General features: G+C 36.3%; 1 non-coding gene and 1 pseudogene across 1 annotated transcript; one reads left to right on the top strand and one right to left on the bottom strand.

Moving 5' to 3' along the window:
- The first annotated feature begins 450186 nt into the window (after positions 1-450186).
- On the top strand, positions 450187-450291 carry LOC111758779 (U6 spliceosomal RNA). Its single transcript, XR_002792937.2, has one exon. It is a non-coding gene; the product is annotated as a U6 spliceosomal RNA (small nuclear RNA).
- A 25284-nt stretch (positions 450292-475575) lies between these two features.
- LOC101439817 (ras-related protein Rab-18 pseudogene) lies at positions 475576-476169 on the bottom strand (annotated as a pseudogene).
- Positions 476170-576716: the final 100547 nt, after the last annotated feature.

Below are 576716 nucleotides of genomic sequence, written 5' to 3'. Positions count from 1 at the left end.
TTCAATAATTTTTCTCTAGAATGAACAGGTAATACCACACTCTTCAAACTAAGTGGTATGGCATTGTACCTGTGATCTACTTGCTTACTCTCCTTAAGTGTAAAGGATTGGATTGTAGGTTTATCTATGGAGGAAATCTCTCAAATCAAGTTTGCTGTGGCTTAAATCAAAGTGCTTGTATTTCTAGTGTTAGGGTTGATTGGAAGAAAAGTTGCCCACATCCTCTTCTGCTTTTCCTCAAAGACAGAGATGCCCTAGAACGGCAAGTATTTTTAAACTAGTAAAATGTTTTAAATTTAATCATCGATTCTGTTCCCAAGTACTTTATAGTGATGAGTTACAAAAGTAACTGTTCTAGGAGCAGGATAATGCCAAATTCTCCTATGCTGGGATGAATAATACTAAATATTAGCCCCAAAAATTTTCTCCCTCTCTGCTACCAGCACCCCCTACCCACTTCCTCTCTACACATAAATTTCTTTCAGGTGTATCTCAGAACCTCTTTCTTACATCAAATATCCTGCAGAGAATGGTGTATTACACAACATGGGAAAAAAAATAGAACCATGAATACAGCACAAAATATATCCAGATACATACACTCAGGAGAAGACCAGAAATATAAGTCAAACAGAAGTTCGTTTAAGCACCGAGCTATCCCTCTTATCGCTTTCTAAGATGGACCTGCTGCCCGAATTAACTCTGAGAATCTCGTTTAGAGTGATGCTTACCTATAATAGTTTCTATCATCATTCTCAACCAAGCCAATGAAGAATGGAAAATCTATTGACCTGAATAAAGATCCAAACATGTGTGTACTCAAAATACCTTGTGGTGACTTAGGTAAGAATAAAATTTTAACAAACCTGACTAGAGACAACCAGCATGCATTTGTTTTCCAATATGGGAGAAGAGGAATGTACACGCTGAATTTCTACTTTGTGCTGTTCTTTATGTTTAATTTCTAAAGAATTTTCTTAGTGGGAGAAAGAGAAAGAGAAAGAATTCTTCTGCAATAAGTGTCATAAAAAATTTTAAAGTACTTTAAAATAAAATTATTTTCCTTATTCTACATTGGCATTTTCATTCTATATTTCTCATTCATCAGTGCTATGAAAATTACAGACTGAATAATTTGCTAATGTTTTCTCAAGGATACATGAAAATTTGTAAGTTTTATTTCTGTGCAGAGAAAGAGTAAAGTGAATTTAAGTGTCAGTTGGGTAATGGCAGTATCAAAGTGAGCTATCTATTTAACCATTGCAATAACATGGACTTTTTCATGTGCTGACAACAGTGTAATCCTTTGTATCTTTAATCTAAGTTACTCCCTCTCTGCTTTCAGCACCCCCCATCCATTTCCTCTCTACACACAATGACACATTTTCATTGTGTGATTGTCATTATTTAAAAAATAATTAGCTATATAATGCCATAATGTAAGTTTATATGATGTAGAGGGCATCCTTTTCTATTGATGAAAAACAAGGGTATAAACTGGGCCTTGAGCCTCAGTTGTGCTGCAGCACCTAGTCTCCAGTTCTTGGACTGACCGAGGTCAGCTGACAGGTAGGTGAGAAGGGACAACCACCACACCAGTACTGAGAGAGGCTACAGCTGTGGGAATGAGAGTCCCATACACCAGCCGTGTGGAATCGAAGCCCCCACTCAGTGGAGAGGTGGCGTGGGCATTATCATCCTGGGTTCCTCAGGATGGAAGGATAAAATATGAACTAAAGTGGACTTACTAGTATTCTACTATAGAATTATTGTGACTCTAGCAATGGAAGAAATTATATCATTGATGTGGAGACAGTAGTCACGGGAGTTGCTGAAGGCAGGGAGAGGGAAAAGGAGGTGGGATATGGGGCATTTTCGGGACTTGGAGTTGTCCTGAATGATATTGCAGGGACAAATGCAGGACATTATATATCCTACCATAACCCACCGAATAGACTGGGAGAGAGTGTAAACTACATATAAACTATAATCTATGCTGTGTAGCAGTGCTCCAAAATGTATTCATTAAATGCAATGAATGTACCACACTAATGAAAGAAGTTATTGATGTGGGAAAAGTGGGGTTTGTGGGGAGTGGGGCATATGGGAACCTCCTGTATTTTTTAAAGTAACATTTTGTGTGATCTATGTACCTTTTAAAAATAAATAAAAATAAATAAAAGAAAAATAAGGAAATAGATAATTAACTTTTCTTTCAGTATTCACAGAAAGAAAATTATCCAGAATGAAATGAACTTTCACACTACATAGTTTGGACAGTCTATAATTCTAGTGCTAAATCATTTCTTACCAATGATATCAATTTTTATTCAAAGTGTAAACATAGACTTCTGATTGACAAAATGGCAGTGTGAGACACTCCAGGGTTCTGTTCCCTGACAGAATATTTGAGCAATTGCTAAAAATTGACAGAGCAGTCTTCCTCAGTGCTCTAGAAAACAGTTAAATGTTGAAGTAACCAGGAAACACTGCAATAGAAAAAAACAAATATAGCAGCAAAAGCTGGTGATGTCCACCCTGCCTCAAGTTTAGTGGGAACTAACTTGTGCTCTCAGCATGGATGCCTGGCAGAGTAACCCCTCTGCATTGGGGAGCATATTTGTCTGTGCCAGTCTATCTGGTGGCAGACTCAAGAACTGAATCAACACTCATCTCTGGCTCACAGTCCCAGATTTACCCTGCCCACAGAAGCAGCTTTGGAAAACTAAATAAGTGCAAGAAACAATACAAATGAAGCAGCATAGGACAAAGGATTGCTGGCTTTAAGACAAAAATAAGCTCCCTCTAGATGTAGAGGTTGAATGGACATAACCATCCCAGGGTCCACAGGATGGAGGAATAGAGTATGGATTAGAGTGGACTTACTGATATTCTACAATGGAAATATTGTGATTAGTAATGGAAGAAATTGTAGCATTGATGTGGAGAAAGTGGCCTTGGTAGCTGCTGAGGGTAGGGAGAAGGAAGAAGAGATATGATGTGGGGGCATTTTCAGGATTTGGAGTTGTCCTGGGTGGTACTGAAGGGACAGATGCTGGACATCGTATGTCCTGCCATGGCCCACTGGATGAACTGGGGGAGAGTGTAAACTACAATGTAAACTATTATCCATGTGGTGCAGCAGGCTCCAAAATGCATTCACCAAGTGCGATGAATGTGCCACAATAATGAAAGAGGTTGTTGATGTGGGAGGAGTGGGGTGAGGGGGATGAGGGGTATATGGGAACCTCATATTTTTTTAATGTAACATTGAAAAAAAATAGAGAGAGAAAAAAATAGAGCACCCAGGAGAGGGAGAAATCTATTTCATAAGCAGAAGAGAAGGCATTAAGATCTGTGTAAACAGGAGAATACTTAAGGCCATAAGCACATGTCCAAGAAAAAACCATCTCCCCCCCCCCTAAAAAAACACATGATTAACAAAGACCAGACAGTACCTTGAACATTCAACTCAGGCTGAACTTCTTGGTGGTAGTGATAAACCCTAAAGGAGACTATCAACCAACCCAGAGCCAATATATAAAGACTGTGAAAAGTGTTCTCTTGCATTGTTTTATTATATTTAGCACCTGACACTCAAGGATATATGTCATATCACTAGCTGATTAATACAAAAGAAATGAACAGCTCGGGGTCTAAGTTCTAGAGTGGACATATTAAAATTTTTAAAAGCACAGTGTGGAACAAAAGATTATTAGACACCAAAAGAAATAATATGAAGTGATGGTAAATTCAAAGGAAAAACCTAAGCATCAGAAACCATCAAGAAAGAATACAAGACTTTGAGCATAATAGAAAAAGACAAAAAATAATCTAAAATATCCTCTAAGAGCTAAAGAAAACCATGTAGAAAGAACTAAAGCATAACAAGAAATAAATATTTGAAAACACTGTGAATCTCCATAAAGAGATATTAATTATGAAATGGAACTTAACAGAAATACTGGAAGGGCACAATCTCTGAAATTAAAAAAATCCCTAGAGGAAATCAACAGGAGAATGAGGCTGGCTGAAGAAAGAATATTAGGGAATTTGAAAATAAGATATTTAAAATTATTCAGGATCAGGAACAGAAAGAATTTGAAAAATGAAGAAAAGCAAATGGAGCCTAAAAGAACTGTGGGACATGTCAAGCATAAGAGCATATACATTATTGTTATAATCAGAAGAAATGGTCCATAATGGATATTCAAAGACATAACTGCATTACACTTCCAAAAATTAAATGAAAACAATGAATATAAATGAGAATTGCAATGAACCCAACCATGATAAAGAGATCCAGACCCAGGCATATTATAATCAAATTGTAGAAGAAAAAGACAAAGAGAGAATCCTGAATGAAGCAAGTGAGAAGCAGCATGTCATGTACAAGGGAAAGCCAAATAAGATTAAGTAATGGCTTCTCATCAGAAACCAGAGAGGCAAGAAGGTAGTGGGATGAAATATTTAAAGTGTGAAAGGAAATAAATGCTGTTCAAGACATTTATAGCCAGAAAAATTGTCTTTCAAAAATGAGAAAGCAATTAAGACTGATAAACAAAGCTGAGAGAGTTCACTAAGACCTACTATACAAGCAAAACTAAAGGGATTTCTTCAGATTGAAAGAAAAAGACACTAGACAACAGATAAAAGCAACGTGAAGAAATAAAAATCTCTAGTAAAGTCAACATATGAGTAATTATAAACACCAGTAGTATTGTATTTTTGTTATGTAACTCCACTTTTTACATCTTACCTGATTGAAAATGCAAATGTATAAAAAGTATTGATAAATCTCTGGTTTAATGCAAATAATGTATAATGATATCATTTGTGACAAGAGCAATGAAAACAGCAGAGGATGGAGGAGTGTAGGAACTAAGTTTGTAGATGCTATTAAAATTAACTTGGTATCAAACCAAATGAGATGATTATAAATTTAGGATTTTAAATTTAAACCCCATGGCAATCATGAATAAAACATATGAAAAATACACACTAAAATAAATGAGAAGGGGCTCATAATTATTAACAACAACAAGAAAAAGAACTAATAAGTAAAGTAGGCAACAAATTGTAAAATGGCAGAATAAAGCCCTGCTTTAACAATAATTACATTAAATGTAAATGGGCTAAACTCTCCAGTCAAAAAGCAAAGTTTGGCTGAATAGGCAAAAAACCTGGTCAACTTTATGTTTATTTACAAAAGACACATCTTTTGTTAGACTAACAAAAAAAAGAGAGGATGCACACAAGTAAAATAATAAATGAAAAGGGAGCATTACTACCAACCCCAGATATATTTTTATATGTATATTTTTATATATAAGGGATTATATGAGACTACTACAATTGTATGCCAACAAATTAGGTAACCTAGGGGAAATGGACAAGTTCATAGAAATACATAAACTACCTATGTGGACTCAAGAAGAAATAGATCTCAACAGACCAATAAAAAGTAAAGAGAAGGATCGGTAGTCAAAACCTTCCCAATAAATAAAATCCTAGGACAAAATGACTGCACTGGTGAATTTTTGCAAACAGTCCTAGAAGAATGAACACCAATCCTGTCAAAACTCCTTCAAAAAACCGAGGAGGAGGGAACACTTCCTAACTTATCTATGAGGACATCATCACCTTAATACAAAAAACAGATAAAGTTTACACAGAAAGGAAAACTACATACCAATTTTCCTAGTGAATATAGTTATGAAAATCTTCAAAACAAAAATAGTAAACAGAATTCTAGTCATACATTAAGAAAGGCTTACACTATGATAAAGTAGGATTTATGCCAGGAATGCAAGGATGGCTCAATATAAGAAAATCAATCAATGAAATAAACCACGTTAATAGAACAAAGGAGAAAAAATACATGTTCAACTCAATTGACAGAAAAGTCATTTGACAAAATCTTTCTTGATAAAGACACACATGAAGCTCAGAGTAGAAGGGTACTTCCTCAACAAGATAAGGGGCACATATGAAAAACTCAGAGTGAATATCATCATCAGTGGTGAAAGACTGAAAACTTTCCCAGTAAGATTAGAAACAAGACTGGGATAGCCACTGGTACTACTGTTATTCAACATTGTACTGGAAGTTCTAGCAAGACCAATTAGGCAAGAAAAATAAACAAAAGTCATCCAAATTGGAAAGGAAGAAGAAAACCTTCCCTATTTATAGCTGACTTAATCCTATAGAGCAGCACAACAACATGAATATAGTTAACATCACTGAATTGTGTACTTAAAGTAGTTAAAATGGGAAATTCTAGGCTGTATATGTGTTACCACTATTAAAATTTGAAGAAAATAAAAGTAGGACTGCACAGCACAAAGAATGAGTCCTAATGTAAACCATGGACTATATTCAATAATAAAATTAAAATAATATTGTTTCATCAATTGCAACATACATACCATATTAATGCAAAATATTAATAGGGAAAACTGGAGATTTAGGGGCTTATATAGAAATTCTATTCTATGTATACTTTTTCTCTAAACCTACAGTTGCTCTAATAAAAAATTCAACTACACATTAAAAAAACTGAATAGAAAAGCATTTCTAGTGTTATTTAGGTGTGAGGTCTAGATTGACTCAATAAATCACAAATAAAGATATAGGTGTTAAGTGTGAGTAAAATTACCTGCTGAGTAGTAGGGATTATCTCCAGGAGTTGCAATAGTGATAGGGAATTAGATACCAAATCCCCACGGGGACCTTGAAACACTAAAGTTGGTCTGCTCTTTGACTACTGGACAGTAGGACCTCATGAAAAGAGTCCTGGACTAGAGCTAGAGGAACTGGAGATGAACTAAAGCTTTCACTTACTGGGTTTGTTTGGGGCAAAGGGTTTCATCTGCAAATCTGTAAATTCACTTTTACTGATAAGAGGTGGTATTGCAGGGAAGTCGGGAGACTTCTGGGCAGTAATCAGTCATACCAGTTCTGCTTCCAGAACTTTGAGGTTGACTGCTTTGTTACTTACCTCTCTAAACCTTATTTATCCTTTGTAGGTTTGACTTCATACCTAAATCCTCTATCTTACTCTTCTTATTGAAAAGTATAAATCTAGTTATAGACAATTATGCAGCTGCTAAAAGATTCAAAAATAAAATAAACTCCTACAGGTTGATAGGGGAAAAAAACATGTAGGCATAAATATTCTGTTTTGCAGTGAGATGCACTGACAGCACAGGCTCTGGGCTGCTGAAGATGTTCCTCCTCACCCACATGAGTGGGAACTCACCTTGATATTGAGGGGAAAGAGACAGGATATGGGCACCCATTACTGCATGTATCCTTGGCTTACAGCTGCAGCTAGTCCAAAATTGTTCTTTTTTTCTCCCTTCAGGATCAAAGGACTTTAAGCTTCTGTTTGAAATATTTAAAAAATGGAAAACAGAAAAGTTTGTAACAAGGAATGTAGAAGAGAATAGTGATGGTGAAAAAAAGAAAAAAAGAATATCTCTCCTGAGGATCTTGACTGCCTTATTAAGATGCTTATTGATTACATTGAGAGACATCTAAGCTTGAACAGATTTGAAAATAGCAATAACAAATGTGCAACTCACCCCATCTATCAATATTTGACTTCTGTATTATAAACCATTCATTGATATTTGACAGTAACTTATGATTCTTAAGTGAAGCACTGTTGTTTATTTGGATTTTGATTTATAATTTGAAATATTCTTCCCAGAAGAATATTAAATACTGTGTTTGACACAGTATGAAGTTGAATCATCATCTATTACTGAAACATACAATATGATATATTAGGTACTTTTTTATCAATCTGAAATATTTCTGACAGTGAATTTTAAACAGCTCATTAATGTTCACAAGTCTGTTGAATGATGAAAGATTCAGTTGAAGAGTGAAGCGTCTTTTCAGATTCAGAGTTGCATTGAATTTTACAGACCGTAGACTCATACAGCTGGAGAAATACCAGTTACTATGTAGGTTTAGAACAGCTCGAAGTTCAAACAAGTTAACGTATAATTAAAAACCTGCAATGAAAAATTTATATTAATTAGTATAGCTCCTTAGTTTTGAAAAACTATGCAAAATTCAATGTAAAAGGAAAATATGAAAAAATGTTTCCAGCTTTGAGAATGACATTGGTTAAATGAATTAGCATTCTACATGTTGAAAGAATTGAATAAACACATTCCATCATAATGCCAGAACCTAGGGCAACTAGATGGCTGAAACCCATTTAAACAGAATTCCTGGAGCAGGTTAGTGCCTTCAGACAATTAAGTTTCTGTTCTGTTTCACTAGTGAAAGGTCAGTGAAATGCACTACTAAAGTTTAGATTGTTGGACTTAAATAAATATTCATTCATTCTGTATAACAAAGTTTCTTACTAAAAGTAAGCATATTAACATGCTATAATATGCTGGTTGAAACAGTACAAATGGAAAAAAAAAAAGCAAAACCATACAAGTGGGAATCCATTTGCCTTCCAGTAATTTATTTTCACTTCTTGTTCTCCAAATTAATAGTAAATAAACTGTGTCTGAAAAGAAGGCCCTGGTTATTACATTTCCTCTCTTTCCAGACTATGTAAACTAATAATTCATAATTAGCATCAGGAACACTTTAAACAGTCCTACTATTCTAAAATACATCATTGTAGCTACAAATTTATGCCTTTACATACCTACTTAAATATTTTTTTCAGAAAAATGCAATTGTTTAAAATGGTAAATACTTATTAGAGGCTGATTGTGGGCTTCTAATCTATACAAACACATTCTCGGTTCAATTTGCAATGGTTTGCTTCTTAAGTAAAGCAGGCATTCTATTTTTAAGACAGCACACAATTTCTTCTTTACTTCTCCATGATACCATTTAGTTAATCAGAGATATATTTTATTATTATGTTGTCACTAACTCAAAGAGCTGAGGCATCCTCTTAAACTAAACAATTTATATTGTCCTTAAAAATTTAAAACAAAACAAAAGCCAAACATGTTTTATTGAGAAATACATTAGGTACTAAGTTCCAATATTTGTGAACGTCTCAACCTGACTGGCTACATTTCACTGTTTATTATGTTAATATGAATTGCCATAAGGTATAATGGTTCGAACAAAAAGTTAACAATTCAAACTAACAGACAGCTATAGTATTAAAAACACACATTGACATTCAAGTAAAGATATGAAAATGCATAATTTCCCCTCTCAGACTGCAATTTAAAAGGACAAATCAGCATGCATATTTGTTCAATATGATTTATTCAAGAGACAATCTACAATTTTGATAAAGGTCACAAGAATCAGAAAGGCCAAACCTCTTTATTCTTTCTTAGCTAATATAAAAATTACCTAAGTGGCTCTATGCTTAAAGCAAGGTTTTTGTTTTAATTGTTAAATATTTCTGGTAAGATTGCACGTTTCTTGAAACATTTATTTTCCAGGAAATAAACTTTTTTTTTTAAACTATTGCATTGTTTGTTTAGTATAAAGTTAAGAAATTTTTTGTTTAGACAGTTTCATACATTTGACCATAGCTAGTAAAAGTTAGCAAATGTACCCACACATTTCTCAAATTTTATAAGGATCACATTTTTTTAAATCATGAAATTAAACAGAAAACTGAGCATCTGAGCATATGTGTAGTGAGAGTAATTAGGACCAGCTGTTCCACTTTGTAGTTTCTGAAAGCCCATGTTTTGCCTTCTAGAAACATTGACTTTGTGCAAGCTGTAAGAAAAGAAATTACAGAGAATGCAAGCTTGGATGACTTGCCACGTTTTTCTTCAGAGTACTTTCAATTAAGAACAGACTCAGAAAGCATAGCTTTTCTGATGTCACTTATATGTAACCTTTATACAAATGAAATGATGATTGTTCTTGCCATTATTTAAAAACTTGGCAATCTTTAACCACTCTGATTGCGTCACATAAACATATCTATTTATTGTAAAGCACTTTGGCCATGTCAGAGTCAAGGACTCATACACACAAACACCCCAATAATATCTATTATCACACTCTTTAAATTCTTGATTAAAATACATTCCAATGTAATATACAATTAAATAGTCCATATTAAGTCAGACAAACTCTGTAAGGGAAGCATTCATGACAGCATTAAATACTCACAATTCATCTTTTTTCAAACAATTTGGCTACATCATTATTTAGTCATAGCGAAAAAATGTGATGGTTCAGGATGATATGGGGAATATGATGGTAGTAACAGCATCATCCTTTTATAAAATATCACTGAATACCCTCTATAGTAGACAGAGTACAGCCCCTCAATGATGTTGACATCCTGATCCCCAGAACCTGTGAATATTTTATGTTCCATGGCAAAAGAAACTTTCAGATGTGAATGAACTAAGTATATTGAGATAGGGGTGTTATTCTGGGTGATCGGTGGACCCAGTATATTCACAATGGAAAGAAGGAGGCAGAGGTGTGAAAGTCAAAGATACATATGAAGATGCTAACTGCCGGCTTTCAGAAGAGAGTTAGAGACCATGAGTCAAGTAATACAGATGACCTCTGGAGGCGGTGAAGGCAAGGAAACAGGGTACCCCAGAGCCTGCAGGGGGAACACAACCCTACTGACACTGTGATTTTATCCCAGTGAGATTGATTTTGAATTTCTTACCCCCAGAATTGTAAGTTCATAAATAGTTGTTGTTTCAAGCCAATAAATTTGTGATAGTTGGCTGAAGCAGCGATAGGACAAAAATATACCCACATAAAAGGAGACAAATTTACGAAACAGCAAAACCAACAGCACATGGAAAACATTTACAATGCTAGGTGACAAGGTATCTTCATGATTACCAAAGTCTTAAGTGTGAGGGAACAAAACCTGAATGATACCAGTATCTATATGGAAGGGAAAAGAGGGAAGGAATACTGATAGGGAAAATTTGATGGACTTGAATATGAGAAAACATCAACTGCTGAAAAGCATGCAGGGCTGAAACCAGAATAGGATGTGGGACCTTTTAAAAACACAAGAGTTCAAGTGGCTGATGGTAAGGACAGAAATTCTTAAAACAAACCTATTGTAATTCCCATTCAGAAAAAGGAATGGAACCAAAATTGAACAAGGCAACAATATCAGAAATAAAGGTAAAGAAGGTCTATATCAAAGTGTTTGAGGAGAAAGCAGCTTCAGACAACTACAGAATACAAATTCCCAAATATTTTTATATTACTAGGAAAGAAAGAACAAAAGAAAGAATGAAAGAATGAATGAAAGAGAAAGGGGGCAGAAAAAGCTCTATGAAATGAGAAAAGATTTCTTTAGTGCTACTTAATTCTACAAGTGCAGAGTAATATAATAGGTTGGTGCTAAAGGAATTGCAGTTTTGGACCATGAATTTTAAATCACTTTAACTAGGCTCAAGCACATCTTTATTAATCAGAATAGGAACCATTAAAATCAACACATTTTGCCAATGAGAAATAAGTTTGTTTATTCGTATAGCATAAAAATCTGTGCTTCAGGATTCAACGAACTCATTTTCCGCATCCTGCTAGTTGTGGAAGTGTTTTCCCTGCAAAAAAGTTGTTGAGATGCTTGAAGAAGTGGTAGTCAGTTGGCGAGAGGTCAGGTAAATATGGCAGATGAAGCAAAACTTTGTAGCCCAATTTGTTCAACTTTTGAAACATTGGATGTGTTACGTGCAGTCAGGCGTTGTCCTGGAGAATTGGCCCCTTTCTCTTGACCAGTGCTGGCTGCAGATGTTGCACTTTTCAGTGCATCTCATCAATTTGCTGAGCATACTTCTCAGATTTAATTGTTTTGCCAGGATTCAGAAAGCTGTAATGGGTCAGACCATTAGCAGACCACCAAACAGTGACCATGACCTTTTTTTGATGCCAGCTTGGCTTTGGGGAGGGCTTTGGAGCTTCTTCTCCAACCACTGAGCTTGTCATTGCCAGTTGTATAAAATCCACTTTCTGTCACACGTCACAATCTGATCGAGAAATAGTTCATTGTGGCATAGAATAAGAGAAGATGACACTTCAAAATGATGATTTTTTAAATTTTCAGTCAGCTCTTGAGGCACCCATATGTGGAGCTTTTACACCTTTCCAATTTGTCTCAAACGCCGAATGACCGTGGAATGGTAAACGTTGAGTTCTTGGCAACTTCTCGTGTAGTTTAAGAGGATCAGCTTCTGTGATTGCTCTCTATTGGTCATTGTCAACTTCCAGTGGCTGGCCACTAAGTTCATCATCTTCAAGGCTCTTATCTCCTTTGCAAAATTTCTTGAACCACTGCTGCACTGCAAAAGTTCATTAGCAGTTCCTGGGCCAATGTGTTGTTGATGTTATGAGTTGTCCAGCTGCTTTACAACCAATTTGAACTAAAAAACATTGCTCAAATTTACTTTATGTCTAACATCATTTCCATAGTCTAAAATAAATATAAAATAAACAGCAAGTAAGAAGTCACTAGGAAAAAAACAGAAATGCATATTAAAATGATGTATAACATAACCACATTTATTGAAGAATGTATGCCAATATCAAATGGCAAATTTCAACAATTGCAAAGTAATTTCACAGTTACTTTTTACACCAACCTAATATTTCACATAAAAATTAGCAACAGAAGAGTATTAATGTCAATCTCGTAAAAAATTATAAAACTAAAAATTTCCCTTAGACAAAAGCTTTGCATCTATATATTAATGGAGCACAGTGTGTGCCTGGGAGTATCAATCCAGAACTTCCAATATCAAGTGACAGTCTAGTAAAATTATTGCTTTTTCAAGAAAAAGAAAAATTATTTGGTCATCTAAAACAGAAAACAAAACAAGGATTTTTGGCAACAATTCTTTATGCCAGAAGAAAAAAGGATCATATGTAAGTTAACCAGGGAAAGAAAATATGAATTAAATATTTTATATCCAGAAAACTGATTTTCAAGTATAAGAGCCACTGCAAAACTGTAATCAGCAGGCAAGAACTGGGGACTATTGCCCCTTGAACTTGTTAACTAGAGATGTGCTTTAGACATCCAAAATGAGTTGAGAGACATCAACTGAGGAAACGTAGCTGAGAACTGCTGAACTCTAGAACTAAAACTAAATGAAGATTAAGGAGAGATCATTGTATATAATGGTTATGTTCTCTGGTAATGTAAATATAGTACAACTTTTAATAAAATAGGGAAAAATAGGGAGATTATTTGCAGAGTGATTTTAATATTTTCATAATCATAACAGTGGTGGTATTAATATTATTTCTGTAGCTTCAATGTGTGTAATAAGGACTCAAACAAGAAAGTATCTTTGTGTGTCCATGAGAACCCAAAAATAGTATGGGAGGAAAGACACAAGGATGCCATTGAGAAGAAGTGAAATCATCCCTTGCCTTATTTCTGAGTTGGAAATCTTAATATGATACCATAAGGTATCATAATGTATCTGCATGTGTGTGTACACATATGCATTTCCTAGGGCCATCAAATGAAAGGGCCAGAAACAATGGCCAATGCAGTAACAATAAATATCCCCAGCACCCAGTTTAAATATTTTGAAGTAATATCTCTCACTGAAATAAACCAGAGAAACGGCTAATTCCACATCTGTGAGAGGAAATATTTAATAGCCACATCTTAACACACCAGTAGTAGCAAGGAAGTTATCAAAGATAACTTTCATTGGAGAAGGGACAACCAAAACAGTGGTTGGAGAAGGACAATTTCAATACAATAATAGTTTAAAAGGATTTAAACCTATTTAATATATGTAAATCTATGTGTTCACAATTTTATTAAAAATAAAGAAGCTGTCAACTTTAGAGTATGATAGGAACCAATTCATAATGTGAAAGGATCAAACATCTATGTCTGTCTTTCCTAAATGAACTCTCCTACTGGATAACCAAATAATTGATGCTGGAATACATCTTTTTATAACAGTATCCCAAGAAATACATAAGAGAAATGATAGAATTAAAATGACTACTTTGCAACATGCAATGAATTAACAGACGTAAGAATTAAGCACAAATGGCTGCTAATGTCACAAAAAGAGAGAAAATTAGAATATGCCTTCTATATATCTTCTTAAACATCACATTTTATTATGACAAGGGGATTCAAGTCTCTGAATCCAGCAGCCAATTTTCAGAAAGAATAGATTTTAAAAAAAACCATATTGAACTGGGGCATGAACAGGCAATCAAAACAACCCAGCTCTTCAACATACAAATTATAAGGACAACAGAGAGATGGGGTAATACCTTATGAACTAAGAGTTATTGCTATAAATTTATAAATTTATGAACTAGGTAATAATGCTAAATATAGTCATTATTCACTTAATTCCTACTACATACATGATGCTGCACTAAATGTTTAGATTTTTTCCTCTTAAATCATCTCAATAATCTTATGAGTTAAGCACATTTTTAACCAGTTAGCAGACAAGAATATTGAGGTATATAAAGATTATGCATTTGCTGAAGTTCACATGCTATGATTCTAAAATTCCAAATTATGCCAGTTGGTATAAAAGTCAGTGATTTTAATATGATCCTATTATTTAATACTATATTTTATAATTATAATGAATTATTTTTCTTTATGAAATTGGAAACGGTGGATGGATATAGGACTCTAAGCAAAATACTAAGATATATTACTATTCAAAAAATCTTACCATCAAAGTAAAGAACCTTGTATTTTAAAAATAGGTCACAGTCGAGGATTTGAATTACTTTGTAAAGCAGCACAATACTTTGCTGGTGAGCTCATTTGGTTCACACATAAGGTAAGTTATATAAACCTTCAAGGATGACTAGGAATTCATCAGATGGCTGCATTCAGGAGGAAGAAAGTGAGTTCCAGGCAGTGCACACAGCATGCTCTGGAAACAGATATTAACTTGGAGTTATAGGAACCAAGAATCTTTTAACAGGGGTGTTGTGGAATACAAGAATGGAGTCTTAGTTCTGTAGGGTCTGGTAGTTCAGGAAGGATGTTAATGTTTTTGAAGCAGTGGGTGGCATAATCAGAACTGCACTGTAGTAAAGGAATTCTGGTTACTACAGGTAGGAAAGAGTTTCTTAATCTGGGTTACATGGATATTAAGAGGATCCATAGATAGGCTTTGGTGGTTCTAGGCAATTTGTGAAAATACATGTAAAATTTTGACATTTTATGTTCACACATCTTTTCTGGGAGACAATCTATATCTCTTAGGAGAATATCAAATAATTCTACAAAGAATCATGGTGTTGGAAGGAGTCTTACAAGCCACTTAAGAAAAATGTATCTGCTTCCTAGGGCTGCCATAACAAAATGAGTGGCATTTTTTGATTGTGGCAACATATGTCCGATTCCTGTTTACATCTTCACAAGTCCTCTTTTGTGTGTCTCTGTGCTCTTTCTCTTAAGAACACCAGTCATTGGATTTAGAGTCCACCCTATATCTAAAATGATTTTACATCAAGATTCTAGACTAATTATACCAGCAAAGACCCTATTTCCAAATAAGGTCATATTCTGAGGTTTGAGGTAGACATAAACTAGGGGAGATGTCTTAGTTTGCCTGGCTGTAAGACAAATAGCACATACTGGTTGGTTTAACAAGAGGAGTTTATTGGCTCATGCTTTTAATGATAGAAGTCCAAAATCAAGGCATCAGCAGGTCCACGTTTTCTCCATAAAGTCTTTAGTATTCTGGAATTGGCTTGCTACAAACATTAGAGTCCTTGACTTATAGCTCTGCCTCCTGTTACATAGAGATCTCTCTCTTTCTCCCTCTCTCTTTCTCCACTGCTTTCCCAGTTTCTTCTAGCATCTGGCCTCCAGTAATATGAATTAAGGTCCACCCTGATTAGTAGGGCCAAACCTAAATAGGTTCTTGGAAAAACATATTCACAAAGGAGGCCACAATTGAAATACATTTTCAAAGGTGCTGTTAAAAATAGATTCAGACCATCAGGAGAGCAGATTACGATTAAGAACACGTCTTTTGTCAGATATGTAATTAAATCTACCACAGAAGTATACTATTCAACCTACTACAGAAAACCATTGTTTTAGTCCAAGTGAAGCCACAATTCCATAGAGGTAGTGGAAAAAATAAAAGGGACAGGGGTTATTTAGAATGTCTAACTTTTAATTCTATTTAAAACTTATTGATTAGGGAGAGAAAAAGTTGAAGTTGAATCCTAGGTCTCTAGCTTGGAAGATGGGAATATTGCCATTCTATTAGCTGAGATAGTAAAAAAGAACATAAGTTTGAGAGTAGGTCTGGTTTGAACATGCTGAATGGGGCATGCATTGTGCTCTCTAAGGCTATTTAGCTGGGAAGCAACAGGAACTAGACAAATTTTAATCTCATCCTGAGTTAAAAGAAGTTTTCATGGAGGACAAAATTGAAGAAGTGGAAAGATTATGTTCAGAATGCCGAATCTTAGATGTACAAATCTTTGAAAATAAAGCAGCTTTTGATATTGAGTTGTTTTATTGATGATTTCCAGGAGAAAATCCAGAGCACAAGGGAATTAAATTTCAATAGGAAAAAAGGGAGTTATAACAGATATTGTTGACAGAAACATAAGAGGAAATGGGAGACCACTGAATCACATGAGGGGTTTCTTTCCTGAGATAAAGAAATAAGTTTATCTGACAAAATAAAGAAATAATGAAAGGAAACTGATTATAGGATAATTGAAAGGGGAAATTGAATGGGCAAGATATCAGAGAATATGGAAAGGGAGAGGATATATAGCACATAAGGAAGTTTTAGTCATAGATCTGGATAAAAAGAAAAAGTAGTAACTTGGTTGTATACAAAAACAAACAAACAAACAAACAAACAACCAAAAAAAACAGAGAACAAGGCATGAAAGGAATGAGAGAATCCTGATTCTTATTTTACCTGTGAACACAAAGGTGACGTTATAATACTTGCTGACAATGAGGTTGCTAGTGACTCCAAGAATAGGGCTGACATTTACAAGAACCCCTGCATAGAAGAAAACACCAGCAAAACCTAGAGGGTTTTTGCTAAGCCTCTTGTTACACTTACTGAAACCTAAATCTCCAAGTATAGTGAAGTTTCTTACCATAGTTTCCTCATGATCCTGAAATACCCACTAGGGTTATTTACCTTGGAGTTGGTAGATGACATTCCCTTCAGTTTTTGTCTACACACACCAAAGAAAGTCAGTTCTGTAGTTCATTATTTTCAAAGGTCTGTTGGAAATTTATTCAAGATATCAGCTTCTGCAGAGCCTAAAGATTGCATTTAGGTACTGCTGACATCAAGTAATTTATGAAGCTAAATAGAGAGATCAGTCTTGAAAACAGGATCATAATATTTCCCCGTGGCTATCATCTAAGTAAAGTGAAATGTGCTGAAGAACTCACATAAACAAATTAATATATACCAGGCCCTGAAAATAATAAACTCTAAAAACTTGCCAACTACTTTTGAGATTCTAACAATTTCTCGGAGTAGCACTTGGCCTGAAATTTAATTTGTAACAACAGAAGGAAGTGGAATTTAACTGACTTTGACACTTTTCAGAGCAAGTTACTCTATCAAAAAACTGACTTGATTGTTAAGGGAACAGACAGTGGAGCCAGAAGCCTGAGGTTGAATTTACCCTTTATTACGTCTGTGACTTATATAAGTTGCTTGAACTTTTCTCACCTGTAAAGCTGGTGAGAATAGCAGTTACCTAGTGCATTGTTATGTAAGTTAAATGAGTTAATATTTGTAAGCATTTAGACATCATCTAGAATATGGTGTTTATTATATGCATGTTTCCTAAAATACAGAAATGTTTAATTTGGCAGATTCTATTAGACACTGATTCCATATACTGTATGTTCTGGGTATTTTACGGATAACTCACATTTTTTAGGATGAAATATGCTTACACACACACATATACATTCCGTCATTTTTCTTATTGTTCAACATGCAGGGATGAACATAATTGTTTTTAAGCCATCAGAATACAATTTAATAACCTATAACAAAATGGGACAAAACAGATTAGCAAATTATGTTTTGGTAAATGTAAAGTTGAGTAGTTTGACATTTATGAGGAATTAATTCCATAATTAAGAGAACGCCTTCTCTTGCTCCCAAAGGCATTTAACAAACAATTTACTATTATGTATAAACTGGTTAATGGGTCATGTTTCCAACTTGTGCCATTTAGGTTCTCTCAATTCCTCCTAGACACTCTACATGTATTCTTTCATTTAATCTACAAAACAGCTTTATTTAGTAGGCATTGATACCCTCATTACATACGATAAAATATGATAAATCCCTTAAGTCACTTGTGAAGCAATGAATATTAAATTCAAACATGCCAAGAAGCTGCTGTTAATGTATAAACTATATTTGTATGTGTACTCCCTATTCTATATGTACATAAAGAATTATCCATATATTTTCATATGTGTACTGATAATCCTAGAGAAGACAAAGTTTCATTCATTCTTCTCATTGCCTTCAAAAGAAAAACTAGTATAATCAACTATACAACTCAAAGTTGTGCTGATTGCCTTTCTAGAGATAATTTTCCCCAAATAAGTTAAACTAAAGTGAATTCACTTAAAAATTTTAAAATTTTATAAAAATGTAATAGTAACTAGTGATTGAGATTTTTAACTTAAAAACTAAATCTAATATTTGCAAAGTAATGTTTAGCCTAAACCATAACTGCAACTGTTTTAGAATATCACATTTAGATTTTTGTCATGATTATGCCAATAAAATTTTGACAGCCTAATACAACTTTTTTCACTTCCTTTTTGACTTGAAAGGCATAATCAAAAAGTATCTCAGATTTATATTTAAAATGTCTAAGACCCTTCATAACCATTTGATTTTCAAATAATTTTATACAGTGTCCATTATATCATCATCAATGTAGATTCCCACTCCACACCCACTACTTAATTGGTCTAACTCTGACAGAGTCACATTTCTCAATGCCTATGTGAAATCTGCAGTTTTCCAACATTTTCATTAACTTCTTCATGCAATATTATATTGCTTTGAAAAAGACATTTTTACTTAACCTGTTTGCATAGTTTCCCCACCGTATTTTCAGCTGTGTTTAATAGACTACCATCCCGCTGTAGCGAGCGGAGCCAGGCGGAGCCGGGTCAGGCCACGGCGGGTACGGAGCCGGGCGGGGCCGGTCCAGGCCGCGGTGGCGGGAGGTGGACGTGGGAGCCGGCTGGGCCGCTGTGGCGAGCGGAGCCGGGCGGAGCCAGGCCAGGCCAAGGCGGCGTGAGGAGCCGGGCAGAGCCGGTCCAAGCCTCCGCGGCGGGCGGAGCCAGGCCTGCGGAGGGGTTTCTGTTCTTTTTTTTTTTTTTTAATTTATTTTACTTTATTTTATTTAATTTATTTTTTTTTTTTGGAGCATCTGCAGTCCTGGGGAGTTCGTGGGCCCTGGGCGGCCTATTGGGGGTTTGTGGGAAGGGAGGTGCTTGCAGACCCATTTGGGCAGACAGACGGGGGGTTTTAGGGCAAAGCAGGGGGAAGTTGTTGTTTTAGATAGTGTTGCAATTGTGACACGTGTATACCTGTATCTCTCTTCTCCCTATCCGTTCCCCACCGTTTGCCCATCCTCTTTTTCTTTCTTCCTTTCTTCTTGTCTTTCTTTTTTCTTTATTATAATTAGTTTTTTTTTTTTCGGTTTTCTCTTTCCCTCTTGTCCCTCATCTTCCACTTATTTTTATTTTAATTCAAGTATACAATAGGTGCTACAGGGAACACCTCGCATTTGCTGGGTTTTCCGATCCTCCACTGCCTCATTTCTGTGTGAACTGATTTAGGCTACCTACACTATCCCCCTTCCCCTGCATCTTGATATCCACTATCATCTACTGTCTCTCCTATATTCAACCCCCAACCTCCCGTTCTTTGATCCACAAAGTGTCTAACTCTTAATTTCTAATACCTTTGTTCTGTTTTCTGTCTATTATCCACTCTTGAAACTATTACTTCTCCTTTCTTTCTCCCTCTCTCATGAAAACAATAGCTTTGTAGTTCATACCATATTCCTCCCAAATTCAGTCATCTACTTCATAAAAGGTACTCTACCTACAGCTATAACTCTATACAATCTACATGAATCTAACCTCCATCCTTCCAGATCTCATATTCTTGCTTTGTTAACATACATCACCAATACAACTTTACACTTTTCCCTTGCTTACACAATTGCCTTTCCCCAACACTAATACTTTCCTCTAAAGTGAACTTAACCAACAACAAGTAACTAGAATAAGAAGAAAAATCTGACAAAGAGAAGATATAACACCTATGCAAAAATAACAACTAATTAACCTCCAAGAGCAGACAAAGAAGCTAAGGAACTGATTAAATTCGTCAAAATAAAGAGATGACCAGAAAGCAACAAAAATCTACAAACCAAACCAATAATCAGGAAAACATGGCTGAATCCAATCAACAAACCAATAATCACGAAGGGGAGCAAAACTTGGCACAAGCAATGAAAGATCTTAGAACATTTATCACCGACAAATTTGATGCAGTAATGAAAGAGGTTAACAACATGAAGATATCACTTGGAGGGGAAATTGCAGACATACGCAAAAACATAACAGATATGATGGGAATGAACACCACAGTTCAAGAAATCAAAAATACACTTGCAGCAAATATCAGCAGACTAGAAGAGACAGAGCAGAGAATTAGTGATGTGGAAGACAGTACATCAGAAATCAAACAGATAGTAGAAGGGGTCAATAAGAAGATAGAAAAAATCCAATTAGGATTTAGGGACCTGAATGACAATGCAAAACGCTCAAACATACGTATTATAGGCATTCCAGAAGGTGAAGAGAAGGGAAAGGGGTCAGAAAGAGTGTTGCAGGAAATAATGGCTGAAAACTTCCCAAATATACTGAAAGAGACAGATGTACATATCCAAGAAGCACAGCGCACTCCACAAGTCATAAACCCCAACAGGCCCACCCCAAGACATATACTTGTCAAATTATCCAATGCTCAAGACAAAGAGAAAATCCTAAAAGCAGCAAGAGAAAAGAAAACCATCACATACAAGGGAAGCTCAATTAGATTAAGTGCTGATTTCTCTTCTGAAACCATGGAGGCAAGAAGACAGTGGTATGATATAGTCAAGGTACTAAAGGAAAGAAATTTCCAACCAAGAATACTTTATCCAGCTAAACTAGCATTCAAATATGATGGAGAGTTCAAAATATTCGCAGACAAACAGAAACTGAAAGAGTATACCAACAAGAAACCTCCCCTTCAAGAAATTCTAAAGGGAGTTCTGCAGGAAGAAAGGAAAAAACAGGAAAGGCAAAGTTGGAGGAGCGTATAAGACCAACAACAACAACAAAAAAGACAAAAAAAGATATACAAACAAAATATGACAAACACAAATCCAATCAAAGTATGGCTAACACAAATAATTCCTTGATAGTAATAACACTGAATGTCAATGGATTAAACTCACCTATCAAAAGATTCAGACTGGGACATTGGATAAGGAAATATGACCCATCCATATGCTGTCTACAAGAGACACATCTTAGACCCAGAGACGCATGGAGATTGAAAGTGAAAGGCTGGAAAACAATCATACAAGCTAACAATAACCAAAAAAAGGCAGGAGTAGCTATATTAATATCAGACAAAATAGACTTTAAATGTGAAACAATTGTGAGAGACAAAGAAGGATACTACATTTTAGTCCAAGGGAAAATCTGTCAAGAAGATCGAACAATCATAAATATCTATGCCCCTAACAAGGGTGCCTCTAAATACGTCAGGCAAACGCTGGAAAAACTAAGTGAAAGAATAGATACATCTACAATTATAGTGGGGGATTTTAATACACCACTATCAACTCTGGACAGAACATCTCAAAAGAGAATCACCAAAGAAACAAAACATCTGAATAGTATATTAGAGGAGCTCGATCTAATAGACATATATAGATCGCTACACCCAAACACAGCAGGATATACATTTTTCTCAAGCGCACATGGATCATTCTCCAAGATAGATCATATGCTAGGCCACAAAGAAAGGCTGAACGAATTCAGAAAGATTGAAATCATACAAAACATTATCTCTGACCACAGTGGAGTCAAGCTGGAGATTTGCAAGGGACAGAAGCCCAGATTTCACACCACGATTTGGAAATTAAACAGCACACTCTTAGAAAAACAGTGGGTCAAAGAGGAAATCTCAAAAGAAATCAATGACTACCTTGAAACAAATGATAATGATAACACAACATACCAAAATTTATGGGATGCAGCAAAAGCAGTACTGAGAGGGAAGTTTATAGCCATAAATTCATATATCAAAAAAGAAGAAAGAGCAAAAATTGAAGAACTAACTGCACATTTGAAGGAATTAGAAAAACAACAACAAAGCAACCCAACAGGAAGAAGAAGGAAGGAAATAACAAAGATAAGAGCAGAACTAAATGAAATAGAAAATAAGAAAGCACTTGAACAGATAAACAAGACCAAGAGCTGGTTTTTTGAGAAGATTAACAAAATTGACAAACCTTTAGCAACACTAACAAAGAAAAAAAGAGAGAAGATGCAAATACACAAAATAAGAAATGAGAAAGGCGATATCACCACTGACCCCACAGAAATAAAGACTATCATAAGAGGATATTTTGAAAAACTATATTCCAACAAAAATGACAATCTAGAGGAAATGGACAAATTCCTAGAAACACATAAACAACCCATATTGACAAAAGAAGAAATTGATGATCTTAACAAACCAATCACAAGCAGAGAGATAGAATCAGTTATTAAAAATCTCCCAACTAAGAAGAGCCCAGGGCCAGATGGCTTCACAGGTGAATTCTACAAAACATTCCGGAAAGAACTGACACCAATCCTGCTGAAACTATTCCAAAACATCGAAACAGAAAGAACATTACCCAACTCCTTCTATGATGCCAACATTACCCTAGTACCAAAGCCAAACAAAGACATCACAAGAAAGGAAAATTACAGACCAATTTCTCTAATGAACCTAGATGCAAAAATACTTAACAAAATACTTGCTAATCGTATTCAACAACACATTAAACGTATTATACACCACGACCAAGTGGGATTCATCCCAGGTATGCAAGGATGGTTCAACATAAGAAAATCAATCAACGTAATACACCATATAAACAGATTGAAGGAAAAAAATCACATGATTATATCTATTGATGCAGAAAAAGCATTTGACAAAATACAGCACCCTTTCTTGATAAAAACACTCCAAAAGGTTGGAATACAAGGGAATTTTTTGAACATGATAAAGAGTATATATGAAAAACCTAAAGCCAATATTGTTTACAATGGAGAAATCCTAGACTCCTTCCCTCTAAACTCAGGAACAAGACAAGGATGCCCACTGTCTCCGCTCCTATTTAACATTGTCTTAGAAGTACTTGCTCGAGCACTGAGGCAAGAACCAGAAATAAAAGGCATTCAAATTGGAAAGGAAGAAGTCAAAATTTCATTATTTGCAGATGACATGATCCTATACATGGAAAACCCTGAGAGATCTACAACGAAGATTCTAGAACTCATAAATGAGTTTAGTAAAGTCGCAGGTTATAAGATCAATGTGCAAAAATCAGTAGCATTTCTGTACACCAATAATGAGCAAGATCAGGAGGAAATCAAGAAACAAATACCATTCACAATAGTAAATAAAACAATCAAATACTTAGGAATAAATTTAACTAAAGAGGTAAAGAACTTATACACCAAGAACTATACAAGATTGTTCAAGGAAATCAAAGAAGACCTAAATAAATGGAAGACTAGTCCTTGTTCATGGATAGGAAGACTGAACATTATTAAGATGTCTATCCTACCAAAACTGATCTACACATTCAATGCAATCCCAATAAAAATCAATGCAGCCTTCTTTAAGGAACTAGAAAAACTAACTATGAAATTTATTTGGAAAGGAAAGAGACCCCGAATAGCCAAAGACATACTGAAAAAGAAAAACGAAATTGGAGGAATCACACTACCTGACTTCAAAACATACTATAAAGCCACGGTGGTGAAAACAGCATGGTATTGGCATAAGGAGAGACACATAGACCAATGGAATCGAATTGAAAGCTCTGATATAGAACCTCACATATACAACCACATAATATTCGATAAAGCCACCAAACCCTCTCAACTGGGAGAGAGTGGCCTATTCAACAAATGGTGTCTGGAGAACTGGATAGCCATATGTAGAAGAATGAAAGAGGATTACCATCTCACACCTTATACAAAGATCAACTCAAGATGGATCAAAGACCTAAATATAAGAGCCAAGACCATAAAAACCTTAGAAAGCAGTGTAGGGAAACATCTACAGGACCTTGTAATAGGAAATGGATTTATGAATATCTCACCAAAAGCACGAGCAGCAAAAGAACTAATAGATAAATGGGACTTCCTCAAAATTAAAGCCTTCTGCACCTCAAAGGAGTTTGTCAAGAAAGTAAAAAGGGAGCCCACACAGTGGGAGAAAATATTTGGCAACCATATATCTGATAAGAAACTTATAACTTGCATATATAAAGAACTCCTATATCTTGAAAATAAAAAGATAAACAACCCATTTAAAAAATGGGAAAAAGACTTAAACAGACACTTCTCCAAAGAAGAAATACAAATGGCAAAAAAGCACATGAAAAAATGTTCCAAATCTCTAGCTATCAGGGAAATGCAAATCAAAACTACAATGAGATACCATCTTACACCCATAAGATTGGCAGCTATGAAAAAAACAGAAGAATACAAGTGCTGGAGAGGATGTGAAGGAAGGGGAACACTCATCCACTGCTGGTGGGAATGCAGAAGGATCCAACCATTCTGGAGGACAGTATGGCGGTTTCTCAAAAAACTAGCCATAGATTTGCCATATGACCCAGCAATACCACTGCTGGGTATATACCCAGCAGAACTGAAAACAAGAACACAAACCGATATATGTACACCAATGTTCATAGCAGCATTGTTCACTATTGCCAAAAGTTGGAATCAACCCAAATGCCCATCAACAGATGAGTGGATCAATAAAATGTGGTATATACACACAATGGAATACTACTCGGCTGTAAGAACAAACACACTACAAACACATGTGATAACATGGATGAATCTTGAGAACCTTATGTTGAGTGAAGCAACCCAGACATTGAAGGACAAATACTACATGACCTCAATGATATGAAATAAACAAGCTGCCCTAGATAGCAAGAGACTGAACGATAGGCTTACAGGAAATCGGAGGGTGGAGGAAGGATATGAGCCGATGTCTGCAGGGGTCGAATTTAAGACGAGATGGTGGTAAGTATGAACACAAAGAAGAGATAAAAGGGGGGCAAGGGGTTGCCTTTGCTTGGGGCTTTGCGGGTTTGAGGGTGGCTGGGGAGGGACGGATGGGTAACGTTGCCCAAAAGTGGGGGGAGGGAGGGGTAGCATACAAACCAGGAGAGGGTCAGGTGTTGGTGGAGAGTAAAATGCCGAGAAAATCATATCAAAATATAATAAAGAGGGTTACCTGTTTAGAATGCTCGGAGGGGAGGGTCTGATGCAGGACGGACTCCTGGGGAATGTCTAAATGCTCATTCTGCCAGAGTGGGTGACACCATGGGGTAGAAACCCAAGTAGTGAGAGTGGGGGTGGACCCACATCCTGGGGAGGACTAATGCCATCAAATAGAGGGAACTGTATCCCTCGAGAGAAAGGGTGGCTCCCAGGGCATTGGGGCAGTTGAGTAAGTTAGGACCTGAACACTATTCCATCTATCTCTGGAAGTGGCTCCTCAGGAAACGGAGGTTGGCTATCACTGAGGACACCAAGGTGGAAGGAAAATGGACGTTAAATGTGTGGAACCAAAGTAAATGGGGGGTAAGAGAGGAGTTTCTTGAGAGTACACAAGGATGGATATAAAACATGTAATATTACACTATAACATATAGGAGATGACAGACTGATAATGTAAACCATAATGTAAAACATAGGATAACTAAAAATGTAAAGAACTGTGTATCCTAAAGTATGCACCACAATGTAAGCACAGATGTCACCTTGTTAGAAAGCTAATGTCTCAGACTCTGTACATCACTTTAAGTAAATATGATATGAATAGGGCGTAAGATTATCACTGTGGAAGGGAAAAGGTTTTCTGGTGGATGTGTGGGAGTGCTGTATATTATATATATACATTGCTGTGGTCTAGGACTCCTGTGAAGAAAAGCTGAATAATTAGGGGGGGGGGGGGGAAAGAAAAAGATAGGATGTGGAATTTTTTCAAGTCAACATTCTTTATCTAAGTTCTTTATCTAACTTTATCCAAGTTCTTTATCTATCCTTTAAGCTCATCGCTATATGTCATTCCCTAGTAAGGGACCATGAAATTATATTGGGCTTCAAATTTCGGGGAGTTCTGGATCACAGAGTGTTTCAACAATGGCAATGGAGGGATACTGGTATGGGGTACCAATGACAGGTGATATATGGCTGACAGGGAGCTGTACAGAACATATGTCCAGGGTGCATGGTAATGTTTGGATATACTCATAGTGGCAACAATTAAAAACCACAGCAGGGGGGGTACTGGGTTCCTGGCCAGTGGTGCTCTGTCGTGGTCCCTAGGGGAGCAGCGACAGTCTCCCAGGTACAGTGGCGGGGACCGGGAGGGAGTGAGGGTTCAACAGTGAGCCCCTGATGCTAATGACTATGCTTGTGAGCTGATAAACCCAAAATAAGAACAAGGCCTAGAACAACTTTGTGCCTGGGAATTTCCTTCTGTCAGCCTTCATGTTACTCAAATGTGGCCAGTCTCGAAGCCAAACTCAGCATGTAAATGCAATGCCTTCCCCCCAGCGTGGGACATGACACCCGGGGATGAGCCTCCCTGGCAACGAGGGACCACTATCAACTACCAACTGATGATGCAACTGGAAAATGACCTTATACGGAAGGTTCAATGCGGATCAGCAGAATATCCATGTCTACATAAAATACCATGACTTTAAAATGCTGTTTGACCTAAAGTAAGGGGGAAATGGAAAGGAGAAATGAGTTTATATGGCTACGAGTTTCTAAAAAAGAGTCTGGAGGCTGGCAGAAGGTTTGCCCTCATGCACAACTGAGCAGAGTCAGAGAGACAGATAAAGCAGATACAACCCCCAGATATTGGTTCCTTTGAGGGCTAAAGAGACCCACGGGAGTTATGGTCATGGCCGATGGGGTTAACTACCAGGGCAGATGGCCCCTCTTTGGAAATGGTGTTTATGTGTGATGAATCTGGACTCAGATGGGACCTCCCTTCATAAGACTTTCATGCCAATGTGCTGGAGGTGCAGTTAATGTTGGGGTTTAAGATATATTTAGGGGATTTGAATCTCTGGACTGACAATGTGATAGCCAGATCCTGAGCCTCAACAGACTCCAGCACCTACAATCTGATTTATTGGACTTACCACACTCAGCTAAGATGTAGTTGAAGAAGGACAACCACCACACCATGGAGCCTAGAGTGATTACAACTGAAAATGGGAGGATTGCATCCAGCATCCAGGTGGAATCTGACCCTCCTCTTGACATAGAGGTGCAATGGACACAACCAATCCAATGTCCACATAGAAGAGGTGGCATTGGAATGGGAAAAGTGGACATAGTGGACGAAGGGTATGGGGAAAGGCAGGAAGAGATGAGAGGTGGAGGCGTCTTTGGGACATGGAGCTGCCCTGGATGGTACTTCAGAGGCAATCACCGGACATTGTAAATCCTCACAGGGCCCACTGGATGGAATGGAGGAGAGTATGGGCTATGATGTGAACCAATGTATATGAGGTGCAGAGGTGCCCAAAGATGTACTTACAAAATCCAATGGATGTGTCATGATGATGGGAACGAGTGTTGTTGGGGGGGGGGGAGAGGGGGGGTGGGGGGATGGGGTTGAATGGGACCTCACATATATATTTTTAATGTAACATTATTACAAAGTCAATAAAAAATAAAAAAATTTAAAAAAAAAATAGACTACCATCAACAATATATGTAACTACAAATATAGAGACAATTTGAGTTGGGATTAGGTTTATAAGTAGGTACCAATTAGTGAATATGTTTGTGTGATGGACCCTTATGCCTACTTGTGTGACTGCATAACACACTAAATCCTTGCTAGTTAAAACTATCTTAGAGTTACTTTGACTCACTGGACTTGAAACTGACCTAAAGAAAAGCAACATTTCTAGAATGTTTACCCATTAGAGATATATTAAAAACATTTAATATTATGCTTAACTCTAAAGGTTCCTACAACTTGATGTGCTGAAATCCCATCTAATTTAATAGTATATTTTATCTCATAGTGCTCTGTAGTTGATTTGTCTGAGTTGCTCTTTCATACTTAGGAAATACTCTAAAATAATTTTCCAGAGCCCTTAACAAGAGTTGCACATATGATGTCCCGAGAAAAGACTGCCAACCTACTATTTTCTCTGTCTAGATATATTATATATATAATTTAAAGTATAACTCAAATCCCACATCATCCATTACAGTCCATATTGATCTCTTCCTCTCTTAAATTTCCATAGCAATATATTTTTATCAATAGTGGAAAGCCACTTTATCATCCAGTATTTATATATTGACATGTGGTCTTACTTGGAAATGCCATGTAATGTATTTATAATTTGTTTCCTCAGCTCACTTGTAAGCAAAACATTCTGGCATGGTTCCTGCTTCTTTCGGACAAACTACAGTAACTTGTTCAGTAATTTTTGACATAGTATCAAATAAAAAACACTTCAAAAACTAAAATTAAGTCAACTTATGCTCATTAAATGGAGGGTTTTTATCTTATATTTATTTTTTTCTTCTATATTATCTAGAATAGCTTAAAAGCCATAATACTTTTCCCAAAAATGTGTACAGGGTGACTGTTATTTAAGTGATAGGAAATCCATCAAGACATTCAGGGAACTTTCAGAAAAATGGCAAGGCACAGAAAAAGCAGTCTATTAATATCCAAACCATGGGAAAATTAATTTTAATGATATATAAGTAATATATATTTAAAAAGAAAGGTCTGCATTTATAAGGAGACAATCATGTAAAAGAATAAATATGAAGTTTGGAGTCTGATTGGAGATTACTCCTGACCCTGGCTCTTAATAACTATGTGATTTTGCTTGAATTTTTTTTAAACCTTTCTAAATTTCAATTTTTATAAAATATAATAAAATGTGTTCCACAGTGTTTTGCTTTAAAAAATAAATGTGACAATGAAAAGTTCTTTTAAGTTATATGAAGTATTTTAGGAATTATTTTGATTTTGAAGTATATAACGTTAGCATTATTCATATGCTAATTCTTGAAAAAGTTTAGTCACTATTAGACCTAAATAATATGGAGCTGCGTAAAAATATCCTTGACATACGCACAAAAAAAAAAAGATAAGAAGTAAACAAAAAAAAATCTTGTATTTCTAGGTTAATTTTTTTGCAACAATCTGTAACTCAAACAGAATTTATTGAATATTTACTGGTTTTAACTATTGCTATCTATTAAGAAAAGAAGCTGTCAAGGAATAACATCCTTTTATGAGGCTACGCATTCATTTTTATTAATAAGCTTTTAAATCAACATTGACATGAAACTGAAGGCATTGATAAACATCCATTATACTTCTCATCCACCTCTTACAAGTTAAAGTTTGACAAAATCTTGAGGAAATCAGATCCTAGCCTACTTTTTACTGTTCATTCCTTCTTTCATTCATTGACTCATGTATCCAACCAATTAATTTTTATTGAATAATCATTGTTTTCTGGGCATGGTGATGGATTCTAGATATGTAGTTGTAAAGTACACAAATAAGAGTTTACAGCTTAGGGAAGAAAAATATTATATGTAGGTACAATTATATATAATTGCATATATATTGTATATATATGTATATACAAACACAATTTGTGGTGAGTAAAAAGGGTAATAAAAAGAGTGCAGTGGGAAACGGACTTTGGCCCAGTGGTTAGGGCATCCGTCTACCACATGGGAGGTCCGCAGTTCAAGCCCCGGGCCTCCTTGACCCATGTGGAGCTGGCCCAAGCGCAGTGCTGATGCGCGCAAGGAGTGCCGTGCTACACGGGGTGTCCCCCGCGTAGGGGAGCCCCACGCGCAAGGAGTGCGCCCATAAGGAGAGCCGCCCAGTGCGAAAGAAAGTGCAGCCTGCCCAGGAATGGCGCCACCCACACTTCCCGTGCCGCTGACGACAACAGAAGCGGACAAAGAAACAAGACGCAGCAAAAAGACACAGAAAACAGACAACCGGGGAAGGGGAGGGGAATTAAATAAATAAAAATAAATCTTTAAAATAAATAAATAAATAAAAAGAGTGCAGTGATTAAGAATAGCAGTATAGGATCCATTTAAAAAGGATGTTAATTAAGCCTTCAAGAAAGTGACTTCTAAGTTGAGGTCTGAAGAAGTGAGTCTAATCAGCAGAGAAGAGAATATTCTGAGTAGTGAAAAGACATGAAGTCTCAAAAGGTGGGGAAGAAGTGCCTTGTTTCCTTTGAAGAGGTCTGGGACCAGTGTGGCTAGAGCAGAGAGCGAGAGATGGGGGCTAGAGGTGAGATAGGCAGTCAGGATTCTGATCTTGCAAAAATTGTTAATAATTCTAGATTTTATTTGAAGTTTAAAAGCTATTGAAGATTACTAAAAAGAAAGTAAATTCATTTATGCTTTAAAAATTACTCTTCTGAATGAAGATGTAATTAGAAAAGAATAAAAGGGAAAGCAGGGAGACCAATAAGTAGCCTATAGCAGAAGATTCTGTTTCCTAGGTGACAGGTGATAGTGGTTTGGGCTAGTGTGGTAACAGAAAGTAATAGCATCTGTCTATAGCACATTTTACTTTAAAATGTGGAAGAAATTGAACTGGGGGCTCACTTAAAATTCTTGCCTTACTTTGGGTAAAGAGATTTTATTAACTCCACTGTTACTAACACAAATATATTCATAGAAATCATATCTCTGTTATGGCTACTCTTTAAAAAAAAACTTATCTTGGAACATTCTGTTACTTCAAAGAAGTTATGCTCTACCGATTGTCAAACATCATTTTTACACATTTATTTGGTACTTTCTATGTGCCAGACACAGTGATGGATCTTTTTTCTATGTAGTTTCATCTAATTTCCATAACAATACTATCTCCTTTTTGAGCTAAGGAAAAAAGAAGAAAATAAGAAACTTGGCCAAGGCAATATCACTCACTAGTTTGGGAGCCTAAATCTAAACTTGCCTCTGTTTGACTCTAAACCTCATGCTTTCCCGACCCCTTAGCCAAATCAACATTTATTTCCCTCCCTTCCTTCCTTCCACTTTATTTTTTGTTCTATTTTTCTCTCTATCCCGTCCTTTATTTCTTTTTAAAAAATAGGTATTAGTTTATATATACTATTGTATTCATAAAAATTACTCTATTTTCTACAAAGAACTTCTTAATTTCTTTCTACCATTCTGAAACTCAAAAACACAGGGGAAATATTAACTGGTAATTCATCCAGAAACAATTTTAAACTTATGTTTTCATCTAGAAATCCTGTCTTAATAAAGGCAGGCCTGGCTTTGCCCCAGTATGCTGATAGAAACTTGGATGGACCTACTACTTGTCAATGGTCAAGATATATTCTAACTATGGTTCTTTGTCAAACATCCCTATGACTGCCCTATAAATATTTCATATACTCAGTTGAAAATGACCTCAAACTGAACTTCAGTACTCTGATTTATTTTTGTCCCTACAACTTCCTAACATGAAAACAAATGATAGAGTTAATCAGTTCCTGAAATCACATGAATCTATTTGAATAGATTATTGAAATGGAAGTGATATTTTAACAGGGGAAATCACTTGAGAGAGTGGGTTTAGGACAAACACATTTTAATGGAAAGGAAAATCCTTGACCAGTCTCAACATCAGCACTACTGCCATTTGGGGCTGGATAATTCTCTGCTGTGGAAGTTTGTTCAGCAACATTGTAGGATGTTTAGCAGCATTCCTGGCCTCTACCCTCTAGATGCCAAAAGCTATTACTCTTCCCAAACCACCTATCAGTTGTAATAATCAATAATACCTATAGACATTGCCAAATTTCCCAAGGGGTCAAAATCAACCCTTGTTGGAAACCATTGTTCTAGAGCATAGAATGCTGTTCAGAGAAAATACCCCTGCTGCAAAAAGGTACACAGTTCCTAGGATGATCTCAAATGCTGAATACTGGCTGGGGATGGAAAAATGTACAAGAAATTCACTAAGCATTGGGGAAGGTGGGTTGATAATTACGAGACAGTACAATGATAAGTGTTCTATGTTTGTACAGAAAAGAAGAAGGAGAAGGAAAAGGAGATGGAGAAGGTGAAGGAGGACAAGTGACAATTTGAATGAAGTTTGGACTGCTCAAAGATAGCAGAGTCTAGGTGGCTGTGTCTAAGTAGATGGGGCAGGGACAGTGATGGGTATGAAAGAGAGTGACACTTCAGACAGAAAGAGATACCCTGAGCCAATACACAACTTAGGAAGATGCTTCTTTTTGTTTCATGAAATGAATATCCATGATGGTAGGACAGAAGTTGGTAGAAATGCTATAGACTCAGTATGAAAAGCCTTGTGTACCTAGCAGTTCGCGCCATATTCTGGAGGTAAGTAAAAGCTGCTAAAAGTTTTGAAGAAGGGATTTTGTGAAATAATTACAGAAATAGATAGATTTGTGGATAGATAAGAAAATTAGAACATTTTAAACTCTATTTTAGAGGTCAGCAAACCATGGTGTGTAGACCCTGTAAAACTCACTACCTCTTTTTATAAATAAATATATTGTTACACAGTCATACACATTTGTTCATGCTACAGTGGAAGACTTGAGTAGTTACAACAGAGACTATAGGGGTTGCAGAATGTAAAATATTTAGTATTAGGCTTTTTATAGAACAACTTTGTTGACCCTTAGCCTAGATAATTTTATTTGTTCAAGAAACATTAAGCACTTGCTATGTGGCAGGAATTTAATAGAACTTAAATTCACAAAGATGAAAAAAATAATGGTTCCATGATTATCACAGTTTATAACTAGAGAGATAATGAATAGTTGGCAGAATTACAACACATAGTTTCAAAATGTTTTAATGTATAGATTCACTTGAGTTTCCTTATTTCCTATACTAAAATAATTAAATTCATTTTTTTCCTCATCCACTGGGAGAGTTTGACCAAAGTGCTTACTCTTATTTAAAGAAATGAGAAACCTTTTTTGCAGATTTTTTAGTATCTGATTTTAGTGATTTATCAAAGGATACTCTTAAAAAATATGATTTGATAGAAGAAATAAAGTGACATGAATATGCAAGAATAGGGCTTATATCACATCAGAAAGAGGTCACCCAGGCTGGAGATGGGTGGGAACAGTAGTGTATCTTGCCCTAGGACTTTACCAACCCAGGTCCTTTTCCCTGGCAACAACCCAAGAATGTGGCGAGAGTCCAGAAAAGAGAGCTACGTGGTGGGTACATGTGTTCTCAAAGGGGATGATATTGCTCCCAGGGAACAAAAATTAGTTCTTGTGTGGTGAAGAAAGAATCTTAAATACTACAATAACTAATGAAACACCAAAGGGCCACAACAGAATATAAATAGCCAGGAAGTATAGTTTAAAATTTCATGAGAAGGAGGGAAAGATTAATTAAAAAAATGATTGAGAGTAAAAAAGGTTGAGAGACACTAGTCTAGGGAGGCCACCCAATTCTGAATATCCCACTGAAGTTCCCACCCTTTCTATGATACCAGCATTTCAAGGCTGGCTCAATAGCAACAGTGGGGTCAAACCCAAAGACCATGTGGACGTTGAAAAGGGACCACTTAGCAGTAAACTAGAATGACAGATGACCGAGTGTTCTTATCACATTTTGGCACTACATAAGAGTCCACCAGAAACTAGGCAACAACCTTGAGACAAGAGACTCCAAGATTAACTGAGTTGAATGCCTCATCATACCTTGGATGTGGGCTCAGAGTTGCAAATTTAGGAAATGGATTATTGGGGGTTTCTTAACTCTTGAGTTTACTGAATCAAGTTCAGACCTTCTTTTGTAGAAACAACAGTGTGTAATACAAATTTAGTGTACATGATAAAAGTCTTCACAGAGTATTGGGAGAAGGGGTGCTGAGGAAACAAAGGAATGATCTTCAATTCCGCCTAAGACATGAAGTAGAGGGAGGGGTAAAGTAATATTAGGAAAAGATCAAGTAGGTTAGATTCCAATAAAGGAAAATGATAAAAGCCTAATTTAAAACAATGGCAGTGGAGTTATGGAGTTAGAGAGGACAGTAGAGATTTAAGAGCTACTTAGAAGAATATAAATGAAAGGATTATGTTACTAAATGAATCCCAGGAAGAGGGTGGGAGTGAAAGAAATAGAGAGGATAGCAATTAGGAAGAATGCACTAAAGAGACGCTGAGGTCACAGGAGATCAAAGATGTCAATTTCCTTTGGAAAGACCTAACTTTCTGAATGCTTGAAAGAATCAATTCTGATTAAAATTGTTGGTCTTTAGAGCAAGACTTGCAAACTGGTGGCCCATTAGGCTAAATGTGGTTGTCAGCTTTTTGCAGCATTTTATTGACAACAATTTTAAGAATAACAGTATTCTTAAAAAAAAAAAAAGAAAATAATTATTTTTCAGCATTAAAAAATCATATAAATTCTCATAAAAATTCAGATTTCTCAGTTCTCATGTCCACATACCTGCCCAACTACAACAACAGAAAAATCAGCTCAAGCTAAAAAGTGGATGCTTCCTTTAGACTGGACACATGGTTTCCAGCCAACCACAATCCTTGCCTCTCTCTTAGCCCTTCCCCTCTGATTCATTCATTACCTGACGGCTTCGCAGGACTCCGGTAAGTCCCATCCCTGTGGAAATTAAACTGTCAAAGACCTCAAAGAACAATTGTCTATAAACCAGGAAATAGGCAAATGGGTGTTTAACTGAAGTCCTTCATTTGCATGTTATTCCTTTTACACAATCTTTGCAGATAAGAGCAAGAAAAATTAAGGATAAATTCACCAAAAAATAACGTCAAATTAGAAAATATGCATTCAGAAGAGAAGTGAAAAAAATAAATACTACAGTTGAGAAAATGGATTTGGGTTAATTAGGCTTTTCAATTCTGCCCTCAGAATATAAATTTTGAAATAGAAATTATTTATTATGATGATCAATTACTCCTATCTCACATCAAGAAAACACATACGACATTTATTTCTTCAGAATTTTTTTCATGTTTCTATACAACAACCCATTTCTGCCATATCCATACTTGTTCAAAAACAGGTGTAACATGGGGCATTTTCAGAACTTGGGAATTGTCCTGAATGATATTGCAATGAAAGATACAGGCCATTATATATTTTGTCATAACCTACAAAATTGTGTGGGACAAAGTGTATTCTACAATGTAAACTATAATCCACACTTAATGGCAATGCTCTAAATGTGTAACAAATGTACCACCTAATGAAGGATGTTGCTAATATGGGAAAATGCAGGAGGTGTAGGAAGTGGGGCATGTGGGAATCCCCATTACTTTTTATTTAATATTTATGTAATCTATCTTTAAAAAATTTTTAAGTATATTAAAAAAACATTTTAAAAAATCAATTCTCTTCTTGAGAGGATTCCTCCAGTTCCAGAAAGAAAAGTGCTAAAGAGCAAATGAGTTTTATCACAAAAAGTTCACTGTGGTGACATTCTTCTTTTTCTGAAAATACTAAACCATTGTGCACCCTGCTTGACCCCACAGCTGTAGCTCTTCTACTCTCACTCCCTAATTTGTTTGCATTTGGCTTATAGTCCTAGCTCGTTGGAGTGCTGATAATTATATTTGCGTGGGAGGCTTACAAACTGTAAAAATCTGGACCAAAACACATTTCAGCACAAGTAGACAAGACTCAGGCTCCAATTCAGAACTGCCCAGACTTAAATGGGGCATGTGAGCCCAGAGACATCAACTGTAGTCTGCCAGGTTTGCAACTTTTCTCCAAAGCCACTCACCATATGTTTGGCTACAAATTGAAGACCAAGCGGTCCAGGATGTTAAACAGCGTTCATAAGGACCTCCCTTAACATATGTGGTTTGCCTGGGGCAGGTGAAATGTTGATTGCTAGAATCCCATAATCCCAGTTACTATGTAACTGGAGATTTTCCTTTTTTTTTTGAGAAATACCTAAATAATCTAATTAATTAACAAAAATCATTAAATATAATGAACAGGTGTTTAGAATAGAAAGAAAAAATAAAAATCATAGATGCTTAAAAGTGGCACTTTGAGTAAACAATAAATAGAATATTACAGTACTTTTCCCTATTTCCCAATACTTTCTGTGAATAAAATTACTACTTTATTCATCAGAGAGACTGCTGCAAAGAGCAATTTTATTTATTTATTTATTTTAAGTGTGGTGGTAATTGAAAGCAATAAACGGACCTAATTAAAGGTCTAGTGCAACTGACAGCAATTGCCTTGTCTCATATAAGCATTATATACATTATTAGTGATTTTGTAGATTTACAGAAAACTCATGCAGAAAATACAAAGTTCCCATATATATCCCCCCATTATTAACACCTTGTTTTAATGTAGTACGTTTATTACAGTTGATGAAAAATATTTTTATAATTTTACTATGAACTACAGTCCATGGTTAAGATTAGAGTTCACTGTGTTCTACAGCCCTATGTTTTTGGTTTTATTTCAATTTTAGTAACATATATACAACTTAAAATTTTCCTGTTTAACCACATTCAAATATATAATTCAGTGGTGTTATATTCACAGTGTTGTTCTACATTACTATCACTCCAACCGAAATTCTGTACCAATTAAGCTTTAACTTCCCTTTTCCTACCCCTCCCTCAGCCCCTGTTAATCTGTACTCTAGTTTCTGACTCTATGAATTTTCTTATGCTACTAATAATTACTTCATATAAGTGAGGTCATATAATATTTGCCCTACTGTTTTACTATGTCTGGCTTACTTCATGCAATATGGTTTCTTCAAGGATCACCCAGGCTGTCGCATGTATCAGAACTCCATTCTTTTCATGGCTGCATAATGTTCCATTCCACCTATGTACCACATTTTCCTTATCCATTCATCTGTTGACAGACATTTGGGTTGCTTCCATCTTTAGGCTTTTGTGAATAATGCCACTATGATTATTGGTGTGTAAATATTTGTCAAATCCCTGCTTTAAAATCTTTTGTGTAAATACCTAGAACTGAGATTATTAAGTCATATGATAATTCCATAATTAACTTTCTGAGGAACTGCCAATTGGTTTTACATACCAGCTGCACCATTTAAGTCCCCTCAAAAATGTATGAGTATTCCTGCTTCTCTCCAACACTTGTTATTTTTTGATTGTTGCTGGTCTACAATTGTACTGTGTATTATATTGCTACTGTGATGAAGTTGTAGCTCATTGTAGTATTGGTTTTCATTTCCCTAATGGCTAATGATATTGAATACCTTTCATGAGTTTCTGTTCATTCCTATATCTTCTTTAGAGAAATGTCCCTCCAAATATTTTGGCTGTTTTTTAAATGGGTTTTGTTGTTGTTCGACTGTTGAGTTTCTTTATAAATTCTGGATATTAAAACTTTATCAGATATGTGGTTTCCAAATATTTTCTCCCATTCTGTACATTGTCTTTTGCTTTAATGATTACAGTCTTTGATGAGCAAAATGTTTTAAATTTTGATGAAGTTCCATTTATCTATATTTTCTTATATTGCTCATGATTTGGGTGTATGGTCTAAGAAACAATGCCAAACATAAAGTACTAAAGATGCTTCCCTATTTTTTCTTCTAGATAGATCTTTATAGTCTAGGTTCTTATATTTAGGTTATTTTAAGATCAATTTTGAGTTAATTTTTTATTTATGGTGTAAGATAGAAGTACCCCTTCATTTTTTGCATATCATATCAAGTTTTCCCATCACCAATTGTTATAAAGTCAATTCTTTCCCAATTGAGTCCTTCCTTGCATCCTTATCAAAAATCACTTGGCTATTGATATGGGGTTCTATTTCTGACTCTCACTCAATTCCATTTGTCAATATAGCTATCTTTATACTTAATACCATGCTGTAGTTTTGTAATATGATTTAAAGTCATAAAGTGTGAGTCCTCCAACTTCATTCTTTTTCAAGATGTTTTTCGGCTGTTCAAGGCTACTTACCCTTCCAAATAAATCTGAAAATTGACTTTTCCATTTTGCCTAGTAGGTTATTGAAATTTTGATTAGAATTGTGTTGTGTCTATAAATCAGTTTGGATGGAATTGATATCTTAATGATGTTTAGTCTTCCAGTCCATGAGCACAGAATATTTATGTCTTCCTTGATTTCCATTAGCAATGTTTTGTAGATTTCTGTGGACAAGTCTTATGGATTCCTGGTTAAATTTATTCCTAGATATTTGATTTTTTACTGGCCATTGTAAATAGATTTTTTCTTTTTTTAGCAAATCAATTTTATTAATATATATTACTATTAATAGAACATAAATCCATCCAAAGTTTACAATCACTGGTATTCAGTACACTCATAGAATTGTGCATTTATTACCTCAATCATTTTTAGAGAAACTTCATTATTCCAGTAATAATAATAATAAACAAAAAAACAGACAAAACTCATCACCTTAATCTTTCAATGCTTCCTTTGCTATACATTACTGATATTCTTTTTCTTTCTTTCCAGTATATTTGCATTTATATTTTGTAAAAACAATCTTATATATGCAATATCACCTATATTGGTGCTTTATATGAGGCTTCATTATCTTATTTAGTCCTATGATACAGTTTTTAGTTTTCCTTCTAGTAATATAAATGACCTTAGACTTTCCCTTTCAACCAATGTCATACCCATATAATCGCTCTGTTAGCTACAAATATTATGATGTGCTTTCACCATTTCTATTCATTTCCAAAGATTTGCAAACAACATTTTTACCAATTCTGCACAAATCAACCCTCAGCTTTCCATTTTCTACTCTCATTCTATTTTCTGATGACCTATATTCTAATTATTAAGTCCATGAACTTACATGATGTATTTTGTTCATAATAGCACAATCATACAATATTTGTCCTTTTCTGTCTGGCATGCTTCACTCAACATAATGTCCTCTAGGTTCATACATGTTGTCATATGCTTCACAACTTCATTTCTTCTTACAGCTACATAATATTCTATCTTATATATACACCACAATTTGTTTATCCATTCCTCAGTTGATGGGCACCTGGGCTGTTTCCAACTTTTGACAATAGTGAACAATGCCGCTAAGAACATCAGTTTGTAGATGTCTGTTCATATCTCTGCTCTCAGTTCTTCTGGGTATATACCTAGTAATGATACATGGCAACTCTATATTCAGTTTCCTTTGGAAGTGCCAAACTGTCCTCCACATTGGTTGTACTATTCTACATTACCATCAACAGTGAATAAGTGTTCCTATCCCTTCACATCTTCCCAACAGTTACAGTTTTCAAACTCTTCAATAGCAGCCAATCTACAAGGTGTGAAATCATATCTCATTGTAGTTTTGATTTTCATTTCCCTAATTGCTAGTGATATTGGAACATTTTTTCATACATTTATTTGCCATTTGTACTTCATCTTTGGGTAATAGACTTTTCAAGTATTTTGTCTATTTATTAATTGGGTAAATTGTCTTTTTATTGTTGAGTTGTATGATCTCTTTATAAATTATGGATATTAACCTTTATCGGATATGTGATTGCCAAGTATTTTCTCCAATTGTGTCACCTGCCTTTTTACGCTTTTGACAAAGTCCTTTCAGGTGCAAAATGTTTAATTTTGAGGACACCCCATTTATCTATTCTCTCTTTTGTTGCTCATGCTTTGTGTGTAAAGTTAAAAAAAACTACCACCTACCTCAAGATCTTGAAGAGGTTTTCCTAAATTTTCTTCTAGGAGTTTTAAGGTTTTCATTTTTATAATTAGGCCCTTGATACATTTTGAGTTAGTTTTTGTATAAGGTGTGAGATAAGGATCATTTTTCTTTCTTTTTGATATGGATATCCAGTTTTCCCATCACCATTTGTTGAATAGACTGTTTTGTCCCAGCTTAGAGGACTTGGCAAATTTTTCAAAAAACCCCTGGACTGTAGATGTGAGGTTCTATTTCTGAGTTCTTGATTTGGTTTCATTGGTCAATGTGTCTGTCTTTATGCTACTACCATGCTGTATTTACCAAGGTAGCTAAGTAATATGCTTTAAAGTCAGGAAGTGAGAGTCCCCCAACTCATTCTTCTTTTTAAAGACACTTTTGGCTATTCAGGGACTCTTACTGTATTAGTCAGCTGAAGGAGTGCTGATGCAAATTACCAAAATCAGTTGGCTTTTATAAAGTGTATTTATTTAGGGGTAGAAGCTTACAGTTACCAGGCTATAAAGCCTAAGTTACTTCCCTCACCAAAGTCTGTTGCCACCTGTTGGAGAAAGATGGCTGCCAATGTCTGCCAAGAGTTCAGGCTTCCTGGGTTCCTCTCTCCCTGGGGCTTGGGTCTCTCCAGACTCAGCTGCCCTGCTCTCTGTGTACTTATCTTCCAGCTCCAGCTCAAAACTCCAACTTCCCTTCTCTGCAGTTCAATTTCTCCATGAGTCCCTGCCCATCAGGGGGTGGGGATGCAATGGCCTACTGACATATCCCAATCAAAGCCTTACCTTTATTTAATCAAGTAAAAGTGAAATCTCTAAATATAATATAATCTAATATGCCCAGAGAAACAGACCAGTTTACAAACATAATCCAATATCTATATTTGGAATTCATAAACAATATCAAACTGCCACACTTAGCATCCTAATAAATTTTATAATTGCTATTTCCATTTTTGCAAAAAAGTCTGTTGAGATTTGTATTGGAATTGCATTGATTCTGTAAATCGTTTTGGGTGGAATTAACATCTTAATGATATTTAGTCTTCCAGCCCATCAATACAGAGTGTCCTTCCATTTATGTAGGTCTTCTTTGGTTCCTTATGCAATGGTTCATAATTTTCTGAATACAGGTTCTTTCTGTCCTTGGGTAAGTTTATTCTTAAATATTTGCTTGCTATTATAATGGATTTTTTTCTGATTTCCTCCTCAGATTGCACATCAGTAATGTATAGAAATTTATTTATTTTTGAGCATTAATCTTGTATCCCAACCCTTTGCTGAAGCCCTCTATAAAGTTCTACTAGCATTTTTGTCAATTCTTCAGGAGATTCCAGATATAGTATCATGTCAGCAGTGAATAGTGAAAGCTTTACTTCTTCCTTTCCTATTTGGGTGACTTTTATTTCATTATCTAGCCTATTTGCTCCAGCTAAAACTTTCAATGCAATATTGAATAACAATGATGACAGTGGGCATCCTTGTATTGTTCCAGATCTCAGGGGGGAAAGCTTTCAGTCTTCCACCATTGAGTACAATGCTATCTGTATGTTTTTCATATATGCACTTTACCACATTGAGAAAGTGTCCTTCTATTCCTATCTTTTGGAGTGTTTTATCCAGAGAGGGTGCTGTATTTCGTTAAATTCCTTTTCTGCATTGAGAGGATCATGTGATTTTCCTTCTTCAATTTATCAATGTAGTTTATTACAGTATTTGATTTTCTTGTGTTGAGTCACCCTTACATACTTGGGTTAACACCCACTTGATCATGGTGTATGCTTCTTTTAATGTGTTTTTGGATTCAGTTTGAAAGTATTTAATGAGGATTTTTGCATCTGTATTCATTAGAGATACTGGTATGTGATTTTCTTTTTTCATAGTATCTTTATCTGGTTTTATTATTAGGGTGATTTTGACTTTAGATAATGAATTACATAGTGTTCCTTCATGTTCAGTTTTTTGGAAGAGCTTGAGCAAGATTGGTATTAGGTCATACTTGAATGATTGGTAGAATTCAACTGTGATGCCATCTGGTCTTGGGCTTTCCATCTTTGGGAGGTTCTTGATGACTATTATATCTCTTCACATGTGATTGGTTTATTCTAGTCTTCTATGTCTTCTAGAGTCAATGTACATGGTTCATGTGCTTCTAGGTATTAGTCCACCTCATCTACATTGCCTAGTTTATTGGCATAGAGTTATTCATAATATTCCCTTATGATCTTTCTTATTTCTGTGTGGTCAGTGATAATGACACAACTCTCATTTCTGATTTTATTTATTTGAATATTCACTCTTTTTTCTTTGTCAGTCTAGCTAAGGGTTTGTCAATTTTGTTGATCTTCTCAAAGAATGAACTTTTATATATATATATTTTAATTTCTTTAAAGAAGATACTTAGATTACATAAAATGTTACATAAAAAAATATAAGAGATTCCCATATGCACTACTCCCCACACCTCCCACTTTCCCCCACATTAACAACTTCTTTCATTAGTGTGGTACATTCATTGCAACAAATGAACACATCTTGGAGGACTGCTTTGTAGTGGACTATAGTTTACATTGTAGTTTACATACTCTCCTGCCCAATTCTGTAGTTTATGGCAGGAAATACAATGGTGTGTATCCATTAGTATCCATCATTGCAGTTTCATTCAGACAACTCCAAGTCCAGAAAATGCCCTGACATTACCCCCCTTCCTCCCTCTTCCTGCCTTCAGCACCTCCAGTGGCCACTATCCCGTATCAATGATAAAAATTCTTCTATTGCTAGAATCACAGTAAGTCTATAGTAGAATACCAGTAAGTCCACTCTAGCCCATATTTTTTCCCCAATCCTGAGGATTCTAGACTGATCATACCCACTCCACCTTTAAGTGAGAGGGGGCTTCAATCTCATATGCCTGATGGATGGGACTCTCTTGCTTGCAGTTGTAGACTCTCTCAGTTCCTTGGTGTGGTGGTGTCCATCCTCACTTTCTTGTTAGTTATCATGGGTGAGTCCAATGTACTGGAGAAGAAGTATTGCAACTCTGCTAAGCCTCAGGGCCTGGCTGGCACCTAGAAAGCCCACAAATCAAAGTCTCTTGGATGTAAACCTACCAATTTCAGCACCAAATATAGGTTCAAATAGAAGGGACAGAAGAGGCACATGTTGAGAAGTCACTACTGAGTTCAACTCCATCACACTTGGGAGCACAAACTCCAAAGTAGGGTCCAGTGGCAAGGCATCAAACTCTGGAGCTCTCTTCCATGACCTGATTGTCTCCAGAGTTCTCAGGAGCCCCGCTATATAGGGAAGGATCTACTTTGGCAGTCTATGAGGTCCTGCTGGGACGTGCATAAGCATTACCTCTCTGATGACCCCCCCCAACTCACTTTGAAGTCTCTTAGCCATATAAACTCATTTGTCTTTACTTTTCCCACTTTTATTCAAGGTCTTTTTCCACTTGCATTGCTAGTTGGTGCTTTGTAGTAATCCTTTGGTGCCAGGGAGGGTCATACCCAGGAGTCATGACCCATGCTGGGGGGAAGGTAATATATTTATATGCTGAGTTTGGCTTATAGAAAGGCCACATATCAGCAACATGGAGTCTCTCAGGAGGTAATTTTTTAGGCACCCTACACACTAGGCTAAGTTGCAATTTCAAGAGCAAAGGCTCATAAGCACAGTTGTCAAAATCAAAGGCCCATCAATGGACCATCCTTCTTCACTAGTCACTGCCCCTATACTTGGGAGATTATTGCTGTTCCATTAGAAAATGTGGCAGAGCTCCCCAGGATGGGAATTCAGTATTCTTTCAGTTTTTGTGTGAATCTCTACCCATTGTGACAATGCCCCATGGATATCTGAACACATTTATAAACCTTATATGTATAGCAGGTGAATTAACTCCCATATATTTCCCCATCACTGACACCCCACACCAATGATCCTCCTCTGCCTCAGTTGTAACCCTTGTGTGATCCAAAATTTCCTCAAAATAGAAGCCAAGAATATCTTCAAATACAATTAATAGGAAAATGAAATAATGATAAGTTTAAACATAAGAAATAAAATACATAATAATTTAGAAAAACTGAAACTAAACTAAACTAAAATAATTGGGATATTAAAAAATAATGAGAAATATTTAAACCAATTTTTTGACAGTTTGCCTTTCATCACTGTACTATGTATTGTCTTATACGTACAGTGACATTTTCTTCCCTTTCTTCCCCAGTGTCTTTCATTTTTTCATTTTATCTTCAAAGAAGTTTTAGGTCACAGTAAAGTCGTATACAGAATATAGGGGACTCCCATATACGCAAAATCCTCCCCCTTTTCCCCCTTCCCATATTAATAACTTTTTTTTATGTGGGTGGTACATTTATTATAACTGATGAACAAATACTAAAGCATAGCTACTAATGATGGTCGATGTTGTATATTACGGCTTATATTTTAGACCATACACTTTCATAAATTTTTTATGAAATTTAGCATGGCATGTTTGCATGTAAGATCATGCAAAACATTCCCACTGGTCCCTAAATCCCCCCTCTTCCATCTATTCTCTTCCTACCTCCCTCTCCTCTTGAGGCCCATGATGACCACCAGCCTTCATCATTTGAAGGACAAGATTCATAGTTACTTTCAGTGACACTGAAGACTTGACACACTGGTCTGTCATGCCCTGTTAGGAACAACCCATGCTCTCAAGTGACACTCACCCCTCTGTTTGAGAACATATCGGGCCTCCTCATCTTGAGAGTCCAACTCTTTCCTGCTCATTATGTGGGCCTTCACCCACTGATACAACACACTATGACAAAGGGATCACTTGCACATTTTCTAGAAGACTGCTCTATGTGTGCCCTACTCCAATGTCCCCCATCCAGCACCCTAAACCAGTAACCCTTTCTTGTCATATTGCCAAAAGAGTTTTCCCAACATTGTTGTTTCAACCACTTATCCACCAATACTCAGTGTTCACCTGCTCCCTCCCCTAATCTTACCCCCACTTCCATGGACCTTCCATCCCACCCTCCCCACCCTCCACCCCTGTCAAACCTGCTCCACCCAACCTAATAGTATCATATACCTCTGTCATATCCCTTCTCTGCACAACTACTCACTTCCACCTTATCATAGATTTCTCCTGTATGGGTGTTGGCTCACAAACTTCTTCTCCCTTTCTATTTCCTCTAAACTTATCTTCAAGACTCTAGCTCTCTGAGTCTGCTTGATTTATTTAATTTGTATCAGAGAGGTCATATAATATTTGTCCTTCAATGCCTGGCTTGGTTCACTCAACATAAAATCCTCAAGATTCATCCATGTTATCCCATGTATTAGTACTGTATTCATTCTTACAGCTGAGTAATATTCCATTGTATGTATATACCACAGTTTGTTTATCCATTCATTTGTTGATGGGCATTAGGATTGATCCCAACTTTTGGCAATAGTGAATAATGCCACTATGAACTTTGGTGTGCATGTATCTTGTTCATGTCCTTGCTTTCAATTCTTCTGGGTATATACCCAGCAGTGAATTGCTGAATCTTGTGTCATCTCTATAGTTAGTTTTTTGTTGAACTGTCAAACTGTTCTCCACAATGGCTGCACCATTCTACATTCCCACCAGCAGTGGATGAAGGTTCCCATTCCTCCACATCTCCTCCGTTTGTAGTTCTCCATTTTATTAATGGCTACCAGTCTAACAGGTGTAAGATACTATTTCATTGTTGGTTTGATTTGCATTTCCCTACTAGTTAGTGATATTGAGTGTCTTTTCATGTATTTTTTAGCAATTTGTATTTATTCTTTGGAGATGTGTCTGTTCAAATCACTTGCCCATTTTTAAATGGGTTGTTTGTCACCTTATTTTTGAGATATAGGATTTCTTTATATATGCTGGATATTTAGCTCCTATCAGATAAATGGTTGCCAAATATTTTCTCCAATTGGGTAGACTGTCTACTTTCTTGACAAACTCCTTTGAGGTGCAAAAATTTTAATTTTGAGGAGGTCCCATTTATGTATTTTTTCCTTTTGCTGCTTGTGCTTTGGGTGTGAAGTTCATGAGACCATTTCCTATTACAAGGTCCAGTAGAGGTTTCCCTGCATTATTGTAGCAGTTTGATATGTTTATTAATTCCAAAAATAGATATTGGATTATGTTTGTGATCTGGTCTGTACCTGGTCATGATTAAGTTATAATTAGGGCTTTGATTGGGCCATGTCACTAGGGCATTAAGTTCCCACCCCTAGGTGGATGGAGAGTCACACATCAAAGACATGGCAAAGGACAGAGTTGAGGGTTTTTGAAGTTGGAGTTTTGATGTTGGAGTTTGATGCTGAAGTCTTAAGCTGGAGCCCTGGGAAGTAAGCTCAGAGGAAACAGAAGCAAGCCCCTGGAAGAGAGGAACCCAGGAAGCCTGAACCCTTGCAGACATTGGCAGCTGTCTTGCTCCAACATGTGAAAATAAACTTTGGTGAGGGAAGTAACTTTTGCTTTATGGCCTGGTTTCTGTAAGCCCCTACCCCAAATAAATATCTTTTATAAAAAACCAACCAATTTCTAGTATTTTGCATTAGCACCCCTTTGGCTGACTAATACAATTATCTTCCAAGGTCTTTATGATCTAGGCTCTTATATTTAGATCTTTGATCCATCTTGAGTTGATTTATGTATTATGTGTGAGATGGTATTCCTCTCTCATTTTTTGTATATAGATATCCTGTTCTCTAAGCACTAGTTGTTGAAGAGACCAGTCTCTCCCAGTTGAGGGGATTGTTGACCTTGTTGAATATCAGATGACTGTATATGTGAGGATCTATATCAGATCTCTCAATTCAGTTCCATTGGTTGGTATGTCTATCTATGTGCCAATACCATGCAGTTTTGACCACTGTAGCTTTGTAGTATGTTTTAAAGCCAGGTATTATGATTCCTCCAATTTCATTTTTCTTTTCAATATGTCTATGGCTATTTGGGGCCTCTTGTCTTTCCAAATAAATACCATAGTATTTAGTAAAAAATGCTATGTTGAGTTTTATTGGGATTCCATTAAATCTGTTGATCAGTTTGTGTAGCATAAACATCTTGATCATGCTTAGTCTTCCCATCCATGAACAGGGAATATACTTCTATTTATTTAAGTCTTCTTTGATTTCCTTTATCAATATTGTGAAGTTTTCTTTGTAAAAGTCAGTTACATCTTTAGTTAAATTTATTCCTAGGTATTTGATTATTTTAGTTGCTCTTGTAATTGGGATTTTTTCTTGGCTTTCTCCTCAGATTGCTCATTATTGGTGTACAGAAAGGATACTTATTATTGTGCATTTATCTTATAACCTGTGACTTTACCGAACTCATTTATAAGCTCTAGAAACTGGGTTGTAAATTTCTCAGTGCTTTCTGTGTATAGGATCATGTCTGAAAATGCTGGAAGTTTTACTTTTTTCTTTTCAATTTGGATGCCTTTTATATCTTTTTTTTTCCTAAGGGCTCAAGCAAGTACTTCTAACACAATGTTAAATATGAGTGGTGATAGTGGGCATCCTTGTCTTGTTCCTATTCTCAGAAGGAAAGCTTTTAGGATTTCACCATTGTATATGATGTTAGCCTTGGGTTTTTCATATATACTCTTTATCATATTGAGGAAGTTTCCTTCTATTCCTATCCTTTGCAGTGTTTTTATCAGGAAAGGGTGTTGTATTTTGTCAAATGTTTTTTTCTGTGTCTATAGAGATGATCCTATGATTTTTTTCTTTTGATCTGTTTCTGAGGTGTATTACATTGATTGACTTTCTTATGTTGAACCATTCTGGAATACCAGGGATGAAATCCACTTGGTCATGGTGTATAATTCATTTTTTCAGGGAAACGGACTTGGCCCAGTGGTTAGGGCGTCCGTCTACCACATGGGAGGTCCGCGGTTCAAACCCCGGGCCTCCTTGACCCGTGTGGAGCTGGCCCATGTGCAGTGCTGATGCGCACAAGGAGTGCCATGCCACGCAGGGGTGTCCCCCACATAGGGGAGCCCCACGCGCAAGGAGTGCACCCCGTAAGGAGAGCTGCCCAGCGTGAAAGGAAGTGCAGCCTGCCCAGGAATGGCGCCGCCCACACTTCCCGTGCCGCTGATGACAACAGAAGCGGACAAAGAAACAAGACGCAGCAAAATTGACACAGAGAACAGACAACTGCAGGGGGGGGGGGGTGTTAAATAAATAAATAAATAAATCTTTTTTTAAAAATTCATTTTTTCAGTTGTTGAATATGATTAATATTTTGTTGAGGATTTTAGTATCTAGGTTCATTAGAGTGATTGGTCTGTAATTTTCTTTTCTTCTGGCATCTTTGTTTGGCTTTTGTATTAGGATAATGTTAGCATTATAGAATGAGTTAGGTAATGTTCCTTCTACTTCCATTTTTTGGAAGTAGGATTAGTATTAGTTATTTTTGGAATGTTTGGTAGAATTCACCTGTTAAGCCATCTGGTACTGGTCTCTTCTTAGTTGGGAGGTTTTTGATGACTAATTCCATCCTGTTTCTTGTGATTTGTCTGTTGAGGTCACAATTTATTTTATTTATTTATTTGTCAGTGTAGGCTGCTTGTGTGTTTCTAGGATTTTCTCCATTTCCTTTAAATTATCCTTACTGTTGACATATAATTTTTCAAAGTATCCTTTTATGATATTCTATTTCTGTGGGGTCAGTGGTGATATCCCCTTCTTTGTTTCTTATTTTGTGTATTTGCATCTTCTCTCTTTTTTCTTTGTTAGGTTAGATAAGGGTTTGTCAATTTTACTGATCTTCATAAGGAACCAGCTTTTTGTTTTATTTTTTTTAGTGTTTCTTATTTTCTCTTTCATTTAGTTCTGCTCTCATCTTTGTTATTTCCTTCTTTCTGTTTTCCTTGGGGTTAGGTTGTTGTTATTTTTCCAATTCCTCTCAGTGTGCAGTTAAGTTCAATTTTAACTCCTTCTTCTTTTTTGATATATGTGTTTATGGCTATGAATTTCCCTCTCAGTACAGCTTTTGCTGCATCCCAGAGGTTTTGATATGTTGTGTTGTCATTCTCATGTGTTTCAAGGTAGTTACTGATCTATATTCTAATTTCCACTTTGATCCCAGTGTTTGTCTAAGATGTGTTGTTTAATTTCCATATCTTTTTGCCTAATCTGATTGTCTGGTCCTTGCTGATTTCCAGCTTCATTCCACTGTGGTTAGAGAAATTACTTTGTATAATTTCAATCTTTCTCAATTCATTGAGATTTGTTCTGTGGTCTAGCATGTGATCTATCTTGGAGAATGATCCATATGCACTCTAAAAGAAAGTATATCCTACTGTATTTGGATGTAGTGTTCTGTATATCTCTATTAGGTCAAGATCCTTTAATGTATTATTTAAAGTCTTTGTTTCTTTATTGAGTCTCTGTCAAGATGTTCTATCTAATGGTGATAATGGTGTATTAAAATCTCTCACTATAATTGCAGGTGCATCTATTTCTTCACTTAGTTTTTCCAGTGTTTGCCTCGTTTATTTTGAGGCTCCCTGATTTGGTGCATAAATGCTTATGATCTTTTTCTTCTTAAAAAGATTTCCCATTTTACTAATACACAGTATCTGTATCTTAAAATAGTTTTGAATTTAAAGTCTATTTTTTTATGATACTGGTATAACTACTCCTGTCCTTTTTTGGTTGTTGTTTGCTTGTAAAATTTTTTTCCAGCCATTTACTTTCAGTCTCCATGAATCCCTGGGTCTAAGGTGGGTTTCTTGTAGAGACCATATAGATGGGTCATATTTCCTCATCCATTCTGCCCATCTGTGTCACTTGACTGGTGAGTTTAATCCATTAACATTCAGTGTTCTTATCATCAAGGTTACTTACATTGATCATATATTCTTCAGGTTTATGTATGTCATATGTTATTTTTATTGCTCTTTTTGTTTTTTTCTTACACTGTCTTCCCGCTCTCTCTCTCCTGTTTTTTCCTTTCAGTCTCCAGCACTCCCTTTAGTATTTCTTTTTTTTTTTTTTTAAAGATTTATTTTTATTTATTTATTTCCCCTCCCCTCCCCCGGTTGTCTGTTTTCTGTGTCTTTTTGCTGCGTCTTGTTTCTTGTTTCTTTGTCCGCTTCTGTTGTCGGCAGCGGCACGGGAAGTGTGGGCTGCGCCATTCCTGGGCAGGCTGCTCCCTCCTTTGCGCTGGGCGGCTCTCCTTATGGGTGCACTCCTTGCGCGTGGGGCTCCCCTACGCGGGGGACACCCTGCGTGGCGCGGCACTCCTTGCGCGCATCAGCACTGCGCATGGGCCAGCTCCACACGGGTCAAGGAGGCCCGGGGCTTGAACCGCGGGCCTCCCATGTGGTAGACGGACGCCCTAACCACTGGGCCAAAGTCCGTTTCCCTAGTATTTCTTGAAGAGCAGATTTCTTATTGGCATACTCTCTTAATTTCTGCTTATCTGTGAATATTTTGAATTCTCCATCATTTTTGAAGGCCAGCTTTGCTGGATAGAGAATTCTTGGCTGGAAGTTTTTCTCTTTTATTACTTTAACTATGCCTTACCACTGCCTTCTTGTCTCCATGGTTTTAGATAAGAGAGCACCACTTAATCTTATTGAGCTTCCCTTGTATGTGATGGTTCTCTTTTCTCTTGCTGCTTTCAGTATTATCTCCTCATTTTGAGCATTGGATGATTTGATATGTCTTGGAGTAGACCTGGTGAGATTTGTACTGTTTGGGGTGTGCTGCACTTCCTGGACATGTACATCCATCTCCCTCAATACAGTGGGGAAATTTTTAGCTATTATTTCCTCTAACACTCCTTCTGTCCCCTTTCACTTCTCTTCTTCCTCAGAGATGCCTAAAATGCATATGTTTGTGCATTTTGTGTTGTCATTCAGATCTCTAAGTCCCTGATCTATTTTTTCCAATCTTTTTGTCTATCTACTGTACTGTCTGATTTCCAGTGTATTGTCTTCCACATCACTAATTCTTACCTCTGCCTGTTCAAATCTGCTGTTATTGATTCCAGTGTATTTTTGATTTCTTGCATTGTGCTTTTCATCACCATTATATCCATTATTTTTTTGTGTACATTTACAGTTTCTTCAGTATTTTTTTCTTGTGTCTTCTTAATATCCTTAATCTCTTCCTTCACTTCATTAATTTGGTTCATGGTATTTGTTTGGGCAGCTCTGCATAGTTGTTCCATGTTCTGCATCTCCTCCTGGTTTTCAGTTTATTCATTGGACTGAGCTATGTCTTCCTGTTTCTTAGTAAGGCTTATAATTTTCTTTGTTGTTTAGGCATCTCATTGTCTCGATGGGTTTACTCAGTTGATTAGTTCCTCTCTCTACTCTAGCATTTTATTTAGTTGCTGTTTCTGTATGTGTGGTAAATTTTCTCTTTGTCAATTTGTTCTTCTTATTCCTTTCCTTGCCCTTGTCTATGTTTCCTTGAAAGAAAAATATTAGGACCAGAGAAAGGGAAAGAGGTAAGAAAAGAAAAAGGATACTAGTGGTAATAGTAGTAAAAGGTAGAAGAGGAACTATATAAGACCTAGGAAAATGAATAATTGACTCATATAAGAAGTGCAGATGAACAAGCATAAAAAAGTGAGGTACAAACAACGAAATGAAAAATCAAAAAGGGAAAAGTATCGAGAATGACTTAAATAGCCAGAATGATAAGAAAAGAGGGGACGAGAAAGCAAAAGACAATAAGAAAAAAAAAGTTAATAAAAAGAAAGGTAACAGAGAATAGAGGATATAGAAATAAAAAGAAAAAAATTGAAGACTAAACAGAGTGGAATGTAAGAACAAAAAACAGAAAGCAGAAGACAGGAAAGTGAAGGAAGAAAAAAATAACATAGGTAGACAAAATTGGTATGCAAAAAAGGGGAAGCAAAGGAAGGGGAAATGTTTCATTATTGTGTTTTTCATCCCCACAGTCATAAATTTTGTTATGTTCCTTTTTAAACTTTCTAATTCTTCTTTTTGTTCACAGTTTGTCATCTTCATATCCTTTAGCTGTGTACCCATATTTAATTTATTTCTATCTATATTTTCCATCAACTTCTTGAATTGTTTTAGGAATTTTTCTTTAATTTCTTTGATTAGCTGTTCTAAAGTCATTTCCTCCGAGGTTTTAATTATTTCCTTTGAATAAACCATATATTCTTGTTTCTTATTAAGAATTCTGATTTTTTTGCTGATGTCTGGGCCTCTAATTAATTTGATGTGCTAACTCTGAAAGTCAGTTTCACTCTCTTGCCTAGAGTTTTTGTAGATTGGCTATGTGTTAAGGCTCCTTTTCAAGGCTTAGTCCAGTTTATAACAATAGCTCTAGAGCAGCTTGTGCTTAACTGCTCATATTTTGCAAGTCATCTGCACCTCTTTTCTTTCCTAAGTAGGCAGCATAATTTTAATGAATGCCCCTTATCTGTAATTGTTTCACCTACAGGGAGATGTGTTTTCCTCTGTTCCTTCTCCAGGAACTTTTCTATTTGTGGGTGTGGGTGTGGGTGTGCGCGCGCAAGCAGATTTTCCTCCCAGAAGCTATGATTTGCCCTACTGCTCTCACTTGTAAAGTGCTCCCCATTTTCATAACAGTTTTCAGTTTTGAAACCTGCCCTCTTCTAACCCATTTATCTGCCTCCTGTAATTTCCGCATTAGTGTATACAGCCCCAGGGAGCCTGAAGTGGTCAATGTTCAAAACACCTGCTTTTTCTTTTCCTTTTTTTTTTTCCATTTAGATGCTTCAACAATTAGAGACAGGGTTGTTTGTGTGCACCACTTGCCAACAGCTCCGCAGCGGTTCTTCATTTTATCTTGGAGCCCTGTCCCTTTGTATACACATGATTGCTGACCACTTGGGTTCTCCTCTGGGTATGTATGCCTTGGGTCCCTGTACCTGAATATCTGAGAAGCCCTAAATCACTGCTTGTGAGTAGCTCTGTGGTTTTCAACCATGACAAGAGGTACTCCAGCCAGAGTGCTGCCACTCTGTGATTCTTAAGCCGCTTGGAACTGAGTAAGGGAATAGATATATGACTAGTAAGTCTGAGTTATTGATCTCATACATTCTTTTATGGTATTTCTTTTTTATTCAATGCAGCATTTGTGGAGTCTTTCTCTAGTCTCTATCATCCAGCTCCAAGCAATTGGTATTTAACTTATTACTAGCTGTTTCTGTGAGAAAACTTTTCTAGGAATGTTTTACATTGCCATCAGATGACACTGTATTACATTTACTATTTTTAAAAGCTTTTTACACCAAAACTACAAAACAACCCACCTAAGGCTTATCCTTAAGCAGTAAACACAGGTATTTTTATACTTTTTTTCAATGTCATACCACAATCCCCAGGAAGAAGGGGAATTAGAGATATACTGAGCATGAAACATGTGTTTTTAAAAGTGTCTTAATTCACAGGACTAGAACTTTGCCTGGGAACTTAAAATACATTTTCTTTAGTTTTAGTCCTTAATGAGATAAAGTTCATGGTTTTGAAATATGGATGCCTTGGAAAATAACATTTGGAGAATATGTGTGGAACTATAAAAAGAAATACAAGCTATCGAGAGTTTTTCAGTTTGGCTTGAATGGATGGAAGTCCAGATGTTTTCTTTTTATGTTCTTGGATCAGCACCAAAGAGCAAAAACTAGCATCAATCACTGCTGATCCATATCAGTTAAAGAGGAAGTAATAACCCCAAGACAGAAGGAATTACTAAACATTCTTCAGGTGAGGGCTGGAGAGTCTCACAATTTGACACTGCTGTTTGCTCATTTACACTTGCAGAAATGAAAGTTTTTGCTTGGCTATATAAATGACCAAACTTGGTCACCACCTATAATCTATATACACTCAAATCAGTCAAATTACCTGTTTAATTGAAGTTTCTGTTCTAAAGCAAATACTGAAGAGATAAGATCTCTGGTTCTTCTAAAGCAACAAAAACAGAAGGTAAGATAAACCTACTTGAAAAAGCCAAATGCTTTCCCATCAGAAGTGTGTCAATCTGTCACAAATTCTAATTGACCCATTCACTCATCTCTTTTCTTGACATGTCAGAGAGAATTGTTTGACAAAAGCACCATCCTATGAAGGTATAATTTTTTTTGTCTTTAATAAGCAAAGTAGATTTAATTGAAGCCCTAATTAAAATAGAAAATATATAATCGCTGAGAACAACTACAAATAAGAAAAATCTTTCTTATCCAATAGTTCAGTGTGTGTTCATATGTTTATATTCCCCAGGCAATATTCTCAAGCCTGTTGAGACAAATGCAGAGCAAGTGTGGGTGGTGCTGGGGTTAGAAAATAAAAAAGAGTGGGGAGAAAATAAACAGAGTCTAAGAGATGTGGAAAATCAACTACTTTTCTCCTTGCAGAGAAAGAAAATGCCCAAAGAAAGAGAAAGGGGAAAAAAATTATTCCGAAGTAAAATTGAGATTAAACAGATCAATAACTTAAAGTCAATAAAAAGGGCAAATCTTTGAGGATAAAGAAATACAAGCAACCAAAGAAAAATAATAATCCAAAGTCAGATGGAAAGTAAAATCTCATATGCTGTATTTTGCCTTAACATGGGAGGATAGATAAAAAGCATAAAATTCCAAAATAAAAATTTAGGTTTATTAATTTTACCCTCATGTTACAAAAGATATGTTAAGTGGATCCTGAAAAGAAAAGTATAGTCTGGTTTTTTGACATTCCTTTCATTTGGAGCTCATAACTACCTGCTCCATTTTACACAGACTTTTATAAGTTAGGTATCTAAAGAAATAAAACTATATTTGGAAAATAGAGTATAGCTGCAATTTCATTTAAGCTAATTCATTATGTGAATATTTATTTTACCATGGAATATCATTGCCTCTATAAGCTTACATTTTTTCACCTTCCCTAAATATCATTCCTTTTCTCCCCATTACGGAGAACTTGGTCTAAGCAAAAATAATGGGATTTTTTAAAAGCAAATTTTTTAATAGTAAACTAAAGTGACAACTTTAGGAAAATGAGTGACAATTTTTAATGCATCTAAAATGTAATGCTATTTCTGAACACTTCATAAATATAGTTTGAATACAAAAGAATAAATCAAACAGTGCAATTCATCAAAATCTGTGAAGAAAATTTTTGATACATGACAGTCCATTTCAAGCTAATGACTTGTCTGACTCTTGGGATGATGGCTTCCATTTGCATCAGCTCAAGGCAAGTTGATCGCCTGGCATTTAACTGGATCTCTAAAACTCGATCTTGTCAGCTAATGACAAAAACAACCTGATGGTATGCAATTATTTCAATCAATCAATCATCAAGGATTTTTGAGCATACATCATTTTCTCATCACTATGCTAGCTATAAGGGAAATGTGCAAAAGGTAAATAAAGGAAGCATAAGATAGACACAAAACTTAAATTGTATGCAAAGCACACTGAAGAGGTAAAAATAATACACACGAAATAGCAAAATTCACTGCATAATCCCAAGGGTTATTTACACAGACGGGCAAAAAATGCTATAGGATTTTGGTATTGTGAAAAGTATAAATGTCAGAAATCATCAGAGGCATTTTCAAGGGGACAAAATCTAGAACGATGAGTAAGATTTCAATTAGTAAATGGGAAAGAAATTGTTTCCTCCACAAATTAATGTGCCTGTATAACACACACATTAAGGAAAGATGTAAATAATAAAATTTAGGCTGAGACCATGAGATGGACATACTGACCAATGCAAGAGGCTATTGTCAAAGAACAAAGCAAATTACAGGCTAACAATTCATGGGTATGTATATGGGCAGCCTTGACGACAAGGCAGGACTTCACGTGATAACAATGGTAAGAAACTAGAAGTCAGTAATAATTTCAATGCACGGCTAATGTGGTAGAAAAGTAAACCTGTTAGAGAATGCAGATAAAATGAACAGGAGAGGAAATGCAATTAGAGGGCAACTTTTTAATATATTTATATTTCTGTCTACTGATCTTAGTGAAGGCAGAATATAAATTAATATGATTCAAAAATTTCAAAATAATACTGATTTTCAGCAACCAACAATAAAATGGTGTAAGAAATCATTAGATGGGAAGCGGACTTAGCCCAATGGGAGGTCCGTGGTTCAAACCCTGGGCCTCCTTGACCCATGTGGAGCTGGCCCTTGTGCAGTGCTGATGCGTACAAGGAGTGCCCAGCCACACAGGTTTATCCCCCATGTAGGGGAGCCCCATGTGCAAGGAGTGCACCCTGTAAGGAGAGCCACCCAGCAGGAAAGAAAGTGCAGCCTACCCAAGAATGGCACAGCACACAAGGAGAGCTGACACAGCAAGATGATGCAACAAAAAGAAACACAGATTCCTGGTGTGGCTGATAAGGATAGAAGCGGTCATAGAAGAACACACAGCAAATGGACACAGAGAGCAGACAACTGTGGGGATAGGAGAAGGGGAGAGAAATAAATAAAATAAAATAAAATAATAAGTCTTAAAAAAAAAAAAGAAATCAATGGACTACGAACCTGATGTCAGAGATATAATATTACGTGCTCATTTGCAAGATCAAGGTGATGAGCATGTTACCAGGGCTCAGAGAATGGTGATGAAAGATCAGTTCAAAGAAGGACTAATATGGTAGAAAACAAGCAATACAGGGCTATGCCCCTACTCAGACCATAATTAACTTCCCTGCTTCCTTTCAGTAGGGCTTATTCTTCTACTTTAGTAAGCTGTCTTCCAATTCCAAAAACTGGAAAAAGTTGATAAACCCATCTGCCCAATAAACTCTTTCTGGCTTAGGGCAAACCAGTTTCCTGCTCTTATGACAATAAAGCAGACCTCTTTTCATAGAGTTAGAGGTACACCATTATTAGTTTTATTTGGAGGACAAATATTAATTAAGTGCATCATTATCTTGAAAATCAACTCAATGGAATATTCAAGTTGATTATTGCTTTTGACTATTTCTGCCCTTTCATTCATTTAAATATTTTTGCCCAATTAAGCCAGTGTCTACTAAAAAAAAAATCTATAATCTCCCTCTGTGGACAACAAATGACTTCATGAAAGATAAATATCTGTGAGTGTGACTGACTGTTCTTTACAGGATCCACACTTATGATCGCCTTGGGATACAATTACATTGCAGCATATGTTCACAGGATCCTAAAAGCTTTCAGAAGGCCAGAATGACAGTAATCCAATAAAAGTCCATTAACAACATTTCACAGCTTGTCATGAAGCCTTAATGAGAAAAGAATTATCCGTTTGGCCCTCCTTTTTCCCCATTAGATAGAATGAAGAACTAGCCATTCAACTGATCAGCTCATATATACTTACAAGTGGTGGTGACTTATGAAGGTATTTGTCTAAAATAATAATAATTATTGCCTTATGGTATATATTATGATTGTATATTGACATATAATTATTTATTAATTTAAGATTTAGGTGAGCACTTTCCTAATAATTGATATCTAAATAAATCAAGAAAAAAATATAAATTAATAGTATATGTTCAAATGATACAAAGATTAGAATGAGGATTTTGAAGTTAAGACATCTTATCTCTAAAGGTGGCTCTATCACAAAATATATATATATATATTTTTTTTTTTAAAGATTTATTTATTTATTTAATTCCCCCCCTCCCCTGGTTGTCTGTTCTTGGTGTCTATTTGCTGCGTCTTGTTTCTTTGTCCGCTTCTGTTGTCGTCAGCGGCACGGAAGTGTGGGCGGCGCCATTCCTGGGCAGGCTGCACTTTCTTTTCACGCTGGGCGGCTTTCCTCATGGGCGCACTCCTTGTGCGTGGGGCTCCCCACGCGGGGGACACCCTTGCGTGGCACGGCACTCCTTGCGCGCATCAGCACTGCGCATGGCCAGCTCCACATGGGTCAAGGAGGCCCGGGGTTTGAACCGCGGACCTCCCATATGGTAGACGGACGCCCTAACCACTGGGCCAAAGTCCGTTTCCCAATATATCTTGATAAATTATTTAACTTCCCAGGATCATGTAATTGTCATCTGTCAAATGACTAGGTCAATGTTTCAAAATTGTTACATCATATAAAATTATAATGCTTAATGTAATCACTAAGAAAACAAAGAAAAGTTACATTTTGTGGTAAAACAGCTTTGGATAAAACCTTAAGGTTAAAGAGGTTTCTTTACTGTAGAAAGTGTTTAGGAATTACATACATAGATACTTTAATGAGTATTTGTTTATTGTGAATCTCCAGAAGACGGTTGGAGAGTTAGGTATAAAACATAAGACAAACATAATTTTCCAAATATACTTGATCATGCCCTGTTGTATTATCTTTTATGGTCTCACATCTTGGGAAATTAAACCAGACCATACCCTTGCATGTTGTAGAATACTAATACTGTAAAATTACCATAATATCAGATTATTAATAGCTTCTCAAGCTATTTTGAGAATAAAGTGTTCTTTATTTGCCTTGATTCCATTTTTTCTTCTCATTCCCTTTGACAAGTTTTTTTCCTCAAGTAATTTTATTTTCCCTAAACTTTAACATCGTATGAGTAAGACTGAGTTTATTGCTCAATATGGATGAGCATCTTAATTCTGCATCTTCAGGTGATACTGTCACAGATAGCCTCCTGTTCCACCAGAGAAGATTAGGTTCCCTGCTAGTATAATATACCATCCTCCATTCATCATCATACCATTTATGGCAGTGCAATTTGCAGATACATACATATTTAAATGTGTGTGTATGTGTGTGTGCTTTAGATTATTTGGTTGATTTTGATTATTTGATTAAATTATTCACCTTATAGCTGTCCCAAATTATAAACTCCATGAGTGCAGAACCCACTCTCCTTTATTCACTTTTATTTTTGAGAAGTTTAACACCACACCTCAATCATAATTCTTACATAAACAAATATTAACTATTGAATTTCAAAGGCACTGAACTAATAGGCTTCAACACATATATATTTATACTTACACATACAACTGCTCAAATATAGAACATAAATAAAAACTGCTAATTTCTTTCATTAAAAACATGTATATTCTTATGAAAATAAAATTGGTCCCTCCAGGGATATTGTTTTAAATTGTCAGTCATCATTCTTACCTTAACTGAGAATAAAATCACTGAGAACAGTGTAAAATGAAAGGGAGAGACTGGAGACAGGAGACAGGAGGTAAGAAAACCATAAATAATAGATACCATTCCTTAAATTAACTTTACCACCAGAATAATTGTGTCTAAATTTGGCTCTGGATTCATAATTATCTAACAATTGTCTACTTAAAAAGAAATCTCAAATACACTCTCCTGTATTTCATTTTTAAAATGGGCAATATCATCATTGCTTTGCAATGACAGTGTGTTTTCTAGGAGTTAAGATAGAGTGGAGGGTTGGGTTGACCTATCCATGGAACTGAGAGGAGGATTGGGGGAAGGAGCACATGAACTCTGGGGATTTGCAGGTCTGTGGTTAAAATTACAATGTTGGGAATGTTCTTTTGGCAACTATGGCAGGGGAGGGTTACTGTTGTAGGGTGTTGGATGTATGTGCATGGGGTATATGGGACATCTGGGGTAGGCTTCTATGGAATATATAAGTGTTCATCTTGTCATAGCATGTTATATCAGGGGGCGGAGACCCACATAATAAACAAGAAAATATTAATTTCCCATCCTGAGTGGTCCTGCTATGTTCTTGATTACAGGGACAGGAGTCTCTCAAGAACAATGGGCAGTGCTGAATGAAAGAAAATGTACTAATGTGACAAGACTTTGATGTTATTGCAGGAAGCTGGGAGTCTTATTCTTCAAAGATTGAAACTTGGTAATTGCCATTGGCTCCAAGGGGAGGGGGAGGGAAGAATTGAATAGATGGGACATGGGACATTTCTGGGGCATTGGAATTGTTCAGCATGATCTTGCAATAAGGAACAAAGGCCACTTCAAATTTCATCAAAACTTATAGGGTTGTATGACCAGAATGTGAACCAAGTTGTGGGCCATTAATCATAGTTGATGGCAGTGCTTCAATATTTGTACATCAATTGGAACAAATGTACCATCCACACGTAAAACGGTATTAATAGGGAGAGGGAGAAAGGGGGAGGGTGTTGGGTATATGGGAATCCCCTATGTCCTCTATGTTACTTTTCTGTATTCTAAAACTTCTTTGAAGATAAAATGAAAAAAAAAATAAGACACTAGGGGAATATATGCAGGAAATATCCCTGCACATACAGATCAACAAATCTTACAGTGATGAAAGACACAATGTCTAAAAAATTTTTTGTTGCAAAATTAAAAAAAAATTTTGTATTTTATTGGCTATTTTAAAAATTATTATTTCATTTTCTTATTACTTTATTTGATTATTTCATTGGCTTCATTTTTGGAGAGGTTTTGGATCACAGAGAGGTTACAAGAGTGGCAAGGGAAGATCACTGGTGCAGCGTCACTGATGTCGGGATGCATGGGAAGGGGTTCATCTGGGGTATGCCTCTAAGGCATATGAATATATTCAAGTGTTCATGAATCATTGTCTTGGTGGGTGGAGATTCACACAATAACTGAAAGAAAATTGAATTCCCATCCTGGGGAGTTCTGCTACATTCTCTAAAGGATGGCAAGAATCACCCACGTACAAGGGCAGTGTTTACTGATGGAAGACAGACCATTATGCCAGGACCTTAGTTTTTTTTTTTATTTCTCTCCCCCCCACCCCGAGTTGTCTGTTCTCTGTGTCCATTTGCTGCATGTTCTTCTTTTTGTCCACTTCTGTTGTTGTCAGTGGCACGGAAATCTGTGTTTCTTTTTGTTGAGTCATCTTGCTGCATCAGCTCTCTGTGTGTGTGGTGCCATTCCTAGGCAGGCTGCACTTTCTTTCAAGCTGGGCGGCTTTCCTTATGGGGCACACTCCTTGCGTGTGGGGCTCCCCTATGCGGGAGGCACCCCTGCGTGGCACAGCACTCCTTGCGTGCATCAGCACTGTGCGTGGGCCAGCTCCACACGGGTTAAGGAGGCCTGGGGTTTGAACCGCGGACCTCCCATGTGGTAGGTGGACGCCCTAACCACTGGGCCAAGTCTGCTGCCCAGGACCTTAGTATAGATGATTGTACTTATGAACCTTTTCCTGTGAAATTGAAAGCCTACTATTATATACTTCCTAAGAGTTACCTCCTGAAAGCCTCCTTGGTGCTCAAATGTGACCTCTTCTAAGCCAAACTTGGCATACAGGTGCACTACTTCCCCCAGTGTGGGACATGACTCCAGTGATGAGTCTCCCTGGCACCAAAGGATTATTACCAATCGCCAACTAGCAATGCATCTGGAAAAAGACCTAGACCAAAAAGGGGAAATACTAAATACAAATAAGTTTTTATGGCTAAGAGAGTTCAAAGTGAGTCAGGAGGTCGTTTCAGAGGTTAATGCTTATGCAAGTCTCAGCATGATCTCATTGGCTGCCTCAGCAAACAGTGCCTCAAATAGCAGGGCTCCTGATTGCTCTAGAGACATCCAGAAATTATAGGCAGGGAAGACAGCTTGGATATTTAGCACCCTGTCTGTGGGCCTTACTTTGGAACTTACGTTCCCCAGTGTAACAGATTTATTTATAGTTTCCCTATACATAGCTCGTCTACCTCTTTTATTTGAAACTATGATTAGCACTATACTTGATAAGTATACATCCCAGAGACCTAAATCTTTGGTCTATCTATGTGCTATTTGAGTCCTGAATTTCAGCAGTGATGTAACACCTGCTCTTCAGTTCTTTTGACTCACCCAGGACAACTAACAAGGATATGATGACAGACAATGCCCATCCCAAGGAACAGAGAGTGTCTGCAACTGCAAGCAAGATAGTTCCATCTATTTGCCTCATGGCATCTAAGCTCCTTCTTAATTAGAAGCAGAGTGGGCATCACTATCCCCAAATCCTTAAGATTGCGGAATGAACAATGGAATAAAGTAGATTTATTATTGTTCTACTATAGACTTCTTATTATTCTAACCATGGAAGAACTCTTATCACTGATGTGGCATCAGGGACCACCAGCAGTTTTGAGGGATGGGAAAGGGAAGAAAAGGTGTCATATGGGGCATTTTCAGAACATTGGAGTAGTCCCACAAGACATTGCAGTGACAGATACAGGCCATTGTATATTTTGTCTTACCTACAAATCTGTGTTGGACAGAGTGTAGATTAGGGTGGAAACTGTAGTCCATGGTGGCTAGCAGTGTTTCAAAATTTGTTCATTGGTTGTGGCAGATGTACTACACTAATGAAAGATGTTGTTAATGTGGGGAAAGTGTGGGAAGGCAAGGGAGTAGGGTGTATGGGAATCCCTTATATTTTTTATGTAATATTTATGTAATATAAAGCTCTTTAACAATAAAAATAATTAAAAAATAAAAGAAGTTAAGGAATTTTCTTGATACTACATAGTAATTGAATAGAGAAATAAGAAATAAACCAAACCCCTGGAATAACCCCGTACAATTAGTGAAATATCTACCCAAATTCTTCATACAAGCAAATGGCCAAAATATGCGTGTGGAGAATTCTTCTCCATTCCAATAAACTTATTTTGTTTTTGAATTATAAACAGTTTTTTAAAATGAAAATAAAAAGAAAAGATAATGATTATGTACAAACTTTACCTCAGAGTGGTATAAATATTGAACTATTAAATATGTATTATGAATTTGAAACTTTAGTCCCTACAGTGGCCAGAATTCAACTGTCAGGTAAATTTGTAATATTTTATATAATACTATGTTGTGTACCATAAAATAAAATAATGTTGCTTACTAGTGGTTTTTGGAGCTATTTTAGCTTGAAAGCTGAGAGTTTATACCACTATAAAGAAACAAAATGGCTTGTTACATAAATTCATACTTATATTTCATTGTTATGAACATAATTCTTTATCATAATACTTCTGTCCAATGAAAAAAATTCACAAAAAAGTAGAAGAGGTCATATGTTTCTACTAATTTTTTCATTGAAATTAATATTTTGCTTACTACGTAGTGTACCATCAACACAAAATCCTCGTTTAAGTTGATAATAATGCATCTAAATTGTGCAAGCAATAGTATTGTAGAAATGAAAAGATGAATAAATCACAGTTGTTTCTGCCTTAGGAACTAATGACCTAGGAATTAGTCAAGTAATTGGATAAGATGGGTACCTGCATTATGCAAGGTAGCCTTAGGTAATGGCCTCAAGGGAAATATAAAGAAGGCGTTAGTAACACCTACTTGGAATTTTAGAAAAGGTTCGATTTAGAAGGTGGTTAATCTGGGTTTAGAGGAAGATTTCAATTTGAGACTTTCCTACAAAGATATGCCAAATAACAGTGTATCACAAACAATTCTATTTGTAATTGTGAGATGATTTTAAAATGACATGTCTATACAATCTGCTCTTTTGATTCCAAATCAAGATAGGACTCTTTCTACTACGATGATGGTAAAAAATTAAGAGAGGTTAACTTCATAGCTTCAGTGTATACATTTGGAATTATGAGGAGTCATGAGGTATCATAAGCTCACCTTCAACACTTGTGTATATTTACCACCATCACCTTTATGCTTCCCTTTTCTTAACTTATTTTGTATGTATATATATGTATATTTATTCACTAATGTCACTAGGTTGCACGCTCCATTTAGGACAGAGACAAGACTGTCCCATTTTGTTCATGTATTTATTTCTCCTCTATGGAATTATAAATCTCCTTTTCTATAATGAAGTATTTAGTATTAGGGATTCAAAGGTTAAAAGAGACAGGCAGCTCCAAGAGAAATAATTCTAAGTGCTCTTTTATTCAAAATATAGGGAATTGCAGAAAACACAAACAGTACATCTATTTCCATGGTATGCAAGGGAAGACTGGACCTCTTAGTCAAGATAAGAAAAATAATTAACTACTAACCAGAGAAAATGTTTAAAGTGATGAAGAAGTGTATTCTAATCTTTAAAAAAAAAAAAAAAAAAAAAAGGATATCATTTAAAAAGTAGGAAACCTCTGGTAACTTTGAGAAAATGACATTAGTTAAATACGCTGCCACAAACGTGATGAGCTGAAAGAGGCCTGAGAGGAAGCTAGAACGAGATAAACTGAGTACAAGTATTAATATCAAGAGCTGATGTATTTGGAAAAAGATTTTTTGACCAAAAGGGGGAAATATTAAATACCAAAGAATTTTTATGGCTAAAAGATTGCAAAGTAAGTTGGGAAGTCATTCCAGAGTTTACCCTTATGCATGTCTCAGGAGGATCTCACTGACTGCCACAGTAAACAAAGCTTCAGGCAGGGGTGCTCCTTGAGGGCTCTAGAGACATCTAGATACTACAGGGAGGGCAGTCAATCTCAGGAATTCGGCACCATCACTGGGCCTTACCTTGGGATATATGTTAACTTATTTCACCAATTAATAGAGTTAGACTCATTTATAATTTCCTACACATAGATCTTTTACCCCTTTTATTTGATCCCATAATTATCACTGTACTTGTTAAATATATGTCCCAGAGACTTAAATCTTTGGTCTGTTCACATGCTGGTTGAGCCCTGAATCTCAGCAGAGCTGCGGACAACACCTATTCTCCAGTTCATTGGATTCACCCAGGACAACTAACAAAATAATGATAACGGCAACACCCATCCCAAAAAAACAAGATTATCTAAAACTTCAAAGAAGACAGTTCCATTCATCTGCTCCATTAATTTAAGTCCCTACTCAATCGAAAGCAGAGAGAACAGCACTTTTCCGAAATACTCAAGATTGAGGAATGAACAAACAGAAGGGGAGAATGCAACCATGGACTAAAGTAGGCTTTTTACTATTCTAGCAATGGAAGCTCTTGTAAGATTGGTATAAAGACGGTGGTCACTAGAGGTTCTAAGGGGAGGGAGGGGGAAGAATAGGTGTAATATGGGGCATTTAAAAGACATTGGAATTGTTCTCCATGATATTGCAATGACAGGTAGGTCATTATACATTTTGTCAAACGTATAAAATTTTGTGGTGCAAAGTGTAAGCCATAAGTCTGTAATAGCATAGCAATGCTTCAATATTTGTTCACCATTTGTAACAAATGTACCCCACTAATGAAAGATGTTATTAATAGGGGAAAATGTGAGAGTGGGAGATGGTGGTGCATATGCAAATCCCCTATGTTTTCAATGTAATTTTTATGTAATCTAAAACTTCTTTAAAAATAAAGAAAAAAAAAGATAACCTGAAATTAAATCTTGCCAGCTAGTTTAAGAATACTGGTTATTGGATTAAAAAAATGTTAACTTTGGAGTGGTAAAAGCAAAGCTACAAAATATGGAAAATAAATTGAAAAATTATAAGGAAGAATTATAAAACAAAATACCTGGGAAATTTTAATGTAATTTTTTCAGAAAGTGATAAATATAACAGAGTATAACTAATAAGAACACAGAATATTGGAATGAAATACATCACAAAGTTTATCTAATGGTCATATATAGACATCCATGCACACAAATGCATTTAGGACCCACTTGATTATGGATGTCATGAATTCATAGAGGCACAAACTCGGCATCATTACGAGCGTTTCTCCACAGCAGTTCAGTAACCTGGATGTTGAGGTAGAAAAGTGAATTTGAGAACAATCTTTAGTGTAAGCTTCTGTAAGGCACGTATGACAAAAGATAAGGTCGAGAACAAGGTAAAGAAGGACAAGAAAAGAAAATAATAATGACACAGAACAGATTGAAGTAATGAGCCATTTTGTATAATCACTTATAACATATTCATCACAGAGTCATATAGTGCCTCAACAGTTTATTAAATCAATGACATATATACTGGTGTCAATAACTGTCAATAAATATGCTTTATTCACTTACAATATGTGCTAATAAGACTATTTCTTTGCATATCTCTGAGCAAACATATAAGATTCTTAAAATTATTTTTCATGAAATCATTATAAGATCCTACTAATTGTTGAGCACTAATAGAATATTTCTAATTTCATTGGGAAGGAATTTTTTTCAAAGGTGACAAGTAATTGCCAAGTAAGAAATTGACAAAGTAAGTGATTTGTTTGTTTTGCTATTATAAAATGTTACTGTTTATTTCTACTAATATTTCTTACCTTAAAGCCTAAGTTTGCTTGACATTTCTATGACTAATCTGGTGTTCTTTTGACTTTTCTTCACTTTCAAACTTCCTGTATTCTTATATTTACATTAAGCCTCTTGTAAGCAGCATATAGTGGGGTTTCTTGTTTTTTGCTTGTTGTTGCTGTTTTTCCAGTCCAGTGTCTTTAATTGCAGCATTTTCCTCATTAACATTTAACGTGATTATAGTTGGGTTTAAATCTGCTATCTACAATTTTTACCATCTGTTGTTCTTTTTCCTCCTTTCTTGTCTTCTTTTGCTAATGTTCTTTTTTTATTTTTAAAGAAGCATTAGATTACAAAAATGTTTCATCACAAATATAGGGGAGGGAAGCAGAAGTGACACAAGTGATTGAGCTCCCGTTGTCCACATGGGAGGTCCCGGATTCCTGGTACCTCAAAAAAATATATTATGTGGAATTCCTATATACCCCACCCTTTCTGCCTCCCACACTTTCCTCCATTAACATCTCTCATTAGTGTGTCTTCTTTTGAGTAAATCACTTACTATACTCAATTTTTGTTCCTCTGTTGACTCATTAGTTATAATTATTTCATTATTATTTCAATATTTTCAATTATTTTGAGTTAAAATATTTAAATTAGTTTATTATTATTTAATAGCTACTGTATTCTAGATTTATTACAGACTGCCTTGAATTGCACTTTTATCAATTTCTGGATAATGCAAAGACATTAAAACCCTTTACCTCCATTTTTCCCCTCTTCCCCATTACATGCTATTTATGTCATTTTTAAAAGTCTACATACATTTTAAATCCTATGTAAAACCAATATTGTCCCCCAGAGGTCTTCAAAAGCAAGTATCTGCAAGTGGTTGACTTCGGGAATTTTCTGCCACCTAAAACCTGTTTAATCTGTGCATAGAGAAGTCCCAAATATCAGGTAATTAACAATTCAATCAAAGAATAAAGGAATTGGTGCACAAATAACATAGCTTTCAGCTTCTTCACGTCCTTGTTTGGGGTGACTCTGAGATATGCTCTGCACTGTCTGTCAAAGTTGTCTTTAGGATTGAACTCTATTAGTACTGTCTTTGAAAAATTAGTTATGAGTTTTATTGTTGTCCTTTGGAGGAAATATGTCTTTCATCTCTGCCTGCTATTAAGATTATCTATTTGTCTTTGCTTTTAGTAGTTTTACAATACTGTGCCTAAGTGTGGTTTTCTTTGTATTTATCTTTCTTGGGGTTCATTGGATTTCTTAAATGTGTGATTTAATGCCTTTCAACAGTTTCAGAAATTCTCAAACATTATCCCTTTAAATATTGCTTCATCTATTTTCCCTTTCCTCTTTTTCTAGGAGTCTAATTCTTGTTACACCTTTACACTATGGCCCAAATACCTCTAATGTTCTTTCCTCTGTTTTTCAGCCTGTTTTTCCTTGACTATTGTATTAGTCAGGGTTCTCTAGGGAAACAGAATCAACAAGGGATATCCATTGACAGTAAGAGATATATCAGAGTTTCTCACACGGCCTTGGGGAATGCACAAGTCCAGGTTCCACAGGTAGGCTGCTACCAGGAGTATCAATGAAAGTCCAGTGAAGATTCTTAACGAGTTCTGGGAGATGCTGGTTGTCCAAAGACAAGCTGGGAAATTCTCTGTCAATGCTGGAATCACTTCTCCTTTTAAGGGATTCAACTTATTGGGTTAAGTGTCACTCACTGCTGATGTTACCCTGAGTGTCACCCTGATTGATGTAAGTATAACCAACTATCCATGATTTACCATTTCAGTAAAGTCAATGGTGACTAAAGTCAATAAATGCCCTTTCATTACAGTTAGCCCAGGGCTTGCTTGACCAAGCAACTGGGCACAATTATCTGGCCAAGTTAACACAGTAGCCTAACCATCACATCTAGCATGCCTCGATTTGGATAGTTTCTTTGGACTTATTTTCTACTTTACTAAGTTCCTCTTGTGTTTTATGTTAAATTCTTCATTTAATTTATCATATGTTCCACTTGGAAAACTTCCAATTGATAACTTTTGCAGGTTTCAACATCCTAGTGAAGTTCTCTTTTCCATATTTTGTTAACTTTTAAATCATATTTTGAAAAGTCTATATACCATACTCCAATATTTCCATACCTGGAGAGTTTTTAATTAGTTTCCTTGCGATTTTCAGGCATTTGTTCTGTTTCCTGGCATTGTTTGTTTTCTTTAATTTAAATAATAAATATTGAGTGTGAAAAAATGTACCAACTCTAAATGTTGTCATTCTTTTGAAAGGATAGAGTTTTCAAATGGCTGACAAATAAGGAAGGAACAACAGATAGGAGACTGTGACTTTGCTCAGTGGGCATAGGCCTTATATATCTACAAGACTACATAACAATATGATACCTATGAGTATTTCTTGAATACAATTTTAATAACTTATTGAAATAATTTTCAAACAAATATTTCAACCATTTGTATATACTGATAAAAGATACTTAATGCTGTGGACACATTATCTCACTCTGGGAAATATTATCTTACTTTAACACAGCAACAACAGGTACATAAAACTTATAAATAGTATTTAGGAAATGGCTGGCTTTCTTCAAGTGTGTTCATAGGTCAGTGTGGCTTCTCTGAAGTAGGGCTCAAAGGGTTACTAGAAAAAGTAAGGAAATAATATTTAGTAGTGGATATATAATATGGATAGGATTGCTGGTGCTATAATGTCATTTCATATTTATATGCACAATATTTTATAATATAATATATAATTTATATTATATATTTTAATGATGTATGCTTTCATATAGATAAAAATGAGTTTTAAAGATTAAAATATATTTAAAGAGCCTTTGTGTTTCAATATATTTTCAGGAAATTGCTTTATCAAATTATTATAAAATGGATTTTACCTTCCTCCTACAGAAACATTATTAATACAGAAACTGAAAGCAAAATACTTATTAAAAAGTAAATTATCAATATAAAACTTAGTTCCTAAAAGCAACTAAAACTAATATCTTTATAAAATTGAAGGTATTAACTCTATGCCCTAGATTTTACAACATGTCTTTTAAAAAGGAATCTGAACTTAGAAGAAGGAAAGTGATTATAAAAGTATATTACACTAGTGATCTTCCCCTGCCACAGTTACAACTCTTCTATGATTCAAAACCTCTCCAAAAGCAAACTCAACAAAATAACCAAATAAAATTAATAAGAAAATGAAGTAAAAATCATAACCAAAAAATATTGAATTCCCATCCTGGGGAGTTCTGCTACATTCTCTAATAAAATAGCAAGAATCTCCTGAGTAAAAGTGCCCAGTAAAGGAAAAAAGACCATTATACCAGGCCCTTGATATTGATGATTATACTTATGAAGCTTTTCTTGTGAAATTGAAACTTAGCCTAGTATTACAGATTGCTTAAGAGTTACCTCCTAAAAGCCTCCTTGTAGCTTATATGTGGTCTCTTTCTAAGTCAAACTCAGCATATCAATGTACTGCCTTCCCCACAGCATGGGACATGACACCCAGAATGAACCTTCCTGGCACTGCAAGATCATTACCAAGTGCCAACCAGCAATGCATTCTGAAAAAGACCTTGACCAAAAGACGGAAATAGTAAAGACAAATGGATTTTTACAGTTAAGAGATATCAAAATTTATTGAGAGGTCATTCCAGATATTATGCTTAGGCACATCTCAGCAGGACTTCATTGACTGCCACAGTAACAATGCCTCAAACAGCAGGGCTCCTGAGGTTTCTAGAGACATCCAGATACACTATAAGCAGGACAGACAAGCCCAGGAATTCTGAACCCTGTCTGTGAGCCTTACTCTGGAATATATGCTCCCCAACGTAAAAGACTTACACTCATTTAAAGTTTACTACGCATGGCTCTTCTGCCTCTTTGAATTAAACCTATAATTAGACTATACTCACTAAATATATGTCCCAGAGACTTAAATCTTTGTTCTATTCATATGCAGGTTGAGTCCTGAATATTAGCAGAGTTGCAACACCTACTATCCAGTTCTTTGGATTCTTGAATGAGGAGATTATGATACACAACTCCCATCCTAAGAAACAGAGAGTGTCTGCAACTGCAAGCAAGAAAGCTTCATCCACCTGCCCCATGGGACCTAAGGCTCCTCTCAGTTAGAAATAGACTGGGCATCACCATCCCAAAATCATCAAGATTGGGGAATGAAAAATGGACTAAAGTAGACTTATTATTATTCTATTATAGACTTATTATTCTAGCGATGGAAGAACTTTTATCATTGATATAAAGGCAGTGGCTTTACAGCTTCTGAGGAGAGGGAGAGGGAAGATCAGGTATAATTGGGGAGCATTTGGGGGACATTGGAATTGCCCTGCATGATACTGCAGTGATGGATACAAGAAATTATATATTTTGTCATAACTTACAAAATCATCAAGAATAGAGTGTAAACTATAATATAAACAATAGTCCAACATAGTAACAATGCTTTAAAATCAATTTTTTAAAAACGATTTATTTATTTATCTCCCTTCCCCCCACCCCCACCCCGGTTGTCTGTTCTCCATGTCTATTTGCTGCGTCTTCTTTGTCCGCTTCTGTTGTCAGCGGCATGGGAATCTGTGTTTCTTTTTGTTGTGTCATCTTGTTGTGCTCTCCATGTGTGCGGCACCATTCCTGGGCAGGCTGCACTTTGTTTCGCACCGGGCAGCTCTCCTTACCGGGCTCACTCCTTGCTCGTGGGCTCCCCTACGCGGGGACACCCCTGCGTGGCACGGCACTCCTTGCGCGCATCTGCACCGCGCATGGGCCAGCTGCACACCGGTCAAGGAGGCCCTGGGTTTGAACCACGGACCTCCCATGTGGTAGATAGATGCCCTAACGACTGGGCCAAGTCCGCCGCCCAAAATCAATTTTAATAAGTGTATCACACTAATGAAGGATGTTAATGCAGGAGAGTTTGGAAGAGCAAGGAAGTGGGGCATATGGGAATCTCATATTTTTATATAATATTTATGCAATCTAAAGCATCTTTAAAAGTAAAAATTTAAAAAGATGTTAATTTTGCTTCCCCTTTCCCCCCAAAAAAGCAGATTACAGATCCTGAGGGTCCATGGTCTCCAGAGAGTAAAATCCGAAACAGTCAACAGAAGTTTTCTTCTTCAAGGATCAGGACCTTCCTTAAAAGTCCTAGGGTTTTGTAACTTTAGAAAGATCTACCTTATATGAAAGCCTGAGCCAAGGTTTAAATTAAAGCATTTTGTGACAGTCTAAAACAATGATTGGAGTGACAGCTCTTACTCTGCCTTTGGCTTTAATGAATCAAAACTTATGAGTTAGCTCAATATACAAATCCATACCTGTATACATTTTATATGTATCCAGTTGACTGTTTCAGGTGCTTTGAAATAGCTTGCATCAAACTAAGCCTTTCCCTGAGAATAATGATGAGAGCTAGATTTAATGGGGCATCAGAAAACAAAGCAAGACAGCCAAAAATTAAGACTTGAAGGGCCAGGATTCCTGAGTAAAAGAAATTGAAGAAAGGTGGGTCTAACATTTTGCATGTAATTATTGCTCAAGACATTTGTTAAATGCTGTGTAGTTGGGGAATAAGAACCAAAAACTAATCAGAAAATATTGCTAAGAAGCAAAAAAATACTATATAGAGATTTGTACAATCTCACAATGTTGGGGAAATGACATCGAAAATTCAGTGCTCTACAACAAAGAGAGACCTTTATAAATACCATCAGTCATCAGTTGAGATACTTGAAATTTCTATGGCTCAGGTACAGAACATTTGAAAATGGTTTCCATGTTTGGCACTCTATATATGTCTGCATATAGAATATTAGAATACCAATAGTTCTATTCATATGGCCTTAACATAAAAGTTAATTTTCAAAAGTTCTGCTAACCTCTTAACTGTTAGAACTCTGTTTTATAAAAGTCCCTCTGCTCTGCTAATACCTTACAGCAAAACCAACACATACTTTACATAATTTGCCGCAACCATGTATACGTTATTGCAAGACTAGGGTAAAATATTATTATTGGAGTATTTGAACATGTTAAAATGCTTTAAATAATTTATCAAGCTTTTGTTTAAGAAATACTCATGGGTCTCATCATTTCTAATAGACTTGTAGATATATTTTGTCTATGTGCACTCAACACATAGGATAATACCTCTTATAAGTATGACTTTTTAAACATTTGAATTAGCTAGCAGAAAAATAACTTTATTTTAATTATTTTCCAAACACCATATAGCTTGGAAATAACAATCCATTTATCAATCTTTGATGATACAGAGATTGTTCAGCCCTTTTGATGAAGATTAGCATTATTTACTATGGTTCCAAATTATTTTTTTTTTTCAGTAAGGAAATGGAAGGAGACACTGAAAAAGAATAATTGGCACCATAGTAAATTTTGTGTGGGCATCTCTCTAGAAAGGCCTTGACAAATAGAAATTTCACTATATTTCACATGCAAACAGCATTTAAAGAGAAGAAAAGTTAAATAGAAATTTCACTATATGTCACATTCAAACAATATTTAAAGAGAGAAGGACAGTTATTTTTCCTGTCTTTGAAATATTGAGTTTTGGTGAAAATAAGTTGTCAGGAGGAACTCCAGCTACTTGAATTTCAAATCTGTGTGCATTTCAAAGCTGTATCAAGGAAGACAGAATAAATGGGCACTTATATAGATAAAAGGATAAATACCTTGGAAGTGGGAAGTAAATATTTTGAATTTCAGGCACAATATAAACATGAAAAAACTTCATTGATGTGGATAACTCTTTGAAGGTAATTGATGCTAACATACTTAATGATTGTTGAAACAATCTAAGTGTGAGCAAATAAGACAAGAAAGAAAACAAACATTAATATTTCTTCAATAAAACATTAACTTTTGTTCAGTATTCAGTATGTTTTATATGTAAATAGAATTTTATGCATGTAGATATTTATCTCAACTTTAAACAAATTTTCCTTTTCCAGATTTCATAAACATACTCCTAAAGCTCAAGATTCATATACCTTTTAAGGTAGAGTTAAAAGAAAATCAGGGTAATTAAAAAAAGGAATATTTTATTCTTAAACATGTGTAACATTTTGAGCTTCTAGTGATGTGGGCTATGGGTGGAAGGCGCTGTGTCTCTTCAGAGATAACTAAGTTGTTTGACTTGTGGGTGTAGAACGGTAAGAGGCTGCAGTCCCAGGAAATGTTTAACAATGCAAGGGCTATAAACTTTAAGTATTTAGGGGAAATGCAAAAACCAAGGCTTATCTAGAATGTCTGGAGTCCATGCTAAAAGCTTACCTAAGATGTGGAAGAGATATATGCTAATTGAAGCCTATTGAGAACTGAAACAAAGGGACCATTTGGCCTTTCCTCTCTGTATAAAAGACGTTTGAAAATCTTGTTCGGGGCTTGGGATTCAAACTGAAAGCTCCCGAGTCCGGCCGGCCGTCAATAAACCATTTTTCCTTCTCAAAATCATTCCTGAGTCCTGGCCTCTCTATACTCAAATAATTGAACTTCTCTTAAATTCCACAACACTGGTACTTTCCAAATGATTTAAGTAATGAAGACTCAAACATTAAGAACTTTAAAAATCACATATTTAAGAACTTTAAAAATCAGAGTCTCTATACCTGTGCCCAAAGTTTTTCTGTTTTCTTTTTAGAAGTTCTTCTACTTTTTCACTAATATGTAAGTTTAATAGGTATTTAGAATGCTGGTTTAGAAGCAGAGTTATGAAATCTTAATGGTTCTGTTCCCCCTGTTACTTTGAAATAACATTATCCGTGCTATACCAGACTTGGGGTAGAACATTTGTTATATTTAGAGTAAACTAAAATGTATTCCATTTCCTTCAAGTGTTTGTCTTTTCATTGAGCAAAAAGGAATGAAAATACATAATTTTCCCTCATCCACATGGTCTTAATTTCTCCTTTTCTTCAAAATCTTTACTCTCTTTTGTGTAATTTTTCCTCTATCATTGGCTCTTCTTGATTTTCCTTTCTAAGCTTCAATAGGGACTTTAAAGAACTATTGTAAGAAATACAAATAACAGTTTCTTTAGAAATGTACAAAGCCCTAAACAATAATTGAAATGAACTTTTTAAACCAAATTTGAGAAGGAAAGTAGGAAAAAAGGAAATAAAAATAATCTATAAGGAATAGATTTTTTAAAAGTTATCTGTTGTATCTATATCCCTTATTCCACCAGCCGGGAATTTCAATTAAATATGATGAGTGGTGCAGATAATAAAGAAAATGATATTTATATTTGATCCAGTAATAGGAAAGAGAGATGACACAGAGGTGATTCCTTGGTACTAAGCCCTGCATTGGAAGACGCAGAATAACACCTATCTGCTTACTGGAGTGTTTGTATGTCAATGCCAATCTATGAGGTAGTAGCCTAAAAGACATGAATGGAAAATTTGCTCATCCTCACAGAATTGGGCCTGCAGGCAGAAGCACCATGTGGAAAGCTAAAGCAGTGGAAGAAACAATTAAATGAAACAAGCCAAGGCCAAGGATTACCTGCTTTAAATCATAAAATAGTGCAACTAGAAGGGGAAAAACTATATTTCATAGGACTAAAGAGGGTATTTGAATTCCTATAAACATGGGGAATTCCTAAGGCAATGAGTAAGCACAAGCCCAGGACAGGACTTAGGTTCAGAAAAGACAAAAAGAAACCTGCACTTCACATTTGCTTTGGATTGCACTTAATGACAGAAAGACTAAATTTTGAAGAAAAACACTATCTAATGCAGAACCAGGTTTCAAACTATGAAACATGCCTTTTTGCATTGCTTTATTATTTTTGTTAGCTCCTGGAACTCAAAGAATCATGGTCATATCAATAGCTGGATATGAATTTAAGGAACAGACAATTCAGGAACTAAATCACAGCAAACAAAAAATAAAAGTGTACAGAGTTCAACAAAAGATTATAATAAGTAAAAAGTAAAACAAAAACACAAGAAATGGCTGATCTAAAGAAGCAAGATAAAATTCCAGAAATGATCAGTGAAGACCAGACTTGAACATACTGGATGAAGAGTTTAAAAAGTGTTTCTTAATACGCTCAAGGAGATAAAGGCAAACACAGAGAATGAGCTAAATGATATCAGAAAAACAGTGAATGAACAATATGAAAATTTCAGTATAGGGATACAAACTTTAAAAAGGAACCAAACTGAAATACTGCAGGTGAATACAGCAATAACTGAAAGGAAAAATTCCTTAGAGGGTTTCAACAGCAGATTGAAGATCACAGAAGAATCAATGAACCTGAAGAAAAGACAATTTAAATGATTCAGACTGAGAAGCAGAAATAAAAAAGAATTTAAAAGATTGAACAGAGTATAAGAGACCTGTGGGAAAACTACAGGTAAACTAATATACACATAATGAGAATCTTAGAAGAAGAGAGGAAGGGAAAAAAAGAATATTCAAAGAAACTGTGGAAGAATACTATTAACATTTAAAAGAAAGGAATATGAACATTTCATAAGTGAGCTCATAACAAACATAAACAGGAAAACAAGAAGACAATCAGTCCAGACATATGGTATTCAAGCGACCATATGCCAAAGAAAAGAGTTTCAAAAGTTGCTAGAGAAAAGCAATGTGGTATGTACAAGGTAGTCACAATAAGTTTAAGTTCTGATTTCTCATCAGAAACCAGGACAACATGGTGCTGGGATTAAATATTAAAGAAAACAATTGCCAAACAAGAATTTTATACCCAGCAAGATCACCTTTCAAAACTGAGGATGAAATTAAGACATTCTCAAATAAATGAAGGTTAAGGAAGATCATTACGACTAGACCTGAGTTACAAGCAATGATAAACTGAGTACTTCAGGATGAAAGGAAGTAACTAGACAGTGGATCAAAGCAGAACAAAAAATAATGACCTTGAGTAAATGTAACCACATGGGTAATTATAAATGCTAGTAGTATTATATTGTATTTTTCAGTATGCAACTCCACTTTTTATGTCTTACATGTTTTAAAATACAAATAGAGTAATGATAAATCTATGCTTTTCAGTGTACAATTTATAAAGATATAACTCATAACAATGTATGTGTATGCTATTGAAGTTAAGTTGATGTTGAATCAAATGTTATTGCTATAGATTTAGAATATTGGATTAAACCCCATGGTAACCACAAAGAAAATATATGAAAAAAATATAAAGAAAGAAATATGAAGTGAAACAAAATGATATGGTGCAAAAATACTTACAAAATTAAGGACTAATGGAAGAATCGAAGGACCAAGGAGTATGACTTGCAAAGACCAAATACCAAAATGTCAGAAGAAAGTCCTGCGTTATCAGTAGTTTCTTTAAATGCAAATGGATTAAACTATCCAGTAAAAATCAGAAATTGGCAGAATGGATAAAGAAAACATGACCCAACTATGCATTGCTTATAAGAGACTCACCTTAAATTCAAAGTCACAAGTAGGTTGAAATGGAAAGCATGGGGAAAATGTAAACCATACTAATTATAATCAAAAGAAAGCTGGGGTAGCTATATTAATAACAGATGAATAGACTTTTGTCAAAAACTGTTAAAGGGGAGGTATTTGTTAGGGTTCTCCAGGGAAACAGAACTGGCAGGATATGTATAATGTAAACATTATGAGATTTATTATAGAAATTGTCTCACACAACTGTGAAGATTGGAATGTTCAAATTCCATAGGGCAGCCCTCTAACTAAGAATGATTTGATGGTTTTAATGTTCCCAACTAGCTGAAATAGAGAAGCAAATTCTTCTTTCTTACTGAAAAAGTCATCAGTTCTGGAGAACCAGCAAGATGGCAACAGAATAAGGAGTTCCTAGAGTCAGCTCATGCCACAGGGCTGTTAGAAACCACCCAGAGCTATCTAGAGCTAACTGAAGCACCTGTTTGGGGGTTCCAGGAGGCCAGAAGAGCATCCTGCAACATGAAGGAATGGAAGAAGGTGACTGCCCATCTGCAGAGAACACTCTTAAGTAGAGCGCTCCATGCCATGGAGGCCGGTGCACATTCTCCACTGGAGGCACAAGCCACCTCGGGAACTGTTCCGCAGCTGGCACTGAAAGCTCCACTTCCCAAAAATGGGGGAGGAAGGGACAGTTGGGCACCAACTGCAGAATAAATTTTACTGATGAATAAATTCAGTGGGCTACAGCATAATCCTGAGAACAGTTAAAGTTTGAGCCCGTCCAAGGCAGAAAGAGGCTGGTCGCTGCCATCTTAACTCTGAGCCTGTCATAAGGGGAAGCAGGTTGGACTGAAAATCACAGTGCTGGTGAGGACCAGCTTCTTTCCATCCAGATCAGATTGCAGCTCTAGTCTAGGTCCAAGTGCCACCTCCATCAGGGAGGAAGCTGTGGGGACCGCACCAGCCTCTTGGGGAAATTACAGGCCAAGCTGCAGAGAATGGTAATTATCCTACTCTGGCAGCACTGCATCAGGAGTTATTCTGTGGCTGGAAGTAGATGCTCCATTTTCCAAAAGCAGGGGAGGAGGAGACAGTTGGCCACCGATTTCAGCTACTGATTGGTAGACTCAGCTGGCTAAGATATAACCCTGGCAACAGCTGAGGTGTGAATCTGCCCAAGTCGGAAAGTGGCCAGTGGCCTCTGTGCACTCTGATTCTCCCATAGGGGCCTGCCAAAGACTCATGACAGCATCTCTATTTGTCACTGAAACTTCCAGCACCATTGGATCTGCTGGATCTTATGACCCAAGTGGTAGTGCAGCTTGCAAAGCAGCCTGGACCTGTCATAAAGTCTCCTCTTGTTCTGGTCCCCAATCAAAACTAGCAGCTTTTCTGGTCACTTGGTAAATGGGCCAGAGTAGCACACCCAAATGAGGAATGTGTTGTCTCCAAAATCTGAAGAGACCAACTAAGCATTGTGCCTCTTTTTTGGTCATAGGAGGGGCTAGATGCAGCAGCTTATCCTCCACTTTAGAAGGTGTATCTTGACATGCCCCACACCACTGGATACCTAGAAATTTCACTGAGGTGGAAGGACCCTGTATTTTGTTGGACTTATCTCCCATCCTCTCTCACATAAATGCCTTACCAATAAGTCCAGAGTCTTTGCTACCTCTTGCTCACTAGGTCCTAGCAACATGAGATCATCAATATAATGGACCAGTGTGATGTGTTGTAGGAGGGGTCCCTGTGGACAATATTATGGCATAGGGCTGGAGAGTTGATATACTCCTGAGGCAGGACAGTGAAGGTATACTGCTGGTCTTGCTAACTGAAAGTAAACTGTTTCTGATGGTCCTTAGTAATGGCAATTGAAAAAAAAGCATTTGCCAGATCAACAGCTGCATACCAGGTACAAGGGGATGTGTCGATTGCTCAAGCAATGATACCACATCAAGGACAGAAGCTGCAATTGGAGTCATCACCTGGCTAAGTTTACAATCTACTGTCATTCTCCAAGATCCATCTGTTTTCTGCACAGGCCAAATAGGATATTTGAATGGGGATGTGGTGGAAATCACCACCCCTTCATATTTCAAATCCTCAATGGAGGCACTAACCACTGCAATCTCTCCAGGAATCTGGTATTGCTTTTGATTTACTATTTTCTTAGATGAAAGTTCTGGTGGCTTCCACCTGGCCTTTCCAACCATAAGAGCCCTCATTCCAGAAGTCATTCCAGAAGACTTCTGGATTATGCCAGTTACTGAGTTTGTCTATTCCAATTATGCATTCTGGACCTGGGGAAATAAACACAGAATGGGTCTGGGGACACACTGAACCAGTGTGAGATGGATCTGAGCTAAAACTCCATTACTCACCTGACCTCCATAAGCCCCTACTCGGACTGGTGGACCACAGTGATGTTTTGGATCTCCTGGAATTAATGTCACTTCTTAGTCAGTGTCTAACAATCCCCAAAATGTCTGATCATTTCCTTTTCCCCAATGCAGTTACTTTGGTAAAAGGCTGTAGGTCTTCCTTGGGAAAGGTGGGAGGAAGATGAACAGTATAAATTTTTGGCAGTTTAACAGGATTCTTTCCCAAGGGGACCTGGCCTTCTCCTCATTCAAGGGGCTCTGGGTCTGTAAACTGTCTCAAGTCTGGGAAATGATTAAGGGGCTGTGATTCTCTGTGTCTGTAATTTGAGTTAGGGTTTTGTTCTCTCAACCTAGAACTCTTTTGTTTATACAGATCCAGAAGAAATTTAGTAGACTGCCCATCTATTTCACTTTTAAGTACCCATGATGTATTAGCCAATGCCATAACTCTATGCAACTCAGATATTTTGAGTGCTGCTTTTAATCTGCTTTTTATTGCAGTAGCCATGCCCACCTTGTCTTTGGTGATTAACTGCAATGCTTGACTTTTACCAGACCAAGATCTGGTCATCCTCATAATGTTTAAAGATGTTAATCCCATAACAGCTCTCTCTGCAGTAATATCTGGGCTACAGGGAAGAGCATCCACAGAGATCTTCAGGGAAGATGGAGTTAGTCTTACAAATTTATTCCCCACAGTCCTGGTTAAAGGTGTGTCCTCTGGGCATTCCTGGGGCATTTGGGCGGGTCTCAAATGTTAAATCCATTCTAGCATTCCATTATCTCTAAGCCTTTGATTGCTTACTTCTACTGTTTACCAGGGCAAATCAGGCATCTCAACCTCAGACATGCTTGACCATCTTTTGTTCGTGTTTCAGTCAGCCGCCCAAACAAACTGTTAGAACCCTTTCTAACCCCTTGAGCTACAGCACTGAATCCAGAATTTCTGCTTAGTGGGCCCATATCAACAAATTCAGCCTGATCCAACTTTATATTCTGTCCACCATTATTCCATACCCATAGTATCCATTTCCACACATTTCTGTCTATATAAGGTGGAAAACTCATGCAGTTCTTTCAAAGTATACTGTAATTCCTCATGGGTCACATTCTATTTCATCTTTGGGGGCTTGTTGTGATTTTAGTCTAGAAATAGATCTCAAAGTCAAGAGCAGTGGTGGGGATGGGTGAGGAGAAGGATTAGAAATACCTTGCAAGCTACTGACCTCAGGGCGTTCCTTTACATTTTCTTCTGGTGTGACAGGATTAATCTTTTCAGACAGGAGTTGGAAGGTAGATTCCTCAGGGCTTGCTGGAGGCTTGGCAGTGCAGGCTTCAGTTTGACTGGTACTCATCTCAGGGCTGGAAGGAGGTCTGGACTCTCTGGGTCAAGCCAGAGACTGGGTGAATAAAAGTTGGCAAGGTGTGGTCTCCACAGGGCAGGCCACCACAGGATTGTCTGGTAAAGTCTCAACAGAATTTAGGGTTCCAATATCCCAACCAATATTAACATCATTCCATATGTCTCCTTTCCAATCCTCTGTGTTCTACTTATTTCCAATCCATGCTTTCACTTTAACTGCAGAAACCCTGTGGGATTAAGATTTTAGTTTCCTTTCTAATTCCACTACTCATACAATGAGAGTCTGAGTTTGGTTCTCAGATATTTAGAGCCTGTGGCTACAGGAGACAAGATTTTCTTTAGAGCATATATAGAAACTTTTGCATCATTCATGTGGTGTTAAAATTTCAAAATTGAAGTCTTTAACTCAACTCTTTCTTTTGTAACAATATCCAGAGTATCTAGAGGAGCCAGTCAACATCATTATATCTTTTGACTTGACAAAACTCTGTTAAGGTGTTGAAAACACTCTTAGCCAGATCCTTGCTTCCTATAAGCATGGAAGTAGGGGAATCCAGTGGTGATAATTTGTGTATGTTGATTGCCAACTTGTGCCATGGACTGTTAGCAGCCTCTTCATTATTAGAAAGGGAGTCATTAGTATCCTTGAGTCTAATTAGAATAGAAAGTCAATTGCAAAACTCCCAGAACTATCTCAGACATCCCATGTGTAAGACTGTGTTCCTCAAGAACCACTTCTGGTACCAAGCTGTATTAGTCAGGGTTCTCTAGGGAAACATAATCAACAGGAGATATCTGTCAATAGTAAAAGGTTTTATAAGAGTCTCTCACATGAGTGTGAGGAGGCACATGTCCTATTTCCACAGGCAGGCTGCAAACCAGGGGCTCCAATGAGAGTCCAATAAATGTCTGTAGCAGTTTGATATTATTGATGAATTCCAAGAGGAAATATTGGATTATGTTTGTAAACTGATCTTTTCCTCTGGGCATATGAGATTATATTTGATTCAGTTTACTTGATTAAGTAAACCTCTGTGTCAATAGGGCATTGAGTTCCCACTCTTTGGTGGGTGGGGACTCACAGATAAAAGGAATGGCAAAAGACAGAGTTGGAGGGGTTCTTAATGTTAGGGTTTTTAATGTTGGAGTTTTGGTGTTAGCTTTTGATGCTGAAGCTGGAGCCCCAGGGAGAAAGACAGAGCCGTTTGCCTCATAGTCTACAGCTGACCTTGTAGAGAAAACAGAAGAGCTGAGCCCAGAGGAACCCAGGAAGCCTGAACCCTGGCAGGCATTGGAAACCATCTTGCTCCAACACGTGGAAACACACTTTGGTAAGGGAAGTAACTTTTGCTTTATGATATCTGTAAACTCATACCCCAAATAAATACCCTTTATAAAAACCAACTGATTTCTGGTATTTTGCATCAACACCCCTTTGGCTGACTAATACAAGGTCCTTCCTTGATGAGTTTCTGGGATACGTTGTTTGTCCAAACGGGAACTGGGAAATTCTCCCTGAATGCTGGAATCATTTTCCCTTTTAAGTCATTCAACAGATTGGAAAAAGCATCACTTATTACTGATGGCAATCTCCCTGACTAATGTATTTGTAATCCACTATCTATGCAGTAAAGTCACTGGTGACTAAGGTCCAAAAATGTTCTTGTATTACAATTAGCCCAGTGCTTACTTGACCAAACAATTGGGCACAATCATCTGGCCAAATTGACACATTAGCCTAATCATCACAGGTACTGAAAGAGAAAAACTGCCAGCCAAGAATTCTGTATCTGGTAAAGCTGCCCTTCAAAAGTGAGGGCGAGTTCAAAGTCTTCACAGACAAAAACTGTTAGAATATGTTACCAAAGGACCAGATTTGCAAGAAATACTAATAGGGTACAGCCTGAAAGGAAAAAAACAAGGCTGAGAGATTCAGACAAGAGTTTAGAAATGACGATTATTAGGAAGGCTAAACTAAAGGATAAGAAGACAGACAATAAGGAAACGGACTTGGTCCAGTGGTTAGGGCGACCGTCTACCACATGGGAGGTCCGCGGTTCAAACCCCAGGTCTCCTTGACCCGTGTAGAGCTGGCCCATGCGCAGTTCTGATGCACACCAGGAGTGCCCTGCCACGCAGGGGTGTCCACCACGCAGGGGTGTCCCCCACGTAGGGGAGCCCCATGTGCAAGGAGTGCACCTGTAAGGAGAGCCACCCAGCGCGAAAGAAAGTGCAGCCTGCCCAGGAATGGCGCCACCCACACTTCCCGTGCCACTGATGACAACAGAAGCGGACAAAGAAACAAGATGCAGCAAATAGACACAGAGAACAGACAACCTGGGGAGGTGGGGGAATTAAATAAATAAATAAATCTTTAAAAAAAAAAAAAAAGAAGACAGACAATAGAACATATGACAATGGAGAACCAAAGAACAAAATGGATGAAGTAATGCATTTACAGTAATAACACTGAATGTTAATGGATTGCACTCCTCAATCAAAAGACGTAGACTAAAAGAATGGGTTAAAAAAAAAAGGAGCTTTCTATATGTTTTCTACATGAGACCCACCTCAGTTATAAGGCCACAATAAGGTTAAAAGTTAAAGATAGGTAGAAGGTATTCCATGCAAAAAAGAGCTGGTATCATCCAGATAAATGTAAAATGAACAATAATTACTCAGTGACTGGCAGATCATTCCTGTGATCAGTATTCTGTAATTTTTTTCATACAAAATAAACACCTGTTTTTAATTGAGTAGGGCTGAAGAACAGTTATTTTTGGATACTTCATTTTTCTTTAAACTTTTCTTATTCATACATTTTAATTAAAATAATCTACCTGGATCAATAATGATTTAGCATGACTACTGTTGATCAAGATTTTGAGTTTTCTCCCTCAAAAAATTATGAGTTGGCAATTATCAGCTTTAATTCATTCCAATAAGATGTGAAAAATTCCCAAGTAGAATTTGATTATCTAGAAAGAATTATGGCCTAAAAGGAAATTAAGTAACTAAACCAATAATTTATTTCATTCTTAAAGGTTATTATGTCCAGTAGTTAGAACTGTAATATAAAAATAGAATTATGATATAATTAAATTCTATTATATTTGAATTATTATTTACATTTTTAAAGGTTTGTTGCTATGCTATGTATTTTTTATAATTGCTTATGTTAAATCTAACCTGGCCTCACAGTGTCATTTAAACTTTGTAATTTCTTTCAATCTACTTTTCTATTTATTTTACAATTTTACAATAAAGGACTTTTTAACAGTTAAAAAAATAGTCACTGGTTACATACTTTGGGCATATTATATGGTATGTGAATTTATCTTAATAAAACAGCTTAATAAACAAAAAATTGTGGAAGAATAGTCTGAACTAGTTATGTACAGCAGGGAAAACAGAGATTGAAAGGTGAGGAATTTTCTTGTTTGATTGTTGTGTTTTTGTTTATTATTATTAAAATAATGAAAATGCTTTAGTAATGATTGAAGTGATGAATGCACAAGTATGTGATTATACCAAATACCACTATACACATTGGATAACTTGTATGTCTATACACATTGGATAACTTGTATGTCTTATTAATATGCATCAATAAAATTGATTTGTTTAGAAAAATTGTGGGATTCAGAAAAGGCATTGCTGAGAGAGAAATTTATAGCTCTAAATGTTTATAGTTAATAGTAGAAGGAACTGAATCATATACCTAACCTCACATCTGGAGTTTCTAATTAAAAAAGGGAACTAAAACCAAATGTACAGAAGAAAGGAAATAATAAAGATCAGAGTGGAGATAAATGAAATACAGAGCCAAAAGAGAATCAATGAAAAAAAAGTTATATCATGGAAAAAAACCAATAAAATTGACAAAATTTAGAAAGATGAAGAAATAAGAGAGGGGATGCAAATAATTAAAAGCAGAAATGAAAGGGAGGGCATTGCAACTGACACCAAAGAAATAAAAATGTATATCAGTGTAGTAGTTTTAAGATATGTACCACAGAGAAACATGGTAAAATATCCCTTGCTCTGGGGGTATTCATTTTAAGTGGGAACTTTTGATGAGGGTACTTTAGTTAGGGTGTGGCCTGCCTCATTCAGGATGGGTCTTAATCCTTTTACTGGCATCCTTTAAAAACAGAATGAATACAGAAAAGGAGAAAGTCATAGGAAGCAAGAAGCCAAAATCTGTAGAAACCAGAAGAGAAGAGAGAGACCAGCAGATGCCACCATATGCTTTACCATATGGCATGAGAGTTAAAGCTGGCCAGCAGCTGGTCTTTGGGAAGAAAGAGTTGCCTCGATATTCCATCTGATGCCAGATGGAAAGCAGAATTTGAAAGTGATGATCTTGGATATTTAACTCAGGAGATTTCCAAGCTAAATGTGGAAAGTGTGACCTGTTTTCTCCTTTAAGTTTATAACAAAATGAGAAAGGAAAGGGATAAAATGAGAATTGAACACCTGGGCACAAAGAAACCAGAAATGATGGTTTGGGAAATTATGAGTTTCTACAAAGTGTGTCCTCAGAGAATAGTACTCCATTTGAGCATTTTACTGACATGGAACCAGCTAGTCATTTCATCGCAAGGAAAGATTGGAGATACAGTTATCCAGGAAGGATTTGTGCAAAGTTCTTTTGTCTAATGGTTTGGATCCCTGCATACTACATGCAAAACAGAATGGTGTTTTGGAACTCTGTATGAACAGAATCACTATCAGCCTGGACTGAAAAAGACAGAAAAGAGACAGATTGAATGAAAAATCACTTCTAGGGAAGGATCAAAGAAGCTGAGATCAGGACCAAAGAAATCTTGGGTGATGAGCGCTTACCCACCCATGTGTGTGGAAAGGATGAGTATTTCCCAGTACTTTGAGATGGCATGGCTTTGACCCTGTTATTCAGGAAGAGTGCTACAACCTCAGTGCTCTTAGTGGTTGGAACCTATTCTCTGGAGAGTTCAGAGAGTCGGGCCAAACACCAATATTCTGAGAGTGTTAAATTGTGCCCCGGGGATTACGGAGATTCCAACCATCAATCCAATTCATAGAGAGGGTAGATCCTTGGTATAGTCTTTAGAGAGAGCATGGCCACTGCACAAGTACTTGAAAATGGTAGGACTGCTGCTCCATCAGGATTGAAGAAAAAATATTTTCAATAGATAATTCTCAGACCTTGAAATCTAATAAACTATGCCCTGCAGTGTTTCAAAATTGCTTTGCAAACCATGATCTCTGTTTACCCTTCAATTATCTTTCCTTTGTATATTGGAAGCAGGTAATTTTCTCTCTAATTTTCAAAAGGTCCACAGAAGAAGGGAAATTGTAGGCCAGGACAGGCCACCCTATAACCAATTTTGATGAGACTTTGTACTAAGCATTGTTTCTGAAATGATTTAATGCTTTGGATATCAATGTATTTTACATATGGTAAGAACATGGATTTTGGGGTCCAGAGGATGAAGTGTGGTGGTTTGATGCTGAATGTACCCCAGAAAAATATGTTCTTAAATTTATTTCACTCCTGTGCATATGGACTTATAATCAGGAACTTCTGATGAGATTACTTCAGTTAAAGTGAAACCCGCCTCATTCAGGATGGATCTTCATCCTCTTACTGGAGTCCTTGATAACTGGAATGAATACAGAAGGGAAGAAAGTTATAGAAACCAGGATACTGAAATCAACAAAACCTGGAAAGAAGGGAGAGATCAGCAGATAGCATGTGCATTGCTGTGTGGCAAAGGAGACAAGGATTGTTGGCAGCTGGTATTTGGGAAGAAAGCATTACCTTTATGATGATTTCATTTTGATATTTTCTCAGTCTTAAAACTGTAAGCTAATAAATTCCCATTGTTCAAGCTAAATCATTTCATGATACTGCTTTAAGCAGCCTAGAAAACTAAAACAAAGAGGATAATATGAACACTACTATGTGAAAAAATTAGATAACTAGATGAAATGGACATATTTCTACAAACACCCAAAGTAGAACCTGAAGATCTCAACAGACTAATACTTTTAAGACTGAATCAGTAACCAAAAACATCCCAACAAAGAAAAATGCAGAATCAAATGGATTCACTGGTCAATTTTAGCAAACATATTCTAAGAATATTTAACACCAATCTTGATCACACACTTCCAAAACATTGAAGAGGGAACATTCACTCATTAATTCTATGAGGTCAAATCCAGCTAAATGACAAAGCCTAATAAAGATACCACTAGAAAAGAACATTATAGAACAATATTCCTTATGAACATAGATGCAAAAATCCTCGATTTAAATACTAGCAAACAGAATCCAACAGCACATTAAAAGTGAGGGTACAGATAAGAAAATTAAAGTATTACCTCACAGTAACAGAAAAAAAGAAAAATAACACATTATTATTTCAATTGATGCAGAAAAGACATTTGATAAAATCCAGCAAAGTATTTGGATAAACACCTGGAAAACTAGGAATAGAAGGAAATTCCTCAACATGATAAAGGGCATAAATGAAAATCCCATACTCGATGGTGAAAGGCTGAAAAATTCCTTCTAAGAAGGAAAATAAGACACAGATGTCCACTGACACCATGATTCAACATTGTGTTAGATGTTCTAGCTAGAGCAATAAGGCAAGAAAAATAGATAAAATCATACAAATTAAAATGGGAAGAGTAAAACTTCCCAATTTGCAGATAACATGATCTTATATAGAAAATCCTGAAAATTCCACAACACAGTTACAAGATCTGATTAAAAAAATTTCAACCAAGTGTCAAGGTACAAGATCAACATGCAAAAATTGGCTGCGGTTCTAAACAATGGTAATGAGCAAGCTGAAGAGGAAATAAAATTCCATTTACAATAGCAATTAAAATAATTGACAGTCTAGTAATAAATTTAACCTTGAATAGAAATTACTTATACTTGGAAAATTACAAACATGCTAAAAGAAATCAAAGAAGACCTAAATAAGTGGAAGTACATGCCATGCTCAAGGATTGGAAAGGTCAATATTGATAAGATCAATTCTATCAGAAGTGATTGGCAGATTCACAAAATTCCAACAGCCTTCTTTGTGGAAATGGAAAATCCAATCTTTAAATTCATATATAGAGAAGTGGATTTGGCTCAACGATAGAGTGTCCAGTTACCACATGGGAGGTCCAAGGTTCAAACCTAGGGTCTCCTGACCTGTGTGATGAGCTGGTCCACGTGCAGTGCTGATGTGCACAAGGAGTGCCATGCCATGCAGGGGTGTCCCCCGCATAGAGGAGCCCCATGTGCAAGGAGAGCGCCCCATAAGGAGAGCCTCCCAGCATGAAAAAAGTGCAGCCTGCCCAGGAGTGACGCTGCACACATGGAGAGCTGATGTAGCAAGATGACACAGCAAAAATAGATACAGATTCTGGGTGCTGCTGACAAAAATACAAGTGGACACAGAGGAACACACAGTGAATGGACACTGGGGTAGGGGGCAGGGAAGGGGAGAGAAATAAAAAAATAAATAAATCTTTTTAAAAATCCTATTAAAAATAAAATAAAATCTTATGTAATAGCCAAAAAACATCTTGATAAAGAAAAATGATCTTGAAGAACTCACCTTCCTGATACTAAAACTTATTAAAAACTAAATAATCAAAACAGCACAGACACATGGACCAATGGAATTGAATTGAGAGTTCAGAAATAACTTCATCTATTGCCAGTTGTTTTTTTAATAATTCTTTTTATAAACTTTTAAAAATTGTTATTTTTAAAGAAGCTTTAAATTGCATAAATATTACATTAAAAATATAGGGGATTCCTATATACCTTACCACCTCCCCTTCTCACATTTTTCCCCATTAACAATATCTTTTATTAGTGTGGTACATTTGTTACAATTGATGAACATATATTGGAGTATTGCTACTAACTATGGTCTATAGTTTATGTTATGGTTTATACTTTGCACCACACAATTTTATACGTTTTGACAAAAAGTATAATGCCCTGTATCCATCATTGCATGGTCATTCAGAACAATTCCAATATCCCAAAAAATACTCCATGTTACACCTATTCTTTTCTCTCCCTCCCCTCGGAACCTCTAGCAATAACTGTCTTTATATCAAAGTTACTAGTTCTTCCCTTATCGAATAATAATAAGCCTACTAGTCCATAGTTGCAATCCCTCCCTTCTGTTGGATCATTCCTCAATCTAGAGGATTTGGGATGGTGATGCCCACTACATTTTTTGTTGAGAAGAGACTGAGACCCTATGGGGCAGTTGGGTGGAACTGTCTTGCTTGCAGTTGAAGTTACTCTCTGTTTTTTGGGATGGATGTTGTCCATCATCATCATTCTATTAGTTGTTCTGCGTGAGTCTGATGAGTTGGTCAGAGTAGGTAGGCAGGGCACAGCTCTCTCACAAAAACAATTGAGGAAGGGGAAAAGGCTACCAGAGGGAGCTGCTTCTGGAGCCTGCAGTTCAGGAGAGTGCTGAACATCATGAGGAGGAAGAGGGAGGGCAGGACAAAATCTTCAAAAGAAAACCATGAGTTACTCAAACCTATGGCTGGGAATGGAATGGCACATACAGTCCACCCTCAAGATGAATAGCCTCTGTAAAACCCCTGCTTCATTATAGGCAACTGAGTAGGGAAAGACAGGGTCTCCTCCCTGGAAGGAAAGGTTCTGGAGAAGGGTAGAGAGTGGTTTGTCTTCAGTGAGGTTGGCCAGTAGAGCCCCCTTTGACTCAAAAATGACTCTAGCCAGTACTGAAGTAGCCAAAGGGAGAGGCAAGGGGGAATCTGATAAGCAGACTTTCACACTCAGCTGCCCTGGAAAAGAAGGGACTTAGGTCAGTGAGGTGGTAGGAAGTCAGGTGTCTAATCAGCCTGGAAAGAAGAAAGCCTTGACAGGTAGTCTGCAAACTGTCCAACTCACCTGAAGAAAAAGGGAGAAAAGAGAGACAGATAAGCTTTCAGAAGCCTACCTACCTGTGGAGTGGGTGCAGCTTAGTACACATATATGCCTAACATATACTAGGTCCCTGATTCAATTCCCAGCACCTCCTAAGAGAAGGGATCCAGAGAGTGACCCAGCAGATTATCACAGCTGACATCTTGTGACAGGGAATTTATACAATGAGATATATTTTGTTTTAGGACTTTCAATCTATTTTTATTATTTTATTATTTTTATTTCTTATTTTATTTGCTAAAATCAGGTACCTTCTGTGTGGAGGGCTGGTTGCAGGGGAGTTAATTGATGAGCACTGGCAGCCTGAGAGTTCCTTGAGGTCTAAGAGGGAAGCCTGTTTTTCTGGGTTGTTTTTTTGCTTTTTTCTTTCTTTGCTTCCTTTTTTTCTTTTTCTTGTATTTTCTCCCGAGTTTCTTTATTTCTTTTCTTTCTTTAATTTAATTTTTCCATTTTCCCTGATTTTCTTTCATTCTACCTTCTCTTGTTTGGTCTTCCTTTATTTTTTCCTTCTCTTCTCATGTTTCTGGTATTTTACTTTATTCTATATTTTCTCATTTCATTTTTATATTCCACCTTTTTATTCTTATTCCTTTGTATTTTTAATGATATTTTAACTATTATTACTTATTTTCTTTCTGGCTATTTTATTTTGCCTTTTCTATTTTTGTTTTAACATTACTATTATTCTTTTATTCTCTCTTTTTCTATGGTCTTAATATTTTTTCAAGGGAACACAGACAACTTCAAGGATACAGAATAAGTAGAACCAATAGGTTTTTGACAAGAGTGCCAAGACTGCTCAATTGAAAACTGATAGTCTCTTCAATACATGGTGCTGGGAAACAATATCCACATGCAGAAGAATGAAGGTGGACCCCCTACTTCACACCACATACAAAAATTAACTGAAAATGGATCAAAGGCCTCAATATAAGAACCATAACTATGAAATATCTAGAAGAAAGCAAGGGATTTTGTGTTAGGCAATATTTTCTTAAACTTTACACCAAAAGTATAACCACAGAAAAAGAAAATTTATATAAATAAATGCAACATCATCAAAACTAAATATTTTCTAGCACCAAACAATTTATTGTTTCACACACATTAAAATGGCTGTGATTTTTAAAACATTTAGAAAATAAATGTTGGAGAGGATGTGGAGATATAGGAACTTTCGTTGCTGGTAGGAATGTAAAGTGGTGTAGCCTCCGTGGAAAACAGTTTGGAACTTCTTCAGAAAGTTAACTATACAATTACCATATGACCCAGCAATCCCACTTTTAAGTATATACCCAAAAGAATGGAAAGCAAGTACTTGAACAGATATTTATACATCAATGTTCATAGCACCATTATTCACAATTAGCAAAAGCTCGAAGCAACCCAAGTGTTGATCAATAGAAAAATATATAAATAAAATATGGTAAACAGACACACACATACACAAACACACAAACACAAAGGAATGTTATTGAACCATAAATAGGAGTGAAGTTCTGATTCATGTGATAACTTGGATAAACATTGAAGATATCATGTTGAGTGAAATGTCAGATGCAAAAAATATAAATATTGTATGATCTCCCTGATATGAAATATTACAATAAGTACATTTATAGAGTCAGAATCTAGAATAGAGTTTAACAGGAACTGGAGTAGTGGTAGGAAATGTTGAATTAATGTTCAATTGGTGCAGAATTCTGTTTAGGCTGAAGCTAAGATTTTGGTAATACACGGTGGTAAGGGTAGCCCATTGAGAATATAGTTAACACTCCTTTGTTACATATTTGAATATGGTTAAAAGGGGAAATTTTAAATTATATATACAATAAAAATTTAAAAATAGCATAAGCGTGTACAATACAAACAGCACACCCTAGTGTAAATCATAGACTACACTTCATAGTGATGTGGGCTATGGGTGGAAGGCTCTTTGTCTCTTCAGAGATAACCTAAGCTGAAGGCTGTGGGTGTGGAACAGTAAGAGGCTGCAGTCCTGCCCTTAGGGACAATGACTACAGGCTCCAGTCCCAGGAAACAGTTTAACAATGCAAGGGCTATAAACTTTAAGTATTTAGGGGAAATGCAAAAAGTAAATATGCTAAAAGCTTATCTAGAATGTCTGGAGTCCATGCTAAAAGCTTACCTAAAATGTGGAAGATAGATATGCTAATTGAAGCCTATTGAGAACTGAAATAAAGCGACCATTTGGCCTTTCCTCTTTCCTCGTAGTATAAAAGACATTTGAAAATCTTGTTCAGGGCTCGGGATTCAAACAGAAAGCTCCCGAGTCTGGCCGGCCATCAATAAACCATTTTTCCTTCTCAAAATCATTCCTGAGTCCTGGCCTCTCTATACTCAAATAATTGAACTTCTAATTCCACAACATTTTTGGCGACTCTGCTGGGAAAACAAATGAAGGCCAGAGATGGTAGCATTTTGCTGCCCCTTCGAAATCCCCAAGGAAGCCGGGAGGACTCAGGTGAACCCCAAATCTGGGTGCCCCTGGATTAAATTTAATCCAGAAAAGATGTGGGCTCCACCAGAATCTTCCCGACAAAAATCGAGGGCAATGGAAGGTCTGAAGAGAAAGATTCTGGGAATGAAAAAGAACTCCGAACATGGAAAAAGGTAAGACTCCCCGGGTGAGCACAGTCTGGAAGGCCCTAGCTTTAATTGCTAGGAAGGGGAGGCTGATCACCTCCCGAGAGAACCCTAGTAGCCCCAGAAGGCTGGGGGGAAGCTGTTCTCTCTAGGCTTGGGAAAAGGAGAAAACCCGGGGAAAAGCCCTGGTGTTTTGGGTTTATCTAACTGCATGTTAGAATCTGGTACTGGTCTTATATCCACTAAAGGAGTGGAGTCTCGATTTTAATAGGAAAGGCTATTTATAGGTTCAAGTCCTAATGTCCTGGAAATTAGTCTAAATTAAGGAAAACAAAACTTGGTTACAAGAAAATGGATCGGCTTTTCTGGTGAAGCTTAGTCTAAGTGTAAAGTTTAAACAGTGGAAAAGTCTAGCTGAAATCTTTTGTTATGGTGCTAATTTGTGAATGAATTCACTTTATACCAAATGTTAAGTGTTCTGAGGTTTGTGATGGCTGTGGGGGCAGCCATGGTGAAAATAAATATATAAACTTGTGAGTCAGATTAGTGACCATTGTGTTTCTGTCTGTGTCAGCTCAATGCTAGTGTTGGAGTTGTGTCCTTATGTAAAGTAGAATTACAGCTGAGCTGGAGCCCTCCCTTGCCATTAGCAAGGGGATGAAATGATTCTGGGGCAAAAGCTGAGGAGTCTAGATGTTTGCGGAGTCTAGATGTTTGTGCATGCTATGCTGTCTTGTCTCTGGTCTGGCCCTTTGCCAGGGCTTGGAGGCCATCTGTGTCCGCACCACGCACCCAAGTTTGTTGGGGATGTCCCAGTCAGGGTGGCTGGGTCCCTGGGAGAGTTGCCAAATTTGAGTAGGTTCTGTCTGCCCATTTTGGCTGAAAGCTAGAAAGGGGGGAGCGGCTTGCCCCTTTCCTGTGAGTCCACCCTTCTATTCATAAGCCGCATTCCTGTTTGTTGTGCACCTGACTGCCTGGAAAGGGGGGGGGGAAGTGAAGGGGGTGAAAAGCAGAATCAGAATAAATGCAGTAAAGTTCCCTCCTTAGGGTGTCAAAGCCAAAATACCTTTGCATTCTGCCCAGGTTCTTAGAAGGTATTGTAGTAACTTTAAGTAAGAGAATGTATGTGTTCTGTGAAGGTAAAATTTGTCTTAAGAGTATAAATAATTATAAAAGTTTTACAAAGCATTGTTTAAATTAAGGTATTTAAATGGCTAATTGCAGAAGGTCATTATTTAACAAAAACTGAATTAATAATAATAATAATAAAAGGCAATTTTATAACAAACTTATTCGGCAGCCAGTCTCCCCTGCCAACTTACTTCCAAAAAAACTGTTTCTGGTATTACATGCTACTAAGTATTTAAAGTGAAAAAAGTTCATTATTTTAACAAACTTGTTTAGTATTAATAGCAATTATATGTTGTAAGAAGTTTGCCTGGTAACTTAGTATGTGGGATATATAGAGTGTGTTTTTATTGTTAAAGAAACAGAAGATAATTTTGTCCTAAGATAAAATGATTGATTATTAGAAAGAGTAGAGTGTGGGATAGAACCTGAATGTGTAGAAGGTTTGTGGAAGGGAAATTTTTATGATTAAAATTGAATAAGATCAATATACAAAGAAAATCTTTTATCAATAGCTTCTTGTGCTTTAACCTCATCATTTCCTCAGTGTTTGAAGAAGAGTCTTACCTCTTTTAAAAAAACATTTTATGTTCTAGAAATCAAATCCTGAAAAGTAGCCTTTTATTTCAAACTAACTGCAAGAGATTTATTCTTTTACTTTAAAGGAAAAATTAAAGTAATAGTTAAGTTCATTTAATATGTTATAAGTCGAATGAAAGGTATTTAAAGGTGTTATAAAATTAATAAGTTTTTAAAAAATTAATAAAAACTGTAACTAAGAGTTAAAATCATTTATAAATGCATTTATATTATAAAACAGTGGGAAGACAATAACTGAAATTATAGCTGGGTGAATTTAGCTTGAAACTATTATTTAAGTGTAAATTCTAAACTAACCTTTCCTTTGTTTATGGTTACTTCAAGCCAAACCTCACCCTTTGCCTTTGCCTATGGTTATTTCATAATTAAGAAGAGCTGGGACATTACTGTCTCCTCTCCTGGTATTAGTAACCCTTTCTCTCATGAATTCAAGTGTAAACTAAATAAATGGCTGCCTGATAGAATAAAGTTAAATGACCACTGGAGTTTTATTATCTCCAAAATCAAAAAAGGGGGTAGAGAGAGAGAAGTCTCCTTCCTTGAGAGTCAATGTTCCTAAGAGTGGCAATTCATGAGAGAAAGCAGTCTGTCTCCCTGAGGCTTCAAATAGCCTCAGTAAATATATATAAAATTAATCTTGTTGCTTATCCAAAATTCTGCTAATTTCAAAGTAAAATATAAAGTTCTAAAACAAAATAGTGCTAAGGCATTGAGAACATTTTAGTTATTACAATCCATTAAGTAAGAAAGAAAATTCTTGTAGTAAACTGCACAGTCATAGTGCAAATTAAGAAGAGTTTCAAAAGTCTTTAAAATGTTTTGCAGTCACACTTGTTTTGTAAGAATTAGAAGTTTAAAGTAACTAAAGTCATGTTGTTGTGTCAAACTATTCATGTCTGCCTATTTGCTCAAATTGTTGAGGTTAAATATGCAGTTATATGTAATATATATTTCAAGACCCCAAATTAAGCTAAACAGTATATAAAATAATGCAAATTATAAATAATATCAATGAGTTTTGTTTCTGTGTCTTAACTCTTTGTGTCTGCCCATTTGCTCAGTGTATGTCTTCATACATCAGGATAATAATATCATATTAACAAATGAAAATTCTTAAAAGAGCTCTATTCAAATTGTTAATTGAATATGCAGTTATATATGTAAATAAATATTCTTAAAGCCCAAATTAAACTAAGCAAGATAAAAAAGTCATAGAAATCTGATTATAGAAACAATTGGGAAAGGGCCTCCTCTTTGCAAGAGCTTTAAAGGCAAGACTAGGTGTAGCAGATCAAATCTATCTACTAGGCTAGAGAATTAAGAATCAGTTTGCCTGGTAATTTCCCAGTTTAAACCTTTTGTCAGCCATAAAATGCAAACAAACAAAAATTAAGTTAATTTTCACATAAGAAAATGATGTAACCTGGCAGCCTGCTGCCTCAGTCTCCCACTCCCGGGTTAGACAGCAGTAGAAGAGACGAGTTTAAGCCAGTCCTATGGACAGTGGAAAGATGCCCAAGAAAGAGCTAAGTCAGTGCCATTTCAGCACTAAATTCTATTCCTTATTTGACAAAGGGGGGAGCAAGTAAAAACTAAAATATTTAAAATGTGATAGAGGAAGCAGTTAAATCAAACTTTTGCGTGAGAAAGTTAAATCTCAGATAAACTGTAACTTCTGAAGTATCCAATCTATAGAGGAAAAAAAAAGAGCTTGCACACTAGGCTTAGGAGTATTGTTGTAGAATTTAAGAGAAGTCCAATTATTTGAGTATAGAGAGGCCAGGACTCAGGAATGATTTTGAGAAGGAAAAATGGTTTATTGATGGCCGGCTGGACTCGGGAACTTCTGTTTGAATCCCTAGCCCCGAAAAAGATTTTCAAACGTCTTTTATACAGAGAGGAAAGGCCAAATGGTCCCTTTGTTTCAGTTCTCAATAGGCTTCAATTAGCATATATCTCTTCGACATCTTAGGCAAGCTTTTAGCATGGACTCCAGATATTCTAGATAAGCTTTTAGCATATTTACTTTTTGCATTTCCCCTAAATACTTAAAGTTTATAGCCCTTGCATTGTTAAACATTTCCTGGGACTGGAGCCGCTTCCACTGTCCCTAAGGGCAGAACTGCAGCCTCTTACCGTTCCACACCCACAAGTCAAACAACTTAGTTATCTCTGAAGAGATAAAGAGCCTTCCACGCATAGCCCACATCATTCCCCCCCTTTTGCCAAAGTTTAACTTGCTAAGCTTTGGCATAATTATTGTTGGAGCTATGAGGTGGATGGCTGTTTGTTGTCTTGATTGATTATTTATCAATCTTTAGTACAGCATCCAGGACTGTTTTTAGAAGTTTAGAACTTTTCATTCTGGACAGCAGAATCTTGGGCAGGGGCCTCCTGCAGTTATTCTGCTGCCACTGGCACTCATGTGGATTTCCAGTCAGGTTCCAGATCCATCTATTACTTTTATTTTACTCTTAAAGAGTTTACACCTTTAATTTAAAAGGGGTGCTGAAGGGAGACGATCTCTTTTCTGTAACTGCTTCTGGCTGGCCATGGGCTGTAGTCATTGCCTAATAAGGTGTAAAACTCTTTACTTTATTCTAACTGGAGGAAGATGGATCTGGCATTCTGTACGAAGTTGGATGAAGTTTTCATATGGTTAATAAGATGTTCACTCTGAAAGAAACAAACTTAATTAAAAATCTGGAATACCTGTTTTTAAAAGAGGACACATTGGATTACAGAGGTAGACAAGTTTAGGTACCTATAAAGATGGCATTCCTTAAAAGCTGGTGGGAACAGCATATATATTCCTTTTTAAGTTATCCATCTTTAGAGAGAAATTGCAACAGACACTTAGCTTTGTCTGAAGACATATTCCAAGCTGTTCAATGATTGACACTCATTCGCTCTGTCAGATGCTCCTGGTGAACTGGCACTCCTTGGGCAACTGGCTTCACTCAGGATTAGAACACTAATTTGGAAATACTCTTAGTTTTCACCTGTGGGAGTGATCAGAACTACAGAATAAAGATTTTTACACTTTGGTTTTCATTGTACAATTTCTAGCAATTTTGACTTGTTCAGTAGGTGACTCACCATCAGCAAGCAAGCCTCACTTTTGCTACACAGCAGAGTACAGCAGAATATAGAAGTTGACTGAGACTGGCTGAGACTGCCACCTTATTCTATAGACATGTTATTAACTGTTTAGAAAATGATTTTACCAGGAATTTAACATGTCTAATATACTTCTGCACTTGATCCAAAATAGAAAAGATAACATTACAATTATTAGGCATATATTTAGTACAGGATAAAAGTACAGCACTTAATATTAACTAATGTATTACTAATGCATAAGGATTCAGAGTTGCAATTATTAGTTTTGAGTTTCAGGTTTGTAATACTTTACATGTTATCTCTCCATGAGAGCAGGCAATAATGCCAATTGTGTTTAAGTTTTACTTACAGTATCCTGGTATCATGGCTCCACTTAGCATGTTCTTCAACGCAGTGAGCAAGTTGCAGCATCCTTCATCTTAGAGAGATTTTCCAGTATTCTACTAGCCTGGTGCATAGGGCTCTCTGGCACCATGGAACAGTGCCAGTCTGGAGGCGATATTCATTGTACACTTGGGTGTACCGAGTCATTATTGGCTGCAGGAGCTTGAAACTGCAATATAGTTTCCATCGACTTCAGGAGCAGAACCAGAGACTGATATAGCACATATTTTTAATTGAGGGGTCAGTGACCAGCATAGGCAGTAACTCACATGGAGAGGCCACCTGTAATGTATACAAGGCCTGGTTCGAATGCACAAGAGTTTGATAATGTTAATGTTTATTCCTTGTTTATATATATATTTTAAACAATTTAATGCAACACATCATATATTAAATGACTGTCTACTTACACAATTTTATTATGAAGATAACAGTAGGTACTTTACTTTAGTAATAGAGGAAAAATATTATTTTTCATTGTTAAAATGAAAACAGAAGATTTCCAATATAATCAAGATAACTTTTTATTACCATTTACTTAAATGTGTACTTTGCAGTGGCCTTCAGACAGGTTTATTATCATGAAGTTATTTCTGCTACCAATAACCAATCTAAGTTTTAGTTAACAATGACTTTTCTAGAACTAGAACTATTTAAACATTTTCAGTTGGAGGATGTTTTACAAACTCTTTATAATTGACTATAACCACATTGACTAGCCACCTCATGTTTAAATAAACTTACTAAATTACAATTACCAATGAAAGAAATTTACTCCTTATTTAAGAGAGCATATCTACAATCTTTTTCCTTTAGCCTAATTTCACTCATTAAAGATTTCATACATAATGTTAATTTAGTTTATAAATTAACTATTGGAGATTACACTCAAGTTAAATAAAATTGAAACCATAATAGTTTATGCAAGGAATGTTCTCTTTTTCCCTTACAGGAAGCTAAAAACTTCTTTTCTTTAAGTTATCAAAATTACTAATTTAAAAGCATACTGACTACCAGGTTTTAAAACACATGCATACTGACTACCAGGTTTTAAAACACATTACACAATTACTTAATTTTTTTAAAAATCATAACCCAGGAAAGATCTCTCCATAGTTTTTATGGACTTTCCTTTACTTACTGAAATTTGTTAATAGAGCCACTAATTACCTTTATTTTGTTGGAAAGAAATTTTCTGGAAGAAAATAAGGCTCACCAGATTGTGGAGAAGAGAATAATTTATTCTCAATCTTGCAAGAAGGGGTGCAGAGCCAGATATGGCTGGTGCCACGAACAAAGAAAAATGACACAATTTATACCCCTAAGCCTAGCATGCAAGCTCTTCCTGTTTTTCCATAGATTGGATACTTCAGAAGTAACAGCTTATCTGAGATTTAACTTTCCCACACAAAAGTTTGATTTAACTGCTTCCTCTATCACATTCCAACCATTTTAGTTTTTACCTGCTCCCCCCTTTGTCAAATAAGGAATAGAATTTAGTGCTGAAATGGCACCGACTTAGTTAGCTCCTTCTTGGGCATCCTTCCACTGCCCATAGGACTGGCCTAAACTGGTCTCCTCCACTGCTGTCCAACCCGGGAGTGGGAGACTGAGGCAGCAGGCCGCCGGGTTACATCAACATTTTTCTTATGTGAAAATTAACCCAATCTTTGTTTTTTTTGTTTTTTTTTTTCAATTTATGGCTGACAAAGGTTGAAACTGGGAAATTACCAGGCAAACTGATTCTTAATTCCCTAGCCTAGTAGATAGGTTTAATCTGCCACACCTAGTCTTGCCTTAAAAGCTCTTGCAAAGAGGAGGCCCTTTCCCAATTGTTTCCATAATCAGATTTCTATGACTTTTTCATCCTGCTTAGTTTAATTTGGGCTTTAAGAATATTTATAAATATAACTGCATATTTAATTTTTAACAATTTGAATAGACCTCTTTTAAGAATTTTTATTTGTTAATTTGATATTATCCTGATGTATGAAGACATACATTGAGCTTTTTTTTTATTAAATGGGCAGACACAAAGAGTTAGACACAAACACAACTCATTGATATTACTTATAATTTGCATTATTTTATATACTGTTTAGCTTAATTAATTAGGGGTCCAGAAATGCATATTACTTATATAACTGCATATTTAACCTCAACAATTTGAGCAAATAGGCAGACATGAATAGTTTGACACAACAACATGACTTTAGTTACTTTAAACTTTTCAAAGACTTTTGAAACTCTTCTTAATTTGCACTATGACCATGCAGTTTACCACAAGAATTTTCTTTCTTACTTAATGGATTGTAATAACCAAAATGTTCTCAATGCCTTAGCACCATTTTGTTTTAGAACTTTATATTTTACTTTGAAATTAGCAGAATTTTGGATAAGCAACAAGATTAATTTTATATATATTTACTGAGGCTATTTGAAGCCTCAGGGAGACAGACTGCTTTCTCTCATGAATTGCCACTCTTAGGAACACTGACCGTCAAGGCAGGAGACTTCTCCCCCTCCACCCCCCTTTTTGATTTTGGAGATAATAAAACTCCAGTGGCCATTTAACCTTATTCTATCAGGCAGCAATTTATTTAGTTTACACTTGAATTCATGAGAGAAAGGGTTACTAATACCAGGAGAGGAGACAGTGATGTCCCAGCTCTTCTCAATTATGAAATAACCATAGGCAAAGGCAAAGGGTGAGGTTTGGCTTGAAGTAACCATAAACAAAGGAAAGGTTAGTGTAGAATTTACACTTAAATAATAGTTTCAGGCTAAATTCACCCAGCTATAATCTCAGTTATTGTCTTTCCACTGTTTTATAATATAAATGCATTTATAAATGATTTTAACTCTTAGTTACAGTTTTTATTAATTTTTTTTAAAACCTATTAATTTTATAACACCTTTAAATACCTTTCATTCGACTTATAACATATTAAATGAACTTATTACCTTAATTTTTCCTTTAAAGTAAAAGAATAAATCTCTTGCAGTTAGTTTGAAATAAAAGGCTACTTTTCAGGATTTGATTTCTAGAACATAAATGTTCTTTTAAAAGAGGTAAGACTCTTCTTTAAACACTGAGGAAATGATGAGGTTAAAGCACAAGAAGCTATTGATAAAAGATTCTTTGTATATTGATCTTATTCAATTTTAATCATAAAAATTTCCCTTCCACAAACCTTCTACACTTTCAGTATTCATTCAGGTTCTGTCCCACACTCTACTTTTTCCAATAATCAATCATTTTATCTTAGGACAAAATCATCTTCTGTTTCCTTAACAATAAAAACCCACTCCATATATCCCACATACTAAGTTACCAGGCAAACTTCTTACAACATATAATTGCCATTAATACTAAACAAGTTTGTTAAAATAATGAACCTTTCTTCACTTTAAATACTTAGTAGCATGTAATACCAGAAACAGTTTTTTTTGGAAGCAAGTTGGCAGGGGGGATTGGCTGCCGAATAAGTTTGTTATAAAATTGCCTTTTATTATTATTATTATCAATTCAGTTTTGTTAAATAATGACTTTCTGCAATTAGCCACTTAAATACCTTAAACAATGCTTTGTAAAACTTTTATAATTATTTATAATTATATTTTAAGACAGATTTTACCTTCACAGAACACATTCTCTCACTTAAGGTTACTACAATACCTTCTAAGAACCTGAGCAGAATGCAAACGTATTTTGGCTTTGACACCCTAAGGAGGGAACTTTACTGCATTTATTCTGATTCTGCTTTTCACCTCCTTCACTTCCCCCCCTTCCAGGCAGTCGGGTGCATAACAAACAGGAATGCGGCTTATGAATAGAAGGGTGGACTCACTGGAAAGGGGCAAGCCGCTCCCCCCTTTCCAGCTTTCAGCCAAAATGGGCAGACAGAACCTACTCAAATTTGGCAACTCTCCCAGGAACCCAGCCGCCCTGACTGGGACATTCCCAACAGACTTGGGTGCTTGGCGTGGACACAGATGGCCTCCAAGCCCCGGCAAAGGGCCAGACCAGAGACAAGACAGAAGAGCATGCACAAACATCTAGACTCCGCAAACATCCAGACTCCTCAGCTTTTGCCCCAGAATCATTTCACCCCCTTGCCAATGGCAAGGGAGGGCTCCAGCTCAGCTGTAATTCTACTTTACATAAGAACACAACTCCAACACTAACATTGAGCTGACACAGACAGAAGCACAAAGGTCACTATTCTGACCCACAAGTTTATATATTTATTTTCACCATGGCTGCCCCCACAGCCATCACAAACCTCAGAACACTTAACATTTGGTATAAAGTGAATTCATTCACAAATTAGCACCATAACAAAAGATTTCAGCTAGACTTTTCCACTGTTTAAACTTTACACCCAGACCAAGCTCCACCAGAAAAGCCGATCCATTTTCCTGTAACCAAGTTTTGTTTCCCTTAATCTAGACCAATTTCCAGGACATTAGGACTTGAACCTATAAATAGCCTTTCCTATTAAAATCGAGACTCCACTCCTTTAGTGGATATAAGACCAGTACCAGATTCTAACATGCAGTTAGACAAACCCAAAACACCAGGGCTTTTCCCCGGTTTTTCTCCTTTTCCCAAGCCTAGAGAGAACGGCTTTCCCCCAGCCTTCTGGGGCTACTAGGGTTCTCTCGGGAGGTGATCAGCCTCCCCTTCCTAGCAATTAAAGCTAGGGCCTTCCAGACTGTGCTCACCTGGGGAGTCTTACCTTCTTCCATGTTTGGAGTTCTTTTTCGTTCCCAGAATCTTTCTCTTCAGACCTTCCATTGCCCTCGATTTTTGTCGGGAAGATTCTGGTGGAGCCCACATCTTTTCTGGATTAAATTTAATCCAGCGGTGCCTAGATTTGGGGTTCACCCGAGTCCTCCTGGCTTCCTCGGGGATTTGAAAGGGGCAGCAAAATGCTACCGTCTCTGGCCTTCGTTTGTTGTCCCATCTGGGTCACCAAAAATGTTGTAGAATTTAAGAGAAGTTCAATTATTTGAGTATAGAGAGGCAGGACTCAGGAATAATTTTGAGAAGGAAAAATGGTTTATTGATGGCTGGCTGGACTCGGGAACTTCTGTTTGAATCCCGAGCCCCAAACAAGATTTTCAAACGTCTTTTATACAGAGAGGAAAGGCCAAATGGTCCCTTTGTTTCAGTTCTCAATAGGCTTCAATTAGCATATATCTCTTCGACATCTTAGGCAAGCTTTTAGCATGGACTCCAGATATTCTAGATAAGCTTTTAGCATATTTACTTTTTGCATTTCCCCTAAATACTTAAAGTTTATAGCCCTTGCATTGTTAAACATTTCCTGGGACTGGAGCCGCTTCCACTGTCCCTAAGGGCAGGACTGCAGCCTCTTACCGTTCCACACCCACAAGTCAAACAACTTAGTTATCTCTGAAGAGACAAAGAGCCTTCCACCCATAGCCCACATCAGTATAAATTGTGTCATTTTCCTTTGTTCATGGCACCAGCCATATCTGGCTCTGTACCCCTTCTTGCAAGATTGAGAATAAATTATTTTCTTCTCCACAATCTGGTGAGCCTTATTTTCTTCCAGAAGATTTCTTTCCAACAAAATTAAGGTAATTAGTGGCTCTATTAACAAATTTCAGTAAGTAAAAGAAAGTCCATAAAAACTATGGAGAGATCTTTCCTGGGTTATGAATTTTTAAAAAATTAAGTAATTGTGTAATGTGTTTTAAAACCTAGTAGTCAGTATGCTTTTAAATTAATAATTTTCATAACTTAAAGAAAATAAGTCTTTAGCTTCCTGTAAGGGAAAAAGAGAACATTCCTTGCATAAACTATTATGGTTTCAATTTTATTTAACTTGAGTGTAATCTCCCATAGTTAATTTATAAACTAAATTAACATTATGTACAAAATCTTTAGAGTAATGAAAATTGTAAGTTCACATTAGTAAAATTAAGCTAAAAAAAAAGAGAGATTGTAGATATGCTCTCTTAAATAAAGAGTAAATTTCTTTAGTAATTGTAATTTAATAAGTTTATTTAAACATGAAGTGTCTAGTCAACGTAGTTATAGTCAATTATAAAGAGTTTGTAAAACATCTGCCAAACTAAAAATGTTTAAATAGTTCTAGTTCTAGAGAAGTCATTGTTAACTAAAACTTAGATTAGTATTGGTAGCAGAAATAACTTAATGATAATAAAACCTGTCTAAAGGCCACCGCAAAGTACATATTTAAGTAAATAGTAATAAAAAGTTATCTTCATTATATTAAAAGTCTTCTGTTTTCATTTTAACAATGAAAAATATTTTTTCCTCTATTACTAAAGTAAAGTACCTACTGTTATCTTCATAGTAAAATTGTGTAAGTAAACAGTCATTTGATATATGTGTTGCGTTAAGTTGTTTAAAATATATATAAAAACAAAAAATAAACTTTAACATTATCAAACTCTTGTGCATTCAAACCAGGCCTTAAATACATTACAAGTGGCGTCTCCATGTGAGTTATTAGCTAGGCTGGTCACTAGACCCCTCAATTAAAATATGTGCTATATCAGTCTCTGGTTCTGCTCCTGAAGTCCATGGAAACTATATTGCAGTTTCAAGCTCCTGCAGCAGCCAATAATAACTCAGTACAGCCAAGTGTACAATGGATATCGCCTCCAGACTAGCACTGTTCCATAGTGCCAGAGAGCACTATGCACCAGGCTAGTAGAATACTGGAAAATCTCTCTAAGATAAAAGATGCTGCAACTTGCTCACTGCGTTAAAGAACATGCTAAGTAGAGCCATGATACCAGGACACTGTAAGTGAACTTGAGCACAATTAGCATTATAGCCTGCTCTCATAGAGAGATAACATGTAAGGTATTACAAACCTGAAGTTCAGAACTAATAATTGCAACTTTGAATCCTTATGCATTAAGTAATACATTAGTTAATATTAAGTGCTGTACTTTTATCCTGTACTAAATATATGCCTAGTAATTGTAATGTTATCTTTTCTATTTTAGATCAAGTGCAGAAGTATATTAAACATGTTAAATTACTGGTAAAATCATTTTCTAAACAATTAATAACATGTCTATAAAATAAAGTGGCAGTCTCAGCCAGTCTCAGTCAACTTCTATATTCTGCTCTACTCTGCTGTGTAGCAAAAGTGAAGCTTGCTTGCTGATGGTGAGTCACCTATTAAACAAGTCAAATTGCTAGAAATTGTACAATGAAAACCAAAGTGTAAAAATCTTTATTCTGTAGTTCTGATCACTCCCACAGGTGAAAACTAAGAGTATTTCCAAATTAGTGTTCTAATCCTGAGTGAAGCCAATTGCCCAAAGAGTGCCAGTTCACCAAAAGCATCTGACAGAGCAAATGAGTGTCAATCATTGAACAGCTTGGAATGTGTCTTCAGACAAAGCTAAGTGTCTGTTGCAATTTCTCTCTAAAGATGGATAACTTAAAAAAGAATATATATGCTGTTCCCACCAGCTTTTAAGAAAGAGTGCCATCTTTATAGGTACCTAACCTTGTCTACCTCTGTAATCCAATGTATCCTCTTTTAAAAACAGGTATTCCAAATTTTTAATTAAGTTTGTTTCTTTCAGAGTAAACATCTTATTAACCATATAAAAACTTCATCCAACTTCGTACAAAATGCCAGATCCATCTTCCTCCAGTTAGAATAAATTAAAGAGTTTTACACCTTATTAGGCAATGACTACAGCCCATGGCCAGCAGGAAGCAGTTACAGAAAAGAGATCGTCTCCCTTCAGCACCCCTTTTAAATTAAAGGTGTAAACTCTTTAAGAGTAAAATAAAAGTAATAGATAGATCTGAAACCTGACTAAAAATCCACATGAGTGCCAGTGGAAGCAAAATAACTGCAGGAGGCCCCTGCCCAAGATTCTGCTGCCCAGAATGAAAAGTTCTAAACTTCTAAAAACAGTCCTGGATGCTGTACTAAAGACTGATAAATAATCAATCAAAACAGCAAACAGCCATCCACCTCATAGCTCCAACAATAATTATGCCAAAGCTTAACAAGTTAAACTTTGGCAAAAAGAGAGGAATGATGTGGGCTATGGGTGGAAGGCTCTTTGTCTCTTCAGAGATAACCTAAGCTGAAGGCTGTGGGTGTGGAACAGTAAGAGGCTGCAGTCCTGCCCTTAGGGACAATGACTACAGGCTCCAGTCCCAGGAAACAGTTTAACAATGCAAGGGCTATAAACTTTAAGTATTTAGGGGAAATGCAAAAAGTAAATATGCTAAAAGCTTATCTAGAATGTCTGGAGTCCATGCTAAAAGCTTACCTAAAATGTGGAAGATAGATATGCTAATTGAAGCCTATTGAGAACTGAAACAAAGCGACCATTTGGCCTTTCCTCTTTCCTCGTAGTATAAAAGACATTTGAAAATCTTGTTCAGGGCTCGGGATTCAAACAGAAATCTCCCGAGTCTGGCCGGCCATCAATAAACCATTTTTCCTTCTCAAAATCATTCCTGAGTCCTGGCCTCTCTATACTCAAATAATTGAACTTCTCTCTAATTCCACAACAATAGCACAAATATATGAAAAGTATTTCATCAACTGTTATAAAAGGTACCACACTAATATAAGTTGTTAATAATGGAGGGTTATATGGAAATTTTGAATTGTCTGCATGATTTTTCTGTTAATCTACAGCTTCTCTAATTAAAAATAGTAAAGGAAAATAGATGTGTCTTATAATACTTTCTAACAAATTTCATTGGAGAAGTTGCAGGATGCATCATCTGTCCAGCAGCACCATATCTCTCAGTGCTAAGAAATAAGGTCTAAAAATTTATACACTATAACTGGGAAAAAACAAGTTCTGGGTTCACTTCCAACTTTGGAAAGATAAGACCATAATATGATCCAAAAAATTAATGGTTTAAAAGCCCAGCAAATTGAAAGCAACTTTGGCCAGGCTTATTTCACCCAAAGTCTATTGTGCTCCATTTCCAAACCCCATTCTCTGCAGTCAATCAAATCATTTAACCCTAAGGAAAACAAGAGCAATAAAACAACTTTAAAAACTCTCCTTAACAAAATATGGTTTAGAACACTGCTCTTAGTAATGTTTTCTATTTCCTAGAACATCAATAAATTCAGCTTATTTGTTTAACATAGGTTACTAGGAGGTCTTTGTGGGGATGAGTGAGCTTATTTTCTTTTCTCTCTGAAATATACTTCATTGAATAAATTTGTATATTTTCCTGTGATTTACTTTTATTACCACTAGTATTATTTATATAATGATTTTTTTATGCTTTGTTTACTTACTATTGGAGTCTTAATATTTTATTACTCCTTTCTATACATTTTTTATTTTAAATAATATAACCTATTTTAATAACTTATTTGGCTAAAGTATATTTTTTTTGTTTAAATTTTGTTTTTATTTTATAATATGGGAAATTAATTTAATTTGGTTCCATCTATCAATACAAGAGAAAAGTATAGCTAGTCAAATGTTCAAATTTCCTATTTACTCCCACTCTCTTCCTCCACTTTTCCCCATTAACATCTTTCATTAGTATGGTACATTTGTTACAATTGATGAACACTTTTGAAGCATTGCTACAGTCATGGTCAATTGTTTACAACATAGTTTACACTTTGCACAGCACATTTTTATAGGTTTTCACATAATGAACATTGGCTTGTATCCATCATTGCAATGTCATTCAGAATAAATCCAATTTCGCCAAAATGCCCCATGTTACACTTATTCTTCCCTCTCCATCCCCCACTCAGAACTTCTGGTAACAACTACCTTTATATAAATGTTACAAGTTCTTCCATTGCTAGAATAATAATGTCTACTTTAGTCCTTAGCTGCATTCCTTCCTAATGTTCATTCCTCAATCTTGAGGATTTTGGGATGGTGATGCCCAGTCTGTTTCTGGTTAAGAGGAGGCTTAGATTCCATGGGGAAGATGGATGGAACTGTCTTGCTAGCAGTTGTAGATGTTCTCTGTTTTTTAGCAATAGGCATTGTCCATCATATCCTTTTGTTAGCTGTTCAGGGTGAGTCCAATGAAATGAAGAGTAGGTGTGGCAACTCTGCTGAGAGTCAAGTTTCAACCGGCATATGAACAGACAGAAGAGTTAAGTCTCTGGGACATATATTTAATGAGTATAATGCTAACTATAGGTTCAAATAAAAGGGGTAGAATAACCATGTGTAGGGAAATTATAAATGAGTCAAACTCTGTTACATTGGGGAAGATATGCTCCAAGTTAAGTCCCACCAACCAGATGATGAATTACTGAATGTCTGCCCTGCTTATAGTGTCTACATGTCTGGAAACTCTGGAATGAACTCCTGACTCACTTTGAAATCTCTTAGCCATAAAAACTCATATCTAGCTAATATATTCCCCTTTTTCCAAGGTCTTTTTCCAAATGCATTGCTAGTTGGCGCTTGGTAATAATCACTTGCAGACAGGGAGGCTCATTCCCAGGGGTCATGGCCCTTGCCAGGGAGAATACAATGAGTTTGTATGCTGAGGTTGGCTTAGAGAGAGGCCACATTTAAGGAACAAGGAAGCTTTCAGGAGGTAACTCTTAGGTAATATATAATACTGGGTTAATTCCAAATTCACAAGTACAAAGTTCATAATTACAATCATTAATGTCAAGGGTCTGGCATATAGGTCTGTCCTCTTTTGCTAGACACTGCCCATGTACTTCAGGGATTATTTTTAAATAATACACTTTATTAGAAAATGTAGCAGGACTTTCTAGATGGAAATTCAATATTCTTTTGGTTATTGTGTGGGTCTCTCTCACTAAGAAAGCACCCCATTACCACATGAAGATTTTTTTTTTACACCTTTCTTTTCAGAGATAACTACAGTTAAAGTTTTATGTTTATCCTTTCCTAATTTTTCTTTTAAATAAAATACATAGTGATCCTGTAGTTTCTTTTAAATTTGCTTCATTTTTGTGTAAGTGAGCATCTGTCTTATTTATTATATTAATACTTTCATTTGCTTTCTTATTTACGAATATATTATGGAGTTCATTTCATGTCACTATGTAGAGACTTGCTTTGTTCTTTTAGCCTGCTGCAAATATACGGATACACTAGAATTTATTTAACTACATCCTTAGGATGTAACATCACTTTTATTTTTATCAAGAACTAAAATTTTGCTGCATATATATGTATGTAGAGTACAGAGGTTTTATATGATAGACACCTAGAAATGGAATTTCTTGGGCAATGTATTTGAACATATTAAATTTATAAGTATTGCAATGATGGATACAAGCCATTATACATTATGTCAAAACCTAAGGAATTTTGCAGTGCAAAGTGTAAACCATAATGTAAACTACAGGTCACTGTTATAAGTAATGTTTCTATATGTGTCTATCCATTGTAACAAATGTACCACACTAATGATAGATGTTGTTAATGGGAGAAATTGTGGAGGTGGAGGGGGTTGTGTATATGGGAATCCACTAAGGTTTTCATGTAACACTTGTGCAATCTAAAGTTCCATTAAAAATAAAGAAAAAATAAATAAAATTTTTAAAATTACAAGGTACTGCTCATTGTGATAAGTATGCCAAATCATTTACTAAAAAGTTGTTCCAGTTTATAATATAATTATAAATGTAAGAGGTGATTATTTCCCATTATTAATATTTAAATATCTAAACAAACATACAAAAACATTGGCATCTCAGTGTTGTATATTTAAATTCCCCTTTTATTAGGTATGAAGTCATATTTTTATAAATATATTGGCCTATGGCATTTTTAAATTCTGGGAGTAATCTGCTTTTATTTTACATTTTTTAAATTGATTTGTGGAGGTCCTTTCAAAATGGAATATTATAGTACTTTCAATAAAGAAATATTTGTGTAACCATATAAATTATTCTTTCTATGATTTGGGGTTTTATGTTTTATTTAGAAAATCTCTCTACCCCAGAACTATTTTTCCAAGTTATCTTCTTTGATCAAATATGTGTTTGTGCATACATTTAAGACACATATACATTTACATATATTAAACAGTACAAGAAATTCCAGATGGTTTGAAAATTAATTTTCAATCCATTTACAATATTCCCTATGGTTTGAAAACTAGGGGCCCATTTACTGAATAATTTACAGTTACCTTTCAGGGAGTTTAAGTTCACTTTTTCAAATTTCAATTCTAAATAAAAATATTATTCAGATTAGAATTGCATTATCTTTTAAGCATTTACATTGTAAATGCTCAATTTTCTATTCTATAATATGCTCTTTTTTCTTTTTTATATATTAGCAATTTTGATTGCTAATCAAATATGACCCACACTTTTCATCTTAAAGTTATTGCCAATAATTTTGTCATTCTATTTGCTATTGTGAATTAAGGTTTTACCCATTATATATTTCTAATCAATCTTTGCAGCATATAAAAATTAATGCATATCATGCTCAATATTTTTCTTATAGCTGCCAATTACACTAGTCTTTGATTTTTAAACAAAAATTCCTCATACATTCATTGAAATGTTTTCAAAATGTAGATAACAGGAATAATATTGATCTTCACTGATTTATTTTGTAATTTGGTAGAAATTCCTCTAATGTGTTGGTTAGTAATGTGGTAATGTCACACACCTCTGAAAATCTCATGAAATCTAAGGAACACTCTCTTTGGAAAATCGGAATATTCATGTGCAAAAATGTACCTACAATTTCTGTGCTTTCATGTAGCTCTGTAACTCATCCATTAATTACAGGTTTTTCCCCAGGAAATATGAAGTATTGGTATAAGACAACTATACTATAAAATGGGAAGAAAATTTTACAACCTTTTAAAAAAATGTCTTAATCAAAAGTGATACTTGTATTTGATTGAGTTACGATCTTTATTCAGTTCCATATTTTAAAAATATACAATTGAATATGAGTATATTTTTCTAACCTTAGTCTTCACAAAATAGAATAATAACAAGGATCTAGAAATAAATGTTGAATTAAGGTAACAAATACTGTTGAGAATGCACTTTTATCTTGATGAACTATATTAAATGTGACCACGTAAACAATCTTTGCCATATTTACAAAATTCAAATTTTTATTGAAGATACTCAGGACCCTAACTTACTAGAAAAGAAGCATTTTTCTTTCCTGAGATTTATACGATATTATTTTGAAACTACTATTTTGTGAAATAATGAATCATATTTATTATATTATTGTTGGTATATATACATAATCTATATTGAGTTATTTTAAAGGAATTAATATTATTAATATTAGAAAAAAGAAATACATTATAACCATTTTTTAATTACAAATCATTTGAGCACCTGTTAATGTAGCTTCTAATCTAATTCATTACTTGATTATCTACTTTTAATACAGAATCTGAATGCTCAAATAATAGAAACAACACTTTTTTAATGAAAAACCACAATAATGTTTAATAGAGTTAACTTAAAACACATTTTATCCTTATTTGTCTTATTTATAATAGTGTAAGCAAGCATATACATTTATATTGATAATTCTACCAAGGGAAAATCAATTAAATGAGTGCCTTCACCCAGAAATGCTTTATAGAGGTCCTGAACGCAGGAAGACACTAATAGGGAGAAAAAAAACAGTTGGCAGATCAACTTTCTGAATTCTTGTGAAGTTGAAATCATCATATGGCAAGTAGTTCTTAAGAACGCCTGTGATTTTTAAATCTACATAGAGTCCCTAGACTTTTGAGCATCTTAATTTTCTTATCAGAGATAAAACAAATATTATGTTGTTACTAACACCTTGAGAAACAAACTTTTGTCCTCTTAAGTATTAATAATCTGGTGCAAATACAGCTGTAAAAGCAGAATATATGACAATTATCTAATGCTCTGTTTTCATATTTCTATAATCCTTGATTTAGGAGCATGTTTATTATGCTTATCTGAAAAACACACTTCATCTTTGTCAAAGCACAACATTGAGTTGTGCTTCTGCTTTCCAAATCAATAAACCTTAAAAATGCCTTGTAATAGTTACTGTATGTTTCTCCAGGGAGGAATTGTTGCATTAGGGTTTTGATGTTTTTGACATTGTACTAATTTCATTTGACACTGAACTGACAGTTGAGCAGTACACTGAGCTCTACTGATAATTTACTACTATCTTTGTAATACTGACTTTCAACTTGGACAGGAAGCTGTTATTTTTTAAACTTGCCTAATTAGTTCTCATATCACCAATTTGGTTGTCTCATGAAGGCGATATTAAGAAAGAATGTTTTACTATTAACATGTTAGGGTCTTCTTATTGATGATAATATTTGGGAGACTAAATTTCCAAAACAACTAGCAGATGATAATTCTTCATTAAGAACATTCACCATACTTCTAACTTTCCACAATTATTTCAACTTTGTTACATAAAAAAGAGCCAGAACACATGGCCTCAAATCTCTTCACTGCATTCTATAGAAACATAATGTCATTTAATGATCTAAGATGCATTTTCCTCAACTGTAAGAAGAAATAATGACCAAAATTTTGTTCAAATTTAAATAGTTACAAAATGCCATTTCCTAGATTTTGTTGCTCTGATTTGCAATAACCCTATACCGTAGCATCTCTCAAGGAATTTGAGAGATGCTGGAATTTTTCCTGATCTTTCAAGATTCTAGGTTGAATTATCAACTTCTCTGTAACAGGATGCCAAATATAGTATACCTATAACAAGAAAAGATAGAAGTCAATGTAGAGCTTAATTGAAAAGAACCAACTGGAGGAGCTGATGAAAGGTTTGTAACTTTTAATATTAACTTTTTTCATAATAATTATGGAAGTGAAAAGAAATATTATGGAACACTAAGGTTGTTTGGAACTCTTCAGTGAAGAATGATGCTTTGGTGATTAGAAAGTTGTGTTTTAATCAGATTTCTCCGGAGAAACAGAACCAATTATATATATGTATGGGCTTGTTTTATTCTGCTAGGATGTCAGAATGTAATATTCCCTGGGTTGGGCTTTTATAATGAGGATTTATTAACTTAGAAGCTTACAGTGCTGACCCTGGGAAAAATGTTTAAATCAAGGCATCACAAGAGAATTCTTCCTCCCTGAAGACCAGCTGCCAGTGATCCTGAGCACCTATACCCATGGGAAGGCATAAAGCAGCATCTGCTGTGTTCTCCCTCCTCCTTTAGGCTTCCTTTCTTTTAGCTTCCTGGTCTTTGACTTCCTCTCTCTTTTTGTCTGAATTTCATTCTCTTATAAGGACTCCAATAGAGGTATAATACCTACCATGGTTCACACCTTACTGAAGTAATCGAATTAAAAGGCCCTTAACTGAATCAAGAGATTTTACTCATAATAGGCTAACACCCACAGAAACGGATTAGCATTAAGAACATAACTTTCTGGGGTCCATTCAGCTTCAAACCACCATAGGGATTTACTATAAAAAATTGTCTCATAAAACCAAGGGAACTAGAAAGTCTGAATTCCCTAGGCAGGTGTAATTTCCGGTAAAGTCAATCTTGAAGTCCTTATCCTGAATTCCCTGAGGAAGCTTGGTGGCCAAAATTCAGGAATGAGCCAATGTTGAAGTTGATAGAAATTTTTCATCTGACTTTTAATGCCTCCAGATGATTGAATGAGGAGATTGATGAGGAAAATCTGTTTTATTTATTGCAGATTAGATCAAATGATGGTAGATTCAATGAAATGATTGTAGATACAATCAATGTATAATAGAAGCTAATGCCACCTAGTAACTACCCTTACAGTAATAAGTAGGCAATTGCTTGACAAAATAACAGGATACTACATATCCTAGCCAAGTTGTCACATAAATTAGCCATCACAAAAATGCCAATTTATAATGGTCAAAATATTATTTATAGGGATTATATTCTTAAGAGCTTTCGTATGGGTATTAGAACTCTGCTGAAGACACAAAACTGCAGGAAAGCAAACTGAAAACTCTGACATTCCGTTATACTGTAAGGTTTTCCTAACCAACATTAATAAGAACTGCACTGTCAGGTAAAAAATGTAAGGTGATAATTTAAAAATTTTATAGAAAAAAAAAATACAATGAATGCTAATATAAACTATGGACTATAGTTAATAGTGCAGTTGTAATAATATTCTTTCATCAATTACAACAAATGTAATGTATGAATGCAATGTGTTAATGATAGGAGGGAGTTCCAGGAAAATGGCATTTGAGTAAACAGACAGGTTTCTACTCTTTCACAAAAACAATGGAGAACAAAAGTGAACTAATACCAAACTTGCTCAAACTTTTCCAAAAAATTTAACAGGAAAGAAAGCTATCAAATTCATTCTATGAAATTAACATCACCCTAATATCAAGATCAGATAAAGATGGTACTAAAAAAGAGAATTACAGGGTAATATCTCTAATAAGTATAGAAGCAAAAGCCCTCAACAAAATTCTTGCAAACAGAATCCAATCCAGAAGCACAATAAAACAATTATACAACATGATCAAGTACCTTTTTCCCTAAGTATGCGAGAGTGTTTCAACACAAGAAAATCAATTAGTGGGATAAACCACATTAATAAATTGAAGAAGAAAAATCACATGATCCTCTCAATTGAAGCAGAAAAAGCATTTACAAAATACAGCACCTTTTCTTGATAAAAACACTCCAAAAGAAAGTAATAGAAGGAAGTGTCCTCAATTTGGTATGATGTGTATATGAAAAACCTACAGCTAACATTGAACTCAATGGTGAAAGACCAAGTTTTCTTGTGGAGATCAGGAATAAGACAAGGGTGTCCACTGTCACCACTGTTTTTTTGATGTTGTGCTAGAAGTTCTAGCTAGAACAATTAAGCTAGAAAAAGAAATAAAAGGCACCCAAATCGGAAAGGAAGAAGTAAAACTTTAGCTATTCACTGATGATATGATTCTATATCTAGAAAATCTTGAAAAAGCCACAAAAAAAAGTACTAGAACTAGTAGATACATTCAGCAAAGCATAGGGATACAAGATTAACATCCCAAAATCATAACATTTCTATACATTACTGATGAGCAATCTGAGGAGGAAATAAGAAAAAAATTCCATTTATAATAGCAACTGAAAAAATCAAATATTTAGGAATAAGCTTAACCAAGGACACAAATGCCCTATATTCAGAAAACTACAAAATATTGCTAAGAGAAACTGAAGAAGACTTAAATAAGGAAACGGACTTTGGCCCAGTGGTTAGGGCGTCCATCTACCACATGGGAGGTCCGCAGGGTTCAAACCCTGGGCCTCCTTGACCCGTGTGGAGCTGGCCCATGCGCAGTGCTGATGCGCGCAAGGAGTGCCATGCCATGCAAGGGTGTCCCCCGCGTGGGGGAGCCCCACGCGCAAGGAGTGCGCCCGTGAGGAAAGCCGCCCAGCATGAAAAGAAAGAGCAGCCTGCCCAGGAATGGCGCCGCCCACACTTCCCGTGCCGCTGACGACAACAGAAGTGGACAAAGAAACAAGACGCAGCAAATAGACACCAAGAACAGACAACCAGGGGAGGGGGGGAAATTAAATAAATAAATAAATCTTAAAAAAAAAAAAAAAAAAGACTTAAATAAATGGAAGGATATTCCATGATCATGGACTGGAAGACTAAATATTGTCAACTCTACCCAAAATGAATTACAGATTCAACACAATCCCAATAGCTTTTTTTTTTCAGAAATGGGAAAGTCAGTTGTCAAATTTATATAGAAAGGTTAGGGGTCCCAAAGAACTAAATATGTCTTAAAAAGAAGAATCAAACTGGAGGACTCTCACTTTCTGACTTTAAAGCATATTACATAGCTACAGTGGTAAATACAGAATGGTAGTACTAGCATAATGATAGATTGACCAATGGGACCGAATTGAGAACTCAGAAATAGGTCCTCACATCTACAATCAAGTGATTTTTTTTCAATTTATGAACTTTGTATTGAAGTGTATCATTCATAAATGAAAATGCATAAAAAATAAGTAAAAGTTGTGAACTTATAAGACAAACATGCATCACATCATACAAGGATCCCATACATCACCCCACCATGAATACCTTGCATTTTTGTGAAAAATTTGCAACAAATTATGAAAAAGCATAGTAAAAATATTAGTACTGTCTTTAAGTGATTTTTGGTAAGACTGTCAAACCTCCCCAGATGGGCCAGAACAGACTAATCAAGAAATGGTTCTAGGAGAACTGGGTGTCCATATCCAAAAGAAATAAAGAAGACCCCTATCTCACACCTTATACAAAAATTAACTCAAAATGGATCAAAGACATAAAATAAAAGTGACAACCATAAAAATTCAAGAAGACAATATAGGAAAACTTCTTCAAGATCTTTTGGTAAGCAGTAGTTTCTTAAACCTGACACTCAAAGCATGAAAAACAAAAGAAAAATTAGATAAATGTGTCCTCCTCAAAATTAAACACTTTTACACCTCATAGGACTTGTTAAAAGGATGAAAAGGCAGCCAATTCAGTGAGAGAAAATATTTAGAATTCACATATCTGAAAAGGCTTTATATCTATTATATATAAGGAGATACTACAACTAAAAAAAAAAAAAAAAAGACAAACTACACAATTAAAAAATGAACAAAAGATTTGAAATGACAATTGTCCAAAGAAGAAATACTAATGGTGGAGAAACATGTAAAAAATGTTCAACCTCATGAGCGATTAGAGAAATATAATTCAAAATTACAATGAGATATCATTTCACACCTATTAGAATGGCCACTATTAAAAAGTCAGAAAACTGCAAAGTGTTGGAGGCAATGCTAAGATAGGAATGTTTATTCAGAGTTGGTGGGAATGTAGAAAGGTGCAGATACTGTGGAGGACTGTTTGGCAGTTCCCTTAGGAATTTGAATATAGACTCACCATGTGACCTGACACTATCACTGCTAGATGTAAACCCAGAAGAACTGAGAGAAGTGACATGAACAGACACACTTATGTTCATAGCAGCATTATTAGCAATTGCCAAAACAACACAAGTGTATACACATGATGGAATATTGTGCAACTGTAAGAAGTAAAGTCATGAACATATGACCACAAGGATAGACCTGGAGGACATTATGTTGAGTGAAGCAAGCCAGAGCCAGACATAAATTGACATATACTATATGATTGCAATATTATAAACTAAAAATATTGAATAAATTAATGTAGTTAATAACTAGCATATAGGTCACCAGAAAATAGAATGAGAGTAGTAGTGAATGGAAAGCTGAGAGTTAATCAGTGCAGAATTGATAATAATGTTGTTTGCAAATCTCTGGAAATGAACAGAAATGATGAAAGCACATAATAGTGTTTTTAACTAGCAGTTCTATTATATGGGTGTGACAGTGTTTGAAAAAGAAAGCCTAATGACATGTATATAACTAGAAGAAAAGCTACAAATGTAGCATGGGAACTGTATAACACAGTGAAATCTTGACTGAAATATAAATTGGATAGTATTATACATATAAGACTAATTTTTAAAAATATAAGTACAAATAAACTAGAGAGATGGAAATAGAAAAGCAATGTACAGCAAGAGAAGCATAGAGAGATTGAGAAGTGTTGAGTTGTTTGTTTGTTGTTTATTATTATTATTGGAATAATGAAAATGCTCCAATAATTGAGGTGATGAATGCACCACTATGCAATTATACCAAATACCATTGATTGTACTCTTTGGATGGATGTATACTTTATTAACATGTACCAATAAAATTGATTTGTTTAATAATAATAATAATGGAGAGGTATATGGGAAATCTGTGTTTTCTGCATAATTTTTCTGTAAACCTCCAACTTTTCTAATAAAAAATTTATTAAAAATAATTAAATATTCAATTATCATAGTGGGTATTCATTTGGTATTAAAGGTGCTGAAAGTCACTTTTGGGAAGAAATAATGTTGATTTAATTCCTACTGCAGCAGTTTTGCATTGTTTATGAATTCCAAAAATTGTTATCAGATTGTATTTGTAAACTGGTCTGTCAGAGGTATCACTTTGAACTGATTAATTTATGCTTAGGGCTTGGATTGGGCCATGTCATTAGGGTGTTGAGTCCCTGCCCTTGGTAGGTGGGGACTCAGAGTAAAGACATGGTAAAGGACAGAGTTGGGAGTTTTTTTGAGCTGCAGCCTAAGAAGTAAGCACACAGAGGAGCAGAGCAGCTGAGTCCAGAGAAAACTAAGCCATAGGGAGACAGACAGAGCTGTTGTCTGATAGTCTACAGCTGGCCTTATGGAGCAAGGCAAAGCCTAGAGGGCCTCATAGTCTACAGCTGACCTTGTGGAGAAAACAGAGTCACTGAGCCCAGAAAGAAATGAGCCTCAGGAAAAGAGGAACCCAGAAAGCCTGAACCCTGGAAGATGTTGGCAGCTGTCTTGCTCCAACACATGGCAATAGACTGGTGAGGGAAGTAACTTATGCTTTATGACCTGGTAGCTGTAAGCATCTATCCCAAATAAGCATGCTCTATAAAAACCAACTGATTTCTGGTATTTTGCATGAGCAAATATACCCATTAATTTTGTATTTGTTGGGAGATTTAGCAGAAGTTAATTTATATGAAGTCTAGATCTATTGCCCTCTTTATATTTGCTTCATTTTACTAGGCTAAGAATAAGGCAAACCAACCAAGCAGCAAACATTCAAACAAATATCACTCTCAGTATGCTTGAAAGTTTATTGTCTTCACATCCAAATAACTGTGGTTTGCTTAATACAGTGCACAAAATAAGCAGTTTGAACAGTTTTGCTCATGGTTAAGAAGACATTTAAAATACAAGGAAAAATACATAAAATCATTTCAACCACCTGGACCAAGATGGTGGAGGGAAACATTTCATGGCTTCATACCCTCACAGAAGCTTGAACAACCAGTAAGACCTGGCAGAAAAATCTTTCTCAAAGCTCAAGAAAAATTATTAAAGGACTGCAGTAACAAGGCAAGCATTGAATCAAGAAAAGAGGTATTTATATACAGTAGGATCTCTTGGTGCCCTAGTTGGTCCCTCCTCTACCCCTTACATAGTCAACCTGTGCTTCCAATATGGATCCCTGGTTTTGGTTCCAGAGAGAGTAGAGTAACCCTGGTGCACATACTGGTGGCCATGCATATCTGACCCAATCTGTCTGGAAGAGGCCTGAAAGACTTGCTGTTTTGAAAATCCCCTCTGTGTAGGAGGCATCATGTTGAGTTCTCATACAGAATGAGGGAATCCTTAGAGTGAAATGTGCATACCCAAAACAGAATGCATGTGCCAAAGGACCAGAGAGAACGCTAATCTTTGACTTGGAGCTTTTCTTTAAACCCTTTGTAAGTATAAACTTTGAAGAGGAGCACTGGAAGAGACACAGGTAAATCTGCAAAGATAAGGAAAAAACTTTTATTTTTCTCCTTTTTAAATTTCTTTGTTAGCTACTGGCATTCAAGGAAGCACCTGTCATAACATTATCTGAATAGAAGTTTGAGGAACAAAGACCTCAGAATCTAAATTTCAGCAATAGCATGTTAATATATCAAAGTGTCAAAGTTTCATCAGAAGATTACAAAACATACAAAGAAACAGGAAGCAATGGCCCAGGCAAAAGAGAAAATCAGAGCTTTAGAAACCATCTATCTGGAAGACCAGATCTAGATAGGATATATCAGAAAAAGCTGTTAAAAGATGGTCCTAAATATGTTCAAAGAAACAAAAGATAACAAAAAATAAAGGACTGAGGGAAGTCAAGAAAATGATAGGTAAACCACAAAGAGGATATAAATAGAGAAGTCAAAATTATGAAAAGGAACCAATCAGAGATGAAGACCACAATAACAGTAATTAAAATTTCCTTAGAGTGTTTCAAAAACAGGTTGGAGCTACCAGAAGAAGAAAATCTGTGACCTTTAACACATGACAATTGAAATCTTCCAGTCTAAGGAGCAGAAAGAAGAAAGAGTGAAGAAAAGTGAACAGAGCTTGCAGAATTGTGGGATACCATCAGGCATGTCAATATATTATTGTGGAGGTCCCAGAAGGAGAAAAAAGAGAGGAAGAAAAGATCAGAGAGAATATTCAAAGAAATAATACCTGAAAACTTCACAAATTTAATTAAAACATGAATACACATGCACACATCCAAAATGCTCAACAAACCAAACAGGAAAATCCACAACATGCCATTGCTATAAACAAACTATCAAATCCAAAGATAAAGAGACAATTCTGAAAGTCACAAGAAAGAAGCAGTGTGTTCCATTCAAGGGAATCTCCATATGATCAAATGATAATTTCACACTGGAAATCATGGAGGTTAGAAGACAGATAAAGGCCATTGCATATTTTGTCATAACCTACAAAATTATGCAGGACAGGGTGTAAAGTATAATGTAAAATGTAATCCATAGTTCGTAGTAATGTTTCAATATATGTTCATCAATTGTAACAAATGTACCACACTAATGAGGGATGTTGTTGATGTGGGAAACAGAGAGGGAGGGAGTGGGGCATATGGGAATCCCTCATATTTTTATGTAACATTTATGTAATTGAAATCGTCTTTAAAAATGAGAAATAGTAAAATATGGAGTCAATGAGATTAAATATTTCGAGTACAGAAAGCAAAAAGTTGCCAACTAAGAATTCTATATTGGGCAAAATGTTCCTTCAAAAAATGAGGGAGAGTTTAAGATAATCTCAGATAAACAAAAGCTAGGGGAACTCATCATTGCTAGACTGGCATGGTAAGGAATGTAAAGGGAATTCTGAAAGTAGAAAGGAAAGGACACTGGACAGTTGACTGAAGTCACATGAAGAAATTGAGATTTCCAGTAAAGATAATGACATGGGTAAATATAAACACCAATATTATTGTATTTTTGGTTTGTAACTTCACTTTTTACCACCCATATGATTTAAAAGGCAAATGAAAAATTTGTAATGATAAATAAGTGATTTTGATCTCATAATGCATAGACATGTAATTTTCAACAAATTCTACATAAAGGTGGGGGCAAGGGGTATAGGAACATAGTATTTGTGTGCTATTCAATTTAAGTTGGTATCAAAGCAAATGAGGTCATTATAGAATTGGAATCTTAAATTTAAGACCATCATTACCACACAAAAAAATCAGAGAATATGCAAATATAGGGGGACAGAAAGTTGCCGAGGGTGGAGTGGAGCAGCAATGGGGAGTTAAACCCTAAGGAGTCTAGGATTTTTGTTTAGGGTGAAGGGAAAGTTCTAGTAATGGATGTTGGCGAGTGTACTGCAGCATGGTGAATGTGATTAATCCCACTGAATGGTGTGTTTATAAGGGAGTGGGACAGGAAAATTTATGTTCTATATTTGTTTCCACAATTTAAAAAAAGAAAGAGAGAATGACAATTAAATGAAATACATGATACTGTCTGGGATCTAAAAATGGAGTAGAAAAAGCTCAAAAGTACATTATTAGTGTATAAGATAAATTAGATTATAGAATTGTAAACTTTGTATCAACTTAGAATTTCTTGAACTTGATAACTGCACTTAAGGTGATTGCATGGGTGGATATACTTCTTCATATGAAAAGTACACGGGAATATTTTATGTGTGAGGGGTATGATGTATGAAACCTGCTCTCAAATGTTCAGAAAATGGATAGATGGATAGATAGAGAAATAGATGAAGACAGATAATAGATAGATAGATAGACAGACAGACAGACAGACAGACAGACAGACACATTGACTGTTATAGCAAGGGAACAAAATGTCAAAATTGGCAGATTGTATGGGGTGGGAGGTGTTGGAGTTCTCTGTATGTGGTTTGTATTATTTTTAAAACTGTCCTGAATTTGGAATGATTTCAAAGTAAAAAGTTAAAAAATAAATATTTCAAAAGGTTAAATTCTGATGGCAGAAAAAAAGATCAAAATGGAGAAATGTGGGCAGATGGGGTCAGACTAACAGTTAGGGCTCAGTGTTTTCACAAAACCATAGGAGAAAGAGCCAAAAGCTGTCTGAGGGACCTGCACTGGGGGTCAGCAGACCAGGAAAGTACTACACAATTCCAAGGAGGGTGAGGGACAGAGAGATGAATTACCAAGCTCTTGTGGCAGCTGGGGCAGGCTCCCCTCCCCTCCTCTACTCCTAGGGTATTAAGCTAGATAAAACACCTGGCTCACTGCAGTGGATTGAGAGGGAAACAGACATCTTCCTTCCTGTCAGGTGTATCAAGGGTAAAGAGAGGGAGAATTGGGGGGCTTTTCATTAGGGAATCTGGCCAGCAGAGACTGCTCCAGATTGGAGATTCAACACAGGAACACAGGAAAGTCAAACTGAAACACCTCTGTGGAAAGGTGCACTGACTAGTGTCATCTGCTGGCCAGTCTGGAAATTGCATGGACAAAAACTGTTTTCAGTTTTCTCTGTATTCTAAGCCCTGGGAAAAAATCTGTGCCTATTAGTGAGTCCCTGGCAAATTTTGATAACTTAAGCTGAGCATTTCGAACACTTAGAATATATTGAACCAAATATCAGAGAAGAGCTGTGAAAAAGAAAACAGTAGGCAAGACAGAGATATTGGCCATCAGAGTAAATTCAACAACATTTTCAGATGCCTAGATATGAGCAAAAAATTACAATCAACACTGAGAAACAGGAAGGGATGGCCAAGGCAAAGGAACAAGCCTAATACCCTTAAAAGATACAGGATTTAAGACTATTAATCAGCGATAATCATAAAACTTTCCTAAATCAATGCAAATAATTAAAAGAAAATATGATTAAAAAGAAAAGTGATATTAAGAAGACACTGGTGGACATAAAGAAAAATTTCAAAGCCTTCAAAGGAAAGTAATAGACTGTATGGGAGTGAAAGACACAACGTATGAAATTAAAAATACATTGAGGCACATAAGAGCAGATTAGAATTGCTCAAAGACAGAAAAGACAAAATAAGTGGTTTCAAAGACAGAACATCGGTAATGGAAAAGACAGGAGAACAGAAAGAGAAGAGAAGAGAAGAAATGTAAGAGTCTCAGGGATTTGAATGACAACACAAAACATAAAAAACATTTGCATTAAGGGGTCTCAGAAGAATAATGGACAGAAAGAATATTTGAGGAAATAATGATGGAAACTTCCCAACTCATATGATAGGCATAAATATCATATCCAAGATGGACAATGCACTCCAAACAGAATAAATCTGAATAGATCTACCCTATGTCACCTATGATTCAGAATGGCAAATATTAGAGATAAAGAAAGGATTCTGAAAGCAGTAAGAGAAAAGCAAAGCATAACTAAAAAGGGAAACTTGAAAAGATTAAGTGCAGACCTCTCATTGAAAACCATGGAGGTGAGAGGAAAGTGGTATTATGTATTTAAGGTAGTGAGAGAGAAAAACTTCTGGACAAGAAGTCTCTTTCTGGCAAAACTGTCCTTCAAAAATAAGGGTGAGTTCAAAGTCTTCACAGAGAAACAAAACTCATAGATTATATTACCAAAGGAACAGAATGACAAGAGATACTAAAGGGAGTTCTATAGCCTCAAAGGAAGAAAAAAAATCAAGAGATTTGGAGAAGAGTATAGAAATGAAGATTATTTGGAATGGTAAATGAAGGGGTAATAAGACAGACAATAGAATGATATGTCAACAGAGCTAAAGGATAAAATGGGTAAAGTAAGTAATGCCTTTACAGTAATAACATTGAACGATAATAGCTTGAAATACCCAATTAAAAGACAGACTGATAGAATGGATAAAAAATATATAAGCCATCTATGTTGTCTACAAGACACCCTGCTCAGATGTAAGGGCACAACAAGGTTAAAAGTGAAAGATTGGAAAAAGATATTTGATGCAAATAATAACGAGAACAAAAAAGGTGGCAGTAGCCATACTAATATCAGATGAAATGGATTTCAAATGTAAAACTGTTATAAGGGATGAAGAAGGACATTATGTATTAATATAAAAGGAACAATTCACCAAGAAATAACTATATTAAATATTTATGCACCTAATCTGAGTGCCCCAAGATACATGAGGCACACACTGGAAAAACTGAAGGGAGAAATAGATGCCTCTACAATAACAGTTGGAGACTCCAATACACACCAGGATATATAAAGAAACAGAGAACCTGAATAATATAATAAATGAACCATAACTAAGAGACATCTAAAGAGCACTGCACCCAAAGAAGCAGGATATACATTCTTTTCAAGTGCTTATGGATCCCTTTCCAAGATAGACCATATGTTGGGTCACAAGACAAGTCTTGAAATATTTTAAAAGATTTAACTTTTATAAAACTGTTTCTCTGATCATAACAGAATGAAGCTGGAAATCAATAATGGATGGTAAAAGAGAAAAGTCATAAGTATATGAAGATTAAACAGCAAAGTCTTAGTCTTTCATTGGGTCAAAGAAGAAATTGCAAGAAATTGCAAGAGAATTCAGCAAATACCTTGAGATGATTGAATATGTGAACACAACATATCAAAACCTATGGAACACCACAAAGGCAGGGCTGAGAGGGAAATTTATAGCCCTAAATGCTTATGTAAAAAGAAAAAAAGAACTAAAAAGAACTAAAGAACTAAAAGAAATAAAATTGTAGCTTTAACGGCACACCTGGAGGAAATTTAAAGCCCTAAATGCTTACATAAAAAGAAAAAAAGAACTAAAAAGAACTAAAGAACCAAAAGAAATAAAATTGAAGCTCTAACGGCACACCTGGAGGAACTAGAAAAAGAACAGCAAACTAAGCCCAAACCAAGCTGAAGGAAAGAAATATTAAAGATCTGGACAGAAATAAATGAAATCTAAGACAAAAACAAAAAGATAGAGAGCCAACAAAACCAAGAGTTGGTTCTTTGAGAAGACTGACAAAATCAACAAACCCTTAGCTAGACTAACAAAGAAAAAAGGAGATGGAAATAAATAAAATCAGAAATGAGATGGGCAACATTATGACTGACCCTGCAGAAAAATAGAGATAATAAGAGGATACTATGAATAACTTTATACCAAAAATAGACAATGTAGATAAGATGAACACATTCCTAGAAACACATGAACCACCTACAAATCACCCTCAAAGAAAAAGAGCAAAACAAACTAAACATAAGTGAAGAGATTGAAATAATCATCAAAAACCTCCCAAAGATGAAAAACCCAATATCAGATGACTTAACAGGTGAACTTTACCAATCATTCAAACATGGTCTAATACTAAATATATCTCAAACTCTTCCAAAAAGTAGAATAAGAAAGAACACTGCCAAACTCATTCTGTGAAGCAAACATCACCCTAATACCAAAACCAGATAAAGCTACTACAAATAAGAAAACTGCAGAACAATAACGTTAATGAATATAGATGCAAAAACCCTCAACAAAATATGTGCAAACAGAATCCAAAAGCACATTATAATATACAACACGATCAAGTGCCTTTTATCCCAGGTATGCAAGGGTCGTTCAACGCAAGAAAATCAATTAGTGGAATAAACCACATTGATACCTTGAAGGAGAAAAGTAACATGATTCTCTTGATTGATGCAGAAAAGGCATTTGACAAAATATAGCATCATTTCTTGATTAAAAACACACCAAAATATAGGAATAGAAAGACGCTTTCTCCATATAGTAAAATGTGTATGTGAAAAACCTACAGCTAGCATTGTACTTAATGGAGAAAGACTGAAAGTTTTCCTGCTGAGAATAAGAACAAGACATGGGTGCAATTAGGCTAGATAAAGAAATAAAAGGCAGTCAGATAGGAAAGGAAGAAGTAAAACTTTCAGTATTCACTGATGATATAATCCTATATCTAGAATCACCTGAAAAATCCACAAAAAAAAGCTGCTAGAACAAAGAGATGAGTTCAGTCAAGTGGCCAGGTACAAGATTACTACACAATAATTCATAGCATTTATGTACACTATTGATGTGCAATATGGGAGGAAATCAGAAAAAACATCCATTTATAATAGCAACTAAAACAATCAGATATTTACAAACAACCTTAACCAAAGACATAAAGGACATATTCAGAAAACTGCAAAAGATTTCTAAAAGAAACTGAAAAAGTAAATAAATGGAAGGATATTTTATATACATGGATTGGAAGATTAATATTCAATTCTACCCAAACTGATTACAGATTCATTGCAATCCAAATAAAAATCCCAAGAGCCTTTTTTGCAGAAATGGAAAAACAATTATCAAATTTACGTGGAAGAGTAAGGGATGCCATAAGGCCAAAAAAATCTTTAAAATGAAGAACGAAGTTTGAGGACTTTCACACCCTGATCTTAAAACATATTACTTAGTTACAGTGGGAAAAACAGTGTGGTCCTAGCATAAAGAATGACAGGTTGACCAATGGATCCAAAATGAGAACTCAGAAATAGACCCTACATCTAAAGGCAAGTTATTTTTGACAAGGTTGTCAAGTCCTTCCAGAGTGGCCAGACCAGTATATTCAACAAATAATGCTAGGAGAACTGGATAGCCATAACCCAAAGAAAAAACAATGCCACCTCTCTCACGCCTTATACAAAAATTAACTCAAAATGCATCAAGGATCTTACTATAAATGTAACAACTTTAAAACTCCTAGAAGAAAATACGAGAAAACATCTTCAAGATCTTGTGGTAGGCAGTAGTTTCTTAAACCTTACACCCAAACCATGAGCAATAAAGGTGGAAATAGATAAATGGGACCTCCTCAAAATTAACCACTTTTGCACCTCAAACAAAGGACTTTTTAAAAAGGGTAAAAAGGCAGCCAACTCAACAGGAGAAAATATTTGGCAATCAAACATCAGTTAAGGGTTTAAAATTCATTATATATAAAGATATACCATAAAGAGGAAAATTTGGACTTCCAGGAAGATGGTGTTGAAATAGGCAGGCAGAGCTCAACTCTCACAAAGAAAAATGGAGAAAGGATAAAAACCTACTTAAGGGAGCTGCTTTGGGAATCTGCAGAATAGGAAAGTGCTGTGCATCATCCAGGAGGGAGCAGAATAGAGCAAAAAAGAGGTCAAAGGAAAATTGTGAGTCACTTGCCCCAGTGGCTGGCAATAGCACATTTACCCCATCCTCAAGGCAAAGTCTTGGTAAAACCCCTAGCTCACTGCAGTGAACTGAGTGGGAGTGAAGACACCCTGGAAGGAAGAGGGGTCTGGTGGAGGGTGGAGAGTGTTTTCTTTTTATGAGATTGGCCAGCTGAGCTCCTTTTGAATCTTAGGGGAGGCCACAAACACTGCTAAAGTGACCACAGGAGACAGGAGGAGGAATTTTTTCAAGCAGGCTTTCACACTCAGTTGCCCTGGGAGAGAAAAGAACTAGATCAGGAAGAGGGTGGATACATGCACAAAACCAGCCCAAGTTGGCTAGCTTTTAGATGCCCAAATTGACTGAAAGAACAGGGGTGGGAAGAACCAGCTAAGGTTTCAGAAGCCTACTTACCCTGCGAAGTGGGTATAGTGTAGTGTAGGAACTCTTGCCTTGCATATACGAGGTCCTTGGTTAGATTCCTGGTACCTCCCAAGACAAGGAATCCAGAGAGTGATCCATCCTTTTATCATACACTGAACTGGCACCTTATGACAGGGAACATATAGAATGAGATTTTTGTTTGTTAGTTAGTTTTGTTTTAGGTTTTTTTTTTATCTGTTATTTTTTATTTTTTACCATTTAAAAAAAATTCTTTATTTTATTTAATAAAACTGTGTACCTCAGCTGTGGAGGGTAGGCTGTAGCATGATTGATAGGCACTGGCATCCTGAGAGCTTCCTAGAGGCTTAAGAGGGAAGCCTCTTTTCCTGGATTGCTTTGTTGTTGTTGTTTTGTTTCTTGTTTGTTTCCTTTTCCCTTTCTTTGTTTCCATTTTTCTTTTACTTATTTTTTCTATCTACTTTATTTCTTTTCTCTCCTTCATTTTCTACCTTCTGTCTTCTGTTGGTTTTCTTTCATTCTACTTCTTCTTTGGTCTTCATTTTTCCTTTCTCTCTCACTCTTTGATCCTTTTCATCTCATCATTCCAGTCTTAATTCATTTCATTCTATTTTTTCTATTTTGTTTCTTGTTTCCTTTCTTCTATTCCACCTTTTCTTATTCCTCTGTATTTTTATGATTTTTACTCCTGCTACTTATTTATTTTCCTAGCTCTTGTACAGCCCCCTTCTACCTTTATTATTATTATTTACCTGTTCTTATCTCCTTCCTTTTCCCTGATCCTAATTGTTTTTTAAAGGGAACTATAGACAATTGCAAGGATATAAGATAGGAGGAACCAAGTGCTAAAGAGGAACCTTAAAAAAACCACAACAAAATAAAACCCTGGAGTATGAAGAGAAGCTAACCAACTGAATAAGCCCATCAAGATAAACAGATGCCTGAACACCAACAAATAATTACAAGCTATACTAAAAAACAGAAAGATATGGCTCTGTCTAATGAACAAACTAAAAAACAGGAGAAGTTGCAGAATGTGGAACAACTAATCAAGGATGTCCAAACAAATATCATGAATCAACTTAATAAAGTAAAGGAAGAGGTAAAGGATATTAAGAAAACACTGGGGGAATATACTGAAGAAATTGTAAACATACATAAAAAGATAACAGGTCTGATGGTAATGAATGACAGAATGGAAGAAATTTAAAAAAAAATACACTGGAAGCAATGAACAGCAGATTGAACAGGAAGACGGAAGAATCAGTGATGTTGAAGACAGTACATCTGAAATTAGACAGACTGTAGAATTGGTAGATAAAAATATAGAAAAAAAACTCCAGCAGGGACTCAGGGATTTGAATAACATGCAATGTACAAATGCACATATTATAGGCATACCAGAGGGGGACGGGGAGAGACAGGGGATTGAAGGAGTGTTGGGGGAAATAATGGCTGAAAATTTCCCAACTCTTCTGAGGAACAAGGATGTACAGGTCCAGGGTGCGAAGCATACCACATAGTATAAATCCTAACTGGCCTACCTCAAGACATATGCTTATTAAATTTTCCAATGCTCATGATGAAGAGATAATACTGAAAATAGCAAAAGAAAAGAGATCCATCACATATAAGGGAAGCTCAATAAGATTAAGTACTGATTCTCATCTGAAACCATGGAGGTGAGAAGACAGTGGTATGAAATAATTAAGGTGCTAAAAGAAAAAAAATTGTCAGCTAAGAATTCTGTACCCAAAAGTTGGCATTCAAAAATGAGGAGGAGTTTAAAATATTCACAGATAAGGAGAAATTAAGAGAGTTTGTCACAAGAAACCTGCCTTTAAGGAATACTAAGTTGAGTTCTGCAGGTTGAAAGGAAAAAAAACAGGAGAGAGAGGGTTGGAGAAGAGTGTAGGAATGAAGATTATTGGCAAGAATAACTAAAAAGATAAAAAGAGAATTAAAAACAACATATGACATATATAAACCTAAAGAAAATGTGGCTAATGTAAGTAATGCCTTGACAGTAATAACATTGAATGTCAATGGATTAAACTCTCCAATCAAGAGACACATATTAGCAACATGGAGAGGGAAATATGACCGATCTATATGCTGTCTACAGTAAAATAACTTTAGACCCAGGGATGCAAGGAGGTTGCAAGTGAATGGTTGGGAAACAATTTTAAATGCAAACAATAACCAAAAGAAGGGGGGTCGGACTAGGTATACTAATATTGGACAAAATATACTTTAAATGCAAACCTATTGTAAGAGACAAAAAAGGACACTATATATTAATAAAAGGGCTAATCTATCAAGAAGAAAGAACAATCATAAACATTATGAACCTAACCAGGGAGCCTCAAAATACATGAGGCAAATATTGGAAAAACTAAGTAGAGGAAGAGATGCCTCTGCAACTACAGTGGGGGAATTTAATACAGCATTATCATCATTAGACAGAAAATCTTGACAGAGTGTCAATAAAGAAACAGAGAAATTGAATAATATGTTAGAGAACCTAGGCCAAATAGACATATTCAGAACCTTACAACCAAATACAATGGGATATACATTCTTCTTGAGTGCACATGGATCATTCTCCAGAATAGACTACATGCTAGTCCACAGAATGACTCTCAATGAATTCAGAAAGATTGAAATTACAAAAAGTAATTTCTCTGACTACAATGAAATGAAGCTGGAAATTAGTAAGGGGCAGAGAAACAGTTTAGGCACAAAGATATGAAAGTTAAGCAACACACTCTTAGACAATCATTGGGTCAAAGAGGAAATTGCAAAAGAAATCAGTAACTACATTGAAACAAATAAAAATGACAACACAACATATTGCAACTTCTGGGATGCAGTAAAAGCAGTGGTGAGATGGAAATTTACAACCAGAAATGCCTATATTAAAAAAGAAGAAAGCTAAAATCAAACATCTAACTGAATACCTGTAGGTATTAGTAAAAGAACTACAAACTAATCCCATAGCAAGTAGAAAGAAGGACATAACAATTATTAGAGCAGAGTTAAATTAAATTGAAAATAAGAAAGTACTAGAAAAAAATTAACAAAACCAAAAGCTGTCTTTGAGAAGATTAATAAAATTGAAAACCCTTAGCTAGACTAATAAAGGGAAAAAAAGTATGAGAATGAAAACATATAAAATAAGAAAGGAGGGGGATATAACCCTGATCTATTAGCAATAGAGTATCATAAGAGGATTCTTTGAAAAATTGTGTCAAAAAGATAGATAACTTAGATGAAATGGAAAATTTCTAGCCTACATTGACAAAAGAAAAAATTGATGAATTTAACAGATAATTTATGAGTAAGAAGATTGATTTAGTCATCAAAATCTTCCAACTAAGAAGGGCTCAGGACCAGAAAAATTCACAGGTGAATTCTACCAATCATTCCAGAAAGAAATAATAGCAATCCTGTTAAAACTCCTCCAAAAATTAGAAATGGAGGGAATATTGCTTAACTCATTCTATGTTGCTATCATCACCCTAACACCAAAGCCACATAAGATGACACAACAAAGGAAAACTGCAGACCAATGTCTCTAATGAACCAGGATGCTAAAATCTTCAACAAAACACTTGCTAATCATATTTAACAATACATGAAAAGAATTATACACCACAAACAAGTGGGTTTCATCCCTGGTATGCAAGGATGTTTCAACATTAGAAAAGCAAACACTGTAAAACACCACATCACAGGATTGAAAGAAATAAATCACATGATCATCTCTACTGATGCAGACAAAGCAGTCAACATATACGGCATCCGTTCATGATAAAAATACTTCAAAAGACAAGAATAGAGGGCAACTTCCTCTACATGATAATGGGTATATTTTAAAGACCGCAGCTAACATTATATTCAATGATGAAATGCTAAAGGCTTTCCCTCTAAGATCTGGAACAAGGGAAGGATGTCCATTGTAACTGCTCTTATTTAACATAGTGTTAGAAGTACTTGCTTGAGCACTTAGGCAAGAAAAAGATATGTAAGTCATCCAAATTGGAAAGGAATGAGTAAAAATTTCACTATTTGTAGATGACATAATCCTATACAAAGAAAGCCCGAGGAATCTACAACAAAGCTACTAGAGCTGATAAATGAGTTCAGCAAAGTGGTTGGATATAAAATCAACATGCAAAAATCAGTATCATTTCTGTGTAATCTACAATAATGTGTAGTCTGAGGAGGAAATCAAGAAAAAATTCCATTTACAATAGCAACTAAAAGAATCAAATACCTAGGAATAAACTTACCTAAAGATATAAAGGACTTGTATGCCTAAAACTATACAACACTGTTAAAGGAAATCAAAGACCAACTAAATAAATGTAAGAATATTCCTTTTTCATGGATTGGAATATTGAACATCATTAAGATGTCTGTTTTATCCAAATTCATTTACAAGATTTAATGCAATTTCAATAAAAAATTAAAATAACATTTTTAAATGAATTGCAAAAGCTATTATGAAATTTATATAGAAGGAAAAGGGCCTCAAATAGCTAAAGATACATTGGAAAAGAAAAACAAAATTGGAAGAATCACACTACCTGACTTTAAAACATACTAGAAAGCTGTAGTGTTCAAAACTGCATGGTATTGGCACAAGAATAGACATACTGACCAATGGAACAGAATTGATAGTGCCAATATAGATCCCTGGGTATACAGTAAACTGATATGCAACAAGGTCAACAAGCCCTCTCAACTGGGACAGAATGGCCTCTTCAACAAATGTTGCTTGGAGAACTGGTTATCCATATCCAAAAGAATGAGAGAGGATCACCAACTCATGCCCTATAAAAATTAACTCAAGATGGAGCAAAGATCTAAATATAAGCACTAAGACCATAAAGCTCCTAAAAGACAATGTAGGGAAGCACCAACAAGATCTTGTAGTAGAAAATGCTTTCATAAATTTGACAACCAGAGCACAAGCAACAAAAGAAAAAAATAAATTGGACCTCCTCAAAATTAAAAACTTTTGTGCTTCAAAGGAGTTGGTCAAGAAAGTGAAAAGGCAGCCTACTCAATGGGGGAAAATATTTGGTAATCATCTATCCAATAAGGGCCTATAGATAGCAAATATAAAGAAATCCTATATCTAAAAAAAAAAAAAAAAAAAAAAGACAAGCCATTTAAAAAATGGGCAAGAGATTTGAATAGACACTTCTCCAAAGAAGAAATACCAATGACAAAAAAAGCACATGAAAAGATGCTCAGCATCACTAGTTATTCAGGAAATGCAAATCAAACTACAATGAGATCTCATCTTGCACCCATTGGACTTGTGGCTATTTAAAAAACAGAGCTATAATCTTGAAGACCTTATGTTAAGGGAAGGAAGACAGGCACTGAAGGATAAACATTGCAGTACCTCACTGATATGACTTAAGCAAATTGAGCAGACCCACAGAGCTTAAGTCTGGAACATAGATTATAAGGAGACAGAAAGGGAGTAGAAGGTGCTGAGCTGATGCTCAGTATGGGCAAAATCTAAGATAAGATGGAAGGGTGTAAATCCAATGGATGTGTCATGATGATGGGAACGAGTGTTGCTGGGGGGGGGGGAGAGGTGGGGTGGGGGGGGTTGAATGGGACCTCACATATATATTTTTAATGTAATATTATTACAAAGTCAATAAAAAAAAAGATATTAAAAAAAAAAAAAAGATGGAAGGGTGTGGTTTGGCAGTGGATGGGCCTGAGATAAGTGCATTGATTTGATTGAGACCAGTAGTGCTGGTCTCAAAGGCAGAGTAGGTGGGGTGGGGTAAAGGGACTATCCTTGCAACCAGGGGGAAAATTGGAGGAAGGAGCAGGTGAACTCTGGGGATTTTCAGGTCTGTGATTAAAACTACAATATTGGGAATGTTCTTTCAGCAAATATGGCAGGGGAGGGCAAGTGGTGTAGGGCACCATGTGTGGGGGGATATATGGTATAGGGTGCACCTGGGGCAGGCTTCTATGGAATACGTAGGTGTTCATCTTTTCATAATGTATTATCTCTGTGGGTGGAGACCCGCAAAATAAACAAACAAAAAATATATTAAAACACTCATCCTGAGGAGTCCTGCTATGTTCTCAATTAGAGGGACAAGAATCTCTCTAGAACATAGGTAATACCTGATAAATGAAAACAGACAAATATGTCAAAACCTCAATATTATGCAAGTAACTATGAATCATATTCTTCAAAAATTTAAACTCAGTGGTTACTATACATTATAAGGGGAGGGGAGGGAAGAATAGAATGGATGGATCATAGGGCATTTTTAGGCCATTGCATCATCTTGCAATAACAGACATAGGTCGTTTTAAATTTCACCAAAACCTATGAAAGCATATGGTCCAAAATGTAAGCCATATTCTAAACCATTGACGATAGTTAATAGCACTGCTTCAATATTTGCACATCAATTGTAACAAATGTACCATGCACATGGAAAATGTAATTAATAGAGGAAAATGGAAAATGGGGAGGGCATCCATTGTATGAGAATCCCCTATTTTTCTATGTGACTTTGCTGTAACCTAAAGCTTCTTTAAGATAAATTGAAAAAAATGAGACACTAGGGGAATATATGAAATAAATTGTTACTGTACAAACAAGGCAACAGATCTTATAGGGATAAAATAAAGTAAATTTTTATATATTTCATTTTTTAAATTATTTTTCATTTTAAAATTTTATTTTTAAAACTATCATTTCATTGTCTTATTAATTTTTAAAAAATTTTTATTTATCCCCCCCTTTGAAGCTTTTTGCATGCTGTCTGCTCTCTGTGTCCATTCGCTGTGCATTCTTCTGTCTGTATTTATTTTTATTAACCTCCCCCTTTGCAGCTTGCTTACTGTCTGCTCTCTGTGTCCATTTGCTACATGCTGTTCTGTGTTTTTTTGCTTGTCTCCCTTTTTGTTGTATCACCTTGCTGAATCTGCTCTCTGCAGTGCTTGTGGGCCAGCAGTGCTCCACAGCACCTGGTTTGGCAGCTCTCTGCAGCATGTGGGCAAGCCTGCCTTCATAAGGAGGCCCCAGGACGTGAACCCAGGGCCTCCCATATGGTAGAAGGGAGTCCAACTGATTGAGCCACAGCCACTTCCCTGTCTTATTAATTTTATTTGGTTATTTTGTTGGCTTCATTTTTGGAGAGGTTTTTGGATCACAGAAGGGTCACAACTGTGTCAGAGAGGATCACTGATGTGAGGTGTCAGTGATGGGGTGATGTGTGAGAAAGGGTTCACATGGACATTCCTCTAAAGCATATGAATATGTTCAAGTGTTCATGGAGCATTGTCTCGGTTGGTGGAGACCCCCCACACACACACACAACAATCAAAATAACATTGAATTTCCATCATGGAAGTATGGCTACATTCTCTAATAGAATAGGAAGAACTCCTGAGTACAAGGGTAGTTCCTAGTGAAGGAAGACAAACCATCAGGTCAGGCCCTTGATATTGATGATTGTACTTATGAAACTTTTCTTGTGAAATTAAAACTTGTCCTAGTAATACATATTGCCTAAAGTTACCTCCTGAACCTTTTTGCTCAAATGTGGCCTCTCTCTAAGTCAAAGTCAGCATATAAATTCAATACCTTCTGTCCAGCATGGGACATGACACCCTGGGGTGAACCTCCCTGGCACCAAGGATTATAACCAAGCACCAACCAGCAATGCATCTTGAAAAAGACCTTGACCAAAAGGAGGAAATAGTAAATACAAATGAACTTTTATGGCAAAAGATTTCAAAGTGATTTGAGAGGTCATTCCAGAGGTTACACTTATGAACGTCTCAGCAGGACCTCATTGACTGCCACAGTAAACAATGCTTCAAACAATAGGTCTCCTGAGGGCTCTAGAGATATCTAGACACTATAAGCAGGACAGAGAAGCTCAGAATTCAGCACCCGGTCAGTGGGCCTTACTGTGGAATTTATGCTCCCTAGTGTAACAGTCTTAAACTCATTTATAGTTTGTGTAAACATGGCTCTTCTGCCTCTTTTATTTGAGCCTATAATTAGGACTATTGCCCTATCCATCTGCTCCATGATACATAGGCCCCTCTCAATTATAGGATGTGCATCACCATCCTAAAATCCTCAAGATTGAAGGGGAATGAACAATGGACAAAAGTAGACTCATTATTAATCAATTATAGACTTATTATTATTCTGGCAATGGAAGAACATTTTTCATTTATATGAAGGTAGTGGCTATGAGAGCTTCTGAGGTGAGAGGAGAGAAGAATAGGTATAATATGCGGCATTTTTGGGACATTGGAATTGTCCTGCATGACTTTGCAATGACAGATACAGGCTATTACATATTTTGCCATAATCTACAAAACTGTGTGGAATGGAGTATAAACTATAATATAAAATATAGTCCATGGTTAGTAGCAATGCTTCAATATATCTTCATCAATTTTGGCTATGTCAATATACCACACTAATGAAGATTGCTGTTATTGTGGGAAAGTGTGGGAGTGGGAAAGTGTAGGGTATATGGGAATCCCCTATATTATTTATGTAATCTTTGTGTAACCTAAAGTGTCTTTAAAATAAAAATTTAAAATAAAAAAGAGGAAACTTTCCAATTAAAAATTTGACAAAATCCTTGAAAAGACAGTTTTCCAAAGAAGCAATATAAAGGCAAAGAAACACAGGAAAAAGTTTGAATATCACTAGCAATTAGGGAAATGCAAATAAAAACTACAAGGCGTCATTTCACTCCTATTAGACTTATCAGTTTTAAAAAGTCAGAAAACTGTGAATGTTGAAGAGGATGTGGAGAGCTAGGAATGCTTATTCACTGTTGGTGGGAGGTAGAATGGCACAGCCACTGTGGACAATTGGCAATTCCTAAGGAAGTTGAATATAGAATTGCCATGTGTTCCAGCAATACCATTACAAGGTTTATACCTACAAGAACTGAGAGCAGAGACACAAACAGACATCTACACACCGATATTCATAGCGGTGTTATTCACTATTGCCAAAAATTTGAAACAACCCATGTGTGCAAAATTGATGAATGGATAAACAACTTGTGGAGCATACATATGATGGAATATTATGCAGTGGTAAGAAGAAATTAAGTCATGAAGCATATGACAACATGGATGAACCTGGAAGACATTATGGTGAGTGAAGCAAGCCAGGTACAAAATGACAAATATTGTATGATTTGTTATGAACTAAATATATTGTGTAAACTAAAGGGTTTAATAAGTAGAACATATGTCATCAGGAAATAGAAGGAGGGTAGAAAATGGAAAGCTGAGGGTTAATCTGCAGATTGGTGTTTGCAACTAGCAGAGCTATAGTATGGCTATGAGAGTAACTGAAAGGGAAAGTCTAAGATCATGTATATTACTAGAAAGAAAGCTATAAACTCTAAAATGGGACTGTATAAGATAATAAAACCTCATGTAAATCATGAATATGGGTGATATTTATATATAACACTGTTTTTACAAAATATAAATAGAATAGCAGAGAAGGAAAAAGAATAGCAGCTATGTACAGTAGGGGAAGCATAGAGAGATTGAAAGGAGATGAGTTTTGTTTCTTTTTTGCTTATTATTATTATTGGGATAATGAGAATGCTCTAAGGATGATTGAAGAGATAAATGTACAAATATGCAATTATTTTATTTTATACTTTGGATGGATTTATAATTTATTAATATGTATCAATAAAATGGAAAAAATAAAATAGGATTGCAATTATTTTTAAAAAGATATAAATATTGGTCAATTTTAAAATCGAATCAAAGAAATATTATGTGTGTGAGTTGCTTATTGTGAACAAATTGTGTATCTTTCAATACACACATTAAGAAGATGGAACATAGAATAAGGGCTATTTAAAATAAACAAGAAGAGTGCTTCATGACCTACCTTTAAATTAGAGATCTCATTTAGAAAACTGTAAATTTCTAAATATAGTCAGACAGAAAATTGTTACTCTTTTACAGGGAATATTTTGGCGGTGTAACTAATTTTAATGAGCCCAATCAGTGTTAAGAGCGAACCAGCTAAATTACTTCTACAATGAAATCGTCATCAAAAAGTACACACACTCACCAACATACACATTTTTAAGTATCTAGGGAATTTGAAATAATTATTTTTCATTTTTTAGTAAGGAAATTAGTGGAAATCAGCTGCCCAAAGGATATGAGGTAAAAGGACCCAAGGATACAGAGGACTTTTCTAAATATTAAGGACTTTTATTTCTCAATGTAGCTGAAAACTCTGCTAATTTGTAACCTGCAATTCAAAATTAAAACATATCACCCAAGAATTCTGTGTGAATCAACAATCGATACACAATAAGATCACCATAATACATGGAATTCCAAGATGATGATGCTTAAGGGTTACAAATGGAATGTCAAAGAATAAATGAGCTTCATAAATTTGGGAAGAGAAGAAATAATATTTTGGGAAATTCCCTGGATGGATCCCTGTGTATAGATTTATTTGTAGGTATTGACTTCCTCAAAAGAAGAAAGACCACCTGTTTAAGAATTTTTGTTGCCTGATGTATTGTACAACAGTGTGAAGTAAATGTAATAAGTTGAATTCAGGAAGATAGTTTTCTAAAATGTAAGATGATATTTCCCCATGAGGTGGTGTGCCAGTATGAATGGAATATTATCCTGAGCTGAAATTTTACATGTATTGAAGCCGAGTAAGCTTTCAGTGATGTTCTGCATAGCCTTAAGGATGCTAAGCAGTCAGATTTTCAAGAACCGTTGATGTTCCTTTATATTAATTGGGGAAAATAACGTTTGAGGTAAATTATTTCATGAAATTGTCAAGAGCATTGTTCTTTAGTAGGGTTCTTTGTTATTGTTTTTTTCTATTGGAATTCACTGGCATTAATTCTTATCGACCCATTATTGTCTATTACATTATTCAAGGTAGTGTTGACTTATTCGAGACCTGAGGGCCTGAGCAAGGACTGTCACATGGTAGTCACTCAAAACATATTTTTCAAACGGATTTGAACAATGAATAATGCTAACTTTTCCACACATATTTCACTACCCAGATTTTATTATTAAAAAATATGATCATGTTATTTGGAAAAGATGATCAAGAAAATTTTATATGTAGATGGCTAAGATTGTGCCTTCTTTTCAAGTGTTTAATAAAAATAAATACGCCTACCACAGTATTAGCTCTTATAATTCTATTAAATTATATGTTTTCAAATTCTTTACTTTAGGTGATTGTAGTTGTATAAAGAACAGGTTTGTTCACATGGAGCATTGCATAAACTATATAAACAAACTACAACACCGTAAATAATGGAGAAGTAAAATGCACTAACAATAACATTCATTGGCAAATAATATGAACTACAATAAATAGATTTTTAAAATTTCCTTATAGCATTATGTTCTCTTTGATAATTTCAAGGAAGAATAAAGTATTATCATGTCCTAGATTGGAGCTAAGACCAAGAGTCATATTTTATAATTTATGTACTACAAATCTAAGAACTTAGATTTATATACTATAAATCAAAGTTACTAGATAATATCATTTTGAACACAGAAATTCCATTTCTTTTGACTAAAGAATATTAAAAATGGATTTAAGGTATGAATATTATATTTTGACTATTTCTTTTGACAATTATTAAAACATATTACATTACTTTAATAGCACGTTACACAGTTTTTCAGTTTTTTCTAATTAAGAGATTGAGGTATTACAGATGATTAGAGAAAGCACCATGACCATGGACAGCTCTTTTAATCTCTCTCACTCTCAGTTCTTATCCATGAAATAGAACTAAGTATAGCTGATCTTCCTAGCCCTCAAGACTTTGTGAAAATCAGAAAAAAAGGATGCATATAAAAAGTATTTACATGAAAAAAGAAACATATCAGTATAGATAGCATCAATACTAATGAGGTTGTGTGGTATCAAGGTTTTCTTGAGCAAAATCTAAACCAAGATCTCATCAACTCAATTCCATCATCTGTCAGAAGGGAGGACATACCATGTGTCAACCAAGGAGATTTTTAGAGTTTGCTTCATGAAATCATATTACCTAATGAGGTGATGAAAATTAACAACAACAAAAAAGTATGCAAACCAGGGTTAAAAGGCTACCAGCAATGGGAAACCTAATGGTGCAAAGATGAACCTGAAGCAACACTTCAAATTGAAATATGCTTTCTGCCAGAATTGTCCTCAGTGTAAATTTATAATAATCCTGGAAATGAATGGATTGTATGAACAAAACCAGGCAATTAAAGCAGATGTCTGGCATTAAGAGAGAAAATGGTTTCCCTTCTCTCTGCTATCAAGATTAGGAAAACATAATAGGAACACATATTAATTCCAAAGAAAGCACCTTACCAAATCTGTATTGCAGATGGAATTATGAAAGAATTTCAAATGATTAAGAATAAAAAACAGTCAAAACGAGGATGTGTGAGTCAAAATGAAAGAAAAGAATTCTTATTTTACCTCTTGAATGACGGCTATATAGAGATATTGAGGCCTAGAAAGTGACAATGGTTCACTGGCTAAAATCCACTAAATAAAATGTCCAGCAAAATGAAAAATAGTATGGATATTTTGAGGTTGCTTAAATACAACACAAATGATGCTAATATAAAGGATAGTTTTGTCCATATGTCCTCCAGGTGAGAATGTGGAGACATTGCTTAACATAGCACAACAGAACATGAGGCAGTTTATAGTCAGGTGTAAAAATTCAGTTTGCTTAACCTTCTGGAGTTTAAAAATAAATAGAAAATTAAACACAACAAAGCAGTATGTCCCTATCTATTAACAGATTTGCAAGACATCTTCAAAGGGAATGAAGTAAATATTCAACTTTATCATTGCTATCAATATAACCAAAACTTATTAGTATTATTACCACAAGATCTAAGAAATAATACTGGATATTATTTTCCTAGGATATGAATTCCATCCTATTTATCAAGGGTAAAATAGGCCCTTATTTTGACCAAGTATTCTATAAAGTACAATGGATACAAATGTGAAAAAAAAAATGTGCATTGTCTTTGAGCCTTTCTTGGTCTATCTGTGAGCCTGAGATGGCCATGGTGATGATGATGATGATGATAATAGCTACCATTTATTAAATACCAATTGTATTCAAGGAATGTCACATAGATAATATTTATTCCTTAAAGTGAACTTGGAATTTTGGCACCATTTCCTTTCCTTTTTATGTAACTATTAAGAACCTACAATTTTTTAGGTTAAAAAAAAAGGGAAGAGAGAACTTCCAGGGAAGATGGCATAGTAGGGAGCTCTAGGACTCGGTTCTTCCACCAAAACACCTATTGCACAAGTAAGAACTGGCTGAAACAACTATTTTGAATCTCCAGAGGTCAGGAGAATACTGTACAGCATCCAAGGAAGAACAGAAAGAAGAAGGTGAGAAACTATGGCAAAGGAGAGTAAATTGTTCTCTCCATGGGTGGCTACCATTACCCATCAACAATTCTCATAGTAAGCCACGTTGGGGTCCAGTTGCTGGATGACTGGTTTGCTTGTGACAGAAAAGGACTTAAAAATCCTTTTCCCCAATAATGGGGTTGGTCAATGATGATGGCTTTTGATTTAGCAAATTCAGATTGCTGGGTGTTCCAGCACTCCGAAAATATTAAAGTGTTAATATTTTTAAATATTAAAATGTTTAGTGTGCCAAAAAGTGCAAGACAAACAGAGGTTCAGGAAATGATGACCCATCCAAGGAAGAGGGTAAAAGTACAGAAAACACCAACAAAGAAGATAAGAATGTTGAAACACAGAAAAAGTCTTTTAAAAAATGATCTTAAAAATGTTCAGTGAGAAGAAAGAAAGTATGGAGAAAGAACCAAAGGATATCAGGAAAACAATGACTGAATAATGTGAGAATATAAGTAAAGAGACAGAAGTTTTAAAAAGGAACTAAACAGTATTACTGGGGTTGAAGACCAAAATAACTGAAATGAAAAATGTCCAGGAAAGCTTCAAGAGCATATTGGAGCTGACAAAATTAAAAAAATGAGTGAAGATGACAAGACAGTTGAAATGAGTTAGGCTGAGGTACAGAACATTACAAAAAAAGAAAAAGAAATACCCAAAAACAAAAAGAACCTGAAACGCTTTGGGACACCATCAAATGCACCAATATATGCATTGTGGGAGTTCCAGAAGGAGAGAAAAAGAAAGATGCAGAAGGAATATTCAAAGAAATAATGACAAAAAACTTCCCAATCTTAGGAAGAGACAGGAATATGTATATCCAAGAATCTCAGAGAACACTAAACAGTATAAACATGAAGATAAATACACCCCATCATATACTGATTACACTATCGAATGAAAACGACAAGGTAAGAATTCTAAAAGCTGCAAGGGAAAAAGCAATGTGTTACATACAAGGGAATCCCAACTAGATTGAGTGCTGATTTATCATAAGAAACAATGGAAGCAAGAATGTGGGGTTGGAAATACTTAAAGTATTGAAAGAATGGTATATACAGTGAGTCGCTTTCAAAAATGAGGTAGAATTTAAGACATTCTCAGATAAACAAAAGCTGAGGGAGTTCATCACCCCTAGCCCTGACTTACAAGCAATACTAAAGGAAGTTGGTCAGACAGAAGGAAAAGACATTAGACAGTGGTTCAAAGCAGGATAAAGAAATAAAGACCTGCAGAAAAGGTAACCATTTGGATAATTATAAATGTCAGCATTTGTAATTCTACGTCTTACTTATGATGGGCGCTAAAATGTAAGTGTGTAAAAAAGTAATGATAAATCTATGTTTTTGGACACACAATATACAAAGATTTAAGTGGTAACAAGTACAGAAAAGGTGGGGGAGGCAGATGGGTATAGGAAAATTATGTATGCATGTTAATGAAGTTAAGTTGCTATCAAATCAAATGTGATTGTTATGTATATAGGGTGTTAAATTTTAGCCTCATGGTACCCACCAAGGAAGATAGATGAAAAATGTATGAAGTGAGAAGGCACTTAATCCGGTACTATACAAAAAAGAAATAAGTATAAAAATATGTATTAAGTAAATGAGGGACTAAAAAGTCATAAGATTTACAAAGGCAGAAGAATGTTCTGTCAGTAGTGACTTTAAATGTAAATTTAAAAATGGATAAAGGATTTGGATCTTTTTCTAAAACCATAAATCTTCTCACACCTAGTAGACTGGCCACCTTTAAAATTCAGAAAAGTGCAAGTGTTGAGAGGGTGTGGAGAAATAGGCACTCTCATTCACTACTGGTGGGAATATAGAATGGTGCAGCCACTGTGGAAGACAGTGTGAGCATTCCTCAGGAAGCTAAACATAAAATTGCCATTTGAGGCAATAATACTGCTACTAGGTATATATCCAAAAGAACTGAAAGCAGGGACACAAACAGATATAAGAACACTAGTGTTCATAGCTGCACTATTTACAATTGCTAAAAGATGGAAACAACCCAAATGCTCATCAAAAGATGAATGGATAAACAAAATATGGAATATACATATAATGGTGTAGCAGTTTGGTATTATTTATGAATTCCAAAAAAGAGAAGGATTATGTTTGTAAACTGGTCTGTTCCTCTGGATGTGATACCCTTTTTTTGTATTAGATTCAGCTGATGTGTTTGATTAAATTATGTAAAAGCAGGGATTCAATTTGACCACATCAGTAGGGTGAACTCAGGTTAAGTCCCCACTCTCTTGGTGGGCTGAAATAAATGAGCACTCACTCAAGAAGACACAGAAGAATATACACACAGGAAGAGAGAAAGGATTCCATAGACACAGCAGAGGGAAGATGAGAAAACTTTGATCCTGCAGCCCCAGGAAGAAAGATGAGCCATTCGCCTGATAGTTTGTAGTGCTAAGAAAGCCCAGAAAGAAACAAGCCCTTTGCCAGCCTGGAGATGAACAAGAGATGAGCAACCATCTTGTTTCTGCACTTACAGAGATGGGCAACCATCTTGCTTCAACACAGGACAGTTGATTTTATTGAGAAATCAACCTTGAGTTGGACTCATTATGATGTTCTAATGGTAAGTTTTTACCCCAAGTAGATACCCTTTATAAATCCAACAGATTTTCTGGTACTTTGCATCAGCACCCCTTTGACTGACTAAGACAGATAGAATATTATTCAGCAGTAAGAAAGAATGAAATATTGTTATATGAAATAAAAAAGAGAAAATGAAAAAAACAAAAGTTGGAACTTTCAAAACATCAATAAAATTGATGGATCTTTAGCTAGATTGACAAAAAAAGAGAAAGGATACAAATAATGAAAATCAGAAATGAAAAGGGGGACATTACTACCAACACCATGGAAATAAAAAGATCTATAAGACAGTATTATGAACAATTATTTGCCCATAAATTAGATAATCTAGATGAAATGGACAAATTCTTAGAAACAAACACACAAACTACTTATGTTGACTCAGGAAGAAACAGAAAATCACAACAAACCAATTGCTAGTAGACTGAAACAGTCATGAAAAACCTTCAGAGAAAGAGAATCCCAAGATCACATAGGTTCACAGGGGATTTCTACCAAAGATGCCAAGTGGGCATAACTCCAGTTCTGCTCGCATTCTTCCAAAAAACTGAAGAGAAGGGAACACTCCCTACTTGATTTTATGAGGCCAACATCACCCTCTTATCAAAGCTGGATAAAGATACTACAAGAAAAGAAAATTACAGACCAGTATCTTTTATGAATATAGATGCAAAATTCCCCAAGAAAATACTAGCAAACCAAATCCAAGAGCATAATTAATTATTTTAATTATACACCATGACCAAGTGGGATTAATCCTTGTTATGCAAAGTTGATTTAACATAAGAAAATCAATTAATGCAATATACCATATTAATGGAATGAAGGAAAAGAAACATGATCATCTTGATTAATGCAGAAAAGGAATTTGAAAAAATGCAGCACCCATCCTTGATAAAATATTTTAGGCATACATGAAAAGCTCACAACTAGCATCTTACTTAATGGTAAAAGATTGAAAGCTTTCTGTCTAAGATGAGGAGAAAGACAAGGATGTCAACTGTCACTACTGTTATTCAGCATTGTACTGGAAGGTCTTGTGAGAGCAATTAGGCAAGAAAAAGAAATAAAAGACATCCAAATTGGAATGGAAGTAAAATTTTCCCTATTTTTAGATGATATTGTCCTATACACAGAAAATCTTAGAAAATGAGCAACAAAACTCCTAGAATGAATAAATTAATTCAGCAAAATGGCAGGGTACATGATCAACACCTAAAAATCAGTAGTGATTCTATATACTAGGAATGAAAAATCAGAAATCAAGAAAAGAATTGGATCTACAATAGCAACTAAAAGAATAACATATCTAGGAATTAATCTAACTAAGAGTATAAAGGACTAGTACATAGAAAACTATGAAATATTGCTAAAAGAAATCTAAGAAGAATAAATGGAAAGACATTCTGTGCTCATGGATTGGAAAACTAAATATTGTTGAGATATCAATAAGACCCAAAGCTATTTATGGATTCAATGTAGTATCCGTCAAAATTTCAACAGCCTTCTTTGCAGAAATGGAAAAACTATCAATACATTTTTATGGAAAGGTGAAAAGTCCCGAATAGCTAAAGCCATCCAAAAAGGAAGAATGCATTTGGAGGCCTCACAGTTCCTAATCTTAAAACTAATTAGAAAGCCACCACAATCAAAATAGCATGGTACTGGCTTAATACAAGCATATAGACCAACGGAATTAAAATGAGAGGTCAGAAACCAACCCTCACATTTACATCCAAATGACTTTTGAGAAGGTGGCAAAGAATACTCAGTTGGGAAAGAATAGTCTCTTCAACAAATGGTATTGTGAAAACTGGAGTATTAAACTCCTAGAGGAAAATGTAGAAGAGCATCTTCAGAACTTTGTCTTAACAATGGTTTCTTAGACTTTATACCCAACACACACAACAAAAATAAATATAGATAAGTAGACCTCATAAAAATTTAAAAACTTTTTTTCCTCATCAACTATAACGAAAGTAAAATATTAACATACATAATGGGAGTAAATACTTGGAAATCTTATATCCAATAAAGGATTAATATCCAGAATATATAAAGAAATCCTCCAAATTATTACAAAAAAATCAAACAACCCAATTAATAAATGGGCAAAATACTTAAGCAGATGTATCTCCAAGGAGATATACAAATGGCCAGAAAGCATTTGAAATGATATTCAATATCTTTAGCTACAAAGAGAATACAAATTAAAACCATGAGATACCATTTCATACCCATTAGAATGGTTACTATTAATAAAGAGGAAAATAATAAGGGTTGGAAAGGATCCAGAGAAATAGGAACACTCATTCATTGCTGGTGGCAATGTAAAATGGTACAACCATGTGGAAGACAGTTTAGTGTTTCCTCAGAAAGCTAAGTATAATACTACATATGATCCCACAATCCCAATATTAGGTATATACCTCAAAGAACTCAAAGCAAGGACTCAAACAGATATTTGCATGCTCAAGTTCATAGCAACATTATACAAAATTGCTAACACATGGAAGCCACCCACCTAAGTGTCCATCAACCATGAGTGGATAAATAAAATAAATAAAATATGGTAAATACATATAATGGAATATTATTCAGCTGTAAAAATGAATGAAGTCCTGATACATGCAACATCATGGATGAACATGGAATACATCATGTTGAATGAAATATGATCTCACAGATTTGAAACAAGTAGAATATGCAAACCCATATAGTCATAATCTACGTTACAGATTGCCAGGGATGTTGTGGGAATAGGAAATGGGAAATTAAGGCTAAATATATACTGGATTACTATTTGGAATGATAGATATGTTTTAAGAATGAATGATGGTGATGGTATCACAGCATTGTAAATGCTATTAACAACATTGAAATATATATATATCTGAATATGATTAAATGTTAGATTGTATATATGGTCAGAGAATAAAATTAAAAAGAATCCATGGAAATACACTACACAACAGTGAACCCTAAGTTAAACCATGGATTTTAATTAATAGTACAATTATAAAATTATGCAATCATCAATTTTAACAAATGTTCCACACCAATGCAAGTGGTTGTTAGTTGGGTGGTGTATGGAAATACTTTATTTTACACATGATTTTTCTGTAAGCCTACAACTTTTTAATGAAGAAAAAAAAAAAAAAAGAAAGAAAGGCAAAACAATGGGCATACGGAGAAAAAGAGAAACCTAAACAGAAGTAACATATGGATATGGGCTGAGTAGATTTTGGAGAAGACTCTATAATTACTTAAGTATATTCACCAAATCTCATTTCCTTTTCCTGCCTCAAACTTCCATGGAATAAGGTGTAGTCATGTACAGAGATCTGGTCAATAATATGTGAGCAAAAATATATGCATTCATGTCCAGTCTTGGTCCATATACACCTCTGATGAGCAAACCTCCATTCTTTATACCCCTATTGATATCCTAGATGTAGATAACCACCAAAGTTACCATAAGAGTCAGTTGTTGAAGTTGGAGCCGAAGAAGGAAGAATCTGCATTTCTGAGTCAATGTAGGAGAGTTACCAACCAGGAGCACCTGCATTTTAATGTGATGTGAATGAGAAATAAATGTTTTGGATTAAACCATTAAGATAGAGGACGTTATTGATTAGGAGAGCTAACTTATAAATGACATACTAAGGAAGATAAATTATATACAGTACTGGGCTTTGTTACCAGGGATTGTGGCTGGGCTACAAATCAAAATAGGAAATATTAGAAGAAACAGAGGTTTGGCACATTTTAGGGAGGGAATAGCCTCTTTTTTTTTTGGATTTGTGGAGAGTAAATGGTCTGTAAAATGTCAGAGTAAAGTCCTGGGAATATATATGATGTATATGATGTATAAAAGGGAAAAGATGTCTGCAGAGAGTTGTAGACTTGAGTGTCAGTTACACATAAGCCCACAGCTCAACTTAAAACTGTTAGAATATAAGAGAGTAAAAAATCATGACTGAAATATTCCTGGCATGCAGGAACAATGGTAGATTATTAATTACCATGAATATATATATTTATGCATATATTATTTATTTAAGTGAAATAAATTTCTTTGAATTTTATATCAGCGTGCCTACCACATGGCCCAAATATTGAAGTTAGATCCAGTACTTCCTTCATAAGCACGAGTTATACTCAGAAAACTGATGAAGTCCAAAAACAATCAACAAAATTCTAAATTTTCTAGCCATATTTCTGTTAAATCTAATAAGGAATCCAGTCATTGGTTGAATAAATTATTAGATTTGAAGTGCAAAAGGCCATAGGGACAATTATAATTTGTCATTTATTGAAGATGGAAAACAAATGTAAGAATATGACATTATTAATTTAGGTATTTTTCATATATTTTTGCATTTTTTAAAAATGATCTTTATGAACAGAAATAACATTTTATAATATGCAGTGGAATTTTTTCTTATTAGAATGAGCTTTCAATTATAAAATAAAATTGAATAGAGAATAGAAATAAAGCATTGACAATTCTATTAGACTAAAAAAGTCCATTCCATTAAACAGGGAATAACCACATTGAAAAATAAGTAACAATGAACATTGTACACATTCAAATTCTAAGCATTGATCATGATAGATTACATTCTGGTCAGAGATTAGTAGGTTTGAAAATATCATACCTCTTGCAACTGGTGTATCTATGAAATTAAGTTAGATGGTATATTTACATCCTGTACATACAGTTTCTCATGTTATCCAAGGGGAAACCATGCCTTTAAATGTATGTGCAAAAGTTGATTCACAGAGAAAAAAACGTATATAACAAAATAGATCGTAATTAAGTCAGTATGGTAGGAATTTCATAAAAATTTCATCAGAGGATCTTAACTCATCTTTTTTTCCCATTATTGTAATGTAAAACTAGTAGTATGTTATACTACAGAATAATAAATAAAATAGAGTGTGACCCATGAAAATAATATGTAACAAATGTCATTCTTCAATGTTGTAAATGAATCAAGAAATTTATGTTTGACTAACAATCCAATTTCTGAAACATAGGAAAAATTTATCTCAATGTTAAAATTCATAAATGAGAAATCCTTATGGTTAACCATATACTTACTGCATCATTCATTCATTTACACTATTACAAATAAAGACATCCTTTTATTAGTTTTATTAGTAAACAACATTTATGCCTACACAGTACCTGCCATCTAGTGAGAGTTCTTGAAATATTTGTTAATTAGTATATGATAAATTGTATGTGAACTATTGTGAATTTGTAACCAAAGGCCCAGTTCCTTACTTGCCATAACCTTAAGTTTCTTCTTCCTATTGATTCCCAGAATTCTGTAAGGTTTAGTAGAACTCATTGTCTTCATGTTCTAAAGTAGAAAATATCTGATGAACACTTCCCAACTTTGATTTCAAAAGGTATTTTAATAACCAAAGACTATGTTATCCAGGGAATATCGTCTTAAAAAACAAAAGAAAATATATGATGGCATACAGTTTAATGAATAAAAATTAGCATAAAAAGTTGAACTTCTCTTCAAAAGGAAAAATGGGAATATCTATGGGAAAAAAAGATTTATTTTTCAAAATATTGCACTTTAAAAGGAGAGGGGGCAAGTTTTGAGCCTCCTGGTTTTTTTTGTATCACTACTTCATTGGCAATACTGAAAATGGCAATCTGAGAGAACCTGGAAATTTTTATTTTCAAATACGTTGGTAAGACAGAGATTTGGCATTCAACTATTAATTCTTTATATTTTTCATTCTCATGACTAAACAAGACATATTGGAGGTGAAACAGAGAGGATGGCACTAATATAGGTCTCTTAACAATGACACACGCAGTCTTTTCAAAATACCATATAACCAATATGTGGTAGGGTAGACTGTATATCTGGGCTTCAGTATTAGTTTTCCAAATATAGCATTTTTCATAGTGTTTGATTTGTTTACAATATTTAAGAAAAGCTGTCTGCTCATAGTAAAATTTATATAACAAAATGTTACTTTACATCTCAAATGTGAGGGAAAGAGCAAGAATACCTTCCCTAAAATCATTTATACTCCCAATCCTTGGCAACATCTCTGGAAATGTTTTTGTTTTTTTGTTTTTTTTTTTTTCATTTATGGCAATGACAGTCTTTATTGTTAGCATAATGTTCCCAATAGCTAAAATGCTGATTTTCTAAAACATGTTGTAGTGAGGTTTATGACTTAGAATCTATTCACATGATACACAAATCCACAAAACCCAACACTTCCATTTTGTAGACCATATCAGCCTCCATTCTAGTCAGACATTTCCCAGTTTGGGCATGAAACTTGATCACTTTCTTTCATGTCTGTCACCAACTTCCTTAGAAGTTACTCATCTATCAAGCCATGGCTAGGTCTTATTTTGAATTGACATCTTAATAAATAAATAAATAAACTTACAGAAAATGAATTGCCATGAACTAAATTTTGTTTTTGTGATATTCAACAAAAATTGATTCAAAACATTACAAACTTTTACACTTAAATGTGTATATATATATATATATATATATATATATACACATACACACACACATATATATATATATTTGTGATACATGAAAGAACCCAAAAAAGAGGAAGAGAAACATGTGAGGAAAAACATTTCTTATTCCATTAATTTAATTCCTAGACATAAAAGTCCCGTTTTTTCTTCAAATGGATCCCAGTTTTATTGTATTTTGTATATACCTTCATTGCTGTTAGATTCTGTAATATAATGAAATGACCCTTATATGGGATCCCTCAAAATATTAACTAGACTATCCAGGGAATGTTTAAGTCAAAAATTGGCAATACTCCAAGACTGCTGCATAACTCTTTGGAAAAATTTATTTAAAAGAATTTCATCTGAATAAGCAAACCCTCTCATTTGAAATGATTAGCATTCTTTCTGTGTCAGTGTTTTTCCCCTGCGGAATCCATATTACTCATTCTCTGAAAATGGATTGGGTTCCAGCAACTTCTCTGAACACCTGGGAGTAGTAAGGCTTGGCTCCTTGCCACTGTTCCAGACACATTTCTTTTCTGTCCACTTAATTAATGAGTCCTTATTCAGAGATCCCTATGCGATATGAGGTGTTAAATGACTGTGTACCACCCAGAGTGAAATAACATCTACAGTAATCACCGTAGGGCACAGCACGCTAAGTAAAACAGAAAAAAATTAGTTTACTTAAGAAGCTGTCATTTTAAATTAATATAATATAAAATGGCAGAACACAGATGTTTTGGTGTCTTTTTAATTATTAAATATATGAACATAACACTGGGCCCTGAGTGTTCATGTTGTGGCAGCGACTTCAGATCAACACAGAAAGAGTGTATGGGTAGCATGTGCGAATAAAAATTGTATATATGTATATGTAGTGTGTGTGTATATCTATCTATATCTATATATATATCAGTAAGAGTTATGTTGAAGGTCTTGAAAACAAATTTCTTAGGGGAAGCTGTATGCTAGAAACTCAAGTAGAAGTGGACGGAGGGAGTTGTCTTGAAACAGATTCCTTCAGGTTCCATCTTCATGGAACCTTCAATTCTTTGAATTCACACCTCCATCCGCCTGGATTAGGTCCACTCACATTATGGAGGGTTAACTCCTTTACTTAAAGTCAACTGATTGCAGATGCTATTTGTTTCTTATTTCCACAAGAACTATAATTCATTTACACGAAATGACTAGAGAAAGAATGTTTAGACTAGAATAAATTCAAGTTAGCTAGGTCTAAATTGCATTTAGAACTAATACCTTAAAACACCGTTTTCTATCCAATAATGATACTTTGTCACTTAATTTCTATTGAATTCAATCTTTTATTTAAAAAAATATACAGTTCACATACATAAACTTTAACTTGAAATCCTTATGTCTTTTAACACTCTTACCTCCAGAGTCGAGCCTGCCACCTGCTGCCCATATAAACAATGTTCAACCTTGGAGTTTCTGGTTTCTTCTTTGTTGTCTTTGAACTCCTTACTACAGATCTAATTCCCAAACTAGGTTTGATGTTAGTTACTTTGTTGTTGACTTGTTTACCTTCACAGCTCCCTAGGATACAGTCACAAAATGTGAGAGGTATCCTCTGAAAGTGGTGATAATGTGGCACTCAGATCTCCTGCTGTGGGCAGCATAATTGATGGTGGACTTCAGCAGCTGTGCTCTAAATCCATCACCAAAATTGCATACAGGTCACACTTCTCACTGGCTGATCTTAGGCAATGACTGAACTTGGCATAAGCGGCCTGTTTTCATGAATTACAGTCCTCTGCTGATGAGCAACATTGCTCATAGGCAATGTTATCTGGTTGGTCAAAATGAGGAAGGTGAGTGGCATGCTGAGTAGATTGAAAAGGTATTCCTGTAGGACCTCAACAGGAGTTGACTCTAAAGTTGAGCTAGGTAGGGCAATGGAGAAGAGAAGAAGTACATATGGATAGTAGGGCAGTAAGGAATATATTTATGCATAGTTAGAGTTTTCCAAAAGGCCCAGAAGTCTCATGGTATAGAAAAGATAGGAAGACAAAAGAAGAATCAATGTGATATGTACAGGGAAAAGCTGGAAGACAAAAACATTTTCAAGAAACTAGAAAGTAGCAGAAGATGTCTGACCATTGCAAACAATCTCAGAATACCAGTAAAAGATCAAAATTAACCTTTATTTTGCTTTTCTTCAGGTTCTGTAAGTCCACTGGAGTAATAGAAGAGTTATTTTTCTTCAAGTGCTGTGGTTCATCACTTGTTCAAGAGAAGCTTCACTGTTTCTTTTTTAGTTATGTACATTCAGATAGTCAGCACTTAATGCATTTCCAAGCAAAGACCAGGTGCCCAATACATGCTGTTTGCATTTTAACAAATGAATATTCATTGAATTAACTGATAACAGTTTGTATCACCTGCTTACAGTAGAAAATGAGCAAGCAGCATTGTGTTTGTGAGATCAAATTTTGTGTAGAAAATTTGATAGGCATTCAATTTAAATAATTTTATATAAAAATAGAAAAATGATTCAAATAGACAATTTATGACATGAAAAGATTCCCAGTTTTAATAAAATATAAGAAATACAAATATATATTATTTACCATGTATTAGCAAATGAGCTGATTAGCAAAGGTGAAAAATTGTTTATAAAGATGTGTTATAGTAGGCCACTTCATACATTTCTTTTTTTTTAAGATTTATTTATTTATTCCCCCCCTTCCTGCTTGTTCCTTTCTTTGCTGTCTCTTCTCGGTGTCCATTTGCTGCACGTTTTTTCTGTATCTGCTTGTCTCCCTTTTTTGTGTCATCTTTCTGTGCCAGCTCTCCATGGTGCATGGGCCGTCAGCTTTCTGCAGTGCATGGGCCAGCTTGCCTTCACCAGGAGGCCCTGGGATGCGAACCCAGGGCCTCCCATATGGTAGGCACGAGCCCAACTGATTGAGCCACAGCTACTTCCCCATATATTTCGTTTTTTACAAGCTTTTTATAGGGGGCAACTTAGCAATATTGAAATTTAAAATATGATTTTCTGTAAATATAGGGCAATTATGAAAATAAAAATGAACATTACTTGAACTGCCATTAAGAATTAAATAATTTGCCTTTCAGCCATAAAATGTAAGAAAATGCAACCTGCTAAAAATTAAGAGGATATTTATGTACTGATATAGAAAACATCATATATTGCTCCACATCATAACATAAATATCTTGGAAATATAAAACAAAAAGATTATGTGCATGGGTGTGTGTATTTGTATATGCACACACACATATTTGACATATATTTTCCAGTGCATGTGCTTAGGGAAGGTTTTTATAAAAGTTCTGCAAACCATTATATATAGCATTGTCTCATTTTGTTTTTAAATAATGAGATACATATTTGTGGGATAATAGAAAAACTACAGAAACTATGAACCACATTATTAATAGTGATTATTTTTAGACAGAGGGGATAACTGGGAATTTTCAATTTGCATTTTATAAACATTTATATGATTTTAATATTTTGGTAATAAACATGAATTATTTTCACAATAAGGAAATTAAAATACTATTTATAAATTACTATGTTATATCATGCTTTAATAATAAAATTATTATATGATATAATTTTATAAATAATTAGTACATCTTTATGTTTTTAGTTCTCTTCCCATTCTGTGACCTAGTTCTCTTATTTGTGTTTTAATAATTTTTGTTTTTTTCATTAGGCAGAAAAAGCAATTAAATATTTAGAATGTGTGAAAAAGGTGACACAATCCTATTATATCACTAATGGCTGATATATATCAATACATTGTTACTATAATGTATATGTGAGTGATTCAAATATTTCCAAGTATTTGGTTTTATAACATACACGTAGTTTCTCAGGGACATGTAAATATTACAAAAATCACTCTTGCATGCTTTCATGAACTTGCACCTTTACTACAGCTCTGTAGAGGCTTCATCTACCTTATAAACATAAATCCATAGAGTGAAGCGATCTATTGAAGTAGTCATTCCTTAGTGTCAACTTTTGGTGAATCTTTGCTTGCCTTTTCTTTTTTTTCAATTAGAGAAGTTGTGAGTTCACAAAAAATCATGCATAAAGTATAGGATTCCGGTGCACCACCCAACCAACAACAATTTGCATTGGTGTGGAACACTTGCTACTATTGATGATAGTGCTTTGTAAATAATTGTACTATGTTTTAACAGTAGTTATCTTTGTTTATAATATATATAAGATTATTAAAATAGTTCTATCTTTCATCCACTATTTTCATCAGGAGTATTTTTCCCGTATACTACCCTATCTATTATTACCACATTGTATTAGTATTGCTATACTTCATTTAAGAAAATTTTTATACTTGCGCTATTATAGTCCATTATCTACAAGAGAATTCACAGTGTAGTACAGTCCTATGTTTTATCTTTTAATTTTTATTCTAGCAATATATATACATCCTAAAGATTCCTGTTTTAATCACATTCACCTATACAATTCAGTGTTATTGATTACAATCACAATAATGTACTATCATCACCACTATCCAATGCCAAACCTTTAACATCAGCTTAAATAGAAAATTTGTACAAATTAAGCATCAACTTCACATTCCTTAGCCCCAATTCATCTTCTAATAGCCTACATTCCAAATTTGAACTATATGAATTTGCTTATATAATTAGTTCACAACAGTGAAATTGTACACTATTTGTCCCTCTTTGTCTAGTTTATTTCACACAACATAATGCCCTCAAGGTTCATCCATATTGTAACATGCAACAGGGCTTCATTCTTTTTTCAATTGAATAATATTTCCATTATATGTACATACTGCATTTTGTTTATCCATTCACCCGTTGATGGACACTTGCGTTACAGAAACAATTATGAGTAAGGAATTAGTCATGTACATGAGAAACAATCAACTATACAGAAAAAGAGGTTGAAATAGAGGAATAGAGAGAGAGAAAAAAAGACATGACATATAAAAAACAAAGGAGAGCCAAGGTGATAGAGTAGGGAACAGCAGGGCACACTCCTCCTCCAGAAACTACAGGAAGGTAGGCAGATTTCCATGGCAGAAGGGAAGCCACGGGACTGCAAGAGAAGCTAGAGAAGGGAAATCCAGTTGGCTAGGGGATCGGGAAGCCATGGAAGATAGGTCTGGCAAGCCAGCACCCAGCCAGCTCTGAGAGGGAAGTTGGGAAGTGATTTGGCTGGAAAGCCAGCACTCACCCAACTCTAAGGGTGAGGAAAAAGACGGGAAGACCAGGGGTGCATCCCAGTACCCAGCAGGCTCTCAAGGTGGGGGAGGTTTGGGGAAAAATGGTGGGAGAACTGGCACCCAGCCACATCAGTGGGAGATGGAGCGGGGTGGAAGGGAGATAGGGTGGGTGGAATGTAGCTCAGTCAGTTCCAGGAAAAAGTGAGACACCAGTTGGCACTGAAGTGACTCCAGGAAGAAGGGAAAGGGGAGCTGATCTTGCAGGAGGTCATATCCATCCACAATGGGAGAGAGAGGAGCTGGGTCAGTGAGTGGGTGGGGTAACAGGTTCCCAACAGCCAGAGTGAAAGGGATTTTATAACTTATAGGGGAGGCAGCCTGTGAGCTGTCAGATGCCCAAACAGCTTGGGGAAAAGAGCAGTAGGGAGAGGCAGTGGGCAAGCTGTTATAACGTCTCCAAATGGCCAGAAGGGAAGGGAGCCAGGGAGCAATCTAGTGGCTTGCCAGGCAATTCCCTTGCCAGCTCCCTGGGGGATAGAGAGCTGTGGGATAAACAGCCTTGTGACAGGGAACTTAGACTAAGAATTTTAAGTTTTTTAAAAAAATTTATGTACATATATATATATATTCTTTTTTTTTCTCTATACCTGGTTAATTTTTCTGCAAAGGGCCGGCCACAGGGTAACTGACTGATGGGTACTGGCAGCCTGAGGTGGTTGCTAGTGGCCTAAGTGGGTAGCCTGATATTTCTGGGTTTTTTTCCCTTTTTCTCTTTATTCTCTTTCTTAACATTTTCTCTATTACTTTGCTTTTCTTTTGTTATACCTTCTTGTTGGGTCTTCATTTTCTTTCTTGTCTTCTCATATTTCTAGCCTTTTATTTTATTTTTTCCTCTTTATTTTACTTTCCACCTTTTTTATTTGTATTCTTTTTTATGTTTTATTATTTTTCACTATTATCACTTATTTTTTTCTGGTTCTTTTTCATCCTTTTATTGTTCTTTTTCTTTTCTTTCTTTTCTTTTTTATGGTCTTAATATTTTTTCAGAGGCACTTGGACAACTACAAGGTTATAGAATAAGTGGAAAACAGTATCAAAGAGGAACCTTAACAAAAAATGAAATGAAGTAAAACCCTAGACTAGAAAGAGAAGCTAATCAACTGAATAAACTCATCAAGGTAAACAGATGCCTGGATACCAGCAACTACAAGCTGTACTAAGAAGCAGGAAGACAAGGCCAAGTCTAATGAACAAATTAAAAAACAGGAAGAGATATGGAACATGGAAAAACCAATCTAAGATTCCAAACAAAGATCATGATTCAACTTAATGAAGTGAAGGAAGACATAAAGGATATTAAGAAGGGGGGAACATACAGAAGAAATCACAAACATACATAAAAAGATATAGCTTTGATGGTGATGAAAGGCACAATGCAAGTAATTAAATATACTGGAAGCCCATAAATAGATTTCAACAGGCAAAAAAAAAAAAGAATGAGTGACATCAAAGATAGAACATCTGAAATCACAGATAGTAAAATAGATAGAAAATAGTAAACAGTCAACAGCTACTCAGAGAATTGAATAGAACATGAAATGCACTAACATATGCATTATAGGCATTCCAGAGAGAGAAAAGTAGAGTAGAAGGAGTGTTGGAGGAAATAATGGCTGAAAATATCCCAACTATTATGACAGACATGGATGTACATGTCCAGGAAGCACAGCACAATCCATACAGTGTAAATCTAAGAAGTATACCCTGAGAAATGCACTTACCAGATTATCAAACACTCAAGACAGAGAATTCTGAAAGCAGTAGGAGAAAAGACAGCAATTGCATATAAGAGAAGCTCAATAAAATTAAAAGTTGATTTTTAAAAAAATCTGAAACTGTGGAGGAGAGAAGTCAGTGTATGACATAGTTAAGGTGCTAGAAGAAAAAATAATAACTACCGTCCAATAATTCTGTATCCAGCAAAGCAGGCATTGAAATTGAAGGAGAGTTCAAAATATTAACAGATGAACAGAATTTGAGAGAGTTTGTCAACAAGACTTCTGCCTTTCAAGAAAAAGTAATTCTGCATAGTAAAGGAATAAACAGGAGACTGAGGATTGGAGCAAAGTGTAGAAAGGAAGATTATTAGTAAGAGTAACTGAAATAATATAAAGAGAAATATAAACAAAGTATGATATATATAAACCTAAAGAAAAGTTAGCTAATGTGAATACTGCCTTGAGAGTAATAACTTTGAATGTTAATGGAATAAACTCTCCAATCAAAAGATAAAGATTGGCAGAATGGATAAGGAAATATGACCCCTCTATATGCTGTCTACAAGAATCTCACCTTAGACCCAATGTGCAATAAGTTTGCAAGTGAAAGGTTGGAAAATGATTTTAAATGCAAACAATAACCAAAAAAGTGTAGTAACAGTTATACTAATATTGGACAAAACAGACTTTAAATGCAAAACTAATGTAAGAGATAAAGAAGGACACTATATATTAATAAAAGGGTAATCTATCAAGAAGAAAGAATAATCATAAATACATATGTGCCTAACCAGAATGCCGAAAAATACATGAGACACAAAATGGCAAACCTAAGGGGAAAAATAGATGCCTTTACAGCAATAGTGCAAAATTTTATTACACCATTATCACCATTAGACACAGCATTTTGCAGAGGGTCAATAAAAAAACAGACCTTGAATAATACATTAGAAGAACTAGACATAATAGAATATACATAACATTACACCCAAATACAGCAGGATATACATTCTTCTCAAGTGTGCATTAATCATTCTGCAGTATAGACTACATGCTAGGTCACAGAACAAGTCTCAGTGAATTTAGAAAGACTGAAAGTATGCAAAGTAATTTCTCTGACCACAAAATAACAAAGCTGGGAATTAATAAGTAGCAGAAAACCAGAATAGGCACAAATATATGGAAGTTAAACAACAGATACTAACAACCACAGATCAAGGAGGAAATTGCAAAAGAAATCAGTAACTATCTTGTAACAAATGAATTTTATGGAATACAACAAAAGCAGTGCTGAGAGGGAAATTTATAGCCATGAATGCCTATATTAAAAAAGGAGTAAAACTAAAATCAAAGACCTAAATGGACACTTGGAGAAACTAGGAAAAAAACAACAAACTCACTGCAAAGCAGCAGGAAAAAGGAAATAACAAAGATTGGGGTTGAACTTAATGAAATTGGAAACTAAAAAAACACTGGAAAAATTAACAAAGTCAAAAGCTTGTTCTTTGAGAAGATTAATAAATTTGGCAAACACTTAGGAAAACTAACAACAACAAAAAAGAAGATCCAAATAAAATAAATTAAAAATGAAAGAGGGGATAACACCACCAACCCCACAGAAATAAAAAGTATTATAAGAGGATGCTTTGAAAAATTGTATGCCAACAAGGTGGATAACATAGATGAAATGGAAAATTTTCAAGAAACACACAAGCATCCTACACTGATGGAAAAAAATTAGATCTCAACAGATCATTCACAAGTAAGGAGATTAAATTAGTTATCAAAAACCTCCCACCCAAGAAAAGCCCAGGAGCAGATGGCTTCTCTGGCCAATTCTACCGATCATTGTGGAAATAATCGACATCAATCCTCCTTAAATCTTCCAAAAAATAGAAGTGGAGATAACATTACCTAGCTCATTCTATGATACCAACATCACCATAATCAAAGCCACATAAAGATGCCACAAGAACAAGACAAGTATGGACCAGTCTCTCTAATGAACTTAGAAGCAAAAATACTCAATAAAATACTTGTTAATCATATTCAACAACACTTAAATGAATTTTATCCCAGGAACGCAAGGATGGCTCAACATATGAAAATCAATGAATGTAAAATACCACATTAACAGATCAAAAGAGAAAAATCACATGAGCATCTCTATTAACACAGAAAAGGCAATTGGAAAGATACAGCTTTCTTTCATGATAAAAACACTTTTGAAAGATAGGAATAGGATGAAACATTAACATTATAAAGTGAAATTCACAGGTAGCATCATACTCAATGGTGATATGCTGAAGACTTTCCCTCTGGAACAAGATCTGGAACAAGACAAGGATGCCTACTGTTACTGTTCTTATTTAACATTGTAGTAGAAGTACTTGCTCAAACACTTAGATAAGAAAAAGAAAAAGGAATCCAAATTGGAAATGAAAAGTAAAACTTTTAATAATTGCCAATTACATGATCTCTACATAGAAAGCTCTGAAAAATCTACAACAAAGCTTCTAGAGCTGATAAATGAGTCCACTAAAGTCTTGATATAAGATCAACATGCAAAATCAGTAGCATTTCTGCACACTAGTAATGAGCAATCTGAAAAGGAAATCTAGAAATAAAATTCCACTTACAATAGAAACCAAAAGAACCAAATATTTAGGAGTAAACTTAGCTAAGGATTTAAATAACTCATACAGAGAAAACTATACACATTGTTAAAAGAAATAAAAAAAGACCCAAACAGATGGAAGAATATTCCATATTCATGGATTAGAAGACTACATATCGTTAAGATGTCTATCCTACTCAAGTTGGATAAAAATTACAACAGCATTTTTTACTGAATGGAAAAGCCAATGTAAAATTTATTTGGAAGGGAAAGGGTCCCCAAATACCCAAAAACATATTGAAAACGAAAAATGGAAGAATCATGCTACCTAACTTTAAAGCTTACTACAAATCTACAGTGGTTAAAATGTACGGGTACAGAAATACTGATCTATGAAACTAAATTGGGAGTTCTGATATAGACACATGCATATATGGACAAATAGTATTCAACAAGACCACAAAACTGGGACAAATAGTCTCTTCAATAAATGGTGCTGGGAGAACTGGATATTCATATCCAAAAGAATGAGAAAGGATCTCCATCAAGACAGAATGAAAGAGGATCACCATCACATAAACTATACAAAAATTATCTCAAAATGGATCTAACACTGGAATATAAGAGCCAAGACCATAAAGCTTCCAGATTATAATGTAGGGAAATATCTATGAGATCTTGTAGTAAGAAATATTTTCATAAACTTTACACCTAAAGTACAAATAATGAAAGAAAAAGTAGGTAAATGGGACCTCCTGAAAATTAAAACTTTTTTGCCTCAAAGGAGTTTGTCAAGAAAGAAATATTAAAACTAAGCCTAATAATAACTATTGCCTAAGATTTATCTCCTGAAACCTCCTTGTTATTCAAATGTGTCCTCTCTCTAAGCCAAACTCGGCAAATAAATGAAATACCTTCTCCCTACTCCTCTGCATGAGGCATGACTCCAGGGGATGAACCTTCCTGGCCCTGAGGGATTAACACCAAGACCCAACTAGCAATGCATTTGGAAAAAGACCTTGACCAAAAGAAAAAGGATCAATTACAAGAGTTTTAAGGTATTTCAAAATGAGTCAGAACACACTTCAGAGATTACACTTATGCATGTCTCTGGCAGATCTCACTAAGTGCCATTGTGAACAAAGCCTCAAATAGCGGTACTTAGGAGGGATATAGAGCCATCCAGACACAAGAGGCACAATCTCTTGAAATCAGTACTCTTGTTGTAGAATTTGAGAGAAGTTCAATTATTTGAGTATAGAGAGGCCAGGACTCAGGAATGATTTTGAGAAGGAAAAATGGTTTATTGAACGGCTGGCCGGACTCGGGAACTTCTGTTTGAATCCCGAGCCCTGAACAAGATTTTCAAACGTCTTTTATACAGAGAGGAAAGGCCAAATGGTCCCTTTGTTTCAGTTCTCAATAGGCTTCAATTAGCATATATATCTTCCACATCTTAGGTAAGCTTTTAGCATGGACTCCAGATATTCTAGATAAGCTTTTAGCATATTTACTTTTTGCATTTCCCCTAAATACTTAAAGTTTATAGCCCTTGCATTGTTAAACTGTTTCCTGGGACTGGAGCCTGTTGTCATTGTCCCTAAGGGCAGGACTGCAGCCTCTTACCATTCCACACCCACAGCCTTCAGCTTAGGTTATCTCTGAAGAGACAAAGAGCCTTCCACCCATAGCCCACATCACTCTGTCAGTGGGCCCTACCTTGAAATATATGATAACCTGTTTTCCCAATATAAGAGAGTTAGACTCATTTATAATTTCCCTGCACATGATTTTTCTACCCCTTTTATTTGAGCCTATAATTAGCCCTATACCCACTAAATATATGTCCCAGAGGCTTAAATCTTTAGTTAAGTCCTGAATCTCAGCAGAGTTGTGGCCAACACTTACTCTCTAGTTCATTGAATTCACCCAGGACAACTAGCAAAATGATGATGATGGACAACGCCATCCCCCAAAACAGAGGGTATCTACACTTGCAAGCAAAACAGTTCTTCCATCTGCCCCATAAGATCTAAGACCCCTTGCAACCTGAAGCAGAGAAGGCATCACTATCCCAGAATCCTCAAGTTTGAGGACCAAGCAAACATAAGGGGGGAATGCAACCATGAACAAAGTAAACATTAACAATGTGGTAATGGAAGAACATGTAACATTGTTTAAAAGATAGTGGTTACCAGAGTTTCTGGGGGGAGAGGGAGTGAATAATAGGATAATAGGTGGAACACAGGGCATTTTTAGGGCATTAGAATTAAGTGTAAACCACATTGTAAACTGCAGACCTTGGTAAGTAACAATGCTTCAATATTTACTTATCAATTGTAGCAAATATGCCACACAGTTATAAGATGTTTTTAATAGGGGAAGATGTGGGTGGGAGGAAGAGGTGCAAAGTATGGGAATTTTTTATATTTTCAATGTAACATTTCTGTAATCTAAAACATCTTTAAAAATAGAATTTATTATATTAAAAAAACAAAAACAAAAGTACAAAATGACTGAAGTAAGTACTGCCTGTACAGTAATAACACTCCATGTTAATGGATTAAACTCCCCAATCAAAAAATATAGACTGGCATAAAAGCAGGAGACAGTATATACTATTTACAAGAGTCCCACTTAGACCCAAGGACACAACTAGTTTGAAAGTAAAAGGATGGGGAAATACATTCCATGCAAACAGTGACCAAGAAAACCCAGGGCTAATTATACTAATATGGGATGAAATAGACTTTAAATGTAATTAACTGTTATTAGAGACAAAGAAGGACATTATATATTAATAAAAGGGGAAATCCACTATAGGGAAATATCAGTCATAAATATATGCACCTAACCACAGAACCCCAAAATACATAAGTAAAACACTGGCAAAACTGAAGGGACAAACAGACATCTAGACAACAATTGTTGGATACTTCAATACACCAGTCTCATGAATAGAAAAAAACATTTAGGCTGATGTTCAAAAGAGTATCAATAAGGAAAGAGAGAGCATGAATAATATAATATGTGAACTAGACCTCATAGATAAATACAGAACATTGCATCCCAGAACAGCATTCTTCTCAAGTGGATCTTCCATGGATCTTTCTCTGGGATAGATCACATGTTGGCTCACAAAACAAGTCTCAGTAAATTTTAAAATATTTACATTATACAGAGCATCATCTCTGACCATAAGAGAATGAAGCTGGGAATCAATAACAAATGAAAAACTGGAAAACTTACAAATATATGGACATAAACAGCACACTTTTAAACAATCAGTGGGTCAAAGAGTAAATTGCAAGAGAAGTCGATAAATATACCAAAGTAAGGGAAAGTGAGAACATAACATATCAAAACACTTGTCAGATGCAGCAAAGGAAGTGCTTAGAGGAAAATTTATAGTCATAAATGCTTATATGAAAAAAGAAAAAGCTGAAAATCAAAGAACTAACTGCATACCTGGAGGAATTAGAAAAAGAACAGCAAACTAATTCCAAAATAAGTAGAAGGAAGGAAATAAAGAATAGAAATAATAAAATAAATGAAATTGAGAATTTTAAAAATTACAGAGAATTTACAAAACCAAATATTAGTTCTTTGAGAAGATGAATGACCTATACAACCCTTAGCTAGACTGACAAAGGAAAGAGAAGAGAATATGCAAATAAAATCTGAAAAGCGAGAAGGACCTTACTACTGACCTCCAGAAATAAAAAGCATCATAACAGAATACTATGAACAACAGTATGCCAACATATTAGATGATTTAGGTGAAGTGAACAAATTCCTTGAAACATGTGAACAACTTACACTGATTCTAAAAAAAAATAGAAGACCTCAAAACACCAATTAGAATAAAGAGATTGAACCAGTCATTAAAAAACCTCCCAACAAATAAAAGCTCAGAACTGTAGGCTTCACAGCTGAATTCTACCAATCATTCCAAGAATTTAATATCAATCCTGCTCAAACTCTTCCAAAAATTTGAAGAGGAGTGGACACTACCTAACTCATTCGATTAAGTCAATATCATCCTAATAACAAAGCCAGATAAAGATATTACAAGAAAGGAAAATTACAGACCAATTTCTCTTGTGCAAAAGAAGCAAAAATCTTCAACAAAATACCTGCAAACCGAATCCAACAGCACATTAAAAAAAGTACCCACCATGATCAAGTGGGTTTTATCCCAGGTATGCAAGGGTGGTTAAACACAAGAAAAGTAATTAATGTAACATACATTAACAAACTGAAGGGTAAAATTACATGATCATCTCCATTGACACAGAAAAGGAATTTGACAAAATTCAGCATTCTTTCCTAATAAAAACACTCAAAAAATTGGAATGGTATAAAATTTCTTTCCTGATAGAGGGCATACTTGAAAAACCCACAGCTAACATCTTAATTAATGGTGAAAGACTGAAAGCTTTCCTTCCTTCTAATATCTGGATGACAAGGATGCCCACTGTAATCACTATTTTTATTTGCTTGCCTTTTAATGATTATGATTATTTTATTTTCACCCATGTTTCCAATTTACACAGGGATACCTCAAGAAACCTCAAGGGTTGTGTTGATGGTCCTGAAAACTGAAGGCTGCAGTAAAGTCTATTGTGGCTCACTGAAGAGCTCAAATGTGGAAAATGATAGGCTGCTGGAGTTGCTAAGATATTAGAGCATTTCACAGAGGAACTGCCATACCCTTTTGTGTTTTCCTTTCTCCCTCTAAAAAGTGATGATTCACACATAATTGGAAAAAATGCTACTTCAACACAATGGCTAGAATATTTGAAAATCTCAAGCAACTTGTTGTTTTTCAGTACATAAAAAATTCTTTATTATTTCTGGTTTTGGGGGTGGGATGAGTATTATGGCTGTTCCTTTAATGAGTGTTCTTGAACAGAACTGCTCTCCACTTCTCATACCAGATAGAGAATGAATAGCATATTAAGTTATTGGCAAAGAGGGAAGAAGAATATTTTAAATCATTCCAAAATTGGAAGCTTATTAGGAGAATCTCCAGGAGATCAACTTGAAACACACAGTGAAAGAAAATAAAACAAGGAAATGTGTATATATATATATACATTTGCAATATATACATATTAGTACATAAAAAGAAATGCAGATAGACAAAGAAGAAAGGAAATGTGTAAGAACCTGGTTAATGTAGTGAGGACATGTACAAATTGAACTCTCTTTTTAATAATTTAGAAGCTTAGACAATACATACATACACACACACACATAACTCTGTGTTGTAATGGGATTTACTATTGCCATACTTCTTAACGATACAAAAAAAATAATGATATTCTCCTCACAAAGATGGAAATATTTGTTGCCAGCATTCACATGGGAAGTGGTTTGCTATAGTACATTGTAAAGAAGGAAACATGCTTGCCTTTATTTTCTAATTGGCCTTTTTACAACAGAATAATATATTTTTTCTCTCTTGCCAGTAAGGTATTTCCAAACAATTACCTGTATTGTATAATGAGAAATGATAAAAAATGCACTGGTCTCTATTATCCTCAGAAAATATGGGATAGGAAAAAGACTGGGTATGTATAATTGTAAAAAATATCCTCTGCATGCCAATTATATATTATATACAATAAAGGAGTGATGAATTAAAATAAACATAACATGTCATTTAAAAGCATATGCATAATTCTAGCAAGCGAGGACTGTTTTAGTTTCCTAGGCTGATCAAGGCAGATACCATGAAATAGGTATGGTTTGGCTTTAAACGATGGGAATTTATTAGCTTATAGTTTGAGGCCATGAGAATATCCAAACAAGGCACCATCAAGGTGATTCTTTCTTTCTGGGATACATTACAGTTCCAAACCATCAGAAAGATAAGTTTGGAGTTATAAAGTTATTAAAATCCATTTTCCATTGTGCCTATTAAGAGCTAGAAGGCTTTCAACAAGTCACTCCATAAGTCTTTTTGTTTCACTTACCACATAGATAAGGTAAAATTTGGAATGGTGGCTTATTTTTAATTTTGATAATTTTTCACATTAACTAAGCACCCTAATTTCAGAGCCAAGATAGTCTGTTTTTGAGCCCATATTTTCATTTATAGCATATCTAGTCAATCAAGTATGTAAACTATATCTATATTAGGGTGACCAACGAGCCCAGTTTGCCCATGATTGAGTGCATTTCAGAGTATGGGACTTTCAGTGCTAAATCTTGGAAGGTCATGGACAAAGTGGGACAAATTGCTAATTCTAATATATAGCTGTAGTTCAGTGTAATAAGAAACCAATATGACAAATAACTCAAAATGAAGTAGGTAAACCATTTACTTCGATCTGAAAAAAAAAAACTTTGGATTATAACAAATTGTCAAAGAAAGTGTTTGAAAAACTAACAATGGAAAAGTAATCTCTTGTGCCTAGAGAAGAATTGAGACGTTGACTTCAATCTTGTTATTGGTAAGAATTTTATTTCAATCTTAATGATATGCAATTCTTTCAGGCTGGACTGGGTTCTGTTCAATAACTGGAAGTAAAGCAAGACTAATAATAAGAATGGGTCCTTCTGGTGGTTTGAAGTTGTATGTATCACAGAAAAGCATGTTCTTAAAGATAATCCATTACTGTGAGTGTGAACCCACTTTAAGTAGAACCATTTGATGAGGTTACTTCAGTTAAAGTGAGACCTAACTCTATCAAGATGGGTCTTAATCTGTTTGCTGGAGACCTTTATAAGAGAATGAAATTCAGACAAAAAGAGAGAAAGCCACAGATTCAAGAAGCTGAGAATCAATGAACCCAAAAGAGAAGTGAGATACTAGCAAGTTCCACCATGTTCCTTGCCATATGACAGAGGAGCCAATGCTCACCAGCAACGAAAGAAAGCATCACCTTGGGAAGCGGATTTGGCTCACCTGATACAGCATCCGCCTACCACATGGGAGGGCCAGGGTTCAAATCCAGGGTCTCCTGACCCACATGGAGCTGGACCATGTGCAGTGCTGATGCACGCAAGGAGTACTGTACCACGCAGGGGTGTCCCCCGCATAGAGAAGCCCCATGTGTAAGGAGTGTGCCCCGTAAGGGGAGCCACCCTGCATGAAAAAAAGTGCAGCCTGCCCAGTAATGGCACTGCAAACACTGAGAGCTGATGTAGCAAGATGACACAACAAAAAAGAGATGCAGTTTCCCAGTGCCGCTGACAAGAATACAAGCAGACACAGAAAAACACACAGCGAATGGACACAGAGAGCAGACAGCTGGCGGGGGTGGGGAGAAGGGGAGAGAAATAAATAAAATAAAAGTTAAAAAATAAAGAAAGCATCACCTTGATGATGACTTGATTGGGGATTTTTCTATCCTTAAAACCATTAGCAAATAAATTCCCATTGTTTAACCCAACCCATTTATGGTATCTGCTTTGAGAAACCTAGAAAATTAAAACAGTCCTATAATGCTCTTCTTGATGGTTTTAATGTAACCACAAATTATTTGAAAGCAGGTTTAGGCTCAGTAACTCTGCTTCTCATGGTACACTGTGCACTGTCCCAAACTCAATCATTGTTAAGACTCTATTTCCTGAATACACATTTTATAGCAGGTACTGTGCTAAGCATGTCAAGTATATTAGAACGTTTAATGGTCATGACAGTGTTTGAAGATAGGCATTGGAGTGCTGAAGCCAACTTGTACCAATACAAAATAGGAAATTGTTCACAGCTCTTCCAAAATACCTTTTCAGGAAAGTCATGTTTGTAGCTTGAAACTGGTCATTGTCTTATTTTGCCATGGCTGATTTGAAAAATATTACTCAATGGATTGGGTTAAATGACAAGAATATTGGCTCACAGTTTGGAGGCTAGAAGTTGAAAGCCACAATGCCAGCAAGGCTGTAGATTTTCTGGGAGTCAGTGGTGGTCTGGTGATGGCAGTCCTCCATCACACAGTAATGTCTTTGGTCTCATCCTGTGGCTTTCTCTAACTTCTGGCTTATACGATTGCCTCAGGTGCAAGTCAGGGATGTATTTTTTGTTATTGTTTGTTTTGAATAGCTAGGTTACTGCTACCTCTGGAGGTAGTTATTTTCATCTCCATTTTATGAAAAAAAATTATCTGAGGGTCAAACAAGGTAAGAAATATGCTCTAAGAAGGCGGGGCAAGATGGCGCCTGAGTGAGTGCACCTCATAATCTCTCCTGCAAAGAAGCGGCTGAGTAGGGTTGGAGTCCTGCTGGACCAGGCTGTTTCAGGTGCTTGCAGGGCAGGAGCTGTCTGGACATCAATTTAGTGGGACGGTGATAGAGGAGATTCTTGCAAGAGGTAGAATTTTGGGTCTCTTTCACGGAGGTCAGGGTTATGGGCGGGACCCTTACCCCTGGGGCTGGTGGCCTGGTAGCGGCAGTGATTCCTGAAGGCTTTGCTGTGCTGGGGAGTTCCCAAGCCCTGAGTGGGCTGTTTCGGGGCCTTGCAGGGCGGGAGGTGTCTGGAAGTCGATTTGGTGAGACAGTGACGGAGGAGATTCTTGCGAGAGGTGGAATTTTGGGTTTCTGACATGGAGGTCAGAGGTTCTGGGTGGAGCCCCTCCCCCTAGGGCTGGCAGCCTGGCAACAGTGATCCCTGGGATCTTTGTTATATGGGGTGTTCCCAAACCCTGAGTGGGCTGTTTCAGGGGCTTGCAGGGCAGGAAGTGTCTGGATGTTGATTTGGTGAGACAGTGACAGAAGATATTCTTGCAAGAGGTGGAACTTTTGGTTTCTGACATGGAGGTCAGAAGTTCTAGGTGGAACCCCTCCCCCTAGGACTGGCGGCCTGTCTGTGGCAGTCCCTGAAATCATTGTTGTACAGCGGTGCTCCCAAACCCTGAGCAGGCTGTTTTGGGGGCTTGCAGGGCAAGAGGTGTCTGGATGTAGATTTGGTGAGACAGTGACAGAAGAGATTCTTGTGAGAGGGGGAATTTTGGGTTTCTGACATGGAGATCAGAGGTTGCAGGAAGGACCCCTCCCCATAGGGCTGGTGCCCAGCTGCAGGGATCCCTGAAGGCTGTGTTGTGCTGCGGTGCTCCCATGTCCCCTGTTAACTGGATGTGTGGTTCCCAGGTGTGTGTGCCCTAAACCCTGGTGGCTCATGCTCCAGAGACTCACACACCTTGAGTCTGTAATATCACAGACTTCTCATCCCTGAATCCACCATGCCCGGAGGTCCATCTGAGGTACTTGATTACCCTAGTCCTCGGTGTTTGTGTGTGTGTGTGTTTTGTTTTTGTTTTTTGTTTTTTGTCTTGGTTGCTAATATTGCATTGTCTCCTGGTCTTTTCTCCCATTTTATCCCCAAGGTCCTTTTTCATTTATTTAGGTTTTTTTCTCTTTTTCTCTTTCTTGCTTGTTTCTCCCCCTTTTTTGCCCACCTCTTCCTCTTCTCTTTTTCTTCTTATTTTATTTTCTTTATATAATAGGTGCTGCAGGGAGCACTTCACACTTGCTCTGTTTCTTCATCCTCCATTTCCTCTTTTCTGTGTGTATTGATTTTGGCCACCTACACTATCTTTCCCCCACATCTTTCTATCCTCCATCATCTACTGTTTCTCTTACATTCCACCTCCCTTTCTTTGACCCCCAAATTGTCTGACCTTTTATTTCTAATACCTTTGTTCTGTTTTCTGTCTTTTATCCACTCTTGATATTATTGTCTTTCTTTTCTCTTTCCTTCTCTCAGGAAAACATTGGCTTTTTAATTCATACTATATTCCTCCCCATATTCAGTTGACTGTCTCATTATAGGTACTCTACTTACTGCTATAACTCTACACAACTTACATGAGTCTAATATCCATTCTCCCAGATCTCACATTGTTGCTCTGTTAACATCTATTACCAACACTACTTTATACATTTTCTTTTCTTATTCAATTTGCTTTCCCTGGCCCTAATATTTTCCTTCAAAGTGAACTTAGCCAGCAACAAGAAAATAGAGTAAGAAGAACAAAGTGACAAAGAGAAGATATAACACTTATGCACGAACAACAACTAATTAATCCCCTAGACTAGACAAAGAAGCTAAGGAACTAATTAAACCCATGAAGATAAAATGATGACAAGACAGCAACAAAAAACTACAAACCAAACCAATAATCAGGAAAGCATGGCTGAATCCAATGAACAAACTAAAAACCAGGAAAGGGAGCACAACATTGGACAAGTAATTAAAGATCTCAAAATATATATTAGAGACCAACTTAATGAAGTAAAGGAAGAGTTAACAATATGAAGAAAACACCTGGAGAGGAAATTACAGACATATGCAAAAAGATAACAGATATGATGGTGATGAACACCACAGTTCAAGAAATCAAAAATACACTCTCAGCAAATAGCAGCAGATTAGAAGAGGCAGAGGAGAGAATTAGCAATGTGGAAGACAGTACATCTGAAATCAAACAGATAGTAGAACTGATCGATAAAAAGATAGAAAAAATCGAGCTAGGACTTAGGAACCTGGATGACAATTAAAATGCACAAACATATATATTATAGGCATCCCAGAAGAAGAAGAGATGAGAAAGGGGACAGAAGGGGTGTTAGAGGAAATAATGGCTGAAAACTTCCCAAATCTACTGAGAGAGATGGATGTACATATCCAGGAAGCACAATGCACCCCAAATACCATAAATACCAACAGACCCACCCCAAGACATATACCTGTCAAATTATCCAATGCTCAAAACAAAGAGAAAATTCTAAAAGCAGCAAGAGAAAAGAGAACCATCACATACAAGGGAGGCTCCATAAGATTAAGTGCTGATTTCTCATCTAAAACCATGGAGGCAAGAAGGCAGTGGTATGATATAGTCAAGGCACTAAAAGAAAAAAATTTCCAACCAAGAATACTCTACCCAGCTAAACTAGCATTCAAAAATGATGGAGAGTTCAAAATATTCACAAATAAACAGAAATTAAAAGAGTATGCCAACAAGAACCCTGCCCTTAAAGAAATACTAAAGGGAGTTCTGCAGGAAGAAAAAAACAGGAGAGGCAGAGTTGGAGGAGAGTATAAGGGAAACAAAAAAGACAAAAAGAGAAGGAAAAAAACACACCAAAAGATGACAAACACAAGTCTAAACAAAATATGTCTAACATAAATAATTCCTTGAAAGTAATAACACTGAATGTCAATGGATTAAACTCACCTATCAAAAGATTCAGACTGGGAGATTGGTTAAGGAAATATGACCCATCTGTATACTTTCTACAAGAAACACATCTTAGGCCCAGGGATTCATGGAGGTTGAAAGTGAATGGCTGGTAAACAATCTTACAAGCAAACAATAACCTAAAAAAAAAAGACAAGAGGAGCTATATTAATATTAGACAAAATAGACTTTAAATGCAAAACAATTGTGAGAGACAAAGAAGGATACTACATATTAGTAAAAAGGATAATCTTTCAAGAAAAAAGAACAATCATAAATATTTATGCTCCTAACAAGGGCACCTCCAAATATGTGAAGCAAACACTGGAAAAACTAAGTGAAAGAATAGATGCCTCTACAATTATAGTGGGAGACTTTAATACACCATTATCAACTTTGGACAGAACATCTCAAAAGAGAAACAATAAAGAAACAAAAACTTTGAAGAGTATATTAGAGGAGCTGGATCTAATAGAATATACAGATCATTACAACTAAAGATGTAAAAAACTTATACACAGAGAACTACACAACACTGTTCAAGGAAATCAAAGAAGACCTAAATAAATGGAAGAATATTCCCTGTTCATGGATAGGAAGACTAAATATTATTAAGATGTCTATCCTACTAAAACTGATCTACACATTCAATGCAATCCCAATAAAAATCAACACATCATTCTTTAAGGAACTAGAAAAACTAACTATGAAATTTATTTGGAAAGGAAAGAGGCCCCGAATAGCCAAAGACATATTGAAAAAGAAAAACGAAATTGGAGGAATCACACTACCTGACTTCAAATCATACTACAAAGCTACAGTAGTGAAAACAGCATGATATTGGCACAAGGAGAGACATACAGACCAATGGAAGTGAATTGAGAGTTCTGATATAGATCCTCATATATATAGTCATATAATATTTGATAAAGCCACCAAAGCCTCTTGACTGGGAGAGAATGGCCTATTCAACAAATGGTGCCTAGAAAACTGGGTATCCATATGTAAAAGAAAGAAAGAGGATTACCATCTCATACTTTATACAAAAATCAACTCAAGATGGATCAAAGACCTAAATATAAGAGCCAAGACAATAAAGACTTTGGAAAGCAGTGTAGGGAAACATATACAAGAACTTGTAATAGGAAATGGCTTCATGAACTTCACACCAAAAGTACGAGCAGCAAAAGAACAAATAGATAAATGGGACTTCCTCAAAATTAAAGCCTTCTGCACCTCAAAGGAGTTTGTCAAGAAAGTGAAAAGAGAGCCTACACAATGGGAGAAAATGTTTGGTAACCATATATCTGATAGGAAACTTACAACCTGCATATATAAAGAACTCCTATATCTTGAGAATAAAAAGACAAACAACCCATTTAAAAAATGGGAAAAAGATTTAAACAGACACTTCTCCAAAGAAGAAATACAAATGGCTGAAAAGCACATGAAAAAAATGCTCCAAATCTCTAGCTATCAGGGAAATGCAAATCAAAACTACAATGAGATACCATCTTACTCCCATAAGATTGGCAGTTATGGAAAAAACAGAAGACTACAAATGCTGGAGAGGATGTGGAGGAATGGGAACACTCATCCACTGCTGGTGGGAATGCAGAAGGATCCAACCATTCTAGAGGACAGTATGGCTGTTTCTCAAAAAACTAACCATAGATTTGCCATATGACCCAGGAATTCCACTGCTGGGTATATACCCAGTAGAACTGAAAACAAGGACACAAACCAATATATGCACAACAATGTTCATAGCAGCATTGTTCACTATTGCCAAAAGTTGGAACCAACCCAAATGCCCACTAGCAGATGAATGGATAAATAAAATGTGGTATATACATACAATGGAATACTACTTAACTTTAAGAATGAATACACTACAAATACACATGATAGCATGGATGAATTTTGAGAACCTTATGATGAGTGAAGCAACCCAGACATTGAAGGACAAATACTACATGACCTCAATGATATGAAATAAATAAACCAAGCTGCCTCAGAGAGCTAGAGACTGGATGATAGGCTTAAAGGAAATTGGGGGGTAGAGGAAAGATGTAAGCTGACACCAACGTGGGTGAAATCTATGATAAGCTGGAGGTAGGTAATTGTACAAGGAAGGGATAAAATGGGGGCATAGGGTTTCCTTTGGGTGGAGCTTTGCAGGGTTGAGGGGGACTAGGGATGGGAGGATGGGTAATATTGCCCAAGAAATTGGGAGAGGGTGGGGCAACATACAAACGTAGGAGATTGTCAGGTATTGGTTGAGAGTATAATGCTGAGAAAATTTTTTCAAAAATATAATAAGGAAGGTTACCTGCTTAAGATGCTTAAAGGGTATAATCTGATGCAGGACTGGCTCCTAGGGAATATGTGAATACTCATTTTGCCATAGTGGGTTATATCATCGGATAGAGACCCATATAATGAGAGTGAAGGTATACCCACATCCTGGGGAGGACTGATGCACTCAAATAGAGGGAATTATATCTCTCAAGAGAAATGGTGGTTCCAAGCGCATTAGGGCAGTTGAGCATGTCAAGTATCTCTGAATATGGCCCTTCAAGCAACGAAGATTGACTGTCACTGTGGGCCCTAAGGGGAGGGGGAAAGAGGTATTGAATAGATGGAACCAATGTAACTGTGTGGGCAATGAAAGTGTTCCATAAGAGTACACAAGGATGGATATAAGACATGTTAAATTACACCAAAAATATATAGGGGCTGATAAGCTAAAATGTAAATCATAATGTAAAACATAAGATAACTAAAAATTTAGAAAATTGTATAGTCTAAAATATAAACCACAATGTAAACACAAATGTTACCTTGTTTGAAAGCTATTGCTCAATACCTGTACATCAGTTTCAGTAAATATAGTATGAACATGTAAAAAGATTATTGATGTGGAAGGGAAAAGGTTTTATTTTGGATATGTGGGTGTACTGTATATTGTATATATGAATTACTGTGATCTAAAACTTTTGTGAAGATAAGCTTAATAATTAGAAAAAAGAAAAGAAAAAGATAGGGCGTAGACACTGAGGAAAAGATGGAAGTAGTAGTCTCGCCAATTTGCATACAGGGCAACACTTATTGCAGTGATGGAAGGCAAAACATCAAAAACAAAGCTTTTTAATTTTTTAATTTTTTGAAACCCCAATTCATTTTTACCTAAATTTTTCTAAATTAATATGTATTCTATATCTAACCTTTAAACTCATCATTATAATCCATTTTACTATTAATGGAACCTGGCAACATATTGGGCTTCACTTTTCAAGAATTTTGGATCTCAGAGAGTTCAGCAATGGCAGGGGAGGAATACTGGTGTGGGATGTTATTGACAGGGGACACATGGTTGGCAGGGAGTTCTCCAGGGCATATATCCAGGGTACATAAAAATGTTTGGATATTTTCATAGTGGAAACAATTAAAAACAACAACTGAGGGAGTGCTGAGTTCCTAGCCAGGGGAGCTCTATCACAGTCCCTAAAGGAACAGCAACAATCCCCCAAGTGCAATGGCAAAGACCAAAAAAGAATGAAGGTCCAACAATGAGCCCTTGTTACTAATGACTATGCTTGTGAGCCTGTGCACCTGAAATAAGAACACAGCCTAGAACTGCAGGATGCCTAAGAGTTACCTCCTGAGAGCCTCCATGTTGCTCAAATGTGTCCAGTCTCGAAACCAAACTCAGCATGTAAATGTGTTGCCTTTCCCCCAGCGTTGGACATGACTCCCGGGGATGAGCCTCCCTGATGCTGAGGGATTACTACCAAGTACCAGCTGATGATGTAACTAGAAAATGACCTTGAATAAAAGGGTAAACTCAGACCAGCAGAATATCTCAATCTACATATAATACCAGGAGTTAAAAATGCTTTTTGACCTGAATAAAAGGGGGAAATGGAAAGGACAAATGAGTTTATATGGTTATGAGACTCCAAAAAGAGCTGGGAGGTTATCAGAGGGGTTGCCCTTATGCACACCTCAGCAGAGTCCCAGAGACAGATAAAGTAGATACAACCCCAGGTATTGGCTCTTCTGAGGACTACAGAGACCCACAGGTTCTATGGTCATGGCAGACGGAGTTCAGTGCCATTTCAGTTGGCCCTACTCTGGAGTTTGTGTTTTTGTGTGATGGAACTGGACTCAGATGTGATCTTTGTTCACAAGCCTGTCCTTACTTTTACTAGAACTGTAGTTGTTGCTGGGGTTTAATACATACCCAGGGGATCTGAATCTCTGTACTGGCCCTGAGCCTCAACAGACTTCAGCTCCTACACTCTGTTTTATTGGACTTACCCCACTCAGCTAACATGGAGTTGAAGAAGGTCAACCACCACACCAGGAAACCAAGAGTGCCTACAACTGAAAGCAGGAGGATTGCATCCAGCATCCATGTGGAATCTAAGGCCCCTCTTGATATAGATGTGGAGTGGACACAACCATTCCAAGGTCCACAGGATGGAGGAATAGAGTATGGATTAGAGTGGAGACTTACTGATATTCTATTCATGAGCTATTGTGATTAGTAATTGAAGAAAATGTGGCATTGGTGTGGAAAAAGTGGCCATGGTGGCTGCTGGGGGTAGGGAATGAGAGGAAGAGATGAGATGTGGGGGCATTTTTGGGACTTGGAGTTGTCCTGGGAGGTGCTGCAGGGACAGTTACGGGACAGTGTATGTCCTCCCATGGCCCACTGGGTGGACTGTGGGAGAGTGTGGGCTATGGTGTGGACCATTGATCATGAGGTGCAGCATTGCTCAGAGATGTATTCACTAAATGCAATGAATGTCTCATGATGATGGAGGAGATTGTTGTTATGGGGGAAGAAGTGGGGTGAGGGGGGTGGGGGATATATGGGGACCTCATATTTTTTAATGTAATATTTAAAAAATAAATAAAGACAACAATTTAAAAATAAAAAAAGAAATATGCTCTAAGTTTACACATTAATAAATGATACAGCTGGGACTTAAATCTGTATCTGTTTGATTCTAGTGACTGTGTTTATAGCCATGGTAATTTGCCTTCCCTATACAACTATTAAGATTAATTCTCTACATAATGTTGCAAAAGTGCTTTCTACACTGTATGTGTGAGAAACTACTTTAACACTTATGTCCTTTCACATTTTATAATATGTTTATTAGTTTCCTTAATTTTGGTTTAAAACTATTATTTATTTCCCACTTTTAATTTTTAAGTGAAATAAAATGACTTCCTGTGTTGGGTATTTCTGTGAGGGACTTTTTTTCCCCAAAGAACGAAAAAAAATTGACCTGCAAGAATTTTTCAAGAATAATTGAATTTACCCTACAGAATTGTACATAAGCAATACCTGGTGATAAACCAGCTTCCATCTGGTAAAGATAGCTTTATCATGATGGATAAATATACTGTCCTGATCAATGTATATCTGCTTCCCACCTTTTATTTCCCACCCCATGTAAAATGCAAACTTAATATCAGCCAATCAGATCACTTTGTCACTTGTTTCTGTATTTGCTTTATATAATCTACCCTTACTATCCCATTGATAGAGTTCTATTCCATGTGTAATTTGAATGCTGACTGATTCATGAATCATAAACTGCTGAAATAAACACCCATAAATAATATCTTGTCAAATATTTATAAGAGTACCAAAATGTATTATATCTGCTAAAAGTGTAAATGTAACAGAACTTGAAACGACAAGTCCTGAAAAGTGAATTTTACCCTTTTATTTCTTGGTAAATCTTTTTCCTAGGGAATAAAGAATTTAGAAGTGTATGGAGCCTAATGTATTCTGATTGATGGGTTCACTATGCATTTTTCCAAAATGAGGAATATAACAAATATAAACTAATTACCTGACTACACTGATCATAATTAAATGCTGCTGGAATAAGAGGTTGTATTTCCCAGTCTTCATAAGAGATGTAGGATTTTCTATCCAATGTGTCCTTGCCTTCTACTTTTTAATGTAGAAAATCCTCCCCTTATTCATTTATTTGATTTCTTTTTTATGGTTTATATTTCTCCATAGAACTTTCCTAATTTTTAAAAATTCATAACAATTGTATTTTTCTTGAGTGTAATTTCAATAAATGCTTTGTGTCTTACTCTGCTAATTTAAAATCTTGTATCTTGAAGGTGACTGCCATTGAATGTCTTTTTATTGTGAATAAGACCCATTTTCCTGCTATTTTTCTCATTTTGAGTAATTTTTATTGTCTCCTGGATGTTCCATGCCGTGAAAACTTTAGATTCTATTATATTCCCCTGAAGAGTATTGATTTTTATTGTTGGTGCTTTAGCAGTCAATTACATTGGTTGTACTAAAATTGCAAGACTGTTGGACCACAGGTCAAATCCCTATTTAGTCCTCTTAGTCTTGGTTCAGCAATAAAAAGTTCAGCCCACAATGTGTGGTTCACAGGTCAGTCAGAGACATGGGCATAGATAATTCACAGAATTTAGGGCTCCCTATCAGTGACTTCATCTTTTCTGGGATTTTCCCTTAATTTTCAAGCATTTGTTGCCCCAAACCAGAGAGAGTGCAAGTTTCTTTAATCAGGGTTTTAGTAAGCCCATATTGTGTAGACTAAGGCCTTTCTTCAAGTAGAAACTGCAAAAATGAGAAACTCTCCCAATGGCATTCCCTTTTACCAATGGTTGATGTCCCTCCTGAGTTTGTCAACTTTTTGTCACACCCCACTGCCATGACAGTTTTAGTTATTTTATGAGTCCAAAAATAGGAAAGATTATGTTCTTGAACTAATCCATTCCTGTGGGTGTCGGGCTCTTTTGATTGGACTACATCAGTGAGGCATGACTCAGATTTCTGCTAATACAAAATCTTGTATCTTGAAGGTGATTGCCATAGAATGTATTTTTATTTTAATAAATCTATTTTCCTATTTTTCTAATTTTGAATAACTTTTATGTCTCCTAATTGTTATATGCTGTGAAAATTTTGAAGTGGGTTTTCTCTGCCCACTTACTAGAGCATTATATAAATGGAGATATAAAGAGAGAGGCACAGAGAAAGGAAGCTGCCATATTGACTCTGACATATGAGAAAGATTACTGCATAAAACAGAGAAACCCTGAGTGGCTGGAGAGGTCCTAGAATCTGGACACAGCAGAACAAAGAGGCATGGAAAGAGGCCCCTGAGAGGCTGGACCCACGGAGCAGCCCGAGGCCGAGAAGAGAGGTAGAGTCATATGATAGCCAATAGCTGATCTCCGGAAGAAAGCTTAGCAGCAGAGCTGAGAGAAGAGACCCAGAAAGAGACAAGCACTAAGTCTGGTTGGGCTCTGGGAGATGGTGAACCTAGAGGGGAAGGCAGGGACCTTGGCAGAGACTGGTCTCCATCTTGCTTACCCCAGGATCACCAGAAGTTGACTGGTGGTGAGAAAGCATGTCTGCTGATGCCTTGATTATTAGGCAAACAGCTTATTTCTCTTCCTCAGACCTTATCTCTTTCTTTATGACCAAGATCTTCTGTGTGCTTACTTTCCAGTACTCACAGATAAAACTACATGACAGAGCAGAGGAGTTGGTTGGAGTTTTGGTGTTGAAGTTTTTGATGTTGGAGTCTTGAGCTGTAACCCTGGGAAGTAAGCACACAGAGGAGGTTAATTGTGAGGAAAGAGAAAAGGTCCCAGGAAGAGAAACAAGCTGTTTGTCTAATAGTCTACAGCTGGCCTTGTGGAGAGAGGCAGAACCTAGAGAGCTTCATAGTCTACAGCTGACCTTGTGGAGAAAACAGAGGCACTGAGCCCAGAGAGAAATGAACCCTGGAAAGAGAAGAAACCAGGAAGCCTGAACCCTAGCAGACATTGGCAGCCATCTTGCTCCACACATGGCATTAGAGTTTGGTGAGAGAAGTAACTTATGCTTTATGGCCTGGCAACTGTAAGCTGCCCAATACCTTTTATAAAAACCAACCAATTTCTGGTATTTTGCATCAGCAACCCTTTGACTGATTTATACAGACAGCAAGGTAATTTTTGTTCTTATGTAATCCATATAGGTATATAAACAATGTTATCATCTTAGAGTAAAATATAAGTTCATAATTATTTTAATGGTATACTGTAATTGCTTTCAGCTTCCAACTACCTAGTTATCAGGCAGCCCATGGTTTTGTTCAGGTTAAACTCTCCTATGTGTTATGCATTCATTAGTCATCCTTGCAATATTATTTTTCTTAATATTCAATGTACTCCATTCTGGATACCATTGTTACTTCTTTTCTCTCTACTATTAATCTCTAGAGGGAGAGATCCTTTCATTGCTTTTACTGATCTTTGAAGTTGTTTTTAATTTTTTTTCCCTCATGTGTAGAGAGCCACTTTGCTTCTCTAGGTAAACCACCAGTACTAAGTGCTGTGTCCAGATCCACAGCTTCCTGATTCTTCTCTCAAATGCATATCACAGTTCATCACATGCCAGAAATATTGGCTTCTTATATTTCTACTGTAAGAGACTGTCTATTAAACAGAAGTTTCCCTCAAGATTTTCATTAGGGAAACTAGGTATTTATTTTCCATTTCCAGATGCTTCCTCTGTAAATAGAGACAGGATTTTTGGAAATAGCAATCTGTCATCTAATTAATATGCTTTCTGATAGACATGATTTCTGCTCCCCAATAAACAAGACCACCACCCCATAAAAACCATCTGTACCATTCCCCACTATATCAACTGGTCTTTTCCATCTTCATTGGAGTTCAAATCAATGAAACTAAAACCTAAATTGTGATTGGACCAAACATATAAGGCTCAAATATAAGCTACTTTCAAAAGATGATCTACTTAACCATTCACAAAAGGAAATGAACTATAGAAACTGCTTTCCTCTGCTTGTCAATTTATAAGCATATACGAATTAACAGAACTCTACCTAATGGTATATATGACATGTGTATACATGTTTCCATGCATATATATAATTCATATACTCATACAGGTTTTTGTTTATATAATAAATATCATATTACTCTCTACTTACAGCATTTACAAAGTCTTACATCAGCAATATACTTGTACATCCTGGGAGTAGTGGTAATTGCTCTATTATACTAATGGTTTATATATAGCCCAGGCTTCAAATGGGTTTCATTTAAAATTGGCAATGCTAGCTTACACCTGCAAAAGGTGAATATTTTGCACCTAGCTTGGGAATAGGAGAAGCTGTTTCTCATTACATGGTATATTCTAAAGGAATAATATTTTTGTTTGCTTTGATTAATATGCAAAGCCAAAAGGTAGACTTCAGTATTAAAAGATATTTGCTAAAGAACTTTAGAGAAAAACCGTGGCTCTCACAAAAGAACCACACCATTGGGCAGGATGGCACAGGATGTTTATTTAAAACATTTGTTTGAATCCCTATCAGGTACAGTGAATATGTAGGGTAACCTGATTCTAACAGACAAAATGTGACAGTTAAATAACTAGTAGCAATCGCCATTGATCCAAGATGAAGTAGTACTAAGTGATTTGGAGGCTTTAAACCATCACTTTCAATGTGACATTTTAATTTCCCATTCCAACACCAAGGTCAATTTCAATCTCCCCACTAGAATGTAAACTCTCCGAGAGAGGGGGCCTGTCCTATATTGTTCCAGTCTCTATCCAGTGTGCTTAGAATGACCAGGTTTGGTACTTATGTATTTAATGAGTGAGTAAGGAAAGAAAATCCAAATATTTATTCAGAATTTTCAAGTGTGTTTGTGAGAGAGACAGAGACAGTGTACATTGGGCTTCCATTTTCTTTTCAAGGAAATAAAAGCTTTCTTTTATTCACAGCTCACTAAATTAAAAGAATTCTGTTTCCCTTTTGAGATTCTTCCTGTTTGTCTTATAGTGGATCCATATAGCGCTGAAGCGGACATCCTGTAGTTGTGTCTGGTTTTAGTGAAAGACGCCCTTCCGGGAGGGGAGGCCCTGCGGCGCTAAGGCCCGTGGGCCTCGCTAGAGAGCCCGGGCCGGCCCGCAGCGCCCCCAGGTGGCCGGCACGCAGCCTTCCTGAGCCGCGCGGTGGGCGCCTCTCTGCGGGAGAGTTTGCTGGGGCTGCGCGTGGTCCCCACCACACAGCTCGGATTTGGGAGGCTGGGGTTGAGCAGCGCCAAGAAGATAGGTTCCCCGCCCACACTGGAGAACTGGCAGGACCCAGCCGAGGCACAGCAGTAGAGTCTGTAGGAAGGTGAGCAGGTCCGGAAGGGTCCCGTCTGCTGCGCCTGCCACGAGCCGGGCTGGGGGGCGGCAGCCCGTGGGGTCGCGCGCGGTGGAGCTCAGGGCTGACCTGCCTGTGACGATTCCCGCCCTCACGGGCTTCACGAGTATGTCAAGGAGCGAGTGGAAAACTGGCTGAGATTCCTTTTTCTTTTCCCTTTTTTAAACTGATCGTTTTTAAAAAAAGATACATAGATCACACACAATGTTACACTAAAACATATAAGAGGTTCCCATATACCCCCACTCCAAACATTAAAATCTCTTCAGACCTTGGAGGCTCTCTAAAATCTGGGGTTTTATGTGAAAATTGTTGAGTTGATCTTGTGGAAACAGAAGATCTGATGTAGTTTCTTTCGTCAAATAGTGGTGCTTCCTAGAGTTCACATCAGCATAGTGTGTACTGAACATCCGCTGTGTGTCTTCAGGGACTCAGGGATGGCCTGGGGACCTACGGAGGATAAAGCTTATATGGCTGTCCTCACAGTATGTGCCTTTGTAATATTTCATTATTTTCGTAGTGTGTTTGAATAAATGTCTTCTTGTACTGACTGCTTCGGCAAACAGCAATTTTTTTAAGGTATTTCCTAAGGAGTTTAAGCACTGTTAATAGATTCACATCTTTTCTATTAGAAGAGTTTAATTTTCTTTCACAGGTCCCTAAACAAATAACAAAATAACAGGTGGCATAGAAGAGAGTGCTGATGTCTTGATCGTATCCTTTCGATCCCTTGATCCACACCTTTGTCTTATTAATGCTGTAGTCAGTAATTCAGTATTACTGTGGAGATAAGCCTAGATATAGGGAAAGCCCTCTTTCTGTACAAAAATCCAATCAATGCAACAAATAGAAGAGTGTACTTAGGAAAAGAAACCGGGATATATTTACCTTTTATTTTGAAGATGATTACAAAATAGCAGAAAATTGCTAAAAATCAGTTTTTCATTGTTGTGAATCCAGTTGCCTGGAAAAATAATGGTTCAAACTTAGTAAAGCTGCTGTGTTATGTTGGTCTGAATGGAGGAAATAGATGCACAGATCATAAATTAATGCCTGGAAACAGCCTGTGAACTTATGCCAGCAACAGCTAATTTGCAACAACGGGGGAGCTTGGTGAAAATGAGAATTTCACTTGGCATGGGGAGGCAAGTGAAGCCATTTGAGAGGGTGGAGAGCATGGTGCCTGCCAATTGATGTTAGCAGGGGATTGTCAACCCACGGAGTACCAAGACTCATCAGCATATTTAATGTTATGAACACAGACATTGTCTTTAAAAACATAAGCCATGAGAGGGCAATGTAGCTGCAGACTGCCGAGGAGAGAATTTCAGGCAGGTGGATGGCACAAATACTTAGAAAAGTTGTGACAACTGGGAAATAGAAATAGACTGATGCCAGATACAAGGAGAAAGAGGTGAAAGGCTGGAAGTAAATTAACAAAAATTTGTGACTATAACATTTTTAATAATATTTTTTCTAATTACAAAAGTAATGACTGTTCAATGCAAAAAATTTTAAAGAAGAACACAAAAGAAATAAAGTTTCTCTCTCATTGTCACAAAAATAGCACTGTTAAAACATTACTGTGAGATTTTTCTAGCATGTTAGCTAAATAACCTAAACTAATGGGAAAAATAAAGGTAATGATTGAAGAATTATGATTGACTTAACTAATATAATGAAAATAATGTTAACTTTCCTCCCTAACTTGCCTCGTATTAAGAAAAATGTATCTGTAAATTGAACTAATTGCAGCAAAGTACAAAAAATGTTATGGAGGCTCTCCATTAACTTCTAATTTTACTCACATAAGAGCAAATAGATATTTTGAGAATAGTTTCCCATATGTATATTGTATATTGAAAAAGAAATGAGACTATAAACTTGTTCTATCCTATTTATATTACATTAAATTTCTCTCTTTCAAAATACTTTTGAATAGATATGATATGACACAAGGAAAACTTTCAGCTATTCATTAAATAAATAGGCTTACTATGTCTTGGGTATGTCATGTTATTTTTTTCCATTTTGGGAATAATAATAATATATAATCAGGTATAGTGCTATAAAAGATTAAAGCAGGAACTGGTGAGGTTTTTCTACTTTGGCCTTAACAGACTTTTTCCACTTGTATCCCTTTTTCTTTAGTCTCAGACATTGAGGTCAGAGTTTCCTCTGCAAAAATTTTAGTTATGAAGCCAGTGACTCCCCACCTACCCTCCAAACCTTCCCTTACCATACAAAGACTCTAAAGATCATGTCTCAGGGATTAGGAGAAGGTTAGAGCAAAAGTAAGAGAAGTAGATTCTGGTTGGCTCTCTGAGAATGGGGATTTGCAATGTAGCTGAGATAACTGAATGGGATGCTGAAAGTAGATGAGGGTGGGAGGTGGTCTTCCTAAATCCTCTGGGCTCAGAATGCTATAGAGGAAAAAATTCCAATATTTCTTTAATAATGTTTCAGACTTTAGATGCAAGAAAGACATGGCCAAGAGGCTTGTAAAGGTGAACTACAGGACAGGCAGCATAGATTTTGAAAGTCCAGGAACCTGTGCAGACACCAGATTGAAAAAATGTCCCCTTTACCTTCAGAACTCTGTGGACCCTGGTAGGAGATATAGCACCCGTTTAACAAAACAGGCATAACCCATGATCTCTGTATGCTAATGCTTTTATGGGAAAAATTTTATAGAAAAAAATTCCCAAACTTTGGAAACTGAAACTCGGTCACTTTTTGAGATTAGGTGACTGAGTGGTACAGCTGGAATTTGAATCAGGTCCACTCATTCTCAATATTTGTTTTTCCAGTATAAAATAAAACCTAACCATTTATGGTGCTATAGTCAATACAGTAGTGTTACAAACCATTGACATTATTTAAAGTTAAAAATCTCTCTCGCATGTACGTGCACTATCGCTCTCGCTCCTGCTCTCCCTCTGCAGACACACACACACGTGCATTTTCTTTAAAATAGGCCATGATATCCAGGAAATAGGATAAATGGGATTGATATGAAATGATTTAGACTGAGATGTTAAGTAGCAGTTTCAAAGAAAGGAAGGTCGGGGTCAGGAGCCACAAGAAGAGAGTATGGGAAAGTAAAACAAACATAAATCCTGTTTAATTTGCAGTGAAGATGAGGCTGATGAGAAGGACATCAAAGAATTCATATAAACCATTTGTGCTCTCAAATCTAAATACTTCATTCCTTCCATACAGACACCCTAAAAAAAGATCTCAAAAAAAAAAAAGAGATTGATATTTTAAAAGAAATTATTTACTCTGAAAAACTCTACTACAACACTGTTGCTGTAGCTATTGCATTACTTTGATTATGTGTTTGTGGATATTTTATTTGGGTTTCTATGGAAAGAATGATTTTCAAAATTGACATAGTTGGTCTTTGGGTATGCATGTTTGAGTTTCAACATAATTAACATAGGAGGCTATTCTAAAATGTAAAAGCTATTATCTGATGGTATTTTCTTTAATCAAGGGTTTACTTTTAAGCAACATTGTCATATTTATAGGAAAATATACAAAGAAACATTAAATATTTTTTTGCAGGGAATTTAAAAGTGTTTTAGAGTCCTCTTAAATGCCTTGAGATCTCAATTGAAAGTCCGGTGGATGACACCGGCTTAAATACTCCTACCTGGTTTCAGCCAAGTTATCTTATTAAAATAATTGAAAAAATAGAAAAATTATCATGATGATATCATCTGAAAGAAAGATAGGTCTCTTGATTTTAAAATAACTAAGGCAAAATTGTAAATCTAAATTTCTCAAAAATTTAAAATCTACAACTTGGATTAAAAGTAACTAAAAGAAGTAGGCAATGAGTTCAGCACCACAGAAAAACACAATTTTGATAACAAGCATGATATTCTGAAAATATATGGCTGAGTATTCTATCTAAAAGTTAAGTTAAAATTAGGGATGATTCCTCGTTTACTCACTGTTTAAAAATTCCTTCCACAGTTATATTTTGAGAAGCTACTTTGCGTCAGTCACTTTTTGCCAAATAGGTATATATCAGTGAACAAAATGCCCTCCTGGAGCATACATTCTAGTGGAGAAGAAAGAGACAACATGAGAAACAAAATAAACAAGTAAATTATGCATGTTAGGTGGTGATTAATGCAATACAAAAAAAAAAGTTGCAAGTTAAGAAAGACTGAGAATGTCCCTGAAGTGCTGTTTTATGTAGTGTCTTCATTGTAGACCTCATTGAGATTAGTAGCCAACTCAATCTAACATATCCAAAAGTGAATTACTAATTTATTATTAAATTTATCCTTCTAGAATCTTCTCCTTCAAATGCCCAGTCCAAGAACATAATTTGAGTTTGCACTCATCAACTGAGTGGAATGTAGAGTTACCATTCCTTGAGCCAGGTAGGGGGAACAGTGTTCTCAGAGAGAGCTGAGTTTCTACAGAATTTCAGATACATTGAGGAGGATATAAGGAATTTTGCTAGTAATGGTCTAGGATACAGTGAATGGATTTTAAAAGTTGGAAGGTGTTAAAGAATTGGACAAGAAAGAGTAAAGAAGGTTAGGTGTTATGTGGGAATCACTCTTGTCCTCTAATAGGGGAGCAGTAGGTTTATTCAAAGGATGTTTTGATAGGGTTTAGGTAGGATAAGCATAGGATATATTGTCCATTCTGGGATACTTTGGGGAGTGGAGAGAACACTATTCGTTATTACTGGGAGAACAAACACAAAGTAAGACTATCTCAGGCAAACTGGGACCCATTATTAATGTTGTCTGGAAAAACCAGGTGTTATTTTGATTGTGTGATCCATTCTTGATGCCTGGAGATGAGGGTAGAAGGACTCTAGAGAGACCTGATCTTTGTACTAAGGGTCAAGGTACACTCTTGACATCTTTTGGGGATGGGGCAGACTTATTAGAAGGTGTGGCAATTTAAGATTACTTTATGAATCCTAAAAAGAGAAAGACTGTGTTTGTAAACTAGTATATTCTTTAAACATGTTTGTAAACTAATATGTTTGATTGCATTAAATTCAGCTGAGGAGACTTTGATTAGATTATTTGATAAGACTGCTTTGGGCTTTCCAGTCAACTACATCAGTGGGCTAGGCCTGCTTCAGGTTGAGTTCGCTTCCCCTTGCTGGGTCTGAGGAAGAGTAAGCCCAGAGGGAAAAGAGAGACCAGGCAAGATCTTCCACCATCTTCCTTCAACATGTGGCAGCTGACTTTGGTGAGAAAGGGCCTCTTATTGTGCCTTAGGTTGGACTTTCCATGGCCTTGAGACTGTACATTTTTACCCCAAATAAATCCCCATTATAAAAGTCATCAGATTTCTGTTCGTTGCTTCAGCACCCCTTTGGCCAACTAATGCAGAAATCTCTCATTTGTTGTGTGCTAATAAAATTGAGGCGGCCAGGGAAAATCTGGTCTTAACACCAGTACATGTGCTAAGTGTTTATCTTTGTCAGAGGAGAGGCAGGATTGCTTTGAGGAGACATGGCATCCTCTTGAACAAGACTGATGAATTTAAGGACATCTGGGGAAATCAGTGTTTTCTGAAGATTATGGATAAAGATTGTCATCTGGGACTCCGTGAATTTAATGTAGGAGGTTTAAGGGAAACATGGTCTTAGTTCCAGGGTACGGGTTCACTGGAAATTAATATTCTTAGGAAATATTGACTGCTGGACTCTAGCATGTTGGTACACACTATTGTTATGATCTCCTTCAGCCTCAACTAAAGCATCGACTTAGTTTTTAATTTAGTTACCATATATCTTATTTCTAGACGTTCCATTAGGGACTTTTTCAAATCTTAATATTTCTTTTATTATATGCTTTATTTTCATTATAGTTTCCATTTCTTCTTTTATCTCTCTTATAATTTAAAAACATATCATTTCATATTCTTGGGATGTGTATCAATCCTTCTTTTTATTTTGTCTGCCCCTGACTTTCTTTAGAGTGGTTTGATCCCATACTTCTCTTAATTTTTTATTATTAGCTCATTAGCTCCTGGGTTTTGTGTGAATGTATGTTGGAGGGGGGAGCATGGAGCACATTGCACCTAAGAAGGATTAGTTGTTATTGTTTCGTGGTCTTTTCATATGGTATTCATATGTGTCCTGAGATAAGGAATTGTCCTTGAGGATCAGTTTATATTTGTTTCTGTAGTGCATCTTAGAGGGTTCCCTGGACTTAGTCCCATTTTCTTGGTCATGTTAAATCGCAGACTTGGGATTCTCTCAAAATGCTCTAAATTCTGAATCTACAACACCATATGGTCCAGGCTTATGTTACCAGTTGCTTATGAGTTATGAGTACTAATGTCCCCAACCAGCGCCTCCAGTGCAGACACAGTTCCCTGCCACTGTTGTGATTCATATGGGAAGCGGTTCTCTATTTCTTTTTTCACTATTTATTTTTTGGTACTTATTCTAATGCTTTGGCTCTATGTGAGAGGGTTTCAAATCCAGCTCCACATGGACCTATGACTGGATCTCTAGCCATTGTGTAGGCAGTAAAGTTATAGGCTACAACTATGAAGATCATTAACTGGGTCAGCCTTCCCATGGACTTCCTCACTCTCCCACCTTCTTTGCCTATGATTCCCTTCTTCATTTCAGGCGCTGGGGAAGTTCCCTTATTTTATTTACAAGAAATTTAATTATTTTGTAATGTTTGGAAGCACATGTATGATTGTTTTGAGAAGGTGAAAGGTAACTCATCTATCAACCTGATGGTACTAGACCATCCTCCTATGCCCCTTTCCCCACTTATTTTTTTTTTCATATTTAATGTTTTCCCTGTTGTTCAATGTGGTTGGAAAAGAAATATTTATTTAAAATATATTAAGCATAATATAAGCCTTTCATTTCTTAATGATTTTTAATCTACTTTGAATTTCTTGGATTGATTAATATTGTTTCAATGATTTCCAAACCCTTGAAAAGTGATTCTGCATGCAACTGTTTTTGAGATAACATTTTTGAGCAAAGTAAACATTTCCGCTATGAGAAAAACCAACATAAAAGAATCATTATTTGATAATTATATGAACACTCAATGTATCTCTACATGAAGCCTAATTAGAACGCTTTCTTTACAAATTCCCGACAAATACACTTTTATAGCAATTCTGTTCTATTAAATTTCTTAGTAAATTACCCATTATTTAAAACTACTCAGAATCTTAAAGTTAACTCAGTGAAGCTCATAATTTATAGTGAAAAAAGTATTGAATTATTAAGAATGACAAAATAATCTGTTCATTAATTATATTAATTTGATTTGTTAATTATTAACTCCCTGTGTCAGAATAAATGTATTCTAAAACAGTGTTAAGTCTTATTGAAATTAAATGATAAAGATACCATCTTCCTCACAAAAATAATTATCCATTTAATTAAAAGTATGAAAATTATATGCTTTGGGTATTTTTCCAGTCACCATTAATAAATTATTTTTTTCAAGTCATTTTTATTTTGAAAAGAAAAATACATTAAAAATTTCACTTGACAATTGGAGTTGATTGCAATAAATATTTGACATGGATTCTGTATTTTGAAGCCTCAAACAAATTGTGTTATGAGTCATAATTAAACTTTAAAATTCTTGTACTACTTAGATAACTCTCAGTAATTGTTGTGACAAATCAAAAAAGAAGGCAGAAAATAATGAGGGAAGTAGTATGTGTGAAGAAAAAAAATGCAATAGTTCTCCAAAAAGTGAATTTAATATGATATAAAATAAAATGAGACAATATATTCAAACATAGTACATGATAAATTAAATATTGTACAGTAAAAAAAAGGTACTCCAACTTTAGAATAATATGGTGTATGCAAATCCCTTTATAAGGACTATGGAGGTAACAAGAATATAGTAAGTAATGATAATTATCAACATCACTGTTTTTCCACTATAATTATCATATTCATTATTATCATTAAGAGAGAAGCAGTGATAAAAAGTAGAAAGAACATTGAACTCATATCCCAAGAACCCATTTTAAACCTTGGTTCCACTCATTTATTAACTATATGGTATTGAGTTATGCCCAATTAATCTCTATGCCATTTCTTCAGAATATTAACAGTAATAATGCCTACCTAATTAAACTCATATTGTTACAAGAATCAATTTTTAAAATACATTATGAGAATATATGATATAGTCACATTTTTGAAAATCATAAAGTGTAAGAATTAAGTCCCCATTGTATGCTGGAAAATTTTTTGATAGAACAAACATATGCAATCAGATATCTTCACTTTACCCAATAAAATGTTTTAAAAATATAACACCTATTTTTAATATTTTAAACATTTATAACCTTGGCTTCTGGTTATAAACATAAAGCAAGTACATTTGGAATACGCATTGTTTCATTACTGTACATAAGGCTGCTGTTTGGACTTATCAACATTATTTGCTTTATTAGTAGCAGCAAACTTTATACTTGTGTTTATGTGGCTGATTTATCTCTCAATAGAGTGCCATAATTTCTAAGTTTTTGAATATATAATCATTCATCTGTTGACATTGTCCATATTATGTGATATGTGTGTGTGTGTGAATGTGTGTGTATTGATTAAATGAACCAAGTACTAAGAATGATGGAAATAGAGGACAATTACTTCCACTGTTGCTTTTTTCAGACTTGGTTATTTTGGTTGCATTGCTACTGCTTCCATGCCTGTCCTCCATTACAGAGTACACTCTGGGGGTCAACTGTCAAATACATGCAATTATTTAAATTAAAATTAATTAAAATTGAGGTTCCCATCATCAAGATGGAGGAGTGAGTCACTCCAGGTTTCTTTTTCCCCACAGAAACTTTAAGCAACAAACAATATCTGGCATATTCATTTTTCACAAAATTCCAGAAAAAAGTTAAAGGGTTGCAGTAATAGGCTCAAGTACCAAATCAAGAAAAAGACAACTTAAAAACAGTAGGAATACCTCCTCAAGACTCCTCTCCAACTCCTCACCAGATAAGTGAGCCTCTTTGGTCCAGTTCAGGAGACAGTAGACTAACCTTCCATGCATATACTAGGACATTTATGTCCATGCCAACTGCGCCAGAACACCTGTCATGGGCTCACTGTCCCAGAACTTGCTCTGCATATAGAAAGCAGCTTATAGGGATCTCTAGTAGCATGCTCTAGGAAAACAGTAAAATCACAGCTGTCTGGAGTTAAGATTTTCTGGCTGTAGGACATAGAGTGTAGTGCCCAGGAACATGATGAATCACTGTTTCCTAAGGTAAAGGGGACATTTGGATCCATGTGAATGGAGACATTATTAGGCCCACATGCATATGTCCAGGAAAAGAGCCATGCACAGAAAAGAGAGCTCTATATTTTTGCCATGGGATATTCTTTAAATTTATTGTTAGGACAGCTAAGCTGTGAAAGAGAGCACTCTCACAGGCCAATCTGCAAAGACTAAGAAAACTGTTTTTAAAACTTTTTTGTTTTATTTTTCTCTTTTTGTGGTTAGTTCTTGGCATTCAAGAAAATCTCTGTCATAACACTAACTGTATACAACTTAATGAACAGATGCCTCCGTGTCTCAATTATAGAGATAACACATTAAAATATTAAATTGTCTAGGTTGCAACAAAATATAACAAAAAGAGGAAAAGATCGCTGTGGAAAGGAGCAGCATAAAGAGTTAGAAACCATCAAGAGGAATACCAGAGCTTGGATATACCAGACAAAGACTTTTTGAGGAATGGTCCTTGTAGCAGTTTGATATAATTATGAGTTCCAAAAATAGATATTGGATTATGTTTGTAAACTGGTCCGTTCTTCTTGGCATATTAGATTGTATTAGATTCAGAAGTTTCACTTTTATTTGATTAAATTATGATTAAGGCTTTGATTCAGCCATATCAGTAGGATGTCGAGACTCAGAGTAAATGCAGTAGGACATCAACACAGAGAAAACAACAAGGCAGAGGAGAGAGTTTGAGTTTTGATGCTGGAGCCCCAGGAAGTAAATATGCAGAGAAGTAGATACAGTAGGAAAGAGAGAAGGCTCCACTAGACATGGCAGAGGTCTCAGGAAGAGAATGTGCCTCATAGTCTACATCTGACCTTGTGAAGACAGCAGGCAGATGATCCCAGAAGGAAATGAGCCCCAGGGAGAGAGACAAACCTTAAGTTAACCTACAGATGAGAACAGAAGGAGCTGAGACCACAGAGCTTTAGGAGGAAGAGGAAGCCTGAACCCCTGCAGAAACCGGCAGCCATCTTGCTCCAACGTGTGGCAACAGACAGTGGTGAGGGAAGTAACTTACACTTTATGGCCTTGTGACTGTATGCTTCTATCCCAAATAAACACCCTTTAAAAATTCCAACAGAGTTCTGGTATTTTGCATCAGCACCCCTTTGGCTGACTAATACAGTCCTAAATATGCTTAAAGAGCTAAAGGAAAATGTAGACAAAGAGCTAAAAGAAATCAAGAAAACGACAGGAGACACAAAGAGAGTGTCAATAAAGAGGAAGAAATCATGAAAAGGAATGAAACAGCTGAAAATCATACTAACAGAAATTTTAAAAATTCCCTAGAGGGATTCAACATCACATTGGAGTTGGCAGACCAAGGAATCAGTGAACTTGAAGATAAGACAATTGAAATAATTCAGTCTGAGAAGAAGAAAGGAAAAGGAATGAAGAAAGTAAATGGAGTCTGAGAGACCTGTGGGACACTATCAAGCATACCAATATAAGCCTGTGGGAGTCCTAGAAGGAGAAGAATGAGTGAAAGGGGAAGAAAGAATATTTGATGAAACAATGGCTGAAAACTTTCCAAATTTAATGAGACATTTGAATATACATCTAAGAAGCTCAACAACTTACAAGCAAGATAAGCCCAAATAGACTTACACTGAGCTATATAATAATCAAACTGTCAATGCCAAAAATAGCTCTGAAAGACACAGGAGAGAAGCAATTTGTCATTTATAACAGAGATTTGATATGATGAAGTTCCAATTTCTCATGGGAAACTATGGGGGGCAAGAAGGCAGAAGGATGAAAGTTTTAAAGTTCTGAAAGGAAAAAATTGCTAACCAAGAATTATATATTTGGTAACAAAACTGTCTTTCCAAAATGAGGGAGAGATTGATATTCCCAGATAAAGGAAATTTGCGGAAGTTCATTACCACTAGATCAGCCCTATAAAAAATGCTAATTGGAGTTCTGTGGGTGGAAAGGGAAGATCACTAGACAGTAAATCAAAGTCTCATGAATAATTGAAGATATCTGGTAAAGTTATAATGACATGGGTAAATATAAATGAATACTAATTGGATTTTTGGTTTAGAACCCCACTTTTTGCTTTCTGCAAGACCAGAAATATAAACTCATAATAATTAATGGTAAGTAAATTATTTTAGACTTAAAATGCATAGTAATTTGTGACAAGAGCTATATAATGGTGAGGGGATGGTGGGATAAGTAAAATATGCATGCATGTATTGAAGTTAGCTTGTTATCAAATGAAATGAAATTGTTATAGATTTAGGATGTTAAATTTAAGTCTATGGTAACCACAAAGATAATAATGGAAAAATACGTGTAGAAAGAAATATGTGTAGAAATATGTGTAGAAAGAAATGCATTCAAAAGTGTTCACTACAAAAATAGACAAAGGATTTGGATATACCTTTCACCAGAGAAGATACACAAATGGCCATAAGCACATTGTAATGGTTAGGTTCATATGTCAACTTGGCCAGGTAATGGTGCCCAGCTGTTTGGTCAAGTAAGCACTAGTAATACCTGCTGTGACGTCTCATTTTTGTAGACTTAAATCATCAGTGAGTTGATTGTTTTTATGGCTGATTACATCTGTAGTTAGCTGAGGGATTTCCTACGAGAGCCATTTCATCCAATCATCTGAAACCTTAAAAGAAGAAGTCATTATTTTTGCAGCCAGAAGAATTTCCCTCTCTAATTCAGCCAACCACCTCCTGGGGAATTAATTGAAGACATTTATTGGAGTTCCTGACTCACAGCCTGCCCTACAGAATTTGAACTTGTGCATCCCCACAGCTTTCTGAGACAATTTTATAAACTCTCATAATATTTACAATACTTCCTTTTGGTTCTGTTTCCAAAACAGAGTATCTAATACACACATGAAAAGATGCTCAGCATCATTAGCTATATATGCAAATGCAATCAAAATCACAATGTGATACCATTTCAGACCTACTAGAATGGCCACTATTAACTATGGAAAATAAAAGTATTGGAGAGAATGTGGAGTAATAGGACTAATGCTTCATTTTTGGTGGGAATGCGAAAAGGTCAGGCTGCTGTGGAAGACAGTTTGGTGGTTCCTCAGAAGACCTTTGTACACCAGTCTTCATAAAAGCATTACTCAGCAATAGTCAAAAGGTGGAAGCAACCCAAATATCCGTTAAAAGATGAATAATAAATAAAATGTAGTTTATACATACAAATAGAATATTATTCCACCATTAGAAGGAATGACGTTCTGATACATGCTACTACATTGATGAACCCTGAAGACATCATGTTGAGTGAAATAAGTCAGACACAAAATGGACAAATGTTGTATAATTCCACTGATATGAAATAGCTAGAAATAGCAAATTCATAGAGACAAAAAGTAGAGTATGGGTAACCAGGGCAGGGGAGGCTACAGAAGAGGGAGTTATGCATAAGGTGTGCGGGGTTTCTATTTAGGGTGATGCATAAGTTCTATTAATGGATGGTGGTAAGGATAGCACAACCTTGTGATTGTGATTACTCCCACTGAATCGTGTGCTTGGGAGTAGCTGAGATAGGAAAGCTCATGTTAAATAAATGTTTACACAATTAAACTTGGAAAAAAAGGAGAAAGAAATTAAAGAGGTGAATAGCTAAAGGCAATACATGTTCCCAGACTGATTGGTATAATAATGCCCAAAATGACATTATTGGAACATAAGAAAAAATTAGGTTATATACTTTTGCTTAATGTCAATGTTAAATTTCCTAAGCTTGATAACTCTACTTAAGTTGGTGGTATAAGTGAATATTTTTGTTCTTAAGAAATGTACGTGACAAAATGTTAAAAGTTGGTAGATCTGGTTATCTGGATGGGAGGTATTTTAAAGCTCTCTGTATGGGGTTAGTTTCATTTTGCAAATGCCCTGTAAGTTTGAAATTCTTTCAAAATGTTTTAGGAAATTAATTAAAATTTAGTTTCTTAGTGATACTAACCACATTTAAGGTACTCATTAATCATATATGTCTAGTGGCTACTCTATTGGGCAGTGAAGATATAAACTATTCTCAACAAAACAGAAAATATACTGAACAGCTTTGCTATAAGGTAGCTAACTTTGTGCAAAGATCTTCCAAAGACACAAATTCGGAACTTGTCAAAAGCCAGAGACAAAGTTGAAATTTACCCTAGCCCTGTGATCCTGGAAAATTGCAAAGGTTAAGAAATCTCACACCCTTGGTGTTCTGGAATATGGCTTACTGCAAAGCACCACACTTCCCCAAATGCCTTAGATAAGGGCAACAGATTCCCCGCTTCCTTATAATCATATGACAAGGTCAGACACAGACCCTCCCAAATTCCTTGTTTCATAGATGTTTAGCTGATCTCTAAGTTCAGTTGGGAGGAAATGTTTGTTAACTAAACTTTGGGTAAGCTTCTCTTCTCACAGTTCCCTGAATTTTACCCATTCACACCTTGAGCCACCATAGAGTTCCTCTAGGATTTCCTCCCAGAGAGTAAGCTGGCTTCATCATAAAACATTCTCTGTTTTACTATCTGATCTTGTCACCCCTGCATCCCACTTCCCTACACCTTATTCTTTCTAGCCTTGTTTACTCCTCTGTAAAAGAAAAACCCTGTTTGCCTAACATTTGAGACCTTTCAGACCTTATAGTCAGAGTGCTCTCCTATTGTAATAGTCCCTTTCTCCACCTTACAATAGTCTTTTCAAATAAAGTTTCTCCTTACCAAATCTGGATTTGATTTTTGTTTCATACAGTGAATTTTACTTTTGCAAATAGATAAACCTTAACTATGTCTTGGTATCCTTTAAAACCCAAAATAAAGAGTCTTTCCCTTAGTTAACTGCATACTAGTTACCTAATGACTTTTAGGTTCTCCAGTCTTTCTCCCATGCTTTCGTTCATTCAATTATTCATTAAACACTTATTGAGTAGACAAAAGTAAATTGGTAGGAAATTTCAAGATAATGAGGATAGAAGAAAGTCTTTAGTAAATAAATTATTTGGAATAAATTATAAAGTTATAAGTTCTGAAAGTCCACGTTCCAGATCCATTAGCTTATGAAATTGCACTGCTCCAGTTCACTCGGGTCATATATAGGGTGTCTACATCTTAGTTTTATTCAATAATAAAGATTCAATTTGATTATTCCTTGGTTGTTGTTTTTTTTAATATAACTTTCTGTGCTTATAAAACATGCTTCCTAGTAAGGTTCACTTAAATTTAATTTCACTATGGTATTAATATATAAGTAGTACTGCCAAAATCAATGATATATTCCTCCTTGGAAGAACCAAAGAGCACATTTTGTGATACTTTGAGTGAAGAATGATATTATCACAATTTAAGAGAACTGAGTTATAAAAACAAATGTATTGTAAACCACATATTTACACTATAACTCATTTCCCATAAACCCAAACAAATGCAATAAAATTAAAAGTTTTAGTCTAGCTTGTTATCTAGTAGAACACCATCAAGACAAAGTTTGATTTTATTTTTCCCTATACTGAATGCAGTAAAACCAGCATTTATATGAACATATAGCCTCTTCCTACCTGGAGAGTAAATAGGAATCAGTCACCTAATTACTTTCAAAGATTCACTATATGGAGAGGTTGTACTTAATAAATTTGTTAAATATCAAATTACAGTTATATATGATTATTCCATTAGGGATGACCCAGCACATTGATGGATGAGTGGCTAATTGTAATGGAATTGGACCTGGAAGGAGAAAGTGTGAAGCTCTACACTTTTGAACCGATTTGGAGAAACCATTCATTATGGATTGAATTGTGTCCCCCTGAAAAATAAATTCAAGTCCTATTCCCAGTCCTATGGGCATGATCCTATTTGGAAATGATATCTTTGAAGATTTTATGCGTTAATATTAGGGAAAAGAGGTTTAGAATGGGACCTAATGCAGTATGACTGGTTTCCGTATGGGTGGAAATGTGGATATAGTCATAGAAGACAAACAGAAGATTTCCATAAGATGAAAGCAGATTGAGTTATGCCACAGATTGCTGGCAACCACCACCAAAACCCTACAGACTTTAAGGCCCTGCCTACACCTTGATTTTAGACTTCTAACCTCCAGAACTCTAAGCCATTAAATTTCTGTTGTTTTATGCCATCCATTTGTGGTACTCTGATATGGCAGAATCAGCAAAGACACCATCTGAAGTAATATAAAAGTGATATCTAATATTAGAACAGTGGATCCTGCTGTTTCAGAAAGTAAATTGTGACTAGTAGGGAAAATGAACAAAGTGTATTTCTCTCTCTCTTTCTTAGATTACTTTACTTTCTTTCAGAGGAAGGTTAATTGCCCAGGGGAATTTGCATGTCCACATGGCCTTAACTGGAGGCCCCATGAGATAAAAGAATGTAGAAATGTGAGCACTAAATGAAACTGCTACCTACAGAGGTGGTAGCTTCAACAGGTAGAATGTCACAACAGGTGAATTATCTTGAAACACAAATATCAATAATCTGAAAGACTAGGGAAATGCCTGTTAGTTTTATAACTTATTCTTTAATTAATAATTTTAGTTCTTATTCACTGACAATTAAAACTTCCATCTAACTATACAAAATAATCCTATTACAAATATGCAAGTTTTATACACAAGAAAAAATATTCTTGGTTTTTGATGGAATAGATATTCCTAACGATACTTCAGATAAAAGGGTATTCATGTGAATCATAATCTTGGATCTCTATGGCAGATAATGTGTCATTGTACAATAGGAATGATAGTACAAAAAATCATGCACTGTTTCCCAACAGCTGTGCTATTTACATTTAGGACTGAACAGTTCTTCATTTTACTCTTTTATGCATTGCAAGATATTTGACATTCCTGGACTCAGTCTACTACATAGCTGCATGGCTTTCTAGTGATTCAATGATGAAAAATGTGCCTTTCTCAATACATGCTCCATATTTGCAAGTGCTCCCTGGTAGGAAGGTGGGGGCTTGTTTCACCTGCATTAAATAAACTTATGAAGGACCACAGGAAAGAAGGGACCTCTAACTACTCAAGGGTATTAGGCGAGATGGGAGAGGGAGGATATACAGTTTTTAGAAGAAGTGAATAAGGAACACATAAAATAATTATTTTGTCAGTGTTCTTAAATTTGCTTCTCCTCAGATTTCTTTACTCACCTGGTGTTCCAGTGATTTCCTGTTGGTATAATTTATTTTCTTGAACTAGTTACTTAGGGGCAACCACATGCTTGTTGGAAAAAAAAAATAAACATCAGAAGGTTATATACAGTAAAAACGAATGTCCCCCCACCTTACCTCCTTTCTTATTTTAATACCCAAAAATGATTTCTTTACGTGATTTTAAATAACTTTTCTCAGCATCCTGAGTCATTTTAAATTCATTCCAAGCTTCAATTCTCTGTGCAAGGGTAAATCTATATGGGAAGTTCAAAAGACCTCTAGTGTTGGTCCTGGAGCCTGATTAAACAGAACTGGGGGAAGTAACTTTTCAAGGAGGTAATGATGCCATTTGTTATGATATTTCTGTTTCCTTCCCCTGATGTCTTATAACCTTAAGCCTGGCCTCTCTGGCTTGAGAAAATTATGCTGTGCAGATACAGTCCAATCCAATATTACAGGAACATTTTTGAGTTCCACAGACTTTGTGATAAGCATATACAAGACTGGGTAAGGTAGTGAGTAACAGCTCTCAAAATGCTTAGCTGTTGGGTGTACGGACAACCATAATGAAAGATGATAAGCACTCTACCAGTATGATTGCTCTTGTCACATCTCACTTGTAATCAGTTATGGTTTGCTTCAAGTGTTATCAAGGCTTTATGGCTCAACTGAGTAATTTGATTGAGATCATAGAAGTGAACAGTTTGAAGCGTTCTTAGAGATAAAAAAAATTCCAAGTACTTTCTTTCATAAATCAAGAAAATGTGATGCAATGTGATGACATCTTGTGCATGTTCACTTACTAAACTTACCCATTGTAAATGTTTATGAAAAAAGATTAGAGGGCATGCAGATCAACATATTGTATTTTGCAATGACTTTTTGAAGATTATGTGTTCAATTGTATTTATTTATATATTTAACCATAAGAATGTTTGGTTTTGGTGAGTAAAGAAAGAATGCAGTGGAGAATTATTGGGAGTGAAAGTGAGGCAAAACAATGATTGGTCAAAGCAGACAATTTGGAGAAAGAGCTCCTTTAATCATTATGCATGAAGCATTTTGTCTTCATATGTACCCATTTTTGGTCTCAAGTTTTTAAAATTATTTATATTTCCCAAATCAAGAAAGGTTGTTTCATGTTAAAGAATTATGCTGTACATTTTATAAAAATCCATAAATTTTAGGGTGTATAGTAATGCTGTGTACTTTATATTTTCTATTCATTACAAACACAATGTGCATTTTATCATAAAAGATGATTCACTCTTACTGTTGCTGATCTATAAGAAAAATATTAAACCATTCATGTATATATTAACTAATTACCAATACAATTCTCTTAAAGATGGATAGACTCATTTGATTTTTTTCCAAACAGGAAGGCTTCTCCTTAAAAACAGTGAACAAGATGCTGTGTACAGTAGTGTAATTTTTATTAAATAAACTACTTTCTGTAAAAATACCCCCTATAGACAATCTAAACAACATAACAAGTTCTTGCTTTTTCATTTTAAAACATTTTCAGGAAAAATGGGTGTTGAGTATTTTCATGGAAACAAATGTATTTGGTAAATCAAAGCTCTGTGGTTTTCGGTTTTATATAGCCTCACTATCCTACCCAAATAAATCACAAATGGGATATATGGAAATTATTTCTTCCATCCTTAGGCATCTATTCTCTTCTTTTTAACAGAACATCTCAGAGCTCTTTAGGGAAAATGGAACGTTTTCTCAAACAGGATTAAACCTTATTGGTTTGGGAACATAACAGAAGTATCTCTTAATAGCACTTAGTGTTTATTAAATACAAATTGATGATGATGATTAATATAGGCTGCAGTAGGGATTAAGCATTGTTAAATTACTTGCCTAGGCACACTGCGGGAGAGGTCTATATACTATACACTATGGATAGGCCAAAAATGTGAGTAAATGTTGATTTACATGGCATACAACATGATGTTTATAAAATTTTGTACTGGTTATCATTAGTCATAGTCATTGTAAATATGCCATCCATACACTAATATTTTCATCTCAAGATAGAATCTTTAAAATTAAGTGCATAGAGGCAATATATCAGACTTATATCTGAGGTTGGTAATGGTTGGTAATGCATATTTCAAAGATCATAACCTCTCTCTTTCATTGTTGGCATACACTAAAGTGGAACTGAGAAATGCATTTTCTTTCAGCTTTTAAAAATGTAGTGTAGGATTTTATTTGGAGATAGTAATTCCTAGATGCCCTTCCCCCCACTATTGAAGTAGATGCCCTTGCTTCTGTTTTAATATTATCAAAACAAATATGAACTTGCTGACTTTCTTCCACTAAATCTGCCAGCTCATTTGCATTTGTATACTCTCTTTCTCCCTCCAGTTACAATTGCAGGAGTTGTCCTTACTCCTGTCCAATTCTCTTCTCTTCCATGACTCCGGATCCCATCCAGTGTTCTCTCTGAAGGATTTTGCTCCTTGAATAGTAACTCTCCCTTGCAAAATCAATGTTTCCATCTCCTCTCTAGCTATTCAATTAATCTAGAAAGATACACTAAGCCGTAATTTTCCAAAAATAAAAGTAAAACCTCTCCTTTCATTTCTCTTTTCAGTCCATTTACTGCTACTTCTGTCTGATCCCCTTGAAAGTAACACCTCTTGAAAGAATCGCCTGTACTCACATCTTCACTTCCTTTTCCCCTAAAACCATCCCCAAATGACTCCACATTCTATAAAACATCTCATGGAGGATGCTGTCACCATGGTAGATGTGTCAAATTTAATAGTCACTGGTCTGAGTTTACCTTTCTTGATTTTTCAACAGCATTCAGCACAGTTGACAAGTCTTCTTGAAACATTTCTTTTTTTTGACTTCAATCCCACCTTTTTCCTAGTTTTACTTCTTCCACTTTGGTTGTTCTTTCTCAGACTTCATTGCTGTCTTCTTCTATTGCTATGTGACATTTAAATGTTGACATGTCCTAAGGGTTCTAAGTCCCATTCTCTTTTTCAAGTAATTTTGTTCTAGATGTGTAATCTCATCTACAAGGATGGCTTCAAATAATATCTATATACTCCAAAATCAGTAACTCTAAAACAAATCTATAGAATTATATCCAGCTGCTCACTTGGTTCCTCCGCTTGGTGGTAAATAGCTATGTTAAATTTAATATGACTAAAACAAAATTGATGTTCTTCCAAAACCTGTTCCTTCTACTACCTTATTAATCTTAGTGTGTCACCATCACTCTGTTACATTCTGTATTAATCAGGGTTCTCCAGAGAAAGAGAATTGAAAAGGTAGGTCTGTTTGTGCGTGTGTGTGTATATATGGAAAGAAAGAGAGAGAGAGAGATTTATTATAGGAATTGGCTCACACAGCAATGGGGTTCTGTCAGGCAGTGCATGTCACAAGCTGGAAACGCTAAAATGAAGTTATTTTGCCCACAAGAAGTTGACTGGTTGAAGAAAAGCCTTTTCTTTCTGACTTCTGAAATCTTCAGTTTCTCCCTTTAGAACTCCAACTGATTGGATGAAGATACACCCCTCAATGCTTCTGGCAATCTCCATTATTGATTGTGTATGCAATTGACTGAGGATGCAATCAATTATAGGTGCAATCAGTTGACTAATGTTGCAAATCCAACTGCAAAATACCATCGCATCTCCCTGTTGCTCAAGCCAAAACTAAGGAATCATTCTTGTTTCTTCTTTTACCATTACTACAGCATCCAATCCACTATCAAATCCTTTAATACTTCCGAAGTATGTCCTGAAAATCCTCCTTTACTTCAATTTTCTACCCATAATGCACCCCCAGCTTAAATATTTTACTCCAGTGACTTCTATTGCATAGAACCATCACATCATACTTAGACAATTTATTGCTCACCTAGAATACACTTCTGATTCTGATTTATATAGCTCTTCTAATCTGGTACCTCTGCATCCCTGTGCAATTTCACCTTCCAATCTCTGCTCCAACCACATTGACTCCCTTCACTTTCTTATTTGTATGTTAATACATTATAGAACTTTCTTCATTGCATAGAATCCTCCTCCTTCCATCTGAAAAGCTCTTTATATTAATCTTGGAATATCTGGATCCTTCTTGGCACTGAGGCCCAAAGCTGTGGTACTGGTTATACAGGCCATCTATAGTGACTTTATTTATTTATTTATTTTTTTGTCTTTATTTTTTTACTGTTACATTAAAAAAAAATGAGGTCCCCATATTCCCCCACCCTCCTCACCCCACTCCTCCCCCCATAACAACAACCTCTTCCATCATCATGAGACATTCATTGCACTTGGTGAATACATCTCTGAGCACCTCTGCACCTCATGGTCAATGGTCCACACCATAGCCCACACTCTCCCACAGTCCACCGAGTGGGCCATGGGAGGATTATATTTAGATGATAATATATATATGTTTAGATAATATGAAAATTCATAAATTATAAAGTTCTTTACAAGTGCAAATTCCAAGATCATGTAAAACAAAATATTCCCACTCATTAAACATGAGATCACTGACAGGCTTAGTATTACCAAAAAATTAGGCCAGAAACTTTTACTGTATAAATGAAACAGAAAAAACAAATGAGCCATGGAACTTCACATAGAACTTTAATTGTTAAATGAGACTTATTTTAATATAATCCGTGAAGAGCAGTATAGTCAGAAATGAGAGACAATGAGAAGATAGCAGTAGAAATTGCTTTGGCATCATGTTAGGAAACCAGCAGCCATTTATTACAAAAGTATGGAGAAAGATACTGTATAGCTTCATATTAAAACAGGGACATCAAGCGAGGTGGATAAAATTTCTGTTTTGTTGAAAACTTGAACACATACTAGCAAAATGATAGTAAGTCACAGGGTAGAAAGAGAATGGAAGAGAAGACAAGGCCATAGATAGGGCTGTTAAAGCTGGAAAGTAGACAACAATGGTGAAAAACTAGGAACTCATCTGATTTACAATTCAGAATCTCCAAAAGCCCCCATAATTGGCAGCACCAGGTACCTCTGAAAGGGAATATGGAGAGAAGAAGAAGCTAAAGTAAGAGAGATTGTTGAAAGTCTCTGTAAGAAAAGCTTAAGTTCCCAAATCCCCTTCAAGTATTAAGGCAGTCATCCTTCTACTACCAAAGAAAAAGTCTGGCCATTTGTTAGAGGATCTCTGAACTTGAGGACATTCAGCTAAATTGTGAGCAGAGCAGAAGTCCTGGTGAATATAGGCAAACTAGAGTCTGAGACCCCAGCCCATCCCTAGGCCTGTTACACTTGGATTCTAAAACCCTGGAAGTCCTTTACTCTCTAGGGAATCTGGACAGCCCAAGAGTAAAGGCAAAAAGATTCTTACTTTGAATGAATCCCATCAAAATAACCCAGACCTATCACCCTAGCGAAGCTTGCAGTTGTCAAAACCTAGCCATGTATTCACAGATTCCAATCTTCAATCCACTTTTTAATTTCCCAGTCTTAAGTAGGAATAACCGTACAGAGATTGCCAGGAATATGAAAGATGGGGAGAAAAACAAACAGGTAAATGGAATTTGTAAGGAAAAGGCTATACTGTAAGATTAAAATTTGAAAAGAAAAAACAATATACTCAGAGAGATGAAAGAGGATATTGAACCCAATAGTAAAAAGGATATTATTAAAAAAAAAAAAAAAGAGGAAGAAGTTCTTGTAAATTAAATTCTACAAATAGAATTTGGAAAAAATCAATAGAGGGGTTGTAAGATAAATTTAAGAATCTCTCCCAGTAAGGAGAGAGGGAAAAGTATTTTGTTCAGGTTATTGGCTTGGTACTTTAATAGAGATCAAAATGATGAGAATGCCTTAAGCTAGATAGGTTTCTATCTCTCTCTCTCTCTTTCTTTCAATCTCTCTCTCTCACACACATATACACACACAAAGTCCAAGCAGTAAGCAATTCAGATAGGCCATTTCTGCTTAATGAAGTCGCCTAGTGACCTTCCTTGCTTCCTCCTGTTTTGTTGCTACATCATTCCCTCAATTTTCCCTGACTTGTCACCACCACATATATATTGCAGCCAACTAGGAAGGAAAAAAAGAAACAGAGGAAGTTTGTGGCTTCTTTTCAAGGACAACACATATATTCATTAGCCAGAACTTAGTCCTATCGCTATATTTACTGATAAGAAGGGCTGGAAAGTATACCCTGGATATCCATGTGCCCAGCTAAAGTTCATGAGTTTCTCATATTTCAAGGAAGAAAGGAAAAATAGATAATGGGAATGATTAACATTTTCTGTCATGAGAGAAAAGAACAAAAATTAGGTGACTATACCAGGAGTGTCAATAACCAAAAATTAGAAAGTCCCTGAGAAAACAGATGACCACAGAAAGGAGAAAAACAGAAATATTTTAAATAAAATGTCTCCATTTTTCCAGGGGGAAAATTAAAGCAACTGGCCAATATTAAGATATATCAATGTGAAGTTTTGGAACCCGAGTGACAGAAAAGATTCTACAAGATTCCAGGGTGGATCAGAAGTAGGGTGGTGATCAGAACAAATAAAAATGATTAGGAATCTGTGACAGTTAATTTCATGTGTCAACATAACTAGGTTATGGTGTTCAGTTATTTGGTTAAGAAAAAACTGGCCTGATTGTTACAGTAATTGTATTTCTCAGGTGGCTTTAAATCATTACTTTGTTGGTTCTATCTGCAGTTGATTGCATCTACAATCAACAACAATGTCCTTCAGCAATGAAGGAGTCGCCTCCTCCAATCAGTTGGAGACCTTAAAGTGAAAACTGAGGCTTTCAGTAGTCAGAAGGAATGATTTTATCCCAACTTGTTTCTCTTGGGTAAATCAACATCACCTTCACTGGAGTTTTCAACTTGCAGCCTGTCCTGTGGAATTTAGATGTGTCAGTTCCCATGGTTGCATGATCTAATTCCTATAATAAATCTGCTTATTATACTTATAATTTTATATATAAAATTGATTCTGGCAATTTGTACCCTGACAAATACAGAATCAGAATTTATTTGGACTTTTCAAAAGCAGACTGGGAGCTAGAAGAGACAGGAGCAAGGCTAGCAACTTCTGAATGTAAACATAATTTCCAAACTAGGAATATTTTATACACTCAATATATAAAAAAAAAAGTTTGTAATAAATTTACCTACCATCTGCCTTTGCTAGAAAGATAGTAAAGGATATGTACCTCCAAAACACAAAGTAAACCACTAGACAATAAGAAGGAGGAACATAGATTCAGGAAATTCGATAAAGGAGAGGGGAATCCCTGAATGACAGCTGGGTAACAGGCTTGAGGCAAATCATCCAGCTTGGTTCAGGTCAGCAGGTCCAAGAAAGACTTCTATAGCAAGATGGCATTGACAGACCTCCTCATATGACTGTACATTTTAAGAAAAATGTAGGCAATTGTTGAAAATTTTTGTTTTGATTTTAATAATTACATCGAAAAACAAGTATTCCAAAAATAAAGCAGAACAATTAATAACTCTGGTAAAACAAAAGCTTGGGCAGGTAAAAAAGGACTGCTTAGCTATGTGGGAAGCTATAAATAGCATTTGCATAAACATATCTATGTAAATTCTGAATAAAGATCTAAACAAAATTGCAATATGACAATTTTAGAATATTGCACATAGAAAGAGCACTCTCAGTGAATGGTATGAGGAAGTACAGAGAGCTAAATCCTCATTTTGTAGTAGACTAATAATAAAGCTTAAGAACACAAGAAATGGCAATACAAGCATGCTAATGTAAGACACAAATGAAATACCAAAATACTCATCTGAATAAACAACAACAGGAAGCAGATGTGACTCAAGCAATTGGGTTTCCGCCTATCACTCAGGAGGTCCTGGGTTCGGTTCCCTGTGCCTCCTGGAGAAGGCAAGCTGGTGCAGCAGGCAGGCCCTGTGAGCTGATGCAATAAGATGACACAAAAAGAGAGACACAAAGAGGAAAGCCAATGAGAGATGCAACAAACCAAAGAGCTGAGGTGGCTCAGGTGATTGAGTGCTTCTCTTCCACATGGAAGGTTCTGGGTTCAGTTCCAGGTGTCTCCTAAAGAGAAGATGAGCAGACACAGAGAGCACACAGCAAACAGACACAAAGAGACCTCAAATAATGAGGGGGGTGATAAATAAAAATAAATCTTAAAAAAAAAGTCATTCTGAGGCAGGATGCTTAAAAAGAACAAGTGGTTGCCTATGGAAAGGGTAAATTGATACAAGAGGAGGGGAACATCTATTTTAAAAAATTGCTTTTATTAAATATTTAATTGGTATAAAATACAGGGAGGTATAAAGAATATACAACTATCCAGTTTAAGAGGCAGAACTTTACCATTAACTTTAAATGTCTACCAGCTCCTAACTTAGACTGTGGGCCCCTGCACAAGTGTCTTCTATCCTATGCCTTCAGAAGTAGGGAGGCCCTTGAATGGAGTTTTCCATGTCATTGTTTCCAAAAACATGGTTATTTAGTGATGTTAGTTTTTATCTCTTTAAATAAATGAAATCATCAAAGAAAAGAAGAGATAGAGTTAAAAAGGGAAGAGAAGGGGAAAAGAAGGAAGGAAGGAAGGAGGAATTCCATTTAATATTTCTTATCCTCAGTGGACTGAAGGGTTTTTTCTTTCTTCTCTCTTCAATCTCTCCCCTTTCCACCCAGGCACAGACACACAATAGCAAATTCAATTAGCTGTGACTCAAAACTAACCACACTCAACAAATCACTGAGACCTATTCAACCTGAATTTGATTTTGTCTCTCAATGCAAGTTACAGGAAAAGTGTGTGAGGTGGACAGGGAGAGGGGAGTATGCACAGGATATACAGTGAAACAGATGCAAAGACTCCCGAATGATCTCCCCGTGTGCTTGAGTTCCTTTTCTCCTATGTCTACTTGGAAGCTGTGAATATCCACCACCCACTGTTTCTCAGAAGTCTAATTAGAAGCCAGCATTGCTCTGAATTAGAATAAGTGCAACATTTGCCAACGATGTCAGTGTTTTGCAGGTGTCACTGCCAAGTGCCAGTGCTATCCAATATTTGCTCGCCACTGCTCACATGGGACAAAACCCACACTTAATAAGACAGGAACTGCATTGTCATGACATATGTACAATAATATTCCCGAGTTTAAGCCCCAGAAGCACCATTATTTAGCTAACATAGTGTTCTGCTATAATCATAGCAGTTTTTCTTCCAGCAGTAAAAGTCTCACCAAATATAGTTAGGTATTTTCTGCTTTCCAATTACTTGCTGATGCTATGCCAACTACAGAGTAATATTTTCATGTATCATTAAACAAATGCAGTTGTGATCCCCGAACAGGTTTCAGTTTGGGCTAAACTACATCCATTAAAGCTTTCATAAATGGCACACCCTTAAGCTTGTAGTTTCTTCTTTCTCATAAATATTTAAACTGCACAGATAATACCTCAACTTCCCAGCAAGTGCAACATCAGCTGGGCAATCTTCAAAGCATAAAACTTTGTAGCAAAAAAAAAAAAAAAAAAACACCTAGGAAGAGAGAAATGAATTGGACTACTAGCAAAAAACATACCAAAATCCTATGATTTTTTTTTTATTTCAAAGAAATAATTATTTATTTTTTTCTATATATAGAAAATGAATCACTTGAAAGGTGCATATACCAATGATAGTGTATTTAGTACCTAGTATTGTAGGTACTAGGGATTTATAGCGAAAGATGTGCCATATTCTTCTTTCTGAACTTATGGGCAAAGCAAGTGAAAAAAAAAAAACTAGATCAAGAGGTACGAATGCGTTAATTATTAGAGTGAAGTGAAAGGGTAAGCCTAAAGCTTTATTTTTATCAAAGAAAGTTTAGGTAAATCAAGGACTGTTTTATACAACAGGTGAACAACCTTGGTCAAGTTATTCTAGGATCATTTGGTAGCAAAGAAATGAAACCTACTCCTATTAGTGTAAGTAAAGGGAGATTATTTTAAGAATGCAGTTATATATCACAGAACCCAACTATAGAAAGTCATGGGGGAGCAACTCTCTCCATCTCTGTCCTCTAGACCAGCGCCTTCATGCATGCTGGCTCTGCTTCTCTCTCCCCACTCTTTTCCAATCTCTCTAGAGGACTTCCTTCCACAAGGCTCATAGTTTCGGCTTCCCCATAATTTCAGTTTACTAGATGCTTTGGTGAACATTGGGGCAACTCTGACAACAGCTTTATATGATCCTATGATTTTAGGGACATCACTTGAAAAACACTGTATAACACAATTCAATTCTTGAGATAAAGATGATTGAGTCAGCTTGTATTACTTTCATCAGAGATTAGAACAATTTGAAAGAAGCTATGTGGATGAGGAACATACATAACATATGTCTACTAAATAGTTTTCAAGAAAAGTTAAATTGAGTTTGAAATTTTAGATTAGAAAGGGTATTTAAAAACAATAATATGCAACTAATTCATATTTCATGTTGGAATTTACAAATTGCAATCATATACATTATCATATATGATCTTTATGACCTCTTTATTCTATATGGAAGAAAGATGGTAGGATCCCCTTTTAATAAACTAGGTAAGTAATTCTGACAAAGCCTTTAAAATACTTTCAAATGTATGTATATGTTCAAACAACTTCAGAAACATTAAGTCAGGACCCTAAAATAAAAAAGAGTTGTCTTGATTTTCTTGCTTCTTTGTAAGAAAGAAAGGGGACTATGAACAAAAAATTAGCACCCACTATCCATGCCCTCTTTCTCCAATCCCTTGTTTCCATGAAAGATTTTTTAAGAACCAGCTTGTTATCTCTTAGCATGAATGTGTCTTAAGATACTGTGACCAATAATTATCTATTAATAATTTAAAGCATAAGAGGGACACTATACTATTAATTAATCCAAGAAAATAGGCATAAATCTGGATTGTCTTTTCCAACCAAGTTGTGTGATCATCTTTAAGATGGAGGTATAATTAATGGTTCCTTCTGTAATACACTTGAAATGTTTGGATCCCATATTTTCTCTCCTGGGGGTAACTGAAATAATCTGATAAATTTGGGTTGGAGGGTTTGGAACAGGATGACTATTATTTCAACAAGGAACACATTGAAATGTGGCCAAAGCTCAGCATTTGTAATACTTTCCACCAATCCTCTGCCAAAAGAAGAAAATGGCCCAAGTGTCCATCAACTGATGGATGGATAAACAAAATGTGGTATGATAGAAGAGTATGCAGCTGTGAGAAGAAATTAAATTGGAGTGCATATAAAGGACTCTGGTAATAGGAATGAGATCTGGTTGAGGTGGGCCACACTTTAACTGAAGTAACCTCATCAACAGGTCTTACTTACAGTGGACAATAATAATAATAACAACAATAATAACAACAGACACTAATATAGCACAAACTTTATGCCCTTTACAGTTCTAAGGACTTAAAATGTGAGTTTTGATATTCACTACTTCAACTCTGTGAAGTAGATTCTCTATCTCCATTTACAGATGAGGAAACCGGAGCAAAGAGAGTTTAAATGGCTTATTAAGATCACAAAAAATAGTAAGTGGTAGAACCAGGTAACCTGGCCCCAGAATCTGTACTCTTCATCTATACATTCTACTAGAGTAGCATTATATTTTTTTAACAGTTCAAGAAAAATTAATATATAAATTTTTATGACCTCTAGGCAACTTCCTCTGCATGACGAATATCAGAAGTAAGTCAGAACAAGACTGTAAATATTGGAATCAGTGAGAAGAAATTTACTGGTTGAGCCGAGTGTTATATTACTCACTTAACTCTAACAAAATATTTGGCATAAACATGTACTGTTTAGAACTGGTGAACGTATGTACTGGAATTACCTGGAAAGTAAACATACAAGTCTTAAACTGAAGAGAATATAGTTTTGTTCATGAATGAAATAAAATTTCCACTGGTATTGTAATTTTTTGGATGCACATTTGGGGGTCCTTGACTATCAATAAAAGCTGGTACAAATACACACATAATGCAAATACATACAATACCTAAATCCAAAAACAGTATCATTTTTTTCTTGGTGAAAAGAATCTGTTAACTTGTCTTTTAATAATGTTTTTAATCAACTTTATTAAGACATAATTTACATATGAAAGTTCAACTATTATGTGCAGCTCATTGAGTTTAGACAAATGTACACAACCACCACAATCATGATAAAAGAACATTTTCATGACCCCAAAAATTCCCTGCATGCCTTTGGGGTCAATCCACTCTCTCTGCACAAAGTACCTGGCAACCCTGATCTGACTTCTGTCACTATAATTTCGCCCTTTCTAGAAAGCCGTATATTTTTTTATTTAAAATTTTTTAAAGAAGCTTTAGATTACATAAATGTTATATAAAAAAATATAAAGGATTCCATATGTCCTCCCCCCCCCCATCTTCTCACATTAACAACATCCTTCATTAGTGTGGTGCATTTGTTACAATTGACAAACACATATTGAAGCATTGCCACCAACTGTGGTGTATACTTTACATTATAGTTTACACTCTGTCCCGTTCAATTTGTAAGTTATAACAAAATATATAATGGCCTGTATCCATCACTGCAATTTCTTCAAGACAATTCCAAAGTCCCCAAAATGACCACATATTACACCCATTCTTCCCTCTCCCTCTCCCCAGAACCTCTGGTGGCCACTACCTTTATGTCATTGACAAAAGTTCCTCCATTGCTAGAATAATAAGTCTAGAATTGAATAATAATAAGTCTACTTTAGTCCATTGTTCACTCTCCAATCTTGAGGATTTGGGAATGGTACTGCTCACTCTGTTTCCAATTGAGAGGGGGTTAGATCGCGTGGAGCAGATGGATGAAACTATCTTGCTTACAATTGCAGGCATTTTCTATTCCTTGGGATGGGCATAGTCAATCATCATCTTGTTATTTTCTGAGTGAGCCCATTGAACTGGAGAGTAGGTGTTGCAACTCTGCTGTAATTCAGGGCTCAAATGTCACATGAATGGACTAAAGATTTATGTCTGTGGCACAAATATTTACCAAGTATAGCGTTAATTATAGGTTCAAATAGAAGGGGCAGGAGAGACATGTGTAGGGGAAATAAAAGTGAATCTAACTCTGTTACATTGGGGAGCATACATTCCAAAGTAAATCCCACTGATAGGATGCAGCATTCCTGAGCTTGTCTGTTCTGTTTATAGTGTCTGGATGTCTCTAGAGTCCTCAGAGGCCCTGCTATCTGAGGCACTGTTTACTGGGTCAGTCAATGAAATCTCGCTGAGATGTGTATAAGCATAACCTCTGGAATGACCTCTTAACTCACTTTGAAATCTCTTAGCCATTAAATTTCATTTGTGTTTACCATTTCCTCCTTTTGGTCAAGATATTTTTCAAGATGCATTGCTAGTTGGTGCATGGTAATAATCCCTTGGTTCTAGGGAGGCTCATCCCCCAAAGTCATGTCCCACGCCTTGAGGAAGGTAATGCTTTTACATGCTAAGTTTGGCTTTGAGAGAGGCCACATTTGAGCAATAAGGAGGCTTTCAGGAGGTAATTTTCAGGCAATATATATTACTAGGCTAAGTTTCAATTTCCCAAGAAAAGGTTCAAAGTACAATCATCAATATCAATGGCCTGGCATACTGGTCTGTCTTCCTTCACTAGGCACTGCCCTTGTACTTGGGGAATTCTTGCTGACCTATTTGTTGCAGTAATCCACAGGATAGGAATTCAGTATTCTTTTGGTTTTTGTGTGGGTCTCCACCTGTCGAGATAGTGCCCCTTGAATACTTGAACATATTTATATGCCTTAGAGGCATGCCACAGTTGCACCCTCCACACACATCCCCCATCACCGACATCCTGCACAATAATCCACCCCTGCCACAGTTTTGAACATCTGTCATCCAAAACCTCTCCAAAAGTGAAGCCAACAAAATAACCAAATAAAACTATAAGTAAATTAAATAATAATAAGTTTTAAAAATAAAGTAAAAAAGTAAAAACACAAAAAAATTTGAAAGAATATGTTTTAAAATTTTAGACATTGTGTTTTTCATTACTGTAAGACCTGTTTTCCTGTATGTATTGTGACATTTTCTTCTGTATATTTCCCCAGTGTCTTATTTTTTCGTTTTATTTTTAAAGAAGCTTTAGGTTACAGGAAAGTTACAGAGAGTATATGGGATTCCTATATACCCAATGTTCTCCCCCTTTTCCACTCTCCCCTATTAATAACATTTTACATGTGTATGGTACATTTGTTACAATCAATATACAGATATTGAATCATTGCTCCTAATCAAGGTCAATGGTTTACATTATGGCTTACATTTTGGACATACACTTTTATAGGTTTTGACAAAATTTAAAATGACCTGTATACATTATTGCAAGATCATGCAGAACAAATCTAATGTGCTAAATATGATCTATGTTCCATGTATTCTATTTTTTCCTCCCCTTCTTCTGGATCCTATGTTAGCCAGTAAGTTTCAGTTTTGAAGAATAAGATTTATAGTTACTTGTATAATACTGAAAGCTGGACATACTGGTCTGTTTTCTTTTATTAGACACTGCCTATGTTCTCAAGGGATTCTTGTCCCTCTAATTGAGAACATAGCATGACTCCCGAGGATGGGAGTTTACTATTTTCTTGTTTATTGTGTGGGTCTCCACCCAATGAGATAAAGCACTATGACAAGATGAACAGTTAGATATTCCATAGACGCTTGCCCCAGGTGTGCCCTATTCCCGATACCTCCCCCCCACACACACACACCTGATGCCCTACACCAGTAACCCTTCACTGCCATAGTTCCCAAAAGAACATTTCCAATGTTGTAGTTTTAACCACAGACCTACAAATCTCTGGGGTTCATCTGCTCCTCCCCCTGATCCTCTGCCCCATCCCTTGGGGAGTCCAATCCAACCTCCTTACCCTACTTTCCATCTCAGATCAGTACCTCAATCCCAATCATGTCACTACACCACTGTCACACCCATCCACTGCCCAACCACACCCTTCCACCTTAATATAGATTTTGCTCATGTAAGAGGTAGTAGTTGTCTAGCACCTTTCTCTTTAGTATAACATTTTTGATATTATTCATGTTGTTACATGGCTTGTAGTTTGCCTCTTGTTATTGTCAAATTCCATTGTATGAGTATACAACAATTTCTAAAGTTGATTGGCATAAGGATTGTTTCCTTTTTTTTTTTATTATAAGCATTCACCTCCATAAGAGTATAGATTTTCATTTCTCTTGGGTAAATAATCTAGGAATGGGATGATTGGATCATAACGGTAAATGTGTGTGTAACTTTGTAAGAAACTACCAAAATGTTTTTCAAGTAGAGCTGTAGAATTTTGCATTTCCACCAGAAATGTGTTTCAATGATTCACATTTCACCAGCACTTGCTATGGTAAAACTTTTAAAAATTTGTGTAGTAATATTTCATTAGGATTTTAATTACATTGAATATCCTTTCATATGATTATTTGGAATTTATATACCTTCATTAATGAAGAATCTGTTTAAAAAATTTTTCCATTTTAATTGAGTTGCTATTTTTATTGAATTTTAAGAGTACTTTATCCATTCCAAAGTTTTCTATCAGATATATGTCCTGCAAATATTTTCTCCCCATCTCTGGCTTGCCTTTCAATTTATTAATACCATCTTTAGAAAAACAACAGTTTTTAATTTTGGTGCTGAATAATTAATCAAGTTTTTCTGTTACTTTCAATACTTTTCTTATCAAAGAATTCTTTGCTTAATGGAATGTCACAAAAATTTTTCTGATACTTTCTTGTAGAATCTTAATAGTTTTAGATATTACAGTTTTGTCCATGATCCACATTGAGTTAATTTTTGTATATGCTGTTGGATGAGATATTGTTTATATTTATTTTTTGTTTTTATCTTTTTTGTATCTGTATATACAATTGTTGCAGCATAATTATTCGATAAAATTATACTTCCAAATTGAAGAATATAGACAGATTTGAAAAGTAAAACAATTTGTCCTATAAGTGAGGGTCTATTTCTAGACTTTTTATACTGGTACATTGACCTATGTGTCTGTCCTCACACCACCACCAAACACCATTGATTACTTGGCTTCTTAGTAAATTTTTAAATAGCTAATACAAGTATACCAAATTTGTTCTGTTTCCAAAATTATTTTGTCCATTCCATGTCCTTTGTTTCTCCATATAAAATTTTTTTAAAGATTTATTTTTATTTATTTATTTCTCTCCCTTTCCTCCCCCACCCCGGTTGTCTGTTCTCTGTGTCTATTTGCTGCATCTTCTTCTTTGTCCGCTTCTGTTGTTGTCAGCAGCATGGGAATCTGTTTCTTTTTGTTGCGTCATCTTGTTGTGTCAGCTCTCCGTGTGGGCGGCACCATTCCTGTGCAGGCTGCCCTTTCTTTTGCGCTGGGTGGCTCTCCTTACAGGGCCCACTCCTTGCACGTGGGGCTCCCCTAAGCGGGGGACACACCTGTGTGGCATGGCACTCCTTGCGTGCATAAGGACTGCACATGGGCCAGCTCCACACGGGTCAAGGAGGCCCGGGATTTGAACAGAGGACCTCCCATGTGGTAGATGGACGCCCTAACCACTGGGCCAAGTCCATCACCTCCATATAAATTTTATTTTATTTTTTTAAGATTTATTTATTTTTATTTATTTCTCTCCCTTTCCCACCCCCCCACCTGTCTGCTCTGTGTCCATTCGCTGTGTGTTCTTCTGTGACTGCTTCTATACTTATCAGCGGCACCAGGAATCTGTGTTTCTTTGGTTGTGTCATCTAGTTGTGTCAGCTCTCCTTGTGTGCGGCGCTATTCTTGTACAGGCTGCACTTTTTTCATGCAGGACGACTCTCCTTACAGGGTGCACTCTTTGCGCGTGTGGCTCCCCTATGCGGGGATAACCTTGTGTGGCACGGCACTCCTTGTGGGCATCGGCACTGCGCATGGACCAGCTCCACACGGGTCAAGGAGGCCCAGGGTTTGAACCACGAACCTCCTATGTGGTAGGCAGATGTCCTATCCATTGGGCCAAGTCTGCTTCCCTCCATAGAAATTTTAGAATCAGCTTTTCATTTTCTTTAAAAGAAAAAGAAAGAAAGGTCTGTTGGGACGTAATCGGGTGGCATTGAACCTATGTTCAGTTTAGGAAGAATTGATACTTTATCATTGGAACACTCATTGAGTATTCTGATCTAAAATACTTGTATCTGTCCATTTACTTATATTGTTCTCAGTATACAAATTTGTACTTTTGTTATATATATTTGTAAATATTATATTTTGATTTATGCTATCTTAAGAGGAATTGCATCATTAATTTCACTTTCTGATTGTTCATTGCTAATATAAAGAAATATAATTTAATTTTGTTTAATGATTTTGTTTCCTGCAAAATTGTTGATATTATTTATTAGCTTTAATATTTTTATATAGATCCCTCAGAATTTTTTATATATGAGACCATGATATCTGAAAATATAGTTTACTTTGTTTCCAGGCTGGATGCCTTTTATTTCTTTTTCTTTCTTAATTGCTCTGGCTAGAAGCTCCAGTGAAATGTTAAATAGAAGTGCCAACAGTAGACATCCTTGTCTTGCTCTTGAATGAGGAGGGAAATTTTCAGTCTTTCACTCTGAGGATGATAGCTGTGGGTTTTTCGTAGATGCTTTTTATCAGGTTGTGGAAGTTTCCTTTCACTCTTAGTTTATTTTAGTGTTTGTATGATGAAAGGGTATTAACTATTCTCAAATGTTTTTCAGCATCTATTGGGGTGATCTTGTAGTTTTTGTACTTTATTAATATGGTATATTAGCATAACTAATTTTCATTTGCTGAGCCAACTTTGCATTCCTGGGATAATCCTCCATTAATGCCTTATTTTTAATAAATTGATATTTTAATTTCCTGGGTTTTTTTTTCTTTTACTTTACATTTTGAGATATTTTCTTGATGTTTGCCTTGGGGATTTCAATTAGTATCCTAATTTATAGCAATTTTGTTCAGGCTAATACCAACATAATTAATTAATAGAAGAAAGTTCTCAGATAAGTTATCTAAGCTTCCAGCTAAAAAGCTAGTAAAGAAAAACAAAACCAAAGCAAATAGATGGAAGGATATGTAAAAAAAAGATAAGAGCCAATGAACTTGAAAATGGAAAAATAGGGTGGTGGACTTGGCCCAGTAGTTACAGTGTCCGCCTACCACATGGGAGGTCTGCGGTTCAAACCCCGGGCCTCCTTGACCCGTGTGGAGCTGGTCCTGCACAGTGCTGATGCACGCAAGGAGTGCCCTGCCATGCAGGGGTGTCCCCCCCATAGGAGAGCCCCACATTCAAGGAGTGCGCCCTGTGAGGAGAGCCGCTCATCACGAAAGAAAGTGCAGCCTGCCCAGGAATGGCGCCACACACACGGAGAGCTGACACAACAAGATGAAGCAACCAAAAGAAACACAGATTCCTGTGCCGCTGACGACAACAGAAGCAGACAAAGAAAATGTAGCAAATAGACACAAAGAACAGACAACTGGGGGGAGGGGGGGCATGGGGAAGGGGGGGGGTAGGGAGAGAAATAAATAAAGAAAAGAAAAGAAAAGAAAAGAAAATGGAAAAACAACAGAGGAAATCAATATATCCTCAAAAGGGAGTGCCTGGGCTGAAATAAAAGATCTCAAGACAGTAATGTAAATCAACCTGAAGAAATAAAGAGCACTTGTAAAGTTAACTACAGAGATAAATATAAATGATATTATAAATGTATCTTTGTTTAATACTTTTTTCTTCTAATTTAAAGGATAATTGTATAAAGCAATAATTATAAATCTGTGTTGTTGGGCATAAATTACCAAAAAAAACGTAATTTGTATGACAGTAATAGAAAAATGTGGGGAGAGGGAATGGAGCTATATTGGAGCAAAATTTCCTCTATCCTAATATAAATATTTAATTCTACAAAATTACTGGCTAAGCATTGCTTTAACTGGACCCCACAGACTTTGATATGTTGTATTTCATTTTCATTCATTTCAAAATATTGTTTGATTCACCAGTGTGATTTCCATTTTAACCCAAGGATTGTTTAGTTTGTTTAAATTCCAGATATTTTGATATTTTGCTGATATATCTATGTTAATGATTTCTAGATTAACTCCACTGATTAACAAAAATATACTTTGGGTAATTTCAAACCTTCTAGATGTGTTAAGATATATTTTGTTTCCCAGCATGTGATTAATTTTCCAAAATGTCCCATGTGAATGTGGCATTTTTTCCTGTAAATAAACTATTTTGTCACCAGTTTAGGAATTATAATTGTGTCATATGACTTGTCTTTTTACATAAATAATAATTTTATTTTATATAAATAGTCATAATTATTTAAAATAATCATTTAGCACTCTCTGTAATTAATTTCAACTAAAACTGTTGAACTTCAGTACCTTATCTATTTCTATTTTCTCTGGTAACTAGCTTTTCCTTCAAGGTCTTTTCCAGTATCAGTCTCAGAGCTTTGTTTCTTTAAGACTTTTGTCATTACTTGTTTTATATCACCAGGGTCATCAGATTATGTGCAATATGTAATGAAATGATGCATATTTTTTTTCCCTCTCAAGTTTGGTGTTCTAGAACTATAAGAAAAATGAAAGGATAAGTACATTTCAGTGGTTAGATATTTATAATTATATAATGTACTGAAATTAAGTAAATAAAGACATACTTTAACTCTTTTTTCAGTATTTAACTCTTTATGAAATACATCCATGTTATAGAAACATGAGTAATAATATTTGTTCACAGAGTAGGTAGAATTCACATCTCCATCTTTTCCAGATGGACACTCAAAGTCGATCTTGACTTTCCTGTTTATTAAAAATTAGTCTCCCCCTGCCTCTGTGTGACTTTGGCTTCCCTTCTACTTGCAACATCCTTTTTTCTTATTGACATACTTAAAAGATAGGCACAATGTCTTTCTCCCTGCAGCCATACCCTGATCCCCCATTCTTATCTACTTTCACAATTTACCTCCTATTTTTTTTTCCTATGTTACCCAAACTTACCACAAATTAGTTACTTTTTACCTGGAGGAAGCCCTGAGATCTACCAGAAAAGTATTTGCCTTATTCCTTTCTATAAGTGTCAGTTACTTTTCTATGTTGTAAGTAAAACCTGTTTTTTATCAGAACTCTTATTTTCCCCACAGTCATCAGCAAAGTAAAGTTATTGTTGTCATATCTCACTTAATGAACATAGTTAAAGCTATCTCAATGAATTAGACATCAACTTGAAAATTTTTTGAACAAAGAATGCACACACTATTATTCTGTTGACCCACACAACAATAGTATCACACAATGATGTTATCACACAGGAGAAAATCCCACCATATACTCATGAAAAGATGAGAATTTAAAAGGCACATATGGTATTAGAATTACTATGAAAATGAATTTGACTTCACGTATCTCCTTACAAGATCTCAGGAACCCCTAGCATTTACCAAACTATAATTTGAGAGTCTCTGGTGTACTCATCTCAATTATTGTTATTTCCATCCAGTCCACTAAGGTGCTTAGACAAGAAATCTAGGAGAAATCCTCCCTTCCATTTTTTTCCTCTCAAAACCCATAGGCAATTCATCAACAACACATAACAAGCAAATGACTCAAAAAGGGTATAGCATTATTCAGTTGTTTTAGTGGGCTAAAAGTTTAATATGAGTTAAGTGTGGTAGGACTCTCATATCCTGCACTCCCACCACTATTTTCCATTTATTGTGAGAGTATTTACACTTTTTAAAAATTTATATTTCCATCTATTCCTTCCCCTATTTTATATCATTTTAGAGGAGAAAGTAATCATTCCCAAGAAGGCTAACATGTACACACAAACACACACACACATCCACTGCCTGCTTCAGAATCTTGCTCCATCATATTTTTCTTCTCTCATTTTCTTCCTCAGTGATACAAGTAAACATAAGAACACAATGGAGAAACAGGGAGCTCTTAAGGCTATTTGTGTTAATTGCCTTGTCCCCTCCTTACCGGTTCCAAACTCACTTTTTTTTTTCCTTTTTTAAAATTTTATTTTATTTTTTAATTATCTTTTTTTTAATAGAACACACAAAACATTACATTAAAAAATATGAGGTTCCCATATACCCCACTCCACATCCCCCCACTCCCATCAATTTTTTAATTGTATTTTTTTAAGATACATATATCACAAAAAATGTTACATTCTCATATACTCCCCACCCCCTTACCCCACTCCTCCCACATCAACAACCTCTTTCATCATTGTGGCACATTTGGTGAATACATTTTGGAGTACTGCTGTACCACATAGATAATAGTTTACATTGTAATTTACACTCACCCCCAATACATTCAGTGGGTTAAGGCAGGATATATAAGGTCTAGCATCTGTCTCTGCAGTATCATTTAGGACAACTCCAGTCCCCAAAATGCCCCACATCACATCTCTTCTCCCTCTTCCTGCCCCCACCAGCTACCATGGCCACTTTCTCCACAGCAATGTTACAATTTCTTCTATTACTAGTCACAATAGTTCCATAGTAGAATATCAGTAAGTCCACACTAATCCATATTTTATTCCTCCATCCTGTAGACCCTGGGATGGTGATGTCCACTCCACCTCTATATTGAGAGGGGACTTACATTCCACATGGATGATGGATGCAATTCTCCTGCTTGCAGTTGTAGGCACTCTTAGTTCCCTGGTGTGGTGATTGACCATCTTCACCTCCCTGTTAGCTGACCTGGGTAAGTCTAATGAACCAGAGGGTAGGAGTTGCAACTCTGCTGAGGCTCAGGGCCCAGCTGGCACATGGACAGTTCAGAGCGTCAAGTCTCCTGAGTATGCACCAACCCCTGTACCAACCACAGGTTCAATAATAGTGACAGAAGAGGCATGTGTAGAAAGGTCACATCTGAGTCCAACTCCATCACACTCAGGAACACAAATTCCAAAATGGGGCCAACTGACATGGCACTGAACACCAGAGCCATCTGCCATGACCATAGAACCTGTGGGTCTCTGTAGCCCTCAGGAGAACAAGTACCTGGGCAACTTTTACGTTTACTGTACCTCTAACTTAGTCTCAACCATTGGATCCATACTCTACTGGTTCTTACCTCTAGCTCCATAGACATAGTTTCTGTTCTTCGTGTCCCTGGCAAGTTTTCCCTAATTGAGATGTTACTCCAATTACTTTAATTCTGAACTTCTTTAAAAAATATACTGCATCTTTTGTTCCAGCTTCTGAAAACCCAGCCTCTAACAGCAAAACAGTTCTTTGACAAATGTAACATGACAGAGGGTGGGATTCAGACATCTTTAATTCCTTTATCTTCATTATTCTTCATCTTCTGATTACTAACATGCATGCTAACAAACACTTTTATTCTTTTTCCTCCTTTTTTTCTTTTCCCTTCACTCTTAGGATGATCTAATAAGATACCATTTATGTAAAATAGTAATTTTTCTATGTAGTGTATTTCAAGGGAGAACTTAACATTTTTGATAGAATATAATATTTACAGGTAGCCAACAGGTTTTAAATACAAAAGCCTTCTATGGTTTTGTTTAGAAGCTGTTTATATTGAAATGGATTGTGCACATCCTTCACACATACAACCCAAATTTCCAATATAATTGTCTTAATTGTGTAACGGAAACCAAACATTGTGCTTGCCATGATTCCAAGGATGTAGTAAATGAAAAGAGACTCCTCATAATGTCACTTCAAATGATTCAAAGTCTAGGGGTCAGTCAAAATATCACATGCTTTTAAAATAAGATTGATGAAGTTGTTTATCTGACTTTGTAAGTAGTTGGCAACTTTATAAGTACAGTGTGAAAAGTGAAAAAATGACAATGATTTGTCAAAGAATTTACATTTTAGGTGATAAAGCCTTTCCAGATTATAGTAAGCATCCTATATGGTGATTAGGGAGAGTCAAAATTAAAGAATGGGCTCAGTATGCTTCCATCATAGGCAAAGGCACAAGGAAAGAAAGTTGTCTGCTCGGTTCTTTGGTTCAGCAACTTGAAATTGACATAATGCTTCTAAAATAACCCTATTTTAAGTGTTGAAATTAATAAAGCTATCTGGCAATTTATGAGATCATTTTATTATAAGCATCAATCACACTTTACTTATTTGATATACTGAGCTAGATAATTAGAATTCCTTTATTTCTTTCCACCTGACTGCTGCCCAGATTCCATTTATTTGCTCTCCCAACCACTCAGTGCTTTAATACCTTATTTTCTAGAATCTAGTGTTGTATAAAATGAGAGCAATAATCTTTGTTAGCTAGTGAGTTATAAAGTGTAACTGGAACATTTTTATGCACTAAAATTTTATAAGAAAGTGATTTTCATATGGTATGCATTAATATTTATCAAATGAAAATTATATTATTTTCATGAAGTTTATTTGTAGACTCCTTTGGATAAAAATACAGCAAGTGATTCTGTTTTAAACCCATGTAATCCATACTTTTAGTTAATGTATCTTTCTAATGCCTCACCTTGTTACTGTATAGTAATGTGACGCAGTTCTATGGACATGGCTCCTTTAGAGAAACCAAGAGCATCAGTGAGAGGCAAAATGGGAAGACCTGGTATGACTTGTGTTTAAAATTATAGCCTCCATTCATATTCATTCTATCCTTACACAATGAACACAATGTCCAAATTATTACACTGGAATTCATATCGGTATACTGACAAACTCCAGAAATGATTACATTCTATTTCCTACTAAAATAAATACAGTATTAGAACACATCATAATTTACTTTCAATATAAAAGTAAGTTTTGTAATGTTGGTCCTACGGATTATTCTTTGCTTCCTCTGGGTTGTCTATAAAAAAAAATAATGAAAATAATCAAAGCTAAGTTTGGTGGGAACATAACATTTAAATGAGTAATATTGAATTCTGCCTGTAAAATCCTATTTTCAAATTGTCTCACATAACTGGGAAATAATTTACATAGAAGTATAAAACTTTTAAACAAGTTAAAGCTATTCTTACAATAATTTAATCTATCATTTATAATCCCAACATAAACCAGTCTAATGCAGAGATCCCACAAACCCAACCAACAAGTCTCCACATGATTTCTTCCAAAGCACATATAGGAAATCATGATTTTACATCTCTGATATTTCTCCTCATTTTTTCCCATATAAAAAACTTTATTTTTAGATTACAGAAAAGATTACAGAAAAGTTGCATGGAAAATATAGGGGATTCCCATATATCCCTCCCCCTGCTCACATTTTCCTCTATTAATAACATCTTACATTTGTGTGTACATTTGTTGCAACTGATGAACAAATATTGAAGCATTGCTACTAACCAAGGCCTATAGTTTACATTATGACTAGGCACACTACAATTTTAAAGGTTTTGAGAAAATGTTTAATGGCCTGTCTCTGTCATTGCAGTATAATGCAGAACAGTTCTAATACCCTAAAAATGCCCTATGTACACCTCTTCTTTCCTCCCCTCCTTACTTTCTAATGATAACAGTTTCCATTTCTTGGGCTCTTGCTATTTATGCTAAGTACTTTCCATATTTTATTAGTAATAGGTTAAGCAGCTATTGGGAAGACACTGTTACTATTCCCTGTTTATAGATATAGTATAGAGGAATGAAGTCACTTGCCTAAGAGCATGCAAGTGAAAATCATTCATCTCTAACATAGACCTTAGCCACTATGGCAGAGCATGTTGGTTTGGAGTTCATGCATGAGGGGTGTTTAATAAGACTTTCACTATTAACTTGCAGTCATTCGTTTTCAGAGACTTAGAATGTTCAGATTTAGAGACTTTGGATTTATTCAGAATTCTGTGGTGTACTAAACACTCCAAATAGAGCTAGCATATTTTGAGGTGTTTGTAGAATGAATGAATAAATGAAGGAAGGAATGAATAATGAAGTTATGTTTGTGAGTAGTTGCTATTTTTCTGAAAGATGATAAATTAGAGGGTTCAAGGTGTAGTAAGGCTTAAAGGAAAACTTCAACCAAAAGTTCATTCCTTAAAACTTTAGAGGAACACTACTTGCTGAAAATACTAACCAATCATTAATTACTTAACGGGCAAACTTGTAATATTTAGGTTTCTCCATCTGATTAACCTAATTTAAATTTTTCCTAGTTATTTGAAAGTAAAGATAATTCTTTCCTGAACAATTAAGTTTGTTATTTCTACAAATAAGCTTTTTTCAGAAATATTAATATTGCTTAATATGGGTAAGTAAGTTTTTTAAAATGCATGATTACAAGTCATTATAGATGGAAAAAATGTAGTTAAAATAATTTTTCAAACATTTTCTTTAAATTGTAGTCTTTGATATCCTAAAGAAAATTTGTCTTGTTTCATTAGTAAAATAAAGCATTACAAATATTTGTTTATTTAGGAAAGTATCTGGCATCCTTCTAAATATAATATAAAATAACTTATTTTCATGGTAAATCTCAGACCTCTATAAAATTCGTTTTTCTTAAGGCTTTTGCAGAATTGATATTTGATTTGCTTTTTTTAAAAAAGATTTATTTTAATTATGTATTTCTCCCTACCTCCTCATTGTTTACACTTGCTATGTCTATTCATCTGCTTTTTTGTTTCTTTAGGAGGCACTGGGAACTGAACCTGGGACCTCCAATGTGGTAGGGAGGCACCTAATCATTTAAGGTACCTCCCTTCCCAACTTTTTTGTGTCACTCATTATGTTTTTTCTCTTCTTGTGTCTCTTCTTGTGTCATTTTGTTTGTCAGCTTGCTGCACCTGCCCATTGTGTCAGCTCACCATCTTGCTCGTCTTCTTTAGGAGGCACCAGGAACATTTGCTCCCTCCTTTGTTGTGTCTCTTATTAGGTTTTTCTTCTTGTGTCTCTTGTTGCATCACCTTGCTTGTCAGCTTGCCACACCTGCCTGTCATGCCAGCTTGCTACCTTCTTTAGGAGGCACCAGGAACTGAACCATGGACTTCCCGTGTGGTAAGCGGGAACTCAATCACTTGAGTAACATTTGCTTCCCTGATTTGCTTTTTTTGAAAAAATATTTATTTTTTATTTATTTCTCTCCCCCTTTGTTCCCCCTTGCCCCAGTTGTCTGCTCTTTGTGTCCATTCGCTGTAGGTTCTGTATCCACTTGTATTCTTGTCAGCAGCACTGGGAAACTGTGTCTCTTTTTTGTTGAGTAATCTTACTGCATCAGCCCTCCGTGTGTGCGGCACCACTCCTGGGCAGGCTGCACTTTTTTACACCGTGCGACTCTCCTTACGAGGCACACTCCTTGCACATAGGGTTCCCCTATGTGGGGGACACCCCTGCGTGGCAGGGCACTCCTTGTACTCATCAGCACTGCGCATGGGCCATCTCACCACATGGGTCAGGAGGCCCTGGGTTTGAACCCTGGACCTCTCATGTGGTAGGTGGATGCTCTATCCATTGATCCAAATCTGCTTCCCACACTGATTTGCTTTTGAAAGCAAAGAATTGATAAAAAACATTTTTAAATTCATACACTTTGTATGAATGTTGGTGTAGTTATACCACATTTAAACTAGCATACCAGTAAAAGGGAAGAAATGAAATTAAATAGGACATCTTTAATTGCCTTTGCTTCAGTTAAAATGAACTTAGTAAAAGTGTAAAGTGAAGCACATGATTTGAGGGCATAGGCAAAAACAGAACAGTCTGTTAGCTGTATGTTCTTCCAGTGACGTGGCTTCCATGGCTGTGTACGATGGCACTGAGATAGTGCTGTTCAATTTCAAATCAAACCCACATGTGCAATCACTACCACTGCAGTGATTGTTTGACTTTTTCCAAACTGTTAACAGTCACTTTTTATATTGCTTATAAAAATGGTAATTTAACATGTTTATTCAGCCAGTCAGTCTCAAGGTTGACTGATAAAGATTGCAGAGAATTTATTTACCTTAAATCCATATTTCCTAACTCAAGATGTGGCCAGAATTTTAAAGGAACTATATAGCATGCAAACAGGCGCCTTAAAATTCCTTCAGGCCTACTTGTGGGAAATATGTCTAAATGCTAAGATTAAATTGCGCATTCATAAATCACTAAGTGGCATGTAGGAGTTTGCATTATTTTCCCTTTGAAAATAGTCAGGTTGCCCACAGGATGAAAAAGTAAATATATCTTCATTGTCTTTGGGACAAGCAATGTCTGATGGTTGAGAGCACAGAGTGTAGCAGGAAAGCCTGGGTTCGTAGGCCATTTTGCCTCTGACTGACCACGGGAACAGGAAGCTCTTCAGGCCTCAGTGCCTCAGTTTTCTCACTTGTAGTGCATGTGAAAAATGATGTTGTGAGGAAGAGTTAAAAAATATTTTGACTGAAAACTAACATATACTAAGTAGTATTTTTAAGGGAACTGATATTTTTTTGCCTTAACTTTTACTGCCCTGTGGCAGGGACAGAGAAAATAAGGAAAATTCTACCCAGGGAGCTTTAAAAATGTGAATGCAATCCTCAGGGTAATGCTATGAAGTATTCTCATTATCTGTTTTACATGTAAAGAGACTACCTGGGCTTGACTCCTAATTTGCCACTTAACAGCAGTATTACCTCAGAAAAGTTGCTTAAACTACTTTGAGTTTCAGTTTTCTCATCCACCCAGTAATACAGGAATAACCTATACCTTTCAATGTTGCTGTGGTGATAAAATAAATTAACATATATAAAATGTTTAGGATATTACTGGTACGTAATAAATACTCTATGAAGGTTAGCCATTTTTATTCAAAGAGTGTAAGGGCTAGATGGTTGGATGGCACTAAGTGAGTAAATATAAAATGAATTAAGGAATTAGTAGTGAGTTTAAGTCATTATTCAAAGATAAGCAGAAAGACATAGAATACTATATAATGGCAGAAAGAAGGAGGAGATTGATGGTGGTCAGGAGTCTAAACTTAAAAATTTACTGCGTAGTGAATCCTAATATTGATTATAAACTTGTGAGCTTTTACTTTATTTTCCCTTTAACAAAATACCTCCAGATTTAAAGTTCTTAATAACAACTTAGTTTAGTTATTCTCCTAGTTTTTCTAAGAATTTGTTTTAATCATGTTTCATAGTTTTATCATAACTCACTGTAGTCATAGAGTCACAGATATTCCAGGGAGGTTTCAATTTTTTTTTCTTTTCTTTTTTATTTTAGTGCATTTTTTATTGTCTTTTTTTTTAAAGATACTTGTGTACAGTCTAAAATATTAACCATAAGGTAAACCAAAATGGAACCACGGTTAGTAGCTGTGTTTGAATATCTGTATAACAGCTGTAGCAAATAAATATAACATGAACCTGTAAAAAGATCATTGCTGGGGAAAGGGGAAAAGGGTTTGATGTTGGATATATGAGAGTCCCCTATATTATATATGTGATTTACTGTGATCTAAAACTTTTTTGAAGACAAAATTAAAAATTAAAAAAAAAAAAGGATGTAGACACTGAGGAAGGAATAAAAGAGATTGCTTTGCCACTGCACACACAGGGCAATACCTATTACAGTGATGAAAGGCTAAATGTCAAAAACAAAGTTTTATGATATTTTTCCAGGGAGATTTTAAATCCTTTGATATCTTGGAGATCTCTAAGACTTGAAAGAATAACAGAAAATATTTGAAGTACATAGTTAGAATGGTAATAATAATAAAATGAGACAGATTAGTCTCCTTTTTACTGGGATAGCCACAGAGCAGTAATGTCATCTCATTGCTGTTACTGAGCTATGAAGTTGCTAAAAGTAGACATAGTTAAGTTAGAAATAAAGTCCTACCTTGCTCCATCATACACACAATCATACAAGCCAACACCATCCTATTTGGAGACTAATCCAATGCAATAACCAAATCAAACACATTGCATTTTGCATATTGAAATTTATTTAATTCCTAAGACTTTAAAAAATGAATCACTGCTATTCACCAGAATAACTTAAAACTCAGAGCTCGGGTTGCAACACAGCTGGAGGGCAGAGGAGGCAGTGTGGCCCATCCTGTCCTCCCCATGAGGTCGCAGCAGAGAACCAGTGTCTGGGAAAGTCTTCATTCAAAGAAACTACAGCAGTGTCACACACACGTTTCAGAAGTTCCCTGCTGAGCTGGAGAACCAGATGGATAGAAGTTTGAATAAACCATTTGAATGCTAAATAAACTTTATGTCAATGCAGAGAGTTTGGAGGCCAATCATATCTTGAAGGCTGTTTGGCTTATTTAACAGCATATATCATCCTTTTATGCATGAAAACTCGTTATGTAAAGATTCTGGAGAAAGTCTCCAAATATATTCAAGAGCAAATGAGAAGATATATGTGCCATGAGATCTTCTTCTGATAGATAGCATTGAGAGAGGACTTTGAGTTCTGTTAGATTAAAATTACCATTTATGAAGACATTACCATTATGAAGACATTTATGAAGATAAACCATAGGATTAAAGAGCCCACCTTAGGCGGGGACCCTTATCTATCCACTGACTCATTGCAGATTGTCCCCTACCTCCTCTCCGGAGTATCGTTCTTCTGTATCTGCTGCCAGAGCCAGGGTATTATTTACTCCAAGGAGTAACTTTCTAAAGTTCTGTACCTGGGGTGACCTCTAGTCGTTCAGCATCCACTTTGTGTCTCAAAATTTGTAGGACTCTGTAATATTTGATTTGTTTCTGAGCAAATGCAATGAAGCATTTCACTTTTTTATTCAAAGCCATTTAATAAAATACGTTGTCAGCACCCTCCACACCACCCTCTGAAAAATACACTGTGCTTACCTATGACAGCATCAAGGATAAGGATATTATCTTGAAATCTTAGGTGAAATATCTCCTGAAATATTTTATTACAGTCTGATAAACACCACCTGTATTTATTTAAGCAATACATTGATCTTAATATTTACTCAATTTATTTATTATAATTACATAATAAGATAGTTGACCCTTGCTATCAAAGTCTGATTTATGGCTCAGCAGTATTGAAATCACCTAGAAGCTTGCTGGAAATGCAGAATTTCAGGTCCCATCTCAAACCTAGTGAATTGGAATCAACATCAAATCCACAGGCCATTTTCACGCACATTTAACTTAGAGAGCATTGATCTCTGTGTTTCTCAAAATGTGCTTCATGTTAGAATCATATGCACAGAAGCATAAAAAATAGTAATGCCCAAGGATCCCCACTAGAGATTTTATTTAATTAGTTTTGATCTAACATCAGTATATATATATATATTTATATATATATTTAACATCAGTATATATATATATATTTATTTATTTATTTATATATGTATTTAACTTTCCCTGGTGTTTCTCTTGTGCAGCCAGGTTGAAACAATTGATGTAGATAAGCAATATTGGTAACTTTTGAGAAATTTCTAAATCTGTTGAAAAATAAGTAAAATCCCTTTCCTCTAAGAACTGAACCTTTCATGATGAGATATTTACCTTTTAACAAAGTTGAAAAAGATTTATTTTGTCATAAACTAGAACAGACCTCCTCTAATCATTAATCATCATCAAGTTGGGATATGTTCAATGCATATGTAGAACAAGAAATCTGACCAGGAACACCACAGTGAGACCTAGTGCGTAACTAGCAAGACATATGTATCAAGATAGAAGGAGAATATGGAAATATCTAAGCACTTTAGTGACAGAAAGCATGAATTACTCTAGTCTGGAATAAGACAAAATCAAAACCAGTTAAAGGCTCCTTTAGGAAACAAATACCAAAAGTGAAAGGCAATCATTCAAAAGAGAAAATACAGTCAACAACCAAAATATCCAGTGGGACCTTGGTTTTCTGGCAATCTCAAGGCTTGACAATAAATTTTTATTGGTTTGTTTTGAGGGGTTTTGTTTGTTTGGTCTTCTAGTTCCTACTTACATAGAGAGCCATTCTAGACTGTAATTACCTATGAATCCACAGAAATAGTCATAGAAGTACTTTTACCAATTTGGACAGTGAGTGGGGATGGATAAAATAAACTAACTTAACTCTGTATACTCTGTTATTTTATTAAATGATTGGAGCATCGTTGTCCCCCTTCTAAGTTTGTAAAAAGACACTCATGATCTTCACCACTCTAACAGGAAACTTTATGTTATTTCATGTATAACTAGCAAAAGTATCTTTTAAATAAATATTTCCCATTTGAATAGAGTGAATTAATATTATAAATTTGGGAAGGCTTTGGTAATGGCTGGCAAACACATAGACGGGGATAAATGGCTTATTTATAACTCTTATTCTTGATACCTTAACTAAAACCTTTGCTAAATATGTACTTAGTCACATATTTCTAAAATGGTAATTAAAAGTCAATGTAAATTTACAGTTGAAAATAAAACCAAGCTAAGGAATCCAAAACGATATTTAAGTAAACTGGTGAAATGACAGGCAGTGAAGGGAACTTCTCATAGGCCTTCTTAAAGAGAAAAACAAAATTCCCCTTTTTTGTTTCTAGGCCAATAAGAATTTTCAAACAATGTATTTATGTTACCACATTTATTGATACTGTTCCACATTGTGTGTGATATAGCCCAGACACAAGTCCAATAAGGTTAGGATTGCCACAAGATCTAAATATTAAGGAAAATTCTGAAATATCACAGGTTTCTTATGTAATCCATTGTGGATGTGTCACTGGAAAAAAATACTATATTTTGAGGCTAAGTCAGTAATCAATGTTTAGTAATTTAAACTTAATATCCCTCTAAAGTTTGAAAAATTTTAAATTTATCTTTATTCTAGTAATTATAATGTTGCCAGAATAAAAATGTGAAAATTCTATATTGTTTGAAATTCTTCATAAAATTTTTCAAAAGCCATAAGCAATTATAATCAGACATCTCATTGGGAGTCTAATCCTATGCAATCACTTTACAGATAAAAGAATGTTTAATTTGGATGTCCTTTATAATAAAAAATGCTGTTTATTTTTGGAAAGAATGTGTAATTGTAAAAATAAGATAGTTCATCTAAGAAATCCTGACTCTTCTCAATAATTGAATTTATACTGTCTCTCTCCTTGATTTTGGATGAGGATAAAATCCTTTCTGTCCTGTCTTTCTCATTCTCCTCCTTCCTCTGATCCTTTAATGCTGTTCACTTTTGTAACTCATGCTGCTTTTCAACTCATCTCTGATGTACTCACCCCAAGATTGCTCTCTGTTGTGAAAGTTGCTGCCTAAAACTCAGGAATGCAACTTCTTCCTGCATTGATGGTGAAGTAGAAATGAAATGAGGACATGGAAGTTTTCTTTTAGAATAAACTGGAAACTTCAGAGTCTGTTAATTTGGTTGTACAGCCAACACCTCTCGGACTTTTCTGTATACCTTCAGACAAATAATTTAGATCTTGAATATAAATACTCAAAATCACCAAAGAAAGAGCCATAATTGTTGTGGCTTGCATAAACCATATTTTTCCAGTGAAACACTTCCAAATTAATTTCAGAACCTGAGAGTCCAGATGGCCGTCACATGTTCAGGAAACACTGTTACTTGACTATGTTTAAAGATAGTAGAGTAAGATTCACTTTAATAACAACAAAAACAAACAAATACAATGAAGAAGATTGATAATAAAAGAGCAAAATATGATCAAAGCCCTAGAGAAAGCAAAAGATATATAACCAAAGATAACTTAGTTTAAAACAACCCAATTTAGGTAGTTAAGAGTCAAAATGTATAGAATTCCTATTTGGAAAGAAATACATGTTTTGATAATGGATGGAGATGATGGTAGCACAACATTGTAAACATAATTAATAGCACTGAAATATTTATCTGAAAGTGGTTAATTGGGGACATGTTAAGTTGTATATATGGTAATACAGTAAAATTTTTTAAAAATCCATGGGCTGAACTACACAAACAGTGAACACTAGGTTAAACCATGGACTAAAGTTAATAGTAAAATTATAAAAGTGTATTTTCACCAGTTGTAACAAATGTTGAACACCAATGCATGGTGTTAATAATAGGATGATATATGGGATTCCTGTATTTTATACATGATTATTCTGTAAACCCACAATATCTCTATTAATAATTAAAAAAAACAACACCAAGCCAAGCAACAACAACCAAAAATTTTTTAAAAGTTAAAAAAAAGGATTCCCATGGGAGCAGGTAAAAAGTAGACAGAAAACGAAGGTAATGTGGTAGGGATATTGGATGATGTAAATAGGAAAGTAATTATTCAAGAGAAGGGGTTTGTGCTACTCCAAATAAAAAAGTTGTAATTTATCTCATTGTGTGCTTCTTGTCTTTAATCCAATTTTTAATTCATCAAGAAACATTTTCTATCATTTCAATTGTGAAATAATTATCTCAATACATTTAGATGTAATAAATTTGATGTTTCAAAGATCTGTAAATTTTTCAAATAGATTTTATTCTTGAGTCTGGATTATTTCTCCTCTCAGAATTCTAATATAGTAACCACTATATTAGGTTGCTAAAAAATAGCATACCATTACCTTGAAATTTATAACTATTTTCAATATTTTTATTTGTTGTATTTTGACTATTAAAACATGGCTCCCAAATCATTGACACTCCTATTCAAGAGCGGAGAAATATTGCCGTTGCTAAGCCCTGTCCAGTTTGCAGATTTGTTAAGCAAAACGACATATTGTTGTTGTTTTAAGTCACTAAATATTTGGATGTTTTGTTATACAGTATTAGGTAACTGACACATATTTTGTTACCTGGTCGTGGGGTGGCTCCATTACAAAAACCAACAACATGAGTTACTGGTTTGGAGCCAGTCATCAGGTAGAAGCCAACAGCACCTTGAGGAGAGTATTAACATAAGACTGAAGGGCTTTGAGGAGGCTATTTATGAAGTTTTCAAGGATATTGAGGAAGATCTTATTGGAAGCTGGAGAACACGGGACTCATTAGAAAGTGGTAGAAATGTTGTCAACACTGTCTCCTCAAGCGGCATGAAAATAGGAAATGTATCTAATGAATTCAAACATCTAGGAGAATATTGAAAGTGCCGCATGGGTTTTTTTTTGCTAGCTCTGATAAAATGTAAGGAGAGAGAGAAGCATGAAGGAATTCACCTTTATATATAGAGAATCCAGAACTTGCTAAGTTAGAAAACAAAACTTTTCTCTCTTTAAGCCTTTTCACATAACAAAAGATTCTCCATGTAATAAGTATTGTAAGGCCCAAAATCTCTCTCTAGTTGGGACTATCCTTTGTTAAAATTTCTGAAAGAAGCTGGTGACTCAGAAAACCTTTCAGACAGATATAAAGGCCTTTAAGAATCTGAAGGGTATTTAGGAAGAGGCTTCCAATATTCTTCAAGATGTTCCACAGCAACTTCACAGGGAAAGCCCACAAAAATTTAAGAGAATTGTTCTGATAAAAGTACTTCCAGCTTGGATTAAAATGGAAGAGTTCTTTGGAATGCTAAATAAACTTTTATGGTCAGGAAGCTGGCTGAGAAGTATTCAGAGGCAGATCTGAGAGCCCTGAGCGTAGAAAAAAGTACCAGAGAGAATCATTCCAAGATGCAGCACTTGAGGCCTAATCTGGAAGCTCTCAGTTTGGGCCCTGCTGGATTTCGTGGTTGTCATGTACCAGTGACTGCTTTGTCCCTGCTGCTAATCCCTCTTAAATGGGAGTATCTACTGCAGGTATCTTATGTTTGTTCATTTGTTGTATGTTAGGTATGATAGAGGACAGGTACTTATTTCTTGAGTTTACAGGTCCTTGAATTGAATAGAACTAAATCGAAGGGAAACTCACTTGTATCTGGACATGCTTTAGGTAATGAGAACATGGGCTTTGAGCCTGAAACCAATTCTGTAACAGCTTAAATCTTTTCAGGTGTCTTGGAAGAGGATGAGTATATTTAGATGTAGAGTGGAATGTAAATAATCTAGAGCAAGGTGGTAGTCTGTGACCATTTAAAATCATGACCCTCAATTTTTAATTTTTTTTGACATTCCTCCTGTGGGGAAGTGGATTTTATGTCCCTTTGCCTTTGAACCAGGCTCTTTGGCCCTTTGACCAATACAATATGGCTGCAATGATTCTGTGCCTGTTTCTGGGTTCAGACTTTAAAAATGGTAGCCCCAGTTCTTGGCTCTTGTGATATTGCCCCTTGGACCCAGCCAGCATGCTGTGAGGAGAGAAGACCCAGGCAGCCCATGGAAAAGCCCAAGTAGGAGGAAGCCAAAGCCCTCAGTCAGTGGTCCCAGCTGAGCTGTCAGCTATTAACCAGCACCAACTTACCTGCCTGTGAGTGAGTGGCCTTTCACGTAGATCCTCCAGTTCTCAGCTGTGCCAAATGGAGAAGAGATAAGTTGATCTCCCTGAGCCCTGCTTAAATTGCAGATAAATGAGTAAAATAACCATTGATTTTAATTAACATTTACATTTGCAAGCCAAATGAAGTGAACTTCATATCCATACATGTGTATTCTTTATAGCCTGTTGTAATTTTAAATCCCAACAGCTTTCTAAGGAGTTTCCTGCCAATTTACCTGCTAACAGACATGTTATTCCAATACAAATATATTCCTATCTCCCCATGAAGATTATTTCCTCCAGTTTCTGACCATATCTTTAGATGGAGCTCTATTTTTTTGCTCAAAGGGTAGAGCATAATTAAAATTTATACAAAAATTAAGCTTTTAAAGAAGTTGAGATTTTAGAAATATATTATACATACATATATATATATATTTGTCCCCAAATAATCATTCTTTGGATTCCACCATTGTCCATCTACTATTCCCTTTCCCACCTTTGCCTTTGGGGGAAAAGATTACAGTTTTTCTCAACATAGGAGAAATAATCATTTCTCACTTTTTAAATCAACTTCTATGTGTGCCTTACTTTTTAAAACTATCCCTGGAAGGACCTCATCATAATAGGTTCACATTACTTCTTCTTACTGGAAATCTTTAATTGCATGTCCCCTGCTTTGTAATTATACATACAAAGCATAACTCTCAGTGTTATGACTGGATTCACACTAAAATTTTCTCTGAATGAAAGCGCTATAGGATAATGGCACATTTCCAGCTACCTACTAACATTTTTAGGGGCAAATTTATTTTAAAAATATCTTACAGAAATGGTTACCTTTAAACAAGTGATTAACCTAGGAATGTCAATGATTAAGAGCAGTTTAGTGATTATTTTAGCCAGTGATATTTTCAAAGATAAGTGGATGATTTTGAACATTATACTGTTTTTTACTGTGAGCATTTATAGCTACAGATTGTCATTTATAAGGCAAGAATGTAAACTTCCCAAAGGATTTTGCCATCAAGGATGAAATTACACACTTAATTTTTATATCATGCCCCCAAATTTAGAAGGACTGCTTCTCTTTTTCAGAATTGAAAAGTAAACTATCACTTTCCAAAAATCCGTAAGTTGCACTATGACATAAAAATATTTCTATCTACTATTTACTCCAGTCTCATTTCTGAGATTTGGATGGCTGCCTAGACCCAGCAAGTCCTCATAGAAATTCTGACTCAACTTTATATACATTCTTTACTTATTTCTCTGCAATTCATTGCTTCTGAATCATATAAGAGATAGAATTTTTTAAAAAGATATAGATATTAACACAGAACTGGGTTTGAACTCTCAATCTGTCATTTACTAATTGTGTCACTCTGCACAAATTATTTAATCTCCTGAAACAACTTTCTCAACTCTAAAATAAGGATAATCATAATCTCTACCTGATTGAGGATTACATGAGAAGACACCTGAAATGTTGTGCTGAATGAGTGCCTAGAGCATATTCAACTTTCAGGAAGTGCTAGATCTATTACTGTCAATATAATTTAATGATTATCAATTAAGAAATAAATATGAGAGAAGATCTCTTTCATTTGATTCCTTAGGAACTTAAGCTCTCTGTTCTAAGATTGGCTTTAAGACACTCAAAGATTTTGGATTTATGTAACCATGTGATTACAATATGTGTTGATGCTTTGAAGAGAAAAGGAAGACAATTCAAGAATCCAAAAATTGTATCCACTGCTCCTTCTCCCATGAAATATAACCACATTCATTGCACATTTTTCATGCACAGTTTCTGTATCTTCCTATTTGAAACCTTTGGGGCCTTTTCCTACTCCTTTGTTCTTTTCATTTTTCATTGGGAATCTTTTTGAGGAGCATGGCTAGTCATATGCTGTGGACATGAATTTCTCTTCATCTGGAGTGCCATGTCATGAATTTAGAAAGGTGTTGTATCTATACTATACCAAAAAAGAGAACTAACAGGATGTATGTATGTGTGTGTAAGCACATAAATACATCCATACATTAAGAGATGGCTTAAGGGCTTTATTTTAAGGAAATGGTTCATGCAGTTTTGGAGACTGGCAAGTCCAAGATCCATTGGGCAGATTGGCAGTATGGAAATTTCCAAGAGGACCTGATCTTATAGTCTTGAGGTAGAATTTCTTCTTTCTTGGAACCCTCAGTTCCTTGTTCTTAAGACCTCCAATTGATTGGATGAAGCCCACTTAAATTTTCCAGGTCAATCTCCTTTACTTAAAGTTAATTGATTGAAGGTGCTAATCACATCTATGAAATACCTCCACGCATCTGGGCCAGTGTTTGACCAGACAATTGAGCACCATGACCTGGTCAAGGTGGCACATGAAATTTACCATCATGGGAATGCATGGGATCATTGTAAAGGCTACTCAATAAAATGAAAAGCTTGTTCTGAAACAAAGAATTGCTAACATCTTCCTGTTGGGGATATACATTTTCTTTTGGGTTACATACTTGTTACAATTCAACCACTGCTGTCAACCATGGAATCAAAAATAAATCAGATGACTACCGTTGCTATTAGCACACACACATAAAAATGCATGTGCACGCAGTTTCACACATGCATGTGCACACACTTACATGCTCACACACATACACACCGTGTTCCAAAAGCCTCATGAAACTATGTGTTTTCAGATTTTACCTGTCAGAAATGTGGATAATCTGAATATATCAATGGACTATATTCCTTGGAAAGCTTTTGTGTAACTTTGAATTAGGTAGTAGATATAGCTTCTAATAATTTGATTCATGATTATTTATTGAGTTCTTGCATATTATAAAATATAATAACTTATTTTTATAATATTTTGAAGACAGTGTCTTTAAATTGTTTCCATTAGGTACAAGAGGTCATGAAATACTTGCTAAAATCTGTGGAAATCACAAGTAACATAATGATATTTCATTGAGTCAAGTTGATAACTATATAAACATAAAAGGACTGTATTTACTAATGATTGAGAAAAGAAAAAATACCATAAACTTGCTAATACAGTTTTTCTCCATCACTATCGTTGTCCAGCCATTTCAAAGAAAGTTCTCAACTCAAATATGCCTTTCCCAAACCGAGAACAGCCTTCACCAGCCTAGCCCAGCCTCAACTGGGTCTTTCCTTTCCATCAACAGCATCATATTTTTTTTACTCTGGTTAGTCTGATAGTCACGTTACTATAAAAGTAGGGGGATGTACTGCATCAAGTGTACTCAGGAAACCTTCTTTTTGATGTTTAATACATGCTTGAAATATAGGACATAGTTCAGGGATGGTGAGAAATATCCTACTGTAATTTCCACGATGACTTTTTTTGAGCAATTAAGGGGGAAATACTTAAGCATATTGGTACAAGTTATTTTAATACATCCACAATTTAACTGAGCAGGACAGACAAGCAAAGCTAACTTGAATTCCAGAACAAGTTCCAAAGCACATTACTGTACAGTAAGTAAGAGGAATACAGTTAGCTTTGCATAATTAATAAGAGTCATGTTAGTAGCTCTTTGACCAGGTTTCCACAAATAGCCTAGCATCACTGTATTTAAGTTGGAAAAGGCAATGTTGTCCATAACTAGTAAGCTGTATACATGAGGGTAGTATGAGAGAACTGTGGAAGAGAATTGAATTATTTACTCCTCCTATACCTGATAAATTCTGGCTTCAGAGATGGCAATATCATTCCATTTCTTGAGCTACTTTAAGAGACATAGTAATGATTTACTCATTAGATATGCTCACAACTATGAAAAATCTGTTTTTCAATGGGAAAAAATGAATCCTATACTTCCTTTTCTTCAATTGAAGGTATCATTGAAAAGATGCTGTATCTACCTTATTTAAATGATATTAGGATACCTCTATACATTGAGTTAAGGGGTGTAAATTACCTGTTTATTGGTTTGGAGGTCATTGTATCAGGAGGAGTCATAAGTGGAATAGTTGGAGAGGAAGGTACAGCACCAAGGGATCCTTTATTTTGATCATATATATATATAACTTGCCTATATTGATGAGAGCTTACTGGCTTACAGTTTTGATAGGAGAAGGATAAAATCAAGGAGTCAGCAAGGCTTGGCTTTCTTCCTGAAAATGGTGGACTTTGGGAATTGGCTGCTAACAATCATTGGTCCTTAGCTTTTCTGTCTCATGGCAATGCATAGAGTGCAGTGTCGTTTTCTTTTCCTTCTGTTTCTGTTGATTTATAGCTTGTGGCTGCTCCCTCAGGCCTCTCTCTCTGTGGCCTTCCCTATAATGCCCTTAGTAGTAGGGTTAAAACCTATCCCAATTCAGTTGAGCCACACTTTTACTGAAAAACTTCATCATACGATCCTATTTACAAGAGGTTCACACTCACAGGAATGGATTAAATTTATGTACCTTTTTCTGAAGTATGTAACTCCAATCCACCACAATTGGTGTCTTTAGTAAAGAGATGAGTATTTTCATAGTGTTTAAATTTCGGAAGACATGCACAGATACGAGGGTGGACAGAAGGAAAGGTTGTGACAGAGATCTCTATCTTTTTCCTTTAAGTAATATAACTTGCCCCAAATAGAGACTACAACACCTGACTTTTTCCTGTATTAACTTGGGATGGAGCCCCCACTATTCTAATGTAAGCAAAAGTTTTGTAACTAAGTTTTGTAAGATTTGCATAAGAGGAAATCTCTTGCTCTCCATTTTTCTTTTTTCTTTTCCTCCAGACTTTAACTCAAATGAGTTTTGATGAACAAGCTGTGTCCAAGTGAATGGGGAATGCGGGCACCCACTAGGAAGTGGTATGCAAGAGCTGAAGGTTGATTTGTAAATTTTCAAATATTTTATGAGCTCTTTCTAAACACAACAATTATTTTTAAAAATGAACTATATAAAACTACAATTAAATAAATTTTAGTTTAATGTGAAAAATGAGCCAAATCCATCACTTATTCTATACGTTTTATTAACTGTGCTCTCAAGGTTATGTTTATCATTCCTGTATGGTGGAAATACTTCATAGTGGAGTGTGGGGAGCCGCCCGGAGCTACGTGCATTTGCGTCTCCAGCAACATGGCGGTTTTCATAAGTACACCTACTCCACCCCTGTGCTTCCGCCTTCTTCTTCCCCTTTCCCCAGTTTCCCGGGCAAAAAGTGTCGCGCCTGCACAACAAGATGTTGAAGCCATGAGCAGCATTGAAGACTCGCAACCTATAGCAAGTGATGTAACAGCATTTTATTGCCTTATATGGAAGAGCCGCTACATCAACCTATCACCCCCTGCTAATACCCTCCCCTTAGTATATATTCTGATGCTCTACCCTCAATAAACGGAGACTTGATCAGAATCCTGTCTTGTCTCCATTTCTCTCGCCTCTTGTCCCCCAATTCCCACTCCCTCTTTCAGGTGCCAGTTCGTTTGACCTGCGGGCCAGGTCAATTGGCGCCCGAGCACAGGGACCTGAAAACGAGGGATCCAGTGAGGAATGCCGACAGACAGTCTGGCCGGACCAAATGTAATGCCCAGAAATCAAAAAGGAGAATCAGAGAGTAATAAGAGGATGCCGCGAGGGAACCTGCCTCCCGGTTGCGAAGCCTCCGTAAGTGATCGGCGAATATGGGACAAGCAATGAGTGAGCACAAACTTTTTATTAAGGGCCTCAGAGAGGCGTCAAAGGTGAGAGGAATAAAGGTTAAATTTAAGGAGCTAATAGAATTCTTTAGATTTTTGAGAGAAGTCTGTCCGTGACTTCCTCAGGAAGGAACCATAAATGAAAGGTGGTGGAGTAGAGTTGGGGATGCTCTACAAGACTTTTATAGAACCTTTGGCCCTGAGAGAGTTCCCATAACCGCTTTCTTCTACTGGAATGCTATGAATAACATTTTCCCGATCCGCCACACCAACGTATTGGCTGCACAAGTAGTTGCTAAAGGCGAGGAACTCCTAGCACAGGACAGGTCTAAATCCCCCCCCCCCCTGGCAAAAAGTCCTGCTAAATACCACCCCCCCATTCAGACTAGGTGTCTACTAAAATAGATAGCGATGATGAGAGTGCCCCTTCCCCTTGCAAAAAGTAATATCTCTAAGGGAAGAGCTGGCCCTAATCGGAGGAGGAGAGTTATTAGTAATCCAAACCCTAACGCCCTGTGTACAGATTGCGATAACTCCAACCCTGAGGCTGAAGAACGCTCTGTTGGTTTCCGCCCACCCCCATATGCACCCCCCACTTCTGCCCCCGCTAGTGGAGACCCCAGTGCAGACCTAAAGTTATGGCTCTCTCTTTTAAAAGAGAGAAAGGATCTACAATCTCAATGCGCAACTCTGCAGCGTCAGCTCAATTTAACCCCTCCTCTAAAAAATCCCCTAACTGCCAACTTCCGCAAACCACCCCTTTTTTCATTCCCTGTTATCGAGAGGCCTGGGAGCCCTAATGAGGCTGGGAGGGGAGCGAGGTTGCTGTTGAACCTGTGCCTGAGCGCATCTATAACCCTTTCCCTTTCAAAACCTTGAAGGAGCTTAAGTCCGCGGTCACCACTGATAGCCCTACTGCTCCATACACCCTCTCTCTGTTAGAACACATTGCTGATGGGTGGCTCACCCCCCATGACTGGCACACTCTTGCCTGCTCCGCTCTCAGTGCAGGAGATTATCTCCTCTGGAAGTCAGAATATTGTGAGTTTTGCAAGGAAACCGCACAGCAGAATCTCAGAACTGAGAATGGGTGGACCGAGGACATGCTTCTCGGCGCAGGAGATTTTAAGCAGAACTCAAATCAGTTGCATTATGATGCCGGACTTTTCTAACAAGTCCCTGCCGCAGCCCTTAAGGCCTGGAAAAGACTGCCTACCAAGGGACAATCCCTTACCTCCTTAACTTCTATCCGTCAGGGCCCCGAGGAACTATTCTCTGAGTTAGTAGGTAGATTTTGCACCACAGCTGAGAGAATGTTTGGTGATACAAATACTGATGCTGACTATGTAAAACAACTTGCCTTTGAAAATGCTAATGCAGCCTGCCAAGCAGCTATCCGACCCTATAGAAAAAAGGAAAATCTCTCTGGCTACATTAAGCTTTGCTCAGACATAGGCCCCACAAAGCAGGAGGGCCTGACTATAGCTGCCGCCAGAAGGGAGGCCACCTCTGAACAGGACCAAGCCTTTGCTGTGGACTTGAGAGAAGTGCTTTCATCCCCAGTGCCCCGTGCACCTAGGGCCTGTTTCTCTTGTGGCAACCCTGGCCATCTAGCCAGAGATTGTTGTCGCAGCCCCCCTGCTAGCCAAAAGCCACCCCCCCTTCCCAACTCCTGCCCCCGTTGCCACAGGGGCAGACACTGGGCTAATGAATGCAAATCAAGAACCAATTCTTCAGGTCGCCCACTCCCTCCTTATCAGGGAAATGGGAGGAGGGGCCAGCCCCAGGCCCCAACAAACATTCAGATTTATGGGGCAATCAGCTTTGTTCCCGCCAGCAGCAATCTATTTCTGACCTCTGTAGAGCCACCTCAGGGAGCGCAGGATTGGACCTCTGTACCTCCTCCCACACAGTACTAACACCGCCTATGGGAGTTCAAGCCCTGCCTACTGGCGTGTTTGGCCCACTACCAAAAGGCACTTTTGGCCTCATCATTGGGCGAGGCAGCTCCCTTATTAGTGGCCTCCACATTTCCCCTGGAGTTGTGGATAGTGATTTCACTGGAGAAATAAAAGTTATGGCTTCTGCTCCACAAGGCATTATTTCCTTCCCTGCCGGACAGCGGGTCGCTCAACTACTAATACTCCCCCTAATACCCACCAACAACACTGCCATTGATAGTGACCGCAGGGATAGAGCATTCGGCTCCTCTGATGCATACTGGGTACACCCCATCACCACCCACAAACCTACTATGTCTCTTTGACTTGACGGTAAACAATTCGAAGGCCTAATAGATACAGGGGCAGACGTTACCATCTTAAAAAAGGCTGATTGGCCATCCACCTGGCCCCTTTCTCCCTCCTTAACCAACTTACAGGGCATTGGGCAAACCCGAAACCCCGAAAGAAGTTCCAAGCTCTTTACTTGGAAAGATAGGGAGGGAAATCAAGGAACTATACAGCCCTATTTGTGGCTGCCGCCATAAGAGAAGTAAGGGCAATGTGGAAAGACCTTTATGTTATTCACTACATGGATGACATTTTAATGGCTGGTAAAAAGGAACAAGATGTCCTCACATGTTACCATGATATAAAACAGCCTTAAAGGCACATGGGCTTCAAATTGCCCCTGATAAAGTACAATTACAAGACCCTTATACCTACCTGGGGTTTCATATGGCAGGAAATAAAATAACCACCCAGAAGGCCAACCTCAGACTAGATGGACTAAAAACCCTAAACGACTTCCAAAAGCTCTTAGGCAACATAAATTGGTTCCGTCCCTACTTAAAATTAACCACAGGAGACTTAAAACCCCTATTTAACATATTACAAGGAGACTCTAACCCCAACTCCCCTAGAAGTCTTACTCCGGAAGGACGCCAAGCCCTTAAAATAGTCGAGCAAGCTATACAATCACAATTTGTCACTACCATGGACTATAGCCAACCCTTGTTTTTGGTCATATGTAAAACTTCTCTCACTCCCACGGCAGTATTCTGGCAAACAGCCCCCATAATGTGGGTGCACTTACCCGCGTCACCCGCTAAATAAAAAGTAATTTATCCTTACTACAAGCTGTTGCAGATATTGTCCGCCTAGGGAGAGAACAAGGCAAACGTTATTTTGGTAAGGAACCCAATACCATTATTCAGCCCTATAATAAGGAACAAATCAGCTGGCTGTTGCAGACAACTGACAGCTGGCCTATTGCTTGTGCATCTTATGCCAGACAAATAGATAACCATTACCCCAATGATAAGCTACTACAATTTTTGAGTACGCATGACTTCATTTTCCCCTTCACCACTTCTCTCCAACCCATCACTGGAGCCCTATCAGTATTCACCGACGGGTCCTCCTCGGGAATGGCTGCTTATGTCTTTAATAACAAAACTGTCCTGTTTCAAACCCACTCCAAATCTGCGCAGCTTATAGAGCTACAAGCTGTCATAGCTGTATTCTCTGCATTCCGAGATGCCTCTTTCAATCTCTTCACAGATAGCGCTTATATAGCTCAGTCAGTCCCTTTGCTTGAAACTGCCGCTCAAATAAAGAATGTCTCGGAAGCGACAACCTTATTTACTCAACTACAATCTCTTATTCAAAAAAGAGATCACCCCTTTTTTATTGGTCACCTTAGAGCTCATTCCAATCTTCCCGGTCCCCTTACCCTAGGAAACCATTTAGCCGATCAAGCCACTCGGCTACTGTGCTATGTTAACCAGGGCATGCATAACAACTCGGATAACCTTAACAAGGCTCTTAAAGCTCACCAATTACATCATATTAATGCACATACTTTAAGGCTTATGTTCAAAATTACTAGAGAACAGGCTCGTCAGATTGTTAAAGGATGCCCTTCCTGTGTAACCCTCTTACCTACACCTCATTTAGGAGTGAATCCTCGAGGTCTCATACCCAGTGCCCTCTGGCAAATGGACATAACTCATATTCCTGAATTTGGTAATCTAAAATATGTGCATGTTACTGTTGATACCTTTAGCGGCTTTATTTTCGTCACCCCACAAACAGGGGAAGCCGGAAAAAATGTTATTGCACGTGTTAACTGCCATGTCAGTATTAGGAATCCCACAACAAATAAAAACAGATAATGGCCCAGGTTATACCAGTCACATGTTTGCCACCTTCTGCCAACATCTGGGCATAAAACACATCACAGGCATTCCATATAAGCCCCAAGGCCAAGGTATAGTCGAAAGAGCACATCTGTCTCTAAAAAACATCATAGAAAAAATAAAAAAGGGGGAGTGGTACCCTGTCAAAGGATCCCCCAAAAATCTATTATCCCACTCTCTCTTTATTCTAAATTTTTTAAGCTTAGATCAAAAAGGACATTCTGCGGCTGACTGCTTCTGGCACCCTAATACCAGCACAAAACATGCCACAGTCCTATGGAAAGACCCAATGCATAATACCTGGCATGGACCCGATCCCATCCTAATATGGGGCAGAGGATCAGTTTGCGTCTATTCCAAAGAACTAGATGCAGCCAGGTGGCTGCCGGAACGATTGGTAAAACAAATAGATAATAACAACCTATCCAGGGTAGAGAACTCTCCCTGAGATGAACTCTGCTTTCTTGCAGGAGAGCAACCAATGCTAAAACCCATGCGGCTGTACAGCCCCCCTGGAATCCTTCTGTGACGCTGGCACTCCGAGCCTTTAGTACAACCTAAGAGAGTATTGGCCAATGCTGCACACCACATCCGCCAGCACCAGCTGCTTGTGACTGAAGAGCCCATCCTTGCTACAGCTCCTTCACGTTTCTCTCTCCCCCTCTTGCTTTCACCTCCCCAAATCTCCATTATGAAACCGCAGTAAGAGAACGTGGTGCATACCGCACCTCCCTCTGGCCTCCACACATTATAACCAAAATGGGAGCACCCTGACTGCTGGCAGTGGTTCTCAAATACATATGAACCCTGTCAGGTTCTGAGGTGATGAACTGGATAGCCAATGATGGGCAACTGGGCGTGATCGGTTCCAAGGCAGAGCCACCTAAGACAGAGACACAGCCTTTCGCCACTGTTGCATTCTCCATGACGGGTAAGGCAATCCGCCTAACCATTTGCACGCCCCAACCTAAGACAGGCACAGTTCCCCCCAAACTCAGGGTGCTTCATAAAATATAATAAAGAAGGGGGACCTGTGGGGAGCCGCCCAGAGCTACGTGCATTTGCGTCTCCAGCAACATGGCGGTTTTCATAAGTACACCTACTCCACCCCTGTGCTTCCTCCTTCTTCTTCCCCTTTTCCCAGTTTCCCGGGAAAAAAAGTGTCACGCCTGCGCAACAAGATGTTGAAGCCATGACCAGCATTGAAGACTTGCAACCTATAGCAAGTGGTGTAACAGCATTTTGTTGCCTTATATGGAAGAGCCGCTTCATCAGCCTATCACCCCCTGCTAATACCCTCCCCTTAGTATATATTCTGATGCTCTACCCTCAATAAACGGAGACTTGATCAGAATCCTGTCTTGTCTCCGTTTCTCTCGCCTCTTGTCCCCCAATTCCCACTCCCTCTTTCAGGTGCCGGTTCGTTTGACCTGCGGGCCAGGTCAGTGGAGTGCTGCTGCACATTTCTGCCCACCTCCAAATTCACTGATGTTACATTGTAGCTTGAAATTGACCATGCTAGTATTATTTATACCACAGAAATTAGAAAATGCTACAAATAAAGTCTTGATTGATTATTTTGATGTTGTGGTCAGTTAAGAAACTGTTTACTTTCCTCATTGCTAAAGCAAATACCATGCAATGGGTCGCCTTAAACAGGAGGAATTCATTGGCTCACAAAACCATGAGAAGTACAAAATCAAGGTGTGATCAAGGTGCTGCATTCTGAGGCTGGTTGCAAGCGATCCTTATCCGTGGCTTTTCTGTCACATGAGGTGTGTAGCAGACCTTGCCAGGCTTCTTCAGTCTCTTCTGCATTTCACTGACACTCAATGTCCAGCTGCTCCCTCTGACCTTCTGATCTCTATGACTTCAGGAATATAATTAAATAGTAAGACCCATTCCCACTCAGTGGGACCACACCTTAACCAAAGCAACCTCATCAAAAGGTCCCATTTAAAAGAGTTCACACAGGATTGGACCAAATCTAAGAATGTTTTTCCTGGGGTACATTGCTCCAGACCATCACAGAAAGTAATGGAGACAACATTAATAATGCAGATTAAACCTAAAAGTGCATTGTGTCAATACATTACATTGTGAATAGCACAAAAAATTGAGGAAATTGCCTTCCAGTGATGGAATACTGTTCTCTGATTCAGCAAAAAGGTCACTCATGATGTTGACCAATGAGTGAAGTTCTGACATTGTTTCATTGTTTCACTTTTTTTCATCTTATTGTAAAGAAATTTAAAGCAACATTCATGTTGGAACTACATTTGTAGTTGGTTGCTAAACATTTTCTAATAGACCACACACCCTAGGAAATGATGGTGGAGCAAAAAGATGGAAGAACCTGTTTGGCTGAAAGAACACATGGAACAGAACCCTTTGTCAGCCCTGGTCTGTATACCTGTGAGAGAGAAATAAACTTCCAGACTGCTTAGACAACAGCATTCTAGGTAACCTTTGTTGCAGAATCTTGGCCTATGCCTAAAAGTAATACAAGCAGGAAGAGAGCACAAGGTTGAAGATAGGGGACAGAGAGAAATAATTTATGGATCAAAGGGCTCAGGGCACAAACGCTAAGCCCTAGCTAGTCTATGGTCAGTTTGTCCTCAATATCCCTTGAGGAATCAATCATATCCCTGAGGACATATCATAGCTTGTCCTCAGTATCTCTAGGTAAAACTCTCCTTTTTCAAATACCTAGTAGCCTCCTACTATCTAGTTTCATTTATGTTCCAGAATTTTCTTGACTCTCTTCTCCAGAAGATGTTTTGGATATTCAGCTTCCTCAAGGTCTTACTGATTAGATGCATACATTTTATATGAAGTTAATATAAAATTTTAACTGAAGAGTTACTGGTCCAAAACATTGTTGTTTATTATTTTAACTCAGAGCAGAGAAGAATACCATGACTAAGCCAGAGGGAATATATTTTTAGCATGATCAACTCTAAATTTTTTCACATATTCTGTTATATTACTTGTCAAAAGGCTATCCTTAAAAACATCATCCCATCACATCTCTATTCACACAAGCTTTTATTTAGCCATCCATTCATTTAATTAACATTGATTGAATGACTACTCTATGGAGACCTGAATGGGAAATGAATATATGTATTTGTGTGTGTGTATATATGTGTGTGTGTGTGTGTGTATCCTGCCTTCAAGGAGCTCTGTCTAGTAGAAGAGATATTTCAGTGCAGGTATAACTATGGTTCAATAAGAAAACAGCCTTCAAAAGTTTAGAAAATTGGCTGAAAATCTGAAGAAATTAGTGAAACTTATTTTATTCTTTCTTTTAGCAGAAGCCTAGAGGTACTGAGTTCTAAGATCCACAGACACTTATATAATCAGCTTTTTCAGAAGGAGAGTCATTTAAATGCCTATTGCCCAATGCGCTACTTCACTTGGTATACTTGAGACTTCGTTAAATAAAAATGAGTATTTATGCCTAAATGTTTTAGGTTATCTTGGTTAATCTTATATAATAACAAATACAAATATATATTATATGCCCTATTTATGTAGTTTCTATCTCAGTAATTGGTATTTAGACTATAAAAGAAAATATATCCTGTCTATAGAGACTTTTCCAATATTGTCCAGTCCTCATTTTCTTCAGTGCTTATGTTAGTAGCTATAATTCATTCTTCATACCCAATCAGAACTGGAGTACATCATTACATTCCAAGCAAAAATAATATCAGCATATTATTCTTCTGTTTGAACTAAGCAAAATAATGGCTTTGTACTCTCTAATATAGAAAAATATATTGTAGGCAATAAAATCAGAGATACTGAGTTGGAGGAATCACAAAGTATACCAACTGTAAATTGCATTAAATAAATTCATTTTGGAAACACGTATTTTAAATTTAGATAGACCCAATTGAGATTTGTATGAACAATTTCAAAAAGCTATCTTCAAGAAATTTTTGCATTTGAGGGAAAAATAAAAAGAGAAATTAAAGTAGTTGAAATGATTGGACTCTCATAATCATGGCAGAGAATGAGTTATAGACCATCAAAAGCAGGGTAGGTGCAGTATGAGGAAAAAGAATTACATATGAGAGCATTAACTTATTTCATAATAATTTACAGATAATAAAACTATATAGTCTTAGTGAATAAAGGAATGTGTACATATTTACTTAAATAAATCAGCTATTTAAAATATGTTTTTAATGAGTATCTGTCTCTCAGGAGTACATGATATGGTCAGCTAATTTAAATCACTAATATTATGATTTCTTATTTTGCATTACTAAATATCAGATACATAAATAAATACCATGCATAAATATAGGATAATTATTCAAAAATAATTTTTAAGATATGTCCTGTTCAATACAGCTTGCATCCTCCTAAAATTCAAATCCTGACCTCAAATGGAAAGCAGTATTTAGCACAAAACACTTAATAGTCAACCTCAGTCTCTCTTTTTTTAAAAGAATAAATCTTATAAATAGCTTAATTTTAAGTTAATTGCCTAGTTACACCATTTATATCATCTAGAAATAAACTATACATACTTTATTGTACATGAAATAGTCAAATATTTTCCAAGTAGCTTGACTATCATCTATTATGGACACTCAGAAAATGTGCAAATCAGGACACATGTCCGTTCTTCTCTGGTAATTCACAACATCACACAAGAGAACAGTTGTTATTTAATAGATGAAAAAAGAAATATCTACTATTTACTGATTACTTATTACCTATTTTAATTGTGATAAATGTTTTATATATATATATCATATTTATTCTCAAAAGTCCTTAAGAGCTATTCTTAATAATATTATACACTATTACTCCCAGTTTTTACAAATAAGGAAAATTAAGTCTTAGAGAACTTAAGCAAACTTCCCTTGTCTATAATCTAGACAGAGAGAGTCAGGATTTTTAGTCAAATCTTATCCGATTTAATAAAAGATGTATGAAATGGTGAGTGACTCAACAACTAATCAGGACAAAAAATAGTGAATATTAACATAGTTTCTCTCATAGACATGAGAAAAGTCTAAATGATTGAACCAAACAGGTAAAGAAGGAGAAAATCAAGCTGTTTCCAAGAACTGGAACTCAAACTAAAGAGGTTTATACTGGCAGCAATGGGCATATTTAGAAGGGGATCTGGTTTCAGGGAATATTATAATTGTTTAGGAAAGGTTGAGTTTCAAATAATAGTAAGGTGTCCAATTTATATTGCCCTTTAGCAGTTACACAAATGGGACTGAAGCAAAAGTGAAAGTCAGGAATTCCTATGTAAAGTGGTACTTGAAGCTATGTGAGGAAATAGGCCATATTTTGAATATTTTAGAAAAAGAGCAGAAGAAACAGAACAGATATTTCAGATTATAAATACAGTTATGAATCAAGAGAAAGAAGTGCTGGCTATGTGGAAAGAGAAACTAACAGAAAAGGGTATAGTAAATTTAAAGATCAAGAATTTGAGAGATTTAATAAAACATGAATTGAAAATAGGTTATTGAATTTGGATAGGCAGGTGGTGATATTAAGGGAATAATTTCAGTAGTAGGGTGGTTTCAGAAAGCAGATTTATAGGGGATTAAAAGGAATTGAGTAGAAGCTATGGCACAGGTGTGGAGCATACATTTCAGGGATTGGCAATAAAAGGAAGAGAGGGAAATAGGATGTTAGTTAACACAAATCTTGTGAAAAAGGAGACATTTAAAATGTCAGCAAAGGAGACCTAGGAATGAAAGAACAGAATGAAGAATATATCTTGAAAATATGCTATACAGTTTATCAAGTCACTGCAAAATAAATTATGGAGTAACTGCTGTGTCCAGGACTGCAGAAGTCTTTATGTCTTAGTTTGGCAGGTTGCTATCACAAATAACACAAATACGTTGGCTTAAATGATTGGAACTTGGTTCATAGTTTTGAGGCTAGAATGAGTCTAAAAATCAAGGCATTGGCAAGGCAATGTTTTATCCTCAGAATCTGTAGGGTTCTGGTGCTGGCTGCTGGCAATCCTGGGGTTCCTTGGCTTTTATCTCTGTTTTCCGGCTCATGGTGATATCCTCTGCGTTCTCTTCCAGGCTCCTACTCACTTCTGGCTACTTCTTGTGGCCTTCTCTTTATAAGGCCTCCACTATTTTGGATTAGGACCTACTTAATTAAACTGGCCACACCTTAACAAAAAATAACATTTTCAAGAGGTCCTATTTAAAAGGGTTCATAGCCACTGATACATGGATTAAGATCAAGAACATGTGTAAATTGAGATACATAACCAATCTACCACACTGGGATTCCAAGGACAAATAAGACAGTTCTTTAAAATCTGGTGAGTAAGACTATGTGAAAAGGCAACTAAATCATAAGTAATAGATATAGTAAAACTAAGTGTAACAGAGTAAGGAAACAAAGGAAGGGACCTAACTCTGACTGGGACAATAAGAAGGTTTGCCAAGGAAATGATGTCTAAACTCAGTTTTGGAACCTAAGTGTGTGCGGGGTATAAGAAAATGAGGAAAAGCCGAGATTTTTGGAACTTATGGGTGAGCTTAGTTTTTAAAAAGAATACTGCAAATAGTTCAGTGTGGCTGGTGTCTCAAGGAAGAAGAATATAATTAAAACATATCCAATTGAAGAAGTTTGCAGGGGCCATGACAAGACTGTTCATGTTTAGCTGATACGTTTAGTTACATGGCATTTAATAATCAGATTGCTTACACACACTGAAAACATTTGTGGATAATTTAAATTGAGAAGGAATATATTCTTCATATGACAATTAAATGTCTCAGTAGATTTTCCATAAAATACCATCTTTAATATTTTTATACAGTGAATGATGTATTAGTTGTATATTTGTTTTCTATTGCTGCTGTAGCAAAATATCACAAACACAGTGGGGAAAAACACTTCTATGATCTTACACTTCTGGAGGTCAGGTCTGAAATGGGTCTCACTGGGTGAAAATCAAAATGTCAACAGGGCTGCACACTTGGAGACTCTAGGGCAAACCCTGTTTTCTTGTCTTTCCAGAGACCATCCCCATCCCTTTAGTCATGGCCCCATTCTTTTATCTTGACAGTCAGCAATGTGTGGCACAGTCCTTCTCACACTACCATCTCTCTGGTTCTCTCTCCAGCTTCAATCTTCTAATTATAATGGACCCTTAAGATTATATTGGGCACATATATATAATCAAGATATCTCCCCATCTTAAGGACAATTGATTGACAAACTTAATTCCTTCAGCAACCTTAATTTCACTTTACTTTGCCATGTAATCTAACATCTCTACAGTTCTGGGGGCTAGGATGTGAACATCCTTGGGAGGCCATTATTATGCATACCACAACTAGGTTTATTATCTGTATTAGTCAGCCAAAGGAGTGCTGATGCAAAGTACCAGAAATCTGTTAGCTTTTATAAAGGGTATTTATTTGTGATAGAAGCTTACAGTCACAAAGTCCTCCCCAAAGTCTGTTGCCACATATTAGAGAAAGATGGCTGCAGGTCTCTGTAAGGGTTCAGCCTTCCTCTTCCTCCTAAGGCTCTGTGGTCCCAGCTCCTTCATTTCTTCCTGGGCTTCATTGCTTTGTTCTCTTCACAAGGTCAGCTGTAGACTATCAGGCTCATTCTCTTCCTGGGTCCTCTGCCATGTCTAACGGAGCCTTCTCTTTCCTCATGTCTACTTCTCCGTGTATTTACTTCTTGGGGCTCCAGCATCAAAACTCAAAACTCTCTCCTCTGCTGTGTTGTTTTCTCTGTGAGTTCCCATCCCCTTGTTGGCAGGGACTCAATGTCCTACTGGCATAGCTGAATCAAAGCCTTAATCATAATTTAATTGAGTAAAAGCAAAACCTCTGAATCTAATACAATCTAATATGCCCAGAGGAACAGAACAGTTTATAAACATAATCCAATATCTATTTTTGGAATGCATAAATAATAATATCAAACTGCTATACTCCACTCTCTGGATTCTAAAAAGACATTACAATATTCAAAAAACCTTATTTCAGTAGCAATGCTAAATATGAAATTACATTACAATCAGTTTATGAAAATACAGTTTGTCTTGGGGCACAGTTCTACCTCCTATAGACCTCTAAAACTTACAAAACAATTTATCTGCTTCCAATATACAAATGGACACACACACGCACAAAGAATATACATTTGCATATCATAAGGAGAAACTGGGAGGGAAACATGAGTCATGGGTCCCCTACAATTCTATAAATCTGCAGGATATACTTCATTGGATTTCAAAGTCTGAGAGTCATTCTTAAGATGATGGTTCCTTATCCCTGGGGTCTGATGGGACCTACCCTATCCAGAGGCTTGCTCAATGGCCATTTTCTTGGTTCCACCCTCATCAAGCAACTGGGTGGAACTGAGCTCCAGACCTTACCCTCCAAATAGCTTGGTGTGATTGCCATACCTTTACTGACCTCTGGGGTAAAGTCTTAACCCCCTAATGCACTGAAGTGAGGACAACTTTCTCCCTAATCTTTGGCATACAGGCCCAACTCTCTCAGACCAATGAATTGATGATCTGGTCTTCCCTAATCCATGGGAAACAAGCCCACCCCTCTCAGACCTATGGGGGTGTCAACTTTACCCTCCCTAATCCTTAGAGAACGTGTTCCACCTTCTCTGTACCCTGTGGCAGCAAAACTCTCTCTGAGCAACAGGTAGGGACATCACCCTCTTCAACTGCTGTGATAAACTCACCCTCTCTACACATGGATGGGTTTCCTCTCTTGGGTCAATGGGATGTTTTAATTCTAGATCTCAGCTCCCATGGCTTTCCTCTTAAAGTCATTTTCTTTTCAATCTCTCCATTCTATGTCCCTTTTATTCCAGGATGACAGTGGTTTTGTTCATACAACTCTCTCAAAAAGCTTGTTGTTCTATATGCAAGAAGCAGGGGCCCAAGCCATCGGACAGCAAGACTTTCCACAAATCTTTCCTAGATAACTGCCTTTTCTTTTTTTTTTAAAGATTTATTTATTTATTTCTCTCCTCTCCCATCACCCTGGTTGTCTGTTCTCTGTGTCTATTTGCTGCGTCATCTTCTTTGTCCACTTCTGTTGTTGTCAGCAGCACAGGAATCTGTGTTTCTTTTTATTGCGTCATCTTGTATCAGTTCTGTGTGTGTGTGGCACCATTTTTAGGCAGGCTGCAATTTTTTTCATGCTGGGTGGCTCTCCTTATGGGGCACACTCCTTGCTTGTGGGGCTTCCCTACACAGGGAACACCCCTGCATGGCATGTCACTCCTTGCATGCATCAGCACTGCGCATGGGCCAGCTCCACATGGGTCAAGTAGGCCCAGAGCTTGAACTGTGGACCTCACATGTAGTAGACGGATGCCCTAACCACTGGGCCAAGTCCGCTTCACTATAACTGCATTTTCAATACTGATTTACAAGTTCCAAGTTTAGTTAATTCCTCAAATGGGGCACTATTGTCTGGAGACTTGATTACCAAAGGTTTGGAATTTTCAGTTTCTGGTTATGTTGTGCCCAACAATTCCGTTTGTCTCTCTCATCTAGCATTTTACTAGAAGCTGCAAGAAGAAGTCAAGCCACATTCTCCAGGTTTACTTTGGAAAGTTCTTCAGCTAAATGCCCAGGCTCACCATTTTCAAATTCTGCCTTCCATAAAACATCAGGAGTTAATTTTGCTAAATTCTCAGCCACTTTAAAACACAGATCACCTTTCCTCCAGTTTCCAATAACGTTTCACCATTTTCTTCTAAGGTCTCATAAAAAGACTCTTTAGCATCCATACTCCTACCAACAGTCTCTTCAAAGCAATCTAGGCCTTTTCTATCAAATATCTCACAATGATTTCCTTCCAAGACCTTATAAAAAATAACTTTAAGCTCCATAATACTAACAGTCTCTTCAAAACAATCTAGGCCTTGTCCAACTAGCATCTCACAATTCCTCCAAATAATACCCCTTACTCATTTATACAACCATTCCAGCATGGTGTTAATTGCAAAAGCACAACCTCACTCTCCAGTATCAAATTCTGTATTAGTCAGGTAAAGGGGTGCTGATGCAAAGTACCAGAAATCTTTTAGCTTTATTAAGGGCACTTATATGTTGTAAAAGCATACAGTCACAAGGCCATAAATCAGAAATTACTTCCCTTATCAAAGTTTTTTTGCCACGTGTTGGAGCGAGATGGCTGCCAGTCTCTACAAGGGTTCAGCCTTCCTGTTCTTACTAATGCTCCGTGGTTCCAGCTCCTTTGTTTCTTTGTAGGCTCTGTGCTCTGGTCTCTTCACAAGGTCAGCTGTAAACTATCAGGCTTATTATCTTCCTGGGCCCTCATGTCATGTCATGTCTAATGGAGCCTTCTCTTCTTTCTTCACATATCTGCTTCTCTGTGTATTTACTTCTTGGGGCTCCAGCATCAAAACTCAAACTCTCTCCTCTGCCTTTTTGTTTTCTCTGTGAGTCCTAGTAATGCGGCCAAATCAAGGCCTTAATCATAATTTAATCAAGTAAAAGTGAAACCTTGAATCTAATACAATCTAATATGCCCAGAGGAACAGAACAGTTTATAAACATAATCTAATATCTGTTTTTGGAATGCATAAATAATATCAAACTGTGCAGTCTCTAAAAATATCTTCAAAAGAAAGTAAATGTGCAATGGGAAAGACTGTTAATGAAATAACCATTCAGTGAATATTTATTATGTGCAAAGAATTTTACTAAGTAATTTATGAGAGTCTGAATTTATCAGGAGACAAAAGTATGCCCTAAAAGAAATGAGTATGATACAATCTGTAAACTCACACATCAAGTGAAAATAATGTAGTAAAATTTCAATAAATACATAGTGAGAACAATAAGTAAGTAATAAAAGTAAGATAAAGTAAGGTAAATTCTATCCCAAAATGCTTTTCTGAAGGATGTGAGTTGTATTATTGAGGAAAGGATATATATGGATTAAAAAAAAGAAAATTTTTCAGGTGGAGGCAATATATGTAAGTGATGTGTGTGTGTGTGTGTGTGTATTATGTGGATGAATAACCCATTATTCTGGAAGAGAATTGTCATTCTGGGGTCATTCAAGATGCATAGTAGTATTAACCATAGTAAAAGATTCAAGTTTGAAGTTGTTATGAGTTGAATAGTTTCCCCAAAAAAGATATGTTGATGTCCTAGCCCACAATACCTGTAAATGTGGCGTTATTTGGAAATAAGTTCTTTGTACATGTAATCAAGTTAAGATGAGGTCATACTGAAATAGGGCTGACCTCAATCCAATATGACTGCTGTCCTTAGAACAGGGATTTTTAACCTTTTTTGTTCCATGGACCCCTTTGCCAGTCAGGTCAAAACCATGGGCCTCTTACTAAGTCCACACTATACTGTATATTATTTAATAAATATATCACACCCACATGGACACATCCCCACAAGAATAAGTTTTTTTAAATATTTCAGCTCAAGCTCACAGACCCCTTGTTAAGAACCACTGCCTTTGAAGAAGAGAAGAGACATAGAGGGAAGAGCGCCGTGTGAGGATGGAGGCAGAAATTGGAGTGTGCATCAACAATACAAGGAACACCAAAGATTGCCTGCAAACACCAGGAGCTAGAAGAGCCAAATAAGGCTTGGCCTGTATGGGTCTCAGAAGGAACATTGCCCTGCTGACACCTGGATTTCAGAATTCTAGCCTCCACAGCTGTGAGACAATAAATTCCCGTTGCTTTAAACCACCTAGTTTGTGGATTTTGTTATGAGAGCCCTAGGAAATGAATATAGAAGGTATGTACATGAGTTTAAATGTGCTATTAATTACCATGTTACTTGGGAAACTCCTTGTCACTTTCAGGAAAATAAGACGTTACTTATGTTCCAAGATCGATATCATAATATGAAATTGCTTCCCAAATTCTACAAACTTGACAATGCTATGCAAGTTATCTGTGTTATTAAAGTTATAGTAATATGTAGGACTTTAATAACTACGTTGAAGAATTAAGATTTTAATTTATTGGGAACAAGAAGTTACTTTGTTTTGTAAGCCACAAGTAATATATGCAATACTATAGTCATAGAAAATTGACAGGATTAAATCAAGGAGTACAGTTATGTCCATGGTAGGAATAGAGTAAGAAAGAAATGAGGGGAAGTGGACTTGGCCCAGTGGTTAATGCATCCACCTACCACATGGGAGGTCCAAGGTTCAAACCCCAGGCCTCCTTGACCTGTGTGGATCTGGCCCATGAGCAGTGCTGATGTGCACAAGGAGTGCCCTGCCACGCAGGGGTGTCCCCCATGTAGGGGAGCCCCACGCACAAGGAGTGTGCCCTGTAAGGAGAGCCGCCCAGCACGAAAGAAAGTTCAGCCTGCCCAGGAATAGCACCACACATACGGAGAGCTAACACAAGATGACGCAACAAAAAGAAACACTGAGTCCTGTGCCACTAATAACAACAGAAGCGGACAAAGAAGAAGATGCAGCAAATAGACACAAAGAACAGACAATGGGGGGGGAGGGGAGAGAAATAAATAAATCTTTAAAAAAAAACGATGATTTAGTTTTGAGTGAAGAATAGAGAACACAGAAAGAATGACAATGGATACATTATAAAGAAAGCAGTAAATGGGAATTGATGGCTGATTTGTTAGGAAAGAAGAAGAGCAAGGACATAACTCTAAGATTATGCATAGGAATTTTAAAATATATATATTTTGGAATTATGATGACAAAAATAAAAAAGACATCCCATTGGAAATGAAACCACAATGTAGTTCTTTAGAGAACAATTGAGACAACACCAAGAACAAGTATATATTTATATATATATATGAATGGGTAATAGACTTGCTTTCTTCTGGAATTACTGATTGGAGTTTTGTAGGTAAAATGGCTCTGTCCAGGTAGGCTTGGCAGTGTATAATCTAGTTTCATATCTGGCATGGGAATGGAGGCACATTTGTTTAAGTATAATACATAGCATCCTTGACATAAATAAGGTTCAGAGATACATGATATATGTGTCTAGATTCCTTATAGCAATTAGTACAAGCTCAAATTGTATACATCCATGTCTATCTAAATTTTAATTACAAAAGTTCCTTATGTACAAGGGCTGTGATTTTTTGTCTAAGAATCACCATCTTTGGGTAGTACCCTTCATATAGCAGGAAAGTCAGCAAATATATCAAATATATCAATGGATCAATTAGTTACAATTATTTTCCTCTCAAATCACCCAAATCATAAAATGAGTTTGAAACTACTTAACAATGACATATTTCAGAGGCTGAGTCTTGTATGGCCACACACATTATACATGTCATTAAACGATGTCAACTCTACTGAATATCCTGGTATCCTGGTTGTCAAGGGTGGTGTAGTAATATGAAGTAGACAGACAGACAGACAGATAGGAAAAAAACCTCTCCTCTGGAACTCCTTTTCCACCTTTTATTTCTAAACAAGCTACAGAGATTTTTACCACTTCTGTTGAATGACAAAATTGCTTTTTAAAACTTTATTTTTACAAGGGCCCATCATAAATTGCTACTGACACTGAATGTACAATGTTCATTTTGTACCTTCTCTAGTGCTTTGTTCAAGTCATATTGCAAGATGACCTGAACATTAGGAAGTGTTTTAGTTGGATAACATGATAGACAATCCTTTGCTTTGATTCATTTAGATTCTTTTATATTTCTTTAGTTCCTGTGTGACACAGCACACTCTCTCTGCCTATGAGTGAGAAACACCTTATGAAAAAGGGAGAGTAGAGTGCCTGCCAGAAAGAATAAGCAAGGCCTTTTCCCATAGGAAATAACAGAGAAGCAAATGATAACTTGCATACGTTTTTAGAAACCCCAGTCTTTTTACCTCACTCTGTAGGAAATAAGTGGAAAACAGTCTTCCTAAGATGTGCTCCTGTCTAATGAACTCCAGTGGCCCTATCAAATTCCTCCCAGCATCTTGCATAGCAAGGAGGGTGGGCTGCAAAGTAGGAGGCAGTGATGGAAGTGGGAAAAACCACCACCTTTGATACCAGCAATTACTGGAATAGTATCTTGATTGGAATCGGAATAGAAGGTGACAGGTACATCACTATTCCATAAGTCCCATTTTGAAATGAACTACACAAATGTTACTTCAATCCAGCCAGTGTTACAAACATCATAGTCTGTTCTCAAGTCACAAAGATTCCATATCTTATCAGTATGGCTCCTGGGTATACTATGACTCATAAAGATTAAAAAGACAAGTTGACAGTTCAATAAACTCATTAATGAAAACCTGTTCCTCTCTGGTCACTCAGCCTTTTAGTGAATGTAACATTCTAGTTCTATTAGTAAAGAATGCCTTGAAGAAAATGAGACTAGTCTACAGTTCATAACTTCCTTGTCGCCCTTCAGTTGTCTAAGATAACAGCCAAAGGATATTCAGGATGTAATATAGAGCATCCTTCCTAGATGCCAATCGACATTGGTCGATCGATAAGATCAATTTTCTCCTGGCCTTTTTTGGTCAGAGGTGATTTAAAAAGAATTATTTTTTTTAAGTTGGTTCAAATTATTTCAGTGTCTTCAGAAAACTCGTGTTTAGCATTAAACAATGGTAATTAATAAGGTTAACAATAGAAGGAAATTTAGAGGTCAGTGTTTACTTATTTGTAGTTTCTATTGCTTTATTTAGAGTCGATTTACTATGCAATGGAGAAGTATACAAATTATTGGAATTATGTTGTGAAACGATTAATTTCCACAATTTTCACACTTCTATCATTTTTTCTGTGTATAAATACTCGGTTATCTTGTGAGGTTGTGTCAGTTCAGGATAAAGCTAATTTACATAGTTAAAGCTAGGACAACTCAATACAAATCACTTTATTTAGCCCTGTAATTATTTTTTTCTTGAATATAGAGCTAATAATAGCTTATTAAAATGCCCACTTAACTCTTTTTTATCAAAAAGATTTACTGCTCTGATTTCCTTCATACAGTATTTCCATTAGGCAAATTACTCCCTTGGGAATACCTGCTACTAAGTGGATATACTTTGTATACCTCAGTACCACAAAACATAAGCTCCAGTATTGAATTTTTAGAACCCCTGAAATACTTTGGCTTTACACATAACACTTAAAAACCTTTTCAACCGTTGCTATTTAGAAGTGTGGTTTATATACCAGCAGCAGAGGCTCCATGTGGGAGCTTAGACATGCAGAGCCTCTGACCCCACTCAGAAGTACTAAATCACTATTTACATTTTAACAAGATTTCCCAGATGATTCTTATTTAATAGGTTAAAGTTTGCCAAATACTGTTTTAGTCATTTTATGTTGGATCACATTCCACCAGAGAAAAGTGGCCATACTCCTGCCATCAATACTTTAAAAGATGTATGTTTTTGGCAAGGAAGGATATTGGTCTCCAGGTAAGAAAGTTTACTGATGGCTAAGCATGCTTCTTGGAATAAATAGCTTACTTTGAAGCAAACTCATCATCCAGGGTACAACCATTAACCAGTATCCTCATTTCATCTGGCTCTAGGATTAGCAATTTTTCTGAACACAAAACTGTTAATTCCTGGTTTTGCCTCATTAGGTCTTTTTTTTGGCATTACCCCAGTTGAGCCCTTTAGTAGTAAACATTAAGGACTATAATAAGGAAAAAAATAAAACAATGTAAGCATCAGCTAGTGACAGTCACTCTCTGATCCCTCACCCTCTGGGCCGGTGGTGACAGAAGCAGTCAATGTTGATCTTTAAAAGGTCCTCAAGAGCCTCACTGGTCTCTCAGCCACCTTTGGAGTCATTATTTCCTTTCTTTGAAAGTTAACATATCTTAGTAGTCAAGTAGCTCTGTCAGCTTGTTTTCTTCCTGTAGAATCTCATATTTCTGGCAGCCTTCTTTCATCTCACTGCATTTCTGCCTTCCTTTATCTCATCCCATTTCAGTCCCTTTCAGTACAAGCTGGAAATGTTTATTTTGGTACAACATTTTGAAAAGTCTTGTAGGCCTTCCATATATGTTAAGAGCTTCCATGACAAAAGGGGTTCTCTGCATATCCTTTCTGTATAGCCTTGTCTGCATTCCTGGGTTCTGCTGAGATGGTTGATTGGATGAATGAGTTATATTTCTTATCTCTCCAGCAGAATTCGTTCAGCCACACCCTTGGCATTCTCTCTAGAGAAGGCTTTAGCATCCTTTGCAATATGAACATGCCAAGAGTTTTCCAAATCTTTAAGTTCTGGTTACTTTTTGTTTAACAGTTTCTTCCTCAATTTATCTCTTTCTTCTCAAATTTTACTGTGAGAAGCAAGGACAAATCAACTCAAATCTTCCATACTTTGCTTGGAATCTCCTCAGCTAATTATTTAACGCTTATAAGTTCTATGTTCTATCCAAAATTAAACCCATTTTTCTTCTGCTTTATAACTAGGATAACTTTTTAGCCAGTCCAATAACACGATCTTCATTTCTTTCTGATAATTCATCATGAGCACCTTTAAAGTGCATATTCCTAACATTATTTCATTTGTGACAGTTTATTAGCTTTCTCTAATGTCCTCTCACTTCCTTCTGAGCCTTCACCAGAAATACCTTTAATATCCATATTTCTACCAACCACCTCTTCAGGGTAAATAAGGCCTTTTCTATGAATCACCTCAAAATTCTGCCAACTTCTATCCATTAACCAAGTCCAAAGTCATTTCCACACTTGTAAGTATTTTCTAGGGCAGCACCCTACGTCCCAGTACCAAAATCTGTGTGTTTTCTAGAGCTGCCATAACAAATTACCACCAACTGGGTGGCTTAAGACAACAGAAATTTATTCTCCTCCAGTTCTGGAGGCTAAGAATCTGAAATCAAGATGTTGGCACATTGGTTTCTTCTAGATTCTCTGCAGTAGAATCTGTTCCATACCTCTTTCCTACTTCCTGGTAGTTGCCTGCAATCCTTGGTCTTCTTGGCTTACAACTGTATCAACCACTATCTGCCTCCAATGACCTGCTTCTTTCTGTGTGTCTCTGCATCTTTTATAAGGACATCAGACTTTGAATTTAGGACCCACCCTAAACTAACATGACTTCATCTTAAATAATAATTCGTGTGATGACTCACCCTGAAGCTGCTGAGAGCAATTTACCATAAATGGGTTGGCTTTTGTAATGAGAATTTATTTGTTTAAAATCTTATAGTTCTGAGGCTGTGAAAGTGTTCAAATCAAGGCAACAACAGAGAAGCTGCTCATGGAAGGTTGGTTGCTGGTGATCCTAGAGCCCTCTCTCAGATGGCAAGGCACTTGGAGGCATCCACTTCTCTTCTGGGTCTTCTTGCTTAAGCTTCTGGTGGCTTCATCTCTCCCGGTTTCCTCTTGATCTCCTGGGTTCCTTCTCTTTGTCTCTGTGGCTTTTTCTCTTGCGTCTCTGCTTTTAGTCATCTATGAAGAACTCTAAAGAGAGGAACAAGACCAACCCTGAGTCATGCCTCACTGAAGTAATCCATTCAAGCCCCACCCTCCAAAATAAATCCAATTCAAAGGGCCCATACCCACAGGAATGGATTAGCTTCAAGAACATGACCTCTTCTGGGATCCACAAAAAGTTTCAAATGTCACAGACTCTATTTCCCTGTAAGGTCATGTTCTGAGATTACAGCTAACATGAATTTGGGGGGAACACTTTTCAAGCCAACACACTGGTGCTTTATAAGTTCCAGACATGGTTGTCTATAATCCTTTCAGGTGATTCTTTTAGGCACTGGGTAGCCATTCCACAAATGCTTGCTAGTCAGTACTCATCTGAATACATTATGTGGGACCCTCTACAAATCTCCAGAGTTCTCCTATGTGCAGCTCTACTTCTCTGGTACTCTATCTCATGAACTCTAAGTGCCTTGGCATTCCTTCTCCTCACAGCAAGGCTTCTTTGATGTTTTCCAGGATTCTCCCTTACACCCTGTGACTAGAAACATGCTGAAGAGGAGGTAAACTGGGGCACTGGCTTCCTATCTTTCAAGGATCATTGTTTATGTTGCCTTATGTCCAGTGTTTCAAAAATCATTCCCTCTTTTCTTTTTGTTTTTATTTTGCTTTATTTTTCCTGTTTTAGGTAGGTGGGTAATTCTCATTCTCATCACTTTATATTGGCCTGAAATGGAAGTCCTAATTTTGCCTTGATTTGAATTTAGCAACAGTATTAAAATGACTTTTGTACAGAATAATCATTTACACTAGTTCTATGTATCCTTTAGGGCCATTTCCCTCTTTATCTCTGCATAGAATATTCTGTTTGGATGGCATGATAATGTAATCCTGTTAATTACTTGCCTCAGTACCTAGCTACAGACTATGATTCATTCAGTTAACCTACATTTTTAAAGCTTCTATTGAGTCTCCAATTGTCTAATAATTATAATAAGCCAGGATCCATAATAAATGCTTGATCCTCTTATTCTAGCTAATTATTAAAAAAAAAAAAGTAGGTAAGTCTATTATCATCAGTTTTCAAAAGAGAAACATTTCATGAGTTGTAAGTTAGATTCGAACATACTTTTGCATGTGTTTGTGGTACACAGATCAATCCATAACAATTGGTAATAAAATTCAAAGTCAATTCTGTCTGGCTCCAGTCAGTATACTTTCTCTGAAACATTATGCATATTAGCACTATTCAGTATAATTTATTGCAAAGGCCTTGAGAAAATGAAACTTTCCTTTCACCCCCTTCTCCAAATGAAACTTGTTCTCTGCTGAAATCACTGATTTCCTAAAATCTACTTGCTAGAAGACTTGGAGATAGCAAAGATATTTCTTTGCTCCTCCTTGCTACTTCCAGACTCTTTTCAACCTCACTCCATAAAATCCCCATCTTTGAAGCTCATTTGCTCTAAAAGGCTATAGCACGTGCCACTCTCTTATACAGTCATCTGTAGACCTTAGGTTACTCCTCTTTACTCCTCCATTTTAACCATTCGCTCACCGTAACCCTAATATAAGTCCTGACATAATTGTTGGTGATTTCAGTATCTACAAATATAATCCCAATGTTCTTTCAATCACAAAATTTCCTTCTTTTGAAATATATAGGTTTCCATATCAATTCCTCTGCTGAAAATTCTACAATTTGACCAAGAGGAATTTTATTTCACTTAAAATAAAAACTAAAGTTTTTACAATTATCTATAAATAGGGTGACCATAAAACTTATTATATAAACTGAAAAACTTTTGAGAGTACAAGAAGACAAGTGACAATTATGCTGGAAAAATGGGAGAAAATTGAAACCATTCTGGACAAATTGGGATGGATAAGCACCTTGCTGATAAAGTCCTCTATGACCTGGCTTCTGTCAGATCCTTCTTTGTGGAATGCTCTTTCCCCAGGACTTCCTATGGTTGGAGACTTCACTTTATTCAAATTTCTTCTAAAATTTCATTTTCTAAAGGAAGCCTTCCCCAGAAATTTAATGAAAACAGCAGCTGCAACCCTGCCTTTAGCATTTTCCATCACACTTACTCTTCTTTCCCTCACTACAAAGCCTATTGTCTCTGAAATAGAAATTGCTGCTGAAAACAAAAACTGACTAAAAATACTTTCCCCCTCTAGATAAATAAAGTAATGGTACCTCCAGAGAGTCCTTGTCTATGATTCTTTAATCTAGGAAAGCATCCTGATTGATTTCAATGGAAATTTCAATTGGAAAGAGTTACATGTTTGGAGAAGTGATAAATAGGATGCTGAATTACTTTGTCTAATAAAACAAGGAATAATGATTATCTATAGACCATTAAGGCAGATAGGTGGCCGAGAATGTACACAAGGGTAGACATTTTAGAAGTATCCAGTCTAGAGACAGAAGAATGGCTTAGGTAATATCTATTAGCAGCTTCCAGTTTTTTTTTATCTTTTGTGCATTAGTTATATACCTTCTTTAGCATTAGTGCCCAACATGCTGTACATCCATCCCTTCTGAGAACCACAGTGTTATAAAAAGAAATGACAAAGGGTAGAATTTCACCCAGGTAGTGAAACATGCAAGAAGAGAAGAAACGGGCCTTTTGATCTGTCAGGGAATATTGTGAAAGACTTTGAAATTCCTGATATGCCTCAACAACGAAGAGTGATTTGAATCAAGGCGCACAGCTGATGATTAACATTGAAAAAAAGTGAGTGAGCAAGAACAGTAGCCATGTCAGATTTACAGGCAGCTTCTTCCCTCCCCACAATATTCAGTCTGAAAATAAGCAATGGATAAAATGAATAACAAAAGTCTATGGCAAATGGGTCTGGTAAAATAATCTCCCAGTCTTCTCTCAGAAGACAGAGCGGGATTCTTCAGCAGCTGAAAACAATAAAAACCCTGGTGCCACACTATAAAGAGTGTATTTGGTGGTACACAAAAGCATGCCTTACATGAAGAGTTGCAATCACAATTTTCAAAGGTGGGAGTTTTTCAAGCTAACAGCCACCACTATTATCATCACTCAAATAATCCATGTATTAAAATTTAAAACACATAGAAAGAAAAATATACCATACTTCAACATCACAAAGACAATCATCGTTAACAACTTAGTATATGACTCTGTATCAGCAGCTCTCAGACTACTGCATATTGCAATCACCTTAGGAGCATCACAATATCATTTATGCCTGGGTCCCAACTCTGATTGAATTGATCTAGATTACTCTCTGGGTAATGGGATTTTTCTAGCCTCCCCAGATGATTCCAGTATACAGAAAAGGTTAAGAATCATTGTTTTAGATGCTCTGTGTATATAAATAAATATATATACATACATATAATCAACATGGGATCAAACTATCTGTATAGTTTGATGGCATTTACATTTAACTTATGTAATAAAATATCTCTCTGTGCCCACACACACATATTGACATCATCATTTTAATGAATACTGATTACTTTACTATATGAAGCATGAACAAAAGCACATGGTAAATAATAGGTTATTGCTATTATAATCACTATTATCTTCATCGTCATGACCATATTCAGGACTGTTTCTTGACTTTTTGTGTCCTGTAGCACTGGACAGCTTGTTTAGCCTTGCTTCAGGGTCCAATGGCTTCAACAGAATTATCTTTGACATATATACATATATTTGAAAATTCCCTACTTTGCCAGTTTTTTCTGGCTGGTCTCACATATTTATTGTATTAGATAAATTTAAAATCACTTTGTCAAATTCAAAAGAAGATATCACTGTGACTGGGTTAAATATATGAGTTAACAAAAGCAAGCTTCAAATGCTTATAATTGCTTATTCTTTCTACCTAGTAACATATCCTCTCCCTATTGTCAAGTCTTCTTTTATGTCCTTCTGTAAATTCATGCCATTTTCTTCAAAAGGTCTTGCATTTTCCTGTCAAGTTTATTGCTAGGAATTTTACATTTTTATTAGGTTTTGGAAGAGTTTTTTCCATTAAATTTTCTAACTGGTTATGCTTAGGATACAGGGATGATAGCTTTTGTATATTTATCTGTAATTGACTTCCTTCTACACTGAACTCTGGATAGTTTTAATTCAAGGACACTATATTTGAAGGCTCCTCATTTTATGAAGAATGCAACCTGTCCCAGCTAAATCTTCATTTTAAATTAGGATGGAATTGAGGCAGGAAAAATGGGTGAAGGAAATAAACCACTTCTCCTCTGGTTCCCTTTAGGATTAAAAAGTAGGTGGCCTCTTTTATTTGAAGGGTGTGTATCCCTTGTCTTTATAGAGCCAAGTATTGGAAATGACTAAACATAAAATATTTTAAGTCATAATGTAGGGCCCTAGTGCCTATCAAAATATATTAAATATAGATTTAATACACTAGATTCACCACCACCATCCTTTGTTCCCTAGCAGTTATAGATAAGTGTCTTATTAAGCTTTATTCTTATCAATATATAAATGAAGAATGGCAGCTGTTCTATAATTGTGTTCGATGGACTCATCAATATCAGCAGATGGCTTCCTCAAGATCTTTTTGCAATGATCTGTGATATCAGAGTCATCTTTTATAATAATGCTATGACATTACTTGATTTTTAATTGGGCATAAATTTGCAATTATGGTGAAAAATAATAGTGGGTAGAACTGCTTAGTTCTAATCAAGGAAGTGCTAGCAAACTATACTAGTAGTCAATGTATTTTTCACAACCAAGCACTGTAGGAAAAAAAAAAGACTACTTGAGTGCCCTTGATAAAGCAGGTACCCTTGATAAAGCAGTAACATTACTATTGTTATTAAATTTCCACCCTTCAAAATACATCTTTTTAATAATCTGTGTGATGAAATGAGAAGTATGCCAAAGTACTTCTGCAGTATAATACATTGGGTGACTAGAGAAAAAGCACTTGTATGATTGATTACCAGTGAACTAGCAGCTTTCTTTCATTGAGCACCACTTTTATTTGAAAGATTATCTCCCAAGTTAATATTTTCTTGAAAATGAACCAGAAAATCTGTCACTTCAGAGAAAATAACTGATGATATTTGTTGCCTGTGATAAAAACTGAACTTTAAATAAAAAATATAAAATTTGAAAAACTTATAACTGCCACCATGAACTTGATAATTTCCTAATACTTAACAGTTTTTCTAATGAGACTGGTGATAACAAAAAATGATTGTTGAGACCACAAATAATTTGATTACCACTGGAATAAGCAAAATGATTTTTAAGGATTATCTAGTATCATGGTAGAATTTGCCAAAAATATAATAAACAGCCTTTGGCTCAAATTTGTCAGATTATTGAGAGAATCCCAATGCCCATTGAGAAATTTGGATTCCACTGATCCAAAGATGGTACAGTAATATCTTAAGATAGGCATCTTCAGAATCTTAGGCAATGAGGAACCAGAAATTATTAAATTGAGAATTTTCTGAAGTATCTTCTAAATATGTGACCACTTTTACAGAGACCCACTCCACCTCCCTCTAGAATATAGTAATTTCCAGAGATTTCTGAGCTGATTCATGTGTATACCCTGATACCCTGATAGTTCTGTTGGCCCACATACATTCCTGAGCATCTCTTGGAATTTTATAGGAATCACCTGAGCCTGGGAGGAACACTGTAGAGTTACTTGATAATTGGATTACTCAAGGGTAAAAATATAATGTCCCAGAGGGACAAATAAACAAGGGAATAAAGTTATGTGCAGAGATGGGGTACACAAGAAGATGGTTTTTCCTTTCTGACCGAAAAGTAAGCAAAATTTATTACTACAAAATTCTTTGTCTAAGATAACCTTAGGCAGGGAATTTTTTCAGATCTAGGGGAGATATTTAAATATTACTAGTTATACCCACAATTTGCTTCTTCCTTTATTTTCTTTCCTGCAGTATGAATTTATCCACTTTTAAAAACATGCTTCAGACATTTCCAACATAGCCAACATATCTAACATCCAACAATGCACTTAGAAAAAATCATTTAAAAAATAAAATTGAATCAAATCACTATTCTGGTTACAACTTTTCAATGGAATCCCATTACACCTAGAATAAAAACCAACTTCTTGTCTCATATGAATAAGTGTTTATTAATTTTCATGAAAATTTTTTCAAATGAGCAAGTTTTTCATTTAAATCATTTTCCCTATAATTTTTCTATTCTAAATTCTTTTTATTTATTCTGTTATCTTCATTATTTCCTTCCTTCTGCTTGTCTTAGATCTAATTGCTCTTCTTTTTTTCATTTCACACTTTTGAAGCTGTATCAGTTTGGTATTATTTATGAATTAATAATGTTTGTAAATTGGATTATGTTTGTAAATTGGTCTGTTCCTCTGGGCATGTTGGATTGTATTGGATTCAGAGGTTTCATTTTTACTTGATTAAATAATGATTGGGACTTTGATTGGGCCACATCAGAGAAACCACACTGCAGAGAGGGAAGGTTGGAGTTTTAATGCTGGAGCCCCAGGAAGTAAACACAAAGAGAAGCAGATACATGAGGAAAGAGAGAAGGCTGCATTAGAAATGGCATAAGCCCCAGGAAGAAAGACAAGCCCTTTGCCTGATTGTTTAGAGCTGACCTTGTAGAGAGAACAGAGTAGCTGAGCCCAGAGAAATGAGCCCTGGGTGAGAGAAGAGACTTATCTCAGCCTACAGCTGATATTGGAAGAAGCTGGGACTACAGAGTCTTGAGAGGAAGAGGAGGGCTGACTGTCAGCAGCCATCTGCTCCAACATGTGGCAGTGGACTTTGGTAAGGGAGGTAGCTTGTGCTTTGTGTCTTGGTGGCTGCATGCATCCATTCCAAGTAGATGCCCTTTGTGGAATCCAGCAGATTTCTGGTACTTTGCATCAGTGTCCCTTTGACTGACTAATACAGAAGATCATATCATTCATCTGAGACTTTTTTCTTTTACAAGATAAGTCTTCATTCTATATATTTTCCTCTATGCCCTTTGTAAAGGCATCAAAGAAATTATGTTTGGTGACTCCTATTCCTGCCTGGCTCTGTTCTAAGTTTCACTTTGAGCAACCACCTCAGTTAGCCCTCCCTGAGCATAACTATAATTAACAGAGCCTCTACCTACATAAGGTTTGGATGTTAAGAGTTACCCTTAACTTCTTCAAATGACTCCTTTCCCTTTTGTGCTGCATAATTTACTAATAAGGCCTGTATCTCCATATGGCTTGGATAACAAAAAGCTACCCTCAGCTTCTCATATGGTCATTGCCACTTCTGTAGAAGTTTGCAACTTCTAATTTCCCATATCCATGGGAAAGCCCTACTCCTCCCATCTGGGACACAATAGGAAAGAGCCCTAGACCCATGTGTTCCTCTCTTTCCCATACACCCCCTTTATGGACCCTCACAGGAGCCTAGGTTACCACACTCATTCTCCCATCTTCCCCTCCAGGGCCTTTCTTCTAACTAATCTGTCTTTTCATGCATTCTAGGCTGGCTGGCTATCTGTGCTTGTGCCTCATCACCCAAAGAACTTTCACCTAACCTCCAAAATACAGTACTTCAGCTATATCCCCTAAATTTTAATATATTGTATTTGATTTCCATTCAATTAAATTTTTTTTCTAATTTTCTTGTGACTTTCTGTTTGACTTGTGGGTTATTTGGAAGTCCATTGTTTTATTTTCAAATATTTAAAAGTCTTATACATAACTTTCTGATATTGACTTTTAGTTTAATTCCATTAAGGTTAGAGAATATACTTCATATGATTTTGATTCTTTTAAATATGTTAAGGGTTTGTTTTATGACTCAGAATAAGGTCTACTTAGTGCATGTTTTATATGCAATTGAAGACTCTGCATTCTGTTGTATTCAGTTAGAGTGTTGCATAAATAACAATTAGAGCTCCTATAAACTACTGACTTTCTGTCTACTTGTTCAGTTGATTACCAGTAAATGAATATTGAAATCTCCAACTATAATTATGGATTTATTTCTCATTTCTATCTCTATCATTATATATATATTTGACTTTATATGTCTAAAGCCCTGTTCTTAGACACATAAACACTTAAGATTATTATATCCTTTGGGCAACTGATCCTTTGATCATTATCTAATGTCTATCATTATTCCAATAAAAAAACTCTTGTTGTGAAGTCTGCTCCTTGTGATATTAATATAGGCACTCCATCTTTCTTTTGATTAATGTTTTCTTGGGCTATATTTTTCAATTATTTATTAATTCAATTTAAAGTTGGATAGTTGTAGATAGCATATAGTTGGGTATCTGTCTTTCATTGGGTGTGTTTATCTTACAGTTAATGTAATTATTGGTATGGTTGCATCAAAACGTGCCATCTTGCTAGCTGTTTTCTGTTTATTTCATCCATTCTGTGTTTCTCTTTTTTCCTCTTTTTCTGCTCTCTTTGTGTCTGAGGAACACTTCTGATTTTATCTTTTCTGCACTACTGGCTTGTTATTTCTTTAAAAAATAGTGTTGTCCTAGGGTTTTATGTATATGGTTGAAGTGTACCTTCAAATAATATTGTACCATTTCATGTAGTGTATAAGGATCTTACATAATATATTCACAATTCCTCCCTTCAATTCTTTGTAATATTATTGTCATATATTTTACTCTTATAATTGGTATCAATACAGAAAACATTCCTCTATTTTGGTTTAGATCCTCGGTTATGTTCTTGAGCAATTAAAATAAGAAAAAAAAAGGAAAGTTTTATTTATTTTAATTTATGCTATTTCCATTGCCCTTCATTTCTTTGAATTTATCCATCATCCCTCTAACAATGAATTTTGGGCTTGCAAAATATTAGTTTCCTATTGCTGTATAAAAGTTATCACACACCTCGGGGCTTAAAACAATGCCCATTTATTATCTCATATTTCTGTAGGGTAGAAGTCCAGGTTCACCATGGCTGGGTTCTCTGCTCAGGGTCTCATCTGTCTGAAATCATGTATTGTCCATGGATAGGAACTTCATCTGAGGCTAAGGGTTCCCTTTCACTGTCTTTCAGGTTGTTTGGCAGAATTCAGTCCCTGATGATTGTAGGTCTAAGAACACCTCTTTCCTGGTAAGTGTCAACTGGAGGCCATCTTAGCAGTCACCTGCCACTCCCTGAATAACATGGCAATTTGCTCTTTCAAGGCAAACAGGACACTAGCTCTGACTTCAGGGTCTTAGAGGTCTTCTTAGGATTCTGCCAATCATACTACGGTTAACCATAGTGCACCTCATCTTCATATTCATCTAGCATTATCTTTTTATTATAAAAATTTAAAAAACAATCATGCATACTATGCAGGCTTCCCATACTTTGCTCCACTGCCAACAGTTTACATTATTGTGACACATTTGTTACAAATGGTGAAAGAACATCATCATGTTATTGCTATCTATAGTCCATAGCTTATATTTCTTGTATTTTTCCCAGAAAAAAATCCTACTATTACCACCATGTATTCGTATTTTGCGGTCACCCCTCGGGCTGAAGTGTGGTTTGCTGGCCTGGCAGGGGAGCGGCCGCGGTAGGCCTAATTCCGCTGCCCCCATAATAGGGTGGTTGGTCGGGCCCACCGCCACCCCTGAAGGAAGCTCGGCATGGGCGCAGAGTGCCCTCGGGTCTCCCCTTCTCGGCAGCCATGCTTCCGCGGCCACCCCTCCTCCCAGATGGCGCCACCCGATGCCTTGTGGGGCGGCACCCTTCTTCTTCCTTCTCCCTGCGCAGGCGCAGGGCAGAAAATTCCAGTCTGCCCTTTTCCCCTCCCCCGACAGCAGCAACAGCCAGGTGTGGGCGGAAAAATCCAGCCCGCCCTTTTCCCCTCCCCCGACAGCAGCAACAGCCAGGCGTGGGCGGGAAACTCAAGTCTGCCCTCCACCCCAGCAACAGCAGCCACCAATCCCTAAACCCTGCCCCTTCCCCCAGCAACAGCGACAGCCAATCCCTAACCACCACCCCTCCCCCGTCCAGTACCGCCCACTGACCTTTCGCCAGCAACCAATCAGAACAGGGCGTGGCTTCGACCAATCAGCCTTCCCCAGCCCCTATAAAACTGTTGCCTCTCCCTCAGTAAAGTGGACTTGCGTGTTTACCTTGTCTCCGCGGTAGTTCTTCTGCCGTGCGCCCTCCAGTCCTGAGAGCCCCCGACAAGGGCCTGGCCTCCCTTGTCCCCAGTTCGTCGCCTGCTTCTCCGGGCGACCCCTTCGTCGCCGGCTTTGCCGGGCGACCCCGTCAGCCGAACCGCGCAACCCCTTGTGAGACCGATCCCTCGTCTGCTGCCGGACCGACCCCTCGTCCCAAGTGGGACCGACCCCTCGTCCCAAGCGGGACCGACCCCTCGTCCAGAGCTGGACCGACCCCTCGTCCGCAGCCAGACCCCACCTCTACCGACCGAGCAAGCCGCCACAGTATTTGTATATTTGTTGTAATTCATGTGAGAACATTCTGGTACTTGTATTGTCAACTACAGTCCATCATTCACCATGGGGTTCACTGTGTTATATGGTCCCTTGCCTTGTACAGTACACCCAAAGTGTTCTCAGTGGCTCTCAGTTTCATCACAGAGTTGAACTGTCATCAGCTCAGCCTATTTCAGAACATTTTCATTGCTCCAAATGTAAAAATCCCATATCCATTATACTCCCTGATTATTGGCCCTTAGCATTGATATAATACCTTCTTTGCCATTACTGTAAAAATATTACAGTATTACTGTTAACTATAGTGGATATGTTTCAGTAGTTGTATTTTCCTCATGTATCTCCACATTCTTAATGTCTTAAAATAGAGGAACATTCTTATATTTATACTATTAACCACAATCATCATCCACTACTGAAGTCACTGTATTACACATTACCTAGATTATCCTCTAGCTCTCTTTCAATTGCCATTAACCTCCCTAGACTACCCTTTTCATCTCCATTCATGTTTATAAATTGTCAGAATTAGTTATACTCACTGTAATGTGTTACCATCAACTCTACCCATTTCCACACATATAACAATTCACCTTGTGAAATATTCTACACATACTTAGCATCAGCTTCCACTTCGCAACCCACAATCTATCTCCTAGTAACTGATACTCTCCATGAGTTTACTCATCATATTTAGTTCAAATTAGTGAGACCATACTATATCTCCTCTTTTGTGTCTAGCTTCTTTCACTCAACATAATGTCCTCGAGGTTCATCCATGTTGCCATCTGCATCCTGACTTCATTTCTTCTTACAACTGAATAGTACTCCATTATATGTATATGCCACATATTGTTTATCAATTCATCAGTTGATGGACACTTGGGTCATTTCTATCTTTTGACAATTGTGAAAGATACCGCTGTGAACATCAGTATGCAAATATTTGTTCGTGTTCTTGCTTTCAGTTCTTCTGAATAGATTCCTAGTAGTGGGACTGCTGGATCATATGGCAGTTCTATATTTAGCTTCCTAAGGAAACACAAAACTGTCTTCCACAGAGGTTCCACTATTTTACATTGTCACAAGCACTGAAGGAGTGTTCCTATTTCTCCACACCCTCTCCAGCACTTGCAGTTTTCTGTTTTTGTTTAAAATAATGGCCATTCTGTAAGGCATGAAATGATATCTCATTGTAGTTGTGATCTGCATTTCTCTAAATGCTAGATGTTAAGTATATTTTTGTGTGCTTTTGGTCAGTTGTATTTCTTCTTTGGAAAAATGTGCATCCAAATTTTTTGCCCATTTGCCAATTGGGTTGCTTGTCTTTTTATCATTGAGTTATATGATCTCTTTTTGTAACATGGAAATCAAACCCTTATCTGATATGTGATTTCCAAAAGTTTTCTCCCATGAGTAGGCTGCTTTTTCATGTTCTTGCAAAATCATTTGAAGCACCAAGGTGTTTAATTTTGAGGAGATCCCAATTATCTATTCTTTCCTTTCATTGCTTATGCTTTGGGTGTAAGGTTTAAGAAACCACCACTTACCACAATATCTTGAAGATGTTTCCCTACATTTTCTTCTAGGAATTTTATGGTTCTAGCTTTTATATTTAGGTCTTTGATCCATTTTGAGTTAATTTTTGTATAAAGTGTGAGATAGGGGTCCTCTTTCTTTCTTTTATCTGTGGATGCTAGTTTTTCCTATACTATTTGTTGGCTAGAGTGTTCTGACCCAGATGGGTGGGTTTGATAGACTTGTCTTTTGTCTGCGGTAGGAACTGGATTGCTAGAGGTTTTTTTCTCAATATTTGTTCCTCTACAGCTTTAGGTCTTCCCTTTGCAACTATGCCTCAGAAAAAAATCTCTCTTCATTCCCTTGAAGTATCTCTAGTAGTGGGCTGCTTTTACTTAAGATGTGATGTTGGTCAACCTGCTGGTGGAGGGTATGGAGGGAGAGCTACTTCACTGGTGTTCTCATTCAGTCTCAATCTTAGGCAGGAACTAGGACCTTGATTCTTGGGTGTGGGTTCTTCTCAATGTTCTTGCCTTTTTCCAACTGTTATAGGAGACTTCTGATGACCTGTGCACAAAATGTATTCTTGTCCCTCCCCCAGAGAGAGAGGATTATTTTCTTCTTTTCCCCCCATGGCATTGGGTCTCCATCATGGCCCTAAAGTTGATAGGATTTGCTGCCTTTACCTAATAGCTTAAAGCTTTTGTTCCATGGGGAAGACAGTGATCTCAAGTCTTGCTATACATCTACTCTAGGCCTGCACCTGAAAGGAGGTTTTCTTAGCTCTCCTGTCCTGACGTTTTGTTACAAGCATACCATGAGGTCTATGATGAAGAACATATGTGTCATTGTACATTCTTTTTTGTCTGTAGTTTCCAACAATTCTATACTCTCACATTTATCCACCCTCAGTATTCAGCAATTTGTTAAAAAATTTAGTTAAATTTTTATTAGCCTGTAAGGTGCCCTGTGTCTACCGCAGATAAGCAAATGCTTACATCCTGTCTCTTCTTCAAGGTTTCTCCTTTTCTTAGATGTTTGTTCAGTTGGTTGCCCTCCAATCACAGCTCTCTGATGATAGGGGGCATATTTCTTAATGTAACAAGACTGACCTTTATTTGCAGAACAGTGAATGTTTTTTGAATAAAATAATGAAGACACAAACAAGTGAATGAACAAATGAATGAGTTATATCAAGGAGGTATAGCAGCAAGTTAATAGACCAGCAACAAAAACAGCACTGTGGTGATTTGAAATTGTATATACCACAGGAAAAAAAGTTCTTAAAATTTAATCCATTCCGATGGGTATGAACCAATTACAAGTAGAACATTTTTGAAGAGGCTACTTCAGTTAAGGTGTAACCCACCTTAATCAGAATGTCTTAATCCTATTACTGGAGTCCTTTATAAGTGAAATTAGTACAGAGAGAAAAAGCCACAGAAGCAAGAAGCTGAAAGCAACAAAACCCAGAAGTAAAAGAAGAGACCAACTGATGCTGCCATGTGACTTGCCATGAGGCAGAAGAATCAAGATCTCCATCAGCAGTCTAGGGGAAGCATTGCCTTGATGATTCCTCGATTTGGACATTTTCACAGCCTCAAAAGTGTTAGTTAACAAATTCCTATTGTTTAAGCCAATCCATTTCATGTTATTTGCTTAACGCCTAGGAAACTGAAACTGGTACCTTGTAGTAATTCAAAGAATTGTTATAGAAGATATGGAGCCAGGACATTTCTAGGAATTCTGTCTGAGAACAAGGCAAAAGAGGGGAGAGATAGCTCCTAGAAAGTAGAACTTGCAGGATCAAGAGAGACATCAGACATTTTTCTTTCAGGGCAATTGTATTTGGACAATTTAATCTGTGCTCTTGAAATGATAGATTTCTTGGTGTTCCAAAAGTTATTCAGCTGAAATGTTGGACCTATGCCCACAAATGTAATATATTCTATCCTTAGGACTTACCTTTTGAATCTCAGATGTCATCTGTCTACTTATTCTTTAAGAAATCTCACCCTATTAAATTTTTTGGAATTGATTTTCCCATTATTCAGTTTTAACTTCAATTATTGTTATTATTTTAATTACTATTATGCTTAGGCCTTTATATGTGCATTAGTTAAAAAGTAGCTTACTGTACATGCTTTACAATATTTGTCACCTAACATATTAGGTTAATCTGTGGACAGTGTGTCAGAAAAGAAATGTGGAACACTATAATAAAGTGAAGGAATTCTGTGGAACTTATATTGAAATAGTTATTAATTCTCAGATGTTTAGATCACATTGCTTGCATTTGTTAATAGAGGGACAGGACTCTGATGTACCCTGGTAAACCTGTCCATTAAAAAAATATTAAATTGGTGGGATAGATTTACAGAGAATGGATAATTTGAGTCTATCTTTTAACTCTGAGCCTATGTGCAGTTTACAGGCTACAGAAAGAGTGAAGATTGGTACATTGATCTCATTAGCACATTGCTCTGATGATCTGAGCTCACAAACAGCAAATATTTAAAACGTGATAGCAGTTGGGTTTATTTTGGAAGGCCTGTGGTTTTGTAAGACAGAGGAAAAATAATCTATATTATTTGTGAAACCCCTCTGAGAGCCCTGAGTGGGCACCCTGTTTTGTTAACTGAAATAGAAACAATTTCCTCTACAATTGCTAGTGTTCCCTCCCCTTGACAGGTACTCAATGAGAGAAGCCCAGGGGGCCTTTATTAATTAAGTATTTGCTTGTGAGAACCACTGTGACTCAGTCCTCATTTAAAATGGTTTCCATCTACTTCTTTTTGTCTCTCTAAGCTTCTGTTCAGTGTTTTGTTAAATTTTTCTAACATATTCCTTTAACACTACCATTTCTTCACCTTTGTTCATCTCCCTCTCCTCACCTTCCTTAGACCCTGCAAAAAACTCATCCATATCCTTTTTTTTTTTTTTTTACCATTTTCTTTTTTTTTTTAATTTTTATTTTTTTGGAAATAAAGCTCAAGAGCCAATCAGTCTGTTCAACCAATACTTCCAAGTTTAATCTACTGAGGGTTCTTGAAACGAAACATAGTTCTTCGGGGTGAAAACTGTTAATGGAAGGATTCTCCCTTCTGCTGAAGGCATATTAAGATAAATTTACATCTCCAGGGTTCAGTCACTTAAAAATAAAGGTATAAAGACATTCTGAGGAAATGTTACACCTCCAAATTTGTCTTACACTGCAGCAAGCTTTTATGGCCTATTTTAAGGACTTGGGACTGGCTCTTCTGGTTAATGAGCAATTTAACTTAAAACTTAAAATTATGAAGTATTCCAATGGAGTTATAAATAATGCAGTTTATAATATTCTTATCAAGCACAAAGATATATTTGTCTTCCATTAATATACTTTTAAAGCAGGCTGACCTCTTCAGATGCATAAGATCATGCAATTAGTGCAATTTTTCACAGGTCTTTCACATGTTAATAAGATGTAATTAATTTTCTGTTTTGTCTAATTAACTTTTCAGACACTAGAATCTCTTGTTCCTTTAATACAAGGCAAGTGTGCCTTATTTGCAATTCTAATACTTTACAGAAAATTTTGACCATAAACACAAGTCTACTCACTCTAGAAAGAGAGAAAAAGGCAGTAAGAATTCAATGAAGAATTATTATGTTTTTCTAAGATATTAATATGTTTTAATGTAGGAAAAAATGCTACTTCAAAATATAACCTACAATTGAAAACCATAATATAGGAAAAATTGAGATTAGAGAATAAATGGTGAGATAACAATATACAGACATTCCAAGAACATATTAATATATAAGAAGTTCTGCAATTGATTTCATGTTTATTCATTTAATTTCATTTAGTGATTCTCATTCATTTATCAATTCATTCATCTATTGAGAGACAACTCTGAAAGATAGCTTTCTAGCTGCTAGAGACTATGAAGATAACTAAAATCAAAACTACCCTTAAAAGACTGTTTTTGTTGTTACTTACCTGTGAAGTTATCAATAAGAGTAACTGAGCTTTATATGTATAAACTCATTTTAATGAAATGTATAAGTTAATTTTGGCATATTTGTTCAACATGTGTCAATGTATGTACTCTATTGTTCATATTTTTAAATTGCAAAATTAATAAATGTTCATTATAAATTTTTGGAAGATAGTTGTTAATATTATTTGGTTGTACATAATTATTAAATAGTATTAATAACCTTTATTTCAATGGATAAAATAATTCTCATATGTACCACTATTTACTTAACACTGGCTCTTGCAACAAACCACCTGTAGGACTTTTTAAATAAAAATTCTGATTCTGTAATTCTAGTGAGAGCCTCTACAGGGAAATATGATGGACAATCAAGGCTGAGAAGTGATTTCCTGCTATAATGAATTTAGTTGTTCACAAATTACCAGTGTTCTGCATCACTAAAGATATTCTTAGGACACACCATAGATTTGGAATCCTTGGATCAAAGGTCAAATCAAACAGTTTCTTTTAAAGTCAAATCACTTTCTAAAAAAATTCCAGAAATTTGACACCCTATATGAAAATACCAGTCTTACCTAGACTGTATTAATTATTTAAAAATTCATATTTGATGAACATGGTGCCTCTCTATTATTCATATTTGAATGTTAGACTGATGTCTCTCCTATATGTATTGTGTGTGTAGGAAAGAAAATGTTTCCCTATAACCTTATCCTCCATTTTTAATATTCATTATAATATAATAAAATAACAGTTAAAAGAATGTGGTCTGGATTCTGTTGAGATGTGTGTAAGCATGAGCCCTCTAATGATCTCCTCTTTTTGAAGTCTCATAGCCATATAAACTCATTTATCTTTACCATTTCACCCTTTTATTCAAGGTCTCTTTCTAGTTTCATCACCAGTTGGTGATTGGTAGTAATCCCTCAGCACCAGGGAGGCTCATCTCTGGGAGTCATGTCCCAGGCTGGGGGGAAGGTAATGTATTTACATGCTGAGTTTGGCTTAGAAGGTGGCCACATTTAAGCAACAAGGGGGCTCTCAGGAGGTAACTCTTAGGCACCCTGCAGCTCTAGGCCTAGTTGAAATTTCAGGCACACAGTCTCATAAGCACAATCATCAGTATCAAGGGCTCATCATTGGACCATCCTTCTTCAGTGGTTTTTGCCCTTGCACTTGGGGGACTGTTGCTGGAGTCAGAACTTCTAAATTATAATCCTTACTCTGACTCCAGCTAAAATCCTTAAACTGTCTGTTCCTTAGTTTCTTCATATGTAAAAAGGAAGCTAATAATAGCAATTGCCTCACTGGGTTATCATAAGGTTGAAATGTGTAAATAAATGTAAAACTCTTAGAAAGGTGTCTGAAATACAATGAGCTTGCTGTAAATGTTAGCATTAATATAACGCAATATGATTTTAACTATACAGACATTTTAAGTTTCAGTGAAATCAATATTTTCTTTTGTTTTTTTTTCCCAGTACTATTATGTTTCAAAAGGCTTTGGCTATTCCAAGATCAGTTACATATTAAATTATGTTTTCTTTTCCTCACCTTTCCCAGTTAATCCAAGAGGAATTAACTTTTGCATGTTGAAATGAAAAATTAACTTGTTTTTTTTTTTTAACTCCCTAAATAACTTAGTTTTCCCACATGGTGTCTTAAATATTATGTATTGATGTGTGTGTATGCCGTCAGCACATACTAAGACCATATGTAGATTTCAAGTATATCTTTAAATATACTTGAAATACTGATCTGTTATTAATTGTTCCCTTACCACAACCTTAAATATATGATTTTATAATATTGTTTAGGAGCTGACAATGCAAGTACCCCTGAATTCATCTCTACTTAAACATTTAGATATTTTCATCATTTATCAAAATGAACTTTAGAACCGTATTTTTGATGTTTGCTAAAAAAATCATTTTGATTTTTATTATGGTATAATTACAAACTACTATGCAAAAAGAATTCATTACTTTTACAATGATCAGTCTTTTTATCTAGGAGTACTATATATATACTATGTATATAGTATTATAATACTATATGTGTGTGTGTGAATATATATATATATATCATTCAACTTCTTACATGGCTTTCAGTAATTGTAAAGATTTATTTTTATAGTCCTACATATTCTGTGTATACAAAACATACTCTCTTTCATATAGTTAAAAAATTATATTGTATTAGTCAGGGTTCTCTAGGGAAACAGAACTGACAGGAGATATCTATAAATACTATGAGATTTTATAAAATTGTCTCATGCGACCATGGGAATACACAGGTCCAAATTTCATAGAGCAGGCTACAAGTCAGGGACCCCCATGAAGATTCTTGATGGGTTCCCCAGGAGACATTGGCTGTTTGAAGTGGAGATGGGAATTTACTGAATGCTGAAATCACTTCCCTTTTTAAAGCCTTCAAATGATTGGATGTGTGGCAATTTGAAATTATTTTATGAATTCCAAAAAGTGAAAGATTATTTTAAACTAATCTATTCCTGTGGCAGTGACAGCTTTGACTACATTAGATCCAGAGGATTCTTTGATCAGATTACTCCATAATATCACTTTAGGGCTTTTGATTGGATTACATCAGTGAGGCATGACTCAGCTTGAGGCTCCACTCTCTTGCAGGGTCTGATAAAAACCCAGGCACACAGAGAGACACACACATATCCAGGAAAAGGAAGTTGCCATATTTTATCCTGCCATGTGAAAGATTTTGCCACAGCTGAGCTGGAAGGAAAGAAACCCAGAGAGAAGCCCCTGAGAGGCTCAAAGAGGTGAGACCCAGGAAGAAATCAGCCAAATGCCTGATAACTTAGAGCTGAACATAAGAAGAAAGCAGAGCCACTGAGACTGAGATAGGAGGCCTGGTAAGAGACAAGTCCTATGCCAGGTTTCCCTAGAGCTGCAGAAAGGCAGAGACCTTGGCAGAGATCAGGGGCCATCTTGCTTAAACACTTGGCATCAGACTTTGGTGATAAAGCACCTCTTATGGTGCCTTGAGCTGGACGTTTCATGGCCTTGTAATTTTAAGATTTACCCCAAATAAATCCCCCTTTATGAAAGCCAACGCATTTCTAGTACTTTGCATAGGCAGCCCTTTGGCAAACTAAAATTGGATGAGGTGTCATTCATTGCTGACAGCAGTCTCCTCAATTGATTGTAGACGTAACTAGTCATCTATGCAATCAACTCACTGATAATTACAGTCCATGAAATGCCCTTGTATTACAATTAGCCAAATGTTTGATTGACTTAACAACTGGGTACCATTACTTGGCTGAGTTGACACATTAGTCTAGCCATCACAGTCCACCCCTTGTCAACTTGGCAGCCATACACATCACATTAAACCATACTTAATTTCTAAAAAAAAAAAAAGGAACAGACATATATATATATATATATATTTTTTTTCTGCCTAGCAATACTGAACTGTACTGGATATAACTGGAAATGTACTAAGTCCTTCCAGAATATGGTGCAAGTCCTTGGGTATTATTTACTCTTAAATGTTGTAGTAGTAAATATTACAACATGAAGCTAATATAACTTATGTCATATGGCAAGGTGAAAGAATAGGGAAGAAAACAAAGATATTCATTATATGCACATATGAAAACATACTCACAACAAAACAAGGAAGAAATATTCATGACCATAATAGGTCTCGTTTCTGTAACTGGTCATGTGGTTAAAGTTCATATTTATCACTACCTTCTTCCACTACCCATTCCATGTTCCCTTTACCCTTAGCAAGCACCCAGCTGACCATGATTCTTTGCCTGACTACATGACCCAAACCTTTATTCCTGAAAATTCTAGGCCATTGTTAGTCCTGCCTGGATTAAGTTGTATTTTCCACTGACTTTAATCCCAGGGATGGCAGTTTGAACAGATGCCCTAGGGGAGTTTCTGTATTCCAAACCAGCTCTTCTGTACCTCCGTGGTGTAGGTGCAGTCCTATTTCCCCTTGATAGTCAATCACCCCAGCCACTACAGTATTCCTTTCTTTGCCTGCTGATTTGGAGGCATGAGGAGTCCAAAGTGGTGAGGTGGCAGTCTTAACTTTCAGTTCAATGGAATTATTGCTGTGTTTACCGGTGGTAACACTCCTCCATTTGTAACTAAGACTTGTAGAACAGCAGAGCTTAAGTTTGCAGGGACAGGAAGCAAGAAATTTCCTAGTGGATTACTAGGGGTAATAGTGAATGGTGCCACTCTTATCTCTATCCTTTGAGTCCTGGACATGTGAATCCTATGGGAGAGAAAGCACCATAGAGTGAACTCTGATTTAGAGCATACACAATCTCCTAAAAAGCTCTGCCCCAACCCTGCAAGGTATCACTACCAAATTGGCTCCATAATTGAATCCTCATAAGGCCATTCCATCATGCTATCAATCCAGCTGCTTCAGGATGATGGGGAACATCATAAGATGAGTGAATTCCATGAGCATGTGTCCATTCTTTCACATCATTTGCTGTGAAGTGGGTTCCTTGATCAGAAGAATGTTGTGTGGAATACCTTGGGAGTGGATAAGACACTTAGTAATGGTAGTTTTGGAAGAAGCATTGCAGAGAGGGAAGGCAAACCCATATCCAGAGTATATGTCTATCCCAGTTAGAACAAATCAGTGCCCTTCCATGATGGGAGTGGTTCAATGTAATCAACCTGCCACCAGGCAGCTGGCTGATCACCTTGGGGAATGCTGTCATATTGGGGGCTGAGTGTGGGTCTCTGCTGCTAGAAGATTGGGCACTCAGCAGTGGCTGTAGCCAGGTCAGCCTAGTTGAGGAGAAATCCATGTTGCTGAGCCCATGTAGCATGCCCATCCCTACCACCATGACCACTTTGTTCATGAGACCATTGGTCAATGACAGGAATGGCTAGGGGATAAGGCTGACTACTACTACATAAGGGGCATCCTATCCACTTGATTATTAAAATCTTCATCGGCTGAAGCTACCTTCTGGTGAGCATTCATGTGGGGCACAAATACTTTGATTTTTTTTTTTTTTTTTTTTTTTGCCCACTCAGGTCTATCCAAATAGCTCTTCCCCATATCTTTTTGTCACCAATTTTCCAATCACAATCCTGCCAAGTACCTGAGCATCCAGCCAATCCATTGGCAACTATGCATGAATCAATGTACAAATGCACCTCTAGCTATTTTTCCTTTCAAAAAAAGATGAACAACCAGGTGCAGTGCTCCAAGTTCTGCCCAAGGGCAGGATTTCTCTTCACCACTGTCTTAGAGGAACATTCCAGAAAGTGGCTGCAGTGCTGCAGCTGTCCACTTTTAGATGGTACTTGTAAATCATGCAAAACCACCTATAAACATGGCTGAAGTTTTCTCTTCCTCAGTCAACGGATTGTAACAAACTCCCCAAGGGTACATACTTGGCAAAGTGGCAGGAGTGGAGGCCATGGCATTTAGACCACTTCCTCATGTAACTTAGTTGTGCCTTCAGGACCAGCTCGAAGCCTATCTCCTATATACCACTTCCACTTTTTGATGGATTTTGCTGTGCATGCCCAAATTTATGGTTTGGTCGGTCAGACAATACCCAGCTTATAATCAGCAACTCAGGTATTGTAATAACTTGGTGGCCCATGATTAAGTACTCACTCTCTACAAAGGCCCAGTTAACAAGCCAAAAGCTGTTTTTCAAAAGGAGAGTAGTTATCTGCATAGGATAACGGGGCTTCCTCCTAAATGCTAAGGGTCTGTGTTTTGATTTTCTTATAGGGGTCTGCCAAAGGCTCCCAGATAGTATCCCTATTTGCCACTGATACTTCCAGCACCACTGGACCCGCTAGATCATATGCCCCAAGTGGCAGTGCATCTTGTATAGAAGCCTACATCTGTCACAGAGCCTCCTTGTGTTCCTGTCCCCACTCAAAACAAGCAGGTTTTCTGGTCACTTGGTAAATGGCTCAGAGTAAGACACTCAAATAAGGAATAGATTGACTCTGAAATCCCAGGAGGTCAGCTAAGTATGCCTCCTTTTTTTTGTCATAGGAGGTGCCAGATGCAGCAGTTTATCTTTCATTTCAGAAGGGATATCTCAACATGTCCCACACCACTGGACATCTACAAATTTCACCAATGTGGATGACCTCTCTATTTCTGTTGGACTTATCGCCCATCCTCTATTATACAAATGCTTTGCCAGTAAGTCTACAGTAGTTGCTACTTCTTTCTCACTAGGTGAAAGCAGCATGATATCATCAACATAATGTACTAGTGTGATGTCTTGTGGCAGAGAAAGATAATCAAGTTCTCTGTGGACAACAGTATGACATAGAGCTAGAGAGTTGATTTACCCCTGAGGTCAGACAGCAAAGGTATATTGCTGGCCTTGTCATCTGTAGGCAAACTATTTCTAGTGGTCCTTACTAATGGCAATTAAGAAAAAAGCATTTTCCAGATAAAATGGCTGAATACCAGTTACCAGAGGATGTGTTGATTTGCTCAGGTAATGATACCACATCTAGAACAACAGCTGCAAGTGGAATCACCATCTGGTTAAGTGTACAATAATCTACTATCATCCTCTAAGAGCCACCTGTTTCCTGCACAGGCTAAATAGGAGACTTGAATGGGGAAGTGGTGGGAATCACCACCCTTGCATCCTTCACATCCTTAATGGTGACACTGATCTCTTCAGTCCCTCCAGAAATTTGGCATTGTTTTTTATTTACTATTTTCCTGGGTAGGTGCTGTTCTAATGGCTTCCAATGGCTCTTTCCTACCATAATAGTCCTCACTCCACAAGTCAGAGATCCAATGTGAGGATTCTGCCAGTTACTGAGGATGTGTATTCCAATTAAACATTTTTGGAACTGGGGAAATAGTCACAGAATGGGTCAATGCACACACTGACCCACTGTGAGATAGACCTGAACTAATATTCCATCGATTACCTGACCTCCATAAGCCCCTGCTCTGACTGCGGGACCAGGTTTTGGGTCTCTTAGAATTAATACTACTTCTGAGCCAATGTTTAATAATTCCCAAAATGTCTGATCATTTCCTTTTCCCCAATGCACTGTTACCCTGGTAAAATGCTGTAAGTCTCTTTGGGAAAATCTGGGAGGAAGATTAACAGTATACATTTTTGGCATTGTAACAGAATTCTTCCCCAAGAGAATCTGCCTTTCCTTTATTCAAGGGGCTCTGGGTCTGTAAACAGTCTTAATTCTGGGAATTGATTAAGGGGCCTTAACTCTGTTCCTATAATTCGAATTATGGTTTTGTTTCCTCAACCTAGAACTCTTTTGTTTGTACAGATCAAGTAGGAATTTAGTAGACTGCCCATCTATTTCACCTCTAGATATCCCATGTTCTATTAACCAACATCATAGGTCTATGCATCTCAGATTGCTTTGATTCTTCTTTTCATTGTGCTAGCCATACCCACCTTGTCTTTGTTGATTGAGTGCTGTCACTTGACTTCTGCTGACCCAGAATCCAATCATCCTGATAGTGTTTAATTATCATAGTTCTATGACACCAGTTCCACTGTAATACCTGACCTACAGAGGAGAGCAATCACAGAACTCTTCAGGAGAGATGGCCTTAGTCTCACAAACTTACTCCTTACAGTCCTGGTGACATTCCTGTGGAGGGTGGGCAGGTCTTAGATGGTAAATCCATTAAAACATTCTTTTGGACCCCCTCATCTAAGATGCCAGGTAAATTAGGCATCTTGACCTCAGACATTCTAGACCATCTTTTGGCCCATGTGTCAGCCAGTCGCTTGAACAAACTGTTGGAGTCCTTTCTGACTTCTCAAGGTACAACATTGAATCCATAATCTCTGCTTAGTGGGCACATTACCAATAAATTCAACCTTATCCAACTTTATATTCCTTCCACCATTTTCTCCTACCTTTAATATTCATGCCCACATATATTCCCCAGATTTCTGTCTATATAAAGTTGATGAATCATGCAGTTCTTTTGGAATGTGGCTTATCTCCTTATGGGTCACACTTTGTACATCACCTTTTGGAGCTTGTTGTGACTTTGGTCTAGTTCTAAGTCTGGAAGAAAAGAGCAGTGGTGGGGGTAGGTAAGGAGAAGAATTAGAATTTTCTTACAAGCCACCTTGCAGTTTCATATGATGAGAAAGGATTAATCTCTTCAGGTGCAAATTGGATGATAGACTCCTCAAGGAAGGATGGAAGTTGGGTGGCTATGTCCTCAGGGCAGAGAGGAGCTCAGGACTCTGTGGGCCACACTGGAGACTGGGTGGTACAAGCTTGACATTGGGTGTTTTATCTCTTCAGGGCAGGAAAGAGGCTCAGTGGCTATCTCCTCAGGGCAGACCGTGACACATTTATCTGGCAAAATTTCAGCAGAATTTAGGATTTCAATGTCCCCACTGCCATTATCATCAAACCATATGTTCTCATTCCAATTCTCAAGATGCCATACCTTTTGAATCAATGCCCTCACTTTAACAGCAGACAGCCTGCTAGGTTGAGATTTTAGTTTTTTTGCAACTTTGCTACTCACACAATGCGACTCTGAGTCTGGTTTTCAGAGATCTCAAGGCTGTGGATGCACAAAGCAAGATTTTCTTTCAGGGCACCATAGAAACTTTCACATCATTCATATAGTATTTAAGTTGCAAATTTGAAGACTTCAGCTTATCCCTTGCTTTTGTTTCCAGCATATTTAGGAACAGATATGCAACATCATTGTACCTTTTAACTCCTTAAAATTCTATTAAGGTATTAAAAACATTCTTACTCAAAGTCTTGCCTATTAGGAGCATAGAAGTAGTCATATACAATGGTGATATTTTGCATATCTTTATTGCCAACTCATGCCATGGGTTATAAGTGGCATCGTGATTGTTGCAAACAGAGTCATTAGTGCCCTGGAATCTAATCAGAGTAGAAAGCCAATTGCAAAAATCCTAGAACCAATTCAGAAATCCCATTTTTAAGATTTTGTTTCTCAAGAACCACTCCCAGTACCAAGCTGTATTAGTCAATGTTCTCTAGGAAAACAGAACCAACAAGAGATATCTACAAATACTATTACATTTTATAAAATTATCTCACACAATCATGGTGATACACAAGTCTAAATTCTGTAGGGTATGCTACAAGCCATAGACTCTGATGAAGGTCCTTGATGAGTTCCCAGGAGATACTCTCTGTCTGAAATAGAGATGGGAATTCTCTCTCTGAAAGCTGAATTCACTTCCCCTTTTAAGGCATTCAACTGATTGGATGAGACATCACTCATTGTTGATGACAACCTCCTCGTTGATTGTAGATGTAATCAGCCATATATGCAATGAAGCCACTGATGATTAAAGTCTATGAAATGCCCTTTTATTACAATTAACCAAGTGCTTGCTTGACCAAACAACATGGCATCATTACCTGGCTAAGCTGACACATTACCCGAAATGTCACACATACATATGCACAGTTAACAATTTTAATATTGGATTTATCTCCTTTTTTTAGTCTACTTTACTTAAATGTGGCAAACTGAAAAATTAACTTCTATAATTTTTGTAGGCACCGACTTAAATTTATAAATGCTTTATTTTAAATTTTGATGTTCACTTTTGATAATAAAAAATTATTTTATATATACCTTTTTAAAAATGCTTACACAAAGAATAAATGTTTCTAATCTAATGTGGCAGTTTGATATTGTTTATGAATTCCAAGAATAGATATTGGATTATGTTTGTAAACTGGTCTGTTCCCCGGGCATATTAGATTATATGGGACTCAGAGGCTTCACTTTTACTCAATTAAATAATGATTAAGGCTGGGAAGCAGACTTGGCCCAGTGGTTAGGGTGTCCGTCTACCATATGGGAGGTCCACGGTTCAAACCCCAGCCTCCTTGACCCATGTAGAGCTGGCCCACGCACAGTGCTGATGCGTGAAAGGAGTGCTGTGCCACGCAGGGATGTCCCCCCGCATAGGGGAGCCCCATGCACAAGGAGTGCACCCCATAAGGAGAGCTGCCCAGCACGAAAGAAAGTGCAGCCTGCCCAGGAATGGCGCCCACACAGAAAGCTGACACAAGATGACGCAACCAAAAGAAATACAGATTCCCGTGCTGCTGACAACAACAGAAGCAGACAAAGAAGAACATGCAGCGAACAGACACAGAGAAAAGACAACTGGGGGGGAGAAATAAATAAACATAAATAAATCTTTTTTAAAAAGTAATGATTAAAGCTTTGATTGGGCCATGTCAGTAGAATATTCCATACCCACCCCCTTGGTGGGCTGGAACTCACAGAGAAAATGACATGGCAGAGGAGTTTTGATCCTGGAGCCCAGGAATTAAGCACACAGAGAAGCAGATACATGAGGAAAGAGAGGAAGTTCCATTAGACATGGCAGAGGCCCCAGGAAGAGAGTTGAGCCACTCACCTGAAAGTTTATAGCTGACCTTGTGGAGAGAGCAGAGAGCTGACCCCGGAGAGAAATGAGCCCCAGAAGAGACACAAGACTTATTCTAGCCTTCAGCTGAGATTAGAAGAAGCTGGGGCCACAGAGCCTCAGGAGGAGGAGGAAGACTGAAACTTCTCAGACATTGCCCACCATCTTGTGTCAACACGTGGCTACAGACCCTGGGTGAGAAAGTACTTCTTGTTATACCTTGAGTTGGACTCTTTAGGGCCTTGTGTCTGTAAGTTTCTACCCTAAATAACTATCCTTTATAATAACCAACAAGTTTCTGGTCTTTTGTATTATCACCCCTTTGGCTGACTATTACTCCTCCTACATATATATAATATATCCACATATTACATATATATAGCTTTAATATTTCTACATTTCCCTATGCTTATAATTTAAAGCTCTCCAAATTATTTATTATTTTAATCAAAATACTTGGAAATGAAGTGTATTTTGCTTTCTATTGCTAAATAGATTGTATTTTATTTGTTTTAAATTTTATGGTGATTTTGTTGGTAAAACAATATCTTAAATTATTATAGTAGTTCCTTAATTTACCAAACAAATACATCAACATTTCTCTAAAATAAGAATATCGTAATTCTTATTTATTTTTAGAATCAGTTTTTTTCTTAGTTGATTTTGCATGTGTTTGTGTTGTGCTTTGTGTTGTTTCATATAATATCAACTTTACTGATCCCATTCCTTTCGTGTTATTTTCTGTCCCTTCAACGATTACAATGTTATAATAGATTGTCATTCTGTCTTCTTCATGGCTCATACCCATGCTTACATAAGTATCAAGTCTAATTTGCTCCTACTGCATTCTTGGACAGGCTTTCATGTCTTTCCAGTTCATCTTTCAAATCACTGATTCAGTTTTTTGTTTCAATTATGGTCTTTACCACCAATGTTTTTTTGTTTTTGTTTTCTCTTTAAGATTTATTTTTTATTTATTTCTCTCCCCACCCCGCCCCACCCCCAGTTGTCTGCTCTCTGTGTTCATTCACTGTCTATCAATATTTTTTGTATTTCTAAGCATCCTTATTTCTTATGCTAGTTATTCTCTTATGGCTCTAAGCTCCTGTTTCTGATAGCCATATCTTCATTGTTAGAGTTTTAATGCCTAGCATATATCTTGCAATATTATCACATTTTAATCCTAGAAAATTTTATAGATATGCACAGGCTTTATTTGTAATTTTTTGTTTTATGTCAAATGTTTTGGGTATTACTCATATTCAAGTAGGATGATATTTATCTAGGCCTACTGTTTTGATGGTAAGCAGGGTGAGTAGAGTATTTTTGGTCCCAGTAATTTCTTGAGTAGGGCCTGGCAAAGTACTTTACCCTCCCTCAAACTAGATCTAGTTCAATTTGAAATGTTCTGCACACTTTCATCTAATGTTGGCCTGTTCCACAGAGATAGAAAGTTACTTCAACATATTTAGAGACTTTGAGAGCTGAGAAACATAGCACTGATTATCTAAAGAATTTCATTGTTAAAAAAACATGTCAGGACATATTGTTTATCATCAATATCATCATCACCATCATCATAGCTCTCACTTGTCACGTTATTGAATAGTTGACATTGTCCTAAGAGCTTGTATTATTGTCAGATTAAACTAACCACAACCAATTATAAGTGAAATGTAGCAGTGACAATTAAAACCACAGAAAATCAATTAAATTTGAAAAGTTCAGATTTTGTATGTGAAAAACTTGAAGCCCAAAGAGGTGAAGTAATTTGCCACAGAGGTAGTAGGTATTAGGAGACATAGACTGGGGTTTTGCTCATGATCCCAAATGCTAGTGACTTTTCTATAATGCTACACTACCCTTAAAGTTCAGGAATCAGGATCACAGGTCAGGAAAACACAAATGTTCACTAATGTGAAAGGGGTGTATCAATGGACTTGATCAGGCAAATGGTTACTAAGAGAGAATAAAGACAAACTCCACACAATATGAAGAGAGCTAGTAATTGTTCTTGACCTATACAAAAAGTGTTCTAGTAATGCCTAAGGGATGTTCTTTTGTTAGGAAGTAACAATGTGCCCCGACAGCCATGGATAGATGAATGCTAAAGAGCCTATCATCTAAAAATGGAGATTTGTAATTTAACTCACTTGGGAATCAGTATGATTTGATAAATTAAAGTTCACAAAGCATGCAGAGGTTAAAAACAAAAAAACAAAGATACCTTTTTTTCTATGTATACCAAATCCATCATTTTAGAACTTACTGTAGCGCACTTTCTTCATCAGTAAAATTAGAAAAATCATATACTTTCTAATCATCTAGTTATTATGATGTCAAGAGAAATTATGTATGTAAACGAAAGCAGAAACTTCATTTGCCTTCATTTGCCTCAATAAACAATCATTTCTTTTCATCTCTAAAAACATATGACTAAAGTGTCAAAGTTCAAGAGAATATATATTTATTGCTTCAATATTAGCTATTACTAAAGTCAGCTCTTTATGACTAAGAATAATTTGTAATGTTTTGGTATTTGGTAGCTGAATAAAACATGTCCATTTTTATTTCAGTAATGGAGACGCTACTGCCACCTGGTGATCAGATATCCAAATTACAAAATCAGGTCTCGAAATGTTAAGTCATTAAAAAAACAACTGAATTATTATTTAAAGAAAAACTTTTTTTCTATGCCACATGTATATTTTAAAACTAACTTTGAGGCAAAATCCAGACATTATTATAAAACCAATCTGTTGACTCAAAATAAGTTCAGAAAGGAAAAATATTCCATGTAATCAATACTGTAAAATAAAATAAATTTACTTCTTGCTTTGTATTTTTGTAAGAATAGTTTAAATGGGGACTTAAACATTTTTAATAAAAGCTTAATATTATGCTATGAATGTAGGAAAATTATGTAATTCTGTTATTTAAGGCAAAATAATTTGATGTTGTTATGCATTTTAAAAATTATGACAAGTAGAAGCTTTAGTATGAGAAATATTTTTGGAATTAACAAGCTAGTTTACTTTATATCTACCTCTAGTTCTACATGCAAAACAATCAGACAATGAAAAGCAACAATGACAAATACTATCTTCATAAATTGATAAATACATGCATGCATTTTTGCTAATCCTAATCAGTCTTATTATAATCTTTAGTATGCAGAAATAATCATTCATACTCCTCAGTAATCTTTGATAAAAATGAATCATTCCATCTAATTTTATGCCCAAACTGCTTTCAGAAGTTCTAACATCCTCTAGATACAACAAACAAAAGAAATTTTAAACAGTGTGTCACAGAAATTAGATTTCACACTGAGTCATCATCAACATTTCCCAAATTGTGAACATACTGATGCATTGATTATTCCAAATAAGATTGGAAAACACTGAAATAAATAAAGATAAGCAGGTCTCAGTATTCTCTGTATTATTAGTATGCTATAGTATGTTGAGAAGTAGAGAGTATGTATATAACATTAACCCCTCCTCTCCTCCTTATGTTTCCCTGAACTTATAACTAGTCCTCTAAGGTACACTTATTGGGAAAAATATCTGAGAATTCTCTTTTCTTATGGTATGCATTAATGAATTATTTTCATAGTTCTGTTTGGAGTTCACCTTATGTCAAAACTGACATTGACTGGAATGACAAAATATGTCATGCGTACCATCCTTTTAAATCCCTGTTTGAACTTGTGAATATGAATATAATAGACTTGATTAATATAAATTGGAAAATTTTAACCTGATCTTCTTAAGTTTTTTTCTACACTTAAGCCACTGCTTTGTAAAAGGCAGTTCAACAGAGTGGTTGAGAAAGAGGGATCAAGTCTGAGTATGGGGTTCAAATGTCTACTCCATTATTTACTAGGTTTATGAACATAGACAAGTTGGTTTGCCTTTCTAAACCTCAGTTTCCTCAATTATTAAATGAAAACATTAAATCATACCTAATTTTGTTTAAGGATCCATTGAGTTAATGCATTTGCAAGGTATTTAACACATACTAAATGTGCAGCAACAGTTATTATTATTTTTCTTAATTAAACTATAAAAATGAATAAATGATCATTTTAAGGTGATTATATAGCATTTTAGATTTTAGATTTTGCAAATAATTAATATATCTTGTTTCTATAATTAATAATTTCAGGAACTTAGGCCTCCTCAAGTTAAACATGTTTGGGATTGGATAAACATTTTTAATTCAACCATTTTGGGAAAGAAATTGAAAATAAGGATCTACTTTAGGGCTTAATTTGTACTCCAAGAACTGATTTGAAACTTGAATGTTTGATACAAACAGAATTTTTAATATATTGATAGCTAGTTCAAAGCTATCATAAATAAGCAACATAAATGTAATTTCCTAGTATTTCCATTAGAATGCCCAGAATAGTGACATCTTTGAAGAAATGAAGTCTTTCATTTTTTACGAATGTGAAATAATTTTGTACATAAATTAATAATATATGTAGCAAAACTTAATAGATAGAAAGTATTCATGACAAAGAAGAATAGTTTTAATAGAAGGAAAGTATTATTTTAAGTACAGATTTTATGTTTTTATATAAAATTCTGTGGGAAAATCCAGCTAAGGTAAGTATCCTTTGTCTGATTTTAGAACACCCAAAACGATGCTATATAAATCTTCCCTTGCTGTACTCTATATAGACTGACTGGGACAAAATGAAAACCAAAGCAAATATGAGGTAAAAATGACTTTTTATTACTTTAGGTATTTCTAGATGTCAGATAAAAATGAGAACATTGCTAAAAATTTTACAGAATGACAGCACTGCCTTATGGATAAAATTCTATAGTTTGATGTATGAGGCAGAAAATGTGAAAAATATTATAAAGTACTACCCTGACACAATGATGGAAAGCTGCTAGAAGTGTGCAAACACCAAAGAAATGTAATAGACTAAAGTTAAACAAAGAAGAATGCAATTCTTTTGAGTCTTGCCTACACCAGAAACATGAATTTTGGCCTTCAAAAAATGCAAATACTAACTTTCATTTTTTTTGTTGACTTCTAACTGCTCCACTTTAATGTCTCACCTAAGACGAACTTCTCAACATATACGTTTGCTAATGTATCAAATACAGGATAAATATAGAAAGTTTTTTAATAGCAGTAAAAGGTTTTCCATATTTTCCTTTACTACAAATTAGTAGGCTACAATATGATAAATTACTAGTAGAATGTTTCTGCACTTGTATTATACCTCTGTATTTTCTCTTCTTAGTGATAGTAGATATTAGATACTTTATTCCATGTAGACTCACTACCCTTCCTTTCTGTTCATAGTTGTTAAATGTCTCTGAAAAATAATCTATTCCAAGGTATTCTAACCTCCATCATCCAAAAAGTGGACACATAACCCGAATTAAGCCAACTAGATTCTTTCTCTGAGATTATGTTCATCGCTTGATGTCTGTCAATGATGACATAAGAAGAACTTAGATCCTATGATTGAAAACCTGGGTCTGCCCTGGTTGCTAACCTTTTTTAAACTTGATAAATTAATTGTTCCTTTGACTGTTTAAGAAATTGCAAATCTTTCAGATGAATTCAGTGAAAATTTTTTGCTAACCTAAGTGTTTGTGATTTCTGTGGCTTGCAATCTATCAAAAGGCAATATAGGTGGTGTAGTTAATGGTTTAACATTTGGAATATAGTATAAAATCTCATGTTAGAACAAATGGTTGAATGTGGCAGGCTAGCCTTTTTCCTTTAGTAAAATGAACCTCTTATTTCTATAAGTAATGCTGACATGGAATTTTATTTTCAAAGTAGCTTTTTGGTCCACTGATTTTCCCCATGCATTTCTGATGTTGAGGAGAATTTCTATAGGTTCTTCCTTAATGAAGAGATCCCTCTTTGAAAATGCCATACATGCAATTGTACATGATACACATTTTGATATAGAATACAGACTAATGTATGACTACAGAAAAACTCCCCTTTTATGTTATTTACGGGTTGTATGCATTGTTCAGATTTTATCAAATATAATTCCATTGGATACATTTGCATAAATATTGAGAGATATTGAATGAAACATTAAAGATTTATTGCAAATGTTTATAGTCTTTTATTTAATTTGCATTGTAAAATAATAATTAATCCATAGTATTTTTATAAATGGTAAATGAGACAATCTATGGAAAGTGCAACATAAAGCTGGGTATGTAAAATATTCTCAATAAATATTTGTTATGATTTTGAAGATGATAATATAATGATGATAAAAATGGATACATGGAGCCATTATTTTCTTTCAGATTGTCTTGATTAGGCTTCGAGAGAGTCTATACATTCAAATCTATGCTTGGAATTTTACTCGTCTATTTCAAGAAAGCATCTCAAAAAGTATTTCCAGTAACTGTCAATATTTCAACTTTAAATACATGACAACTGCTATCACTGTTTTTGGGCTAAAGACCACTTATTATTTTATCTAACTTTTTATGAACAATTTTACCTATAAGAGGCACAATGATATATCATAAACAAATATCATATCCTTTAGAAGTAGAATGAATCCAAATTCTGAGATGACTATATGGCATCCAAAGGTTAAAAAAGAGTTTTCATTTATGGTTAAGTAGGAGGACATAAATGACCTTTCACTTGTGGTAAAAACAAATTAATTCTGGGAAAAAGGTACATTTAACAATTGCAATGAATGTGCCACACTAATGAGGGTTGTTCTTTATGTGGGAGGTTGTGGGAGGTGCAGGGAATGGGGCATATAGGAATCCCTATATTTTTGGTGTAACATTTACGTAATCTTAGTATTTTTTAAAAATTAAAAAAATATTTTTAAAAAGTTACCTTTTTATGGGGCTAATGAAGAGTGATGGGTACAAGATTCCCTGATGAATAAAATTGTAGAGTAAAATAAGCCCTTTGTGTGTTTTAGGCTTCCGTACCAGGAGACAGGCCTCTGTTTTGGATATGTTTAGGACCTGTCATAGAGGGATTTAACAGGATGAAGGAAAATCAGCCAGACACATAAGGGAAAAGTTGCAACACAAGAATGGGTTACTAGGCAAAACGGTGTTCTGGCCCACAACCTTCCCTCAGTTTTGCCAAAAAAGCAGCAGCAAACAGAATGAGAGAAAAATTACATAGTCTTATGCTTATGGCCCTAGTCCCTGTCAGAATTGAAAATAGAGAGTTGAAACGATATTAAACCCTTATCACTCAAAAACGAACAGCTTGCCGTGTTGAAGTTTGAATATTCACAAATTTACTCAATTAAAGCTATGGCCCAGCACCAGCTCAAATTGTTTCCAGAAAAATTCTGAATTATCGACCTACCATCCTAACCACTATCAGAGGAATGAGCTTCAGCAAACAAAAATATAATATGAAAAATAAATTAAAATAGACTATACATCAGTTTTATATACAATTTCCACACTAAAGTAAAAATTTTCAAGACATGCAAAGAAGTAGAAAAAAGTAACCAATAGTAAAGAGAAAACACTATCAATGAAAACAGACCCACATGTTTTGCAATTAGTCAACAAGGATTTTAAAACAACTGCAATACTGATATTAAATAATTTAAAGGGAAAAGAGATAATGGGTGAAGATTTATGATGTTTTCAGAGAGAAATGAAAACTCTAAAATATTATCAAATGGATATACCTATCATTGGAGTCCCAGAAAAAAAGAGAAGAGGGAGAAAAGAAGGGATGGGGGAAAAGAGAGCAAAGATGGAGAAGGAGACAGAGAGAATGGGGGCGAAAAGTATTTGAAGAAAAAATGCCAATATTTTTCCAAACTTAATAAATAATCCCAATGCTATTGATCCAAAATGCTCAATTAATCCAAGTTTAAAAACTTCCATTTAAATTTGGATTTAAAACAAACAAAAATAACCTATATGCTGTATACAAGGCTACCAACTTTACATATAAACATAACGATATATAAAAGCAAAAGAATGTAAAAGATGTACCATGCAAACACTAAGCATAAGAAAGCTAGTTTGCTATATTAATATGAGAAAAAAGTAGATTTAAAGATAAGTTTATCAGAGATAATATATGATATTTTTCAATAATAAAATGGTCAATTCAGCAGGAAAAAATAGTTATTCTAAATACATAAACACTTAATAGAATTTCAAAATTTATGAAACAAATTTGATGTAATTAAAGGGATAAATAAGAAAACACATACTTACAACTACAGATTTCATCACCTCTATCCCATAACTGAGTGAATACGAGACAAAGATCAGTACGCGTAAGTAATATTTCAACAACACTATCAAAGAAATTAACCTAATAACAAGAGCATTACATGCCCAAACTGCAAAATATGTATTATTTTTAAGTGCACATGGAAAATTCACCAAGAGAGACCATATACTGAACCATGAAATAAAACTCAATAAATGTTAAGAATTTAAATCATACAGCACATATTCTCAGGTCACAGTAGAATTACATTATTGAGCAATGGTAATAAGATATCTAAAAAATCTCAATATATGGAAATAGAGCTTTATACTTCTCAGTAATCCATTTAGTAGAAGAAGAAAATAAAAGATAAATAAGAGAGAATCATAAGCTGAATAATAATGGAAACCCATATGTATATTTGGGGTATGTGACTAAAACAGAGTTGAGGCAGAAATTATCATTTTAAATGCTTATATTAGAAAAGAAGGTAACTTTAATATTGATATTTAAGCTTCTACAATGCTAGAAAGCAATCAAACTAAACCTAATTAAGATAATATTAAAGATATGAGAAAAAATCAATGAAATTAAAATACAGGAAAATTTAAAAAGCAAATAATGGTTCTTTGAAGAGTTAATAAAATGGATAAACTCCTAGCAAGATGGATCAATCTCACCAACAGCTCAATTACTATTATCAGGGATGGAAGATGCAACCTCACTAAAGATCCTTACAGATCTTTAAAAAGATAACATAGGGGCGTTACCAGTAATTCTAAGCCAATAAATTAGAAAACATAGTTGAAAAGAACAAATTCCTTAAAAGTCACAGCTTATTAAAACCTACACAAGAATAAAGAGAAAATCTGAATAGCTGTAACAGAGAAAATGAATTAATAATTGCAGTCATTCACCACACTTTTGGCCTAGGTGGTTTCTGTGGTGAACTCAAGAAATTTTTGACTATTTAAGGAAGAAACAAATCCAATCTTTAAAAAAAAAAGAGATACTGATAATAGGGGAGAAGGAAAAGCTTATCAACCTGTTTTATGAGACCCATGTAATAAGCCTAATACCAGAGACTACAAGGACACTAAGATATATGGACATATATGGGTTGATGAATAACATCTCCCAAAACACTGAAACTGTTGTCTAGCCACACACATAGCAAGACTATTCTATGATTTATCATATTGGATAAAGGCTTCAACTTTCCACAAAAACATCTTGTAGTCATTCTTGTTTGTGAATGGCTTCTAGTTCTAGGTTATCTTTATTTATGATTGTTTTTAAAGGGAAACTAATGTGTGAATATCAATATGTAATAGAAATAGTACATAAGAAGAGGTCCTGTAATTTTCTAACCAAAGTTATGGTATATGTTTTAAAAAATACTATTGAAAGTTTTAGATATCTTTGAAAAAATATCTAGAGTGAACTAAAACTTTGTTATTAATATTTAAATTCCTTAGTTACTTTTCAAAATGTCTGCAAATGGTGGACAGCCTTCCCCTGTCTGATAAATTACTTTTTGTTCTGCTTTAACTAGGGCACATTTGCTGTTCAGAATTCCCTCCTATGTATACAGAACACTTCAGGTGGATCCCAATAGAAATAAAACATCTTGTGATATATGTGCAAACATTCTCTCAAGTCATTTAAATTCAATAACACCAAACATAAGGAACTAAAATGAGCATATATACTTTTAGATTTTAAAATACAAATATTTATGGTACACATCATTAGTAGCATTGCTTATAATAAAATATACTTAAATTTCTTCATTGAATTATAAAATGTACTTAAATTTCTTATATCAAGGAATCTGACAATATTTAAACATCTGCCATGAATTTTGTATTGACATGCATTACAGAGAAATAAAGTATTTAAGGTATCATGCATTGATTTCTCCTGGAGAATATAAGGCACAGTAGTTTGTGTATATGATGTATTTCTGCTTGATATTTTAAAATGTCTGTAGAAAATGCCACACATACATAATCTCTTCGTATTAATGCTTTGGATTAATTTTGTTCTTAATGGAGTTGTCTTTTCTGTCTCCCTAGACTTCGATGGCATTTTTGTTGTGTAAATTGTTCTAATATTTAGGATGTATACATCTTTTGTCTAAGGACGATCAGTTACAATGACATTTTAGAACTACCCTTTACATCTTTTTAGGTCAGTATTAATTATGCCATACATTTTCCCTCTGTGTTTGGGCTAGGATTGCTGAATATGTGTGTCTGAGTGCATAAACATGCAAAACTATATTACAAGAAGAAAACAATCACCTAAGAACATATTTAGAGTGAAATTGTGCCTGACTCTAATTTTAATTAATACAGTATTTATAAATTCAAGCATATAAAGGTCATCGTCCTTGTCTATAATACATTTTTTATGTATATTGCCATTATTTCCAGTAACATTATAAACTACAAGTGGGCTACTTTTTTAATAAGTACTTATCAAGCTCCTGCTTTAGAGGATCAGAAGATTCATGAAACAAAGAAGTAGGTGGGGGTTCTGTGCCTTTCCTATATCTTTTCCCTAAATTTATTTCATTTAGAAGTGTATAGAAGAGATGTTAAAATATTGAAAAAATGTTTGACCCCGCTCTCTTCTCCTACTACACTTACTGGCTTGTGTACTCCGCTTGCTTACTGTGATCTGAATGCATTGACTTCCTTCTGTTTCTTGAATATCTGGGCATGCTCCTGCCTCGGGGTCTTTGAAGTGTTTACTGCATGTGCTTGGAACATCCTTTCACTGCTGGCTACAAATTTACTGTATTGCCTCTTTTACAACTTTGTATGGAATTCCTGTTTTAGTTTTCTAGGCTGCTGAAAGCAATATACCATGAAATGGGTTAGAAACTTATTAGCTTACAAGCTCACAGTTTTGAGGCTGTGAAAATGTCCAAATCAAGACATCACCAAGATGAAGGCTGGCTGACGGTGATCCTAGACTCCTCTGTCACAAAACAAGGCACATGGTGGTGTTCGCTAATCTCTTTCTTCTCTTCCAGGTTCTGTTGCTTTCAGTTTCTTGTTTCTGTGGCTTTCTCTTTGTCTGAATTTCATCCTCTTATAAAGGATCCCAGTGAGAGGATGAAGGCCTACACTGGCCATGCTTTGTCTGAAGAGACCTCATAAAAACCTACTAACAATAGTTTTACACTTACAGGAATGGATTAGCTTTAAGAACATGATTTTCTGGGGTACATGTGGTCCTAAATCAGGACCTACTTTGACCAACCTATTTCAAATTGCTGTCTTTCAAACCCTGTGAACCTTTTCCACCCTCCTCTCCTTGCTTTTATTTTCCTGCAGCACCATTCTAAAATACTTTAGAAGTATTTACTATATTTATTATGCATCTCCTTCACTAGAATATTAGCCACAAAAGGGACATTTTGTTCTCTTGTTTTTGTTTTGTTTGCTTTTTACTTCCTGTGTTTCTTAACGCTATATCACCAGTACCTAGAATATTACTTGACACATAGTAGATATTAAAAAGATATATATACATTTGATGAATGATTGAATTTCTATTAATGAAGTAGTCAAATATAATGAAATAGCTAATTGGGGTGGGGATACAATACAGTTGTCTTGCATTAAGTTTGTTTTTATTGAAAAGATAAAATTAAACAAGTTAAATTAGTAAGACTTCATAATCCCAGTATTTTAGCAAGTATATATTAACCTTTGAATGTTATATTTACCATTAACATTGTTGTATTAGTCGGAATTCTCTAGGAAAACAGAAGCAACAGAAGATGTCTGTGCATAGTATGAGATTATTTAAGAGTCTCTCACGTGACCATGGGGATGCACAAGTCCAGGTTCCACAGGCAGCTGCAACCAGGGGCTCCGATGAAAGTCCAATGAAGGTTCTTGACGAGTTCTGGGAGACTGTCCAAAGACTACCTAGGAAATTCTCACTTAATGCTGGAATCACTCCCCCTTTTAAGGCATTCAACTGATTGGATAAAGCATCACTCATTGCTGCTGGCAACCTCCCTGATTGCTATAATTATAACCAGCTATCTATGATTTATCACTGCAGTAAAGTCAATGGTGACTAAAGTCCATAAATGCTCTTATATTACCATTAGCCCAGTACTGGCTTGACCAAACAACTAGGCACAATTACCTGGCCGAGTTGACATCTTAGGCTAACCATCACAGCAGTAAATGCTATTGAAACATCATAGAATGTAAAATTTATTTCAATGTATAGTTTTATTATATTACGTATTTTCTAAATGTTCATAACTAAACTAATTGTTGTGAAACATTCCTCATGATTATGTACATAATTTAATATATCATTTTCCTTTGAAAATTATAATTTTTAGCTTTTATTATAGGTATAAAATGGAATCTCAAAATTATTTTAATTTGTATTCCTTTAGCATAGAGAATATTCTTTCATTTAAATTTTATCTAATTAACTCAGTTAAGATTTTTTCACATAATTATTGACATATTTAGTTTGATAATTTTCTCAAAATTTACAGTGACATTATAAATATGTGAACATATTTTTAACCATTTATAGAAAAGATACTTTCCATTCTATTGTATTTTTATTCATTTTATTATTTCTATGATTCAGATGTTTTCGTTTTTATACATTTAAATCTGCAATCTTTTGCTTTGTAAGTTTTTCTACTGTTTTAATGTTGAGAAAGCTGTCCATGCTGGTATTTCCCCACTAAATTATATAGTACATTTCTCTTCTTATCCATGAGGTTCTTAATTGGAGTATGATATGAGGCAATGTTTGTCATTGTGGAGATCATTACCACCTGCTCTCACAAGCACGGGGTTTGTTAGGCAGATTGTCTGAAGCATTCTTTGATCATTAGATCTTAAGAAATGCATTTTTACAAGTATCTGAGACTTACAGAAGCACACAGTAGCTTGATGACTATTTTACAATGGATATCGAATTAGTTCTGTTTGGAATTCTCTGTTCTGTTCCATCAACTTGTGCTTCTATGTGTGCCATCAACAAAGAACATTTGAACATTTTAAAGATCTTTGATTTAAAACAGTTTACTTTAAAGCTATCATAATTTCTAAATAGGAAAAATCTCAGCTCACCCATCTTTCCTTTTCTTTCAACATGTTCCTCAGCAATGTCACTTGTTTATTTCCAGAGACAGTTTTAAAACATTCTGTCAATTTCTAAAAATGTCTTCTTGAAAATTTTCCTATTGGATTGGTTTGCATTTTATATGTAACTTAAGAAATAGTTATGTACAATAAAATATTTTGTTTCATCCAAGATTATGATATATGGTCTACAATATATCATGTCATGTGTTAAATCCTGGCAAAAAGAAAGTTTCTAGTTCATAGAAATTTTCAGTTGAAAAATAGTTTCAAATTGTCTTATCTTTTCTATGAAGATATTAATGAAACCACAGAACCTCAGAACATGAAACACCAGATTGCTACTATCTTGTCAAAGACAAACTAGATTTTGCTTGTTTTCGTATTTTTCAGATGGTAGAAATGTAAATTTTGGCAAATTCTATTCAAACTATAAACTTCCCATCAAAGAAATGAAAGAATCTTTTCTCATAAATGTCACATACACATTGTAAGCAACACTGCTGAAAATGAGTGTGATTTACTCACTTGTGATATTGAGGCTTTCCTAAAGAAAGTTATGGGTTACTTAGTAGGTTGAGTAATGGTCCCCAAAGATTTCCAGGTTCTAATCCCTGGAACCTGTGAAAGGACTTAGCAGATAAGATTAATTAAGGATCTTGACATGGGCATATTATCATAAATTATCTAGGTGGTCACTAAATATAAGTGTCTTTACAAGAAGGAAACAGAGGGAGATTTAGTGACAATAGAAGGAGAAGTTAATGTATGGAGAGGAGGAGGTGTAGAAAAGGCAATTTGCTGCAAGGAAGGGTTCATGAACTGAGGAATGCAGGTGGATTCCAGAAGCAAGGGAACGGATTCTCTCCTAGCATCTCCAGAAGTAATCAATCTGCTGACACCATGATTTTAGCTCTGTAAGACTCATTTTGGACTCCAGGCAACCAGAATTGTGAAAGAATATATTTGTGTTGTTTTAAGCCACTGTATTTATTGTAATTTGCTACGGCAGCTATAGGAAATGAATATGTTTACTTTTCAGTTTTCTCAAAACACGCAGAAGCACGTAGTGAGATTTTTTACTTCATATAGATGGAAGGAGATGGATTCTAAAGACATGTGCCTACCCCATGGCTATCATTGTTGCCAACCACAGAAAAGATATTACAATTTTGGCCTGCCATAAAATAATATTTTGAAAATGTGGGAAAAGAAGAATCCTCTTCTTTAATTCTTCTTTGAAGAGATCATAGGATCTTAGACAAGAATGAACTGATAATACCTGAGTTGTTCAATGTTATGTGTAGATTGTGATTAAAACTTATACATTGAAAAAAACCAATCATATTTTGGAATTAAGACTGTTTCAGGACTCAAAATAAATCACCAAAGAGATTGAGAAACAGGAATTTTTATTTATAGATATACAGTACCAGACTGCAAACAGCTTGTATTTTACCAAAACAAGCCCATTGATACAAAAAGAATGAAAACTTTTGGAATACTGGTAGCTATTTCTTAAATCTCAAAACCTGCTGTAGTTGGTCAGTAAAACACTAGACATTCTTTGCACACATATTTGGATGCTGGATTGATTGCAACACATTGGATTGTTATCAGAAATCAGCATAAACTTGGGCCAGGTAAGAGTAGAACTGGAAGTCAAAGTGAAGTTTACACTTAAATGTATCCAGTTTTACCATTACTATAAGTTTCTTATAGAATAAAATTAAAATATCTCCTTGCTATATACCATGTACATCTTATAAATGATGCTGCTAAAAGGGGTGGGATTTGCTTCATGAAAGAACAGTTAAAGATGTCCTAAAGTCTACAGGTAAATGAGGGAAGTATTATTTGAAGAGGAACAGAAAGAGTAAAATTACCTTACTGTGTCAAGAAACAGAAAGAAATGTATGGCTGACAGACTTTAGGAAGACCCCATGATCTTCAGCTGCCTGGTATTCCTGTGTGATACCCTTCTCTTGAATGTGGGTGGTACTTGTGACTTGCTTTTTTTTTTTCAAGTTTTCCCCCTCCCCCTCCCTCTCTCTCCACTCCCCACCCCTCACCCTGCTGTTTTTGCAGTCTGTGTCCATTTGCTGTGTGATCTTCTGTTTCTATATCTATTTTTGTCTTCTTTTGTCATTTTTTCTCCTCTAGGATTTATCAAAATTTGATCCTGGGGACCTCTGATGCGGAGAGAGTTTCCCTATCAATTGTGCCACCTCAATTCCTGTTTCTGCTGTGCTTCACCTTGATTCTCCCCTTCATCTCTCTTTTGTTGCATCATCATCTTGCTCTGTGTCTCACTGTGCAGGCACTGGCTCACCACGCAGGCACTGGCTCACCGCTTGGGCACTCGGCTTGCTGCACAGGTATCGGCTTGCCGTGCAGACATTCATGTGGGCACTTGGCTTGCTGTGCAGGCACACTTTTCCTTTTTCTTTTTTACCAGGAGGCCCCAGGGATTGAACCCTGGTCCTACCATATGGTAGGTAGAAGCCCTATCACTTGAGCCACATCTGTTTCCCATGACTCACTTTTAAATAATAGAGATTACAGTAAATGTGATAGATGTAGCTTCTGTGATCATGATCATGAGATTATAACACCTTTTTGCTATGATACTGCCTCCCTTGCTGGCTTCAAAGAAGCAAGCTGCCATCTTGTGAATTCCTTATGGAGAAGTCACTAACAATGAACTGAGGGCAGCCTCTGGCTGACAGCCAGCAAGAAATTGATTCAATCCAACTGGCCAAAAGAACACAGGTTTTTCCAACAGTCAAGTGAGCTCAGAAGCAGATTCTTCCCTAGTTATGTTTTCAAGTGAGAATACAGCCCTGGCTGTCATCCCGATTGTAGGCTTTCAAAGAACCCAGTTTAGGCATGCCCAGAATCCTAACCTACAAGAAACTGAGATAAGAATTGTGTGATATTTTAAGCTACAGAATTTCAGGAGTGTTGTTATGCACCAATGGATAACTACTTTCTCAGCTGTATGTTAGCATAAGGCTTGTCTTTCTCCAGAGGGCATTTTTCCCTCCAGGCTCAGCTGCTCTGCTCTTTCCATAAGATCAGCTGTAAACTATCAGGTGAATGGCTTGTCTCTCTTCCCTGGGTCTCTGCTGTGTCTAATGGGGCCTTCTGTCTTTCCTCACGAATCTCTTTCTCTGTATGTTTTCTTCCTGGGGCTCCAGGATCAAAAATGCCAACTCTTTCCTCTGCCATGTTGTTTTTCCTGTGAGTCCCTGCCCCTTGTTGTGGGGTATGGACTCAACCTCCTACTAAAGTGGCTGAATTAAAATCCCAATTTTAATTTAATCAAGTAAAAGTGAAACCTCTCCATCTAATATAATCTAATATGTAGATTAGAGGAACAGACCCCTTTACAAATATAATCTAATATCTATTTTTGGACTTCATAAGCAATACTAAACTGCTATACAATCAAAGCTAATAAAATTGTTTTAAATTAACTGTTTCAATGGATTTAAATAATTCTAGACCTTCTTGTTCTTATCTGACATGCAAATTAAGAATGTAAGGAACAGATTTGAATGACATCTCTTTTCTCAATGGATTGGAAAAAGGCATACTCTCCCATTTAGCTATCATTTCCATTGCAATAATACACTCTGGTAAGAGTGCAGCCACCAACATACATAACTCTTATGTATAAATTCTTACTTCAAGCCATATTCACTCTTTTAAGTCTTCCACTCTTCATCACCACATCCCCCTAATGTAATTGCATTCTCCTTTAATATTTTTGAGCAGGTTTGGTTATAAAAGTACTTTGTGAACCCCTGTTCAACAACCCCAAAAAAGTTTCTTCATAATAAAATGGCCGTTTTAAAATGCAAATGGACTTGCTACCCTAATAAAGGTTGTGCAAAGAGACCCTAGCCATCCTGATATTTTAAATTATAACCTTTCCTTTGTGTTGGAATCTTCTGAAGGTAGTCTAGATAATCATCCTTTTTTGGAATTATCAATTTTTTAAACCCATTAAGGCTAATAAACTCATTATGTTCTTTTACATTATTAGGACTTGGTGAATTTGTTAAACCATATATTTTTTATAGTGATCATTATAATTTTAATTGTTACTCCATACTTCAACTTTTCTTATGTTTTTTTTTAATATCTTGAAGAATTTGTGTTTATTACAGGAATGCAAGTCTTGCTTAACATTAGAAAGCCAAGCTTAGTAATTTTGTTAACAAATCAATTGAATTGATACATATTAATAAAGCATAAATCCAGCCAAAGTGTACAATCAATGGTACTTAGTGTTATCACATATTTGTGCATCTATTAATATAATCATTCTTAGAACACTTTCAGTATTCCAGTAATAATAGTAATAATAAACAAAAACAAATTCATCACCTCTCAACATCTCTGTGCTTCCCTGGCCACACATAGCTGCTATTCTTTTTCTTTCTCGCTAATATATTTGTATTTATATTTTGTAAAAACAGTCTTATATATACAATATCATCAATATTCATGTTATACATGAAGTTTTACTATCTTATACAGCTCCACATTACAGGTTTTAGCTTCCCTTCCAGTAATATACATGACCCTACTTTCTCTTCCAGCCACTGTCATACCCATATCATAGCTCTGCTACTTACAAACACCATGATATGCTTTCGCCATTTCTATTCATTTCCAAAGATTTAAAAACAAACTTTTTACCAATTCTGTACCAATTAGCCCTAAGCTTTCCATTCTTTCCATTCTTTCTATTTTCTGGTGACCTATTGTGTTAGTCAGTCAAAGGGGTACTGATGCAAAATAACAGAAATCTGCTGGTCATTATAAAGGATATTTATTTGGGGTAGGAGCTTATAGATACCGGGCCATAAAGCATAAGTTACTTCCCTCACCAAAGTTTATTTTCACATGTTGGAGCAAGATGGTTGCTGATGTCTGCAAGGGTTCAGGCTTCCCAGGTTCCTCTTTTTCTGGGTCTTCCTTCTCTCTGGGCTCAGGATTCCTCTCTTCCTGGGGCTTGCTTCTCTTTCCTCTGTGTGCTTACTTCCCAGTGCTCCAGCTTAGGGCTTCAGCATCAAACTCCAACATCAAAAACCCTCAACTCTGTCCTTTGCCATGCCTTTTATCTGAGTCACCACCCACCAAGGGGCAGGGACTGAATGCCTTAATGACATGGCCCAAAGTCCTAACCATAACTTAATCACACTCAGGTACAGACCAGATTATAAACATAATCCAATATCTATTTTTGGAATTCATAACCATATCAAACTGCTACACCTATATTCTAATTATTAACTCAAATTTCAAATAGTGCAATCATACTTTATTTGCCCTTTTATGTCTGGCTTGCTTCACTCAACATAATGTCCTCTAGGTTATTACATGTTGTCATATGCTTCATGACTTCATTTCTTCTTAGTACTGTATAATATTCCATTGTGTGTACACACCACAATTTGTTTATCCATTCATCAGCTCAAGAGCACCAGGGTTGTTTCCAACTTTTGGCAATTGTGAATAATGCCACTATGAACATCGGTGTGCAGAGCAGCTGAGCCTAGCAAGAAATGAGCCCTGGGGAGAGAGATGCTAGCTTACAACTGAGATTGGAAGAAGCTTGGAACACAGAGCCTCAGGAGGAAGGAGGAAGGCTGAACCCTTGCAGAGACCACCTACCATCTTGCATCAATGCATGGCAATAGACTTTGGGTGAGAAAGTACCTCTTATTGTACCTTGAATTGGACTCTTTAGCGCCTTGTAACTCTAAGTTTCCACTGCAAATAAATACCCTTTATAAAAGTCTACTGATTTCTGGTACTTTGCATCAGCACTGCTTTGCCGACTAATACAGAATTTGGTACCAAGTAGTGCAGTGGTGCTTTTGTAATTACCAAAATGATGGAATGGTTTAATAAATGGGTAAGGAGTATTATTTTGAGGAATTGTGTGATGCTTGATAGAAAGGCTTAGATTGCTTTGAAGAAATTGTTGGTAGGAGTATGGATATTAAAGTGACTTTTTATGAGGCCTTAGAAGCAAATGATATAACTATATTTGGAAACTGGAGAAAGGCAATCTGTGTTTTAAAGTTGCAGAGAACTTAGAAAGATTAACCCCTGATGTTTTCTGGAAGGCAGAATTTGAAAATGGTGAGCCTAGGCCTTTAGGTGAAGAACTTTCCAAAGTAAACTCAGAAAACATGACTTGGCTTCTCCTTGCAGCTTATAGTAAAATGCTAGATGACAGAGATAAGCTGCTAACTGAATTGTTGGGCACAATGAAACCAGAAACTGACTCTGGAAATCCAAGCCTCTAGAAATCAAGCTCCCAGAAGAAAGTGCCCCATTTGAGAACTTAACTAAACTTGAACTTGTAAATCACGATTGTAATATTGTTATCTAGGATAGACTTATGGAAAATCTTACTGTCTGATGGCTTGGACCCCTGATTCATGCATACTAAGCCAACAAGCTTTTTGAGAGAGCTGTATGTGCAAAACCACTGTCAGCCTGGAATAAAAAGGACATGCAGGTGAGAGATGGAAGGGAAAACAGCTTTAAAAGGAAAATCATGGAAATTGAGAACTGGAATTAAGAATTCTCCTTGGGCCTAGAGAGGAATCCCAGCCATGTGTATGGAGAGGGTGAATTTTCCCAGACAGTTGAAGAGGGAGGATGTCCCAGTCCACTGTTCAGGGAGAATTTTACCACCCCAGGGTACTGAGAGGAGTACATTCCCCAAGGATTGAGGAGAGTAAAGTTGTCACCCAATATGTCTGAGAGGGGTGGGCCTGTCACCTCCCATAGATTAGGGAAGGCCAGATCACCAATTCATTGCTCTGAGAGGGTTGGGCCAAAGATTAGGGAGAATGTTGCCTCCCCCTCACTATACTAGGGGGGTTGAGACTCTACCCCGAAGATTGAGTAAAGTGTGGCCATCATCCCAACATTCTTGGAAGATGAGGTCTGGAGCTTGGTCATCACCCAAATGATTAATGAGGGTGGAATCAAGAAAACTGCCATTGGGCAAGCCTGTGGAAAGGGTGGGTCCCCAAAAGGCCCCAGGGAGAAGAAAGCATCATCTTGAGAATGACTCTCAGACTTTGAAATATAATGAAGTATGCCTTGCAGATTTACAGAACTGTGAGAGACCAATGACACGGTTCCTCCCCAAATTCTCTTTATGATTATGCAAATGTCTCTCCTTTGTCTGTTCCTTTGTATATTAGAAGCTGATAAGTTGTTTTGATGGTTTCACAGTTCTATAGCCAGAGGGGACTTTGTCCCAAACAAACTGTATTCTGTAAACTGATAGTAATGTGTGTTTATATTTAGCATTTTTACTGATTTAAAGTTTTTTTGAATATTGTAATGTCTTTTTGGAATTCAGAGGGTAGACTGTGGCAGTTTGATATTATTTATGAATTCCAAAAAGAAATATTGATTATGTTTTATAAACTGGTCTGTTTCTCTAGGAGTGATAGCCCTTTGATTGTATTAGATTCAGCTGAGAATTCTGATTAAATTATGTTAAAATTAGGGCTTTGATTCAACCATATCATTAGAGTGCAACTCAGTGTTGAATCCCAGCCCCCTTGGTGGGATGATAAAACAGACTCTCACGTGGAAGTAGACACACTGAGAGGCTACAAAAAGGATCCTACAGCCCCAGAAAGAAAGATGAGCCTGATAGTTCACAGCTAACCTTATGAAGAGACCAGAGCAGCTGAGAAGTCCTGAGAGACAAGCCTTATGCCAGCATACAGCTGAGAGCAGAAGAAGCTTGACCAATGAGCCTTAAGAGGGAAGAGAAAGGCTGAACCCTTACAGATGTTGCCCACCATTTTGGTTCAACACGTGGCAACAGACTTTGGGTGAGAAAGTATCTTTTATGGTACCTTTATTAGACTCTTTAGGGCCTTATAATTGTATGCTTCAACTTCAAATAAATACCCTTTATAAAAGTCAACAGATTTCTGGTACTTGGCATCAGCACCCCTTTGGCTGACTAATATACCAGGCCACATGGCAAGTCTATATTCAACTTCCTTAGCAACTGCCAAACAGTCCTCCACAGTGGCTGTACCATTCTATATTCCCACCAATAATGAATAAGCATTCCTATCTCTCCACATCTACTCCAACATTTACAATTTTCTGACTTTTTAATAGCAGCCAGTCTAATAGGTGTGAAATAATATCTCTTTGTAGTTTTGATTTGCATTTTCCTAATCAAAGAGCTGTTGAACATTTTATCATGTCTTTCTCTACCATTTGTATTTCTTCTTTGAACAGTTGTTTTTCAAGTTTTTTGTCCATTTTTAAAATCAGGTAATTTGCTTTTTATTGTTGGATTGTATGATTTCTTGGATGATAGGCCCTTATCGGATATGTGATCACTCTTATTTTTACAGTGTCAGTAGTAATGCCCCCCTCTCATTTCTGATTTTATTTATTTGCATTTTCTCTCTTTTTTTTTATTTGTTGGTCTAGCTAAAGGTTTGTCAGTTTTGTTGATCTTCTCAAAGAACCAACTTTTGGTTTTGTTGATTCTCTCTATTGTTTGTTTTGTTTTGTTTTTGCTCTTGAATTCATTTATTTCTGCTCTGATCAATACTATTTCTTTCCTTCAAGTTGGTTTGGGAAAAATTTGCTGTTCTTTTTCTAGTCCTCCAGGTATGCAGTTAGCTCTTCAATTTAGCTTTCTTTTTTTAATGTAAGCATGGAAGGCTATAAATTTCCCTCTCAGTACTGTCTTTTCAATGTCCCATAGGTTTTCATATGTTGTGTGCTCATTTTCATTTATCTCAAGATATTTGCTGAATTCTATGTGGTTTCTTCTATGACCCATGGATTATTTAGGAGTATGTTGTTTCATCAGCATATATTTATGAATTTTCCCATTTTCTGTCCATTATTGATTTCCAGCTTCAGTCTGTTATGACTAGAGAAAGTGTTTTGAATAATTTCAATATTTTAAAATTTATTGAGATTTTTCTTTTGACCCAACATATGGTTTATATTGAAGAAAGATCCATGAGCACTTAAAAAGAATATGTATCTTGCTGCTTTGAAGTACAATGCTCTAAGATATCTATTAGGTCTATTTCATTTATCATATTATTCAAGTTCTGTTTCTTTATTTATTCTCTGTAGATGTTCTATCCAATGCTGTGAGTGGTGTATTGAAGTATCCTATTATTATTGTAGAGACATCTATTTTTCTTGTCAGTTTTGCCAGTGTTTGCCTCATGTATCTTGGAGTGCTCAGGTTAGGTGCATAAATATTTAATACAGTTATTTTTGGTTGGTGGATTGCCCTTTTTATTAATATATAATGACCTTCTTCATCCCTTATAACAGTTTTGCATTTGAAATCTATTTTGTCTGATATTAGAATCACTACTTCAGCTCTTTTTTGGTTACTGTTTGCATGGAATATCTCTTTCTAAGCTTTCACTTTTAACCTGGTTTTATCCTTATGCCTAAGGTGTGTGTCTTGGAGACAACATATAAATTCTCACTTTTTTATCCACTCTATCAGTCTGCATTTTTTGAATGAGGAATTCAAGTCATTAACATTCAATGTTACTATTGTAAAAGCAGTATGTACTTCGTGCATTTTGTCCTTTGGCTCTCTGTTGTCATAAAATTCTATTGTGTGTCTTCTTACCCTTTATTTTACTTGTCCTAATAGTCTTCACTTCTAAACTCTTCTTTTCCAAATCTCTTGCTCTTGTTTTTTCCTTTCAGTCTGCAGCACTTCCTTTAGTATCTCCTGTAATTTTGGTCTTTTGGTCACATATTCTATCAGTTTTTGTTTGCTTATGCAGACTTTGAACACACCCTCATTTTTGAAGGAAAATTTTGCCAGATACAGAATTCTTGGTTGGCAGTTTTTCTCTCTAACTACCTTAAATATATCATACCATTTTCTTCTCACTTCCATGGTTTCTGATGAGAGGTCTGCAATTGTTCTTATCAAGTTTCCCTCTTTTGTTATGCTTTGCTTTTCTCTTACTGCTTTCAGAATTCTCTCTTTACCTCTGATATTAGTCATTCTGAATAGTAGGTGTCTCAGGGTAGGTCTATTTGGATTTATTCTGTTTGGGGTGTGTTGTCCTTCTTGGACATTGATATTTATGTCTTACATAAGGGTTGGTAAGTTTTTTTATCATTATTTCCTCAAATATTCTTTCTGCTCTTTTTCCATTCTCTTCTTCTTCTGGGGCATCGATAACATGTAATTTTGTGCATTTACATTGCTATTTAATTCCCTTAGACTCTATTCATTTGTTTCCATTCTCTTCTCTTTCTGCTTTCTTGTCTTTTCCAGTTCAGATGTACTGTCTTCAAAATCACTAATTCTGTCTTCAAGGAATTCAAATATGCTCTTATGTATCATTATTGTATTTTTACTATCATCCATCATGTCTTTCATTCCCATAGAATCTGTTACTTTTTTTTTTTGCAGGCTTTCAAATTGTTCTTTGCACTCACCCAGTGTCTTCTTAATATCCGTTATTTCTTAAAATTTGCATTTCCTTTAAATTCTTTAAATTGATTTAGTAGGTTTATGTGAATATCACTAAATGTCTTAAATCCCAGCCATTGATGGGCCCTGTAGCCGCCCCGGGCTCGGAGTATCCGCAGGCACCATTCCATTCCCGGGTGCAGCCCTAGTGGGGCGCAAGCCCCTGGCTCCTAGCCAATTGCGGCGCTCCGTGTCTGCGACACCCCCTTTTCTCCCACCACCGGCCTCATCCCTTCCAGTCTGGCGCGGAGGTGCAGGGCAGGGAGTGCGAGGGGCCGCGTGGTGCAGTACGGGGCAGGGCCTGGAAAAGCCCCGCGTGCGCGCGACGGCTCCAGGCTGTTGGAGGGCCGCCCCCGAGCAGGAGTCTCTGGGTCAGCTCTGGCTCTGCCTGGGCACTGTGGTTGTGCACACCGGTCGCGGTGGCCCTGCTCTGTCCTCCCCCGCCACCGGAGCAGCCCTGTCGCGGCGAGTTCCCAGGAGGCGATTCGGGCCGAGTGTGCGCCGCTGGGATGAACCATTCCCCAGCTCGCCACGAGATGGCCTCACATACTAGCGTCCTCGGTGGGCGCTCGCTTGCCCCTCGGGGAAGGGAACTTCGAGGAAAGGGTGGGAGCGGGGCTGCTGCTGGAGCTCAGTCCTGATCGAGCCCCCAGACTTGGGAAGTGGCTGTGCGTGCGCACTGGTGGCGCCCTCTGCCTTCCTCACTGGAGGGTGCTCCCTGCACCCCTAAACCCAGTGTGGCCTTCTCGACTTTCCCAGTTGGGTGAGGCCTGTTTTCCCCTCTCAGACCGTAAGTAATCGGCAGTGTGCTTCAGGGGACTAAATAAAAGGATTGCTGAAAAAAAAAAAAAAAAAAAAAAAAAATATTTGGTTTGTTCTTTTGGTGGAATCATCTCTTCCTGTTTCCTAGTATGGCTTATAATTTTTTGTTAATGTGTAGGCATCTGAATATGTTGGTGAATTTACTTTGATGGCCACTATCTCTGTCTTGCCTATTGTTCCCCCACACACACACACAGCTCTCCTTTGATACTTGTTTCAACTTATTCTAAGTCTTTAAAGTTATAAGACTTAGCTTAAGTTATCAAATTCAGGCCAGGGACTCACTAATAAGGTGCACATTTTCTCCCAGGGGTTAGGATACAGTTAGGTAGAACTGAAAACATTTTGTCCATGCAATTTCCAGACTGGGAAGCAGATGGCACTTGTTCATGTACCTTTCCACAGAGGTGTTTTGGTCTCAGCTTTCCTGTGTTCCTGTGTTAAATCTCTGGAGCAGAGATTCAAAGTGGGCTGTACTGGCCAAATTCACTGAAGAAAAGAGCTCCCCCACCTCCTCCTTTTTTTCCCTTGAAACAGCTGACAAGGAGGAAGATGTCTGATCAGTCAGGTGCAGTGAGCCTGGGTTTTACCCCAGCTTAACACCTTGGGGGTGGGATAGTGAAACCCTTCCTGGCCACTGCAGGGGCTTGGTAATTCACATTTCTTGTTTCAGCCTCTTCATCTCTCTGTCCCTTCCTTCCTGGGAGTTGTGTAGCAATGTTGTGGTCTGCTGACCCCCAAAGCAGATATCTGAGACAGATTTTGGCTCTTTCTCCATTGTTTTTGTGAGAGAATTGAGCCCTGTCTGTTAAGTCTGTCACCATCTTCTCACAAGCCATCCTAAAATCAGTTCCCATGCTATTTTTTATCAATCCTCTGAACGCTTTTGACTGGCTTAATTGTCTCAAGGTTTATTCATCCATTTTATTTGTACTGTTTTCTGTTTTCTGAAATTCTATCTATTTTCCCAGCATTTATCTCCCTTCTGGGAAAGTTCAACAAAGAGCTTTGACAATATTGGCCACATTATTTTGTCCTTCCACCAATAGGGCTCCCTAAGTAGTCCAAGCAATTGGAACCTCTTTTATCACAACATCAGTCATCACCTTGGTTAAATGCCTAGGATTAGTGCTACTCTAATAACACCCTAAACCCAAGTGCTTGCATTTTCTATATTTCAGCAGTCTTCGAAGAAGTATTCCATTTAATATCTAAAGGGGATTTGGATAATTCACTTCCGAGGGTATTGATTATATACCTCCATTTTTATTCAGCTCAACAGTTTGAGACTTTGTCCATCTCTATATATTTCTACCAAAGTTGAACTTAAAGAGGATCCTGAGCAAGACCAAACATCCTCTTTCACTTGGTAATATCTAATGCAAGACAAACAGCTGCCTGATCACCAAGACATATGACTTATTTCAATATTAGTTCAACAGAAAGCTGCTCACAGTATTCCACAATGACTTGACTTTATGATCAATAATCCCATGTTTCAGTTATTCTTAACCTCCATCTCCTGTGAACTGTATAGTGATTATTGCTGGATAAGGGTTACATTTCAGTCAAAGGAGATCTCTGCCTAACATTTTGGTGTAATGTTTTGCCCTGAATAAACAGGATCATCAGCCATATTTTGATGGCTTTGACAGACTAAGGCTTCTTGTCAATTTCCATCATTTCCACTAGATCAACAAAAACCACCAAAGTGCTATTTAATTTGCTGACCTCCCTCTGTTTTATGTTCCTTTTTAATCCATTTAGTTCTCCCTCTTTCCTATGGACCCACCACTTTCAATTCTCATTGATAAACATTTTATCCTTTCAGTAGTCAATCTGAGCATCCTCACAGCATAGGTGGCCGGGAAGCTTTCCTGGCATTATTGATTCTCATTCATGCCTTTCCTCATCTTTCTTTCTGTTAATTCAAACTTCAGCCTTCACTTAAATTATAGAGTTAAGGGAATTACAATTATCCTGATCACATAGTGCCAACTGAAGCAGTTACACTGCATCAGAAAATTGAAGGAGCATTAAAGACTCAACAGGGTAAATTCAAGAAACATGCTAAAAAAGATAAAGGATCTGTACAGCAGGAGAAAAGCTGTGCAGGAAATCTTAGAGGTCATAAAATACCAAAAACATCCCTCAGGGTTTGCTTCATCTTCAAATTATGTGATATACTTTGGTTTCAGAGGAGCCAAGACTGAGAGGTCTTTTTAGCTCTATCAGCCAAGTACCCCAAACCAGAACTTATAGCCAGTTAAAACAGGTAAAAACCATTAATTTATACATTTTCATAAGCAATGGAGACAAGCTGGTATAGGTTTCCCCCAGGGGAAATTTGGACTTTAAACAGGATGTTATAAAATACTACCTCATACATTTTACTCTTACTTTGGCCAAATGTCAGTACCTGACTTTCAAGCATCACCAGACATTAGCATGGAGTTACCCCATGCTAGCTGTAAGTTAAATCTATTTTCACACACTTATTCCTAATTTGCAAAGACTTTCATTTGTTATTATGAAAGTGTGTTGAATTTTTTCAAGTGCTTTTTCTGCATATATTGAAATAATTATGTGGTTTTCCACATTCATTTAGTTGTTATGACAAATAAGGTTGATTGAGTTTGAAATGTTAAACAAACTGGCAATTTTTTAAGATAAATTCCACTAGATCATAATATATTATTCTTTAGATGTATTGTTTGATTTGATTTGGTAATATACTGTTAAGAATTCTGCATCCATGTTCATTAAGCTGTTAGTTATAGTTTACTTTGTATAATAGTAAGTTTAGATATCAGAGAAATAATGCTCTCATAAAATGAGTTGGAAAATATTTTCTCCTCTATTTCTTGAAAGAGTTTGTCTTGACATAGTATTATTTTTTCCTTAATACCTGATACAATTCCGCACTAAAGCAGTCTGCACTTGGTGTTCTCTTTTGTGGAAAGGTTTTAGATTATAATTTCAATTTCTTTGGTAGATAGAGGAGGATTAAGATGTTTTATTGTTTAATGTATTGGATTTCATAATTTATATTTTTCTAGGAATTTCTTCCCTTCACCTAAGTTGTCAAAATTATTGCTATAAATTTGTTCTAATATTCTCCTAATACACCTGTGATTTCTGTGGGATCTTTAGTGGTATCTTCTCTTTTATTCCTGATATTGATAAATTATCCCTTGATGTCTAAGGGCCTGTCAATCTTGATGTTGTCAAAAGAACTCTAGGCTTTGTTGATATGTTGCTGTTTGCCTGTTTCCTATTCAATAAATTTCTACTCTATTATTTATTCCCTTTTACTTATTTTCTGTTCAATTTGCTTTTCTTTTATTAGTAGTATTTTAAAGGGCTACTTTAGTGACATTTCCCATTTTTTTTAATTAGAAAAATTGTAACTTTACAGAAAAAGCATGTAGATAATACAGTGTCCATATGCCCTCTCCTCACACACACAGTTATTAAAATTTTGCTTTAGTATGGTAACTTTGTTAAAATTGATGAAAAATATTACAAGTATAGTGTTAACTATAATCCATAGCTTACTTAGGGTTCACTGTTTATGTCATAAAGGTCTATGATGTTTTCAAATTTTTATTCTGATAATATATACGTAAGCTAAAATTCCTTCTTTTTACCACATTCTTTCCTCACTGAATGGACTTGGACCACTGGTCAAAAACAAATGGCAATAAATATGAGGGTTTACTTCTAAACTCAATTCTGTTTCATTGGTCTGTAGGTCTGACATTGTGCTTGTACCATGTTGTTTTGTAATAAGTTTTAAAGTCAAGACATGTGAGTCCTCCAGCTTTGTTCTTTTTTCAAAATACTTTGGGCTATTTTGGGCCCTCTTACTTTCATATAAATTTATTGATTGGATTTTCCATTTCTGCAAAGAAGACTATTAGAACTTTGGGATTATGTGAATAAATAAATTTCTTTGGGTAGAATGAACACTATAATAGTATTTAGTATTTGAATCCAAGAACACAGAATATCCTTCGATTTATATAGGACATTAATTTCTTTCAGCAATGCTTTGTAGTTTTCCATGTACAGATCCATTTTATCCTTGGTTAAATATATTCCTAGATATTTGATTAATTTAGTTGCTAATGTATTTGGAATTTTGTTTCTTGATTTTCTCTTCAGCTTGCTCATTACTGTTGTGTGGAAACACTACTGATTTTTGCATGTTGTTCTTTCACCCTACCACTTTGCTGAATGTGTTTATTAGCTTTATTGTGGATTTTTCAGTATTTTATATATCTTCATGTCATTGGCAGTTATTAAAGTCTAACTTCTCCCTTTCCAATTTGGATGCCTTTTCATGTGTTTTTGTTGCCTAATTGCTTTGCCTAGAACTTGAAGTACAAAGTTGAATAACAGTGGCAATAGTGAGTGTCCTTGAATTGTTCCTGATCTTAAAGGGAAAGCTTTCAGTCCTTCACCACCAAGTATGACGTCGATTTTTCATATAAGTCCTCCATCACGTTGAGGAAGTTTTCTTCTACACGTAGTTTCTTGTTTTTGTCAAGAAGGGTAGATGGATTTTGTCAAATGTCTTCTCTGTGTCAATTGAGATTGTGGGTAGTTTTTTCACCTTCATTCTATTAATTTGATATATTGCATTAATTGATTTTCTTATGTTGAAACATATTTGTATAATAGGCATAAATCCTAACTAATCATAGCATGCTAGTGGATCCAACTTGCTAGTGTTTGTTGAGGACTTTTGCATCTCTATTCAAAAGAGATATTGGTCTATAATTTTCTTTTCTTGTGGTATCTACCTGCCTTTGGTATGAAGGTGATATTGGGCTCCTAGAATCAGTTAGGAAGTGTTCCCTCCTCTTCAATTTTTTGGAAGAGTTTGAACAGAATTGGTGTTAATTCTTTATGAAATGTTTGGTAAAATTTACAGTGAAGGCATCCAGTCCTGGCTTTTCTTTGGAAGTTTTTGATTTTTTGATGACTGAACCAATTACTTTATTTGAAAAGTAAATAGAAGAACTTCTATTTCCTCATGAGTAAGTGTAGGTAGTTTGTGTTTCTCTAGGAATATGTCCATTTCATCTAGATTATCTAATCTGTTGATATACAATTATTTATAGTATACTCTTATAATCCTTTTTATTTTTACGGGGTCAGTAATAATGTTTCCCCTTTCATTTCCGATTTTAGTTATTTGTGCCCTCTCTCTATTTTTCTTTCTCAGTCAAGCTAAATGTTTGCTTATTTTATTAATCTTTTCAAAGAACCAAACTTCAGTTTTATTGATTCTATACTGTTTTATTCTCTATTTCGTTTATGTCTGCTCTAATCCTTTTTTCCTTCCTTATGCTCACTTTGTGTTTGGTTTGCTCTCCTTTTTCTCCTTCTTCCAGTTGTGAGTTTAGGTCTCAGATTTGAGATATTTCTTTATTTTTAATTTAGTTTTTAGGGCGATCAATTTCCTCCCCAGTACTATCTTTGTCACATCCCAGAAGATTTGGTGTGATGTGTTTTCATTTCAATTAGACATTTTCTAATCTCCCTGGTGATTTCTTCTTTGACACATTTATTAATAATGCACTGTTTAATTTCATAAAGTTAATTGTTTAAGTTTGTGGGTTTTCCAGTTCTCCCTCTCCTATTGATTTCTAACATCATGCCAATGCAGTTGGAGAAGGTACATTGTATGAATTCAATATTTTTTTATTTATTGGGACCTGTTTTGTGACCTAAAATATGGTGTAAGCTAGAAAGTGTATAATTGAAGCCTCCTACTATTAATGTAGAACCATCTACTTCAACCATTAAATCTGCAAATATTTGATTCATTTGGGACTCTGCTGTTAGTATCGTATATATTTCTAATTGTCATGTTTTCTTGTTGAATTGACAATATGCAGTGCATCTCTTTGTCCCTTAAAACAGTTTTTGACTTAAACATGCTTTATCTGATATCAAAATAACTTCCTCAGATCTCTTTTTTTTTAAGTATTTGCATGGTATATTGTTTTTCATCCTTTCTTATTCATTCTACTTGTGATTTTAAATTTAAGGTGAGTCTTTTAAAACAGGCTATAGTTCAGACATAATTTTTTAACCATTTTGCCAATCTGGGAGTTTTGACTGGAAAGATTAAGCCAATTATATTTAAAATATTAATAAAGCAGTACTACCTTCTGCCACTTTGTTCTGTGGTCCTTACAATTCATATACACTTATTCCTTCAATTCTTCTGTTATGACTACTTTCATGTTTATTTTTATTTTCTGTAGTGTACTGTTCTGAGCACCTTTTGACTATCTGATTCCTTTTTGTATATGTTTTCATGTATTCTATTTGTGGTTACCATGGGATTATACCTAACATCATAAATCTATAACAATCATGTCTGATTTGATACTAACTTAACTTCAGTAACATACACATATGCTATTCCTATGACCCTCCATATCCCCAGCTTTTTCTTGTGCTTCTTACAAAATGTATCTTTGCACATTGTATGCCCCAAACCTTAAATTTGTCGTTACCATTTATATGTTAGTGGAATAACATAGCAAAAAATAAAATACAATATTACTGGTATTTATAATTACCCATGGATTATGTTTGTTGAAGATCTTTATTTCTTTATGCTGCTTTGTTCCATCATTGACTGTTTCCCATTCAGGTTGAAGAACTCCTTTTATCATTGCTTGTAGGATAGGACAAGTGGTGACTAATTCTCAGCACTTGCTTATCTGGGAATATCTTTATCTCTCCCTCATTTTTGAAAGACAGTCTCACCAAATACAAAATTCTTTGCTGACAAATGTTTTCTTTCAGCACTTTAAATATTTCCTCCCACTGCTTTCTTGCCTCCATGGTTTCTGATGGGATATTGAAACTTAATCTTATTGAGATTTCCTTCTACATAACATGTTGTTTTTCTCTTACAGCTTTCAGTATTCTCTCTTTGTCCTTGAAGGTCAACAGTTTGTCTCCTGTGTGTCTGGGTGAGGTTCTCTTTGAATTTATCCTGTTTGGGTTATGCTAAGTTCTTGAATGTGTATATTATGTATTTTGTTAGTTTGGGAAATCTTCTGTCAGTATGTCTTTGAGTAATCCTTCTGCTCCTTTTCTCTTCTACTTTTGGAACTCCCATAATGCACACACTAATATGCTTGATGGTGAACTAGAGGTCTCTTAGACTCCGTTCACTTTTTTCGTTCTGTATGCTTTCTGCTCATCAGCAGAAATAATTTTACTTGTCTTATCTTTGAGGTCTCTGATTCTTCCTTCAGCTTGCTTTAATCTGCTTTTAAAACCTTGTAGGAAAATTTAATTTTAGTTATTGCTGTCTTCAGCTCCAATGTTTCTGTTTGGCTCCTTTTAAAAGTTCCTGCCTCTTTAATGAAATTCTCATAATATTCTATTTTATTATTTATTTTTATTTATCTCTCTCCACTTCTCTCCCTCCCTGGTTGTCTGCCCTCTGTGTCCATTCACTGTGTGTTCTTCTGTGTCCGCTTGCATTTTTGTCAGTGGCACTGGGAATCTGTGTCTCTTTTCATTGCACCATCTTGCTGTGTCAACTCTCTGTATATGTGGTGCCACTCCTGGGCAGGCTGTGCTTTTTTTGGAATGGGGCACCTCTCTTTACAGGGTGCACTCCTTGTTGGTGGAACTCCCCTACATGGGGGACACTCCTGCATGGCACAGCACTCCTTGCATGCATCAGCACTGAGCATGGGCCAGCTCACCACATGGGTCAGGAGGTCCTGGGTTTAAACCCTGGACCTCCCATGTGGTAGGCAGATGCTCTATCCGTTGAGCCAAATCCATTTCCCTCTCATAATGTTCTTTCATTGTTTTCTGATATCCTCTAGTAATTTATGCATGTTTTCCTTATCTTTATGTGCATATTGAAGATCTTTTTTTTTTTTTAGTCTATCCAGTACATCCAAAATCTGTTACTCTTCAGTGATGGTTTCTGAATGTTTATCTTGTCCAGTTAGATGGGACATCATTTCCTGTTTCTCTTTTTGTCTTATATAGTCTTTTGTTGCACATTGTACATTTTAATATTTTCTTTTGAAATATAGTCCCTGAGCTGACTGTTCCTTAAGTTTGTATCCAGCCATTGATATGACAGCAATCATCTTTCTTGCCATGAGCCAACAACAAGAACAACAAATGCAAAAACAATTTTTAGTCTTTGCAAGTCGAAACTGCATTGGCTATTTTTCTCCTTCATATTTAGCTCTCCTGCCAAGAATATCAGCCCAAATTTTAAGTAAAGGGTGCTCTCTATCTTTTCTGAGCCTGCATTTGTCTTGGTATATGGCCTTAGCAATTCCTCCATTTACAGGAATTCGAATATCCCCTCTACTCCCTATGGAGACTTTCCCCCATTCTGAATGCTCTATTGTATGTTTTAAAGCTGACAATCATTTGCCCAAGGGTGCTTTGATTTAATTGTTACTTATATTACTTTTGCTGTCCCAAAGCTGCATCTGATTATATAGGGCACATTCTTGGAGGGTGAACCAGAGAGTAGTATCCTGGTTCAGTCTTTCAGGCTGCTACTGGACAGATTGGCAGCAAGATAAAGACATCCCAATATTCTTATAGGGGTTACTTTGCTGTCTTCAAAACAGGACCAAGGAACCACTATGGGAGAATAGGCCAGCTCTAAACCACACTGGAGAATGGTGGGAAAAGGGCCAGCAGAGGTGCTATGAGTTTCTCCTATCATGTTTTTAAGTTGTGTTTTCTTAATTCAGCAGTCACTCAAGTATTGCAACCTGTTAAAAGTTTTCCAGAGTTTTGAGGAAGATGGATCTGCCAGTTTTTGCTAGTTTTTCAAGATTCTGTGAGGTAACTGTCTCCTGGAGTATCTTATGCCACCATCATGATTGATGAAAAGTCCCATGTTTCATATTTTGATGTTTTATATTCATTATTAATTAAAAATATTTTCCAATTTCCTTTATTATTTCTTCCTTTACCTATGGTATGTTTAAAAGTGATTTGTTTGACTTCCAGATATTTGGGGGCTATTGTAGGTATTATATTTTTATTGCTCTCTAATTTATTTTGATTGTTGCCAGAGATGATTTCATGAAATATATCATTTTTTGTTTTTGAAATCTGTTCTTTATATATGTGTGTGCGTATGTATATGTATATATGTATATGTGTGGATATATACCATATGAACATGAAGAAAGTGAAAAATGGAAGGCTGTATATGGAAGGCTACAGAATGCTTTTGAAAGAAGATAAGAGGAAGAAGAATGGAAAGTAAAGGATACAGTTTAGGAGATTTCTTTAATTCCAATTTTACCATATTCATAATGCAATAATGACAGAATTCACTCTAATATCAGTACTTAGAACTCAAATTATTACAAATATAGTTGAAATTACCTTCAGGTCATAAATGCATATCCTTACTCTCTTCCAAATACACACATATCTGTACATATGATATGTGTATATACATACACTAACCCACACACAAAATGTAATTAATGAAAAAGCAAGGTTGAAAGTGATTTAATTTACTTATTTTATTATATAACAAAAGTTGTATTCAATATCTGGAGGATTATTCTCTTTATTTTCATTAGATTTTGTTATATTTCATTTTAGTTTTCATTACTATTAAGAAAATTAATCATTAACTTATTACAAATATTTATTGAATACCAGGTAATCTTTTAAATAATTTGTGTTGCTTATATGAACATAAAATTTTATGGATTAAGAACTTCAGATTAAGAAAATTGTATAATTTTCTCTTTGCCTTGTATATATTATTTTGACAAAAGAATGGAAGGAATATAGTCATATTTTTCACAAATATATAAATAGTTCTTTATCAGATAGTGAATTAAGTATCATAGGTGTGCAGAAAACAATATGTATTTCTCCAAATGAAATACAGCAATTTGAATCCAGCCCCACTTTGGTTTCTGCAGACACCAGGGTCTTGATTGAAGTAGTCCCATCCTCCATAACCTAACATTAAAATATAGTGCTTGTGATAACCAAAAGTGCCCAATTTGTTTTGAAGTAAAAATGAAGCCTGAAACTGTAACTGAAAGTTACAAAATAACAAATAAGTATGAATACAGAATTAATATATAAATGTCTTTTATTACAAAATAGCAAAAAGTCAATATCTGAAATTGCTGAAACTGGCTGGATTTAGCCTAGACCTGCTTTTATGATGGTCATTCTAAGCAGGTCTCACCCCTGTTTATATTTACTCTAAATTTAACCTTTTCCTTATGTATACTTAATTTCGTGATCATTATTCTAAACTGAAATTACCTTTGTTTATGGTTATTTCAAGACTAGCCTGACTCTTGTGTATATTTGCCATTCTGTGGCAACCACTCTATTCTCCCCTGTTTGAATCCATAGAAAATCCTTCTCCCCATGGTTTGAGGAAGGCAGATTTGATACACCAGTGTTAATGAACCTGCCTTCTCTCATGATCCCAGTGTGGACTCCAATTCATCTGCTCCAGGCAAGCACCCAGAGCCACCTGTGCAGTGTTTTCTTCCCAAACTCCTAAAATCACCTTGCTGAGAAAGAAATAAAAGTAGCTTCCATTTTCCTAAAAGGGTTTGTACTCTTCCTCAGCTGAAAAAAAATAGCAAAATTTGAATATTTCATTTTCTCGCTCAGCTAAAGAAATGACTGGCAAAATTTGAATATTGCATTAAAAAAATCAGTATGAAGTCACTTGCTATATGTAGTTTAGCTTGGTAAATGTATTTATCCAAATATATGTGGGTATGGATCTATTAATTATATTCAAATTCCAAATGCTATGAAATTAGCAGGCTAAAACAAATTTTTCATGTCAAATACAAATGTCCGAAATTTAAATATTATTCATACATCATACTGGATTTTTTTTTTCATTTAAGTAATCATCTTGTTTGTTTCACAATAAACTGGGAATTGGATTAAATGTGATCTGAATTAATTTCAGGGCTCACAGCAAAGTTATTACATATGAAGGCTTATCATATAGATATATAGCAATTACTGCAAATAATAAAAATATATAAATTTGGTATTTATGTTTTCTATAGAATGTTAGCTAATATATAATTTTAATTTTACCAGTGTTAATATATTTGAATTTAGTCCCATATATTAATTCAGCTCAATATGATTATAACTATACATTGAACATTTACAATGTAAATACTGTGAAATATACAGAGATGAAAAATACAAATACATTAATAATAAATACAATGGTATATATGACCAATGACATCAGATATGCAAAATAGTATATACATTTGGAGGATGGAGCAAAACCCACATAGAAGTAGATGAGTCAGGAAATTCTTCATTATTATAGAGGTAAGGGAGAGAGAGAGGAAAGGGGACAGGATGAGGATAAAAAGGAAGGCAGGAAGAATACTTAGAATAATTAACTCTCTACTCTGCCAGAATAGTTCTGTATTTCCTTAATATTTATGACAAACCAGAATTGTTGATACTCTTTCCTTTCTTTTAGAAATAAAACTAAGAGAATTGAAATATATTGCCTAATATTCATGTACTTTCCATTGCACAATTAGATGTAATTTTGGAGACTTACAGGGATCTTTCAAGTTATTCTACTTTTAAACCCCAGGACAATTTATCTTAGCCTAGCCAGTTCTCTGTCTTGAAACAAACCCCAAATTATTGAGCTGTTTTTAAGACAGCTTAAGGTGTGGAACAATTTCCTATCCACAAACAGACTTATTTCCACCATACACAGCCATGCTGGGGAACTCAGGAACACACCTAGAGACCATCCCCCTAACTCTTTTTCTACTATGCAGACATTTCAGTGTGCTTCATTCTATGTCCTGGGGAAAACAGTAGATTGAATGAAAAGGCCTGACAATACCTTAAATGCTAAACTGAGAACAAGCAATTCCAGCTGCTTATCAGGGTGGGAGCTCTCAGTGGCAGGGCACTCTCCTCCTGAGGTGGTGTAAGTGCGCCACCCTTGAGCGGCACAGATTTCTGTCTCTTCCCTTAGGTGAAGTGGGTGAAGTGAGGCATGTAGAGCTGTCATCCACTGACCTGAGCAGTTGCTCTCACTGGAAGAATGGCCATGATAGGTTCTCTTCCCCTCCTCTTTTGGACCCTTTATGCTGTGTGAATAATAAAGCAGTCATTGCTGAGAGTTTCTGCTCTGCCTCAGCCTGTGTTCCCACAATGTACCATATAGCAACTGGCTTCATAAGCTTTTTTCACCCACCACAGATCCTGTTTTAAAAGGGTATTATGGATACTCACCTTAGAAAAGCTGCCAAATGATATAAAGTTAATAATTAGAAAAATTACAGAGGTAATAGCATATTTTAAAGTCAAAATTTTTCATCCTTTTTCTAACTCTTATGGGAAGGTAAACATGGTAAATAGTGTTTAAGATGGTCTCCAATGATTGCTACCTTGAATAATCATCCCCTTATTTAATCCTGTTCTACCAGTGTGGGCTGGAATTATTGATTTGCTTATAGCAAAGAGAATGTGGCAAAGTGGTAATTTGTAAATTCTGAGATCAGATAATGAGAAGAATGTAACTTTTGTCTTCAGTGCTCTTTCTCAATTTTTATTGAAATACTTACCTTGGGAAAACTAGGTCCCATGTCATGAAGCATCCCTGTAGAGACGCCCATGAGATAAGGGATTAGGGTCTTCCAACAACCATGGTGAAGAGCTCGTAAATAGGATGCCCCTCTAATAGAGACTTCAGATGACTCTGCAGCCCTGGTCAGCAGCTTGACTGAAATAGTAAGGGAGATTGAGCCAGAGGGACCAACGTGATCTATAATCAGATTCTTGACCAAAGAAGCTGTGAGAAGAAAATAAAACAAAGAAGCTGTTTTCTTAATAGATAAATTTTGGACTATTTTGCTACATTGTAATAAATAATACAGTAGCATCAAACATTGCTAGACTCTCACATCTGTGTTTTCCCATAAAAAAACTGACACAGCAATTCCCCCCTAACCATCCCAACACAAACGTCCCAAATTGTAATGGAGCATCTAAACTAATCATCAAAAATCACATTTAAAGTCACTGTTCAAATGCCTGAATTATGTAGTCAAAGTCTGTAGTAAGCATTGGTAATAAATTTGGAATGAATCAAAATATACAAGAAAAGATATACTACTGTTAAAACAAGAATATACCTTGAGAAATTGTTTTTTAATGATGAATTTTACCTGGAAAGTCAGTTTGAGTTCTAAGAGACCCAGGCAATGTCATAAAAATGTAAAAGTCTTTTAATAAGAATATGTAAAGCCCTGTTATATTTTCCCTTTGTACCATGTATGTGCAATTTTTTGCATTTACATAATAGGTATTGGAATGAGTTTTTATGTAATACCCTATTGGGATTGTATATCAACATGTGAATTTTATGTCAAATAGGATATGTGATAATATCATAAATGAATGGGACATGAGGCTGAGGGCTTTAGAAAGGAACAAAATTATGAACATATCAAAGCATTCAGCCATTACTTTTACATCAAGTCAATTTATCTTTTAATTACTTGTGTCCTGAGCATTTTTGCGAGACACATAAAATTCTAAAACATGTTTTGATTTCCACTTGAAGAAGTAATTCTGCCCATTCTCCTCTGAAATCCATTTTTCTTAAAGTCAAGGAAAATGAGAAATAGAAAAGGATATATTTCTTTGATAAAATTAGGAAAAAGCACTAAACAAAACTTGAAATAAGGTTCTGTTTTAATTTTCTAACTGCTAAAAAAAATACTACACAATTGGTTGGCTTAATGACAGAAATTTATTGGCTCATGGATTTTAGACTAGAAGGTCAAAATTGCAGTGTCAGCAAGGTGATGCTTTCTCTCTGATGACTATGCCTTTTGGGAGCTGTCTGCCAGCAATCCTTGGTCATTGACTTTTCTGTCTGTGATGATTAGGCTAATGTGTCAACTCAGCCAGGTACCTGTGCGCAGTTGTTTGACCAAGCAAGCACTGGGCTAATTGTAATATAAGGGATTCATATAATGAGCCTGAGAGGGAATTGGAAAACGGAAGAGACCCCTTGTTACCTCAAGTGCAGAGAAATTTGCAAAGAACAGAAAAAAACGTTCACCCTAAGCCAGGGCCTCTTAATGAGGGGTCCATGGAAAGGTTTCAGGGCACCTGTAAGCTTGAATTGAAAAAAATCAAGTTATTATCTTTATTTTCTCTGATCTCTAACTGAAATCTAGTATTTCCTTCACTGATGAATATATGCAATAAATAAATTACAGTTGTAGTTATTCCACCTGACTGGCAAAATTGTTCATGGGACAAATAAAGGTTAAGAACTCCTGCCCTAGGCTATTTCAGCTCATTTCCCTTTCCCCCCTCTCAAAATCACTTCCACAGATTGCTGATCCATCCACTAATGGGTCAGAGAGACCTAGAAAGAACTGAGCCGTGCACCTGTGATAAGACACCCCAATCTAAAAGGTGTGGGAGTAGACAAACAAAATAAAAATGAATTAAACCACAAAGTAGATCAAATGTTAACAAATCAATAATGAAAATAGGAAAGATTAAAAAGAGGGCTTCACTAGAGTTGCTAATATAGTTGCTCAAGAAGCAACTACAGGATAACACATGGAGATAAAAAGTGAGCAAACTGAAGTCAGGAAAAAAAGTGTAAGAAAAAAATAACTAATGAAAATTGAATTACAATTAGCAAAAATAAGTTGAACAAAGTTTTGAAAATATGCAGAATTAAATTAGAAATGAACGAAGAGTAAAAAAGGAATAGAAAGACAATGAAAAAATATGGAAAATTAACAACAGGTCTCTGTCAGTAGCAAACAATAAATAACCCTTGAGAAAATCATACATATAATCAAAACTGTTTTTAAATAAAGGAGAACCTGTATTAGCATCTTAAATTGCCCAAATTTCCCAAGGTGGAGGGAAATTATGAATACTGGGCCAATCCTGTTGAAGTACTGAACTAAAATAATAGAAATATTCAAAGGAAATTTAAGTAACAGATCAAATCATCTCTAAAATAAACCAAAAAATACAAGCTCATCTCAGACTTATCAGCAACAAAATTGAATGTTCAAATACTGGAGAACAATGTCTATAATATTTTTTCATATGAGAAAGCATGACTCAAATATTTTACAACTTACATGTCCCAATCTTGCATTCAAAGTACATAAGAAAGATGCTTATTTTTCAATAGGAAAAGCTCAGGATTTTCTCAACTTGTGTCCTGGAACTTGTGTAAGTAGATTCTTCAAAAGCTGTGATTTTAAGTTATAGATATTTAAGTATACTGCTTAATAGCTGTAATAATTAAAAATATAACCAAAGAGGAGGTTGGAGGAAGTTTAAATGTTCTAAGGTCCTCCATTTTTAAAAAATTCAGAGATCAAGGTAAAACTTTAAAATTTTTAATAAAAGCACAAGTTAAAGTGAAAAGGATGAATAAGTTAGAAAAAACCAATATTACAGAAAGAAAAAGTGAAAAAAATTCAGATCTGTAATTAAAGTTAAAATTCAATAGAAATATTAAAAATAAAAGCATAATATGATTTTATAAAATGAATGACAAATAGCTGGCATATCAGTAAACTTAAGTGCAATGTACACATAACACAAGTGTTTAAGTTTTTTTAATAAACATATGGGGAGCAGATGTAGCTAAGTGGTTGGACACCTGTTTCCCATGTACGAGGCCCTGGGTTCAATCCCCAGTACTGTCTAAAGAAAAAATATATATATGTATGTGTGTGTGTATGTGTGTATGTGTACTTAAATATATGCACACACATTAAAAATACATCAGGAGCTACAAGGTTACTGCCAGAATATTTTAAATTTTAAAGGCAGCAATACTAGAAAAAAAGGTAGCTTATAAAGTACACTTCTTAATGAAAATAAAAGGGTCATAACTTTTTAAAATTGAGATGAAACTCACATAACATAAAGTTAACAATTTTAAAGTGTGCATTTCAGTGGCATTTATACATTCTCAGAGTTGTACATTACCTCAGCATTTGTTTGGTCAAGCAAGCACTGGGCTAATTGTAATACAAGGGCATTTATGGACTTTACTCACCATTGACTTTACAGGAGTGATAAATCATAGATAGCTGGCTATAATTACATCAATCAGGGAGATTGAGATTGCCATCAGCAATGAGTGACGCTTAACCCAATCAATTGCATGCCTTAAAAGGGGAAGTGATTCTAGCATTGAGAGAGAATTTCCTAGCTTGTCTTTGGACAGTCAACATCTCCCAGAACTTGTCAAGTCACTGGACTTTCATTGCAGCCCCTGGTTGCAGCCTGCCTGAGGAACCTGGACTTGTACATGCCCACGGCTGCATGAGAGACTCTTATAAAATTGCATACTATTGACAGATATCTCTTGTTGATTCTGTTTCCCTAGAGAACCCTGATTAACACAGCTTGGTACCAGGAGTGGTTCTTGAGGAACAGAGTCTTAAACATGGGGTGTCTGAGGTGGTTCTGGGAGTTCTGCAATTGCCTCTCTATTCTAATTGTACTCAAGGGTATTGATGACTCCCTTTCCAACAGCGAAGAGGCTGCTACCAGTCCATGGCATGAGTTGGCAATCGAGATACACAAAATAACATCACTGACTTCCCCTACTTCTGCTTATAAGAAGCAAGGATTGTGGCTGAGAGTGTTTTCAACACCTTAGCAGAGTTTTGTGGAGTCAACTGGTATAATGATGTTGACTGGCTCCTCCTAGATACTCTGGATACTGTTACAAAAGAAAGAGATGAGTTATAAAGTCTTCAAATTTGAAACTTAAACACTGAATGGATGATATGTAAGTTTCTATGTGTGCTCTGAAAGAAAATCTTGTCTCCTATAGCCACAGGTTTGAAATATCTGAGAACCAAACTTTGAGTCTCATTGTAAGGGTAGTGGAGTTACAAAGGAAACTAAAATCTCAACCCCACAAAGTTTCTGCAGTTAAAGTGAAGGCATTGATTGAAAAAGAGTGGAATTCAGAGAATTGGGATGGAGACATATGGAATGATGATGATATTGATGGAGACATTGGAACACTGAATTCTGCTGAGACTTTACCAGGTAAGTCTGCCATGGCCTGCCCTGTCAGACCACACCTTGTCAACCTTGTAACATCCAGCTTCCAGCCTGCCCCAGGGAGTCTGAACAACTTCCAGCCCTGAGGTGGGTACCAAACTGAAGCCTGCCCTGCCCAGCCTCTGGCCTGCCCCAGTGAGGCTGGACCTCCTCCCAGCCCTGAGGTACAAACCAGCCAAATTCCAGCATGCACTGCCAAGCCTCCAGTCTGCCCTAAGGAAACTGCCTTCCAACCCCTGCCTGAAGAGATTAATCCTGTCTCACCAGAAGAAAATACAAAGGAATGTGCTGAGGTCAGCAGCTTGCAAGGTATTTCTAATCTTTCTCCTTACCCACCCCCCCACCGTCTTTGAGATCTGTTCCTAGACTGAATTCACAAGCCCCCAAAGGTGAAATACAAAATGTGACCCATGAGGAAGTAAGGTATATTCAGAAAGAACTGCATGAGTATTCCAACTTATGTAGACAGGAATCAGGGGAATATGTGTGGGAAAGTATACTAAGGATATGTAATAATGGTAGAAGGAATATAAGGTTGGATCAGGCTGAATTTATTGATATGGGCCCACTAAGCAGAAATTCTGGTTTCAATGCTATAGCTCCAGGGGTTAGAAAGGGTTCTAACAGTTTGTTTGGGTGGCTGACTGAAACATGGGCCAAAAGATGACCTAGCATGTCTGAGGTTGAGATGCCCAATTTGCCCTGGTACACAGTAGAAGAGGGAATTCAAAGGCTTAGGGAGATAGGAATGCTAGAATGGATTTACCATTTGAGACCTGCCCACTCACTCCAGGAATGTCCAGAGGACACACCTTTAACCAGGACTGTGAGGAATAAATCTGCAAGACTCTATCTTCCCTGAAGAGCTCTGTGGTTGCTCTTTTCTTTTGTCCAGATATTACTGTAGAGAGGGCTGTAATGGAATTAGAATCCTTAAACATTATGGGAATGATTGGATGTCGGTTCAGTAAAATCACTAAAGTCAAGGTTGGCATGGCTACCACAATGAAAGGCAAGTTCAAAAAAGTACTCAAAATAGTCTGAGTCACTTAGTTATGGTGTTGGCTAATACATCATGGGGTACTTAGCAGTGAAATAGACAGGCAGTCTACTAAATTTCTTCTGGATCTGTATAAACAGAATTGTAGTTTGAGTGAATGAAACCCTAACTCAAATTACAGATGCAGAGAATCATGGTCTCTTAATCAATTCCCAGACTTGAGACAATTTACAGACCCAGAGCCCCTTGAATGAGGAGGAGGCCAGGTCTACTTGGGGAAGGATTCTGTTAAACTGCCCAAAATTTATACTGTTAATCTTCCTCAGAAGTGACATTAATTCCAGGAGACCCAAAACATTACTGTTTCCACCAGAGTAGGGGCTTACGGAGGTCAGGTGATTAATGGAGTTTTAGTTCAGGTCTGTCTCACAGTTGGTCCAGTGGGTCTCCCAACCCATTTTTGTTTATTTTCCAAGGTCCAGAATGAAAAATTGGAATAGACATAATCAGTAACAGGCAGAATCCTAACACTGAATCCCTGACTTGTGGAGTAAGGGGAGTAAGGGCTATTATGGTTGGAAAGGCCAGGTCTAAACCACTAGAATTGCCCCTACCTAGCAAAGTAGTAAACCAAATGCAATACTAGACTTCTGGAGGGATTGCAGAAATTAGTGCTACCATCAAGGATTTGAAGGATGCAGGGGTGGTGATTCCTAACATATGCCCATTCAACTCTCCTATTTGGCCTGTACAAAAAACAGATGGGCCTTGGAGGATGACAGTAGATTATCATAAACTTAATCTGGTGGTGACTCCAATTGCAGCTGCTATCTCAAATGTGGTATCATTGCTTAAGCAAATCAGCATGTCCCCTGGTACCTGGTATGCAGCTGTTGATTTGGCAAATGCTTTTTTCTCAATCACTATTAGTAAGGACCACCAGAAACAGTTTGCTTTCAGCTGGCAAGGCCAGCGGTACACTTTACTGTCCTGCCTCAGGGGTATATCAACTCTCTAGCCCTATGTTATAATATTGTCTGCAGGGATCTTGATCATCTCTTTCTCCTAAAGACATCACACTGGTCCATTATACTGATGATATCATATTGATAGGACCTAGTGAGCAAGAACTAGCAAAGACTCTACACTTGTTAGTAAGGCATTTTCATGAAAGAGGATGGGAGATAAAGCCAACTAAAATACAAAGTCCTTCTGCCTCAGTGAAATTGAGTGTGCTACTTGAGCCCATTTAGTGGGTGACTAGAAAAGCTACTAGTTTTGATTGGGGACTGGAACAAGAAGAGGCTCTTCATCAGGTCCAGGCTGCTGTGCAAGCTGCACTACCACTTTGGCCATATGATCCAGCAGATCCAATGGTGCTGGAAGTTTCAGTGGCAAATAGAGATGCTGTCTGGAGCCTTTGGCAGGCCACTAGGATTTTGGAGCAAAGCCCTGCTGTCCTCTGCAGATAACTACTCCCCTTTTGAGAAAGTTTTTTCCCTGCTACTGGGCCTTAGTAGAGACTGAACACTTAACCATGGGCCATCAAGTTACCATGAGACCTGAATTGCCTATCATGAGATGGGTATTGTCTGACCCACCAAACCATAAAGTTGGGTGTGCACAGCAGCACTCCACAATAAAGTGGAAGTGGTATATACAAGCTAGGACTTGAGTGGGTCCTGAAGGCATGAGTAAGTTACATGAGGAAGTAGCCCAAATGCCCATGGTCACCACCCCTGCCATGTTACCTTCTCTTTCCAAGCCCACAGCTTTGGCCTTTTGGGGAGTCCCTTATAATCAGTTGACTGAGGAAGAGAAAACTCAGGCCTGGTTTACAGATGGTTCTGCATGATATTCAAAAGTGACACCTGCAGCACTGCAGCCCCTTTCTGGGACATCCCTGAAGGACAGTGGTGAGGGCAAATCCTCTCAATGGGCAGAACTTCAAGCATTGTATCTGGTTGTTCATTTTGCTTGGAAGAAGAAATGGCCAGAGGTGCATTTGTACACTGACTCATGGGCTATTGCCAATGGTTTGACTGGATGGTCAGGGACTTGGAAAGAACATGATTGGAAAACTGATGACAAAGAAGTCTGGGAATGAGGTATGTGGATCAACCTTTTTGAGTGGGCAATACACATGACAATTTTTGTGTCCCATGTGGATAGTCAGAAGGTAACTTCAGCAGAGGAAGATTTTAAAAATTAAGTGGATAAAATGACTTGCTCTGTGGCTAATGTTCAGCCTCTTTCCCCAGTCACTCCTGTCATTGCCCAGTGGGCTCATGAACAAAAGTGGCCATGGAGGTAGGGATGGAGGTTAGGCATGGGCTCAGCAACATGAACTTCCCCTTACCAAGGCTTTCTTGGCTACAGCCACTGCTGAGTGCCTAATCTGCCAACAGCAGAGATCCACACTCAGCCCCCAATAAAGCACCATTCCTTGAGGTGACCAGCCTACTACCTGGTGGCAGGTGACTACATTGGACCATTTCCACCATGAAAGGGGCAGTGATTTGTTTTAACTGGAATAGACAGGTACTCTGAATATGGGTTTGCATTTCCTACATGCAATACTTCTTCCAAAACTACCATCCATGGACTACTGAATGTCTTATCTACCACCATGGCTGGCATTCCTCACAGCATTGCTTCCAATCAAGAAACCCATTTCACAGCAAATGGTGTGTGGGAATGGGCACATGCCCATGGAATTCACTGGTCTTACCATGTTCCCCATCACCCTGAAGCAGCTGGATTGATAGAATGGTGGAATGGCCTTTTGAAGACTCAATTATGGTGCCAACTAGGTGGCAGTACTCTGCAGGGCTGGGGCAATATTCTCTAGGAGGCTGTGTATGCTTTAAATCAGCATCCACTCTATGGTGTTTTTCCCCCATAACCAGGATCCATGAGTGCGGGAAACAAGGGGTGGAAATGGGATTGGCACCACTCACTATTACCTCTAGTGACCCTCTGGGAAAATTTTTGCTTCCTGTCCGTGAAACCTCAAACTCTGCTGGTCTATAGGTTTTAGTCCCAAAATGAGGAGTGCTGTCACCTCTTATCTCTGAATCAACAGTCAAAGAAGGGAATTAGTGTACTGGCTGGGGTGGTTGATCTTGACTATCAAGGGGAAATAGGACTGCATCTACATGATGGGGATAAAGAGTTTACTTGGAATACAGGAGATCCTCTAGGATGTCTCCTAGTCTGCCATGTCATATGATTAAAGTCAAGGGAAAATTGCAACAACCCAACCCAAGCAGGACTAACAATGACACAGAATCTTCAGGCATGAAAATTTGGGTCACCCCACTAGTCAAAGAATCGTGGCCAGCTGAAGTGCTTGCTGAGGGTAATGGAAACATGGAGTGGAAGAAGGTAGTGATAAATGTGAACTTTGACAATGTGACCAGTTACAGAAATGAGGACTATAATCGTCATGAATCTTTCTTCCTTATTTCATTATGATGATGATTGTATATGTACACGAAATGAATTTCTTTGTTCTTCCCCAAACTTTTGCTTTATCATATAACAAATTGTATCTGTTTCATGTCATAATATTTAAGGATGTCAAGTTTGAGAGTGACTATTACTCTAGAACTTGCACCCTATTCTGTATGGAATTAATACATTCTTGGTTGTACACAGGAGAGTTGAACACTGTTAGGCAAAAATTTGTATATATGCATGTCTTATTGTTTTTACTTAGAGACTAAGTATGGTTTAAGGTAATATGTATGGTTGCTGAGTTGACAAGGGGTGGACTGTGATGGTTAGGCTATGTGTCAACTCGGCCAGGTAATTGTGCCCAGTTTTTGTCAAGCAAGCCCCGGGTAACTGTAATTCAAGGGCATTTATGGACTTTAGTCACCATTGACTTTACAGCAGTGATAAATCATAGATAACTGGCTATAGTTACATTAATCAGGGAGACTGCCATCAGCAATGAGTGACACTTAACCCAATCAGTTGAATGCCTTAAAAGGGAAAGCGATTCCGGCATTGAGAGAGAATTTCCCAGCTCATCTTTGGACAGCCAATATCTCCTAGAACTCATTAAGAACCCTTCATTGGACTTTCATTGCAGCCCCTGGTTGCAGCCTGCCTGAGGAACCTGGACTTGTGCATCCCCATGGCTGCATGAGAGACTTATAAAACTGTATACTATTGACAGATATCGCTTGATGATTCTGTTTCTTGAGAGAACCCTGACTAATACAACCCCCAAATGAGATCTGTACAAATAAAGCAGTCGGCCTTGACTCCCCTCACCTCTCCCCTTTTTCTGGCAAACACTAATCTGCTCTCTCTTCCCATGGATTTATATATTCTGGGTATTTCATACAAATGGAATCACACTATATGGGACCTTTTGTTTCTGGCTTTTGTGGCATGAGTTGCTAAATGTTGCATTGTGGAAATGTAGGCTCAGGCACAACAGAAACTTTTAGCAATTGACTGCTTTATTACTAACACATCACAAAGAGTCCAAAAGAACAGGAGAAGAGATTCTATCATGGCCAGTCCCTCAGCGCAGTCAACTGCTTGGATCAGTATAGGTAGATGGCAGCTACACATGCCTCACTTTATTTTGGAGGGGAGGGACAAACTTTGTTGTCCAGTTGCTGGATATTTATGTATTTACATCTGCACACAATAGAAAAACAGTGGGGAAGGGGAGGTAGGCTATGGCTGGAAGATGGCTGCTAGGCAGCTTCTTTCACTTAGCATAATATTTTGAGATTCATCCAGATTGTAGCAAATATTAATACTTCTTTTTATGATTGAGTATATTTCACTATATGGATATCCCACATTTTGTTTATGCCTTCTTCCATTGATGGGCATTTGAGTTGTTTCTTTCTTTTGGCTATTCTGAATAGTACTGCTATGGACTTTTGTTGGAAACTGAGGCACAGTGGTCTCGCAAGGAGAGACGTGTTATTTCCATGGCTATGCTTGCAACCTAAGGAATGCAGTAATTAAGAGTTCCCAGAAAACAGGATGACGCTATTAAAGGCTGAAAGAAAAGATGAGCACATACCTTTTGTAGTAAATAGAACACTTAGACTTTGTACCTTGAGAAGATTTTTTGAATCCCTTAGACTGAGTAATGCTGATGGTTAACTGCATGTTGCTGCTTCTTCTCACGTAGACTGGGGTATATATAGAACCCCTTGTAAACAATAAAGTTGTCTGATGAGTCTCTACTCACAGACCCCCTCTCTCGCATGCTCTCTCTCTCTCTTCCTCCCCCCCTCCCCCTCTCCCTCCTTCACCCTCCCCATCTCCCTCCCCCTCCTCTTTCTTTCATTACTTTGGGCCCAAATCTCCAACAAATGGCACCCAACGTGGGACCTGAAGCAGTGAGTCTTCCAAAACAGTATCAGGAACCATGGAAAAGACTCCTATGAGGGTTGTGAATGACATCCAAAGCAGTGTGACTCAAAGTAAGTAACATTTCTGTGAAGTCATCAGGGTAATGGGTAATCAAACAGGACATGTGGAAGAATATTTGCAAGTGTTAAAACTTTGTTGAAAGCTAGCGGGGTGCCTGTAAAAAGTTGTGGGTTAATAGAATTAAACTGCTGGAAAGGAGAAAAACATGGCAACATTGGTGTTGTGCTTTGTTTCCATGCTAATTCTGATTGGGCCTATTTAACCAAGATAATAAAACTGGTACAAACTTTTTATCAGACATGATTTGCAAATATTTTCATCTGTTCTGAGGGTTCAGTTTACACTTTATTGATAGTGGCCTTTGGTATGCAAAATTTTAATTTTGTTGAAATAAAATTATCTATTTTTTCTTCTGTTGCCCATGCTTTTGTTTTCATATTTAAAAAACCATTGTCATATCTTAAGATACTTAAGATTTATCCCTATGTTTCCTTCTAGAAATTTTAGATTTAGCTTATATACTTAGGGCTTTGACTCATTTTGAGTTAATTTTTGTTAATGGTGTGAAGTAGGGGTCCCACTTAATTATTCCGTATATGGATATTCAATTGTCCCAGCACTATCTATTGCAGAAACTATTCTTTCTCCATTGAGTTGCCTTGGCACCTTTGTTGAAAACCAATTGAACATAGTAGTATGGGATCATTTCTGGACTTTCGATTATTATCTATAGTTCTAAATGGCTTTGATTACTGTAAAATTGCAGTAAGTTTTGAAATCAGGAAGTGTATGTCCTCCAACTTTATTTATCAAGATTGTTTTGTCTATTTGTGGTTGCTTACAATTTCACATGATCTTTAGAATTGGTTTAAATATTTCTATAAAAACATCATAGGTATTTTGATAGGTATTAAACTGAATCTATAGGTAGCTTTGTAGAGTATTGCCATCTTAACAATACAAAGCCTTCTAAACTGTGAAAGCTGGATGTCTGCTGATTTATTTATGTTTTTAAAATTTTCTTCAGAAATATTTTGTAGTTGTCAGTGTAAAAATCTTGCACCTCCTTTGTTAGATTCATTCTTCAGTATATTGTTTTTTAAACAAATCAATTTTTATGAAACATTTTGAAAAAGTATATAATTTTTTCCAAAGTATACAATTAATGGCCTTTGGTAACATCACTTCAATCATTATTAAAACATTTTCATTATTTCAATAATAATAAGCACAAAAGAAACAAATAAGAAAATTTCTCAACTCTGTATTTCTCTGTTTCTCCTGCTGTACATAGCTGCTATTTCTGGCTATTCTTGCACATTTTTGTTTATTAAGCAGTTTTACTGAGATGTATTTACATACTGTATGATCTATCCAAAGGGTATAATCAATGGATTTTAATATAATCAAGATGTTGAATAGTCATCATCTAAAAAATGTTATAATGATTTCATTACTCCAAAAATAAAGACTCCATACCCCTTGGCATTTCTTCCCCAGCCCTACATAACCAGTAATCTAATTTCATCTTTATAAATTGATTTATATTTACATTTTATATAAATGGAATCATACAATATGTAGTACTCTGTGTCTGTTCTCCTTCACTTAGTATAATGTTTTAATTTTTTTGTCTGATATTAATATTTTGTAGTATTGACCTACATTTTTTCAGCTTCAAAGAAAAGCAGTCATATTTGCAATTTTACCTACATTCATATTTCATATATTATATTTCACATACTTTTATATATTTAGTTACTAATAGGAAAACCATACAGCATTTGGCCTTTTGCATCTTGCTTGCTTCACTCAACATAATGTCCTCCATGTTCATCCATGTTGTCATATGTTTCATGACTTCATTTCTTCTTACTGCTGCATAATATTCCATCATGTGTATACTCCACAATTTGTTTATCCATTCATCAGTTGATGGACTCTGGGTTGTTTCCAACTTTTGTCTATCATGAATAGCACTGCTATGAACATCAGTGTGCAGATATCTATTTGTGTCACTGCTCTCAGTACTTCTGCATAAATACCTAGCAATGGTATTTGCCAGGTCCCATGGCAAGTCTATATTCAACTTCCTTAAGAACTGCCAAAAGATCTTTCTCAGTGACTGTACCATTCTACAATCCCACCAACAGTGAATAAGCACTCCTATCTCTCCACACCCTCTCCAACATTTACAGTTTTTTCACTTTTTAATAGCAGCCAGTCTAATAGGTATGAAATGGCAGCTCATTGGAGTTTGATTTGCATTTTCCTAATTGCTAGTGATGTTGAACAGTTTCTCATATGTTGCTTCACCATTTATATTTCTTTGCACAAGTGCATTTTCAAGAGTTTTGCCCATTTTTAAATCAGACAGTGTGTATGTTTATTGTTGAGTTATGTAATCTCCTTATATATCATGGATATTAAACCTTCATCAGATATGTGTTTGCCAAATATTTCTTCCCATTGAGTGGGCTGCCTTTTCACCCTTTTGACAAAGTGTATGAGGTGCAAAAGTGCTTAATTTTAAGGCAGTCCCATTTATCTATTTTTCTTTTTTTATTGCTTTTGCTTTGGGTATAAAGTTTAAGAAACTACACCAGCCACAAGAGCTTGAAGATGTTTTCCTACAATTTCTTCTAGGAGTTTTATGGTTGTTGTTTTAACACTTATGTCCTTGATCCATTTTGAGTTAATTTTTGTGTAAGATGTGAGAGACAGGTCTTCTTTCTTTCTTTTGGATATGGCTAAAAGAATACTGTTTTGGCCCAACTGGGTGGTCTGTCCTTATGCCAAGTACCTGCTGGTTTTACCATTATAGCCAAGTAATATGCCTTAAAGTCAGGAAGTGAGAGTCCTCCAACTTCCTTCTATTTTTTAAAGACTTTTTTGGCTATTCAGGGTCCCTTATCCAACTGCTGACTTTTCAATTTCTGCAAAAAAGGCTGCTGGTATTTTTATTGGGATAGTGTTGAACCTGTAAATTCGTTTAGGTAGAGTTGACATCTTAATAATATTTCATCTTCCAATTCATGCACATGAAAGGTCCTTACATTTATTTAAGACTTCTTCAGTTTCTTTTAGCAATATTTTGTAGTTTTCTGAATACAGGTCCTTGGTTAAGTTTATTCCTAAATATTATATTGCTTTAGTCACTATTATAAATGGAATTCTTTTTCTGATTTACTCCTCAGAATGCCCTTCAGTAGTGCACAGAAATGCTATGCATTTTTGAATATTAATCTTGTATCCTGCCACTTTGCTAAACTTGCCTGTTAATTCTAGTAACTTTGTCATGGATTTTTCAACATTTTCTAGATATAGGATCATGTTATCAGCTAATAGTGAAAGTTTTATTTCTTCCTTTCCTATTTGGGTGCCTTTTGTTCCTTTTTCTAGCCTAGTGGCTCTAGCTAGAACTTCTAGCACAATATTGAATAATAATGGTGACAATGGGCATCCCTGATTTCAGCAGGAAAGCTTTCAGTCTTTCACCATTGAGTACAATGCAAGCTGTAGGTTTTTAATATATGTACTTTATCATATTGAGAAAGTTTCCTTATATTCCTTTCTTTTGGAGAGTTTTTCTCAAGAAAGGTACTGTATTTTGTCAAAAGCTTTTTCTATGTCATTGAAAGGATCATGTGATTTTTCTTCTTCAATTTATCAATGTATTACACTAATTAATTTTCTTGTGTTGAACCACACTTGCATACCTGGGATAAAACCCACTTGATCATGATGTATAATTCTTTTAATGTGCTTTTGGATTCTGTTTGCAAGTATTTTGTTGAGGATTTTTGCTTCTATATGCATTAAAGATATTGGTCTTTAATTTTTTTTTCATAGTATCTTTATCTGGTTTTGGTATTAGGTAATATTGGCATCATAGAATGGGTTTGGTAGCATTCTTTTCTGTTTGATTTTTTGGATGAGCTTGAGCAAGTTCCATATTATGTCATCTTTGATTTATTGGTAGAATTCACCTGTGAAGCCATCTGGTCCTGGGGTTTTCATATTTGGGAGGTTTTTGGTCATTATTTCAATTTCTTCACTTGTGATTGATTTAGTGAGGTTTCTATTTCTTCTAGGATCATTGTAGGTGGTTTGTGTATTTCTAGGAATTTGTCCATCTCATCTACAGTTTCTAGTTTTTTGGCATCCAGTTGTTCATAGTATCCTCTTATGATCGCTCTTATTTCTGTGGTAATGCCGCCGCTCATTTCTGATTTTATTTATTTGTGTCTTCTCTCTTTTTTTCTTTGTCAATCTAACTAAGGATTTGTTGATTTGGTTGATCTTCTCAAAGAACCAACTTTTGATTTTGTTGATTCTTTACATTGTTTTCTTTTCTTTTTTTGTCTTGATTTCATTTATTTCTGCTCTGAACTTTACTATTTCTTTCCTTTTGCTTGGGATTAGTTTGCTCTTCTTTTTCTAGATCCTCCAGGTGTGCAGTTAGATCTTCAATTTTAGCTCTCTCTTCTTTTTTTAGTGTATGCATTGAGGGCTATAAATTTCTCTCAGCTCTGCCTCTTATTCTTTTCTGATGCTATTGAAGCATCATTTTCTTAATTTCATTTTCATATTGTTCATTGTTAGTACGTAGAACTAATGTTTGTGTATTGATTGTGTATCTGGAAACTTTGCTGAATTTGCCTATTAGCTCTAATAGTGTCTTTGTGGATTCTTTAGATTTTTCTATATATAAGATCATGTCAGCTGCAAGTAGAAATAATTTTACATCTTCTTTTTCTCTCTGGATGCCTTTTATTTATTTATTTTTTCTTGCCATATTGCTCTGGTTAGAATTCCAAGAACTATGTTGCATAGAAGTGGTAAAAACAGATAACCTTGTCTTATGCTTCATCTTACGGAGAAAGTTTCCAGTCATATGATTGAATATGATGGTAGCTGAGGGTTTTTCATGAATTCCCTTTATCACAAATATTGAAACTTTGCTACTAAGCATGGTCTATAGTTTACATTACAGTTTACACTTTGCACCATACAATTTTATAGGTTTTGACAAAATTTATATCGTCTTGAATCCATCATTTCAATATCATGCAGAACAATTCCCATGACCCTAAAATGTCCTATGTTACACCTATTCTTTCCTTCTCCCTCCCCTCAGAACTTCTGGTGACCATGTCTTTATATCAATGTTACAAGTTCTTCTGTTACTAGAATAAATAATAAGTTTGCTTTAGGTCATAGTTGGAATCCCCCCTTATGTTTGTCCATTCCTCATCTTGAGTATTTTGGGATGGTGACATCCACTCTGCTTCCAAGTGAAAGTGGGCTTAGATCCCATGGGACAGGTGGATGGAACTATCTGCCTTCCTTGGAGTTGTAGATACTCTATGTTTTTTGGGATGTGTGTTGTCCATTACCATCCTTTTGTTGGTTGTCCTGGGTGAGTCTGATAAACTGGATAGTAGATGTTCGCTGCAACTCTGCTGAGATTCAGGGTTCAACTAGCATATGAATTGCTGGAAGATTTAAATCTCTGGGACATGTATTTAATGAGTATAGTGCTAATTATACATTCAAATAAATGTGTAGGAAATTTATAAATTAGTCTAACTCTGATACATTGGGGTGATAGTTTCTTATAATATTCAAGGTAAGGCCCACTGATGGGGTGCTCATTTCCTGGGTTTGGTTGCCCTGCCTATAGTGTCTAGATGTCTCTAGAGCCCTCAGAAATAACCCCTGCTTGGGACACAGTGTACTCTAGTAATCAGAGAGATCCTCCTAAGATGTGTATAAGCATAACCTCTGAAATGATGTCCTGACTCACTTTGAAATCTCTCAGCTATAGAAAGCCATTTGTATTTAATATTTTCTTCTTTTAGTCTAGGTCTTTTTCCAATGTATTAATAGTTTACTCTTGGTAATAATCTCTCAGTTCCAGCGAAGCTCATCCCTAAGTATCATCTCCCATGTTGGGAAGAAGTTAGTGAATTTATATGCTGAGTTTTGCTTACAGAGAGCCCACATTTGAGCAACAAGATGACCCTCAGGAGATAACTCTTAGGCAATATACATTATTAGGCTAAGTTTCAAATTCACAAGAACAAGGCTTATAAGTACAGACATCAATATCAAGGGCCTGGCATGTTTGTCTGTTCTCCTTCATTAGGCACTGCCTATATACTCTATAGATTCTTGGCACTCTATGAGAAAATGTACGAAGACTCCTCAGGATGGGAAATCAATATTCTCTGTTATTCTGTGAGTTTCCACCCACCTAGACAATACCCCGTGACCATATGAACACATTCTCTAATCCATAGAGTCATGCCCCAGGTGCACCATCCCCCACCACAAATAACCCATTCCAGTGATCCACCCCTGGCACAGTTGCAAGCCTCCTACAATCCAAAACCTCCCCAAAACAAAGGCAACAACAAAAATAATAATATTTTTAAAAATTAATTAAAAAATAAAACACAATTTTTTTTGCATTGTGCCTTTCATCACCATAGGTTCTGTTATCTTTTATGTATATTTACAATTTCTTCTGTATGTTCCTGCACTTTTTTTTTCCACTTTATTTTCCAAAAAAACTTCAGGTTAAAAAAAATCACATAGAAAATACAGAGTTACCATATGTCACCCTCCCCCATCTTTCCCTACCAAAAACATCCTACATGAGTATGATACATTCTTACAATTGATGAACAAATACTGAAGCATTGCTACTAACCATGGCCAATAGTTTAATTATAGTTTATTTTTTGCACCATATACTTTTATAGGTTCTGACAAAATGTATAATGTTCTGTATTTGTCATTGCAAGATCATAGAGAAAAATTCCAATGCCCCCCCAAATGCTCAGTTGCACCCATTATTCCCTACCCCTCCCATTGGAAACTATGGCAGCTATCAGTTTCAAATTTGAAAGAATAAGGTTCATAGGTACATGCATTAAAATTGATGACTTGACATACTGGTATGGTTTTTTTTTTTTGTCTTTATTTATTTTTTTAATATTACATTAAAAAAATATGAGGTCCCCATATATCCCCCACCCCCCTCACCCTACTAGTCCCCCCATAACAACAATCTCCTCCATCATCATGAGACATTCATTGCATTTGGTGAATACATCTCTGAGCACTGTTGCACCTCATGGTCAATGGTACACATCATAGCCCACACTCTCCCACATTCCACCCAGTGGGCCATGGGAGGACATACAGTGTCTGGTAACTGTCCCTGCAGCACCACCCAGGACAACTCCAAGTCCCGAAAACACCCCCACATCTCATCTCTTCCTCCCATTCCCTATCCCCAGCAGCACCATGGCCACTTTCTCCACACCAATGCCACATTTTCTTCAATTAGTAATCACAATAGTTCATGAATAGAATATCAACAAGTCCACTCTAATCCATACTCTATTCCTCCATCCTGTGGGCCTGGGAATGGTTGTGTCCACTCCACATCTATATCAAGAGGGGGCTTAGATTCCACATGGATGCTGGATGCAATCCTCCTGCTTTCAGTTGTAGGCACTCTTGGCTTCCTGGTGTGGTGGTTGACCCTCTTCAACTCCACATTAGCTGAGTGTGGTAAGTACAATAAACCAGAGTGTAGGAGTTGCAAGTCTGTTGAGGCTCAGGGCCTGGCTATCACATGGTCAGTCCAGAGATGCAGGTCCCCTGGGTATATATTAAACCCCAGCACCAACTACAGTTTCGGTAAAAGTAACAGGAGAAGCTTGTGAACAAAGATCACATCTGAGTCCAGCTCCATCACACAGAAACACAAACTCCAAAGTAGGGCCAACTGACATGGCACTGAACTCCATCTGCCATGACCATAGAACCTGTGGGTCTCTGTAGCCCTCAGAAGAACCAATACTCAGGTTGTATCTACTTTATCTGTCTCTGGGACTCTGCTGAGGTGTGCATAAGGGCAGACCCTCTGATTACCTTCTAGCTCTTTTTGGAGACTCATAGCCATTTAAACTCATTTGTCCCTTCCATTTCCCCTTTGATTCAGGTCAAAAAGCATTTTTAACTCCTGGTATTATATGTAGATTGAGATATTCTGCTGGTCCGAGTTGACCCTTTTATTCAAGGTCATTTTCTAGTTACATCATCAGCTGGTACTTGGTAGTAATCCCTCGGCACCAGGGAGGCTCATCCCCGGGAGTTTTTTAAATTAGGTGCTGCCTGTATACTAGAGAGGTTCTTGCCAATCTCTCTGAGAACATAGCAGGACTCCCCAGGACAGGAGTTTAATATTTTCTTATTTACTGTGTGAGTTTCCACAGAGATAACACTATATACCAAAATGAACACATATATATTCCACAGATGCATGGACCAGGTGCACCCTTTCCCACATATCCCCCCACCACTGATGCCTTGCATCAGTGACCCTTCCCTGCATATTTGAAAGCAAACAAACAAAAAACTCCAAAACAAACAAACAAAAAACATTCACACCATTGTAGTTTCAACCCCAGAGTTCACCTATTCCTTCCTGCAGTCCTCCCCTCAGTTTCAAGGATAGTCCATTCTAACTCCCCCACCCTGCTTTCCCTCACATTCCAGCACTGTTGACTCCACTCACATCCTGGCACCACAATCATCACCCTCCACTGCCAAAACACCCTTTCCACATTTTATCATATGTTTTGCCCATACTGAGTGTATTAGTCAGCCAAAGGGGTGCTGAAGCAAAATACCAGAAATTGGTTCATTTTTATAAAAGGTAGTTATTTGGGGTAGGCATTTACAGATGCCAGGCCATAAAACATAATTTACTTCCTTCACCAAAGTCTATTTTCACATGTTGGAGCAAGATGGCTGCCCACATCTTCAAGGTTTCAGGCTTCCTGGGCTCCTCCCTCCTTCTGGAACTTGCTTCTTTCCAGGCTTAGGGTTCCTCTTTTCTGGGGCTTGCTTCTCTTTCCTCTGTGTGCTTACTTCCCGAGGCTCCAGCTAATGACTTCAGCATCAAACTCCAACCTCAAAACCCCAACATTAGAAACCCTCAACTCTGTCCTTTGCCATGCTTTTATCTGCAAGTCACACCCACCAAGAGCAGGTACTCAAAGCCCCACTGACACAAAAGGTATCCAATATAATCTCATATGTCCAGAAGAAAAGACCAGTTTACAAACATAATCCAATATTTCTTTTTGGAATTCATCAATAATTTCAAACTGCCACATTGAGCATCAGTTCACCATTATCTACTCTTTTTCTGTCTCCTGATAATCTATCTTTCAGATCCTATCTCTATGAATCTACACAGTAGGCTTAGGTAGTGTAAGTGAGATCATGCAGCATTTGTCCTTTAGTGACTAGCTTACTTCACTCAACAGAATGTCTTTGAGATTCATGCCTGTTGTTGTATATGTCAATATTTCATTCCTTTTAGCTGATTAATATTTCATTGTATGTATATACCACACTTTGCTTATCCATTCGTCTGTTCATGGAATCTTGGATTGCTTCCAACTTTTGGCAATAATGAGTAACACTCCTATTGACATTGGTATGCATATATTTGTTCATGTTTTGGCTTTCAATTCTTCAGGGTATATACCAGCAGTGGGGTTGCTGGATCATATGGCAATTCTATCATTAGCTTCTTGAGGAACTGCCAAATCATCCTCTTCAATGGCTGCGCAATTCTACATTCCCACTAGCAATGGATGGGTGTTCCCATTCCTCCACATTCCCTCCAACACTTGTAATTCTCTGGGTTTTTCTTTAATAGCCATCAGTCTAATGGGTATAAGATGATACCTCATTGTAGTTTTGATTTGCATTTCCCTAGTAGCTAATGATAGTGAGCTATCTTTTCATGTGCTTTTTAGCTGTTTGTATTTCCTCTTTGGAAAAGTGTCTACTCAAATCTTTAGCCTGTATTTTTTTAGTTAAGCCAGTAAAAAGAATTTATTAGGCAATGGGGGGAAAGAACAGAGCTTGCTGAGAAAGGGGAGAGAAGGATAGAAATATGCCCTGAAATTTGTGTGGGCTCCTTAAAGCAGAGAGAGCAAGTTCTGGCTTGTGTGGTTACCTTTTAGGCTATTAATTATCCCTCCTCTTCCTAATGCTTTAGGGGAGGATCCCCATCTGTTATTGTCTATCCCACCAGTGATGGGGACCAATGGTGAGGACTCTTTCAATTATCTGAGGTCAAGGTGAGGTCCTTGAAAGAGTTAATTGGTATCTCTAGGGTCAAGGTCTTCACGGGATCCCAAGGCCATGTTGTTTGTTATACATGTCTGTTGGCCATGTTGTGGTTCATCTTTTCTTTGTTTCCCTGTATTAACATGCCTCAACTTTCCCCCAGAGAGTTAACACCTTTATTCTTAAGGGGGTCCTGAAGGACAATGGTGATTCTTCTATAGTTACTCCCTGCTGATTAGAGAAGTAGTCCCTGCCTGACAGTGTGTAAACCTCTGTAGTTATTCTATTGAGGTTGAGGAAAGGTGGGTCTGACACTGTGGTTGGAACTGGATGAAATCCCCACATGACTAATAAGGTGTTGATTCTATAAGAATAAACTTAATTAGAATTTTGAAAATACATGGCCCCACTAAAAAGATAAATAAGATGGTGGTAAGTGGGCCTAAAAGGGGGCCAGCTATGACATACTGGACCATGAGAGTGAGAATGCCAGGTGCCTTCAGAGGCTGCATCCTCCCAAAGTTGATGGAAAATAGCATTCTTTCTTGAGTTCTTTTATGCTGTTGTTTAACTCTAAGGAGGGATTTTGGTAGACCTGCTAGGTTTGGGTATAAACTGCAGTGGCAGTTTATAATATTTATGAATTCCAAAAAGAGATATTGATTATGTTTGTAAACTGGTCTGTTCCTCTGGGTATGATAACTTTGATCGATTTAAATTCAAAGCTTTACATTTACTTTATTATATCAAGATTAGGGTTTTGATTTGACCACGTCATTAGAGTATGCAGGGTTGAGTTCCTGCCCCCTTGGTGGGCTGTATAAATGGACATGCAATCAAGAACACAGAAGTAAATACACAAAGAAGAACATAGAGGAAGAGAGACAGATGCCCAGAAAGAGAGATGAGCCTCGTAGCTTGCAACTACCAGAGAGCAGCTGGGAAGCCCTGAGAGACAAGCCTTATGCCAGATTAGAAGCTGGGACCATGGAACCTTAAAAAGAAAGAAGGTTAAACCCTCACAGTCATCTCTCATCATCTTGCTTCAACATGTTGCAAATGGCTTTGGACAAGAAACTACCTCTTATGGTACTTACTTTAAGTTGACTCTTTAGGGCCTTGTGACTATAAGCTTCCACCCCAAAAATAACCTTTATAAAAACCATCAGAGAATTTAAGCTTTCCACGGATTATGGTTCAAAGCCTTTGAAATCTACAGGTCAAATAAAATGAGAACTTGACTCTGTAGTAATAATCCTTCTGTTTGGTACCAGCACAAGGTGGTAGTGAGTGTCAAGTTTAATATATTACACATAATACTATAGTATTAAGACTGGAGTTTTAAGGAAAATCCTTATTTTGGGAGAAGGAAGGTTTGAACTTCAGTATGCCAACTCTGGGCTTTCTGAAAATAAAACGCGCGGGACGAAAAGCCCATGAAAGTACAACAAAGAGGTATATTAATTGACAAAATAGCTACACCATGCCAAAGGCACTTCTGATGTAACATTTCTGAAAAAAGTATTGAACTTGTAGATTCCAAAGAAAATGCTATCTCTGATATTTGTAACAGGAAGAAGTGGTGAGTGATGGCTCTAAGCCCCCCACCCCGGGGTGTTAGTAAGCCTATTCAAGGACTGATTTAAACCCTAAATATAACCTGTCTTATTTAGTGTGAAATGTCATCTGTTTTATAATACTTGTTTCAGTCTGTCTGCCTTACTTATGTATTTCCTTGAGGCCATGAAGATGCCTCTTCTCCAGAGCCTGTAATGCTGAGAACATGTGGGTATCAACTGCTCAATGCTGTGCTATATATTCCTTTTTGTCTGTTCAGTGTGGGGTAAGCTCTACAGCTCTGCATATGATTTCTGTTCCTTAACATTTATATGATAAGGAGAAGGACACACCACATGATTACCAACATAAAAATTAAAATAACTCAACCAGTCAACCAATGTAGCATGTCATTGGTGGTGACAGAAACTTTGTGAACCAGAAATTTACAGCTCTTTGAAAACCCTCTGGATGAGTTCAATGAAACAGAGCAAAATTGATTTCCTGAAACAGAATTTCTTAATACTTGGGAGACCATTAGGGTATCTGAGAAGCCATTAAACTGAGTTTGGAAGTCATAGCAGTTACATCCTGACTTAGATTGAGCAGGTTGCTTTAGTCCAGCAAATTCTGAGGAGGTTCCTGTGCAGTGTATTGAAGTGGCTAAATGCTCCTAATAGGGAGAGATGATTTTTGTTCCATTGTATATTAAGTTCCTGTAGACATCAAATATGATGAAATCTAGTTCTCAGGGAGGCCAACATAGGCCCTAATGAAAATTAAGAGAACCCACCCGCCATGCTTTTTACACAAGATTGTTTAAAGCTGCCTGATTGTGGGAAGACTGCATTGTATCTCCAATTACAGCCTCCCCAACCAGCACTCAAGATTAGCCTTAATTTCAAGAAGCCAAGAGACCGTGGTTTTGGAAGGGAGTCTAGTTTTAAGTTCCAGGCAGACTCAACATGTGTCATCTTGAATTTCCCTATACTTTTCACTGCAGCACCATCTTCTAGAAGGTAGGGAAACCTGCATTGCTGCTCATCCAGTGACTGTTTTTTAGTGAATAATTGTCAAATAATTGTCAAGCTCCATGTGTTTGTATTTGTATAGAAAAAGTGTGAAGAAAATATACTAATCTATTAATTTAAAAAAATCATCAGAGTTCTGTTACTTTGCATCAGCACCCCTTTTGGCTGACTAATACAACTGTTAACTCCCGTTCCCACAGCAATGGTTATGCTTAGGACAGCAAGGAGAGGTATGGATAGAGATTGCCCTAGACATAAACTCACAAAGGTAGTATAGGCAACAAGACAAGTATATGGCAAACAAAATAAAGGCAGTACTTGAAAGAATCAGTCCTTTATCTTATAGGCACTGTTTATTAACTACTTAGAGAATGAATTAAATTTACCAAGTCTTTTAACATGTTCAATATCTCTCTGCATATGCTCTGGAATAGAAAAGGTATTGATGTGGGCTATGGGTGGAAGGCTCTTTGTCTCTTCAGAGATAACTAAGCTGTTTGACTTGTGAGTGTGGAACGGTAAGAGGCTGCAGTCCTGCCCTTAGGGAAAATGGCAACAGGCTCCAGTCCCAGGAAATGTTTAACAATGCAAGGGCTCTAAACTTTAAGTATTTAGGGGAAATGCAAAAAGTAAATATGCTAAAAGCTTATCTAGAATGTCTGGAGTCCATGCTAAAAGTTTACCTAAGATGTGGAAGACATATGCTAATTGAAGCCTATTGAGAACTGAAACAAAGGGACCATTTAGCCTTTCCTCTATGTATAAAAGACGTTTGAAAATCTTGTTCAGGGCTCGGGATTCAAACTGAAAGCTCCCAAGTCCGGCCGGCCGTCAATAAACCATTTTTCCTTCTCAAAATCATTCCTGAGTCCTGGCCTCTCTATACTCAAATAATTGAACTTCTCTCAAATTCTACAACATTTTTGGCGACCCAGATGGGACAACAAAGGAAGGCCAGAGACGGTAGCATTTTGCTGCCCCTTCCAAATCCCCGAGGAAGCCGGAAGGACTCGGGTGAACCCCAAATCTGGGCACTCCTGGAATAAATTTAATCCAAAAAAGATGTGGGCTCCACCAGAATCTTCCCGACAAAAATTGAGGGCAATGGAAGGTCTAAAGAGAAAGATTCTGGGAATGAAAAAGAACTCCGAACATGGAAGAAGGTAAGACTCCCCGGGTGAGCACAGTCTGGAAGGCCCTAGCTTTAATTGCTAGGAAGGGGAGGCTGATCACCTCCCGAGAGAACCCTAGTAGCCCCAGAAGGCTGGAGGGAAGCCGTTCTCTCTAAACTTAGGAAAAAGAGAAAAACCGGGGAAAAGCCCTAATGTTTTGGGTTTGTCTAACTTCATGTTAGAATCTAGTACTGGTCTTAAATCCACTAAAGGAGTGGAGTCTCGATTTTAATAGGAAGGGCTATTTATAGGTTCAAGTCCTAATGTCCTGGAAATTGGTCTAGATTAAGGAAAACAAAACTTGGTTACAGAAAAATGGATGGGCTTTTCTGATGGAGCTTGGTCTGGGTGAAAAGTTTAAACAGTGGAAAAGTCTAGCTGAAATATTTTGTTATGGTGCTAAATTGTGAATGAATTCACTTTATACCAAATGTTAAGTGTTCTGAGGTTTGTAATGGCTGTGGGGGCAGCCATGGTGAAAATAAATATATAAACTTGTGGGTCAAATTAGTGACCTCTGTGCTTCTGTCTGTGTCAGCTCAATGCTAGTGTTGGGGTTGTGTCCTTATGTAAAGTAGAATTACAGCTGAGCTGGAGCCCTCCCTTGCCATTGGCAAGGGAATGAAATGATTCTGGGGCAAAAGCTGAAGAGTCTGGATGTTTGCGGAGTCTAGATGTTTGTGCATGCTCTGCTGTCTTGTCTCTGGTCTGGCCCTTTGCCGGGGTTTGGAGGCCATCTGTGTCCGCACCAAGCACCCAAGTTTGTTGGGAATGTCCCAGTCAGGGTGGCTGGGTTCCTGAGAGAGTTGCCAAATTTGAGTAGGTTCTGTCTGCCCATTTTGGCTGAAAGCTGGAAAGGGGGGAATGGCTTGCCCCTTTCCAGTGAGTCCACCCTTCTATTCATAAGCCGCATTCCTGTTTGTTGTGCACCCGACTGCCTGGAAGGGGGAGAAGTGAAGGGGGTGAAAAGCAGAATCAGAATAAATGCAGTAAAGTTTCCTCCTTAGGGTGTCAAAGCCAAAATACCTTTGCTTTCTGCCCAGGTTCTTAGAAGGTATTGTAGTAACTTTAAGTAAGAAAATGTGTTCTGTGAAGGTAAAATTTGTCTTAAGGGTATAAATAATTATAAAAGTTTTACAAAGCATTGTTTAAATTAAAGTATTTAAATGGCTAATTGCAGAAAGTCATTATTTAACAAAACTAAATTGATAATAATAAAAGGCAATTTTATAACAAACTTATTCGGCAGCCAATCTCCCCTGCCAACTTGCTTCCAAAAAAACTGTTTCTGGTATTACATGTTACTAAGTATTTAAAATGAAAAAAAGTTCATTATTTTAACAAGCTTGTTTAGTATTAATGGCAATTATATGTTGTAAGAAGTTTGCCTGGTAACTTAGTATGTGAGATATATGGAGTGTGTTTTTATTGTTAAGGAAACAGAAGATGATTTTGTCCTAAGATAAAATGATTGATTATTGGAAAGAGTAGAATGTGGGACAGAACCTGAATGAATACTGAAAGTGTAGAAGGTTTGTGGAAGGAAAATTTTTATGATTAAAATTGAGTAAGATCAATATACAAAGAAAATCTTTACAAAATAGCTTCTTGTGCTTTAACCTCATCATTTTGTCAATGTTTAAAGAAGAGTCTTACTTCTTTTAAAAGAACATTTATGTTCTAGAAATCAAATCCTGAAAAGTAGCTTTTTATTTCATACTAACTGCAAGAGATTTATTCTTTTACTTTAAAGGAAAAATTAAAGTAATGGTTAAGTTCATTTAATATGTTATAAGTCGAATGAAAGGTATTTAAAGGTGTTATAAAATTAATAGGCTTTTAAAAAATTAATAAAAACTGTAACTAAGAGTTAAAAATCATTTATAAATGCATTTATATTATAAAACAGTGGAAAGACAATAACTGAAATTATAGCTGGGTGAAATTAGCCTGAAACTATTATTTAAATGTAAATTCCAAACTAACCTTTCCTTTGTTTATAGTTACTTCAAGCCTAACCTCACCCTTTGCCTTTGCCTATGATTATTTCATAATTGAAAAGAGCTGGGACATCACTGTCTCCTCTCCTGGTATTAGTAACCCTTTCTCTCATGAATTCAAATGTAACCTAAATAAATGGCTTCCTGATGGAATAAAGTTAAATGTCCACTGGAGTTTTACTATCTCCAAAATCAAAAAGGGGGGTGGAGGGGGAGAAGTCTCCTGCCTTGACGGTCAGTGTTCCTAAGAGTGGCAATTCATGAGAGAAAGCAGTCTGTCTCCCTGAGGCTTCAAATAGCCTCAGTAAATATATATAAAATTAATCTTGTTGCTTATCCAAAATTCTGCTAATTTCAAAGTAAAATATAAAGATCTAAAACAAAATGGTGCTAAGGCATTGAGAACATTTTGGTTATTACAATCCATTAAGTAAGAAAGAAAATTCTTATGGTAAACTGCATGGTCATAAAGCAAATTAAGAAGAGTTTGAAAAGTCTTTGAAAAGTTTAAAGTAACTAAAGTCATGTTGTTATGTCAAACTATTCATGTCTGCCTATTTGCTCAAATTGTTGAGGTTAAATATGCAGTTATATAAGTAATATGTATTTCTGAACCCCTAATTAATTAAGCTAAACAGTATATAAAATAATGCAAATTATAAGTAATATCAATGAGTTGTGTTTGTGTCTAACTCTTTGTGTCTGCCCATTTTAAAAAAATGCTCAATGTATGTCTTCATACATCAGGATAATATCAAATTAACAAATAAAAATTCTTAAAAGGTCTATTCAAATTGTTAAAAATTAAATATGCAGTTATATTTATAAATATTCTTAAAGCCCAAATTAAACGAAGCAGGATGAAAAAGTCATGGAAATCTGATTATAGAAACAATTGGGAAAGGGCCTCCTTTGCAAGAGCTTTTAAGGCAAGACTAGGTGTAGCAGATTAAACCTATCTACTAGGCTAGAGAATTAAGAATCAGTTGGCCTGGTAATTTCCCAGTTTAAACCTTTGTCAGCCATAAAATGCAAAAAAACAAACAAACAAAGATTAGGTTAATTTTCACATAAGAAAAAAGTTGATGTAACCTTTAGGCCTGCTGCCTCAGTCTCCCACTCCCGGGTTGGACAGCAGTGGAGGAAACCAGTTTAGGCCAGTCCTATAGGCAGTGGAAAGATGCCCAAGAAGGAGCTAACTAAGTCGGTGCCATTTCAGCACTAAATTCTATTCCTTATTTGACAAAGGGGGGAGCAAGTAAAAACTAAAATGGTTGAAATATGATAGAGGAAGCAGTTAAATCAAACTTTTGCATGGGAAAGTTAAATCTCAGATAAGCTGTAACTTCTGAAGTATGCAATCTATGGAAAAACAGGAAGAGCTTGCATGCTAGGCTTAGGGGTATAAATTGTGTCATTTTTCTTTGTTCGTGGCACCAGCCATATCTGGCTCTGCACCCCTTCTTGCAAGATTGAGAATAAATTATTTTCTTCTCCACAATCTGGTGAGCCTTATTTTCTTCCAGAAGATTTCTTTCCAACAAAATAAAGGTAATTAGTGGCTCTATTAACAAATTTCAGTAAGTAAAGGAAAGCCCATAAAAACTATGGAGAAATCTTTCCTGGGTTATAATTTAAAAAAAAATAAGTAATTGTGTAATGTGTTTTAAAACCTGGTAGTCAGTATGAATGTGTTTTAAAACCTGGTAGTCAGTATGCTTTTAAATTAATAATTTTCATAACTTAAAGAAAAGAAGTTTTTAGCTTCCTGTAAGGGAAAAAGAGAACATTCCTTGCATAAACTATTATGGTTTCAATTCTATTTAACTTGAGTGTAATCTCCCATAGTTAACTTATAAACTAAATTAACATTATGTACGAAATCTTTAGAGTAATGAAAATTGTAAGTTCACATTAGTGAAATTAGGCTAAAAGAAAAAGATTGTAGATATGCTCTCTTAAATAAAGAGTAAATTTCTTTCATTAGTAATTGTAATTTAGTAAGTTTATTTAAACATGAAATGGCTAGTCAATGTAGTTATAGTCAATTATAAAGAGTTTGTAAAACATCCTCCAACTGAAAATGTTTAAATAGTTCTAGTTCAAGAAAAGTCATTGTTAACTAAAACTTAAATTAGTATTGATAGCAGAAATAACTTAATGATAACAAAACCTGTCTGAAAGCCACCGCAAAGTGCATATTTAAGTAAATGGTAATAAAAAGTTATCTTAATTACATTGAAAGTCTTCTGTTTTCATTTTAACAATGAAAAATAATATTTTTCCTCTATTACTAAAGTAAAGTACCTACTGTTATCTTCATAATAAAATTGTGTATGTAGACAGTCATTTAATATATGATGTGTTGCATTAAATTGTTTAAAATATATATATAAACAAGGAATAAACGTTAACATTATCAAACTCTTGTGCATTCGAACCAGGCCTTGTATACATTACAGGTGGCCTCTCCATGTGAGTTATTAGCTAGGCTGGTCACTGACCCCTCAATTAAAAATATGTGCTATATCAGTCTCTAGTTCTGCTCCTGAAGTCGTTGGAAACTATATTGCAGTTTCAAGCTCCTGCAGCCAATAATGACTCGGTACAGCCAAGTGTACAATGGATATCGCCTCCAGACTGGCACTGTTCCATGGTGCCAGAGAGCACTATGCACCAGGCTAGTAGAATACTGGAAAATCTCTCTAAGATGAAGGATGCTGCAACTTGCTCACTGCGTTAAAGAACATGCTAAATAGAGCCATGATACCAGGATACTGTAAATAAAACTTAAACACAATTGGCATTATGGCCTGCTCTCATGGAGAGATAACATGTAAAGTATTACAAACCTGAAACTCAAAACTAATAATTGCAACTCTGAATCCTTATGCATTAAGTAATACATTAGTTAATATTAAGTGCTGTACTTTTATCCTGTACTAAATATATGCCTAATAATTGTAATATTATCTTTTCTATTTTAGATCAAGTGCAGAAGTATATTAGACATGTTAAATTCCTGGTAAAATCATTTTCTAAACAGTTAATAACATGTCTATAGAATAAGGTGGCAGTCTCAGCCAGTCTCAGTCAACTTCTATATTCTGCTGTACTCTGCTGTGTAGCAAAAATGAGGCTTGCTTGCTGATGGTGAGTCACCTATTGAACAAGTCAAAATTGCTAGAAATTGTACAATGAAAACCAAGGTGTAAAAATCTTTATTCTGTAGTTCTGATCACTCCCACAAGTAAAAACTAAGAGTATTTCCAAATTAATGTTCTAATCCTGAGTGAAGCCAGTTGCCCAAGGAGTGCCAGTTCACGAGGAGCATCTAACACAGGAAATGAGTGTCAATCATTAAACAGCTTGGAATGTGTCTTCAGACAAAGCTAAATGTCTATTGCAATTTATCTCTAAAGATGGATAACTTAAAAATATATATATATGCTGTTCCCACCAGCTTTTAAGGAGTGTCATCTTTATAGGCATCTAACCTTGTCTACCTCTGTAATCCAATATGTCCTCTTTTAAAAATGAGTATTCCAAATTTTTAATCAAGTTTGTTTCTTTCAGAATGAACATCTTATTAACCATATGAAAACTTCATCCAACTTCGTACAGAATGCCAGATCCATCTTCCTCCAGTTAGAATAAATTAAGAGTTCTACACCTTATTAGGCAATGACTACAGCCCATGGCCAGCAGGAAGCAGTTACAGAAAAGAGATCGTCTCCCTTCAGCACCCCTTTTAAATTAAAGGTGTAAACTCTTCAAGGGTAAAATAAAATTAATAGATGGATCTGGAACCTGACTGGAAATCCACGTGAGTGCCAGTGGCAGCAGAATAACTGCAGAAGGCCCCTGCCCAAGATTCTGCTGTCCAGAATGAAAAGTTCTAACCTTCTAAAAACAGTCCTGGATGCTGTACTAAAGACTGATAAATAATCAATCAAAACAACAAACAGCCATCCACCTCATAGCTCCAACAATAATTATGCCAAAGCTTAACAAGTTAAACTTTGGCAAAAGGGGGCGAATGATGTGGGCTATGGGTGGAAGGCTCTTTGTCTCTTCAGAGATAACTAAGCTGTTTGACTTGTGAGTGTGGAATGGTAAGAGGCTGCAGTCCTGCCCTTAGGGAAAATGGCAACAGGCTCCAGTCCCAGGAAATGTTTAACAATGCAAGGGCTCTAAACTTTAAGTATTTAGGGGAAATGCAAAAAGTAAATATGCTAAAAGCTTATCTAGAATATCTGGAGTCCATGCTAAAAGCTTACCTAAGATATGGAAGATATATGCTAATTGAAGCCTATTGAGAACTGAAACAAAGAGACCATTTAGCCTTTCCTCTCTGTATAAAAGACGTTTGAAAATCTTGTTCAAGGCTCGGGATTCAAACTGAAAGCTCCCAAGTCCGGCCGGCCATCAATAAACCATTTTTCCTTCTCAAAATCATTCCTGAGTCCTGGCCTGTCTATACTCAAATAATTGAACTTCTCTCAAATTCTACAACAGTATCATCATGATTATCAGGCATATATTTAGAATAGGAGAGATATAGGTTCAGCATTTAATTCTAGTCAATGTACAAGTCCTCTTTGAGCTGCGATTAATCGATCCAAGCTCCAGGTTTGCAATACCATACATGTTATCCCTCCACGGGAGCTGGCCATAATGTGAATTGTGTTTAAGTTCTACTTACATTACTCTGGTAATCATTGGTCCACTTGATATGCCCTTCACACAATCAGCATGCTGCTGTACCGTTGACCCTAGAGAGAAGCTGGGAAGGCTCTAGTATTTCACTGGCCTGGTGCATAGCACCCTTTGTCTTGCCCATTTTTAAATTGGTTGTTTCTCTTTTTATTTTCAAGAAGTAGGATTTCTTTATATATGCTAGATATTAGGCCCTTGTCAGATAAGTGGTTCCCAAATATTTTCTCTCATTGTATAGGCTGCCTTTTCACTTTCTTGACAAACTTCTTTGAAACCCAAAAGTGTTCAATTTTGGGGAGGTCTCATTCATCTATTTTTTCTTTTGTTGCTTGTGCTTTAGGTGTAAAGTTTATGAAACCATTTCCTACTACAAGGTATTGTAGATGTTTCCCTATAATATCTTTTAGGAGTTTTGTGGGGTTGGCTCTTAATATTTAGCCTCTTGAGGCATCCTGAGTTAATTTTTGTGTAGAGTGTGAGGTGGGGGTCCTATCTCATTCTTTTTGCTGTTTAGTCTTCCAATCCATTAACATGGAATATTCTTCATTTATTTAAGTCTTCTTCGATATCCTTTAACAATGTTGTAAAGTTTTCTTTGTACAAGACCTTTACATCTTTAGTTAAGTTTCTTCCTGGATATTTGATTCTTTTAGTTGCTATTGTAAATGGAATTTTTTCTTGATTTCCTCCTTATATTGCTCTTTTTTATTGTACAGAAATGCTACTGGTTTTTGCACTTTGATCTTATATGCTGCCACTTTGCTGAACTACTTTATCAGCTCTAGAAGCTTTGTTGTAGATCTTGAGGACTTTGTATGTATAGGATCATGCCATCTGCAAATAGTGAAATTTTTACTTCTTTCTTTCAAATTTATATGCCTTTTTTTCCTTTACTTGCTTAAGTGCTTGAGCAATTATCTGTGGGTTTTTTTAATATATCCTTTATCATGTTGATGAAATTTCCTTCTTTTCCTTCTTTTGAAGTGGTTTTTATCACATAAGGATTCTGTACTTTGTCAAATACTTGTTGCTCATCAATAGAGATGATCGTGAGATTTTTCTCTTTTGATCTGTTAATGTGGTGTATTACATTGATTGTTTTTTTTATGTTGAATCATCCTTGCACGCTAGGGATGAAATTCATTTGATCATAGTGTATAATTTATTCACTGTGTTGTTGAATATGATTAGGAAGTATGTTGTAGAGGATTTTAGCATCAAGGTCCATTAGAGATATTGGTAATTTTCTTCTGGCATCTTTATATGGCTTTGGTATTAGGTGATGCTGGCATTAAAGAATGAGCTAGGCAATGTTTTTTGAAGAATTTAAGCAAGACTGGTGTTAGTTCTTTCCAGAATGATTCATAGAATTATTTATGAAGCCATCAGGTCCTGGACTTTTCTTAGTTGGGAGGTTTTTGATGATTAATTCAATCTTGTTACTTGTGCTTGTTCTACTGAATTCATCAATTTCTGATTTCATCAATGTAGGTTTCTTGTGTGTTTCTAGAAATTTGTCCATTTCATCTAAGTTATCCACCTTGTATGCATCTGATTTTCAAAGTATCCTCTTACGGTGCTATCTCCTCTCTTGTTTTTTATTTATTTACATCTTCTCTCTTTCTTTTTTTTTTCTTTTCCTTTGTTAATGTAGCTAAGACTGTCAATTTTATTAACCTTATCAAAGAACCAACTTTTGGTTTTGTTATTTTTTTTCTAGTGTTTTCTTATTCTCAATTTCATTTAGCTCTGCTCTAATCTTTATTTCCTTCTTTCTGATTGCTTTGGGATTAATTAGTTGTTCTTTTCCTAGTTCCTCCAGGTATGCAGTTAGGTCTTTGATTTTAGCTCTTTCTTCTTCTTTAATATAAGCATTTATGGCTTTACATTGATGTGCAGATGTCTGTTCATGTCACAGTTTTCAGTTCTTCTGTATATATTTTTAGTAGAGGAATTACTGGATCATTTGGCAGTTCTGACTAGCTTCCTGAGGAACTACAAAACTGTCTTCCACAGAAGCTGCACCATTTTACAATCCCACCAACAGTGAAGGAGTGCCCCTATTTCTCCACATCCTCTCCAGCACTTAGTGTTTTCTGTTTTGTTTTGTTTTTAATAATGGTCTTTCTATGTCATATAAGATAATATCGCATTGTCAGTTTGATTTTCATTTCCCTAATAGCTGGTATTATGGAATATTTTTTCATATGCTTTTGGCCATTTGCATTTCCTCTTTGGAGAAATGTCTATTTACCTTTTCCCACTTTTTAAATTGGATTGCTTGCTTTTTTTATTATTGAATTGTATGATCTCTTTATTTAGAATGGAAATCAAACCTTATTGGATATGTGGTTCCAAATATTTTCTCCCATTGAGTGAGCTGCCTTTTTATCATCTTGATGAAGCCTTTGTTGTTGTTGTTGTTGTTTTTTAAAGATTTATTTTTTATTTATTTCTCTTCCCTTCCCCACTACCCCCCATTATCTGCTTTCTGTGTCCATTTGCTGTGTGTGTTCTTCTGTGTCCACTTGTATTCTTGTCAGTGGCACTGGGAATCTGTGTCTCTCTTTATTGCATCATCTTACTGTGTCAGCTCTCCGTGTGTGCAAAGCCACTCCTGGGCAGGCTGCACTTTTTTTGTGCTGGGCAGATTTCCTTATGGGGCACACTCCTTGCATGTGGGGCTCCCCTACATGGGGGACACCACTGTGTGGCATGGTATTCCTTGCACACTCCAGCACTTCACATTGGGCCAGCTCACCACATGGGTCAGGAGGCCCTGGGTTTGAACCCTGGACCTCGTATGTGATCGGCAGATGCTCTATCCGTTGAGCCAAATCCGCTTCCCTTGATGAAGTCTTTAAATCACAAAAGTGTTTAAGTTTGAGGAGGTCCCATTTATCCATGTTTTCTTTCATTGCTTGTGCTTTCCATGTAAGGTTTAAGAATGTACCACCTATCACTACATCTTGAAGAATGTTTCCCTACATTTTCTTCTAGGAGCTTTATAGTTCTTGCTTAATATTTTGGTTTTGGATCCATTTCGACTTAATTTTTGTAGAAGGTATGAGATTGGGGTCTTCTTTATTTCTTTTGGTTATGGGTATTCAATTCTCCCAATAGTATTTATTGAATAGACTATTCTGCCCCACCGTAGATAGGTAATATGATTTAAAGTGTGGACACTTAATTTTAACTTTAACATTCTTAATAGAAACAGCCCAGACTTGACTCCTTACATGCCACATTGTTTCAAATTGGGATTAGTGAGCATACAAAAGGATTTTTTAAAGCATTCATTATATCTATTTATTAATTCATTATGTAAAATCATTATCATTCAAATATAGTATCCTATGGGGTTCTGATATCAACTTGCAGTTTCTCTAGCCAATCTACTGTTAATATCAGCCAGTCCTAAGAATTTTCTCATTCTATTTTCCATCATTTTCTTCCTTTTATACAATTATGCCTATTCAATTTCCCATTTTATTCATCTTCATTAAAATTTAAGATAATTTCTTACAACAGAGTACACAGAGAATCCTTAGCTCCTCTACAGAGATTTTAATTATTACCCTTTCACCTGATTTCTCAGTCAGAATCCCAAATGTCATCTCTGTGAAAATTTGACCTTTAGAATTTTCAAAAAAATAGTCATTGATAATAATGAGATCTGTAGAACCTAACATTACTTTATTAATATAGATTGCTCCAAAATATTTTTTTAATCATTAGAAGAATGATTTTGCCTGGGAAGGGGGGGGTGTTGAATAGGGGTCTGTAAGTGATAATTTTAAGAAATATAGCAAACATGAAATATGAGGTATTCAAATAAAATTATTAAAAATACATATTTGAAAAGTAAACCAAAACCATCATTATAGCCTAGAGCAGAGCTGCTAGGCAAACTATGAAAGAAATGCCTTCTGCAGGACATTTGCCTGCAGGCAAAATCTTTTGTTACAAGTGCTGCACAGCAGCTAAGTCGCCAAGTAGACTGTATGAGAAATCGCAAAATGTTAAGGCTTAACTGCTTAGCTCTCATCCTCTGAATCCTTGTTCTAGAATTTAGAAGGGAAAATAAAGTTATAGTCTTAAGAAAGAAAAATACTCTCATCATACAGTTTTCAACTTGAGAAACTGTGCATACCTACATATTGCAGAGGTTTTGATTAGAAGTTATGGGGGAAAAAAATCGATGTTTCCTATTCTTGTGATCCTATGTGATTGCAAAAATATTGCACTCACTTGCTTATTGCAACAGACTGAACCAGAAAAATCTAGATTCAAAAAGCCAGACCTAAATTATGACATAAAAGTCAAATGTCAAATTGAATTTTTTTTCATTGCTTCATGTATTTTATTTTCACCCCATACTGCTGCCAAAGTAAATTATGAAAACAGTAAACTGGCTACATTAGTTTAAATTGACATTGAGTGTTTTGATGCTGCTTTTGTTATTTAGTGTAGACAATAACCTATTTTATACTTTGGTTAATCTACATTGCAATTGTGGAAGATAATGATATTGAGAATGGATATCAATAATGAATTATGAATAAAGTAATTATGATGTAATCTCCAAACAGATTACAAAACAAAAGAAGTAAGAGGAGCTTTATGAATATGTAGAGGGGTCATGAAGGCACTTATGGAATTAATTAGCTAGTTCTGAATTGTATAACCACGAATAAGCAAATTACGCAGGTGAGGGAGATGTTCTCAAGGTATCAGTGTAAATATCTAAGTTATATATTCAGTTTCTAGAATAAAACAAGTATAATAGACGATGCAAAAATGGTTTTCACCTTTGATCCTTAAGTATGTCCTTTTAGTTCATTATTAATTTATTTTACAAATATAGGTCTATTAAATAAGGATTAAAACTCAAGAGATTAGAAATAAATCCATGTAGTTCAGAAGGAAGTTGAATAAATATATCTTGCTTTGACAAACTGTATTTCATGTGCTACTTTCCAAACTATGCAGTTAACATCGACATTTTCCTCTTAATAAAAAGCAAGCACTTGATGCGAGCAAGGAGTGCCGTGCCACGCAGGGGTGTCCCCCGCTTAGGGGAGCCCCACGCTCAAGGAGTGCACCCCGTAAGGAGAGCCGCCCAGTGTGAAAGTGCAGCCTGCCCAGGAATGGTGCCGCACACACAGAGAGCTGACACAAGATGACGCAACCAAAAGAAACACAGATTCCCATTTGGCTGACAACAGAAACAGACAAAGGAGAAGATGCAGCAAATAGACACAGAGAACAGACAACCCGGGTGGGGGGGAGGGAAGGGAAATAAATAAATAAATCTTTTTTTTAAAAAAAAGCAAGCACTGTATAATAAATTTAAAGAGAAGCTAGAGTAAATAGCCTTTGTAGATACATTGTAGTATTTGATGTTGATGTAAAAGATATTTTATTTTAATTCAGATCCTTCATTGTCAACAATAGGAGGCAAAACTAGATATGCCTAGGCAAAGTTTTGTCTCAGATTTCTCCAGGGTTTTCTGAAATGGTCTGGATTAATGGAGAATTCATTCACAGAATCTCTATAGCAGTAGTTCTCAGTCTGGGCTGTGCCTTGGAATCACATGAGGAATTAAAAACAAAACAAAACAACATATACCTGAATTCCAGCCTCTGAAATACTGATACCATTGATCTGTAGAGCAGCCTTGCCAACAGGAATGTTAGAAACTACCCAAGCTAATATCTATAGCAGAAGGGCCACATATCCTGTACATTATCAATGTGACTTCTTTCAATGAAGACAAATGCTTTTTCAAAAATTTTTGACACAGTGCCAGATTTATAAAAAAGTTGCAAGGATAAGACCAAGATATCCTAACACCATTCACCAAGATTCCCCACATGTCAACAGATAATCACATATGCTTTATCCTTCTCCCAATCCTGTCTTCACACACACACACACACACACACATACAGATGCAGACATGATGCTCCTTACTCTTAACTTTATTCTTAAATACTTGAGAACATTCTTTTGTATAACCACAGTACAACTGTCAAAGCAAGGAAATTCACATTGATAGCATGCTATTCTCTAATTTACAGATACTGATCCGATTTTTAGCATGTATAGAGATAATCATATGCATTTTCTTCCTCTACTTATTATTAGGGATATTACACTAATGGATTTCCTAATGTATTAAATTCTTAATATGATTTTTGGTTATAGTACACTAATATTATATTTTGAAATTTTGCATCAATACTCACAAGTAATGTTAAGTGTGCAATTTTCTTTTCTATGTAATGTCATTTTTCAGGCTCCGATATACTTCATTAAAAAATAGGATATTTTCCTCGATTGTCAATTCTTTTGAAAAATGTAAACACCATTACAAATAGCTTCTCTGAAAATTTGGTAAAATTCCCTAATGAAATCATCTTGGCTTGGTACTTGACTGAGACTATTTCCTAGATAACTTTCTGTATGTTTTCTGAATAATTGCTCCTTTTAAGCTTCCCCAATCTCAACTGGGATAAATTTAGGTATTTTATTTCCTGGAAAATTATCCATTTTGTCTAAGATTTGAAATCTATTTACATAGATGTTTGTAAAGTAGTCTCTTTTGTTTAAAAAATAATTTCTCTCATTTATTTTATTCTTGTGCTCTTTCCCCTTTTTTTGAGTTAATTTTTTTATAAGGAAGCTTTAGATTACATAAATGTTACATAAAAATATAGGGGATGACTTTATTCCCCAGCCCTTACCCCTCCCACGCTTTCCTCCATTGACAACGCCTTTCATTAGTGTGGTGCATTCGTTACAATTGATATTGAAGCATTGCTACTAACCGTGGACTATAGTTTACATTAGAGCTTACACTTTACCCCACATAATTTTATATGCTTTAACAAAATGTATAATGGGCTGTGTTCATTGTTGCGATGTCATGCAGGACAATTCCAATGTCCCCAAAATGCCCCCATGTTACACCTATTCTTCCCCCTCCTTCCCTCTGAAGTTTCTTCTGGTCCGTTTGGCTAAAAAGATGTTTTGTCAAATTTTGCAAATATTTGAAAACTATAGATTGCAGCAATTCAAGTCAATATTACTGATTTATTCCTTTTAAATTCAAGATTGCAGAAGAAAATTTCTCAATTGTGGACTATATGCAATTAAGTATATCAAATGTGGAATGCCCACACTATCAGCATTGATACTGTTTGTCTTAGAAGACATTGATATTTTGGAGACGAATAGGATATTTACTGTTAAAAGTGAGTAAATTTTTGAAAAAATGGGCACCTGTAATGGAAATATGACTTACAGGAAGAGAAAATTTTTACAAAACCTTTAATGAACTTACAACTGGTCAGTGTGGTTTGTTTTTATTGTTTCATTTTAGGTAACTTAGTATCATCAATGGGTATAAACGATAAAGAGAAAAGGAATAACTGAGGTCACTAATATAATACTCAGTTCTCATTTTATGTTCATATTTTTCTTATTCCATCAATTTTAGAGTGTCCATATGGTTATTTTTCCCTTACATTTATTTTGCAATAAAAGAATACCCACAACTATGCTTCTTTAAGAAGGAAAGGAAATTACAAATTATCTTGAGGAAGAAAAAAAGGAGAACATTAATGACAAAAGCAATGTCCAATGCAACCCTGCAAAACAAACAACAGCGACAACAATGACAACAAAAACTGTGCAAATATCTGATATTAAAAGTGTCCACAGGTACATCCACATGAACATGAGCCAAGTGGCAAAGGACTCAGAGAATAAGGAAGTGTAAGGATTAAAAACTGAACATTGAATGACTAAAACCTAAAATTTATTCAATTATTTTTGTGCTAGCACAAGGTTTTGAATAAATAATTTTTAACCCCTCTACAGCACTGCAGGGTGTGTATTGTTATTCAATTATGTAGTTAGCACAAACTATGTTCAATAAAACTCAATAACTGCCTTCGGTTTAGAAGAGTTATCTCTCAAGTGTTAAGGGAAGGCCTTTCTAAGAAGTAGAGAAGAGGGTAGTCTCCCAGACAGGAAGAATTTAACTTGGAAGCCATTTGACAACACAGTCTAATGAATTATATACCAGAGAAGGTTCAGATAGTCACTGAGGCAGTTGCCTTACTGTTGGAGGAATTATGGAAAAGGAGAAAGTTGGGAAGGTGTGGCTTGTGTATTCAATAGGAGAATAAATTAGATTCTATAACTTATAAGAAGATATGATTATATAGACCCTGGCCAAGGTTGTAGAATCAGATATCTAAAATTTGTGGGCTTAAAAAATGAAACCATTAATCACTAGAAACACTAATGGGTTCATTTAGTTTACATCATTATGACTAATTTAATTTCTTTTTTTTCTTGTGTGGATTTTAACAAGGCATTCATCAAGCTTTTCTACATAGCCTAGTGGATGGGGAAAAAAATGTGTGTTATACAGCAAGAAGTTTATAAAGGCATTTTTTTCATGACATTTTTATCAATAATGTGAATAAAGATATTGAATATAATATACAAAATTTGCAAATAATAGAAAGTAGTGAAGTATTAGAATCTAAAAAAATGTCACTGTAACAGGATAATCAGCTGAGTGAAACAAAACTTGAAAGTGGATAAATGTAAATCTTGCATTTAGTTTGAAAAAGAGATAGAAGAAAGTAATATCTTGATTTAGTAACAGTAGCTGGAATGTGAGGAGGCTTGGCATCTGAATATTAGTAAGCTCCATATTGATCAGCAATATATTGGTACAATGTACCAATTATTCTTATGCTAGCCTACATTAATAGAATAGTAGTTTTCTAGTTTTAATGTTAATTGAAATTATTTGACATGCTGGTTAAACTGCAGAATTTCAGAATATTGATTTGGGTTCAAAATAAGCAAATCACTTCTCATTACAGAGCTATCCAAAGATGTAAGAAATTGCCTCTGGATGTTGTGCATTCTAAATTATTGCAGTTCTCAAAAATACAAGCTTGTGAAGATATATCCAAATAAATGATTCACACATAACAGGGAATATATATCCACATAATTTAATGAGCATTAGAAGTAGCCACTCATACACAATTGCTCCAAATATTGGTAATATCTATCAATATTTACCATATAAGAAATTAAAACAATTTTTAAAAATTATAAAGGTATTAATTCAATTAAAATAACACTAATAAACCTGTTATATGTTAATCTATTCTTATGAAACGTAGTTCTATTTTCCAAAAATCTATTTGTGAGAAAAGTGGCATTTGTACAAATCTGTTTGACTCAAGAGAAGACTACTAAATTATTCTATCTACTTCTACATTCATATTATTACAATCTTGTTATTTTCATTCAAGTAGATGATGAAAATCTGACCTCATATAGATATATAAATGAAAAGTGGAAAAGTATTTTAATACCTTTTTCAGAAAATTTTGGATATTCTTTTTGATACTATACCAAAACTCAACAAATAGTAGTTTATTAAAGTAGTAGGTTATTTCCAATATAAAACCTCATCAATTAATTTTTTCTTTGTTGCAACAGAGAACTGTAGTAAAGTCCATTGTTCTTTCTTGCACTTTGAATAGTCATTTACCCATGAATGATTTTGTAACATCCTACTTTAGTCATTTGGAAAATATGGTTCACTGAGTCAAGATGATCTTCCAAATGTTGACACATTTCATTACAGGGCATTCAAATGTCACATTATTAACATTACAACTATGTTATCGTTGATTTCATGTGTCAATTTGGCTAAGTTATAGTGTCTGTTTGATCAAACAAACACTGAACAATTGCTATGGTGAGTGTATTTTGTGGATTTAAATCATTGGTCAGTTGATTGCATCTATGGCTGATTACATCTCAATCAACTGAGGAGATTGCCTTCAGCAATGAGAGGAGTCTCCTCACCCAATCAGTTGAAGGCTTTAAAAGGAGAACTGATGATTTCAGCTGTCAGAAAGAATTTCTTTCTCTTCTCCAAACAGTCAGCTTCTCCTGGAAATTCATTTTTACCTTCATCACAGATCTTAACTTGAGGCTTCTCCTGAGGAATTTAACTTCACCACTGAGTTTCTAATCTGTCACCTGCCCTGTAGAATTTGGATAGCCCAATCCCCATGGTTGTATGAGTCAGTTCCTAGTAAGCCAATTCCTATAATAAATCTCCTAATAGGTACATATATATGTATACACTGCTTGTTCTGTTTCACCAGAGAGCCCTTATACATACCAGTATTATCAGAAAAATCTGAAGTATTGGGAAACTGTCAAGTTCGAAGTCCTGAATACAAGTTTTTTTAAATTCTAATTTGAGCCATAAGCTCAAATTTATTATTGGCTGTGGATATTGTCAGTTATTTTCCTTGAGGTGACAGGTTGAATGCTTTCATTTTTGAGAAAATGATGGCCAGATACCTTGTCTGAATAACTATAATTGGTATAACATTCATTTTGCAAGTAAAAGAAATGGTGTTCCATGAAAAAGAGAACATTTCAGCATGCAACTCAAGCAATTGCATTCCTTAGGACAATTATCATAACATAATATTTAACAGAAGTATTTTACATATACATCTTATTTTGTTGTACAGATTAATAAAAATGTGTACTTAAGGGTAACATCTTCTTAAAAATTCATAATTTTTACTGTTTCAAACTGGCTTTTTTCTTTCTTCTCCAAATGCGTAATTATGAAGAATATAACTATTAATACACTTTGACACTACTGTCCTAATTCATGCTAAGGTGCCACCAATTTTACCTATCTTCATTTTTGCATCATCAATGTAAGTGCAACACATTGCAATAAGTCAAATCATGTCTCAGTGTTATTACGAAAATAATTTTGACCTTGTGAATCCCTTGAAAGTTCTCAGGGAACAACCATGTTCTGTGGACCATCTTTGAAACTCTACTGATATATTGGTTAAAAGTGTGGGAAAGTGAGTTTTACTACCTCGGTGAGAATCACAGTACTGACTCTATATCTGTAGGAACAAATTATTTAATCTTGCTTGCTTCATTTTAACCATTTATAAAATGGAGATAATTATTCTTATCACATAGGGTGGTTGAAAATTAGAACAGTGGTTGTCATATAATAACAATCAACTTTTCTAAGTTCTTAGTACAAACATTAATAAAGTACACTACCAGTTATTAACTTGGTAAAGCACTAGCACTATATATACTCTCCAGTAGATTAATTCACTGCTCTATCCCTTTAAAATATTTAATAATTTAAACTTTCTACTTCTGTGAACAAGTTTTCTCCATGAGAGTGAAAAACTGTCAGTTTACCTGAAAGTAGTTTAATAAAGAACCAGTACCAGCTCCTAAATTGTATAATTCCTGAAATTTTAGAAATAAAGATTTCTGCTACATGTCAAATTCTGAGAAGTAAAGGTCACATAGTATGCCAATGTAAATAACCATTTTACATAAATCTGTAAAATATGATTTTAATTACCTTCATTTACAATTATTAGATTTTTAGAATGGAATTTCTAAACTTTACCCAATAAAGTATAGCCATAAAATTGTAAGTGAAGATTATTATAAAGTAAGTCAAACAACATAGTTTGTAAATCAGGGAACTCAAAGTGTATTCTGTATCCTAAATAAATGTCTACCAGCAAGTTGGCAAATGGTGTATATTTCTTGTCAGAAGCCTTTAGTAAGTGCTCAGCATTCTGAAAAAAAAATACATACCCCTGGCCTAAAGTGGACCTTTTTTTTTTTTTTTTTAAACTACACACATTTATTATCTCACAGTTCTGAAGTTCAGGAATCCAAGCAAGTTTTAGCAGGGTCCTCTGATTCAGAGTCTCTTGAGAGACTACAGTCAAAGTGTTGGTCAATGTTGTAGTCTCATTTGAAGGCCTGACTGAAGAAGAATCTGCTTCCAAGCTCACATAATCGTTGGCAGGATTCAGTTCCTATGAGCTGTTGGACCGAGGGCTCAGTTCCATACTGGCCGTCCAATAGGGCTGCCCTCACTCTGTGCCACATGAGACTCTCCAAAGGGCAGCTCACAATATGGCAGCTCGCTTTAAAGTCAGCAAGGGAGAGAGTGTTTTAGTAAAGTGGACTTTTAACAATAGGATAAGCTAATGAATAGTTCATGTGTGTTTAAGGTAACCACATGTATGTACACACAAACACATGCACTTTAGTTTTTTTGTCTTTATTTTTTTAATATTACATTAAAAAAAATGAGGTCCCCATATATCCCCCACCCCCCTCACCCTACTCCTCCCCCCATAACAACAATCTCCTCCATCATCATGAGACGTTCACTGCATTTGGTGAATACATCTCAGAGCACCGCTGCACCTCATCGTCAATGGTCCACATCATAGTCCACACTCAACCACGTTTCATCCAGTGGGCCCACATGTACTTTAATTCAAATTAAAGGTCAACATTTTAAGACATAAATACATGTACCTTAATTTATTAAAGTTTCATGTCAAGTCAACTGCTTCCTTTCACTATTTATACCTAGAGATGTTAGACATTTTTAAAACAAATTATTTTCTTTAATATCATAAGATTAAAACTAGCACAAAAACTACAATATAGAGGAGTAGTCAAAGGAAGAATTACAAACATTTTACTAGTAATTTGAACTTGGACCAATTATTTAATGAAGCCAATGTTTCCTCATATTTAAAGTGGAGATTATAAGGAATATAAACATTAATAAAGCACTTAGCTCAGTATTTTACAAATAATATTCAGTATATGTTAACGTTATTATTATGATGATCACACTGGAAAAATCTTTCCAAAAACTAAAATTTTTGACCTTTTACTTATGTGAGTAATTCACACATTAATAGTAGTCTATTGCATTTAAGCAGTTTTGATAAAATTCAAATAAACTGGGGTTGGAATAAAGGGGATAAATTAAATATGAATCAGGAAATATTTAAAAATGAACTCCAAGTTATAACAGCAGCAGTAATGATTCACAATGAAATAGTTGCCAACCCATTCCATAAATGTCAAAAAAGTTGTGCCCAATGAAAAACACAAAATGCATTCAGAGCTCAGAGACATCTCTAAACTTCATGTCATTGCTATAGCAGAGAGAAAGAAAATTCTTTAAAATCAGAAAATTACCAACAAAGTTCCCTGATTTAGAAAGAAAGAGATTAAGAGAAGGCATATGAAGCCAGGGAGAAACCAAGGAAATCAGTAATAGAAATCCATATCTATTATAAAGGCTCTCACAAGTCAAGAAATAAAAAAAGTCAAAACTATAGTGTGGCAGTTTGATATTATTGATGAATTCCAAAAAGAAATACAGATTATGTTTGAAAACTGGTCTGTTCCTCTGGGTGTGATACCCTTTGATTGTATTAAACTTAAAGGTTACATTTACTTGATTAAATTAAGAGTAGGGCTTTGATTCAGTCATGTCAGTAGGAATGGGTTCCTTGCCCCCTTGGTGGGCTGATAAAAACAGACTCTCACACAGAAGTACATATACAGGAGAACATAGGAAAAGATGCAGCAGAGGATAGACCTGAGTTTTGATGCTGGAGCCTGGGAGAGAGAAAAAACATTCTCCTGATAGTTTACAGCTGACCTTATTAAGAGAACTGAGTAGTTGAGCCCGGAAGGAAATGAGCCCTGGGAAGGGAGACAAGCCCTCCTGCTCACAGCTGAGATCAGAAGCTGGGCCCAAGCTTCGAAGAGGAAGGCTGAACCCTCAGAAACATCACCTGCCATCTTTCTTCAACATGTGGCAACAGACTTTGAGTGAGGAAGTACTTCTTATGGTACCTTGAGTTAGCTCCTTGGGGCCTTGTGACTGTAAGCTTCTACCTCAAATAAATACCCTTTATAAAAGCCAACAGAGTTCTGGTACTTTGCATCAGCACCCACTTTGACTCACAAATAGTTAGCATTTCCCAGGACATCTTGATGTTGTACAGGGAGAGAAAGATCCAAAGCAAGAGTATACTTCCTTATGGAAATAGAGTACACTCCTATAAAATATAACTGAAATGTAAATAATATTTAACAAAAGGAACAGGGCTCAAGTCTTCCAATGACAGGGAACACAGAGCCCCAACAGATATTTCTCCTTTCTCCAGATGATCAATATAGAAAAGTAGATAAAAAACAATAACTACTTCAAAAACTGTAGCTTGGATGTGAAGAAAAACAGATTTCATATATATCATGAAGGTTTTCAATAAATCAGAACAAGTAGAAATTCTGGATATGGTTGCCTTTAGCTAGCATAAACAACAACAAAAATAATAGCAGATCAATTATAAATAGAAGAACAGGGGCAGTGAATGCAAAAGAAGATGAAGCATTTGCAAAGAACTTATCTCCAAGAAAAACTATGCTTCTCAATTACTTCTAACATTTAATTACTTTATATGAAAATTAGTTGCATGGAAAGAAAAACAGATCAAAGAAGAGAGACAAAACAATAACTTATGATGAAATATAGGATTTTCATGCTAAGAAAATACACCATTACATCACAATCCACTAAAGGAATAGTTAACAAATTAGGAATATCAAGAATCCAAAAAGATATTGTTGAAAACAAAATAAATGATAGAGTTGGCAATCTTAAGATAATCATAGTGCATACAGAGGAAGACAGACAAAAGATGAAAGCAAAGAGAAGAAGGTAACTGATAAGGAAGGCAGAGACAGGCCACAGGACTGCCACCAGCAGCTTGATCAGAAGAACATTCAAAGATGCAACAGAACATTTTCCTGGAATACAAGAACTATATCTGCAGATTGAAAAGGCATACTTGGTTCCAAGGGATGGGAAGTTGTCAAAATGCTTACATTATTGAAACTCAAAACAAAAGAATGTCATGTCTGCGTGTGTTTTAGGCAACCAGCCTATAAAAACAAATAAATTCAAAAGAAATGGATCTGTCTGCAGAAATGTGTAATTCCAGAAGATAAGGGAACAATATCTATGAACTACTAAGGAGAGAAGTGTGCTCATAACTGTCATACCCAGATAAGTTATTCTTTATGTATAAAATTGCAAGAGGCAGATATTTTAAAACATGCAAGAAGACAGGAATATTTAGTGCATGTGAGGTATTCTTGAAAAAAAAAAAAAAGCCTTTAAATGAAATGCAGCCAAACTAGCTGTATTAGTCAGGATTCTCCAGGGAAACAGAATCAGCAACAGATATCTGTCAATAATATGTAATTTTAGGAGTCTCTCACACAGCAGTGGGGATGCACAAGTCCGGGTTCCTCAGGCAGCCTGCAACCAGGGCTCCAATGAAGGTCCAGTGAAGGTTCTTGACAAGTTCTAGGAGATGTTGGCTGTCCAAAGACGAGCTGGGAAATTCTCTCTCAATGCTGGAATCACTTCCCCTTTTAAGGCATTCAACAGATTAGATTGAGCGTCACTCATTACTGATGGCAATCTCCCTGATTGATGTAATTATAACCAGCTATTTATGATTTACCACTGCAGTAAAGTCAATGGTGACTAAAGTCCATAAGTGCCCTTGTATTAACACTTATCCCAGTGCTTGCTTGATCAAACAATTGGGCACAATTACCCGGCCAAGTTGACACAATAGTCTAACCATCACACTAGCCATAGCAAAATAACTGACGTCAAGCAGCAAAAGTATCTCACAAAAGAGTTACCATTGAAGGACTGAAATTTTTGGAGATAGGAGAAAGTATAAATGTCATAAACATTGAACTAGTACATGACATATATCATGAAAGAATGGAGAGTTGGAGATGATAAGAGAGGTAGTATAAAAGTACTAATTTCCACATTTTTAATCACAGAGACTTAATGGACTGCCTCTTTAAAATTAAATCCTGGCATTAATAACTTACTCCAAGCTATTACTGTTAATCAAAATTATTTTTAAAATCTTAAGGGAATCTACTGGTATTAAAATATCTCATAATGAAACATTTATCTGAAGTTCAGAAATTACATGAGATTCAACTCAGTTTCTTTTCTATTTGTAAAAGTGTATTAAAATTAAATTTAAAACAATATAATTTTAAAATTCACCCATTACACAGTTTTGGTTTATATATAACTATGTTTGCAACTTTTTATTTCTCTTTCCCCCTATCCATCCATCCATAAGTATAAAGGGATATATGTAATTATGTTCAGCTAATGTTAATATGTATTACAAGGGTTGGAATTCTGGCAGATTTTTCTTCCCTTTTTAATATTTTATGTTGGTTTTTTTTTTTTCAAATGTCCATATAACATATTTATGAAAGCAATGAAAATAAAGGAAATGATTCTCTAGTAATTATGGCTGAGAAACAAGTTATTCCCAAACATAGTGGTGATAAAAATGTATTCCATAGGTCATGAATCCAGACAGAGCATGGAAAAAATGGTTTGATTTGTTCTACCATGCCTGGATTCCCAACTGGAAAACTCAAAGGATAGCGGCTATAATCACGTGGAGTTTTGTTCATTTACATGCATGGAGACTGATGCTAAGTCTCTTTTGAAGGTCTCAGTTACATTCAATGAAGTCTTCTCCCTTGGACTCTCCACATGGGCTAGTTTGGGATTCCTCATGGCATGACGGCTCATTTAGAGTTGGGCCAGCTTAATGGATAGATGGCCTGTGGGTTGCACAGTGACCAACGCTTCCAAGGCCTCACTCTTCCCTTAAAGGTCTGCTCTCATCATCTTGAAATTCTTAGTAATTTTTTAATAAGGGGCTCCACATTTTCATTTTTCACTGGGCCCTACACATTGTGGAGCCATTCCTGATTCCAAGAGTGAGCGTCTCAGGAAGAAATATAACCCTTGCTGGCCTGATCCTGGAGGTCATGTAGCCTCACTGTGTTCTTATTCTTAATCCTCATTCCTGTGGTATAAACTGATGAGTAATTAGGGCCTTTTGAAGATTTAATTATTAATTAAGGTGTGACCACCTGTATCATAGTGGCTCTTATCCATATTACTGGAGGCCTTATGAAGAAAAGAAAGCAGAAGCCAGAAGTCAGAGAAAGCCACAGGGAATAGCCAGAAGCTGGAAGTCAGCAGAAACTGGAAGAGCAGACGCGAGGAGTAAGAGATTATCGTATGGTAGGAGACAAAGATATGAGCCAAGGAACCCAAAGATTTCAGAAAGCCAGAGCTAAAATACTGTAGACTTTGGGCAAAAGCATAATCTTGCCAATGCCTTGATTTTGGAGTCCTAACCTTCCAAACCATGAGCCAATAAATTCCTATGGAGGATTTTGCATGTCTTGTCATTGCAATCACTTTCTAATCACTGAGTCATTAAAAGAAAACTCACCCATTATCAAGGGGAGTAGAAATAGACTCATAGAAATAGACTATTTCTCTGAAAAGGGACTATCTCTATTGCCATTTTTGGAAAATTTCAATGCCACAGATGAAATAATCATCCAAGTAGTTCACATACCAATGTTACCTTGAATATGATCTTTCTTGACAACTCAAAGAAATATCAATAAAAATTTATGCAAATTCCTGAGAAATACTTAAGGGAAAAGGGTTTAGAATCAAACTCCAAGGGTTTGAATCCTAGCATTGCCTCATAATTTTAACTTTTAGCAAGTTATTTAACTTTTCAGTGTCTGAGTTTTCTCATCTATAAAGTAAAAATAATTATAAAAATTATCATTTGGTATTATTCTTGTAAGGATAAACTGAGTTAGTATATGTCAAACTATTAGTCATCAGTATTTTATTATTTTGTTATATTAATAAAATTCTGAGAGGAAATATTAATTAAAAATAAGACGGATATTAATTCCCATCTTCAATAGCTTAAATGTCCATCTCAGATTCATAATTGATGATTACATTAGAAATTTAGCTAATAGGGGCTGTCTGCTTGATCCATATCATTCTAGAGTAAATATGCCATATTGCTTAGAAGCAATTTGATCCAAAATTTTCTTACCATTTTCTTACAAATTGTGTAGGAACAGCATGCAAGCTAAAATTGAGACTCTTATTTTTATAAACATATATAATTACACAGGATTATTAATTTCATATATTATAAAAATATATCTCTTACTCCAGTATAGATTTGTTCTTTGAATTATCGCTTTTAACCAACAAGGCAAAATTTCTTGAAGGTAGAAATTACATGCATGTATTTTATACCTATAAATTTCTTATACAGAATAGAAACTCAAGCCTCTGCTGAATAGAATTTAATGGAAAGTCCCTTGAAGAGATGAGACAACTCTAGTCTTCCCTGATATCTCTGCTTTAATTCAGATTGAACTAAATATATTCCACTAGCAACATTTTAAAAATATGTTTTAGAGAATCTATAGATTACATAAATGTTACATCAAAATTATAGGGGATTCCCCTATACCCCACCCCCTCCTCCTCCTACATTGACAACATCTTACATGTGGTACATTTGTTACATTTGATGATCACAGAGGGGGTGGGGCAAGATGGTGGCTGAGTGAGTTTACCTGATAATCTCTCCTGCAAAGAAGCGGCTAGGCAGCGTTGGAGGTTCTTCGGGACCAGGTTGTTTCGGGATTTTTGCAGGGCAGGAGGTGTCTGGACATCGATTTGGTAGGAAGGTAGCAGAGAAAAATCATCTATAAGATATAATTGAGACTCTATTACATGGAGGTGGGAGCTGCCCGTGCTGGAAGCTCCCTCCTGGGGTGGGTGTAGCCGCGGCACCTGCGCTGCAGCGGCAATTTCTGGAGGCTCTGCAGTACTGGGGAATTCATAAGCCCTGAGTGGGCTATTGGGGGATTAACAGGACAGGAGGCCTTTGCAGACCGATTTGGGGAGACAAACGGGAGTTTTATTACAAAGCGGGGAATTTTTGATTGCGGACACAAATAATAGAGCTTCCACCTAGAGCCCTGCCCCCCCAAGCCTGGTTGCCAATCTGCAGCGGACTTAAATTGCTAGCAATAAAGAGATGGCACCAGGAGGCTGTTACAGTGTCTGGCAGGGTGGGAGACGTCTGGAAGCCGATTAGGGGAATATTTTGTGAAAAGTGGGAATTTCGGTTTTGCACTCTGTTATCGGCATTTCCAGCTGGAGCCCCACCCCCTGGCCTGGCTACTGATCTGCGTCATTAAATTGGCTGCAGTGTAGAGGCGCCCCTAGGTGGCCGTTCCAGGGGCTTACAGGGTGGAAGGTGTCCTGAAGCCGAATTGGTGATACATCCACAGAATAGACCCCAGTGAGTGAGTGAAAATTGCAGGGTTCAGACACATAAGATAGAGTTTGCTGATGTGACCTCATCCATAGGGCCGGCACCCAGCTGTGGGGATCCCTGAAGGCTGTGTTGCACTGCGGTGCTCCCAGGCTCCCTGTTAACCAGATTTGAGGTTGCCAGGACTGAGTCCACTAAACCCTGGTGGCCCACACCCCAGAGACTCACACCTCTTGAGTCTTCAATATCTCAGACTTTCTATCCCTGAATCCATCACACCATGAGGTCCATCTGAGGTCCTTGAATGTCCTAGCCCTCAACATTTGCATTTTTTCTTTTTTGTTTTGTTTTGTTTTTATTTTTATTTTATTTTGTTTTATTTCTTTTAATGTCCTGATTGCTAACATTGCATTATCTCCTAGTCCTTTCTCCCAGAGTATCCCCCAAAGTCTTTTTTTTGTTTTTGTTTTTTTTTCTTTTCAGTTATTTAGGGTTTTTTGTTGTTGTTGTTGTTGTTGCTGTTGTGGTTATTATATATCTTTTTTTTTCTTTTCCCTACTTGTTCCGCTCCCTTTACCCACCCCCTTTTTCTTTCCTCCTTTCTTCTCTCTCTTTTTTTTTTCTTCTCTCTCTTGTCCCTCATTTTCTTATTTTATTTTATCTTAATTATACAATAGGCGCTGCAGGGAACACCTCACATTTGCTGGGTTTCCTCATCCTCCGCTGACTTATTTCTGTGTGAATTGATTTTGGCTCCTTACACTATCCCCTTTCCCCTACATCTTGATATCCCCCATCATCTACTGTCTCTCCTATATCCCACCTCCCTCTCTTTGATCCCCAAAATTTCTAATATCTTTGTTTTGTTTTCTGTCTTTTATCCACTCTTGAAACTATGCCTTTCTTTTCTCTTTCCCTTTCTCACGAAAACAATAGCTTTTTAATTCATACCATATTCCTCCCATATTCAGTTGACTACCTCATTAGAGGTACTCTACCTACTGCTATAATGCTACAAAACTTACATGAATCTAATATCCATCCTCCCAGATCTCATATATTGTTGCTCTGTTAACATTTATCACCAATACTACTTTACACTTTTTCCTTCCTTACACAATTGCCTTTCCCTGGCCCTAATACATTCCTTTAAAGTGAACTCAAACAGCGATAAGAAACTAGAATAAGAAGAACAAAGTGACAAAGAGAGGATATAACACTTATGCAAAAACAACAGCTAATTAATCCCCAAGACTAGACAAAGAAGCTAAGGAACTGATTAAACCCGTCAAGATAAAATGATGACCAGACAGCAACAAAAATCTACAAACCAAACCAGTAATCAGGAATACATGACTGAATCCAATGAACAAACTAAACACCAGGAAGGGGAGCAGAACTTCACACAAGTAATTAAAGATATCAGAACATTTATCACCGACAAATTTAATGAAGTAAAGGAAGAGGTTAACAACATGAAGACAACACTTGGAGGGGAAATTGCAGACATACGCAAAAAGATAACAGATATGATGGGAATGAGCACCACAGTTCAAGAAATCAAAAATACAAGTGCAGCAAATATCAGCAGACTAGAAGAGGCAGAGCAGAGAATTAGTGATGTGGAAGACAGTATATCAGAAATCAAACAGATAGTAGAATTGGTCAATAAAAAGATAGAAAAAATCCAGCTAGGACTTAGGGACCTGAATGACAATGCAAAACACTCAAACATACGTATTATAGGCATCCCAGAAGAAGAAGAGAAGGGAAAGGGGTCAGAAGGAGTGTTGCAGGAAATAATGGCTGAAAACTTCCCAAATCTACTGAAAGAGACAGATGTACATATTCAAGAAGCAAAGCGCACCCCAATCGTCACAAACTGCAACAGGCCCACCCCAAGACATATACTTGTCAAATTATCCAATGCTCAAGACAAAGAGAAAATTCTAAAAGCATCAAGAGAAAAGAAAACCATCACATACAAGGGAAGCTCCAAAAGATTAAGTGCTGATTTCTCATCTGAAACCATGGAGGCAAGAAGGCAGTGGTATGATATATTCAAGGTACTAAAAGAAAAAAATTTCCAACCAAGAATACTCTATCCAGCTAAACTAGCATTCAAAAATGATGAAGAGTTCAAAATACTCACAGATAAACAGAAACTGAAAGAAACCTCCCCTTCAAGAAATTCTAAAGGGAGTTCTGCAGGAAGAAAGGAAAAAACAGGACAGGCAGAATTGGAGGGGAGTGTAAGAGCAACAAAAAAGACAAAAAGAGAAGGGAAAAAAAACAAACAAAATATGACAAACACAAGTCCAATCAAAATATGGCTAACACAAATAATTCCTTGAAAGTAATAACACTGAATGTCAATGGATTAAACTCACCTATCAAAAGATTCAGCCTGGGACATTGGATAAGGAAATATGACCCATCTAAATGCTGTCTACAAGAGACATATCTTAGACCCAGAGACTCATGGAGGCTGAAAATGAATGGTTGGAAAACAATCATACAAGCAAACAATAACCAAAAAAAGGCAGGAGTAGCTATATTAATATCAGACAAAATAGACTTTAAATGTGAAACAATTGTGAGAGACAAAGAAGGATACTACATTTTAGTGAAAGGGACAATCTGTCAAGAAGATCGAACAATCATAAATATTTATGCTCCTAACAAGGGCGCCTCTAAATACGTGAGGCAAATGCTGGAAAAACTAAGTGAAAGAATAGATGCATCTACAATTATAGTGGGGGATTTTAATACACCACTATCAACTCTGGACAGGACATCTCAAAAGAGAATCACTAAAGAAGCAAAACATTTGAACAGTATATTAGAGGAGCTGGATCTAATAGACATATATAGATCATTACACCCAAACACAGCAGGATATACATTTTTCTCAAGTGCACATGGATCATTCTCCAAGACAGACCATATGCTAGGCCACAAAGAAAGGCTTAATGAATTCAGAAAGTTCGAAATCATACAAAATAATATCTCTGACCACAGTGGAGTGAAGCTGGAAATTTGCAAGGGCCAGAGGTCCAGATTTCACACCATGATTTGGAAATTAAACAGCACACTCAGAAAAACAGTGGGTCAAAGAGGAAATCTCAAAAGAAATCAATGACTACCTTGAAACAAATGATAATGATAACACAACATACCAAAATTTATGGGATGCAGCAAAAGCAGTACTGAGAAGGAAATTTATAGCCATAAATTCATATATCAAAAAAAGAAGAAAGAGCAAAAATTGAAGAACTAACTGCACATTTGAAGGAATTAGAAAAAAACAACAACAAAGTAATCCAACAGGAAGAAGAAGGAAGGAAATAACAAAGATAAGAGCAGAACTAAATGAAATAGAAAATAAGTATCTTTTCAATAAACTTGAAAAGATAAACAAGACCAAGAGCTGGTTTTTTGAGAAGATCAACAAAATTGACAAACCTTTAGTGAGACTAACAAAGAAAAAAAGAGAGAAGATGCAAATACACAAAATAAGAAATGAGAAAGGAGATATCACCACTGACCCCACAGAAGTAAAGACTATCATAAAAGGATACTTTGAAAAACCAAATTCCAACAATAATGACAATTCAGAGGAAATGGACAAATTCCTAGAAACACATAAGCAGCCCATATTGACCAAAGAAGAAATTGATGATCTCAACAAACCAATCACAAGTAAAGAGATAGAATCAGTTATTAAAAACCTCCCCACTAAGAAGAGCCCAGGGCCAGATGGCTTCACAGGTGAATTCTACAAAACATTCTGGAAAGAACTAACACCAATCCTGCTGAAACTATTCCGAAAAATCGACAAGGAACATTGCTTAACTCCTTCTATGATGTCAACATTACCCTAATACCAAAGCCAAACAAAGACACCACAAGAAAGGAAAATTACAGACCAATTTCTCTAATGAACCTAGACACAAAAATACTTAACAAAATACTTGCTAATTGTATTCAACAACACATTAAACAAATTATACACCATGCCCAAGTGGGATTCATTCCAGCTATGCAAGGATGGTTCAACATAAGAAAATCAATCAATGTAATACACCATATAAACAGATTGAAGGGAAAAAAATCACATGATTATAGATGCAGAAAAAGCATTTGACAAAATACAGCACCCTTTCTTGATAAAAACACTCCAAAAGATTGGAATACAAGGAAATTTTTTGAACATGATAAAGAGTATATATGAGAAACCTACAGTCAACATTGTTTACAAAGGAGAAATCCTAAAATCCTTCCCTCTAAATTCAGGAACAAGACAAGGATGCTAACTGTCTCCCCTTCTATTTAATATTGCCTTAGAAGTACTTGCTCGAGCACTGAGGCAAGAACCAGATATAAAAGGCATTCAAATTGGAAAGGAAGAAGTCAAAATTTCATTATTTGCAGATGACATGATCCTATACATAGAAAACCCTGAGAGATCTACAACAAAGCTTCTAGAACTCATAAATGAATTTAGTAAAGTCGTAGGTTATAAGATCAATGCGCAAAAATCAGTAGCATTTCTGTACACCAATAATGAGCAAGATCAGGAGGAAATCAAGAAACAAATACCATTCACAATAGTAAATAAAAAAATCAAATATTTAGGAATAAATTTAACTAAAGATGTAAAAAACTTATACACTGAGAACTATCCAAGACTGTTCAAGGAAATCAAAGAAGACCTAAATAAATGGAAGAATATTCCCTGTTCATGGATAGGAAGACTAAATATTATTAAGATGTCTATCCTACCAAAACTGATCTACACATTCAATGCAATTCCAATAAAAATCAACACAGCCTTCTTTAAGGAACTAGAAAAACTAACTATGAAATTTATTTGGAAAGGAAAGAGGCCCCGAATAGGCAAAGACATATTGAAAAAGAAAAACGAAATTGGAGGAATCACACTTCCTGACTTCAAAACATACTACAAAGCTACAGTAGCGAACACAGCATGGTATTTGGCATAAGGAGAGACACACAGACCAATGGAATCGAATTGAAAGTTCTGATATAGAACCTCATATATAGCGCCATATAATATTCGATAAAGCCACCAAACCCTGTCAACTGGGAGAGAATGGCCTATTCAACAAAGGGTGCCTGGAGAACTGCATAGCCATATGTAGAAGAATGAAAGAGGATTACCATCTCATACTTTATACAAAGATCAACTCAAGATGGATCAAAGACCTAAATATAAGAGCCAAGACCATAAAGACCTTGGAAAGCAGTGTAGGGAAACATCTACAGGATCTTGTAATAGGAAATGGCTTCATAAATATCACACCAAAAGCATGAGCAGCAAAAGAACAAATAGATAAATGGGACTTGCTCAAAATTAAAGCCTTCTGCACCTCAAAGGAGTTTGTCAAGAAAGTAAAAAGGGAACCCACACAATGGGAGAAAATATTTGGCAACCATATATCTGATAAGAGACTTATAACTTGCATATGTAAAGAACTCATATATCTTGAAAATGAAAAGATAAACAACCCATTTAAAAAATGGGAAAAAGATTTAAACAGACACTTCTCCAAAGAAGAAATACAAATGGCTAAAAAGCACATGAAAAAATGCTCCAAATCTCTAGCTATCAGGGAAATGCAAATCAAAACTACAATGAGATACCATCTTACTCCCATAAGATTGGCAGCTATGAAAAAAACAGAAGAATACAAATGCTGGAGAGGATGTGAAGAAATGGGAACACTCATCCACTGCTGGTGGGAATGCAGAAGGATCCAGCCATTCTGGAGGACAGTTTGGCCGTTTCTCAAAAAACTAACCATAGATTTGCCATATGACCCAGCAATACCTCTGCTGGGTATATACCCAGCAGAACTGAAAACAAGGATACAAACTGATATATGTACACCAATGTTCATAGCAGCATTGTTCACTATCGCCAAAAGTCGGAATCAACCCAAATGCCCATCAACAGATGAGTGGATCAATAAAATGTGGTATATACATACAATGGAATACTACTGGGCTGTAAGAACAAATACACTACAAACACATGTGATAACATGGATGAATCTTGAGAACCTTATGTTGAGTGAAGCAACCCAGGCATTGAAGGACAAATACTACATGACCTCAATGATATGAAATAAGCAAGCTGCCTCAGAGAACTAGAGACTGGAAGATAGGCTTACAGGAAATCAGGGGGTGGAGGAAGGATGTGAGCTGACATCTGCAGGGGTGGAATCTATAATGAGCTGGCGGTAAATATGAGCACAAAGAAGAGATAAAATGGGTGCAAGGGGTTGCCTTTGGGTGGGGCTTTGCGGGTTTGAGGGGGGCTGGGGATGGGCAGAGGGGTAATATTGCCCACAAAATTGGGGGGAGGGAGGGGCAACATACGAACATAGGAGAGTGTCGGGAGTTGGTTGAGAGTAAAATGCTGAGAAAACCGTATCAAAATATAATTAGGAGTGTTACCTGTTTAGGATACTCGGAGGGGATGGTCTGATGCGGGACGGACTCCTGGGGAATGTCTGAATGCTCATTTTGCCAGGTTGGGTTGTACCATTGGGTAGAGACCCAAGTAGTGAGAGTGGGGGTGGACCCGCATCCTGGGGAGGACTAATGCTATCAAATAGAGGGAACTGTATCTCTCAAGAGAAAGGGTGGCTCCCAGGGCATTAGAGCAGTTGAGCAAGTCAGGCCCTGAACACTGTTGCAAGTATCTCTGGACATGGCTCCTTGGGAAATGGAGATGGTCCCCAAGGGGAGGGGAAAATGGATGTTGAATGGATGTAACCAAGGTAAATGTGGGGGCAAGAGAGGAGTTTCGCAAGAGTACACAAGGATGAATATAAAACATGTAATATTACACCAAAAACATATAGGGGATGACAGACTAATAATGTAAACCATAATGTAAAACAGGATAACTGAAAAATTTAGAAAACTGTATAGCCTAAAGGTATGGACCACAATGTAAGCACAGATGTCACCTTGTGTGAAAGCTATTGTCTCGGAGTCTGTACATCAGTTTCAGTAAATATGATATGAATAAGTTAAAAGATCATTGCTGTGGAAAGGAAAAGGTTTTATGGTGGATGTGTGGGAGTACTGTATATTGTATATATGAATTACTGTGATCTAGGGCACCTGTGAAGAGAAGCTCAATAATTAGGAAAAAAGAAAAGAAAAAGATAGGATGTAGAATTTTTCCAAATCAATATGTATTCTATATCTAACCTTTAAACTCATCACCATATTCCATTTTACTAGTAAGGGAACCTGACATTATATTGGGCTTCACTTTTCAGGAAGTTTTGCATCACGGAGTAGTTCAACAATGGCAGCAAAGGAATACTGGTATGGGATGTTATGGACAGGCGATATTTGGTTGACAGGGAGTTACACAGGGCATATGTCCAGGGTGCATGGAAATGTTTGGATATACTCATAGTGGAAACAATTAAAAACAACAGCTGGGGGGTACTGGGTTACTGGCTGGAGGGTGCTCTGTCGTGGTCCCTAGGGGAGCAGCAGCAGCCCCCCAGGTGCAACGGTAAGGATCAGGAAGGAATGAGGGTCCAACACTGAGCCCCTGATACTAATGACTATGCTTGTGAGCCTATACGCCTGAAATAAGAACAAGGCCTAGAGCAGCACTGTGCCTAGGAGTTCCCTCCTGACAGCCTCCGTGTTACTCAAATGTGGCCAGTCTCAAAGCCAAACTCAGCATGTAAATGCAATGACTTCCCCCCAGCGTGGGACATGACACCCACACCTGGGGATGAACCTCCCTGGCACCAAGGGATCACTACCAAGTACCAGGTGATGATGCAAGGAGAAAATGACCTTGAATTAAAGGTTCAATGCGGACCAGCAGAATATCCCTGTCTACATATAATAACAGGAGTTAAAAATGCTGTTTGACCTAAATTAAGGGGGAAATGGAAAGGACAAATGAGTTTATATGGCTATGAGTCTCTAAAAAAGAGTCTGGAGGTTGTCAGAAGGATTGCCCTTATGCACTCCTGAGTAGAGTCTCAGAGACAGATAAAGTAGATACAACCCCAGGTATTGGTCCTTTTGAGGGCTAAAGAGACCCACAGGTTCTATGGTCATGGCAGATGGGGTTCGCTGCCATGTCAGTTGGCCCTTCTTTGGAGCTGGTGTTTCTGTGTGATGGAACTGGACTCAGATGGGATCTCTTTTCACAAGCCTTTCATGCTACTTTACTGGAATTGTAGTTGGTGCTGGGGCTTAAGATATATCTAGGGGATGTGAATCTCTGGACTGACAATATGATAGCCAGGCCCTGACCTCAACAGACTTCAGCTCCTACACTCTGATTTATTGGACTTACTCCACTCAGCTAACATGGAGTTGAAGAATGTCAACCACCACACCATGGAGCCTAGAGTGCCTACAACTGAAAGCAGGAGGATTGCATCCAATATCCATGTGGAATCTAAACCCCCTCTTGACATAGATGTGGAATGGACTCAACCAAGCCAAGGTCTACAGGAAGGAGGAATACAGTAAGGATCAGAGTGGACTTCATGATATTCTATTCATGAACTATTGTGGTTAGTAATCGAGAAAATGTGGCATTGATGTGGAAAAAGTGGCCATGGTGGCTGCTGGGTGCAGGGAAGGGGAGGAAGAGAAGAGATGTGGAGGCATTCTTGGGACTTGGAGTTGTCCTGGGTGGTGCCCCAGGGACAATTGCTGGATGTTGTATGTCTTCCCATGGCCCACTGGGTGGAACGTGGGAAAGTGTGGGCTATGGTGTGGAACACGGGACATGGGGTGCAGCGATGCCCGGAGATGTACTCACCAGACGCAATGGATGTGACATGATGATGGGGGAGAGTGTTATTGGGGGGGGGGAGTAGTAGGGTGGGGGCGGTGGGGGTGAATGGGGACCTCATATTTTTTTAATGTAGTGTCTTTTTAAAAAATGAATAAATTGAGTAGAATTTGAAAAAAAATAAAAAATAAAAAGCTTTAAAAAAAATTGATCACATATTGGAGCATTTCTATTAACCATAGATTATAGTTTACATTATAGTTTACACTTTGCACTGCATAATTTAAAAAATGTATAATGGCCTGAATCTGTCATTGAAAAGTCATGCAGGACAACTTCAATGTCCCAAAAATGCCCCATTGTACACCTATTCTTCTCTTTCCCTCCCCTCAGAACCTCTAGAGGCCACTGCATTTATATCAGTGATACAAGTTCTTCCATCTGGAATAATGATAAATCTATAATAGAATTGTAATAAGTCTACTTTAGCCCATTGTTCATTCCCCAGTCCAGAGGATTTGGGGATGGTGATACCCACTCTGTTTATAATTGAGAGGGGCTCTACTGGCACTTGAACAGACCAAAGATTTAAGTCTCTGGGGCATGTATTTAACAAGTTTAGTGCTAATTATAGGTTCAGATAAAAGGGGCAGAAGAACCATGTGTAAGGAAACTATAAATGAATCTCTTACATTGGGGCGCATAAATTCCAAAGTAAGACCCACTGACAGGGTGCTGAATTACTGAGATTGTCTGCTCTACTTATAGTGTCTAGATATTTCAACAGTTGTCAGAGGCCCCTCTGTTTGAGGCACTGTTTACTGTGGCAGTCAATGAGATTCTTCTAAGATGCACATAAGCATAACCTCTGGAATGACCTCCCAGTTTAAAATCTCATTTATATTTAATATTTCCCCCTTTGGGTCAAGGTCTTTCTCCAGGTGCATTGCCAGTCAACACTTGGTAATGATTTCTTGGTGCCAGGGAGGTTCATCCTTTGGAGTCAAGTCCCATGCCAGGGGGAAGATTGTACTTTTTTATGCTGAGTTTGGCTTAGAGAGAGGCAACATTTGAACAACAAGGAGGTTTTCAGGAGGTAACTCTCAGGCAATATTTAATATCAGGCAAGGTTTCAATTCCACAAGAAAATGTTCATTAAGTACAATCATCGATATCAAGGGCCTGGTGTAATGGTCTGCCCTCCTTCATTGTCCATGCACTTGGGAGGTCCTTGCCATTCTATTAAAGAATGTAGCAGTACTTCCCAGGATGGGAATTCAATTTTCTTTTGGTTATTGCATAAGGTTCACCAACCAGGACAATGCCCCATGATCATTTGAACATATTCATATGACTTAGAGGCATGCCCCAGGTGCATCCCTCTCCACACATTCCCAATCACCAACACCCCACAGCAGTCATCTTCCCCTGCCAACAGTGTGACTCTTCTGTGATGCAAAACCTCTCCAAAACCAAAGTCAAAATAATAACCAAATAATATTACTAAGAAAATAAAATGATAATAAATTTAAAAGCATCAAATAAGATACAAAAATTAAAAGTGAAAAAATTAAAAATTAAAGTAAAATCAAAATTGTTAATGTATTGTATCTTTCATCACTGTAAGATCTGTTATCTTTTATGTACAGTGACAATTTCTTCTGTATGTCCCCCCAGTAGCTTATTTTTTTTTTTTTTTTGCTTTATCATCAAAGAAGCTGTAGGTTACTGAAAAGTCACATAGACAATATAGAGGATTCCCATATGCCCAATGCCCTCCACACCTCCCACTCTCCCCTATTAATAACATTTTACATGTGGATGGCACATTTGTTACAATTGATGTACAAATATCAAAGCATAGCTAATAATCATGGTCAATGGTTTCCATTATGGTTTCCATTTTGCACCATACACTTTTAGAGGTTTTGGTGAAATTTAAAATGGCCTGTATTCTTTGTTGCAAGACCATGCAGAACAATTTTAATGCCCTAAAATGTCCTGTGTTCCATCTATTCTTCCCTCTGCCTTCCCTTGGAACTTATGGTAACCACTAAGTTTCAATTGTTGAATATAAGATTCATAGTTACATGCAATAATTTCAAGGGCTTGACATATTGGTCTGTTTTTTTTTATTAGACACTGTCTATATTCTTGAGAGGTTATTGCCCCTAATTGAGGACATAGAAGGACCACCCAGGATGGGAGTTTAATGTTTTCTTGTTTATCGTGTGGGTCTCCACCCACTGAGATAGCACACAATGAGAAAGTGAACACTTTCATAACGCATAGAGACATCCGCCAGGTATGCCCTATCCTGCATATCCCCACACGCTCATTACCCTACACTAGTAACTCTCCCCTGCCATATTTGCCAAAAGAACATTCCCAACATTGTAGTTTTAACCACAGACCTGAAAATTCCCAGAATGAACCTGTTCCTTCCTCCAACCCTACCCCAAGTTCCATGAATAGTCCAATCCAAGCCCACATCTCTACTCCCCCTCACAGTCCAGCACCATGGAACCCAATCACATTATTGCACCACTATCACCCCCTTCCACTTCCCAACCATACCCTTCCATCTAATCAGAGATTTTGCCCATATGGGCATCAGTTCACTACCCTCTACTCCCTTTCTGTCTCCTGTTAACCTATCTTCCAAACTCTAGCTCTGTGAATCTGCTCAATTGGTGGGGTCATATTGGTGGGGTCATGTAATATTTGTCCTTCAGTGGCTGGCTTACTTCATTTAACATATGGTCTTCAAGATTCATCCATGTTATTCCATGTGTTCATACTGCATTCCTTCTTATAGCTGAGTAATATTCCATTGTACATATATAGCACAATTGTCACTTGCAACATTTTAATGAATGGTCTCAATTCTTGGCACAATAGTATGTTGCTTCATTCACTCTTTTCCTGCATCTGTAACTTCTCCCCAATTAGATCAAAAGGTCTTCACCACAAGAAACCTTGCTGTGTCATTTTTACTGGCATCCTTTTGTCATCGAATGCAATATCTTTTCATTGCCTCTGAATTATTTTAACTCGATATGTAGAATGTTCTAACCTTTCTTCCACTATTTTATTGTTAACCAAAATTGCTATCTGAAAACTCAAAATGTGTAAAAGGGTCAAAACACCAAAGTCTAGTTCAGAGTTTGAGAAAATTATTAAGGTGAAGATATCCTCATTTCCTCTCCTAAATCCCAAAGTTAAACCAGGGGGGTGGGTAGAGGAGGGTCATAGTCCCTAGAAGTGTTATGGAACACTCATTTCTACTCTGGCAGGGATGTATCAGCCAGAAACCAGGGGACGGCAAAGTCAGGCCTAGCATTTTCATTATTATGGTACAGATGGTTATCACATATGAGGAAGCAAGGAACAGAGATAGTCCCTGGTTGTCTGTGCACCTCAGCTGCATATGCCATCCAAAAATAGTGATAAGATCAGGGGAATGCTACTTTCTATAATAATTGTCACTCTTCACAATACATCTCTTGGTATACTTGGTCTAACGACTTAAATATCAATATCCAACCAATTCTTATCTCAAAAAATTATTTAGCCAATACATCTCAAAGACCCAGTTAGACAGTCAGTATTCAAATGTCTCCTAAAATGCAAAGTGTGGTTTTATCCCCTTAACTATTTAGCTTTTTATGTTACATTGGATTTTTTAAAACAGATGCTGTGGCAGTTTGAGATTATGTTATGAATCCCCAAAGAGAAAGATTATGTTTGTAAACTCATCTATTCCTTTGGGTGTGATACCCTTTCATTGCATTAAATTCAGTTGAAGGGCCTATGACTAGATTACCTGCTAAGATTGCTATAGGACTTTTTATTGAACTAAGTTAGTGAGGCATGACTAAGTTAAGCCCCCATCCCCTTGATGGGTCTAATATAAATGGACTCATATAGACAGACAGACACAGAAAAAGAGAGCTTTGCCATTTTTGACCCTGTCTTGTAACAGCAAGGAAAGGCTCAAACAGCCGAGGGCCCCAGGAGAGATAAGCCATTTGCCTAATAGGTTACAGCTGAACTTGGGAGGACACAGCAGAACAGATTGATACAAGGGGCCAGGAAAGACCCAAGCCTATGACAGCTTGCAGCTGAAATTGGGAAGAAAGCAGAACAGCTGAACCTGAGAGAAGAAACTCAGAGAGGACGGCAGAGACAAGGAAGAGATCGCCCATCATCTTGCTTCAACACCTGACAACTGACTTTGGTGAGAAACCACATCTCATGGTGCCTCAGGTTTGACATTTCATGGCCTTGGAACTGTAAGTTTTTACCCCAAATAAAAAGCCTTTATAAAAGTCCACACATTTCTGCTGCTCTGCATCGACAGCCCTTTGGTAAAGTAAAACAAATGCAATGTGACAGAATTAATTCATAACCTTATAAAAATATTTATTTACAAATAAGGAAAAGTTTTCCTTATTATAAAAAAAGGAAAAGGTGGCAGAGGGACAAAATGTACAAGAGGAGAGTAAAAACGAAAGAGGATGGCACTCATTGTAGCTACTAGCTTCTCCTTGGCCAATGTTGATCTTTCTTAAATGTCTGATAAAAAGAGGTCCCTAATTTTAGAAAGTGGAATGTGAGGGAGAATAATCCTTTAGGATCAACAGTCTTCTCTTGCAATCACCTGAAAAATTATATCTATTCATTTATGAGGATTCAAGTGTGGATATGTTAAATAGTAGATAATGTTAAATATTAGGAAAAAAGAGTTTTGACAGGTAGCGGTAAAACAAATGATGGAATGTGGGAGGATAGGACAATATAAGGGTAGGGAAGCCTAGATAGGATGTCAAGATGGAGTTCTGGGCAGCTAGAGAGCAGTCAAGACTTAGGGGAGAGAAGTATAAACAGATTTGGGATATATAAATGAGAGTTTAACTTAACTATTTTGCCTAGAACCCACCTGCTTTGGAACACTGTGCTACTTTGAAAATATTCCCATAGGTTTTTTCCCCTCTATTTATAGACATTTATGTCCTTAAATCTGAAAAACTTCCAACATACAGCATATAAAAGTGAGCTAGGCCAGACCACAAGGGGCCAGCTAGATTATAAAGTTATGAGAAACTTACCTTAAGGCAGGCTCAAAATTGTTCTTATTATTGAACCAGGATAAAACCATGCAAAGAATTTATGAGAAAAAAGTCAATATGATTAGAAGCAACTCGCCAATTCCTCACAAATGTGTACACACATTACAGCAGCCAAGGTCATCTATGTAGTATATAGAATCTGCTCTATCTGAGGAGCCTGGAGTCAGGAACTTACAGCCTTCCTCTACTTTTTTCCCAAAATCTTATTTCTTCTATGTTCTTTACCAGGTTGTCATTTAGTCATCCATAAATCAGTATAATTAAATATAAGCCAATTGGACAGCCAAGTATACTGCTCAAAATTTGCTTGCTAAAAATATTTTCCTTCCCACTGACTTATTAAATAAGGTTTTAATGCTACAGATTTCCACTGTTGTTTGACGATATCATATCATGTCAAAGTATCCAGATACTAAGTGCATTTTCTTCTTGGTCACCTGGCCATAGGAACTCTCCACAAGGACATAGATAAGGGAAGGGTGGAAAAAGATATAGTAGCAAAACAGGGGCCCATGCACTGGGTGTGTGAACTACCTGCTCACAGAACTTATTTGTGCCTTCAAGAACAAGTGAGTCCAATGTTATTCTGCAGTTTTACTTGTTAGAGAGCTGCTATGCACATACAAATACACATCTTAGCCTATCAGAGGTCAACCAGTTCATGATGAGCATCCAAGTCTGCATGATCAGGTGGGATCCCACAGTCAGGTAATTGTTCCTATAATGTCCAAATTAAAAAGGGAAATCCATTTTTATGTAAAAAGGCATGGCTTTGCTTCAAAATTATAGTAGTCCATATGGTAATTTACCACTATATATGGAACTCCAGTGGTATTTTCCTTAAATGGATTTGCCCAACATTTTACTTTCCTCTTTATTTATATTTTTGCCTGTAATAGTTGTAAAGTGACACAATCTGTTTCTGCTATTTTTAGTTTTCCTTCCATTTTTTTCTTTCAGTAAAATCTAATAATTTATTCTTTATTTTAAAAAATATTATCGACGTATATCATGCATACATGAACATACATAAACAATAAGTGTATAGGAAAAGTTGTAAACTTACAAAACAACCATGCATAGCATACTGAACTCCCATACATCACCCCACCAGCAATACTTTGCAATGATGTAGAACATTTGGTAAAATGATAGAAGATAGTCAAAATATTACTGCTAACTTTAGTCCATATCTTGTATTTAGTATACTTTTCCCCAAACCCTCCTGATAATTAACGCCCTGTATTAAAATGTTGTGAAATTAGAGAGAAGTTCAATTATTTGCGTATAGAGAGGCCAGGACTCAGGAATGATTTTGAGAAGGAAAAATGGTTTATTGATGGCCGGCCAGACTCGGGAGCTTTCTGTTTGAATCCCGAGCCCCGAACAAGATTTTCAAATGTCTTTTATACCACGAGGAAAGGCCAAATGGTCGCTTTGTTTCAGTTCTCAATAGGCTTCAATTAGCATATATATCTTCCACATCTTAGGTAAGCTTTTAGCATGGACTCCAGACATTCTAGATAAGCTTTTAGCATATTTACTTTTTGCATTTCCCCTAAATACTTAAAGTTTATAGCCCTTGCATTGTTAAACTGTTTCCTGGGACTGGAGCCTGTGGCCATTGTCCCTAAGGGCAGGACTGCAGCCTCTTACCGTTCCACACCCACAGCCTTCAGCTTAGGTTATCTCTGAAGAGACAAAGAGCCTTCCACCCATAGCCCACATCATTAGTATTACGTATTTTTTATAATTCATGTGAGAACATTCTCATATTTGTTCTGTTAACCACAGGCCATCATCCATCACAGGATTCTCTGTGTTATATAGTCCCAGGCTTTGCACAATCCATTCAAAGTGTGTGCTCAGTGGCTCTCATTTTCATCATAGAGTTGTGCTGTTATCACCTCAGTCCATTTTAGAACATTTTTATTACTCCAAAAGGAAAAATCCCATACTGCCTTATACCCCCTATTGTTGGCCCTTACAATAGATATAGTATCTTCTTTTCCATTGCTGTGAAAAATATTACAATATTACTCTTAACTATCATCTGTAAGTTACATTAGTTGTAATTTTCCCATGTATTACCATATTAACACTTCATAATAGAAGAACATTCTTATATGTATACTGTTAACCACAATCTTCACCCATCACTGAAATCTCTGTGTTATATAGTCCCTAGATTATTATCTAGCTTCCTTTCACTTGACTTTTTTTAGGCCAGTAAAAAAATAATTTATTGAAAAATGGAGAGAAAGAACAGACTTACTGAGAAATGGGAGAAAAGGTTGGAAATATGCACTGAGATTTGATGTGAGCTCCTCTAGGCAGAGAGAGCCACAAATGACATTTATAAGAGCTTATGCTTAATGTATATAGCATTTTTAATAAGGTTAGTTGTAAAAGTGTGGAAATGAATAGAGTTGGTGGTAAGACATTGTAGTGAATACAACTAACACTGCGGATTTATAAATGTGATTATGGCTGAAAGGGGTAGACTAGGGGATGCAAATTTCCCTTCAATTTTTAATACACATTTCTGAAAACATAAAAATTGTTCAATATTGATGTACCTAACAAACGATACAAGGAAGTTAGAATGTTGTATCTCATTAAAAGTTCTTTCTGCCTTTTAGGATAATATCATCAAATATCTATCTGCAACTTGTTTCACTATCCTCAAATTTAGTCATTTCTAAGTTAATTTGTTCAGTAAAATTTTGTTTAAACTTACCCACATATTTATTGATTTCTTTTCTTACCATTCCATCTGGCATCCAAATCTTTCTATCTGCATTTAATTTGCTTCTTAAAGAGGTATATCCTTTTTTATGTAGCTCTATAAGCAAGTGTTTATGGGTCCTAAATATTCTGTATACCTGGAGATATCTTAAATTTCTCTTCTGTCTAAATAGTTTGAAGGTATTATTCCATTGTCTATTGGCTTCTATTTTTGTAATCAAGAAGTAAGACATCTTCAAATCTTTCAAATAGTAATACTTTGTAGATATGAATGCTTTCTCTTTTGTTGCTTTTAATATTTGTCATTGTCTTTCATCTTCTATAGTTTCACTCTGAGATGTTGAAGTTTTCATTAAATTACTTGTGTCTGCTATGAGATCCTTCATGATTCGAAAATCTGACCTTTCATATAATTCATAAAATTATAGGAAATTCTCAACTATTACTTATTTGAGGTTTGAGTCTCCCCATTCCATCTTTTCTTATGAGGTCCCATTATTAATTTATTCATTCATTTGACATAGAGTTATTAAGTATCTAATATGTTAAGTCTCGTCTGGGCATTAGGGATACAGCAATGGGATATGAAGATTACATCCTACATGTAGATTGTCAGTAAACAAAATAAATAAGATATATTTTATGTATAAGTGTTAAGAAGAAAAATAAAGCAGAGATGGGAAATGATGAGTTCTGGAGGGTTGTAATTTTGAAAGCTGATGTACAAAGAACTCCCAGAAAAGTTGATATTTGAGTAAAGAGAATAAAAAAGGAGGTGAGGGATATCTGTGGGAATAATGCTTCATGCAGAGAAAAATCCTGTAAAAATACTGTGAGGCAAAAGCATTACTGGAATTTTAGAAAAGATCTCTGTGATTGGAGGAGAATGAATAAAAGAAGAATGGAAATTATGAGATTATTTATGACTTTATTGCAACTCTAAGAACTCTGCCTTTTCTCTGGGTGTGTTAGGAAGCCATTAGAGAGTGCTGAGAGAAGGGGTAACATCATCTGACTTACATTTAAGTAGGACCATACAGGCTTCCATATTCAGAATAAAGTAAAGAGGAGCAAGAAAGAAGCAGGGGATTGAGTTAGTAGGCTCTTGCAGAAACACAAGAGAATGGTAATGGTAGCTGATGGTATAGATTGTAAGCATTTGTTATAGCTTGAGTCAATAGGATTTGCTAATAAGTTGGGTGTGGCTTTTGAGAGAAAGAGAAGTAATGGCTTCAAGAAGAATTGGAAGGCACTAAGATGGGAAGACTTAAAGGAATAGAGTGGGATTTGGGGAAATCATGTCAGTTTTGGAGCATATTGATTTGGGATACTATTCTGGAATTTGTAGATGTTATACACATGTAGAGGTTGGGAATTATCAGTGTAGAGATGATGTTTAAAGCTATAGGACTGGATGACATCACTAAGGAAGTAAATAATTCAGAGAGGAGTGAAGTTCACACACTGAGTCCAGTATTAAGATGTCAGAGACATGAAGAAGAGCAAGCAAAAGTAATTAAGATGAAGAAGTCAGTGAAGAAACTAGAAATCCAGAAGTATATGTATATGAAAAGGGTTTCTATGGAAAAGATAGTGATTATAAATGTATAGTGAATGTTTTAATTCCATCTTCCATATCTCATAACCTCTCTTTTATGTTGTCAGTGCTGAATTCTGGATAACTTCCTAAGGGGCAATACAGCAGAGTGGTTGATAGCACAGACACAGAGCCAGTTTGCTTGTCCCTAACAAATCCCATCCACCCAAAGCATACTGAAGAACATATGAATAATAAAAATAAAAATAGCAGCAAACAACAATAATTTTTAAGCAAGTACTTAAAAATCATTATGTGTGCTCAGTAAGCACACAATATGTTTTTGCTATTACTTAGCTTACAGATCACTAATTCTTTATTCAATTGTTTCTAATCAGTTGTTTTATATGTTGAACAATTTTTTTAATTACTGTTCTTCATTTCTGGCACTTTTATTTAGTTCTTTGTCTTGTCATATATTTCTGTTCTTTTTTTTTTTCTTTTTTGATCTTGGTCTTCTTGTAGTTTCAATGTTATGTTATCTTTAATTCAATTTTAACATACATTTTCAAATGTCTGCAAGATTGCTTTATTACCCAAAGTTCTGGTTTCTATTTATCCTGTTTGACTCTTTCATGTGGGGAGATATTGTTTTTAGAGTGTTTTGTAACTTTGGGTTGTGATCTTGCCTTCCCAGGGTTGTACGGGAATCCTTTGTGGCCAGAGAAATTTTGTGCTTGTTTTACCTAGTACCCCATGCCTATCACTATTCTGCCAACATTTATTTTAACTTCTTATCACAGATACTCCAGAGACATTTTGTTAATTTATACTGAACCCAAACCCAGTGGACTATGGATCCATTGTTTTGAATTATCAACCTAATTTCCTACTCAGGATCCAGGGAAAAAAGCTGTTTTCCTCATCATCCACATGTACAATTAGGCAGATTTCTTGAGCACTCTTATCATAAGACAGTAGGCTCCGAGGCTCTCAGCTTTATAGAACAATATAGCCAAGACCTCAGGGCAGCCCCAATACAGTCTATTTTTTAAACTGCTTTTCTGTTCTATTTTTGTTTACTTTTCTTGGGGATTTCCTGTTTTTTTAAAAGATTTATGTATTTCTCTCCCCGCCCCCCCCCATTGTTTTATACTTGCTGTCTGCTCTCTGTGTCCATTCGCTGTGTGTTTTTCCTGTGTCTGCTTTGTCTTCTCTTTAGGTAGCACTGAGAACTGATCCTGGGACCTTCTGGAGTGGGAGAGAGGCACCCAATCTCTTGTGCACTTCAGCTCCCTGGTCTGATGTGTCTCTTATTGTCTCTCCTCTGTGTCTCTTTTAGTTGTGTCATCTTGCTGCACCAGCTCTCCCCACGGGCCAGCACTCCACTTGGGCCAGTACACTGCACAGGTTAGCTCACTGTGCAGGTCAGCTTACCTTCACAGGAGGCCCTGAGAATTGAACCCTGGACCTTCTGTATGGTAGATGGGAGCCCAATCGCTTTAGCGATATCCACTTTCCTGGGATTTCCTTTTAGTCCTTGTGAGAATACTTCTCCAACTTTATCCCCCATTTCTAGCAGGTCAGTATATGTTTTGGAAGGTTTGTGTCAGGGCTTGATGTCACATTATCTATTTCACCATATTCCCCAAATCAGAAATCCTTGCAGAAAATCTCAAAGTCAAGATTTCCATGTCAACATTAAGTAAGAAGACTGGCTATAGTACTATTCTGAGGGCCTACTCAGCTATGTGTTACATAACCCCACAACACTGAAGATCAAGTTGTGGGGAATTTACATTTAGATCAAGATAAAAATGTCCAGGAAAGATGTTTTCTCTATCTTTGCAAGAAGTCATATACTATACCTTAGTAAATGACTTTTCACTATGATTATAACATAGAGTACATAAAACAGATATGGATATATACCTTTAGTATAATAGCTAAAGAAGTCCTGCAGTTTCAGTTTTCAAATCATAGTCTAGACTATGTCCTGATATTCTTAGTTTAATGTGGAATGTGACATCTTATGACACATTAAAAACTTTTCAAATTTGATTAAGTTGCAAACAAGGACCTGAGGGAAATCTGACATTGAATTTTATTTTATCAATCACTTTTTCATGGGTGTGTATTATTAACTGTTTTATTATTATCTTTTTTAAAGATATATAAATCATACAAAATGTTACAATAAAAATTGTAAGTGATTCCCATTTACCTCACTCCCTATACCCCCCACTTCTCCCACGTCAACAACTTTTCATTAGTACAGGACATTCATTGCATTTGATGAGTACATTTTGGAGCATTGCTACATAGCATAGATTATACTTTATGTTGTAGTTTACAATCTCTTCCAATCCATTCAGTAGGTTATGGCAAGATATATAATGTCCTGCAACTGTCCCTGCAATATCATGCAGAACAATGCCAAGTCCTGGAAATTACCTATCACCTTTAGGACTCTATACTTACATATATCAAGTTTTCAATACAAATATCAAAGGTAATTTGGTACCTGTTTAGGTTTCCTAGGCTGCTTAAAGCAGATACCATGAAATGGGTTGGCTTGGTCATAGGAATGTGTTGGTTTACAGTTGAGAGGCTGAGAAAATGTCCAATGTCCAAATCAAGGTATCACCAAAGTCATGCTTTCTTCCAGAAGCCTAACTTGGTGATCCTTGGCTCCTCTGTCTCATGGCAAGGCACATGGCAGCATCTGCTGGTCTCTCCCTTCTCTTCTGTGTTTCATTGCTTTCTGTGTTTCTGGCTTCTGTGGCTTTTTCTTTCTGTGTCTGTATTCATTCCATTTATAAACAACTCCAGTAAAAGGATTAAGACCCAATCTGAATGAAGCAGGTCACATTTTAACTGAAGTAGCCTCTTCTTACTTACAGTGGGCTTGCATCCACAAGAAAGAGAAAGATTTAAGAACATGTTTTTCTGCGGTACATACAGTTTCAAACCACTACAGTGTACCCTCTGAACACAAAAAAAAGACATTTACTTTCCATATGTAAACACATTCATTTCATCAGAACATCCCAGGAACAATATTAAGTACAAAGTCTTATCAAAATCTGTTAAAGGTATCTTGGAGCATGATTTCCCTCCAGCTGTGGACCTGTGAAACCTAGAGAACAAGTTATTTACTTCCACTATACAAAGGAGGGATAGGCATAGGATAAACATTCAAATTCAGATGGGGGGAAATTGGAAGGAAAATAGGGATCATGGCTTCCAGGCAATTTTGACACCCTTCAGGGCATGTGCCATTAGGTTTCAAGGGTGAGAGTCATCTGTGTCAGCTTTATATATAGTACATGAGGGTCCAAACTATCAGACAAAATGCTATTCCATAAATCCTTCCTGGATAACTGTATCTCCAACACTGACTTGCACTGAAAGGGCTGACTGGTTCCATGTTCAGTTAATCCCTCACATGGAGCACTATTCTCTGGGGACTCACTTTCCAGAAACTCAGAATTTCTAAACCATCAGTTTTTGGTTACTTTGTGCCATGGAGTTCAGTTCTCAGTGTAACCTTTTCCTCTCTCGTATTACTATAATTTGTGAGGAGAAACCAGATTGCATTTTTCACACTTAGCTTGGAAATAGCCTCAGCTAAATATCAAATTTTTTCTTCCATCCAACATCAGAATTCAATTTCGCTGAGTTCTCTGCCACTTTAAACCAGAATCACCTTACTTCCAGTTTCTAATAAAACATTTATCATTTCTGCCTTTTCTGCCTAAGGCTCATCAGAAGTAACTTTAACATCTACATTTCTACCAACAGTCTCTTCAAAGCCATTTAAGCCTTTTCTATCAAGTGCCTCACAATCCTTCCAGCCTCTGTTTCCACATTTTTTGGTATTTTCAATAGCAGTACCCCATTCTTAGTACCAGAATCTGTTTTAGCTTCTTAGGTGACTTAAAGCAGATATCATGAAATGGTTGGCTTAAACGATGGGAATTTATTAGCTTATAGGTGTTAGGCAGAGAAAATGTCCCAATCAAAGCACCACCAAGGCATTGCTTTCTTCCAGAAGATCAGTTGCCAACGGTCCTTGGTTCATTTCTCATGGCAAGGCACACGGCGACATCTGCTGGTCTCTCCCTTCTCTTCTGGGTTTCATTGCTTTCAGCTTCTTGTTTCCAGCTTTGCTCCCCCCCCCCACCCCCGTTTTATTCATTCCATTTCATTTATAAAGGACCCCAGTAGGAGGTTTAAGACCCCTGCTGAATGAGGAAGTTACACGTCAACTGAAGTAACCTCATCAAAAGGTCCTGCTTACAATGGGTTTGCACCCTCAGGAATGGCTTAGATTTAAGAACATGTCTTTCTCAGGTACTGGAGCTACAAGCCACCTCAGTACTAAAAGGAAATTAGCCTTGCTTTAGCATTAAGAAGAGCCAAGTAATTCACTATGCTATTTGCCTGTTTAGAAAACCAAAGATGTGCTAGAACAAAAATTGTTATAATACTGTTAGTTACGTTTTAACATAGTTAATGGTTAGGTAGGATAGATACAGGAATCAGGACAATTTAGGATTTTGTTTACTATAAGGGTAGTGTTTGTTTTGATTATCTATATTGCATTTGATAAGATAACATGCATTTAGTTCTATTAAAGAACTACAACTCCAATTTTATTAATGCAATATTGTAATTGAAATCAGACAAATACATTTGAAAGAATAGCATACTGATCCAATATGACACTAAATTATTGTTAGACTTGTTTGCAGAATTTGCATTTGTTGAAATCACAGGCCCATAAGTAATAAAACTATTTCTTAAAGTTTTTAAACAACTTTTTAAAAGATATAAATGTTGAAAACTTTATATAGCACCATTAAATTATTTAAGATAAGTATAAAGAAATAAAACCAGTGACAATCCACATATACTTGAGTTCAGTTTATATCCTTCTATTAATTATACATTTATGAGCTTTCAGCTCTAATTAGGAAAACTTTATTATTTCCATGGTCTCAGTTTTCTACCAAGTATATTATTACCTTAGATTAGTCTAAACATAATTTACAAGTAGTTTATATTTACCTGTGTTACTCAAAATAGTCCAATAATTCTGTGTATTTTAATTGTCATGATTGTTACAAGTCAATGCCCTACTTCATTTGACAGGCAAGTATCAAAGTAGTAAAATCCAGAAAATAGCAATTGTTCATAATTAATTTCTGGGCTCTAGATTATTGCACTGAGTCTTGTGGTTTAATGAAAAGAAGTGTAAGATAATGAATGCCAAGCTCCATTTTGTCATCTCTTTTGCATGTGTATACTTCTGTCATAGCCACTATCAATGCATGACTCAGGTTCTATTAATATCTTCTGATAAGTTAGAGAAACCTGTGATGTAATACTGTTGATAAAAATTTAAGCAAAATTATCACTGAATTAAAAATTGATAAATGACTTTTAAAAGATTATGGCTTGTGAATATGATTAAGGATATATTAATAATATATGCAAATATAAATCAATTTTCCCATCTTTTGTCTTCATTGTTCTATAAAACTCATACATTTCTTTTTGCTTAAAAACCCTAATTCAAAAATTAAATGATTAAAAACTTTCATTTCTTGGTAATGAAAAAATTGTTTGGATTTGCAGCTAGCACAATTTCTCTATTTATCCATTACTTTTTAAACAATGTTTAAGCTGAACAGGATTGCTTTTCCTTTTACATTGCTTTTCAATATTGTCAGAGACATTTCTATAATGAAGAGAAAATTATTACAGTAAAATTTTCATCTTTATTGCATTTCATGTACACTTCTCTTTCAAGAACAATTATTTAATGATTAGTTTCAAAGACTTTCAGATCAACAATAATCCTGTTTTCCCCATTTTTGCTGCTGTATAACTGTGTAAATGTAGCCAACATTTTTTGCTTCACAATGATGCATCTTTTAAAAATTCTGATTGTTTTCCTTTCAGAGAAGCTACCATTGCGGCAATAAATTCCAACCTAAGAAAGTGGACATTCACAGGCTGAAGCAGTACTTCAGTCATGTAATAAATGTCACATGCCATGGCATCTGAGGTCAGGAATTCCAGGGACACTGAAATTACAGTTATGCATCACTTTAAACAGCTTATATAAAATTCAACAGTATGTAAAGTGAGGCATTTTCTTTTTTAGGTAGTCAAAAATTGAATGAAGAATCAAACCTTAATTTTGATAGTGAAAAATGGCAAAATCAGTTTGCACTTATACTGTTCTGGTGGGCTTCAGATCTATGAAATGCACTCTATTGATTGGTAGAGTCCAGAATCCTATATGTGACCATGTGAGTGATCCTCCTGGCAGGCCTCACGGGGAAAAGTGCCCCCTCAAGACTTGGTACACAGACAGTAACAGTTTTCTGGATAAAATTGCATTTAAATATTCAGGCTCTACCAGGTGGGAGTACAGTTATGCAATTAGGCAGATCTGCATTCCTAGCCAGGAGCCTCTATTTGGAGACCTCTCTTTGAAGGGGCAGATGCTGAGGCAATTTTCAGGTACCTTTTTTTTTTTTTTTAAGATTTGTTTATTTATTTCTCTCCCCTTACCCCCCACCACCCCAGTTGTCTGCTCTCTGTATCTATTTGCTGTGTCTTCTTTGTCCACTTCTGTTGTTGTCAGCGGCACAGGAATCTGTGTTTCTTTTGGTTGAGTCATCTTGTTGTGGCAGCTCTCCGTGTGTGCGGTGCCATTCCTGGGCAGGCTGCACTTTCCTTCGCGCTGGGCGGCTCTCCTTCCGGGGTGCACTCCTTGCGGCATGGGGCTCCCCCGCATGGCAAGGCACTCCTTGCACGCATCAGCACTGTGCATGGGCCAGCTGCACATGGGTCAAGGAGGCCCGGGGTTTGAACCTCGGACTTCGCATGTGGTAGACGGACGCCCTAACCACTGGGCCAAGTCTGCCGCCAAGTACTTCTGCTAAGAACTCTTTAGACAAAGACCTTGACATCGACATTTTTCTCCACTCTGACTCAGTAATTTTCCACTCCTAATCTTTCCTCCTTTTCTTCCCTCCAGCTTCTCCCAGGGTCTATAAAGAGGCAGGAACTTTTGTTTGGGACTCCTCAGCAAAGAGACAATCTCCATCTGCCTGTGTTGCATGTCCTCTAATTCTATTCTGATGCTGTTTTATGAGGAATAAGGGAACATTGAGGAGCTGGCACCTGTGTATACTTTTTACTTCCACTCTCCCTGTAAGTGAATAAAGGCTTGATTGTTACTTTCAGTTTGGTTGGTTGTCCTAATTGACCACCTTGGCACTTGGCAGTTTGACATGGTTCATAACTCTTCACTTTTTACTTGGTCGTTTTGGTCTAGCAACTTTCTTTTATACCACTAATGACCAAGTGTCTATCAAAAACATTGTATGAATTTTCTAATAGAAACAATGTTCCCTTACTTCTAAGAAGAGAGATGAAATTACTGTATGTATCCATGTTTATAGAGAAAGCAAAGTGATTGATAAATGTCAATTGGTATATCAGAAAATGGTAGCATACAAATGAAAAATTGTGGAAACCATCTGCATGAATGTCTTATTGATGATGTTAGTACAACATTTCCTATGTTGAAAATGGTTGTGTTTTCCTGTACCATTATTTTATTTATATGCAGATTTATATAGTAATAATGTAATACTCATACCCTAACAATTAATGTAATGTAAATGTTGAATTTTCTGTCCTGACACTTTAGGCATCAAATTAATCTCTCATGAATAAGAAGTTGTTATTATTCAAGCTACATTAGTAATGAGACCAATATTACATGCAGGAAAACAAAGTTTCATTGTCTAACAGATGCCTAATTAGGGAATTGAGCACTTGAAATCAAGTGAGACATGGAAATGGATTATATAGCATTTATATGTGAAGTACATTATTTATCAATAAGGACATTAAATGCTGCTTTCAAGGGAAACTTACCAAAGCTTAGCTGAACTTTGAGCTATGAATTTTTCTTCTTTTTACAATAATTTAAATGGTAGGACATATCAAATTTGCCATTATAGCTTCTATTACATTAAACAACTGATGACTTTCCCCAATGATAAACAGCACAATGACCATAAAACCTGATTCTTATAAAATTTATTTCCAGAAACACACCATGAATATTGTGAAATCTAACAAAAAATCAGTGAAATGTTGGTGAAATGTAAGCTTTTAGGCATTGCTAAAATCCACAGATTAGTTGAATTTGGAAGACAGCTTTGGTAGAAATGAAATGTTCTGTGAAAAACAGCTGCTTTGTATCATGTAAATGTCTAACAAATAATTGATTGTAGTAATCTTATTCAATTTTTTTTTTGAGAAGAAAGGAAGTCTTAGTCTCTTCAGATTTTTACCATATGCATAACTGGTTAGAATACTAATACTATTTCTGATATTTTAACACATAGACACTTACACTACAATTATCCAGTCACAACTATTGTTTATGTGAGTTAGCATACAAACAACTGTGGGAACAAAGATTAAATAGTAAATATGGTACTGATCTGCTGTTTTGGGGAATGGTAGGTAAAGTTTAAACTGACTTTAGTAGGACATTAGGGATTCCTCATATTTACAACAGAAATAATGGCATAAAGACAGTCTCTTGTAGCCTAGAGGCAATCATTGCTATGTATTTGTCAATTTTCATAATTAGGCAAACAAAGAATACATATTTACACACATGCATAGGTACACACATACAAAGACTTTGGAGAACTCAAGCTTCATTACTTGTAATCCTTAGTTCCATCAACTTATCTTCTATTAACTTTTTCATTTTCCCCTCTTCCCTTCTCTCCTTTTTTTGGTGTTTCTTCTTTCCATCCTTTCAAATGCAGACTAAACTGAGGTTTTGTTTGGTTTGTGTATGTGTGTTAATGTGTGCTTTCATAAAAATAATTCTTCCATAGATGTCTATAGGGTCATAAGATTGAAGGAAAGCATATTACCTGTTACCATATCCTAGGAGATATGCCCAAACCTTGGTAAATTGCTTAAATAAAATATTTGTTTTGGCATCTCAATTGCAGAAACCATTTGAACCATCAGATTTATCTGTATCAAATTAATGTCTAATGAGAAACAGTATATAAATAAATAATAATACCAAAACCCTATATTTGGAGTATTGCCCACAGTATACAAAGTGTTTCATAATATTATGGTTATATTATTTATTAAGAGTTTAAACTGATGACTCTCTGCCCCATACCCATTCTCCTACCTATGGCGAGAACCAACCTGATTTTGAGAGCCAGCCTTTATTTTTTTTCCTACTCTAACAACTTAGAGCAGAAGAGTTTGGTACCTGAGCTAGTTCTAAAATAACTTGTGCCATTCCATATTGGTGTAGTGAACCGGGAGGAAGATAGGGCAGATAGAGTAACCATATCAACTGAACTGCCCACTGATGGACAGACTATTGATTGTCTCTGTATTTAGCTAATACTCTCATGCTATTGTCCCTCAGCATGGAAGTTATAAAATGCTGATTCTGTCTGTGACTCCTTTGGAAGACGTGAGTGTTCGAGTTCTAAGCCAACTACTCGATTGTAATTGAAGGGTTCTGCCCATTCATAAATCTGTGGATGTTTCTTTGTCCCAGTTGTTTAAGGCTCTTTCTAGAACTGAGGCTCATATGCCATTTAGTCTTCAGGGCTCACCCTTGATGTAAATTCAGGAACACCATTCAATCAAAGTCAGTGTCTTATTCCACATGTGGAAGTCTTTAAAAATACTCTAACTTGATTGGATCTATGGACTGCTGTGACTTTGCTGAGGCCATTTAAAGATGGCTGTGTGGTGTCAAAGGCAGAAGTAGGTATTCAAGAAGGCGCTTCAATGACCCACATAGTTTTCAAGGCATGCCTAACAACTATTATAAAGTATTAAAAGGACTATTGAGTTAAAAGAATTCTATCATTTAAGAAAGTGTGTGTGTGTGTGTGTGTGTGTGTGTGTGTGTGTGTTTGTAGAAAGAGAGAAAGGGAGAGCTAGAAAGAGGGAGTCAGCAAATGACAAAGAGAAAGGGACAAGGTAACAATGTTTCACTATATATTCTCTAGTTAGCTTGAGAATCAGTGTATGGGCAACAAAATAGGGATTATTTCAAAGTCAAAGTCAGTGGAGTTCTTGATGGATTTTAATGTAAATGTAAGATGGGGCATGTCAATTTCTGAGATACTACTAAATGCTTAGAAAAACTAAAATGGGAAGAAATGGAGGGGCCCCAGTAGAAAGAAGTTTTGAAAATCCTTTTTCAAAGAATCCTTGCATAGGAAGTGGTAAAAGACCCTACTCCCACTTTCCACAGCCACGCCCACCTCTTGCTTCTCATTATCTCAGTTAGGAAACAGCCAATCAAGGAAAAGAACAGTTAGCTGGCTTGTAGCTGCAGTCAGTACCTGGTCGCAGAATCTAGTTGTAACCACAGAGAAGTACTTTCCCATTCTTGGTACAACCTGAAGTGAACTTGGCTGAATTTTAGCTTATTATAATAGTGAATGCTCCACCTCTGGGTGGGATTTAGATGTCGTCTTTTGAACATGCGATGTATGACCAAGTATGTTGTAGCATGTAGAAACACAGAGCATGTGCGGTTAAGAAGCCGCCTGGAACCCTTCTCACCTGTCAATCTCCCTTTCCTAGCCAATAACTCCTCCCTGAACACAGACCAGTTTAATGCTGCTACTTCCATTGTTCTAGGAGGCAGGTTTGAAACTTACTCTCCTATTCTCCTCAGGTTAATAAAGCACCTTCCCTTGTTTGATCAATCTTGGTGTGAATTTCAGTTCTCTGCACTGGCAAAAGAACCCAGAGAAGCTGTGAGGATCCTCTACAGAAAGACATTTCTAAATGGATAGATTTCTTTTTTAATATACTTAAAGTTGGAAATAAAAGAACTATTATGATGACACAATATTTTTTTAGTGTAAGACCTTGTGGAGAAGTGAATTAAATGTTTTAACTGTGGATCAATTAAAATATGCCATGATTTTTGAAAAAAAAAAAAGGAACATATTTACTTTTTATCAAAAGCAATTTATGTCCCCTATTCATTTTTGTATTTTGTACTGGTCATCAAAAAAACAAGACTTGGAACTCATTTGGACATTTTTCTGAAACCTAATTTTACCTAAAAATTTATTCTCATACATATTATCTAAAGACATTTTACTATAGATACTGAGCTTATAGCTCAATTCCTGCTTCTCCTTACCTCTCCTGTCACCCCAATGCAGTTATGTCATTATTTTAACTCCTCTCTTGAAAACTTTCAAGTAAATTTACTGGTAAGTATAGCTAATGTACTCACACATGTCTTTCTCATTCCATGAATTATGTAGTATATCTATAACAGACACTGCTGGCTCTCTGTATAGCAGTTATTGCCCACTTTCTTGCTTGGTGTACAGAATTCTGGTTTTGTTCTACCGAAGTTCTATATGCCACTTTTGGAGAATTGGTCAAAACAGTAGTGACCTCAAAAGGACTGATTTGACAACTACCAACTGATGATGCAACTGGAAAAGGACCTTATACGGAAGGTTCAATGCAGATCAGCAGAATATCCATGTCTACATAAAATAACATGACTTTAAAATGCTGTTTGACCTAAAGTAAGGGGGAAATGGAAAGGAGAAATGAGTTTATATGGCTACGAGTTTCTAAAAAAGAGTCTGGAGGCTGGCAGAAAGATTGCCCTCATGCACAACTGAGCAGAGTCAGAGAGACAGATAAAGCAGATACAACCCCCAGATATTGGTTCCTTTGAAGGCTAAAGAGACCCATGAGAGTTATGGTCATGGCCGATGGGGTTAACTACCAGGGCAGATGGCCCCTCTTTGGAAATGGTGTTTATGTGTGATGAATCTGGACTCAGATGGGATCTCCCTTCATAAGACTTTCATGCTAATGTGCTGGAGGTGCAGTTAATGTTGGGGTTTAAGATATATTTAGGGGATTTGAATCTCTGGACTGACAATGTGATAGCCAGGTCCTGAGCCTCAACAGACTCCAGCACCTACAATCTGATTTATTGGACTTACCACACTCAGCTAAGATGGAGTTGAAGAAGGACAATCACCACACCATGGAGCCTAGAGTGATTACAACTGAAAATGGGAGGATTGCATCCAGCATCCATGTGGAATCTGAGCCTCCTCTTGACATAGAGGTGCAATGGACACAACCAATCCAATGTCCACATAGAAGAGGTGGCATTGGATTGGGAAAAGTGGACATGGTGGACGATGGGTATGGGGAAAGGCAGGAAGAGATGAGAGGTGGAGGCGTCTTTGGGACATGGAGCTGCCCTGGATGGTGCCTCAGAGGTAATCACCGGACATTGTAAATCCTCACAGGGCCCACTGGATGGAATGGGAGAGTATGGGCCATGATGTGGACCATTGTCTATGAGGTGCAGAGGTGCCCAAAGATGTACTTACCAAATCCAATGGATGTGTCATGATGATGGGAACGAGTGTTGTTGGGGGGGGGGAGGGGGGGGGTGGGGGGGTGGGGTTGAATGGGACCTCACATATATATATATTTTTAATGTAATATTATTACAAAGTCAATAAAAAAAAAAAAAGGACTGATTTGAAAATAACACAAGTTAATATGTATTCAATGCTTAACACAGTGCCTCCTGCAGGAATATCCAGTAAGAGTTGTTGTTGCTGGTATTTTTATTATTCAGGCAGTACTTTGCTCAAAGAATGTGAGCTCCTTCTTTAGTTTCAGGGGAAGAATCCAAATTTGTAGGCCAAACATAGGTAGGATAGTCCCCTTTGTCAATAATTAGTTTAGGAGTGGCCAAATAACTATTTGGCCAATGAGTTGTTAGAGGAAGTCAAGCTGGGTGGGAGGGGGGCATCTGGTAAAAAGAAAATACTATTTTCACTTATCTCCCCTCCATACTTGGGTTCTGTTTAGAATGATCCCATATGAGGGTGATGCTTAGGTCGGCGACACCTTGTGTGACAAATCATTAGCATACTAAAGACAGCAAAGAAGAAAAATAGAAACTGATTCTTGATAACATGAATGATTCGCAAAAAGTACTCTGAAAAAGATTAAATCCAGACATGTTGAAGAAAAAAATAAATTGCCTAATTGTGTCACTTTTATTTAGCTAGTCTCATACTTGCAGCTGAAAATATTCCTACCCAATATTAGTACTTGATGCCCTAATTTTCTTCTCTTCTACTTTGCAACTTTACTTATTTATTCTTTGTTTTTGCTTCCTCAAGTCAGAATAAAAAAAACATAAATTCATCTTAAAGTAAAGCAAATATATATGATATACTGAAGAACTAGTCAAGTGGTAATTTATATACTCAAGTGCATGTAAAATAAATACGATTATTTTATCTGTGAAAATATCAAAAGGAAAAGTATCATAAAATAAATAAAGTTGAAGTAAATAATAAATAAATAAAGGAAAATAAAATAATGATTAGAAGACAAAGAACCAAGAGCTTGGGCTCATACTTTGAAAAAGTTGAAAGTAATCAAAATCAAAAGCTCATTCTTCTTTCAAAAAGATAAAGTAATAGCAAACCAAAAGTCTAATAATAAATTAGCACAAAAGCCTAATAAAGAAAAAAAGAGTAAAGTAACATAACAGGAATTTTAAAAAGATGTGACAGAAATAGATAATAAATCAAGATTTAAATAAATGTCAAGAAAATCTAATGGACCAATGTGTACCTGTAAATTTGATAACTTAATTGAAATAGATGATTTCTAAAAAAGATTCACAAAAGGGTCTTGGGAAGAAGTTGATAATCGGCATAAACAATAATCACAGAAGAAATTGCACTAATAGTAAAAAAAAAAAAATGTCACAAGGAAAAGCAAATTTTACAAGAGAACACAAAAAGGATGTTCCCAGGGAAAAAAACTAAACACAGAATATGAAAAATATTTGATTGTGAGGTGATTACCAGAAAGAAAGGACAGTATCCAAAATTAGCCAGAGATTTAAAAAATGCAGAGCAAATGAAGAAAGGGAAAAACAATAGGGGTATAAGCCAGAGAAGAGGCTAGGGGAGAGTTAGTTAAAGAGCATGTACATAGTCATTTAAACATGAAAATAATTTACATGAATTTATTTTAAAATGTGACACTGTATAGGGAAGATAAAGGAGAAAGATGAGAAGCTAAGGGTTGAGGACAGTGCAGGTACAGACAAACAAATCCTGGAGCAGGATAAGGAGTCAGAAGGAACAACAGTGAATGGGATGTTGATCTGTAATATAGATGGCTTGGCAAGTCTGTAGGGAAAATGGTAATTGTACTGGGACAATGGACTGTTCAAAAAAAAGATAAAACTGACTCTGTACACTACTTACACACATGTACACATGCATGTACATGAATAATCACATTAAAATTCAACCTAAATATTTACAGCAAAATATTCAAAGTGTAGAAAATATAGTAGAAAATCTTTATGAATTCAGGGAAGGGAAGGAGTTTTCCAGCAAGGCTCAAAAAGCATAAACCATTAAGGAAACTTTTAATATATCTGACCCCTTTAAAATTAAAGTTAAAATTTTCTGCACAACTGAAGGAAAATGGAATTCTGGCTCATATTGTGGTCCCTTGCACAGGGATAAGATATTTGCTACACATATAAATGATCACAGGAATCTATTTAAAGTCCTCTACAAGTCAAATAGAAAGTAAAAATAAATAGGTAACTTGGCAAAATATATGAAGCAGAAAAAAATTAAATAGGCTTACAAAAGAATGAACAATCTTATCAGTAATCAAGAGAAATACTTCTTTATTATTCTCTTTCTTTCAAAGGTTAGACTTTAGAGACTGAATTACTCTACTCTATTTTATCCTCCACTAGGTAGACGTCACAGTTTCACCCATCATCTAGATTAAGCCTTAAGTCCTATCTGTAATTCATCTCTTCAATTAGCTATACCATCATTTTCTACATTCTGATGGTCAGAACTAGTTCTATTAGCTTTTTTTCTCCCCACCCAAACTTTAGTATCCTTCAGTTCTTCATCTTCAACCACAACATAAAATTTACCATTAGCAAACATATTGCTTTCAAGTTTCATATTTGTAGCATGCCAGTACTTCATTCTTTTTCAAGAGTTAAATCCCATTCCATTATATAGATATACGACAGTTAGTTTATCCTTTCATCAGGAAATGGAGAATTTTTTTTTTCTCCACCATTTTGCTCTTGTGTATAATGCTACTATGAACATTTGTGTGCAAGATTTGTTTGAATATTTATTTTCAATTCTTTTGAGTATATACCCAGGAGTGGAATGTTGAATCATACGGCAGTAGTCTGTTTAACTTATTGAGAACTCACTAAACTCTTTTACAGCAGGTGAAGCAATTTACATTTCTACCAGCATTGTATGGAGGTTCCAATTTCCCCACATCCATGCTAACACTTGATATTTTCTGTCACATTTTATTTTTATAATAGCAACCTAGTGAGTGTGAAGTGGCCTTTCATTGTGATTTGCATTTTCCTAATGTCTAATAATATTTAGCATCTTTTCATGCATTTGTTGGCCGTTTGAATATTTTCTTTGGAGAAATACCTGTTTAAGTCATCTGCCCAAAAGTTTTTGAGAGCTTACATGATTTACAAAGATTTAACAAGTAGAGTGCTAATTATGGAATCGAATAAAAGAGGCATAAGAACTATGTGTAGGGAAATTATAAGTGAATCTAACTCTGTTATATTAGTGCCCATTTTTTATTGTGTTGTCTGTCTTTATGGTGTTGAGCTGTAAGAGTTCTTTATGTGTTCTGAATACTAGACCATAATCAAATATATGATTTGTAAATATTTTTTCCCATAGTTGTATTCTTATTGATTCATTCAGTCCAGCATATCTTTATGATCACTGCATACATTTTACAAGATAACACTTTAACATGTATTCAATAACATGTACATAAATATATTCTATAAAGTACATTTGTATCTACTGCTATGAGACTATATAATTCAATGCATAAGAAAAAAACAATAATGCTTTAAAATATAATAAGTATGAACTTTTTTAACCTTGTTATATAAAGACCTTTTATTATTTTTTGTAATAGTGTCATCTTCTTCATAGTTCTATTATTCTAACTGGGAAAATATAAGGGAGATACATCTAAAAATACATTTAATATTACTTTTCCCAAAAATGTAGGAAAACATAATCTTATATTCCAAGAATTAGTTGTAAACTAGATATTATTTTCTAATTTTGAGAAAATCTTAAATCTCATTCTTAAGGAGCAGTATTCTAATGATTATAAAATTGAGACAGATGGCTCTTCATTACTCTACATAAAGGACAGTCTCTTGGATATAAAGGCTACAGCAGATGCTTCAGGAGCTTTTTTTATTAGAAATAAAACAGGGGGTAATGTTCAGAACATGCTCATTATCTTATTAAGCCATACTGAACATTTGTGAATCAAATACTAAAGTGTATATTTATTAGGTAGCTCTAAAAAGGTGCTAATCACTTTCTCATGCCTTACCTATTAAACTAAAATATTCCATAAACTTTAAGTTTCAAAAATACCAAAAAAGCTTTGTGGCTTTTATTTTGGATTTCTTAGGATCCGATTGATTAATATGCTCTTTTGTTTTTTTAAAGATTTTTATTTTTTATTTATTTCTCTCCCCTCCCCCCCGCCCCAAACTGCCCCCCTCCAACCCTGTTGTCTTCTCTCTGTGTCCATTCGCTGTATGTTCTTCTGTGACTGCTTCTATCCTTATCAGTGGCACTGGGAATCTGTGTTTCTTTTTGTTACATCATCTTGTTGTGTCAGCTCTCCGTGGGTGCAGCACCATTCCTGGGCAGGCTGCACTTTCTTTTGCACTGGGCAGTTCTCCTTCCGGGGTGCACTCCTTGCACGTGGCTCTGATTTGAATGAATCTTTAGAATAAAGTGGAAACATTTCCTGAATGTTCCCCCCCTACCTGGGTGACACCCCTGCGTGGCAGAGCACTCCTTGCGCTCAGCTCATCAGCACTGTGTGCGCATGGGCCAGCTCCACACGGGTCAAGGAGGCCTGGGGTCTGAACCGCGGACCTCCCATGTGGTATCCTCTTCCCTGATTAATATGCTCTTTTGTGATGCCAATGTACTCAAATATTTAAAGTTGTGTTGATAAGGCAATATAAGTTAATATGCAAATTATAGACCAAACAATCTAAAAGTAAAGATTTAGTTCCCAAGCTTGTCATACCTGGTAGCAAAAGTGTAATGCTGAGTGGATTTCTTGAGGCTTGTGTAATATCTAGTGACTGTTGACTCTTCCCTTACTGAGATTTGAAAAGTGAGGCATTTAATTGCAAGCAGGGAAACGTCTGTCTGCCAACATATAGTATGGTAATTCCACTTAGGTTGTAATAACTGAACTTCTGAGACAAACTCGCCCCACATTGCCCAACATCCACAGTAAGGCTAAAGAAAGGAACCAGTTTCATTTCTAACAGTAAGTTGCGAAATGTGCCACATCTTTACAAATCAGGTCATTTATAAAATTTTTAAGGCCAAGAATCAAACCTCATATGCAATAGTTCCTGGCTTGTGTATGCTCTTAAAGCATATTTCCAAAATTGGCTACATATTACAGTGTCAATCTCCTATTCATTGCACTTTTTGACAGAATGATATTGGTTTCCCTTCCTTCTCTTTGTTTTGTTAACATATTATATTTTTTAGATTTCTTAAGTCTTCTGCATATTGCAATTGTCTGATAACTATTGCTTAAAATGTGAATGCTAAGGCCTGTGTCAGTCAGAATCATCTGATATCTTAAGAATCTCCATGTATCCTGAATGATTGTTATAGACACAATAAAGCTTGACAATTATTGCTTTAGCATTCATTGTTATTCAGCAGTCAAGATGTAGGTGATGATCAGGCTTAATTTTCTCAAGTCTTTTTTTTATATTTAAAGGGTGTTATTTTCAAAAGCTTTATAAATTCCAATTATTCATAGATTCTTTTCACATTTGAAGTTTCCCACTTCTACCTTACAGGGATAACAGTTCAAGAGATGAGAGCTTTTTTATATCCAGTAAGATTTTTAACTTGTTCAAAATCAGCCGGGCATAGAAAGCTCATTAATAAAGATTGTGGGAAATATGAGCTGAAGAAATGGCTTTCTGAGAGTGAGAGGGGGAAAAAAAGATGCCCTGCCACTCTGCATTTTCTAGAGATTACAGAAAATGGGATTTAGATAGACCTGATTTCTTCTAAAGTTCAGGAATTCAGGACTTTCAATTTAGCTATGATTCAAATCAATGCACAATACTGATAGGGCTAATATACAAAACGCATCAGGGCATAGATTTTTGGACTACTTTGGTTAACCCAGAAAAACTATATAAGAAGTAACCTATAAAGTTTGACATTAATCCCAGAATAGCTACAATGGCTAAAAGCATTGCTCCCCGTATATTGGAATGCCACCCTGCAGTAATTTAAATGTCGATATACATTTCTACTAATAAGACCTCATAAAGAAAATATATTAAAAAAAAACCTCTTCACAAATTATAGTAAGCTCTTCATTCGTGTATGTGTCGGGTATTTTGAAATAATCCCTGCACTAAAAATTTCAAGCATCACCTTCTGAAATAGTTCCTGTCAGTGGTAAATCTTGTGGATTTTATGATCTTCTTTTCTTCCCAGTTTCTAAGGTAAGATATATGTACCTAAAAATGTAATATTAGTTACTACATCAACAAAATTCATGCTTACAGTATTAATCTTATCTAAATCGACCCCACCATCAAACATTTTAAGAAATTTGTTCTTGGATGAAGTATGATTTAATTGAAGAAAGTCTAATTGCAAGAAGGAAGATAAGTAGACTATGGAATAATAATCTTCAAATTTAGACTGCAAAAGTACTAACCCAGGAAACTATTTCAGTAATATATGTATGGTATTTTTGGCCTTTGCATGCTTTTGGTCTCTCAACTATAGATCAGGAAATGTTTCCACTTTATTCTAAAGATTCATTCAAATCAGAGTTCATAGGTATTTATTGAAATTCACTTTGTAATTGTAGCATATGCCTCAATTTACAGCACTTGAATCTCAGAAGAGTAGGGCAGTAATGTATCAATGTAACGGTCTAGTAGTAATTCCAATGCTTTACTGTCTTTAGTAAGATACATATATAGTTTATATATATATATAAAATTTCAATATATACCATTGCTCTGGAACCAAAGAGCCAGGTTCAAGATATGGCTTTATGTGACTAGGGCCAAGTTACTTGATTCTTTTGAGCTTCCATTAATTTATCCGTAAAAAAGAGATAACGGTAGCACCATAATTCTATGATTGCTATATGGAATATGTTCATTCATGTAAAATGCTTCTGATGGTAATAAGTTCTCAATAAATGTTGGCTGTTATTTTCATTATTACTCTGTTGAAGTTCTTTACCTGAAATATCCCCAGAATATATGTTACGAACCTGCTGCAGCCTGATGGCTGAATGAGAGTTGGGCTCTCTGATCCTGGATCTGTTCTCTTAGGGATAAGATTAACAACAAAAGATAATCAAAAAGAAATTATAAGGATCACTTTATCAGCTGAAGGTTTTGAAGGGAGGGTCCCATCTTTGGTTACCCCTGTACCCCTAATACTTAGCATAATACTTGATAACTAATCTTGTCTGCATAAATGTCTGTTAAGTGACAATCGTGTTATAGGCATTGATAAAATAGAAAGAATACCCTGGGTTATTTGGAAGGGAAGGGCTCATGGTATTAATGTTAGAAGCTCTGCCACCAAATCTAAGAGACAGCAATTCACAATGGAGCCAGGTCCAACACTTTTTTAGAGAAAAAGTGAAAAACCAAGGGGACTACAGGAGCAGACTCATTATGACTGTGGGCAGTGAAGAGTTGTTTCTATTATAAACTGTCCTTACAGTCTTGTGATGGGAAGCATGTGAGTTGTCATAGAATTGGCAACTATAGCACCTGGAATCACATCAATTTTGAAATAGGTTTCTCAGGAAATAGGTTTTGGATAGGCAGGAAGCAAGTGCAAAGGCCAAAAGGTCACTCTACGGGAGGTAGATATATCCATTCTAGATTTCTCAGACCCTAGAGGGAAAGGACAATGCAGTTTTGTGTCCCCAAAGTCAATTTCTGACTTTAATCATCTTGTTTTGTGACTACTACACTGTTAACTTTTTTTAACCTTGTAGAAAGTGTGGCTGTTTTAAGGGAATGACTGAGTTTTCTGAGAGAAAAATAAGTAATTATTGGGCATTCAATATATAAGATGAGTGATTCCTCAAGAGATTGTTTAGTTTAATCATAACAACAACAATGTGAGTTAATTTCCTTGCTTTTTAAAAATGTCATTTATATTTTATCATTATTTTGTTAAGTAACAAATAAAGAAATGCAAGATCACATAATTTGCCAGGCATAGATCATTACTGATGATTAAGATTTGGCATAAACATTTTTGAGTGAACAAATGAATGAATGAGCACTAAAACCGATGTTTTCTTTTTTCAGATTGTTTTGCTCCAGAGGAAGACATCACATATTACTCTAACAAAGTGTTTTGTTTTTTGGGTTTTTGTTTTTAGTCTGATTGAATTGGATTAAAATAGGTTTACTGCCTTTTCACTTGGATTCTCTAAAATTTTAGAAACTTGGAAGAACTTATTTGCATGCAAGGGAAAAAAAGTTTAATTCTTTGGGAAGAGATCTATAGTACACAGAGGGTTAGGATTTAGGCATGTGGAATTAATTCATTAAGTAATTTAAGTTAGAATTGATTGAATGGAGGCCTTTTGTTGAGAACAATATGCTACATTCAAGGCAGTCTGTAAATCTACATTTTACAGGTTTACATGCTGCAAGTGAGGAATATTAAGAGGACAAAAGTAGAGACTTCTTTTCCTTTCAGAGTTAAACTAAAATTTACTTAAACAGTCCTAGACACAATTGGCTAATGATGAGAGGAGGAAGAAGGGGATATATTGACAGATGGAGAGTGAAAGTGAGACAGTGAAAGTGAGAGAGAGAGCAAAAAAGAGCAAGCAAGTGAGTGAGAGAGAGAGACAGAGAGAGAGAGAGACAGAGAGAATGGCTAGATAGAAAGATAAAAGTTTTTGAGCAAGTGCTAAGTGCCAGACATTGTTTCAAGCAATTTACATATCCCATCCACTCTTTTCAATATCATAAAAGGTAGATATTATCCTTTTCCTCACATTTTACAGATGAAAACTAGGCAATGTTGTACACATCTAGCAGGTGGTGGAACCAGGATTCAAAGAGCCCACTATAGGCAGTCTGATTCAAGCACCCAGATATGTACAGATATGTATTATCTGCTATTTCATTAAGTGAAGTAGAAATGAAGAATCACCTGTATAATGAAGAAAAAAAGCTAAACAGAAGTTGGAGCTGATGGCTAATGGTCAGAAATGAGAGATAATGAGTTGAATGGGGACTGGACTTTGAGAAGGCCCCAGAAGTGGAATAAAATCTAGATTGGGGCTTAAAGTAGTTTTGCCAAAGTTATTCCCAAGCAGGATGTGAAAGAAGAAGTAATAGATATGGCATAATAAGCCATACATATTGTCAATTTCTTAAATCTTTTTATGTATTCTCTCTCAAAACTTTACTATAAAATCATGCACACTCATAGTGAAAAATTCAAATACACCAGTAGAAATACGTTTCAGGTAAGCATCTCCAGATCTGCCAATCCCATATCCCAAAGACAGACAGTTTTATTTTTTATTTTTTATTTTTTTTATTTTTTATTGACTTTGTAATAATATTACATTAAAAATATATATATGTGAGGTCCCATTCAACCCCATCCCCCCACCCCCCCTCTCCGCCCCCCAACAACACTCGTTCCCATCATCATGACACATCCATTGGATTTTGTAAGTACATCTTTGGGCACCTCTGCACCTCATATACATTGGTTCACATCATAGCCCATACTCTCCTCCATTCCATCCAGTGGGCCCTGTGAGGATTTACAATGTCCGGTGATTCCCTCTGAAGTACCATCCAGGGCAGCTCCATGTCCCAAAGACGCCTCCACCTCTCATCTCTTCCTGCCTTTCCCCATACCCTTCGTCCACTATGTCCACTTTTCCCATTCCAATGCGACCTCTTCTATGTGGACATTGGATTGGTTGTGTCCATTGCACCTCTATGTCAAGAGAAGGGTCAGATTCCACCTGGATGCTGGATGCAATCCTCCCATTTTCAGTTGTAATCACTCTAGGCTCCATGGTGTGGTGGTTGTCCTTCTTCAACTCCATCTTAGCTGAGTGTGGTAAATCCAATAAATCAGATTGTAGGTGCTGGAGTCTGTTGAGGCTCAGGACCTGGCTATCACATTGTCAGTCCAGAGATTCAAATCCCCTAAATATATCTTAAACCCCAACATTAACTGCACCTCCAGCACATTGGCATGAAAGTCTTATGAAGGGAGATCCCATCTGAGTCCAGATTCACCACACATAAACACCATTTCCAAAGAGGGGCCATCTGCCCTGGTAGTTAACCCCATCGGCCATGACCATAACTCCCGTGGGTCTCTTTAGCCCTCAAAGGAACCAATATCTGGGGGTTGTATCTGCTTTATCTGTCTCTCTGACTCTGCTCAGTTGTGCATGGGGGCAAACCTTCTGCCAGCCTCCAGACTCTTTTTTAGAAACTCGTAGCCATATAAACTCATTTCTCCTTTCCATTTCCCCCTTACTTTAGGTCAAACAGCATTTTAAAGTCATGGTATTTTATGTAGACATGGATATTCTGCTGATCCGCATTGAACCTTCCGTATAAGGTCATTTTCCAGTTGCATCATCAGTTGGTAGTTGATAGTGGTCCCTCGTTGCCAGGGAGAGACAGACAGTTTTAAATGTTTGTTCTTCATTGTTTTGTTTTGTTTGTTTTGGAGTAATTCAAAGAACATCATACAGTTCTACAAGCCATTAACTGTCTTTGACAATTTTCGTATCAGTGCAGCTATCCTTTTCCATGGTAGGCATGCTTCATAGTTTATTTATAAATAACCCTATTAATTAATGTTTGTTGTATTTAACAATACTTACATAATAATTATTATAGGGCATCCGTGTTCTAAATACTGTACAGATATCACTCTTTTTATTTCTTGAACAATTCTCTGGAATAGGTACTCTGATTAGCACTGTTTCTAAAGGAACAGACACACAGAAAGGTCAAATAGCAACTTTGGTCACATAACTGTAAAATGGCAAAGCTGTAATATGATCCTAGTTTTTCTTTATTATAAGAGCATATATTTTGGATTAGTTTCTTGATCGTTTTTGTTTTTAAATGGATTCTATCTAATTTACATTTATTACAAGTATTTTGGGCTTTTATTCTATCTTCATTTTGTTATTTTTGCACTTTCCCTTCTCCTTTCCTTGTGCTATATGGTTTTGTTCTGTGTTTTAAATGGTTTCTCCTCCAAATAGTCATTTTACTGTGTACCTTGTAACTTTAATTAATATATACAAACGTCTACTATTCAATTTACAACTTTGGAAAGTCTGTAATTCCCGCCTGCTTTGAAAGTTTCAGATATAAAGAATATTATAGCTTCCTACCTTTCTACCCTTTATTTCCCAAGTTTTTTCTTACACTACCAATGGTTAGACCATTGGCACAACCTCCAAAGTCATTACAGAATTCTATACTAAGAAATTATTTCTCTATAAAGAACCAATTCCTTATAAAACACTACTTCCCCATTCCTAATTTGTTTATGATAATTATCTCTTGCCTTGCTATATAGCTTGGCCATGTAATTTTCTGTATCTATAAAGACTTATAGTTGGCTCTATTCCTTAAGTGCATGTACATTAGGATTTACTTTCTGTTGCTATTTGAAGTGACTAAAAATAAGATCATTACCCAATGTTTAGGATATATTTCTGCCCTGAGATACTCTTGCTAGATATTGCTCAGCTGTCTGCTGCCATTGAATTTGCTAAAGAGAATTATGAGGCCAGTCAGTCCATGCTTCCCCTTATATGTAACTTGATTTCTCTCCCTGAAGAACAAGATTTTTTCTTGATGCTTAAATTTCATTAATATGCATCAGTGCTCATCATTTTACATCAACTTTTTCTGGAAATATTTTGCCTTTTTAGACTAGAGATTCAAGCTTTTTGCTATTCAAATATATATATATACACACACACACACACACACACACACACACACATACATATATATATCTTTTTTTGTTTACTTATTTTTATTCCTCCAGAAATGCATCTCATTCATGTTTGATATCCCTTGTTTTTCCATCTCTATCATCTTATTAATCATATTTACCAATTTGTTTTTAACTCTGTTTTTGCATACTTTTCTCATGTTTATCCTTTTTGCTGTCTCAGTTTTAGTAGTATTTATTTCTTTCTGGTTCAACTTTAGTTTTCATTTCTGTAGTAGTTTTAATGATTTCTTTCTATATTTTTCCATGATATGCTAATTCATGTTTTAACTGCTAGTGCTGCATTTTTAAAATAACTACTGCAATCTCCTTTATCTTTTCTTTGAGTTTCTTTTTAAATTAGGAAAAATTTACTTTAGTTTATTTAAGAGTAGGGCGGAGTACCATGTGTGTATTCTTTTTTTCCTCTCTACTAGACAGATTATTTTTCTGAAGTATAAGTCATCTGCATTTTGATTGTATATTTACCACTTATCTACCTTTTCCATAATATCTGTGTATATGCTCCGTGTTGAAATGTTTTTACCTCCAATTCATCTTTGAATGAAGTAATTCTAACTGGTACAACTGTTTGCTCAGCCATGTTTAAGGCAAGTAGATGGGTATTTATTTGGAATCACAACAACTTCTGCAAGAAAATGCTGAGAAATCAGCTTTTGGCATTTCTTTCAGAACATGTAGTAACCCAGGCAGGAGATGTTGCTTATCAGTGATGTTCATAGTCCTAGGGTAGTGGTCAGTTCAGTCTCCAGCTTGAACTTTGGGTACCACCCATATTGTGTCCTACATGATGACTCACAACCATGATGCTTTCCCTGAGGGAGAAATAGGTACAGGAGAAGATAGAGATGGTCTAACCACACCGTCCTTCCTTTATCCATACTGCTTTTCTGGATTTTGGAAGGTGGCATATATAAACAGGCCACTCCTTTACTGTTATTTTTCTTTCTTTCTCTATTTTGACTATATATAAGCCACACTTTAGTATTTCCATGAAACCAGCAGTGAATTTCTTACTCCATAATTATGTTTACTTAGGGTATAACTGGCTATTGGAGAAAGGTTTGTGTCATTCTTTACTGCAGTGATTTTAAACATAGTAACTAAAAATACAGTTGTCATTCAAATGCTTTAAGGCAAACTTACGAAAACTTCTCAAAATAGAATTCCAAGATTTTTTAAGGTGGGAAAAAAATAATTTCTGGACACATTGAGAGCTGTATTCACACACTTCTACAAACTACTCTAAAGTTAAATCAACCAGCATCTATTAGTCTTTTATAGGAAAGGGAAAACATGTTAAAACTGAAATATATAGTGGTTTCTAAATATCATTTTCACAAATGATTTTAAATTTACTTCAGTCCTCCCTGAAAAATTTCCTTGCTTCATTGTATCCTTTAAAAGACATGGAAGCTCCAAAAATATCCCTTCAGTATCTGGTTTCCATTAATCAATGCTTAATTTTTAGCTTCGCTGATGTAGTGTTTTTCTTCTTTGGCATATCAGGCCATTTATTTTGATTTTTGCATGGCCACATTTGTCTTTCAATTATAACCCCCCAGTAATAAATCTTTAAAATCTGATTGTGTTCTCATTCAGTGTGTGATGATAACTGATTTTTTCCTCTATCTTAAGAAAGTCTTTATTAACAATATAAAACTTTGCAATTGCCCTTAATATAATAGTTTCCCTGGTGGAGTCAAGGTTGTACCACAGTTTGGACATGTTCTTAGTATTGACCTGCACTTTGGTGGGTGTGGACCCATTGTAAATAAGATCTCTTCTAATCTGTTATTTCAGTTAAGGTGTGGCCCAATCTAATCAGGTTGGGCTTTATTCCAGAATACGGGAGTTTATTATAAACAGATAAAACTCAAAGAGAGAGACAGGGGAAGCCACAGGAAGAAACCAAAAGCTGGAAGTCAACAAAAGCCACAGGAGAAAGGAGAAGACGCCACCATGTGCATTGCCATATGACAGAAAAGCCAAGGACCAAGGTAGCTGGCAGCCAGTTCCTACACACTGCAGTCTTCAGGAAAATAAAATCTATTGGCTTCCAAACCTTTCATCAGTAAATTTCCATAATTCAAACCAAACATTGTATGGTATTTGCTTTAGCAACTAGGAAACTAAAATTCCTATGTGTCTTCAGTTGTTTCCTGTTTTATATGGGTGAATTACTTAAAATTGTGGAAACAAACAAATGCTCTCATGTCAAAAATAAGTGTCTGTTTGCGTTCTAAGATTAACTTCCTTGTCTCAAAAATGGTTGGAAAATATGAGGATGTTGAACTAGCAAATGTTTTACAATAAAGTGAAAATAATATTTAGAGCTGCTGATGGTAGGGAACAAAAGGTAGATATCTTATTTGAAGATGATGCCTGGGCACTTGGACAACACTCCCATGGTACAGTTCATAGTTCTCTATGGTATAATGTGGGTATACACATTATACAATACAGGTCAAAAAATTCAGTTTTATGATACTAACAGGTAATTGGTTATCTTTAGGGGATTGACTTGTGTCTGGAGGATGGAAAGACCTCTGCCTCCCTATACCACCAAATTAGCTTCCTTTCATGTATTCTAGGGCAAGACTCCTAGCATCTCTCTGCTTGTCTCTCACTGTGCCCCATGGCTTCTTGGACTTGCTAGTTTAGAACAAGGGCCTGGCCATGCTTGGCTCCACACTTTCATTGTCTTTGTTTTCAAGAATGAGCTGCCAGCAGGTGTCCCACACTGTGCTTTGTTCTTTCATGTCATAAACCTTGCAGGCACAGGTGCTATGGATGTTGGGGTGCATCCTTCTGGCACAGCATCAATTTGTTGGGTGAATTCCATAAGCCTGTGTAATTCTTCAGAATTAAGCACCCCACTTGACTGCAGATATGTGGCCCATTTTCTATTATTAGCTTTATCAATGAAAAAAAAAACCCACAATATTTGGTCATCCATCCATCTTACTCTCTTTTCTTACTTCCCAATTGATTTAGAAAATGGGTGGAAGATTTCATGTTATAAAATCCTCCAGACCTATGCTAATATACCTCCTAAGGTATTGATTTCTTAATCAGAATGCTAATGAGTTATTTTATACAAAGGTATACAACATCCAAGCAGAACAGAATATGTGCTAGCCAGCAGTAACTCCTTTTCCTATAAGAAAAATTGGCATGGAAAGCCACTTAATTATCCTATGATTGCAGGTCTAACAGAGAAAGAATTGATAGTATAATCTTATTGATCAATATCACCCAGCTAGAAGTCAGATGCGCCTATTTTCCTAGAAAGAGATATTTGTCAATAGGGCTGATGATTAACTCTACTGGTCTAAATAGGCTTTGAGGAAAAACTGTTGAAGATATTGAAATGTATTTCTCTTTGGGCTCTCTTTTTCTACCTTCCAGGTAAACATCCAAGTCATTCCCTTCAGGTAAAGGAATCCTTCTTCAAACAGGATACAAGGTATTTGATTGGGGCATTCTAATATAAATATAGCTTTTATAACTACATACTGGATAACATTAATAGAGTTTATTTATTTCTAAATCTTCTGTTGCAGAGATGGCTAGTTGTCTACCAAACATTTTGCTCCCTATTCACTGCATACAATTCATGTTAGTAGCAGTTGCCCAGGCATAGAATACATTTCCCAGCCCTCGATGAACATTTCATGTCATGTGACTGGGTTCTGCTCAGTGAAATGTGAGCCAAAGTGTTTTTGCCACTTGTAGGTCTGAATCATAAAAACCTCCTGTAAGATTTTCTAATTTTGATTTTTTCCTCAAACGCCATGGAAATGTTGACACCCAAGGTGATATTAGAAGCTTCTTTTGTTTTTTGTTTTTGTTTTTTTTAAAGATTTATTTTTATTTATTTAATTCCCCTCCCCTCCCCCGGTTGTCTGTTTTCTGTGTCTTTTTGCTGCGTCTTTCTTTGTCCGCTTCTGTTGTCGTCAGCGGCACAGGAAGTGTGGGCGGCGCCATTCCTCGGCAGGCTGCTCCCTTCTTCGCGCTGGGCGGCTCTCCTTATGGGGGCACTCCTTGTGCGTGGGGCTCCCCTACGCGGGGGACACCCCTGTGTAGCACGGCACTCCTTGCGCGCATCAGCACTGCGCTTGGGCCAGCTCCACGCGGGTCAAGGAGGCCCATAGGGCTTGACCCGCGGACCTCCCATTTGGTAGACGAACGCCCTAACCACTGGGCCAAAGTCCGTTTCCCAGAAGCTTCTTTTGAAGATGGTAGAGTTTCCATTAGACTGGATTCCTAAAGGAATGAATGATAAAACACATCCACCTGTCTTTCTCTTTACCCACCCTCCATATCGACTTCAATGTATAAGCAGTCCCTGCTATTTTAGCAGTCAGGCTATCTTAATTAATAGAGCCCTTGGTTTACCCGATGACAAATTATTTATTTCTGTAAGAACTGCAGCAATTTAGCAATTGTTAATCTCAACCCAGACATGCCTTTGCTTCCAAATTCATACTGATAACAGAATTTTGGATTTCTTACTATCACTGTAATATACAAACACAAGGGTCTACAAAATCGGGCTTGCAGTCAAATAGCCAACTACCTTTTTAGGTACACTTTTCAATGTCTATAAATAAAGCTCTATTTGCCTGATTGTTTTTGTAAGCTAACAACTTATCTAATAAAATAAATAATAATGGAGTGGTAATTGAAAAGTTTATCTTTTCAATATAGTGCAGGGGTTGAGATTATGCAAAAATTTGAGTTTCTAATCTATGTTACTTAATACATTTGATTTAACCCTTTAAAGTACCTAAGAAAAGATAATATACTCCATATTCAAAAACAAAGAGAAGAAAATGGCACATTTCATATTTTTCTTATTATTATATGTTAATAACTTAATGCTTTAATTATTTAGACATTTCCCCTGCAATGCATTAATTTAACTTCATGCAAGAATTTATCAATGAATGCAATTAAAAGCTCCCCTGGAAAAGTATATAGCCTTTGTATATTTGCTCTCTAAGTTTTGGAAGTTGTTTAGGTATTTCATAAAAAATAGATTCAAAGAGCACCAACTTCTATCCATCCTAGGAAATTTTAGGGTGAAATATGAATTTGGCTGATTGTCACAAATGTTCCCAAACTCATAATACATTTGCATGTTCATATTTCACTTTTAATTCTACTTTTAAATTTTCTCTCCAGTGACCTGAAAATATACATGAAATTTTCTTTTTCGTTGTGCAATTTTTCCTGCCCAAGATTTTTAGGTACCTAAGATATAGGGTTTTTTTAATAGTAATAAATTCAGCTTCTGTGTACTTAAGCCATATGACTTGGTTCTATCAATTATTATTATCTTGCAATAATAACTTTTAATAAGTACATAACCTCTTGCATGTGTGCAGCTAACAGTTGTAATTATTTTTGTACTTATTATGTATGTATTTATTAGAAATATATACCTTTTTATACTGTCCAGTACATTTAAATAAGCCTGGTTTTCAAATATTTTCTATCTCTTTTCTCTAGTTTTGTTTGTCTTTATCTCTTTATTTTCCTGCTATACTGCTTCACAGGATAAAGGTTATGATTTTATGCAGGTAAGAAATTTCATTTAAAAATTAATACTGTATGTTCCATTTATATGAAGTTCAAGAATAGGCAAAACTAATTTATAGGAATAGGAGTTACAATAGTGGCTACCTCTGATGAGAAATGGGAATTGGTACTTAGTGTAAAGAGACACAAGGCAAACTTCTGGAGAAATTAAAATTTCCATATATTGAATTAAGTGGTAATTACACAGGTGCACATATCTGTAAAAATTTGTCATGTTGAATTCATAGATGCTGTGGATTTTAATAAAATGCATGTCATTTTTTTTTTTAAAGAGAAAACAAGAAAGAGTAGTATCATTATTCTGCTCATTAGAGTTTTTGAATTATAGCTCATCAATAAAACTTGAAACAGTCGTGTACTGACTGAAGGAGCCAAGGCCACATGGAGTGAGATTGCACAGTGTGGGAAATCAGAAAACACCCCTAAGGACCAAAAAGTGGTGGGAGCGTTAGCAAAGCACTCCAACTCTAGCTTCCCATTGTTCATTTATCAACCCTCTGAAATCACCACAGTTTTTTCTTACTTCTTTTGTTATCGTGAAAAAAATAAAAACATCTGGGAAGGCAGGCAACAAACATTAACAGCTGTGTTTATTGGCACAGGAGAAAGGAGAAACTCATAGAGATGACAGCATGTAGCAGAACAAGCATAAAAATGGGCCAAGTAGCAGCAGCATGCTCAAGGATGGCAGAGGACTGAGTACCAGAAGGGCATCCAACAGCATTTTTCCTTTCCAAAGCTTGTAAGAAAATTTCAGCATAAATAATTATTCTTAGTCCAATCATGAATACACAATTGCTAAATCAAGTGTCATTTTAAAAAATATGCCAACATCTCAGTATCCCAAAACAATTACATTCTAACCCTGATTTTAATTCACATCATTCAGCTTAAGTATTTAGAGTTTGCTAAGTAAATATGAGATAAGATTATATACTTTATTCACCTGATCACCTGTTTGATGACATTTTACATTTCCCAGAAATTTTAGGTTGCCTGCATAAGTAAGTTCTGAACCTTTCATGCCAATACCTACAAAGGATATGGAGAACAAGTAACAAAACCTAGGACCATCCACTTGGGGGATTTTGAAAGAGATACTGCAATAAGCCCAAATAAATATGGTTTAATAAATCCACATATATCAATATTATGAAAATATAAGCTCATCAGTGGTGTTCAAACAAGTAATTATCAATACCAAAAAATGAAATTGAATTGTTACTTCACACCATGCACAAAAATCAGCATCAGGTGGATTGAAACAATGTGAAATACAAAACCGTAAAGCTACTAAAAGGCAGTATCATAGAATGTCAATCTGATATTATGGTAGTAAATTGTTACTCTAAATATAATAAATATGAGATTGTTCTAAAAATTTTGAGAATTTTGATGAATATACAACATTGTGGTTATACTAAAAGTCATTGATTATACACTTTGGATAGAATAGCCAGAAACAGCAGCTATGTACAGTGGGGGAAGCATAGAGAGATTGAAAGGTGAGGAATTTTCTTGTTTGTCTGTTGTTGTTTTTTTTTAAAGATTTATTTATTTATTTATTTCCCCTTCCCTCCAACCCCTGTTGTCTGTTCTCTGTGTCTATTTGCTGCGTCTTCTTTGTCCGCTTCTGTTGTTGTCAGGAGCATGGGAATCTGTGTTTCTTTTCATTGCATCATCTTGTGGCAGCTCTCTGTGTGCGTGGCACCATTCCTGGGCAGGCTGCACTTTCTTTCGTGCTGGACGGCTCTCCTTCCAGGGCACACTCCTTGTGCGTGGGGCTCCACTACGCGGGGGGACACCCCTGCATGGCAGGGCTCTCCTTGCGTGCATCAGCACCGTGCATGGTCCAGCTCCACGCAGGTCAAGGAGGCCCAGGGTTTGAACTGCAGACCTCCCATGTGGTAGACGGACGCCCTAACCACTGGGCCAAGTCCACTGCCTGTCTGTTTTTTGTTTATTATTATTATTGAAAAAATGAAAATGCTCTAATAATGATTGAAGTGATGAACACACAACTATGTGATTATAGCAAATACCATTGATTTTACACTTTGGATGAATTGTATGTTTATTAATATGTATCAATAAAATTTATTTGTTAAAAGAACTGTATTTATATATAAGATGTAAAATGTATAAAATTTTAAAATGAGATTTACAAGTTCTAGTACATTAAAAATTAGAACCTATTTTCATAAAAGACAAGCCAAAATTTGTGAACACATTTGCACAAAATAAAACTTGAGGATTACTGTGCAGAAAATATAATTTTAAAAACCCAAATATTAATTATAAGACATAGATTACCCCACAGAAAAATGAGAAAAGATAGATACTTCAGAGAAGAAAAACACAAAGGACCAAAATATGAAAATGCATTACATTATGAGTATTCAAAGAATGCAAATTAAAACCATAATGAGATCATATTTTATACCCTACCAGCTAGACAAGATTTAGAAATTACACAAGATGAACTAGTGCAAAAATGCAGAGCAACTGGAACTCTTAAATAATTGCTAGTAAAGGGTAAACTGGTACACCTACTTGGAAATTAGTTTGGCATTTCTTAGGTAAAGTTTTATATAGTTTACAATACAGGAATTTCACTTGTAGAAATATACCCTAGAGCTAGGAAACATATATAAAAATATTCATGGTAGCAATATACTTGATAGCAAAAAACAAACTAAATAGACTATAAACAACCAAATCTAACTCAAAACATAACAAAAATAAATTATATTATAGCATTAATATAAAGTAATACTCTTCAAAAGTGAAAATCAATTAAATATAGCTATAGGCACAAAGTTGACTGATAGTGAGAATCAATGTGGCTAATAAAGCAGATCCTAGAACAGAACATATTTTGTGTTTTGATTTATAAAAAATTTAACAATATACAAATCTATGTGTTGATTAGAGATAAATGCATATACATTCAATCTATAGGGAAAAGTGAGGGAAGGCTGATAGGACTTGTAAATGCACAGGGAATTTCAAAAGAACTCCTAATTTCAAAAGAATTCCTACTTTTCTATTTCTTATCCTGCAGTTGATAGATGCATAGATGTGTATGTGTTTGTGTGTATGTGGTACTCTATCACTTATCACAGGCTATAGTATTATTTTGCATGCACCTAATATTTAATACAGCTATTGAAAAACTTATAACCATGCATGCACTGCTTTTGACTTAAAAATATTTTTTTTTCTTTCAACCACAGGATAGCACAGATGCTTCAACCAAACTGTCCCAGTCTATATGATGGCACTATCACTTACTAGATTTGTGACCTCAGGCAGTACAATATTTAAACCCAATTATCACCAAGTACAAGCAGGTTCCCATCAGGATATAACGTAGGAAGCAGGAAGTTTTTAATCATGACAGTCAACTCCAAGATACTGCCAAGGTTGAGAGAGCAAGTTCCAGTCACTTTCCCCCAAAAAGCCCCATACCCCCCTATGAATGTTATGTTTCTTGACCCTGGATAAATTAGTTTGTCTAGGGTTGATGGATCAGAAGTTCTAAAGGTTATTGTATGTAAATTAAGGTAAAGCCTCTGTTTTATGTACACAAAGACAAGCACGTGGACAAACCACTGTGGTTGTGGTTTATTCTTACGTTACATTCGTCTGTGTAAAGCCATATAACTGAGAAAGGAACCAATCATAAAAAATCATTTCAGAGTGGATTGTCCTCACCTAACCACAGAGATCTGCATGATCACTCATGCTCATGAATTTACTTAAAATTTGCATAGATTTTTGAAAGGCACTATTCACTTGATCCCCATGAGAAGTACACCAAATAGGCAGAAAATGAATTTTTTATTTCCTTTTGTATATGACAAAATCCAAACCATCAAATAAAAATGAAAAGCAGCTCATATGTAAGAATATCTTAGTAACACATTTTACTTTCCTTATTGATGTGGTGTGATTATTATAACATAAATTCCTAATGGGATTTTATAGTATCAGTCTAAAGTCCCTGGACACCAACTATAGAAATATGCATTTAGTGTTCTGAATTTAAGTGCAGACACATTTATGATATTAAATTATAAGAAGTTAACTACTACTTTCTTTGTACATGCTCTTATTTTATAGCGTTTTCAAAAGTGCTGATGAAATCGATACTTTTCAGCATATACAAGGTTTGAGACGTATTTTATTATTTAGTCCATTTTTCTGAATCAGAACTATTTTTTCAAGACTAATTATTTATATAAATGCTTAAACCTTGCTCAAATAATTGTGCTGAGCATTCACTTTTAGGATTTATTTTTCCTTCCTGTGCTCTATGAATTAATCCTTGTCTTCATATTCTAAATATGTCAACCAAGAGGCTAACATGACCAATTATCATTTGTGAAAAAGTCATTTCAATGTACTGACAAGACTACTGATATAGTGAAATTTGAGTAGAATTTTTATTGCTAAGTAGAATTCTCTTCATATAAGGAGAATGATTAGAAACACAGGTAAAAACAGAGACCTTAACTACCCATACTGGTAATAAAAAGTGAATTGGAAAAGATTTCAAGGGTTGGTCCTAAATATAATTGATAGATGGAATTTTCTATTTACTCAAGGGTATATGGATCTAAACTATGTATAACTTATCCTTATATTATATAGAATGTTTTAGTATCCTAGGTTGTTCAACAGATACCATGAAATGGGTCAGGTTAAACAATAGGAATTTACTTGCTCCATAATTGAGGTTGGAAAAAGTCCAAATCAAGGTGTCATCAAGGCAATGCTTTCTTCCCAAAGACTGTGGCATTCTGGAGATGGCTGCTGGTAACCCTTGGTCCTCGGCTTGTCACTTGTCAAAGCAAATTGTGGCATCTCCTTGTCTCTCCCTTCTTTTTCCTGTCCCATTGATGTTCAGTGTCTTGCTTCCTCTATCTTTCTCCCCCTATATCTGAATTTCATTCCCCTTATGAAGGACTCTAGTAACAGGCTTAAGACCCATCCTGTTGAAGTGGGCCACAACTTTAACTGAAATAACCTCATCAAAAGGTCCTATTTACAATGGGTTCACAGAGCATAGGAATGGAGTAGGTTTAAGAACATGTTTTTCTGGGGTACATTCAGCTTTAAATCACTACAAGGAAGAATATTAATATATTTGGATGAATTATTTTAGATCTGGGCTAGAACACAAGGCTAGATTGGGTCAAATATTGGAGATAATGAGCAGAACTGGTTTAAACTGAACCAGGGAACAACCATAGCAAAAGAAACATACAAAATCAAGAAAACGATGAATGATCGTGTATAGATGCTGTTGGTGCCCACCCAGATTCCCATTAACAGGCAGATCGTCCCATATCTAGTTGTGCAGTTTGTTTACTATTAGGTCACGGCTTCCCCCTTCTCCAGAGAATCGACCTGAGCCAATAGGGGCTGCCTTGCAATATAAATCACCCCTCCAACCTACCTTACCTGCAATATCTGATGGAGTATTTGTTCAGAGTATGTTCCCATTGAAGCTAGTTTCACCTAAAACACAACTTGCATCTCCCTTATCCTCTCTTTGCTTTCATTCAATGCCTGTACCTGAATGACCTTGGGGCCGTAAAAATGTCCATGCTACCTTTAACTGTCCTTTCTCAGAGCCAATGCCTTGAGCCTTTCTAGCTCTTTCCCTGTAACCAGAAACTGAAGGAAAAGCAAGAAGAACAGCACTATGACTATTACCCTCCCCTTACTTAATGGACACATGTACAGATACCACTAACTATCTACCCTCAACAGTGAAAATCAGTCACCACCCTACTGCTATTATCTAATACAATTGCTCAACTACGCTGGAAGATTGGTGATCTAAAAGTAAAAGTAAGTGCTTGGCATTTTACTAGCATCCACCATTTCTCAGATGAGTTGTTATGTTTCTGATTTGTGAAATCTATAGGGGTAATGCTAGAATGAAACAGAAGTGGCAATTTTCTGAATATAGGCCAATGTCTACTTAACATTCTGGTTATGAATTTGGGCTTCCCCCTCTTTTTATTTCTGTAGCTCTATTAATATCCCCTAACATTTTTGGTAGGAAGAATGTCTAATCATATTGACTGAGTTGTCATTGCTTCTTCAGAATTCTGTTCCATTTCTCAATTATACATGCTTCCTGCGAACAGTATGGTGGGTGGAAAGTCAAATTCATATCCTGAGAGCAGATTTAGATCTGTCCATCATGGACAGTGAAATGGGTTTCTTGATAAGCAAGAATTAAAACATGTTGCTTGTTTATTAAAATGTTTTGATCCAGAGAACCTATATGGTTGCTACATCTATAGAGAATGGACACTAAATCTGTACCACTTGTTTAGGAGACATCCATTACAGAACCTGCTACTCATGAGGCAATTACAATCCATCTGCCATTCATGTCCCATCTGGAGTATGGTCATAATGATGCTCATCCCCAACAAGATATCTCCTTTGATATCTACTTCAGCATTTAGGGTCCTAATCACTCTCCCAGACTTGCTGTGAAAATTGAGAAGCTATACCTGGTCTTCCTTTATGAAATGAAATTGGGGTGGAGGGGTATGGTAGCTAAGCTCCATTTTTGGGATAGAGAAGATGGCATATTCAAGGCTATTTATTTTATACCATCCCACTTATGCCTGGATAAACTGATCTCCATTACTGCCAGTAAAATAGACATGATGAATTATTTAATTCATGATAATCTGCTGTGAATTGTCACACTAATTATTTCATAACAGGACATATTTGGGTTATTAATGAAGAGTTTGTACTCACCAAAATATCTGCCTCTTTTTGAAAGAGACAATTAGACTTTGATGTGTACTTGTCACAGAGGCAAATGGAGGAACTTCCGTTTTTCTTCCCTAACAACAGAGGCTATGCCTCCACTCTGAGCACAAGCACTGTCCACTTCCCAAGTGTCTAATACTCTCAACTTTGTGACATAATCTAGCTTGTCTTTTAACAGAATTTCTGGCCACTGGTGGCTCCAGAATATCTCCTCTTCATACTTGACCAACAATACTAATTTTTAGTACAGAAGCTCATTTCTTCAAGTAATTTTTATATCAAGACCATCTGAGACTGAGGTATTGACCCAATCCCCATCAGTGCACAAAAGATATTCTCAAAATCACAGACAAACAGTTTGATAGCAGTGACACAGATACAGATTTTCCTCCTCTTCACTTAGCTGGCACCATACTAGGCTGCCTGCACCATGAGCAGCAAAGCTTCAGGTAGCTGCTGATGCAATCTGTTTCAAAACTGACCTCTCTTCTCTTAATATGAGGGAAAATAGGCCCACTCCTTACAGTGCACTTAATAAACTAGAATAAACTAGAGGAAGGTTCAAGTTTCCCTTTCAAACCCCATGTTCTATATTGAATAGTTCCAGTACCCAGTATGGTGACTACAGCCAAAGGCCCCACATGGAGTTGATAAATTCTATAAACTTCTATTAAGGAATCCTACATCATGGTGGTGGTAAACAGTTTTCTTTTCTGTACAAGTACTAAATCAGCTGCAAGTTGCAAGCCAAGTTAAAACACTACATGAATTTGAATCCCAGGACCAGGGTTGCCAAATGTATTTTATAAAGACTCTGTCTTGGAGATTCTCCTCTACCACAAGCAACCTACCATAGATATATGGCTGACTGTGGAGGATTCAGTGGCTTTCCCAGGAAGCCCAGCTTAGCCTCCTGGGAACCCAGACAAGATCATGAGGCTATAACAACACACAGCAAGGGTTGTGTTTGCTGTAGGCCACCAGGCCAATATGTGAATGTCCCACTTGGATTTAGGCCCAGAATCCAATATATTTCCACCATAAAACCTCTTCTTACATCATTTACACCACTCTAGATAGTGACTTAATCACATAGTCAACCTCCTACACCATTAACCTATAAATGCCTTTGTAAAGAGCTTATGCCTCAAGTGCCGTCCACTGGGGTTATACCAGACCTCTTTCCCTGGCTCTGGATGTGAACAGAAAGGTGAAATTTGTTATCTTGGGATTTCATGCTTACCTTGTTATTTTCCCTCAGACATTCTTCACTTAAAGTATGATGTCATTCTCATCTATTTTGAAGACTATTTCAAATGAAGGCCTCATGACAAAGTCAAATCTAAATTCAGATACCAGTACAAATAATGATTCCAATATGTTTTCATGCTTTCACTGCTGAAAAGCTAACAGAAATATATACGTGAGTTCATACATATTTGTGCATGGTTATGGCTCTCTGTTGCTTCACTAACTCCCCACTGAGGTAGATGAATACTTGGCAGTCTTAGCATCCAAGGAAGAAGATGAAACCATGCTGAGCCTGCTTTCCTGGTGAAAATTTTGCTGGTCATAGACCATTTGTAGGGACCTGGGCCCCCCTCTAATTTCTCAGCTTATATCTGCCTGCATGACTTAGGTATAAGTTAAAGGTTAACAACTCTCCAGAGAGGAGTAAGAATGCATAGATGGTATCATACACTATAATCGTCCCAAAGCAGTAAAAGTCCTTCATAGATTTACAATGATTGAGATCAACTATTAATATAGTATTTAAAAAGGGAGTTAGATGTGGGGAAAGAAAAAGAAAATTTTCACTTTCCACATTGTATAATTGAAATTTTAAAAATAATCATGGGTTTTTTACTGTGTGCTTGTAACTGTTCTCATAAAAACATTGTATAATTATATTATTTATAAAAATACATGTTATAATTATAAACACAATCATATACACATCTTTTAGAATAAGAAAGATCACAAATTCTTCGGCATTCCACCCTTTGAGAGGTGACGTCTATATACCTTCTCTTAGAATCATGGTGGTCCTTAAGTTTATTCTGGCCAATGGAATATGGCAGGAGTGACACTGAAACTGCTTCCATGCCCTGGCCTTAATAAACCAGCTGCTTCCACTTCTACTCTCTTGGAACACTCACTTTCAGGATGTTTAGAAACGCAGCTACTAGGCTATGAGAAACTCAAGTAATGGGGAATCAACATCCACCAAAGAGCAATCAACATCCAACAAGCAACATCAACTGCCAGCCATGTAAGGAGCCATCTTGGACACCCAGCCCAAGGTTATCAGTCAAGCCTTCTGATAACTGCAGCTTCAGGCAACCAAAGACTATCCCAGCATTAGACACCCCAAGCAAGAGATGATTGCCCAGCTGCGCCCAGTCAACAGAATTATGAGACCTAAGTAGAAATTTTTGCTTTATGTATTTATGTTTGGGGATGCTTAATTGCAAGCAATAGATAACTAGAACAATATATGCTTCACAGAAAACTACAGCAGTATACATAGGACTTTCAAATGAAGAAAAAGAAAATCTCAGATCTATATATCTGGAGAAATTTAATGAATATAAGTTATTATTTAAGAAAAATTATCTTCACTGCCTAGCACAGTCATTGGCACATAATGGGTGTTTCATAAAAATGGTAAAACGTAGATACAAGAACACTGTAGAGTGGAGAACATATGAGAGAGAGGTGGGTATCTAACCAAGGAGAAAATGAAAAACTGTATCTTCTCCAGGATTCAACAAGACCCCTTCAGCAATTCAGAAATTTACATAAAAAATTGATTTACACTCATACATGAGCTGTTGAAATCATCTATTACATTTAGAGAATACTTTACCTAGGTAATCACTTTATGCCCCTTATGTGTTCCATTATTCCCATAAAAGATTATATGCATATTTTATAATAATGTTTCCAAAAAAATTACTAAAATATTTTTGTGATTAAATCAAGAGGAGTTGCCAGAAGAAGTACATTTAAAAAATAATTGTATTTTGTTAAAGATCATAGAATAGCTGATACTGTGGGACTAAACAAATTCATAGGCATCTTCAAATGGAGGAAAGTTTACCTCCTCTGAGGTTGAATGTTATTCAGCTCATCTAAATTTTAGAAGTTTTGAGTATCAGAGCCTTTCATTAACCTCCTGAGTAACTGGAAATATGTATATTGTATTTCCAGATTGCCATTTTGGGAAAAAAACCACTGTTTGCTATTTTAAAGAATGTTAATATTGGGAGAATACTCTAAGAGAAATATTGGAGAAGATGAAGAACAACACAGAGCACATGAAGAGAATGATCATAACGTCACTGTGCTGGCCTAGTAGGACATTAAATAGTATGGCCACAGGTAAAATAATTTAAAAATTACCTTCTGTAATATCAGCACCAAAGCACATTCTCTTCATCCTATAAAGAGAAGGTCCAACATTTTTGATGGGAAACCAAGAGACCTTTGCTTCCAGGTGTACAGAAGAGTATCTTGTCTCTGTCTGTGGTGGTTTGAAGCTTATGTATCCCAGAAAAACATATTCTTAAGTCTAATCCACTCATGTAGGTGCAAACCCATTTTAAGTAGGAACTTTGATGAGGCTACTTCAGTTAAAGCGTGAACCACCTCATTCACAATGGGTCTTAATCCTTTTACTGGAGTCCTATAAAAATGGAATAAATACAGAGAGAAAAAGCCACAGAAGCAAGAAGCTGAAATCGATGAAACCTGGAAAAGAAGGAAGAGACCGTAAGTGCTGCCATTTTGCCTTACCACATGACAGAGGAACCAAGTGTCGATAACAGACAGTCTTCAGGAAGAAAAGATAGCCTTGATGATGCCTTGATTTGGACATTTTCATGACCTTCAACTGTAAGCTAATAAATTGCCATTGTTTAAGACAACCTAGTCCATGGTACCTGCTTTAAGCAATCTAGGGAAAAAAAACACTGTTAACACTGCTCAACTCTCCTCTTGAAAACAACTGTAATAGCTGACTGAATAGAAGCAAAACAAAAGAGAAACAAACATGAAAAAAGCTCACCATTAGATGGTATTACAAAGAAATCAAGGCATTAGAATATCAGGGACCAAGACCCCAGAGAAAGGTCAAAATCCTTGAAATGACCCTGACATTCTCTTTACCATTTTTCTTGAGGGATTTTCTTATTCTCAAATTGTATGGAGGAAAAGAAGAATCTTAAAGAAAGTGGCATCTAAGAATCTAAAATATTAAGCAGATGTGCACCACTATCACCCCCATCCACTGCCCAATCAACTCTTTCCATCTTATCATAGAGTTTGTTCATATTGAGCATCAACCCACCACTTTCTACTCCCTCTGTGAGTCTGTTCAATTTGCCTAAGTCATGTCAGTGAGGTCATGTAATATTTGCCCTTCACTGACTGGCTTACTTTAGTCAACATAAGGTCTTCAAAATTCATTCATGTTGTTCCATATGTTAATAATAGTCCTGGTTTGAACAGTTAAACACAGGCAATCTGGAATAATACTGAATTTCTTCTTACAGTGAGGTAATATTCCAGTGTATGTATATACCACAATTTGCTTATTCATTCTTCTGTTGATGGACATTTGGGTTGCTTCCAACTTTCGACAATAGTGGATAATACTGCTATGAACATTGTTGTGCATTTATCTGTTCATGTCCCTGCTTTCAGTTCTTCTGGGTATATACCTAGCAGTTGGATTGCTGGGTCATATGGCAGTTATATAGTTACCTTCCTGAAGAATGGCCAAACTGTCCTCTGCAATAGCTGCAACAGTCTACATTCCCATCAGCAGTGGATGAGGGTTCCCTTTCTTCCACGTCCTCTCCAATACATACAGTTCTCTTTTTTTTAATAGCCACCAGTCTAATAGGTATATGATGATATCTCATTGTAGTTTTGATTTGTATTTCTCTAATAGCCAGTGATGTTGAGAATCTTTTCCAAGTACTTTTTAGCCAATTGTATTTCTTCTTTCCATCCATCTACCCCATGGGATCTAAGGCCCCTCTTAATCAGAAAAAGAATGGCATCGCCATTCCCAAATCCTCAAGATTAAGGAATGAACTAACATAAGAGGGGTGGGGGGGTGTGTGCAAATATGGAGTAAAGTAGACTTACTATTATTCTAGCAATGGAAGAACTTGTATCATTGATATGAAGGCAGTAGTCGCCAGAGGTTCTGAAGGCAGGGAGAGGGAAGAATAGGTATAATGTGGGGCATTTGGGGGATATTTTCCTGTATGACATTGCAATGATGGATACAGGCTATTGTACATTTTGTCAAAACCTATAAAATTGTGCAGCAAAGAGTGTAAACTATAATGTTAACTATAGACCTTGGTTAGTAGCAATGCTTCAATATGTGCTCATCAATTGTAACAAATATACCACACTAATAAAAGGTGTTGTTAATGGGGGGAAGTGGAGGAAGGGAGGGATTGGGGTAAATAGGAGTCCCCTATATATTTTTTTAAAGATTTATTTATTTTTATTAAGCCCCCCCCCCCCCCGGTAGTCTTTTCTCTGTGTCCATTTGCTGTGCATTCTTCCGTGTCTGGTTGTCTTTTCTTGAGGTAGCACTGGGAACTGAAACTGGGACCTTCCAGAATGGGAGAGAGGAGCTCAATCTCTTGTACCACCTCAGTTCCTTGGTCTGCTGCATCTCTTATTGTCTATCCTATGTGTCTTTTTTTGTTACATCATCTTACCGTGCCAGCTCTCCATTCAGGCTGGCTTGCTTCACAGGCCAGCACTCCTGTATGGGCCAGCACTCCACATGGGCTCCATATGGCAACTTGGGGGGAAAAGATTGTAAAGAATCTCCACTTGGGTCAGCTCGCCACACAGGCTTCATCAGGAGGCCCTGGGAATCGAACCCTGGACCTCTCATATGGTAGAGAGGAACCCAATCACTTGTGCCACAACCACTACCCTTCCCTATATTTTTTATGTAACATTTGCATAATCTAAAGCTTCTTGAAAAATAAAAAAGGATATTTTTTAAAAAGCTAAGCAGAGCTGTCTGCAGCCTCACAGCCCTGAGAAAGAACAATAGGGGTTTGGGCTACCACAGCAGCCAGGACTCAAGGGCCCAAGATCCCTGCCAAAGGGGGGGGACAATAGAATAGAAAGGCAGTATTCAGCACTGCATGTCCACTTGAGGCATTTGCTAATTCTAAAGTTTCATGGGATGAGAAGCTGAGATGAGAAGCTAAGTAGAAACTAGGAGGCTAAAAACCTAGGCAGAGCTTCTGATAATCTCAGTGCTGGGGAGACAAAAATTGAAGTCAGTGCCTCCAGAAAGACAGGTTCTGATTATCATACATATTCTAGTTGAGACTCAAGAAGGGTTATTACACAGGAGAAGGCTTATGCACTGCTACTGGGAATGTTAATTGTTCCAGTGACCTCAAAGAGCAAGAACAGATTTTCTTAATTTGAGGTAAGGAACTTCTACTCTACATAGACACTCAGATCCAGGCTATCAATTGCCCCACCACTTTCAAAATGTGGCTTCAACATAGAATACTTCTCTGATTCTATGGCAACTTGGGGGGAAAAGATTGTAAAGAATCAGACAGAAGGTTTTTATGGGTTAGATCTTAGAAGGAGTCAACATCACTTCCATCCACATTCCACTGGCAGGCACTCAGTATCACAGCCACATTCCACTGAAAGGGAAATGTACTCTAGCTCTGAATCCAAAGAAAGGTAAATGAATTTGATGAGCAGCTAGTTAGTCCCTGCTAAACCCCATTTCTCATTGTTTACACACATATTTAAAATAGCATTCCTAGAAAAATAATGCTGGATGTAAAATGCTTAATAGGTATTTTGTATCTTAATATTTTCTTTATTAAGTTTAAGTAAAATTTCCTTATGAATACCAGTCTTTTAAAGCAGAAAGTCACAATATATTAGAAACAACTGTTAGGCTCAGTGTTTTACTTTGGCTTTTCCCCCTATTTAAAGTGAAAATTTAATAGAAACTCCTTTGTTCTCACTTTTTGAACATCAGTGACAAATTTTCTACAAAAGAAGGAATGTCTGAAGTTGAGAAACTATGATAGAAGCATCTTTTAACACAGTAAACTGCTGTGTAGGATGGTTATTCACAGCTTGTAGTGGAAGTGTGAAAATAGATGTTCTTATGGCATTATAGGTACTAACCCCTTTTCAAAAGCTCAAAAAATTGCTGTTTTAAAATTAATATCTAATTCAAATACATCATTGTGAACTCCCTGAAGAAGTTTCTTTGAGAAAAAATGTCATTTTAACTGAAATATTCTTAGTATGTTTGTGAAGTATGTAGTGTTCAAGTATAAACTGAAAACAGAGGCTACAGTTCTAATCACTCAGTCTTTCAATAAAATTTTCCAAAGAGATTAGAATGTGCCTTTGCACAGGCCTTAACTTATCAACTTATAAACATTGGCGATTATAAATAAGTACAAGAAGAGGTCATATTTGATCAAGAAATTTATTGATTCCTGGATCTTCCATTTATCATGGAATTTACTCCACAATAGCAGCATCCTCATAGAACATAGAAGCATCAATGTTTTTTCAATGGTTGATATTGCCTTTGTCAGGGTTTAAACAAGATTTGAAAATTGTTCACCTATTTTAGCAGTTCTTGGTTCAATCCTAAACCTTTTAAAATTTACTTTGCTCTCCATTTTAAACCAAATAAAGGAAGAGAGGACTCAGCTAATGACATGGCTAATAACCACCAAACACTTCCTTTTGGTTATATTTATAAATATTTATATGGTCTTATTTTTGTATTAGAGAAGTTGTTGGTTTATAGAACAATCCTGCGGAAATTAGAGTATTCCCAGACACCACCCCACCACCAACACTTTGCACTGTTGTGCAACATTTGCTACAATTGATAGTAACTTTTTATAATTGTACTATTTTTAAAAAGTAGTTACCTTTGTTACACTTGATGAAAGATTATAAAATTAGCACTATTAACTACCATCTATAGTTTACGTTAGGTTTATTTTTCCCATATATCACTCTATCAACACCTTATATTAGTTTGTACATTTATTATTTATGAAAGAACATTCTTATATTATACCTATTACCTATAATCCATCATCTATGAGGGTTCACTGTTATACAGTCCTATGTTTTATCTTTTATTTTAGGAGGTAAGGGGAATTGAACCTGGGACCTTGTACATGCGAAGCAAGCACTCAACCAATGAGCTCCACCTGCTCCACCTATGTTTAATCTTTTAATTTTTATTCCAGTAATATATATGACTGAACGTTTCTCCTTTTAACCACATTCACCTATATAATTCAGTGCTGTTAATTACACTCACAATAATGTGTTATCATCACCACCACCCATTTCCAAACCTTTACAATCAACCTAAACAGAAACATACAAATTTAAGCCTTAACTCCTCATTTTCTCTGTCCAATATATCCCCCAGTAACCTATATTCTAGATTCTAACTCTGTGAGTTTGCTTATTATAATTATTTCATATCAGTGAGAACTGATTTGCCATTTTGTGTCTGGCTTCTTTCACTCAGTATAGCATCCTGAAGGTTCATCCATGTTGTGGCATGCATCAGGACTTCATTCATTTTTACAGCTAAATAATGTTCCATAGTATTTATATACTACATTTTGTTTATCCATTCATTGGCTGATGGACACTTGGGTTACGTCCATCTTTTGACAATTGTGAATAAAGCTGGTATGAACATTGGTGTCTTTTATCTGCTTGAGTGACAGCTATCAATTCTTTTGGGATTGCCAGTTTCTATGATAATTCTCTATTTAGCTTCCCGAGGAACTACCAAACTGTCTTCCACAGTGGCTGTACCATTTTACATTCCTACCAATAGAGAATGAGTGTACCTTTTTCTCCATATCCTCTCTAAACCTGTAATCTTCTGTTTTTTGATAGTAGTGATTCTAGAGGGTACGAAATGATAGCTCATTATGAGTTTGATTTCCATTTCCCTGATAGCTAGTGGTGAGGATTGTTTCATGTGCTTTCTAGTCATTTGTATATGCTCTTTGGAGAAATGTCTATTTGAGTCTTTTGCCCAGTTTTTAATTAGGTTCTTTGTCTTTTTATTGTTGAGTTGTAGGATTTCTTCATATTTTCTGGATATTAAACCCTTATAGGATATATGATTTCCAAATATTTTCTCCCATTGAGTAGGTTGTCTTTTCACTTTCATGACAAATTCCTTTGAGGCACATAAGTTTTTAATTGTGACGAGGTTCCATTTATCTATTTTTTTTCTTTTATTGCTTGTGTTTTGGGTGTAAAGTCTAAAAAACGATTGCCTAACACAAGATGCTGAAGATGTTTCCTTAGATTTTCTTCTAGTTTTATGGTTCTTGTTCTTATATTTAGGTCTTTGATCCATTTTGAGATAATTTTTATATGTTGTTTGAGATAGGTGTCTTCTTTCTTTTGCTTATGTATATCCAATAATCCCAGCACCATTTGTTGAAGAGATTATTCTTTCCCATTTGAGTGCACTTGTCAGTTTTGTCAAAAATCAGTTGCCTTAAAAAAATCAATTGACTTAGATGTGAGGGTCTACTTCTGAAGCTTCAATTCAATTCCATTGGTCAATATATCTATCTTTATGTCCCTGACATGCTGTTTTCGCTACTGTAGGCTTTTAATATGTTTTAAAATCAGAAAGCGTGAGAACTCTATCTTCGTTTTTATATTTCAAGATATTTTTGGATATTCAGGGCCAGTTACTATTCCAAATAAATTTAATACCTTGCTTTTCCATTTCTGCAAAGTAGGCTCTTGGAATTTTGATCGGGATTGTGTTGAATTTGTAAATCACGTTGAGTAGAATTGACATCTTAACGATATTTATTCTTGCAATCATGAACATGGACTATCTTTCCAATTATTTAGGTCTTCCTTAATTTCTTTTAGCAATGTTTTGTGGTTTTCTGTGTACAAGTCCTTTACATCTTTGGCTAACTTTATTCCTAGAGAGTTAAACCTTTCACTGCTACTGTAAATGGAATTTTTTTCTTCATTTCCGCCTCAGATTACTCATTACTAATGATATATAAACACTACTGATTTTTGCGTGTTGATCTTGTACCCCACCAATTGCTCAATTTGTTGTAGATTTTTCAGGACTTTCTATATACAGGATATCATCTAGTAATAGTAAAAGTTTTACTTCTTCCTTTCTAATTTGGAAGCCTTTTACTTCTTTTCCTTCCTTAGCTGCTTTAACTAGAACTTCCAGTCAAATGTTGAATAATAGTGGTGACAGTGGTCATCCTTGTCTTGTTCCAAATCTTAGTGGGAAAACTTTCAGTCATTCACATTGAGTGTGATGCTAGCTGTGGGTTTTTCATGTATGCTTTTTATCAGGTTGAGGAAGATTTATTTTGTTTCTATTTTCTAAGGGTTTTTATCAAGTGCCTTTTCTGCATCAATGGAGATGATGTGCTTTTCCTCATTTTGTTAGTGTGGTGTATTACATTAATTAATTTTTTTATATTGAACCAACATTGCATCCCTGGAATAAAATCCACTTGATCATGATATGTAATTCTTTTAATATGCTCTTGGCTTTGATCACAAGTATTTTGTTGAAGATTTGTACATCTATATTCATAAGAGAAATTGGTCTGCAATTTTCTTTCCTTGTCTTTTTAAAAAAAAATTTGTTGTGTTTTTGAAGATACATAGATCACAGAAAATGTTACATTAAAAAATATAGGAAGTTCCCATATACCCCACACCCCACACCCTCACTCCTCCCACATCAACAACTTCTTTCATCATTGCATTTGGTGAATACATTTTGGAGCACTGCTGCACTGCATGGATTATAGTTTACATTGTAATATATACTCCCCAAGTACTTTCAGTAGGTTATGGCAGGATATACAGTGTCCAGCATCTGTCCCTGCAATATCAGTTAGACAACTCCAAATTCTGAAAATGCCCCCACGTCACATCTCTTCTTCCCTCTGCCTGCCCTCAGCAAATACCGTGGCCACTTTCTCCACATCAATGCTACAGTTTCTTCCATTGCTAGTCACAATAGCTCTATAGTAGAATACCAGTAAGTCCACTCTAATTCATATTTTATTCCTCCATCCAGTGGACCCTGGGATGGTGATGTCCACTCTACCTCTATATCGAGAATGGGCTTTGATGACACATAGTCGATGGATGCAATTCTCCTGCTTGGAGTTGTAGGCTTCCTTGTACTATCTTTATCTGGCTTTGGTACTAGGGTGATGTTGGCCTCACAGAACGAGTTCCCTCCTCTTCAAATTTCTGAGACAGTTTGAGCAGGACTGGTATTAATTCTTCTTGGAATACTGGTAGAATTTACCTGTGATCCCATCTGGTCCTGGAGTGCTCTTTGTTGGGGGGGGGGGGGTTGATGAGTAATTCAATCTCTTTATTTGTAACTAGTCTGTTGAAGTCTTCCATTTCTTGTAGAGTCAGTGTAGGCTGTCTTCTAGGAATTTGTTCTTTTAATTTAGGTTATCTAATTTGTTGGCCTAGAGTTATTTATAGTATCCTCTTATGATCCTTTTGATTTTTGTGGAGATTGTAATAATTCCCATTTTGCATCTTTCTTTTTTAATTTTGCTTTGCCAGTCTAGCTAAGGGTTTGTCAAGGTTATTGATCTTTTCAAAGAATTAACTTTTGGTTTTGTTAATTCTATTGTTTATTTTTCACAATTTCAATTATTTCTGCTCTAATCTTTGTTATTTCTTTCTGCCTGCTTGTTTTGGGATTAGTTTTCTGTTCTTTTTCTCATTCCTCCAGGGGTGCAGTTAGGTTATTTTATTTTAGCTTTCTTCTTCTTAAATATGTTTAGGGCTATAAATTTCCCTGTAAGCACTGCCTTTTATGTATCCCATAAGTTTTGATATATTCTCTCCTCACTTTCCTTTAGCTCAATATATTTACTGATTTCTTTTACACTTAATTCTTTGACCTATGATGTTTGAGTGTGTTCTTTAACTTCCATATAATTGTGTTTTCTAGTTCTCCACCTGTTATTGATTTCCATCTTCATTCCATTAAGGTCAGAGAAAATGCATTATATAATTTCAGTCTTTTTAGATTTGTTGAGATTTGTTTTGAGAACCAGCATGTGGTCTATTCTGGGAATGATCCATGAGCACTTGAGAAGAATTTATCTTTCTATGTTTTGGGGTGGAGTGTTCTAAATATATCTCTTAGGTTGTGTTACTTTATCATATTATTCATGTTCTCTGTTTCCTTATTGATCTTCTGTCTAGATGATCTATCTATTGATAATAGTTGTGTATTGAAGTGTCTGTTGTTGTAGGGGTATCTCTTTCTTCCTCTGTTTTGCTAGTGTTTACCTCATGTATTCTTGGGCAATATAATCAGATGAATAAATATTTATGTTTGTCATTTCTTCTTGATGGATCACCCTTTTATTAATCTACAGTATCTTTGACTCTTATAATAGCTTTTGAATTATAATTTATTTTGTCCAATATTAGTACAGTAATCACAGCTCTGTTTTGTTATTATTTACATGGGATACCATTTTCCAAACTTTCACTTTCAGCCTATTTATGTCTTGGGTCTAAGGTAATTATCTTGTAAACATCATATAGTTGGATCATGCTCCTTTACCCATTCTACCAATCTTTGTCTTTTGATTGCAAAGTTTAATTCTTTAACATTTAGTGTTATTTCTGTAAAGGCTGTACTTCCTTCAGCCATTTTGCCCTTTGATTTTTAAATATTATATCTTTTTTGTCTCTCCTTTCCTTTATTAAAGCTCCTTTTCTTTATAGTTGATGTTTTGTGATATATTTAACAAATCCTTTCTCATTTCTTTTTCTGTATAATTTCAAAATACTGTCTTTGTGGTTATCCTGGGGGTTATATTGCACAACCTACATCTATAACCTACTAATATGAAAAAATAACAACTGGCTTTCAATAGTATACCTACTCTATGTATCTTTATTTATTTATACTACTGCAAGTCTCTCTTGCTTGCTGTTTTCTTTCAAACTGCAGAACTTCCTTTGTAATCCCTGTCGGATGCATCTCTTGTTGATGAATTGTCTTGGTTTCTGTTTATCTGTAAATATTTTATGTTCTCCCTTATTTCTGAAGAAGAGTTTTGCTGTATAAAGAATTTTTTTATGGGTAATTTTTCTTTTTCAGTGCCTTGAAAATATAAAACCACTGCTTCCTTGCCTCCATGGTTTCTGGTGAGAAATCAGTACTTAGTATTATTGATGATCTCTTGTGTGTGACAAAACAGTTTTCTTGCTGTTTTCAGCATTCTCTTGATCTTTTGCATTTGACATTCTGATTAGTATGTGCCTTGGAGTAGGTCTATTAGGATTTATTCTGTTTGGAGTATGTTGGACTTCTTGGGTATGTATATGGATGTCTTTCTTAAGAGTTGGGAAATTTTAAAGCCATTATTTCCTCAAATATTCTTTCTGTCCCATTTCCCTTCTATTCTCCTTCTGGGAAACCCAAGACATGTATATTTGTGCACCACATGCTATCACTCAAATCCCTGAGACACTGCTTAATTTTTTCTGTTCTTTTCTCTATCTGTTCTTACTGTATGATTTGATTGTCCTACATTCTAGATCACTAATTCTTTCTTCTGCCTGTTCAAATCTGCTGTTTTATGCCTCTGGTGTATTTTAATCTCAACTACTGTGCCTTTTATCCCCAAAATTTCTGTTATGTTTCTTGTTATATTTTAAAATTCTTCTTTATGCTCACACTTTGTTTTCTTAATATCCTTTGTCTCTTTATGGATATTTTCCTTCATCTTTTTTAATTGATTTACAAGATTGGTTTCAACTTCTTTGATTAGTTGTTCCAAATTCTGTTTTTTAAGTTTTTCCTTTAATTGAGACATATCTTCCTGTTTCTTAATTTAGCTTTTTTTTTTTTTTTTTTTTTTTGCTGTCTAGGCATCCTATTATCTTGATGACAATTCTAAAGGTCACTTTCTCCCTCTTTTCTAGAGATTTATTGTTGATTGGCTTTGCATTAAGGCTCTTCTTTGATGCTTGGTCCAAGTTATTCTGGAACTTTTGAATAGCCTGAGTTTAACTGTTCAGTTTTTCTCAGCTCTTCTTCATTTGATTCTTGCCCTGGATATGCAGGGTAATTTATAAGATTATACTTTTTGCATAATCATTTCATCTCAAGGAGAAAACCTCTTTTCCTCTGTTCCTTTTCTTGGAATTGTGAGCTAATCTGTTTGTGCAGAATTTGTCTCCCCACCTCTTGTGATTTGTCTAAATTCTATTCCTCAACTCAGTGTCACATTTTCCTTATACTTTTCAGTTCTGGGAATCCCAGTCTTACAGCAGTTCAGTTTAAACTTGCCCCTATCCCCTTTTTTCCCCCTCAGTGATGCTTCTCTGTTTTCAATTTCTTTCATATTAGGTTATCTTGCCCCAGGGAGCCAGATGGAGTCAATCCAGAAAGGTGAGTCACTCCAGAAAAGTCCATTTTGCAATAACGGAGTCACACCAACAGTAACTGGATTCAGCTGAATTGAGTGAGTGCATCACTTGGCCACAGTTTTTCTCCCTTTTTTCTTCCTGGGAGCTCTTTTGTACATAGACCTCCTCAGCCATTTGTGTTCCACCCTGGTTGTCTTATGACTTGGGTGCCTATGCCTTCATATGCATGGGGTTCTAACTCACTGTTGTAAGTTCCACTATAGTCTATGTCCCTGGTGGGAGGGACTTGAGCTTCTGCCTCTACAGAACTCCCAAGCATTATGTAGGGCTGTGTGAGGGGGAGGAGAAGATGACCAGCCTGTCAGAGATAGAAGTTTCCACCTGATATTATTCTCCTTCTTTATTCAGCATTTGTAGAGTACTTCCCCAGTCTCTACCATCTTCCAGAGTGTTAAACAAGTAGAATTTGTTGTTATATCACTAAATCTTTGGGGAGGTTTTTTCAGAGGAGTTCTTACATTACCACATTGATGATATCACCTCCATCTTATATATTTTAGTCTCACTTTTAATCTGAACATATATGTTAAGGGGTTGATATTGGGCTGATTCTCCCAATATGTTTTATATCTGTGTATTTCTAATCATTAATTTTAATTTCTTTTTTTATTAGAGAAGTTATACATTTACAGAAAAATCATCCAGAAAATACAGCATTTCCAAATATCCCCTATCATACATATACAGTTTTCCCTATCATTACCCCTTTGCATAACTGTGGTAACTTTGTTACAATTGATGAAACAAGATTATATAATTATACTATTAAATATAGTCCATTGTTTACATTAGTGTTCACTGTTTGTGTTGTATATTTGAAAGGATTTTTTGTTTTGAGCTTTCTCTTCCAGTCTCATTCAAATATTTGATCCAGTTGCATGATCTAAATTCACAGTATTGTGCTACCATCACCACCATCCATCCTGAGGATTCTGGGATGCTGATACCCATGCCACCTCCAATTGAGAGGGGGCTTCGATCTCATGGGGCAGATGGACCATCATTCCTTTTCGGTGTACTTCTGTCTTTACATTTAAGGTGAGTCTCTTGTAAACAGCATATAGTATGATCATATATTTTTGTATCTTCCAATTTCTGCTATTTAACTGCAAAGTTTAATCCATTTATGTTTAAATAATTACAAATAATGCAGGATTTTCTTTTTCAAAATATTGCTATTTGTTCTTTGTAAGTTTTTTTTTTTAAGATTTCTTTTCTCTCCCCTTCCCCCCTGCCAGTTGTCTGCTCTCTGTGTCCATTCGCTGCGTATTCTTCTGTGACCATTTCTATCCTTATCAGCGGCACCGGGAATCTGTGTTTCTTTTTGTTGCATCATCTTGTTGTGTCAGCTTTCCATGTGTGTGGTGCCATTCTTGGGCAGGCTGCACTTTCTTTCACACTGGGCAGCTCCTTACGGGACACATTGCTTGTGCATGGGACTCCCCTACACAGGGGACACCCCTGCGTGGCACAGCACTCCTTGTGTCCATCAGCACTGTGCATGGGTCAGCTCCACACAGGTCAAGGAGGCCTGGGGTTTGAACTGCGGACCTCCCATGTGGTAGGTGGATGCCCTATCCATTGGCCAAGCCCGCTCCCCTCTTTGTAAGTTTTATAGCTTATTTGTTGCTCAATTCTTCAGTTAATGCCTGCATGTGTATTTATTTTATCCCTTTTTATTGTACCATTTCAGTCCCTTCTCATTCCTTTCTGTGTATATTTTTCACATATCTTGAGATTACCATGGAGTTTAAATTTAACATCTTAAATCTAAAAGGGTCACATTTGATTTGAGATCAACTTAAATAAGTAGCCTACATATACACTATCCTATACCCTTCTATCCTCCCATATTTTTGTTATACTTGTTAAAATTATATCTTTATACATTGCATATTCCAAACCATAAATTTTTCACACTTTTATGCATTTGTATTTTCTAAAAATAGAATTATATACCAAAAAAGCTTAATACAATACTATTGGCATTTATACTTACCCGTGTAATTACCTCTATTGTATGTCTTTTTTTCTTTAAGTTGCTTCAATCCATTGTCCAGTTTCTTTTCTTTTCAATCAGAAGAACTCCCTTTAGTATTACTTGTAGGTAAGGTGTAGTGGGGATAAATACCTTAGGTTTATTTTTTTAATCTGATAATATCTTAATCTTTCTTTCCTTTTTGAAATACAGTCTCACAGGATATACAGTTCTTGGTTTGCAATTGTTTTCTTTCATCCCTTTAAATGTTTCATCCCACTGCCTTCTTGTCTCAATTGTTTCTGATGAGAAACCAACCAACAAGCTATGCTAGTCTCAATAAGACTCCTTTGTACATATCATGTTGTCTTTCTATTGAGCTTTCAAAATGCTCTTTTTCTTGGCATTCAAGATTTTGATTACTTATGTCTGGTTGTGGTTCTCATTGAACTTATCCTGTTTGTAGGTCATTTGGCATCTTGATAGTGCATAATAATGTATTTCATTATATTTGGAAGTCTGTTGCCATTATTTATTTGAAGATTCTTTTGCTTCTTCCTCTCTTTTCCTTCTGGGACTTCCATAGTGCATTTATTGGCATGTTCACTGATGCCCCAAAGGCCTCTTACACTCTATTCACTTTTGCTACTCTGCCAGAATCATTTTAATTGTCTTTGAGTTCAATGATTCTTTCTTCTGCTGGTTCCAGAATGCTATTAAAACTCTGTAGGGTATTTTTCACTTCAGGTATTGTGAACTATAATTCCAGCATTTCTGTTTAGTTCCTATTAAAATGTTCTAGTTCTTTTTGATATTTTCATATTGTTCATTTATTGTTCTGCTGATAGCCTTTAGTTCTTTTTCCTTTATTTTTTGACCATATTGCAGAGGAACATTTTTTTTTTGAAATCTTTGTCCAGAAGGTCCAAAGTCTGATCTTCACAGATGGCTTCTGGATTTTTCTCTTGTCCCTATGGATGGCCTATCACTTCCTACTTTTTTGTTTCTTTTTTAATATTTTATTCAAACTGTACATTTTTAATATTTTAAAGTGTGAACTCTGGGATTTTTAAAGTTTTCATCCTGCTAGTGATACGAAAAATAGCCTGGAGCTAACAAAAACAAGTGAACCAACAAAAGAAATCACCGTTTACAGTCTTGGCAAAGTGGGTCTGCACTGGCTGGTGTTTTCCTTCAGAGTTTAGTCCTCTTACCAAGACGATCAGCCAGAGATGAATGTGAAGTGCAGGGTCCTCTCCATCTTTTCTTAACCTGTATCTTGCCCTGGACTTGAACTTGCTCATAGCCTTAGGAATGCCCTAGATTACAGGAATTTGAATGCTTCTTCCACTTTCTGAGAAACAGACTTTCTTCCCATCCTGCCGGCTCTTTTGCATGACTTAAAGCAAATAATCCTTTGCCCCAGGCCATTTGACTTAACTGTTTCTTATATTGCATTAGCTGTCCACAAGCTGCTTCTGCCTTCAGAGCAAGTTCTGGGATGGCAAGTCAGTGATGAGTTTTCTGAGTCAGTCTTTCAGCTGCTATCTAATCACACCAACACAGTATGCACAAAGTGTTACTCTGCTCCCACTGGAACAGCACTAAAAACCCAGAATGGGAGTACAGGCTGGCTCCATACCTTGCCAGAGAAGAAGTAGGGTGGAAGCCAGCAAGGGCACCAACAGCTTCTCCTACCATTTTTAAATGCTGTCTTCTCTTGATTAGGCACTCATCCAATTATTGCAGCTCCCTAATTATTCTGGAGTTTTGAGAAAGATGGCTTTGCCAGTTTTTGCTAGTTTTTCAAAGATTCTGTGGGGAGGTGTGTTTCCTGAGAATATAAAAAGAGTCAAAATACTAAGGAAATAAGTTGGAGTTTCTTTTCTCTGCCTCTTTCCATTATTTACTTTTATTTTACACACACACACATGCACAGCATAGACAGATAGCTCTGTCTCCCCGACAAAGATTGCGATATACCTTTAAATAAAGCAATATTATATTTTGTTTTCTTATGCTTGGACTAATAAAAAAAAGGAATTTGAATTTTTATGGTTATAATTAAAAATTTGGCAATCAACACAACTTATTCATATTTACAAAAATACATGGCATCTGGCTCTATCTGGAGGGAATCTATAGTCTACTTCAATCTCAGTTCCATACAACATATCCATAAATCCCCAAACAGCTAATCATGAAAATATTAATGAAAGAAGCACATGCTTTATTTATAAGTCTTGGCTTACTAGCCTTTTATTATATTGCCAGAGAAAAAGAATATTAAAATAAATGAGGTCTGTGTTCAGCACTGAAAATAAATCAAAAGAGCCACAATGCCATTTATAATAGATTCAAGTCAAATGTTGTTTTGTCACATTAAACTGAATTGATATTTTCAACCATTCTAGAATAATTTCAGTTGTATATAATTGCATGATAGAATAATTAAAATACTAAAAATTTAAAGTATTGCAAAGAAGTATATACCTAGTTATATAACACAAAGCAATATTTTAATAGATAGTATTTTGGAATTTTATATATGTATATATATTTATAATTCAATAATCTAGGTATTCTCTATTTATAGAATTGACACTCTAAAACATGGTGATGCTTTATAAAATACAATTACCATAATTTGGATCTTATTTTGGTTAAATGTTTGGCTAAAACACACAAACACAAACTTGTTTGCTGAAAGCAGAATTCTTTACAAAATCATGAAGGAATAGGTGACTATTCTGGGCAACCTGACTATACAACTTCAGAAGGCACTATTCACATTGGGCAGTTGAACAATTTACAGCCTGTGCATCCAAATATGGTGCCTTTGGGTAGAAGTATTTCAAGAGTCTAGTACTTAGGTAGATTATAAACCATTTCTAAGTTCTAGTCTATTATCCTTACTTGTCCTTTGCAAAAACCTTTCTGGGCATTTCAAGTGGTTTTTGGCCTCTCATATCAGCCCACTCACTAGTTGACTTGATTGGGAAACTAGTTTTTCCTCAGTTAGTTTTGCACTGGTTGCTACTTCCAGAAACCCCAGTTTTCATTAGAGACGCTGCAAACCGCTGTATCTGAGTAGATCTAATGTATGTAGCCTATATATTCATCCAACTGTTTAGACTTTACTGATTTGTACGTAGGATAGCAGTGAAAAATTTAACAGAAAGTACCTTTAGAATAGTTTTCAAAACAAATGATAGCCCCAAACAGGCATGTCAAGTTAAATCTGACCTGCATTTACTATGTGTCATAAATGACCCAAAACAGAGTTATACTCTCATCAAGAATGACCGGTTAATTAACCTTTGCATAATTCAAAGTCATTCATTCATTACTGCAAGGAACCAAAGTCATTACAAAGATATTACGCTCATTCTTTTCAGTAATAGGTTATTGTCACCTTTATTTTTCTGAATTCCTGTCTTTGGATCATAATACTAAAACTCTTCCCTTGCCTGTGTGATAAACAGATTTCTAATAATGGGTTTAATTCACTAACTTTATAAAAATAATTTATAAAAAGGCCATAACACCATTTATAATTTCATGAATATTTCACATGGACTCTTTGCAGCTCTCTAAATTCTAAAAAGAAATGGGCAACTCCTCTAAAATTTCTCCCTGAAAAAAACACAAGCAAAATATAGTATATATTTGATGACTCCAAAATGTCCATCCCCAACTTAAACTTTCTTCCTGGGATTGAAACCTTTATTACCTACTGACATATCCATTTAGTTCACTTTCAAGCACCTCAAATTCAATATTCCAGAAATAAACTCATCCTCCTCCCCAAAAACCTGCACCCTATTAATGTTCCATTTCTTAGTAAATAAAACCACAATTAACCCAGGTGGTGAGAATTAACCTGGAATCCTTCCTTGCAAATCTGCTCTGTCCCAAAACCTGGGAATTCTGATATTCCCATCACCTCTCTACCTCTCACTCCCTCCACTGAGTGCCACCAATTCAGGTCACCAACTTCTCTTGCTTGAGCATTTGGAATAGCCTTATAACTTATTCACTGCTGCAGGCCAAGCAATCTTAATAAAGCACAATTCTGACAATTCATTACTTTATTAAAAACTTCTCAAAGATTTCCTATTATCATTAGGATAAAGCTCATGCTTTTTAAATTCTCCTTGTAAATTTTCTCCAGCACGTTTTTCCAGCTTCAAATACTGGTACACTCACCAGCCCCTTTGCAGGCACCATATTAACTGCTTTGCGTTCCTCTAATACATTATAATCTCTTACCATCACACCTTGAGATTTTTTGCATCTTCTGCCTGAAATTTACTTCCCACCCGTTAAATAAACCTGTCCATCTTTCATATATCAGCTTAAACATTACATGATCCAGGAGATCTTCTCTGGCCTACTAGATTAAACCATGCCCCCTTACTGGATTCCTATAAATCATTGTATTTCCTTGTATCAACACTCTTTCCTTTATTGTCTTCTGTGCCCACACCTGTCTCTCATGAGCTTCAAAATTTGCAAGAGGTGCTTGCTTTGCCAGGACATATACGAAAACTGAAATGATATAGAGAAGATTAGCATGGCCTCTGTGCAAGGATGACACAAATTTGTGAAGCATTCCATATTTTAAAACAAACAAAATTTTACGTGGGTATTGTTATATCTGCCTTGTGCACCATTGTATACCAATGCCTGTCACATGCATATCATTATATTTTTATAGCTATAATTCTGTTTCTGTCTCTCTAGTTTATTTGTATTTATATTTTGTAAAAAGTCTTATATATGCAATATCATTCATATTCATATTTGACATGAGGTTTTACTACCTTATACAGTTCCATGTTACATTTTTTAGCTTTCCTTCTAGCAATAAACATGACCTTAGACTTACCCTTTCAACCATTGACATACACCTAATAGCTTTGCTAATTACAAATACTGTAATATGCTTTCACTATTTCTATTCATTTCCAAAAATTTACAAACAACCTTTTCACCAATTCTGCACAGATTAATCTTCAGCTTTCCTTTCTCTATCCTCCTTATAGTTTCTTTTTATTTTAAATTTTTCTCCTCTTCCCGCCCCCCCCCCCCGCCCCCAACTGTCTGTTCTCTGTGTCCATTTGCTGTGTGTTCTTCTTTGTCTGCTTCTGTTGTTGTCAGCGGCATGGGAATCTGTGTCTCTTTCTGTTGCATCATCTTGCCGCATCAGTTCTCCGTGTGTGCGCTGCCATTCCTGGGCAGGCTGAACTTTCTTTCATGCTGGGCGGCTCTCTTTACGGGGTGTATTCCTTGTGCATGGGGCTCCCCTATGTGGGGGGCACCCCTGCATGGCACAGCACTCCTTGCACGCATCAGCACTGTGCATGGGCCAGCTCCACATGGGTCAAGGAGGCCTGGGATTTGAACCGTGGACCTCTCATGTGGTAGGCAGATGTACTATCCATTGGACCAAGTCCATTTCCCCCTTATATTTTCTGGTGACCTATATTCTAATTATTAACTCTATGAGTTTACACAATGTATTTAGTTCATAATAGCACAATCATTCAGTACTTATCCTTTTGTGTCTAGTGTGCATCAATCAACATAATGTCCTCCAACTTCATCCACATGGTCTTATGTTTCACGACTTCATTTTTCTTACACCTGTATAATAATTCCATCATGTGTACATAACAAAATTTGTTTATCCATTCATCAGTTAATGGACACCTGGGTTGTTTCCATCTTTTGGCAATCATGAATAATGTCCCTATAAGCATCAGTGTGCTATCATTTCTTCTGGGTATATACCTAGTAATGGTATTTCTGTGTCAAATAGCAAGTCTATGTTCAGCTTCTGTGGAAATTGTCTTTTCAAGTCTTTTACCCATTTTTTGATTGGGTAGTTTTTCTTTTTATTATTGAATGGTAGTATCTCTTTATATGTCATGGACATTAAACGCTTATCAGATATGTAATTGCTAGATATTTTCTGCCATTAAGTCAGCTGCCTTTTCACCCTTTGTCAAAGTCCTTTGAGGAGCAAAATTGTTCAATTTTAAGGAGGTCCCATTTATCTATTTGTTTTCTTTTGTGGCTCCTGCTTTGGGTGTAAGGTTTAAGAAACCACAACCTACCACAAGATCTTGAAGATGTTTTCCTACATTTTCTTCTAGGAATTTTATGGTTGTCACTTTTATATTTAGATCCTTGATCCATTTTTAGTTAATTTTTATATAAGGTGCAAGGTTTGGGCCTTCTTTCTTTCTTTTGGGTATGGCTATCCAGATCTCCCATAGACTGTTCTGGCAGCTGGTAGGGCTTGCCTGCCTAGTCAAAAATCACTTGATAGTAATCCCTTGGTGCCAGGGAGGCTCATCCCCAGGAGTCATGTCCCATGCTGGGGAAAAGTGATGCATTTATATGCTGAGTTTTGGCTTTGAGAGAGGCCACATTTGAACAACAAGGACACTCTTAATACGAAGCACCAATTAGCAATGCAACTGGAAAAAGATCTTAACCAAAACAGGGAAAGGATAAAGCCAAATGAGTTTATACAGCTAAGAGATTTCAAAGTGAGTCAGGAGGATATTTCAGAGGTTATGCTTATGCAAGTCTCAGCAGAAACTCATTGACTGCCAAAGTAAATAGTACCTCAAATATCAGGGCTCCTGGGGGTTCTGGAGACATCCAGACACTGTGGGCAGGGCAGATAGGTCATAATTTTGGCAACCTGCCAGTGAGCCCTGCTTTAGAATTTATGCTTCCCAATGTGTTAGAGTTGGACTCGGTTGTGTTTTCCTTACACATGACTCTGCTGTCCCTCTATTTAAACCTATAGTTAGTGCTAGAGTTGTTAGTTGTGTGTCCAAGAGACTTGAATCTTTGGTCTGTCCATATCTCAGTTGGGCCCTGGATCTTGACAAACTTGCAGCACCTGCTCTCCAGTTCATTGGACTCACCCAGGACAGCTAACAAGGGGATAATGACTGATGATGACCGTTTCAAGGAATGGAGAGGGTCTGTAACTCCAATCCATCTGCCCTATGAGATCTAAGCCCCCTCTCAATTGAAGGTGGAGTAGGCATCACCATCACAGAATCCTTGGGATTTGGAAATGGATGATGGACTAGAGTAGATTTACAGTTGTTGTACTGTAGACTTGTGATCCTAGCAATGGAAGAACTTTTACGATGGATGTAGAGGCAGTGGCCATTGGAGGTTCTGGGGGAAGGGAGAGGGAAGGGAAAATGTAATTTGGGGGCATTTTCGAGACTTAGGAATTGTCCTGAATGACATTGCAGTGACAGATACAGGCCATTGTATATCTTGTAGTAACTTGCAAAAATGTGTGGGAGAGAGTGTAAACTACAATGTAAACTATAATCATCATTTAGTGGCAATGCCCTAGGCTGTGCTCGTTATTTGTGGAAGATGCACCACACTGATGGGGAATGTTGTTTATGTGGAAAAGTCTGGGAGGGCTAGGGAACAGAGCATGTGGGAATCCTCTGTATTTTTTGTGTAACATTTATGTAACCTAAGCTTCTTTTAAAAAATAAAAATAAGATATATTTTTTAAAATTGCTTGACTGTAGATATGTATCTGAGTTGTCAATTCAATTCCATTGGTCAATCTGTCTGTCTTTTTGCCAGTACCATATGCATATCATTTTAAAACAGAATGTTTTAAAAGAGAGAGTAGGAGAGAGCTTTATAGTTTGAGTCAATCTTTAGACACAAGCATCAGAATCTGAGATATTTGAAAGGAAAACAGACTAAATTGAGAAGGAGGTTATTTAGCAGTATGGGCTCTGAGCAAGACTGCCTGATTCAGAGCTTAGATCTGTATTTTACTACCTATGTAACACTGAGCAATTTACATCTCTGTGCCTCAATTGCACATCTGCAATATGGAGATAATAATCACTACTTCATCGCTTCATTGTGAAGATTAAAAGACAAAACTACTTTTAAGTGCTTACAATAGTGCCTGGCAAAAAATAAATAAAACAAAGATACCTTAAATTTGTTAACTATTATTACTAGTGTTTTAAGCAATAAGGTATGGAGTCAGATTGTTTAGGATCAAAATCTGTCCATGATATAGTCTAATTTTGTCATTTGGTGAACTGATTCAACTTCTCAAAGCCTCAGAGTCCCCTTCTCCCATAAAGGGTACAGAAAGTTCTTAATAAAAACAGATCAACTAATGTTAGTGTTAGGTTATGGGAGATAGTTGAATTGGTAAATAGAAAAGGTCTTTAAGCTAAAATCTTATTTACTGCGGTACTATACAAACTTCAGTACCTCTGACCTCCCCTAAAAATCATTATCACTTACTGCTATTAAAAATAAGAGGGGGCAGTCCCCGCGGGGGCGAGCCGGTGGGGGGGGGTGGGGGGGGCGGCCTGCCCCTCCCCACGGCGCGACTGCCCTCCCACCCCCCCGCCCCCTGCGCCCGCCCTGCAACAGGCGGCATGCGGGCGTGGGGGTTTAAAAGGAAAAAAAAAAAAAAAGACCTAGGAGAGGATGTGGCTCAAGTCATTGAGCTCCCACCTCCCACATGGGAGGTCCCGGGTTTAGTAACCAGTGCCTCCTGAAAAAACAAAAATAAACAACAAGCAAAACAAATGAGAAAGCCAACTCAGGGAAGCTGATGTGGCTCAGTGGTTGAGTGCCAGCTTCCCACATGTGATGGTCCCAGGTTCAATCCCCAGACCTGGTACCTTAAAATAAATAAATAAAAAAAAATAAATGATATGCAAAGCACATTAGGTGCAAGTGTTCGGTAGTATCAATTTCAATAAATTAAAATTTAAAAGATCTTGAAAATACAGTATCTTCCTATGAGCAGGCCAATCTGGGAAAAAATTGCCATTTATTTTCTTCTAGGAAGTAAGTGTAAAATATTTACTCTCTTGCCATTTTTAGTTGACATCTCATGACTTTTGAAAGTTATGTTTCTGTGCATCATGATTTTATAGATTCTTTCCCCATGTATATTTTTAAAACACAGATTGATTTTATATTAACTAAAAGATCAAATTACTAACTAGTTTTATTTTCTTTGGGCATGATTCTCTTAAATCACATGTCTTTGGATTTCTCATTCTAACTAGAAACATTTACTATGATAGAACATGTCATCTAGGACTCCTTTACCTGATATTTCATCGGGTTAAACCAAAAGAAGTTTGTAACTAACATTAGTTTCTTATTATTAGCAATCTTTTAATGCTATCTATTTAAACAGTCTTCTTTTGCTCCATGCTGAAAGGAAGTATTATTCTAGGTGTGAAACCCATAACATAAATATTTATTAGCCAGTTTTAGCACAACATTTATAAATAAATAGTTTAGAAGCTAACAATACCAGCTCTGCTGATTTGCATAAGGTTTTCAATGTCCTACTGAGTTAAAGCAAAGGGAAGAAGAGAATTCTAATACACCAAGTGACAAGTAGCCAAAATGTCCTGCACTGGATCAGGAGTGACAAGTATCCAAAATGTCCTGCACTGGATCAGGAGCAAACCTTCAAGAATCAAGCAGACCTTTCATGCATCGACAAGGCTCATCAACACAGCCGTTTTTCAACAAAAGTTGTGCAAGGCAGGGAAAAAATCCCTCTACACAATGACTTACAATGGACAGTTTCCTGTTTCTCTAGCTGTTTAGCACAGTTAGAACATCCATGCTATATTTGGAGAATTTCCACCTTTATAAATTCAGCTTCTTTTAAAACTCGAGTCCCTGATCTTGGCTGCTCAGGCTCAGTTAATGAGATCACTAATACAAGACCTCAGTTCAGAATGGAGCAACTCCAGAAAGGAGAATCTGTACAAAATCCAATTTGCTGCAAAGGTGGTGGCACAGGCACCTGGCTTTATTAATGGCAGCAAGATTGAATTCCTGGCACTGAAATGACACCAATACCGGTGGCAGTAAATTGGAGCTCCTGGCAGAAGTAGAGGATGGAAGCGGCCACAGTGTAATCTGCAAAGCAGTTCTGTGGCATGGTTCTGGGCAATGTTCCTGGAAGCTGAGTGTTGAGACTTGTTCTTCAGGAAATGTAACATTTTGTGAGTTAGCATACAAATATGACAATAATTATGATGAATAACATAACATGGCAGTCATTAACAATTCCAAATGTATTAAGCTTAGCTGGACTTGTATCCAGAGAAGGAGAAAGAATAGAAAAATTAAATTATAAAATTATTTTCAAGTATTAACAGGGACCAGGCAGTGTGATAAGTGCTTGCCATGCTTTATCTCATTAAATCCTCACAACAACTTGATGAGGTAGGTATTATCCCCAGGATGACAATAAGGAATCTGAGAGAGGGCGAAATTAATTAACTTGCCTACTGAGTAAGGATAGAGCCTTGTGACTGTGGTCATCTAGGTTACCAGCATTCTTAATTACTGGCCATTCACATTGTTTCATTTTTTTGACAAAAGTCATGAATTAATGAATCACCTCACTATCAATATCAACTCTTCTTATCTTTATGTCTTTTTTCCCAATGGCTATAGTAAAAATGAAAGTACTAGCTGACTCTTTGCCCTTTCTTTGCTCTTTTATCCCATGTTTATCCTCGGGTCTGGAAATTTCTTGAGTGTAAGCACTGCATCTGCACTTTAGCCATCTAAACATCAAGGTTCAACCTTGTCTGGGTGAAGACATTCATCTTTTTTTAGACCTCAACATAAAGTCAGAGTAATCCTACATCTTCTCTCATCAGCTCCTAGGAATACTGGAAGAATAGAGATATGTTTATCTGGATCAGTTTTAGAATGAATAAACCAATCTTGAAAGAAATAAACTAGCCAAAACCTAAGTTGAACAAATATTGAAAAATTCTGAGAAAATTAACAAGGCAAATCCCAAACAGAGGTATATTTAACACTAATAACCATTTGTCATCCCAAGAGTACATGACTACAGACATGGCTGTCATCCTAAGAGTACAGGACTACATGAGTCCTTCAACAGATTTTTAAAATTTAAATAAATTTATAAAATACATATAAAATGTTTTAAATACTGTTATTCACAGAATCTCATTAATTCCAGAAAAATCTCTGCAAAGAAATATGAAACTATGTGTTTGTTCCCCAAGAAAATGTCTACAGTATCTCTGAAATGGAATACTGAAAAGAACACATTAAAAAAAAGTTCAGGGAAGCAGATGTGACTGAACCAGTTGGGCACTTGCCTACCACATGGGAGATCCAGGCTTTGGGTTCCAGTGTCTCCTAAAGAAGATGAGCAAATGTTGCCTCCTGCTGCAATGAACTAGACACCACTCCTGCCACAATGAGCAGAGATGCCACAGCGCATGGGGAATGGATGTGTCTCAGGTCTTTGGGCACTCACCTTTCATGTGGGAGGTCCTGGGTTTGGTTCCCAGTGCCTCCTGGAGCAGGCAAGCAAAGCAATGAGCAGACAGATGAGTGAACCATCTAGGGGAGGGAAAGGATAGAATAAATAAAGAAAAATAAAGTCAATTAATAAATATTTCTTTAAAAAAGATAAAAATCAATAAATATGTAATATTTATTAACAACTGTAAGAGAAAACAATAATATACTGCTTTAACTTTTTTAAAGTCCAAATAAAACTTTAAATAAACAAAAGGTAAAGCAAATGTCGGCAACATTTTATTGAATAGACATAGAATATGCACCCATTTCCAAGCAATATTTCTGTTGTAAATTGCTAAGGGAAACTCAGTCTCTTTACAGTCAAAATTTCTATTAGAATATTGCAGCCTATTTCTCTAAATAATGTAAGTTGGATGTCCAAGAACAAACTTTTCCTTTGTTGCTGTTTTCCTTCCTTGAGAATTTTATTCCACATAGAGAAAATGCACTCACTTAAATGACAGAAAGTAATTTTTTATCTTAGTGATTCTCTTTTATAAAAATTATATCACGTTCCCCCACTGTACTCCTATTATAGAATTATAATTTTAGAGTTCTCCTGCCTTCTCCATCTTTCCCTAAACTTTCCCATCATGGTGAAATTATAGATTTAAAGATAAATGCCATTTTAAATTCCCATTGTTTTCATGTTATAGATTTAAATATAAATGTTTCATTTCAAAACTCTTGTTCATTTCCAATATTTTGCTTTCTTTTTTATGTCTTTTATGTCATTCTGTGGTTCTACAATTTTCTTTATTTAAGTCTTGCACTTCCATTGTTAATTGTGTCACTGAGATTTTTCCTTCCGGCCTGCTTGCCTGCCTGCCTAGCTTTCTCCTTTTAGCCATCAGTAATATGAAAGCTACTTTTTAAAATTTTGTATAAGGAAACTATTTCTAATAGTTTTTCATTAATTCTCTTGGGTTTTCCTGGGAATAATCATATCACCTCCATAAAATGTTATTTTGTACCTCCTGCTAAATACTTACATTTTGTTTCTTCATATTGCCTAATTGCATGGACCAGTTCTTTCAAAACAATGCTGCTTAATAATGGAGACAACAAGTGTTCCTATCTCTTGTTCTGACAAACTTCTCTTTCCAATTTATCTTCCATCTCTGGTACTAAGATCTCAGAAACTGTCAATTTGCATTTGTCCCATTTCATTGACAAGTTTTATTACTTTTTATAATACTGAATTGTGTTTGCCATAGCCTTCGTTTTTGGTTTTGTTTCGACTTCATTTCATCTGTGAGCTTGACACCTCTCCCATATTTGCTAAATACTGATGATTTTATTTCCCCTAGTTTTTGCCTTTTGTTGTGTAGTTTGATCAGTTCCTGGGTAGAAAGAAGTGAGTCTGCTCTTAACATTATCAACTCTAAGCCCCAAGATAAAAGGGATTTTGTCACTTTTGTTCACTGCTATACTCTCCGGGACCAGAGGAGCACCTAACATTTTCATTACCCCCAATCAACCAGTCCCTCCTATTTGACAAATGGTAGATTAGCTGTAATCTGCCATCACAGAATTTGAAATCCAACAGCTGACCCAGCATCAACTCTAATTTCCTAATTTGTAAAATGGAAGAAATATAATCCTGCTACTTGACATGACAGTTTTGAGGAACGATTTCTAAAGGTGTATATGCAATAATGATTTGTAAACTGTAGAAGCTGGTTATGGTCTTAGTTTCCAAAAGGCTATCACAAATAGTACACAATGGTTTGGTTTAAACAATGAAAATTTATTGGTTTATGGCTTTGACGCTAAAAGAATTCCAAAATCAAGTTACAGGCAAGACTTGCTTTCTTTCAGAGTTTGTATGTCGTGGTGCTGGCTGCTGGCAATCCTTGGTGTTCCTTGGCTTATATATGTGTGTGTGTGTGTGTGTGTGTGTGTGTATATATATATATATATATATATATATATATGTCTCCCATCCCATGGCAATGCCCTCATTTTCTAGCTTCTGTGAGTTCCCAATTCTCTTTATAAGGCTTCTGGTAATCCAGATTAAGACCCATCCTCATTCAGTTGGTCTATACCTTAACTAAAAATAGCATAGTTAATAGGTCCTACTTACATTAAGTTCACACCTACAGAAATGCAGATTAAGATCAAGAATGTGTTTTAGAGGGTGTATAACTCAATTTACCACAATTATCATTATTCCTTTACTCATATAGGTCATGGGTTAAGTTATTTGCATTAGTTCCTATTTCCTTTGTATTTACTTTGGTTTATTTTTCTTAACTGATTTTCTTTTTATTCCCCCATTTTACTATAAGCTTTCAGCTGACAAAATAGTATTTGCAGAAATTAAAAAATTTTTTTGTATTTATTTATTTTTATTCCCCCTCCCCCTTGCAGCTTGCTTGCTGTCTGTGTCCACTTGCTGTGGGCTCTTCTGTGTTCTCGCTTGTCTCCCTTTTTTTTTTTTCGTTGGTCACCTTGCTGACTTGGCTCTCCCATGGTGTCTGTGGGCCAGGCAGCACTCCATGCATGTGGGCAAGTCTGCTTTCACAAGGAGGCCCTGGGACAGGAACTGACAGCCACCCATATGTTAGATGGGAGCTCATCTGATTGAGCCACAGCCACTTCCCTAAGAATTTCGATATTAAAAAACACAAGGTCTTAATTTGCCAATATTTTTTCCCCTTGGGATACCTGTATCTTAGTAACCAAAGCCAACTACTCATTTCATTTCCTCTCCAAAGGCTATCTTCAACGGTAGACCACTGCAGTGTTTTACAGTATTGATCTCTATTAATACAAGCTTCGAAAATATGCAATTTAGGAAACTATTACTCAACTTTGTACTAAGTAATATTTTATTAGTATGTAAAAACTGTAATTCCTTCTTATTCAGTTTCTAATTAAATAGAACTACACATTTGAATAAAGATAAAGCATGTTTGGTTCTTGCTGCTTAAATTCTTGCAAAAATAATCCTTGTACCAGCTATTCAGTGATACTAGTCTGTACCTGATATTATTCTTTCATTTAATTATGTCAAGGAAAGACAAAATTGTACCATTTATTAAATTTGATATTTTAATTTTAATATTCAAACATGATTCCTTTATACCGTAAAAGGGATAATAAGAACTAAATTGGAATAATTCCCTTCCTCTTTCAGTTCTGAAATGAAAAATGTTCTTGAAATGATATAGTTCTAAAACTCATCAATTTTAACACAAGGAAAAGTTTATATATAAATTAAGATAGAGGGCCAGGTAAGAAATAGGAGAAAATTAATGCCTAGCCCTAACAAAAATTGGTCTGCCTTTGCTATAACATGAGCTAATGACATAGCCCATTCCATGTGTTTTATAGTCTTCATAGAATCACTTTTTAGAATGTATTCAATAACACTGTCTGCAAAAACAAATCGTGTTTTATTTTTAGTTATACAATGTAGCTAGCTGTTTCTAATAAATGGAGATCTATAACTTAATATGTTAATAGGACGGGATAAAATTATATTATCCATCTATTCTTATCATTACTTCAGCCTAGATAAGCCAAATATCATATTTTATCACCATTTAAAATATTTCAACATATGCTATAAAATTGATAAACTACCAGGAAACCCATAATAAAGGTTGAAAAATAAACCAATACAGCTGTTTCCCCCTCTAGTATCCCTCTGTAGTAAATAATATTGGTACCCTATGCAGATCCCATTCACAGTACAACCCATACTCCAGCTCCTATGAGCATTGGTTGCTAATGCTCAGATGGGCCCTTCTATGTAGAATTGCCCTTGGCCAAACGGGAGCCACCCTGCCTAGGAGGTCATGCCCCCTGGCCAATGAATGGCCTACCTGGGATATCTCAAAGTGGAACCAAATCTGTGGTGAATGTAATTCTTGCGCCAGGCCCTCTAGGTTACCATGTCTCCAGCAAAACCATATCCTTGCTTAGGCTTCTTCCTTGCCCTATCCTGCTCCCTGCAGGCCCTTTCTCCTGAGAGCACACTCTCAATAACTCACTTGTACAAGAATCCCTATCTCAGAGTCTGCTCCTAGGCCTGACCTCAGGCAGTTGGTGCCAGAAGTGGTCAGAGGATGCAGATGCTAATGAGTCTCAAGTTTAATCACTCAGCAGTCAAATGGCAATGAGGAACCTTTGAGGAGAAGGTGGAATATTGATAGTCTTTGGCATACTGCAGCATGGAGATCTGCTAGTACTCCCTTCACAGCCTTCATTCATTTCACTTGGTGAACTCTTACAGGATGTAAGTGGAGACGGGTGTACTACTTGGTGCAATGGTATGGGAGACATAGTAAATATAAGGACCACAGAATTAAGCAGTCATTGCAAATTGCCCTGCTGCACTGAAGAGAAAAATGGTCGGTTCAGAATTAATAGTCAAAACTTTTAAAGCAAAGTATGAATCAGAGGGCCTTCTTGGAAGCATTTTAAACACTTCAATTGCCATTCAGTTGAAGCTAAAGGACAATGAGATCGCACATTCAGGGACACTACTTAATTGAGTAAGAGGCAGAAGTTTAAAGAATATTAAGCTCTCAGCTAGCCAAATGGCCTATGCCAAAGCCATAGCCCTGGTAGGCAAGGAGAGGGAACCTGGGCACTGGGAATGGGGATATCTGGGTTAGACGCCCTAGAGTACTTGAAGTCTCAGATTTCCCCTGATCCTTCTGTGACTGCAAAAGTCACCCACCTCCATGTATTTAATGAAATGGAGACCCCTTGACTTAAAGGCTTTGCAGAGTTCCTAAAAGAAGCAGGTGCTCTATAGAGACCCTTTAAGAAAATGATAATTCTGCTGACAATCTTCTCCTTTCTCCAGTCCTGTCCACCAGAACCATAATTAGGGTTAAATCTTAGCCAAACCTGGTTGACAGCATTCTAGACCTGCTATGTGAGGATGTCAAAGGATCTTCACAATCTGGCTAAAAGGTACTAACAGGAAACAGTAGAGAATACCAGGGATTGAATCCTGAGAATGCTGGGTCAAGAGCATTAGAATATAAAACTAGATGGACAAGAGTTAATAGGTGTGGACACATTTACCCATGAGACAAGATATAACATCCTGGCAAGAACTCGAGGAGGTATGCCTAATACAGTGCTGGGGATTGCTTTTAGAGGCTTAAGTAAAGTGATGGCCCAAATTAAATAAGGCAGAGATGCCAGAACTGCCAATGCAGACCATGGAGGAAAGGATAAAATATTCAGAGCAGTATACACATTAGAATGGTTCTACTTTGTAAGAATAAACGGAACAATAATTTACTGTTTCTTGGAAAAGCTTATAGCATACTCCATTTACCATGACAGTAAGGAATACAGATTGTACAGGAGAGGCTATCATTGTTGAGAAGCTCAGCAAAGGCTGTTCTCTTAGCCTGGAACTGATGATAAGAAATGCTGTGAAAAAAAAACACAAAAAACCTGTCTTCTTAGTAGGAATGGGATGATAGCATCCCAAACAGCAATGGACATTATTATTTTAATAAGCTGCAAGTTCAGAATAGCAACAAGAAGGACTGACTGGCAAGTATCAATGCAATGTTTGGTAGAAAATTATTTTCTTAAGGTTCAGTCTATCTATCTAGCTATCTAGCTATCTGAATATAAGAATAAATATTATATATATCAAGAATAAATGAGAAGGTTCACATCAGCTACATAAATGGAAAATTGTGATTCTTTCCCCAGTTTTCAGGCCTGAGCCAGTTCTCAAATTCTCACTTTCTCATAAAAGTGAGACTCTGCAAAAGCATGGCAAGCATATACAGTGATTATTTCCCCAGGCCTGGTTCACAAGCCACATAATACCATTTACTTAAAGAACTATACACTGGACAAAGGAAACATTCACTCTTTCTAGGGCTGGTGGAGAGTGTTTTATATGACACTAGCGTCTGGGGACCCAAAGTACCAGCACGGGCCCTTGTTAGAGTAAGGGTGTATGAACCACAGCTATTAGATACAATAACTACAGTTATTAGTTCGATGTAATAAGCATGTATATATATGTCCTATCTTGGGCACAGATCCGTCTCATAGTAGGTCAAATGGTTGCACAGATCCACCCAGAAGCAATTGCTCAGGTTGTTGAATGTATGATTGGAATGGACACACTGAGCAGACGGCAGAATCCTGCCATTGGTTGCTTCATCTATAAAGTAAGAGATATTACTGGAGAGGCTAAGCTCTGTGCAGATGAAAAATAATATTGCAACTGGTGAGGAATTACAGAATAAAGTGCCATCGTTAGTAACTCACAGGATGATAGGGTAGTGATCCTCATCATATTCCCTTTTAAGTCATGGCTCTTGGAATAAGCAGATTATGGTAGACTTAACCATAATCTTGGTTAATGCAAACTTAACCAATATTAACCTTAAATGTCACTGATGTTTCAGATGTGTTAGTTTCACTAGAGCATCCTTTAGTACAAGATATACAGTTATTGGGTATGATAACCAGAACTAAGGATGTTGGTTAGCATTGATCCTCAGTGTTTGTGCAATGGGCCTATGAACAAAATAGCCAGAGAGAGAGAGTTTCAAAGAGAGAGGGTATGTATGAGTCCAACAGATGTCCCTTTCAAACCAAGGCTGATTTAGGTACTACAACGGATGAGTGATTGATTACCCAATGACAGAAGCAAAAACTGATCCCCCAATAGAGGACCATCCCTTCAGGAGATTAGCCAGCCATTTGGGGGCAAGTTGACTATATTAGACTCCATTTTCCTTGGAAGTGGCAACATTTCTTCCTGATTAGAATTGATGAATTCTGGCCATGTGCTCAGCTTTCCTACTCACAAAGCCCCAGCCAGCATCTTTATCAGAGGACTTTTAGAATCTGATCTGCCATAATAGAATTTAGAATAACATTGACGTGGACCAAGGGATACACTCTATAGTGAAAAGTGCAGCAGTGGGTACATGGGCATGCTACTCTATGTTTCTAACACATACCTCACTATCCAGAAGTTTCCGACCTGACAGAACATCAGTCTTTTGATGGCAAACCTGGGACACTAGCTTGGAGCATACACCCTGGGAAGATGGAAATCATATTTCGGGATGAAGTACATACCCTAAACTAGCACCCATTTTATAATGCTATGTTATCAATAAGTAGATGTCAGGAAAGAAAGGTCTGGGAAACAAGGGTGAAAATAATTATGGTAACACACAACATCACTCCCAAAGGTTAACCTAGGGAATGTAGGCTCCATGTCCCTGCAGATTTAGGTTCTTTCTGGAGGCACTGGGTCTCAGAAGAAGGATGCTTCTATCAGGGAATACAGTTTGAGTACCACTAAAGTTAAAGTGAGAGCAGTTGCCTGGTGACTTGAGCTCTGTGAGTATGCCAGTAAACCAGCAGGATAGAAAGGAGTTTCCATACTGACAGGGTAATTGACCCTGATCATGAGGAGCTTAGACTGCTGCTACATAATTGGAACAGGAATGTATCTATTTGGCACCCAGGTGATCTACAGAGATGCCTCTTGTTACTCCTACCTCTAGTTTTATCTGTAAATGAATAAGCAGAGCCACCAAAGACTGATAAAAATGTAGTGACCAATGTGGTGACCAGTGACCTTTAAGGGTTCATTCTACTGTACAAGCCATCTAGATAAGAAGTATTAGCCAATGAGGTTTGGGAGTACAGAATAAGTAGAAAAGAGAAATGATGATTATCAGTTATTTTCCCAGAAACAAATATAATAGCCTGGTCTATGGTGCATCCCACGAAACATCTTCTTAGATCTATTTTCTTTTCTGGAAATAAGCTCTTTCTGAATGGAGTGACCTGAACAGTTGATTACAGAGGATGCTGTTAGTATCCCACCCAGATCCCCTTTGCCAGGTGAGTTCATGTTATGATTATTACCTTCAAACCCTCACAGTTGCCCCATTTTCTGGAGAACTAGCCTTACCCAAAAGCAGCACTCATACTCAATAAAAGGTTTAAACCCAACATCAGCAACTCATGGTCAATCACTGACTTGGCATGGAGAAATATGACCTTTTCTTAGTTTTCTAGGGCTGCTGTAACAAAATAACACAGCAAATCTATTGTCTCATAGTTCTGGAGGCTGGAACTGTGACTCAAGGTGTCAACAGGGTCATAATCCTCTTAAATATATAAGGTTCTGGCAGTGGCTTGCCAGCAATCCATGGAATTCTTTGGCATGTAGTAGAACTTGATGTCTGCCTTCATCACATGGCTGTCTTCCCTCTTTCTATGTTTGTCTGTCTGTGTCCAAATTTCCTCTGTTTATAAGAACAGAAGTCTTAATGGGTTAGGGCTCACCACTTTAATTCAGTTTGGCCAAATCTTTAATAACATCTTCAAAGATCTTACTCATGAGACCAGGGATTAGGATTTGAATTTATGTTGTTAGGGGATACAATTCAATCCATACCAGGCCTCAAGACTGGAAAGACTCAGTGGTGTCCTATCATGTTCAATTTATGCTCCAGAGCACCTGAGGGACCAAGAGGAAACCAGTGTCCAGCAGAGACCACATCCTCTTTTAGCTTTCTACCCACTCCCTATCCTGCTTACCTCACCTCCTTTCTTCCTAGAGCATTTTCTCAATAAATCACTCTCACAAAATTCCATCTCAACCTCTGCCTCTAGCACTCTCCCTGGCCATATTCCTTCCTAAATCTCCCACAGGTAAACACACTAAGAAATTATTGTTTACTGTCCTCATGCAAGTTTATAATATGTGTTTGTATATATAAATAATATGTAATAGTTTAAAAATATGTGAAATTTATATAAATTTTATCATGCTACTTGTATCTTTCTATAACTTGCTTTTTTCACTCTCAGTTTCTGAGTTTTACAGATATTTATATGTATTGCTTTAATAATTTTCACTTTCATTTCACTGCATTTATTAATTTTGGTTGTTTCAAGGTTTTGTATCTGCTCTTATGACTATTCTTTATATGCAAGCATTTGTGTTAGTTGGATTCTTCCCAGGAGAGAAATTGCTAGGTAAAAGTGTTTATGACTAATTGCCAAAGTTTTGGGGAAAAAAGTCTTTGAAGCAATCCACAGCATCACAAGTAAAGATAATGTGTTCCCAATCCTCTACATTCTCACCAATACTGGTACTGTCAGATATTTTAATGTTTTGTAATTTCTCAAATGTGTAATTGTGTCATTGTTGTTTCAAATTTCATTTCCCTGGTTTCTAGAAAGGAAGAGCATCTTTTCATTTGTTTATTGACAATTCAGGTTTTCACTTTTGAGAACTGCCTATAAATTTATTTGGGTTTTATTCTGTAGAATTGACTTTTTCTTATTAATTTGTTGCAATTCTTTATAATTTGTGAATATTAGTATATGTGAATACCATCTTCCATTCTGTAGTTTGTTTTTTGTCTTGTATTGTTAATTTTTAATGTAGAGAAATTTTAAATTGTAATTCAATTAAATTGAATAATCTTTTTTTTCAGTATATGTGCTACCAAAGTAGCACAGAATAATCTTTTTAAAGATTTTATTTTTAACTTGTTTAGAAAATTCTTCCCTGCCCCAATGTCATGTAGATATTTTTTTCTAAATTTCCATCTATGTTTTAGAGTTCTGTCTTCCCAATTTGTGTTTTAAGAATAGACTTGTGTTCATGAGATTACCCATTGTCCCAGCACCATTGATTGAATTGTCCATTCTTTCGTCCTGATCTGCAATACCAATCTGGCCATTTATTAGGACTCCATTACTGTGGAGGTCTGTTTCCAGACTTTCTGTTCTGTTCCATGGGCATCCTTCTATATCCATGAGTCAACTACAGCGTCATAATTGCCATGCCTTAAAACTCTTTTAATATTTGGGAGAGCAGTTCCCATCATTTGTTCTTTCTTTGTCAAAATTATTCTGGATAAATTATGCCCTTTCATAATGTTTTAAAAATTGACATTTGAGTTCCACTAAAAATTCTGTTGGGTTTTTATCAACTGTATAGAATAATATGGTGAGAACTGACATCTCTAAGATACTGATTCTTTGATTCTTCCCATACAATAATTTTGTACATATTTAGTTCTAAATTACTTTGGTATTTTTATATCTTGTCATTATGTTTTGTAGTGTTTTTCATAAAAGAGTTGCACACTTCTTATTTAATTTGTTTTCTCTAACTCATCTTCTAAATTTGGTGTTATTTTATTGTCTTTTCAAAATTTATTTTTGAATGATTTTATTAACTTATTTTAAATATATTATACATTTTTATGGCTCCAAAATAAAAAAGTCTTTCTCACCTCTGATCCCCAACACATTCTTCTCTTCACCAGAGTCATCCAATATGATGAAATTTGTTGTTTACTTTCAGAAATATTTTATGCTTATATATGAAAGTATGTATATCCCTGTTTATATAGATTATATAGAGAATATATATAACATATGCATATATTTTTTAAAAAATAGCAAAATTAACAATGTTGTCTTGATCACCCAGCTTAGAAGTGGCACATTACTAATGCCCTTGAATGCCTGCCTGTCACCCCTCAATCACATATTACATGTATCTACTTCATATCTTATTTGGGATCTGCTTGTTCTCTAATAGCATTCTACAAAATAAAATCCACATGTATATTTTTCACCATGGCCTATAATAACAAATACTATTGCTTTTGATGAAAAGTTCACAGACTTTTTTCTACAAAATGTATAGCTTTGCCCCAGTAACTTCTCTTGTCCTTCCTTATCCCTTACCCCTTATCCCTGAAAATGTATGTCTCATTTCTCTGGTGGAATGATGTGAGGACATTGTCTAGGTGAGTGCACCACTTAATATTTATTTTCTAATATTTTTCTTGTAAAATTCTAGACAGTATTAGAGTGTTGCCTACTTTCTATCTGAACTGTATGGTCTTTGGCTTTAACCTACCAGCTGGTTTTACAATGATCAAAGAATTCTGCTTACATGGATGAAATGCATGCTGACTTCAGTATGGAGAGCAGGCAGTGCTTGGCAATTAGAGACCTTGCAGTACCTCAGTCTAATTGGAAGAGGTGTGTTTTTCTTGTCTTTATGAGCCATAGCATGGAATCAAATGTTCTAGTTAATATTTTATTATTTACTTTATTCCTCGACTGTGTTCTTAGCTGTAGAACAACTTCATTATTCTAAGAAATATTAAGCAATGAGTGCCTAAATACATATATGCTCCTCTCTCCCCTGTATTTCTGAATCCAAGGGCCTTGGGGGCTTTTGTTTGTCTTTCCTTGAACTTTGGACCACGTAACCCAAATGCAGTGACTGGGATTCAGAGTCTTAGATATTGACCATTAATGGCCCATCTAGTCAGTGCTTGGATGTCTTGCAATGTAATGAAAGCATTTTTCTTAGCATTTCTAATATTAGTATCATATCATCACTATGACGGAATGTTTAAATTTCAACCAGAAGCTCACAATATGCTAGAGTTAGTCCAACTAACAAATACCATAGTTCAAGATTTAAAGCAGTAAATGCATATTTAATACCTTTCAAGATGAAGGCAACAGATATTGACTATACTTCTGGAAATGCAGAGAAAAGAGAGCATTAGCAATGTCCAAAATAGCATGCCAGGTGTGAGTAGTATCAGCAATTTGCAATGATACCAGTTATAATGGGTACAATTTCAGCTACTTCCTTTGTGATTGACAACACTAGTTAGTAACTTTCACCATCCAGAAAGAGCTGTTAAACCAGGAGACAGCTTTGCATATCATCTCCATATAAAAAGACTAATTTCTTAGTATAGGTCAATATTTCCATTATACAACCTTGGAAAGCTTTAGGAATTAAAGCCTTTCTTGACCATGTATTCAACTCTATTTTTATAGAGTCCAACAGCAGAGATTTTAAATGAATGTATCTAATCAGCAATATCTTGCATTTACTCATCCTAGATATGCTTATTAGTTATACAGTCTGACATAAAATATAGCAAGCACAATCCAGAAACAAGTCAAAACAATAGCCTCCTAGTTATAGCTCTGGTGTCCAGTAAGTTTAGGAATTTTGAGGGCTTTCTCTAGAAGGTTGAGGCATTATATATTAGGCCCTAGACTTGTTCTAGGTTATTCTGTTAACATAATTCTCCTAAGTCAAGATTTTTGTTCAGACAATTTGTTTACATGAGTCTTTGTTTCCTAGAAAGAATCAAAATATTTCCCCTGTTTTTCATGAGCTTGATAGGCCCAGTTCAATTAGCTCTGTTAGTCCCTTCTCCACTATGAGAGGAAATAGAAAAGTTTTTGCCTTATCAAGATACCATGGGGAAGCGGACTTGACCCAATGGATAGGGCATCCACCTACCACATGGGAGGTCTATGATTCAAACCCCGGGCCTCCTTGACCCGTGTGGAGCTGGCCCATTTGCTGTGCTGATGCATGCAAGGAGTGCCGTGCCATGCAGGGCTGTCCCCCATGTAGGGGAGCCCCACATGCAAGGAATGTGCCCCATAAGGAGAGTCACCCAGCGTGAAAGAAAGTGCAGCCTGCTCAAGAATGGCGCCACACACACAGAGAAATGACACAACAAGATGATGCAACAGAAAAACACAGATTCCCAGTGCCACTGATAAGGATAGAAGCAGTCACAGAAGAACACACAGCAAATGGATACAGAGAGCAGACAACTGGAGGGGGGAGGGGGAGGGGAGAGAAAAAACATAAAAAATAAAATAAATTTTAAAAAAGAAAAAAAAGAAACCATGGGTGACCAGTACTGTATGTAAAATGGGAGGATGAGAACATTCTCAAAAGAAAAAACAGAGCAATTGATGAGAGAGTCTGCTAGGGTCAGAGGAGAGTAATGCCAGAACAGAGCCAGACAGGTATGATTGTTTCTACACTTTTCCTCTTTATTCCCTCCTCTTCTCCCCCAAAGTGCAGAAGTAAGTAGAACTAAATGAGTGGAGGGGATGGAACTTGCAGAGTGAGAAGAACCCACTTAGTCTTTTCTCACTATAGCTTTACCTCACTCAAAGAGTAGAGACTTAAATGAAGTTTGAATCTTTGTTACTATTGTACTTGTTAGAATAGACATAATAAGTACCTAACTGGGTCTGTGTTTTCTGAGTCTAGATGACCATTGAACTTTCTAGTACCCAAAATTCACAAGAAAAGTCAACAAACTATTTTTATTTAATCAGGGGTAAGATGGAGAATACAAAATTTTTTAAGTATCCATGGAAAAATGATAAAGATTTTTATATTCATATCTCATGAATCAAGTTTGTTTAATTTACTGATTATACTAACATACTTTAAAAAAGAACTTTTAAAAAAAGATCTTTTAAAAATTGTATTAATATCATGGTCAGACTTTTGCTAAGGTTAGAATCAAGAAACTAATATTTGGGATCATCCCTTGCAAAATGTTGGGTCATTAGCACTTTGGATTCCACTTGTTTGTGGAAACCCTCGTGTTTCTACCATCTAACATTTCATAGCATGCTACTTTTAATCCCAGATGAAAAAAAAATTGGATCTCAAGGTTAAGATTAAATTTTTAAAAAAATATTTATATCTTTTGAAAAAATTGCTCTGTAATCTAACCGCCACACTTTAAATCATCCCCATGAAACTGACTATATGGGGATGACTATATTCAGACTCAAGAATGTTCTGCTCAAAAATACAGGAAAGGAAAGGGAAAAAGAAAAGCCAATGAGCCATATTTTGGTGAGATATTTGTACTCTTTTTCTCTGGGTTTCTCCATTGTCAGTTTGATTAATGGTATGTCTTTAAATGTATCTCCTCTTGGATATCTTATATCTCAACAAGTCTGTTTCATGTTCTTGCCACCAACATTTCCAGTAGATTTCTTCTAACATGTCAGAATGACAGATAACAATTCTGCACTCCACCTTATAGAGAGCTCATTATTGTTTCAAACCAGGGCAATTGTCCTCAAGCTCCCTTAATCAGAAGGCTTCTGGAGTGCCATGTCATTTCCAACCCGAGCTAAGTAAAGGTGTGGTTTCTGAGCTTGAAATAAGTCACCAGGCAAGGTCAGGTACTGATTTTTTGTAATCATCTATGATAATTCCTGAGTTCATGGGAAATAGAATTTTAAGTATCTTAAATGAATCATATGGATTTTTAAATTTTTTTAATATAACCTATTTATAATTTCTTTTCATACTACTTGGCTAGCAATAGTACTATAATACATATTAAATTTATTTAATTTGGCCAGAAGAATTTTTCTACTTGAAAGTTTGAATGAAACAGCACTGCCAGAATATATCAAATAAGAGGAATGAATGAACTTCAGTTTTTATAACAGAAAATCTTGATAAAATATGTATACAATTATGTCATTTTCTCCCTGAAGACACTTATCCAGACCTCAGGGTTTAACCATCTCCCCTAAATTATATCTTTTAGTTAAATACTTTTTATTTTTATTTTTTTAAAGATTTATTTATTTCTCTCCCTTTCCCCTCCCCTACCCCGTTTGTCTGTTCTCTGTGTCTATTTGCTGCATCTTCTTTGTCCGCTTCTGTTGTTGTCAGCAGCACAGGAATCTGTGTTTCTTTTTGTTGGGTCATCTTGTCGTGTCAGCTCTCCGTGTGTGCAGCGCCATTCCTGGGCAGGCTGCACTTTCTTTGGCACTGGGCAGCTCTCCTTACGGGGTGCACTCCTTACATGTAAGCCTCCCCTACACGGGGGACACCCCTGCATGGCACGGCACTCCTTGTGCGCATCAGCTCTGCACATGGGCCAGTTCCACACGGGTCAAGGAGGCCGGGGTTTGAACCACGGACCTCCCATGTGGTAGACGGACACCCTAACCACTGGGCCAAGTCTGCTGCCTTAAATACTTTTTAAAAGTACATTAGTTTTTATGAAGAAGAGTTCAAACTTTAACTCATTTAAGTAGATGACTTAACAAGTTGTGACATGTCAGGCAAAATCCATGTAAAATTATCTGTAAATTGAATGGTCCTAAAAATATGAAAGAGTTCAGGACTGCATCAAGTTCTAAGGATTTTAGACTCAGAGAAGACATTTACATCTTTTAAGAAATGATAAAATGTGTAATCCAATCAAAGGAGTAACTTGGATGGGAGTTGCAAACCCAGGAGACAGAGAACTAGGTAATGTGAACAACTTAATATTTCTTAGCCCAGGACTGTAGTAATCTGAAAAAGAACATAATGTGATATTTGGAGAGATGAGAAAAATTTATGGATAACTATAGCTTTAGGTTTCCCATCAGGTTGAAATTTCTGGTGGCTTTAGGTTCCCATCAGGTTGAAATTTCTGGTGAAAGATAACTTAGCTGGATTGATTTTTATCCTTTTCAGTGTGCATCTACCTTTCAAATCTGGGAAGAAAACAAATGAACTACAGTAAGGTTTAAAATAATTAAAATACCAATATTAATAATTTTGTTTTAAGAAGGAATTTGTTCTCTCTCTTCCAAAAGATGTTTTATATATTTGAAAATATGTTAGATAATTTGACCTATTAGAGGGCTAAAATTTTTAAATGATAAAATCATGACTTAAATACAAACATTAAAGAACACTATTAAAGATTTTATTCAACTAACTGATTATTGAGGGAAATGGTAAAATAATAGAGCAGATCTACATGAGAATTTGAGTGGCAGGGATTTATATTTTCTATTGGACAAAGTTCATTTCTTTTGTCACCAGAAGGAATCGTTTTTATTTCTATGGTCAGCAAACTCTGAGATGTTACCAATTTCCTTACATTTAACTGCTATCTCTACCAAGTTGTAAAAACATCAGCTAATAGAGAACCCCCACATCGAATCAGATAATACCTGGAGAGTCTAATAGACAATGCCCAGAACTCCAAACCCAGTAATTTCTTTCCCTTCTTTCCATACATTTGACCATTGTTCCTGACAAGAGTTAGACTTCTGTAACTACAAGTATGCAATAAAATAATTATATTTGTTATTATAAATAATAAGTGGTAGCATTCAATTATGAAACATTGTAGAGATTTTTAAGCTTCATATTTACATTAATTTATTAGATTTTAAATATATTTTAAGTACTCAGAAAGATTTTATTACTTTTAAAAAATTGAACTACTTAATATGAATGTTAAATTTTAAATGCAATATAAAATATTGAAAGTGTTTAAATAACTAATATCCCATTTATAATGGGACCAGACACTATTCAATGTCCAATGGTAAAATACTACTAAAATCGGCCGGGTTTATAAAAATTATAGTAATAATCATATGCTCAACTTAAAAACTTTAGGAAGAACTAGATTTTTAATTTTAACTTTATTTATCTGTACATTAAAGAGAGAGTTGACACAAACCTATAATTTATCTGTTTGCATACAAAATTCTACCAGTCAATGCAGATGAAAAAAAAAAAACAACAACAAATCACACTTCCCCTTAACACAACTTTCCCATTTTGCTTCGGCTTCTTTTTTCATGTTAGTTAAAATGCTACACATTGAAGAAGGCAAATATCAATAATATTCCAATATTTTAGCTTCTCATCCTAAATTGTGCCCTTCACTTTTTAGAAGGCAAAATCTTATCTCTGTGGGATTAATTTTTCACATCTCTCACATATCTCTGTCTGTACTTCTCAAATATTTTTAAATATGCTTGACTTTTTCCCACTAGATTTCTCTTTAACTGCTTTTTGACATTCTAAATTGCTTAATAAAGACAACACTGAAAGCAAATACTGGGTATAAAAATGCCCTCTGTTATATCAACTTGATAAGTTCAAGTTTATGGGCAACTTCTGCCTCAACTACTGAACCAAAGCTTGTGATCCATTGATGCGCTAGACAGGTACATTCAAATTAAAGATTTCAACAATAATCTTGGTATTATTAGCTTTGAATTCTAAGTTACTGGAATAATTGATTCCCTTTAAATTGGCTTGTCTGGGTACTTCTTCAGCACACTTTATTTCTTTATCTCAACTCATCTTAAGTTCAGCAGTATTTCACAAGATGTTTTTATACCTTGAGCATGTTTTTGTTGCAAAATCTTCTACAATGTTCCATGGAAAGTTTCATTCATTCATTCATTCATTCATACAATAAATATTTATTTAGTGCTTACTACCAAGTGCTGGCTCCCCAAAAATAAAATTAAAATGGACTGTTGATAAGATAAGTTGAGCTTACTGCCTACTGTAGAAAGGGAGTGTACCACCTTGTCAGAATCCTAGCAGCCAAGCAGGAGGAGAGTAAAGTCAGAATATCAGATATCAGAATTTGAAGTTTAATTTAAGATGAGTCCTTCAATATGGAAGTCTTGATTATAATTAGTAAGAATCATAATATAATAGTTTAGGATAAGAAGACAAAGTAAGGGGATGATTTTGAGATGAGGAACTCAAACACGAGGCATACAGCTTTTTTTTTTTTTACTGTGAAAAAGATTTATTGCCCTGTACAAGTTGGTTTTGATGAACTACAGGTTATTTGTTACAGTAAATGATAAGGACTTTCATTGAAACAGTATTTTCCCACACATATCAGCATCTGGAAGCAATATGCCTTTCTCAAAATGTCATTTAGTGTTTCTGCAGACCTCTCAAAACACAGAAATAGGTTTTAAGGTAATAACTAGCCATTTACAATGTCATAAGATAGAGGTCTTCAAAACATTAATCAAGCTACAATTGAAGTAATTGGACAAACACTAGCAATATTTATTTTAAAAGGTACTGGTTTGGAAAGTGGCAAATACTACACGAGCTACAATAAACAAACTATTCATGCCCTTCTGAAACCAAGAGGGGGTAAAATCTCCTTTCCATTTTGCCAAACACTACATTACAAAATAGGCTGCTCCAAGAGGACTCTCATCCAAGTTACATACCACAGAATTAAAAACTCCAGGTAAACAACCAATTTACTCAATAAAGCAAATTAAACAGTAGGACCGAACTATTTTTAATGTATCAATGCTAGTTAGAAGCATCATCAAAACAAATAGATATTCAGTTATAAATGGCCTGGGCTACATTCTGTAATGAGAATTTTGCTTAGTGCTAGAAGAGAATCTGCCAGCACACATCCTAGAAAAGCTATGGAATCATACTCTTTGACATTCCTGAAAGAATTAACCAATTTGATGGTACATGTATACCTCCCCATGTTTCTAGGAGCTGTATATAACAAATAATTCAGTAACTAATAAGAGGATACAGGCAAAAAGGAGACCAAAACAGACCTGTATCAAAATATACTAGATGGACAGATTTTTAAAAATTATTTGAAAAATGTAATTCATAAAATCAAATGTTCTTATGAAGTACACCTATTTTATGTTACATAAAAAGTATAGACTGCAAATCAGGCATGCTTACCTTCACATCTTACCTGGGAAAGTCGGGAAGTGGGATTTCTTGCAAATATTTACTTCCATGACTAAAAGAAATATGAGGAAACTGCAAGTTCTCTAAAATAGCAGTTAGAGATTATATACAGAGGGATGTTACTATCTGATCAAATATGCAAGAGAAGGAATTTCCCAGAGTTATAACACAAGACAATAACCACACAAGGTGCCTCCTCCTTGGCCTTCTTCCCTGTGTGACAAATGCACCCACTTTCCCACAGATCAAGGAACGATCTTTTCAACAAATTCCTTAAAAGCACAGTGGACACCATCACAAGTTTTTGCACTTGCCTCTATGAATAACCTGAAAGGCAAACTTCAGGTCTTTGTTTCTATCAACTTAACAATTTTCCTTATCAATTTTGTTTCCAACTAGCATGTTTAATACGTCATTCCATATGCTGCATGTTTCCAATTCATTTAACCAATTATCCAGTGTTTACTAAAGGTTCCTCTTCTTGTGACATCATAAACTAACATTACACCCTGTGCACCTCTATAATAGCTGGGAGTTAATGTTCTGAACTGTTCTTGACCAGTAGTATGCCATATTGCAAGTTAAGCCTTACTTCCATCCACTGAAATTATTTTCACCTTAAAGTCGCAACCTATTGTTACTGTAAGTTCTGGATCTAAAGAAAAGAGCAGGATGGACTTTCCCACCCTAGTCTTGCTGATGACGAGGATCTTCATGGTCAGCATGTCCTTGGTCCTCATCCATCCTAACCTGCTCTACTCCAAGTCCATATGGCAGCCCAAGTCCAGCTCTCAACCCTGCCCCCAGGAGAGCTGCCATGCCTATAGAATTTCTTTTGATGATTTCTATTGAAGCATAAAATTTCTTCAGTTTGCTATAGAAAAATCATCAGTCTTCCAGGAATTTCTGGAGTAGAAAACAAGGGTTTTTTTGCACTTTTATCTTCCTAATCAAGAGTTTCCTGGACCAGTAAAGTAAAGATGATGAAGACGTAGAATAGTAAGTAAGCATGTGAGTATAGATGGTTTGGGTTCACTACAATATGCCAAAAATTGTTCTAAGTTCTTGGGATACTGTATTAGTGAGGGCTTTCTAGGGAAACAGAATCAACAAGAGATACCTGTCAATAGTATGCAATTTTATAAGAGTCTCTCACATGACCGTGGGGATGCACAAGTCCAGGTTCCTCAGGCAGGCTGCAACTAAGGGCTCCAATGGAAGTCCAGTGAAGGTTCTTGAGGAGCTCTTATAAACGTTGGCTGTCCAAAGACGAGCTAGGAAATTCTCACTCAATGGCTCAATGCTTCCCTGTTAAGGCATTCAACTGATTGGATAAAGCACCACTCATTGCTATGGTAATCTCCCTGACTGATGTCATTGTAGTTAGCTATTTATGATTTACCATTGCAGTAAAGTCAATGGTGACTAAAGTCCATAAATGCCCTTGTATTACAGTTAGTCCACTGCTTACTTGACCAAACAACTAAGCACAATTACTTGGCCGAGTTGACACATTAGCCTAACCATCACAGATACATATAAAGTTCTGTCCTCTCATTCCCTCCTAATGGATGTGGAGAAGTCTGGTTCTCTTTTGATTCCAGTAGAATGTAGTAGAACAAAATTAGATGAGGAAAAGATTTTGAGGAGGAAAAAAGTGTGTCTTAGAGGACTTCCAGGGAGATAGAAGATCAGAGAAGTTCAGGGCTCACTTCTCTCCCAGTAAAATAGCTAGATGACAGGCAGAAACTAACCAGATCAACAATTCTAAGATTCAGGAGACCAGGAGAAGTCTGTGCAGCACCCAGAAGAGAGAGGTACAAAGAAAAAGAGATTCTTTGGGCAAAATACATGATTAACTTGGGAGCTACAGTTGGTGGCATTCAATACCCATCCTCAGAGCAGACAGCCTCAGATCCTCCATCAGGCTACAGAATGAGAGGGCTGCAGAGGTCCATTTCCCCAAGAAAGGGGAGAGGAACAAACCAAAATTCCTGATGAGATGCAAGCTTTGAAAAAACTAATCATACAAAACTAATCTGCAATTCATACAAATCTCCTAAATCAATTCAAGGAGTTGAAGGGAAATATGGATAAAGAGACATAAAGACAGAGATCACATAGAGAAAATAATTGAAAAACTTGAGCAGGGGCTCAGAGAACTGAATGATAACATGAAGAACACCAACACACATGTCATGGGAGTTCCAGAAAGGGAAGAAAAGGAAAAAGGGGTAAAGGGAGTATATGAGCTAACGAGGGGTGAAAATTTCCCAACTCTCATGAAAGACATGAATGTACGTATCCAAGAAGCACAACTTACTACAAACAGAATAAATCCAAGTAGTTCTACTCTGAGATACATACTATTTAGAATGTCAAATGCCAAAGATAGAGAATTCTGAAAGCAGCAAGAGAAATGCAATCCATCACATAAAAGGGACATCCAGTAAGATGTCGTGCGGATTTCTCGTCAGAATCCATGAAGACTATAAGACAGTGGTATGATATATTTAAGATCATGAAAGACTTGTAGGAGAGTAAAGAAATGAACATTATCAGAAAGGGTACCCAAAAGGGTAAAAAGACAGAAAAAAGTAAGATATGAAATATGAAAGTCAAAGGATAAATTGGCTGAAGAGATGTCTTTACAGTAATAACATTGAATATTAATGAATTAAACTCCCCAAACAAAAGACAAAGGCTGAAAGAATAGATAAAAAAATATGAGCCATATGTATGTTGTCTGTAAGAGACTCACCTTAGACCCAGGGTACAAATAGCCTGAAAGTAAAAGGTTGGAAAAAATATTTCAGGCAAACAGTAACCAAAAAAGAGAGCAGTGACAGCTATAGTAATATTGGACAAAACAGATTTTAAATGTAAAAATGTATGAGATGCAAAAGGACATTATACATTAATGAAAGGGGCAATCCACCAGGAAAAAATAACAATCATAAATATCTATGCACCTAACAAGGGTGCCCCAAAATACATGAGGCAAACTCTGGCAAACCTGAAAGGAGAAATCTACATCTCTAAAATAATAGTTGGAGATTCAATATATCACTCACATCAATGGATAGAATAACTAGAGAGATGATCAGTAAGAAAACAGAGGACTTGAACAATATTGTAAATATTATACAGAACATTGCATCCCAAAACAACAGGTCATACATTCTTCTCAAGTGCTCATGGCTCTTTCTTCAGGATAAGCCATATGTTCAGTCACAAGACAGGTCTCAATAAATTTAAAAATATGAACATTATACAAAGCACCTTCCTAAACATAATGGAATGAATCTGTAAATCAATAATAGGAGAGAAAGGGGGAAATTAACATATATATGGAGGTTAAACAACACACTCTTAAATAATCAATGGATCAAAGAATAAATAGCAAGAATAATTAATAATTATTTTGAGGCAAATGAAAGTGACAACAGAATTTAGCACTTCTGGAATGCAGTGAAGGCAGTGCTGGGAGGGAAATTTACAGCCCTAAATGCCTATCTTAAAAGGAAGAAAGAGCTAAAATCATAGACCTGCCTGAACACTCAGAGAAGCTGGCTAAAGAAGAGCAAATTAATCCAAAGTCTAGAAGGAAAGAAATAACAAAGATCAGAACAGAAATAAATGAAATTGAGAACAACAAAAACAACAACAACAAAAAGAGAATCAACAAAACCCAAAGCAGGTTCTTGGAGAAGATCAATAAAATTGGCAAATCCCTAGCAAGGATAACAACGAAAAAAAAAAAGAGAGAAGATGCAAATAAATAAATCCAGAAATGAGTGGGGGCACATTAAATAAAAAGGATTATAAGTGGAAATTGTGAAAAACTGCATGCCAAAAAATTAGACAACCTAGATGAAATTAACAAGTTCTTAGATATCCACAAATGACTGGTATTGGCTCAACCAATCAATCACAAGTAAAAAGATAGATTCGGTCATCAAAAATCTCCCAACAAAGAAAAGCCCTGGGCCAGATGGTGTCACCAGTGAATTATACCAAGAATTTCAAGAAGAATTAATAGCAATCATGCTTAACTTCTTACAAAAATTGAAAAGGAAGGAAATTACCCTACTCATTTTATGATGCCAACATCACCCTAATATGAAACCACATAAAGATACTACAAGAATAGAACACTATAAGCCAATATCTCTAATTAATATAGATGCAAACATTTTCATCAAAATACTTACAAATAAAATCCAACAGCATATTAAAAGAATCATACACCACTATTAAGAGGGTTTTATTCTTGGTATGTGTATTATTCAGCCAAAGGAGTGCTGATGCAAAATATCAGAAATTGGTTGGTATTTATAGAGGGTATTTATTTGGGGTAGAAGCTTACAGATACCAGGTCATAAAGCACAATTTACTTCCCTCCCAAAGTCTATTTTCCTGTGTTGGAGCAAGATGGCTGCCAACGTTTGCAAGAGTACAGGCTTCCTGGGTTCCTCCCTTCTTAGGGCTTGCTTCTTTCCAGGCTTAGGGTTCCTCTCTTCCTGGGGCTCCAGCTTAAGGTTTCAGCACCAAACTCCAACATCAAAATTCCAACATCAAAATACCAACATCAAAAACACTCAACTCTGCCCTTTGCCTAGCCTTTTATCTGTGAGTCCCCACCCACCAAGAGACTCAACGCCCTAATGACATGTCCCAATCAAAGCCCTAATCGTAACTTAATCATGCCCAGGTACAGACCAGATTACAAACATAATGAAATACCTATTTTTGGATTTCATAACCGTATCAAACTGCTACAGTATGCAAAGGTGGTTCAATACAAGAATATCAATTCACATACCACATCAACTAATTGAAGAAAAGAAAAACTACTGATCATCTCTACTGAGGCAGAAAAGGCATTTGACAAAATCCAACATCCTTTCTTGGTAAAACACTTCAAAAAATAGAAATAGAAGGAAAATTCCTTGACATGATACAGGGCATATATGAAAAACTCACAGCAAACATCGTATCCAATGGGGAAAGTTTGAAAGCGTTCCCTCTAAGATCGGGAACAAGACAAGAATGCTCACTGAAACCAGTTATTGAACCTTGTGGTAGAAGTTCAAACTAGAGCATTTAGGCAAGAAAAAGAAATAAAAGATATCCAATTTGGAAAAGAAGAAGCAAAACTCTTATCATTCACAGATGACATGATCCTGTATTTAGAAAATTAAAAAGTATCTACCATAAAGCTACTAGAGCAGGGATTCTTAACAAGGGGACTGTGAACTTGAACTGAAATTCAGAAAAAGCATTATTCCTGTGGTGACATGTTGGTGTGGGTGTGATAAATTATTAAATAATACACTGTATACTGTGGACTTAGTAAGGGGTCTGCGGTTTTCACCTGACTGGAAAGAGTCCGTGGAACAAAAAGGCTAAGAACCCCTGTATTGGAGCTAATAAATGAGTTCAGCAAAGTGGCAGTATACAAGATCAACATGCAAAAATCAGTAGTGATTTCATACACTAGTAATGAACATTCTGAGACAGAAATCAAGAAAAAAATCCCACTTGCAATAGCAACAAAATGAATACATATCTAGGAATCATTTAACCAGGGATATAAAGGACCTGTACTCAGAAAACTATGAAACAGTGCTAAAAAAAAAACAAACAAATGGAAGATATTCTGTGTTCATAGATTGAAAGACTAAATATTGTTAAGATATCAATTCTATCCAATTTGATTTAGAGATCCAATTTAATCCCAATCAACATAGCAACCTCCTACTTTACAGAAATAGTAAGTCAATTACCAAATTTATTCAGAAGAGAAAACAGCCCAAATGGCCATAAATGTCCTAAAAAAATGAGAATGAAGTAGAAGGATGCATACTTTACATTTGTAAATCATATTACAAAGCTACCAAGGCAAAAAAAAACAAAACAAAAAAAACCCCAGCATTGTGTTGATATAAAGATAGACATATTGATCAATGGAATCAAAGTGAAAACTCCGAAATAGACCCTCACCTCTAAGATGAACCGATTTTTGAGTAAAGCCTATCAAATCCCCTTTACTGGGACAGAATAATCTCTTCAACAAATGGTAATGGGAGAACTGGGTATTCATAACCAAAATAATGAAAGAAGACCCCTGTCTCACTCCCTATAGAAGAATCAACTCAAAATGCATCAAATACCTAAACATAAAAGCCAAGCCTATAAAACTCCTAGAATATAATGCAGGAAAATAGCTTCAAGATTCGGTGGTAAGAGATGGGTTCTTAGACCTCAAACCCAAAGTACAAACAAAAGAAAAAGAAAAAAAATAGATAAATGAGACCTCCTCAAAATTAAACACTTTTGTACCTCAAATGACTTTGTCAAGAGGGAGAAAAGTAAGCTTACTCAATGGGAGAAAAAATTTGGAAATCAATTTTCTGACAAGGGTCTAATATCCGTGATATATAAAGATATCCTACAACTCGACAATTGAAAATCAAACAACCTTATTTTTAAAATGAGCAAAACACTTAAATAGACATTTTTCCAAAGAGGAAATACAAATGGCAAAAATAAAAACACACGAAAAATATTCAAGATCACTAGATACTATGGAAATGTAAATCAAAACTACAATGAGATGTCATTTCATGGCTATTAGGATTACTACTATTGAATAAGCAGGAAACTACAAGTTTTGGATTGGATATGGAAAAATAAGAATTCCTACTCATTTTTGGTGGGATTGCAGAATGATAGAGCTGCTGTGGAAGACTGTTTGGCAGGTCCTAAAGAAGTTAAATATGGATCTGCCATATCACCTAGCAACACCACTGCTAGGTAGATACCCAGAAGAACTGAGGGCACACACTGATGTTCATGGCAACATTATTCACAATTGCCAAAAGAAAGCCCAGGTGTCCATCAAGTGATGAACAGATAAATTGTGGGATACAGGCAAAAAGAATATTATTCAGCTGTAGGAAGAAATGAAGTCGTGAAACATAGAACAATATGAATGAACCTGGAGAACATTATGTTGAGTGAAGCAAGCCAGACACAAAAGGACACATATTGTACGGTTTCGCTATTGTGAAATAAATATAATGAGCAAACTCATGGAGTTAATAGCTAGAATATAGGTAACCTGAAGATAGAATGAGGGTAGAGAATGGAAAGCTGAGGCTTAATCTGTGCAGAACTGGTAAAAATGTTGTTTGTAAATGTTTGGAAATGGATAGAAATTTCGAAAGTACATTATAGTGTTTGCAATTAGCAGAACTAATAATTGGGTATGATAGTGATTGAAATGGAAAGTCTAAGGTCGTGTATATCATTAGAAGGAAAGCTCAAAAATGAAATAGGGACTATATAGTACAGTGAACCCTCGTGTGGAAAATGACTATGATTAATAATACATACATAAGAATGTTTTCCTCTGATACAGAACAAATGTATGGTAATGTTACAGTTAATAATAAGGTGATATTTGGGTAAAAATATAACCAAAGCAAACTAGGGACTGTAGAGTATAGTAATATAGTATTATTCTTCCATCAATGGTTAAAAGGAAGTATGCTCAGTGGAAGAAACTAGACAAAAAGTACTGCATATTGTTTTACTCCATCTATACCTAATGTATTAATAAATACAAATAAATTTATAAAGACTGAAGTAGATTGGCAGTTATGTATGGCAAGGCGCTGATAGTGGGAATCAGAGGTGACTACTAAGAGGTAGGGAGGTTTTCTTTTTGGAGTAATGAAAATGCTCTAATATTGTTTATAGTGATGAATGCACAACTCTGTGATTATACCAAAAGTCATTGATTGTACCCTTTACATGCATTGTATGGTTTATGAATATATTTCAATAAAATGGATAAAAAATCCTACTAAAAATTCAAAAGCAAAAAGTGTCTTACTATTGCATACAAATAGGCATATGTATTTGTATCTTTATAGGTACATATATGTATATCAAATAAAAGCTAGTGAGAGAAGTAAGGTCTTACTTTTGTATGTAAACAAGGAGAACTGATTAGGAAACCCTCCAATTAGGCAAAGCAGGCTTTGCACTTCCTCACCCCATTCGGTATATTTACACCTACATCGAAAAATATTTGGAACTTTTACATTGTATATTGAGCATCTATGCTTCCTTTCCTTAGGCTAATGTGGTAAAGTAGCCATTCTTTGTCAGTTTTACTTAAGAACAAATGACTGACTGAAAAAGGGTTTGAAGAGAAAGTTAATTGAGGAATCACATGAAATAATCTGAGTATATAAAAATTGAATTTAATTAAATGAATAGTGATCATTTATTCTGTGCAACACACTGTATATTGTGATATGTTCCATTTTAAATGCTTAAATATTTATCCCAGTACAACTTAAGTGTAATTCCTTTCTACACCATGTAATAGAAAACTTTTCAAACATTGTAGTTAACAGCGTATATCAACATTTTCTTTTGCATGGACAGCAAAAAGCCAGTAATAGGCCAATTCAAAGATTCATTTTTGGTAAGAATATTTTATAGGAAAGGAGAATTATTCAATAGTCATTGTTATAAAATATACAAAAAGAAATGAATGTATTTTTAAAGATATTTAGTTTGTCTGATAATCACTTGAGAATCAATTGAATGGGTGAAGAATTTCCTAAAACTAGTTATATTCCAATTAAAATTCATTATATTCCTGCTTAAGCATTTTATAATGAAAGTCTTTCTGCTGGAGAAGATGATGAATTATATCATGCAAATAAATTCTGTCCAAGATCAGGGTTGAAATAGTTTTTATTTTTTTTGAGTTATTGTAAAAAGTCATGTCTTATACAAATGATGGGACGTTTGATATTTGAACTCAAGTCTTCAACAAGTTTTTAATATTTATTATAACATGCTAAATTCATCAGAAAGACTATTTTGGGGGATTTTCTTCTGTGGAGAAATATTTCTACTCCTACAAAAATGATTATGATTAATATTTAATTTTTGAACAAAATGTGGCTGAGAAAAATAACCAAAATAGTTCTGTAAGTACTGTCCTAATAATTAAGAACTAATTGAATATCAGACTGCTTTCTTATAAGTATTTAAACTAATTGCTATTACTCATTTTTTACTCTACTAATAAAAAATTTTAAGTATATGTGCTGAAAACATTATCCTGCAAAAAAAAGGAGATATGTATCAAATATGAGAAGGCAGTTTCAGATTTTTAGGACATCTTGCTATTCTTTTTTATAACAAAAAATAGAGATACTCAATTATTGATGAAATTTTCTATTATATCTCATCTGGATTTCACAGTGAAATGGTTGCTTTGATGAAATAATAATGCAGAGAAACCAAAGAAGAGTGAATTAAAATATTTATTTTTCCTTTAAAGTTGAGCTCATTACTTCAGTAAAAATATACACACAAAAAGCATGTGAAAACTAATTATGTGGTGTCTGTTTCTCACTACTACAGAAGGGCATGAAGGGTTGAAATTTGTGTGTGTGTTGAATAGTGTATTATTTTGAAAATTTAGACTATTTTATAATGAAAAGAAATTTTATGAATAATACATTTGAAGGGGAATAATCTTTTTGTGTTCTGCAATTAATGAGATTTTTAAGTAAGAATATATTGACTACATTTAACATAGGATACACTTGTACATACCCTTTATAAAGTGCTTATTACTGATTATTTAATTCATATTTGTTTTATCTCACACTCACTAAAATCTCAAGCAGTACCTATTGGTGCCCCAAATATAATGAAAAGTGACAAAAGTTCAGTATAATTCAATATACACAGTATAACATATCAGGAGACGTTGTAAAGAGTTTAGGAACCAATAAATTAATCATTAAGGTGACCTGTACTGAATAATTCTGACTATTGTGTTGGCATCATATCCATATAAACTTAAATAGCTAAATGATAATGCATGTAATTAAAATATCACACTTTGACAATCTTGTAAACAGGTCAGAATACAAAGATAGAATGCATATTTATCTGTAGAAAGAAGGGCAAAAAAAGTCATCAGATCAATTTCTTTAACACCACTCAAATAGTAAACCTGATACTTATCCACAAAATGTACTATGGATAATATAAACAAATGTAGATAATTGTAATGACTCATTCTTAATCTATAAAATGTGTTTAGGATGATTCTAATTTATCTTGTGCAAATTAGAAATAGATGCAAAATGTATATCCTTTCTAAGGTTGGCTTAGTTCAGAGTCAGGGCACAAATCTTTGCAAGCTGGGCTGCCAGTCAAACTACTTTACAAATCCTTGTAGAATCACTTCTTTCTGTGAAAAGTCAGTGCCAGTTGTTGTTGGATAATGTTGGCACAATCTTATTCTATGTAACACAAACATATAACTCTATCTTTCTCCACTGTGAAATTATAAACTCTCCAAATCAGGGATTAAGGAAAGTAGAAAGTAATTAGTTGCCAAATGAAAAATATGCTGTAACATTTTCTAATGAGCACCCTATTTCTAAACTCAAAAAATAAATTGCTTTTACTTGTAGAATTTCACAGTTGACTTAAGATTTCATAATCATTATTCTATATAATCCTACAACAAACCTATGATGTAGGTAAATTGGGGTCTGATTATTACACTTTAAAAAATTCACACAGCTGATATACACAAGAACCAGGTCTGTATATCAAGACTTTCAAACACCGGTCAGTTGTGCCTCCCTTTGGAACAAGTTGCCATGAAAATCTGCTACCATTAAAACAATGTGACTATTAAAAGATATATTAAATAGTGGTTTTATGTAGAAAACTTCTCAAAAGTGAATTCAGAGACAGTTTGTAAGTCCAAGACAATGCTTCATTTTTTATATCTAAATTCAGACCTGATTATTTCCTCTTTCCTGAAGAATCCCCAAAACAGTTGTAAATGATGTCTAATGACTCAGAAAAAAAGTAATTTACCTCCTAATTTTTAATTGAGAAATAGTAATCTCTGAGGAATTTATTCCTAACCAACATTTTTGTAGTTGCATTTACTTAAGAATTTAACAAATAAAAACGCTGACCTGAAAGAGAGGTGAGTTACCTTTTATATTCCTACATAGAGCATTAACTGTCACATAGAATAGACAAAAATTGTCCTCTTTTTCCTCTGATGCATGACTCTTGAAGTCAAAGATCTGCCCATATTTATTCTTCTTCTTCTATTACTAAAAGAGTGCCTGGCTTATACAAAAGCCTGAATAAAAGTTGTCTTAATTTCATTGAAATTTAAATCACAGCCATTTAAAAAGAATTTAGCCAAGTTTTTATAGAAATGTTAAGCTTTCACTCTTATTCATAGATGGAATGACCTTAGTGACATTGTTATTTCATGCTTAATTTCCCCTAAATTGAGAAGTACAGATAGGACAATTAACTGTGGGAAAGAAAAAATAAAAACACCTCTTTATCTAAAAATGTGTCAATTTGAACCTTAATTTCCAGTTGCTTGTTTTCAGTCAAATCTATTTATACTTATACTTTATTTACATGTCACTAAAGTTTTGCAAACATTACCTCAAGTGACTGATAAAATACACTTTTAGCTTAGCCATTGGTGAGGATTTAAGGAATTGATTGGCTAAAGTATTTCTTAAGTAACCTGCCTTCTCTCACAGCCTTCAATCATAGCAAGAAAAATACTCATAAAATTAAAGGAGCCAACAGGTGGTGTCCAAGCACTCAATAAGAAAGTGTTTATATATGAACACATACATCACTCAGTACATGCCTATTTGAGAAGTTGTTCATGTTTGTGTATGTGTACTTATATAAACCATCCACACAATTTATGGATAGAATCACATCCTCAACAAAGACATGTTCAAGTCCTAATTCCCAGTCCTGGGGATGTGAACTCATTTGTAAATAGGAACTTCAAAAGTCCCATTAAATAAGATAGGGCCAAACTGAATCAGGATGGACCTCAGTCCAGTAGGACTTCAATCTTTATAACAAAGGAAAGGTGGCCACAGTGAGTAAGAAAGAGATAACTACGTAACAGAGATGAAGAATGAGTTATGGATTGCCAGCAAGCCACCACCAGAATGGAACAAACTTTGAAGAAAGCATGATCCTGTTGACAGCTTGATTTTGAGCTTCTAGCCTCCAAAACTGTAATTCAATAAATTCCTGTTGGTTAAGTCTGTAGTATTCATTATAGTAGCCCTGGCAAACTAAGACGCCATTCATAACCAGCCTTTTAGCAGCTAATATTATCTATAGATTATATATAAATTAGCAAGGCTAACTGTATTAGTCAGCCAAAAGAGTGCTGATGCAAAGTACCAGAAATCTCTTGGCTTTTATAAAGGGTATTTATTTGGGGTAAAGGCTTACAGTTACAAGGCCCTAAAGAGAACAATTCACCTCTAAATCAAGAGGGGGCTTAGATCCCACATGGCTGATGGCTGGCTTCTCCTTCTTACAGTAGTAGACTCTCTTGGTTCCCTAGTGTGGTGGTTGACCATCCTTACCTCCCTGTGAACTGACCTGGGTAAGTCCAGCGAACCAGAGAGTAGATGTTGCAACTCTGCTGAGGCTCAGGGTCCAGCTGACACATGGACAGTTCTGAGATTCAAATTTCCTGAGTGTACACCAACCCTATCAAAAAGTACAGGTTCAGTAAAAGTGACAGAAGAGACATGTGTAGAGAGGTCACATCTGAGTCCAACTCCATCACACTCAGGACACTAATTCCAAAGTAGGGCCCACTGGCAAGGCATTGAACTCCAGAGCTATCTGACATGACTGTAGGACCTGGGTGTCTCCATAGCCCTCAGGAGCACCACTACCTGGGGTTGTATCTCCTTCCTGTCTCTATGATCCTCCTGAGACATGCTTAGCGTGACCCCTCTGATGAACTCCTGACTCATTTTGAAGTCTCTTAGCCATATAAACTCATTTGTCTTTACCATTTCCCCCTTTTATTCAAGGTTTGTTGCATCACCAGTTGGTGCTTGGTAGTAATCCCTAGGCACCATCCCAGGGAATCATGTCCCATGCTGGGGGGGAAGGTAATGCATTTACATGCTGAGTTTGGCTTAGAGAGTGGCCACATTTGAGTAACACGGAGGCTCTCAGGAGGTAACTTTCAGGTACCCTGCAGCTCTAGGTCTAGTTCAAATTTCAAGCACACAGGCTCATAAGCATAATCATCAGTATCAAGGTCCCATCATTGGACCGTCCTTCTCAGGTCTTTGCCCTTTCGTTTGAGGGATTGTTGCTGCTCCACTGGGTAGTGTGACAGAGTTCCTCAGAATGGGAATTCAGCACTCCCTCATTTGTCATGTGAAACACTACCCCCTATCTCAATACCCAACCAACCATCCGAACATATCCTTATACCTTATATGCATGCCCTGGAGAACTCCCTCCCACCCATGTATCCCCAATCAATGACACCCCATATCAGTGCCCCTCCCCTGCCATAGTTGAACCTTTCTGTGTTCCAAAAGTTCTTCAAAAATGAAGTCTAATATATTGCCAAATTCAATTTTTCACCAGCGTCTGTTGCCACGTGTTCAAGGAAGATGGCGGATGATCTCTCTCTGATCTCTCAGGCCTTCTTCCTCTTAAGGCTCAATGGCCCAGCTTCTTCCTATCTCAGCTGTAGGCAGGCATAGGGCTCCTCTCTCAGGGCTTCCTATATCAGCTGCAAACTATCAGGTGAACGGTTTACCTCTCCTCAGGGCTGTAAGATCAAAGCTGACAAAGTTCACCCTTCCCTTGTCTATGGAGCTCTCTCTCTTCCTGTGCCTATGGAGCTCTCTTTTTGTTGTCTTCTTGAGTGAATATCCATTTTTATCAGCCAACCAAGGGGGTGGGGACTCAATCCTGAGATATGCCCTACTAATGTGGTCAAATTAAAGGCTAATTTTAACATAATTTAATCAAAGCCATCTCAGCTGAATCCAGTACAATCAAAGGGTATCACGGCCAGAGGAACAGTCCAGTTTACAAACATAATTTTTCTCTTTTTTGAGTATTTATAAATAATCTCAAACTGCCACACTAATCTACATAAGAAAAGTATAAGGACATTCAAAAGACATAATGAAAATAATGCAAATTATTCTGCATATAGAAATAGACAATTACATAGACATGGGCACAGTCCCTCCACAATGCCCACTCATTCTTGATACCACAGCATTGTTATTGTTATTTATTTGACAGAGAATTCTCTCCTTTCTCATTCTGGCTTATTCAAATTCTACTCATCCATCAAGTTGCAACACATGTATCTTCTCTCTCACAGAATCTTAGATGAAAATGAGAGCCCACACTCATTCTTTATGTCATTTATAGATATTACCATTACAACTAACATTTACTTTCTAAATTTTTGTATGCATGTTGGTTTTTATCTTATGTATAAAGTTCTTGACTGCAAGCAACCAAAACAGCTCTAGATACCTTCAGCAGAAAAATAGTCAGCAGGATCAGTGAAGGTTGCAGAATCAGGCTTGGGATATGTACAGAAACTAAGGGAACCAAAGAAAGGGTCTGATTCCACAACAGTGAATAAGACCTGCTCTCTGTCTCCACTGACACAAATAATGCTTTAATTTCCCTATACATCTTCTTCAACCCCTCAGGAGTCACTGTCTCAATATTCATCATGCGTTATTCTAAGCAATTGGAAGAGGGATATCTAGCTTTCATAGCTTCAATATGGTGGGCAGTAGAACTTTGACTTTCAACAAGACAATCTATAGGGACTTCTCTCAAATGGTGGAAATGTTTACATTTGTGCAAGTTAAAAAGCCCAGAAATAGCTACCATATTTTCTAAGATGTAATGTAAGCTCACTGAGATTACAATCAGTTTCCATATTGTTTTTACATTCCTCACTCTGCCTAAAACATTGTTGGTTATATATTGCATTTTAATATTTTCTGGCAGATTGGTAAGTAGGGTAAGGACAAGACAACCTCTTTCAGGACCAAATTTCATGCTTCTAAAGCATAATCCAAATAATTATTCTTATGTCACTAGGACTTCCTTCATCAGACAATACAGTATATGCTACAAAATAGCTTTAATCATTGAAATTTGCCTGCAAACATATATATTGTGTGCATAACTCCATGACACGTGTTAAGGGAATTTGAAGAAAGTATAAGACATTCCATAATCAAAAACACTCACAATAATGATACAGAAATGAAATTTCCTTATGGAAAACAACTTAGAAAAACAGTCTAAGCCTGCAACAAGCAAGTACATATGGTGTGCTCTTTTTGTTTTATAAAAAAAAAGGTGTGAGAGAGTAGAGGGATGGGCTGTGGAGGGTGAGAGAAAAAGAGGGCAGGATTGACTGGCGATGGGCAAATGACATATCATTTGGCCAGAATGTATGCATAGCCCTTAGGGTTGGTGCGTGCCGGTGCTAGACGAAATATCTAACATGATGTTGCGCACGCTTTTTTGGGGTGGATAGCGCTGTGGCTGGCTTAACCGCAAAGAATTCTCAGACGTATAGCAATAAAGGGGGGCGGAGGGTGCACCCAAGCCCTTTACGCCGAGGGAAGCGAACCCGTACCGACGGCTAAAGTCAGAGAGCTTCACAGCAAGCAGCTTCACAGGCGGGATGTACAGTGGGAAGGGGGGTGAGGACGTGGTCGAGATTGAGGAATAGAATCAGAGGTAGCAAGACGTTGGTAATGGATTTGAACAAATGAGGAAAATACACTGTCAGCATGATCTTTGGCAAGGCGGATGATTCGTCGAATGGCCCAAGGACTAACGGTGAGACCTAGGATGATGAGCAGAACTGGGGTTAGTAACGGGAAGAGATAGGGGAGGAGGGGCTGCAGAAAGCCCCAGGAACCAGCAGTTTGGGCTCGTTTAAGTCGGCGTTGGTTGAGACCTTTTTCAAGTTCTTTTAAGCTGGAGTCTACTAAACCGGTATAGTTGGCATAGACACAGCATTCTTCTCCCAGAGCTGCACATAGGCCACCTTCTTTGAGGAGGAGGAGGTCAAGGCCTCGGCGGTTTTGCAGGACAACTTTTGAAAGGGAATTGAGGGAGTCTTTAAGATATTTGACTGCATCTCGGAGGTAGATGATATCAGAGTCTACTGCTTGTCTGAGGTTTTGGAGGGCGGAGGCTTGTGTGGCTAGGGCTGCAACACCAGTGGCAGCTCCAGCTGTAGCTAGGAGGGAAGTGACAGTGAGTACAGCAGTAATAGGTTCGCGTTTGTGGAGGTAAATAGCTTCTTGAGTGTGTTCAAAGGCTTCAAAGAAATGTAGAGGAGTGTGATAGATGACTCGAGGCGTGAGGAGGATGAGAGCACACGTTTCTTTGGTCTTGTTAAGTGTGGCAACAGATAAGCATGGGGTAAGTCCGGTGGAAGAGCAGAGCCATTGGGTGGTGTTTAGAGGAACTAAGTATTTGGCAGAGATGTTTGGGGAGGCATAGTTGGCACAGGCAGTAAGGCTAGGAGTGTGGGAAGAACGGGGGTGAATGCATAAACTTTTGGAAGAGATGTGCGTAAAAGTGAGTGGGACATGAGTAGATTGATTCCAATTGCAGGAAGAGGGGGAATCGTCGGTGGAGGAAGTAAAGAGTGGTGAAGGGATAGCAAGTGGATCATAGAGGGGGAGGCTGGGGGAAAGACACAACCAGCAAGAGCGAGTGAGGTTGGGGTGGGAGGCGTTGAGAGAGGAATAGGAGGCGTTTAGGAGTTTGAAGTAGGGACTAGAGGGGATGAGAGGATGTGGTTGTATACCTGAAGCGGGGGGGGAAGTGGGGCTTGTAGAAGGGACGACGGCGGCCGAGGTGGAAGAGATTTTGAGGGGAGTAGATGAGGACGGAAGAAGGTGAACAGTGGGTGAGGGAGGAGGGTTAAGGATGTGGTTGGGACCAATAGCAGAGGGTGGGGCGGAGACAACACGCTTTTGGATTTCAAACAAAGCGCCACGATCATAGTTGCTCATATACAACCGGAGTCCATAGGGGCGAGCGGCCAGCCATGTATCGTCGTTTGGGTTTTTTACCGTCAGCGAAATGAAGTCCCAACGGGAATTGTTGGCTACTTGGAGAGAGAGATACGGGTCTCTGTTGGGGGCGCCGGACCATCCATGGGCCATGGTCACACATCCCCAAGAGGGACAGTAGAAGTGTGATGGGTCATGACAACCTCGAGCACTAGCAGGACAGATGTAAAAACCAGACACAGGGTTAAATTGAGGGCCAAGGAGACGATTGTTTCGAGAAAGCAGGCATGCTGTATTCCCGCCTCGACAGGATGAGGAATGGTGGAAGCCTACTTTTGCTTTTTTGATGTTACTCACTTGGCATTCGGGACGGAAGGAAATTCCAGCAAGAGGGCAGACGTGCGTGAAAAAGGAGGGAGCGACACTAGTAACATTATAAGCGAGAACACGTTTTTCTGGAAATGTCTGCAGGGTCCAGTTGAATGGCTGATGGGAGGAGGAGCTTTGGGCAGAGGAGGCTAGAGACAACATGAGAATGAGGAGATGGATGAGGTAGGGGAGGGTAGGGGAACAGGAGGCGGGGGGTATGAACAGAGCGGGCTCGTCGGAGGAGTTGGAGAACTTGGCGTTCGATGGGGTCATCATCTTTAAGGGAAAGACGGCTTAGGCGGCGGGCAAAGAAACGTTGTCGACGTCGTTCGCGGCGAGAAAGAGCTGGTGTGGTTCCCATGGACGACGGTGTCGGAGAGGTAGACTCAGGTGAATTTACCTGGGGGCGTATAGTGGTCATGGGAGAAGGACGACGAGAGAGGTGAAAGTGCCAATTAAAAGTAGAAAGGCGACAGCGAGGAGGAGGCGTTGACGGAGGTTCCAATCTGTTGGGGCTGTAGCTGCGAGGCAAACAGCTGAGAAGATTGTTAAGAAAATGAAAATTACAAGAAAGAAGCAGAGTAAGAGTGGGTGCGAGGGGAGCTTGAGGAGCATCTGCACTGAGAGTTCTTTTCTGATGAACTATAAAGCACGTTTTGGTGAAGGTCAGGCACTTTTCAACGGCGGGTTGCGGAGGTAGCAAAGGCTTTTCTTGTGGAGTATGCAGAGTTGGGTCCTTTGAGAGATCTGTAATGACAAAAGAAGGAGAAGAGAGCCCTCATAGAGGAGGGGCAATCAGCAGAAAGAAACTCGGAGAGAGCACTTATTTAAATATAAGCATTTCAGGGAGGGGCTGGTTGGTGCTGAATTTGAGCGAATGGGGCGACATCTGGGCCTCTGCTGTCAATGTTGTCTCTCACGGAGGGCATAGGGTACTTATCATTAAGGGGAACCTTGGGGTCGGTGGCAGGCCTGATATAGCGCCCAGGGACCCAGAGTGGTTGTGGCTCAGAGTCTGGGAAGATACAAGCAAAACCTCTCTCCTGTGCTAGCAAGGGAGCCGGGTCCTGCCAAAGATTTGTGGCAGGGTCTTTTTAGTGAACAAGAGGGACTTGCGAGGGTTGCCACATGGGTCCCCAATGTTTGTGGGTTGGGGAAAGTCCTTTGTCATCGAAGGTCAGGAGATTGTGATGAATAAGGCAGGCAGTGATGACGTCAGCAGGGGCTTTATGGGGGGAGGAAGCTCTTTCTTTTTGAATGAGTAGCTTGAGCTGTTGGTGAGTGTGCTCAACAATTCCTTGCCCTTGTGGATTGTAGGGGATGCCAAAATGGTGTGTGATGTGGTACATTTGTACGAAGCTGGCAAAGGTGGCACTGCGATAGGCTGGTCTATTGTCGGTTTTGAGATCCCAGGGAATTCCCATGAATAGAATGGCTTGTCGGAGTGCTTTGATGCAATGTTTAGCGCTCTCTCTTGTGAGGGGCACGGCATAGCACAGGTGCGAGAAAGTATCAACTGCAACATGAAGATACTTAAGGCGTCCAAAGGCGCTAACGTGTGTGACGTCAAGTTGCCAGCGGGAGTTAGGCCGTAGGCCGCGGGGATTAGCTCTGCGAGGCTGCAAGGGTCTAAGAGGCAGCAAAGGTGCACATGTTTGGCAGGAGCACACAAGATGTTTACATGTTTCAATGGGGAGGTCTGGGAAGAGCTTTTGAATGGATCGCGCTGAGAAGTGGAATTGAGAGTGTAGGAGCTTAGCTTGGTTGACAAAGTCTCCCAGTCTTGTTTTGTCAGTGAGGTTTTCTTGAATGGCAACTGGGCATACATGGCGGCCGGATGCTAAAGCGTCGGCGAGGGCATTTCCTTGAGCTAGCGGTCCTGGCAGGCTAGAGTGACTTCTGATATGAGCAATGAACCAGGGTTGTTGCCTTTTTTTAAGCAGTCGCTGTACAAAAGCGAGTGCTTGGTCAATAGTTAAGTCACTGGGTAGGAAAGTAGCAAGCGTGAGGCTGCGACACACTTGTAAAGTGTATAAGCTGTCTGTGAAGATGTTAAGAGGCTGGTCCGGGTAGAGATTGAGGACTGCGGCGACAGCTAAAAGTTCACCTGTTTGGACAGAAAAGTCATTAGCAAACACCAATTGTCGTGGCTTAGGTTCTCTTGGCGTATATATGACAGCAGCGAATGCCTTTTTTGAAGCATCGGTGAAAGCAGTGATGGCAAAAGGAATTGGCTTTCTTGCGGGCAGCGGATGGAACGGGTTGGAAAATGCTAATTGAGATACCCCTTGTAGTAGTGGATGATGTGGATAGTGATTGTCAAAAGAGCCACGAAATAATTCTATTAGGCTTTGCATTTGGGCATTATTCATGATGAGAGAGGTAACTTCTTTTGCATCAAAGGGCCAAACGATGGTGTGTGGCGGGACGCCGTACGTTTGTATGGAGAGAAGTACTAAGTCAGTGGCTAATGTGATTCAAGCCCTTGTAAATGGGCAGATTTTTGGGAGTTTACTTTTTGACGTGTGTAGAAAAAGAAGAGGACCATCTTGCCATAGGAGACCCGTTGGGGTGACTGGTGTTGGCAAAACTAAGGCAAGGATTGGGAGATCGGGAGAGAATCGCTCTAGGCGGCATTGCTGGAGTGCAGCATTTACTTGTTGGATGGCTTCTTTGGCAGCTGGGGTGATGGTGATGGGGCGAATGACTGCAGCGGATGGACTGCACTTAGTCTGCAGGAGCTCGAAAAGGGGTTGCATTTGCGCTGTTGTGATGGGGAGTGCTCATCGAAGCCAATTGATTTGTCCGCAAAGCCGTTGGAGCTCAGTCAGCGTCATGTGATCAGAAACATGGATTTGCGGGCTGGTGGGCTGAATATATTGATGAAAATGAAAGCCTAAGAACTGGAAAGGTGGCTGGGGGTTGACTTTGTCAGGTTGCACTATTAATCCAAGACTTGAGAGGTTTGTCGTAACTGCAGAGAGTAGATCATTGAGAAGTGTTTTAGAACTTGCTGCTAAAAGAAGGTCATCCATATAGTGGATGATGTATGTGTGCTCTGGATGGAACTTAGAGCGTAGCGGCTCAATGGCATGATTGACATAGAGCTGACATATAGTTGGACTGTTCCGCATGCCTTGTGGTAGTACTCGCCATTGGAATCGAAGCGCTGCGCCCTGATTGTTGGTGCGTGGGACTGTAAACGCAAATCGTGGACAGTCTTGCGGGTGAAGAGGGATAGAGAAAAAGCAGTCTTTGATATCGATGGTGGCTGCATGAAAATGCTGAGGGACTGCAGTGGGATGCGGGCAACCAGGCTGAGGTGATCCCATTGGCTTAATATGTTTGTTAATTTCTCGAAGGTCATGAAGGAGGCGGAACTTGCTCGTGTTCTTTTTATTGATGACAAAGACTGGCGAATTGTAGGGACTGGTAGACGGCTCAATATGCCCTGCTTGTAGCTGTTCTTCGACGAGGGCAGAGAGAGCTTGCAGTTTATGAGTTGGCAAGGGCCACTGCTCGACCCAGATGGGCTCTTCTGTGTCCCATTCTAGAGGGATAGGGTCAGGTCTTGAGATGGGAGCAGTGGCCCCTATAAGGGGGGGGGGCGGCGCAGCTATGAAGGCTTCTGTGGTGATTCGAGCTTTTAGCTGGCTGAGTACATCTCTTCCCCAAAGGATGGTTTGGACTGAAGAAAGGACGAGTGGACGAATCTGGCCTTCGTGACCTTCTCGGTCGCTCTAATGCAGAGGCTGGGAGGTTTTCCAGGAGGTAGCAGCTCCCGTGGCGCCGATGACTTGAGGGCCGGTTTCGAGGGGCCAATGATTGAAGGCGGCGATTTCAAAGGGAATACAAGAGATTTCAGCACCAGAGTCTAAGAGCCCTTCAAGCCATTGTCCGTTTATTTTAAGCTCTAAGGAAGGTTTTTGGTGACGTTTGATAGGCATTGTCTACATTAAGGTTTTGGAGCTCTCTGGAGGGCCTCTTGGGGGAGGGGCTGAGGCCTGCCCCGCTGGAAGTTTAAAGGCTGGGAGATACGTTGCGATGAGCGGCAATCGCGGGCCCAGTGATACCCCTTGCCACAGCGCGGGCATGGTGTGGGGGGGCCTCTTGGTCTGTGCAGTGCTACGGCAGGGCGGGGAGCTGCCTGTTGAGGGCACTCGCGGACAAAATGACCGGGCTGACCGCATCGAAAGCAGGCAGAAGTGGAGGCAGATGACACAGCCATGGCGGAAGCGAAGGCAGCAGTAAGTGCTTTAGTCTGTGGGTCAATATCTCGACAAGCCAATACCCATTCATGTATTGGCTTATCACGGATAGGAAGAATAACGGCCCGGAAGGGTGCAAGGCACCCATCGAGAATGAGTTCTTTTGCTAACACAAACTGAGCATCTTCGTTAGTAATTTTCCGCTGGCATGCTTCTAAAACGCGTGCGACAAATGCTGGAAAGGTTTCTTGCGAGTCTTGAAGCATTTGCATAAATTTGGTGGACTGCTTGGTAGAAACTAAAGAGAACGATCGCTGGACAAGAGCTTTTACTCGGTGCTAAAACCCTGGATCTATGTTTATATAAGAACGAGGGTCAGCATAGTTGTTAATTCCTGTGTAGGCGTCAGCTGGATCTTGGATACCCGCCTGGACATTTTCTACCACTTGCTTATCAACAGCTACTTGATAGTAAGCACGCCATTCAAGGAACTGGCCTGGCGGAAGGATGGAATGGGCTAGAGAAATCCAGTCATAAGGAAGAGCAAGTTGAACCCCTAACTCTTCTATTAATTGTTGGACATATGGGCTACCTATGCCGTCTTCTTTAACAGCTTTGCGAAGAGTTTTAACTTCTTCGGCTGTGAAGGGAAGCCAAGTCTGAGGGCGTTGCTGCGTGGGCAGCGGGTTGAGCGGGTATAGCTGGGGGGCGGGAGAATGTGCTTCGCTAGAAGCAGGTGGGGAGCTGCTGCCATACGGTGGTGGCGAGGGATGAACGGTAGCGGGAAACAGATGAGAGAATGATGGCTTAGCAGCGTCAAGGCGGCAACAAACTGGGGGCGGGATATTTTTGGGCGCTGGACAAGATGGCGGAGCGGCGACGTCACTTTTAGGCGCCTGCCAAGATGGCGATGTAGTTACGTCATTTTTGGGCGCCGGCCAAGATGGCGGCGAAGTCACGTCATTTCCGGGGGCCGGCCAAGATGGCGGCGAAGTCACGTCATTTCCGGGGGCCGGCCAAGATGGCGGCGACATTATGTCCGGGGCAGGGCCGGAAGATGACGAGACAGGGAGGGGCGGGTAAAGGTGAGAGGAGGCGCCTTTGTTCCCGCCGGCGGGCTCGGACATAGGTGAAGAAGAAGCCGGAAGTGCGCCATTTTGGGCAGAGGAGGAAGAAAAAGGAGAAAGTCCGCTATTTTGAGGAGCTACTGAAGCGGCTTCTGCGGGCCGTGGGGAGCGCGGGCGGGGAGGTTCGCGCTCGAGAGCGGCGGCGAGCTGGTCAGACAGAGAATTTGGGTCGCCAGGATCATCGGGCTCATAGTCATTGTGTTGCTTAACTGATTTGTCTCGGATGGCTTCTGACGGTGCACCAAGGAGACAGGCGCGTATGGCTACTAGAGCAGGCAGCAGGCCGTGCGGAAAAGACCGCTTTTCATGCTCTATGGCGGAGGTGACTCGATCTATGAGTCGAGAGTATGTGTCTGGGCTCCAGAGCTGGCAAGTGGCGAGCCACGGATTAAGAGGGAGTAGCAGGTCCCAATATTTTTGGAGCTGTTTTAGGGAAACACGGACTCTATTGGTATCAAGCAGGGCGGCTAAAAGCCGAACCTGAGGGGTATGGTGTGAGGAGAGAGAGGTGCCCATAGTGGGAGAAGAAAAGACGGCGATGGGGTCCCTACCTGGAGAGCTGAAATGGTCGCCAGTAGACAGCAGCAGCAGCAGCAGAGAGGGGCCAGAGGGCGGTGGAAGGAAAGGATCCCGGACGAGCCCCCTGCTGAGTGTTGCTATTCCAAGTTAGCAACCCCTGCTGTGGGCTGCTACTCTAAGTTAGCAACCTACGAGGACCGGGCGGGCTTCCACGGCTTGGCGGTGAGCCCCTAGGCCAACGCGTAGGCCTAGGTTCTCCAGGCGTGGGGGACGCGCGGTAAAAACCACGGAGACAGCCTGTGAGAATGAGCTAGTCTAATTTTATTGCGGAAATACACTTGATTATATAAGGTCGGGTCAAGGGAGGGGTAGGAATTGGGGCGGGTAAACTACAGGGCGGTAGTGGATAGGCGGAACTGTGCAGGCAGCTATGAAGTAGGCGGTGATTAAGAAAGGGGGCAGATTATGAGTTGGCTAAGTGGACGGGACTGGTGGGAAGGATAGCAACGGCTGGAAAAGGGAGATAACAAAGGCTAGGAGGAGGGGTGAAGGGAGGCAGCAACAATGGTGTATAGAAACTCTTGCATGGGTACTAAAAAAATACCAAGTAACCAAAAGGTTAATGTGTTTACTTCAGCATTATGAGTATAATTTGATTTATATTGAGTGAACATAAGGTTCAATAACATTCTCAAAATAAAAATCTGATGAATGACAATATCATGAAGCAGGTTGATTTATATAACATTAATAAAAAATCTCCATATTGTGTTGTTAAAATAGGTTTATAATATCAATTGACATCCTTTAATCAATGTATTGTCCATTTTTTAATAAAATTCAGGCAATAGATCCATAATATGTTCATTTCCTTGAAAAAAATTCAATGAGTTTAGCATTTTGAAATTGAGAGATTTAGCTCACTGATTTGGATGTCTGTGAGCCTATTCCATGAAAGATTTTGCTTCATAATGTGTGATCATTGCATTACTTCTGATAAAATCAAGTGTGGAAACAGACAGAGAAAAAAAAACTTTCACTGAATGAGAAATTATTTGGTCTTTCCATCATTTCAGTGAAAAAAGAAAAGAAAAAAAAAGAAAAGAAAAGCTTCCTAGTAGTTTGAATAAAGATTAAAAGGTCATTTGTTTTTTTCAAATTTTTCCTACAATTATCATGTTGGAGATTTTTCAAAAAAGTTGATGTTTTGATTCTGTGGTATAGGGCATAAAAGTGACAAAGACACTTTCTCATTTCTGTTATGATTCTGACAATGCCATCTTGATTGCCAGAGAAGGATTAGCACACTTAAGATGATTGGAGAGTCACCAGTTGGCCTCTTGAACCACATCCACAATAATTTCCAATTTGAATATAGTATGATTAATAATTTATGAAGTATTTATCTTCAACATTAAGATCAATTCAAATTTTCCAAAATTGTCAAATATTGCATTTATCAATTAAGTCTATGTTTTCTTTTTTTAAAAAAAGATTTATTTATTTATTTATTTCTCTCCCCTTCACCTGCCTCCCCACCCTGGTTGTCTGTTCTCTGTGTCTATTTGCTGCTTCTTCTTTGTCCGCTTCTGTTGTTGTCAGTGGCACGGGAATCTGTGTTTCTTTTTATTGCGTCATCTTGTTGTTTCAGTTCTCCATGTGTGCGGCAACATTCCTGGGCAGGCTGCACTTTATTTCGCGCTGGGCGGTTCTCCTTATGGGGTGCACTCCTTGCACATGGGGCTCCCCTACGCGGGGAACACCCCTGCCTGGCACGGCACTCCTTGCCCACATCAGCGCCGCGTGTGAGCCAACTCCACACGGGTCAAGGAGGCCCTGGATTTGAACCACGGACCTCCCGTGTGGTAGACAGATGCCCTAAGCACTGGGCCAAGTCCACCACCTATGTTTTCTTATCTGACAAATTGTTGTTGTCTTCATCAGTACTTACTTGCATTTAATTTAAAGTCAGTAGTTATGTTTTGTTTTCTGCATCTCTACAACCAGAACTTAGGACAAAAATGGGAATTGAGAGAAGACTAATAAACATTCTCTAAAACACTTAAACTAATATTACTTTATATTCTCAATATTAAACCAAGCAAAAAATTTTAATATTGAAGGATTTTTACATATGCCACCCAAAAGCTTCTTTTTAAAATGTCTCCATAGAAAACAGTTTGAATGCTCACATTAGGATTGTTCTTAAGGGGTTTAACAAAGAGGGTATTTATAAATAATTGTGCAGGATACACTGTGGAGAAACCATGAGGGATAGTACAGGACCCCAGAACAAGTAAAGTGGTTGCTACCCTGATGGCAAGGCCTGAGTTGTACAGGACACCACAGCTGCAAACAAGACTGTCTTGAGAGGAGTCGTTACCTTCTTTCAAAGAACACCGCTAGCCTGAGACAACCCCATAACTCTGTCTCCCATTCCTCCCTCCCTTTAATCTTCTCTTTAGGTTGTCAAACCTTTTAGAACTCTTGATGTTGTCCACTCAAGTGAGCATTCTAGAAGCAAAGAACAGAGCAGAATAGAGTGAAAGCTGTCATGGAAGGGCAAATGGGATGAATCCAGCCTGAAGACACTTACTGAGTTTCTACCAAGATGCCTTAGTCTGTTATCTGGCAAACAAACACGCTGCTAGGGTTTTCTAAGAAAATAACACATGTTGCAAGAATCCATGACAACCTCCAATACCATATTTTACTGTGTTATAAGAAAACAGTAAAATGAGTAGACAGTAAGAGATTAAAGATGAACCAATCAATTGTCTATTTTTTTAAATCAATGCATAGAAACAAAAGCTTATTTACCTGTATACTTCCTTGGAGGCTGACAAAATTTTAAAGATATTTGGCAAAACCTCTTTCATGGAAAAAATTTTAAATGCAGTTAAATCATGTTTCATTATTCTAAACTAATAACATCTATTCACACGTTTATTCATCTGCCAAGAAACATTTAATGTAAGTCTACTATGTATTGAATACCATGAGCCTGTGGCCTTTGGGTGTTCAGTATAGTCAAGAGACTATAATGAAAGGCAAACTTTTTTGAAAAAGTTAAGGTAATTTAAAATGTACTAATTTAGTTAATCATTCTAAGTTTTTTCAAATCATTTACCCTACATAGGAAAGCATGCTATTTTCTTTCCCTCTGTATTTTTTGCTGATTTGATCTGCACTGAAAGTTGGCATTTCAAGGATCAGCTATGTGAATGGCTTTACATCTTTAATATGTTGAGTTATTTGGTATGCATAACTTTAGAAGTTTGAAGTATCTTTGAAATTGCAAATGTCTCAAGGTTATAAATCATGGTCTCTATTTCAGTTGCAATTTTATGCATCCTTATTAAGGGCTACAAACACCGGAGTTGTTCAGTTTCAGGTCTCAAATTCAAGGTCAGTATTTTATTGATGCATGTGCTACAGTGATTGAATGGAGTTATGTTTTATTTTTTGCATATTTAGTAATATCAAGCACACTATAGCCAAAATATTTCTTTATGACTACATCTATCCCTTTAAATAAAATTCAAATTTTAACTTCCTATAGTCTGTTAGAGAGTCATTGCTGTTAAATTAAATTAGTCAAGTCCATACTTTCACAAATTTAGTGGCTAGAAAATTTCCCAGGACAACAGCTTTAACTAAGTGTACACTATAGCCCACAGTTAGTGGTAATAGTCTGATCATGTTCTTTCATAGTCTGTAACAAATATTCTACAACACTGTAAGGTATTGGTGGAGGGGTGATGTATGGGGATTCTGCACATTATGCATAATTGTTTTGTTAACTCACAGGTTCTCTAATAAAAATACATATGTACACACACACATACATTTTTTAAAAAGCAGTATGGTTCAATTGTCAGCAGCCCTGAGGTTTTATTTACTACTGCATTTAGTTTTTTATTTAAAAAAATATATATATACATTTATTTATTTATTTATTTATTTTTAAGATTTATTTTTATTTTTTTAATTCCCCTCCCCTCCCCCGGTTGTCTGTTTTCTGTGTCTTAGTTTCCTGCGTCTTGTTTCTTTGTCCGCTTCTGTTGTCGTCAGCGGCACGGGAAGTGTGGGCGGCGCCATTCCTCGGCAGGCTGCCCCCTCCTTCGCGCTGGACGGCTCTCCCCATGGGTGCACTCCTTGCGCGTGGGGCTCCCCCACGCGGGGGACACCCCTGTGTAGCACGGCACTCCCTGCGCGCATCAGCACTGCGCATGGGCCAGCTCCACACGGGTCAAGGAGGCCCGGGGCTTGAACCGCGGACCTCCCATGTGGTAGACGGACGCCCCAACCACTGGGCCAAAGTCCGCTTCCCATATATATATACATTTAAAGATACTTAGATTACACACAAAAATATAAGGGATTCACAGGAATCATTTCTATAGTTCGTTACTACTACATTTAGAACAGAGATTGAGCTGAACACTATACTGTCACAATTGGGGTCTGAAGGAAAAGCTGCAGTGAAATTCTGGGAATGCCTCTCAAAAAACATGAGCCAAACCAGGACCATACCATGCTTCTTCTTGGAGGTCACCTGTCTTACTTTCAAAGATCAGAAATTTCACATTTTAATGAAGTTCAATTTATCATTTTTTCTTTATTTAATGGATGTTGTTTTTTCTGTTGTGTCTATGAAATCTTTGCCTAACCTGAGGTCACAACGATTTCCTCCTCCAATTTCTTTCAGATGTCATACATTTAGATCAACGTTCCATTGTGAGTGAATTTTTGTACATGACACAGAATATAGAAAAATCAAACTTCTTTTTTCTCATATGGATATCCAATTTTTTCAGTAACATTTGTTTAAAAACCTATCCTTTCTCCTTTCTCCACTGAATTTCTTTTACATCTTGTTGAAAATCAGTTGTCCATATTTGTGTGGAACAATTTCTATTCTATTGCCTTGACCTGTTTATCTCTCTGTAAGCCAATGTGAAACTGTCTTGATGACTATAGTTTTAAGTCTTGAAATCAGAGAGATTTAGTCCTCCAACTGTGGTTTTAGTGTTCAAAATTATTTTGGCTAATTTAGTTCATTTGCATTTCTATACGAACTTTATTTTATTTATTTATTTTTTTAAGATTTATTTATTTAATTCCCTCCCCTCCCCCGGTTGTCTGTTCTCTGTGTCTGTTTTGCTGTGTCTTGTCTTGTTTCTTTGTCCGCTTCTGTTGTCGTCAGCGGCAGGTCAAGTGTGGGCGGCACCATTCCTGGGCAGGCTGCACTTCCTTTTCACGCTGGGGGCTCTCCTTAGGGGCGCACTCCTTGCGCGTGGGGTTCCTTGCGCACATCAGCACTGCGCATGGGCCAGCTCCACACGGGTCAAGGAGGCCCGGGGTTTGAACCACGGACCTCCCATGTGGTAGACGGACGCCCTAACCACTGGGCCAAGTCCATTTCCCTCTACACAAACTTTAGATTCAGCTTTCCGGTTCCTATGAAAAGCCTGCTTGATTTTCTTTTGGGATTGTGTTGAATCCATGAATCAATTTGGAGAGAAGTAACATCTTAATGATCACTTTTGAGGACTCTTTACCACTTATTCTTCCATTTACTTGTGGTTTATTCATTTATTTATTCAACATTTATTTAATGAGCATCTTGCATATACTAGGTGCTATTCTATGAAGCCTGATGATGAAACATACCTGAGCAAAAGAGACTTATTTTACAGCTAGAAAGGCAAGGATGAGAAGAGTGAGAACCAATGTTCAACTTTATAAGTAAGAAAAATAATTATTTAGTATATTAGAAAGTGATAGGTACTGGGGAGAAAATAAAAAAAATAAGTAAGATGGAGAGAGATTGTTGGTGTATGGAGTTGGGTGTGTGTTCAAATTGCAAAGCGTGCTTAGGGAAACTTCATGAAGAAAGTGCTCTTTAGGCAAAGAGTTGGAGGAGGTGATGGAATTAACCTTGGCGTTATCTGGATGAAGAGCACTCTAGGTAGATAGGAATGCCAGTGCTTGGTGGGAGTATGCAGGGATATTTGAAATACAGCAAGATTTCGACCCCTCCAGACCATGTACTGTACAAGTCACTTAAGGATTTCAGCTTTTACTGAGGGAAATTAGTGAATAGGGGTCATTGCAAAGGAGAAATGCAATAATGCCAAGGAAAAAATAATTTGAGAAACATCACACAAGGAGTAGAAGCAAGACTTAGTAAGTGTCAGAGTGGGGATGTTTAGGAAGAATAAAAAGAGAAGTAAAGACACAAGATAGTTTCAGTGAAATTATAAATATATATATATATATATATATATATATATATATATAAAATCAGCAAGGGATATAATTCCAGATGAAGTTAAGCTTTAAAGTGCCAGGGTACAAATCAAAAGAGATGTAAAACATTAATATGCCTGAAATCTTATTCAGATTCTAGCTAATATTACTCTAGCCATCTTCACACTGTACTTATCATGAAATGGAAGGAGACACAAAAGTGTAAATAACAAAGTGTTAGTGTGCAAAATAGTTCATCAGCACTGAAATTATGGTCATTTGAATTCAAATTTGCTAAGCTAGTTATGTGAAAAGAATCAATGAACAACATATATGCTATCTAATGAACTAATGCAAGGCAAGCACATGTAAAGAGATGTTAGTAACTCATTGGGGTGTGACCTGAAACCACATATCACACTTTGGAAAAGACCACAGCTGCAGCTCAGAGAGTATGGGGTTAGGAGGTAATCATCTACAGATTTAATTCATTTTAGAAAAATCTTTAAGTTTTGCCAAGAGACAAAGAAATGACGTTACTCTCAAAAATAGGCCATACTGAAAGCCTAAAACTGTAATCACAGAAAATAATCTCTGGGCATAGCAATTTTGGAAGTGACGCTGGGTTAATGACAGTGGCAGCACCATTAGCCCATTGGCATACCTAAGCAGAAGAGTTTCACAGAATAAATTTAAACTATGAAAGACCTCAAATTCCAAAGTTATACCCTTACAGCTAATTTTCCCTATTACCAACAAATGTGTCAGTCCAAGAGACAAATAACTAACATTTCAATGTGAGGTAATCTAAGGTAAATGAATACAAAAGTATGTATGTATTTTTTTCTGTTTCTCATAAAATGTAAAGTTGAGGCAATTTTCCATGTGAAATGTAATTGGTATGATATTGACATTTATATTTATGATGCTTAAAGTTACTATACCTTTATTGTCTCTAAGCCATCACACTTTCCTCATTTAGGAAGTTTACTGCTGTGGGTCAGTCTTCAAATCAAGTAATATAATTCTTAAAAGCTAACCAAGGGTATCATTCTTTGTATACTGGGTATATCGTAAACACCTTTTAAAAATAAGTTTTCTGACTATGTAGGAAGAAGAAAATTCAGAAATTAAATATGGATAATGGCCAATCTATAGATTGGTTTTATTTTTAGCCTGTGTACAAATGAAGCTATAGTACTCAGAAAAAAAACATGCAAACAATGGTTCCACAAGTTATTCAGGGTGGCTCTAAGAATTCTAAAGCTTCATAAAACAAAATAAAGCAATAATTTTGTCTTTTAAACCCAACTTAAAAAAAAATCTGAAACCGGGAGCTTATATTCTGTCCAAGAACACCAGTAGACTTTACTCTGTGGTAGAACCAGTTTTTACTTAAAGAGACTCTCTCGCCTAAACAAATGTTAAATTGTGTCAGATCTGAGAAGAAGAACAGCACACAAAGATATCAAATCTAACTGATGACATGTGAATCATTTTAATTTCATACCAGTGGAAAGTGATAGAATATTGATACTGGCAAGATAGACTAACAAAAACCAAAGGAAAGCTGAGCTTGGATATTTGAAAACTGAAATTTTAAGGAAATATCTCTAGTCATCTCCACACAAGTTATTAAGTTTGCAAGTGATAGGTAGATCTGCTTGATGGGCAGTGGTGTTTGGGGTAAACTTTTCTAATAAATACCTTTCATTGTACTGAAAAGTGTAGAAGCCATTTTCTCTCAAACTATCTTAGAAAATCTAGAAATATGTAGCTATATATTTTTATATCTAATATTCCTGGCCACCAAAAAAGTGCTTCTTGTTGAGAAACACAAATAAAATAGTGTAGTTGTTACTCTGAGAAGGCACATGAGAGTACAATGGCTAGGCAGAAAGAATCTAAAACAGGATGACTCTTATTGTGTTCTACTATCCATTGTTGGTCTCCGAAATCAATCAATCAATCAATTAATCCCATCTACAAGCTAATTTAGAAATTAAGAGTAAGCATTTAGATATTTGTATAATAATTAAACATTGTCATGATACCCAAGTATGTTATCATATTCAGTAAATGGGGTTGGAGTTTAAGTTTAGACAGGAGTAACTTCTGATGTTTCAGCTGAAAGGACAGGAAATTATTTAGGAGTAGGTACTCAGATTAAGGAGTTTACAACAGAATTTAAGTCAATCCATTGTTTCCTTCATTGGGAAAGTCTGATGAATGTCAGCTAAACTAAACAGTGTATTTTGTACCATAAATAAAAGTGTGAATTATATGAGGCCAAATAAATGAAATTAAAGATTATGCTCATTATTATGTAATACAGAAGCTGATCATAAACGACTGTAGTTGTATCCTGGGGTAAAATCATTATCAAGGAGAAAATCCCAATGAGAATGTTTGAATCATGAAATTCTTAACATGTCCGAAAATAAACCATTCAATATTTTCATACAAATAGATTCTTTCAATGTCTGAAAATAATTCAGTTTTATCTAAATTGATAAGTGTGTAACTTCATCAATCACACTTTATTTGTCTGATATCAGAGGTAATTTTTAAATTAGCTTACTATTGCCATGCAAGGAAGAGATGTGTCACATATTTTTTTCACATATTTTTTTCACATTTTTTATCTTTTTATAAAATTTTATATTTTTAAAAATATATTTAGATTACATAAATGATACATAAAAAATATAGGGGATTCCTCTATGCCCTCTTCCTCACACTGCCCACATTTGCCCTCATTAACAAGATCCTTCATTAGTGTGGTACATTCATTGCTATTGATGAACACATTTTGGAGCATTGCCACTAAACATGGATTAGAGTTTACATTGTAGCTTACACTCCCTCCCACACTATTCTGTAGGTTATGGCAAGACATATTACAGCCTGAATCTGTCATTGCAGTGTCATTCAGGACAATTCCCAAGTCCTGAAAATGCCCCCATATTACACCTATTTTCCCTCTCCCTGACCTCAGAACCTGCAGTAGCCACTACCTCCACATCAATGATATAATTTCTTCCATTGTTAGAATCATGATATTTCTATAGTAGAATACCAGTAAGTTCACTCTAGTCCATATTTCATTCCCTAATCCTGAGGATTCTGGGATGGTGATGCCCACTCCTCCTCTGATTGAGAGGGGGTTTCAGTCCCATACATACAACTGATGGATGGGATTCGCTTGCAGTTGTAGACTCTCTTGGTGTCTTGGTGTAGTGGTTGCCCATCCTCACCTCTTTGTTAGTTGTCCTGGGTAAGTCCAATATTAGGTGTTGCAATTCTCTTGAGGCTCCAGCCCCAACTGGCAATGGACAGTCCAAAGATTCAAATCTCTTGGATGTACAACTACCAACTTTAGCACCAAATTAGAAGGCACTGAAGAGCCCTGTGTAGGGAAACCACAGCTGAATCCAATTCTGTCACACTGGGGAGCACAAACCCCGAAGTAGGGCCCACTGGCAAGGCAACAAACTCATGAGCTATCTACCCTGACCATAATGCCTGGGTGTCTCCAGAGCTCTCAGAAGCCCCACTGTTTGGAGTGGTGTCTAATTTGGCAGTCAATGAGATCCTGCTGAGAAGTGTATAAGTGTAACCTCTGAAATGACCTCCTGACTCACTTTGAAGTCTCTTAGCCATAGAAGTTCATTTGTCCTTACTTATCCCCTTTTTGGTCAAGGTCTTTTAATTTTCATTTGAGTAATATATACCTCTTAAAGTTTCCTCTTTTACCACATGAACCTATACAGTTCAGTGCTATTGAGGGTTGTTTTTCTGTTGTTGTTTGTTTTTTAACAAATAATTGTATTTTTAAATATATTGTATTTTACAAATACATATGTTACATGTATTTTACATAAATCCTTCTAAAGTTTACAATCAATGGTATTTGGTATAATCACATATTTGTACATTTATTACTTCAATTATTCTTAGAGCACTTTCATTATTCCAATAATAATAATAAATAAAAAACAAACGAACAGAACTCATCACCTCTCAGTCTCACTATTCTTCCCATGCCATACATAACTGCTATTCTTTTTCCTTCTTTCTAGTATATTTGTACTTATATTTTGTAAAAACATTCTTATATATGCAATATCACCCATATTTCATATTTTACATGAGGTTTCAATATATTATAGACTCTCATCAGTTTTTTAGCTTTCCTTCTAGTAATATACATGATTTTAGACCTTCCCTTTCAACCACTATCATATCCATATGTTTTGCTAGTTACAAACACCACGGTGTGCTTTCACCATTTCTATTCATTTCCAAAGATTTACAAACAACCTTTTTACCAATTCTGCACAGATTAACCCTCAGCTTTCCATTCTCTATCTCCTTCTATTTTCTGGTGATGTATATTCTAATGATGAACATCATGAGTTTACACAATATATTATATATTTAGTACAATATATATTTAGTTCATAATAGTGCAATCCTAACAGTATTTGTCTTTTTGTGTCTGGCTTGCTTTACTCACATAATATCCTCCAGGTTCATCCATGTTGTCTTACATTTCATGACTTCATTTCTTCTTAAACTTGCACGATATTCCATCATGTGTATACACCACAATTTGTTTATCCATTCCTCAGTTGATGGACACCTGTGTGGTTTCCAACTTTTGGCAATCGTGAGTAATGTCACTATGAACATCAGTGTTCAGATGTCTGTCTCAGTTCTTCTGGGTATATACCTAGTAATGGTATTGCTGAGTCACATGGCAAACCTATATTCAACTTCCTTAGGAGCTGCCAAACAGTCCTCCACAGTGGCTGTACCAGTCTATATTCCCACCACCAGGGAGTAAGCATTCCAGATTCTCCACATCCTCTCCAACATTTACATTTTTATGACTTTTTAATAGAGGCCAGTCTAATAGGTGTGAAATGATATTTCATTGTAACTTTGATTTGCATTTCCCTAATCGCTAGTGATGTTGAACATTTCTTCTTTGGACAATTATCTTTTCACGTCTTTTGCCTGTCTTTTAATTGAGTCATTTGTTTTTTTCTTGTTCAGCTGTATGATCTCTTTTTATACCATGGATATTAAACCCTTTTTGGATATCACATATTTTTTAGTGCAGGTAATATTGAAGTACTAAAACAGAAGTTAGAATTATAGAAGAACAGAGAGTCCCTAACATCGGTGAAAAAGAGGATGCTCATGGAGTAGATGATATTGCGGCTTATGAAAGTTGACATGGAAAACTTACACATTTGAAAAAATGTTTTTAAATTTTATTTTTCATCGAAAGAAAATCCTTGTATAGGAAATTCATGGATCCAGAATCCATTTATTTCATTTAAATATCATTTAAACTTAAATATTGTTTTAAAGGATAAATTGTTAGAAATGACTTCTGTTAAAGGATTTAAAAGAATACAATGTATTAGTCTGCCAAAGGGGTGTTAGTGCAAAGTACCAGAAATCTGTTGACTTTTATAAATGGTATTTATTTGGGGTAAAAGCTTACAGTTACAAGGCCCTAGTCAACTCAAGGCTGCTTTCTTACCAAAGTCAGTTGCCACGTGTTGACGCAAGATAGTTGCCAACCTCTGTGAGGGTTCACCCTTCTCCTCTGGCTTCCTCTCTATCAGCTGCAGGCTGGCATAGGGTTTGTCTCTCAGGCCTTTTTCTCTCTCCTGGCATACAATTTGTTTTTTTCCAGGTCTTCTACATCTTTTCCCAAGGTAATCTGCAAACTATTAGGCAAATAGCTCATGTCTACCTGGGGCTTCAGGATGAAAATTTCAGAGCTCTCTTCCCACATGTCTTCTTGAGTGAATGTCAGTCTCCTCACCAAGGGGGTGGGGACTCAACCTGAGTCATGACTTACTGATATTGTTGAATCAAAGAACTAAATTTTTTTTTTTGAGGTCCCAGTTCCCAGAATTAAACCCAGGACCTTACATGTGTGAAGTGAGCACTCATTCACTGAGTCACATTGGCTCCCCTGAGTTGTTTTTTTTTTTCATTTTTTCACTTGTTGCTTTGCTTTTTTTGTCTTTAGGAGGCACCCTGGGCCTCTCATGTAGGAGGCAGGCGCTCAACTGCTTGAGCCACATCAATTCCCCAGGTCCCAATTTTAACAGATAATTTTATCAAGGGCTGCTCAACTGAATCTAATATAACCAAAGGGGATCACACCAAGAAGAATAGATTAGTTTACAAATGTAACCTTTCTCTTTTTAGGATTCAGGAAAAAAAGGCCCATTTTGGATTAAAAAATAGCAAATATTTTGAATTTGCTTAAATAGCTTTAAAATCACTTCCTCCATTCCCATAAACATATCACATTGAGAAAGTTTCTCTATTATGAATGCCATTAAAACAATACAAAGAACAATTTGTAGTATACGATTTATGAAGCAAAAATCAAGTACTTTGTCACACTGAAAACTTGAAATATTGCTACACAAGGATTTTCTTTCACAGTGCTCATCTAGAAATTTTGCAATTTGAGTTGATATATTCTTTATAAAGTTTTATTTAGTTGTAATCATGAAACAAAAGGAATTACAAGTGTCATACTGATTTTCTATGTTCATCAGCTACAAGCATACTTGCAATTAAAAATCTATAGTTTCTGTAATTCTCAACTTTTTCCTATGTTTTCTTGCATTAATTATATTCATTTTAAAATGCAATTTATGTGAATTAAACCTAATAGTAAATAAATGAAGCAAATACTTTCTATGTTTTGAGTTTATTTTATTTTTGTAGATAAACTATTTTATTTCATAAAAAATTTTATCTGCAACAATTGTAAATTAAAATACTGGCATACCACAACAATGTCAGAAGCACTGATTAATACCAAAAATCTTACTTTATTACCAAAAATAATATTAAGTTTTCCTTTCATGCTAAAGTTTCTGGGTACAAAGAGAGAAAATTCATTGGCACTTGCCATTTCCAAGACTCATTTCTATAGTACAGGATTTTATACAATATAAAATAGCAATTCTGTTTTTGGCTACTCTGAATAAAGCTTCTATGAATATTCATGCACAGATTTTTGCATGAACAAAAGTTTTTGTTTCTCTGGGATAAATGCCCAAGAGTGCAATTGTTAGGTCACATGGTAATTGTATGTTAAGTGTTTTAAGAAACTGACAAACTGTTTTCCAGAGTGGCTGTACCATTTTAAGTTCCCACCAGCAATATATGAGCAATCCATATTCTCTGCATCCTTGCCAGCATTTAATGCTGTAACTATTTTTTATTTTCCTCATTCTGAATGCTTGTAACTGTAACACATTGTGGATTTGATTTGCATTTTCCTAATAGCTAAGGATAGTAAAAATATTTTAATGTGACTCTTTTCCATTTGTATATTCTCCTTGATGAAATATCTGTCCATATTTTTGCCTATTTTCTGCTGAGATTATTTGATTTTTTTTTTCACTATGGAGTTTTGAGAATTTTTTATGTATCCTAGAAACTAGTCATTTGTCAGATATGTGATATGCAAATATTTTCTCCATGTGTCTAGTTTGTCTTTTCATCCTCTTATCAGAGTTTTTCACAGAGCAACAGCTTTTAATTTTGATGAGGCCTAAGAAGTTTTTCCTTTTATAAAACCCACTTTTATGTCAATTCTAAGAACTCTTTGCCTAACCCTAGGTCCTGGAGAATTTGTCCTATATTTTTCCTACAGTTTTTGTGGTCTGACATTTGATATTTAAGTCTGTGATCCATTTTGAGTTAATTCTTGTATAAGATGTGAGATTTAGATCAAGGTTCATGTCTTTTTTGGTTATGGATACCCAACTACTCCAGCACCATTTGTCAAAAAGGCAATCCTTCCTCCATTGAATTGTTTTTGTACCCAAATAACCTTCAATGGGTGATGGTTAAACAAACTCTGGTACACCCATACCATGGAATACTGCATAGCAATGAAAAGGAACAAACTATTCTAGGACTGGGGCAGAAAATATACAAGATGAACCTAAAACATCTTGTAGTGCTGGAATGTAAGGAAGTGCTCATGAAAACAAACAACCACACAACGATGGAGGCGTGTCAACAGGACAGCCGAGTCAACTGAAAGACCCACCAATGGCTAAAGCTGGAACAATCTGAGCAACAAAATAAAAAGTACTGTAGTATATTAATCTAAAGTACAAAATAATTATCCATGAATCAATATTAACATAAATAAAAGATTAAATAACAATAAATAAGAGAGAAGAGACAAATATCCTCTGCAAAAGAAGACTTCCAAATAATTAATTCCTCACTCTTTAAGTGTGGGCTGTCTAAAATGACTTCATGGGAAGCGGACTTGGCCCAATGGATACGGGTCCACCTACCACACGGGAGGTCCGTGGTTCAAATACAGGTCCTCCTTGACTCGTGTGGAGCTGGCCCACGCGCAGTCCTGATGCGCGCAAGGAGTGCTTTGCCATGCAGGGGTGTCCCCAGCATAGGGGAGCCCCACGTGCAAGAAGTGTGCCCTGTAAGGAGAGTCGCCCAACACAAAAGAAAGTCCAGCCTCCCCAGGAGTGGCGCCGCACACACAGAGAGCTAATGCAGCAAGATGACGAAACAAAAAGAGACACAGATTCCCATGCCGCTGACAAGAATAGAAGTGGACGCAGAAGAACACACAGCAAATGGACACAGAGAGCAGACAACTGGGGGTGGGGTGGGGAAGGGGGGAGAGAAATAAATAAATAACTCTTAAATAAATAAATAAATAAATAAATAAATAAATAAATAAATGGATAAATAAAATGACTTCATTCCATTGAGGACAGTATAGAAATGAGAGGAGGGGAGTGGATGTGGCTCAAGCTGTTAAGCACGTGTTTCCCACATGGAAGGTCCCAGGTTCAGTTTCTGGTGCCTCCTAAAAACAAACAAACAAGCAAGCAAACAAGCAAATAAATGAATGAAACAACTCAGGGGAACCAAAGGCTCAGTGGTTTAGCACTGGCTTCCTACATTTGAGGTCTGGTTTCAATTCCCTGCCCTGGTACCTAAAAAAAAAAAAGAAATAGAACTGAGAGAGCTGACGGGAGAGTGGAGATACTTGACACATCAGTTGTTCAATCAAGGTAAACATTAAGCTGTGATTAATTACTTTGAAAGCAGGTACCCTTGATATGATGTGGTGAGATGGCAAAAAGCTCTTTCTCCCCTAAACCCATATCATTTAATCACTGAAAAACCTCAGACAAGTCCCAATTGAAGGACATTCTACAAAATACCTGACTGGTACTTCCCTCAAACCATCAAAGCTGTCAAAAACAGTGAGAAACTGTCACAGCCAAGAGGAGCAAGAGGACATGACAACTTAATACATTTCACTGAGGAAATCTAAATACAATATGGACTTAATACTAATGTGCCAATATTGGTTCATTAATTATGACAAATGTACCACATAGTTGTTAATAACAGAGGAAATTGGTTGTGGGGTATATGGAAACTCTGCTCTATCTCTGAAATTATTCTGTAAATCTGAAACTATTCTAAAATTTAAAAATTTATGGAAGAAATAAAGTAACAAAGAAAGAAAAAGAAAAAAAGGAAGGACAGAAGGAAGAGGGGGAAGAAGGGAAGGAGGGAGGAAGAGAGGGAGGGAGGGAGGGAAGAAGATATTGATTGAATGGTACAAGTGAATATTAAGTTATTCAAATAAAACCAATCCAAAATGTCAGTTTTTTTTAAGAATAATATTGATAAATGCAACAATTTGGATAAATCTCAAGGGAATTGTGATGACTGGAAAAAGCCAGTCCCAAGAGAATGATACTTATATATAATATTATTGGAATGGCAAAATTATAGAGCTGAAGAGCAGATTAGTAGTTGCCAGGGCTTAGGAATGGCAGGGAGGGAGGGTGTGATTATAAAAGGGCAGCACTAGGGGTTCTAGTGGTGATGGAACTATCCTGCCTCTTGACTGTATTGGTGAAATAAATGAACCTGTCCCAATGTGTATTTAGTTCTATGCAAAATGTGATAAATTTGCATAGAACTAAACACACACACATAAATAAGTGTATGTAAGTATGAATAAGATTTGTGGATTGTATCGATGTAAATTTTTTCGTTGTGATATCATACAATAGTTTTGCAAGGTGTTACCATTGTAAGAAATTGGGTAGAGTGTTTACAAGATCTCTGTATTACTTCTTACAACTGCAAGTGAATCTACAATTCTCTCAAAATAAAAAGTTTTGTTTTCTTAGAGTTTAAAAACAAAAGCAATCCAGAAAACTAACATGAGAAGAGAGGCTGGAAAGGTGATCAGTGAAAAAAGAAGGTGCGAATTTATAGTAAGTCACAGATTTTGTTTGCGCTGCCTACTATCAGCCAAGACTACTTGCAACCCAGGAGTGTGAGGACCCAGTTCTGAGCTGCTGGAAGTTCTTGGAAAACCTTGCCTTCTAATAACTCTTCTGGTTAAAAATACCCCAGTTGTCACTCTTTAAATCAGAGCATTAATATTAAAAATTTTTTTTTCTATTTTAAACTTAGTAAGCATGCACTTTATCTTCTAGAGACCACTTTCTGATTTGATGCACCTTATGCTCTAGCACTGTCCTGCTTTCTTGCTAAGAAGAGCCTTTTATAACCTATATTTGTAATATCTGTAATAAGGTATTTAAATGTTTATTGATCAATTAAAAATATCTTATTACTAGCAGTAAGAAAATACTTTGTTAAAATAATGCCACAAAATAAAAATGTTCTACCTGGAAAACCATTTTAAAAGTGAGTCAAAATGAAGTCCCCAGGAGCAGGTGTAGCTCAGTGGTGAATGCCTGCTTCCCATGTACAAGATCCCAGGTTCAATCCCTAGTGACTCCAAAAAAAAAAAGATTTCCCTGTGTTCTGTTGCAAATAACAACCTGCCACTTAAGTTAGAAGTGCCAACTTAATTTAGGGTGCGCAAAATTGTGTAATAAGTGTTAATGAATGAAACAGTTCAGAAAAAAATAAGTTACCTTTAACTTTTACCTAACCAAAAAAGCTCATGTGGCGATAGAGATTTTAGCATTGGCTAAGTTATAATTTTGGAGTCGGTTTCAGTTAAGTGTCAATTAAGTGTCAGTTTGTCAATAAATATGTATGACATTTTTGAAGTGGCCATAATTTCTTTGACTCTCCTTTCATATAAAGATGTGAACTTGTAAATGTTTTCGCCAATGAGGCACAGAGGAGAGAGGTATGAAGTACCTTTCGAGGCTAGATCATAAAAGAAATACAGCTTCCCCCTTATGAGCTGGGTCACTTGTACTGAAGCTCTGAACCTCTAGGTAAGAAATCTGACTACCCTGAGGACACCGTTCTGTGACTCACCAGGTGCAGAAGCCACGGGCTCCCGAGTGGACTGCAACAGTTGACTACCCCTGGATAACCTGCACCAACTGCCATGAGTGAATCTTGCTCACCATGCAGCCCAGTGGAGACTGACCATAACTGCTGCCACAGCCAACAGCTGGACCCGTCCGGAAATCTGCAGCCTACAAAACTGTGAACAACAAAACAAATGGTTAAAATCACTAAATATGAGGGCAATTTGTTATGCGTGATTACCAACTTAGTCCCATAAGTATAAAGCAGTAATCAGTTAGATAAGAAAGCAACACATAATAAGGATGCAAAAATCAATTATCTCTTAATTGAATAACAAAGAGTTTTATTACCAGGCTCTGGGTATGAGTTTTATTAATTGCCTTCAGATGGCAAAGAGATAGTTGCAATTGTGGTAGAGTATGGAAACCCATCTTCCAAATGAGGTTAAAAAATCAAAAGAGGTTAAAATCAAAATTTGATGAGCATGAGTCTAGAAAGTTATCCAGGGAACACTTTATACACTGAATTGAAAATTTTGAATACAAATCCAAGATGAAAAGCTTGACTGTGAAGTTTCCACCCTCCCTCAAACTCTTCAACACAGACAGAATTATTTCCTAAAATAGCCATATTAACCTACAGTTCAAGTTCAATCGTCCTGGTAATTAAGCCCAGGTCTCATATGCCTGTCCAGAATCTTGGACCATAACACAAATCTGTAACTGTATTTTAGCACTAAATCTAAGGCCAAAAGTGTTCACAGTCTGAGATTCTAACACTAATCCCCTTAGTTATAATCTCTGGATAGTGCAGAATTAAATATAAAAACATTGACACAAATCAGTAAAATAGTACTAATACTTTCATTTTAAACTTAGTAAAAAGTTTGCTATCATGGTGGTAACTTTTATATGTTTGTTATATAAATATTTGAAATGTTTAAAAGAATCTGACATATGAAGACCTACCATATTAGACTTCTGATTTAATTAATACTATATAGGGTAATTAGCTTACCTAATTTTCAAACTTTGCTTGGATTGATGAAACAATGTAAATTATTATATCAATAAATTTAGACATCAATTTATAAGTGGTGTGTAAATGCTTAGGTAGATTTTATTTGTTAGGTTTGTATATCTGTCTTTTGCTATTTAAAGTGTTGAGAGAGTCAGATATATTAAATCTGTGACCATAGCTGGAAACACATTTATAAATTTAATAAACTATGTTAGTGCAGTTATACATTAAAAAAGATTTTAATCTGTCAAAATAATTGAGTCAATTTAACAATGATCAAGGATTAAGTGAAAGGAATTTTTAATAGTTACACAAAAGTTAACCAGGCTTATCAATTCAAAACAAAAGTTATATGATATACTTATACTTGATACATGTGGTTATTAAAATATGTAGCTTTAATAAGTTGACAAATTGCAAATAGTCTTTTTACCTACAAAACATCTTCTCAAACACTGAAAACATAATTAAAAGGATTGTCCTCACATTAATTTCTATCAGTAAGAAATATAAAAGTGAATTTTTTTAAATAATAGGAAGCTATGGGAAACGGACTTTGGCCCAGTGGTTAGGGCGCCCGTCTACCATATGGGAGGTCCGCGGTTCAAACCCCGGGCCTCCTTGACCCGTGTGGAGCTGGCCATGCGCAGTGCTGATGCGCGCAAGGAGTGCCGTGCCACGCAAGAGTGTCCCCCGCGTGGGGGAGCCCCACGCGCAAGGAGTGCGCCCGTGAGGAGAGCCGCCCAGCGTGAAAAGAAACAGCAGCCTGCCCAGGAATGGCGCCGCCCACACTTCCCGTGCCGCTGACGACAACAGAAGCGGACAAAGAAACAAGCCGCAGCAAATAGACACCAAGAACAGACAACCAGGGGAGGGGGGGAAATTAAATAAATAAATAAATAAATCTTTAAAAAATAATAATAATAATAATAGGAAGCTAAATTATTAGCTATGTTTGATAATCTCATGAGGCCTGGAACCTAGTTTATTGATTGAAATTGTCAGTGAAAGCATCCTGATGTGAAGAAATAAAAACATGGAGATATAGGAATTCCACTGCCCACATGGTTAATCCTTTTGATCTGTGTAACAGAGATCACTTATCAATAAAATTTGGGCTAAAGGATTTTTGGTCCCCAAAGGCTGTGTGAGCTTGGGCTACAGATTCCCATAAATGCTGTCTTGTGGTTCTAAACTGTCATGGGAAATAATTTTCCTCCACTTGAGAAAGAAAGCCTAGGATCTCTACTGCCTATCTCTAGAGCGTACCTCCCTGTCCCTGAAGGTGTGGTCCTTTGGGCCTGATTGCCTTTCTCTTAGCAGACACCTTGTCTCAGGTAGAGCTAGGCTTTGCTCCTCTAATCTGCACCCTATGCTGCTGTCAAAACAGGAGGGCAAAGTGACGAGCCTGCTCATATCACCAGTTCCCAGTTTTCAATTTATTTGTAATCTTAAAGGAGTTCCTTACTTCCATGCAAGGACAGATATGAAATTAAAATATATTTTATGAAAATAAAATTTCATACTCAGAAATAAAATGTCAATGCATTTTTTGGCTTGAGCCTCTCCTCTTCACTGAGAATCTGCCTTATCAAGATAACCACTTTCTTAGTTCAAACTTAAGAAGGGGAAAAAGGACCAATTTTTTAAAACATAATATGGTTTGGATATTTTTACAGATTTTTACTAGGAAAAAAGTTCATCATAAGTCATTCTACTAGGTGAAATATTTTTTCCAACAGGAAGTTAATGAGAAAACAACTGGTTAAGATTATTACTGATAGAGCTTTTAGATGCAGAAACCTGTAATTCAGATGTCTATGTAGATATTTTGGGTGGAATACAGTTTAACTGAATTATTTAGCCCAAATCTATGCTTGTAATGCAATTGAAGATATCTATAACTGACTCAAAATGTTTATTCTTTTTCTGAACTTGCAAGAGCAATGTGTTAAAAAAGAAAAAGTTCAATAGGAGGTAGTAGTTTCTATTCATCCTTACCTCTCCAGAATCTTAGTTATGAGACCTTGGCAAAACATTCACACTTTTGGGGACTCAGTCAGCCCATCTAAATATAAGATTAAGTTATTGGGACCCTGAGGTCAGGAAGCACAGCAAAGGATTGATGGAAATCTCTAAAAATTTTCATGTCACAATAATTTTTCTTATCTTGTTCTCTGTTTTGAACTGTCTCCTGCCTCCACACACACAAAAGAACCAGTAGTCTTAATCTGCAAACACTGTCTTATAGGACACATTTTAGTTTACAAAGCAGTATTCATACACTTACAAACACTAACTCTTTCTGGAAGACAATGATTGAACAAAACTCCTACCTCCACCTGCAGTTAAAGTTTATTTCAGTCACCTATGGTGACATTATTTTCCTCTAATGACAAAACAGTGAGCAGACAATTACAGCAGGCTTGAAAGGTCAAGCAGAATTATGGCCAAAAGTTTTAGGGCCTCCTTGGTCTTTAGAGGTAAGTAAAAATGCAGCAAGAGAATAATCAAAAAATTGGGAGGGAGAGAGAAAGTAGCCCATATCATTCTGTGTTCTAAGAATATATTTTACAACCGATCCCTCTGTAATATGAAGTCATATTCTTGGACTTCTTACAGCTAGACTTTCAACTGGAAAGCCCTGGGTATTATTAGCTTTCTTGTGTAGTTGAGTTTATATTTCATTGCCTTCTCAATCCATTAAACAGAGTAATTTTGCTTAGCCAAAAATGATTTTATAGTGTTTTTTTAAAAATCCTAATTATAAAGGAATATGCAATGATTGCTTATAGCTACAGTCCCGTCTGTGATTTATTTTACGGGTCTTTCTTCACAGTTCTTTGCTAAATAGACATTCTTTGTGTTTTATTACAACTTTCTTCCATTGCATCATGTTCTCAGTGGGATTGTGTGCCTATATTTTATTTTTCTCTTGCCATTAATTACCTGTGGGCCTGTATCATATCTCCCTCAGACCCATTTATTATAATGGTGCCTGCTGGTGTCCTTGCAGCTAGCAGTCTGTCAGCATTTCCATTAGAAACCCCATTTCACAGGGGCTTAAAATTCAGCTGTAAAGTTGTGCTTTAGGCGGTACACATTGAGTACATGGTATGAGCTATGTGCTTTATTTTTAGCTCAAAGAAAGAAAAATTTGGATAAAAGCTATTTCAAAGTTGATCTGCATGTAAATTCTAATTTTTATGATAAAAATAAGTTTTTTCCTTAAAAACAATGAAAACCTATAAAAATTTTACAGGTGTTTATTTCATTCTTTTCAAAACAAACATATTTTTGCATAGTTTAACGTAACTTCAGTATAATCTAGGTGATAATTATACTTCCATATTTCTTTGTTTCTTAATTTTAACTTCCTTAAAAATACATCTGAATGGCAATTTTTTAGGAATTTTGAAATGTGCATATATTCACTAAGAAATCTCAAGAAATATTCTACTGGTTATTTAACAATGATCTTTGAAAATGTTTAGAATGTTAACTTTAGAGTCATTCAGAGAATAGTTTTCAAATATGAATGATATTTGCCATGAGAAACACTTTGAAATGCAGAATGCCTAAGATGGTGGAAAATTATTGTCCTAAGAGAAACTAAAAGTACTTTTATCTTGAGTGTGATAGTAGTGTTGTCAGATAAAATATAGGACTCCTAGTTAAATTTTAAGTTCAGATAAATGACATTTTTTTATGTGCCAATTATTACACGGACATGCTTATGGTAAAACATTGTTGCATTTCTAAGATTCTACTTTCATTTAGTGTTATATATTTTTACTTGCTAAATCAGACAACCCTAGATATCAATGATTAGTTTTTTTTATCATATTCTTTGAGCCTAAACATAGAATTCAATATTATAGAACATCTGATGAACAAATGACCAAGAAAATAGGGTTGGATATCTTTAAAAAAACATAGTACAAGCTATAGCAATACTCCTTCAAAGAATAAGGTTATTGTTGGGAAATAACAGACTCCTGTTGGTAGGGGAAAAGGAGAATGATATGACCAAGGGAAAGAAAAGATTGACATGTTTAATGGAAAGAGATGCCCAGATGGGAAGAGAATTGAGACACAAAGACATTAAGGGAAGAAAAGCTACTTACAAAAAATTAAATCGTATCTGAATCTACAATGCCCTTTGTGAAATCTATCATAAATATTTGATTTAATCATTAAATACACAGCTATTTAATATTTTAAGCACTTAAAATTCTTGTTTGCTTTCAAGAATTGGAATTAACTTAGAGAAAAGGCCTTATTTCAGAATGAATGCTAAAGTTTGCCTCATTCACACAAACAAAAATTTTCTTCAAGCTGCTTCAAAAGGCTGGATGGAAATGAATTGAAACTAATGGTCAGGGATGTGTTGGGAAATTTAATATGCTATGGGTTTAGATGAGTTTTCCTGGCATTGTGGTTACCAGGAAAGAAGAGAGTCAATTATAAAACAATGTTTCATAATTCACTAAGCATTAATATGTCTAAACAATAATATTCACATGGGATATCATTACACAACAGTAGGGTGAAAAAGACTTACATGTAGTTAGGTGAGGGAGGGTAAAGAGTGGCATTTGGAAGAGGATGTGGCTCAAGTGGTTGAACACCCACCTCCCGCATGGGAGAACCTGGGTTCGGTTCCCAGGTGACTCCTGAAAAAGAAAAAATGAGCAAAAAACACACAAAAAAACAACTCAGGGAAGCTGATGTGGCTCAGTACTTGAGTGCCAGCTTCCCACATATAAGGTGCTGGGTTCAATGCCTGGTCGTGGGAACCTCAAAAGAAAAAAAAAAAAAGCTAGCAAAAAAGTGGCATTCTTGAATGTGAAAATATGATCAAGGCAAAAAGAAAAGAAAAACATGTGTAGACGAGCAGCATTAGTATGAAATACTATTAAATAAATGTGAATGTGTAAGTCAGAAGGACAGAATAAGATATAGTCCATGCACTTAAGAACTTAAAATATAGTTGGGGCTACAAGGCCTGAGCTAATTCAAAAGCCTAAATCACCATATGTATTCTGTCACAAAGTGTTTGATTTTTCAAATTGCTTTTTAGAATCCATTCTTTGCTAGTATATGGTATTCAATTTCTTCAATTAACATTTTATATTCCCAGGTTGTAAGAAATCCTCCTATTAAGGTTATATTTGATTTTTAAATAATATTTTAAGTTAGTATTCTTAATAAGGTAATTCTTGAGCCAGGTAATTTCTTCTTAATCAAAACATTGTTTAGAAATTCCATTCCAGTAATTGTATAATAGTATATCTCCCACTAATACTCCTGACAATAGCAATGAAAATATTGGAAGAAGAATATTAAAACAACTATTGGGGGAAGTGAATGTAGCTCAAGCAATTCGGAGGTCCACATGGGAGGTCCTAGGCTCAGTTCGTGGTGCGTCCTGGAGAAGACGAGTAAGAACGCGAGCTGGCACAACAGGCGGCCATGATGAGCTGATGCAACAAGATGATGCCACAAGAAGACATAAAGTGGAAAGACAATGAGAGACACAACAAAGCAGGGAACTGAGGTGGCTCAAGTGATTGAGTGCCTCTCTCCCACATGGGAGATCCCAGGTTTGGTTCTCGGTGCCTTCTAAAGAGAAGACGAGCTGACACAGAGAGTACAAAATGAATGGACACAGAGAGCAGACAGCGAGTGCAAAACAAAAGGGCAAGGTAAAAAATAAATAAAAATAAATCTTTAAAGAAAAAAAAATGTTGGAAGTTACCAGACAGTGACCAATGTGTGGCAGAAACTTTAGGGAATGTGACCCTTGACTAAAAAGTACACTGGTTGAGACCCAGGAATTCTTAAGGCCCCTTTAGTTTGCATGACATATGGGAGGGAGAGCTCAAGCAGAAAGTACAGTCTCAGAAGGCTGAGAAGTAAGAAGTTAGATATTTTTGCTACCAGAACTGAAAATTGCCACAGAAAATCTTGGAAAGTAGAGAACCACAGATTGAGAAGTCCTAAAATCAGCATACAAATTCCCCTCAAATATTTAACTGACTCCTAAACTGTGTATGTGCAGATAGAAACAGCAAATAACTAAGAAATATCCAGAGGGTAAAGAACTAAATGGAGATTTTAGCAGCCACACAGCATGGCAGAGATAGTTTGGAGACCTCACCAAGCCCCACCAAGTTAGGGAAGCTTGGTAAAAAATGTGGGTGCTCCACTATAAAACTAGAAGAGCCACACATTAAGAGAAAGGAACATATATGAGGACTTAGGGCCACTCCCAAAGTACAAAACTGAAATTGGCCTGCTCTAATAAACCCTAAAACCAAATGCTTATTAGTGCAAAATAAATCTTCTTTAACAGAAAATAAATTGGAGAAGATACAGCTAGATTTTACAATATAAAATATTGGCAGCATGCCATCCAGTTTCTAGTGGACAAGATGATACTTTAATCAAGCAAAGAAGCAAGAAAATATGAATATAGGGTGACCTGCAGAAGAACTAAATGTTGGAATTAGCAAACAAGGCTGTTTATTAACTATATCATAAATATGTTTTAAAATGTACAGGAAAATAGTGAATATAATAGGCTAAGCTATGAGGAATTACAGAATTATAAAAACTTGTTAAAAATGGAAATCATAGAATTAAAATACAGTATCTAAAATAAAAAATTCATTAGATGGAGCTGATAGCAGGCCAGACCTCTACAGGAAAAAAGATAAATAAACTTGCAGATATGTGTATAGAAATTATCCAAACTTAGTCATATAAAGAAGTAATAATCATAATCATAATTTAACATAACCTTAATAACCTGTGAGATCGTAGCAAGTAATCTGACATTTATGTGGTTGTGATCCCAGAAACAAAAGAAGGAGATAATATGGCAGGTATTTAAAGAAATAATGCCAAAAAGTAAAAATTTGATGGAAAATAACAGCCCTCAGATCCAAGAATATCAATTACATCAAGAAGGATAAATCTTTAGGGGAATTCCAACACCTACTCTCTGGTTTATTAGACTCACCAAGGACAACTAACAAGGAGGTGAGAATGGACAACCACTACACCAAGACACCAAGAGGGTTTACAACTGCAAGCAAGAGAGTCCCATTCATCAGTCATATGGGATTGAAACCCCCTCTCAATCAGAGGAGGAGTGGTCATCACCATGCCAGAATCCTCAGGATTAGGGAATGAAATATGGACTAGAGTGGATTTACTGGTGTTCTACTATAGACTTATTGTGATTCTAGCAATGGAAGAAATTATATCTTTGATGTGGAAACAGTGGCCACTGGAGGTGCTGAAGGCAGGGAGAGGGAAAAAGAGGTGTAATATGGGGGCATTTTCAGGATTTGGAATTGCCCTGAATAACATTGCAAAGTCAGATACAAGACATTACGTGTCATGCCATAACCTACAGAATGGAGGAGGAGAGAGTGTAAACTACATTGTAAACAATAATCCATGCTTAGTGTCAATGCTCCAAAATGTGTTCATTAATTTTAGTGATTGTATCACACTAATGAAAGAAGTTGTTAAAGTGGGGGAAAGTGGGAGGTGTGGAAGAGTGGGACATATGGGAATCCCTATACTTTTTAAGTTACATTTTATGTAATCTAAGTATCTTTTAAAAATAAATTAAAACTATTTTTTTAAAAAGAAGGATAAACACAAAGAAATACCCACTGAAGTATATCATATCAAACTGCTGAAATCTATGAAAACTAAAGACGAAAAAATATTTACAAGAAGCCTGAGGAAAAAAAGACTTATGACATACATAGGATCAACAATAAAAATGATGACTGAGTTATCATCAGGAACAGTGGACTCTAGCTTCCTCTTCTGCCTCCCTCTTACACTCTTAAAGACTCTCGTGAGTATATTGGGCTCATCAGGATAGTCCAGTGCAATCTCTCTATCTACTGATTGGCAACTTAACCTTCATCTGCAAACATAATTCCTCTTTGCTATGTAAATTAATATCTTCACAAATTACAGGAATAAGGACATTGGTATTTGGGGGTAGGGCAATTCTTATGTCTTCCACAAACAGCATAATTTCATCTTCTATGGATATCATATTCATAGTTTATATAAAACTTTATACATGTTATTAAAGAAATGATAAAGTCACTGACCAATATTTTTTGGTCATTCCATGCTTCCTAATTTTTTCACTGCCTATTACAATTCTGTACCTGTAAATTCACTTGAAATAACTTAAATTTATTGGAAATTGACTATTAATCCCATGCTCTAGGAAGAATAGGTCTTTATTGTTTCAATTCTTAATTTTTATTCTCTGTGTACTAGCACTCATTGACTGTTTTAGACACAGAATCTTAAGGATAAAAAGAAATTAACTCTATAGAATGGTATTTCTATGGAAATGTCTTTTAGAGAGACTTTTAAAAGGTAATGATACCAAATTTATTAGTTAGGATAGAGTTGATTAAGCTAAAACAACAAATGGACTCAAAATATCTCTGTGGTTTAAACTGCAAAGTTAACACATTCAGACAACATGTTCATTACAATTCAGCTGCACATTTTACTCTGAGAGAGGTTAATGAAGCAAACATTACCTCTACCCCAGCATAAGGAAAAGACATAGTAAATTATTCACTGAGACTTAAGGCTTCATCCCACACACATGTATAATTGGCTAAATCAAGTCCTGTGGCCATGTGTAATTGTAATCGGCAAATAATTCAATTTTTAAAAATGAGGACTAGAATATTTTGAAAAATTATAATTATCATCTTAATTGAGTATTTTTAATATAAATTAAAATTCATAAAACGGTAAGCAAAGATATACTGGTCAAACCCACAAATATTATCAAGGAGGGCATTTTTAATAACAATAGAAATTAGGACAAAAGAGTAATCAAGGCAAACCAGTCACTATACGCTATTAAAATGTAAAAGTAATTAATACAACATAATTGTAAATTTAAAAACGGTTTAAGTGGCAAATTTTATGTAGAGCACAGTATTATTCAAACTGATTAGATATTAATTTGGAGTTCAGAGTGCAAATGTTTCTTTACTCCTCCGCTCAGATGGTATTTAAGCAGGTTAGAAACCATCTTGAATTAGTGTCTAGAAGCAACTTTTGAAGCCTTCCATGTACCTTTTTATGTCTCCCTCTGAGGTGCTTGTTTCATCCCACCCAGTTCCCTTGTAATTAAACCTGCTCATCTCATTTTTGCTGTATCTTCTCCAATCAGCATCAGCAATCACATTTTGTTCTGCATGTCACATTCTTCAGAGTGGAACTTTTCTAATTTAGTGTTGGCTATGTAGATGTCAACTTTACTTCGGTGAAGATGTTTCCTAAAATTGCCTTCCCTGTATGTTTCTGGTTAAGGCGAGTCTCAGGAGAGATTCCCCTGGGAGACTTAGAGGCTGAAAGTGAAGTAGCAGCCATTTTGTGAATGACACACATTGCTGTTCTGTCTCACCTTGTTGTGTGAGGCAGTGGTTGGCCTGGCAACTGCTCTACCTTTCGTTACATCCTTCTTTTCCTTCTCTGACATGTTATGTAAGTGTATGTGCTTGGCTGCATGAAGAAGGGCCCTGGATACCCATAACCACCAAGGTCACAGGCAACAAAAACTGACACAAGTTTCAGTCTGTCTTTGGGGCCTCCAGATGGCTTATGAGTTCTATCCTGGTCTTACTATCTACCACCTTATATTCATCTTTCCTTCCAAACTTCCTGCCCTGTGGGCTTCAAGGTCCAGCCCCAAAGCAGAGACAATTGCTTATTCAGTTCCTACAATTTCATAAGGTCAAATCTCTGTAACAAATCCCTTAATATCTATTGATAACTGTATATATATAGACATAGGAATATAAATGTAAATATAAATATAAATAGTCTGTCTTGGTGTTTCTATTTGTCTATTAAGACCTTGACTGATAGAGAATTTGGTCCCAGAAATAGTTCTAGAACAGAAATTTAAGGATGAGTATTCTGAATTCGTTCTGGAATTTCTAGAATTTTTTGAATAAATATTTCTTCATTTTTTGTATGGCCTTATGACAATTTCCAGAGATTTTAAATAGTAGTTTAGTTGTTTCAGTTTTAGTTGCTTCAATGGAAGGTGGATCCAAGGATCAACTCTTACCACCATTCTGGAAGTGGTATCTCCTCCATATGTGATACATTTGCTATATATAACCTGTCCTGTGCTACCCAAATGTTCACAACACATTTCAGAAAGCATAAAATTTACGTCTCGCAATGAAAAAAAAAACAAAATCCTGGAAACAAAATACTAAACCCGTTTAGTAATTTGAGTCTTCCCCTTCTTCCTTGGTTACTTTAGATAATTAAGTTTTTTTAATTATCTAAAATAATTAACTAAAGCCATTTTAATTTTTTATAAAATGAGTCTTTTCTGAATAAAAAGTAAGTAATAGAATCACATGAGAATGATATTTCTTGGATCATAATAAAAGTAATACTACATTAAACACATAGGATATAGTCATATCAGTGCTTAGAAATAATAGCTGTTAGGATTATTTTCATCTGTAACTGACAGAAACCCCGTAACAATAGTTGCATATAGAGTTTTATCATTGTCACACTAAAGAAAAAATTCTGAAAGAAAGTAATCCAGATGTAATATATCTACTCCAGGATTTTTAGGAGACTTTAAGATTTTGCTCCAATATGATTGTTTTGGAATCTGCCATCATGTTTGCTTTTTAGATAGCAGAATGAGTTAAAAAGCAAGATGAAAAAATTCCCACTTCTTTTAAAAGCAGTGCCCAGGATTTATACATTCTATTTCCATTGATCACACCAAGGTCTAAGTGTATCTGAAAATATTTTTATTCTAGTAAGTCTGTACTCAGTTTATATTCAAGGATCTATTACTGAGAAATAAAGGCAGAACAAGTACTGAAGTTTCTTTGAAAACATCAACAAAATTAATTATTTAAAAAATTAACTGAGGGAAATGTATGTTCTCTCTCACATGAATATATCCATATTTAGTTAATAAAAAGAAAGCTGATTAACTATCAATAAAAATAAATTAAAAGCAAAAGAAAAGAATAAATTAATGAAGATTAAAACTGAAAATTATGAACAATAATTTAAATGGAAAAATAAGTTCAATAAAAAGATTGAAATAGTGAAACCTTTTTTAAAAAATCACAAACAGATTATGGAAAATAAAATATGGAAAAAGGCAAGATTAAATGATGTTTATTATACCCTAATAATATAAAATTACCCAGTGAATTACATGATTTAAAAAAAATTTTTAATCCCTAAATTCTTTCAAAATAGACAAAGCACGTCCAAAATGGCAGCGTAAGGACCTCAGGAAATCCACTCCATCATAAAATTGATGAAAGCAATGTCAATATATTGACAAATCAACTTTTTCAACACTCTGGAAAGTTAACTAAAGACTGGTAACAATCTGAGGTGCATTTATTAAATAAAATAACTGATTATCAGTAAGAACAGAGAACTTTAAAACGTTGCAATTTGCCCTATTCCTATTTCCCTTTCTTCAGCTTTTGGTAACCTTGAAACCCATCAGCTCCATAATTCCAGTGGTTGTGAAAATCAACAGCCTAGCAGCCACTGATGAGAAAATATGGATTTGAAACTCTCCAAAAAGCCTTATCTTCTGAGAATTGTTACTTACTGACCTGTCGGGAAGTTCCCTGAAAAAGTCTCATTTGTAACTCATGTCTTTATTTGGATCTCACTCAGAGATCATCCATAAGAAAGCCTTCTCCCTAGAGTGTCTAACAGAAACAATCAACAGAAATTGTCTAAAAGTGAAACAAGTTGGAAGAAAGAAAAAGTTATCAAAAAAATTGTTACAAAAAATCTCACAAATATGATGTGCATATTCCTGGGTATATTGAAGGTTAGTCACAGGTGCAGTGATGTGTGCATGCACAGAAAGACCTCTCATTTTTGGATGTTCTTAGGATGCCACATAATATAAGCTGGAAGTAAAGGCTAAGGTAGAGTTGTAAATTGCCAAAGTGCTTTTCCATCATAAACATGGAAAAAAGTGTGGGAGACTTTTTTCCCAAGTTTCTGCCCAATATTTATCTATTCAGCTAAAGTAATTGAGCAGAGAATTCAGTAATAGCATACAATAAAAATTACTGGGCTTTGCAGAATTTTTGCACTAGAGGCATTTAAAAATACATAGATAACAATAACAAAATACAGCAGCAAACACAAACCCAAGTGAAGAGGGGCATCTGATTTCCAGAGATGCTATTATATATTATTTCAATTGTTCAGTTTTCATTAAAAAGAATTGAGACATGTAATAAACAGGAATATATGGCCCAAATAAAGTTGGTCTCTTGAAAACATGAACAAAATTAATGAAAATTTATTTAAACTGACCAAGAAAAATAATAGCTAAGATTCAAATGACTAAAATTGCTAATGAAGAAGACATTATTTTCAACCTTAAAAAAATAAAAAGGACTATAAAGGAATACTATAAACAACTATGTCAAGAAATTAGAAAAATAGAATAGACAAATTTCAGGAAAGACACAAACTATTGAAACTGATTCAAGAAGAAATAAAAAATATAAATAAAAATAGAACAAGTAAAGAGATTGAATAATTAATCAAGAAACTTTCCTCCAAGAAAAGCTCAGGAACAGATGACTTAACTTGTGAATTCTAACAGACATTTAAAGAATTAATGTCAATCTTTTACAACCCCTATAAAAATATAGAAAAGGAGTGATCACTGTATAGCTCATTATATGAAGATAATATTACTCATACCAACACCAAACAAAAATACTACAAGGAAAGAAAATTATAGAACAATATCCTTATAAACATGAACACAAAAATCTCACCAAAATACTAACAAAAAGAAGCAAAACACATAGAAAGAATATTAAATACCACAAGGAAGTGGGACTTATGCAAAGAATGCAAAATTGTGTTAATATTTGAAAACCAATCAATGTACCATACCATAGTAACAGAATAAAGGGTAAAGACGGTATGACTTTTCCAAGAAACACAGAAGAACCCTTTGATAAAAGCCAACACACTTTCATAAGAAATACTCTAGAAGTAGAGTAGAATAAACTAGGAGTAGAAAACAACTTCCTCAACCTGACAAAGGACATCTATGAAAAACCCACAGCTAATATCACACTCAAAAAAAAAAATTTTTGTCTTTATTTTTTTAATGTTACATTCAGAAAATATGAGGTCCCCATATATCCCCCACCACCCTCACCCCACCCCTTCCCCCATAACATCCCTCATCATGAGACATTCATTGCACTTGGTGAATACATCTCTGAGCACCACTGCACCTCATGATCAATGGTCCACACTATAGCCCACACTCTCCCACAGTCCACCCAGTGGGCCATGGGAGGACATACAGTGTCTGGTAACTGTCCCTGCAGCACCACCCAGGACAACTTTAACGCCTGAAAATACCACCACATCACATCTCTTCCTCCCACTTAATAGCCAAAGATGAACTTATTTCCTTCCTAAAATCAGGAACAATAAAAGGATGTTCAGTCTTCCACTTTTAGGTTCTAGGGATGACAATTAGGCAAGAAAATGAAGTAAACAGTATCTAAATTGGAAAAGAAGAAGTAAAATCATCTTGAGAGTCCAGAATCACAAGAGACAAAAGCATACCAGTGTCAAAGGTGGGAGCACACAGGCGTTCTTATTAGCTTGTCCACCTGTGGGGGAGAGGAAAGACAGAGAAGGGTGGAATTAAAAAGCTGTCAGGAGTCAAACATTTAAAATGGAATAAGATTCTTTATTACATTAATCCAAAAAAATGGAAGAAAATATTTGCAGATCATATAATTCATACAGGTCTTATATTTAGAATATGTAAGGAATTCTTTCAATTCAGTAAAAAAAAAAAAGCAATAAACCAAATTATAAATACAAATGGTCAATGAAACATTTGAAAAGATGTTTGACATTTTTAGCCATTAGGGAAATGTAAATGAAAACTACAATGAGATAGCACTTCATACCCACAGAGGTATCTAAAATTAAAAAAAGACAACAAAAAGTGTTGATAGAGATATGGAGAAGGTATACTGTGAAATTGTAAAGTGATGTAGCCACTTTGGAAAACAATTTGGCAGTTCCTAAAATATGAAGAAAAAGTTTAATATATACGGCGGGTTGAATTGTGAACCCCAGTTTGGGCACATTCTTGGTCTTGATCAACATTGCAGTAGGTGTAGACCCATTCTAAATAGGATCTCTTGAAGATACTACCTAAGTTAAAGTGAGCCCAAATGAATCGATTTGACTTTAACCCAGTTTACTGTCATCCTTTATGAACAGTATGAAATTCAGAGAGAGAAAGAGAAAGCCACAGGGAAAGAAGCCAGAAGTCAGTGGAACACAGAGGAGAAAGGAGAAGACACCTCCATGTATATTGTCATGTGATAGAAAAGCCAAGGACCAAGAATTGCTGGCAGTCAGCCTCAAAGTGCTAAGTTTTCAGGGAGAAAGCATTGCCCCTTGCCGGTGCCTCAACTGTGGGCTTCTAGCCTCAAAACCATGAGCCATAAATCCCTGTTGTTTAAACCAATGTAAGGGAAATTTTAACCTGATTGTTATGGAGAAACATCACATAGAATATGTATTTATTTCTGATTTTGAACCTTCTATTCGATTTCTATTTTTCAACTTAAAAATGAGTTAGAAATAGAAACATCAAGATATCAAGATATCCATGGCAAAGAATCAACTCTTTCCTAATCAAGTGAATCATTGAATAACTGATTGGAATAACTCATAGCTAATATTATTCATGCCATTGTTGGGGAAGCTGAAAAAAACACACACACAATCTCTTGATTTAAGTCTCTATCACATTAACACTTTCCACAAAGAAAAGTAAACAATGGCCAGTTTCTTGGTAATGGCTTTCCTTTCTCTTTCTGGAAGGTACTCTGACATGATATAAATAAGCTACTCCTCTCACAGTTTGTATTCCATCACTGTGGTTGTTTGAAACCATATGAACCCCGGAAAATCCTGTTTTTAGAAGCTAACCCATTCCAGTGGGTATAAACCTATTTAATGAGGTTACATTAATTAAGGTAACCCAGGGTGGGTCTTAATCCTCTTACTGGAGTCCTCTATAATAGAATGAAATTCAGACCAAGAGAGAGAAAACCACGGAAGCAAGAAGCTGAAAGTGATGGACACTCAGACGAAAAGGGAAAGACCAGCAGATGCTGCCATGGGTCTTACCATGTGGCAGAGAGTAAGGATAACTGGCAGCAGGTCTTCAGGAAGAAAGCACTGCTTTGATGATGCCTTAATTTGGACATTTTCTCAGTCTTGAAATTGTAAGCTTGTAAGCTAATAAATTCTCATTATTAAAACCAACCCATTTTGTGCTCCCTACTTTCAGCAGACTAGCAAACTAAAAGAGTCATGTTAAACAAGATTCTTCATACTTCTCTCTCTTTGCTTATTAAACAAATAGGTATTCAGAATTAGGCTTTTATTCTGACATTTTTAAAGGAAACTGTAGTTTTAAAAAAGTGTTTTGCTTAGAAACTTATTCAGTATTGTGTTTGAGAAGTAAATTCAATATACCTGACAGAGAAAATGAAGCTACCATATGATACATTGTAACTAAATATAATTAGATTGTAACTAAACTGCTGTTAGAGAAGGATCTTTTCCATTTTTCTTGTTTTTATTCTCCCAACCTCTGAAGCATATTATATACTCAATAATAATGTTGAGAAGGACATAATCAATACTGTTAGCGAAAGCAACCCTTGTAGAACCCTTAGGTATACATAATTTGAAAACCATTCATCCAAATTATCAGTTTTTCCCCATCTATTTGATATATGTATGGTGGGTGAGACAGAGCTTGACATGATAAACACGGAAGATTAAATTTCTTCAGTCAGTTTTTCTGGAAAGAAGTTAGAAGTATGAGCAGTTGTAGAGTTTAATTCACTGAAGTTCAGACATTTGTTTCCTGGAAAGAGACCTGTACTACTGAAAAAGCCCTAGGACCCTCATATGTGTGCTCTGTTTAGGAATAGATGTTCAGATGGGCATTTCTACATTTTAACTGCAAATTTTAAGACAATGACAGAGATAATTAATTAAGTACTTGGAGCACTTGGGCATATCAGAAGTCTGGAATTAATTTTGGCCAAATAACATGTTTCAATAAGTGCCTTAGTTTCCTTTCATTTTAAGATGGAGAGGATAAAATTGATTGTAGTAGGGTTATAGTGGCAGAGGAAAGAAACAAACAAGTACTTTCCATTTTTTGAGAATAGAATAATGTGTAGATTAATGTAGCATTGTATGGGTAATCTGAATATGCTGTCATACTAGTTACAGTATAGCACAACATAGATTTATATGAAAAGCAAGGGAAATACAGAACACTTTGGAATAAGGGAATAAAAAATAAGTTTGAATGTATAAATTTCCTAACATTATGTTGACAAACAATAAGATACATTGTTTCTTTTGCTTGGTTTACTTTGTTTTTATTGCATCTATTTTACCTCCACAATAGCAATGATATCATCTTTGCCAATACAAATCCTTCCCTAGACTGAAAAATTAAATAGACAGTCAAAAATTTTAATACAGTATCAATATTCCCAATATTAAACAAAATATTTTGTTATACAAAACATTAATCATAAAATAAAATATTAAATTAAAATGTAACATTACTGTAGAATCTAATAAAATGAACTTCTGTTTCATTCTACTTTCACTATTTTCTGCCAATATGAAAATAAAACTATAGTTTTATTCCTTGCCCCTTTTGATAGCCTTTATATATTTACTATTTCTTCCTTTAAAACCATAACAACTATGTTATTTGAGGTCTTTATCCACCACAGAAATTTAAAGACTTCTTCCCAAGCATAGTTCCCCAGTAACACCTGTACATCAGCAGTTGGCTAATGTATGCACTACAGAGTGTAGAAATGTCAAATAATTATTTAACAATGAATATTATTCTACTTTTTTCTAGGAAAGACATCAGTCAGCAGCTAGCTAATATCAGAATATATTATAGATTAGCATACTATGTCCATATTCCATGAAGAGACTACACGGCCTACATGCATCAAAGAAGGGCTATAGATTTTTCATTGTTCATTGAACCTGGTATGTTATAGTAACACATCAGATAGCTTAAGGGTAGCATCATCAGGTTCTATAATGAGCAGTTGGTTGAATTCTGATAACTGAACTACTATTAAATTAGAAAAGTTATGAAAACCTAGTTATGAATTATAGCCTGTAACTTTAGTTACATCAGTCATTTATTATAAAATTAAAAGGATAAATTGCATATGGATTAATGACAATAAAAACTTATCCTGAAAATTCATAAATTCTTATAACTAATTTACTTGGTAACCACTTTTTTGTGGGTAGTGATTTTTGATGTGGTTAATATGAATTTTGCTACCATTCCTATTATATATGTATACAAGACCCAAGAGTAAATGAAGGAAAATGTATTTCCTGGTAGGCTACGTTTCCATTTCTGAAGAATCTCATAGAAATGACTTTTACTCTAAAGGTAAATGTCAGAAGCTAGTCTACATAGAAAAATCTGCTAAATCTGTGCAAACTCACAAGATCCCTTCTTCCTCTCAACTGTTCACTGTAATTAGAGATATTACCACAAATCTATCCAAAGTGAAATATTCTATTAAGGTTTCTCTTCCTCCCACCCTCACTCATATCATAAATTCATTGAGGATTTTTTATATTTCTATGGTATTTGCAATAGCACTTTATATGATATAGGCAATCAATTTACTTGTAAAATTCACAAGGTGAATTTGTTATATCTGAAGAGATAAATAATGAATCACCAAAAATGTGGAATAGTTTCGGGGTTTTTTTTTAACTGTTCCAGTTTGCTAAAGCTGCCAAAATCAGATACCATAAAATATGTTTGCTTTACCTATGAGAATGGATTAACTTAGAAGCTTACAGTTTTTAGGCTGAGAAAAATGTCCAAATTAAGGCATATCATCAGGTGATACTGTTTTCCATGAAGACCAGCTGCTGGAGATCCTTGACTCCTCTGTCACATGTGACAAGACACATGGTGTTGTCTGCTAGTCTTTCTCTTCTCTTCTCGTTTTCATTCTTTCAGCATCTTGCTTCCATGGCTTTCTCTCTCTCTCTGTATTCATCCCTTTTATAAAGGACTCTAGTAAGAGGATTAAGACCCTATCCTGGGCCCCACCTTAACTGAAGTAACCTAATCAAAACATTCTACTTACAATAGGTTTATACCCACAGGAAAGGATTAGTTTTAAGAATGTGATTTTCTGGGATCCTTCCAGCTTCAAATCTTCACAGTAAGATATGCCTCACAACAAGATATGCCAGCTTCAAACTATTACATTAAGATAAATATAATGTGTGGGGAAGGGTGCACCTGGGGCATGTTTCTACGGAATATGAAAGGGTTCATCTTGTCATAGGGTGCTCTCTCAGTGGATGGAAACCCACACAATAAACCATAAAATATCAATCTCCCATGCTGGGGAGTCCTACATTTCAAACAGAAGGGCAAGAATCTGTCAAGTACTAGGTAGTGCCTAATAAAAGAAAACAGACCGATATGCCAAGCACCCAATATTAATGCATGTAACTATGAACCTTACTATGTTAAATTTAAACTAAGCCTAATAATAACTATTACATAAGAGTTTCCTCCTAGAAACCTCCTTCTTACTTAAATATGGCCTCTCTCTAAGCCAAACTCAGCAAACAAACACACTACCTTCCCCCTGGCATGAGACATGATCCCAGGGATAAGCCTCCCTGGCACCAAGGGATTAATACCAAGCACCAACCAGTGAGGAATTTGGAAAAAAGACCTTGACCAAAGGCAGAGAAACATTAAATACAAAAGAGTTTTTATGGATAAGAGATTTCAAAATGAGTCAGGAGGTCAGTCCAGAGATTACACTTACACATGTCTCAGGAAGATCTTACTAACTGCCACTGTAAACTAAGCCTCAAAGAGGGCTGCTCCTGAGGGCTCTGGAGCCATCTGAACACTATAGGTAAGGCTCACAACCCCTTGAAATTAGCACCCTATTGGTGGGCCTTAGGTTGAGATACATGACAACCTATTTTCCTAATGTAACAGAGTTAGAATCATTTATAATTTCCTGACACATGGTCCTTCTACCCCTTTTATTTGAGCCTATAATTAACACTGTACCTGTTAAATATATATCACAGATTTAACTCTTCATTCTGTTCCTGTGCTAGTTGAGCCCTGAAAATTAGAAGAGTTGCAACTAACACCTACTCTCCTGTTCACTGGACTCCCCCACGACAACTATCAAAATGATGATGGACATTCCTCAACCCACAAAACAGAGTATCTACAAATTGCAAACAAAAATAGTTCCTTCCATCTGCCCCATAAGATCTAAAGCTCCTCTCAACCTGAGGCAGAGCAAGGGTCATCCCCACATCCTCAAAGCTGAGGAATGAACAAACATAAGTGGGTAATGCAATCATGAAAAAGTAAACTTATTAATAATATAATAGCAGAAGAACATGTAACAATGATTTAAAAACAGTAGTTACCAGAGGTTCTGAGGGAAGGGCACAGGAGTAACAGGTAGAACATAGGGCATTTTTAGGACATTGGAATTAAGTGAAAGCTACAACATAAAGTATAGATCTTGGTTAGTATCAACACATCAATATTTATTCATCAATTGTAACATATATATATCACACGATGGTAAGATGATATCAATAGGTGAAGATGTAGGAGAAAAAAGGGGGTAGGGTATCTGGAAAGCTCTTATACTTTTGATATAACTTTTCTGTAATCTAAAACCTCTTTTAAAATTAAGTTTTGTTTTTTTTTAAAAGATATGGAATTACTTGCCAGCAGTAAGCTCTTTAGTACATAGAGAGGAGAATAGTTTATCTCCCCTCTAGTCACTAAACCATAATTGTACTACTTTTTGCCGGAATTCAAAATGACAAGTGTTGAAATTCCATTTACTCTGAATTAGGGAATTTAGGGGTTTCAGTTTCTAGACAAATATTAATTCTTTTCCCTGGCATTTCAAGAAAGGAAAAGTATTTTTCAGCTCCCATATCTTTCACACTGGAGAATGTATTTGACCCTAATAATAATCCCTGCCTGGAATAATTTGGTTGATTTGTGTTTACCTCATTATTTCCATCTCTCCACTGGAATATGAACTCCAAGAGGGCAGAGAACTTTTCTATTTCTTTTACTTCTGTATCCATGAATCCTGGATGGAACCTAGTGGGAGCTCAATAAACATTGTTTTATTTTTGATAATGAATCAGAGTAGAGAAGTGAATTACCATATGCCTAAAAGCATGGATCCTGAAGTCATACATTCTGGAATGGCATGCATACCATGCATATTTGATGACATTACTAGTTTCTAGTCTTGTTCTGCCTCAGTCTCTTCAATAGTACAAACCTCATGGGATGATTACAAATATTGTACAAATAATTCCAAGTAAAGTTATTCCATAAGTGTTTTTTATATATTATGCACTCAATAAATGTTAGTCCTTATATATATATTAAGATTTATTTTTTATTTATTTCTCTCCCCTTCCTCCCACCCCAGTTGTCTGCTCTGAGTCCATTCACTGTGTGTTCTTCTGTGTCCACCTGTATTCTTGTCAGTGGCACCCAGAATCTGTCTCTTTTCGTTACATCATCTTGCTGCGTCAGCTCTCCATGTATGCGGTGCCATTCCTGGGCAGGCTGCACTTTTTATGCGCTGGGTGGCTCTCCTTACGGGGTGCATTCCTTGTGTGGGGGGCTCCCCTATGCGAGGGACACCCATGCATGGCACAGCACTCCTTGCACACATCAGCACTGCACGTGGGCCAGCTCACCACACGGGTCAAGAGGCCCTGGCTTTGAACTTTGGACCTCCCATGTGGTAGGTAGATGCCCTATCCGTTGGGCCAAATCCGCTTCCCTGTCCTTATATATTTTATTATTAAATATACAAAATTTGAATTAAAAAACTTTTGTTCTCCTGTTAATTACCTTCACCAAAATCTCTAGTAAACCTGGGTGTAATATTTCTAATTATCTTGAAAAATATAAACACCAGTCTCATATTTCAAAGGAAACCAAGCTGGTAAGCCAGTAACTCCATTTCTCACTTTGCTATTCCATAAGCACTAAGTTGTGTCCCCATACCCTCACTCCCTATTTCATAGAAAAAAATATATAGCCTTGGGTATGTGTCCTGCAATATTAACCTTTCCCTCTAGACTTTCTGTATCACACTAAGGGGAACTCTGCATTCACGCTGTTTCCCACCCCACACACAGAGATATTATCCACCCTAAGATGTCCCTTGCTCCTCATTGCTTTCTCTTAAAAAAATAATAATAATGTCATTTCTAGCTCAAAACGTCCTGGGTTTGAGCATACATTTAGCCATGTGGTCATACTGCAAGTAAGTCAAGGCACAATCCCTAACCTCTGTGGTGGACTGATATTGAGGAGCCCCTGACCCACCTACCATGACTTCCCTTCCACAAACTTTTTTACAGCCAAAATACATGTCATATAGTAGTTGGAAGAAAATTCTTCCTAAATTGAGAGACTCTGCTCATTCTGCTAAACCTTTCTGACTACCCCAGATATTCCAATGATGCATTATGGAGAAAACTATTTTCTGAAAGTCAAGTAATAAAACAAAACAAAAAGATAATCAACTATTTTCTTCAAGCAGAAATATAGCCATGCTATTAGTAGTGATTTTTGTACAATTCAGGATTAGATATCAATTTTGAGAGAATTTCAAGGAATGAGAATTGCTTTTTTTTTAGTTTTTTTAACTTCATTTTATTTATTTTTTATTTATTCATTTATTTTTTAATTGTATTTTTTTGAAGATACATAGATCAAAAAAAGTTACATTAAAATATATAAAAGGTCCCCATATACCCCACTCCTCATCCCCCACACTCCTCCCATATCAACAACCTCTTTCGTCATTTTAGCACATTCATTGCATTTGATAAATACATTTTGAAACACTGCTGCACGGCATGGATAATAGTTTACGTTGCAGTTTACACTCTCCCGCAGTACATTCAGTGGGTTGTGGCAGGATATATAATGTCCAGCATCTGTCCCTGCAATATCATTTAGGACAACTCCAAGTCCTGAAAATGCCCCCACATCAATCTGTTCTTCCCTCTCCCTGTCCTCAGCAACTACCGTGGCTTTTTTGAAGCACAAATTAGGTAGTTGTGCTTGTTAGAATATTATTCAAAGGAAAGGCAAGTATCCTTGGTCTTCAGAAGATGCCACCACTGAACTTTTCAGTGATCTGGTTTCCCTCTAACTGGTGTGTTCTGAGGGTTTTGGTGACTGCTGTGTCCTCTGGCCCTCCCGTGGAACATGATCTCTGGTGGGTTTTCTGGCTTTGTCTAACATATACATTCTAGGATGAATACACCTGAGCCATTTCATCACTTTCTTTGCCATCTGTCATGTTAGCAAAGGCATTTTCATTTCATTCACCTTGGGTCATTGTTTTTGTTTAAGCTTTTAAGAGCTAACCAAGCAGCATGATTACTTGATCCCACAGGTCCTTGCCAGTGTGTTAAATCCATATCTAGAGAAAGTACCCAAGTCAATGTTTTTTTCGTTTGAATGAAATAATTTATTAAAAGTCCTGGTTAATGTTTCCTTAATTGTGAAGACTTAGATTTCCAATGACCCACCTTAGAGGAGAACACTTCAACAATGGTACTAGGTCCTAATCACTGCAATAAACTACAGCAAGTCAGATAAATACCACTCCTCATTATTATATGTTAAAGAACGTGCATTTTACAAAGTAAACACATGTTGAATATATTTTGAAACTCTTACTGTGGTTAATAAATTCACTTATTTTGTGTTTTCAGTCATTGTAGAAATACTGAAAGCACAGCTTTTCTTTGCACCAAAGAGATAAACAGGAAGAAATTTCAATTGTTCTTTAGTTCCAATTCCCATTGCTATCCCCACCCCCCAAAGCTGATTCTGTTTAAAGTTTAGCTTTTTGTTGTTCTGCAGCTTTTGCCTCCTTTTTAAAAAATTTAGTATGGGTGATACAAGACAATGGGATTTCATGGATTATACTTCACCAGATAGAAGTCTGCCAAACTTGCACATGAAATTGGATAATCCAATATCAGATCTGCTGCAATAACTCCCCGCCCATTTTGAACTCATCTTTATCAGATAGATCTCTCTAAACTCTCATGAAAATGTGGTTTCAATTTTTATGCTTCTGGATATAGAGTGAGCCTGCACTTTGACATGTATAAATAGATTATAATTCTATCTGTACACAAGTGTGAAGTGCCAACTGGCATAAAATTTACTAAATGTTAATTATGTTAATTTTGAAGGGTAAATTTTGGGGGATCTTTTCTTAATATAGCTTCTTTTTGTATATTAATTGTGTCACAAACTCCTCAGATAGCCATATACTTTATCATATAAACCAAGACTGTACTGAGTGTGAAATTGGGCACTATTGATATATATTCTGGGACAAGTGACATAAAGCTAGGCTATCCTGGGAAAATAAGGATGTATATCCACCCTGTTCAATCATCTCAGTAAGAAATTCTCATTCACATTTTATTCATATAGAAACAAGTGAAGGAATGTGAGCAGGCCTGGGTTATAAAACTTGTATTTGGCACAAGTGGGATTCAAATCCTGCTCCTCTGTTCCAATTACTTGTCCTCATACAATATCTCATTTGCCTGTTTTAGTCTCTGGCCAGAGATTCTCTTTGCTCCCTTTTTCAAGATTGATGTAAGATGTTCTATGAACCTCTCTTGTGACATTTATCTTACTTAACTCTGTGTTAGAGATATTTGTGTACTTCTGGTATATCTATTCCCAAATTGTATGAAACGCAACTTGTTTCTACATTTAGCCTTCTGTTGTGTATTAGTTATCTATTGTTGTGTAGCAAATTGTTCCAAATCTCAATGAATTTAAACAGCAAATATTTATCCTTTCTAGTTCAAGAAAATTAGCACATTCTTGCAGATGAACAGTTTTCTCAGTCTGCTTTCTGCAGCAGATTTGGGCAGCCAGTGGCCTTCTTTCATTTTGTATTCTCCCTGTCCATTTCAGCCCAAACTGGCAGTGTTTCTGCTGATATAATTCTCTCAAAAAACATCATGGGCCTAAGTTTCATATTGTTGAGGGGAAAAAAAACCCAAATCTTTGAAAGGCATTAGTCAGTTTTGTATTTAATTTAGCAATCTTATGCCTGTTTTCTTTCTTCAGTGACTACATATACTTCCGTCTCACTTATAAATTTCTGAATCAGTTTTACAATCCTATTCGTTCCCTAATTAATGAGTTAAATAATTTATTTACTCATGCTCATTCAACTTTTATAAGAATCAACTTTATAACAATTCTGAAAATTATACTTTAGAATAGATTGTGAAAGAAAACAAGGTTTCTGCTATCAACATAATTTTGTTGGTGAGATTGATGATAAGATGTTATGATTTCTTTTCTATTTTGAATTTGTTCTTGAAATTGTGTTTTTAAAAAGTTTATAAATGATACATAGGAATGATACATGAGTAGATCACAACTACTATTACCTCTATGATAAAATATTTGATTAATTAAGCTGCTATTTGGCAGGTTAAGTATATTTCCCCTAATTTATAGAGAGAATTATAGCTGTCATGAGGAATTCAGATAACAAAATGACTTAAAGACTTTTTAAATTTTCTGTATTATTTTATTTTACTTTGTTTCTTATTAATCTATGTTTAAGTTATATAAATTACAAGTTTTATTATTTATGTTTATCTCCACCCTCATCCCAAATGTCTAATTTTGCATCTAGTTTCATTTCTGAAGCAAGAGATTGCTAATATACAAACATAAAAATCATGCTGGTAAGTGAAAAATATGCCATAGATTATTAGGCCCATGTCCTTGTATGTAAATTAGTAGCCTTTGAAGGGCCCACTGTTCTTATAGCGTAGAGTAAAAGGTGAGAGGTAGTTGTTTTTGCCTTCCCAATGTAAATAAAGAATACTGAGCTTTCCTTGAAACCAAGAAATTTAGATTTCCTGATTTTTTTAAAAGTATGTAATCAAATAGAAACACTACAGGTTAGAAGCCCTGCAAGCTGAATGACATACAAATCTTGCTGCTGCAAGTGTAAACCCTTTTTCACCCGCAGCAGCACTTGAAACTTTCTTGTCTTTTGGGTCACATTGTTTGAGATGCAGAATAATTTATGAGTTGGCATAGCAGAACCATACTACCAATATGACTGTTTGGTATTAAAAAATTTAAGAATTTTTAATTTAATGTTGTCCTTAATGCAATCTATTCAAAGAGACAGATGGTAAGTAAGTTTCAGGGTTCATACAAATAGACACACACAGGCTTCTCTCTGCATAGAAACTACCACACAAAATGACAACAAACAAACAAATGGATAGAGAAAGGGTTTAATATACCTGAGTAGCATCTTTAAATTTATAGTGTATGATTCTAGTAAGCAGGAAATAATAACCAGCAAATTATACTAAACTTAAGAAATAACTGTTGTGAGTCATAGTCATTCATATTTCCTGACAAGGGATATTACTTGAAAATGCTAGCATATCATTAGAATGGTAGGAAAGACTGAGGCAAATTATCTAGATAAATGAACCAGTATATCCTTCCATCTTTTTGATGGTATTAATCCCCAATTCTTTGAATTTTGGTCTTTTCACTTAAGAAAGACATGAATTGGAATAATAGATCTCTAACCTCAAGTAGGACATCTTTCTTCTCGCAGAGGGTGGAACAAATACTAAACATTCTTGCTAAGAACTACTATACCTTGGCCACATAAGTCATTCAGAATTATTCAGATCTGTATATGGAATGATAATATGTTATTAAGAAATAGTATGTGATAATGATAAAATAGGTTTGTGACATCTATACTTATAAAATGTCTTCCATTGCATCTCAACCTTGGCGAACTTTTCTATAAAGTGCTATATAGAGGACTGTGGGAACATGGTATCAGATTAGGTGTATAAGGCTCAACACTCTCACCAAAACAAAGGAGAAAGAGCCAAAAGTTGTCCAAGGGACTTGCTTTGGGAGTCAGCAGACCAGTACAGGGTTTCACAACTCCCAGGAGGGTGAGGGACAGATGAAGAAGCCAAAAGAGCAAACTGTGAGTTACTAAATCTCCCAGTTGCCAAGACGGGCTCCCCTCCTGGTGGCCTGAAATATTCAGCAGTGGTGAAACCTTGGCACAATGAGGCTGACTGAAGGGAAGCATTCATCTTCCTACTTGCCAGCTATTATAAGGGAAAGGGGAGGGGGAGTCAAGAGCCTTCCTTCAATGAATTTGGCCAGCAGAAGCCACTTTGAATCTCCACTCTGGCCAGAGGGAAACAAAGGAAAACAAAGGAAAATGTGTGCTAGTGGTCACCATCTGCTCTCTGGTCTGGAAATTACATGGACAGAAACTGCTTTTATAGCTCCCTTTACCCCATCCCTGGGAGAAAGTATGGGCCCCATTACTGAGTCTCTGGCATGATTTTGGTAACTTAATCTTGGCAGTTTTAAAGACTGAGGATTGTTGAAACAAATATCAAAAAGATGTGCAAAAATAATAATAGGTAAGAAAGAGAAATTGTCCTTTAGAGTAAATTCACCAATGTATCAGATACCTAGACATCAGCAAAATATTACAGACCATACTAGGAAACAGGAAGAGGTGGCCTAGCCAAAGGCACAAACCAAATACCCTAAAGAGATTCAGGATTTATGACAATTAATCAATAATAACCACACAAATCTCCTAAATCAATTTAAGGAATTGAAAGAAAATATGACTGAAGAGATAAAGTATATTAAGAAGTCACTGGGTGTGCATAAAGAACAATTTGAAATTCTACAAAGAAAAGTAACATATCTTCTGGGAATGAAAAACACAATAGATGAGGTAAAATTAAGTTAGAGACACAGAAGAACAGATTTTAACTGCTTGAAGACAGAATTAGTGATTTTGAAGACAGAACATTTGAACTGGAAAAGACAGGAATACAGAAAATGAAGAGAATGGAAAAAAATGAAACAGGGTATCAGGGAATTGAATGACAATGTGAAACACAAAAATATACATATTATCAGTGTTCCATAAGGAGAAGAAAATGGAAATGGGCAGAAAGAATATTTGAAGAAATAATGACTGAAAACTTCCCTATCCTTAAGAAAGACATAAATATCAGTGTCCAGGAAGGAGAACACATCCATCCAAGATAGACCGTATATTGAGTTACAAGATTAGCATCAATAAATTTTAAAAGATTGAAATTATACAAAACTCTTTCTCCGATCATAACAGAATGAAGCTGGTAATCAATAATGGAAAGGAAAGGAAAAATTTCTAAATATATGGAGATTAAACAACACACTCTTAAATAATCAGTGGGTAAAAGAAAAAATTGCAAGAGAATTCAGCAAATATCTTGAGATGAATGAAACTGAGAACACAACACAAAAATATGGAGCACTGCAAAGGCAATCCAGAGAGGGAAATTTATAGCCATCAATGCTCCCATTAAAAGAGAAGAAAGAACTAAAATTGAACACCTAACTGCACACCTGGAAGAACTAGAAAAAGAACAGCAAACTAATTCCAAATAAAGCCGAAGGAAAGAACTAGTAAAAATCAGAGCAGAAATCAAGGAAATCAAGATCAAAACAATAGAGAGTCAACAAAACCAAAAAGTTAGTTCTTTGAGAAGATCAACGAAATCAGCAAACTCTTAGCTAGACTGACAAAGAAAAAAAGAGAAAAGACACAAATAAATAAAATCACAAATGCAAGGGCGGGGGCATTACCACTGACCTCACCAACTAATCACAAGTGAAGAGATTGAAACAGTTATCAAAAACTTTTCAAAAATGAAAAGCCTGGGACTAGATGGCTGGCTTCAAAGGTGAATTCTACCAATCATTCAAAGATGAACCAATACTGATCTTGTTCAAGCTCTTCCAAAAAATTGAACAGGAATGAATGCTATCAATCTCATTCTATGAAGCCAACATCACCCTAATACCAAAACCAGATAAAGATACAATGAAAAAAAAAATCACAGACCTATATCTAATGAATATAGATGCAAAAATCCTCAATAAAATACTCGCGAACAGAATCCAAAAGCACATTAAAAGAATTATACACCATGAACAAGTAGGTTTTATCCCAGGTATGCAAGAGTGGTTCAACACAAGAAAATCAATTAGTGTAATAAACCGCATTGATAACTTGAATAAGAAAAACCACAAGATCCTCTCAATTGATGCAGAAATGGCATTTGACAAAATACAGCACTTTTTTTTTTAATAAAAACACTCCAAAATATAGGAATAGAAGGAAGCTTTCTCAATACGGTAAAGTGCATATATGAAAAAATCTACAGCTAGTGTTGTATTCAATGGTGAAAGACTGAAGACTTTCCCACTGAGATCAGGAGCAAGACAAGGATGCCCAGTGTTACCATTATTATTCAATATAGCCCTAAAAGTTCTAGGTAAAGCAGTTAGGCTAGACAAAGAAATAAAGGGCACCCAAATAGGAAAGGAAGAAGTAAAACTTTCATTATTCACTGATGACATGACTCTATATCTGGAAAATCCTGAAAAATCCACAACAATGCTACTAGAATTAATAGATGAGTTCAGCAAAGTGGCGGGATACAAGGTTAATATGCAAAAATCAGTAGCATTTCTATACACTACTTATGTGCAATCTGAGGAGAAAATCAGAAAAACAATTCCATTTATAATAGTGACTAAAACAATCTCATATTTAGGAATAAACTTAACCATGGACATAAAGGATCTGCATTCAGAAGATTACAAAACATTGCTAAAGAAACTGAAGAAAACCTAAATAAATGGGAGGATATTCAGTTTTCATGGATTGGAAGACTAAATATCTTTAAGATGTCAATTCTGCTGAAATTCAATGCAATCCCAATAAAAATTCCAACAGCTTTTTTTGCAGAAATCAAAAAGCCAATAATCAAATTTATTTGGAAGTTTAAGGGACCCTGAAAAACAGCAAAATATGTCTTAAAAAAGAAGAAAGAAGTGTAGGATTCTCACTTCCTGACTTTAAAACATACTACTTTACTATAGCGGTAAAAACAGTATGGTATTGGCATAAGGACAGTCAAACTGACCAATCGAAACAAACTGAGAACTCAGAAGTTGACCCCCACATATATAGTCAAGTGATTTTTGATAAGGCTGTTAAGTCCACCAGCTCAGCCAGAACAGTCTGTTGAAAAAATGTTGCTGGGAGAACTAGATAGCCATATCCAAAAGAAAGAAAGAAGACCCCTATCTCACACTTTATACAAAAATTAACTCAAAATGGATCATAGACTGAAATATAAAAACAACAGCCATAAAATTCCTAGAAGAAAATGTAGGAAAACATCTTCAAGATCTTGTGGTAGGTGATATTTTTAAAGCTTTATGCCCAAAGGACAAGCCACAAAAGAAAAAATAGGTAAATGGTACCTCTTCAAAGGACTTTGTCAAAAGGGTGAAAATGCAGCCAACTCAATGGGAGAAAATATTTGGCAATCACATATCTGATAAGGATCTAATTTCCATGATATATAAGGAAAGCATACAACTCAACAATAAAAAGACAAGCTATCCAATTAAAAAATGGACAAAAGACTTGAAAAAACATTTGTCCAAAGAAGAAATACAAATGTTGAAGAAGCACATGAAAAAATGTTCAACATTAGTGGGGATTAGAGAAATGCAACTCAAAACTACAATAAGATATCTTTTCATACCTATTAGAAAGGCCACTATAAAAAGTCAGAAAACTGTAAATGAGAGGATGTGGAGAGATAGGAATGCTTATTCACTGTTGGTAGGAATGTAGAATGGTACAGCCACTGTGGAGGACTGTTTAGCAGTTCCTAATCAAGTTGAATATAGACTTGCCATGGGACCCAGCAATACCATTGCTAGGTATATACCCAGAAGAAATAAGAGCAGTGACTTGAATAGATATCTACATACTGATGTTCATGCAGCTTTATTCATGATAGCCAAAAGTTGGAAACAACCCAGGTGTCCATCAGCTGATAAATGGAGAAACAAATTGTGGCATATACACACAATGGAATATTATGCAGCAGTAAGAAGAAATTAAGTCATGAAACACGTGCATGAACCTGGAGAACATTATGTTGAGTAAAGCAAGCCAGACACAAAAGGACAAATACTGTTATGATTGCACTATTATAACTAAATATATTATATGAAATACAAATATATTACATGAAATATGAATATGGGTAGAATTTCATATATAATACCATTTTTCTATGATACTGAACAAATGTAAATTAATACTACACAATGTTAATATCAGACCAAAAAAAGCCATTAAACTAAGTGAAGGAGAACAGACACAGAGTACTAAATATTGTATGAATCCATTTATATAAAATGTAAATATAAATCAATTTATAAAGATGAAAGATTAGTTGTTATGTAGGTCTGAGGAATGAATGCTAAGGGGTGTGGAGTTTTTCTTTTTGGAGTAATGAAATTGTTCTAGAATTTTTGAGATGATGAATGTACAACATTGTGATTATACACTTTGGACAGAATAGCCAGAAACAACCGCCGCTATGTATAGTGGGGGAAGCATAGAGAGATTGAGAGGTGAAAAATGTTCTTGTTTGTTTGTCTGTTTTTTTGTTATTATTATTATTGAAATAATGAAAATGCTCTAATAATGATTGCAACGTTGAACGCAGAACTATGTGTTTATAGCAATACCATTGGTTTTACACTTTGGCTGAATTGTATGTTTATTAATACGTATCAATAAAATTGATTTGTTTTTAAAAAAGTGCTATATAACAACTCTTGTCTAGTCGAGGTATTTTTTTAAAATAAGCATTAATAATTAAACGTTTAGAAAAGTGATTTTTCTGTAATTAAAGCATGACAAATGTGACTAGAATTACCATAAATTTAATTTTTAAATGTAGATTATAATTTTCAAATTATATATGAGCAAAAAAATCTTATACCTATAATCTGAACCTTATGGACAAACACCCAGTCAGATACCAAACTTATTCCAGGAAGCGGATTTGGCCCAATGGATAGGATATCCGCCTCATAGGAGGTCCAAAGTTCACACCCAGGGCCTCCTGACCCATGTGGTGAGCTGGTCCACACACAGTGCTGATGTGTGCAAGGAGTGCCATGCCACGCAGGTGTCCCTGACATAGGGAAGCCCCATGAGCAAGGAGTACACCCTGTAAGGAGAGCTGCCCAGCACGAAAAAATTGCAGCCTGCCCTGGAGTGGCACCACACATACGGTGAGCTGATGCAGCAAAATGACACAACAAAAAGAGACACAGATTCTGGGTGCCGCTGACAAGAATACAAGTGGACACAAGAACACACAGCAAATGGACACAGACAACAGACAACAGGGGGGAGGAGGGGAGAGAAATAAATAAAAAATAAATCTTAAAAAATAAAAAACTTATTCCCTAATAAACATGAAGGATGAGATATGAAATATGAAAAACATGGAAAAATTTTTAAACAAATCTTAGAGATTGTCGGGATTGAATCATTTACCCACAAAACACAAGTTCTTAATCTGCCTTCCTGTTGGTGTAAAAACATCTGTAAACAGGACCTTCTGAAGATGTTATTATTAGTCTAGATATGGCCAAACTGAATCAAGCCAAACTCCGTATCACTGGAGGCCTTGTAGAGAAAGGAGATTCAGACACAGTTAGAGAAGCCAGAGGCAGAGAAAGCCATAACAGGAGAGAATGAAGCAGACCACGTGTGAGGAAAGACTGCCTCACCAGAACGTTGCTGGCGCTAGGAGAAAGCTTGGCCTTGCCAACATCTTGATTTTAGACTGCTGGCTTTCAAAGCCAAGAGACAATAAATGTATATGGTTTAAACCAACTCATAGTGTGGCGTTGGTCATAGCACTTCTAGCAAGCTAAAACAGAGACTGTTTAATCCAGCCCCCTTAATTTGTGCAGAAAGTTTAAATTGGCAAAGGCAACAGAACACTTAAATATCCAGTCATTTTCTGCAAAGTCAGAACTGGGGGGAAAAAAGACAAAACTGTTCACTGTCTTGAAAGTTGAATATATATGCTATAAATCATTTTGATATATTAGCAGGTAGGCCATTCATATTTGGATCTCATAGCATGTAAACGGATCCATATTTCCTATCAACTAATTCAAATGACTTTCATTGCATTACATACTAATCTAAAGTAAAGCCATACTGACTAGCCTTGTTTGCATAGGAAAGAACTTGGACTTAAAAAGAAATTTGCAAACAAGAGCTAGAGTTGACATTTCTAAATTCGTACATAGGAAATTTAGAAATGAAAAGCAATCTTATCTTATTCTACCTTGTTAATTCTAAAATATCAAAGCAGGTCAGCAGGGATATTAACTGAATTGAGAGCCTGAAAGTCTTGTGATAGGGATGGGAGAGGGAGAAACTGAGGTGGAAATTTTAGAACCAAGGAACAGGACAGAAGTCATGAAATTTGGGATTCTGAGATAAAGGGGAAATAAAGCATACTTAGCTCTTCAGAAAGATGTTCTAGGACATTTCCGTTGTTAGGTGGAAGTGGAAAGACACTAGAAGGAGCTAGAAAAAAAGTAAATAAGTAATATTTATTGGGGACCTACTATATGTCAGGGACTATGCTAGATTCTTTACATAAAATTGTTTTCTGTACTCCTCTCAACAACCCTATCATGTAGATATTTTATCTGAATACAATAGTTTAAGTTCCTTTGTGAAAGCCAGACATACGATAAGGACTCAGTATATATTTGTTCATGGTCGAGAAAGATTCCAATCTTAATAAGACACAGAGCGAGCATAGGGATGAAACAATTTCTGGAGCCAGTGCTGGCTCACCAGCTGCAGGTCAGTGGATAACCTATTCCCTCAAAGCATAAGTTTCCTTGCCCATTAGATGGGTCTGAAAGGATGGTTGTGATACTTAAATGAGGTAAAGGAAGCATAAATCTTAGCACAATGCCAGGCACGCTGTAAAAATCATAGCCCTCAGCTGTTACAAGTATTTATAAATCTATCCAGCAGAGGGAGCAAGAAACCTAGAAAAGCAGGGTTCCTTTTACCAACTCCAAAGCCCCAATCCTAAGGGCCAAAAAGAAATGTTACATTGTAGAGAAAGATAATTTCTTCTTGGAAAATAAATGACCTATTATAGCTATTAGCAAAGAGTTTGGAAATTGTACCAATACCAAGCTACTTGGAAAACAAGAACAAATTCTGGAGACTACAGAATTTGGGAAGAAATAAATCCAGCAATCCTGAAGTGGTAACCAAAACAGCCCATTGAACCAACTGGAAAGGACTGACTAAGGAATCTTCTCAGCTTTTCAAAAATGTCCCTCTTTGGAGGAGATGTGAAGTGATGAGGGGTGTGAGGGAATGATAGTGGTAATAGCTAATGTAAACTTTTTTATCCTTGCAACAGTTTTATGAAGTAGAAGGAAATGGAGAAACAGAGTGATTTTTTTTTTCAATTCCTGTTTATTTTTGGCTCTTGGGGCAATGTCATATTTTCAATATGAAAAAAAAAAGAGAAGCAAGATTAACACAAAATATAATTTGAAGTGTAGAATATGAAAAAACTAAGGATAGTAAAAAAACAAAAGGCAGTAAAAGGCAGTAACAAAAGGAGAGAGCTGTCAGAAAAGATGATGGGATGCCATGGCCCCTCTTCTGGGGCTGATTAATAACTTTCTCAAGATCTCCAGGTTAAAAGTAATGAAGTCTCCATTAATCCAAGTGTAGCGCGGTATACAAGTTTGTTTGTTTTTCTTTGTTTTGTTGTTGCTGTTATTTTTTATGGCTCATCCAGCTCAGAACATCATCTTAGCTCACTGATGCTCTGCCTGTGTCCCAATGAATGAACATCTTGGTCACCCCAAGAGTCATGTCCATGAACAGAAGAGTTATGTGGAAGAGGATGTGGTTATTACAATGTTTTGAATCAAGTTTCTTTGTGTTCCCTTTACAACAAGTATATAAGAAGTTATTCTTTGTGTCACATGCTTTGCTCCTTTCCATCCTCACCCTGAAAAGGAGTTTTCTTGGTTGGTTTATTTTATGTAATTAAGTTTTGGAATCATATTTATAAAATTTGTCAATGTAAACCAAAGGAAGGTTTGTTGATATTTGTATCAGTTATGGTTTAATGAGCAAAGCAGAAATGCTAGGATACACACGCACACTCACACATATAATATACACATATGTACATATATATTTTTAAAAAAACAAACAGGAATTTTGACTTTACACAATTGTGGGAAAAGGTTAAGCCATCTCTATAAAGTTCTTCCTTTCATATATGATGCCACACCTTGAAGTATAGGACATATAATTTTTGGGGAAGATGGATGTAGATTAGGGAGAGCAAGAAAACACATTGGAGTTCACAAGCGCAAGCTAGAGCATGTGCATAAACAGAAGCCCATGTCTTTTGCCTCTAAACCTGATATAATTGGTTTCCTACAGAAGCTGAGGCTTTTTGTCATGAAGTTAGGTACACACATCTGTTCTAGAACTCAGAGAAACTAAAGAGAGATCCAGAGAATGGTAGAACAGTTGCAGGTATGATTGCTACCTAACAACACTGAAGTTAATCATCAAAAAACCAACAATGTGTGTGAGTACAAAATGGTTGTTGCTATAGTTTTGCCCTCCAACTATCCCACAAGTATCTTGTGTGGCCCACCCTTACAAGAACCATGCAGAAAAGTGAATTCTGGGAAATGTAGGTCAGTCTAGTCAATTGACACAACTCAAAGTGACCACAATCAACCTATATTAAACTTGGTATCCATATATATCTCCTTAAGCCATATTTAATTTCCAAGTAAAGATAATAAGGTCATACTTCTGCCTAATGTGTTGCAATCTCCCCAATACAATCCAAAATAAACTCATCCCATGTCAAAAAAGATTGTGTGAGGAGCTTTGCAGAAAAGCTGTGTGGAGAAACAAGAAGATTTTGTTCAAGAAAATTTACTAAGTCTTCATAAAATCAGTGAGATACTAAGGCACTTGAGCCATGACCAGCTGTTGAAAATGATAGAGCAAACAATAGATTAGTGGGACCTAATAACTGTGTAGGATAACAAAAGAGGCAGGCAGCTTAATAGAGACACGAGGAAAAAAGATAAAGAGAACCTGTTAAAACCACTGTAATCTTAGAGTAACTATGCACATGCTCAAGGCTGCACCCTCTAAGAAGTGGTATCAGAGGCTTCATACTTTGAGAAAAATAGACTTCACTAAATTAGTATGGCCACATCACTAAACACATGGGCAAATAATAGCAATAAATCCTGAGAAGCTGGGGAAGAGGATCTCAGTATCCAGAGTTGCTACAGTATATTTCCTGAAATGCTGAGTTTTCAACAAAGAATTAAAGATATACAAAGAAACAAGAAAGTGTAATCCATGCACAGGGGTATAAGGAGGCAACAGAAACTGTCTCTGATATTGGACTTAGCACACAGAGACATCAAAGCAGTCATTTTAAGTACATTAAAAGAACTAAGTGAAACCATGCCTAAAGAAGTAAAAAAAGAAAGCATAGTGGTAAGATCTCAACAAATGGAGCATACAAAAAATAAATAAACATTATAAAAGGAAAAAATGGAAATTATAGAATTAAAAAGTACAAAAACAGAAATGAAAATTTCACTAGTGTAATCAAGGAGACTTGAACTGGCAGAATAAAAGTATCAGCAAACATGGAAGTAGGTCAATAGAGAATATGCAATATGAAGAGTAGATAGAAAAAAATGAAGAAAAAAGAAGAGTCTCAGAGAATGTAGTACACAATTAAGCCCACCAATATACATATTCTGGAAGTACTAGGAGAGGAGAGAAAAGAGCAAAAAATTTATTAAAATAAATTATGGCTGTAAACTTCCCAAATTTGATGAAAAATACTAGTCTACACATCTAAGCCCAACAAACTCCATGTAGAATAAACTATGGGAGATCTACATTCAGACACATCATAGCAAAAGAAAGATTACTTATTATATACAAAAGAATCCCAAGAAATTAACAGTAGACTTCTTAGAAACACTGGAAGAGGCCAGAAGGATAACATATTCAAAGTGCTAAAAGAAAAACATTAAGCCAAGAATCCTATATCTTGAAAATCTCTCTTTCAAAACTGAGAGCACCATTCCTGCTCTTGGGTGAGGAGAAGGAGGCTTGGAAGCTGACCTTGCCTTGGCTTGACTTCCCCTAGACCTAAAGATAATCCAGACTCAAACCTGAAACTTGAAAACAAGCAAGCTGCAGCATCATTTACTCAAAAGTCCTGTCCTTCTGTGCCACCTCCCCCCATTCCACTCCTGTCTAGAGGGGCCATCCGTCTCTGTGGGTGTTTGCTAGAAAAAGTAGTGGCCATAATGAAAAAATGTTGTCTTCCTGCAGCTTGGGTGCTCTGAGTTGGCGAGTTCCTGTTTTCCCAAGAGAGGGCCCTAGGAATCTGGGAAAGTTACTGGAGGACATGGAGCACGGTGTGCCATGTAGCACATGACCTCTGTGTCCAGAGAGATCGTGGATGGGAGAGGGCCCAGGGATGGCAGCCTGTGACACGGTGCTGGTGCTGGTGGGGATCAGATCCTGTTGGCTGAGCACTCACACCATTTGCTTCCTTCACGCAGCAGATGAGAGAGTCGCTGTCACTCCTGCTGTTTGGCAGGTACAAGCCATCCATTTCCTCTTCAGCCAGGAGGGCCATCCAAGTCATGTCCCAGAAACTGAAGGCACATCTAGGGCTGTGTGCCCCTCACTCCAGAGACAGCCTGGCTGGAAGCCCGAAGGTTGGCACTGCAGGTGTGGTCTCCTGTGCAAAGGTTCTGGGCCTCCCCACGGCCATACCTGCCACTGTTGTCTTGCCCTGGATTGAGGTCTTCCTGCTTCTGCTCCTTTGGGAGCCACCTTTTGTAGCAGTCCCTGCTGACTCCACTCAAAGGTCAGAGGAGACCTCCAACAGTTCCCTCCCCACCGCGGGGCCTTCCTTTGTCAAACTCAAACAAAGTGATGATGTTACACTTTCAATGTAGTCAAGATAGGACATAAGTTATTGTTTGTATAAAAAAGAATCATGTTCCCTGTGTACATTAAAGAAAAGAAAGAAAGAATTGTACTGGAATAAAACTTGCTTGAAATTAAAACAACAACAACAAAAACTAAGAGCAAGCTAAAGGCATTTCCAAATAAACAAAATCAGAGAATTTTGCCCTAGCACACCAACCTTACAATGAGTAATAAAGGACATTTTTTCAAGCTAAAAGCAAGCAAGTGACCCTAACTGGTAATTCCAATGCATACACACACAAAGCATCAGTAGGAGCAATTATGTAATTATGAAAGACACTATAAATGTATATTGACATGACAAATTCACTCTTAGATATACATCCAAGGAAAATGAAACACAAGTCCATGGAAATAACTTGTAAACAACTGCTCATAGCAGTATTTGATAAAGGAGTCAAAAAGTATAAATAACCCATATGTCCATCAAATGATGAATATATATATATATATATCCATACAATAGAAAGTAATTTGACTATAAAAAATATAAGCTAATGATACATGGATGAAACTTGAAAATATTATGTTCAACGAAAGAAGCTAGTTACTAAGACCATGTAGTGTGTGAATCAATTTACATGAAATGTCCAAAATAGGTAAATCTATGTTTAGAGAAAGTAGATTAGTGGTTGCAAATGGCTGAGGCATTAACAGGAAGTAGAGAATGATTGCTAAATGGTCTATCACTAAAATTGATAGTTGTGATGATTTCACAACTCTGTGAATATAATAACAACCATTGAGTTATATACACTTAAATGAGTGAATTTTATGGTGTATAAATTACATTTCAGTAAAGATGCCATGTAAAACAAAAATGATAGAAAACAGCAGCAACAAAATCAAAGAAGCTAACTCATCTTCCCAGAAGAGGATAATATAGTCCCTTTTTTGTCTTTGTGTGATGTTCATTCTTCTCCCACATTATTTGCACTCTGCTTTTAATATGTTGTATCTTAAATACTGATATATAGTTAGCTACTATTAAAATATTTTATATTAGATGATAAGAGGAGAAAGAAATAAAGAAAACAAAATACCTGATATATACATACAATATTCATATCAAAATAAGGAACAAAAATCCATATTTATTTCAGTCCTCATTTCTCCTAGTCAAGTGGTCATAGCAGGTATTGTACACTAGCCATTCCAAAAAACCTTTGACTTCAGCATGCTCCTATCAGGTCACTGTAACTTTCTCAACCAGTGACCAAGCCCTTCATTCTTGGAGAATCTGTACCACTGGCAACAGCGGTACTTTGAATCTGTATGTGCCCCAGAAAAGCATGTTCTTAAAGTTAACCCATTCCTGTGGATATGGACCAATTGTACATAGGATCTAATGATAATGATACTTTAGTTAAGGTGTGACCTCTCACATTCAGGAGGGCTCTTAATCATATTACTAGAGTCCATTATAAATGGGGTAAATATAGAAAGAAAGTCGCGGAAGCAAAAAGCCGAAAGCAATGAAACTCAGAAGGCAAGGGGAAGATGAGCAGAAACCACCATGTGCTTTGCCATGTAGCAGAGATGCCAAGAATTGCCAGCACTTGGTCTTTGGTAAGAAAGCATTGCCTTGATGATGCCTTGATTTGAACATTTTCCCAGACTCCAACCATAAGTGAAAAATTCCCATTGTTCAAGCCAAACCATTTCATGATATATTGCTTCAAGCTGCCTAGAAACAGCAACCTTGGCTAATTGGATTATTGTAGTGTTCCACTGTCCTTAACCACAATAACGAAAGTGTTAAGATGTGATCCAGTCATTTGCCTCCATTCCAGACCTATTTCTTTATACCTTCATTGTGTAGTAGCAATAAAATTTTCCTTTGAATCAATCACACGAGCCAATACAGAACTCCCTTTTATCCTGTTGATATAGAAGCATGAGGAATCAAAGTGAAACAGGTAGCAGTCTCAACTACCAGTTCAATGGAAGCATTATGTGCACTCTAGTGGAAACATCCCTTATTTTCAAACTAAGACTGCCAGTTCAGTAGAGCCTAAAGTCATGGGGATTGGGAGCAAAATTTTGCTAGTGGATCAATAGAGGGACTAGTGAGAGTAGTCACTCACTTGTTCCTGGAAGAAACAGCCCTCTATATTGCATGCTATTTTAAACATATACTGCACGCTAAAAGGCATTGCTCCAGCTCATCTACCTGAAACCATAACTGAATATCACAAAGGTTATTCCACCATTCTCTCAAGGCAGATGCTTCAGGATGATGGGAAAAATGGATGGTTAGTCAATTCCATAAATTCTTCTGACCTCCTTGAACACCTGTTGCCATATCCCCAGAATTTCTTTTCACCAATTTTCTCATTGTACTCCTTCTAATTCCTGACCATTCATCAAAATACTGAGCCACAATCTATGAATCACTGTAGATCAATACTTTTAGCTATCTCTACTTTCAGACAAAATTAACAACTAGGTATAATGCCTAAAGACTTCCTTACTGGTGGATTTCCCTTTACCACTATTTTTCAGGCATTCCCAGAGTTGGTCTGTCTTGCTGCAACCATTCACTTTATGGTGTTTCCTGTCTTTTCCTTTCTTAGGCAACAGGTCAAGCCAGATAGATCTTCCCCAGATCTCCTGTCACCAATTTTCCAACCATAATGTTTCCTAGTTCCAGAATATCCAGTCAAACTATTGGTCACAGCCCACAAATCAATACGGAATCATAAATTTCTGCCCACTTGGAGAATTTCCCTTCACCACTATCATTCATGTCTTAGAAAGTAGATGTAATACTGCACCTGTCCACTTTTGGGTGGTGGCTTCATGTCAGATAGAACCATCTATAAACCAGAAATGAGTTTATTCTTTCTCAGAGATATCTCCATGAATTCATAGGTAGAGATTGAGAGAGAGGAGACCACGTAGCAGAGTAAGAGTCATGGGAATACTTGGCAACTTTCTCACGCAAATTACTTGTGTTTTCAGGACCTTTTCATATCCATTTCATCGTACCTCTTTTAAGCATCTGTTTTGGTTCCTAGGTTGCTTAAATCAGAGACCATGAAATGCATTGAGATAAAGAATGGAAATTCATTCACAGTCACAGTTTGAGACTGTGAAAAAAACGAAACAATGATCATCAAGGTGATGCTTTCTTCCCAAAGGCTGGCTGATGTTGAACCCTGGCTTCTCTGTCACATGGCAAGGCAAATGGTAGCATCTATGGGTCTCTCCCTTCTCTTGTTTCTATGTCTCTCTATCTCTGTCTCTCTCTCTCTCCATTCCATTTATAAAGGACTCAGTATTAGTATTGAGTCTCATCCTGAATGAGGTGGGTTAGACCTTAACTGGAGTAGCCTCATCAAAACATCTTACTTACAATGGGTTGAAGCCCACAGGAATGGATTAGATTTAAGAACATGTTTTCTGGGGTTCATACAGCTTCAGATCCCCACAGTCCGCTCTCTGGACCCAAAAAGATATGTTCTTTCTGCATGCAAAATACATTCATTCTGTCAAAATATCACCAAAGTCTTATGACATTTCTGTAACAATGTAAGTACAAAGTCTCATCAAAATCAGTTATAGGTGTGGTCTGTCCTGGGGCAAAATTCCCCTCTGGCTATGAACTTATGAAATGTAGAGAACAAGTTATCTGCTTCCAATATACAATGGAGGGACAGACATAGGATAAACATTCCCGTTCCAATAGGCAGAAATTAGAAGGAAAACAAGGGCCACAGGTCCCAAACAATTCTGAAATCCTCCAAGACATGTTCATTAGATTCCAAAAGCTGAGAGTCATCTGAAGAATGATGTTTTGTCCTCAAGGTCTGGCAAAGAGGCAGCTCTACCTTTTCCAAGTGCTAGGGCAGTAGCCTTGCTCTCCTTGAGCACCAGGATGGAGGTTCTACCCTCTAAGGAAACTGGGGTGACAGCCAGACTCTCCACAGTCCACAGGGAATAGGCCCCAACCCCTGAGAACAATGGGGTTGTAGCACTCTTCTTGAACAACAGTGTGGGAAGTCTGCCCTTTCCAAACTCCAGGGCAGGCTTACCCTTTTCATACACATGCTTGGGCTTATTCTCTTGGTCTGAGATGTCTTTTGTCCATACCTCAGCTTCCGTGGTCCTACATTTGAAGTCATTTTTCCTTCAACCTGTCCTTTTCTTTCAGTTTAGCAATGGTTTCACTCATACATACCTTGAAAAATCTTGTCAGTTTCCCATGTACTGTACAGGGATCCAAACCATCATACGAAAGAACTTTCCACACATTCTTTTTGGTTGAGTGCATTACCTATCTCAAGTTGCACTGAAATGACTAACTGGATTCTTGTTGAGTTAAACCCTCACATGGAACCCTCTTCTCTATGGACTCACTTTCTCAAAGCTCAGAATTCAGTTCACAGCTTATCCGTTTCCTCTCACATTTTACTATCAGCTGCAAAGAGAAACCAGTCTGCACTTTCCACGCTTGGCTTGGAAATCTGCTTAGCTAAAATGTTGCCTTCTGTCCAATATTAGAACTCAATTATACCAAGTTCTCTACCATTTTAAAACAAGGATTGCCTTTCTTCCAGTTTCCAGTGATGCATTGATCATTTCTGTCTAAGTCTTCATCAGGAATACCTTAAGTGTACATATTTCTACCAATGGTCTCTTCAAGGCAATCTAAGCATTTTCTATCAAGCACCTCACAATTCTCCCATACTCTGCCCATTAACCAATTGCAAAGCCATTTCCACATTTTTGATATTTGCAATAGCAGCAGCAAATATCATGGTATGAAAATATGTTTTAGTTTTTTAGTATGCTTAAATCAGATAACATGAAATGCATTGGTTTAAACAATGAGAATTCGTTAGCTTTTGTTTGAGGTCCTGAAAATGTCCAATTCAAAGCATCATCAAGCAATGTTTTCTTCTCTAAGACTGGCTACTGGGGCTCCTTGATACCTCTACCACATGGCAAGGCTCATGGAGGCATCTGCTGGTCTCTCCTTTCTCTTCTGGGTTGCATTGATTTCAGCTTCCTGCTTCTGTGGTTCTTTCTCTCTCTTTCTCTCTCCCCTCCATTAGTAAAGGACCTCAGTAATAGGATTAAGGTCTATCCTGAATGAGGTGGTTACACCTTAACTGAAATAGCCTCATCAAAATATCTTACTCACAGTGGGTTGAAATTCATAGAAATGTATTAGATTTAAGAACATATCTTCCAGGAGTACATACAGCTTCAAACCACCAAAGCAGTCTAGAAACCAAAAACACATTCTTTCCCAATCAAAGTCCTACTTTAAGAAAAGATACCTTGTGAGTTTGTGAAATCATATTGCATTATAATTCACCTCAAGATGGGTTTGGTTTTCAGAAATCTCAGTTCTATTATTACATAAGGTTTCTTTCTGGGAAATTATGGAAGCTTTCAGGTTCCTCATGCAGACTCTGAATTGGAAATTTAAAGTCCTGAGCTTATCACCTCCTAGATTTTCCAGCACAGTTAAAAGCAGCCAACTAATGTCATAATATTCCAATTTTCAGCAAAATGTTTTATGACAGCAAACACTTGGTCACTCAGAGCTTTGCCTTCCATGTATACTGGACTAAAAATATCTAAAAGTGATAAGTTATGGAATTCTTTTTCCATTGCATTGCATAGCCAACCATTTCATCTTAATCAATGGAAACAGAGACAGTAATACCTTTGAAACTAATTACATCAAAGAACCAAAATGAGAAAATCTCAGTACCAATTCAGAGTAGTCACCCTTAAGTTTTGAATCTTCTAGAAATACTTTTGGTACTAAATTCTCTATTAGTCTGGGTCTTAATAAACAAGTAGAACAAAGACAGAATATATATCTATATCTATACCTATATTTATATCTATGTCTATATCTATACCCTCATCTGTATCTATGTCTATATCTATAACTATATAAAGATATAGATAGATATTAAAGGATTCATTATAGGATATGACCTTATGAAATTGTAGGAATTGATTAAGCAATTGTCTTTGCTTTGGTGCTCGACCTTGAAGCCCACAAGATGAATATAAGTTAGTAGAGAGTAAGACGAGGGTGGAACTCCAAGTCATCTGGAGCCCACAAGTACAGACCCAGGAATCAAACCCAAGTCCTCCCATATGGTAGGCAGAGGCCCTATCACTTGAGCCACACCTGCTTCCCTTGTATCTATTCTTGTTGCCTGTGACCTGGTGGTTATGGGTATCCTACAGAGGCCAGGACCCTTCTTCATGGAGCCAAGTACATATACTTATATAAGAAGTCAGAGAAAGAGAAGGATTTAGCAAAAGGTAAAGCAGTTGCTGGTCCAACCACAGCCTCACAGGATTCAGTGAGGAAACTAAGTTAAAGAAATTGGTCCACAGAGAGATTTGGCAGAAGGCTAAAACTGCTCTGCTCATGAAAGGACTTAAATACAAAGAGAGTTGCCAGCAGGTGAATAAATGGGGAGTTCCTAAAATAGCAGATCTGATCAAATTGCTTGGACCCATTTTCATTATCCCCTTACTGACTTGGAAACAAGAAAGCTTGTTTGATCAGTATGGAAGGTAAGGATATTAAGGAGATTTAAAAAAAAATTTTTTTAATCTATAAGCTCACAGAAGTAAAAGTAGTTTAAGCATACTACTTAGAAAATATAAAATTTATGGATCCAAAAGCTTTAGAACAAGGTGTGGTTCAAAGATTAAAAATATGGACAACTTAAAGGATAAACAAATAAAAACTAATAAATGAGGAAATTTACAGTGTATTTTGTCAGATCATTTCAATTCTAAAATTTGTCAGTGAAAAGAACGTTTTTCAAGCATCTATTATTGTTTTGTAACTTCATGCCTAGATATGTAAAGGACAGTGACAATTTGGTGAGATACTTTTAAGACAACTTAAGGAATGAGCTATGACTCTCATTACAGACTTTCATTCTGAGTTTAACCTGAAGATAAAAAATAGGTGCTACCAAACTTATAGCCAACCATTCTATTTAACCACATCATCTTGGTCAATGGTTACACTACAGACTTTATACTCATCAAAGTGATTTGCAAAGACAAGACACCTCTTTATCAACAATATCCTTCTTCAAACTCATCCAAGTGATTTAAAAGAGTATTTCAAAGTCCAAGTTGCCCTTTCCTGTCATCATCCTGGAGCATCTTGTTGAACAGCAAGCAAGTAATGATAAAAAGAGCATTTAACAATCTGCTTCACAGCCACCTCTTTTCCAGCCAAATTACACCTATAAAGTTAAAACAGAGCCTCTTTAGATTCTTAAAAAACATGAACTGGTTATTTTATGTTATATGCAGTGGATACAGTTTGTTGCTGTTTCTTAATTAGCATATATATGAATGCCTCCCTTTCATCACACTTTAGTATTGTTGCAGTAATTCAGTAAAAGTATCCTAAACACTTACATTGTAGAGCATCGTTATGATTTATACCAACAGGATGGCGCACACAGTGTTGTACATCTGCTTGCAAAAGCATTACTTTATTTTATATTCTCATATCCCTTTTAAGAATGAGAAATATTGTAGTTTTGGAGCATTCCTTTATTTCCTTATCACCCCTGCCTCTCAATGAATTTCATTCTTTTACATACTTCATTCCCCAGAATGATGCTTAAATGAATTCTACTGAATGGTGACGATTTTTTCCTGCAATATCTCACAACAAAATAATGAATTGTCCCTTTAATCCATTCTGTTGGATTTTTACTATTAAAAAAAATAAACATTTTCCCCTATTTGGTCACAAACTAGAGTTACTCTCAGCTTCTTTAAAATGATTTATGATTAGTCTAAAGCACAAACCTTCCATAAAGAAATTAAATACATTTTTAAATGAATCATTATAATTTCTTTATTGTATAATATTCTCCTAAACCATTTCCAACTTAAAGGGTCAGTGGAACAAAGTTTAATTGTTCAAAATTATCACGTAAAACATCTTTTAAGATCTTCAAGTTGGTTCTCTTTGCATTATATAAACCCATTTGTACACAACAAAGTCTTAGTGGTCTACTTCATTTTCAAAATGCAAGGCTCTGGGAAACAGATGTGGCTCAAGCAGTTGGGCACCTGCCTACCAAATGCGAGGTCCCAGGTTCAGTTCCCAGTGCCTCCTAAAGAAGACAAACAAGACAGCAAGCTGACATGATGGGCTGGTGTGGCAAGCTGATGCAACAAGATGATGCCATGAGAAGACAAATGAGGAAACACAATGAGAGACACAACAAGCAAGAAGCAGAGGTGGCTCAAGCAATTGAGTGCCTCCCTCCCACATGAGAGGTCCTGGGTTCATTTCCCAGTGCCTCCTAAAAAGAAGATGAGCAGACACAGAGATCACACAACGAGCAGACAGAGAGCACAAACACTGGGGACCAGGGGAGGGTGAGGAGAAAATAAATTGTTACCTAAATGCATTTTCTTGATTGTGTTTCCCAGTCTATTAAGAAAACCGGAAATACACAGGTGGGTAAGAGAAAATACAATTCAATCATGGTTCTCCATAATAGTACTGGCTATTCTTTCATTTATGATTCATTCATTCATTTATCCATTCATTAAACAAGATACCCTGCTTTTTACCCAATTTATCCTCTTTTGGCTCTGAGTAGAAATTATATAATCCATAAATACTTCCAGGCCCAAAAATCTACCCCCCTCAGCTCTTATATAATAGTACATACCTTAGAAATTTGCTTCCCAATACCTAATTCAGTACAATAGAAAGAAGTCAGAATCTGGAATTTCTTTTACTACTATTACTACAAAATAGTTATATTTTCAATAGTACTTTGTGTTCATAGTTTAAATATTTCAAAGAAAGATGAATGGCATAGTTCCATTGGAAATAATATTATTGACAATTTGTATTTAAGAAAATGGTTGATCAATACTCTGTAGGAGGTCCAAGCTGCATCACATAAAACACACACAGAAACACAAATATTCAAAAGGCTCTTGAATTTTCATCACGTATTTCCAATGAAGTCCAAATGGGTAAACATCAGTGTGTAAAGAGGGAAGAGTATAATTCTCTAAGGGAGCTAGCAATTCTGCAAATGCTAGATGCCATTCAGACTTAGTAATTTATAAAACACATTCACAAGAGATAAGAAATTTCCTTTTTGTCATTACAAACATATTGATAGGTGAGCAAAATGAATAGAGTAAAGAGTGTGCTAAATATTTATGCTATTTTATGAGCAGGTGACTTGGTTTATCTGAGATGGAAATATATCTGCAATCTTCTCCTTCATATTTCTTCACACCACCAGATTTTGAAGATACACGGTAAATTAAAGGTCACATAGTGACTCATATCAAATAACTGTATGGTTATTCCAGAATACCTAACTTCTGATAGAGACAATTATGCTCTGGGTTCCACAATCATTAAAATGTACTGGAGCCTTAAATCCACCGAAGTGTTTTGAAATTCAGCAAGTCTGGCAAGTGTTACATTGCTTTTTCCCCATTGTGGTAGCTCTCCAGGGAGCTGACACAAGTAGCTGTTCCAAACTTCAGAAGGGGAGTGCCAGTTGCCAGACTTGAAATTGTTTCTGGGATTACAACAAACTCCCAAACCATCTCACAGCAGAAACAAGCAGCTGGACTCATATGTTAAGATAGCCAGATGAGATTTAAGAGACTGAAACTTTTACAGAGACCAATCCTTTGCAACAATTGTGTTGTAAAATTGATAAGACTGGAAGTTAAGGGGATTTAAGCCTATTAGTGGCTGGGGAGAAAGGTAAGAATGTGTAAGTAGAACAAAGGAAATGAGATGGCTGATAATTTTAGAAAGCTTTGCAAATATTTAATCAGTACTTCATTCTTTATTAGAGCAGGTATTATATATTATCTCATTGTTCAGTTATTTCTGCAATGTTTTGGTTCACAATCACATACAAATGAAGGCAAGTACCCCCAACCACATTTTGCTGATATTTGTATCCCTACAGAGCCATATTTTCCCAATAATATAAAATTTGATATATATTTACTTATTTGAATCTTACCAACTGATAAACATTTGTCAGTATCTAACAAATAGCAAGGCTTGAATTTATGAATGTGACCAGACAACCTACTTAAAAATTACAAACTCATGCATATTTCCTTATTCTATAAAGACTGATCAGTCATTGGATATTAGTATGCACAATTCTTGAAAGGAAAATTTCCTCTATCCCTGAATTGGATATTATTATGCACAGTTCTTGGAAGGAAAATTTCTCCTATCCCTGATCTTAAAGTAAGAATTCAGCTGTACTATTCTAGACAAACGTGAATCTATTCTATTTCCGCAGAACTCCAGGGACATATAAGGCATAGTTCTCCTCAGTAAACCAATCCATTAATAATACTACCCTTTGCTAAAATTGTTGGAATGAATTTATTGCCTAATTGACAGTAGTCAATGGGAGAATTTAAACTTAAATGTATTCACAATGCAACAGACTTTGAAATTTCTATCAAAAGTCAGAAGTCTTCTGGGTATGTTAAAAATTCAGTCAAAACTTTAGAAAGTTAATAGGCAGAGCACACGACTCCCTTTATAGATGTTTGAGGGTCGCTATTACATTGCTTGAAAATCAGGTGTAGAGTAAAAAATTAAACTCTGGTTAAGGTCCATTAATTATAGTGCAATGCCTCAGCCAAACAACAGCTTGGCTCTAAATCAATACTCAATTAAATACTTCCTGCAGTTCTAGCCATTAATTGCCCTGTAGCTTAGAAAATAACATTCTAACTGCTTGTAGAAAGGTAATCAAAATTGGTGTGTGAGACTGAAGTTTGGTTCCTTTGTGATTATCTTTTCTCGATAAGGAAAACAAACTTGCTCAGTGACTTATAACCCTTACCTGTCAAATCCCCTCAGAACTATTGAAAAAATTGACAATAGTAACAAACAATATAATTTTTGTTGTGGAATAGCATTTACCTTTTCTTTAATTAAAGAACAAACAACATAAAAATGGCCGCCTTGATCTTCATAATAAAGCATCATCATTTCCATAAAGATTTTTAGTTGGGGACATAAAGCACTCTTGTTGTCTATATAATATTGGATGGGAAATATTTAAGGGGTAACATCTTAAAGCTGCAGCTGGCAAGAGCACATTTAATGGTTCAGCAGGAAATGTTATCTTGCTAAGCAATGAAGAATCATTTTTCAACTCAACACTAAGCACAGAGTGACTCATCCTGCCAAAGATGATTTACAATGATTCACCCACTGATGCCTCATCCAGAATGCTGATTGTGCACAGGACATACAAGAAAACAGAGAAGGGAGATGTGAGATTAAGGATACTCACATTAGAGAGAGAGCTGCAGAACCTAGCAACTCCACAAAAAACATTATTGCATTGAAGAATAAGGATGATGAAACCTAACCGAGGGAAACGATGCAAGTATAAATACCATGTAGTCAGCCAGCACCAAGTGTTTACAAGTGTGATGACAAAGAATTTAGAAACCACTTTTTGAAAATGATGTTATATCTCTGCCTGCACAGCCTGGGGTAAGATACTGTGGAAATGAGAAGAGAAAAACAGCAGAAGAGCGACAGTGCTGTAGAAAGGAAGGCTTGTCCTAGAAAAAGAACCCTTTCCTTACCCTCACAAACTCAGTTTTTAGCGTGGAGGACTTAGAATTATGTGTTGTGCTGTGTTTGCAATTGTTTTATTTGTAGCAGGTTTGAAATCCACCCATTATGATTCTGATGTGCAGAAACATACCTTTCTATATTTCTCCCCCACTGAAAGCTACTGACTGACTGAGTCTCCTTTTAAAAATTTAATCCAGACCCATCCAGGTAATTCAGCCACTTCTCATTGAAAAGATATTTAAGTAATTATTTAGTTAATAGAGGCATCAAACTCATATCATTCATTGTTCAAACTCCTTAGCAATATGTGGTATCCTCTTGAGCACTTACTTCTTTACTCAGTTCATGCATGGAAAGCTTTTGAGAATAAGTTGCTGGCAGGGGATCACAATAAAGGAGGTGAATCTCCTTTATAGGGGTTCTCCTCAGGTCCATGGGATAGATCAACACTCCCATTAGTCTTTTTTTTTATCATTTGTTTTCTCTGTATCCATAGCTGATATCCATGGTTCCATCAGTCTTTGGGCATGTACTAGTATCCTTTTTGATGACCAGAGCCCTATCATGATCATGATATCTATGCACAAAATCCTAGGTCCCCATATGACCTAAGAGTCTTCTTTGCAATTCCATATTATTCGTAGGTCATGCAACAATTTCTTGATTTTCTCTATACCAGGTCTTGCTGACTTCATTAGTAGTGATGCAACCAGAAGCTGAAGGCAGGCAGCTTGTTTACAGAGGCCACTTTCATTTTCTGCTGTATTATAATTATGTAGGCAATCTATAAGAAACCAATAGAGGAGTGTTCACATACAGGGAATTTTTTTAAAATTCCATGTTATTATATACATATTATATGTATATAAAATAATATTATACTTATAATTACCTAGCTTAATGTGTAGTAAAATATATACTTCTAATCCCTGGCTGGGATTTCAATCATTCTCAACAAATTTTTTTGTTATCCTCTGAAAATCTTGGATTAGAGGCCTTTCAGATACCATTATGTATTATTTCTGGATTTTTCTGAGAAAGTCACAGACATGCTCACTGACTATCTACAAATCCTGCCCACCCTCCCTCCTTTTCCCCTTTTGCTTGATTGTCTGCACATGTTTCAATATGTTTCCATTTCACAGTCCAGGGGAGACATCAGGTCTAATGGAATTGTTTAACTGTACCTTGAACCTGAAACAGGAAACAAGCAGCCCCACTGTTCCAGGGCAGGGACTCCACAGAAAGGTTTCATGATACATGCTATTTGCTCGGTGATAGGGCTCCTTCGCTCAGGATTGTATAAATACCCAGCCCTTGGGCAGCACAGGTATCCTACTCATTGATGCAAAGCAGGGCTTGCAGAGCTGCCATTCACAGAATCTGACCTCAGCAGTTGGCCTACCAGGACACTGTGCATGATGAGACCTCATCCCCTGCTCTTTTGGAACCTTTTTGCTATGTAAATAATACAGTGGTCATTTTTTTAAAAATCCCTATTTTGTCTGAGCTTGTGTTCCCACGACACACCATTAGCAACTCATTCCACAGATGTGGAAAACTTTCCTAGTTATAGGACTGCACCAGAATGCACAAAACTAGATGAGCATGTCCTCATCAAGCACCTTGTTATAATCTGGTATATTCTGGTATATTTCTTTCTTGGAGTGTCCCATGTGTCATTGAAGTTAATGTTCATATAAATTTAGCTTTTTTCCTATGCCTGAAATTCTGTTCTACTTCTTCATATGTATTATGTTTCTCTCTGTAATTATATGAAAACTCATAAGTATGCATAATGAGTCACATCATAAACCCTAGAAATCCAATGGAGAAATAAGCTCTCATAGTTCAAACATAACAAAGAAATGCAATACTTGTTAATGGGTTCATTGTGACAAGTCATAAAAAAATCAAAAGGTTTAACTTGGAATCTAATGAACAGAATTAAAACAGATTTTCTAGTCTGAAAGTTTAATCATCATTTTTCTCTCTGTGTGCCAAACGAAGAACATTTAGGATAAAGGAAGCAGCATTCACTTATCATGTGATTCCTATCTTGACTTAAGTGACATTATTATTTATGTACTATATATTAAGTTCAGGAAGGACTTAACTATACTTTAGTACATGAAAATAGTAAATAGGAAATTAAATACTTCTCTTTTGATTTAATATTCTCATTTTGATTTGATATATATTTTATGGTATGTTTATTTCTGCAATTTTATACCTCCCATATTAAATCAAGGAATAATTTATTCTAAACATGGAGTATTTGAAAATACATCATGCTAAATTTAACTTAAATATGAGTAAATGTGGAAGAAAAGAAAAAAGTAAAACTGGTTTGATTTCTACAGTATTGTGCTGTAAGGCTGTATTATCTTTGCCCAGTCAGGAAAACAGAAACTACAATTGGAGGAAATTTAATGTAGAGAATAAGTTATAAAAGGGTTGGTAGGATGGGAATAACCAGAAGGCAAAAGGTAAGATTCCACAATGATTACTATCTGCAGTGAGCCATCACTGACCTTGGTCGGATAGGAGAAAGGAAAATGCCATTTCCCAGAACCTTCTGTCACTACCAAGCCAAAGCTGCTAGAACCCTACTTCACATGTTTGGAAGTACTACTGAAGCTGCCTTAAAGAAATCAAAGGGCCTATTCCCTTGTTGATACTGCAGAAAGCCTGGGACTCAAAGTTATGTGCAGTTGTCACTATCACAGATAGAAGCAGAGCACTCTGCTTCCAAAGTTGATGAAGCACTTGCTGGTACTGCTGCTATGCTCTAGCCCACTAATGCTGCTGTTGGAAGCATACTACCTAATCAGGAACTGAGGGGCTTGCCATCACCCTGTACTACTGCAGCTAAAGCCGAAAGAATGGGGGTTTCACTTTTTATTCATCCCAACTTCCAATCACCTGCCACTGTCTCCCATTGTTAGAGCGTAACAAAAGCCAACTGGCAAAGAAATCTAGGAAAAGTAGTTTTCAGACTTCCAGCCCTCAGTTCTATAGAACAGGGCACAGAACCAGAAGTGGAACTAAAGGAAAAGAAACTAGGTTCCTGCCACAGCTCCTAAAATCATAACTACTTTGTGGTTTCCTTTTCCTAACATCTTTGGTAGTCCCCAAAGAATCTTTACATCTTTTCTATTTTTTTAAATTCTATCCCCCCCACCTTTGTGGCTTTTTGCATGCTGTCTGCTCTCTGTGTCCATTTGCTGTGCGCTCTTCTGTGTCTGTATTTATTTATTTTATTTCCCCTTCCCCCTCAAGGCTTGCTTACTCTCTGCTCTCTCTCTGTTCATTCTGTGTTTTTGCTTGTCTCACTTTTTTTGTTGTTGTGTCACCTTGCTGAGTCAGCTCTCCGCAGTGCTTGTGATCTGGGCAGTGCTCTGCGGTGTCTGCAGGTCGCGGTGGCTCTCTGTGGAGCTTGCGGGTGAGCCTGCCTTCAGCAGGAGGCCCTGGAATGCGAATGCAGGGTCTCCCATATCGTAGGCAGGAGCCCAACTGATTGAGCCACAGCCACTTCTCTTCTGTTGGTTTTGTAACTAGAAAATGCATTTCTATTCTTCAAGTGATTATCTATACCATTTTAAAAAGGTATTTTTACATAAATACTTTAACAATATAAAAATCTGTTCAACATTTCTATCCTTCTCCTTGAAATAGAAGAAATTATATGTTCATTATTCAATGTACTCTCTCTCTTCCATCTTTCTTCTTACCTCTGTCCTGAAATTTAGTTTTACTTTTTTTAGTTTAAAAATCTTTACACTTTTAATGGTTAAAATATTGTACAAATTACCTTACTTATTATATTTTTCTTGCTCCCCCATTTTCTCTCTAGGTTTACTTTTCTTCTTGATAGGATCCTTTGAATTTTTCTTGAGTGATACAGAGTTTAGCTTGTTATCAATTCTACACAGTTGATTTCTCTTAATTCTTTGAAAAATATTTCTTCATGTTATGACATTGGTTGTTAGTAATTAGAGACTGCTGTCAATTTAATTAATATTCCTTTTTTATTTAACCCATTTATTCTCTCTTCTGACTTTTAACATTTTTTTAAAATTCCAGCATATTAGATAGGTTTATTATAGTGTGCCTAGATCTGTAGATACTTATTCTGCTTGTTCCTTGAAGTACTATTTTGTTCTGAGAACTAATATAATTCTTTAAAGATGAAAATATATTGAAATAACCTATTCAAATAATAGTTCTCACCATTCTCTCTATTCTCTCCTTCTAAAACTGTTATGTATATTTATGTCAGCATTTTTTTCTATAAAAGGCATTTTTATAAAAACTTTAGGCTTTCTTTGCAGGCTATTCATTCTCCATGAATTGCAACTAATTAACTCTGTCATTTTAGCAAAAGCAGCCATAGACAATTTGTAAATGAATGAGTATGACTGTGTTTCAGTAAAATTTTATTTACAAGAACAACCTGTGGGCCATATTTGATCTGCAGGTTATGGTTTGCTGGCCTCTAACTTAGACACGAGTTGGTGTCTTCAATCTAGTTTCCATGCTTCTTCTCTTTAATACTTTTTCTTCTCTTTATCTCACTCTGTTACGTTCTGAGTGGTTTCTCAAAACCAGTATCCAATTCATTAATTCTTTTTTTGATAGCATCCAGTTTAGAATTCTCATCCAATGGATTATTTCAATGACTTCATCATTCCAGAATTTCCAGCTCTTCTTGATTCATATCTGCCAGTTATGATTACAAGATTTTAGCTTCTTTTACTTAAATTAATTTTTACTCAGAAATATTATACCTACCAAGCAAAAACTCTTTCTCTTTCCCCTCACACTCTGGTAACCTCTATTTTACTTTCTTTCTCTGTGAATTTTCAATTTTCAAAAACATAAGTGATATAATGTTTGTCCTTATATGTCTTGCTTATTTCACTCAGCATAATGTTTTCAAAGCTTATCCATGTTGCAGTTTGTCTCAGAACTCTATTGCTTCTTATGGAAAAATAACATTCCATTATGTGTTATCCATTCATTTGTGGATTGACACAAGTTGTTTCCAGCTTTTGACTATTGTAAATAATACTGCCATGAGTTTTGGTTGCCAATATTTGTTGTAGAGCCTGATTTCCATTCCCTTAGTATAGGAGTGGAATTTTGGGGTCATGTGGTAATTCTATCTTTAACTTTTTTGAGCAACTCCCATAGTGCTTTCTACAGTGGCTGCACAATTTTACATCCCCACCAACATTTCACTAGAGTTTCAATTTCTCAGCATTCTCTGCAACACTTACTTTCTTCATTTTTTAAAATAATTGCCACCCTTGTGAGTGTGAAGTAGCAGTTTTGATTTGCATTTCCCTAATAGCTAATGATGTTGAGCATCTTTTTACTTAATATATGCATGTTATCCATTTGAATATCCTTTATAGAAAAGTCTTTAGTCAAATCCTTCACCTTTTTTTAAAATTGCATTGATTATCTTTTTTTTGCATTGTAATTTTTTTATATCTTCTGTATATTAAGTCCTTATTAGATATATGGTTTGCACCTATTTTCTCTCATTCTCTAGGTTGTCTTTTTACTTTCTTGATGTGTTGGCTTAGATTTGTGTACATCAGAAAACATGTTTTTAATCTTAATCCATTCTTATTGATATGGTCCCATTGTAAATAGGATCTTTTCATCAAGTAACTTCAGTTAACGTGGATCTGTAGATCACCTTGGGTAGTAGTGACATCTTAACAATGTCCTTCCTTCCAATCTGTGAACATGCAATGTCTTGCCATTTATTTCCACCTTTTAAAATTTCTTTCATTAGTGTTTTATAGTTTCCAATATACAAGTCTTTCACACCTTTAGCTAAATTTATTCCTATATATTTTATTCTTTTAGATGCTATTGTAAATGGAACTGTTTTCTTAATGTCATCTCTGGATTGCTCACTGATAATCTTTAGAAACACAATTGATTTGGGGTATTGATCTTGTATCCTTCCAACCTGCTGAATTCACTTATTAGGTTCCTGTGGATTCACTTGCATTTTCTACATATAATACCATATCATCTGTAAACAGAGATATTTTTACTTCTTCCTTTCTAATTTGGATACCTATTATTTCTTTTTCTTGCCTAATTGCTCTGGCAAGAACTTCTAGTACAATATTGAATAGCTATAGCAGTGGTGAAATTCAGCATCCTTGTCTCATTTCTGACCTTAGGGGGGAAGCTTTCAGTCCTTCACCATTGAGTAGGATGTTAGCTGTGAGGTTTTCATAAGTGACATTTATCCTGTTAAGAAAGTTCCCTTCTGTTTTAGTTTGCTAAATACTTCCAAATTAATATACTAGAAACGAGTTGGCTTTTACAATGGCCATTTATTAACTTATGAGCTTACAGTTCTCAGGCTGAGAAAGTGTCCAAATCAAGGCATCATCAGAGATGCTTTCCTGCTGAGCTTCAGTTGTGGGTGATCAGGCACATGACAGAGCACAATGTTAGCATCTGCCAGTCTCTGCCTTCTCCTCCAGACTCCTTCCCTTTCAGCTTCTGGCACCTTCAGCTGTCTCTGGATCTCATTGCTTCAGCTTCTGCTTCCTTTCTCAGCTTCTGGAAGTTTTTCTCTCTGTCTCTGCAGCCTTCTTTCTGTATCTGTGGCTTTTTATTCTTCATTTTATAAAGGACTCCAGTAAGAGAACTAAGACCCACCCTGGGTCACACAATCTAATCAAAGGCCCTTAACCCAAGTGATTTAATCAAAAGATCCAACCTGTAACAGGTTTACATGCACAGGAATGGATTGATTTATATTTCCCAAGTGTTCTTGCTTTTCAAATTCTTTGGAAGAGTTTGAGATGAATTGGTATTAACTCTTGTTAATGTTTAACTCTTGTTAATTGTTTAATGTTTGGTAGAATTCACCAGTGGAAAAAAAATTGATCCTGGACCTTTTCTTTGGTGGAATGTTTTTGATTATTGATTCAATCTCTGTATTTGTTTTAGGTTTGTTGAGGTTGTGTATTTCTTTTTGAGTCAGGTTATGTAATTTATGTGTTTCTAGAAATTTTTCCCTTTCGTCTTGATTATTTTCATCTAATTTTTTGGTGTATAATTGTTCATATCATTCTCCTATAGTCCTTTTTATTTTTTAAGGTCAGCTAGTGATGCCACAATTTTCAGTTCTGATTTTCCATATTTACATCTTTATTCTTTTTTGGCAGTCTAGCAAATTGTTTGTCAATTTTATTGATTTTTTCAAAGAACCAACTTTTAATTTTGTTGATTCTCTCAATTGTTTTTCTATTCTCTATTTCATCTGTGTCTGCTATAATCTTTTTTATTCATGGGTTGTATACTAGTCAGTGTTCTCCAGAGAAACAGAACCAGAAAGAAATACACACACATACACAAACACAGATATACATATATTTATGTATATAACTATTAAGACATTTGTTACAGGAATTAGCTCACTTGACTACGGAGATTGGCAAGTCTAAATTCTGTCGGGCAGGCTGCAAGCTGGAAGTCAAATGAAGATGACATTGAATTCCACAGAAGAAACTGTCTGGCTAAGGTACAGATAGAAATTCTTCTTTCTGACTTCTAAAATCCTCAGTTCTATCTTTTATACTTTAAGACTTCAAACTGATTGGATGTGGACAGTGCCCTCACTCCCTCTGGCATTCTCTTATTGGTTATAAATGCAGTCAGTTATAGATACAATCAGCTGACTAAATGCTAATCCATCCATGAAATATCCTCATAACAATAAGCAGGCCAAAGTTTGCTTAACAAAATAGCTGGCCGCAATAATCTAGACAAGTTGACACATGAACTTAACCATCACATGTTGTTTTCCTAATTTCCTTCAGTTCATTGATCTTATTTAAGGGAGTTAATCTAAGGTCATTGATTAGTATGTCCATTGACTGGGCTTCTTCTGGGACAGTTTATGTCAAAAATTTTTTTTCCCTATGACTGACCCGTACATTCTTGTCTATTTTTATATTTTGAAAAATTTTATTAAATGCTAGAACATTCTGAGTATTATATTGTCATCATTCTGGAAATTTAGTTCTCCCACTCCTCAGTTCCCCAGACCAAGGAAATTAAAAGAAAAAGGAAAAAAAAAGGAAAAAGAGAGAGAGAGAATAAAATTCTAACAAAATATGAAACACTCATATGACAGTTTGAGATTATTTGTGAATCCCAAAAAGAGGAAGAATGTGTTTGTAAACTAATCTATTCCTTTGTGTGCTATACCCTTTGAATGCATTAGATTCATCTGCAATGTCTTTGATTAAATTACCTATTAAAATGTGGGCTTTGATTTGACTACATCAGTAAGGTATGACTCAGGTTAAGTTCCCTCTCCCTTGGTGGGCCTATGTAAATGAACACTCACTCCAGAAGACACAGGAAGAAAGACAGCTCTTTTTTTTTTTTATTCCTGGAGCCTGGGGAGAGATGAGCCATTTATCTGCTAGCCTACAGCTGAGATCAGGAAAAAGCTGGGCCCACAGAGCCTTAACAGGAAGAAGAAGGTCAGAAAGAACAGAACAGGCAGAGATCAGTGACCATCTTGCTTCAGTATGTGGCATCTGACTTTAGTGAGAAAGCAACCTTGAGTTGGACTTTCTAGGGCCTTGTAAATGTAAGCTTTTAGCCCAAATAAATAGCCTTTATAAAAGTCAATAGATTTCTGGTACTTTGCATCAGCACCCCTTTGGCAGACTAATAGAAATCACTCAAAAAAAAAAAGTGCACTGCCTCTTCAATTCTCTTAGCAGATGTCAGTGGGAGGCCAGAATCTGCTGCTGCCAAGATGACTGAAATTGAGACAACATCAGCACTGATCCCTCAAGGATTCTTCATATCAAGGAACACATACACACTCACACTCACACACACAAACTCACACACAAAGAAATGAAAAGAAAAGAAAGAAAACAAATTTTAAAAATCCACTGGCTTTTAACAACCCAAGAGATTCTGTTGAGATGCTAGAAGTGACTACACAGGGAAGGTCAAAACTGAGGTTAGCATCCACATTTCAGTGATCTGCCAGACCTAAAACCACAAAAAAAGACAAGAGGTTTTGTGCCTTGCCTATAGTGTCCAGATGGCTCTGGAGCTCTCAAAGACACCATTATTTGAGGATTTGTTCAAGTGGAAGTTAATGAGCTCTGCCTGAGACATGCATGCATGTAACCTCTGGAATGACCACCTAACTCATTTTGAAGTCTCTTAGCCATAAAAACTCATTTGTATTTGATGTTTTCCCTGCCTTGGTCAGGCTTTTTTTTCCAAATGCATTGCTGGTTGATGCTTGGTATTAATCCCTCAGTGCCAAGGAGGCTCATCCCTGGGAGTCATGTCCCACCTTGGGGGGAAGGTAGCCCATTTATATGCTGAGTTTGGCTTACAGAGAGGCCACATTTAAGTAACAATGAGGTTTTCAGGAAGTAAATCATAGGCAATAGATCTTATTAGACTAAGTTTTAATTTGGAAAGTGTAAGGTTCATAGTTACATGCATTAATATTGAGGGCTTGACATATTGATCTATTTTCTTTTATTAGGCACTGTCTATGTTTCAAGAGATTCTTGACCCTTTATTTGAGAATGTAGCAGAATCCCCAGGATGGAGCTTAATATTTTGTTGTTTACTGTATGGATCTTCACCCACTAAGATAACACCCTATCACGAGATGAACTCATTTATATTTCATAGAAGCATGCCCCAGGTGCATCCCTTCCTGCACATCTCCCCATCACCAACACTCTGCATCAATGATCTGCCCCTGTTCTTTTGCCAAAAGACCATTTCCACAATTGCATTTTCTTTTTTTTTTTTCAAAGATTTATTTATTTATTTATTTTCTCTTCACCCCCCCCCCTCCCACCACCCCAGTTGTCTGTTCTCTGTGTCCATTTGATGTGCCTTCTTTGTCCACTTTTGTTGTCATCAGCGGCATGGGAATCTGTGTTTCTTTTTGTTGTGTCTTCTTGTTGTATCAGCTCTCCATGTGGGTGATGTCATTCCTGGGCAGGCTGCACTTTCTTTTGCACTGGGCGGCTCTCCTTACGGGGTGCACTCCTTGCACGTGGGACTTCCCTACACGGGGGACACCCCTGCAAGGCACGACACTTCTTGTGCACATCAGCACTGTGCATGGGTCAGCTCCACACGGGTCAAGGAGACCTGGGGTTTGAACCGTGGACCTCCCATGTGGTAGACGGATGTCCTAACCACTGGGCCAAGTCCGCCACCCCACAACTGCATTTTCAACCACAGGCCTCCACCTCCCCAGATTTCACCTGTTCCTTCTTCCTGCTCTGCCCCCAGTTCCATGGATAGTTCAACCCATCCCCCTGACCCTTCTCACCCTCACACTCCAGCACTGTCAACCCCACTCATATCCCTGCACCATCACCCTCATCCACTGCCAAACCAACCC

Source organism: Dasypus novemcinctus, chromosome 1 (genome assembly GCF_030445035.2).
Source record: "Dasypus novemcinctus isolate mDasNov1 chromosome 1, mDasNov1.1.hap2, whole genome shotgun sequence".
NCBI classification, from domain to species: domain Eukaryota; kingdom Metazoa; phylum Chordata; class Mammalia; order Cingulata; family Dasypodidae; genus Dasypus; species Dasypus novemcinctus.
This window is presented reverse-complemented; position numbering and strand designations above follow the sequence as displayed.